The following is a 421,783-nucleotide window of genomic DNA, read 5'->3' as shown; positions in this document are numbered from 1 at the left end:
CAATAAGTATTGAATAACTTGCTTTTTATAAACCTTTGTAGCTATCCCAAAGAAGCAAACTTTAATAAAGAGAAAAGATAAAATGCTAATATATACATATATAAATATAACTATATATAGATATACACATTTATGTATATTCTTTTAATGCCTGTGCATATACATATATTTTTGTGCAATTCATATAAATATAAATGCACACATACATAGATTTGACCCATTTGTTTTTTCTTGGGTGATGGAAATGACTAGTCATAGGATTAAAGCAGTATTGACCCAGATATACGTAAAAAGACATGATGGTTTTAGGGGAGAAAAAATATAAACCTGATTTCCAGAGACACATTAGCTACTCTGCTGGTTAGTTGAACAGAAAAGATCAAGAAAAGTGAACAGCCTCAAGTTTATGGTCATTGGCTGAATCATGGTCACAACTGGAAGGATCTCAGAGTTGGAAGGGTCTCTATAGTCACTCAATCTAATCTGTGTCAAAACAAATTTTTAAAAAAAGATCTCTTCTATGACCATAAGTGCTCATTTAAACATGACTTAGCCTAATAATAAAGTGACAGAAATGATACTTTATCAAATATAGTAGGTCAGAACTCAGCAGCCCAATGAGTTTTTTCTATCTTCAGATTAATGCCAAAATTAGAATGATCTAACCTGGGGAGCTATCAATGAACAATACTTCAGATATCTGATTTTTTGGAGTCTCTTCCAATCATTCTTCTGAATCTCCTCAGACTTGTTACATCTTTTCCCTTCTTCAAAAAATGGGATTTAATTAAAGAAAGGAAAAAAAAAGCTCAAAATCACAAGATGTGAGAACTAAATGAGTCACACTCCTTTAAGTGACCAATGAGATATGACACTAAGATCTATAACCTCCTAGGGTTTTAAAAAAGCTGACTCTGAAGACAATTTCCAAATCAGAGAACTGAGAGTTTTTATAACCTTAAGTATTATTAGGAATACCCAGGCATAATAAGAAATAAGAAATTTAGAATTAAGAACAATTAGAATTTACTAGAAAAAATGATTAGAATGTCTATATCTTTTGACCCAGATATCCTACTATTGGGGCATAAAACACCAAGAAGGTCATAAACAGAAAGAAAGTTTCTCATATATAATGGGATTTTTCATAGAAAACATTTTTTGTGAGGTAGCCAGGAATGGAAAAAATGTAGGTGCCCATGTAATAAAAAAAGGCAAAGCAAAATTATCACATGGATATGTATTTACCACATCTATATATCTGTATCACATAAATATATATATATATATATATGTATGAGCATAAAAAACAAATACAAGTATATACATATATATGAAATGAAAATACTACTCTACAATAAGAAATATAAAAACATGGGGAAAATTTGTGTGTAGTCATATAGAATAAAACAAAAACCAGGAGATCAAGAAGGAAGCATAGTAGAAGTGGAAAAAGATACTAGATTTTAAATTAGAAGAATTTGGGTTCTTGATTTAAAAATCCTCTGTTACTGTAGTGATGACCACAAGAATGTCAATGAAAAAGAACACTAATGATAGACCCAGCCTCAAAGTAATTATAATGATTAATCATGGGACCCTGAGAATGGATTCATTATTTAGATCTTCCCATCTTTCAATAGAGATGTCCAGATGTTTTGTAGTTATCAAGACATTCCCCAAAGTGGTTTTCAATATGCCAAGAATTGGCATGAGAAATTTAAATGGTAATTTTGGGGAGGGGTGTTTTTGTGGAAAATTGCAAACAATATGCAAAGGTCAGCTGATGACAAAACCTATGTCCAAATACTTAATCCAAAATTTTACAGTAAGGCTAGGTATAACACCCCAAAAAAAAGAAAAGAAAAAAAAATCTGATTTTTCTTTTCTCTGGGTACAAAGGGAATATCAAAAAATGTTTTATGTTTATTTTCCAAATCATGGTTGCACTGCTCCCTTAAGCCCTACTTTGTGAAAGGGATAACTGTGTTTTTTTCTCAGCTATGTTTTTTGTTTACAAGAGATGATTCAATTCCTAGGGGCAAGGGGGAATCTATGCAGAAAATGATTGTGATATAAAAACAAAATATAACATTAAAATTTACTTTAAAGATTAATTATAATGATGATAAAAATAAATAAAATAATTTTGGGCAACCTCCCAATGGAACTGGTTTTAGGTCCACATTCAACAGAACGTGGTAGGTCAAGAACTGGCTACAGCTTTCTTATATGAAGACTTTCCTTATTTCCACAATTGATAATGTTCATTCCCACCTGAATTCATCCTAGCTTATTGACTATAAATCTGTCCTTTACCTTGCATTAAGTTTGTTATCTTTTGTACTTAAAATCATATTCTCCTTCCCCTGCCTCCCCACTGCAACTCCACTTTTCAAATGCAAGATAATCAAGTCTCCGAGTTCAAATTCTGCCTCTGTCATCTACTACTTGTGTGACTCTTAGGCAAGTTAAGATGACTTCTCTGGGTCATCTATAAAATGAAGCAATTGGACTCAATGGTCTGTGAAATCCCTACCATTTCTGAATCTATGATCCTATGTTGAAATCCTGTTATGTATGAACACCCCACTACTTTGTATTCTTATCTCGTAGTCCTGTAACTCCAGATCAGGACAAAGAAATGCTCACTCAAGGTGAGTAAATATCCTCCCTGGACTCTAGCTTACACAGAGTGCACTGGCTGCCTCTGACATTTCTCTCCTCCACCAGTCAGAATCTTTGGGAAGGTCACCAAAGGCTGAACTTCTAGCCAAACCACCTGGCATGCCTGCTAGTTTCTCCTTTTCCCAAAGGAGTGATGAGCCCAACGAAACCTTTTTAACAGTATCACAAACTAACAGCATTTTAGCTTCACCCATACACCCCCACCACATTGCCCGTGCTCATTTCTCTACGTCACAAGAAAAGAGAATGTGATATGTTGTAGTTAAGGTTATATACGATTGTTTGAAAGCTTTCACATTTGTAGTGGAGGACCTGAATCACACATTGTATATTATTCCCTAGTCTCATTAGAGTTTTCAAGGAGAAAGCCATCCTTATACCTACCAGCTACCAGAGTATATGCCAATAGAATTTATGGGGCAGGAGTGACCATTAACTCCTACTTCTTTAAAACGTATTTTCTCTTAGAGACCTTGACAGGTTAGACATAGGGCAAAAGCTTGGTTTATTGACTTCTGATTGAAAAAGATGAAAAAGGTATTTTGCAAAGAAACAGTAAGGAAAATCAAGTCTGCATCATGTGAGCCAACAAGAAGAAATATGTGGCACATATTTCAGGAATGTAGTATCTTATCAAATTTCTGAACTTCTATTAGCAAAAATATAATAATTACAAGAAATAGAACCTAGTGGTTAATAAAACACCTTACAAATATCACCTCATTTGTTCCTCATAATCACCCCATGAATTGGGCACTATTATTTGTTGTTATTATTATTATTACCCATGGCATAAGAAATTAAATGGGAATTTGGGAGGGGAATTTTGTGGAAACTGAAAAGGATATACAAGGAAATAGGGACTTATTATTATTATTATTATCCTCATTTGACAAATATAGAAACTGAGGCAGGCAAAAACTAAGTGGCTTGTTTGGGGTTTTTCAGTTAGGATCAGAGGTTGTTCAGCCTTCTATCTACCTAGCAAGCCCTATCGTTGTCGTGTTCAGGATCAATAAAATTCAAATATTAAAGCAAACTCACTTTTAAGTCTTTTTCTTTGCTAATTTCTATTAAAAGTCAACTTTTGAAAACAAACTTTTACCACTATTTCATAATAACAAACTTAAAGAAGATTTTATTATGTTTTTGTTTATTGTTTCTTATAAGGAATTAAAAATAAGTCATTATCCCTAAGAATTAAGGAAACTGAGGCTGAACAGAGAGGTTGAGGTAACAGAAATAGAAAGCAGCAGAATTATACATAGCACATAATAAATGTTTATATGTGTACTGAGGTACACTTTTTTTTTTAGTTTTTTGCAAGGCAAATGGGGTTAAGTGGCTTGCCCAAGGCCACATGGCTAGGTAATTATTAAGTATCTGAGGCAGGATTTGAATTCTTAATCCTATGATGTATAGTAACAAGAAAAGAGTGCTGAATTTGAAGCCAGTGGACCTCCATTCAGTTTACTGGTCATCAATGAAAAGCAAGTCATTTAATTTACCTGAACCTCACTCATCTGTAAAATGATGGAATAGTCCTGGATGAACTCTAAGGTCCCTTCCAACTCTAAAGTTATGAACCTGTGTTTAATGAAGAGTAGCTGACTCATTGTCAATGTGTCTTGTCTACTGATCCATCTACAACACATTATTTATATATACATAGTATATATAACAAATATGCTATACATATACTTTATTATAAGTATGTATTGTTTTTCTCTCATTTCAGTTGTCTTCATTAACTCTTTATAAACCCAACAGGGATTTTCTTGGCAATGGCATTAAAATCGTTTATAAAATGGCCATTTTCTTCTCCAGTTCATTTAAGCAATGAGAAGATTGAAGTAAGCAGGGTTAAGGGACTTCCCTAGTGTCACATAGCTAGTGAGGGTCTGAGACCAGAAAAAATGAGTTTTCTTAAATACCAGGTCCAGAACTCCATCTACTCCACACCTAGTGACCAGAAGGAAATAACTTCTAAAAATATTCCTCTGATCTAAAGCTAAATAGGATAGCAATTCAAAGGATAACAGAATCAAGTTTTTGAAAGATCTTGATGTAATAGAACAATGGTCTAAAGTTGATAAAGTGAAATATAATTTACATCAATGTAAAGTCACATTTGGGTTCAAAAAACCAATGCATAAAAATGGCTAAAATGTGATCAAATATCAGTACATTTGTTAAAAAAAAATTTTTTTCAACTTAATGTTTTAATGATTGTTTAAAAAAAAACCTGGTTATTTCCCAAGAGAATACATGATCCTTGAGAACAGGGAATGTTTGAATTTTTGTCTTTGAATCCCCAGAGCCTAATTAGGGTTTTAACCGTAGTAAGTGGTTGATAAAGGTGAGTTGAATTGCTTTATTAACTGAATACTTTAATAAGGAATGAGAATTTTTAGCTAGCAGAAAAGAATATACATAAGTAACACACTTGCTGTCTTCAAATATTTGAATGACTATCATATGAAAGAGAATTAGATTTATTTTGTTTGACTCTCCAAAGCAGAACTGGAAGTGATTGATGGAAGTCACAAGGAAGCATATTTTGACTTAGAACAAGGACAAAATGTCCTACCAATTAAAATTCTCCAAAATTAGAATGGACTGTTTTCATAGATGGTACAATTCTCTATCCCTGGCTGATCTCCAAGAAGAGACCTCCTCAGCTTTAGTGTACAAGGAATTCAATTCTTTCAGATTAGAGTTGGAATCTTCTGGGTACCTTTGCAAATCTTAAAAGTCTGGCAATGACTGAATATACAAATATTGAATAACTCACCATATTTTTTTGAAACAAAATTGGTTTTTGCAGGTTAAAATCAATTTGTTTCCTAACTTATATGTACCTAATTGACCTCCTTCCAGTAATATGCTGCCCAGCAAAACAAAAACACTTGAAAAACTTAATATTTATGAATTGGAGCCCCAGAACTGAAAGGAACATCAAAGACCCTGTTATTTTACCACTGAAGAAACAGAAATCCATCACTGACTTGCCTAAGACCATATACATCAGAGATAGGATTTGAACCTTGATAACAGAGCTCCTATATCTACTGCACCAAATTGCCTCATTATATTACAAAAATAGCTGATAATTATCTAACAACTTAAGCTGAACAAAACATTTGATATACACTATCTCATTTGAACCTCACCACAGCCCTTTGGGGCAGCTAGGTGACTCAATGGATAGAATGCTGGGAGGAAAGTCAGGAAGACCCATTTCTCTGACCTCAAATCCAACCTGGATTTATTAGCTATGTGACCTGGGCAAGTCTCAGTTTCTTTCTCTGTCAAAGGATCTGGAAAAGGAAATGGCAACTACTCCATATCTTTGCAAAGAAAACCCCAAATGGGGTCATGAATATTCAGTACAACTTAAAAAAAAAACTGAACAGCAGCACAACCTTGAATTATTCTTATTTCAAAGACTAAGGCTAAAAAAAAGTGGAAATGACCTTTCCAAGGTCACATGAACAAACCAGAGGCAGGATTCCAACCCAAATCTCATCCTACTTCAAATCCAATATAATTTTTCACACTTACACAAGCTTACATAGTGATTCTGTAATTTTTTCACTTGCCACATTCTACTGAAATTGTTTCTTCCATTATTGGACTACTTTTCCCTGTTTCCATGCCTCTTACCTCCTTGATAAGTTCTTCTCCTCCCTCCAGTGTAGTATCAGGAAGTACTGGAGGATCATTGTTGATCCCTGGCTCACAATCTGAAAACTATTGTACTAGCCCCAATATAGAAGCATACACAAAATTATCAAGAATTGTATTATACTGAATGTTAATGATGGGAGAAGGAGCCATTTCTGTCACAAATCAGTTATCTCAGATGACTTTCCAGTCTCCTTCCAGCTCCCAGTTATCTTGAGTTTTCTCCACTCCTCCAAAAAGCAAACTTGTGCCTATTCTATGAACCAGGGGAAAAGTAGAATGAAGAAATGCCTCTAGAACCTGTTGTTGATACAAAGAAGCATGGTTCAATATTCCAGTGAGTTGGATGGTGGGGCTTTTTATATGCAAAATGCATTACAATTTTAAAGGTCTGCCACTGTAAGAATAATTGTGAGGTGGTATGAAACCATGTCAACCGTGTTATTGTTGTAGAAATAAAAAGTTACATTTCTAAAGAACAGGATTTCTCTGAACCTTCAGGAAACTAACCATGCACAACAATTTCTCATCTACTCTTGCTGTCTATAAGATCTACTTTTTAATGTTTAAGTAACAAGAAAACAATCAAAGCACCACTGAATATTATCAGATTAATAAATGGGTGAGAATCCTGATGCATATTGACCTGGAAATTATAGTAAATCCCTTTCCTGACTTGGGATTTGCAAACTCAATTTGGAAGAGACTAGTTTTGTCATGGGTACCTGGCTTAGTATTGTTTTACCAAAAGACTTTTGATCACTTTGTACCTTTCAATTAGCATTTTAAAGTACATATTCTGGTCAAGGTCCCCATCACATTGGACAGACACCCTGTGGCAAACACATTGGAGATCATGAAAAAGAATTGCATGGGATTAGCAGGTAGGAACAGATTGCTAGCTATATCACTGAAGAAAGTCTCCACAATTATGTCATAACAGATCTACCTGAATATATGAATCATTCCTTACAAGCCCATACGGCATCAAGCTTTAGACTTGGAAGTAAGAAAAACGAATACAAAGCTGGTCCCTGATGGTATTGAATGTGTGATCCTAAGCAAGTCATTTTATTTCTGTCTGCCTCCTTTTTCTCCACAATTGCATCTACCTCCCAGGATTTTTGTGATGATTAAATGAGATCCTATTTATAAAGTGCTTTGTAAGTCTGGAAGCACTATTATTTAGCTATTATTATTGTAATTCAGTTCACCAAGTATTTACTATGGCCTGAATGCTAAGTACTATACTAGTTGCTGTCCAAACAAAGACAAAAACAAATTAATCCCTACTCTCAAATTGCTTAGATTCCTTTGTAGTTTATAATTCTCCCTCACCAAGTTAAAACAAATAAACAAACAAACAAATAAATAAATCAAGCAGTGACAAATCTTCTCCATCTGTCTGAAGTGGATAATTGCCAGTGTTACCCTACCTTTTTCAGTCTGTGACATAGCATATGAACTTCCTGGAATGTAAAAAGAGAAAACTCCCTTAGACCCCATCAGTGGTTTTACCTGTTCATTCTCTGGTCCATCCCTCTCACTGACCATTGGTACCCATTTAATAGATATAGCCATTGGATAAGCAAGATCTTTGTCTCATAGAATCATGAGGTCAGAGAGACACAAAAACTCAGAAGTCCTCTAGTCCGGGGGTACTTACTTTGGAGTATATGAACTTGTTTTTATTTTTTAAATATTTAAATAACTATTTTATTACAATTGATTTTCTTTGTAATCCTATTAATTTTATTTTATACATTTAAATATCTTCCGAGAATGTGTCCATAAGGATTATTGCCCTTGGAGTGAGGAGGACAGGAGTTTGAATCCAGGCTCAGACACTTGACACTTACTAGCTGTGTGCCCTTGGCCAAATCACTTAACCCTGATTGCCTCAAATCCAGGGTCATCTCCAGTCATCCTGATTCATATCTGGCCACTGGACCCAAATGACTCTGGAGGAGAAAGTGAGGCTGGTGACTTAGCACAGCCCCCGACACTCAAATCAAATTCATGTGCTGGTCATGGCATCACCTGCCTGATGTCATGGTCTTCTTCTAGAATGAAGGACAAACTACAAGAAATTTCAACCTATTACAGAGTCTGTGACTCAGAAAAGGTTAAGTGGCCTAGGCATTGATAGGAACTCAGATATAGCACCAAAAGGGACTTTAGGAACCATCTAATCCTATCCCTCATTTTACAGTGAAGAAACTGAGGCCTGAGGAGCTTAAGGAGATGAAATCAGAACTCAAATCCAAGTCCTATGACTCAATATAAAGAGCTCACACCACTGCACCATACTGCTCTTCTTATGATTTTTTTTCACTTTTTAACTCTAATATCTCACATTGTAGGTAATAATGATAACAGTAATAATAAGAGCTAATGATAATAATTATCACCCTGTTATTTCTTCTGTATGTTCATTTGCTCTTCAAGAACGACAATGTGAAGGAAGTACAAGAGTCATTGCTTCCCCCCCATTTCACGTATGGAAAAATTGAAGCTTAGGTAGATTAAGTAGAATTTGTCCAAGGCTAAACTCCTTAGCGGTCTTCCTGACTCCGAGCCCAGGACTCAGTCTTTGTTGCTGCTGCTTAGTTGGTTATTGCTCAGCTATTGTTGTTTGACAATGGTGGTGATGGTTTTGGAGTCATGACTGACTCTTTATGAGCCCATTTGGGATTTTTCTTGGCAGAGTTACTAGACTTTTTTCTCATTTCCTTCTCCAGCTCATTTTACAGATGAAAGAAACTGAGGCAAATAGGGTGAAGTGACTTGCTCAGGGTCACACACCTAAAAAATGTCTGACAGTGGATTTGAATGCAGGAGCATGAGTCCTCCTAACTCCAGGCCCAGTTCTCTATCCACTGTTCCATACCATTTAGCTGTCTGCAGTTCTCAATCATTTTGGAATATGCAAGGAAAAATCTGGAAAAATCCTTGTCAGCTTACATGACCAATAACATAATATCAGTCCCCAAAAAGAAATCTTCCTAATAATCAGATGATGTGGGAAATTTCTGATCTCAAGAAATAAGTTGTAAAAACTATCCAAAGACTATGCCAAGAAGTCTAACATATGCTATAGGGAAGTATGATTACATTGAATTTTATATTTTTTTCCATCTACTGAAACTAATAAATCGTATTTCCTCTCAAAGCCCAGTCTTGCCTGGAGGTCAGGATGAAGGACATTACTACTACCATTGAGCCATCTACCAATGCTGTCTTCAGTTGCACTTTGGCCTTTTTCTTTCTATTCAATCTTTGTCCTATTTGGATGTGGGTCTCTGGGTAGCAAACTGTACAGTAAACCCAAAGTAGGAGGGGTTCTGGAAAGCAGCAGACAACACATTCTTTCAGAATCTTGTCTTTCCTAAATGGGAGGTGAGAAAATAAGAATTCATTGAAAATCCTTGTTATCATCTTGAGCAGGCAGTGGGGTCAGAATCTGAGGTCTATATGGGTCTAAAATTGAAAATGAAAGTCCACAGGTTTTGCAAACTATATTAGCTCCTCTTGGAGTGGCTAAACGAAGTGATTGCTATCAGAAGTGGTCTGAACAACCCATCCGCAGTGGATTGCTTACTCTGTATGGTCATAAAAATAGTTAGAAGCTGGCACAGCTTGTATGGATGAAAGCAAAACAATGTCAGGAACTGAGACGGCTTCCTTGCCCCAGAACATGGGCATGACAACATGTTCTGATGCCCTGGTTCATCCTGGTTAAACTGTATGGCCAAAATGATGGATGACAAGGTGGGATGGGCATGGAAAAGGCAGAGGGTTAATGCCTGAAAATGTGGTATCCAAGAGGACCAGATGACCAACCCATTGGCATTGACATGATGTCAGAAGTTTTGGCTACACCTCTCAAAAACCTATGCCACAACAGAATACCCTCCTATGCCTGGGGTTTCTTTGCTTCTTAATACCCTTTAGTCCTTCCAAAATAGGGATCTCTAGATTGTAATTTTGTTCATCTGAAACCTTTCAAAAGAGCCCCAGGGAAATTTCAATGCTTATGGAAGGAGAGTTTTCTTCCCAGGGCCACAGAGATTGTGTTTGCTGAGAAATAGCAGTAAAGCATATGCTAAGCATTAAAATAGATCTTTGCTCATTCTGTTGGGTAAAATGTTTGTCTGTGTGCGTGATCTCCAGAATACGCGGAAACCTGTAGTGCTTCCCTGTGATCACATACTATAGCACATTTGCAGGGGTAACGGTGGCTCTGCTAAATGAACCTCACTAAAATTGCAAAGTGGGTTAAATTTGTATTGGGAGTCCTTCTACTTCCCTTTCATAGTCCCTCTCTCCCCAGCTATCAACTGCTGTCCCTCATAGCCCCCCTCCCTCAATATAGAACAGGCTACTCTTCTCCCGAAGAGTCCCAGATTTCCGAAACCTCCTATCAAAAGTCCCATTCCTAGAGTGCTAGGAATTTCTGTTAGCAAGCATGAGATTTTCTAATTAAAATAATTTATAATGAAGTGTGAATAACTTCTAGACTTGATTCCCTTCCAATATCTTTACATTTTTAAATGAGAAACTGGTTGACTCGGGTGAATCTCTCATGTATAGATTTAGAGCAGGAGATATTTTTAAATAGTATTTTATTGTAGCATGGTTCAAAAAGTTGTTTCAGTCATTTCCAACTCTTCATGAGTTGGATTTTCTTGACCAAGATACTGGAATGACTTGCCATTTCCTTCTCCACCCCAGCTTATAGATGGGAAACTAAGGCAAACAGGGTCCCACAAGGTCCCAAAACTAATAAGCGCCTGAGGTCACATTTGAACTCAGGTCTTGTTGACTCTAGACCAGGGTTCTTTGCACTTGTACCATCTAGCTGCCCCTTAAAAAAAGGGAGTCAGGAAGACTGATCTCCTGCATTGAAACTGGCCTCTGACCCTTACTAGCTGGACAAATCACTTAACCCTTTTTTACCTCAGTTTCCTCATTTATAAAATAGAGATAATAATGGAACCTACCTCTCAAAATTGGATAAAATGAGATAATATATATTTTTAAATGCTTATCACAGTATCTATTAAATTGTAGATACTATATTCTAATTTCCCTTTCTTTCCCTTCATACTATTATAGGCCTTCTTATAAACATACATACATATATGTATATATACATATATATGTATATATACTTACAGAAACTGAGACCCAGCATGGTCCTACAGGTCTCACTAGTAAGTTACAGGGCCATAGATTGTATGTCTAGAGCTAAAGAGAACCTTAGAAGCTGTCCTGTTCAACCTCCTTATTTTATAGATGAGGAGACGGGAACCAGAAGGTGAAATGAATTGTTCAAAGTCACATAGGTAGTAAGTAAGGGAGGGGAGAGACTTGAACCCAAGATCCTTTAAGCCAAATCCAGTATTCTTTCAGTGCAATGCTCTTGGCTTTTTAAAACCATTCCAAGGATGCTAACCCAACAATGTTATTCCTCCTTTGCTCTTTCCCAGTCATAACATATTTGGTGCCTTCCCTGCATCTGCTCTTCTCTTTTCTCTGTGTTTTGTCCTTTGTCTGTGCAGAAATGAATCAGAAAGATAAACGTGTAGAGAAGTAGACAGCTTCATGCCAGAGCAGGGGAAATTAAGGCAGGCAAGAGAAGAATTGGACAGCTTAGGACCCAAGCCCCACTGATGACCAAACCCCAGAGCTGGACCAGTAGTAGATGAAAGGAAGGTGCTTTTCTATCAATATTGAGTCCAACCCATTTAACTCAGCTAGTGGTTTTTCTCACAGACTTATAGTGACCCCGTGGGTGGCCCCATCTAAGCCTTGCTAAGACTGCCTGGAAGTAAATTCAACTAGTCCACCCTACTTCCAAAGATTTGTGTGACTTTAAGGATGGGGAAGGATGTACAGCCAGTCTGTTTCTTTCGTCCAGTTCCCTCCCCCATTTCTATTTTCTATTTGTTGCCTTTCACCCTCCCCTTACATACCTGGCATGTTTCCCAAAATGTGCTTCAGTTGCAAAGGGGGAAAATACTGACAGTGCATAATTTAAATGAGAGAGACGTGCCATACCACATTTTCATTAAAATTACAGAAAAATCCAAGCTGTGTGGAGTTTAAGTGAGATCAGAATCGAGTCCAAAGTGCTATCATTACATCTTGTAGTGTTTTTTTAGCTCAATAAAGCAGATGTCCTATATTTGCAAAATAGCTTTGAAATTGTTGGTCGTGGAGAAGGAAAGATGCTCGATGAGTTTCTCTTTCTTCATTTCAGTTGAGTTTCCTCTCCCAGTTGTAGAAATTAGGGGGCGGGGGTAGAGGGGGGAAAGGGACAGGAATAAAAGTATTCACTTCCGATGATCTTTTGGCATCTAAGTCAGATCCCAGGAATGTGTTGGAAAACAGCCGTTGCAAAGATGGATGAGGACACAGCCGGAAATAACAGATCAACAAATTCTGGCCAACAGACCAAATATTCGGCTGTTTGATAAACTTAATAAAACAGTGGTGCTTATTTATATCGTTGTTCCACTAAGCAGAAATGCTTGAGAACATATGCGGAGAAAACAAATAAATATGTGCCTCTGGAAAAAGAACTGAGACCAATGTAGAGATTGAGGGGACATCAAAGCAGAGACAGTTATCTCAGCAACTGTTTGGGTTCCTTGTTCCCCTGGCTAAAACATCTGAAAGCTTTGGGGCTTCAGCTCATGATACAGAGCGGCTGAAGCTCTGTCACGTGGCCAGGAGATAGTCATCTCAAAATTTAATGATTTTAATGACCTTGACTCATGTGGACGTTGCTGGGATATCCTAAGACTAGAATAATAAGGGCAATGAAATAATAGTTTTCTTTCTAGTTGGCATAGTGATCAGAAGACTGTCCTTGGAGTCAGAAAGACCTATGCTCAAGTCCTGTCTCTGGCACATATTAATGGCATGGCCTTGAAAAATCCACTTAAGCTCCCAATACTCCCAGGAAATTCATGAACACTCCAAGTTAGAGAGAAGTTGCCATTCTGCATGGGTAGTGAAGGAAATTTCCACACCAGGAATTTTCTAAACAAAGAAACTCACTGGTCTGAATAAATCTTTGGCTATTAGTTGCATCACAAAAAGTAAAGAGGAATATTCTGTCACCAGTGAAATGTCTGCCAAAATACAGATCCTCCTGTTTTCACTAGTTCTCCAAATATATTACATTTTTCCAGCATTTTTGACACAAAATCGGCAACTCTGCACCCTTAACTTTTTTGGCAGTCTCTGAATCCTTCTAATTCTAACTGAATTTTGATTCTGTCCCATATACTTGGAGCCTCGTTAAAATAATCCTGAGGGACCCATGCTATCAGTCCCCTGGTTTAGCTGAAGCAGCGCTGTGCTTAGGCTTATTCCATGTGATGATTTCAGACCTTTTCTCTCTGGCAACCTGACCAAGAAAATGGCATTTTGTAACCCTGGAGAGGGGGTTGTAATGACTGCATGGGGAGGAGGGAAGGAAAGGAAAGTTGTACTAGTCTTCCTGGTGCAAAATGTCAGCCTCTTTCACAGATCTCAGGAAGGATTCCAAGATAGGATCCAACCTGATCCTGGGCCATCATGAAGGGAATGCATGGGGTGGAGGAATAGATGGGCTCTTTGATCCAGAATCATAGGTCTAGTATTCAAATCTTACTTCTGCCTCTTAATAACTTTGGCATTTTATTCGACCTCTCAACTTATCTGAATGTACTCAACTAAAAATGGGGGGGGGACTCTCTAAAAAAAGTCCCTTCCACTACTAAATCTAAGCACTTCTGGATTGCATATTCCTTGCCCCCTCAAAAAAAAGGCCAATATGGGAATATGTTATGTCCATTTTCAGAGATCCATTTGAATTTTATATAGTGGATGGACTAGGGAAATTTCATTATACCCTATGATCTCATCAATAAAAATGTCCTGCTTACCTTCCATAAGCAATTCAATCATGCCCACTCATATATGACTCTCTTCCATGTCCTCTATAAGTTCACCATAGGCATCCACCCAGCATAGTGAGGACCTTCCTGTCTTTCTCCTGAGGAAAACAGTGGAGTACCCAAAGGGTTTTTCAACTGTGATTTCATTATCTTGCTATATGACCAGTCCATCATCTTTTGCCTTTATACATTCCTTTTATTACATCCTTGATGCTTTTCATTCATGATTCCTTGTCTATAATGTACTGTGGCCTACTCATACCCTCTTTCTACTTTCCATTACCCTTTGAACAATTGTGAAATTCAGTTCTTTGGAGACTATAATGTACCCATGATTTGTAATATATATATATATATATATATATATATATATATATATATATATATATATAAATATATATATATATGAATGAGCTATACACATATAGGTGTATATGAACTTTTTGTGTGTTTTCTATATGCATTAAATATATAAATACATACACTATTTTATATATGTGAGTATATACAGATACCTATCCATACACATATGTGTGTATATACACAAATACACACACACACATACACACACACACACACACACACACACACACACACACAATTTCAGTCCTATAGTAAGCCAAGTTGCATTTCATAGTAAAGAAGTATAGTAGGGATGTTCCAGTGTGTTTGCACTTCTAAATTTACTCACCTAAATAAATTGAATTAGGCATAATGCAGAATGGATCCCTTCTGCTATCATCACTAAGCCCTCAGGCTCCTACCACTCACTACTTCTGGCCAGAAGGAGTAAAATCAACTCTGAGAGTCGTTTTTGTTATTGCTGAAAACATTGCCTAGAGAAAATAGCACATTTGTATTCTAAATTTATACATGAGACACCCTGACATAATGCTTTAGTTTGGTTATCTTTCCTGGCTAAGGGGGCAAATCCATGCTCAGAGAACACTCAGGAAATTTTAGCATAGTTCATAATCTGAATTTGGGTCTCCTCTGAAAAGACTTACCATTTCCAAACAAGACCAAATATAATTAATCAAACCACAATATGCTTCATTCAGGGAAATTTGACTTCTACAATTTGTCCTCCTAGCATTACTGTTAGGATAGATATATATAGTTGATGAAATTTAAATAGAGGGAACATCAAAAGATCAGGGACTAAGGGCTAGAAAGAATGTTAAAGATCAAAGGTGAGTTACAGACCAGTGTAGCATTTGAATGAGCAAGTCACTTATTCTCAATATGCTCATTCTTATTGTCTTTATATGCTACAGAGTCTATTTATTCAACATGTCTTGACATAGATCATATGGAGCAACTCCTTCATTGTATAAAATAGATGAGTAAACTGAGGTACAGAAGTAAACTATTCAAAGAATAAATAGCAGAGCAAGATCCAGGGTAAGATCCAGTTCTCCTAACTCCCACACCATTGATCTTTCTACATCCCACTATACCCTGTGTTCTACTATGAGATTCTGGTCTAAAAACAAACAGCTTGGTACAATGGCTCTGGGGCCAGAGAGCTGAGATCTGGCTTCATCTCTTCCACATATTTACTTCATGGCCTTCAGAAAGTCATTTACTCTACTCTCTCCTCAAGGGATAGAACTAGATGGTATCTCCTGTCATGTCTCATTCTAGAACAGTCATTCAGAACTGGATAAATCTGATTTTGGGCATGTTATGTGCTGTTTTTTTTTAATAGCAATGATTAACAACCAGTACTCTATAGAACCAGTTCTAGAAGAAAAATCTTAACCAAAAGGAAAAAAATAAGTGAACCCAATGGTTTGTATGTGGGTGTGTGTGTATGTGTGTATGTGTTAGTAAATGGCTCTTAAATAGCAAAACTTATCTCTTTCCAATTTCCTTACCTCATGTGACCAAGAGGTTTTTTTTTTTTGGTCATCTCAAATAATTTACTATACAATTCATTCATTCATTCATGTATTATTGAATTAAGCCAGAAATTATGGCATAAGTAGATACATAGACATAAACAGGAACAAAAAGATAGCTAAATACTAAGACACAAATAGAGAAACATAAAAACAGAATTAGAGACAAATAGATATAGAAAGACACAGATATAGAGGGACAAATAGATATAAACAGAGTAAGGTGGGGGGGAGAGACAGGGATAAAGAAAATGATAAAGACAGATCTATCTCTATATATATATATATATATAGAGAGAGAGAGAGATGAGAGAAAAACTTGGAGAAATGAGAACAAAGAGGAGAAAAATAAAGGAAGACAGACAAAGTGAGAAATAGAAATAGAGAGATAGAGGCAGAGAGAAAGAGACAGAGATAAACAGTGAGACAGAGAGATAGAGAGGACAGAGACAGAGTGAAAAGAACAGGAAGAAGAAAGATTACCTGAAATACAAGTCACAATAATTAGGGCAAATCTTATATGACCTTAGTCACTATGTCACTTGGATAAGGTCTGATCCTCAGTTTTCTGATCTGTCTATCTATAGCTATATAGATTTGCATATGTATGTACATATGCAGATAGGCATTGCATTTAACATATATTTATATACTTTATACACACACACACACACACACATATGTATATAAATACAAAGACACACCCTCTACATAACCTGTTAGCCAATTCCAAACCGGTTTCTTCTTGCCAGATTGCCAAAAAAACAGAGCTGCTGGAGGAAGCTAGCTTCTGTGTGTCATTTGCAGTCTCGAAGTCACTAGATCATGACTATATGCAGAAGGAAACAAGTATCTCCTGATGATTATTTAATGACTGGTAGATAACATTTTTCCATTCCATTCTTTATCATGTTTTCCTTCACATCTCCATTTACTTTATCCTAATCAGCTGTCATATGGCTGAATATAACAAATATTGTTTCATTTGACCCTCACAACAACCCGTGGAGGTGAGTTCTATATGCACATATAGGCACCCAAACATACATACATATATATGTGTGTGTGTGTGTGTGTGTGTGTGTGTGTGTGTGTGTGTGCATATATGGCTATAGCTTTAGCTATAGATATGGATAGCTGTAGATACAGATAGAAAAACTTACTTTTTCTTGGCATTGAACTAGGTAGTGAGCCATGAATCGATGTTTATTGGGGAAATAGAAGCAGCGCATGTGAGGAGATGCTATTTGTGAGTGGGTAAGCACATTTCTCCAAAGAGAAACTGTATTTCAATACACAAATATTTTCTGAAGCTATCACCATGCAAATGCCCACTATGATTACTCCCAATGATTTCCAGATTGATTTCTGCTTCTACCACAGCCTAGTATCAAAATAACATGCCCAGATTTTCCTACTTCCCAAAGGTTTATGTTATTGAATTTGTTGATGACTAACAATGCTTTTCTGGACAGTCCAACTCTAAAGATGGACATTTTGAGGGGAGTAGGGGCTGAACCTGTGATTACATTGGTATAGGGGATTCAAAAAAGAAGAAACTCCCATTGCCAATATTATTAATAATCACGTGCTATCCCATCCTTCATAAATGAGACCTACCCCAACATCCCTTGAGCTACATTTTTCCCCCTTTAAAAAAAATGGAACCTAGAACCTTGGTCTTATTAGTCCTATGTCCTAATCTAATTTTTTAGAATATGAAGCAGTGAAGCATATCTGGCTCTATTCATTCATTCATTCATTCATACTTTCATTCAGCAACCAATTTTTTTGCCTTTAAATGCTTTTAATTTGTTTTTCCCAATTCATACATTGAAACAATTTTCCCTCTATTTTTTATAAAATTTAATTTACTTTAATAATTCCAAATTTAATCTTTTAATAATTCTAAATTCCCTCCATAACTTCTTCCCTCCTTGAGAAACAAACACTCTGGCTTAGATTATACATGTACAATGATACAAAAAAAATATTTCTGTATTAGCAATGTTACCAAAGAGAACTCAGACCAAAAAATGGAGAAAAATAAAGTTTTGATTTTTTTTTCCTAAAATATCTGCATTCAGACTCCTTCTTCTTATTCTAGAGGTAGATGGCATTTTATATCATAAGTCCTTTGGAATTGTCTTGGATCGTATAGCTGAGACTAGCTAAGTCACTCATAGTTGATCATTGTATAATTTTGCTATAACTGTGTACACTCTTTTCTTGGTCTTGCTCACTTCACTTTGCATTAGTTTCCAGGTAAGTCTTCCCAGGTATTTCTGAAATCATCCTGCTCATCATTTCTTATAGCACAATAATATTCCATCAGAATCTTATACCATGACTTATTTAGTCATTTTCCCATTGATGGGTATCTCTTCAATTTCCACCTTTTTTTTTTCACTGCAAAAAAGCTTCAGGAACTACTTCTTAAGCATCTCTATGTTAGGTACTGAAAATAGAGTCTAAACTGAATCAGTTCCTACTCTCAAGAAAATTCCATTTTCGGTAGGGGGGACATTTACAGTAAATACAAAATTTGGGGAGGGAACAGAACACCATTATAAGGGATCAGGATAGGTCTCCAATGGGAAAATAGCATAAACCAAGCCCTGAAGGAAAATGGAATTTTAAAAGTCAGAGTGAGGAGGGAGAGGGAGCACATGAAGGTGGTGTATTTTGTGGGAGGAATGTTAAGAAATCCAGTTTGACAAGACCAAGCAACAGCATGGGGGAGAAAGTAAGTAGCACCAAAAAGTTTCCATTGGAAAGTAGCTAAATGGTAGCATGATTTTCATCTTCATCCTCACTAACATTCTTGTATCATTATTAAGGTAGACAAAGCATTTTACAAATATTGTCTCATTTGACCCTCACAACAACCCTTGGAGATGAGTTTTATTATTATCTCTATTTTACAGATGAGGCAATTGAAGCAGACAGTTAAAAGACTTCCTCTAAGTGGCCCAACTGATTAAGTGTCTGAGAACAGAATTGAATTGAAATCTTCCAAACTCTATACCTGGGGCTCTAACCACTGTGACAGCTAGCCAAACAGTGGATAGAGTGTTTGCCAGACTTGGAATTAGGAAAAAACTGAGTTCATATACTGTCCCAGATACTATTAAATGTGTGACTGTGAGGCTTAGCCTCAGTTTCCCCATCACCATACAAAATGAGGTTATTAATAATAATAGCACCCATCTCCTAGGATTATTGTGGGAGTCAAGTGAGATAATATGGCCAAAGTGCTTACAAACCTTTAGTGCTAATTATTATTAAGGAAGGGGAGAACGAGATTGTATAGTGCTTTAGATGTTAAATGGTGGGATTTATATTTTACGGCAGAGGTAATAAGGGAGTCCTTGGGGCTTCTTGAGCAAGAGTGACATAGTCAGACTGGTGTTTCGGCAATGTCAGTTTGGCAGCTTTGTACAAGAAAGATTACAAAGTAGATACTGGAGTCAAAGGGACTAATTAGGAAGCTCCTGGCAAAGTTGTGTTCTGTTTTGTTTCAAGGCATAGGGGCAGCTGTTATATGGGGAAATCTCATTAAATATCTAGTGGTTTTCTTCTAAGCTGCCGCCTCTTAGAATTTAGGTACAAGACAGTTAGGGACATGCCAAGTCCCAGATTCCAAAATAAAATGGAATGTCATGGGGGGAGAAACTTGACTATTGAATCTGTGTATTTCTGGTAGAAATGGCAATAACTGACTTCTCAATTTATTGATTTTATTCCCTCACTGCATTCTTGAAACTTCTTTGATGTGATTCCATCAGTGTCTCTACTCCATTCCCTTTGTCCTCTTCACTTGGATACTTTTAAGAATGAAGGAGTAGGGGCGGCTAGGTGGTGCAGTGGACAGATTGGCGGCCTTGGAGTCAGGAGTGCCTGGGTTCAAATCCAACCTCAGACACTTAATAATTACCTAGCTGTGTGGCCTTGGGCAAGTCACTTAACCTCATTGCCTGGAAAAATGTAAAAAAAAAAACAATGAAGGAGTTAGGGGCAGCTAGGTGGCACAGTGGATAAAGCACCTCCCTGGAATCAGGAGGACCTGAGTTCAAATGTGACCTCAGACACTTAATAAGTACTTAGCTGTGTGACCTTGGGCAAGTCACTTAACCCCATTGCCTTGCAAAAACAAAAGCAAACAAAAAAGAATGGAGTTAAATGTACACCTAAAATGTCTTCAGAGCTTCAGATTGTTTTCTGTATAATAACTCATATTTCCTTAGTATCTTAGATTTTATCAAAGGCGCATTATGACTCCCATTTTACAGATAAAGAAGTCAAAACTCAGAGATGTTAAGCAATAACATTTATTGACCACTTGATAGGCACAATATCATTAGAGTCTAATAATCATCCTGTGAGATAGGAGCTAAAGATATCACTAATCTTATTTTACAGAAAAGGAAACTGAGTTTCAGAGAAGATAAGGGTCAGAAGTGAGATTTGAGACCATGTCTTTCAGATTCTTATTTCAAAAGGTGATTTCTATCTCTCTAAGTAGGAAGGAAATAAGTGTTCATTAAGTTCCTACTATAACTAAGTCAAGCACCTATCTAAATAAGGAAAAAAGAATTATTAAGTAGCTACTATGTGCTAAGCTAAGCTTTTCAAATATTATCTCTATGGATTCTCACACAACCCTGGGAAATAGGGTTATCCCCATTTTACAAAGGAGGAAATTAAGGCAGAGAGGTTAAATGACTTTCCAAGGTCATACAGTGAGCAAGTATTTCAGCTTGAATTTGGATTCAGGGCTTCCTGATTCCAGGCCCAGCATTCTAGCCACTGTATCCCTGAGATGCCTTTCTAAGTGATTTAGCTACTAAGCAATAGAAGCAGGTTCAAAGGTAAGGTGTTCTGCCTTAAAATTCAATGTTCTCTGGCTTTCTTTAGTCCTTCCCTAAAATAGTCCTGTGGTATAAATGGTGACAAGAGAAGAGTCTGGGCTGCAAGGAGACAGAGGACCTGGGTTCAAATTCCAGCTCTGCCATGACTCAGATGAAAAAGATTCAAGTCCCCTCCCATTTGTCCAGGTCTCAGTTTCTTCCCTTATCAAATAAGGAGGTTGGTCTAGAAGACCTCTGGAGTCTCACAGTAACAACAACAATAAAAATAATCACTCAGATTTCCACATTATTTTTACAGTGTGTAAAATGTGTTACATACACTATTTCATTTAACTTTTCCAACACCCATAGAGGGTAAGTAGGAATTATTTATTATCATTCCTTTTTGACAGAAAAAAAAAAACAGAAAGATTAAATAATTTAAGAATTTGAACCCAGACCTCAAATACAATGAGCTAGATGTGTTATCCATTTGTAGAGATACCAAAAAAACAGAGCATAAAGAAGTCCAGACACCATTTTCCAGACCATTCTTTGAGCAGTAGCAGCAAAGTTACCAGTAGAGCCCACATTAGCCTCTTTGTCTCTTGCTCCCTAATTAGTGAAGGGTTCTGAAAACCACAAGGGAACTCTATTTGCAGAAGTCTCTTCCTTCTTAAGCAGCTGCAGGAGCAGCAGAGGTGAAACATCCTGAGCCCTACCCTGGGGAAAGAATCTCAGCACCTTCTATGAAAACTTCTTTACCCTGCCCAGGTGGTATGCTAATAAGAGAAGCAAGGAACTCTGACTCACCAGTGCTCTTCCAAAGGGACGGCAATGAACTATTTTAAAACAGAGGCTGAGGGTGTAGTTAACCTGTTTCTGTGGGTTCATCTTTCTCTGTCTGTGTGTGTGGTTGGGACCTTTCTAAATTGGGTTTCCCTGGTGGAACATCTTGCCAAAGCTGGCATAGATGGAACCAGGACCCCTTTGGATGATGCCAAGTCTTATTTTGGTACTCAGACATGGCGGGTATCAAAGAAATGTGTGATAAAGAATGATCATGTGTGAAGAATAAATATCATTCAATGGACAGCTCCTGTGCTCCCACTGGTATCCTAACAATGTAAAAAGTCATGTAAAAAAACACTGTGGGAAACATATAGGAAAATAAAAACAAAAGTACCATAGGTGAGGCAGGCATGGATGGGCCACCGTCTAAATCTTTGGAAAGAATTTTATAATTCATTTTAGCAGAAGCACTTGAGAATTTGAGTCTGTTAGGAGAACAGTCCAAGCTGTTGCTTGGGGCTCAAAGTTAAGTAACTTACCCACCATCAGACTCCTGGTAAATGTCCAAGATTTGGTGTGAATCCCAGTCTTGCTGACACCAGGTCCAGAACTCTCCATGAATTACAGCATGCAATCTTCCAGAAAGCACAGTATTAGGGACTACAGAGTTTGTACCCTTTTCAATTTTGTCTTGTCTCTCTCTGACAAAGAAGAATTCAGCATGTGGCTAGAATCATTTGATCAGAAGGGGGTAAAAAAAGGACCTCAGAGGAGCAGATAGGTGGTGCAGTGGCCCTGGAATCAGGCATACCTGAGTTCAAATCCAGCCTGTGTGACCTTAGGCAAGTCATTGCCTTAAATAATTTTGTTTTAAAAAAGGACCTCAGCATCATCTCATCAAGGTTATTCTGAATGAATCCCTTCTAAAAGATTCCTAGTAAGTGATCATAAAATCTTTGTTTGAAGAACTCCCAAGAGGGAAAACGCATTATTTATTTTTTAGCAAGGCAAATGGGGTTAAGTGGTTTGCCCAAGGCCACGCAGCTAGGTAATTATGAAGTGTCTGAGGCCGGATTTGAACTCAGGTACTCCTGACTCCAAGGCCGGTGCTCTATTCACTGCGCCACCTAGCTGCCCCAATCCATTACTTCTTGAGGCAACTATTGAATAGTTCTAATTGTGAGAAAGCCTAAATTTGAATCTTTGAAATTTTCACCCATTATTCCTTGTTCTGGGACCAATCGTTTTACATAGGACAATCCTTCATATACTTGAAAACAGCTATCATGCCCCACTCCCTCTTTCCATTTCATTTCCTTCATGGGATCTTCATCTGACCTCAACTCAAAGTCCTTAATAACTATTCACTGGCATTGTGGAATAAAGGGGAACAGAGGTGCCCAGAAATGCACTTAGCCACAATCCAGAAGATGAGGAGAGATTCCAAGAGTGTCTGTGACTGTCATTTGAGAGCTCTACTTTACAAGTTGTCTCTGTGTGTTATTAACTACTTCTACCTTTTGTCCATTTTGCTAAGTTTATTAGGCATGATTAATTGGAGGAGGGCAGGAACAGGTGGTAGGCAGAATGGCCATTTGGTCTTGTCGTTAAATGTCCCATTTATAGAATCCATACGGTTTTTGTATAATCTAATTCAAATGGTTATGTTGCAGGATTACAAGCATAACAGGGAGAAAGACCCTTCCTTATAAATACCAGGATTTCCTCCAATACATCTGAGCCCATGCAATCATATATATTGTGCTACCTTTGCAGAACTATAGAAAGCAAAACAAAACAAAACATGGTGACCATGAAGTTATCGATTTGATATGTGTTATTTTGGGGAATGATTGCCATCCCCGTCTAGATTGCACAGTCACAAAGATAGAGATGATCCTGAAATTCTACATCATGGGCATCACGAGGCCTTGGACAAGCCACTTCAGCACTCTGGATCTTAGTTTTCTCACTATGAGTTGAGCAGATTGTTTTCAAAGATTTCTAGGGTCCCTTCCAGCTTTACCTTTATTGTCTATGTATGATCTCTCAATACAGATACAATTACATCTCAGAGACATCAAAATGGGAAAAGACTTCAAAGGCAATCTAATTCAACTCATAAATAATCCATAAGTGACTCTACAGTATCCCTGACAAGAGATCATCCTAACTTTGCTTGAAGACTTCCAAATAGGGGAGCCACTACTTCTAAGGCATCTTAAAACCATTCTAGACTAATATCTTCTCAAATGTATAGATATCTTTGTGGATACCAACATTTCTAAAAATGATGGCCTAATAAGACAAATCACTTCTCCAATTTATAATAGAAATACCTTGACCATGATCCGGTTTTCTAATATAATATAAGTTCCTTGAGGGCAAGGACTGTTTACTTTGTCTTTATGTCCCTATTCTTCTGGTCCAGATTCTGACACAATGTAGATAATTGATAAATTCACATAAAAATAAATAGATTCCTTACATGAAGTATTTATGAAAAATGAACCCTTTTCCAAAAGTCAATAAAAATGCTCAGGTAAAGTAATCCATAAATCTTTTCTAGCCTATGATATTGTAAACTTCTTCAACTACTTGTCATCTATTTATTAAGCACATCCTATATGAGAGTACCTAATATGTGGCAGATACTATACTAAGTGCTGGAGATACAAAGACAAAAGTGAAATAATTCCTGTCCTCAAGGAGCTTACATTCTCTTAGAATACTAGAATATGGTCAAGATGTTTCTATTATAAATTGGAGAAATGAGGCATATATGTCTGCAAATATGTACATGTAAGACACATATGGCAGACACTAGATGACATTGCATAAGAAGGCATTAGCAGTGAATGGCTTCCTACAGAAAGAGACTTCAAGAAGCAAATGGGAGGAGAGCTTCCAAGATGAGGGGCAATCAGTGGAAAAATAGCAGATAGGAGATGGACTGTGGTTTGTGGGGAAGAGCAAGTAGAACTGTGTAGTTGATCATAAAGTGAATAAAAATGTACCTCTTGGAACTGGAAAGGTAAAAATGGGCCACGGTTATAAAAAGCTTTAAATTTCAAGTATAGGATTTTTAAATTTAACTTTAAGTTAAAGTTGTACCCAGAGATAATAAAGGATCAGTGAAGCTATTTGCATGGTAGGGAGTGGGGAGGTGGACATTGTCATAATCACGTTTTAAGGGTCAATTAGGTGTCTCAGTGAATAGAGCACTGACCCTGGAGTCAGGAGGACCTGAGTTAAAATCCAGTCTCAGACACTTAATAATTACTTAACTGTGTAACCTTGGGCAAGTCACTTAGCCACATTGCCTTGCAAAAAAAACCCAACTAAATTAAAAAAAAAATAAATGCATTTTAATCACTCACTTTGGTGGTTATGTTGACATTAGATTAGAGTGGGGAGAGATTTGAAGCAGCAAGATCAATTGGAAGACTATTTCAAAGAATGTTGACTGGGTGAGGAGAAAGATTTTTTTTTTTTGGTGAGAGATGTATAGGTAGAATCAGAGAGATTTTCAACAGATAGGAGATTGGAGGTGTGAGAGAGAATGAGAAGTTATAGATGACATCAAATTTGAAAATATGAATCACTAGAATAATAGTACCCTCAAGAGAAATATAGAACTTTTTATTTACTCCATAATTCATCCTGTTTGTACCTAAATATATTGTCTCTGCCATTATTATAATGTAAACTCCTTGATGGTAGAAACTATTTTTATTCTTTCTTTGAAACACTAGCACCTAGATTAGTTCTTAGCACATAGTAAGAACTTATGAACTATGGAATGACAGTGTTTATACATTTCTCCTAAGAGGTAGGGTATAATAGAGTCAACCCTGTTGTCAGGAAGACCTGCTCTCTGCTACCATCTGCTGGTTTTCAGCTGCCATATAATCGCTTTTATCTCAGGTCCAGGAACTATTTTAACTCCTTTGTGATTTAGACCCCAGCCAGCAAGACCCAGTCACCTAGTTAGAAAGTTTCTTGGATATTTAAATCTGTCTTTTGAACTACATTCCACTTGGACTTTCTCAGTATAAATGTTCACTTGGATTATGGTTAGAAAATTTCCTTTAAATCCTACAGCATTCTTAACTGACAACCTAAATTCCAAAAATGATCTAAGAAATTCCAATAGCTAAAATACGAAAGAGCTAAGGTAGACCTATGTAAAGAAGCTTCCTTTCAATTCTCTACCATTCTCCGAGTCCACAGAAATCATATCATGAGCAAGACTGAAAAATTGCCTGGAAAAAGCTAGTGAAGCTTTAGAACTTTGTCCTACAAATTCTTACCAACCAGATCTCTCTTTTGTATTTAACATGTATCAGAGTTATTTTTTTTTTATAATGTGGTATGTTCAAGCTTCATAAATGGCTAGGAGAAAATTTTAGCTAAAATCCCTCTACCACTTATATAGTTTTCAAAAAAATTCCTGTCTCAAACCCCTCATTTAATATTTGAGTCAGTTGTGAATATGTAAAAGGTTCAACTTCAATAGTATAGGTCTATGATATAAAGGACCAATGTTACCAACATTCAGATCTCAGCCCTTCTATGGATTAGTAGATGAATCTTAGAAAGTTGGTTAAATCACATAGCAATTAATGGACTTGATTAGTATTACCCTAAATATAACAAGTTCATCCTAACTCAAAGCTCAGCACTGTATCTACTATGTCCCAGCACATCTTTTTTTTTTAATTGCACTGATCTTATGTTGACAAAACCAGGAAAACCTGGGTTCAAATCTCACTTCTGATACTTAATGATAGAAACCCCTGGGCAAGACATTTAACTTAAGTGCTCTAGGCAATCCTTTAAGACTATAAATTTCAGGAAATATATCAATTTGCATTAGTAGAGGGATATTCCTTGTCCAGGGAACTCAATATGCCAATGAAATTAGAGATCCATTCCTTTTCCATCTATGCCACAAAACCAAAAAGCAAAGTTTCCTTTTTAGAATAGAATAAAAAAATAAAAAGAATAGCATATCTAAGTTGGAAAAAGATGGGAAAAAAGTACAGATGAGTAGATGGAAGGGGAAAGGTACAAATATATGAGTGTACAATTATATCCCATTCATATTTGAGAAGTCCTTCTTCAGTGATAAACTGACTAGCTAGATTGAACTGGACTTGGAATCAGGAAGACCAGGGTTCAAATTCCATTCCAGACATTAGTTACATGAACCTGGATAAATTACTGAACCTCTCTGACACTCGACTTCCTTTGCTATACAATGGAGATAATATTAATTATTATTATTATTATTATTATTATTATTATTATACCCTCATCATAGGTTTGTTGCATAACTCAAATAAGATCTACTAAGTGATTTCCAAAACTGAAAGCACCATATATCCTGAGTCCATTTTGAAATGAAACACTGCCAAAAGTCATTGAATTTGCTGAAGTGCATTTATTTCTAGCAAAAGCAGTAACAGAATGTAATCTGACACTTGGGTTACCTAAGATGCTACAACTGCTAAAGAGATACACCGCTCCAAAGAGACATTTGTAAAGGTCTGTCAGCACCAATGAAGTTGTTTCTATGGGCTCTGCTTGTTGCTGTCCTTTTTTTTATTCCCAATGCATCTCTGTAATTACTCACTCAAAAAAATATAAAGATAGAAGAAAAAAGAAAACAAAAAAAGAGCATGATGCTGCTAAAAATCACGGAATTTAATATGACCTTTTTCAGCAAGAGATAAAACATATTGATTGGTGACTTCTGAAGGACATCATTAAACTCTCCACGTTTGATTCCATTTCTTCTCCTCTTTTTTTATTTATTTATTTATTTCTTATTTGGTTGCCTGGCGGGCATCTCTGTACTGGACTGACCCTGCCAGTTCAACTATTAAAGAATTTCTCTCTCCAAGGAGGCCTGATGTAAACATGATAATCTGTTTGGCGGCTCCTATGATGGCCTATGAATAAAACATATGACAACACAGTTTGAGCTGAAGAGCTTACTATCTCTTACCAGAGAGAATGTTTAGAAGCTCCCGGACGGCCCCACCACTGCTAATCCCAGAGGCCTCATATTTTATTCTCTGCCCAGACAAACTCATGAGGGGTGTGGTGAGCTATTGTCCCAGCTGACAGCTACTTTATAATAGCTTATTAAAAAGGCTCTAATGCTGGGGATTGGGCGGTGAATGACGGGTCTGTTGGGGATGAAAAGAAAAGTAAGTCTCCCCTTTCAGAAGGTATATACTGTATCTTTGGGAACAAAGGAAACGTTGACGCATTTGCACTGGGAAAGATGAGTCCAGATAACCAGGGAGAGGGGCCAGAAGTAGCCACATTAGTTATGCCGAACAGCTCACATACCCACATTGAACTTCCAGAGGCCAAAATACTCACTCAGCTCTTTACCACAGCCTACAGGAGTTATTGGACTCTTCCTTGGCATGAAGTTAAGACGAAGACCCATTCACGATTGCAGCATAAGAACTTTACTTTAATCACAGCATTGGCAAGGCAAGAGGTTCAACCTGTCCTGGCTGAGTCCGTGGTGCTGTGTCAATAAAACCACAGAAAAATTGCTTCATGTGTGACCTTTCCCATACAGGATAACCATTGTGTTAATTATTCAGGTTTGTTTTTTAAAGTCTAATCACTTTAGAGGAGGAAAAACTTACTTCTAATATAGTTTTATTTTTCTAGAACTCTCTCTTTGTGAGGCAGTATTGGTCATTAATCTCCTAATTATATTTCTGCATCTATTTAATTTTTGATCTCCTGAACAAGGAATCATAGAGTGAACACTGTCTATAAAGCTGTTTCATACTGTTGTGTAACAGCTGCCTCTGGGAAAAACAATTTTCCTGGGACTGTCTCTTGTCCATCAACAAGTTATGCTTATCACAAGACCCAAGTGATTTCACACATAGTCCTTCCTAAGAGGGACCCAGTGTTTTCTCCTTTTGCAAAATCAAATGCATATTTTTAAATGCTACAGATGGTTGCCTTAAAAAAAAACAACCTCTCTTCACTAACTAGTATACCTTAGGGTCAATGTGGTTTCTTGGTCTCATTTGTGGCTTTTGGCTTAAGGGGGAGTTTTGCTTTCATTGTTGTTCTTGAAAGTCATCATCAACGGAAAATATACTGTCCAAGTACAGCAGGGAGAGATAAGGAATACATGCTATAAGGTAATGTCCACGACACATCTACTCTAAAAGATCATAAATAATCTAGCATCTACTACATATTTATACAGCTAGCTTTCTGGATTTATGCATTCGAATTGGTAGGTTTCTGTAAATGATTTTAAATATGGATACATAACATATTTTGAATGAAGCATACAGTCTGACAGTTTTTTCAAAGGGAATAATCAGATTTTGCTTTTTCCAGCAATTGTTAGAGTACGACTAAATGATGTCTAGGGTCCCTTCCTTTCGAAATCTTTGATCTTATCAATTCTTCCTTTATTAGTCAACATTGAGGAAATGGATATTCACAATATGAATTTCCCAGATAATTCAAGCCTGGCCCTTTAAATATCCTAACTCCTTTCATTTAAAAGTTTTCTGATGTGATGAAATTCTTTCTGAAACAGATTATACACTGCCTTGCATCCTTCAACACTGTCTATTGAACATAATCTAATTTTTTTTTCTTAATGGCTCAGGGTGATCATTATGAACACTAATCCGGTAATGCCCTTAGGGTCTTTTGAGTTCTAAGGAGCTCTTCACCTCTAACGTATATGGCCTCAGTAAATTTTAGTTCTCCTGTCTCCTTTTTTGTTTAATTTTCTTGCTCTTCCCACTCCATTAAGCTGACGTTTGTCCCTTCTTACTATAAATGCCCTTACTTCTAAAAGAACTCCCTCGGCACCGCCCTCACATCTCCTTTCCAAGTTGCTACTACTAATAAGCTATGTGCTAGAAGACCAAAAAACGAAGCTTATTATAACTGTATCTAAAGTAAGAGTAAATAGAGTCTGTATAAGGGCCTTGGGGCTTTCCTTTAAGTAAATTCATATATTTTGTCTGCTTAGACTTGTTTTGTGACTTTCTGGGTTGAGCTAACATTCACATAACAGGACAATGGATAAAATGGTCCTTAGATAACTAAGCTATTGCCCCTATACTGTTTGTGGAAGGATTTTTAAAAATTGTTATTGATGCTCTTTGGTTTTGATTTTAAATCACGTGCATTTTTTCTTTACTACCCTTATAACAAAAAAAGAAAATATAATTAAAACAAAAATGTCAGGAAAAATAAGCAAAACATCAACCAAATTAGACATATCTAGTATTCCATACCAGTGCTTCCCCATCTGCACAAAGAATGAAGAGTAATGACTTCTCGTGTCTTTTCTTTTTTTCTTTTAGGTTTTCTTTTTGCAAGGTAAATGGGGTTAAGTGGCTTGCCCAAGGCCACACGGCTAGGTAATTAATAGGCATCTGAGACTGGATTTGAACCCAGATACTCCTGACTCCAGGGCTGGTGCTTTATCCACTGTGCCACCTAGCCACCTCATGTCTTTTCTTTAGGAAAAAACTTTGGTTTGCTCATTATCATTTCACAAGGATTCAGTCTACTTTAATATGTTATATTGCATTGCTTTCCCATGTGCATTTTATTATTCATTATTTACATTGTGTTTCCTGAATTTGCTTTCTATACTTTGTATCAGTTTATATGCCTTCCCATATGTCTTTGAATTCTTCATATTTATTATTTCTTAATAACATAGTAATATTCCAGTGTATGACTGTATCACAACTTGCTAAGGCATTCCCCAATCGATGGGCATTTTTTTTCAATTTCCCAAATTTTTCTACTTTCAAAAGAAAGTGTTGCTATAAATATTTTATATATTTTGTTTACAGGACCTTTATCTGTTTTTGATCTCTATGATTTTATTCCTAACATTAGGGTCTCTGGATCAAAGAGTACGAACATTTCAATGCATTTCTTCGCAAAATTCCAAATTGCTTTCTAGAAGAGTTGGACTGAATCATAGTTTTGGGGGAGAAATTTTTAAAATTCACTTGACTGTCATATTTACTTTATAGTTCTCATTTTTATCATTTTTTTTATTTTCTTCACATTTGGAGGTTGGTAGGGGCAAGAAGGAGCTGTTTCCTAATTTCTCAGTGTCTTATTTTAGCGAAGCTCTGACATTTTTACAGAAGCAGCTGATTCTTCCTAAGGACAAATTTCAGATTCCAGGCTGTTCCCTGGCCTTCTGACTGCAGAGCTCTCAATGCAGATGGCAGGAGGAGCCAGGCTTGTCTGTCTAGGAAGGTCCAATGCCCTCTGCGTCATTGTCAGCCTTCTTTGGCTCCAAGCCGAGAAACTGAAGTGTGTATCTAGGTCTCTAAGGAAACCAAGCTCCCTCTTGACTATGCCATACTAACTGGAGAATGAATGGAGAAAGAGGAAAGTAGGGGAGAGAAAGGAATGTCACTTCTCTTATCACTCTGTTTATACCTAGTCCATTAAATACAAACACACACATTTTGGGGAAATGGGAGGAATTGTCCTTGGTGTTTTGTAAGACATTGACTTTCTATTTCCCAAAATAATTTTCTCATTCTATTAAAACTTTAAATGGCACTTTACAATCTCCAATTAATTTTCAATCAATTAAAAAAACCTTCTATTACATAGAAAGGATTTTCTTTTTAATGGCCATAATATTCTATTCTTGTCCTTTACTCTCTATGCTTCTGATATTTTACTGGGCAGCTAGGCATTGCAATGGAAGAGTGAAGAGCCTGGAGTCAAGCAGATTCATCTTCCTGGGTTCAAATTTGACCTCTGACATTTAGCCATATGAACCTGGGCAAGTCACTTAACCCTGTTTGCCTCAGTTTCTTCATTTGTAAAAATGAGCTGGAGAAGGAAATAACAAACCACTTTAGTATCTTTGCCAAGAAAACCCTAAATGGAATAAAGAAAAGTTAGGTGTCCATGATCTTGGGCAAGTCACTTAACCCTGTCTGCCTCAGTTTCCTCATCTGTAAAATGAGCTGGAGAAGTACAGGGACTGGAATCAGAAAGACTCATCTTCCTGAGCTCAAATCTGATCTCTGGCACACTTAACTGTGTCATCCAGGGCAAGTCACTTAACCCTGTTTGCCTCGATTTCCCTATCTATAAAATGAACTGAAGAAGGAAATGACAGACCACTCTAGTATCTTTGCCAAGAAAACCCCTAATAGAGTCATGAAGAGTCAGAAATGACTGAAACAAATAAAGAATAACAATAACATATCTATTTGAATTCTTTTTCTGAATTCTTCCTTTTTTGCTCCTACCTTCCAATTGCTTTCTCATTTTTTCATCTTCCCCTGCTGCTACTCTTTCTTCTACCTTCTGTTCATCATCTTTCTTCTCCATCATCTTCTTGTGCATTTCTATTTCTATTCATATAAAAAGAAATTTTCTAAAGCATTTTAGACAAAAAAAAAAACAGAGTTGCGCAGAAAGGTTATTTTATTAATCTTTAAGGTTGCTTTCTTTCTTTTTTTAGGTTTTTGCAAGGCAAATAGGGGTAAGCAGCTAGGTAATTATTAAGTATCTGAGGTCGGATTTGAACTCAGGTCTTCCTGACTCCAGGGCTTGGTGCTTTATCCACTGTGCCACCTAGCTGCCCCTTAAGGTTGCTTTCTAAAGAATTTTAAAAATTATTAAAGTTTACAAAACGCTTTTAAAAAATACATTATCTTAGTGAAGCTTTTAAACTCTGGGAGGTAAGTACAGCTCATTCACCCTAAGGCATCTCTGGATTGGAGCATAGTCAAATCATTGATCACAGGATAACAGATTCAGAACTGGAAGGAACCTTAAAGGGGATACAGTAAAATTCATTTCAAAGCTAAAGTGATGGTTAAATGACTTGCCCAAAGTCACACAAGTAGTAAGTATTCAAGTATGTCTTCCTGACAAGCGCCATGTTACATTTAGATCCCAACTCAAAAGCTTCTATGTATTCTATTACTTTAAAAGCCTGGAAAAAACTCACAATATTGTCTGTAAATGGCTTAAGGAAATGCACATTACAAAGACGTAGCTTTGAGGTTTGTCAAAGTTTAAAGAAATCATTCCTCAGATGATATTTCCAGACAAGTCCTTTTATACATCTTCCATCTCCATATTAATCTGTTATCAGTGATATTGCCATGTCTTATCTTTGAATTGGGCTCTCATCCCTTGCTTCTGCAGCCTTCTAAAAAACCCTACAGATTGCTAAGATACATATTAGAGCTTCTGGATGGGTGAATGTCTCCTAGTGTCAAATGGGCTTTTTGATTAGATTTAAACAGCTGTCATCTCTGAAATTTTCCTCTCTAAATCATTTTCTGCTGCCAACAAGCTTTTCATCCCTTGCTTCCTTGGATTCATGATGAGACTCCTTTCCTAATGACTCACGCTAACTGTGTACCCTGGCATGGATCTGACACACACTTGAACACGTCTTCACGGGCCAGAAGAGCAAAATCCCACTCAAGTGTCTTCACCAATATTAGGCGCTTTTCATTTGAGGAAGCAAAATTCAAACTCCAGGAACAATCACAGGGTTGCAGCAGGTTGCCTGGCTTTTGAAGCTCTTTGAAAGCTTCCAGGAAAATTAATGACTTTCCATTTTTTGCAGGGCAAACAACAAGACAAAGTTAGATTTTCTAAACAACTTTATTCTGTAGACATGAACTATCCCACAGTTGAAGTAAATGCAATTGGGATTTTTAAAGTGAAATTATCATTGATATCACAAAGTAAAACTGGTGTTTTTTTCTTGCTAGCCTATGTCTTTCTCCTCTTCTGAAGTTAAATGATGAAACTCTTCTCTCGGGCATTATCCCAAGTCTTCTCAAGAGAATCCATAGATGATTTTGGCTTACATGGAAGCTTTCATATTAGCCATGATCAAAGGGATTTAGAAATGTCTTTAAACCTGGGAAAATAATTCAGGCAGTTTCTTGCAGGCACCCCATTTACTGGCCACCCTGAGCTGGAGGAATTGCATCTACAAGTGGTACTTGTTCCAACTGGCCTGAAGGAGTTGGAGAATGTTGAGCCTATACAAAAACATTCACTTGCTCCAAGTTACTCTATTATTTTCTTTTATGATTTTCCTGAAGTCTGTGCCATTTTTGTCTCCTAATGAGAGGGAGGGGAAAAAATTCTAGTTCTTGGCATTAAGAAATCCTACATTTAGCTCATTCTTTAGTACATGTTTTACACATGTACACACTCACAAACACACACATAAATATTTTTAGCCATTTTTTTAATAAGGAGGCAAAGGGCATGCAGATTTCTATTTAGCAAACTACTATACTATGAAAAAATTAGAATAGTCACAGGATCCTAATAATAAACAATCACAGCTGAGTCTAAAGAGCTATGGCACTACCACACTCCTCCCCAAAGGGCTCCTCTGCTTCAGACCTAAGTATATAGTCCTAGACCACCTAGAAAAGGAGTCATTTCTTTTCTCATACTCTTCAGCTCATTAACTTCCCTGCACCCCACCCCAGAGTTCCTTGAGCAAAAAAAAAAAAAAATTAAATTTAGGTTTTTGGCTCATATTCTCTCCAAAGGAGGGAATAAGAAGAAATAAGAAGAGGGTGGGTTCTCAATATGTGTGTGTGTGTGTGTATACATATATATATATATATATATATATATATATATATATAGAGAGAGAGAGAGAGAGAGAGAGAGAGAGAGAGAGAATATGGAGGGAGTTTGTTTTTTGCAAACAAGATACTAAAAAAACACAAAACCCAGCAGACTTTGAGTTAAAACAGGATTTAGTAACAACTTATTGTTCCTGTTTTAAGTTTTAAGGTGGCTTCTATTTAAACCTCATCAGAATATAAAACCGTTTGCAAGACAGGTGACTAGGGTTTTTCTATTTCACCTTGGCTCTGTACTGTCTCCCTCGGAATCTCTATATTCTAGCAAGTCAGCCCAGGCTCTCTTATTTGCTTTCTCTGAAATAAACTCATCTTCTATCAAGGAGCTCTGCTTTCTAGAACTTTTGAACTCCAAAGATTTCCTGAAAGCCTGGACACATCATCCTTGAGAATGAAGTTAAGAAACACCTAGTAGTGGAGCATTTGGGTGGCATAGCGGATAGAGAACCAACCCTGCAGTCAAAAGGAGTTTCCATTCCAGATAATAGTACAATATGGAAACCAGCAAGCAACTAATACTTAACTATCTATATGGCTAACGTAGAGAGGCTAAGGCAGAGAGGATAATTATACATCTCAAGAGGTTTCTTTCACCTCTAAAATAAATCCAGAGAAATTTGAATTTGGAGATTCTCCAGTAATAAAAGAATAGAAGGAGCAGTTATTGCAAAGGCTCAGCAAGAAGATAGGTGTGTTCTCACCTGAACAAGCAGAACATGAGATATGCCCAAGAAGCAACTTACAAAATACAGTTCACTGATTTCCAAATGTTCCAGATACAATCTAGGAAAATTCTTTTGTCTGTGATGGATGACTGCAGAGACCATCTGAAGAATTTGCTAGATAGTGGCATCATCCCGGGGTCCAATAGCCTAGATATGTTGCCCATGGGGATGATGCTGATAAAATTTATATGATAAAAGTTGGAAAGATAGAAAATGTGCAGAATGAGTTGGTAGTTCTTTGATTGCAATGAGCACAAATCTCGCACTTCTTGATGATATTAGCAATTATCTTAGGTTAGTTGTAAAGGGATGACTATAGACTTCATAGCAAGAGATTGTTGCTGCTGTTTCTCCTTTGTTCTCGAAGAGGACCATAACAATTAGGGAGGTAAAATAGCTAGATGATTCTTTGTAGGCTGTAAGGTAGAGGGAAATCTTTTTTGGAGTAAGGGAGGGACAGTAAACAACTGAGGTTGCTTCTTCCTTGGAATTCCTGTGATTCTGTGATTTTGTGAGAATATGGTGATCAATTTAAATTACATAGTTCCCTAAAATGATTATCAGATTAGCCATGGAGTTATTTCAATAAAAATGTTAAATCTCAAACTAATTTTCCATTTCTTTTGAAATTAATATTCCATTTGAGAAAATTATATATATATATATATATATATATTAATGAGAATAAATATAATAGATTGATAATTTCCTTTTATTTTAAGTATAACCATTTTGCATTTTGGAAAACATTTCATCCCTGACAATATTTCTGGTTCATATTCGAAGAACAATCAAGCAAGCACTTTTGAAGTGCTTACTATATGCCACCAAGGATCTTAGGGATATAAAATGAGATAGTCCCTATTCTCAGCTTCAAACCAAAAGAAAACACAAATTGACTATATTATATAGATCAAACCATTTTTTATTTTAAATTTATTTATTTATTTTGAATTTTACAATTTTTCCCCTTATCTTGCTTTCCTCACTCCACCCCCTCAGAAGGCAGTCTGTTGGTCTTTACAATATTTCCATGGGAGACATTGATCTAAGTTGAATGTGATGAGAGAGAAAACATATCCTTAAGGAAAAAAAAATAAAGTGTAAGAGACAGCAAAATTACATAAGAGAACAGGATCAAAGCAGTTTTAAAACTTGAAATTTTTCCCATTTTTAATCATTCTCCTGATTTTTAAAATTTTTAATATTTGTGTATCCTGCATTGTCTATAGAAACCAAGTTATATTTTTAGTTCATATTGAAGTGGATCATAATATTCCAAGTGGAGAGCCAGAGAGCCTCTGAAGTCATATATTCTAATGCCACTCAGATGAAGAACAATCAGAGAGCCAGGGAAGTAAGGTAATTTGTCTAAATTCACTCAGGAAATAAATGCAGTCATGATTCTATGTTATCATAAATCTGCTATTTCCTCTTATCTGCTAATTCGTTTTTTCTTGGTCTGTTTTGATAGGTCTTCATCCAAGTCGTGTCCACTCACCAGGAGTGTCCTCAGGATTCAGTCCTAGGCTTGCTTTACTTCTCCCTCTCTCCTGTCTCTCTTGGCGGTATCATTAAATTCCCTTAGCTCAATTATTAGCTCAATGTTGATGATTTCCAGATCTATAAATCCTGTCCTAACTTCTCTTCTGGGCTCCAGTCTTGCATTATTAATTAACTTCCTTTTGGTCATCTCAGACTTACAACATCCATCATTCTGTACATTCTAGTTTTGCTGGTCTTCCTTCTGTTCCTTACAAAAGATACCCCATCAGCATTATTATTCTATAAGAAATTTTTAGGGATGGGATTTCAGAAAAGTCTGGAAAGACTTGCATGAATTGATGCTGAGGAAAATGAGCAGAACCTAAAGAACATTTTACATATATTGATAGCAACATGGAGTAATGATCAACCATGATGGATTTATCACTTCAATAGTGCAATGATCAAAGAGTTTTAAAAGACTTGTGATGGAAAAATCACCATCCATATCCAGAAAAGGAACTGTGGAGTTTAAGTGCACACCAAAGTTTATTATCTTCAATTTTTAAAAGTTTTCTTATGTATTATGTTATATTTTTCCCTCTCTGATGTTTTCTTTCTTCCATTTGCGTCTGATTCTTTTCTCACAACATGATCAATATGGATCTATGTTTAGCATGGTTATAAATGTATAACCTACATCAGATTGCTTTCTGTCAGGGAAGAGGGGAAGGAAGGGAGAGAGGAGAAAAATGTAATGCTCAAAACCCTGCAAAAAAATGATTGGTAAAAATTACTGTTGAATGTAGTTGGAAAAACAAATAAATGAAATATTGTTATTTTTTTAAAAAATACTCCATCTCTAAAGTCTGAGCTTTTCCACTCAGATGGTGAATGGGATTAGGATATTCTTCCTTGGAGCAGCTAGGTGGAACAGTGGCACACAGGCACTGGAGTCAGGAGGACCTGAGTTCAAATCCGACCTCAGACACTTAATAATTACCTAGCTGTGTGGCCTTGGGCAAGCCACTTAACCCCATTGCCTAATGAAAAAAAAAAAGGATACTCTTCCTCCTTACTTCTGAATTCTGGCTTCCTTTAAGATTTCGTTCAATTTCCCCAGTTCCTTTCCACTACTAATGCATTCTCCTCAGAGACTGCCTTTCACCAATCCAATCTTTATGTTCTACATACATAGTAATTGGCATGATTTTTCCCCAATCAAATGTAAACACCTTGAAGTCAGGGATCATGTTTTTATCTTTCTTTGTATGTTAACCCCTAATACTCAGAACAATACCTGGCTTATTGTTGGTGTTTCGCCTTTGCTCTTGAATAAGGCCATGATGTCAAGGAGGTGATGCCATGACATGAATTGGATTTGAGTTGGGGGAGGGGGGTGCTGTGCTAAGTCACCAGCCTCAGTTGCTCCCCTGGAGCTATCAGGGTCCAAATATGGATCAGGATGACTGGAGATGACTGGATGAGAGGCAATCAGGGTTTTTGTGATTTGTCCAGAGTCACAATCCAGTGTCTGATGTCAAATTTGAACTCACGTCCCCCTGACTCCAAGGCTGATATTCTATCCACTATGCCATCTGGCTGCCCCAACCCAGCCTATGGTAGAAGTCTAATAACTGTTTGTTGATGCACTGACTTTGCCTAAATCTATCATATGACACAGAGTTAAGATTTAGCCTCTCTATTACATTAAAATATCTTTCACTTGTATCCAAATCAGTATTACCTTTCTTCAAAATTCTTTGATAATTTACCAATAGATAAACAAAATAATGCTCCATGGTTTATTTCAATATCAGGATCTGAAATCTGAAAAAAAGAAGCTTAAATGAGAGTCCCAATCAATATTCAAATAATGCCTATCCTTGTGTCAAAATTCTGATTTTCATTTCTTGGCAGTGGAAGAAATGATCATAAATGTACTTTTTTTCCTCTTCTCTCTCTCATCCCAAAAGGTGTCCTTAGGAACCTTTCCAAACATACAACTTTTTTTTTTAATATACTAGTATGTTCCTACAGATGGTAAAGAAGAAAGATTATCTTGGAGGGCATTAGAGTATCAGGAAATGCCCCATTGGTTCAATCAAATGAGTGTTCTCAAAGGACATTTTGTCATTGGCCATAAAGGTTGACCTCCAGAATAATAACAACTCATATTTATTTAGTGTTTTCATGTCAGCCATGTGTGTTTTGATAACTACCCTGTGAGATAGATCATAAAATATTATTATTATTCCCATTTTTATAGACTCAGAAACTGAAACCCAGTTTCTTCTTAGTGGTGCAGGCTCAAGATGCAACCTCAGACATTCCTAATTTTTCCTGATTTTTCTTTAAAATTAACTTCACATTTTGGGTTCAAATCCATGTTTTACTAAGTTAATGAGTTTTTTGTCAGTACTCCATAGACACAATATATGCATGTCCATCATAATGTTGGCATGCTTTCACAAGTATGTTTTATGTAGAAATTAATTGTAATCACTGGCTGCCCCACCCCATACCTGGAATTTTCTCCCTCTCCATCGCCACCTCTTAACTTTTGCAGCTTACCTCAAGTCTCAACTAAAATCTCATGTTCTCTAAGAAGCCTTTCCCTGTCTTCATTAATCTGATGACTTTCCCTCCAAGAATATCTCCAATTTCTACATTTATATGCTATTTGTACATAACTGTTTGCATGTTGTCTGTCCCTTACATGTTGAGATCTTTGAAAGAAAGGATTGTCTTTTGTCTTACTTGTATCCCCAGCCATTAGGACAGTGACTGGCACATAAAAGACTCTTCATCAATGCTAGTTGATTGACAGATTGACTGACATGTGTGACGAATAGCAAATAGACCAATGTGGCCGGACCTTAAAGGTCCCTGAAGAAAAGTAATTTGTAAGATGAACACAAAAGCAGATTGAAGGCAGGTTGTGAAGAGCTTTAAATGCCAAATAGAGTTTACATTTGATCCTAGGGATAATAGGCAGTCACTGGAGTTAATTTAAGTAGGAAAGGTGACATCATCAGATAGGAAATTTTCTTTTTTCCTAGTTTAATTTTTTTAACTAACATTCAAAATAAGAAAAAAAATGCCACTTGTCCAGCAGAACATGAGAGGATTCACAATATAAAGTAATAAATTTGAATTTTAAGAAAGCCTATATTAGAAATACTTCACATGGATTCAAAATTATCCTTCTTTCCTTTGTTTCCTTAGAGGTTTTCTTTCATTCTCTACTTTGCCCTTTTTATTTTTTTCCCCCTTCCCCACCCAAGAAGGCTACAATTACACATTGGTGTGAATGTATGTATGTATATATGTACTATATATATAGTATATATATAGTATATAAATACACATGCATGTTGTATTATAGTATATGTTTACATACCCTACATGAATTTATGTATACACACAAATGTGTGTGTATTTTAGTGTGATATGGATATATATAAATATACCTATACATATGTGCATGCATGCATTCATGTATATAAATAGAGATAGAGATAGAGATAGAGACAGACAGAGACAGAGACAGAGACAGCTACAGCTACAGCTATAGCTACAGATACAGATACAGAAACAGATATAGATATAGATATAGATGATATAGATATAGAGATAGAGATAGATATAGAGATAGATATAGATATACAAGATGTGTCACTTTAGGAAATCACTTTAGTTGCTGGGAGAAAGTTGCATCAGAGTGAGGAGAGATTTGAAGTAGGGTGATATTAGTGAACTAGTTGGTGTCTATGTGAATAGACAGAAGGGGCGAACTCACCCCAGAAATATTTGGGAAAATAAACAGATGAGAATTGGCAACTGAATAAATATTGAGTAAAAGTAAATCTAAGGGGCTGGGGATGCCATGAAGGTTGTGAACTTGGATAGATAGAAAAATGGAAGGAGGCTCCACAATTGAACTTTCAGCTCTAAATCTAGGATATCACCTCCAAAAAACTTGAATTAATGCATTCATATGTATATGTGTATAGATGGTAATTGTTTGTGTACATGTCTCTAAATGTAGAAGGCAGATAGCAAGGTGGTTTACTATATAAAATCCCACTTCCTGTGGGACCCTGGACAAGTCATTTAACCACTAGGAGTCTCAATATCTTCCTCCATAAAATGGAGATAAATAATGTCATTTACTTTATAGGATTATTATCATGATTAAATTGGACTCCATATATATATACATATTTATATAAATATAAAATCTACATACATGCATATGGATAGATATGCATATCTCTACATATATGTATTATGTGTTTTATACATATGTGGATGTAACTGAGTTTTAGATTTTAGACCATAGATGATGAGTTATTCAATGGAGGGGAGGGGGGAGAGAAGAGTACCTTGCAGAGACTTTATTAAAGGCAAAAGAAACCGTTGGGATAAAGAGTAATAATTATAGTTAGCATTTATAGACTTCTTAAAGGTTTGGAAAATGCATATTTATATATGCATTTATCTCTAATATTTATTCCTAATAATGTTTACTATGAACTCTGTGTGTGTGTGTGTGTGTGTTTATAAATAGCCCTTGGTAAACCTTAAAGTAAATGAGGCATCTAGGTGATACAATGGATGAAGTTCAGAAATTGGAGTCAGAAGACTCATCTTTAATGAGTTCAAATCAGGTCTCAAATACTTATTAGTTGTGTGACCCTGGACAAATCATTTAACCCTGTTAGCCTCAGTTTCCTCATGTGTAAAATGAGTTTCAGAAGGAAATGGAGGACAATTCTAGTATCTTTGCCAGGAAAACCCTAAATGGATCTGTGAAGTTGGATGTAACTAAACAACACCACCATATAAATGCTAGCTATAATTATTATCACTATTAGTATAGAATGAAAACTCCTTTGGGGTTTGTCTATCCTGAGGCTTAGTCAGGTACCAGCACATAATAAGGACAAGATAAATGGTTGAATGAGCCATGCTATTTCATGTGTCTGTTTTTCCATCCTAGTCATTTGAGAAGACTTGCAAAAATATTCAACAAATGAACCCTCTTTCTTCTATTCCATCAATTTCCTTGACTGGAAAGAAAACACTGAGACCTACCAATGGCTTTTTTTTTAATTTCCCCATAGCCAAATGGTCCTGCCAGCTTGCAAGAAGTGATAGGGTAAGCCTTGGTGTCAGAGAAGGAAAGACCCAATTGAGAAATCCTAAAGGCACACCATTCTGAGAGCAACTCTCCTGAAGACTCAACATGAGTGGCAGACTAGTAAAGCACAAAGGAAATAAATACAGAGCCACAAAAGAAATTCAGAAAGAATCCTACCTCCCTACCCTTACACAAAGAAAATCCAGGCTGCCTGCCATAGAGGAATGAGTGGAATGTTTGAAAAAAGAGGGCCATAGGTATTGACCACCTTCCTTCATCTACATATCAAAGTCCATTTCCACTGTATATAGGAACTACTTTCTAGAAAATATTTGAGATTTGGGGGGGTGGTAGGATGGAGGAGGGGCAAGGGGGCATCTGGATATCCCTATTTCTAATCTGTTCTCATCATTTCAAACCATGACTATAAGTAATTTAATGGGAGAGAGGGGCAGGTACCTTGCAGTCTCCCTACTAGGGCTAAAGAGACTGTTGGGATAAAAAGCAATAATTGAAGTAATCATAATAACAACAAAAACAAAGCTGTCATTTATATAGAGTAGGAAATTTTTTCTAAGCTGAATTCAATATCCTATTTGATAGGACCCATTTTCCCATCTGCCGGAATTCTCTGGACTGAAAAATATAAAGTTTAATAATGCCCAATAAGATGAAAATTCAAATGGGCTGGATATTTAAGCAAGCCTTCCCTCCTAATGTATGAGGACTCATTCTTGGCAAAGACTCGTCCTTGGCAAAGATTCACCTTGGCTAAGACTTTTTAACCTTCTTCTTTCAAACTAGTTAGCACAAGTTTTAGACAAATACGATAGCTCATTTTATGCCATTCAACAGCAAATAGATTTGTCAGGGTATTTAACTGGAGCCGATAAATATCATTAGGAAAAATGCTTCAACCCAGTCTAAGAGCTTTAAACTTGTCATAACAGATATCCATCCAATTTACAAATGTTTTACTTTGGCTGAAAAGTAATGTTAACAAGGAGATTTTCATTAGTGCTAACAGATGGTTGTGGACAGTGCCATTCCAATCTACAAAAAGTTTACTTCATTTAACCACCCTTTTGATGAGTTCCTACTATGTATAAGGCTCTCTTAGGTTGACATAAATGAGCAAGAAGCAGTCGTTGTTTTCAGAGAGCTCTTGTTTCTGAGTTTTCATTAATTATTACTTATATTCACTAGTTGTATTCTTTCATTCTGCTATTTATTATATTGAATTGGGTGGCAGAGTAGTTTAATAGAAGGATCACTGGCTCTTCAGTAAGAGGAATTGGATTCAAAGCTTACTTCTCAAGATTACTATTTGTATGGCCTGAGACAAATCAGTTAACCTTTCTGAGTCTCAGTTTCCATATCTGCAAAGTGTAAGAACTGTGTAGATGACCACAAAGGTCCATTCCAACCCTGCCAATCATTCAATCATCTCCTAAGCATAAGAATGCAAAGACCAAAGGGAAATCATACCTGAGAAGCAGACATGTTGATAGGAGAGTTCCCCATGATGGACAGTGCAAACTTCTGTTTCCTCTAAGCCCTCAGTTTCAAGATGACTGGACAATTGATTGTTTGTGGTAATTGGAAGTCGAGAGAGAGAGAGAGAGAGAGAGAGAGAGAGAGAGAGAGAGAGAGAGAGAGAGAGAGAGAGAGAGAAAGGAAAGGAGGGAGAAAGAGAGAAAGGAAAAGGGGAGAGAAAGAGAAGAAGGGAGAAAGGAAGAAAGGAGAGAGAAAGAGAGAAGAGGGGGGGGAGAAAAAGGAAGAGAGAGAGGAGGGGGAGAGAGAAGAGACAGAGAAAGACAGAGAGAGAGAGACAGACAGAGACAGAGAAAAGGGGGGGGAAAGGAAGAAAGAAAAAGAGAAAAGAGAGGAGAGGGAGAGAGACAGAGACAGAGAGACAGAGAGACAGAAAGACAGAGACTGAGACTACACTCTGAACAATTCCTTTTCAGGGCTTGACATCTCAAACTGGTATCCACCAAGCTGGAATTCTCCACCACAAGTTTTCTGCTTAACTAAACTGCTATTTTTCTATTAGGATCAAAGAGATATCAAGTCAGCCAAAAGCAAGATATGTATCTCTCTGGTCACCTGCCTTCGTCCAGTGGTTCAAACACTTTAATCCTTTCCAATTAAGTGTTTAGGTACACTTAGATTATACTTTAATTAATTGATTCAGTAAAGATGTTTCTGATTACATTAGCTGGGGTTGAAGTAGAATCCCAATCTTGTATCTTCAGTCAAGATTTATGAGGAAAAACAAGATTCAGATATATGGTTGGGACACAGGTACAAAGAGACCCCAAAGAAGTGTACTTTTTAAACATTACAAATATTAGACCCTGTGAGAACCTTTGAGATTATATTTAACAGGGAAAAAAAATAATTTTAAAAAAAGCCCTCACTATAAGCTAGATTTAGTCAATAGAACATGATGACTGATTGATAAATTGCTGACTGACAAAATGATCATTTAGAGGTCAATTTATGACTTTTACCCCCTTGAAATATAATTAAAGATTGATCACTACACAATTGACTAGCTCATTCATTAATATTCATAAAATTACCTTGCTGATTGTGTTGTGGTTCATTAACCTTTTATCAAGTAATCACACATGTCTCTACATGCAGCAATGTTCAATAGAGGAATGGAAGATGTTATAGTAGAACACAGTTCAAAAGAGACCTCAGTTTTCCCTATGTTTTTAACTTGATTATCATGATTTGCCAAGGGTATAGTTTAATCTATTTCTGAGGACATAGTATGATACAAACGGCTGATAGCTATATAATACTTTCAGGTTTGCAAAGTGCTTTACAAATATTAGAATATTTTACCCTTACAATATCCCTGGGAGTCACGTGTTATTATGATTATTCCCATTTTTCTGATGAGGAAAATGAGGAAACAAATTAAGTGATATAGTGTCAAACAGATATCAAATGTCTGTTTGGATTCTGATCTCAGGTTTTCTTGATTCCACATCCAATCCTCTATCCACTAGACCATCTACTTGTCTTAAATTCAGCTGTAATCTTCCTAAAAAAATATAGGGTTATACACCAGACCTCTGATTTCAGTAGTACTGAAAACTTCCAAATAAAGAAATTTCCTCAACTAATATAGATCAGTACATTCTCTGCAATCTATAATACTACAGAGCTCCAGTGACTTGCCCAAGGTCATACCTCTAGTATGGTAGTCATGCCTTCATCTGCTATTCCACCCTTACTCTTTTTCCTAAATAGAACAAATTTTATAAAGCATCCCTTATGTTAGATGGTAGCAAAGGTAAGAAAGAGAAAAAGAAGTCAATCTGATCTGTTGGATCGGAAGCTGACTTCCTTTGGTGATTTTCCCACATTCAAGGTACTTTCATTCTATGCTTGAGGATTCCCATTCATTTAACAATGCTAGCTTAGATTTGACAGGATGTTCTGGGGATTAACAGTGATAGTGGTAAGATTCAGTGACTTTTTTTTTTTAGGAAATGAGAAATAAAAAATTAGAAATGTCTTTATGTACAACTAAAGAAACTTTACCTCCCACCGATTTTGCATATTTATAGGACTCCCAATGGCACCTAATATGGGACAGTACTGGCATGTAACAAATGTCACTTGGGAGTGATGAAACAATAATCTGGGAACCTGTGTTTCTGGTTCAACATGACTATAAAGTTATTATTATTCAGCACATATAAGATAGCTACAATGACATGCAGAATCCCACAGTCCTTATGCTAAATAAGAAAGACAGATACACAAAATATTAGGTAGATTCACAAAACTTTTTCCCCTACTTCTCAAATGACAGGATTTATAGCTTGATTGTAGGAGGATTTGGAGAGTAAATGGATTGAAAGAAATATGAGAGTCAGAATATCGGGAGAGGGAAGGAGTGGTGAGAAGGAATGAGTAGGAAGACAAACATGGAACTTAGATGAACTGGCTGTAGAAATGAAGGTTCCCTGGTAAAAGTGGAAAAGAATGAAGATTTTTTTTTTGAGAGGGAGTAAGGAAACATGTTTTCCCCAATCTGCCTTGTTTCATATTCACTGATATGAATCCTTTCACCTCATGTAAAACTGAGATTCAATTAAATTCATTTTTTAAGGACTATTTGTAAAGCACTAAGAAAGGCACAAGGACAAATTCAAAATTTAGATGAGGAAAAAGTCAATACCTGCCCTCCTGGAGTTTACCTTCTAGTGGGGGGATATGATATAATGTGGAATAACTATACTATGAAAAACATAGTAAATACATAAAGTTATAGGAAAAGATATATGTGAAATACAAGAGGTAAGAGAGAGAATATTAGGAGAGAGGGGTGCCAATTACTGATTGAGGGAGATCAGAAAGAAAAATGAGGAATCTCAACTCAGTTTTAGAGGACAAGCTCATTGCCAGTAGATTGACCACTTTGAACATCGCAGTTCATAAAGAAAAGAAAACTTAAATGACACTTAATCTTGTACTTTCACCTTGGGCATCCTCAGTTAACAATGGTAGAATGACCAAATTGAGGACAAAGTACTAAGAAACCCACAGATTTAGATGGCTTATAAGGATTCACACAACTGTAGACAGCATAGCATAGAGGATGGAGTACTGGGTTTGAAATTTGAAAGACCTGGGTTCAAATCCTAATTCATACTCTGATCCCGATTAAATCACTTAAACTCTTCTGTGTCTCAGCTTTCTTCTTTGTAAAATGAAAGGGATGAGCAGAAAGATTTAAGGGTTCCCTGGATTGGGGAGCTACCTATGACACCATCTATAAGAAACCTTTCCTGATCCTCCCAAGTGCAAATGTCCTCTTTCCCAAGGTACTTTGTATCAATTGCATGAATTTATCAATTTTCTTTGTGGCTGCCTATATCATATTTTGTATATATATATATATATATATATATATATATGTACACACATACACACACACACACACACACACACACACACACACACAGACACTTGTTCTCTCCCCTATTGAAATTTAAGTTCTCTGTGAGTAGAGATCCTTTTTTTTTTTCTTGTGCTTGTATCCCCATTAGCTAGCACCAAGCCTGGCAAGATAATAATTATTTAACACCCGGGTCTCCAGAAGAAAAAAAAATCATATATATATATGTGTGTGTGTATATATATATATATATATATATATATATATATATATATGCAGAACACTTATTTAAGTTGAATCTGTATTATTAACCTATTCTCTGTGATAACAAACAAGCAATAAATCAAGTCCTGGTTTGTAGCATTTGCTGATTTCCAAGGAGGAAATGCTCACACAAAAAAATTTAATAATCACCTTTAGCAGAACCAGCTCTAGCACGCACCCTTACTAGCCCTTTACATGAGACTTGCTTGATGGAATCTCCCTTTCCTTTGTAGCAGTAAGGGTGACCAGGAACAGCCCTGATGGGTTAGAGGGGTCCCCATTTATTTGATGAGATTACAGGACAAGGATACCTCTCAATGAGGGTCAATTGGTCTCTGAGGGGACTTGCTGGGAGATCACAGAGATCTCCACTGATTGGTCCCCAAGAACTGATATCATCTCATGTTGCTAAGTGATTTTTTTTTCCCACTTAACATAAAAATAGTGGAATGCATTCTTCTCAGACTGGTCAGGGGAAGGTCTTTAGAGAGATAGTCATTTATTAGGAAATAGGGAGATGAGATTGATATTAGTGCCGAAACTCATGTTGCTTTCCAACTAATAATAAATATTTATTATATTCATTTTAAAATTTTATATATTATAATAAATAAGAACAGATCGGTGAGATTTTAGCCTAGTTAGGACTTGGTTTTTCTTCATTAGTCATCAGACGTAGACCAAAAAATCACAGTGGGAGCCTTGTAAAAACTATTCACAGGGATCCTCCAGGGCTTTTCTTGCAATCTTTTTTCATCAGCAGAGTTAGTCTATGTCATAAGTCTTATGTATAAGGAGGCTTCCGAGTAATTTCACACTGCCTTTCTCTGAGGCAGCCCCCCAAAAATATGTAAACCCCAGGGATTAGTAGCGACTTAGAGGGGAAAATGGTGTAAAGTTATACCCTGAACTATGGCCCCACAGCTGCCTAGCTTGGGCTACTCCGCTGAGCCAGTGAATGAAATGTATCTGAGGGGGAGCCCTAGCTGGCCAACTCCTCAGTCCTTTGTTCCTGCCAGCACTCCTAGGCTCCATCTCTTGGGGCCATCGCCAGCCCTTAATGGGCTGCACAGTGGAAACTGCTAAACTTCTGTTCTCCAGGAACTGGGAACTTAAATCTCCTTTATATGTCTTTGTTGACAGGGGCATTCAGAGTTGGATAGTAAACAAAATGTTTACCCGGCCAATGCCGGTCGGAAGTCTCTTCTGATACCTTTATTGACAGGCAGCCCTGGCCTGAGCTAGAAATTAAATGGAAGCCTCAAAGGCAGCAGCTGAGAGTAGAGTTGGCTGGGTTGTTCTCTCAGTGTTCAGATTACGGGCTAGCTGACTTAAATGGATGATATCATCAAACCCATGATTCATCGGTGTGAATTAGAAGAAACTTCTGCCAATTAGTTGGGAAAAGCCTTGGATTTGGGAGAGAGGATTTGCTTCTCTCTGTGCCTTAGTTTCCTTTTCTGTAAAATGAAAAGTTTGGACTATATGGCCTCTAACTTCCCTTTTGGGTCAGAATCTAGGATCAAATGACTTTTGAAGTCTTCTTGTTCAGCATGCTAAACTGTTCAGTTGAATGTCCAGAGATGTCCTGAAGCTGAATGGTACAGGGAGGGCAAGTACTAACTCTGGAGTCAGGGGACTTGGGTTCGAAACCTACTGCTAATGTTTTACACCTGTTTGTCTTTGAACACATCACTTGGGTCTTAGTCTGAGCATTTTGAAAATGAGAGAAGCCTCTCTCCCCCATTTATCATGTACTCTTTTTACTCTGCCCTCTGATAATCTTCTCTTTCCTTCAAAGCTCAGATGAGCTGTCATTCCAGGAAGACTTTCATATTCCCCCTAGCTGTCCATTTTCCCCTTGGAGTCCTTCACAGGAATCCAAAGCCTTTCCCTCTGGGCACAGTAAAGTCTCCTTGCCTTTATTTATAATATTTATGTTATCTTTATAAACATTGTTAAGCATCAGCATTTGTTAGACTAATTGTAATTTTTGAGAATACAGTTGGGAGGCAGCAATTGAGGGGGTCATCATTCCCCAAGAAGAGATACACATACAGCTACTCCTGGGCTGTCTTGCCAATCTCTGACTGGGGGCTCAGAGCTGAAAAATAGAGCAAGAATTGGTATAACCTCCCAGAGCAAAGAAAGAATGTTTATATTAGGGAATCATATGGGCAGTGAGTCAGTAATGGGGCAAGGGAGGGTCAAAAAGGAGTGGCTAAACAACCCTGGAGATAAACAAATAAACCCATCACTGCCGCAACTGACTCAATTTTGTCTTTGTATTCCAGGCCCCTAAAATAGAGCCTGTATTATTTTTTTTTAAAGTGGACTTGGGATTTCATCAGTGAAGAGAGCTCCCATTGAGAAACTTCCTCTACCAATGCAAATCTGTACCTTCTCTGCAATTTATAATCTTTCACTGTTGCCTGAGGCCATGGGAGGTTAAGTAACTTGACCAGAATCACAGCCAGATTGTGACATCAGCAAAAAACTTCAACCCCAGTCTTCCTGATCTGGAGACCGGCTCTCCACCCACTACCCCACCTCCTTGTCTATAGCAGGCCCTTACCAAATGCGGATTCAAGGCCTCCTATGTGTAGGCAAAATGAATGAATTCAGGTGAGAAAATGAAAATTATAAATCCCCTTGCTATCATCAGCATTTTCTCAACTACTTAATATCTGTCACATATTGATATATATTACTCAAGACTCAGATGAAATGGTATATGTGCTTTTATCTTAATTTATCCTATTTGACTTATAAACAGTTGAAAATAATGTTTTTAATTGCTTCAGAAATCCTTTGGGAGTGTATTAAAAAAAAAACCTATTCTCTAAATGTTCAAATCTCTAAATAGATCATACATTCAATGCAAACAGCAGAGATATCATCAAAAGAACTCCAAGCATTTTCTCATCCTGGTTAATTTTCTTTCATAAAGCAGAGGGCTAACTGTGAGTTAAGAAGGGAGTGAAGTAAGATGGAAATAAAATAAACAAACAAAAAAGATGTCAAGTGTTCATCATCAAAGGGCAGCTGCTAATTTTTTTTCAGAAAGTGTAGTTGAAGTTTAATTATTTACTCTACCACTCGACTCCTCCTGAATGAATGTGGTATGATGTAGTCTGGGCACACAATGGAAGCATGTTCAAGGAGTATCCATCACACCATCATCATCATCATCATCACCACCACCCCATCACCCTGCTTCTAACCCCATCCCCCATTTCCATCCACCCCCACACTTCCATCACCATCTCTACAATCCCATCACCATCTCTACAATATCCCATCACCTCCACCACCTCGATCAAACCCACCTCCCATTCCCATTTCTCCATCTTATTACCACCATCACCTCCGCCCATCCATTTGCACTAACACTATCCACTACTCCTCAAGCCAGGAAAAAATTGACTATGAAGTCTAAACTAAAAAAGACCACCTTGTCTGGGAATTTTTAGATCAACCAAACAAGGATTAGTCATTGCTACTTACTGCCCCTGGAATTCCCAAAGAAAGTGGGAGTTTGGTTTAATTCTGAAGCTTCAGTTCCAGAGAAAGTTTGCAAACTTTGAAAAGGGAGTGAGTGAGTATCCATGTGTTTGGGGGGAGGAGAGGAGATTTTGCAAAGAAGCAGATGGTTTTCATATCAGTTTCCATATTAAGGAGGGGGGATGCCCCAGTGTGAACTGGCCCCTGATGAGGTCTGAGGCCAATGATCTCACCCACTCTTCCATCTTCCGTTTGAAATTCCCTTGCCAAAGAGAGACAGGAAACATACATCGCATTGCGTGAGTAAGTAGTTAAAACTAAGCAGGATACGGGCATGAAATTACAGCCGATTTTCCCATTCGCTGATATTAGATCTATTTTTGAGATGACTTATCAGTTGGTTATTGTTGCTAATAATTACCATTAAAATTAATAATACATTTTTTTGGAATTGGGCAAAAAAATATAGAAACTAACAAGTTTGCTTCTGTCACAGATCTTTGAAAATGCAATCTGGGGAACTTGTTTCTGGAATGCAGCTGTGTAAGATTTCATTAACATCTTGCAGGTGGAGCCTAATTTTAGTTCAGCCTTGAGAAGGGGGAATTGTTTGCCTTCTGAGATGCACAGCACCAAAACAGCAGTAAGGCAGGTGGAGTTGAGAGAAGCTCTTGTTTACTTTGCTATTTAAAAAAAATAACACAGATGATTCATATCGTTAATCATACAGTTGCTATGTGATTTTAACATGTCTTTAACAGAAGAGTCTGGAGTACATTTGACCTACTGTTACTCAAATGTGAAACAAAAAGCCGAGAAATGGAAAATTATAAGCGAACAGCCAACGAGTGTGGAATCCTAAATAGAGTGGAGTAGAAGCTAGTGAATGAAAGGGAAGGAAATTTTAGAAATACATCTGGGTTGGCTACAAAAGCATTAGAAAGTGGGTGCTCCAACCCTCTCGTTTGGCTTTCTGAAGTTGGCACAGATAGCACTTGGAGTATTTTTTTTTCCCTCTAATGCCATGGAAAGGAAGAAACTATAATAGTTATAGGGGAGGGAAGTGGGAGTGGAGAAGGAGGTGAGGAGGGGGGTCACGCCAAACAATGGAAAACTAGCCTATTTTCTCTTCCTTGTTCCTCCCATTATTGAAACTGAAATTCAGAACTGTGAATTTCCCTGTCTGATTGCTTAGATCTTAGGCCTGCTGGAGGAAAAATAATAATCACTGAATGATTAATGACCTATAATTTCTCTTTTAATTTGTTTAGGAAAGCACTCAAATCTACCTTAAGTTAGAAAGACACACTGGTGAATCTTGAAATGTAAAATAAACTTTTCCCACCGTTTATAGACCTATTCTAAGATTTGGAAAAGAGGGTGAAGAAGGAAGAGTGCTTCTTTCAGTCTCCTGGCCTGAATACTTCCATTGACTAGCCAGAGATTCTTTGACCCTGTGGGGTGTGTAAAACAATTCTATCACCTTCACAGAGAGGAGAAAACTCCAAAGCATTGCTGTTCCTTTGAAAGCAACCTCTTGGAATGGATGGAATTCACTGCACAGAGGATTAGTTTCTTCTCTTTTTAACCTTTAAAAGATATCCTGTTTTGATGGATGGGAGTGGGTGGGTGGGGAGGTCACCAAGGGTACTCTATCTTTCCCTGTATGTTCTCCATATAGATGCACTTCCCCAAGGTATTCCTATAGTTTATACCAATTATAGAATAGTAGATTTAGACATGACCTTAGAGAATAAAGGGTGGTATGAAACAGAGCAAGATGAAGAGTCAAGATAGAAATTTAAATTCTAACTCTGACACATCTTGAAACCAAATCACTTTATCTGTCTGAAACCATTTTCTCAGGTGGATCCGAAGTTAGAGTAATAGGCTTGGAATCAGGAAGACCCGAATTCCAATCCTGCCCTGGATGCACGCCCAGGTGGGTGATCCTGGGCAAGTCATTTAATTTCTCTCATATCAGCTAGGTGGTACAATAGATAGAGTACACTTAATAATTACTTAGCTGTGTGGCCTTGGGCAAGTCACTTAACCCCATTACCTTGCCAAAAAAAAAAACACATTTGACCTCTCTCTCAGCCTGAGCTCCCTCATCTGTAAAATGGAGATAAAGTCAGTCCCCTACCTTACAAGGAGGTGATGAGGACCAAATGAGTCTGTATAAGATGCTATTTCAATGCTAGCTAATATTATTATATGTAAAATATGGATAGAGAAACAGGATATTAAAGTAGAAAGCAAGTATCTAAATGAGGAAAACCTGGGATCAAGTCCCACTTCTGATTCCCACTGGTTATATGACCTTTTAACACACTGACTGGCCCCATAGGATAAGTTGGTTCATTAACTGACTCATTCTGAGCCAGGAACTAAAACCTCCCCTTACCCCAAAGCAAATCTCTAAAAATAGATAGCCTTTCCACAGGTTTTCAGCTTCTGGCAGTGCTTTGCAGTTGTCTCATTTGATTCTCCCATCAACCAAGAGAAGTAGGTACCATTATTATATTCATTTTACAGATGAGGCCGAGAGAATTTAAGTGATTGGCCCAGGGTAACAAGGTTCATAACCTAATATGTGCTAGAAATGCAAAGAAAGATTTAAAAAATACAAAGAAAAGAACTCACATTCCATTGAGAGAGACACTGTGTGGGAAGTTCTGTACAAACAAGCTAGATAGGAAAAGAGATAGACACAGATACAGAAAGAGAGTGAGTGAGAGAGAGAGAGAGAAGGTATTAACAGTAAGGAGAAATGTCCTGTTGTATACCGTGAGATTTTAAGGGAGACTGGGAAGAAATTAGGGAAGCCAGGAGGGAGAGTGGACAAGCATGAAGCACCCCCCAGTGAAACTGTAGTGAGTTGGGCAATAGAATGTCTTATAAGAGGAACGCCAAGACCAATGTCTCTGACTCATAGAACATGAAGAGGGAGATTGGAATGGTAGGAAGGGACCAGGTTATGGAGGACTTCAAAAACCAAATGGAGAATTTTCTTTTTGATTCTGGAAATAATAGGGAGTTACTGATGCTCACTGAAAAACAGTTGGATATAAGAGAGGAGGTCAGAGCAGTACTTTGGAAAGACCTCTTGGGGCAGGGAGACTAATTACAAGTCTAAAAATAAAGATAGTAAGAGGATCATGGTACAGTAAGTGCTGGAGTCAGAGGATCTGTATTTAAAGTCTCACATGTTGATTGACTGGTTGACCTCTAAGCTCCCTTCTATCTCCAAATCCATGATCCTACCAGTAGCACCTCCCTTACCATGTTCTTATAAAACTCAAATGAGGTCATGAATATAAATAAGACTCTAAATTTCAGTTATCATCCTCATCTAGTCCCACCCCATGGTTTCTTGGCTAGGGAATTGAAGCCAAAGACAAGAAGTCATTACCCAAGGTCATCGAGTTGAAAGAGGTCAGAATCAGAATTCAAACTCAGGACCTTTTGATTTTTTGGTTCACTTACTCTAATGCGGCCTTTTTATGTAATGAGTTCTTTTTTTAAAATAGCAGTTTCATAAAATCTCTCCTTGCCAGTGATTGACTGGAATTTTTAGAAACTTTTTTTCTGAAAGACTCCTTTCAAGGAACCATCCATCCACAGTGAACCCCTCAGTTTTTTCCCCTAGGATACCAGAATTCTACTCCTAAAACAAAGCTATATCTTGGGAGTGTATTTATTTATGACTTATATCCTAACTATTTCACAAAAGGACTTAGGGATAGAGTATAAAAGGCAAGGGAAGAGTAATAAGAGTGAAAATGTTACAGGTTATAGGGTTCCCTGGGTCTCTCATCTTCCTTGCTATAAAATACATTATCCACAAATCAGTTGATATCTTCTGTGTGTGTGTGTGTGTTTAGGAAACAATAATGGCAATGAAATAAGTTTAAAAATAAGGTTTGTAGGAGAAAATTTAAACTCATGCATTTCGAGATCTAGAACTAAATTTAAAAGAAAATGACAGTGACCCTTTGACTGTCATAGGAAATCCAGGCCACACCTAAACCTGTTCTGCACTCTCCTCCTACCCACCTGTAGAGAATGATGGAGTTGGTTGGGGTTGTTGTGGGTGGTGGAGATGAAGTAATCTAACAGTGTCCTACAGCTCCCACGAATGGAATGGGGGGGGGGGGGGGGGGAGTTCTCTCAAGGACCTGAAAGAAATAAATGTGTTAAGCTCTTGCTCAGTATTGTGGACTTGGGGGTAGTGAACTATAAGTTTAAAGCAAGTCATTGTGAATGATTGGAAAGGACATTCAGAAAGGTAGTATCCAGGAAAAGGGAGACGATGGTTCCATTGTACTCTGCCCTGGCCAGACTACTTTTAAAGGACATTGGTTCTGGGTATCATGCTTAGGAAGGAGAAAGCAAGAACAGTGACTTCCTAATGGAAGACTCTCAAGATCATGCCTTTTGAGAAACGATTCAAGGAATAGAGAAGGGTTAGTTTGTACAAAAGATGGAGAGGAGTGTGGTGAGCAAACACAACGTGTTCAAGTATTTAAAGGGAACTCCTTTGGGAAGTAGGATCAGACTTGGGTCTCTTGGGCCTTGAGGGTCAGCCTCACTGGGAGTGATGGGGGTAAGTTGCAAGAGGCCAAATTTCAGGCTAGATGTCCACAGTATAATAACATGGAGAACCTGGGGCACCCCCCCCCCCAGGACTGGAAACTCGAGGGCAGACTGAGTTCAGCCAACTCTGAAATCACAAAAATGGTGGTTTAGAGCTAGTATTTACAAAGAACCTCCTCAACCAAGCACTGTGAGAAGAACTTTACAAATAGTATCTCCTTGATTATCTCAATTAACCTTAGAGAAGATGAAACTAAATCCAAGGCAATGACTTGCCCAAAAGTGATGTAGCTAGCCTTTCTGACCAGAATTCAAACCAGATCCTCTGAATGCAAATTTAGTCCAATTTTTTCTTCACCAGGAAAAAAAAAAGTCAATAGCCCTGATGATGCTTCTGGAAATGTCCCAGCTTATCAGTTGAGTGACATGGATGAGATTTCTGTACCTGGTTTCTTAGAATGTTGCACAAGAAGCTGAAGAATTAAAGACATTTCTTAATGATGACACTCTCAGATGTCAGTATGGCCCAGACAGAAGAACAGAGAAAATCACAGAGGTCTGGAAACCATGGAGAAATCATTGATTAGCAGGACCATGGCAAAGTCACCCTGGTCAAAGGCTTGAAGAGTCAAGGATGCCCATGCAGTTCTGCTCTTGTGCATCTATTGTAGGACATAGATGGGGGGGGGGGTTGTATAGCTTTTATACATTTCTGTGTCAATGTCATAGCCTTCTACTAGATTGTAAACCCCTTGAATACACATAGTTGCTCCTTTTTTCCCTTTCCCTGTCTTTCTATATCTTTTCTCTCTCTCCCTCTCTCTGTTTCTCCATCCTTCTGTCTTTGTCTCTCTGTGCCTTTCTGTATCTCTCTTTCTCCCTCCCTCTGTCTTTCCATCTCTCCATCTCTTTCTCAGTTCGTCTCTATCTCTGTCTTTCTCTCCCCTTAGCACTTTTGATTCCTAGGACAATTCAGTGGATGGAAATGAAGAAACTTTTACCCTTTAAGGGGAAGATGTCTAAGATTGAAGCAGGCCTTGGATGGGAAAGCTGTTACAAAACAGAGCAGGAGGTTCAGTGGAACTGAGTGCACTGCAGGGGAAAGGGGAAAGGGTAGGGGTGGGGGTGGGGAGGAGCTGGAGTGTCACTAGTTAGCTACCTGATTTAACTATTTATTGAACAATTTTTCTTGATAATGGGACACTAGGCCTAACTGTTTTTACACTACAAAAGATTTTGTTTTCTTTTGTTTTTCTATACTTGTGAATGTAGTCAGTGCTCTCTAAAGCTTATCATTCTAGAAACAAAGTCCCAGTTGTCCTGTCTGACTTGTGACTGATCTCCAGAACCCTGCACAAAAGAGTGAGCAACACTTATCTTTCCTCATTGCCAGACCCTGTTGTAAGAACCAAGATCCAAAATAAAAAGGGAAGAACCGGTTCCTTCCCTCCGGGAGCTCACATTCCAATGGAGGAGACATTATACAGATAAGTGTGTACAGACAAGAGATTTACAGGCTAGTGAGATATAAACTCTAGTGAGTCTGAGAGGGAAGATGCAAAAATGGAAGGGGTTTGAGAAAGGCTTCTTGCAAAAAAAAAGAGAGAGAGATTTTAGCTGAAACTGGAAGGAGACAAGGAGGCATGGGGAGCAGCCAGTGGAAATGATCAGGTCCAAAGATAGCGCTGCTAGTACGACAGCCAAGCAGAGCAATTCCAAGGAGTGAGTCAGGAGGACCTGAGTTCAAATCCAGACTCAGATGCTTACTATTTGTGTGACCTTGGGCAAGTCACTTCACCAAAGAGGATGAATAACATATCCAAAGTAAAAGAATTGTCAAGTGAGTGATTGAGTCCAGATTCAAACTCACATTCTCTTGTCTCCAATTTTTGCTCAATTTCTTCTCTTCCAAACATGAAAAATCAGTAGTCTTGTTGATACTTCTGAAGATGTCCCAAATAAGCAGCAGAGTGTAATAAGAGATTTCTATGTTATATGTGGTTTATCATAGAAATATCATAATATACCAAACCATGTTTTTCAGACTTAATTATCCTGAAAACATTTTATAATTTATGACTTCTCACCACCATCATCACTACCTCCACCAAAAAAAAAAAACAGTTATGATATTTTTAAAAGATTATATATGCACCGGCCCTGGAGTTCAAATCTGATCTCAGACACTTAATAATTACCTAGCTGTGTGCCCTTGGGCAAGCCACTTAACCCCATTTGCCTTGCAAAAACCTAAAAAAAAGATTTCATATATATATATATATATATATATATATATATATATATATATATATATATGTCTTTTAGTGTTTAAAATACAAGAAAGAAGAGAAAAAGAAAATTCCTCAAACAGATTAAATCCTTGGTGTTACCACCAGGGCTAAGTTTCCTTTCCCCTACAGGTAAGATTAGTTCTCAAGATATCAGACCTAATCATTCTGTTCACTTTTTGTATCTAGACCAGTGTTGGTGTAGGAAAAGGGCAAAAGGTGAACAAAGGAGCAAAACAGGAAAGGTACTGAGGTCCAAGGAGGAGAGGGAAGACTTGGCAGTGCTCACATCATAAATATCATCCCTATAACCCATTATACTTCTGTAGGTAGACAGGCAACTATGACCTCATTTGATCCTCATAACAACCTCGTTGAGCTTCACAGGGGCAAGTATTGTCCAAACTTAACCTGAGACATAGAAAGGTTAAATGACGAGTGTAAAGACACGTAGGTTAATAACAACAGAGCTAGCCCTAGAATTCCTTCATCTTGGTGTTTACTCCAAATGCTTTTGTATTCTACCACACTGGGTGATGTGGGATTATAGCCTTTCCAGCTTTTCCTGTTTGCAATGGGTGGGTGGACTGGACTTGAACAATCTTCCTTCCACTATTAAGTCTTCAGATGCCCTTTCTGCTTAGAGAGAGAAAGGTAAAAAGAAAGGGAATGAGCCTTCATTAAACCCCCCTACAATATTTTAGACTCTGTTTTAATTGCTACAAATATTATCTCATTTGATCATTTATAGCAAAAGTATCCAAGGAACCATAATTGATCAAAATAAGCAAAAATATAACACAATTAGCTAATGCTAATTTTTGGTTTTCTACGTCAGTGACCTTCAGGGATCCACTTCTATTCAGATTCTACACTGATTTAGTGGTGGTAGTTCCAAGAATTTCTAGAAATTAACAAAGGAACATGATCCATTTCCTATTCAATGTGCTTTGTACCTTTTGAGTTGTTTCCAGTCTCCATGCCACTTTGATTTTAAGAATAATTTCTCTACTACACTTAGATCCTTTTATAGCACACCTAATGAATATCGTTAAATGGTTGCATGTATTTCAATTGACACCACTCTTTTAGTCTTGAGCAAATGGCTTAGGGGAACTTTGATGAAACCTTGTTACAAGGCTAGGTTCTGATTGGTGTGCATAATGAATCCCTTGTTGATTATTTCCAATTAATCCTGTATATATATAACTTGTCTGTATGCAGTTTGAATGTTGGCTCCCCAAAATGACTTTTGGGATCAGGGACCATCTTTTACTTTTCTTCATACCCCTATTACTTGCTTATCACAATGCCTGGCACCTAGTAGAAGACAATAAATGTTTATTAAGTGACTGACTAATCTTGTTATTTGAATTGATAATTGTATATTTCCTTTGGGCTGGAGCAGATTACTATATTTTACCTTTGAATATATGTAACCATTTAAAGATATTCATTATTTGCACTAAAGAGACCTGAATTCTGGAAACATTCACAAACGCCAAGTTAACAATGTAACCATTAATCAGTCAATGAAACACATACTATGAAGCATGTACTAAGCACCAGACACTGGGCTGAGCACAAAGACAAAAACGAAAGTTTCTGCCCTCAAAGAGCTTACATTCTACAAGGAGGGGAAATGGTATGACTTTACATCACAATGTGGACACAAAAGGAGAAATAATAAAAAAGATAATCAACCAATCAACATTTATTAATCCCCCATATGCTAAGCACTGTGTTAAGTAAAAGGAATGGAAGAAAACAATCAGAGGGTGATGTCATGACTCGCAAATGAATTGGATTTAAGTGAGGGAAGGATGGACAAAGTTGACAAACTCATTTTCTCTCATAGCTATCTGGGTCCTCAGAGGTAGGGATATCAAAAAGCACGCGCGCACACACACACAGGCACTCATACAGAGATAGTCCCTGTCCTCAAGTGGCTCATAATCTAATGGGGACACAACAAATGACCACATACAAACAAACTATATTTAGAATAATAGTTAACGCAAGGAAGACATCTAGGAAAGGTTTCCTGTAGAAGCTGGGATTTTAGCTGGGATTTGAGGCAAGTCAGGGAAACCAGGAAAGAGAGATGAGGAAATAAAATCAGTTGGATTCACTGCCAGAGTCAGGAAGGGCTTTGAATGACAAAGGATTGTATATTTGATCCAGGAGGCTGATAAGAGAGGCATGGGAGTTTATTGAGGAGAGAGTAGCATGGTCAGACTAGCATATTAAGAAAAATCACTTTCTGACTGAAGGGAGGATGGACAGGGACAGAGAGAGATTTGAAGCAGTTTGTGAATAGTCTAAACTTAAGAGATCCAAGGCAAAAAATGAAACTGATCCTTACATTCTAATAGGAAAGAAATGGAGAAAGATATAACAATTTTTTTTTAAACAACAACGACAACAACAAAACCCTTAGGTTCTATCCTCAATGATTTTACATTTTGATTTGTAATAACCAATACTGACCACTGAAAAGGATTAAGAAATAGTTACAAAGGCATATAGAAATGAAAATACTTCTACTAGGTATGAATTCCCCATTAGATTGTAAACTCCTTGAGGGCAGGGATTGCCTTTTGAATTTTTTGTATCACAATGCTTAACACCATGCCTAACACATGTAGTAACTTAATAAAGATTTGATGCTTTTGTCTTTCATTCTCGAAGAAGACCATGACATCAGGAAGGTGATGCCATGACAAGCCAGTAAACTGGATTTGAGTGAGGGGGTGCTGTGCAGAGTCATCATCCTCTATTTCTCCTGACTCCAGTGGCCAGATATGGATCAGGACAACTAGAGATGACCCTAGATGCAAGATCATCAGGGTCAAGTGATTTGCCCAGGGTTACATAGCTAAGTGTCTGAGGATGGATTTGAACTCAAATCCTCCTGACTCCAGGGCTGGTGGCTCAATCCACTGGGCCTCCTAGCTGGGTGACCCTGGGCAAGTCACTTAACCCTGTTTACCTCAATAATAAATGTTTATTAACTATCTGACCCAATTCAACAAACATTATTAAGTTGTTATGTAAAAGATTAAAAATTAGAAGAATTAAAAGAAATTAATAGCACCTGATTTCAAAAAGTTTGTTTTCTGCTGTAGAAGGAATACAAATAGTCAAAAGTGCATAGAAAACAATAGAATTAGTTTAAAGAGGGGTCCAGACAAAGTGTTTTATAAAAGTTGGAATTCTATAAAAGTTACTTTGGAGGGGGCAAAGGTAAGAAATGTAGAAAGGAGAAAAGGACCTGAAATTTCAGAAAGGGATGAAGGACTATATTATGTGAAAGGGGGAGAGCTTTTGCTCAAGCAGAGCTAGAAGTTAAGTCAAATCAACAAGCATTTATAGAATTATTAAGATAGCTAGGTGGCACAGCTGAAAGAATCCTGGCCTGGAGTCTGAAAGATTTGAATTCAAAACCAGCTCAGAAAATGATTATTTATGCAACCCTGGGAAAGTCACTTAACCTTTATTTGCCTCAGTTTCCTTAACTGTAAAATAAAGATAATAACATCACCTACCTTTCAGCATTGTTGTAAGAAGCAAATAAGCTAATATTTGGGGGGGGGGATTAGCTCAGTGGTAGCACAATAGTTATTCTCTTCCTCCTTCCCTTTCCCTATCTACTATGGTCCAGGTACACTGTTAAGCATGGTGGGATGCAAAGAAAGGCAAAAACTGTCCCTTATCTCAAGGAACTCACATTTTAGCAAAGAAGATGAAGTGTCATATTTGGGTAACAGCTGGTAGGAAGAGAAAAATGAATGAATGTAAAATATAGTTTCTTTAATGATCTCATTTAAATAGGTAGCTTTTAGCTTTTGCTTAGTCTTGAGATCATGAATTTTAGCCCTGACTTTTTTTCTTACTTTAGCTGAAACATAATTGATTCTGCATTAGCTCTTTATTTTATATCTATGTGTGTCTTTCTTTTCCAAGTGTGTCTCTAGTAAACAACATATTTCGAATCCATTCTTCTATCTTAGATTTTATGGGTGAACTCACTCATTTTTACAAGTATGCTTACTATTTTCTTTCTCTCTCTCTCTCTCTCTCTCTCTCTCTCTCTCTCTCTCTCTCTCCTCAAAGTCTATTTTGCTTCTGACCACTACCTCTCTTAATCTGCCTTCCCTTTTATCATTCCCCCATACCTCTTTATCTCCATAACCTCTTATTTCTCTATAGCATAAGGCAGATTTCTATATACAAATGAGTGGTTATATATGTTCTTCCCTTTTTAAACTAAAAGTACAAAGCATATATTAAGTGAGTTTTTTTAATAATTTATTATAATCTCTTTGGGGAGGGCACATGTACCTAGATAAGCAAATATAAACTATATACAAAACAGCAAATATTTGCCAATTGATCGATTGATTGAGGAGAATAGAGATGCTTACAATGCTAGAATCAGCCTGATTTGACAGTTGATTGTAGGGAGTGGGGCAGGGAAGTTCAAGGGGACAGAAGAGTCAAAGATGAGCCTGGCTGCAATATGCCCTGTCTGAATAGTTCCATTTACTATATGGTCAAAATCCCACACCATCACAAAGACATTATTAGTTGCAAAAAGTGTTTATTTCCTTTTACATCTAAATGTTCTGCCAAGATAGAGGACAAGGTGGGATTTAAAGAATGTTTGCTAAATGCTTATCACCCTTTTCTTTGAAATGGTTAATGTCAAGAATGAGATCATGTGCTTGGGTAAAGCATCTATTTATAGCAACATAGTTAATTAAAACCAAATGAACTTCTCAAAATGCCTTTTTTTCTCCAAGCATCATTTATATTTTGCCTTTTAAAATACTTATCTTACATAATAAAAGTAGACTGGGTCTCATCATCACTGCCCTCGCATAACTCACTATTCAGCATTACCTTTCTTAAATTTTTAAATGAGATTCATCTTCCTGTTCTCATGCATTAGCATAAAACTACTGTGTTTATGCTTCAAACACTGCATAACTCCAAGGGGAAATAGAACTAATTTGCTTTCGTTGAATCTGATAGAAAAATATGAATTTTTTAAACCTATATAATGTTTTGAAATGTACATGCATCTCTAAAATTAAAAAAAAACAACCTAAATTCATGGACTCTATTATAATGTCCTTTGGAAGGGTTTAATTTTGCAATAAATACTTGACTCATGATAAACATACTTTATTAATAATGAAAAGAGTATCACAGATATATATATATATAATATATATTATATATATATATATATGTATATATGTTGTGCACTTTATTCAACATTCTCAAAGTAATTCACATACCCTTCACTCTTCTTTTCTCCTCAGGGTATTTCTGGGAGGTTAGAATGGACTGAATATTACCATTGCCTTTTTATAGATAGAATGAAATGAACACTTGAAGGTCATATCTATTTGTTGACAGATTTAGGACTACAAAGTCTGTTGACTATTCCCTATTCTTTCCACTGTTCTATGCTTTTGTCCTAGACTAATATTCTTTGGTTCCTTTTTATTTGAGGGAACTGTACTATTCATTCATTCATTTGTTCATTCATTCAGTAAACATTTATTAAATTCCTACTCTATGGTAGGCATAATTTTGAACTTAAGTTTTCAAAACTAAATGTAGTTCAATAATGCCTCACAAATCCAAATTCCAGGGGTGGGAGTCAAGGAGAGGGGCCTAATTGGAATCGAAGTCAGAGCTAGAGAACATTTCTATAGCTTTGTGACTATGAAGTACATACAATAACTTAAATGGAGTATTGCCTAATAAATTGCTGCCAAGTAGATATATTCAATTTAATAAAATACAACCTTTGAAAAAGCAAGATAAAAATATTTTGTAATGAACACATCAATTCTATGGACATAGATGGATTCTTCAGAATTACCTGAGGATTACTGAAATGGTGAGATTTTTTTTGTCTTTATTCCATATACCAAAAGCCTTAGAAATCTTTGCCCTGCAACATTTACTTCATCTTCTCTAAAATCTATCTTTCCACCTGCACATCATGGCCAAGACAATTGGCATTTTTCATCCACTTGTTATTTCCTGTATGCATGTTTTGCCTGAATATTTTGAATGGCTATGGATGTTAGAAGTCTATTCAGGATTCTAGGTATCTGACAGTGACCACATCCTAAATTTATAGTTTTCCCCAAGCTCCTGCCCCCCCACCCCAAAGAGAGATGTGTTATTGTATCAGTACTCTGGAATGATACATTATAATTCATTAAGATGACTTTCATTTTGTTTCCATCTTCTGTATTAACAAGAAAGAATTCCAAATGAGAAAGGCAAAAGAAAAAAAAATGCTTAAAAATATAAAACTCCAGATTAGCAAGGAGATAGAGGAAAATCAGAATTTTAAATGAGATCAAATTTCCATAACAAAATAAATGATATCTTGGTTACTTAAAGAATTGGTGGGTGTGATCTTTGAAAATTGTCCAGAAAAGTAGTTTTCAAAAGTCTATAAAGATGGTGGAAAAAAGAATTCTAGGTCAAAACTAAGACCCATGGGTAGAAATCTCAAGGAAGACTTCATCTTAATAACAAAGTGAACTTTCTGAGAATGATAGCTATGTAAAAGGGAGGCAGAAGCTGTCTTCTTACTGTAAATGTTCAGGAAGATACTGGATGATGATCTATCAGGAAGTGCCTCCATTGGGTAAGAAGTGAAACTAGTTAACCCTTTTGATTCTCAGTTTCTATGATACTTTCAAAGACCTGTTTGTTAACGATCTGGTTGACTCACCTGACTATAGGGCAAGTAGTTACTAATGAAAATGAATAACCTTCCCCTAGCATTGCTTCAATAAGTAACTAAGTGGAAATCTGCAAGCTGGAAGAAATTATAATAATGATTATTTTATATTTTAAATAATATAATACCATATATTATATAATATATAGTTATATACTATGTACTAATGATGATTATTAAGTAGCAAGATGGTGCAGTGGCTAAAGTGCCAGGTCCAGAATTAGGAAGATATGAGTTCATATTTGGCCTCAGATACTTACTAGCTGTGTTACCCTGGGCAAGTCATTTATTCTTATTTGCCTCAGTTTCCTCATCTGTAAAATGAATTGAAGAAGAAAATGCCAAACCACTCCAATATCTTTTCCAAGAAAACTCCAAATGAGGTCCTGAAGAATGCAACATGACTGAAAACTAAACCGCAACAACAGAAATGATGACAATGCTTATGAATGATAATTTACAAATAATAATAATAATAACAATAATCAATATTTAAATAGTCTCTAAGGTTTACAAAGTGCTTCCTAGGTATCATTTCATTTGATCTTTAAAGTCTTCCTGACTTCAAGTCTGGCAAACTACTTGCCAGCACATCTGGCATAGACTATTAGATAAAATGATGGTATTAAAACCAGGCCCACCTGAGTTTACATCTTCTTTGTGACCCCTAATAACCATGTGATCATAGTCAAGTCCTGAGTCTCTCTAAGAGTTCATCTATAAAATTAAGAATATAATGTCTATAACCTTCCTCTTAAGAGGGGAGAAGAAAGGTTGTCAGACACCAGATTGAAAAGTCTTTATCCGCTATGGTATAATTAGTATTTTGCAGCTTTAAAACACAATATAAATGTTAGTCATTTTCCTGTGTTTGTCAAATCAATGTTTTAGCCAAGGCAAACCTGCACTGGATCATAATAATGCATGTGGTTTTTAGAGTTTCTAGGATCTTACTATTACTTATCACAAGTTGCTCCCCTTCACACACTCCCTGTTCCAGTTAAGCTGGTTTGTTGACTCTTGCTTGCATACCCATCTCCACTTTTTCACACAGGTGGTCTTTCAGACACAGAATGAATCTCCCGGTTCGATTCTACCTTATAATCAATCCTTTATTAAGCACCTATGAAAAGCCAGACACTGGATTAAGTGATAGGAATACATAAAATAACAAAGTTAGTCTCTGCCCTCAATAAATTCAAAAATCTAAGGATTATAAAATCTGGTGATGTAATAGGTAGTATCTGACCTGAAGTTAGGAAGACTTGAGTTCAAATCTACTGTCAGACAGATTTACTAGTTGTATGACTCTGAGCAGATTACTAACCCTATTTACTTCTGTTTCCTCATCTGTAAAATGGATTACATCTCTATTGGAGATCTCTCTATGGAGAAGGAAACGATGTCTTTGCCAAGAAATGGGGTAGACATGCCTAAAACTTAAATAACATTTTCTTTTAAAGGACAATGAAGCTTAACACCATATCATAGAGAGGAAGTCTTTCCTAGTTTACTCACTCCCACTGGTGTTCTCATTCTCATTCTCATTCTCTCTCTCTCTCTCTCTCTCTCTCTCTCTCTCTCTCTCTCTCTCTCTCTCTCTCCCCCTCCCTCCTCCAAGAAGTGGGGTGTCAAGGTGGATACGGTGTTGAATTTGGAGTCAGGAAGAGTTGGGTTGAAATTGGCCATAGGCTCACTTAATGGGATAAGTCACTTAACTTCTCTGTTTCTTCATTTTTACATTTAACTTTTGGCCTCATTGATCTCTAAGGTTCTATCCATCTACAATCTATGGCTCTATGACTGTATACTTGATTTGTGTGTATGTTGGATCCCACCAGTAGAATGAAAGTTCCCAGAGAGTAGCAACTATTTTATTTTTGTTATTTTACCCCCAGTTCCTAGTGCAGAACCTGTCTATTAATAAACAATTGTGGTATTGAATTGGATTATCCATGTGCCATTCCCTCAGATACAGGCTAGTCCATATACACCCAGTCAGCTTCATGCAACAACAGCAAACTTTTATTGAGATCCTGTTGAGTACCTCACTTTCTTCTGACATTGTGGGTGATGAAATAAAAAACAAACCCTTTACCTTGAGGATTTACAAAACAATCTCCTATTATTCTCTAGACTTTTAAAAAGAAAGTGAAATATAAATAAGCTTTGGCCTATTGGGAATATATTCCAAGGGAGTCAAAGGCGATATGATACAGAAGGAAGAATCCTATGTTTGGTGCTAGAGGACATGTATGTAAATTCCTGATTTATTTACCTTTTTACTTTGAGAATTTGAACTAGTCACTAGCTATTAGACTCTTCTAATAATAAACTAGATGAAAAAAGTAATCATGATAATACTAATAATTGAGCCTCTCTAGACCTAAATTTTCTCATTGGTAAAAGAATTGGTTTGGACTTGGGCCCATCCAAGGTCCTTTCTTGCTTTTTTTCCTCTCTTTCTTACAGGTTTTTGATTCTCTGACTTTATACCATGTATACCAATACATTCATAACAATGATATTTTGAGAGAAAAAATTAGAAAACAAAAGTGCCCTTCCACTGAGAAATGACTGAACAACATGTGGAATATGGATATATGGATATTTAATGCTATAAGAAGTGACAAATATGAGAAATTCAAAGGAAGACTTATATGAACTGATCAAAAATAAAATAAGAACCAAGAAAATAATATTCACAACAGCTACAATAATATAAGTAAAAAGAACATGGGGAATGAAGCCAATTTCTGAGTAATTATACTGACTGATCTTGGCCCTAGAGAACAAATGAAGAATCATACCTCTTTCCTTTCAATAGAGATGTAAGGGACTTTAGCTACAAAATGTTGAATCTGCTGCTGCATCTGGTCATAGATTTAGGGCTGGAATGATTTTTAGAAGATATCTGGTCAACCCTCCCTTTTACAGATTAAAAAAAAAAATGAGGTCCAGGAAAGGGTTGTGACTTGCCCCAGGTCATATTAGACAGTAAGTGGCAGGACCAAGATTTGAACCCAAGATATGAAACTATTTGTGCTAAATAGTTCAGGAACTATGCTTAAGGAAAAAAACAAAAACAACATAGGTTGCATGAAACAGAAAAAAAAAATATCAATTCTGGAGTCACAGAACCGAGATTCAAATTCTGTCTCAAATGCTTAATGCTTGTAGGGCAACCTCTCTGGATCTCACTTTTCCCATCTGTGAAATAAAGCAACTGGACTAGCTGATTGGATGAATGGGTGAATGAATTCCTGATGGGTTTTTAGGAGTCCTCCAAGCATTTATTTTTAACTATTTAAGTAAAAATGAGAAAATCTGTCTTCAGAAGTGGAAGGAGGGCAGGGAAGGAAAAGAGAATAAAGGAGGATTTTTAAAATGAACAAAACAAAATATAGAAGTGGTAGAACTACCTGGGGCACTCCATCCCTGATTCAGCCCACAAGTATTTGCTAGCAGCAATAGGCATTGTGTAGTAGGGTGACTGAGCTTCTTCATTTCATAGTGTTCCCACAGCCAGCCCAGTTCTTGGGTGCTTCCATGTGTAATGAACGGATGAAGTCACTGGACAGCTGAGCTAAATACTGAAGGCAATGGAAGCTGTGTGGGTTTGGGGACAGGTGTAACTGGCTGATTCGATAGCCACACCTATCTTGAAAAAAAATCTGGCAATTAGATTGATTCTAAAATATCACCTGTCTTCTTGGGAAATTCTTGTAGGGCCATTGGGGAAGGCCCCAGTGTAATGATACTATATTGTACAAGTGTGTGTGTGTGTATGTGTCGGCGAATGATCTGTTTTGGAGTCTAATACAGAGGTTCGTTGCTCTAGGATTCTTCTCTCTTATTTTCACCATTTGAACCTTGAAAGAAGGTCTGAAGTCAAAAAAAAAAAAAAGAAAAGGGGGGAGGACTGCTGTTCTTTGAGGACCCGGAGTTATTATCACCAAGGTAAGGGTTACTGATTGACTTTTTTGGTTCCATCAGCCCAGGATGGTTCAAAGGAAGAATCTACTTTTTTCTCTTTATTTATATCACTGCAGCCCCAAACTTTTATGGGGTAAGGCAGGACTTAATTTTCTTTGAAGTATCTGGTGTCTACCAGGATAGTGAACTTGAGAAACTGACCTATTTGATCTTAGACTTAAGAAAGACCATTTGCTGCCTGTGTGACAGGGTTTGGATTAGGTGACCTCTTCTCTTTGAGCTCTAAATCTGTGATCCCATGATCCGAAAACAAAGACACCACCAGCAACCCTTAATTGTTTTGGTTCAGTACATGTTCAAAGTGACAAGCAAAATGCAAAGGTAGGGGCTTCCCCTGAGGTTGAATAGATGGGACAAAGTATTTCTGGATCAGGAAACCTCCCTGCTTTGGCATTGATTATGTTTGCAGGGGACACCTATGCACAGAAATGGAGGTTCATCGGAAAAGAATTATCATGCCATCTTAATTTCTTTGAGGATCTCTTTACAAAGGAGCTGTCAGAGGCACTGAAAAACCTGAGATAGCTTTACAAAAACCCAGGGAAAAGCTCCTATTGCAGAAAATGTTTATGCATCTCTCTGGCAAATAATCATCTCTATTTCAGTTTAGTCCTATTTAAGGAGGATTCTAAAGTCTTAATCAAATCTTACAATCAGCTCTTCTTTTCTTCCTCACCTCCCTGCTTTTTGGGATGGTGAACACTTTGTTTAAGAAAAAAAACTATCTGTGAAATCCTTTTTAAAAATGATTATATAGGAGGATAGACTTAGAGCTGGATAGGGCTTAGGAATTATCTAACTCCTTCATTTTTCAAAAAGGGAAACTGAGGCAGTATGGTGGTCTGGAAAGAACACTGGATTTAGAATCAGAGGAAATAGTTTGGAATCTAGACTTCATCTCTTACAGTGTCTATGTGTGTTTCTATCTGTGTCTCTTCACCTTTGTGGACCTCAGTTTCCACATATGTAAAGTAAAGGGAGTTGAACAGAAGGAGATACCTTCTGGCTCTAAAATGATGATCCCAGAGAAATGCAAAGTCACACATGTTTTAAATGGCAGAACCAAGATTTTGATGCAGGGCCTATGACTTCAAATCCATTCTTCTTCCTCTGACATAGAATGGCATGGGGAGGAAGGGAGGAAGTGCAGGTGAACATTTAACAATAGGTTCTTTGGGGGAGGGGAAAATGTATACATGAAACACTTTTAAGTTTAATCTACATTATTAACATTTTCTCCAATATATTAGCAAAGCAATGAATGAGGTCCTCATTTGTAACTTTTTGATTTCTGAGGTGTGAATGCTCATGCTAACAATTTAACAATTGACTCTTGTTGAACCCAGCCCTGCCTGTACCTAACTCACTTTAAATTTTATGTTAGTGGCAAATACAGTCTTTTAGGTTGGCAAATTTTCTGTAAGCCCTGATCAGACAGAGCTAGGGGAAGGGAATTCAGTGAAATAATGCATATGATTTATTTCTATTATCATCCTTGATAATTAAAGCACAAGAATACACTCTTTGAGAGAAAGAGAAAGGTGAAAAGGTTTTGTGGGGGGGGAGAGGAGAAAGAGTGTGTGTTTAAGAGAGAAAGAGTGAGTGTAAGAAAGTGTGAGTGTGTGTATAAGAGGGAGTGTGCATGTATGTGAGTGTGAATGTACGTGAGAGAGAATGTGAGAGAAAGAGGAAAGAAGGGATTGTGTGTGTGAGAGGAAAACGTGTTTGTGAGAGAGTGAAAGAAAGGAGTGTGTCTGTGTGTGTAAGAGAGTATGTCTGAGAAAGAAAGAGGGACAATGAGTGAGAAAGTTTATGAGAGAGAGAAAGGGAAAGACGAGAGGCAGTATGTATGTGAGAGAGAGAAAGAAAGGGAAGAGTGTATGTAAGCAAGGAGAGTGGGTGACAGAGAAAGTAAGTATGAGAAAGAGAAAGACAGAGAGAGGGAGAGAAGGTATGTTTGTGAGCGAGAGAGAGAGAGAGAGAGAGAGAGAGAGAGAGAGAGAGAGAGATACAGATAGAGACAGAGACAGAGACAGACAGAGAAATAGAGAGACAAAGAGAAGGAAGAGAGGAGAGTGTGTATGAGAGTGTTTGGTAGAAAGAAAGAGGTAAAGAGTGTTTGAAAGAGAGAGAGAGAGAGAGAGAGAGAGAGAGAGAGAGAGAGAGAAAGGCATTTCCACATTTGCCAAAGGGAGAGAGGTGCACACAGCATTGTTGGGGGGGGGGGGCTTCCATTTCTTTCTCTTTTTTAAACTCAGGCCTGACTTCTGCCTGTTGCCTCTTAGCATTCCTAAGAATTCAAGGGACAGCAATGTCATGTTGAATATAAAGTGATGACTTCATATGAAGGAGAAACTGGGGCTCTGACCAGTTTGCAGTCACAGAGAAATCAGCTTTAATTAATTTGAGTGCCAGCGCTGAGCATAATTACACAGCATGAGAGTTTGCATGCAAATGGTGAAATGCTGATTGTTCAAATCCTTGCACTTACTCATTAATACTCGGGGACTAAGCAAGGCTGGCAAGCAGACAGGCAATGGCGGCTCTTGGTGCCCACAGGCTAATTTGTATTATACCATAGTTAGCAAACAGATTTCAGATGGTTCTGCTTTTTTTAAAAAAAAATAATATGCACCAAATAGAAGTCTGTCATTTTCTTCAGTAGCATACCTTATTTTTCTTTATGATTAAGATAAAATGTTCAGAACTTTTTAAAAATGCTATTAAGGATACAATAAACATAACTCTAGAATTGATTTACAGCTATTTGATGTTAGTAACAGCCAACTATGTTTCATTTGTTCCCGGATATTTATAGTTGACATTTCGTGTAATTATCCCAAGTGGTCATTTTTTCCTAATGGGCAAAACAACATTCAAACAACTTAAAATTATAATACATCTTTGTGTGAACAAAGGCATTGTCACAGTTGAATTGACTAACTGTCTGCTAAGTCAAGGATCCTGTGTCCAATATTAGCACTAAGTGTTAGATGCTTCAGGAGAAAGATTGGACTCCACTGATTGCTTCAAGAAAGCACTGAATTCTAAAAGATACCAAATCTGCTTTGCCCCTGACCTCAGCAGCGATCAACCGCTGCCAAAGTGTCATTTGCCTCCATCTCCCATCTCCTACAGCTTCCTCGAGGTCATGAAAAGGATGCTAGTAAGTCATTTTGGATAAGCTAAGAAAGCGCCACAAAAGTGATCTCAATGGCTCGATGTCACACAAGTAGGATATGAACTTCAATTCTCTGACTCTAAATCCAAAAATCTTCCTGCTGCATGAATGAGTAGGCAAGTTGAGAATGTAGATTGTGAATAGAGTAGGAGTAGAGGTTGGGAGGGAAAGTAGAGGTCAGATCTTTGAAGTCTTCTAATTCTAAGCTAAGGAGTTTGGATTTTATCCATTACACATCAGAAAGATATTGGAATTTTTCAGTAAAGGAACAAGATTAACAGAGCAATAGCACATAAAGAGTTATCTGGTAAGTCTCACAGCCTAGCTAGGTAGCACAGTGGATAAGACATCTAGGTTCAAATCCTGTCCCACATACTTAATAACTGTATTACCCTAAGCAAATCATTTAGTCCTGGGGATCCTCAATGTCTTCTTCCATCAAATGAGAAAATTAATGATTTTCAAGTTACTATCTGTGATTCTACCTGTTTAGAGGTATAAAACTCATTTTTTTTTCCTTGAATTAAAATCCATTTTAATTATCAATTGAATTATCAATCGATACCACTATAAATAACATTATATAGTACCTACTATGCCCATTTAAATTAGGTAAATTATATATTACCTTCTATGTGTTACATGGAGGCAGTTAAGCAATTCAGTGGATAGAGCACTGGACTTAGAGTTGGGAAGACATAGTTCAAATTTGACCTCAACTCTTACTAGCTGTGTGATCCTAGACAAATCACTTAACCCTGTTAGCCTCAGTTTCCTCATCTGTAAAATGAGCTGGAGAAAGAAATAGCAAATCTCTCTGGTATGTTTGCCCCCCCAAAAAGCCCAAATGATGTCATGAAGAGTCAAATACAACTCAACGACAAAAACACTAAATATATAAATCTCACGTATGATTGACTGAACAACAACAATTATATCTAACATTGTCCTGAAAGCTTTACAGACATTCTCATTTGATCTTCCCCACAATCCTGAGAGGAAAGTCCTATTACTGTCTTCATTTTACAGATCAGGAAATAGGCAACCAAAGGTTAATTGACTTGCCCAGGGTAAATGACTTATACAGCAAGTGTCTATGTTCAAATTTGGACTTGGGTCTTCATAATTCCGGAAGTTCCTCACTTCCTAACTTCCTAACTCCAGCTTTATTTATTGTGACACATAGAACTGGATCTGGAGTTGGAAAATCCTGAATTCACATCCAGCGTCAGAAATTTATCAATCCTGTGATTCTAGGAAAGGACTTTCACTTCAGTTTCTTCATCCAGAAGTTAGGGGCAACATTAGCAACTCTCCCCCAGGGTTGCAGTAAAAATAAAAGGAAATGATGTTAACAAATTGCTTGGTAAACCTTAAAATGTTATATAAATGGTAGGTTCTATTGTTATAGCTTCTTTAGCTACAATCCCACCATGCCAGATTTTCAGATTTGGCCAGGATCTCAGAGCAGATAGTCTTGAATAAAGCTCCCCTATACAAACTACAAAGAGTTCCTCACACCTTCACTTAAATATCTTCAGTAAGGGGCAATCCATTAACTCCTATATACATTCTGGACCTCTCCAGATATTTGCAGCTAAGTTATTGCTCCTAGTTCCTCCCTCTGGGGCTAAACTGAAAAGTATAGGGAAAGATTAAAATCTCTGGAAGGGAAGAAAAGATCTGCCCAAGTGATTAAGTTTGTATTTTAGCATCTTTTATCTGACCCAGCCACAGAACCTGATTTTTTTTAATCCTTCCTATTTTTTTTTGCCTCTTCCCCTAGCATCTGTATTTAGGAAGAGTTATAATTTCCTTTTCTTCAGAGATACTGTACAGTGGGGTTAACCATAAGAAAAAAAGTCAACTTTGAAGTGTCCTGGTTCAATAGCCTTCAGACATTTATTTCTTAGGGGCTTCCCTGCTCTGTGGAATTTCCCTATCCCCATTATCTTGCAAAAGAAAGATAATGTGGTTAGCCCTAGGCTTCAAAACAGAATATAAGAACAATGGAACTAAAACAAGTTTTCTGGACAGGTGAGAGAGAGAGAGAGAGAGAGAGAGAGAGAGAGAGAGAGAGAGAGAGACAGAGAATGAATCACCCTCTCTTATCTATCTTTCAGAACAAGCAAGACTACAATCTATCTTGAATACTTTGGATAAAATCCTCCCTCAAGAAATAAGTTTGGACTGATGACCTTTATGGATATTGGAATCTTATACAATTTGAGATCAGTCATTCCAGCCACTTTTAATTCATGAAAACTTTGGGAAATTCTTTGGTCACAGTTCCTACTTCCCTAAGATATGTAACTAGCTGTTTCAATTCCCAACAAACTATACAGTCAAAATAAGCATATATTTGTATATGGAGAAAGAGCAATAGGCAGAAAGACAGAGAGAAAGAGACAGAAACAAAGAGTGAACACATACTTAAACACCCTAGTCATGCTCCTTCTTCACCATGGTAACAACCACCTCCACCCTCCACACCAAAAATTAGCACAGGGAAATGAGGAAACCTGGAACACGATGACACATCAAATCTTCATAGTATAGTCAAGTGTTCTATGATGTTCTTTAGAAAAGAATGGGCTATACTTTATGGATTGAAGGACTTGGTAGGCTCAAATTTAACTTCCTTACAAGCCTACCACAAAGCCAAAAAACAAACAAAAAACAACAAAAAAACAAAAACAGAACTCATCCCTATTCCCTATAATAAAATCTGTTCCTATCCTTAAATACTCCATCTCCCATCTTTCTTCTTTAAAACTGACTGGTCCCCTATGCCTCCTAATAGAATTCTCTTCCTTCATGGTAAAGCTTAATCCCTTTCTTTCAAAAGAACATTTCTCCTGACCCACCCTCTCCCACAAATTACTACTGCTCTTTTTGTATTGATTCTGTATTCATTTTGTAGTGATGCTATATAGTTTTTATTTGTACATGTTGTCTCCTCCATTAGAATGTGAATTCCAAGATTAGAAAGATCCAGTTCCTCTCCTATCCTTTAGATCAATCAATTAATTGAAGGATGTCGAGAAAAAGAAGGGATGAGGACTCTCAGAGCTGTTTGGCCCATCAAAACTGATTAGAGAAACTGAGATCAGGAGGCATTTTGCTTCAGAAGAGGGAAGGTACAAGAGTAAAGCTATTAGATGTTGAAAGTCAGTAGGAACACTTGACTCAGGGCACCTGCTGTTTCTGAGAAATAGGGGAGACCGTCACTGAACAGAATCAGAGAAACTACTGAGTCAGGGTTGAATTTTCCGTAATGAGAGTCATGCTGACTAGAGCTAAGGGGTGGACCTGGAATCAAGGCGGATGAGAAACTGGATTTCCTCAGTAACTGAGTTTTAAGGGGACCAGTTCTATCATTGTTCTGTGAATGTAACTAGGAAATGGAACTGGTAGATGAGCCAAGCTAATTAGAGTAACAAGTCTGGACTTGTGATTATCTACCTGACACGATGATGATGTATTCTGGGATCTCCACATGTGTTAATAACATTGGTGTTATACTCCAAACAGCTGTACTAGAGGAGATGATGTGAGAAAGGAACACTGTAGAATGCTGTCATCGTTATCATCATCATCATCATCATCACCATCAAAATAGAAGTATTTGTATAAAGTTTTTATAGGTTGGCAAAGGCAAATTTGATCTCTAATCTCACAATTTTGAGAATAGGCATTATAGTAGCTTCATTTTAAAAAAAATGAAGAAACTGAGACAAACAAGTTAAGTGACTTGTCCATGATCACACAACTAGCAAAGCTCTGAGGCCAGATTTAAACTCAGGTCTTCCTGACTCCAAGTATGGTGGCCCAAAGTTTCCCAAGAGATAGAAATACTTTGAAATGTCTCTTTGTGACTATTTCTGACCCTGTTTCATCACAGTGTCCTCCCTTCTAATGGGACCCACATACCCATTTGAATCTGGGTTAAATAACAAAGGTGGAGTTCTATAGCTAGAAAACTATTACAATAAACATTTATTATTTGGGAGAGGAGAGAAGGACCCAGATAAGAAAGGGACACTGGGACCTAATTTAATGGCTCCCACCTATCTACCCTAGATTACAGATTAGCTGTCCTCCCCCCCACCAGTATTTTTCCATAATAGAGGTCAAAGGTATGGCAGAAGGAAAACCTGAGGAAGAATGTGGGTGGGGTTTCATAGTTTGGGCCTGGAGCTGGATATGTGTGATCTTTGGAGACCAGGCAGCAAAAGTTTCTTCTCAAAGTTTCCCATAAGCTCCTGTCTCCTATCTGCTTCCTCTTTTTTATCTGGTCCGTCTGCTGCTTATCCTTTTTCTTTCCTTTCTACAGATTTGTAAAATAGAATGAAGTAACTCCAAAATAATTTAATAAAAAATTATTGCAAATTGCATATGATGTTTATTATATGATATTAACAAATGATAAATTAATAATAAAATAATATCTCTTTCAATTAAGTAATGATGATGATGATGATGATGGTGATATAGATAGATCATATTTATTATAATGCTTTAAGATTTGCAAAATGATTTGCAGAGTATCTCATTTGAATATCATAGCAGCCCTGTGAGGTCCTTTTATTAGTTCCATTTTTAATATAAGATAAACAAATAATATTGAGACAGCTTGGTTTAGAGGTCTTAGAGCTAGGAAGATCTGAGTACACATTCTATTCTTAAGACTTATTTATGTGACCATTTATAAATTATCTCAGGGCCCCAGGCAATTCCCTAAGACAATAGAAGGTATGGGTTAAAATGCAGATATGCACTGATACAGGGAGCTTTTTTAGTGTGGCAAGGGAGCTCCCAGCAGAAATGACACAATAAATCTGGATTAAAATAAACAAATCAAATAGAGTACTATCCAAATTTTTTAAAAAATTATTTGGTTTTTAAAAATATCTTCACTTTAAAATATATTTCTTCTTTTATTCAGAGGGGGCCACCCCTTGTAACAAAAACTTGAAGAGAGGAAAAAAATTTCAATAAAACTTGTCAAACCTCAGCTTACTCTCGCCAGGCATTCAGCCTTCCACACCCATGTTCTCCTCCCTTTACTAAGAAGAGGAGGAAGGTACATTTCCTTCTCTCTGTTTCAGGGTCAGTCTTGACTATTATAAATATCCAGCATTCAATTTTTGAATACAAAAAGAAATATTAAAAAAAAACATATTGGGGAGACAAAATCAGCATTTTAAGTAGAATCAGAAATAAGGGACTTTAAAGATCCTCTAAATAAACTCTGTGATGCTAGCTCCAACCCCCACAAATAGAGAATAAGAAAATTTCTGGATAGGAGACTTGACCAAAATCACATGGTTAGAGGCCACCAGGACTCTTGACTCTCAACTTTGGTTGCCTCACTGTTCCTCCTAAATAGGTTTATTCAATGACTTTGAAGTCTTCCATGCTTCCAGAGATTTGTGATTTCATCAATGAGTATATTCCTCTCATAAATCATAGGGTTATAGATATATAGTTGGAGGCCATCTTATCCCACCCTCTCATTTCGCCGTTTAGGAAACCAAGAAACAGGACAATTTAATTATTTGCCCAAGGACACTCAGGTTGTAAATGTAAAAAGTGAGGTTTGAACCCATTTCTTCCAATTCAAGTTCAACTTGCCACTGAAACCAATCACATCATCCATGAATTATGGTAGCTGAAACATAGCACACATGGTGGTCTTCTTTTGAGTGATGAGACTCTTCATTCAGTCTGATTGGTCTTTAGATAAGACCATTGTCAGGTCCAGATTTGAGACCTTTCCAATGTTGGCAGTAATCTTTACTCTGTTTTCATACTTTTGGTTAAATCAGGGTCACCTCTATGACATGTGGTTCATCCTTCATTTTTGAAGAGGACCAATAATATAATGAGGTTATTGTCTTGACTTGTCCATGAATTGGATTTAAGTGAAGCAGAGCTGTGCAAAGTCATTGGCCTCACTCTTTTTTTCCAAAGTCACCAAAATCCAATGGCCAAACATAAGTCAAGATGACTGACAATGACCAGGACACAGTGGCTTTTCTCAATGAAGGTCTTTCCCAGGCCTCCATGCCACGACGAGGCAGAGAAGACCTTGAGAGTGATTATCAAGTTTTAGATACAAGAAATACCACCTCATAGAAGTGTTACTCTTGATGGGATCTTTCAGCACATGTCCCCTCTGCTTCCTTTCTCTGTTCCCAATATCTCCTTTCTCTATTGCTTGTCCCTCACAGTAACAAGTATCTCTTTACCAAATCTTAGGAGAAAAAAAATGTTGTAGAAAGAATGAGAGAAGGAAGGAGATATGGGGACAGATACGGGCCAAAACTTATGATATCACTGCTATAGAAAACTCTCCTACTATAAGTGAAGATCAACACCAATTTATCAGCAATTTATAGTCTTAGTGAATTTCCCGGAGCACCATTAAGTTGAATGACTTACCCAAGGCCACGGTATGTGACAAAGGTGAACTTAGAATTCCCATCTTCTTGACTCAAAAGATAGTTGTCTTTACTTCAAGCTCTTTTCCTTGTGTGAGAGATGAGGAAAGACTGAAAAGGGGAAGAGAGGTATGGGAGTCAAAAATAGCAAGTTGAGGAAACTACGCTCTACGTCTCTAGTAAATTAAAATTTAAAACTTGGTTAGTTTTTATTTTCAGACTTTTTCTTATAAATAGGAAAAGGAAAGATGGGCCCCCTGCCACACTCCGTTGATCCTCTCTTGTGCTATTATGCTTTTTGAATGTCAGCTTTTCTCTCTTTTTTTTTTAGAAAAATTTCTGATTTAAAAAAAATACTTCAATTCTTTTTTTTTTTAACCTGAGATTTATCTTAAAATAGGGGGAGGAAGGATGAAGTTCAGGGAGTGTGGCAAGACGCCCACTAAAGATAAACGTGGTCTCCTTTGCCATTTTACAGAAGACTGGCCCTGTTGGGGAGTTTCTGATTTCCCTGGAGCTGTTTGCTGACAGATAAAGGAAGGTGGGTGTCTGTGGGGAAGAGTGGATGATGTTCAGATATGACTAAAGACCCTACAAGGACAATCAGGTTCTTCCTCTTATTCTTGCTTAGGAAATGAAAGCATTTCTTGTCTGGAAGTCACCAGCACCAGTCACATGCTTCCTGGCCTATTGTCTCCTCTGAGTATAAACTTTATCATAAACAACACTATAGCCAGTGATCAAGCTCACAGTGTCCTTGTATTATGGAAAAGTTTATGCTTCCAAGTCAGCTCCTCTTGTTCAGGAAGGGTCCTCCTCTGCTAAAAACCACGTAGCCCAGAGAAGAGCTATCATTCAGGTGGGTGTTTGTTCTCATGGCTTCAGTGTATTCATATTGCAGACTCAAGTTTCTGACCTCAGAATTTCCTTTTGGAGAACATATTGTTCCTCTTGAAAGGGTCAACTTCCCCTGCAGAAACCTAAACCAGGCAATCCTACCTAGTCTTTCTTTGAACTAGTCGAAATCTGCGTATTCCAATGGTAGTCTACACAGCAGCGCATAGGTACCATTGTACTTGATAACTATGGTGAACCCAAAGATCGTGCCACCATTTCCTCCCAAGGATTCTTTCTTTCATCTTTGTCTTCCGAGTTTTTGGTCTGTGCTATGTCTAGTTATATGACCACTTATGGCTCCTTTCATTTTTGAAAGATAGAACTCTAAAATGTCGGTCAAAAATGTATTAACCTTGGAAGAAATTTGTTTTGTATAACTGCAGATATTTATAAGGGGTTTTCTTTTTCTTGTTTTCTCACTGGCTAGGGAAGAAGAGGAAAGAGGGAGAGAATTTTGAAATATAATTAAAATAAAATTGATTTTTTTTAAAAAGACTGTATTAGCCATATCAGCATCCATAGATGAAACATTTGGGATCAGGTTTGGGAGATTGTAATTGATTGGTGATGTATGCAAAAATTAGAGAACAAGCCTCAGAGCCAAAAGTCCAAGTGGAGCAGCACTGGCTCTGGAGTCAGGAGGACTGAGTTCAAATCTGACCTCAGACACTTAATAATTACATGTGTGACCTTGGGCAAGTCACTTAACCCAATACCTGAAGAAAAAAAAACCCAACAAAAAAGGAAAGGTCCTGGGCTGGTCTCACCTATGACACATTCTGATATAGATGAGACATTCTTTCTCTTCTTGACCTCTTTAGTGCTACTGTCTAGTAGCAGAATAGCTGAACCAAAGGTTCAATTCTTTTTCTTCTGCACATACACACACACACACACATACACACAGATACTTACTGTGTGCATGTATTTCATGTGCATGTATACACATAAATACACAGGCACCAAAGGAGACATGCCCCCAAGCTTCCTTCACATGGTTACTTCTATCTCTGTCATGGAAATTCATCACTAACTGAACATCTTGCTTTATGTACTTAATACTTTTTAAAAAATGTTTTTCATTATAGTTGAGCCAATGTAACTTGGCTGATTCATAATTTACCAAATACGAACATTTGTCAGGGTTATTTCCAATCACTCAGGAAAATGCGCCTTTGTGTATTTTGATTATTTAAAGCAATTTTGCTTCCTTAATACATGTGTGCCACCAGCACAGCATGACTGCCTTGACTGAGGATATGGGAATGTGGTTAATTTTCTTTTATATGTATATAGAAATGTTTTGGGTTGTTTAACCAATGTTCAGATAGTGCTCTGTGTGTGAGTATATGTGAGTGTGTGTGTGTGTGTGTGTGTGTGTGTGTGTGTGTGTGTTTGCATGTGTATGTGTAAGGAGGCAGGGGACAAAAGAGAAGGAAAGAATAACTGGTGCCCACATTCATTCCTTCCTCCCTAGGAGAAGGAATTTGATGCAAAGGAAGATTACAGAAGTGATTGTTTACACTGTCCTTATATAGATAACCAAATGTATAATGAGGCAATTTTCTAGTTCTGAAATCTTGAAAATTAGAAATGACTCTTTATGCAAAGCCTCTAGTCAAATACCCAAATGAATGTGATCCCTTTGAATAGTTTATCCCACCCCTGAAGTATATCCCCATAGCCATTCATGCCTGCCCATTCTGTGGGTATGAGTTAGAGACACACAGAGACTGGAATTAGTTCTTCATTGACTGAGGGAGCTTCCAGGTGAGGAAAATCCCTCTGCCAATGTAAATCAGCACTGAAGTCACAAAAATTTGCCTAGCGTCCTTAGAGTTTCAGTGATTTGCTGCAGCCATACACTCAGCATATACTAGGGATGGCACTGGTACACAAGGGCTTTCCTTCTCTATAATCAGATGTCTATACACTATATCACATTTGCTTTTGTTAATATTAGAAAAAAGTTCATTTTGAAAAAATGCATGATTTCAGAAGGTAGAATTCCAAATTGAAATGTGAAAATATTTATCATAATTTCTTCATTAATAACTTAAAGAAAATCTCCAGTATACAGTGAAAGAAGCAAAGAAATATGAAGAGACATGGGAAAGGGGGCATGGGAGAATCCATCTTTTTTCATTAAATTGATTTTCTCCAATTAACAAAAACTACTTTCCCTCCTGCCTCCCTGGCACATCATTTTTAATCAAAAAGCCCATAAGTTATTTATTGTTGGAAAGCTTCAAGCTGTGTATGCTTTGTGAATCTAACTTCAACATCAGTGAGAGCAAAAACAACATGATCAGAAAAATATTTTGGGTTCTTTTCAATCAACTGATTTTTAAACAAAAAGAGGACTCAAGAGCTCTTGATGGGCAGAAAGATTATTCCTATATCTAATCCAAAAGATATGCATGGTTGGATTACAAAAGAGGGAAGGAGGACTACCTCAGAATTCTCCTGGGTCTTCTGTCACTCTTGTGGCCAATTCCTTTCTTTAATCCTGGGATAATGCTTATATTTTCCCACTGTCCTCCTGAAGAATTTATAATTAAGTTTGTATACTAAATCAGTATTGCCTTTAGCAAAGATATTAAGAGTTTATTAAAGAGATTTTTAAACATTATTTTCGTTCTTTTGGTAGAGCAATTGCTTTACATCAGTGCCCATTTTCTGAATGAATATATATATATATATATATTAATCAGCATCAATGTTGTTTCCTCTATTGATTTCCAATCTTTCGGCAACAATAACTTAAGTATGGTAAGTCAAGTGAAGTTGTTTCCATTGCATGCAATATATGTTTTCCTCATTTTTAGTCTATTTTTCAGTTTTGTATTAATTTTTATTTTAGCTCTATCAAGTGAGTGTGTTGGCTGTAGTTAATAGCTGAATTAAGAATAACATCATCAGTAATGAGTCAGTCCCTGATTTAAAACATAATCAACTTCAATTAATCAAAGCATAAACACTAACATAGAAAAGAGTTTCCTATGTAACAATATCTTACTTGCAAATATATCTTAGACTTTATATCTTGAATTTGGCAAACTTTATTCCTAATTCCTTAGCTCTTGGATATCCAAAGTGGCTCTTTAGTTTAATTTATCCCAGAGGAAAGTGACTGAGTTGCTCAGTAGATTGCTCTCTCTCTCTTATCTACAAAAGGAATGCATGGTAAAATATGATCAAAGCTCTCATGTCCTGAAACCTATATATTAGCTATTAGATGCATATCCTCTCCCCTCATTAGAATGTAAGCTTTTTTAGAACAAGAACTGTCTAATTTGTTTATATTTATATCCTTAGCATTTAGCATAGTATCTGGCATAGTAAGTAAAGAACTTAATAAAAGATATTTTTATCTAAGGCTTTAAAGTTTGAAAAACATTTTACATATACTACCTCCATACTATAATCCGATGAAGGAGATACCACAGATAGTATCTCCATTTTATAGATGCAGAAACTAAGTTTCAGAAAAGTTAAGTGATTTACCCATAGACACAGACCTATGAAGTGTAAGAATCAGGTCTGATTTATTCTGCTTCCCGTGTTCTATCCACTATTTTACTGTGCCTCTCTAATGTTATAACATGGTTAGTGGGCTAACCATCTCCACACCCTATCTCGGAACAGTTTCAGATCTTCAGATGCTATAGAGATGGTTCTCATAGACCTAGGCACACTGTGTACAATTTACCTCACTGATAAATGCTTTCATGACCCAGAGTTAATCCTTTGGTAGAAATAAAAAGCTCCACCCAATCATTTTCCATATTTTGTAAACACATGCTCAAAGAAAGCATCTTTGTTTTAACCCAATGCCATGTTTGCAAAGGAGATTTGTTTACCTCCCCTTTGAGAAATATGGTTTATGTGGGCCAATATAGACATCTTTTCCTATTGGCAATTTAGGGATGGGGAGAGAGTGAGGGTTGTCTCTCTGAAGCAGGATTTCTTCTCCATTTAAACCAACGAGCCACATTTTGGCTCATGGTATTCTATATCAAATTGCTTTAAATCCTAGGCTCAGGGGTCCCTGGAATAGAACACAGGATTTGAGAAGGATGCTTTCTCTGTTGATTCCATTTCTATGATTTGAAGACAAGAATCTAGTTTGATTCTCTGGAAATTGAACTGCTAGTTTTCAGGCCCACTGATCAAGTTAACACTAGGAAGACTAGGCAATACGTTTACTTTGGTATCATTTTTCATTCCATATTTATTTTAGTTGCTTTATGGATAAAGTACATTGGTTTAATTGATGCAGCTTGATCCTTTGAGAAATAGTTGTTGTTCAGTTGTGTCCAACTCTTCATGACCTCATGGGGTTTTCTTGGCAAAGATACTGGAGTGGTTTGCAATTCCTTTCTACAGCTCATTTTACTGATGAGGAAACTGAGGCAAATAGAGAAAAGTGACTTTCCTAGGGTCACACAGCTAATGTATCTGAGGTTGCATTTGAACTCAGGTCTTCCTGACTCCAGCACTGTGCTACTTAGTTGTCTCTCCTTTGAGATATTAGGTATTCTTAAATTCCAGAAATATAAAACATGGGGCCAGCCAGTCACATCTGCCTCAATACTCTCTAAGGCAGCCAAACTAGATTAAAATGAAATCAGGAAATATTTAACAGAATAAATAAAATTGCCACAGAACATAGATAATGTAAACATGTGGTTTTCTAAGTCATTTTGGGTGAACGGGGATCTTTCTGTAAGATTTAGTGACCCTGGTTTCTATAGAATTTGACAGCATTGCTCCATACTATCACCCACATTATTAGCATGCTAAAGTGTAAGCTCCATGTCCATGAGGAGAGAGACAATGTCTTCAATTGTTTTGTATTTAGGATGCCTATTATAAGTCTTACCACATAATAGGTGTTTAATAACAGGTTGCTGAAGGAAGAAAGAACTATTTGGGAAGGTGGAGCCTTGCTAGCCATAAGAATCAGAGCCTAGCTTTGCACAGACATTATTATATCACAATATTGTGGAAAAGAGGACTGACTGGGTTCAAATCTTCTGACATTATGTGCATCAAAGTACCTTGGAGAAGTCTCAACTTCTCTGGGCCTCAGTTAAAAGTAAAATGGGGACGGGGGTATGTTGACCTCAATAGCTTCCTCCCAACTCTAGTTCAAAGATCCTATTTAATAAAGTCAATGCTTAAATGTGCCTTCTGGCCATATGATCCAAGAAAGATTACCAAAGTATTACCAAAACTAATTTTACCTGGTTTGTTAAACATTAAATTTTACACAAACAAATCAATATGTTTTGTTTGCTAACTGAACTATCCCCCCAAGGAATTGAGGTGCTAATAATTCCCTAGTATTTAATGTCACTAATCACATATCTGTTTGTTCTTCTAAGATTTAATTTTTACTAAGATTCATCTGGCTGAAGTAAAAATGATTAAGCTGATTTTTATAGGAGAAAAAGTATGGAGGTCTGTTTTAGAGGGCCTCACTCTGAACCACTCAATAATTCAATGATCAAACATTTACTAAGTGGCTAAATTGTATAGCTCTCTGGGCCAGGAACCAGAGAAGCACCAAAATTACATGTGACCCACTGCTTGCCTTCATCAAGTTTACAATAAAATAGAGGGAATATGTGGGAATGCTGATAACTACAGTAGCCAAATGGACCGTGATATGGCCATCAGATAGTTACCCAAAAAAGGTATTATGTGAGGTTTGAAGGGGAAAGTTCTCCATTGGGAACTCAGGAGGTAAAGAGGAATTTGAACTTGGGCTTCTATCCTTTCAATGACATATATGTTTAAATATTCCCCTGTGAAAATGGTGACATGAAGGGGTAACCAAATTCTGCTCATTGGCCGTATGCAACCAGCAGCATTCCCCAGTAGGGCCAAACTAGATTAAAAAGTAATTGGCAAATAGTTAAGAAACTAAATAAAAATACAATAAAACACAAATAAGATTACATTTTAAAACTGAGTTAACATGCAGCCAACAGGGATCCTTTGGTACAGTTAGGACCCTGTTTCTATTTGAGTTACACTATATCAGTGGCATAATGTAAAGAGAATTGGAGTTGGAGAAAGGAGATTTGATTTCTGATTCAGATTTATACAATTAGCAACTATATGAATGTAGATACTTTACTTAACCTCTTTAAATTTAGGTCCTATATCGTTAAAATAATAATGATAACACCTTGCCTTATAGGACAGTCAAATGAGAAAGTGCTTTCATGAGCCTTAATACTCTGTAGATATATGCTGCTGCTGCTGCTATATTATTGTTATTAACTGTAATAATAATCTACTCATTCTGAACAAAACTTTACATTTAGAAAAGCCTCCCCCCCCCCACTGCATGTGCATAATAGCTAAGAATTCATTTTCACCTAGGACTAAAATACCTCCAAGTGAACAGATAACAAAGCTATATCTCATTGCACATTCTGCCTTTCTGTGCCATGAAACAGTATCTGGGCAAAAGACTCTGAAGAGGAAGAAAGAAGATTTAGAAAACTCCAAGCCAGAATTAGGATTCAGCCAATGTGGCACTGTCTTGTTCCACTTGTCTTGTCATTGATTGTGGGGCAGGGACCACTGGGAGGGTTCCAAGAAGCAGGGCATACTTTAAGTCTTTTTTGTGTTTCAAGAATAATCCTGTAACACTATCTTTAGACAGTTTTATGTCATTGTGGCAGAATACTACTGTACCTGAGTCATTTTCCAAGTGCAGGTTTGGACATGTTTTGGGTTTTTCTTCTTTTATGGATTGCTACACTGATGCTACATGAGTGTAAATCATAACTTTGTTAAAGTAGGAGAATAGCTTATGATTTCTGTTACTTTTCTCCCCTTTCAGTCCTTAACCTGTCTCTTCCCTTTGTTGTTGGGTTTGGTTTTTTTCTACCCTTGGGGTCCTCTCTCCACCACCAGTAGATTTCCATAAATTTAAGATACTTGAGCTGCTTGCTAAATTATTTTGGGGTTTTATGATTTTTTTTTTGCTTTGGCTGTTCCTGATCACATCCAGATTTATTTTCTAGAGGAAGCTAATTCAGTCAGTCCCTCAGCTCCCAACCCCCGACCTTTTTTGTTTTTCCATAAATACAATAAACTTTCAAACAAACAGTCCACTCTGGAGTGCAGGGAGATTTTTTTTTTAAAGCTGCATTTATTTGCAAACAGATGGGCTTTCTTCTATCCTAAAGAGGCACATTACATTTATTCTTGAGTGATACAATATGTGCCAGCTTTGAACAAACATTTTATCCAGACATTAGGTCTAAACAGTAGAACTAGCAACAGCCCCAAACTGTATACGTTACCATTCTGAAAAAAAAAAAAACCCAAACCAAAAAACACATTTTTAAAAATGTGTTTTTTTCAGAAAGCAACATGAACTTTTCTTAACCTGGCCCCTTCCTAACTTTCCAGTCCTCTTACACATTACTCCCTTCCATGTACTCATGATGCAGTTGAACTAGTCTCTTTGGTATTTTTCCTAAATGATACTTCTTTTCCTAGCCTCACACCTTTGCACCGCCAATCCCCTGTACCTAGAAGGCTCCCTCCCCTCACCTTCATCTTTTAGTTTATCTGAAGTCCTTCCAAACTCAGAATAAATCTATAAACCTTTCATGGTTCCTCAACTTCTACTGAAGATCCCTCCCAAATTATCTTCCATCTACTCTTTCTAAATCTTTTATATTTATATGTTGTCTCTCCCACTTGAATGCGAACTCCTTGAAATTAAGAATGGGTGTTTTTGTCTTTCATTTTACTCCCTGTAATTAGTACAATATGAAAATATTAAGTACTTATTTAATGCCTTTTGACAGATTGATTTGAGAACTTAAATCCTTACATTCACCTTTCATCCTCTTAAAAGAGGTGGGTGGAAATTTCCAGCTCATTGCGCAAGACAAATTTTTGTATTAGAAGGAAAAGCTGCTGTTGCTGTCTTTATGTTAAGCACTAGTTGAAAGTACACAGCCTGGTATAATGGAGTAGAGAAGGCCTCACAGTCAAGGAAACTTGGGTTCAAGTCCTACTTCTGGCTATGGTGGTAGCACACATTTGAAGTAATGAAGGCCTTCTCCAACATGGAGGCTGTATGAGTAGAAAGCAGGGGACATATCTAAGAGACATTGTGAAGGCAAAAACAAGAAGACTTGATAAAAGATTGTATATGAGATGTGCAGGGGAGTGAGGAGTGAGGATTTCAGGATGAAACCAGTTTAGTAAGCCTGAATGGGTATAAGTGACGTGGTATCCTTGATAGTAATAGGAAAGTTGGGAAGAGAGAAATATTTCGGGGGAAAGATAATGAGTTCTGTTTTAGACGTATTGAGATTGAGATTTCTGCAAGATTTACAATTTAAAATGTCTTAAATGTCATTGGTCACTTGGTGCAGAAGTTTAGGAAAGAGATTATGGATACATATACTGATCTAGGAATTATCTGCCTTGAAATGAGATTTGAACCCACAATAGCTAATGAAAATATCAAGTGATATAGTATGGGAAGAGTGAAGGAACCCTGGTTAGAGGCTGTGACCTATATGGAAATCTGCTTGAGAAGAATGACTAAAAAATATGAGGCAGAATATAAGAATGTAATAGGGGAGTGATAAAATACTATGGATATAGGACACTATCTTCTGGATTTTCTGAGACAATTTGATTTTTAAGAATCACAAAACAGTCAGAACTGGAAATGACCACAAAGGCCAGTCCACATCTAAATATGCTATCCCAGTTAACGGATCACACAATCTCTACTTGAAGTCCTTTATGGGAGAGAGGACCCTCAGGCAGCTCTTTCTGCTTTGCTCTACCTTAATTTTCTTTTTTTAAATTTATTTTTATTAAAGATATTATTTGAGTTTTACAATCCCCCCCCCATCTTACTTCCTTCCCCACCCCACCCCGGAAAACAATCTGTCAGTCTTTACTTTGTTTCTATGTTGTACATTGATCCAAATTGAGTGTGATGAGAGAGAAATCATATCCTTAAGGAAGAGACAAAAAGTCTAAGAAATAACAAGATCCAACAATAAGATATCTGTTTTTTTCCCCTAAATTAAAGGGAATAGTCCTTGAACTTTGTTCAAACTCCACGGTTCTTTATCTGGATACAGATGGTATTCTCCATTGCAGACGGCCCCAAATTGTCCCTGATTGTTGCACTTATGGCATGAGCGAGTCCTTCAAGGTTGATCATTGCCCCCATGTTGCTGTTAGGTTTACAGTGTTTTCCTGGTTCTGCTCATCTTACTCAGCATCAGTTCATGCAAATCTCCAGGCTTCCCTGAAATCCCGTTCTTCCTGGTTTCTAATAGAACAATAGTGTTCCATGACATACATATACCACAGTTTGCTAAGCCATTCCCCAATTGAAGGACATTTACTTGATTTCCAATTCTTTGCCACCACAAACAAGACTGCTATAAATATTTTGTACAAGTGATGTTTTTACCCTTTTGAATCATCTCTTCAGGGTATAGACCCAGTAGTGGTATTGCTGGATCAAAGGGTATGCTCATTTTTGCTGCCCTTTGGGCTCTACCTTGATTTTCAAAAGTTTTTCCTGATATCAAGCTTAAATTTGTCACTTTGCAAATTCTCCCCTGGCACCTTTGTTGCTCCTAGTTCTTCCCTCTGACTCAAGGAAGACCAAAGTAAGAACTGGATTCAAAAATTGGTTAGACAATGGGATCTGATTTCTGGCCACAGTAACTATGGGAGTTCCAAGAATGGGAGATATATTCATTTAGCTGAGAAAATCAGAGAGAAATTTTGAAAGGAATGTCAAATGAACTGTGAAAATTAGAAAAGGTAGGGATGGGCAGAGGTAGAAGAAAAGGGAACATCAAGTAAAGGGAAGAGGATTAAACAAGGCACAGGGCTAGAGAGTTCCCAGGATGTTTGAAGGAACAGAGGGCATTCATTGGATGGATCATATGGTTATCTTGGCTAATCTGAGATAAAGCTGGAAAGGAAGACTGGGAATAAATTTTGGATATCCTTAAAGACCAAAAAAAGGAATTTTGAATATGGTTAGTAGGTAATATAGAATGATTGAAGACTTAATAAACCCTCAAGGCTCTCTAGGCTTTACCTTCAAAGAAAGGAACAGGCAAATATATATAACAGCATATATGAAAAATTGCTAAATGTGAAAAAAATACTTTTTTTCCATCCCCATTCTCTTTTATTGTTGTTTCAAAGAGATCAAGAAAGCAGAAAATAATGAGGGCCAACAGGGAAATTGGAGAGGACAAACTCAAAGAAGATTGGCTATGATCCCTCACAGATTCCACACAGTTACAATCCTGCTGTCTTTACAGGTTTTGACTTCAGCTCAGACTTGTAGTATTAGAAGAAAGAGATCTCCTGAGTACAAAGAACCCAATGAAAGACTTCTGAGCCCAGAATGGCTAAGGTCACAAACTTAGGAACAAAGGTGATACAGCTGAGAGGTAGCTTAGAGATTTCCTAGTCTTACATATAAATTTAATTTCATAGGTAAGGATTGCTGTGATCAGTGTCTAGTTAGTTTACCTATATAGTACAGTGGTAGGGTATTAGAATGACCCAGGTCAGGAATACCTGATTCAAATTCTACCACTGATAATTTTTGTCTGAAGTCCTGGGCAAGTAACTTAAACTCTCTCTGCCTCAGTTCCTCATCTGTAAAATAATAATAATAATAATAATAATAACAATAGCACCCACAGGGTTGTTGTAAAGATTAAATGAGAATAAAGGAAACATTTTGTAACTTTATAGTTCCCACTAAATGTAACTAATGATTATGATCAATACTTTTATTATTAATATTATTATCATCATCATCATCATTATCATCCCTGTCATCTAACAGTCAGGATCTAAAGCATATGGCTATCACTCAAGAGAGAGAATTACACTTATGGTTTTGCCTCCCTGAATTCTGCATTAGGTAACCACTATCTCATTTTTTTCCCCTAAGTAAAACAGGAGTCTGTCACTCACCTCTTGTTCTACCTGCCCCCTTGTGAGTGACATTATTATTCTTAAACTAGACTCTGGGTTATGTTAGCATCATCCAGCAACTTTTCTGGTCTCTTAAACTTTGTCTTTTCTTTCATCTTCAACCACAGTTCTCTCTATTTCATTTAGGTTCACTTACAAGGACATACAATATAAAGATTTTCATCAAAATAGTGTTGAAATAAAAATTTAAAAGGTTAATCTCAATAATACCCAGCAAATGTATTTCTAATTTTGATTCTTCAAGACCCTGCAGTGCTAAGCAGGGCAAAAAAAAAAAGTTAACATTTTCATCATTCTGAACTGGGGAGTAGCATGAATCACTGAGTTTTTCTGCTCACAAATTAAAGGTGTAGGTAGGTTTCTATTGAAGTGATGTTACAAGGTAGATAAAAATGTGTATGTTCACATGTTTTATATATATATATGTGTGTGTGTGTGTGTGTGTGTGTGTGTCTGTGTGTCTGTGTGTGTGTGTGTGTGTGTGTGTGTGTGTTCATATGGATTGGTCTAAATGCAGATCACTTGAAGACAAATATAGTCACATAGATATGGAATAGATGGATAGATCAAGTCTTCTGGCTCTTCCCCAAGGGAGACTGAATCCTGTCTGAATAGGGTCCAGGAGATTGAGACCACAAGGCTGGCCAATCTGCTTCCCTTGAAGAGGGAGTATCAAATTAGGTATATCCAGCCTTTTCCCTAAATACTGTTAATAAGTTAATTATATATTATTGTTAGCATAAAGGGGAAATTTATTTCATTCTTAGCTTCAAGGGCTTTTCTAGTTATAATTTCTTAAAGGGTTAGAAAGGTCCTAAACTGTCTCTGAAGACCTGAAGACCACAAATGCTTTCATTTCTTTATTACAGATAGTAAATAGAAAATAATCGCATTTTCAAGGAAATAGCAAACTGAAATAAGAGAAATTAAACAGATTAGAATATTCCATATAATAATCATTTCCTCCCCAATGAGATTTTTAACCAAATACGCAAAATTTGAACCCCAGATTATAGACAAGAAGCCCAGAATGCTCTGAGAATCTCTCCCAAGGACAAGATATTTTAACCAAGGACTCAAATCTCTGGCTTCCTATTGATCATCCTATTGCATCTCTTTTCCTTTAGTCCTTGAGCAAAATGCATGGGTTTACTGAATGAAGAGTGAGATGCCTCACTATCATCATCTCACCAAGGCAACCAGAGTCATAGATCTTGCAAAAAGCAGATTATTTCCTCAAATCTCACTCTACTCACATTCAGTTCCTCTTTTTAATGTCCCAACATCAGCTTCCTCAGTCACTCCCACAAGTCCAGTAGACTTATCACGCTGGAGATGCCTCCACCCTATGACTTAGATAGAATGTTGTCTATCATCTATTTATCCTCCTATCCTGGAAAGTGTCTCCCAAGTCATCATATATCCCAAACTAAGAGCTCCCATTTACCTCAGCTGATCTTGATACAGTATGAACTCAATGTCTTGGTCAACCTCTAGATGATTGCCAGTTTATCAAAGTTTCCCAAATACTACTTCCGAATAAAACACATTTGATTTGATCTGACTATGGTGGTAGAAAAGATCACATCTCTTGTCCCATTATATTTGCTCTAACCAAACTTTTGACTTACTTCAGATCTTTTTAAGACAAATTTGTTATCTCCAGAGCTATATACTTCAGTGCAATATTCCTGTGACACCTCTGAATTCCATATGGATGATAAGGATGTTGACACAGAGAGGCCCTGATAGAGACAAACAGACAGACAGACAGACAGACACACACACACACACACACACACACACACACACAAACAGAATCAAAGAGATTAAGAAAGAAAAAAAGCAAAGACTGAGGGGTAGAAGGATTACAATGCTAAGATGAAATGAGGGGTGGCTAGGTGGTGCAGTGGATAGAGCACCAACCCTGAAGTCAGGACCTCAGACACTTAATAATTCTAGCCTTGGGCAAGCCACTTAACCCCTTTTGCCTTGCTGAAATGAAACGTATTATATTTATTGAACTTCTGATATGGTCAACTATCCCTAGAACAATGGTTCTTAACTGTTTGTCTTGAATTAATGTCAGCCTGGTGAACCTTATAGATCCCATTATCTGAATAATGTTTTGCAGGAAATTCTAAATTTCAATTGGAAGTTAATGAAAATCAATATTTAGCTTTTTTTTTATCCAAGAGGTAGCTGTCTTGCCTCTTCTTCCTTGATTTATACAGTGTGGCAGAACATATTACATTAGCTCCTCCAGTATTATTTGTATAGTCAAAACTAGATTTAAATGAGGTAGCTTCAAAATGATAAAGAAATCTCAATAGAAAGACATTGGACTGGTACATATAAAGGAGGAAAGGAAGGTATACCTTGGGGGGGGGGGGAAGGAATAGCTTAATTATACCTAAAAAAGAAAAATTCCAAGCTTTAAAAAGAAATTAGCCACATCCCAGACCTTAGCTGCTGTCGGGTAAAGAGTCTACCAAAATCTAGGCCTGAGATGACTGACCTTATCTGTCTTATCCTAGGAACATCACTGACTTTAGTATAGTCAACACTGTACTTTTTTAAAGCACTGTTTCAGGAATGCTAAAAGCTTTTTATCCATTCTGAAGGATGTGCATACATCCAGTCCAAAAGCAATTTGGTAATCCCATTGGACAGCTTCATAAGAGTATATTGAGAGCCAAATGTTTAGAAGACTCCAAGTCAGGTTTTTTGGGTCCTTGAGTATATACCCACTATCCTAAAAGACGTTTCCCCTTCAATAAGAAACACCATATGGATACCACCAAGGTACCCAACAAGCCAAAGGTCATACCATGTTCCCAGTATTCCACCACAAAAATGTGGTAATCAGTCAAACAGTTCATGTTTCTAATGTTGTTTAATTTGGCAATGAGGTGAAATGTCAATAGTTTTTCTACTTTGACTGAAATCATTAAATATTCCAAAGGGAGTATTCCATGTGTATTTGTCATCCCAGAATAAAGATGAGTGTACTTCCTGAGAACTTCAGCTTAGCTAATAGGATAATGGCTCTCCAGAAGACTTTATATTAGAAACACATATTTCGTTCGCATGCCTGTTCAACCTGGAGAATTGCTTCATTGTGGTCAAAAGAGCTTTGGGTTTCTCCTGGATTTCTCATTGACAGTAATGGAAATTTCACCTTAAGGCAAGAATGGTATATGCCCTAAAAGGATAAGGACAATGGCAGGAGATGAAGGATACATTTTCCACACTGGGCTGTGAGATATTTTTCTTGGATGTCGTTTCTTGACTCTGGCTGAGAATTCTTTTGAAAAACCTAACCCCCCCCCCCCACTCTCAAGGTCCATCTTTTGAAAAGTGTACATTTAAGTTTGTGGTTTGTTCATTGAATCATGTGCTTCTCAGCTAATTACATCCATCTATATCAGGGACACGTCCCTTTATTTTGTATCCAAAGGATTGGCAATCTTGGAGAAAAGTTGACATTATTATCCTCTAAAGAAATAGGATGTAAAATATGCATCTATGCCATTTACTGTAGTCTGAAGATTGAAAAATTTTTTTGTAGTTAATGTTCACATTTAGTAACAACCTACAGAGGCATGAGTCTTTAGTATGTAGCCTTTAGAAAAAAATTCTCAACAGGCAAGTTAGACATCATACAAACACCAGGTCAATTCACACAAATGACCAAATGCTAAAATCATATTAAATCAGTCCTCTGAAAGTCTTGTTCATTATTTTTGCTGACTTGGAAACCTTGAAGTGTTTTGTATCCATTTCATTATCTCCAAAAGCATGAACTATAATGGAATTTGCATAAAAATCCTGCTGGAGAGTAGAGACTCAACTGCACAGTCAGCTTTGCCTTCTAATCCAATCTTCCCCAATACAGTTGGCATGGCGGTTGCCAAACTCCAACAGCAGGGGGGCTTTTTGTTAAGGAAAAGTATAAATTTGAGCTTTAAAATGAGTAGAAGGCTTTTTCTATTACACAAGGTACTTCGCCTTGCTGAGTTTACATGAGACATCTAGCAGGAGACATTATTAAATAGCCTTAGAAATTAGCCCCCTAAACAATTATCTTGGCTTAGCTATGGGAAAAGACACAAAAGGCCTGATGAAAAGGGGATTTGGATTTTTCATTATTGAAGAGCCACAGGACACCACAGTTGCATGCTATTAACCCTTAAAGTCAACTCCATATTTCAATGGAAAGATAAATAAATAAAATATAAATAAAACATACATATGTATATGTATATATGCAAATATACATATATATTACATATATATTTTAAACACTTTCAATACCTTTTAGTCTTTTATACCACTGTTACTTCCCAATATACCATCCCTTGCCACCAATGGAACTTTCCTCTGTAACCAAGGAAAACTATTTAAGTTAAACAATTTAGCACAGTAGCAATGTTTAAAAGAGACTGCAACATCCCACATCCATAAATCTATCATTAGCATGATCTCTCTACCTAGTGCTTACTATCTGTGGACCAAAGATTAGTCATTAGATGTAATATGAGTTAGGATGTATTTAAATGTTTTATTTACCTTGCTACAATGCACATATATGTGTATATAGATGTATACATATATTTAGTATATTTTATTTGCTATGAATTTATAAAATCATAAAAGTCTTCATTACTTGGTTTAAATCTAATCTCACACATGTACTTATTGTATGATCTTGGATAAATCATTTTGACTCCCTTAGATTCATCATCTATAAAATGTGAACCATAGTCATCATTTTGTATTTATTAAGCACTCACCATATTGCCAAGCATTTTGTAAATGATGGGGATACAAGAAAAAAAGTAAAAGCACAGTCCCTGCCCTCAAGGTTTTAATATTCTTAATGAGACAATAATGACATCTATCTCAAAGGGTTGTTGGGAAGGTCAAATGAGAAACTGAAAGTCCTTTGCCAACCTTCAAGCTATGGTTTTTGTTATTGGTATGTATTCCTATTTTCCTGAAATTCATAGGATTGTAGATGAGAGATTGATTAATTTAGAAGTGGAAATGACCTCAGATATGACCTTAAGTACAATCCTCAAATTGTCAGATGAAAAAACTGAGTTCCTATGGTTTTTTCCCTAAGGATCTTTTTCTATTTTTAAATTTTATTTATTTAAGGCAATGGAGTTAAGTGACTTGCCCAAGGTCATACAGCTAGGCAATTATTAAGTATATGAGATCACATTCAAACTCGGGTCCTCCTGGCCAGGTTCGATGCTCTATCCACTGTATACCACCTAGCTGTCCTCCAAACGATCTTTTTTTCAAAGTCCTTAGGTAGTAAATATTTCAAGTGAGATATGGATCCAGGTCTTTTGATTAAAGAGCCAACACTATCTATTGTATCAAATTGTTCTTATGGCATAATAATACTCCATTATATGAATATGCCAAATTTTAATTGATTTTTTAAAGTGTGACACTATAGGTGTAACTTTCTATGATATGGTATTGACCACTGACCAGGAAACTCCTTTAAAACTTTATTGAATCTCAATTCCTGGAGATGATGCCCCTTGTCTATCTTTTTAGTTTATTTGTTTCATTTTTTAAAAAGTCAACAGAAATCTCTTTTCTCTTTCTCCCATTCTCCACTCTTTGAAAAGGAAAAGGAAAACAAATTCTTTGTCAAGCAAAACAAATTTCTTTTCTGGCTCATTCTATTCCTTGAATCTGTCATACCTCAGTCAAGAGGGGAAATAGCTTGCTTCGTTATTGGTGGACTCAATGAATTAAATAAAATTTGGTCAATTTTTAAAAGTCATTTATCTTTACAAGTTATCATTATATGAATTTTTATTGTGATTCTCTTCAAGTTATTTTTTGTTAGTTTGTGGAAGTCTTTAAAAGTAATTCATTTTTATATTATTGATTTTATAATATAAATTGTTTCTACTTTTGCTGACCTGATTCTGCATCAATTCTTACAAGTCTTTCTATGTCTCTTTGAAATCACCTATTTCCTCATTTCTTACTGTTATTTTCATGTGACTATATTGATAGATCCCCTTGACATAATAAATAAAGAAAAGTCTCACCAATTATTTGTTCACCAAATGTTCCAAATAATAACCTTTCCACTCTTACATCCGGCCTATTTTTTTTATTTTAAATTTTCTTAGTAGAAATTCTGCTTTCTCCTTAAGAGAAAATTAATATTTCTCTATTAAGTTCATATTTTTCCTTATGCAAAGCAAACATTTTTCCTCTATTGGGTTTATTTCTGTTCCTGTGGTCTCTTACCAATCCAAATAATTCTTCTGTCTCTATAGCATTCATTATTTTCAAATTTTTGAAGGCTGTTATCATGTCAACCCTTAGAAGCCAGTTTAGTCTGTTCCTTTAATCTTTCCTTCCAAAACTCCCTCCGCACTCTTCATTCACAGTCTTCACTTTTCCCCTGTTCTCTCTTAACTCCCTCCAATCTTCTCCATATTTCTTGTACTGAGTTTATCTAAAACTGATTAGATTCATCCAGGTGCATAATATATCATCTTATTTTGTGATTCCATAATCCTTTGACTATAACTCAAATATTTAGTACATTTAAATGTTGTTTCTTTTTTTATGGTTTTATTACTTAGTTGACTTGTGGAAAGCCCTAGAATACTTTATACGTACCTCCCACTAATCCCTAAGAGAGATTTTTTTCCTTACAAACTCATCTACCCGGTTAGTCTATTTTAAACAACAAGCTAGGGAAAGAACATATTGACATCAACTAGGTTAAAATGTAACACCAATATATTTGGGCTACCATATTTATTCATGTAATTTCCCTTTTTTAAAGTAGACATGTTTTTAAATTGGAAAGGAGGGGCATGCAGATAAATTTCTGTTCATACTAGCAAGTAGTATGAACCTGAACTGAACCATTTGTCCTCATTACAGGACTTCTGAAGAACTATAAAGAGCAACTATAGAAACTTTCAAAAAAGGAGTTTCATTGAAATAATTCCTGCTTCTCCCTCTTTCTCTAATTGCCTTTGACCAGTTCTTCTCTTTATCAAACTTTCCACCAGCTTCCCTTTCAGCCCTTCCCTTCTCTTTTGTCACCTATATACAATCCTTCAGCTCCCAACCATTAACACATAAATAACTGCCATCCTTACTTGGATTCTCATCTCCTGGACATCCTTCATATTCTTATCCTCCTGGGAGCTTCACTGTTCTTTCTATTAGTGTTTTAAATATGTCTACAATCTGCCTTCTTCTTTACTCCATATCACCTAATCTCTTCAAACCCTTTTCCTTTTAGCCATTGATTCCATATTAGGAGAAGAGTAGATATTTACATCAATTTTGCACTACCTTCATTACTGGTATATTCTGATCAGACTGCCTCATCTTTTGCAAGTATTAAAATATAGTAGGGCAGCTAGATGGTGCAGTGGATAGACTACAACCCTGGAGTCAAGAGGACGTGAGTTCAAATTTGACCTCAGACACTAATTACCTAGCTGTGTGACCTTGTGCAAATCATTTAACCCCATTGCCTTACCAAAAAAGTATGGCAATATAGTGGATAGTATAGTAGAAAAGTGAAGGGTATGTAAGACTCCAAGAAGTTTGTTGCAGGGGCGGCTAGGTGATGTAGTGGATAAAACACTGGCCTTGGAGTCAGGAGTACCTGGGTTCAAATCCAGTCTCAGACACTTAATAATTACCTAGCTGTGTGGCCTTGGGCAAGCCACTTAACCCCATTTGCCTTGCAAAAAAAAAAAAACTTAAAAAGAAAAAAGTTTGTCGCATCTCTTATGAGGTAGCCCACCTTTTTTCCTACCATCTTTTTTATTAGATATGATTATAGCTTGCCAAATCTGTAGGGGATACAATCAGAATTCTTTGGTTTGGTACTTTTTATGGGATGTCTGAAATGGTCTACAGTAAAGTCATGAGCTTCTTTAGATCCAAGTCACAGAATACACCTTAGAGAAAATCTAATATTTAGAGCTAAGATTCTAATTTGATTACTTTGTCAATGGTGAAGATTTGTTTGGTAGTGAGTTTTCTTTTATAACACTGCAATTCCTCAAGCCTAGTATGAATGATGGAATGGTAGAATCATATGACAATGGAATGGCAGAATCATAAAACAGTAGAGCCGAAGGTACCTTAATATTATCAGCTCCAAATCTATTCATTCTGCAGAAGATAACCTTTTAGTTATTGTTGAATATTATTGTATATCACAAAAGTAGAATTTCTATTTTTATCTCAAAGAATGATATACATACACTCTAATATAATGGTTTTTATATAATTTTTTATTAAAGATTTTTATTTATTTTGAGTTTTACAATTTTTCTCCCAATCTTACTTCCCTCCCCCACCCCCCCCCACATAAAGCAATTTGTCAGTCTTTACTTTGTGTTGTACATTGTGTTGTACATTGATCCAAATTGAGTGTGATGAGAGGGAAATCATTTAATATAATGTTTTATAGTACCCCCAAATTCCAGAGATATATACAATGAGTCCAATCTCAAGGGGCACCCCAAATATTATTTTCATTTTGGTTAATTATAATTCTATCCAAAGTTTATTTTAGGAAATTTTAGGATATAGTTTGTATTTAGGTCTTCTCAGACATGGTAAAGGAGTCCCTCAAATCCCATAAAGCATAAAAAGTAACAATGAATATATCAGTTATAGACAAAACTTTCTTTCACCCAACAAAAAATCAAAAACCAAGGAATTTCTCATAAGCCATAAGAAATTATTATAATTCTCTCACTCAAGTGAGGGAAGTCTCCATAAGATCATAATATCTTCCATATTCATCTTAATACCTTATAGACTGCTTTGAGAAGGGGAATATACTTGGAGCTTCTGGTGGACAATACCCAACTTTCCTGTGTGTCCAGATCAACCTATGAATATTTTTAGAAAGTAAACTTTCTAAAAACTAGCTTGGACTTCTTGGGAAGGGAAACATACTAGGAGTGACTCTATACACAATCTCCACTTTCCATCTGAACACTGCACAGTAACAACAGAACCCACTGTTGAGGTTCTTTGCTTTCTTATATTAATGCTCCTCCTTGGCACAAGTGAACCCCTTCTCTCACTGATAGTTAGCTCTTTTCTCACCTCTGTCTTAAAATAAGATAAATCTGAACCCTCAAATTTGGTGCTGTTAGACAATTCCTGAAATGTAACATTAACCAAGAATACCCTTTCTCTAGATCAGATTCCAAGTCGCTTATCTGAAGCACTAGAAAGCCAGTCATGAGGAACACACACTGCTGTCCATATTGTTTCCTTCTATAAAGCTGCTTCATAAAGGAGAGTTTGCATCTCTGCCTTTTTAAGACTGGCATTAGGAACTCAACAGCACTAAATACATGTCTCAGGCCACATGAGCAAGCACATGTAAATGCCCACACGATTCATGCATGGGACTGCCAATAATAGCTCCTAATAATGGAATGGGAGAGATTTTTTCCCCCCAACTCTACCAGTCCAAACTGGGTCCTCTTCTTTCTTGGTTCTTCTACGCTTCTAGGATCTCTTTGAAAGAAAACCAATAGGTAAAAGGACAGAGGCCCTGAGGAACAAAACCTTTTGTGGATCAGCACAGAGATTCCTCCCACAAGTCCACCAAATGGATACAATTCATCCTCCAGAAGGTGCCAAAGAGTATGTTCATACACTCCATAGGAAGATTACAAAATTCCAAATAATAATTAACTGCTTTTGTCAGCGTATTAAGTGGCTTGGGGAACCCTCTTGATCATCCCCCTATCTTTAAATGAATTAGGATTTAAATAAGTAATTTTTAAAATAGAATTTTTGTACTATGCTCTGAAAACTGAGGGCCCCAGGGTCTTTCTACACATTAACAAGAAACATAGACAAGGGTTCCTTCCCTACTGAGAATGTCACATCCCTCCGGCTATGAAAACTTGAATCTAATTTCTTCGTAAATCAACTCATGGATAATATTTAAAAAAAAAAACTTTAAAGAAATATAGTTGGAGGGTTTTTTCTTAAAATATCTGGTTTTAATTTTATTATTAAAGTCTTCTCTTTTTTATTTTTCATTACATGTTTGTTGAATTGAATTAAATTTCAACTGAGTTCTTCATGTCATTTGTCCATGCTGGAAATTCCTCAATTCCATATAAGCACAATTCAAAAAAAAATTGAGTTTGCTTTTTTGTCTTACCACAGGGTAGGTCCTTATTTGTGGTTATTTTTAACTGGGCTGCTGCATCTAGCAATTTTAGTACTTTTTTACAGTACTGTTTTCTCAAAAATGATCTGACTTTGCAAAAATTAAATAAATGAACAGACCTACCTATTGCTGTGCCACATCTCAAGCATTTGGGGAGATAATCCATTATTAACTGTGCTCCTCTACACTAAGCAAAAGGAAATATCTGAACCTGGGATTTGATGATGTGTGTGTTTCTTTTCCTTTTTTCTTTTGCTTTTCTTCTTGAGCATTTTAAGTTTATATCTTTTTCCTTCAACTCTATTCCAACTTACCATGCTAAAAGAAGGCTAACTCTTTGAAGACAGACTACTTCATATCATTTTTTTTCTTTACTGACCATTCTTGATATTTTAACCTTCCCAGGCCTCTCCAAGAGTCATTTTATTACCCTTGAAACAAATTTCTTAAGGCTATCGCTTATAGGTGGTAGCTGCTAGATCAAGCAATAGTCAGACATATTTAATTGATTTCACAATCATAGAAAAACAGAATATCATTTCAGAGGGACCTTAGAAGTCATCTAGGCCATCCCATACCAATATACCCAATAAGCAGTTATCCACCTTTGCTCAAAGAGCAAGAAAGAAACTTAATACCTCATGGGATAACTCAATGCTTTCTAATACCATCATATAATTGTAAGGGATTTTTTTACCTTTTACCATGCAACAATTTGTTTCCAACTTAATGTTACCTTCTTTCTATTCTGTATCTTTTATGAACTTATTTATATACATATTGTATCCTTTGTTGGAATATAATCTTGAGGGCGGGGACTGTTTCTGGTATTTTTTGTTTCTTTATATCCTGTCACATCATAAGTGAATAAATCTTCATTGATTAATTGATAAATTTTCCTCCAGTTCTGCTTTCTAGGCCAATCAAAATAAATATAATCTTTCCTCTAGATGATGGAAATCAGGATCAGACCTGCAATTTCATTGATACAGGAAATCATCCAAAGAGGAAAGAGTTTCCTCTACCGGTATAATTCAACACCTTCTCCATTTATTGTTATTGATAGTTGTCTGGGTCAATGAGGGGTTAAATCAATTTCCTGGTATCACATAGTCTCAGACATGTGTCTGAGACAGGATTTGAACCCAGAAATTCTAAATTCTGAATTCAGTCCTATATCTATCACAGATACCACACTGTCTTTACTTCCATGTGATAATTTTCAAAATACCTAGAACTATACCTTTCCTACTCCCCCAACGTAAATTTCCCAAAGTCTTCTTTCAATAATTCTTCAGATGTTGTAGACTCAAGACCCTTCATCATCTTGGCCATTGTTCTATGAATATTTCATGAATGGGACTGCCCATTACACATCCATCTGTAGTATGAAGAATTGAATAAGTATATATTCGAATATAGTATGAACTATATATATATATATATATATATATATATATATATATATATCATGTATATAGATAAAGTCTAATCAAGACAGAGTTATAACCTCCCTGTTACTAAACAAACACTTCACTTTTTTGTTACTTAAGGTTACTCCTTGGCTACTCTATCATAATTTTAGCTCATAATTATCTGGCACTTCAGTTAAAGTCCCAGGTACTTTCTTCCCTCCAGTAAAGTGCTGTCTAGCTACTAATCACTATGCCCAAACATCTTGCAGTTGTCTGGCTCCAGGTCCCTCAGGACTCTGACAAAATGACTGAAATGGTCTGATTGATTATTCTGTAATCCCATTGCCTCTGCCACATAAACTGGTCTCAAGCTGTGAGTAGATTCATGAAAAAACAAGCCATCCTAATGACCATAGGGGATATCGTCAGAGTTGCTTTGGCTATGGTGGCAAAACACATCGGTCAAAATAATGACTGAAGTCGTTCAACGGATTGAGTCACCCACTCCTATTCTATGACCATATGTAGACAAGACTGTGTCAACACATATAATGAAACAGAATTGAAGCAATTGGCTGGGTAATTCCAGCCCCCATTTTCACTTGAAATTGAATGGAAAGTGTTCTTCTGGCTTTATTGGTTGTTTCAATGCTCCACTTCCCTTGGTTATGTAGGCAGAGCCTGAGATTTTACAGAAAATTGTGCCTGAGGTGTCATAATTACATCCCCATAAGCCTAGTAGGGTAAATTATGAGTATATTTCCCTGAGGTGCTGTAAAATATTTTATTTATTACTATTTCCTCCATCCCTTTCTCACAGGTGGTTAGAATTTTTTTTTTTTTAGAGATTATTAACTAGGCTTGTGTAGGCAGGTAGAGTCATTTGACTTCAGGAAACCATTATCCCAGCCAGCCTCCCGACTGCTCAGGCCCAGGGACATTACTTATAGAAATGAACCAGGGTTCTCTGTTTAGTAAATTCTTAATACATTTCTCTATCTACTCTATCAAGTGGAAATTTCCTATATTGGTAGGCTCCATTAAAAAATTTCCTAATCATAACACTGTCCTAATGTTTTTCTTCTGTTCGATATTCTACTGTTACTTCCTTTTCTATCATAAATGGTCTCTTTAGTCTGCCAATCAAGATCTCCCATCAATTGTACTACCTAAGCTTGCACAATTTCATCAACATCTTTCTCATTATTTCCCTACAGAGAGCCTTCGTTGTTTCAGTCAAACCAACTTAGTTCACTTATTTTTCTCCTTAGGTGATTTGCTCATTCCCTTTTCTATTTCTTTTTTGTGTACCATTCTCTTCGCCTGGAATGAACTCTCTTTTATTTCCTGCCTATCCAGACTCCCTACCTCCTTCAAAATATGACTTAAAACCATATCTAAGTGACCCATGATTGCCCCTATAAAACCGTTCACTTTTCTCTTTGATACCCTTTCACTATATAGAAATGAGATTGGTCTACACTAATTGGTCTACACTAATGTGACTTAATTGATAATGCTAATTTCTAAAATCATAAAATTAGAAAATTGAAAGGGACTCCATTGACCATCTTATCCAACTAATGAATGCTCAAAATGGAATCCTCACTCCAGTATGTTAGCCAAAGGTTCATCTAGCCTCTACTTACAGACTGCCAATTAGAGAAAAGTCACTACCTCTTGAGACTGTCCATTACACATGCAGATAGTTCTAATTGTTAAAAGTAGTCCCTAACAACAAACCAAAATATTTCTCTTTCCTACTTTCATGCATTGCCCCTGGTTCTGACTCTGAGGCCAAATGAAATATTGACATATCCAATTATAAGTTATAGTTCAGTGAAACCATGATCCATTCACAATGGGGATCCCCTTCACCCCCCTGAAAACTGCAAGTCTATCCCATGCTCTCTCAAGTTCTGTGATCTTTGGCCATGTCTCTCAATAAATTATCATTAGAATAAGGTCTTCTGATGGCAGGGACTATTTCCTCCTTTTTCTGTATCCCTGGTGTCTTACACAATATTTGACCCACAGAAAACACTTGATAAAGGTATGATGATTGATTATGGAGATTCACTAGAGTCATACTTAGTATCTTTTAATGTTTTGTGGATGATATTGTCCTTACTTTTGTTAACCAGACTGACCCATGTGCTTTTGTTTTTCTGGCAATGCCCTACATAAATCCTTTTTACCTGGGTTCTCCCACAAAAGTCATTGACTTCATTTATAGTCTATGTTATCCCTCACACAGCAGAAATGAAATTTCTTCAAGCATTTCTTCTTTGTAGTTTCCCAAATATGATCTTCCTTTATTGTTTTAAATTCAGTTTGTATTATATAAATCTAGTTGTTTCTTTTATATGGTTATATATAAGTATATATAGTCAGTCATTAAGTAACTGTACCAATAACTTTGCTAAGAACAACATGGTAATCTTGGATGGGAAGATACTAGACGAGGGATGGGAAGAACCAAGTTAATATTTTTAATACTTTCACTAGGTGAGTAGATTACAGTTACCATATGAAATCAGAACATTTTCAAAGGCAAATGAATGTGGATCACATATTTATTAACTTAACCTTGGAGCAGATCACAGTGACATGGAAGAGGGAAGGGATATCTGCTGTCAGCTGTTAGTTGAGGATGATGTGAGATCCACCCCAGTGGTGGCTGTTGATATATTGCCCTAAATCCCTGGACATACCAGCCATAAGAAATATATCAGATGGATATCTCAGCCATAAATACATTTAAAATTATATTTGGCAGAGAGTAAAGCTTGGAAGGACTGTATATGCTTTTCATGCTCTATTTATGGCTGCTTTATGTCTCAGGGTTTGTCATGATCATTATTAATATTTACTGTTAATTGCTTATGTATATTATTTGAGTGCCAATGAAGCCCTACAGATGTTTAGTTTTTAATGACAAAGATAATGATAACTGAAATGGTGATTAAAAATATACTATAAGCTTAGCACCTTCATAAAAGTCCCAGTGCTCTTTACAAAAGCAATAAAACAATAAACTAAAATAACAGCTGTTCTAATCATGAGCTAGTTTAAAAAGATAACACTTAAGAGTTTCAGTTGCTTTTTTTCCCCTAAGCCTATAAATAAAAGGACGTTAGGTCCCATACTATTCGAGAGCAAACTCGGGAATTTGCAGCTAAAAAAGTAGCAAGATCTTTTGATCCATAGGCCACTGAAGTCATAGTTTGGTATTACGCAGAATTTTAACTGCACTTGTCATGTGGCAAATAATAAGAACAAGAATTGATACCAACAAAAGTAAATTCTAATCCAGTTCTCATAAGTACTTCACACATGAAAAAAAATGAATCTTGATTAACACCTTACCATGTTCGGAGTACTATAGGAAATGCAAGAAGAGACATTTTTATAAGATCCCCTTCCTGCCCTCCCAGACTTTAGTCTGGCATGGAGCCACCACAGTGATGAAGGAAATGGTTTTAGACAAACCTGAGAAGACTCAATGAACTGATGCATAATGAAATAAACAGAATCAGAATGATTTATTCATTAACAACATAATATAAACAAATAACTTTGTAAGATTTAAGGACACAGAACAAAATAATGCCAAACCACAATTCCTGAGCATTCAGAATGGAACAAGGTTTTTACCTCTTGACCGAGAAGAAAGGTGAGGGGACTCAGTTTACAGATTGAGACAGAATTTTAAAGAAGGACAAGTTAGAAATTTATTTTGTTTAACTATGCATATTTGTTTAAAAAGAAAAAGTTTTGTTTTTCTTCCTTTATCAATGGGAGAAAGTGTTAGAAAATCAATTTTTGCCAATTTTTAAAATTATATTTGAGGAAAGAAAAAATCCAAGTGAAATGATGCAATCCCTCTTTTCACATTTGGGGTATAGGCAGAGATAATAAATATTTTCAGTTCACTTGAAAGCAACATACCTGCCTGCAGCTTCTGTGAATCATGACTCGATTTCCCAGTTCAGAGCTCTCCAAGGCAAGATTGCCTCAGCTTTCCATACCCTAGCAACAGCTTTATCTATTAGCAAGGGAACTTCTCTACTGAAACATCTTATGATCCAATCAGTCAAATATCATACCATTGACTTTCAAGACACTTATCTGTTTTATATGAACTTTCTGGTCCCTGGTGATTATGAAATCACCAATGAAAAAGATAACATATAAATGTTTGTTAATAAGGACTTAAAAGGGGAATAGTGATCACCAGAAGTCAACACAGATTCATTGAAAAGTCCTATCAGAAAAATCTCATTTGATTTATTAACAATTACCAAAGTGATATAGGTACACAACATTGTGTCAGGATTCCAATATTTGACAAAAATTTTCAATTTTTCCTAGAGACTCATCACTTGGATTAGGAATTTGCTTGTCTACCAAGACCCAATGAGTGTTGATTAATGAACTGATAATGGAATAAAGATAAGACTAATATAGTACTGATACAGTTCTTTAAAGGTTTGCAAAGTACTTCAGAAATCCTAGGAAGTGGCTGCTATTACTGCTATTACTATCCTTATTATACAGATGTGGAAAATGAAGCAGACCAAGGTTAAGTGACTCATCCAAAGTCCCATAATTTGTAGGTCAGTCAGGTCCAGGATAGTATTCACCATGTCACTTGGTCGAAATTTTATTATAGTAATAGTAATAGCTAATATTTATATAGTGCTTTGAGATTTACAACATGCTTTTTACATCAGAAATATCAGACTATAAACCGGAGCCTGATTAAAATATAACTTTGGAACTGTTTAATAAAATAAAAATGCAATACAATGTAGATAATGCTAATTTTTTTCTAAGTCAACGTATGATCTGCAGGGATCTGTTTCTATTTGAGTTGGACACCAGTTTTACATATATTATCTTGAAATTCCTAGTTTCTTTTAAGACTCAAGTCACACGTTCAACAGGAGGCATTTCCCAGTTTCAACAAATGCTGGTGACAATTTTGTCCAGATATATTGTATCTATATTACACATGTACACATGTAACATAGATACATATGTTTATATATAACTATAATATACATATATTTTGCATACAACTTTTATATACATAAAAATATGTCCTGTCACATATTTGAATGTAGCCTCTTGAGGAGAGGGACAATTTGGCTTTTGTCTTTTTTCCAGTTTTGGCACAGCTTCTGAAATTATCTCCAATTTATCCTGTATGTAGTATCCTGTTTATACATAATTGTTTGAATGTTTTATCCTCCCCTCCCACCCCTCACCCCAATTAGATTTTAAGCTCCTTGGGGGCAGGCACTAGTTTTGCTTCTTTTCATCCTGGATATTTAACACAGGGACTAACACATAGTAGATATTGTAAATGCTTGTCCATTTGGACATATAGTAGGTCTTAAGAAATGCTTGTTGATTGAGTTAGGTACCCCCAATCCTCTTTTACAGATGATCAAAGTCAGAAGGGTTAAAGATTTGCCCAATATCATATCACAACTAATATCTGACATGAGATTCCAATCTACCTCTCTTTATCTTGATATAGAAGCCAAAGTTCTAACCACTGCAGACCATGACATTGGTTTGGTAAACATTTTTCTAACTGCCTTTTTTTTCTTATCTCTGTAGCTTCAGTATCTGGCATATATGGGCACTTGTTTGAAATTAATTGATCCATTCTACCACTACAAAAAGCTGGTGACCGTTTTCTATGTTTTCTGCTTTATGAGTTATTATGCTTCAAGGAATATTCTATAGGCATGTGCTCACATCTCTATAGGAATCTCTTTGTTCATGGCCAACATTCTTGTGCTGGGTTTCTTCATAATGTGCCAGGTCATTTTTAAAAATACTAATATAATCTGATACTGATACTTTTACTCAAAGCCTATTGATTGGGCTGGGTGGAACCTGATAGAGTTTGTAATTCATTAGAAGCTTTCAGGACTCAAGGTCAAATACACCCCATGATAAGGTGAAAGACTTCAGTGAAGGCCACCCTATTCGATCCTATAAGCATTTACTACTTTAAAAGATAAATGTAAATACCCGCAATCAAGTTTTATAGTCATGAAGGCTGCACTTACATAGGCGGACAAGATCAAAGGATAACTGTCATTTCACAAGTGGAACTGGCCAACCTGTCTTCTCTGCACAAGACTATTTTGACTCCAATGGAAACCCTTCAGCATCTCAAAAATAGTTTCAATCACTATTTCCCATGTAAATCAAAGATGACCCGGGACAATCATGACACAAGCAGACTGCTAAAACTTTTCCATACAGGCACACAGGGAATATGACCTTATAATTTGGAATCCAGTTGTCACAAGTAAACATACCTATATCTTATCAATATCTATCTGTTTCTATACTTATATTGACCTATCTATAACTATACCTATATCTATCTATATGTATATATATATAATATATACTATAGCTATACCCATATCTATCAATCTCTAAACCTATTTCTATAGATTATATTATAGATTATATCTATAGATAGCTTGTATATAATCTATTATATATATATATATTAGACATAAAAATAACATTATAAAATTCTAGATATAAAACCCATGCTTTTTAGTCTTCACTTTCATCATTTTTTTTCCTGGCACAATAATAAACCATTTTATCCAGTGCCATAATTCGTTCGGCCATCAATTAAATGTACCCCCTTTTGCTTCCAATTCTTTTGCTATTAAGAGAAAATCACCTATATTCACAATATTGTAACTCTATTGAAATGATAATATAAGGATTTTAGAGATCAACATTCCCTCAGAGATCAGTACTCTCCTTCTAGGTGAGGAAACCAAAGACGAGCAACATGAGATGACTTGTTTATTTCCGGGAGCTTAGGAATGGCAAAATTGACACTAGAACTCAGATCACCAGACTTCTAGCCTTTTCTCTGTTTTCCTGCTCTAATGCTTATCTTCTGTACTAATCTCTAAGGTTCTCAAGAAGAGAGATTGTTTTGCTTTTTTTTTTCCCATTTCTGTAATCTTGCCAAAGATCCTGTACAAAGTACTTGCTCACACAAGTGGCTTTGACCAGCTGAGCCAGTAGTTTCTGCAGGGGTTCCTCAGTGTTCCAGTCAAACGAGCTCTGAGCTAACATGTAAGACTCAACTTAAAAGAAACAAAAGGAAATAAAGCTACATCTGCTTGCCTTTTTAACTGCAGACTGTAACAGGTATTTGAGATCCAGGAGGTAATGCAAGAATATATTTACTCCTTAACTTGAGTTTGCTGCAATTATCTGCCTTTCCCCTGTGTCTGGTTTTGCTGGGTTTTAATCAAAGACCATTTTTGTGAACAATCTCATACTCCGATTAGAATTCAAACTGAGAAATACCCAAATGAGGCAGAATAGAGGCTGTCCAAAAAGCCTCCATGACGAATTAACTGTAAGGCAATCCACACATTGGAAAGGCAGCATGATATTATGGACAAAAGGGTTGAACCTGAAGTCAGGAAAACGTGGGTTCAATCCTACCCCTGAGATTTATTTGCTATGTGACCACAGGTAAGTCATTAAACTTCTCTGGGGCCCAATTTTTCCCTTTAAAAATGGGCATTATAGGGGCAGCTAGGTGGTGCGGTGGAGTCAGGAGTACCTGAGTTCAAATCCGACCTCAAACACTTATTACCTAACTGTGTGGCCTTGGACAAGCCACTTAACCCCATTGCCTTGCAAAAAAAAAATGGGCATTATAAAGATACCCATCTCCAAGGTTCATTGTGAGGCTTAAATGTGATAATATAGTTAAAGTGAACATGAAAGAAATGTATTTAAAGTAAATTTTAGAACAATTAGTTATTTTGTAATTTTTATATTTAGGGCATTTTCTCTGCATTTTCATTATCTGAGGTCCTAAAGAAATAAGGGAGTCTGTAAGGAAGCATTCTTAAGGATGAATCCATACAATGTCACATATTTAAATGGCAACATTGAAAGCTTTGATCAAACAGAATGGGGTTACATACATACAAACATGTATACACATTCATAGATAGATCTTTAAGTGTTTATTGTGGTCAAGTAATCATATTAAAGTACACATCAAGAAAGGACAGTCCCTACCCTCAAGGAGCTTACATTCTCTTGGGAAGAGTCTGGAGGAAGGGGGCGACAAGGCAGGTGAGGAGAAGGATTCCACAGAGTACCAGGAAGACAAAAGGGCCAACCTGGCTGGGGCCCTTCCTAAAATGGTGTCTGGTTGATGGGGTTGAGCAGAGCTATGGAGCTGACTCCTCTGTTGAGGAGAGCAGAGCCCTAAAGCAGAGCCTGAGGCTTTTCTCCTCCTACTGGCTTTAAGCTTCTGTTTGCCTGACCCCATTTCCTTTTGGCTGGGATTGCCTCACCCCAAATCATGACCTTTCTGCTTCTGACCCTATTCTGGTAACTTGACTCTGATTCCTGATTACTTCCTGGCTTCCTGGTTTGATTTTTGCCTTTTTTGACCCTGGGCTGTGTCCTGACTAAAATTAGCTGGAGTTTAATGACGGAGCAGGAAGGACCTTATGGCCCTTTCATTTCCATTCATTCTTTCCATTTCTGTTCTAGAAAACTGGGGGTTGACTATGGACACTTAGAACTATGGAGTTCCCAAATCAGATTATGAGAGAAGAAATCCAAAGGAGTTCCAGGCCAGTTGCTAACACATCAGCTAATCATAGCATTTATTAATCACCTACTGAATACCAAGTACATGTTAATGGGAATACAAAGAAAGGCATAAAACTGTTCCTGCCTTCAAGGAGTTCACAGTCTAATGAAGGAAGCCAACATAATAATGATAATAGTAATAGTAATAATTATGACATTTATAATGTTTCATATATATATATAAATATATATGATAGTTGTAATAATAACTAGCATTTGTAGAGAGCTAACTTTGTCCCATACACTGTGTTGAGTGCTCTTACAATTATCATGCCATTTGGTCCTTATATCAACCCAGGAGAAATAGATGCTATTATTCTCCACATTTTACAACCGAGAAAACTGAAGCCAAGCAGGTCACTTGACTTGCCCAGGGTCACACACAACTAGTAAGTAGTAAGTCTTCCCCAAATGGGGGCATAATGAAGTTCAGAGGAGTGTAGACAGGTGCAAAATGATGAGCACCCTCCTCTAATGGAGAATCAGTGAAGACCTTTTCTTATACCCATGCCCCACCCTCTTCAATCAGAAAGATGGAAGCCCCCCTCCGCAGCAGCCTCAATGGGATAAACATACCTTTGAGTCCCTGAAAGGGCCTGTACAGAATCACAGGTTTAGCACTGTAAGAAACCTTAAGAGATCATTTAGGCCAGGGGTATCAAATACCCTGTCCACAATGCTCCCCAATATGGTCTTCTTGCAGTTTGGGATTTTTGTAGTAAACTAGAGTTTGAATAGTAAAAGATTTCACAAAGACTTAGAATGATAATGGACAAATAAGTTTAATTCACAGGTGCAAGGTTATTGCATGCAGGTTGTCATGGAAATTCTAGGAAGACAGTCTGAATCAGAATAAAATGTAATTGAGATATATTTAACAAAATAAATAAAAATACCATAGAATATGGATAATAATAATAATATGTGGTTTTCTGTGTCACTATGTGGGGGCACCTAGGTGGCAGTGGGTAGAGCACTGACCTAGAACTCATCTCCCTGAGTTCAAGTCTGGCCTCAGACACTTTTTAGCTATATGACTCTGAGCAAATCAATCCACCTTATTTGCCTCAGTGTCCTCAGCTTTAAAATGACCCAGAGAAAGAAATGACAAACTACAACAGTATTTTTGCCAAAAGAATTCCAAATGGGGTCATAGTCAGACTAATGAAAATGACTAAACAGCAAGTCAATGTATAGCCCACAATAATCTTAGTGTATAATTTAATGGTCCCTGTTTCTATTTGAGTTTCTGTTCACTTATCTACCCCACTCCCTTCCCATTTTTCTGATGAGAAACTGAGACCTAGAAAGGAGAAAGTTATTTGCTCCCTCACACATATATAATCCTATAAGGTTTCTAATGGTGCTTTGCTTACATTATCTCATTTCACCTCCACAACAACCCTGTGAGGTAGTCACCATTATTATTCTTGTTTTATGGAAGAGGAAATAGGTTCAGAGAGGTCATGACTTTGAGTGGGTGCCACCATCATTTATACAGTAGACTTATGGGGAGAAAAAAAAAACACAGGTCATAAGCTTCAGGCATCTCTCCAGTCTAATAAAAAGACTGTAGTATTTAGAAGCCAGTGAACTGGTAACTAATTTTTGGAATCCATCTAAGGGCAAATATATTTCACAATAAGACAACTTCTTCCTTTCCTTTTGTAAAGTAAAGTTAAATCCCTTGGCTCGGGATCATCTCAGTCATATCTCCACAACTTTTTTTTTTTTTGACATGAACAATTCCAGTGAATAATGCAAATGAAGTTGATAGAAGCCCATAATTATTTATGGAAATTAGATTTAGTTGTGAATATGACTCAAAGGCTCTGTGCTCCTCTTAGTAGTCTCATTTTGACTCAGATTCCAGCCAACATTCCCTTTTTTTCATGAATCACAAACCACATCGGGTTTCCGCCTCTCTGTCTCTGAGCAGGATAACCAGTGGTTATTAGCAGAAGGTAAGAGTACAGACAGAGATTTAGAAGTGTGAAAACTATGAGAAATTGTAATTCTTGGAAAGAAGCTCAGGCTTACAGAAAAAAAGGAGAATAGTTACTAGAAAACTGAATTTGGAAAAACAGAAGAAATTTTTATAAGATTCTGGGGTTGTAGATTTTGTTCTGGAAGGGATCTTAGGGAGCAAGGTTACTCAATAGATACAGCATTGGGTCTGGAATCAGGAGGATCTGAATTCAAATGTGGCCTCAGGTATTTACTAGCTGTGTGACCCTGGGCATGTCACTTAGCTCTTTGCCCCAATTTCCTCATCAATAAAATGAACTGAAGAAAGAAATTTAAAAAACCACCTCAGTATCTTTTTAAAAAATTTCCACTTAAAATATTTTAAAAATGTAGAAATCAATATTTATCAAGTTTGACATGATTTTATATTGTGGTTAACCATCATCATTATTATTATTATTATATCAAATATAACATTCAGTAGAGCTAGACTGTTTACCATATCACAGAGGAGAAAAAAAGATATATGTGATCACTCTTTCTTCCATCTGACCATGGCAACCTAATTTTATTCCATAAGCATAGTCACTGAAAATATAAAATGAAAAGGTAGAAGTCAGATGGAAATCACATTAATATATTTGACAAAAAAAACCCATTAAATGGGGTCACAAAGAGTCAGACCTGAGTGAAATGTGACACTACACTCTAGGAATCTCAGGTATCTTTTAATACAATTCCCTCAATTTACAGATGAGAAAATTGAGGCATGGTATGATTATATGATTGTCTAAGGACGCAGATAGTGGAAGAGGCAGGATTTGGTTCTCTTTCTAGCCCAAAATATAGAAGAGAGAAGACTGACAGTAGAGAAAAGGTAAGGGATAATTAGCTAAAGAGAAACATGGGTAATAAAAAACTAAAAAAACTGAATGCTATATTTTTTATCACACTGAATGGCATGCATTTTATACTGTTTGCATGATCACTATCTAGAAGATAGTGAGAAGTTTCAGAAGAAAGTTATTTTTTTAAAAAAATCAAATTGGTGTCAAATTTAACTGAAAAGAAAAATTCTGGAAAGAAAAGGTGGGGAGGAAGTAGCATAGAAGATATCTGAGCCTTTATCAATGATCTTGGAAAAATCTCAGAAAACTTGAGAGATTCAGCAGAACAGAACAGGGAAAAATGTTGTTTCAATTTTCACAAAGGGGAAGAAAGTTGAGTCTCCAAACAAGACCAGTGAGCTTGCCATCAATTCCTGGTGAAAATCTATAACACATGATTAAAGGGATGATTTGGGAGCACTCAGAAGGGACGCTGTGATCAAAAGCAATTTCATCAAGAACAGGTCATAGTAGACTAACCTCATTTCCTTTTCTGTCCAGCTTACCTGCCCCTCAATCTCCATTTCAGGGTACTGCAGTAGAAACAGTATACTAAAATTTCTGTAAAGAATTTGACAAAATTCTAAAAATTTTGCAAAAATCAAAAAAAAAAAAGCTAAAATCATTCATTCTAGCTTTGTGGACAAGATGGAGAAATGGTTAGGAATATTTGGAACTGATGGAAGGATTGGACCCAAGGAAAAGTCAAGGATAGGTTGATCTTAATATCAAGAGAAATCTATAGCAGAGTATCTCAGGAATCTGTTCTTGAATTCATACTAAAAAGAATGTAGATAGTTTAATTTGGTGATGCATTATCATTGAAAATGGCACAAACAGGAGGGATTGATAACATACTAGATGACAAAGTCAGGTTCCAAAAAGACCTTTATGGTCTAGAACAATGGATCAAATAGAATAAAAGGAAATTTAATGAGCATCTACTTTTTGAGCCAAAAAAAAAAATAAAACTTGATAAGTTGTGAATGAGTTTGACTTGGCTAGACAGTAGTTTATGTATGTGAGGGGGAAAATCTGGAATTTTTAATGAACTGAAAGTTAAAGTAAAGTCACTCATGTGACTTGTTAGCCAACACTCTTCTATGTTTCATTGAGAGGCAGCAAGATGCCCTCGAGGGAGATCATCATTCCCCCATCCCATTTCCTAGTCACAGCACTTCTGGAATACTATGCTAATTCTGGATCTCACGTTTAAGGAAAGATATAGAAATATTAGTGTGGCTCACAAGATCACAACAAAAAATGGAGTTTGGCCTGGTAAACTTGTCGTATGAGGGTCAAGTGATGGACCTGGAATCTTAGAAGACTTAGGCCATGGAGCTCTTCAAGGCCCCATCCCTTTATTTCATAGATGAGGAATTTAAGGCCCATCAAGATTAAATCACTTTCCTTGGGTAATAAAGTAAGTAAGGTCCAATAAGGCATGTTTTAAACCAAGGTCTTCCTAACTTCAATTATGGGACTTAAGGAACTTCTCCATCCATGCTCCTTCTAGAGAAGGAAAGAAGACTGTATGGTCGACTAGGGAATAGGAAGGTATAACTGGGGATTTGATCTAATATCAAAATGTAAAACAATCACTTTTGGAAATCAATCCATCAGAAAATATTTAGTAAACTCCCACTATATATCAGGCACTGTGCTAATCACAAAGGATACTAAAAAGAGGTAAAAGACAGTCTCTGCCCTCAAGAAGTTACATTTTTTTGAGAGGAAACAATATGCATACATGTAAATACATAGAAAATATACTCAAAACAAAATTCAGGGTAATTTGGGAGTAGAATGAGGCAATAATGAGTAATCAGTACTCCTCTCCAAAATGTAACTTCCACTAACAATGCGTATCACAAAAAATCCACACAGTCTGAACTAGAGAGAATCTTGCCCAAGTGTTTCCAGTTTGCCAGAGGCTTTCTTCTTGGTATTTTAATAGGTACATAATAATTCAGTTTAATCGATCATCAATGTTTATTTTTTTTAACCTTGGGATCTTTTGGATCTAAAGTTTTGATGTAAATGTGAGTTGTACTTCTGAGATATATACCCCTGCTGACATTCCTCCTAGCAGTTAATAAATACATTAATATCCACCAAGTGATCCGCCTGGGGGGGAAGGATTCTTTAAGGAAGAGGAAATCATCAGAAGACTTAATAAGAGCACTGCAATATACTCTCTAACTAATGTTATCTATGCCATGGCTATTTGAATAACTTTGATGTCATTGCCTTGCCTTTAGAATTCCAAAATTCACTTGACTTTGAAATCAAAGTATACAGCTCCTTTTTTATTGTAATATCAAATCTATATTAAAATTTTATCAAAATTGAACAAACAAGAAGGGGCACACTTTACCCAAGATTTTGATAAAAATTTAATTTGTTTTCATATATTTTATTATCCAGGAAATATATTAAACATAAACTCACTGAATATGGTATATATTTTACTATTTATTTGAGAGAAATCTGACATTTTGCCTTGATAGTTTTGTATTAACATGTACATTTTAAAAGGCAGTTCTGTTATTATAATGAAGGGGGAAAATCAGTGGACAGGATTTGGAGGGTCTAGACTCTAGACCTTCCTCTGCTACTGATTATATGTCTTGATTTATTTTATTCAACTTTATTTCTATTTCCCTATCTAAAAATCAGCAATAATATATGCTTCAACCTAAATCCTAATTCATGCAAGTATTATCTTTAAAAAACCTTACTAATCTATCCAATATTATTCTGATTCCCCTTGCTATACTAAACAATACTACATCCAGAGTTATTATCTTTGTGGTTCTCTTACAAAACAATCCAGCTTTTATCTACAGACTTTACACTGACCACCCCTTCTACCTAGACTGTACTTTCTCTTCTCTTTTATATTTATTTTGTGTCCGTATTCGTATATACTTATATGGGCACATCTTTCTCCCCCCCAAAATATAAGATCTTTGAGGCAAGATGTTTGTTTCATTTTTGCCTTTGGCATCCCAGCATCTGGGAAATGGTAGATACTTAACTGTTTGTTCTTTGGTATTGAAAAGGACCATGACATCAGGAATGTGATGCCATGACATGCAAGTGAATTGGATTTAAGTGAAAGAAGGCTGTGCAAAGTCACCAACTTCCTTTCTCCTCTGGAGCCAGCTGAGTGGCCAGATATAGATCAGGATACCTGAAAATGGTCCTGGATTCAGTGAGACCTTTCTAATTAGGGTCTTTAACAGCTCTGAGTTTAACTGAGGCAATGCCTCCCTCACTTAAATCCAATTTACTTGCAAGTCATGGCATCACATATCTAATATCATGGTCCTCTTTGAGAATGAAGAACAAACAGCAAGAGGCCTAAGAAATCTGTGTTAATTGACCAAATAACTTCCTTTGGAGAATTAGAGAATGATAAGAAAGCAACATCTAAATCAGAATGTCTTATTCTCTAGATAAAGGTCATTAAACAGAAATTTCATTTAATGCACATAGTACAGTCTTCTACAATAGAATGTATGCGGGTAAGGTTGATATCCTTTTTAAAAATGTGTCGGCACCCATTGTAGTTGTTTAATATTTTTTTCTGTTAAATGTAAATGATCCAATAAGAATAGTCAGAAGATAATATGTTATTGTGGCATTTCTTTGTACCTTTCTCTTTAAGAAAAGAAAGATTTCCATTTTTTAAGAGTAGTCTTTGGAATGGAGGCTCTCTCTCCCCACAGATTCCATGCCTTCTCTTCTTATAGCCCCTTTTTCTCCTCTTTTTTTCCTCATAACATTTATATAGCATATTAAGTTTTTCCAATCACTTGTATATATAGTCATCTGTATGTGCATATATATTTTATTCTCCAAGATCTTTGAATGGTTTTATTTGCTGATAATTTTTCAGTGGCAGCAGATGGTGAGCAAAATACTTCCCTTTAACTTATTCAGATAAAACTTAAGAGAGGAGTTGAGATTTCAAGAAGTGTTCAATGAAGAAGCATTGCTTATCCATCAAATGATAGATATCTCTGGACATATCAGGCTGTAAATATAAGGGGCAAAACTGGCAAATTTAGATAATAATGAAAGTCATTGGAATGCAGCTTTTCCTCAAGGGGAGCAAAAAAGAAATCAACAAGAAGCAGGGGAGTCCCATCATAATGAATGGTCTTCAGATTGAAGGTGCTTAAAGGAAACCAGGAATTAGAGGGAAAGAAAGAAAGAATGTAGAGACTGAATGAAGGTTTGTTTGTCTGAGCTCCAGTTTTCAGAAAGAAAAAAGGAAAAGCCAACAAGAGAAGCTTTTGCTGAGAGATTGGCATCTATAAGAGAGGGGAAGGAAAGCAGAGCACTAATGACAGTAATAGATTAAAAAAAAAAATTGAGCACATGAACTACTCCAAAGAAGTTGCTTAAAATTACTTTTTCAGTGGTATTTTTCCCCCAGAATTATTTCAAGAGGAGGAGGAGTGGAAAAGGGAGGAGGTAATTTATGGGATGTACCTTAGGAACTATTATTAGAGGAATAAAAGACAGAATTACTGGCAAATGTAAGTACCTTAGAAATGCAGTAATTAAAAGATTCTATAAGAAAAGGAGCAACCCAGAATGAACAGGCTCCTATTAATCTATTATGACTTGCAACTCACATTGCACTTTCCACTTTCCACTACACAAAAAACCCTGGAACTCATGGATGAAGACTACGGAAATGTTCTGTTTCTCCATATGGCTAGCATTGGTACTTTTGTGATTTGACCTATATGTGACTTTAGGTCAGAATTTTCTATACATGAGCAGAATTTCCTTTTGCCCTGTCATATGCCCATATAGTATTCTTTTAAAACTACTTAGGAGGATGTCTCAGCAGATAATGATTTTTTTTTTAAATGTGGTGAAATGTGTATATTCCTGGAAGACTGAGCTAACATTTAAATTGAAGAGAATGAACAAATGAAGATAACGTTAAAATTTTTTGAGAACTAGGTATAACAAGGGATGTGATAAATCAATTATTGAGTAATTACCCATAATTTTAAAAAAGTCATTTAATTACCTAATCAATTTGAAGCAGTCTATGGATAACTGATAGTGCTAACATGAAGTTTAAAGTTTGAAAGAATTTCATGATTTTTGTGAAAAGCTAATGGAGACATAAAAAAGAAATTGCCACAGGTAAAACTTTTCTAAAAGAAGCTAGAAACAATCTATAAATACTTCATTAGAAGAATGTAGCCTATAATGGAATGATTAAGATAGGAAGACAGTAGACTATATTTCCCCTGGAGCTTAAAGTCATTTCCCCTGTAGGGGGAATGACAATTAGATAAAATTACAGGGAGGTGAACTACTTTTTTGACTATGAATACTTTTTATCTTCTGAAGGAGGGTGTGTAGTTGAACCTTGGGCATATATTTGAGAAACCTGAGATTCTGGATGAATAGGTTTGATTTGTGCAGATCAGAGGTGTTCCTTTGGAGAGTCTCTGTCTTTTTCTCTCTCCCTCTTTCAGAAGACCTTTTCAACCAGAGCTAGGTAGGCAAAGAGCCAAAAAAACAGAGAATGAAGAGCAGACCTGGGTCCTATGGGTGATGGGACAAGCCTTTGTAGGGTACCCTCTTTCCCCCCACTGTAAGAGTCATCCATGGAGCAAGAAGAGCACAATGACAATCTCACCCTATTGTCCAGAGGGGTAGATATGAGAAAGTGCTGAGGCCTCTCAACCATGTCTACCCACAAGAATTCCTGGACTCTGAGATCTTGGTCCCAGTTAGACAGAAGCCATGGCCTTTCAGCCCAAGGGGTAGCAACTGTGGACAAAGAAACTTTGTACCTGAGGAGTCAGAATTCTCAAGCTACATCCTTCTGTAGGAGTGTTGAGCTTTTAGCATATAGTCTCAGAGTTGGAGGAACAACAAGAAACAGGGATATATGAACTATGGAAGAAACAAAAACCTGGAGAATGTCTTTTCTACTATTAGTAGGTCTTCTGGGAAAGAGGACTGTTTCTCTAACCATCCAGAGTTATTGTGGAAGTCCAAATTCCAACAATAGTACCATAAGGCTAGACAGCTGCATGGACTTAAGCATCAAGAAGAGAATCACTAGAATATTTCCCTTCAGAGGATGCAAACCCAAGACAGTGTTCATAGCTGAGAAGATGATATATGTCCTTAGTGGGAAGATGGTTATTACTGGAGAGATAAAAGAATATCAATCATTTATGAGTTAGTGGCAGTCTTTTCAGGGTTTTGGAGGTTTTTTTGGTTGGCTTCGTTTTTTGCTTTTTTATGGGGACAGGGTTTAAGTTTGGGGGGCATTTTTGATGTGTATCTCTTCTTATACCTGATAAGGAGCAAAACTGGCAAATTTAGATAATGATGAAGGTCATTGGAATGCAGGTTTTCCTCAGGGGGAGCAAAAAAGAAATCAACAAGAAGCAGGGGAGTCCCATCATAATGAATGGTCTTCAAATTGAAGGTGCTTAAGGGAAACCAGGAATTAGAGGAAAAGAAAGAAAGAATATAGAGACTGAATGAAGGTTTGTTTGTCTGAGCTCCAATTTTCAGAAAGAAAAAGGAAAAGCCAACAAGAGAAGCAAATGTATATATGTATATATGTATATGTATGTAACATTGTCACCTTGAGTTCTAGCAGAGAAAATAGTAACCCTTTTTTTCTCAATCTGTGATGACACAAGTTATAATCAGAGTTCCCAGAGGAAACTCAGGGTGGGAACAAAAAAAAAAAAAGCCAAAAATGTGTTTTGGGGTAGACTACTCCAAAGATTGCACCTAGATTGTATAGTAACATAAGAACTTGTTTTGCTGGTTCATGGATTATATCTTGCTGGTAGCTTGCCTCAAATCTTATCTTTTGGGCTTGTTCTGACTCCCCTAAAGGTTTCCTCTGAGAACTGTGGCTCAGCATTCCAAACTCTGAGCTTATACAGACAGTTGAGGTGCTGATTAAAATGAAAAAAAAAACCATCCAGAGCATTAATTTAAGAATTGTAACCTTGGTTATGTCATGGAGACTTCTGGCAGTCATCTGGTGAAGCCTAAGGATCTCTTCTCAGAATAATGTTTGTAAATGCATAAAATAAAATACATAGAATTACAAAGGAAAGAATAATATTGAAATATAGTTAACCAAAATATAGATATTTTTAAAGTTCAGGACCCCTGGTTAAGAACCTCTGACTTAGAAGGTCCCCAGTTCACTGAGTAAATCCTCAGTGTAATATTGATGGTAGAATATGGACAAGAATTTCTGAGAATAAGAAATCATGAAAGGTTAAGAAATTCAACAATGGAGATTCCATTGTGGCAGCCAGGCATTTCTCAAGAAAAGTAACATTGAACCAGAGTGTACCCAGCCTGAGGAAAGCTCATGCACTTTCCTTCTAATTTAAGGGGTTTTTTATTGGGGGGGGGGGGTTGCAAGGCAATGGGGTTAAGTGACTTGCCCAAGATCACACAGATAGGTAATTATTAAGTGTCTGAGGTCACATTTGAACTCAGGTACTTCTGACTCCAGGGCCAGTGCTCTATCCACTGTGCTACCTAGCTTCCCCTTTCCTTCTAATTTAGTTCACTAATTTAGTCACTTGGTTAGATCAAAAACAAGTCACATCAGAAGAAAGTCTAAATAGTAATTTCAATGTCAGGTTTGTCAGAAAAGGAAGCAAGCAAACCAAACTTAGATGAACTGCCAAAGTAGGAGGAGAGAACCAGACCCAGAGGGAGGGCAGAACAGCCCAGTAACCCCTGGGGAGACAGTGGTGTCTCAGAACTATTGACAAAATATAAGATAAGAGACTCAGAATATTTTGAGCTAGAAGGGCCCTTGAATATTATCTAATCTAATCACCTCATTTTACAGAAGAGGAAATTGAGGCCAAGAGTTAATAAGTAACCTTTTTAAGGTTACATTGTACTACAGAGGGAAAATATCAGGCAATATTTTAAAATTCTGGATGGTAGTGAATGGGAGAACTTAGAAGAACTGAACAGAATTCATTTTAAGGAGTAGTTTACTAGGAAAGTTGATGGTGAACATCATCTTTTATTAAAGAATAAAAGTTTAATTGATCCTTTTTTATAGTTATGATACTTACTTTTTTACCCTACCACCTATAACAAATCCTTCTTTATGAAAGAGAAAAAGACAACCACTTCTGACAGTATATACAATATTCTGTACTTGTTTCCTATCAGACAGGAAATAGTTAACATTTATAAAGCATTTTAAGGTCTGCCAAGTGCATTACATATATCATTTCATCTGATTATAACCTAGCCCCCACCTACTTTTTGAATGTTCTTCCTCTTCCTCTACTTCCTTCCTTTAAGTCTCTCCTAAAGTATCACAGGAAGTCTTTTCCAAACCCTCTTATTTCCAGTGTGTTCCCATATAAATAATTTCCTATTTATCCTATATCATTTTTAATATTTTTATAGTATATAAATTATGAATTTATTTATGCATGTACTTTATTTCTATTTGCCATTTCCCTCATTAGATTGTAAGCTGTTTGAAGGCAGGAACTATTTTCTACTTCTGTTTTTTTTTATTGTTTTTCACATAATGCTTGCCACATAAGTAAGTGCTTAGTAAATTTACTGATTGATTCTTGTAAAGTGAGAACTATAATTTTTCCCCATGTTTCAAATAAGGAAACAGACAGAGAGGTAAGTGGCTCTAGGTCACAAGGCTAGTGTAGGTAGGAATTGAACTCAGGTCCTCCTGATTTCAAATACAAAATTCAGTCCTCTGTACCATCATCTTCTATCTGCTTTCTGAAAACCATATTTGTCATCATAGCTGCCTTTCATTGTTCTTTTTGACTTACAATATTGTAGTTATTGTGTATGTGTGTTGTTCTGCTGCTTATTAGATCATATTCATCTTCCCATGTTTCCTTCATTTCTTCATATTCATCATTTCTTATGAAAAAATATCATACTGCTATATTCATATACCACAATTTACTTAGTCACTCCTCATTCTAGGTGTTTATTATAGGTGTTTTTTGCTACCACAAAAAATGATACTGTGAATGCAGACCAAAAAATAAAAGTAATGATCTAAATGAATATACCTTTTAACTTAGCATAGGATAGTAAAATGAGTCTTATACTTTCTTTCTGAGACAATATTTATAAAACACATTGCCAAGCTTAAAGCACTATATAAATACTAATGATTCTTAAAGGCTTCTTGCTCCTGGGTAAATCACCTGTCTTTCTGTACCTCAGTTTCTTCATCTGAAAATGGGTACAATATTTATACAGAGTTGTTATTTTAAGTGTTGCAAACTGTAAGTGCCACAGATATATGAGCATTATTATTTTTTTGATAAATGAACAATTCATTAAAACTGTAAAAACTGTAAATTATTTCTTTGCTGGACAAGATAAATAAAAGAGTAATTGCTTTTGTTCTAAATTTGTGTGGAATACCATTCTTTGAAAATAAACTTGGGAAAATACATGATATATTTGAAGTGCTTTTTACTTTCAATAAATGTGCAAGGTATTACTGTAAAATATTATTGCAAATAGGGACTATTCTGGATTTTGCCTACTCTTTTAGGAATAGGTTGACTCCTTATATATTTAAACATGATATAGTAAAGTATCAGTGTATGTATCTATGTATGTATGTATGTTACATATTAAGTGTTTGAGAATTAATCATGTTGAAAATGGCCAATTTCCTCCCCATAAAATTTGTACCTTTTGAATATATACAAAATCTAAATTGTGAGGATATAGTCACCTTGTAGAGAAGCTAACTAAAAATGAAGATCAAACTGAACTCTCAAAGAAGAAACACAAAAGCAGTTTCTGACATCTCTCTCATCGATGTAATAAATTTTGCTTAGCAATGTAATTTTAAAATGATTCAAAAGAAGAAAGGAATCAGTGAATACAAATGTTAACATTTCAGTATTAAGCATAAGATTCATCATTTAACTGAAATATTTTTCTTGAAAATGCAATATATAATAAGCACATAAATAGATGTAATGCTATTCATGACGAAGATGCTATATATTAAAATATAATAAATATGTATACAATTATAAATTTTATTCATTATAATTTCATTATAAAATTCATCATAAAATCATATTCATTATATTCATATTACATTCATTCAAATAATATTCATTATAAAATAATTTTATTTATTATAAAATTTAAGATTTATAGAAATATTGTTAGAGTCTTTAAAATGGTAAATCAAAATTGGATTTGACAAAATTGATTGACTTCCTGGATGCAACTAATTATTTAAATCACCTCATCCAACTCATTTGACCTGTCTAAAAAGCAATTTTTTCTATAAATATAGTATATATTTTTCTCCCCATTCTCTTAAGTATCTTTCCCTCCTTGAGTTAAATTGTAAAGCAATCACTCCCTGATTATGAACCTTGAAACAGTGTAGTATGATGAAGGGTGGCGTGGAAATTTGGGTATGAATCCTGCTTCAAACATCTTCTAGATGCATTTATATGGTCAAGTTGTTTAAGCTCCCAGAAACTCAGTTTCCACATCTATAGAATTAAGTTAATAATATTAGCAGGGTTTGCTGAGTATAAAATGTTGTGCATATGTGTATATACATATGTATATATTTATGCATACTTATATATGTATATACGAATACATATAGGTATATAGATATAAAAATATATAAAATATATAATACCTATATATAAATATATAGTTAGAAATATATAAAATATAAATATAAAATATATATTGCATATATATAAAACATTCGAAAACCTTAAAGTGTTATAAAATTCTATAAAGTGCATAAAGTATAATAGACAGCTATTGCTCTTATTCTCGTGAGATTGTTCCAATGCCACCTGCATTTCCTCTATACTTGCCTTGGTCCACCTGCTCATCCTGCCCTTGTCTTTCTATGGGCCAAATTGGCTTCTCCAGCTTAGCAGTTTAGGGCCTGAAGACTAGAGTCCAAGTGTTGTTGATGGTGATTATTGATTGTAACAAAAATGTTGACAAATTTGTTCCTTTACATCTATTTTTGTCCTGTTGCCAGTTTCATCTATAAATGCTGTTGAGATGATGTGATTCATTGGGGTCCAATGCCAAGCTTTTTTAATACTTGTTTTCACTGTTTTATGAGGTGATACTACTTATAATTTTCTAGCATCCTTCTCTGTAGTATTTTTAAAATGGATTTGGATTCTAAACCAGACATTCCTTGGCTACTCTCTCTTCTATTTGGCAAAATGATCAAGTGTGTGTTAGCTAAGGAAATTTCTGAACTTTTATGGTCTCCTCCCTCTGGTAACTAAGTGTTTTCAGGAAATGGTGATAATCAAGTTCAATAATTTTGTCTTTTATCATCGCCTATTTTTCAGTATCACTAGTTCATTTAAATATGTCAAGTTGAAATGTTGGCAGTTGTTCTGAAACTATCTTCTCATCTTTAGCCTTTCTTCCCAATAGTATTTAAGTCCCTCTGATAAAACATAAACTCATTGGGAAAAGGAATTGTTCCAGTTTCACCTTTGTATTACCAAGACAAGGAATAGTGGTCCCCACATAGTAGGTGCTGTTGGTAGGTTGATTGCAATTTGATGTTAATTTTGATCTTTGCTCTGCCTAGTCAATGATCTCACTTCATAATAACAGTTGATTCTAATGTGACTTCCACAATAACCAACCATTTTTCTTTTTCTATATAAAGTATATTTCTCATTTTACAGATGAGGAAATTGAGGTAAACAGGGTTAAATGATTTGCCTAGCATCACATAACTAGTAAGTGTCTGAGCTTATATTTGAAATCAGGTCTTGCTTATTCCAGGACTGGTACTCTATGCACTGACTACCTTACTGCCCCATTTAGGCATACTCAATCTGTTTCTCTGTGTCATGTTTAGTGTATAGCATATCCAACAGTTTGTAACTCTCTGAAAGGAAAGATTCATGATTTATAGGCATGAAGCTTTTGAATCATCAAAAGCCTTTGTTCTTATATACTTCTTAAACCTGGCTTCTAGTTCCCATCATATTGCTGACTGTGCTTTGTGCCTACTATTACTTTGAAATCATTGAATCTCAGTGTTTATGCTGATTTGGTTTGGAAAATCATGCTGGGTTCTTTGTAGAATCTATCTCAGGAAAAACTCCTCTACCATTACAACTGCCCAAAATTGATGGGTTCCCCTTCACTGGAGGTATTCGTACAAAGGCTGAATCACTATATGTAAGATATGTTATAATGGAGATAATTTTTGCTCATGGGCTGAATCAGATGGTCATCAAGTTCCCTTTCAACTGTCAAATCCTGTGATTCTATCTTTTTTAGCCTCTGCAATCAAAAGGGGAGTATAATCTCCAACTATTTTTATGACAGTCTTTTTATCTTCTTATTCTAAGCACCAGAGGTGAAAGGGCCATGTATCCGAGGAGATGATATTACTTATTGTTGCCTTTGGCCACAAAATGAAATCAACTCCATTGATGGCTTCATTTTGTTCAAGGAGAACCTTCTGGTCATCCTTCCATGCTGCAACTTCATTTTGTCAATCAATCCATAGATGATCAATAAAAATTCACTAAGAACCTACTACTATTATCCTTTTCACATTTTGGGGGTTAGGAGCACAAAACTTGAAGAAGACCACAACATCAGGGAGATGATATCATGGCAAACACTTGAATTGGGTTTGAATGAGGGAGTGCTGTGCTAAGTCACCAGTCTCACTTTCTTCTCCAGAGCCAACTGGGTCAAGGGGCCAGATACGAATCAGGATGACTGGAGATGGTGCTCTGGATGTGACGCAATCAGAGTAATTACTTGACCAAGGTCACATAGCTAGTCAGAGTCAAGTATCTGAGGCTGGATTCAAACTTTTCTCCTACTTACTCCAAAGCCAGTGTTCTATCCACTGTGCCACCAGAGGATAGATCCTAGAATTAAGTAGCAGTGGGAAAAACCTTCCTCTAATAGATGTAATTCTATTTGGAACTTGAAGGAAGCCAGAGAATCCAGGATAAAGAGATGAGGAGGAAAGAGAATTTTAGACTTGGGAGGGGATAATACCTGGAGTCAAGAACAAAAACGGATTTTGTTTTGTGGAACTACAAGAAGTTAGCTCATTGAATTAGAGTAGATGGGGGAAGGAAGATTTAAGAGGAATGGAAAGAAAAGAAGGGGGTTAGAGTGTGAAGAGTTTTGAAGACAAAACAAAGATTTTGTATTCCATCCTGGAGGCAACAGGAAACTACTAAACTTTGTTGAACAATGGGATGATGTAGTCTGACCTGTACTCTATGAAAATGACTCTGGTGGCTGAATGGAAGATGGACTGGAGTGGGGAGAGACGATGTAAAGAGATCCACCTGCACGCTATTGCAGTAGTCCAGGTATGAGATAATGGGGGCCTGCCTCCAAGTGGTGGCAGTATCAGGAAAAATAAGGAGGCTATTCAAGAGAGGTTGCACAGGTAAAATTGACAGACCTTGGTAACAGATTTGATTTTGGGGGAAGAGAGATAGTGAGACATTTATGATAATACCTGAGATTCAGTGACAGAGGATGATATTGTTCTTTACAAAAATAGAGAAGTTGAAAAGAGGTGAAGATTTAGGCAGAGGATTGGTGAGTTGGTGTATGTCCAATTTAAGGTCAACTAGAGATGCAAGATTATTGGTTGTCAGAGAGGTTAAAGCAAGATAAGTAGATCTGAGACTCATCAGCGAAGAGATAGGAATTAAATCCATGGGATGTTTTTTGTCATCAAGTTTCATTGATTATGTAGCTCTTCACATTGATATGATTCAGAGTTTCCAAGAGCATATTAATTTCTTAGCCATGGACAAATAGCTCACATTCAAAATTCCAAGAATTAAGTTTTTTTTTAATAGAAGGTTTAAAAACTGTCTAATTTTTAGCACCTGGTGACCCATTTTCTACCAGTCCAACACCATCACTGTGGAAGCAGAGGAAAGATAGATACAAATGAGACCAATTTAAATTTTTTTTCCTTGCTTCATGAGTTTCCATGTCTATAGCATTTGCTACCTAATGGTCAACCAACTGGTGATAAGTTTCTCCATTTTTATCTGGTTTGGCCCTCAACAGACTCAGCTCATTTTCAGGATTATATTAGAGGTTGTTCCATCAGAATAGAGTTTAGAGCACTAATACTTGCCTTGAATAAAACTAGGTTTGCCATCACCCCACAAAGAGGCATTTGAGTAAGACTTCTCTTTCAAATTCCACATATAGAGAGAAAAAAATAGATAAACCATTTATAATAGTGTTTAGAGGGGCAGCTAGGTGGTACAGTGGCTAGAGCACCAGCCCTGGAGTCAGGAGTACCTGAGCTCAAATCCCGATCCAGACACTTAATAATTACCTAGCTGTGTGGCCTTGAGCAAGCCACTTAACCTCATTGCCTCACAAAAAAACCCCCAACAAAATAAAACCTAATAATAATAATAATAATTTTTAGAATGTTAATTTTATTACATTGATATTCTCAAAACAAATAAAAAGAAGGCACCTTGGATTAGTGAAAAGAACTTTGGTATTAGAGTCAGAGAAACTGATATCAAATCCCACATCAGCTATTACTATTTGTGTTGTTTTGGCTGTCACTTCAGCTCAGTTTACCACACTTATAATATAAAGGCCTATAAGATTCCTGTAAGTATATGACTTTATGAACAAAATGCAATCAATCAACAAACATTTATGAAACCCTGATTATGTTTCAATGTCCTAAGTGCTGTGAATAGAAAGTGGGACAAAAGCTAAACCTGCCTCAAAGAAGTCACATCTTAATGGGGAAGACAGTGTAAAGATAGATGAACATACAAAAAAACAGAGTTCTTGAAAGATAGGTTAGAGGGAAAGGAGAAGGTACTATGGAAAAGTAAACTCCATGGTGCCCTCATTCTGCCTCACCTCATCCAACTACTTAATTAAACATTAATCCCCAAAGCTTCCCCAAAGTGGTTTTTATATAAAGTCATTTAAACCTACCTCCCTTACAATTTATGGGAATATTTCAGTAGATAACAATTTATATTTAATGGTAAATCTCAGAAGTCCCTAATTCACAGATATATCTTAAAACTGAATTCTCTTACTTATGGTCAATTTAAGGCCTTTGTACTTGAACAACAGATTTTTTTGGAACTTATAAACAAGATGTTATGTTTGCCATAATCAAAATTCAGATTGTGACCTTTTAAATCTTTTTCCATCTTTCTATTAATTATCCCTCTCATTTTGGGGTCCTTTAGAGTTTTAATAAGTATCTTTCTCTTCATCCAATAACTTCAAGTTATTGTTAAGATTTTTTGGAAGGGTTCAAATTGGGTCAAGGACAAGGGCAGAGTCCAGTAGCATCACAATCAAGACATCCTTCTGGTTCACCCACTGCCATTAGCCAGCACATAAAATTTATTTTATCAATTAGGAGTATGGTTACATAACAGTTCCAGTAGCTAGTCCTCAACCCTGCACTTATCAATGTTTTAGCCTCAAGGTGGATAAAATGGGAGATTCTGTCAGATGATTTGATTAAATTAAGATATGCTATGTCTATGTTATTCCTTTGATCTGCCAACATAATAAACCTATAAAAAGGGAATTAAGGTTAGTTTAGTATGACTTTCTTAGTAAATCTACTTGCTCTAAGTAGGCACTCACTTAGACACCTTTTAAGAGGTTCACAAGCAATTCATTTAATAATCTGTTCTAAAATTTCTCATCAACCTCAGACTAACTTAATAACAATATTGGTTAGAAATAAATGGTGTCTCCAAGTTTTTGGATTTTTATCATATTTCAAATGTATTGGCTTCTTTCCCATTCACTTTAATTAGCAATGTAATTATCTGCATTACCTTTTTTTTCTTTTTCGAACAGTAGTGTTGGAGGAGAAAGTAACACATACCAAAGATTAACATTTTCCATCTTTAATTTTTTCATATGTATTTAGGTAAACATATATGTGTGTAAATATGCATAGCACACAGAATACCTATATATATGTGTATATGTACACTCATACATGTTAGGTATATGTATACACACATATATACTCACATATATATTTTTTTACAATACCTGTGATCATTTCATTACTATAAGAATGAGGAAATGTGGCCAATCCAGACCATCACCTACAACCTATCCTAGAAAACTGCTTGGAACAGTTTGGTTTGGGTTTTTTTTTAGGTTTTTACAAGGCAATGGGGTTAAGTGGCTTGCCCAAGGCCACACAGCTAAGTAATTAACTGTCTGAGGTCAAATTTGAACTCAGGTACTCCTGACTCCAGGACCGGTGCCCCAACCACTGTGCCACCTAGCCACCCCCTTGGTGGAACAGTTTTTAAGTGAATTTAAGTGAATTACCCAAATTCATTTAGAAAGGACACTGGTATCCAGATCTTTTTGAATATTAGTATTTCTTTTTCTCTACTATTCTGTGCTATTTCTCTATGACTAATTACATTTTATTTTATTCTTTTTTAAGGAGGGGGCAAAGATATCAATCATCTGATTTATTTTTAATCATTTAACTTGCATGCTTCTATTAACCATTTCATTCCCAAGCCAGTAGAAAGCTTCCCCGCTTCAGGTACTTTGACACTAATAAGATAGATGAGCCTATATATACAAATCATCAACCCCAGTTTCTTTATCTGTAATACTTACATTAGAAACCCACTGCTGCCACTTAGTATCTGTAAAACCAGGGATAATATATTTAATTTTTCTAGTCTCAGTTTCCTCATTTGTAAAATGATATGGCATTTGAAACTGACTCTTGACCAAAGTCAGGAACACTAAGAGGTGGGTGAGGAGGGCATAGTAGACAGCCAAGGCAATGCATAGAAGTGAAAATGGAGCACCACAGCTGAAGAACAGCAAGAACACTAGTATGATTTAATCATATAGTATGTGGAAGGTAATCACATGTAAGAAGACTAGAAAGAGAAGAAGAGACCAGACCTTAAAAAGATTCATTTTTTTTAAACCTGGCAATGTTCTATCATTATACAGAGAAGTTCATGACATTTCAATGATAATATGATTTAGCGAATGTCTTTGCTAAGGATAAAAATGCCCTTCAGGATGCAGTAGGAATCTTTTATGTCTGTGTGCATGCCCCAAAAGAAAGTGATGGAAATTAGAGAGTCAAAAGAACCTGGGAAAATGGTGGTCTAATGAAGCACTTTTTTCCCCTTTTAATTTTTAAGGTTTTTTTTTTTAAATCCACTTCCTGTCAGAAAGGTGATGGACTTAAAATGCAAAATAAAATTTACTCCTAGGACAAACCCAACATGGGAGCTTATTTTGTTGGAATATGCATATTTGCTATAAGGATTTCATTTTTCATTTTTAAAAATTGCTCATTTGGGTGCAAAGATTATAATTGCTTATAAAATAAACAAATAAATACATTTAAGACAGTTATAAAAGTCTGAGCATATGAACATCTAGTTATGAGCTACAGATAAATGTTTTCTTTGGGGAAGAAGGATTCATTCAATTCAATCATTTATTTAGGATCTACTAAAACTGTGCTAAGCTGGAAATAGAGAAATAAAAATAGAACAGTCCTTAGCCTCAAGAAGCTGAAATTCCACTGGGAAAAGCAACTTCTACCTAGATAAGGGTGTGTGAATGTGGGTAAATATGGGCATATATTTATGTGAATACATGTTTATACACACATGTCTGAATATATGTGTTTGAATATATACATGTATATACATAAAATATGACACATATGCAGTCTAATGTGTGGTATATACTATAAACAGATAGTTCATATAATAAATACATTGTTATATGAATATGTACATATATATTTATATATAAAATTACATATATTGTTTGTATATATATATAGTATATATATATAAATATAAATATAGATATGCTCACTCACAAGGTAATTTGAAGGGGAAGAAACAATTATAAATCAACCACAATGCAACAAACCCCACTGCCTTTGAAGTTTCTCTGTCACTTCCTATGTGACTTGGACCAAGTCCCTTCATGTTTCATCTGGATAAGGATAGAGTTGGATTAGGGGACCACTAAAGTTCATTCCAGTTCTCATTTTCTGAACCTAAATCTTTTGGTTCCTATGTCTCCAATATACATGATTTTTTGATGAAAAGAAAAAGAAAAACATTAACTTGTCTTCGTTTTTTCAAATGTTTTTGCTTCTAGCTTGCTAGTTGGGCATCCCCAATTACTTTCTAAGTACCAGATGATCTGGCTGGGACATGAACTCGTCAAAAATTCTCAAGCTCCTCAGAATTTCTTTAGTGCATTAAGTTTTTAATATACAATGAAAGGACTTTTGGCAGCATTGGAGTTCCTGTTATGTGACTCAAGATTAGGATCTTAACAAGGAAACTTCCAAATAAAATAAAAGACCTTTTTTTTTTTTTTTGCAACAAACAGAGACCAAGATGACATAGTTCCTCCTTTTGCAAGAGGTTCACATCACTTTGACTCAGGCATCAGCAATTTCCTTATATTCATAATCTCAAAATTGGTTGCTTTCCTTTATCTTATTCAGCAATCTCCATGCAGACGATCATTCCCCTAAGATGTGCAATTTTCTTTTCAACTTTTAATTTCTCTGGGTACTGAAAAGAAGCTCTGGACCCTTAATTGAGCAATTATTATTTTTTAAGTGAATCTAGAGTATGAGGATAGTGCCAAAATCCTCTTTTCATCCACAAAACAAGCCGAGCTGAGTCAGTGGCACAAGTTTTCTCCTGGCAGCCTCCCAGTTCAAGGTAGAAGGGCCAATTCAAGCGTGAAAGGGGAGCCCATTTTTCACCCCCTGCTCCTTCTTTGACATCTACTGAGTTTCCTGAACGAGTGCCAATTAGTAGCAACTTACAAGTCTCTTTGGAGGTTTTAGATGACTTGCCTCTAAGAACTATTTGTATTTCTCATTTAGACTCCTTCTGCAAAATGGAATTGGCAAACTCCCCACACCCCAACTATGTGGCTTTCCCAATGGCTCAAAGCAAACCTTTCTGTAAAGCATTATCTCCAGAAAGCCATAGGATGCTGGTATTAGCAACACGGTCCAGTCGAAAATGGCCAGTTGGATACCATTGGAGACCAAATCTTACCTCGATGACTTTGGCCAAGTCATTACATTTCATTACTCCTCTGTTTCTTCAACTGTGAAATGAGAGAGTTGACATCTCAGGATCCTTCTAGTTCTAGAACTCATGACCCCAGTAAGTACCAGTTTAAGGGAAACAACTTAGTTTCTCAAAGATACTTAGAGAATGGATCTGCCCCATGTTCTGTTATACCTTAGCTACCATTTGATGTCTCAGGTATAGAGCAAATAATGTTAACAGTCATCCTGACTTATGATTCATAAACTTACTGACACAAGATAATCATTACTTTTGCTGCTACAAAGACCTTATCATCTATAACAATGTCTTAAGAAGTAATGCAATAAATGATTATTCATTTGATTTGCAGATTCACAGAATTATAGAATAGATTTAGCTAATACTACAGAGGTTATCTAATCCAACCTCTAACTACAGTATGAATTTTAGCTAAATATCCCAGTAAATAAAGATACTATGGTGTAGCAGAAAAACTGCTGGATTTGGAATCAAGGGATCTGGTGTTCAAATCCCAGTACAATCCGTTATTACCTTTATGACATTTGGTCAAGTTATTTGAATTCTCTCAGCCTCAGTTTCTTCAACTGTAAAATGAAGAAGTTTGACTAACTGACCTCTAAGATCACTTCCAACTCTTAATCTATAACCCTATATAATATCTTGCTTTCTCTTACCTTAAGATGGAATTCCAATTTGAGACAATTTAATTGTTAGAAGTTTTTCCTTTATAATATTATTATTATTAAACTGATACCTCAGTTGAAGGTAAGTGACTTGAGGGCATGAATCGTTTATTTTTTGTTTTTATCTATAAAATACAAAGCTTCTCACTAAATGTTACAGATAAGTAAGCAATGTTTCTTGAGTTGAAATCTGCCCTCTTCTAACTTCAGTGCTTCCAAACCCTTCTTAAACTAGTTCTCTCCCGCCCCCCAACTTTTCCAGTTTTTTAACACTTTTATCTTCAGCACATATTCTTTTACCCACACATTGATCTAGTATCAAGACACTCCATCTCTTGATTCTGAGGAATTTCTCTAGCAGTCCCCCCCCCATGCCTAGAATGCTCTCCCTCCTCCTTATCTTCTAATTTCCTTGACTTTAAGTCCAACTAAAAGTGTATCTTCTGTAGAAGCACTTTCCCAACTACCTCCTAATTCTAATAGCTTCCTTCTATTATATATATATATATATATATGTAAATTTTTGTCCATATTTGTTCATAAGCTTTCTTTCCCCATTAGACTATGAGCTCCTTGAGGGTCTTTTGTCTCTTTTTGTATCTCTGGAAGTTCCTGGAAAATAGCAGTTGATTAATAATGTTTATTAATTGATTCAACTTATTGCTACCAATTCTGCCCCACCCTCAATGCCAAACAGAACAAGCCAGATCCATTTATTCATGAAAAATCCTTCAAATATTTCAAGACAGCAAACATGCCCCATGGATGTTCTCTCTTAACTGGTCCATGTCTTTCATTTATGGAATCCCAAAATGGCATAGACTATTTTAGAAGTGCTCTCATTAAGGTAGGGAATATTGTAAGAACTCCTGCTTCTGTCATTTGAGACATTATATTTGTATTTAGTAGACTAAAATTACATTAGCCTTTCTAGCTGATATGTCATACTATCCTTTCATTGAACTCAAATCATCAGATTTTTTTAAAATGTACTTTATAACTCATTTCCCTCATCTCATGCTTATGCATTTGAATCATTTTTATGAGCCACCATTCTTAAAGTGGTTCTTGTTAGCTTTGACCCACTTTTAGTAACTTGAGATCTTTGTTTTTTATTGTTATTCAATGCACAAATAATTTCTCTAAGCTTCATGTACTTGAAAAATTGATAATTATGCATCTATGCTTTCTTCCAAGAATCTGATAAAAATGTTGGATGGGACAAGGTCAAGAGCACAGAGTAAATATTTTCTTCCAGATGGACATCATTCCATGAAGCAGTACTATTTGTGTGTGATCAGTCAACCAGCTCTAGACTCATCTAATTGTATTATCATTCAGAATATATCCCATCATATTGTCCATAAGAATATTGTGAGAAACTTTGTCAAATAACTTACTAAAGCCCAGCTATATGACAGATATACCTATTATTCAATTGACCTTTTGATACTGGTCTCAAAGGAAATTAACTCAGAAATATTCTGGCATGACTTATTTAAAATGTGAACCTGAAACCTTGTGGTGGTCAACTTTTCCTTTTCTAAATCTTCACGATCCATCTCTTTGAAATGAAAATGTTTGCTTTTTTGTTGTTTTTGTTTTTTAACAGTAATCATCAAGTCCATTAGTCTATAGTCTGAAGCATTCATTTTCCACTCTGAAAATCAGGACAATATTTAACCATTAATCTTAAGGTATTTCTCATATTTAATGACTTCAAAAACATTAGTTCAGCAATCACATCCAGTATTTCATTCAGAATCCAAGATCTGGATCATTCTGACCAATGGACCTGAATTCACAAGATTCCCTTATTTCCTGACTCTCTACTCTTTTTAACCACATCCCACACCCTCACTAAATCCAATCAGTTGTGAAGTCCTGCTGTTTTCTACTTTTGTGGTTTCTTAAGACATATCTTTCTCTTCTTCCTCACTGAAAAAAATCTGTGAATGTGCCAATGGAGTGTCATTCTTGAAAGACTTCTCATCACTCTTAAGCTGACATATATTTTATATATATATATATATATATATATATATATATATATATATATACACACATTATAGATATGTAGATAGATAGATAGATAGAGAGATAGAGAGATAGATAGATTTATGTTTGAACTATGTATTCTTTCCTATTCCTCTCATTTTATCTCTGAGCTCTTTTAACTTTACTTTACAAAGTCTGATGTATATCTAAGACCAGAGTTGGCATTCCCTTGCTTACCTATTTCAATCTGTAAGGGATGGAAACTCCTATAGTTTCAATTCCTCTGTGATTGTTAATGATTTACAGTACATTTTGAGATGCCCAGATTGAAAGAATATGCCCTGGAAGCTACCTATAATATCATCAGGTATTGAAGAGCTGGAAGATAGTGTTTTGCTATGGGCCGTTGAGTAATCATAATAATGATGGCTAGCATTTGTATAATGCTTTAGTTTGGAAAGTGCTTTATACTTGTTATCCCATTTGATGCTTACCATAAGCCTCTGAGATAAATAACTTTATTATCTTCATTTTACAGGGAAAAACAATTACGGCTAAGTAAGCTCAAGTGACTTGCCCAGGATCTCATAGCAAGTCTATGTTAGAAACAGAATTCAAATGCATATCTTGTTTTGCTTTTATTTGTTTGTTTTATTTTGTTTTGTATGTGTGTGAGAGAGGCAATGGGGTTAAATGACTTGCCCAAGGTCACACAGCTAGTAAGCATTAAGTTATCAAGTGTCTGAGGTCACATTCGAACTCAGGTCTTCCCCGTCTCCACTGCCCCCCAAATGCATATTTTTGTGACTCCAAGTCTAATTCTCTGAATGTACCACCTAGCTCTTAACAGTAAGCTTGATAATGGAGAGACTAGTTCCTGTTTGTGGAAATTTGGTTTCTGTGGTGATAGAGCAATAGTGAGAGAGCCGGTGTTAATCAGAAGGAAAGAGGCTGCACAGAAAAGAGGTTGCACACAACTTCCTGAGGGTGTTTTCAGGAAGTTGGGGGCCCCTATTGGTTTGTTTGGACATAAGCCTAAACTAGAGGAATAGGGTCTTGGTTTGAGGAAGCATGGGGAAAGTGAGGGTTAGGCTAAGTCTAAATGGCCACTGTCCCAGTTTAAAAATGGTGTGCAGAGGATGGTGCCCAGTGATACCAGTTTGGAAACAATGACCAACAACCCTTAGTAGAATCTCATCACTTAGATAGCTGATATTTTCTGAACTTCTTGGAACCTCTAGGGAAAGAGAATCTCTGGGGTGCTGGTGGGGGGGGGGTGTCTAAATGGACCTAATCCTCCAGAGGAGAGTGAAACAGCATGAGCAAGAGAGGGTTGGTGACAGTTTTGATTAAAAACAAACACTTAACTTCAACCCCTCAACCCATCTTTTTATATTTTGACAAGAGACTTTTTTTTAATCGACCCAATATTTCATTGACTGGAAATTCCTAATGAGGAAATTAACTCTAACAATGGCATATCAGCAGTTGCTCCATAATGAGTAGTCTAGAGTCCCACATCCAGGGCAAGTCAGCATAGGGGCTTAAATCCATCCCTTCCTGATTGAAGCCAGCTCACTATCCACCACAGTGACTTTTAATGATAGTGATTTCCAAATTATAGGGAGGGAAGGATTTTTTCCTTCTTTCCTTTCCTTATATATTTCTAACAGAAGGATCACCTTGACATAAGAACCAGTTCTGTTTTACGAAGTGATCCATCAAAATCTTTTTTTGGTGGGGGATGTTATTTCTGCTCTGTCAAGAAGTGTCTTCAATATAAGCAATTTCTTCCTAGTTCTCAGTGTCTGTCAGTGAATACCCACAAATTAGGGACAATACCCTATGTCTAATATTCTTAGAAACAACAAAAATGACTCAGAAAATATTTTCTTTGAAAAAAGCTTCCTTCTCCCTACCTCAAGTCTCTTGCCATCCTAAATCATTCTCCATTTGGCTTTCAAAGTGTTTTCCTTAGTATTGGGTCCTGTCACCTCTTATCATTAAACAACAGTGGAGGGGCAGCTAGGTGGCACAGTGGATAGAGCACTGGCCCTGGAGTCAGGAGTACCTGAGTTCAAATCCGGACTCAGACACTTAATAATTACCCAGCTGTGTGGCCTTGGGCAAGTTACTTAACCCCATTGCCTTACAAGAAAAAAACTAAAAAAAAAACCAACAGTGGATACTTATTACATGCAGGATCAAATACGAGATTTTCTATTTCATTCCTTGTTTCCTTTTCAATTTTCTTACATTTTACTCCCCTTCATTTACTCTAAATGATACAACTCTACTGGCCTTCTTGCCATACATCACATACAACACTCCAACTTCCATTCCTGTCCCTTTGTACTATTTCCCTGTGTCTATAATGTTCTCCCTTCTCACTTCCCCCTCTTAGTTTCCCTACATGTCTTTAAAACATAAACTCTACCTTCTGTTGGTGGTCTTTCTCAACCTCCTTTGCTGATAGTGCTTTCCCTTCCAAGATCATATGCCATTTGCTCATACATCTTGTATGAATCTATTTTCATGTATTTTGTTTTTCCACCCCCAAATAGAATGTGAGCCCCCTGAGGGCAGAGACTGTTGTTCTTTGTTTCCTAAACACTAAGCACAGTGCCAGACATATAGTAAGACCTAAATAAATGTTTGTTAACTGACTGACCAATTTTAAGTACTATCCTTTCAAATCTAATATTCTATAGGAAACCATTGAAAAATCATCTCTCTCTAGCTCACTCTTCCAGAAAAGCTTTGCCATGCACCCTAGGATCTCAGATGCTGTAGGGAAGGAAGGTTTGGATAGCCAATGCTTGTTTGGGGTACAGTCAATGTGAATTTGACCACAATCATACATGTAGATACTTGTTGTTTGATGACATGAGTCCAGTGGGTGTTGGGAGTAGGGAATGATATTAAAGAGTGTAGGAAGAATTAGTGAAAAAATTTACTGTATGTACAAGAATTGGAAAATTGTCGAAGCTTCTCTTCTTGTTTGTTAAGAAAAATATCAGTATGGTCTTTTAAGTTGTAAGCAACATTTTCTATACATAGTACACATTCAAAATTGTTGATGGTTTTAATTTCTTAGCCAAGAAAATGATAGTCAAGTCTAATAGCATATTTTTCTTTCACAATATAACTGTTAATTTTTGGAACAAGAGACTATAAAAATCCATGAGAAGTAAGATAATATAGGACAGAAAGAACTGTTATGAAAGCCAGGATGATCTGGTTTCCACATTTGCCTTTGCTCCAAGTTGACTGGTGATCCTAGGCAAACTCTCAGTGATACAGGCGACTCTCTAAGACTATAGAGTAGAGGTGACAACTTGTGTAAGTAGAGGGAATTTCCTTACCTGAGAATTATCAATATCACTGAAATAAGAGACTTAATCTCTATCTTCCCTTTTAGAATGTACTCTCATTGGAGTTTAGACAGTTTTTGCTTTTTCTTTGTATCCCTCTCACAGAATAAGTACTTTGATTGATTGATTGATCTAATTGTTGGATGTCTTTCTTAATTTCACCTCCCTGTATTATCTACTCATTTGATTCTTAGTTTTGTAACAAGGAAAAGGGTAGATCATATTCACTCTTATTTTTACTTATCGACTCCTCAAATATTTTAAGCCCATCATGTTTCTATTTAGTCCAGACCCATTTTAACACAGATTGAAGCTTGATTTTAAGACGTGTTCAAGTTTAGTTTGAACAGAAATTCCTGAATTGTATATTATTTTAAAATTTTATGTATATCTTAATTTTAGGTGCCCTGTTTACTTTCAGTCTGGGTTCACAGCAATTAGCAACAGTGACTCAGTTTCCTGATTTGTAGACATTGTGACCTGGAAGCAACCCTGAGTTTTCCAAGACTACACTAATTGTGTCAAGCTCTGGCAGATCCTACCAAGTGGGGAGGATTCAAATCTATATTTTCAGTTGTCTTCATTAATAAAAAAAAATTTTATAAATTATCTGTGGTGGATGAAAATAACAGTGAAATGATTTTTTTTAATCCTTGATCCCATCTGATGCCTCATTGTGGAGGGGAGGGGAGATGACCCTGGGCTTTTGAAGGCAAAAGCAAGCCCTGGTAAATCCTACTTATCTGGAAAAAAAAGCCCAGAATTTGAGAACCAGAAGGAATTTGGTGGCCAAGTAGTTCAATCCAGAGATAAGAGGAATCCTCATTATAACATACCTTATAAGTAGTCATCTAACTTCTATTTGAAGGCTTTCAGTGAAGGTGAGGTAGTCCATTACACATTTAGATAGTTCTAAGAGAGGAAAATATTTTGTTTTATTAATTTTTTTCTGATCTCAAGCCTACATTTACTTCCTTGTGATGTTGTGACTCATTTCTCTTGGTTCTTCTGTCTGAGGCTAAGCAGCACAAAATTCATCCCTCTTTTTTCAAGACAACTTTGTATAGAGGCACCTTTAGAGTGGATCTTCTCAATCTTGGGATCATCTTGCTTTTTAAGTATTTTGACAACTATTTCTATATAATTGTTTTCCTTTTGCACCTTATATATTTCATTTGATACAGTTAAAACTATGAATATGAGAAGAGGTCTATGGAATTCACCAGACTGTCAAAAGAGTCCATGATCCACAAAAAGAAACAACCAAAGAAAGTTTCAGGATCCTTGTTTTAGACACTATGCATTTATCTCTAGCCTAAAGACCAGTGTAGCTAATTTAAAAGAAGTTCACCATCATGCTGGTCATATAATAATTAATTTTTCAGCCATAATAACTTTTAAGGAGTATATGTGGAGTCAAGAAGGGACAGAATCTGCCTCAGTGGAGAGCATAACCATACTATGAAGGGTCAACGTAGAGATTGGTGACATACTATATATATATGATATATAGGATCATAGGATTAGAACTAAAAGGAAGCTCAGAGTTTATATAATCAATAATTAATAAATATTTATTGAATTTCAGTCACTATGTTAAGAACTGGGCATGTCAATGTTTCATTTCATGGATACAGCATTATCAACATTTTGCAAAATAATGAAAACATACAACTTTAAAAAACAAAGGAAAGCCTTGATCTCAAGGAGTTTATAAGGAATACCAGTATCCTGCTACCAAAATCCCAAAGAAGTGACATGTGGCATTTAGCTGTCAAATATGCCTCTGGTTTGTGATAATGATGATGATAATGATAATGATAATATAATCCAAACTAACTTCTATATAATACTTTTAAAATTGTATTAAATTATTCAAAGCATCTAAGGGAAAGAACACTGAATTTATTTATAAGAAAGACACAACTACAACTTAAGAACAAAATATAATCTGTCAAAGTATACCTTTTAAATGTCATACATAATGGTAGAAAAAAATTAGAAAGGGGCAGCTAGGTGGTGTAGTGGATAAGTACCAGTCCTGGAATTAGTAAGACTGGAGTCAAATCCAGCCTTAGACACATAATAATGACCTAGCTGTGTGACCTTGGGCAAGTCACTTAACCCCACTGCCTTGCAAAAACTAAAAAAAAATTAGAGAATTCTTTGATTTAAAAGTAAATTAATTTTTAGCCCTTCTAAATTATCATATACTTTTTAGTTCTAATTTTTGTATAGATTTTGCTATAATTATACAGTATCATTTTCCCAAAAAGGCTACTAGCTATGCTTAGAAGGTACCCAACATTCTTTGAAGTATAATTAACTAATATTGGCAGACTTGAAGCTAGTTTGAAAATTTGTTATGATCTCACAAAAATTTCTCTAGATGATTTTTACAAAATGATAGTTACCAAATGAAGTCAAACATTGGCATGCTTAAAAGATGACAATTCCAGTTTAATGAATATTTGTAGTTTTTTTTTTAATGAAATTCCTATTCAGTTGAAAAATGAAACAAAATTCCCTCATGTCCTGGCATAGTTGCTTTAAACCAAACCCTTGGTTCTTTTTTCTTTTCTCATGCATTTGCTTTGTCCCCAACTACTCCCCATTCATTCTTTTCCCTTTCAGGAAGTTAAAAATGGATGTGTTCATTTAAAAAAAAAAATCTCTAATAGATGGTTATAATTAAAAAGAGCTATTAGGAAGGGGTGAGACTCCAGTTAAATTTTAAATCTGATTTTTCCTTTTCCTGTAGTCACCAGACCTTTAGTAGAAGCCAAGTGACTTGTTCAGTAGTAAACTGAAAATGGAGTTCTTTAAGAGGTTGAAACCCCCACAAAAAGGGAGTGAGAGCAAAAAATGAATAAGAATAAATGAAAGAGAAATGATCTAAGAGAGTATGCTCTTATAATCACGCCTTACCCATCATTTAATGGTCACCCTCCCTGGAAGGGTTTGTGTTTTTAGATATGGACCACACGTGTTATCAGATTCACTGAATCTGAGGTACAGCGTTGACTGCTCTGGAATGGGAGGAAATATTTGATTAAATTGTGCATGGCTGCTGAGGCAACTGAATGTTACCATAGCGATTGAGATGAAACATACAAGAAGAGAGATAATTAAATCTCACCCTTTTAGTAGTTTGACAGCCAATGTACTGCCAATAGGAAAACTTATCTACGATGTTAAAGATAAAACACATTTCTCAAGGAAAAGATCCGTACTCATATTTTGTTATTCCCTTTCCAAATGCATTGCTCCGGGTGACTAATTTGAATGTTCTTGTCTAATAACTCAATACAATTGTGACCTTGGTCTGCAGCTGTCTAAAACTTTTGCTTGTTCATTGTGTCATGGGAACCGTTGACTGTACCAAAAAAAAAAAATGCAGTGTCTAAGTCGCTGTGTGTGTGTGTGTGCGTGTGTGTTTTAACATCTTGTTAGCTAAAAGTATGGTAAAGCCTAAATTGTCACTTTTAAGCTTAGAATTCAATAATATCTAGAACGTGCTGCCCTCTTCAGGAGCTAGTGATTAAAAATACTTTGATTTTGTTTATCGATTCAGGAAATATAATGATAAAATGTATACTCTGGTATCAAAGGTACTGTTGAGAGTCTAATGCTTCTAATGCTTGGGAACTATCATAGAGTAAAAAATAAAATAAAATTGATTTTTGGAAGAAGCTATGACCACTAAAAGTTTTCCAGTAAAACATAAATTTGAATCTAAAAGTTTCAAAGTACTTATGTTCCAGATGAAATATAAGTAAGAAGTTATTCTAAATGCAAAGTTGTGTATTTTTCCATTCTGTAATGGATTTGGTGTAGGCAGTGTAATGAAGAAAAGGAAACAGTTTTCAGTCAGAGGATCTGTGTTCAAAAGTGGTTACCTGTCTGACTTTGGACAAATGATTTTATTTTTCCATGACTCAGGGACCTCGTCTGTAACATCAGACCTTCAAGGGTCATTCAAACTCAGATTCATGACCCTATGAATCCTGTGAATTAGGGACTCCTGAAATTGGCCATTTATTTAAATACTAATTGCTAAAGAATGGACATAATGATTATTGCTATTTTTAAACAGATATCCAAGTAACATAATACCAATCCATAGTAGAACCCACTGAGTTTAGTCCCTAGGTACATCACAATGTTGCCAATTTTGTGATTGCTTACTGCTGTAGTTTGATCCTTCATTTTTCTACAATAACTGTTTGTCCCATAAATAAATGCAATGCTTTTTCAATCAAATTTTTAAAAAATTATTTTGTTGGATAATAATAATAATAATAATAATAATAATTGGAGGTTATATAATGTTGAATGGTTTGCAAACATTTGAACCATGTTCTTTCTTTGCACTCCATGACAACTCTGTGAAGTAGGAGCTATTACAAACCCCATTTTATGTATGATTATGTTGAGTCTGAAAAAAAGCTCAAGAGACTTGCCCAAGGATACATATCTAGTAAGTATCTGGGGCAGAATTCCTGATTCTAGGTCAAAGCCTCTATTACACCACTTTCCTCCTTCTATGGGATCAAATATTTAGATCTGGAAAAAGGCCTCTAATTCAATTCATCCTTTTACAGATGAGCAAGCTGAGACCCAGGGAGATTAAGTGACTTGGCCAACTTACACAGGGAGTAATGTTCAGAAGCATTGTTCATTCAGAGACAGTACCTTTGCCCCTTGTACCATTTTCAAAACAATTATTTTTTAGAGTATTGGCCTTTGAGATGAATGATATTGAACAAAAAACTATTTACCTTTCTATTAAGTTAATACCACATGGATCTGCAATTTTGTCATCATGGGAACTTCCCCTCACAGCAGAATTCCAAAGGAATTCTTGAGGACAAGTGAGACTGTCTTACCAATGTTCACCTCACTAGTCAGAAGCAGAATTTAAACCCAGGTCTTACACCATCTGAAGATGAAATTCTATCTCATATGCAATTTGCTCTATTATATATGGACGGGACCTGTGATTTCATTAATATAAGGAAGTTCAAATAGAAACTTCTAATCCCACTTCAGATATGCACATTTTCTGAAAATTATAGTCCTTGGGGCAGCTAGGTGGCGCAGTGGATAGAGCACTGACCCTGGAGTCAGGGGTACCTGAGTTCAAATCCGGTCTCAGACACTTAATAATTACCTAGCTGTGTGGCCTTGGGCAAGCCACTTAACCCCATTGCCTTGCAAAAAAAAAAAAAACCTAAAAAAAAAAAAGAGAAAATTATAGTCCTTGGAGAAGTTAAATGCCTTCCTCTGACATTATATGTCAGAGATGAAGCTTGAACCCAACTTTTCATGATTCTGAGACTAACTTTCTATCCACTAACACAGTTATTTTCTATTAGTTAATGTTTTATTTATGATATTGAAATACAAATGAATTGAGAAGGCTTTTCAGGGAATACTGAAATGAATAATGAATGCTTGAACACCTTACAAGATTTATTATTTTTTATTTTTCCATAATTTTAACTAATTAAAAATTTTTAAATCATTTAAATGACATATGAATGAGAGACACTGCATCTTCACTACTTAACACAGATGGAGAATCTTGTACTATTGTTAAACTAGAAAAGGGGATGTCACCACACTTAAATTTGCTTCTCAATTTGACTGTGGACTTCTGGGTGTATAGATTTGTGCAATATATTTAGCTTTACCATGGATTATCTAATGCTGACTTCATGAATTAATAGTAAATATTTCCACATGGATGAATGATAAATATTTCCACAAATAATTAACAGCTACTGGGTCTTCTATATCCCTAGAAAATTCTCCCTGAACTAAAAAAATTATAAAATTTAAAAAAAGAGGCAGAATAGCATAATGGACAGAGAGCCAGGCCTAAATCCAGGATAGACCCAAGTTCAAACCCTGCTTCTGACATGCTTGCTCTGTGATCCTGGGCAAGTCATTAACCCCTCAGCCTCAGACAAGTCTCTAGACCTTTTTGTTTCAGAGAAGGTACTGCAATGCAGAATTTCTTCACTTGGGAGTTCTTATGTTAAAGAAATCACAGAACCTGTTCCTATACCTCTACAAATTTATAAAAATACTCCCTTAATCCTACACTCTCACTATTTCCAAGAAAATTATTTTCTTTTCCTGTTCTAAAAATCACCCATTGAAAGTCTTACTTAATCTGTATTTAAAGATCTTAGCCAGATAAAATGTCTTTATCAAATCTCTAGAGCAAGAAATACTAGGGTACCCACTGTCCCAGCATCTGGAACATGAGCTCTAGTCTACATTAAAATCCTGATTTGTGTTTTCTACAATAGATTTGTTTCATTTTTGTTTTGCTGCTGATGCATTGTATATGGCAGGTGGGATCCCTGTGGATGAAGGTATAATAACTAATAACATTTTCTTTGCTTTCCAGGGTATTTGTGGCATAGTGATAAATTTCATCTTTCCTGGAATGGTAAGTAAGGCTCTTTCTATATTTGATAGTACTGAACACAAAGGAGAGAGAGTGAATTGGTACTTAAAAAAAAAAAAACCTAAATGAATTGAACAGTCTGATAATTATAAGGTGGCTCATACATACATAAACATATGAATACTGTATTCAAGACCTGTAAGCAAGCCAAAAATTCTTACAAAATGGTCTGATTCCTTCAAAAGGAGCATTAGGACTTGCTTTCCCTGTTGGATTATAGTTGAACCTGGGGTGTTCCACATTGTGTTTCCTAGCATAATTTATTTTAATACATACACAGACATACACATAAATATGGTTTACATTCTAGGAGTAGAGGAGGGAAAGTGTATCTTTGGTACATATTGTTGAGTAGGGGAGTAAATGTAAGAATCCTTTGGAATTTTTACTGTTGTATGAAAAAAAATTGATCCTTATTTATGTTTGATGGGGGCTCTGCTGCATCTGTGAATTTCAAATTGTTTATTTTCCAAAAGCATGTATCATAACTTCTGAACAAACTAGCTTCTCTGAAATTTTTATTTAAAAACATAGTTTTAGTTATCTTTCTAGGTATTTTTTATGACTGAAAAAGGCAATATTTATTTTTAGTCCTGATCATAATATCTTTACAATCAAATAAAACTAAAAATTCATCATGTTGGATAGAGAAAGGTCATTGTAAAATTATATGTCTCAGCAAGCTACTCTTGAATCCTTTGAATGTATAGTTATGAAAGGATGTTTGCTGAGCAATACTTTGGTCTTTTCCCTGCAAAACAAATAATGATGTCTTCATAAAAATTCATTTTGAAATTGAATCAATCAATAACTACAGCTACTATTACAATAGTATAGAGATAGATTTGTGTGTGTGTATATCTCTCTATAAATATACACACAAATCTTTATTGTGTTGAAATAATTCTCTGTGTATATATGTGCTTTCATGCATGTACATGCACACAGAACACATAAATACACAGATACATATATAAATGTGTTTATATAAATATTTACATGTGTATATATATGTAAATAAGTCTATCAGAGAGACTTACTAAGGAGATAGATAACTATAAGAAAAACTAGGAAGATGTTCAGGACCTACATCTGAAATAAACCATACAAGCCTTGGAAATTCTCATAATCAGCTTCTCAGGGCTCTTGGTTCTAGAAGATTCACAGTGTTTTCTAAGACTCTTTGTTCAACTGGAACCATTAGAGAAGCCCTTATCTGAGATTTCCTTTTCCCAGTAATAAAACAGGTCTGTCCTTGATCCTGACTCCTCAGGAAAAAGAAGTGTTTGGCAACTAATATACTCCTAAAGGATTCTTAATTTGCAGTGGCTGTAACAATGGCAAGATCTGTGATGTCCTTTTCACAAACTCTAGTATACATATGCTTAAAACAATGGATTTCTACAATGAGTGTAAAGCTGAGAATCATATTTATTTCCTGAATACAAATATATATTATATATATATATATATATATATATATATATATATATATATATATATATACATATATAAATTAAAATAAGGTGTTGAGGTAGTGCTTTGCTTTCTAGTATGTACAGTGAGGGACTTGTCTTTAGAGGATTTTTTTTTCAAAAAAAGAAAGCAAAAATCTCAAGGAGAAGGTCAAAACCTGTAGGTGAATCTGTTTTGAATTCATTCTTTCAGCATGTAGATAAAATTAGTGGATAATAGTTTTTTTAAAAAAAAAAACACTACATCTTCTGGTGAACTCTACAGGATATTTCCCTCTGCCTGCTAGTAAAGAGACATCCCAGAAAAAACTGATGTCAAGAACTCTTTAGAGCCTGAGGTGAAAACAAAATGTCACCAGAAAATCCAAAGGGATGCTGGTACCAGAAACTATCTTAATCATACTAATCTTTAAAATAAATTGGATTTTTTAGTAATTTTAATAAGAAATGAATATCACAGAATCACAAAATATTAGCATTAGAAGGGATCAAACAATGACAGAACTTAGGAAGGGACCTCAGCAGCTATTCAATGGAACCCTTATCTGAAAGGAGTTCCCATTATAAAAAACCCTGCCAATGAACATTTAACTCCTGCTCAAAGACCTCCATAGAGAGGGAATTCTTTTCCTCATGAGGCAGGTCATTACATTTTTGGATGGTTTCAATTGTTAAAAAGTTTTTCCTGGTGGCAGCTAGGTGGTGAAGTGGATAGAGTATGGAGTCAGGAGTACCTGAATTCAAATCTGACCTCAGACACTTACCTAGCTGTGTGGCCTTGGGCAAGCCACTTAACCCCATTTACCTTGCAAAAACCTTTAAAAAAAGTTTTTCCTGACATTAAATCTAAATTTATCATTTATTACTTACCACCCATTGTTCCTAGAAGTTCATTGGTCCTCAGGCCAGAGAAAACAAATCTAATTCCGTTTTACATGAATTCTTAAAGGCACTGGTCATCTTCCACCACCATCCCATCCCTGACCTTTTTCTTTTTCCCGGATAATCATCCCCTAATTCCTTCAACCAGTCTTCAGCTCCTTGTGATCAGGGACTGTTTGATGCACTGTCTTCATCTCTCCAGTGCCTAGGCTATTTGATTGATTGATGAGCTTGAGGTCCAGTTATTCTCCAGTTTATAATTTCTCTTTTTAAACTGTGGTGCCCAGAATAGAACATGACTAGATGGCATTATTCCCCCCATAACAAAGCGGGCAATTGGTCATCAGCTTCTGTTTGTGAGATCTTCAATAAAGAAAAGTCCATTACTTCCCAAGAGAACTAATTCCACTTTCATATTACTGTACTTGTTAGGAAAGTTCTCTTAAAGAACTTGGCTTATAAGCAATTTGTTGATAATCAGAATTTATTGTGAGGGCCAAATACTTCACTTATTCATTGGCTAATTATCTAACAACCTTAACTACTCATAACATAGCCAAGAAGGTGGAAACCCCAGAGGCCTCTGAACAGTCAAAACTGATGCCATAAAGTCCATGTACTTCATGTTCATAGACTTTTTCATGAGTGATCCCTTCAAGTCTTTCCTCAGGGCCTAGTCTAATACAATTCTAAAAGGACTGGTTTTCTGTTACTTTGTTCCACATAAGATTAGAAGAAACAAATCAAAGAAGGAAAAGAAGGGATAGAGTAATATTTCTAGTAGCAGTCAATACAAGGAAATGACAAAGGATGTTGAGGGATTTTAGGGTAATGTTAGGATTTAGAGCTGAAAAAGACTTTAGACAATCCTTACTTATCATTTTACAAATGGAGGCCCAGAGAGATGAGATAATTTGCCTAAAATTTCTCCAATAGTAAATGTCCAAGGTGGGAATTGACTCTGATGTGCTGATTCTAGAATGATCAGAAGAAGGATTGTAAAAACAAAACAAAAAGAAAATCTTCTGGAAAATAGAAAATGAACTATGCCTCCTTAAAGAGGTGGGGGAATATGGGGTCAGAATATTGCATACATAGTCAGACATTATCTGCAAAAGCTGATTGTTGTTTAAGTGTTTTTCTTCATTACAGAAGTAAGATTTGGTTTTAGTGAAAGAAGGCTATATCTGAGGGTAACTAAGATGCAAAAAAAGAGTATCACAAAACTTAAAAAAAAAGTTAGATCTAAGACATCACAGAAGTCTGCAACCATGAACAATAGAGACTAAAAACCTCCTCTATTTCAGTGCCCTCTGTGGACAATTCTATAGTTTATATGGCACAGTATCATAATTGGGGGAGGTACCACAGCAGAAAGAGAACTAGATTGTTAAAAACAAAATGGGTTCTAACTTTGGTTCTGTCATTCTGTGACTATAATTTTGCATAAATTACTGAGTAATAACTCTGGAGTCAGGAAGACCTGAGTTCAAATCCAGCCTGAGTCCACTTACTACTGTGTGTGTGCCCCAGGACAAGTCACTCAATTCCAATTGCCTACAAAAACCAAAATAAATAAATTGGTGGACTTCCCTAAAATCTCATTTCCTCCTGTCTATAATATGAGGGAGGTGGGATTGACCTGGATGAACTCTAAGTTCCTTCATTCACTAAAATGCTAATTCTTAGATAAAGTCTATAGGCCTGAGCCATTAAGACAAGGTCCTAGAGTATGATCCTTATATTCTCATTAATAGGGGCAGCTAGGTGGCAGGCACAGTGGATAGAGCATGGCCCTGGAGTCAGGAGTATCTGAATTCAAATTTGACCACAGACACTTAATAATTACCTAGCTGTATGGCCTTGGGCAATCCACTTAACCCCATTGCCTTAAATAAATGAATAAATAAATAAATAAACAAACTAACTAACAAACAAACAAATAAATAAATAAAAGAAAAAAGCAGATTATCCTTAAGAAAGCATAGAAGTATAATAGGTTTTATTTTTAAAATATGTTTTACTGATGCCTTTGATTTTTTTCTTATATTGTAAGCCTTCCTGTTCACTGCCATCACTTTTAATTCCCCTCATCACACTTCCAGAATTGTGACAAAGAACTTAAGCATAAACTAACCATGGTCTGACAGAGTATGGAACATTATTCCCCTGTAGATCCCCACCTTTACTGAAAAGGTTTTCCAGGCCCCAACATGGTCATTACAATTACTCATAGTGGTTTTTTTTCCCCTTTTTGTAGTGCTGATGTGTTTTAGTGAATTTTTTTATAAAGATAAATTAAAATTAGAAAAGTAAATCATGTGTTTCAATCATTTTGAAATTTCACTTGTATGGAACAGACTGTATAGGATAAATAAAATATGGGATTATCGTAGATTTTTGTCAATTTACATGCTATGACATTATTAACATTCATAAATTTATCCAATTCATTAAACAAATTTTTTGAGGTCTCATTATGCTATCTTTACAAAGTAAAATAAAACATAATCCCTTCTGACCCTCATGGAAATATATTGATTTACCTTTATTCCTTTTTTTCTTTTTCAAAGGACATAATTATGATTATTCTGGAATCATAGAAAGTTTTTTGCATTCAGGCTTCTACCCTATGATCTCTTGATCCTCTAATTGTCTAGTCTTAACCTGATCTCATCCAATTTCATCAATTCAGCAGGGTTAAGTTTGGCTAGATCCTGACTAGGAGCCTATCTGGAAAGAAAGACACATCCTCCTACCTTTGGGTCCAGTAGACAGAACACTAACTGGGGTCTGTGGGCCTTCATTCAAAGTCACCTCTTGGTGTTTTTGTAAATCACCTACCCTTTCTGGAACCCAGTTTTCCCATCTGTAAAAGGAGAGGATTGAATCAGGTGGCCCTCGAGGTTCCTTCCTGATCTATATTTGGAATCCTGCATTTTTCAGACATTGGCACTGCATTTATCACACTTTCTTATATTATAGTTATAAGAGGTTGAGTGTTTCTGCCTACTTTGTGAGCCTTCTGAAAACAAGGTCTGTGCCACATTCAACTTTTCAGTCCCTAGTAACTAGTGTATTGTTTTTCATAAAACAAGTGTTTCCTCAGTGTTTGTTGAATGACGTCTGAGTGATCAGAGAACTGAGTGTTCTTTAATTCATCATTTCCTTGCTTCCATTTTCTAATCACAAGTCAACCTCATGTTTTGGAAGCAAATAGATATAGAATCATAGAATCAGAGATTTAGAGCTGGTTTGTGTCTCAGAGGCACCTCATCCAACTCTGTTCCTTTTGTAGAGGAGGTAACAAATCCATTGAGGCTTAGATGAATTGCCCAGGTTACATAGGGACTAATTGGCAGAGCTGCTCTTTGAAGAAAGGTCCTCTGACTCTAAATCCAGGGCTCTACAATAATATTTTAGGATTGTTCTCTATAATCTCTGGGTTTACTTTCCCGACCCCCAGCACACTGGCAAGGTCATGTTCTCAGAGCTATATTGCCTAGGCTTTATCTCTACTATCAAGGGCTCAAAGAGGTTACAGAGTCTTCCTCTAATGTTGTCTGCTTCAACCTTCCATTTCAATGGTCTCCTCCATGTGATTCATACTCCAGTATGAATTTCAATTGTCTTTTTCAAAGAAATATATCTTGAGAACAAGGAGCAAGAGCAGACCATAGGAGGAACCCTGTCTGCATTAGTTTTTCTTTAAAAGTAATCCACTATAATAAACCTTTATTAAGCACTTACTATGAACCAGATACTATACTAAGCACTGGGGAGATGATTGATTAGGAAAAAAACATCCCTCCCCTCATCATATACTAGGGGCAGACAACATACAAAAGGATGAAATCATCCTCACTCCTTGGTTGGTTCAGGAGACTCAAGGTCCAAGCCAATGACATCTCTTGGTGGTTACCTGATTAAGCTCTAGGCTCTCTCTGATGCTTGTCTGATGGACCACAATCGACAGGACAGGAAAGAGAACTTTATTCAGCTGAATCAATTGTCTTCAATACATCTTATTATTGAATATCCTCTTCCGTTAAGTGCCGTACTAGTCTCTCATTTCATTACAAAACCAAACAGAATCTGACAAGAGATTGACCTCAGGTAGGTCCAACCCAGAAACATAGTATAAACATTTCATCCCAAAATACAAGAACAATATCTCCCCAATATCACCTCAATACGTGGAGAAGACTCAGACTTAAGGTGTCTGCTAAAACCATTAGCCTGATCACGATCCTTCTGAATAGATTAAATAACAATGGCTCCCATATCATTTTCAAATAGAGCACTTTGAGATTTACAGAGTGAAGTTTGCACTTCACACCAATCTCCTCAGCCAGCTAATGCAGGCTTTGAGTCAATGATCAGATTACTTATTACCTATTTTCTGTGAATAGACATTTTATTCCTTTCAGATGTGGAACTTTGAAAACCTGGGAGAGGTTTGATTTCTATAACACAGAGTGATCTGAATTCAAATGTAGTATTCAAATATTGTTGTTTACATACATCTATCAATGAGTCCCTATTGCCCCTAGAATAAAATAACAAGTCCTTAGACCAAGCTTTACAAAAACCCTCCATGATGTGACTCCCATTTTTCCAGGTTGAATAAATGTAGTTCCTCATCATGGTCTCTCTATCCCACCCAAATGATCCCCTGTCCAATGGCACTCTTCTGCCTTTGCATAAGTATCCCCTGTCTTACTGCTGTTTGGAAGATTTCCTAGCTTTGTTCAGGTGCCACCCCCTGATCTTTGATCCCCCGCCCCATGTCTCTGTCTCTCTGTCTCTCTCTCTCATTCATTTGTAGTTGTTTTGCATTTTTCTATTTGCATCCATGCCTTAGACCCTTCCCTTCCAATAGACCCAAAACTTGGGTTCAGGGAATAGTTTTTGTTTTTTGGGCCTTTGTAGCTCCAGAGTTTAGACTTAAAGAATGCTCGTTGAAAGTGTGGAAACCATTGAAAACAAACTTTTAAATTGTGACTATCCCCCTCATTGTTAGATTTTTCTCAAAGAATAGTGATAAAATGCTGGAAGTCTGAAGAAAAGCAAATCACTCAGTGTAATTAATCTACGTTTTAACAGAATAGACTCCCCTGCTCATTCCCAACTCTGGCTGTGCTTAATGAATAAAGATTAAATGCACATTACTATGAATAGTCACAACATCTAGCCTTCAATCAAAAAAATATCTTTTCTCTGTATATGTTAATGAATGATTTGTTACTTTAACAAATTAATGACAAAAATTATGTACTGGATTTCACTAAACCCATAACCCATTTTGTCATTTACTTTTAAAATTTAATTCCATAAATGTTTTCCATCTACTGCATGTCAATTTTTAGGTCAGATGACAGTCGTGTAAAAGAATGGTTAATAACACAGCAGAGTGATTACTGTTCCCTTAAAAAAAAAAAAGAAAAGATAAACAGAGTCCTCTATTTTTCCTTCAATTAAAACTCCATGCAATTATTCTTGTAGATTATAGATCTCTTTGGGGACTTGGGGTTTCATACAACTTTTTGGTTCATTTCACAGGAATAATATTCATCTTAATTAGCAAAAACAATTGATGGGCTTTTTTACAAGTGGGAGTTCACTCAGCGCGCTGATTATCACCACTAGATTATCCTGATAACAGAAAAGTTCCTGCTTTTCCAGGGGTTTCTTGAATATGTTATCTTGTATAGTCACTGCTTTGTTAAGGACAGGATGCCTTTCTTGATGAGTGGCTGACCCATTTTGTCTAGCATCCTAACATCACTAGGCATGGTGCCAACTTGACTTCTGTAACTATTTCTAACCATGTGTTCACGATTCAACTATGCAAATCACAATTATTAAACAAAAAAGACATCACTGATTTGAGACTGAAATGATTTACCTAGCTTACAAGGTCACTTGGTTTCTTCATTTGTTCAAATGAAGTTGAGTCAGAAGCGGTCAATGGTGATGGAAAGGAAATAACCTTTTAGCTTTCAATTTAGAGTTTGATGAGACATAAATACCTCTTTTTCTGCTGTGATAGAATTTTAAAGTATGATACAGTCTTGTTTTTTCTTTAATTTAAGCTAGAACAGTATGGCAAAGTAGGGAAAAGTATTTCAAAGTGCACTAACTAGAGTTTAAAAAAAGATTCAAGTCAATTAATGTTGACGAGGCCCCTATTATTGTCAAGCACTCTTCTGAGAGCTAGAAATACAAAGACAAAACTGTTCTTACCCAAAAGAAACTAATGATTTATTGCCAGGATAGGGGATTTAGGAGAGATAAATGAATGTAAAATGCATATGAAATAACAGTAATAATAATAACGATGGAGGAAGGGAATAGATATCTATTTAAGCACCCGCTACATGGTAAACGCTTTATCAACATTGCATCATTTGATCCTCCCAATAACTCTGTAAGGTTGGTGCTATTATTATCATTCCCATTTTACAGATAAGTAAAATTAGCTAAAACAATATAACTTTAAATGACCAGAAGGGAATATGCATCTATGAAACACCTACTATGTATCAAGTACTGTGTTAAACACTCTCCAAATATTATCTAATTTGATTTTCAAAACAACCCTGAGAAGTGTAATGGTTATCCTCATTTTACAACTAGGAATCTGAAGCAGGTAGTTCAATGACTTGCTTAGATTCACATATCTAGTAGGTGTCTGAGGCTAGAATTGAACTCAGATCTTTCTGAGACAATACTGATAACTGGGAGCCTCAGAAGTAGCTCTCATGAAGAAAGTGGTATCTTGAAGGATCAAGCATTCTATGAAAACAACTCGGTCAAAATGAAAATTTGCTTATAGGCTAAAGCTAGCAAGTAGAATTGTAGAGAAAGGTAAAATTATGAACATGAAAAAATCTTAGTAGCAATTTCATACAGAGGCAGAATCTAATATTCTCTGCAGAGTACAATATGTTTACATTTGGATATCATTTTGAAAAAGGGTACATAATATAAGGATATCAAATACTCATCGGAATGGTGAGATTTGAATAGATGTTAAATTGAAGTCTACAATGCTTTTGCACATATAGTGGGTATCTCTCAATATTCATTTTTGGACTTTTCTCACCTGCTTTTAAAAGAAAGAAAAATCTAAGAAATAGTTTCTAATTGCCCTTTCCTACCTCCACTACCCCCTTTTCCCCTACCTTTCCCACAAACAAGCACTAGGTGGCTTTATCAGCTTTCCTCAATTGTACCCAAATGATCCTTCCTCAGGGGCGCCATGAAATGCTGATTCTATGATACAAAATCTTTATGGATAAACTCTAGAAATAGCCTGCTTTTGATCCTTCTAATTCCTCCACACCTACTGCAGTTAGCTTCTTTCCCTAATATTGAAGTGAAACTATTCTCTCAATTAAGTCAACCGAAGTGTTTCAATCACTGGGGATATAAATAAGAAGGTGAAACAGTTTTAAGGAGTTTATAGTCTCTTCGGGAAATCTAACATATACAGATAACAATATATACAACATAAATACTTATAGCTAAAATTTATATGGTGCTTAAGATTTGCAAAGTCTTGTACTTTATATCCTCATTTGATTCTCACAACAATCCTGAGAGGTAGGTGTTATGATTGTTTCATTTTATAGATGAAGAAACTGAAACAGAGAGAGGTTAAGAGACTTGCCCCGGGGTTAAGGAGGTGACTGTGTCTAAAGCAGGATTCAAACTCAGGTCCTACTGACTTGGATTCTATCCATTATGCTGCTTCAGTGCATAGTGATTTAGTGTTGAGGGGAATTGGGAAAGACTTTTTGAAGGAGGTACTATTTAAACAGGAATTCTGAACCAGAGCAGCTTGAAGTTGGGAAATGATCAATTGTAACCAGGAAATAGTGAGTTGGGCCAGTTTGTATCATAGGCAATAATGTGTTATCAACCTGGAAAGGCAGACTGAAGTCTCTTTAAATGACAGGATACCTTGAATTTTGTCTGAAACAATGGGAAGCCATGGAAACATCTCAGCAGAAGGTCCTGATCAAACCTATGCTTTAGAATACAGATTTAGTATCCGGTGGAGGATGAATTATAAAGGAGAAAAACTGGAATCAGGGGACTAATTAAGCGTTATTTGAATTTTCAGGGCAAGAAGTGATGTTGACTTATACTGCTACAGTGGTTGTGTATAAATTGAAGAGACTGATGCATGTTTATAAACAGCAAAGTAGGAGCTGGTTGGATAAGGAGAGGTTGAAAATTAAGGAGGGATAAGAATGATTCTAGAGCAAGACTCAGGAAGGGAAGAGGAAATTGGATCAAGGACATAAAGAGAGGGGTTGGCAGTGATGAGAAGGTCCAGTTGATCCCTCATAATTGGAATAAAGAAGGAGTAATATGAATTATGGAATTTTGATGGAACTGATAGCTCTGCTCCAGAGAGGGAAGGGGTGGGGGGTGGTATAAGTGGCTGGAGAAGAAAAGGCTTGCTCTGGGTAGTTTGGTAGAAAATCCTTCAGGGAAGAGTAAAATGGCTATTTTGCAACATAATAGATGAGTTAGGATTGCATAACAAATGTAGTGTATGCCCATTAAGCACCTGAGCAATGTCAGACCAGTTTGGATGGGGGAGTAAACCAAAATGGAGACCTGGAGATGGAAGAACAATGATGGCTCTAGGGAACAAGTAATTGAAAATTCAAGAACAGGGTCCATTTAAATTGACCAATTAAAGAAAATGAGGAAACAGAGGGTGAGATCAGGGAAACCAGAGAAGAGAGGCATGATTGGAAGTTGCAATGGGGACAGAAAATACCTTTAGCATTATATTGTCTCAGTGCACAGTGAGATTTGTCAGGAGATTATGATCAGATCCAGAAGGTTCAGAATTATGGATTGTGGGAGTTGACCACTCATGAGTTAGTTAGTCATCATTTATATTTATGTGCTAGGCAGTGTGCTAAGTACTGGTGATAGATTACTTTAGGATTAAGGGTACATACATCCTATTTGTAATTGAGGTGAAGAGAAGGTCCAGGTCATAGACGTTGAGGAAAATGTTAAATTAGGCAGGGTGGGGGGAATTGTGGGAGGAAAGAGAACTAACTTATAAGTTGACATACTCAAACATAGGGTTAGGGTTTGGAGGGTCAAATCCAATAGCTTTTTTGTCAGCTGTTATGGTCCTTGCCCTTTGTAAATCATTGGACATTCTTGCCCTTTACTCTTCTTTTTGACTCTCCCTTCTGTGGTTTCTTGATCTTGCTCCCTTTTGATCTTCCTAATGTATTTCCTATATGCAAATTTGAAGTCTTATTCTTTCTTTCGAGCGCTCTCTCTCTGTCTCTCTCTGTCTCTCTCTCTCCCTGTCTCTTCTTTCTCCTACTACCAAAGTTTGAGTGTTCCCTAAGGCTTCCCAGAATCCTAGGAGCTCCAATCAGTTACTTATCTTTCTCTAAAATTACTTTAAAGTCCCTATTTCTGCTCAAAGGATCAATCCCTCCATCAATAGATCAATGGATATTTATGAAGCACCTGATATGCACCTGATTGAATTCTAATTACTGGGAACACCAGTACAAAAAAAAGAAGCAATATCTATTTTTTTTTTTTTGCAAGGCAAATGGGGTTAAGTGTCTTGCCCAAGGCCACACAGCTAGGTAATTATTAAGTGTCTAAGGCCAGATTTGAACTCAGGGACTCCTGACTCCAGGGCTGGTGCTCTATCCCCTGCACCACCTAGCTGCCCCAAAGCAATATTTACTTGCAAGAGACTTAACATCCTGATGTAGAAGACCAAATAAGTATATGCAGAAGATAATTCAAAAAGCAAGACCATTTAGGGGGATCAGGAAAGGCTTGGGTTTCATAGTAAATGAAGAAATGGTGGAAAAACCAGGGAATACACGGATGATTTTTTTCAAGGTAAAGTGACTATTCAGCAAAGGGAACTAGAACTTTTGTAGCAATCCATATTTTTCATAAATAAAATTTTGTGATTTCTTTAAAGGAAGTGTCAAATACTTGAGTGTTTTGGTGGTTTCATTTTAAATGAATTCTATGCATCAGATATTGTGGGGAGTATGGTATCTCCTTCTGAAATCAGAGGACATAGAATGGCCCTAAGAGTCTATGATGTTCTGTTGCAACTATTCTCTAGGACATTTTTTTTTTCAAATGGGAATACAAAAGGAAACAGTTTAAAGATAACCAAGAGATTATGTTTGTTTATTTTAAATCACAGATTGGGATAGGGTCTAAACTTGTGATTTTAATATCATAAGAAACAACTGGATGAAGAAATCATCTCTGATATTGAGGGTCAACACCTTCTCTATTGTTTATTATAGTATATTAGTGGTTTTCCTTGAGTATTGAGTGGTTTGGAAAATTGACCAGGGTGACAGAGCCAGAGGTGAAATTTGAACCCAGGCCTTCCTGGACATATTTTTATTCATTATGCCATTAATGTTTCTCTTCATCTCAGATATAAACACACACATACATGCACACATTTATACAGATATCTATGTGTTTATGTGTGTGTGTGTGTGTGTGTGTGTGTGTGTGTGGATTATGATAGAGATCCTATATATTTAAATATATAAACATAGTAAATTGATAAACTGATAAATCTAAAGAGGATAAATATAAATGCGCAAAACATCTAAGTAAATATAAAAATACTTAAAGCATCTCAAAATGTCAACCAGAATTGATAGAATTAACTCAGTGATTGAAACTATTTCCTTTGAATACCATAATGTATAAATGGTACATAATCAAAAATATGGTTAGCTTGAAACTGGTACAGATACTGGGGCTTTTAATGAAATCCTTGTTCACTTTTTTTTATTAGAAAGTTGAATGTATCAAATGTCAAGCTTTCACCTCTTTCTTGATCCAATGAATTTACTCTTCCTTTCTCCTTGGTGGGGGAGGGGGGAAGAAATCCACAGACTTAATTTTTTTCTTAAGGTAAGGGGACTAATTAGCAAGGAGAGGCTGAACTTTTGTTGCAATCTATATTTTTCATAAATAAAAGTCTAAAAGTCTGAGACTTCTTTAAAGGAAGCATCAAGTATTTCAGGGGAGGTGGTATTTCCAAAAGCTAGTCTAGGGCAAAGTGATTTCAGATGGTTTTGGCCAAAGTCTTGACTACCCCAAATTGCTTATTTTTAGCAAGAGTTGAGAGCAAATGATTGGAGCCTGGGTATGGCCTTGCTTATTAAAGGCTTATTAAACACCATGAAAGCCAGTTTCACAATGTAAAGTATGTGTTCTGGCAGAATTGAAAGGGTTATAGGAAAATAGATTTGAACATTGCAGGATAGACTAGAGTAAGTTAATTAACCTAAATTAATCAGATAAAAGTCTAATTTATCTGAGTCATCTGTCACATCACTTTCACTTTAATCTGGGAGGAGAGGGAACAGGAATGAGAAAGGATTTTTTTGTTTTTTTTAGAAATATACATCCTAATATGCTTTTGTAGAAACTCAATTATGTTTTTACTATTCAGAATAGCTTTGCTTGATATGGAGACAAGAATAAAAATATTACTGTAAGGAATGTTTGTGACCTTGAATACATTTTCTAACCTTTGTGGGCCTCAGTTTCCTCATTAGTAAGAAGAAATATTGGGACTAGATGATCTCTAAGGTCTTTACCAGCTCTAAATACCATCCTTTGATTTTATGATTCCTATTATCTACTCTAACATGAGTTTCTAGGTTATATATGACAATTATTTTGCTGTAATGATTTCCTTTAAAATGGAGGGGTTTTTTTTTCCCTATAATCACTAAATGAAATCTGCCTCTGTTAAGGATACAACTTTTTATATATAATGTTGATTTGGAGCATTGCTTTAATAAGGTAGCATGCTGGTGGCTTTGTGCTCAGAAATAAATATAGTAAATAAAGAATCCAACAAGGTCAAGTTAGTTACAAACTTCCCCTGTGTATGGAAGAGCAATAACTGACATTTATACAGCATTTGAAGATTTGCAAAGCAGTGCATATACATTATAAAATTTGATCCTTACAACAATCTTGTAAGATGTGCTCACTAGATGTTATCACTGATAAGGAAATGGAGCCTCAAAAAGGTTAAATGACTTGCCTGTGGTCACATAACTGATAAGTCCAAAGGTAGGATTAAAACCCAAGTGTTTGGTGCCTCAAAGTTCTCTCTCTCTCTCTCTCTCTCTCTCTCTGTCTCTGTCTCCCCGCCCAGCTCCTCTCCTCCTTTTACCTCAGCTCTCACACATACTTTATTCAGTATGCTTACTGGTTACTTCCACCACTGAACTTTGATGTCCTTCAAAACTTACCACAAGCAAAAAACATTCCTCATTCCACCAAACTGGGAACAAGTCAATCCACTCTCCATAGAATGATATTCCTAAGTCATGAGTCTGATGATGTCACTCTTTTACTCAGTAAAGTCCAGAGGCTCCCTAATTACCTGTAGGATCAAAGGCAACCTCTGTTTGGTGTGCAAAACCTTTGACAACCTGGATCCAATCTGCTTTTCCAAGTTTATTATAAGTGCTTTACCCCCCACTAACCCTACTGGTCTATTAACCTAAACTGGTCTTCTTGGGCTTCCTCACATGGGAAACTCCATCTCCTAGCTCCATGGCTTTGCACTTTTTTCTCTCTCCTTTGTGTTTCAATTTTTAGGATCCCCTCCTCCAGCAAGCCCTTCTTCATTCCCCCCCCTCCAGCTGCTGGTGCTTTCCTCCTCTCAGGACCCAAATTACATCATAGTTACCTTTTATAGAATTTGTACTTTCTCATATGTGTAGGTGCTATCTCCTCTTTGACAGAAGCTTACAGCTCCTCAAGAACAGCAACTGTTTTTTTTTTTCCCCACACAATACCAAGAACATGCTGGGCACTTAGTAAATGTTTATTGATTAATTCTTTTCTACTCTGCCTAGTTAGACTCATCTTTAATTTCGAGATGAATGGGTTCATACTTGAAACTAAAACTTGCACACCACAATCATGTCAAAGTGGAGAAGGTGGTATGGTAGATAAAGTGCTAGACATCAAGTCAGAAAGACCCAGGTTCATATCCTGCCCCACATACTAATCTAGGTATGCTACTTGGGGCCAGTCATTTAACTTCTGTCAGACTCAACCCATCTGTAAAATGGGAATGAGAGCAGCATCTTCTAGAGTTATCCTGAAGATTAAATGAGATGCCTCTCTGACTCTATGTAAAGGGTTTAGCAGACTTTGAAGCATTATTTAAGTATTAATTATACGATGATGATGATGATGATGACAGTAAAGCTTCTGTGGTTGGTGGCATGCCAAAAAGAGTTTTCATATGGATATTTTAGTAGTGGTGTGTGTGTGTGTGTGTGTGTGTGTTTATTAATAAAGAAAAAAAGCAGCGAGATTTCACCAGGGTCCATGATAATTGTACTAAGTCACATAAGAATGAATTGATAAATGAACATTTTTTTAGAGCAGGAGATTTTAATCTGTGCTCTGTGGATAGATTTCAGGGGTTCTAAGAATCTGTTTGGGAAAAATATACATATTAATTTTCACTGACCTTTGGTCTCCTTTGTGATTCTATGTATCTTATTTTACATATTTAAAAACATTATTCTGAGGAGTCCGTTGGCTTCATCAGACTGCCAAAGGACTCCATGACTCCAAAAAGGCAAAGAAACCATATTTTAAAGGCATGTTTTATAAACTTAGAGATGTGTTTCCCAGGAACAATTTTCCTTTCTTCTGAATACTAACTAGAAATCATTCTAAAGAATATGATGAACCTTTTAAAGTCACAGACAAAAAGATGAAAAAAATTAACTATTCCCACCTAAATATAAATATTATTAAAGGTAATGAAAGACAATTGACTAAAACTAAATGTTGCATCAGAACAAGTTTCTTTTTGTAAAATACTATTGGAAACCATTTTTATCATGATTCAGATAAAACAGTGTTCCTAACATTAAATATCATTGACCAGACCCATTTGTCATTAGCTATTCTTGGTGAAAAAGTTTTGATTATTTGGTTCAAAAGGATTTGTATATAGCTATTCATTTTTTCCCTCAATATTATGTTTCTTTAATTGTTTATTTAAGTGTTTTAAACACTAGCTTTTTTGAACTTTAGAGGCACTTGTTTTCTTGTATTCCTTTGAACAAACTTGATCCTTTGTATGTGTGATCCCTTTGGTGAACTAGAACTGGGCAAATTCAGTGGTATGATCTAGTGTTTACACTATCTGAATATTTCCATGTAGGTGAGTTCAGAGAGCCAGATAGAAAGAAATGCAATGAGGTAAGAAACATGGCAGCCAAAGGGGAAGGTAGTCTATTTGTTGTCCTTAGTCTCTAAGGCAGTAGGGGAGAAAGATACCTGACCACTCTCTGCCTATGGGATAAGGTTAAGAAGGAGATTTGAGTTCTCAGCCACACTTAAAAATTTCCAAGAATAATATACCATTGTCCAATCATCCATGCATCACTTCTAGTCGGTTTTTATGAATCAGAGGACGCTCATTGGTTCTGCCTGTTCATTCAATCAAGCACATGATTCATTGCAAATAAGGAGTTAGAATTTGTTCCTTGTTGCCAATTCAATCCCAACATGGCCATTTGATTTATAAGATGAAATTTTATTTTATTCACAGTATAAAAGAAGAGAAAAATAAAGTTGGGAAGAGAGATGGATTTCTTAAAGTGGCCCAGGCCCTCCTTAAAAGATTGGAGGAAAGAATATGAAAGATAGGAATTTATCAACCCTTCCTCTCTTTCCAATAATCATATTTTAAATTTGAATCATCTTAATACCCCAGTTCCCTAAGTTAGTGGAAAGTAAGTGTTTAGGCTGATTCCTTCCCCTTTGGGTCCAGAGACTTCTACCCTTTTATAAAGCCCCTGGGTTCAGAATGTAGGAAAAGAATGGTGAGGAAAGGGAAAAAGACAGCCATGCTTCTTGGTTTCTAGGGGCTCAAAGGGGCCATATTAATCTGCCATGCTTAGGCCAATCATCTAACCTCTCTAGGCAATAATTTCCTCTTCTGTAAAATGAAGGGGCTGAAGAAGATGATGTCAAAGTCCCTGTGTGTCTCTAAAATTCTATGTGAAAGTTCTTTGACAATTCTTGAACACTGTAGAATTCTAAAGTATTATAATTCAGTTGACTCTCCTATATCTTCTCTATTTACCTTTGTTTATTTATATTTTACACTGAGAATTGTTATTAATAGCATGCATTCCTATAGCCCTGTAAGGACAAAGCACTGACCGTCCCAACAACCTTTAGAATGAGTAGTGATGGTGGGATTCTCATTTTGCAAATGAGAAAACTGAGTCCCAGAAAGATTACAACTAATCTCATAACATATGGTGGGCAAAGTGCTGAACCTGGAGTGATAAAAATGATGCCTTCAAATACTTCCTCCAACAGTGCCTAGAGATGTGACCATAACCTCTGACCTCTATTTTCCTCATCTGTAAAATAGGTATACTATTACACATGGTACCAACTACCCTGGTTTGTTAAATAAGGATGCAAAGTGCTTTGCAAATTTTAATTCGATGAACATCAGTTGGTTGTGGTTATTATTGTCATTAATCTCCTAATATTCATAATGATTTACACCACCTATAAGTGATGGAACAGAAATTTCTATCTAGTTCTCATTCTAAGCCCGGCACCATTGCCACCACACTATTTGCCTCTCTAATAAATGTGTTCACGTTAATGACCCCAAAGTATAACAAAATCAATCTTAAATTATCTAAGAAAAGCTAAATTATACAGAATGCCATACTTAATTGACAGGAAAATATGTTTATATATTTTAAGATATATAAACATATTTTTAGTTTTGTATTCCAAGTGCCTAGCTGAGGGTAGATGTGGGTATGAAATAGAGGGAGGAGATGTAGAAGATATTAGGGACACGGGACAATGTCTGGCAACTAATTGAATATTGCAAATAAGGGAAATGGAAAGGAAAAAAACAAAGATGGCTTTGAGATTTTGAATATGAGTGACTAGAAGGATGTTGGTGACATAAATTCTTGTGGATAAACAATTTTAGTGGGAAATGAAAGTTCAATTTGGAATAAGTTAAGTTTGATATGCTATCAGGGCATCTTGGTGGAGATAGAAGTCCGGGAGTGAGTAGAAAAATACTGGTCTGGACCACAGGAAAGAGTTTGGGCCAAGGATAAACATCTAAGAGTCATTATTAAGGATGAATAGATGAGATGTAAGGGGGAAAAGAAGAGGAAAGAGAATGCCTTATTTAAGAGGGTAGGAAGAAGGGACAATTAGAGAAGAAGAAATGAAAGGAGTAGAGTGTCACTGAAGCCAAGATAGGAACGATTATTCAGAATGACGCCACCAAGAATAAGTTTCCTCATCTTTTTTTAGGTGTCATGAACCCCTTTGACCTTAATATTACTTTGGTTTGTTGCTCATATCCATTAAGTGAAGAAAGTACTAAATTCAGTTAGAGGTTAGTAAAAAATATATATATTTTTTCAAACCAACTTCATGGTCATCCTGATATCTACTTCCAAGTTAAGGACTTTGTGATTCAGTGTTACAGAGATTTAGAATACATAGTAATGAGTAAGTCACTAGCTGGTTACCTTTGCTTCAGTAGGAGATGGAAATCAGATTACAAGAGGATGGAGAAGAGTAGGTGTGAGGAAGTGGAGGAAAGTGAAAGGAGGGTAACTTGAGGAGATTCTTAGGAAGGTTTTGTTCTGTTTTTGTAGGCTGGAGGATATGGGTCTGTCTACAAAGAGTGAGGGAACAAATAAGAGGAAAGAGAAAGATCAAAGAAGCAGGAGAGGAAATTGAACTGGCTTTTTAATATCAGGATGGATCTGTGGTCTCATCAATGTGTTTTCTCTAATGATGCAGACTGTAACCCTTCCCTGCCCTAAATGACTTTTGCTTTTGTCCTCTCTTTAATCCTTCATGGAGGTTCACTCAATATCCTAAGTGACTTCCTCTCAGTATCTCCCTCTATTTCTCCTGACATTGTTAAGATAACTAATTGAATAGATGAGGAAAATGTCACAGAGACAGAAAATTAGTATTTCAACAAAACATTTCAAGACGGGTCTCATGATTGAATGGTGAAGTGTGAACATGGTGACAACATGGTTAAGTATATTCAGAATTGCTGGAAGGGCAAGAATAAAAATAGAAATAATAATAACTAGCATTTATAAAATGCTTTAACATTTGCAGAATTCTTTATAAATTTTATATGATTTTATCTCACAACAACCTTGGGAAATAGATGTTATTATGAACTCCACTTTACAGATGAGGAAACTGAGGCAGGCAACTATTTGATGATTGCCCATGGTCACATGTCTAAGAATTGAATTCATGTCTTCCTAAATTTGGGTTTAGTGCTCTATCCACCATTCCACTAAAATGACCCAAATAGTTGATGAACAGATTGCTATCAAATAGGAGTAAAGAGTAAGGAGTAAAGTTTTGTATGAATTTATTTTATTCAACCTGTTCATAGTTGATGTCATTTTTATTAGGTTTGGAGAAGACATTAAGAGATAGCTAATACAATGGAAAAAAAGAGAATTGGGATTTAAAATGATCAAGATCAAGATCAAGGCTACAATAATATGATGAATCTGGTAAAATAAGATTTAATATAGTTTAAAAGGACAAGTCTTACTGTTAGGCTCTAAAAGGCAATCAGAAAACCATTAGAAATGATGACTAAAGAATTCAGAAAAACATTGGAAGACTTAAGTTAACTGATGCAAAGTAAACAAAACCAGGAAAACAATATACCCAACAATATTAAAAAATAAAATGACCTTCTCCCCCATTCTCTCCAAAATGAAATCAAATTTGTATCATAATGAACATACTTATCCCTAGAGAAGAGTTGAGAAAATGCATACCCCTCCCTTCAGAGGCAGAGTATGGGATTTGAAAGTCAGGAACACCTGAATGCAAATTCCAATTTAAAATTTACTTATTATAGCTGTGTGACCCTGGTCAAGTCACTTTTAACCTCCATCTACCTTTATTTCCATTTCTCCAAAAAAGGATAATAACAGCTACTTTGAAGGGTTGCTCTGAATTATTTGAGGTATTTGTAGTATAATTTGTAAAATGTTTTGCAAACATTAAACCAATGTATGATACTATTAATGTTGTCATTGTTGATCATTTGATTTCTTTATTGAGTCAATTTACATTTTATTTATTTACTTTGAAGGAGGGGTTGTTTAAAATAAGCTAATAAAGTGATATGCCAACCAAATATCTGTGTAAATACTGTCTAAACTCTATCCCAGGGGGGCAGAGAACTTCTAGCATTGGGTTATCAGCACCTTATTTTTAAAAGATTATTGCCTAGTTGAACTATGTCTAAATGAAGTTAATTAGGATGGCTATTTGGCAATCAGATCATACAAGGTTCAGTTAAAAGATCTGATCATATTTAGTCTAAGGAGAAGACCTGGGGGGCGGGGAATATGATGGCTATCTTCAAATACTCGAAGAATGTGTAAATTTATTCTCTTCTCCATGTTGTAGTAGAAAGAACGGTCATTTTGGAGGTCAAAACTTTAGGCTTAAATCTCTGCTCTTCCCATTACTATCTGAATGATCTTGGCCAAAGCTCTTCATTGCTGAAACAAAGTGGGTTGGAGCAAAAGGTCCTTCTACCCTCAAGTTCTCTGAATGAGGTTCAATGAGTACAATGCCTAGTGCTTAGAACAGTGCTTGTGATATATATTAAGTGCTTAATAAATGTTAATTGAATAAAATGAATGCATTTGAATTCAGGATAGGAAATTGAATCCCCCAAATCCTGTAACAGATTACTGAAAGAAGACTGGATGATCGACTTGTCAGGCATGAGTACAAAAGACATTTACTCCAGATAAAATGGGTAGATGAGATGGCCTCTAGGGTCCTTTCCAATTCTGAGATTCTAGGATTCTTCCACAAAAAAATGTTTTGTTATTTTTCAGTACCCAGAGCTTCTAATCTCCCAATTAGACCTGGCTATTGTGTTGCAAAAAGATGGTGTCATGGCTATTCTTCTGTACATGTGTTCAAGTATGTGTACTGATTTGTGTAGGTTGAAGAAGAGGGTAAAAAAAAAAGATATTTTGTATTACCTCCTCCAACCCCAGTTACTTTACATGTGAGTTTATGCATGAATCATTGCCCTAGATCAACTCAGATAGCAAAAGCATTTTTTTTAAGCCATGAAAAAAGAAAATGGTGTGAAGTTGTAGCATGGAGCGTTAATTGCTGAATTTTATGCATTTCTGCAGACCAAGCATATTTTATGGAATGATCTAGTTCTATGGAAATAAATTAGTGTGATTATTTGTTTGTATTTATTTTACGTGTTCTTATGCATTTTCCATATGTGTTTATCCTTTGTCCTTCAGAGATGGGATGTTCCCCAGGGGGGGAACTATTTTTATACTTTTACTGTAGTAATTCGTGCAGTGACATATGATGAAGGTTGAGTAACTGATTGGTCTCATCACTTCTTATCTATTTGGTTGCAATATTTGTAAAAGATGCAAAATTAAGAAAAGATGAGGAGAGTCTGGGTTCCAAAAGTCTTTTTGGTACTAAATCACCCTGGTGAGCCAAATGTAGCACAAATGGTCCTCTACTGGGAGTCCTCTTCAAAACAGTAGGTGATCAAATAAAATGTCAGCTGCAAATACTAAGTGAAAATCGTGGAGTCAAGGACAATGTGCTTGGAATTGCAGTTTCTCTTGTTTAAATGATATTATGCCTGAATAGCTACATATGGGAAACCAGCAGACATGTCCATTTACATGTCCATGTGTACTGACATACATGCATGTATTCAGACATATGTATGTACACACATGTATTTTGTAGAAGTTAAATTATGCATTCAAATAAATTATTTAAGCAACTTAACATTTTCTTTCAAAGAAATCAATGGAATCTTACTATTAAAATTTTTTTCTATGACATTGCAAAAATTCTAAGGCTAAGAGAGCTTTTATGGGATTAAACCTTTTAAGAATGAATACTTTTGTCCATACTTATTATATCACAGATACACCATTTTTTTTTTTACTGGCAAAAGTGACCAACATTTCCTAGTTTTTATTTTGATTTTTTTTTGGGGGGGGGGAGAAGGATTCAGAGGGTTACAAAATAACTTCAGCTTGAGAAATTTTGATTGTTTGAATTGTGTGAGGTGTGCAGTGAGATAAAATAAAGACTATTTTTATTCAAAATTTATGTGAATTCAATAATTATTAGTTCTGTAAACTTTTACATATCAATGTAGCTTGCTAAGCTTAGCAATATATATTTGGCTCCCAAGTCCATCTTTATGGTGCATGGCCCTTAATCAGAAAGATGTTTTGCTCTTAGAAAATTATGAGGAACTGTTATTTATATAACAAGACCTTAAGACCCTGGGAAGAATTTTAAGGCTTTTTATGAAGCTCAGTATGCATTCTTTTGCTAAGTTTTGGCATAGTTTCAATTTGAGACTCCAGTGAAATTCAATTGGTTTATTTTATAATTAAAAACAAGGAAATCATAGTAACAAAAATATATAATGTATAGCACTCGTGTTTATAATAGAAACATCCATAAAGGAAGAAACATGTTCTAACTTTTCTCATTACCCCAAAGGGAATTGCATCTTTAATCACAGAAAGCACAACTGCTTTCTAATTTTGTTTAAAGTGTTTCAGTACTTACAAAAACCAGATCAGGTTATTGTAAATCTAAAGCAAATTAGAATCATTGGCCTCTGCTCAGCTGTATTTAAGGGTACTATGTAAATCATAAATTTAATGGCATACTAAGACACACATCTGTTTCTGTTTTGTAGAAGTTAATAATCTAACTACAGAGTATTTAAACACTACTTTCATTAACTGGAAAATTGAGAAAAAAGATAGACTTGTTTGAGCCATAAGGTATTGTAGGATTGCACCCTCAAAGATGTTGCTAAACTCGGTCTTTTCCAAGAGAACTGTGCCAGGGTTCACCTACTTCTTGCCCCTGTAGGATTTCTCCCTGCTTAGTAAAATGTAGTTTAAGTAAACAGGCCAGTATTATCAATGCAAACTTACACCTGTGCGTAATAGATCTGAATAGAGATTTTTTTCCCTCCTGTTTTCCAGTGGAGGGCCAGGAAACAAAGAACAGTAATCATATAAAATGACAAAATAAGTGTTTGGTTTTTCATCCCTTCCAGCTTTATCTGACTACTTGAAAGTTATTTTTTTCAATTCATGCATAAGAAATCCTTTTAGAATCTGAATTAGAGATATATGTCCTTGCTTAGGTTTCTTGACTACAGCTGCTTTGTAGTTACTATATATGTCTTTGTATCCAATTTTCTGTCATGATTCTAAATATCAAATTTTACTTTAACATGCCTTTTTGATCTTTTCATATCAAACTTATGACAGAACTGACTATGGTTATGTGATAGCTTTTTATGCTTTTTAATTTTTTCCATTTTGCATCCTGATTATCAATCAAAAACTGAGCATCCACTTTGAGGTAACTAGAATTTTTTTTTCTTCAACCTATTTCTTTGTTGTCGGAACAATTAGAAACAGGTCATTTCTTTATGAGTTGTTAGCTTATTCGATTAGAAGAGAGTGTTAATGAAATTAATATCAGGAATTAAATTCATTGTAAGAATTAATTAGCTTTACTGTGAGGAAAGGGGAAATTGGTTGATGGTTGTTGTGCTTTTCTGCAGTTCAAATCTGTACTCTTAAGAGAGCAAATGAATGTTGTTGGTGACAAGAGGAATTGGATAAGAGTGTGGATGATTCAGTGTAACTTATCACCATTACTAGAAAAACATCTCAAGGCCTGTGGTTATTTTGGTGGTGATTCTAGAGAGTCATTGTATAGAAATGATTTCTCAATCTCTTGTGGGTCTCCAGTTGTTTGTTTTTTAACTGAAATGGAGCATCCTTTCTTTAAATATCCCAGTTTCCTATTGAATATTTCAACAAAATCTCATCATTCCCAATTTCACTTGAGTGCTCCTCTGAGATGTAAGATACATTTTTATGAGTTTCCCAGTCTACATCCCAAACTAAAACAAAGTTATTCTGTTTTAATGGTTTGGAGTGTTTTCAATACTATTTGACCATTACATCATCCGCTAGCCAAAAACCTTATTGGCTGATTCTATGTGCTCTTTAAGAGTACAACTTAAAAAGATTTAATAAATAACAAAATTCAAGATGAAGCTTTCAGAGAGGAAGATATTCTTTTTATTTTATTAAAAGATAATATCTCTGATGGCTGTGTTTGGAAGATAGCACTTAAGGGAGTTGCTAGTCTAATTTCTAGATGATCATATGCCATTTTTTTTTTTACTAAAACTTACGTAATACAAAAAATCCTTTTTCCTCCCTCTCTGCCACTGTTGAAATAACAGTGAAATGGGAACCAAAAAGCCAGAATCAAATACATCAAACAAAATTGTAATGGGTATTAGGGGCCTCTGTCGAAGTGAATAATTCAATGATATTTTATATATTTAGATATGTGTGCATGTATATATAAATAGATATACAAATATACATAATATTATAATATAAGCTTTGAAGATAATTTGCTAAAACAGTTTCCCAATGAACAAAATATTAAAATACATTTTGTCATAGAATTTTGGACTTTTGGAATCATTTGGAACCTTGGAGGACCTCATCTAGTCCACGTCCCTTAATACATTCATTCATTCATTCATTCATTCAATATTTATTAAACTCAACTATGTGCAAAGCACTATGGAGAAAACACAAAGACAAAATAATCCTTCCAATTTGAGGAGTTTACAATCTGCTAGAATTTGACTTTATTAATGGACAATAATATTGTCAAACAAGTAATTTAAAACTAATGAAATTGCATATAGAAATATTAGAAAGTGCCATCTACTTGCATTTATAATGAAATTTTCCATAATATAATGCATATTTGCCTCCTAATTCTGTTTCCTAATGCTAACAGAAACATTGAGCAATATTTACCATCCATGAATTATGAAGTGAAATCTGAGATGGATATTCAAATAGATAATCATAAATAAGTCAGAAATCCAAGGTGGTGTATACAGTAAACTATTATTTAGTTGTTTTTAAGGATTAAGACTTGTAGTCTCCTTTGTAGACTATCAGCTTCTTGAAGACAAGGGATTATTTCCTTTTCTTGATTTTGTAAACTCGGTGTCTGGAAAGTACTCAATAAATGTCTATCGATTGATGGATTTATCAATTAACATATCAGAAAGTGCTCATTTTAAAGTGCTGACTCAAAGTGGAAATTCTTCATCAGTTTTCACAGCAACACAGATAACCTTTTTTCTACATGGGGGAAGATTTAGAAAAACTCCATTTCAATGCCTTAAGTAAATGAGACAAGAGTAGTTCTTTCCCAAAATACCATGGTCATTATGCATTAAAAGGGAGGGAAGTTGGCAAAACTTTGATCAATATTCTTGACATTACATTTGATGACATAAGTTTTTTTTTTTTTTTTAAAATAATGATTGAAATAATTAGTATTTTTTTGTGGCACAATCACTATGTATCAATATTGTTTAGTTGAGTTTGGCTCTTCATGCCTTGATTTGGAGTATTCTTGGCAGAAATACTAGAGTAGTTTGCCAAGTTTCTCTCCAGCTTATTTTACAGATGAGGAAACTGAGGCAAATAGGGTTGACCATCTTGTCCAGGGTCCAGTGACTGAGACTAGATTTGAACTCAGAAAAAAAGAAGTCATATTGACTCTATCCACTGCGCCACCTAGTGGCCTTCCAGTAGGCAGCTCCTATGAGCCAAAAAGTTAAGATCTTTAGAAATGCATCTTAAGTTTTGAGAGAAGAATGAGATAATGGGATTTATAAGACCTGGAACTGGAATTGGTCAGGGTCTATACCCTCCTCGAAGAGGTGAAGATTAATAGGACAACAGAAGTGATGTACACAGATTATGGCAGTTGGAGGATATGGTTTCTTGGCTTTTACTAGGCTCATTGACTAATGAGAAGCTTTTGTTTCAGAGTGGGTCAGAAAGCAATGGTCAAAAGAAAACTATGTTTAGACTCAGGAAAACTGGTCTCAAATCTTAGCTGTATTGCTGGCTATTAGACAAAAGTCTATGACACCCTGTGATCTCTTTCTAAATGTGAAAAATGAGGGGATTAAAAGAGATGGTCTCTGAACTCTTGTCTCTCCATTTAGTTGTCTATCTGTGTGTGTGTGTGTGTGTGTGTGTGTGTGTGTGTGTGTGTGTGTGTATATATGTACAATTACTTTATTAGTCTAATGGGTGTCAAGGTCCATGCATGTGAACCTGTGGAGGCAGAAATCAATAGGCATGGCATAAAGTTGGTCTTACAGCAAAAAGTTAAATGGTAAATAATTACAAAAACTTTCTTCAGTTTTAAAACTATAAATATTCCATGATAGATGCAATTACCTGAGTTATAACTATAATAAGCACCAAGGTTAGTCAAGAAGTACCTAGAAAGAACTTCCTAAGGGGCAGACCCTATGCTTCAGGCTAAGAAAGCATCAAGAAAGGTTAAAATAGACTCCCAATACTCAAGAAACTCCAATTCTAACAGAAGAGACAACATGCAAACCACTCTGTATAACCATTAAGTAAACTTACTTAAACTCATTTACACATAGAGTAAATGGTACTGGATTTTTATCTCAGGACACTAAAATTTTGAGGGGATCAAATATTTATCACATGTCTTCCTTGAGTTTAGATGCTTTTCTAGTAATCTATTTTCTTCCTCTTCCCAAGTTCAACACAACTTGTCTTAATTACTTAATGTAATATTATCACATCATAAATTATGAAGTTGATATAAAAGCTATTTTCATGATGTTCCTAATTTTTCTGGGTAGGAAAAATGTTAAATATGACAACCATAAACAACTAGAAAAATCTACTAAGTGTAATATAATATTGTTTATAAATTTAACAAAAAAAATTACAACATTGCAGATCTAACATCTTTACATTTCGCACAAGGCTACATTTCTATGACCACCCTGGGTAGATTTGTTCTGAACAGAGATAGTTAAGAAATTGGCTAAAACTTGTTGGCTTTGACAAATGTTTTCATATGTTTCTGCTCTCCTGGAAAATGAATTTTGGTTTCATCTGAACCTACGTGGCAAGACTGAAATGCAAATAGGATCTTTCATTCAGTTTTAGTTAAGCTAAGAGTTCAAATCTAATTTCTCAACTGGCCCAGAACTGCAGAATATATGTTGCAGTCTTTGCTTTACTTGCAGCAGATATCTCAAGATAATCATGAGTAAGCATGGGGAACTATGTTTTAGATGAAAATTGGCTAATTCCATTTCTATTTCTGAACTTGAAACTAACTGTGTTTCACATGGCTTAAGGTTTCATTTTTAAATTCCCACTTATCTTTCAGCATAATTAAAAGAAAACTATCCACAGTTACACATTTCCCTGACTGATAGATCGCTATAGCAGCAGTAGCCCAAATTTAACATTATTCCTCTTCCCCCTCAATGCACACACCTGCATCCATGTGGGCATGCATGCACACATATGTTCATGTATACCTGCCCCCTCAAAAAATAAAACCTCACAATGGCATTGCATAGTTATCTCCCAATTTGCCAGAAGGAGTAAAGAGAGATCTGCAAGGAAGATGTAACTACCTTGTGTTCTGTTCTGTTATTAACTTTACACTATCCAGAATATTTATTAACCATGTCCATTTTCGTTCCACTTCAGATGCTATAATTTAAGTTACAAAAAACACTGCCTTTGGTTCACCTATTCATTTTGACATGGACATAAGCTACCTCCCTTTTGACAAAGGTACTTAGATATTACACAAATTTTAAAATTGGCAGAAATTTCTGCATCAGAAACAGGCCCATTGGATGAAATTATCCTCAGTTTCTTGAAGTTGCTTAAATTAAAAACATGAGTTTCTACAGTTGGAAAAAGCATCCATGGTTAAAATGTTTGAAGCCCATCAATCTCTCTAACCACATAGCTAATGAGTTCCTTCTGTTTTCTTTGAATGAAATCACCGTGAGTGGTTAGATGTTGATTTAACATAAAACAAATGGAAATGGGTGTTTCCTTAGTCATATGTAGAATTTATTTTTAAAAACAATTAGCAAGTATTATGAATAAGTCAATGACTTTACCATTACTTAAATAATAATATAGATCAAGTCATTAAAATTGATTGGAGAATAGTGAATGCATGCTGCAGATTAAAAATCTTCTTAACTTGCTAACAGCTGCAGACATTAGTACACCTCTCATTTTATTGATGGTTCTTATTTTTCCCCCAATACCTGTATTAAGAGAAATAAATGAGGTGTCAGGCAAGCTGCATTTTCCGAACTCGTGGTCCTATTCTATATGCTTTATTATTGAAATATCCCCTTTAAATGCTGTTAGGGGGTCTATAGTTTAGTTTTACTAGATTAATGCAACTGGAAAAAATTGTTTCTATCATCCTCTATCTACAAATAAATGGAAGTGTTCATTATTATGTATGTTGGAAAAGAATGAAAAAGCTCATTTAATATTTAATATATTCTTATCAAAAGGGAAAAGAAGAAGGAAAAAAAGGAAAATGAAAAAAAAAACCCATCCAGCCCCATGCCACCAACAAACACTTTTCTAGGTTCGTTCTTAGAAAAAACAAAACAAAACAAAGCAAAAATCTACTGAATCACTTGAATTCCATCATCAGGGAAATAACTCCATCTTTTATTTTTTTAATAAGTGGATATTTTACTTAATCAGGTTAAGTAGTTCTCTATTTAGGCAACATTTCTCATCTCCTGTATTCCTAAATGCCAACTGGATCTCTCCCACACCCTTACCCCCTTTTGGAGTATACTTTCTTTAAAAGCACAGAGGAGAGTGAATCAGTGCACATGAGTCATTAGAACATCAAAAAAAAAAAAAGGAGACCTGTGAAATTTTGACTGCATTTTTCTCATATACTCTTTCGAAGAAAAAATAGAAAAACCACATATGGCCTGGTCTGGGAGAGATTTGACCAGTTGAGTATGACCACTAAATAAAAACTCCCAGTACAAGTTGTATATCTCAGAGATACGTAGGATTAGGTACATTTATGAATCCTATGTGAATTTTGTTGAACCACATACAGAAAAAGAGGGTAAGCACAAATAGATCATTTGCATGCATGTGTGCAACTTTTATTCTTATTGGTTTCACATTTTAAGTCTTATTTTATTACACTAAACCTCTTTCAGAGGGCCTTTATTTCTGACCACTCTAAGCATCACTGTTCCTGGAGATGTCTCATTTCAGTGTCATAGATACTGCATGTGTACTGTACTGTCTGTCAAAAGCTACACATATTAACTGTGAGATTTAAAGCTACCAGTGCTGAATAAGTGGTTTTTTTCCCCCTGTCTAGGTTACATGTAGCATTCATGCCATCTTAATTATATCTTCTAAGGCTAAGGAACCCCAAATTAAAGCAAGTTTAGTACAAAGCCCAGATGCTAGAGGTTCTGCATGTGGCTCTAATGGTGAGAATGCTTAGTTAGAACATTAACACACGAAGTGGAAAGAAATTTGATCCTCAAAGCTGCTCATTTAGCTTGGTGAAATGCTAACATGAAAATTTCATTATGATTATCAACCTTCAAAGTCAGCTTTGTACTGATATTTAGCCCATGTTCTGTTCACATTGAGGGACAAACTTAGGAATGACAAAGTAGAAAACATTCAGCTCAGTTTTGTAACTATCTGGCACAGTGACAGGCTATGTAAAATTTCACTCACCAAACATCTGGGAAGCACCTACTAGCCGCAAAGCGCTGTGGATATTTAGAATTTTGGTGTCTGGTGTAGACCCTGTGAGTTAAACTTGAAAATAACCGCTAAACACATTTTAGTTTGAGATGATTTCTCAAGCGTGAAGGCTGGCTGTACCCATAGGGAGGGATAAAGAGTTTTAATAACACACACATTTATATATATATATACATATATATATATGTATATATATATATATAAAATATACAAACATACTCAAGAAGTATATATATCTGTGTATATACACACAGACAAATATACACAAGAAGTATAAATAATAAATGGATATGTGTATATATGTATATGCAAATATACATCTACATTATATATGCATGTATACATATATTATATACACTTTTTGAAAACAAAGCAACCAATATGAAGCATACTTCCTAAGTACTGTTAGAGCTTTAGGGCAGTCAGCCTTTCTTTAAAATAAATTCCAAAATACATGGCCACATTTCATCACTTAGAACCAGGTAAATTATTACCAAATACATCTTGAAACTATTATTCACTTCACGATTTTATTTAAAAACTCAGTCATTTTGAACCAAAAAAAAAAAAAAGCAAAGGTTTGACTTCTTTCCCACATGCATCAAGAAACTTTGCTTTGCATTTTGTTTTTCAAGGGTTATTTGCCATATCTTATTCTGTGTTCTCCAGTTTGGGTCCCCGGTTTGTTGGGCTTGACTGTTTGCTGACACTGCTAACAGAAACGTGCTCAGTGGACAAGAGCAAAAGCAATTTCAATGTAAGGAAATGAGGGAAACAGACCCAGAAAGAAAAAAAAAACCCACCCAAAGCTGAATGCATCTGAGAGGCGAGAGCCTTTGGAGTCCCTTTTCCTTCCTTTGCTTATCCTGGTGGGTTTAATCAGAAACAAACACGACAGTTCGGTGAAAAATTGTCAACAGTGTCAAAGTTTAGCCGGCCCCCCCAAAAAAGTCACGGTGATTTAAAACAACAACAATTCTATCTTTCGTTACGGAGCTGGGCGGGTATCTCAGGTAGCCACGGGCCATTGGCCCCGGAGCGTGCCGCTCGCGCCGCGGCCGTGCCCGGGCACCCGCGGCCACAGTACGTCCCCTTTGTCCGGCCAGCCGGGGGCTCACGGAAGGAGGAGGGGGACGGAGACGAAAAGTTTCGGGGGCCCGGAGCTGCCTCCCGAGTCCCGATCTGCTGGTGGTGGGATGGCTTGGGAGGGGGGGGGGCGGTGGAGGAGACGCGGGTGCCCAAAGGAAAGTCTCCGGGAAAAGTGGCAGGGGGAAGGCTGAGGGGACTGGGGGGCGGTGGAGGCCGCGGCAGCGCTGGCTTCTGCCCGGCTTTGCGCCCCCTTCTCCCGGGGCCCGGAAGAAAGGAATTTCACCCAGAGCAAAAATGCGTGCGCGCACAGGGATCGGGATCGGGATCGGGATCGGGATCGGGGGGCAGCCCGGGGGCCGGGCCGAGGAGGGGCGGGGAGGAGCGGGGGGCCGGCGGGCGCGTTCCGCGGCGGAGCGCGCGCGCCCCTCGCCGCCGCGGCCGGGACAAGTCCTGCGGCAGCCCCGTCGGCTGCGCCGGGGCCCGTCCTCCCGCTGCTCCGGCTCGCTGGGGCCGCCGCCGGCACCGGCTGGAGCCCCGTAAGTGCCCCCCTCGGCCCTCCCCCGGAGGCGCCCAGCGGCAGCGGCAGCGGCTGCTCAAATGGAGTGGAAAATGGGCATTGGGTGGCATTGACTTGTAGATTATGTGCTCCACGTTGGTCCTTAGCTGCCTGCAGTCCGCTGTGGAGTTTGCCCGAGCCCCGGCTGCCAAGCCAGGAGCCAGAGGCTTGTCCGGTGCCGCGGTACCGGAGAGTATGTTTATGTGATTAGCCCAACTCCGAGGGTGGGAGGAGGAGACTGGAGGAGGAGGAGGAGGGGGAGGGGAGGGGAGGGGAGGGGGAGGGGGAGGCTGGAGGTGACTCCAGTTCAGACCTTGTGGAGAGTCTGTGTCAGGACTTAGCTCTCCCCACCTCTCTCTCTCTCTCTCTCTCTCTCTCTCTCTCTCTCTCTCTCTCTCTCTCGCTCTCGCTCGCTCTCTCTGTTTCTCTCTCCCCCTCTCTTGCCTTTCTCTCCAGCTCTCTCCCTCTCTGGGCTCACACACGCACACACGCACACACACACAGACACACACAGACACAGACACACACACACACACACACACACACACACACACTTACACACGGAGGTGCTGGAGCGCTGGCCGGAGGCTTCCTTGGGACTGTTGGGGGCGGGGGCGCCCCCCCCCCCGTGTGCGGCATTGATCCGAATCCGGCCTCCTCCCCCCTTTCCCCTCCCTCCCCCGTTTCTGGACGTCCCCGCCTGCTCTGGCGCTCCCGCAGCCCTTGGTGGGGCAGCAGCAGCGGCGGCAGTGGCAGCGGCAGTGGCAGCAGCAGCAGCGGCGGCCGCGGCGGAGAAGATGAGCCATGTGAGGAGGGCTCGCCGCGGTCTCTTGCCCGGGGCCAGAACGTCCTCGGGGGACATGTAAATTAGGTCGCTGCCCTGGGCCCACGGAGGGGGCTTCGCTTTCCCCGCCGGTCCTGCTGCGCGCCTCCTCGGCCCCCCTCCCGAGCCGGGCTTCCGAAGGGGCTCCGGAGCGGGCTCAGCGCGGATTTGGCTCGCCCCCCCCGCCCTCTGGGGGGGTCTTGATGTTGCGTTTCTCTTAGAAGACAGAGTGGGGGGGCTTGGGGGGCGGTTTCTGCTTTTCTAACAATCCCCCTTTCGCGGAGCGGAGTCCAATAAACTGCAGGAAAATGTTGACCTAACCTCAGTAGCCGCCCGGCTGGCTGCTTGGGAGGAGGAAGAGGAGGAGGAGGAGGAGGAGGAAGAGGAGGAGGAGGACGAGCAGCAGAAGAAGGAGCAGAAGCCGAGCCGAGTCCCAGCTCGGCGAGCCGCTGCCTCCCGGCCCCTCTCCAGGCTGCTGCTGCTGCTGCTGCTGCTGCTGCCCGGGCTGGACTCAGCCCCCCACCCCTGCCCGCGCCCCGCTCTCCCCTGCCTTCCCCCGGACCCCCCGCGGGCTCCCCCCGGGCGCTGCGCCCCTCTCCGGCTGCTGCCCTCCCCCCGCGGACGGCCCGCTCTCCCCAGGGTCTGGCGCCGGAGACGGAGGTAAGATGCGCGCTGCGAACAATGCGCCGCTCTCCTGCCCTGCCCGCCGGCCGCGCGGCTCCCCTCTCCTGCCCTGCCCGCCGCGCGGCTCCCCTCTCCTGCCCTGCCCGCCGCGCGGCTCCCCTCTCCTGCCCTGCCCGCCGCGCGGCTCCCCTCTCCTGCCCTGCCCGCCGCGCGGCTCCCCTCTCCTGCCCTGCCCGCCGCGCGGCTCCCCTCTCCTGCCCTGCCCGCCGCGCGGCTCCCCTCTCCCCTCTCCTCCCCTCTCCTCCCCTCTCCTCTCCCCTCCTCTCCCGCCGGCCGCGCGGCTCTCCGCCGTCCGTCCGGACCTGTTTGCTTTTCGCCTCTGCTCCGGGGGGCGGGGGCTCAGTTTGGATTGGCCCGGCCGGGGCTGGCCGCCCGGGCCAGGGGGAGCCCCGGGACTCCCCCGCGGCGGGCCCGCCCTCCCCGACCCGTCTGCGTCGCCTTTGCAAAGCCATAGCCGGAGAAGCAGTCCGGGGGGCCCCAGCACTTGGGGGGGTCCCTGAGGCTGTGCGGTGGCGCCGCGGCGAATCCCGGGGCCGGGGCCGAACGGGTGCGTGTGTGCGTGTGTGTGCGTGTGTGCCGGGGGCTGTAAAGGACGCGAGCCCCCCCCCCCGCATCTGGGCGGGGGTAGGAGGAAGGGAGCCGGGGGGAGCCCCCCCCCAGCCCGGGCAGAGTTGCGGGGCCCGACGGGCTCTGCCAAGCGCGTGCCCCGCTTCAGCCCGGCCGGTAAGTAGCCGGGGAGCCGAGGACTGCGGGGCGCCAGCTGTTGCGGGTCTGCTTGGGGGCTGGGGCGGCGAGGAGAGGACGGGCACGGGTCGGGCGGCCGCGGGGGCCGGCGGGCTGCTGCTGCTGCTGCTGCCGCTGCCCCGGGCGGCCGCGGGGCTCGGGAAGTCCCCGGGCCGGGCTGGGGGGCGTCGGGCCGGGAGAACGCCTCTTGGGGAGCCCTGGCTCCCGCCGGGGTCGGGGCCTGCTGGAGACCCTTGGGAACGAGCCGTGTGCGTGTTGTCGGGGTGTGTGTGTGCGTGTGTGTGTGTGTGTGTCTCTGCGTGTGTCGGTGTCTGTGTGTGCGTGTCGGTGTGTGTGTGTGTGTGCGTGCGCGCGTGTGTGCCGCCGTGGGTTCCGGGGAGGACGGCAGGGGCGGGCCTGGGGGAAGCCCCGCCAGCCCCAGGGGAGCTGGATTTCGGTAGGTGCCGGGCCAGGGGGAGGGGAGGGGCCGGGAGACACCGGGGCCTGGGCGCCGCAGCCCCGGGAGGACCGGCCCGGCTGCGGGGGCCCCTCGGCGGCGCTCGGCCCAGACGCGCCACAAGGGAAGGTGAGGCCGGGCCGGGCCGGGGGCCCGGGCTGCGGGCGGCGCGCGGCCCTTGGGACCATTAAAGTTTGTTCCTGACTCCAGACTTGGGGAGCGGAGCGCGGGGCGGACACTCGGGGGGCGCGCTCCTCCCCTCCTCGGGGGGTGCCGGCCGGCCCCGCACGGCCCCGCACTCCGGTCTCCGGATGCCGGGGGGCAGAGGGAGAAGGGGCCCCGCCAGGGCCCCGGGCGCCCCCCGGGCGCCCCCCGGCAGCTGCTCCGAGGGAGCCCGAGCGGCAGCCGCCCGCTCCCGGAGCCGGGGCCCCGCCGCATTCCTCCCCTCCGGCCGCGGCGGCTTCATTCATTTGCCCGCCAGAGGCCCCTGGAGCAGGCCCGGCCGAGGCCGCGCGGGGCTGGACGCGAGCCGCCCGCTGCCAGCCCGCCGCCGCCGCTCGGTAAATGACTAGCTGGCGGGGAGAGCCTGGACCCAGCCGGGGGCCGCCCGCAGCCTTCTGGAAGGCGCGGAAGGGGCCGCGCTGGCGGCGGCGGCGGCACTGCACCCGGAGGTGCACAATCGGCCACTTGGCTCCTTTCCTTAACTAGCAGAGGCTCCTGTTTAAGGAGTTCTGGGACACCCTCGCTGTTTGCAGTGCCCTAGAACGGCAACTTCCTAACTTTGCCAGCTGGCTTTCTCTAGAGAGGGAGCGTTAATACGAAAAACCCTCCGTTCAGGTGTCTTCTCCGGCTCGGGTTTTTCCCTCCTCCCTTTTGTTTCTCTCTCTCTCTCTCTCTCTCTCTCTCTCTCTCTCTCTCTCTCTCTCTCTCTCTCTCTCGCTCTCCTCTCAATGCCCCCCCCCCCTCCATTCTGTTCTTGATGGAAAGAATCCTGCAGAACAAATGTTCTGTTGTTTGGTTTGCTCAGACGTTCGAATTCTCTCCTTTTGTTGTTTGCCACTAAAAGAGGTGCCATTTCACATCATTCTGCACAAATTGTTTGAATTAATGCAAGTGTGAATTCTTACCGTTTGAAGGGGACTATTAGCATATCAAAGGTTTCTTAGCTTCAGCTCAATTGAGAAAACTTCAGCCTGTCTTCCATTTACTTCCAAGCAGAGGCCCAAAGGGCAGTGAGAATTGTAAAGGGGAAAAATGGGGAGGTGGATTCAGGCTGTGTTTCTGAACTTTTTACTGTTTTGTAATTATGTGAGTGAAAAACATTGTCTATTACTGCGGAGCCCTGGCTATCGGCAAGACCATTATTTTCTATTGATAAATAGTTTGTTCCTAGGGAAAAAAAAAAGGCTTGCCCTTGGATGATGACAGCCACTCTTGCCTGGTTTTTGTGCTGTCTCCTCTTTGTTAAGTCAGATCCTGGAGATCTCTCCCAACCCAACTCTTACTTTAGATAGGGCCTATACTTCAGGGGACTGGAGAAAGAAAGAAAGAACTATGAAACAATGAAAAGCTCTGACCTGAAAGCACCCTTGTTTCCAAACCAATGTAACTTTTCCTTAATATTTGGGCTAAAACAATAGAAACTCTGTGGTGGCTCTTGGGATAATAATCAGCTCAATTAAAATAATTTTCATCTTGAATCGTTCAAAAACCCTCCAAATTTGTAGATAAACCTACTGTAAATTTGCACGTATTTACACCTGTGAGGCTACCTGGAGGATACCACACCTTATGAATTATTATAGGTAATGGTTAGTGAGTATCTAAGATCAAAATGTCTTAACTGTGATTACAAGCACTAATTATAACAGTAACAATAATAGATGATGTTTTGTAGCACTTTGAAGGACTGCAAAGCGCTCTGCACCACACATTACCTCATTAGCTATGTCATATCTTTTAGGGTCCAATATTTGCCATTCTTATTTATTTTGCCATTTCTGATTCATTCTCTCACTTCAGCTTGCTATTTTCTTGCTTATGTTTCTGAAGAGATGGAGCTTTAAGTAAGCTATTTTAGTCATTTAAAGGAAATCAGTCTTCATCAAGTCAGACCCAAGTAAAATATTTTGGTAATTTGGGCCATTTTCTGGACGGCAGATGCTTCAGAGATTGGGGGAGGAGATGGTAGAGTTTTGTCTGATTGAGATTTCTGGCAGAAATGGAAACTCTCTCTCTCTTTTTTTCTCATAGTTTGTATGAAATGGAGTTTTCAGCTTTCAAAAAGTGAGTTCTTAGACCTTTTGAGATTTGGAACCCCTTTTTATTTTTTATAGTTTTGCCTTTGATGGTTGGTTGATTTTGAACATGAAATTGATATGTCTTCATTGTAGTAAGCATTCTTTAGTAATGTTCAAAAGCATCTCCTGGTCTTAATTTAATAAAGAAACTGAGCTGTGTAGTCTAACAATCTTGGAGGGAACGTGTAATGGGTTGCATAACATTAGTTTCAGTTTAAATGGGTGACAGTTTTTTTTGGGAGGGGGATATTTTAGAACCAAAATTTTTTAGTGGCTTTCAAACTGTATGGCATTACCCTGAAATCATTTTAGAGAGTTAATTTACCTGATTCCCCCTCTGTTGTCTAAAGGACTACCTTTTGCTGGTATAAGAGGCACACACTGATGGGATTGCCATTATCTCACTTAAGTTGCTGTTAACTAGTCTGCTTTGAATGCAGAGTACAATAAAGCAAGCACATTAGTCTATAGAGCTATTAGAGATAATCTAAAAATTGTCTAGAAAATGTTACTCTTCAGTTTATATGAGGGTGATCCTGATTTCGATAAATCTCTAAAGGTGTAAAATGCAGGGGAAAGAAGATTTTCAACATTCAGATGACAAAATTGGACCACTTAGAGAAAAATTAATGTGCGGTAGCAGCACTTCAGCTGCCTTTTTCAATCACTGTGGGTTACTATGTGTTGGCAACAGAAAACGAATTTAGAACTACAGATAGCTCTGGGAGCTAGTAGTTGGGGAAATCAGGCTATTGAATCATGTGAGGTAGGACAAACCAATTACTTCAGGTTTTGACTTGAGAATTTCCAATAAATATAATTTTCCTTGGCTTTTGACTTACCACTTATTAATGGGCTGACATCAAAGCAGACAACAACACTTCCAAATGTTATAAAAACCCTGTGTAAAGATATAGATCTCACATGTAACACTGTAAGTCTTCATTTAAGGTGAGCAGTTGAAATTTTTCTTGCCTTCAATTTTCACAATCAGCAGAGACATTAACACCAGGCTTTTGGGGTGTTTCCCTTCCTTAGAATGAGCAAGAAGGAGAGCTTTAAAAACCAGTTTTCTTAGTGGTTATTATTCTTTTTTTGGGGGGAGGGAATCACCATAGACTCTTTCTTCATGTTTCATTTATAAATGATCTAGCTTTTATTGCCCAGAAATGACATAGGTAGTATGGTTTGGGTGGGTAGAGAAGGATGAAAGAGAAAGGTAGAAGAAGGCTTCAAAACTTACAAGAATCCTCTTTAGGAAACATTTCCTATCAAAGGCATTGGCATAAGGTAACTTATTTAAAAAAAAATGGAATGAGTTGGAAATAGCTAAGTCTTCAAATAATACTTCATATTTTGGTAGATATAATTTATGATTGAGAGAATGCCTGGTAATCTCTGCCAAGGTGTGGGTTTTCATGTGAGAAGTAAACTTAGATCCACATAGAACCAATGTGAGGGGGGGAAAGAATTATTTTTACTTAAATGAAATACCTTGCCCCCATTCTATCTTTCATGCATAAGTATTTCAATTTAAAGATATTTGGGAGGAAAAAGTTAAAAGAGAAATGATGAGGCAAGAACCAGCCTTTTTGGGAAATTGCGATTTATAAAGTTTCTAAAGATGCTCAGATGCTCTTGACATCTTGATAGCCCAATGTGTCTGAACAGAAGAGTTGAAGGAAAATCCCAGGCTTGACATTTGGAAGAAGAAAAATTTCTGCCATTTTTTTTCAGAGACAGAAATTTGGTGTAAAAACTAAAAAAATAAGTAGTTTTTTCCCCTTTCAAAATTAGAGCTTCAGCCATAAGACCCAGAATATTTTTTTTAAATTTAAAGCATTTTGTTAATTAGCATAATCATTTGAAAGAGGATGAAAAAGAGCTCTAAGCTAAGAACTTTGAAATAGGTATTAATGATTTTACCAGCTAAAGTATAAAATACGCTATTATCTGGTATAAAACTGAAATCCTGTATGAACTTTAGGTAACAGTTACAAAATTGATGGAAATATAAGTCATATAACCTAAATAGATAACTGTTTTCTAAGGCTTTGGGGGAATGACTCAATCACTTTTATTTAAAAATTAGATTGAAATCATAGATTGGCTAAGTTTTCTCTTTCTTGACATTAATTACTAACTTCACAGCCGCACCCAAATATTAATCTCTCTCAAAACAATTCTTGGAGATTCATAGGCTGGCTAAAAGGGTTTAATCTTCTAGATTGCTATAATTAGACTAAATTAAGTTCTCTAAATCTACTTTCTAGATTCACTTAAAGATTATGAAGCTGGTTGGGTTTTTTTTTATGATTGAAGGAGTGGTTTAGTTAGAATAAGGATATGTCATTATAGAAGGAGGTAAAGGAATGCCTCAACTAATCATATATTCTTTGACTTAGTTATACTAAGAGGAATAAGCATAATGCAAGCCTCCAAGTTGCTCAATATAGAACTGACATTTTCCCATTTTTAATTAAAACAGTGAAAAAACAGGTCATGATTTCTTTAGTCATGGAAAATATTATTATTGTTATCTTTTAAACAAATATTAAAACATTATATTCCTTTGAAGAAGTACAATGGTATTTGAAGGCGCGTGACTATTCCTGAAGGAAAGAGTTCGTTATCAGATTCAAAAAAAAATTGGCAGTTATTTATAGAATAAAATCAAATTGTGGGTCACAAATTCCAATAGAATTTTTTTCAGAATTTTTTTAAACTCTCAGTCTATTTTGACAAGCCTGTTATTTACCCCTAAATTATTAGAAAGCAGTAACAGTCAGGAGCAGTGCAGGCTAAGTGAAGGAAATGAAGGAAACTGTACTGGGGTTAACCCCTGCAGGTAAAGTGTAGCTTACAGCAAAATGCTATTGATTGCTTTGGAGGCAGACAGCAAGTTTAAATACAATTTGTTTAATTACAACAAAAATGCAGTTTTATGAAGTAATATACTTTGTCTTTGTAGAGGATTTTATGCATTGTGTGGTGGTAAGTAAAATCCCATCACAGTTGTATAAATTTGTTCAATTACCAGAACAGCTAAAAGAAAAAAAAATCAATTTACGCTGAAAAGCAACAGAAATTAGATTACCTTGGTTAGGAGGAACTTGCCAGGAGTGACTAAATTGCTTTAATAATATCTCAGATTTACTCGAGGACATGAATAGTTATGGTTTATATACCCACCCTCCCCCTTAAGAAAACAAACAAGCCCCCCAACAAAACGCATGCTTCCAAGTTGGAAATAGTTAAGTCTTCAAATCATTTTGTCTTCATATTTTGGCAGATGTAATTTAAGATTGAGAGAATGCCTGTAATTTTACTGTTTTATTTTTGTCTTTTTCTTTGTTATAAGAAAATTTTTGCGTTCCACTGCAATATATATATATATATATATACATATATATATATATATATATATATATACACACACACATACACACACACAATCACAAAGCCAAAGCAGAAGCAAATGTGAAGTCCTAAAAGTTTACAGAATAGGAGGGAAAAACCCATCATATGATTTTAATAAAGACGAACCTCAGATTACTTTAGTTGTTTGGTTGCGTTAATCGTTTTCTGGGCTTTTTGGTCTAAAAACCAAAATTTTAAACGTTTTGGCAGTGAATGAGAGGCAAAAGGTAAAATGAATCACATTTCTTAGACCTTTTGGCCATCATCTGATTTCCTCTTTGACTGTTAAAAAAACCTGAACTCTTACTTAGAATAACTAAATCTATTGTCATTTGTTAATCAGAAGATAAATTCTAGACTATTGACTGACTCACCTAGTTAAATGGCAATCTTGAATTCTTGCATCTGCAAGTTATTCTAGGAAAAATAGCTGGACACCTGTTTCATTAGCAGGTTCATTCATTCTGGGTCTCAGATTTACTTGAGGACAAGAATAGTCATGTTTTACATACACACTCCCCCCCCCCCCCCCAAAAAAAAAAAAAACAAACAACTGCCCTCCACCACAACCTGCCGAACTATTCTTGGGACGCAAAGTCAACTTTCTGGCATTCCTGGAAAAAGTGATCCAAAAGAGAGGACAAATGTCACTTCAAATAGAGATGTTTAAATCAGATTTCTGCCTAAGGGTAAAATTTAGGTCTGTTTTAGCCCGGATGTAATGTCTCCCTCTACAGAGCACAGCATTAATCACGACCTGACAAGAGAATTTGGACTGAGGAAAATGGGCCCCTGTTGGTCTTGTCATTGATTTTTCCAATCTGTGAGGAGTACATTATAAACATTAAAATTCACACTCAGGGATTAAGCCCCAATCTCTACATTTCAATGTTGAAATCTTTTGCCTTAAAAGAAGGCTATTTAAAGCTTAAAGATCTTTTTGACATTCTTATTTTAGCTAGGGTGAATAACTTTCATAAAAATAGAAGCAGAAGATTAAAAGGTGCCTTAATCCGGGTCACCTTCCTAAAAACATGACAGGCCAAGAAGTTTACTCCTGTCTTAAACTACATTAAACAATTTGGAAAAGATGCTTTAATAGCTAATGCTAGAGTGTCAAGAATAAAGATGAAAATGAATTATCTCTGTGGTTCAAATGATGGTTACAAGTTAATTTTTTTTGACAAAATATTTGTGTTTCATTTAAAATTTCTCCTTTTATTCCTTAAGATGAGCCTTTTTTTGTGACTTTAAAATATGATGGTAGTTTGTTTAATAGAAGGAAAAAAAGGGGGAGTTTAATGTTTTCATGCTCCAATTAGTAAGTGACTGCATTTTATCAGTCTGAGCAAAGAAGGAAAAACAGTGAATGGCATTCAATTATAATCTCTTAGAAAGTACTCAAGTAAATAATTTGATGTTTAATTTCAGCTTGTTGAAAGAGGGTTTGCACAGATTGTATTGAGTAAAATGTACCTTTCTGTGTCAGAATCTTCTATTTCTCTTTATGTATGATATATAATCAAAGCTACTATTTTAGCACTGTTTTAACAGTGACATTTATTTGACTGATCTTAAAGTGAAAACATTATTTTGTTTTAAGACTCAATTCTTGCTCATGGTTCACATAAACACATTTATCTATCCCTGTGTTATACCCTTCTTCGGAAGGTATTGTTATATCAGTCAACACCTCAGACTGATTATTGCTGTGGCTCTACATGAGAGAATAATCTAACACCCATTACTGTCAGAAATGGGTCTTGGCAGCTGGGGGAGGGTTGAATGACCTTGTTTTTTACTAGCTCTTTCTTTGTTGTGAATGGGAGATGTCCTACATAGGACAACCCTGTTTCCTTTGAAAAGTTAGGTCTGTAATCTTAGTCATTTAATCACTCTTAATTTGTACATGAAATTAAAAGTAACATTAACCCCCTGTGTAATGGGTGAACTTGGAAAAAGACTATGGACCATTTCATTAGTTACTTTTTCATTTCTGCCTCTGTGAGGTCACATTCAGTTGAAGAACTCTTGACTCCAATTTGTGGAACAGGATGCAGACTGCTTCTGTTTAAAATGCCTAAGAGGAAAGCAAATGACCATTTTCTCTTAAGTCACTTATTTGTAAAAGGGACCTTTTGTTAAAAGGTTATTAATATCTTTCATTTACTTAGCCCTAAATTTCCCTTCTAGAACCATTGAGCTAGAAGGCATCTTAGCCACCACCCATCCAACTCTCCATTTTTTTATTTTTTTTTTTACTGTTGAGCAAACTGAGACCAGGAGAGGGTGAAGTGTGCTTTGCCCAAGGTTTCAAGAGATAAGCTTCAGAGCTAGTCTTGCCTCTGATCCAGAAATCTTTTCATGCTTCCTCTCAAACAGCTTTCAGAGCTCAGAGTTTTCTATTCTTTTTTTTGCTATTATTGACTTATGAATAATTGTTATCACTTGCTTACTCCCTAATCCGTTCATTTTTCCATCTTCCGTCCCACTATAATACAGTGACATTTTTCACATTCCTCCAATTGCAATTTTTGTTATAGATGACTTCCAAAGCCGCCTTATTTGCTCCTAGGAACTAATTTTGAGAAGCATCACTCTTGTGTGATTCTCCTGCTTGTTTTCTTTCCATATACATTCCCCCATTTAGTTTGACAGTGTTTTAGTAAGTAAAAGGTAGAGTTAATGTTCTGTTAATGAATAAAAGGAGCATTACATAAAGAAATTGAACTTGGAATCTTTCCTGTTTTTCTAAATTTGATCTGAGATTACTGTGCTTCAAACCCTCACTCCTCCATGTATCCAGAAAATTATAACAATTCTAAAATATTATTCTACCTTCCGTGATGCTTTGTTCATCAATAGAACTTTAATATTTGCGCCTTCTTTGTCAGTGCTGTTGCAAAAGAATATAGAGTTCTACGACTGAGACCTTCTTGGATGGGCAGTACGCCCTATGGATATAGAATAAGACAGCAAGTTGTCTCACTTTTCTTAGGCAGTTGCTACATATAGATCATGATCCCAAGCCTGTCTCTGTAAAATTACTTCTTGTCATATTAGCTTTATCTAAGCTGAGATTACAACTTAAAAAATTTAAGCTTTTTTTTAAAGGACAAGAGAAATTCCCTGCAAAATAAAAATAAATCCTAGTTTCATTTCTTCTTTCCTGTCTCTCTCTCTCTCTCTCTCTCTCTCTCTCTCTCTCTCTCTCTCTCTCTCTCTCTCTCTCTCTTCTCTTTCCTTCCTTCCTTTTTTTCCTTCTTCTTTTCCCTTCTGTCCTTCACTGGAAGAAACATATTTCTATGGGATTTGCCTTTTGAGGTGTTTAAGCTTAGAAAATTTGTTCATTTCTTAAAATTTTAAACTGTTTCACCCCTATCTTGTTTTTATCCTTTAAAAAAATCACATGCCCTTGTCTGTAGGATATAGTGAATATGTCTGACCCTAAAAGTATCCTGGATCTTCAGATGTAACCTAAGAAACAGAGGATGCATCCTTATAGAAGTAATTTAGATGTACTTAATTCAAGCCAAAAATAAATAAATAAAATGTCAGACGTATCTATATTATTTTTGTTGGCAGAGAGTTTACTGTAAATGACAAAAAAATTAATCCTGAATGCATGCCAGGAAAGAATAAAGTCAAGATTTGTAAAAATATTTTTTTTCCTCTTTAATAGCATAAATGTGAAAGGTATAATGTTTGTGTTAGGTTTTGTTTTTTTCAGCCTTTCTTTGTTAACTGTGATTCAAGAATATATTTTCTTTCTGGCTGTAACTTGAGTGTGAGTACCATCCTTGTTTGTTTATTTTGTGATTTTGAGGTGAATCAGATAAACTTGGATGTTCTGTCTTGTTTTGGGTGGTCTATCTTGGCAGCCTTCCGCTCTGTTTGAAAGCAGAGTAGTGTTTTCTTTTCCATGAAGATACTCTGGATGGGAGCAGCTTTTGAGTGACTTTGAATTAACCCTTCCCTCCGCTGGAGAACAAGAAGGGGTAGGGAGCAGCATTTATTTAGCACTTATTTTGTACAAATTTAGTCTCCTCCAAACCTCATGAGGTAGATGCTCTCATTATGCCCTTGTTATCCTTGAGCAATGACAAGCAGAGTTACGGAGAGCCTGAAATGTCTTAAAGGAATTTTTAGTACAACTTTATTTTTGTCAGTTAATTACTAGAAAATTTGTATCAAATGATGATAATTGTCTGCATTTTTTTTTTTTTATCCTGGCTACTACCTGTGTTTCACACATATTTTTTGCTAACCCTTTTTATTACCTGCAGAGGGAGCTTGTATATGAGATAAAATAATCAGGGACCTCTGGAAGTTGATACTTTTCTGCTGGAAAATTTTAACTTCATTTAAAAATATTTCTTTCCCATGTACTTGAGAAATGTTATTTTAAGGGAGAGAATGTTTAAAGCTCTTTATGACAATAATCAAACATCAAGTATTTACAATATTTTATAGGTTAAATATTCTTAATTATTAAGGGATCAAAATTGGAAAGTTGAAGTATCTAATCAAAACATACAGTTGACAAAGAAGACAGTTGCAATTCTCTGCCTGGTATACTTACTGAGAATTTTGAAATCATTATGTCACCTTCCAGAAGAAAGATCAGAAATGTCTTCTGTCTTTTGCCAGCAAAGTTTTCCTAGAAAGTTTTCCACATGATGAAAAATGATTTTTGACAGAGTTGCACATAAGATCAGAATGGATTAAGTTCCTTAACATTTAATTAATAGAGCTTCATTAGACTGCTTACAGATGCAAGGTAAATGCTTTAAAAAAAATAACAACAAAACAACAGATCACTTTGGATTAATGACTTACTCCTGATAATGGGACAATTTAGGGCAGTAACACTGCATAAGCTTGCAATTTAAAAGCCAGCAATAAACAGTTTACAAAACTGCTGAATGAATGGGGAAGATGGGGGAGGGAAGGAAAATGAATTGTATCCACAGCATAAAGCATTGAGTGAAAATCTGATTTGTAAATATTTTGTTACTTAATTTCTAGGCAAGTGAAATACAACTGTATCATAATTGGTTCAGAAATACTCAGATTTAAGGGGTTTAGTGGAAAAGTGATTTGATGATGGTAAAAGAATGGTAGCTAAGAGAATTAATTAAAATATTTTTATTGAATAAAATATTTCACATTAATTATGCTTCTGCGTGAGACATTTTACAGTGGATTATTTAAGTGTAACAAAAATTCTGACATTTTATTTATATATTTTAATTGCTTTGATTTTTTTTCAGTCTTTGGTTTTTAAATGAAATGAAATCTGGTATTCAGAAATAGGGTCACATTTAACTCCTGGAGATATGTGCACATTGATTTTGCCCTACCTCACTTAGTTTATCAGAGACCTATATTGACTTTATATTTTGAATTTCTTTTTTTAAATACCTAGAAAGGGTTTTTCTGCCCTGTCTTACTGAACATCATCTCAGTGGCAATTTATTATTTATACTTTCTAATCCTTACTAATGTGAAAAGTCAGCTTGTTATTGTTACACCAAATGGCCCTCTAAGTAGGGAAACAGTTAAGTAGATCTCCTGTAATAGGTTGTTGTCTAATAAAGAGATTTATAGCATTGGCAAGGTCTATTGTATCGGTATTACCCTCTCACAGCTTGATCGTGTATTATCTTAACAATTCAACACTACATTTTGTATGTAGTATTTTCATAACAGGGTAAGAATATTAGCCACAGCAATTACATTCCAATAGGATTATGATGGTACATTTTTTACAGAAATATACAAATGCTGACTTTTATATAGAGATTTTGATGGGTAACTGGCCTTGCAAGGTTGTAACATGCTTGTGAAATATTAAGATAAATGGTGATACCTTAACTTGTTTCTTATTAAAGGAAATATAGAGCAGTAAATAGAATCCGCTCTTCTAGTCCTTTTTCTCCTCCTTCTTCCTCTTTCTAGTCTTCCCCCACCTCACTGTGAGGTAAGGATTACTTAAATATTCAGTCCAGCCAAACTGTTCCAGTGAGCACATAAGTATCAGAAAATCCATGTAACTTCTGTATGGATGTGGAGAAACACCCTTCTAGGATAAGTTCTTCACAACCTTGAAGGTAGGACATGGATATTTTAAATGATGATGATGATGATAGCTTTGGAAAGGCCTTGTAAAGAAAATAGCTCATTTGAAAGGTCTATCCCCATATTTTAGTTCTAGTTCTAATAGTCATCGTTTTAAATGATTTTTTAATTTTTTAAAGAAATTAGCTGCCTGCTATTTAAATATCATTTTGGATTTTGCTATTTCCATCAGAAAAATCTCCCAGACTCTTGTTCTTATTCTTCTCTAAAAGCTTCATAACTGAACACTGTTAAAATTAAAAGAAATTATTAAAAACTAATCTGATTATGTTCTCAGCTCATCTGTGCCAATGATATTTAAGTAGAATGAATTTTCATGTATTATTAAATCTATATAAGAATAAAATGAGGTTTTTTTGGTATCATTTGAGGAGAAATGCAAAATGATTACTTTTTTTTTAGTAGATAGAGTTTTTTTCTCCGTAAAACATGGGCGAAATGCATTTTATGTGAATTAATAATTTTAAATTTATCAATATGCTAGAAATAATTTGTATATCTACTCCTAATTAAATTAGAAAATATTATAAATGAAGACAGATTTTTTAACATATTAAAAAGTTTTATAAAAGCATACTTAAAAATTCTGCAAACTAGGAAAATATGAAATTATCCAAAAATCTTTGGGAAGTATATTTATATGTATACATGTATGTATATAATATGGAGCATTTAGAATGCAAAGTTGAGACTTTGAAGATTAAATATTCTGAACTTTCAGAAAAAAGCAAAAAAAGATAATTTCATTACTATCTTTTAAAATTTTCTGTTACTTTTAGACTATGATGAATACGGTTATCCTAGCCTTTCAGAATAAAAAAAGATACTGTTGTTGTTTTCTTCCTTTAGAGGTAGTTTATATGTCACTTTGCCTTTTGGAGAATTGACATAAAAATTTAAATTTAATCATCAACTGATTAGACCTCTTCATTTATATTTTTTTAATCTTTTGCAGCAGATCACTTTGAGGAAATCATCTACCACATATTCCTCCGTCAAAAGTTGGAAATGAGAATATAATTTAGTATTTACTGTCCATTTGTTCTAAAGAAAAATAAAAACACCTGCAGAAAAGATAAGCAAAAACAAAAACAGAATTTAAAAGATGAGTATAACAACTCTCCATCAATTAGATGGAAATATGTGCTTCATCTGCCATATCAAAACAATAGAAAGAATTAGATTAGTGATGGTGAAAAATTTACATGAAGTTTATGCTTTTTGATTATAGAATGTGATCCATTTTGGGGACATATCTTGCAAACAATTTCAGAACAAGTGTTTTCTAGAATTTATAAAGGTTAATATTACATGTGTCATTTGCACTGAGATCACCAAAACAAATTTGTGATGTTGAAGAAATTAAGCCTAGTGGCCATTTCAATAAGGGTGTTCCTTGAAATGTGGGAATTATAGTTTCACATAGTCTTGTTTACTATTGTAAGCATTCTGTTAGTACCACAAGTAGAGTCAGCCTTGCCTGGTATTTTTTCCTGTCACTAGTTCGACCATGTCTAAGAGGACAGTGCTTTATAAATTTACTTAACTTGACAAATAGGTCAGTACTGAAGTATCCACACTTGTCTTTAGGTAATATTTAAATAATCTGTATAATGAAAGATTGAGGGGTGGTGAAACACTTTGAAGTATACTTAAAATCTTTGTAGGCTTTGGTCCATGGGATTCAGATACAGCTGTAGCACATTAAAGTATTTAAAAAAATCATTTCCAACAGCTCTTTTCTAACATAATTTTTATAGTAATTTAGGGTGATTAGTACTTATAAACTATTTTGTTGTGTTGTGGTGACTTAAATTGTAAATAATGTAGTGACTTTTATAAGAAAAATCAACATACTATAGTCCCTGATTAATGGTCAAGTATATATTTTGTGGTTTACTTATTTTAATAGTTCTCCCCCCCCCCGCCCCCCCATGTGTTCTGTCTGGCTTTTATTAGTTTTGTTATAGTTAGTTGCCAAGACATATAATTCTTGTTCTCATGTCTCAGAATAAATAACTATAACAGATTATAGCTCTCTTCCTTCAGAAATACAAGAGATATTTCTGTAAATTGTGTTTTTCCTTTGGTAAATAATAATTATATATACACACACAGATCAAAACTCATAGCTGAAATACGACTAAAAATCTATTGGTTCCACTGGACATCAAGTAATACAGACATTCTTGAATTTTCATTTTAATATTTCTGGGACCTCCACCAAGGCCTGGTAGGTTCTTAATAGATGCCTGTTGACTGAATGCAAGAGGTATGACTGTTATTCCTAATAGCTATAATCATACTGAAATTTTTTTATTACAATTGCTAATTCTCTATTAGTGGGTAACTTCAGGACTCCTATGTATTCAGACTTTTAACAAGTCCTTGTTAAATATATATATATATATATATATATGTATATGTATATATATATATGAAAGACTCTATCTTGTATTAATTCGATTGATTTCTATAAAAATCAAGACAGAGCATTTACCTATAGACCACAGAATCACAGAGACCTTAGTTACCATCTCATTCATGCCACACAACAAAGCAAACTTCACTATAACATAAATGACATTAGGGCAATCATTTATTGTTAATTTTTAATTGAGAATTAAACTAAAATATATATATACACCATTTATTCATATTAATCTTATTTAAATGGATTTGCTTGGCATTTCCTGAAGAACGTAGATAGGTTTTTCACATACTTACCTATTTATAACAATGTAGATATTATGAAAAGGACATTTTCCTAATATTCCACTTAATTAAATTCTTCTAAGAACACCTGTTTAACTGTAACCTATGTAGTGCTAATATTTGTCATGTTTCCTCTGAAATAATGGAATAATGTTTTCTTTTGATGTTTGAAGAATAGTGGCACAGGGTTAATCTTGTCATAATTGATGGCTAAAGACCTTTTTGTTTTTAAGAAGTCACATAAATTTCTTTTGATTTCCCTTCGAACTCCCTTCCCTCATGCATTTTTTACTTTCTCTGTAGCATGCAGATTATAGGTTGAGAAGTTTTTGTTTGAATCATTATCTAATAATAACCTTTAAGGTATTTTCATAGTAATTAGTATTGTGTTAAAACTACCTTGAAAAAAGTAATGATTCTTCCCATTATATACATTACAAAATGTATGAAATTATTTCATTTTTATGAAATTCTTGTTAATACTAAACATAAAAATTGTGGATGCAAAAATTTATCTATTCCTAGTTGATATTTTTCCCCAGTAGAAATATTTCTTGTCAGCTATCACTTCAATATCTTTTTTTCTCTGTCATTATTTCTCTTCTCATCATTATAATATTTCCATACAAAGAATTGGCTATTCCTCCCACCACATATTCTCAATTTAGAAATAAAATGTTACTTTTAATGAAAAAAAATGTTTTAAGGAATAGGAAGTTTGGGAAATTTTTTTTAATATACTACTGCTGTTAGATTGTGTTCAATTTAAGAATAGAATGACAGGGAATATATATATATATATATATATGTTAGATTAATATGTTGACACCTTAGTAATTGTAATAGGATTAAAAAGCCCTACAGATTACCTGTTCATCGAATTAATCGATTAGATCTTTGAGCACTTTTCTTTGTCTTTTTTGAACTCGCCACTACCCATTGACTGGTAAGCTAAAGTATACCCATCTACTCAGGCTTAGAATTTTTTCTTGCCTAGATTTAAGTTAGGGAAATAATTCAGCTACGAATCTCCATGTGATTGCCTTAGTGATTAAATTCTGATTGGAAATTAAAATGTCTTTGTGACTGTTATCATTCTCTCTATTTCCTCTTAAATAGCCTTGTGCTATTTTTGCTGTTAGGTTGGTAGGGTTTTGCTGAAATTTGACTTGCTTTAAAAAAGAGACTTAAATACCTCACTTGTAAAAGACACCCAGAATTTTACTAAAAAGGGTCAGGGGTTAATGTAACACAGCTTTCTGATGATGCTTCCTGTCAAGTCCAGAAGAGCCTCTACAGTGTTGGTGTGGGCACAAGAAGAGATTATGAGCAGAGCACTGAGAATCTGTCCTAGGTCTGCTTTCTTTGAAATGTGCAGGTATTGTTCCTCATGAAATATCCATTCAGCGTTTGTTAGAATTTTAGGATAATTCTATAAACATGAAGCGTTTACTATACGCCACTCTGTTAGGTAGTGATCACTCAAATCTTTTCTTTTTTTTAACTCAGCATATCAAACACTCCTATGATTTATACGAAATTTATCTATTGCATATTTATGTGCATATATTCATGTTTTTATATATATTTATTATATGTGTATTTATAATATGAATTTTGGGTGTTTGAGAATTTTTATATATATTTATTATATGTGTATTTATAATATGAATTTTGGGTGTTTGAGAATTTAACATGCCATTTTTTTCCCTGTCTTTTGCAATTAAAATGCACCTGGATTTGGAGCTTTCTAGGAATTTACACCTGTACTTCTTTTAGACTTCATGTATTAAATTGATTTTTCAACCTTTGAGTTTGGATAGTTCATTTTAAGGATAGATATTTTAAACTTTTATTTTTCAGTCAAAGACAGTTCATTGCATAAAGATAAAAGTTTGAGAGATCATCAAAATTAAAAATGGGATCTTAGTGGTCCTTTGGTCCAATCTGTATCCCAGAAGGAAAAGTGGGCTTCCAAGTTTGAAAATGTCCAATAATGAGGACTTGTTCGGCCGTGGTTTATTCTTTTATTTTTTTTCCGACCAGCTGGAATTGTTGGGAAATTTTTCTATACCTCAAATCAGCTTCTATCCATTTCTACCAGTTCTACCTTTAAAAACAGATAAACTTTAATTTACTCTATAGGCTTTTTTGGTGAAATTAAGGGAAGAAGAGTTCCTGCTAGCTGAGGGAGACCTGCAAGAGCATTTATTTGATTCATTCAAGTCCCTTATTTGCAGAGAATAAATCTGTGAACCCAAAATAAGTGACTTGCTTTGGGTTACACTGTAATTTTTGCCAAGCTGGAAAAGTTTATAATATTGACCCAATGACTTAAATTTCTTGTCAGGATTCTGTTTTAGCTAAATTAGGTGGTCAGTGCAGCAGATATTTTTTTTTTAATTCACAGCTACTTTTGAAGTATGCTTATTTAAGAGCTGGAGGTTTTTCAGTTTGTATTAGTGCTATGTCAAAGTCACCAATCACATATTAAGGGTTTACTATGTGCTAGTCATTGAGATAAGTATTGGTGACACAAATAAAGGCAAATACAATTAGCCAGGGTTAATGGGGCGATAAGATGTAAAAAAAAATAGATAAGACAAGATATCTCTGACAATCCATCATTTATCTATACACGTGTCTATCCATATATGTATATGTGAATAAATACATGTACATCTTTAGGATACGTAAGATCAATCTAAATTGGAGGTAATCTTGGAAGGAAGGAACTAGCAGAATTAGTATGTGTGTCTGTGAGGGAGCCAGTGAATGTGTCTTGCATTGTGTAGGTCACTTGGAAAGACCTCATTGAAAAGAGAATTTGGGTTGTTTTAAATAGGAAACTGATGAAGGTGGAGAGAACTGAGGGATAGTCGATGAAAAGGCTTGAGATTTGGTCATGGAACATCTTGGGTAAGACCAGAAAAGTAAACTTAGGTTATGAAGCGTTTTAAAAGAAAAGCACAGGATTTTATATTTTGTTTTGAAAATCACAGATATTTTAAATACTGAAATACCTTTGCATTTCTATTTTTTTTTTTTAGTTTTTTTGCAAGGCAAATGGGGTTAAGTGGCTTGCCCAAGGCTACACAGCTAGGTAATCATTAAGTGTCTGAGACTGGATTTGAACCCAGGTACTCCTGACTCCAGGGCTGGTGCTTTATCCACTTTGCCACCTAGCCGCCCCGCATTTGTATTTTAAACATGTAACGGTATCATAGTTTCAAAAGATGAACAGAAGAAAATCAAAAAGTACAGATAGGGACACAAACCAAAGATCTCTCTCTCTCTCTCTCTCTCTCTCTCTCTCTCTCTCTCTCTCTCTCTCTCTCTCTCTCTCTCTCTCTCTCTGTCTCTCTCTTTCTTTCTCTCTGTCTCTCTCCCCTCTCCTTCCCCCCCCCCCCTCCTCTCTCCCTCTTATCTTTATCTTATCTTTAGCAGGATACCTAGAGACTATTACTTTTAAATCAATAGGTGTCTTTGGACAAGAATGAAGAAATTTCTTTTAAAAACTGTGTAAAGGAAGTTCACAAATTTCTTACACAATCCTCTTTTTTTATATGAGTGTGTCTATTGAGATGATTTTTTTGTGTGTGGATGATTGTTCACTTCAGAATTAGGGGAAAAAAGTTACAGAATTTGTTATTTGTTGTTGACCTTCTGGACATTCCTTAAAGTATTTTAAATATTTTGGGTCCAGTTTGACAAAAAAAAATACCTTTACATATATATTATCTTTTATAGCAAGATCTTACATCTATATCAGTTTTATTGACATTTGGTTTCCATGAAGAGATTCTGTTAAAGATGAAACTGTCTAATTTCACTGACAGTCTATGCTGATCCCCAGAAAGTAGGAAACCTTGTGTTGTTTTGTTGGGCCTGATTAGTGTGGTAGCAGAAATGCAAATTGAGTTGTTGTCTGTGACTTTGAGATGAAGAAACATATTGCTTTTGTGATTAAAAAAATGCACTTTTTCTTTCTTAGTAGATTACTAAGAATTTCTGTGTATATACCTATAATTAATAAAGGTATGTAAATGCTATTAAGACTTTATAATTATAGTCAGATTCTAGAAATCCTTTAGATTAATTGCTAGTTTTGGAGAATAGATCTTACGGTCATTTCTTTGAGAAGAGTTAACTTAACTGTGTGTACCTGTTATGTTTAATATGTTTAATAATTTGACCAAGGCATATCCAAATCTATCTAAAAGTGAATTCTTTTATAATGGAATGATGTTGTACTAATGTCATAATGATTTAGATACTGTTTCTCCCTGAAGGACATTTTCAGCCTATGTCTAGCAGTTTCACAATCATGTCAAGGTCAAGTGCTGACCTTGAGAGTTTTAGCCATGAGTGTGCCCCCTTCCTGCTTTCCTCTAAGTCTAGACTTGTTTCTTCCTAGTTTGCTGTCCCTTTGAAGTTTTTTGATTTCATCTAATGTCTTCCATTATTTCACCATGTATTTCCCAAACTGTCTCCTTGTCACTTTTCTTTTATTGAAATTGCTAACAATTTCCAGATTTTATACCTCTTCTTTTAAAGATTTAGAAACATTTACTGCATTTTCTCTTGGGCTTTTCAATTTTCCTAACCTATCTATTTGACAATGCTGGGGAAAGAGAATTATAAGATCAGTTATTTCCCTAATTGTGCCAACTGCAGAAAACACTCATGCCCTATCCAGGATCATAAACAATTATAACAGAAGTAATAATAGCAAACTTTGCTAAGCTATGGCAAGGTGTAGTTTCATTTCCCCTGATCTGTGTAAAAATTGTGACTGCAGTATTAAATGAAAATTTACCCATTTAATTCAATAAAACATGTCCCCGATGCTTAAATTACACAGTGTTTTCAAACAAAACCAGAAAAATTTATTTCTATTCTAATCTGTTTTAGGTACAATCAAGAGTTCAAAGGTAAGGGAATAGAATTATGGGGAAAGATTCATTTCAATACAACAATTTAAACTGATGAGACTGACTGGATTTAGACTGTTTTCCACAAATAAATACCTGTGGTTATATGGCATGATTCTGTATAACTGGATCCCTGGAAAGTAGAACTTTTTATTAGATAATTTGAAGGATTTTGTATAAAGACCTCATGATAAATCTATGTAGAAAATTCAGTTATTCCACCTGGCTTTTATTAAGCACCAACTATGTGGCAATCACTTTGTTAAGACCAAAGAAAGACCAAAGAGAAGAAGTACCTGCTTTCAAGGAGTTCCCAGAAGTAAAACAAGGTTGAGAACGTGCAAAATTAAAAAAAAAAAAACAACTATATGCAAGTAAGATGCTTAAGTATGTCTATCTGCCTGTCTCTGTCTCTGGGTCTCTTGCGTTAAATACATGCTCGTGTGTGTGTGTGTGTGTGTGTGTGTGTGTGTGTGTGTATGTATTTCTGTGTGTATGATAAATTTCAGAGGAAAGTCACTAAGATTAAGGAGAATTGGGAAAAGCATTATGTAAAATGTCGGTCTTTAGTTGAGACTTGAAGGAATCCAGAAAATTCGGGAGGCAGGGAGGGAGAAGAGGGAGAATAGGAGTGGAACACAGACAGTAAAAAATACTTGAAATGAAGGTCTTTTGGGAGGAACTGTCAGGTCAGTTTGGGGGGAATAAGGGATAGAAGTTGGTCATTGATCTTTAAGTGACTCTCACATTCCTGTTATGTCTTTCAAATTAAATTTATTTCAGGTTTTTAATTTTCTTTTTCATTTAATTAAATTAGCAATTTATTAATAACAAATATAAAATTCAAATTAATAAATTTATTATTAAATAATACTAAATGAACAATTTAATTGTTTTTCATATTCTTTACTGAATAGATTTTTTATGCTATAAATAAATGCCTAACCCACATTTCTCCTATTTTCTTATTCTTTCGTTCTACTAAAATCAAAAATAAGAAGCACATTGGTAATTCAAGTGTTCATGCTAGGGTCAATTTTGGTGGCCTAATCTCTGATTATCTGTATTCTTTTCCTTTACTTTTTATTCAGTTGTTACATATCTGGTGTTTTTTAATTTTAGAGATGGTATATTGGATAGGACATTGGACTTGGAATTAGAACATTGATTTCAAATCTTAAAGAGACTGATTTAAAGACCTTGGAGGTCTCTTCTAGCTCTAAATATTTTTAAGGTACTGTGATTTTGATATTCCTTAAATTGAAAACAATCTCTAATTCTTCAGCTTCCCACCCTGCCCCTTCCTAAAGCTGTCCTTCTCACATTTGCAATTCTCCTAGGCTAAGTTCTTAAGTAGTCTGAACATTTTTTATGTGTGTTAATAGATGATGACATGTGTTGAACTGATGTTTTGGGGGATGTCTTGGAGAGTTCACAAATTAGCAGGCACAAATTTAGTTGATTAAATTAAAAATAAACATTTAATTCAATAGACATTATTCAGTTCCTACTATGTACAAGCACTTTAACTATAATTTGCAAATTCCTCTAGGCTCCCAGTGCCTCCACACTTTACTCTCTAATGCTTGATTTCTGTTTCCCTGGGTTCAGTTACATCCTGCACTTGCAACAAATATACTTTTTTACTAAGATAATTAAACAGCAATATTCTAGTCCCCTTTTTGTCCCCTCTCTCTAAACCCACTGAAAAGCAATCCAACAGTGATAGAAAAATCAGTAGGACCTTCCACCTGCAAACTGTTTTTAATTGGGAAAGTCATTGGATCCTATCACTATCTCCTTCTTTTTGGTGGTGACCAGACGAGTTGACCAAACCTGCAATTCAGGTAACCACTGTGAAGTTTGCAGGGTGTGTGTGTGTGTGTGTGTGTGTGTGTGTGTGTGTGTGTGTGTGTGTGTTAGGAGAGCATTGTTATCTTTGTTGTTAGTATTTGGAAATGAATAGAAGTGCTTAAAATGAAGTGGAAAATATAGCAGCACATTAGTGGTGCAGAGTAGGTAGGATTAGTTTATTGAATCTTTAAGCAGATGGGTTGGTAAATGAGTATACTTCTTAATTCATAAAACTAATTACAAAGAAATGGGAAAATCACTAATATTTAATTTGAATGCTTATGAAAGGAGCTTCTTTGTGAAGGTTATGAAATCATAACCAAGTAGTATACTGGGAAGATGGAACTTTTGTTTGCAACTGGAAAAAGTGATCAGCTTTTTGCTGCCTTTATCTCCTAAAATTTCCAAATGGCTGAGATTCAGAATCTGATTGAAGGCTCATTGTGCTATTGCTTTCACAGCAGAAAACAATATAAATTGCATGTGATCTAAAATGCATATAATATAAATGACATTATGTGAAACGGAATCATTCTACAATTTGATTTAAAGTATTAATAAAAATCTAAATTTGTACATACTAGCTGTGGGACTTCAGGATTTTAATTTAGGGAAATGCCAGAAACGTGTTTTCGGGTGTGTGTGTGTGTGTGTGTGTGTGCGCGCGCATGTGTGTGCACGTACACACATGTGCACACTCCATTTTATTTATGTGAGAATCACATCTTACTAAATTAGAACAGACACATATATATATGTATTACATATACATCTATACATGTATTCCATTTACAAATTCTAATAAACCTGTTAAATTTCATATTTAGTTTTCAGATGTTTCCTCACAAAAGAGCTGCTTAAGATTTATTGTCAATGTTGTCTGATTCCCCTATTAAAGTTGATTAAATTGTAAATGCTACATTGAACAACTGTGGGAAGGTTGTGCTCTGGATTTTGAAGTAACTGTGGAGTTCCGAAATCCACCACAGTAAATCATTAATACTAATCAGTTTTAAGTAAGGTAATAAGTAAGTTGTGATGGTTAGCTCAGTATTGCAGGAGAACAGCCCACACACGCACCTTCACTGCTTGATCAGGCTAGAAGTTATATCATTCCCATTATGAAATTTGCCTCTTTCTCTTATTTCATCTATCAGCTATTTGTGCAGCTGTATTGTGGGGTGTTGGGGTGAAGAGGAAAGCCAATGCAGGGGGTTTAATGTAATTGAGATATAGTGATCATGGCAGTAGTCTCCTTGGATTAGGCAGTTTTTTTAACAGAAAAGAGGAAGACTGCTGTGTTAATAAGTAGAAAAATAAATTCTACCTTTAATTTAGTCAAACTTGACTTTCGAAATCCTTACACACTGAAATTTTTGCTTAATTCTTAATATGTATAATGCTAGGTAAAAAGTGACTTGAACTATACAAGAATAAGTTCGCCTGTATTAGGGTTTTGAAATTAATTGTGAAATTATTTTATTTTTATAAAAGAAAGTTTACCGGTATCATGGCATAGTCAATAGAGAATTACTAAGCTAGGAAGACCTGACTTCAGTCTGACTTCTAATGAATGCTGGCTTTGTAATCCTGGGCTAAATTACTTTAACCTCTGAGTGCTCTTGACAACTCTCTTAAAACTCTTAAGTTGTAGAGATGGTATTAACCTAGAGTTAAAGAAAAAATTTCTTCACCTGGGAGTGGGGGGTTCCCTATAATATAGCAATAAAATCATAGATTCACTTTTTTATCTTCATTTATTATAGCCTTTTTACCTTGGTTATCAGTTGTTAAGTATTTTTTTTTTTTTTTTTGCTAACCTTTTGCCACCCAGATTGAGGTTTCCTTGGCCAAGATACTGGGGTGATTTGTCATTTCCTTCTCTAGTTTGTTCTATAAATGAAGAAGCTGAGACAAACAGGTTAAGTGACTTGCCCAGGGTCACCGTAAATGACTGAGGCCAGATTTTGAACTTGGAAGATGAGTCTTTCAGACTCTTATCCACTTTGCCACCTAGCTGACCCTTGTCCTTGGTGCTAGTCTTTAAAAATCGGATTTTGTCAACCTTATTAATTAAGCATTTGATATAGTGACTAGAGAGCCAATTCTTATTAGCAATAAGAGCTAGGTTCAGAGGCAAAGTCAATTAACCCTCTAAGGGTAAAGATCACCCATTGGACACCACTGAAAGATGATGGCCATTCTGGTGATGAATCTCTGAATTTAGCTAGTCTGTTTCCTTAGGCAGTAGACATCATCTCCAGGCCTGTTGTAGGATCCTTTGCAGCTTGACATAGAATTTGTTAGAGCTGGGTTATCACAACTATAGTCTTGGAGAACCCAGAATCATATTTGTTGCAATGAAACGTGGTTTTTAACTGAAGTCGAGCATTATAATATTGGAAAAAATGTTTTAAAACTAAATGAAAGTATTCTTAGTTCTACATGACAGTTCCATTAAAGCAGGAATTCTTAACCTAGGATCCTTGAACCTTTTAGGGAATATGAATATATGTTAAGAGTCTGTGAACTTGGCTGAAAAAGTTATATTTTTATTTCAATATAATTGATTTTCATTGTAAGACTATATATTTTTTATGAATTTAAATGTGAGAACAGATCCATAGACAGCAATGAACAATCTGTAACATAAACAAGGTTGAGAACAGTCTTGCGTTAAAGTTATAAAAAAGATATGATAAGGGTCACAAAATATAGGCACACAAACTTGAATACAAATGAATTTAAACAAGGGAGAAATCAAACTGCGTTAGGATGATCGCTGGAAGTTTGATAGAAGGACTGAGATTTGATCATTGTCCATTTGGGTTTATAGCATATAAGCAAGGAATAGCTATAGAATTATTTCTGAATCTGGATTTTTCATGCAACATAATAGATTTAATGGGCTTTCTTATTTGACATAATTTTTATTTTGATTAAATCATAGTATTCTAGGAGAAGGTTTTTTTATATTTAAGGCAGTGGGGTTAAGTGACTTACCCAAGGTCACACTATAGAATTATTTCTAATGAGACAACGGAATCTGAGTTCAGTAAAGGTCACAGAGCAGAGTTTGATCCTCTGACTCCAGAGGAGTCATCACGCTAGTGATTTTCCAGAGTAATGTGACTATATGTTTCTTTATGCATGGAGGTTGTGAGAAAAAATAGCAAGTATATTTAGGGGTCACTGAGTCAATCAATTCCATTTGAATTGTAGTTTGAAAAGAACATTGGACTGGATGAGGATCAGGAGACCTAAGTTCAAGTCCTGCCTCTGTTTGTAATTAGCTTTGTGATTACCTCTCTTGGGTCTCCATTTACTCACTTCTAAAATGAGGTGAATCACTCAGGTCATTTGACCAACCTATATTTAACAAGTAATTAATATTTGCCTGACTCTAAATTAAAAGTCAGATAGTCTTTGAGGAACATAATATTCTAATTGAGAAACTGGATACATAGATAGATATCTTGTAAAGTAAACAGTATATTTACAAATCAAATAAATTGAGAACTTATGTTTGTAGTTTGTGAGATGTTTTAGACTAAAGGAGTACAGTGAATAGATTTGAAGAAATAAGGGACTTGGAGCAGGGTGGTAATACTGGTAAAGGAAAGGGAAGAATGGGCATGGGATGAGATCTTAGACTGAATGATCAACAGAATTTAATGTCTAATTGGGTATGAAGGTGAAGAGGAGTCACAAATAATTTGAGATTAGGAGATACACTGGCACATAAGTACTCAATTAATGTTCATTGACTGATTGAATCAGTAATTGCTTGATATTATCTATTTTCCCAATCCAATACTCCCTTGTAAAAGAAATACCCAGTCTGACATACTTTTTCTCCCCAGGAAGGGTTATGTCTTAAAACTACAATTGCCTATAACATGAAAACAAATGAAGCATAGAAATACATAAGGAACTTTTCACAATTTATTAAAAATAATAGTCCTTTTCCTGTTGAAATGTATTTGGGAGATTTGGGGTTTCAGTAGGGACTGAAAGTAATAAGTAATTCTGTGTCTATATATGTAGATTCACACTAGTATTCCTTTGATGGGAAAAAGGTATAATTTCATATAGCACATTTTTACTCAGTTTTTTCTTTTTGCCATTTTATAGCAAATACATCTCATTGTTATTTAAAATGAAAGTCACCTTTGAATGATGAAAGTATACTTTCTGCTAAAATGGAATATGGGTCTAGAAGCTTTTTCAGGAGACTAATAATGGAGTAGAGGTTGCTTTAATACATATTACTATATAAAATGCTTATTAATGTTAACAGATGTTGCACTTTAATCCCCCTGAATGATTGTTTGCTAACAGCAGGAGATTTATTAAGCTTGAATTGTGTGAAATTGTGTGTGCATAAGCTGCTATTTAGATTGTAAAAATGCTATTGAAAACTGTTAAAAAGTTTTAGCTATAATTGGCAGAGAAGTATTAGCTATGCTAAAGGAAGCATGTGTGCATTGCTGGCCCATGTGCCTTCACCTCTTTATCATTTATCTTCTTGTATTAATGTCACTGAATTATTAATTCATGAGCTGGGGTGGACGGGGTGAAGGCTCCATTTAAGTGTGTGGCAAATTTATCCTTATCGCTAGAGACATGAAAAAAGTCATTTTGTGTTATCTGTAAAATGGAAAGGACATTTTAAAATTTCATTTACAATAATCCACTTCACTTCCAGTAAAACACCTAGATTATTACTACCATAATATAATGCTTTTATTAAAACTTAGTAACCTTCTCCACTGTGTCCTCTTATAAATAACATTGATAGACACTGTAGGCTTCATTTACTTTTTGGGTGATACATAATAATTGTAGTTCTGAAATGTATTAATCTATTTTCTAGGAACAGTGCGTAACAACCACGTGAGTTTGAAAAAACGTTAAGATTAAAAGTAAAGATGCTTCTGTGTCTTAATGGGATCAAGGAATATGAAGTTTAGGATGAGGAATGGTGGGAAATAGCAGAGCAAGATGGTACTCACCTGCCTGAGTTCAAATCTGACCTTAGACTAGATATGTGACCCTGGGCAAGTTACTTAATTGTGTTTGCCTTAGTTTCCTTATCTGTAAAATGAGCTGGAGAAGGAAATGGCAAACTGCTGTAGCATCTCTGCAAAGAAAAACCTAAATGGGGTCATGAAGTGCTAGATATGACTGAATAATACATTCATGATGGGAAATAGGAAAACTCAAGAAAAAAAATCATTGCTTTCCTTCTGAGAAGAGAGGACTGTACGAAGTGGTAGTATTGACAAACCTAAGTTTTAAACTTGTTTTTTTGTAAAGCTGTCAGATTTCAAGCTTAAAGAATAGAATTCGTTTCATAGTACATGATAGGAATTCTGGCCCAACTTTGAAAAAATTTGCATTCTAATATGATGTTGAACTAGGGAAGATTTAGTATTTTTCCCTGGGTAGGCAGAGGTGAGGACCTGAGAATTCAAGAATTTAGAAGCACTTACAGTGGATTGATTGGTGCCTTTTGTTTGTGCATATCAGTTATTTTCCAACCTCCTGCTTTCATGAAACCCTTCCTGGTTACAAAGAAAAAAAAATTAGGTAAAACTGATTGATAGCTTGTCAGCACCTGACAGCATACTCTAGATTCGAAGTGTGCTCCATATTCTACTCTGTAATCTCTTACCTTTCCTTTTCAGAGGGGAGGGAAATTTCAAGGCGTTTTTCTCTGGCTTCCATTTTAAATCAAATTATGATAAGTTGCTTCAAAAGCCTTTTCCCAAATCAGATCTCTTCTCATAGCCCTCTGTTGCTTTGCATTTAAATTCCTTTTCTACTCTATGTAATTGAATGGAGTAAATAATTTCCTCTCAAATTATAAAGTTTTCTCTAAAATATTAGAAATTGATAACAGTATTAAATTAATTACAAGATTGAATGTACTCTATTCCAACAATCAGATTGCATTATTTTAATCAACAGAAATAAAATATTAAAAAGAAAAAACTCTTTAGTTATTTACTAGCAGGGACGGGTTGCTATCTAATTTTTTTTCCTTATATCATTTAAAAAGTGCTTTTAAATTTTATTTTTACAACTTTATCCAGATTGACTGTGTTATCTGTGGGTAGCCAGATAGTTGATGGAATTTCAACTCACTGATTTGATCATACCTACTAGATGGTACTTGTCAGACCCCAGGATGTTAGGGTGTACTTAGATACATTTCCAGGGATTTCTGTGGAACCCTCCTGTAGCTGCCAATTTCTTTCTTCAGTATCAAAAGGGAGAACTGTTCCTATTCTTAAGATTAAAGGAGCCATTTAAAAAAATATCTGACTAGCCTAGCACCTTAGATAACTTGCTTTCTAGACAAAATCTGCTGCAATGTATTTGAATTCACTGCTTTCTATCTGGGGCAAGTATGTGGAAAAACTGTACTTTTATTAACAAAAGTTACCTTAAACTCATAATTCTGTCTCTTGAGATCAAAATAGGAGTCAGAAATCTTGAAATAAATTGTTAAAGTGAGAGTAGACAGCTCCAATGTTGGATGGAGGATTAATTTTTAGAGTGACCATTCAAGCTTTGTGTATAGGATATTTGCAAATGATTTAATATTCATAGTATATTTTATATGATTAAGATATTTACAATATAATCTTCTTTTGATATGGTAACTTTCCATAATTTATCATGTAGTTGAAAAGAAAATTAATTCTACTGCTTAATAGATTTGAAATGATATTGACAAGTAGAGAAAAAAATCTTTTAAAATTTCTTATTTAAAAATTGATATTTAAATGAAATGAAATGAAATTTAATATGGTGGCTCTGGAGTCCAGAGACCTGGGTTCACACCCTAACCCTGCCAGTTAATTCTCTATGACTAAATGCAAGTCACTGAACCTCAGTTTCCTTATGTAAAATGAAATGGCTAAATCTAGATAACTTCCGAAGGTCCTTTCCTTGCTTTAAGTATATTTTTCATGTTTAATCTTTTTTGGGGTGTGTGTGTGTGTGTGTGTGTGTGTGTATTTCTTGACTTAAGATTAACTTATTATTTTCAGGAAATTATGTTAATTTTATTGATTACCCAATATGATTCATCTTTGTGAAGAGAAGAAAGGATCACACACATCAGTTATTTCTGAATACAAAGATAGTGTGGTGGACAGAAAGTCAGACCCAGAATCAAGGACTTGGGGTTCACATCCTACATCTCAACATTCTAATTATGATTTTGGATAAGTTACCTAATCACAAAATTAGTCCAGGCAACTCTGACTGTAAATTGTAGAACTGGTACTCTTTGTACCAGTTCCCTCTATCAGTAAAATTAGAGACCCTATCAGGAAAAGGATGAAGCAAACTTTCCCTTTTTTCCTCTTCTCACATCTCTCTCTTTGTCTCTGTCTTTCCCTTCTTCCTCTGACTTCTTAAGTTTAATATTAAGAATTGCCTTCTTATGTTCATAAGATCATAGATCTAGTATTGAAATAAATGACAGGTCATCAAATCCAAAATTATCTTTATAGAGATGAGAAAACTAAGGGTGCTGGCTGGGGTAGGGTTATCACATGTAGTTATTGGCAAACTCAGAATTTAAACCCATTTTTATCTCCTTAGTTTTCCCCAATGTTCTTCTTCATTATGAACTCCAGTAATACAAGTTTTTGTTTTTTTACTAGAGGTACCTGTACTCACTGATGTGGGCCATTTGGAATGCATATTTGATTTCCATTAGTTCTTCCTGGAACTTGCTTCCTTGGGGGGGGGGGATAATCAGTGACAGCTATAGGTCTCTCTCCATCCCACCGAATCACTTGATACTTTTTATGTATGTAGTTCATACTTAACTGTGAACATGTTGTTCCTCTCTCCCACTCCCACCCCTTCAAAAGAATGTAAGCCTCACCCACCATTGAATGACTCATTTTTGTCATAGAAGTGTGTTGAAATGAATTGGGGTCTCCTAAAAGTGGAAAAGGAATTATGTGTACTTTTGATGCCTCCATGAAAGATGTCATGTCTACCTTTCTCAGTTGTGGAATTTAGTAATACGCTAGTTCTGTGAAAATACATTTTTCAGTTTCCCTTAATAGAAAGAGCCACTTGGCTGTCAAATTGTATGTGAAATAATATATAAGGCATTATGAAAGGACAGATTTGGCACTGCCCACTTCTAAAATGTTAGTTCACTGCTGTTGAAAATAATAAACTCTTTCATTTCTGTCGGTAGAAATAGATGCCATTTGGATTACAAAGAAATCCCTCTTTCCCTGCTCTCCTCTCCAAAGAACTCCAGAAAAGGAAAATCTAGGTGGTATCAAATAGTCAGGGAGATCTGAGTTCCAATTGGCCTCAGACACTGGCTTTGTAATTCTGGGCAAGTCATCTAAGCTCTGTTTGCCTCAATTTTCTCAACTGTAAAATGGAAATAATAATAGTATTTATCTACCAGGGTTGTGAGAATAAGATGAAATAATGTTTGTAATGTGCTTTTGCCAAGTTTCAGATACATAGTGATGCTGCTACTGCCGCTACTACAATTATTGGGCTCAAGGGTCTCAGAAGTTCTGGGCTTCTGAAATGGAAAACATAGTGAGGTTTCTCAGAATTCCTTACGGAAAGATTTTTCATTTTGTCTGTTTTTTATTAGAAAGTATATGATTCACAGTATGTTAGTGCAAATACAATTTTGGCTTTCTTCTTTAAGGATAATTTGTCACCCAAAAGCCAAAATGAAATCATTTGGGAAGGATCACATAACTGCTTCCCCTCAAAAAATTATGATGCCCTTACAAGCTGGAACTCCCACTCCCAAGTTCTTGAATTCCCGAAAAATCATCTTTTCTTTGATCATTAGTACCCCTAGTACCCTTTTAACTTAGCAATACTACTCCATGTTATTCTTAGTTTTTGAATCACTTAATGGAATGATTATATTTTAATTTTGTTCCTGGGACATTGTTCTTTTTTCTTATTTTATGCATTTTCTTCAAGGACTTTTTTTTTGGGAAGAAGAGATAGTTTTTGCCCTAGGAAGCAAGGTGATGTGGTATATATAGTTTGCATATTGTTTCCCATGTTGAGTTCCTGTAGGTCAGAGATTGTCATTTTTCCTCTATATTTCTAGTGCTAAGCTCATACTTATCAATGACCTGTGTAACCCTGGCAATCTTCCTTATATTTCTAGGTCTTATTTACCTCATCTGTCAAACAAATAGTTTGTAGATCCTTAAGGAAACTCCCAGATCTAAGTCTTTGAACTCATGACTTGAGTTCAAATTCTCTCTCTTCTTATTATCTCTGGGACTTTGAGTAATGTATCTCTGATTCTCAGTTTCCTCTTCTGTAAAATGTAGTAATTGGGCTAGATGACCTGCAATATTCTTCTCTGCTGTAGAAGGTAGGATCCTACAGTTCCTTAATCTGAAGTGAAACAGTTGTAGCAGAATCATTTTTTCTAGGGACCTTTTCCGCTATGAGTATGTGTGCTTGTGTTTAATAAACTTGTAGTCACTGTGTTCTAAGGGATTTGAGCCAATTATCTAGGAAATCAGAACTCCAAAATATTTTCCTGAAATATGTTATTTGAAGGGAAAATAATTTCCTGTCTTCAATTATTAGGATTATTGCTCTCATTTATGTGGCAGTTTTGTGACACAGGACATTGTGGCTTTAAAATTTTTCTTTGGATTAGTAGATCTTAAGTCATAGAATCAAAGAAATCTAGACTTGAGCTGCTTGGGATTTTAGAACTGTTAAAGATATTTTACAGATGAGGAAACAGAGGCACCAGGGAAATTAGATGACTTAAATGAGATAATCTATACCAAGACGCTTTCAACTCTTTAAGGGCTATGTAAATGTCAGCTACTGTTATTTGAGATCAAACACCCACTTAGTGACCAGCCCGGGACTAAACCCCAGGGACCCTCTCCTCATTCCAGAGAATATTTCCACCAATATGTGTCAAGTCTTTGTAAATGGAAGAATTTATGAAGAGTAATGGGATTCTTATTATCTTTATAGCCCAAGTGATAGAAACATTTATTGACATTAACTTATTTTAAAAAAAGATTTAAATTTTATTAGTTTATATTTGTTTTAGATTGTAACTATTTGAATAAGCATCTCCTTGGAGTCAGGAAATATATTCCATATCTTTGTATCCAGGGAAGTCTAGTCATAATGTTCCAATGCCCTTTAATTTTTTTGGGGGGGATGTTAGGGAGTGTCAGAATTGTGATTTCATTTTACCAATGCAGATATTCATCTTATCTGCAATTTATGGTCTTTGAGACTTAACTGGGAGCCCTGAGAAATTAATTGACTTGACTAAGGTCACACAGCCAGAATGGCCAGAGATAGTTTTAAAACTCTGATCTTCCCAACTTTTAGCCAGGTCCTCCATCTATTAGATTCCCCACTGCCCATCTTTATGATATCCTGGACTGGTTACTAAATCAATTAGTGAGCACTGCTTCTAACTCCAAAATCTATATCTCTAAGTATTGAAAAGAAATTTAGGCAATTGTAACTGTAAAAAGAAAAACCTTAATTCATTATAAAAACAATGTTTTAAATGTTTAGGGGCCTCCAGAAATATTGACATCTGACTTGTAGGCAAGTTGTATCATTTATTTATTATAATAGACAGTATAATATATATGGCAAAATCCTCATCACAATTTATTCTTTTATAGTTCATTCTTCGTATTTATTTCTAAAATCACTGGACACATTTTATCCAGATGACCTCATTACTACCAAGAAATTCTTATTGGTAATATTGATGATCTAATGTAGGACAGGTCCTGAGTCATTATTATTTCATTTAGTGGTTTTATATATATATATATAGACCAAGAGGGAATTTGAATATCGATTTAAGGAATGGCTAGTAACAATGATTTATATGCCCCTGATTTTATGAAGGGAGCCATTCATGAGGGCTACATGATTGAATTGTTCAGTCCATCCCTGATTTTGTTTCCTATTCGCCTGCATGGTAATTAGGCCATGCTTTCAAACAAATTCTCACAGACATTTTCTCTATGAAAAGTTAAAGGCAATAACAATTACTTAGGATGCAGTATGTCTATATCCCCCCCCCAACTTTAAGCAATGATTTCAGATATTGAAAAAAATGAATTCAATTTTCATATTCTATTTTATTAATTTATGCCATTTAAAGTATAAATATTTTAAAAGGAATGAAATTAAGATATATTATTGTAGATTTAAATCTCTTCTAACCCTCCAATTTTGCAGATTAGGAAACAGAAACAGAGTGATTATGTGCCCAAGACAGAGCTAGGAAGTGTCAAAGGCATATTTTGAACTCAAGTTTTCCTGATCCCAAGTCCAGTGTCCTAGCTGCTGTTTCATCATACCTCAAAACTACTGTTATTTTGTTTGCTCTTATTTTGTAACTTTTATTTTTTAATTTTTAGTCAGTGAAACATTTAAAAAACATTTTATATTTTATCTTATTTTTGCAAAAAAAATTGGTATCAGTTGTTTCCTAATAATTCATTTTAATATATGTTTGTTGAAATAAATTAATTAAGTCTAGGCTCCTGTGCTAATAAGCAAAATGTCTTTTTGTGGGGTTTGGGGGAAAAGATCAGTAAGGAGCTGCGAAGTGATTTGTAGAGAGAAGGAGCATCAGTAAATGTGGGGAGGGGGTGACTTCTTTAGTTAAACTTGGAATGAAGGAAAGATTAATAACCTGAAAATAATATTTGTTACATTTTTGCCAGTTTGTGTTCAAGGAGGAAAGTCATGAAATAAGTGTCTAGGCTTTTCACTGGCAGAAATGAAAAAGCCTTGGACTTGGACTCAAAGTTTGAACTGTCATCCCCATGTTTAGTAGCTATAACTGTGGACAGCTCACAACCTCTCTGAAGTTAAGTTTCTTCTTTGTTAAATGGAATAATAATATGCACTTATCCCCCCACCATCTTCCTGGCCTATCTCACTGTCACCATCGTCTGCCACTGGAACTCTTGCTCTGGGGACCCTGCTGCCTTGAGGAGTGAGAGCCCTCTGTCTAGCTGGTCTCATCCCAATGCCTATACTTCACCCAGGTGATCCTCCTGCTAAGCAGTGGGTGTGCTACTCTCTCACCCATTCTGTCTTTCTTTCTCTGCCCTCTACCTCTTACCCTGGAAACAGTTATCAAGTTAAGTCTACCTTTGCTTTTGGAAAGGGCGTCAGTCAGCTGCTCTGTGGCTCTGCTTTCTCTCCCCAGCACTTCCCAGACCAAAATACCGCCCCCCCCCCATCTCCCTTCTAGATGAGGGCAGGGAATTGGCTCTTTGGTATCCCTTAGCACATAGCAAGTACTTTAAAAAATCCTTTTTCATTCATTGATTCATCGATTCATTCATTGTTCTACTCATCTCAAAGGCATGATTTTGAGGAAATTGTTTTGTGAATCTTATCATGTTATATAAATGTCAGTTATTTTGAAGAATTATTTCTGAGGTGTGGGACTATCAGGCAACAATGCCAGTTTTGTTTGTGTACTCTCAGTTCAAGAACAATTATAGACTTTGAAAAAGAGCCAGACAAGTGACATAATGTGAAAATAGGTCTCTTGGAAAACCTTCTGAAAGCTGTCAAGAGGAGACGGTTCAGGGTCATTAAAATGAAAAAACTCTCAAAAACAAAATGCTAGTGTTGCAAGTATACATTATTACCATTTTTCCCTTATAATAAATAAAAAAAAACTATTTTAAAGGGATGGATTGTTTTGAATTCTCTATGATCTTGGGGAAAGACCTTCTTATAGGTTGGGCTTGGCCAGTTTTTTTTTTTTTCTTTTTAAAGTGTTTAATCCTAAAATCTCGCCTGTGCTAGTTTTAAAAATGAGAGCTACTTGTCTTTGTCATTGCACAGCCTAGACTTTAATGAAGAGAATGGCTTCGATGGTACCTCTGGTGCTCAGAACTCTCAGTATATTTAATGTGCTCAGCATGGTACCAGCACAGTATAGCCTAACATTGTAAATTGACTAATAGAATCTTTCAACCCCCTTCCCCTATGTCCTTTCAGTGGAGGTTTTTATCATTAGGATACCAGGAAATTTCAGTGATTTGATAAGACCAAAAATGTTAAGAGACTTTTCATCTGATTTGACTTTTTAATTTGGGGGGGGGGGGGAGTCTTGACTTGTTATGTCAATTCAAAGAAAAATGAAGGTTTAAAGAAGGGATGAGAGTATATATAGGAGAGAGAGAGAGAGAGAGAGAGAGAGAGAGAGAGAGAGAGAGAGAGAGAGATTAAAATCTAAGGGGAGATTACTGAAAAATTCAAAGCTGGCAAAAGGACAATGCCTAGAGCCAAAAGGACCTTTCTGATTAGCACTAGCAAAGGTTTACTTGGCTTATTGAATGAGAACTCCCAAGCCAGGGCAAAAATCAGCCCCTCCAGGAAAATAGCTCTGAGTAGGTTGAAAAAATAGTGTTGGACCAAGTTGAAATGATAATTAGAAAGGAAAATGTGATTTTATATAATTTATTATTCCTCAAATATCAGACATGGTCAGTTGGGTTTCATATTAATGGTACTGGACTATTGCTTACTTTTAAAACTTCACCAAAGGGGCGGGGGGAGGTATATTTGTTAATCTTAAGCGTAAGATTGTTCTCACTAGCAAATTCAGCCTTAGTGGTTAAAGGAAGGGGAGGTAAGATCCAGAAAGACTAGTTTTGGGAAATCAGTTTATATTCATAGTATGAATTGATAATCCCATTTTGTTTAAAACTTTGCCAAACATTCACACAGTGCTTCTCATTGTACATATTCTCATATTCTGTGGATTTCCTGCAGATCTCTTTTATTGGAAGGATAAGTGACCTTGGTCAGGTTGTTTTTCTTCTTCTATCTCATGTTCCCATATTTTCTGTTTTGTTGTTAGAAGTTCAACTAGGGATTCCTTCAGTAAGAACAAAGGTTGTGTTCTTCCAGGATAGGTCTTTCAGATTGTAGTGTTTTAAATGGAATATCCATCTTCATTGAGAGAAAACCAGTTTTAGCCTTTTTCCTTTTACAATAACCTGTTAATAGGAAACACCTTCGGTACTACATGGCTCATTTACATTTGTAGTTAAAGTGATTTCAACAAAAGAATTTTATATTCTCTTTGTCTCTTGTCTATTTAGCTCTCTCCCCACTTCTTTCGACTTCTCTTTCTCCCCCCCCCCCCATCAGAGCTTGGGTTTGCAATTCTGTGGGTTAGCTATACTTCCCAGTAGTGGAGCACTAATACAAAACTATTAAGATGCTTTAGTGGTATTCTCCTTTTAAGTACCCCTGCTGACAGACTAGTGCTGCTAATAAATAAACACGGGTTACTTACTATCTGTGGGCCTGCTGCTGTCTGTTGCCTTACAAGCCGAGCCTAAGACAGTGAAGCCTGTTGGGATATGAACAGTGCTGAGGTCCATTCCTGGAATCTTCCTTCAACTCGGGAACATACGTCGATTTAATAGTAGGGATGCAATGATTGACTTATTGCATGCCAGAGTCAATAGAATACTTAGGATTATTTTTAAAATCTTCAACACCTTATGAGGGAAGCTCTGTAGACTGACTTGTGGTTGATGTGCAAGCACAAATGTTTGCTTTTTATAACTATTTTGATGTCTACTCAAAATAAAATTAAGTCGTTTGTTTCTTCATAGATAGCGAGATATAAAATGAGGAAAGAAGGGATTAGGACATTTATAAGTCTCAGCAAGAAGTGGATTGGATTATTTAAAGTCACCGGTGTTTATAGCCAAAGAAGCTATTTTCTGTATCTTTCCTTGTGCTTTGAAATTAAATGTCATTGAGTATTAAGGAACTTTTTTTTTCTCTTGTCTTGTCCATGGCCCCACTACTTTCTGACCTCCTTCAAGGCTCTTGGAACATGTGTGTGTGTGTGTGTGTGTGTGTGTGTGTGTGTATGCATGCTTTCTGGGGTCCCTTAAAAAGGTTTATTAAGGTCTGTAGGAAAGCACATTATTAGTGTAGGGGAAACACTTTAAGTAATTGTTCCTTCTGTTTGCTGAAAGGCAATTTAATATGGTCTTTCTGGTTTTGTTTGCTGTTTTTGTTTTGTTTTGTGAGATGCTGTTGTCTGTCTCCCTTTCTCAGGCAATTACATGGTCTGAAAGACAAGTCTGTCAACCACATCTATGAGTGTAAGTGTCTTTTGGCTCCAGTTTGCTTTTGGGGTAGCATTTTTCTTGGGATTAGTTTCACCGTAGTTAAGTATTGTGATGTCTGCTCCTTTTCGTCTTAGCTGATTGTGGTTTTTAAAAAGTATTTGGATTTCCATTAAAATTATTCTCTTTGGAGAATTGTTTTAAATTTGGATTAGAGCAGCATGAAAATTCTTTGACTTCTGTTTTTTTCCAAATCATATTTTGAAGTTCATTTACTTTTTACAAGTAAAATCTTGGGGGATGGGAATCATATGGAATCGGGCCTTTTGTGTAGCTTCTTGGAGGCTACACAGCTCTATTTGACATTCCTTGCTCTTGTCATGACAGAGGACAGATGGACTCAAGTTTCATTTGATGGGAATAGGCGGTGACTTTCTAAACGCATTGCAACTCCCTGTTTCTGTTTGTCGGAAACATGACCATTTACACCAAGCCCTTCACCAGGCTGATGTTTACTTTTTGCAGTTGTATGCCACAGTCATTCTCAAGAGTTAAGCTAAGAATACACCGGGTCTTTAGTATGCTTAAACTGTGTCCATGAAGTATTCATTCCTGGCCAAGTACCACAAAAGAGGCTTTGGTTGTATGGTTGGGTTTTTGTCCTCCCCCTTTCTCTTTTCCCTTCTCTGCCAGAGGTTTTCCTATCTTGGCAGCTGTTTCCTAGAAGGTGGTCATCAATCTCTCCAAGTCCCCTGATTTCTTCCTTCCTTTTCTTCCCACAAACAAGAACTCATTGAAGTAATGTATGACAGAACATAGCCCGATTGCTTGCCATTTTAAGAAAGGTCTCAAGTTTTTAAAAGTTGTACATGTAGGCAAGCTGCCCAAAGGCATTATTTCATTGCCATTTTTTTTTTAAAAGATGCATTAGAACGCCATTGTGGACACTGAAATTCTTCACCCAAACTGGCAACATTTGAAAGGCTTACTAAATTTCTTTCACTTGTGCCTAGTAATGCATCTAATTGCTTGGTCAGATCATACATAAGACAACCTGTAGGTCCCAGAGTTGTTCAGATGCGACAGATGATGAATTTAATCCTCATTTTTTTCTTGCATGTTGTTTGCACCCATTTTTTCACGTTTTTACTCTATTGGTAGCTGTTGTTGGCAGATCATTTATTGTTAATCTGTATGTACTTGCTTCAGTTTGGTTGTTTGTGATATCTCTGTGAATAATAGATTTCAAATTCATTCAGGTCCTTCTGGAGAGCAATAAGCAACGGGTATCATAATAGTAAGGGAGAACTGCTCTGGAGACCGAGAACCTGGGTTCAAATTCTCCCTGCCCATTTCCCTTGATGCTTGATCTCTATGTGACTTGGGGCAAATTTTTTCACATTCCTGATTCTTAGTTTCTCATTGTCAAATGAAGGGATTGGACTGGATGACTGTTTCCGAAGACCTGTCTAGCTCTCAGTCTCTGATTTCCTGAAGTTGATCTAATGATTCTTGATTATAGTAATTTAAAGTTTTCAATATTTATTACTTAAATTATTTTTTGAAGTATCTATTAACAACAATACTGTTAGATAATTGGTGCCACTAGTTTTGCTTTCTTTGCATTGGACCTGTAATTTCTTTGGTACGGGCAAGCTCCTGATGAAGAAACCTCTTGTACTAATGCAGATGGATGCTTTAGTCTTCCAGATCTACCTATGGCATTAAGAGGTAGTTATACCCTAGTCATATTATTTACCTTATTTTAATGATAAGATATAGATGTAGTCCTGTGCGGTTTAGTGTCAGACATGGGGGCGGGGGGGTGGATAGATATGAGCTCATGCTTGATGGTTCTTTCATTTGATTGAATTTTTAGCATTCAAAAACTGGAAGCTTTAATTATGTTTAATTTATATACTTTCAACTCTTTAATGAGAGAAATAGGAACAAGTGGTGATGGTCTCTGATTGGGGGGAGCATCAACTGTGTCCCTACTGTACCCTAAAATACCTGAAGAATCTTTTTTTTTGTTTCCACAGCTTAATTTAATGAAATTAAGTTAAACTGGGTCATGGGAATCTGCTAAGACATATGGGAAGATCTGCCTTCCCCCTTAAGAAAGCCACTGACATGATGAAAGCATGTGTGGTGTTCTAATTTTTAATTTTTTTTTATTTCTGGAATTCTCTACTGAAATACTATTTATTCTTTTGCTTTGCCTAAATCTGTTTAGAAGCAATTCTGAGTTCTCAGAAGCTATACTTTACTATTTAAAAGGTCTGTCTGGAAGTTCCTATCATGCTCAGGATCCCAAATGAGGACTGGGTGGCTTGAGTTCAGATACTAGATGTGACAATCCCCTTCTGCAGAGTGTATGTGGGATCTGTGTCAAGGGTTTGGAGGTCCCTACTAAGGAAACCCTGCATCCTTTTAAGTATTAACTTTATTACTTGTCTGAAGGCTAATGAATCATATATATTTTAAGCATTGGATTAAATGAGCATTCTGATATGACTGGGGGGAGGTGGAGTGTGTGTGGGGAGAGAGAGAGAGAGAGAGAGAGAGAGAGAGAGAGAGAGAGAGAATATGTGTGTATGTCCTTAAGAACATGTATACACACATATACACCTATATATTAATATATTATATGATTTTGGAACTTCAAGAAACATTGCTGTTATTTGGGAAATAACAGTTGAGAGCATACATGGAAACATTTTTAGAAATAATCATTACTTAATGTACATGAAACTTTTATTATTAGCTTGCTTTAAGCTTCAGCTCCAGTACCGTCACCCAACAGGAATTCTCTCTTGACCTCTTCAACTTCTGATGCTCTCTGAAGAAATTATTTTGACTCTAGTTCATATATAATTTAAATTTACTTATCTGTGTATCTCTGGATGCCCTAATAGAATAGAACTTCTTTGAGGGCAAGGTCCCTTTCATTCTGTCTTTCTGTTCTCTTGGTCTAGCATGGTTTTGGTTACTCATTAATTCTTAATGAATGGTTATGAAGGAGTGGACAAAGTAGGAATGCTATTCAGGGAGCTTACTACATGATGTCTGTGGAGACGCATTGTGCTATGATGGATGAACATGGGGGGGGAACCAACAAGACAGATTCAGATCTTGCTTCTGACACCTCGTGGCTGTTCAATGAGTGGCTATTTACTTTAGTCTCTCTGGGCTTTATTTTTCTCATTTTTGAAATGGTGGAATTGAATTGTGACGTTACTGAGTCCCTTTCCATCACTTAATCTGTAGTTTGAAGTGGCATTTGGCAAGTTTAGAATAAAGTCAGTGAATTAAAGGCTATGGTGGAGGGAATTAAAAAAAAAACCCTAATAAAATAATCCTCAATTCTGTCTTATTATCCATAAAACCAGAATGAAAAGAGTTAAATCAGATATCTCTGATGTTAAAGAGAAATTTAACAGAGTGCATAATGGATTAGAGGAAAAAATAAGGATTTCAGTCTTGAAGAATAATAATACTGAATTGAATCATATTTAAAGGTATGTTGAATATTTGAACAGAAAATACCTTAGATTTACTAAGTAAAATTATCAGGACAAAGGAGATAAATTGGTTAGAATGTAACCAATTCAGTAGGGAAGACTCTGTTGAATAAAATGTTTTAAAACATATATCTAGCATATAGCATAATGCAAGCAACTTTTTTTGAGCTTATCACATGATGTTCCTCTGGCTTTTTGTTGGCTGTCTTTCCACCCTCCCCCCACCCTTCTCCACCTCTTTACTCTCTTTCCCTTTCCCTCATCTGCTCTATAAGGAATTCTGGAGTTAGTGCCATTCTCTATCCGTCATATGGTGATTCGTATGTGTGATACTCCACTTTTGATTGCCCTGAGCTCTAGGTGGGTAAAAACATTAACGGACATTTGCTTTCACTTTGTGTTAGGGAATTTCTCAATCTGGGCAAATGTTGAGGTTCAGGGCCAGACTCTATACTGACTCCAGAGACCGGCTAGCATCACTCAGGTTTTTTTTGCAGGACTTTGGACACAAGAAAGAAAGAGGCAGTCTTTGTCCTGTTTACTGTCAGTTTCTTTAAAGGTTTTCTTTTGGGAAAGGATGGGAAGAATGGGAGAAGAGAGAAACAGACAGAGGGACAGAAAGACAGAGACAGAGAAAGACCGTACTTGGTCAGTGTGGTTCATTTTTATATGTGGGCTCCTTTCTCTTTCCCAGTTTCCAGAGGAAGGAATAATAGAACACATCATACTTGTGGTACTATGTTTTCTTTGAACTATGGGTCAATAGAATAACGTAATGTACTACCTAAAGATGAAAGGCAGAATGAATTCCTTAAACAGATTGATTTTATTTTTAAGAGGTTCAATTTCTTCTTAAATAATGTGAGCTCTCAAAATAGATATCAGGTTGAGGATTCTGCTATTTTTTAGGTGGGGTGGAGTCTTGGGGAGGAAAGTTTTGCAACCTGGGTTAGAAATACCTTACGTAGCTGGATTGATCAGAGAAGGCCTTCTCCAGGGTATGGTTAGGGTTTCCTAAATAATTTCTGCTTTGCTGAATTCTAATCATAATCATTTCTGGTTTCTTTTGTTCACATGTATAAAGAAAGAATTTGGAGACTTGGATATATTGCTCTAAACATTTTCTGTGCTGGTTTGTTTCATTTCTAGGTCTCTACTTGGGTTGCTTAGCTGTAAATTTAATGTAGCAGAATACCTCAAAACATTAGTAATTTACTCCTGTGTATATATATATATATATATATATATATATATATATATATATATATATATATATATAGCATCCATATACTTAGATAAATGTATATATTTGTATATAGGTGATTAAAAAACAACTTGGAAGAAAATAATATATTTTACTCACTTCTTTATTATGTTTTTATAGGTGACTCATTAATCAGTAAGCATAAACCATTTTCAATCCATGAATAATTTTTCCCATTTTGGTTCCTGATTGTCTTAAATGATATAGTTAATCAATTTCTGGGCTAGAACTCTGAACTGTTTTGAAAATATATGCTTCCTTTCATTGCAAGTATTCTGCTATTCGATAGAATTTTTTTTGAACTTAGAAAACCTGGTTTAAACATTTTCTGTAAGATTGACAACTGGTTCAAGGACTTGTTCAACCATGTAGAATTAGACTAGACCATCCATTAATGCTTGCCATTCAATTTCTTTAGGAATTTGAATTTCTTGGAGTAAATACACACATGCAAATCATTTTGATTTACCCTACTTTCATAGATTTCTTAAGCTTAATCTCCTCTTTATTGTCTCCCTACTTAAATTATTGAGACAATAGTTAAAATAGCTAAAGCTGGCCCATCTCCCTTTCTTATTGGACATATGGAGTAGGCTTTATGCTCCTTTTTTTTTTTTTTGCAAATGAATTGAAGAGGTACATTTCAACAGGGGTGTTAAACATTCCATAATTTTACACTTCACGATTTTTAACAGGATTTATCTAATGCTTTTTTAAAGTTTTTAGAGCATTTTTAGAGTTAAGGTTCAAAAATAGTATGGTATAGGCTCATATATTTAGACCTTCAAATCTCATTTGTTCTACTCCTTTATTCTACAGTGATAAAACCTAAGACTGGGAGAAATTAGAGGTCTTGACTACACATGGAGTAAGTTGCAGAGTAGAGATTTGAATACTAGACTTCAGATTTCAAATCCTGCCACGTCTGTACCATATTGTTATAGATGCAAACTATAGCTTTTTTTAAAAAATCTTTTCAGATTAAACTCTGTCCTTTTAAAAAGCATTTTAATTCTATAACTGGCACATAGTAAATGATGGATTTTTTTTTCAGATATGAGGATCAATGATGCAAACTGCTGGGCTCAATGAAGCTGGGCATTTATAACTGGATTCGTTAAGGAATACAAAGGGAATATCGAAGGGATCAATAATGGTGTCTTCTGGTTGCAGAATGCGAAGTCTTTGGTTTCTCCTTGCAATCAGCATCTTACAGGGTACAGAAGGTAAGATAGTCTTTTAAAATGTACAGAAGTATACAGACTTTTAAATACTTATGAAATAGCAAAGTTTTTGTAATGAGACAGGTGAGGATGAGTAATTAATTCATTGCCAATTTCATACCCTTTTGAATGATATCTTGATGTTGAATTTTGCTTAATGGTTGGAATTTTTTCTTTTTTTCACAATTTCACACTGATATATATCGTTGAAGCAACTAGAATTTCAGTTTTCTTGACTGAAAAGTATTTTTTAAGCATTGTTTTCTGCTTACCTTCATTACATTGCCACTCTGCAGAGTGATAAACTTTGAAATTAATCCACAAATATTTTAACTATGACTTCATAGAACTAAGAGCTATCTTTTGTTGTTGATTTTATGCTTCTTGACTAAATTTATTTCTACTGAAATAGAAAACAATTTGTGGTACCTCAGTTCCCTTTTTTCCATTGTTACCTCAAGTATTAATATAATAGTTCTGAAACTCTTAAATAAATCCATCAAATCCTTTTTTGAAAAGTAGTTATAGTTCCTTTGGTGTTTCCTCTGTGATGTTATCTGTCTTTTTTTTTTTTTTTAAATAGAGTGTATTTCTCACAGTGTGAGACTTTTGCTTGATTCTTAGGCCAGATGCTTAGAAAGACTTCAGGGAAATAGTATGTGGACTAGTTTTTTAAAAAAATCACATTTTGAAAGGCTTTAAAATAATCTTTTGTAGCTTCCACATTCAGGACTTGTTTATTTTGGCATTTATTTCTTTCTAATCTGTGCTCTTGGGCTTGGTTTGACAAGCCCATTCTGCAGAAATAAGAATAGCAGTTTCAATAGATAAACTTAAAGAGACCCAGAAAAGGAAGTTTTATCAAGCGCTATGGCCCAGAGAGTTTTGCTTCCTTCCAGAATGCTTTAAAAATTTGTATTTTTAAGAAAAATGCTTATGGTAGAAATTAATATATTGTTGGAGTGTCTATCCTTTAAGGAGAACACACAAATCCGTGGTTTCATTAAATAATAATTACTATTGTGATTTGTTAAAGACCATGTTCACCCATCTTCTTTCTGTCCTTTGCATCTTTAGTGTTGGATGAAATATTTTGACAGAAAAGAAGCGTTATGTCAATAGAGAAGAGTCTGTATTGTTCAGACATTTTGTACAGATCGAGTCAGAAGTTAATATGGCACTAGGATATAGAAATTTTATAGCTAGTTAGTTGACTTATTTTTTATATTCAATGTAAAAATAAATTTTCATAAGGAATATATAAGCCATTTGAGAAATACGTATAAAGCTGGGTAGTGGAAAATGGAATTTTTCCATTTCATACTTTCTTACAGTTCTAGATGTTTTAATGAGAATGACAAATAATAATACATATCCTTTATGTAGCACTTGCTTGAAGGTTTGCAAAGTACTTTACAAATATTATCTCATTTTTACCCCCACAACAACCTTGACTGGCAGGTGCTTTCGTTATCTTCATTGATTATTGAGGCAGACAGGGGTTTAAGTGACTTACTCAGGGTTACTGGGCTAGTAAATGATTGGGATCACATCTGAATTCTTCCTGACTCCAGGATGAATGACTCTGTCATTTGTACTTCCTTGCTGATTTAAGGTTTGCTTCAGAAGTAGATGAATTAACAATATTTGAAAGCTTACTTTATATATTATAAATATATCTAATTATGTAAATATAAGGAAAAAAAGGAGAGCAGATAACTGAAACTTTACATTAGGTAGATGGAAGTTAAAAAAAACCCTGATAATTGATGGCTAATTCATTTCCTGGGAAAGAGGAGCTCCAGAATTTGGCATTTTGCACAAAAACTTTTTAAAAATTTGCGTCATTCCAAAATTATGTTTTATTTTTCCTATTTTGATATATTTGCAGAAATTGACAAATTCTTCAATTTCACTTATGTGCCAGGTGCATTTATCACCTAATAGACTGAGCAAGGATTGGAAATTATTGAGCACATTGTTTACCTTCATTAAGGTGGGGATCCCCTTATTTTGGTCAATACCTATTTCAAACTTTATATATTGGACTAATTGTTCTTATAAATTAACCATTTTATGTCCTACCTGGTGATGAACTTTTCTGAACTTGATTCAGAGTTTCTGGAAGGATAAGCATAGGCAGTTCATCTGCTGGTGCCATTTGTAAAGTCTTTCTAAGACTTTACATTAAATGCCAAAGACACTGTCATGACCTTCAAAAATGCAGCTATCTCCATCATTCTAGAGTAAAGCATTAGCCCAGGTGGAGAATAACATAAAGTGAAATCATGTTGGTAGATTTTTTTTATATTATTGCATTCAAATCATGAATGTTAATGTCAAGTTGACTTCAAGTCACAGAACAAAATTAAATAGTGATTACTAGTGTCTCATGAGAATGTGTCAGAATGGCAAGAGATGCCAAATTCAACTTACCAATGATTATTAGCATTCCATACATAGAGGAATCACAAACCAGAAATGAAAGAATAGGAACTGAATCCAGCTACCAGGAAAAATCCTAATCTCTTGTTGAGAATTGACTCCTAAAGTTTGTCCTGGAAAGCTTGTGTACATGAACATGATCTTTTTTTTTTCTTTTTTGGCAGCTGGTGGGGGAAAACCCTCACTAACTTCCCTGCTGTTCTTTTTGAATGTTTCTGTACAGTTAAAAAAGATTCCAGGTGTGGACCAATGGCTCATTAGTCCACATAATGAAAATTTTTCCAATCAAGGTAGAGACCTCATTGCTAGCACAGTATCTTAACTCACTGGGGGGCTCTGGAGCAGAGGCTGCTTCATGAGAGACTGTAGTTTTATTTTCAGTGTCACCTTTTAGGTCAGGAATCATATCTACTGTAAAGAGAAGTTTCATTTTTGGATGCGTTGGGCCAAGGGGGGTTGCTTTTGAAGCGGTTCCCTCCTACAGGTAAAGAGAATCTGGAAAGGACCCATACTGGAAGGAATATTGTACAGAGTTGGCACATACTGTTTTGACATTGATCAGTGTCATATGGGTTTTGTCTTTAAAAAAAATTTTCTGACATGGCATGAGAGGCCTCTATCAACATTAAGCAGATAATGCTCTTTGAACACCTGTAGAGAGAACCAATCAAAGAAAGAATAGGGACAGAGGAAAGTAAAGTTGGAGTTTGAAATATAACTACACTACCTTTCAAAGCCTTTGGTGCTTCTCTTTCCTGATGTCTTTATTCACCCCAACTGGGGAATTTCTTCTGTCAACCCAGATTGTCTGCAGCTCTTAGGTTAAGTGCCTTCCCTAAGGTCTCGATACTCTCCATCTCAGTCAGAACTAGGGTTTAAGCCCAAGTCATCCTCGGTGTTCTATGCATTACATAATGCTACCTCTTTACCTAATTAAGGCAAATTTTTGCTTTGACATAATCCTTAATTACATCCTTAGTGCTTAATTGTGTCTGATGCTCATGACCCTTTTTAGAGGTTTTCTTGGTAAAGATATTGGAGATGTTGGCCATTTCCTTCTCCAGTTCATTTTACAGACGAGGAGACTGAAGCAAACAATGTTACTTGCCCAGGGTCACCCAGCTAGTAAGTGTCTGAGGCTAGATTTGAACTCAGGAAGATGAATCTTCTTGCCTCTGGGCCTGGCACTCTACCCACTGTACCATCTAACTATCCAATTTAATTTCATTCTACCTCCCTCTTAGACTTAGCTGTAGTATTCTTAGCTTGTGTTCCCCACATAAAGCAGTCTTCCTGGTCCCTTCATATATACACATATTACTAAGATCTTGAAAGCATATGGATTTCCACTTCTATCAACTTGAAATGGAATTTTGATAGGTAGTAGTCAAGCTTTCATTTAATAATGGATTTTTTCCATTTATGATTATTGTTTAAAAAAACAACAGCTCAAATCTGCTGGTAGGATTGATTTAATATTGCTATGTGGAAATATTTGTCTCAGTTTACATATGTTATTTTTCCTGTTCTTATTAAAGCATTAGCCATTAGGAATTCTTCACATTTTATTAAAGATGCTTTTTAGAAGGACATTGGATATTATGATTCATATGAGACTGCATCAATCCTTACCTTTTAAAAGTTTATTCATGGCAGGAAAATAGGAATAGTCTGCTGACTGAAATAAAAAGTCTACAACTCTGGAGTTGTTCCTTAAAAGGGTTTTGGCAATTTAGATTATATTTGTTTGTGTGTGTGTGTGTGTGTGTATAAACTTAAATGCCACATAAAGAAAGGTTATAAATATTTTATAGCATTTTTAAAAGTATTAGAAAAATAAATTAAGAAATCTTCAAAAGTCATTTTTGCTGAGAAACTGACTATTTTACAATTCTTTTGGCCTATTCTTAAAAGTAGTGTCCACAATGGAATCATGTATCTGTAAGTAGGTAAATAAGTTGAATTTCTATGTTCTAAAGAATTAAATTATGCCACATAATGGAGCCCTGGCAAGTGTAAGTCAGACACATGAAAGTTCATATTGGTTGATATGAGTGACAAGTTATAAATAAAGTATCCTATCAGAAGAGTCAGAAATAAATAATCCAGGTTTTGTCCCCTATTTACTATATATTAGATTTCATTAATAAAATTTATATTCAGTTAATTCAAATATCTTATTTCAAAGGAAAAAATAATAATCTTTAAATATAGCAATGAGTATTCTTGTCATTACTACTTTAAAATATTTTTCCTGCATAAAGCAAAGAAACTTTAGAATATAACTGAATAAACATTTCTACTTTCCTTTAAAACCATTTTAAAGAAGGGCTTCTTAAGCTTTTTTGTGTATTGAATTCCTTTGGGAGACTGGTAAAGCCTCTGGACCTCTTCTCTGAATAGTGTTTTTCAGTGCATAAGATAAAACATGTCGGATTACAAAGGAAACCAATTATATTGAAATATATTTATCAGAATATTGAAAAAAATCCCCAACAAATTCACAGACTTGAATAAGAATTTGATTTGAAATATATTTTATCTATATAAAAGTGTGTATATACATATATAGATATATATAGAAAGATAAGTACACATCTATCTTTATATCTCTTTTGAGAGGGAGAAAGTATTTTGTGTTTCATTTTGTTTTCTTTTTGGGAGTGAGGTGTTTTCTGTGTTGATTTTGTCTCACAGTATAATCTTATGACCTGTGCTCTTCTTTTCATGGTAGGAAAGAGAGAAAGGACAAAAATGAGTGGGTGGAGACTGAAAAATGAGATAGTCCAGGCAAACCTTAGCATGCAAACATTCAGTTTACATCAGGATTTTACTGTAAGAGACATTGGCTAGAGGTCTAGTGCTATAAACTTTGGATTTGGAAGGAAAAAAAGACTTATTTATGGAAAGGTCTATAGTTATGATTTGAAGAATTTTGATCATTTTAGGAGTCTCTCTCTCAATTTAATCATTCATCAGAGATTTGTCGTCTTTGCTGTGAGAACCATAAGATCCAGCCATTTAGGACTTAGCACCAACATTCTCCAAATCTTCTCTAGTACTATGCCTCTGATTAAAAACAAAAAAAACAAAAAATAAAAACCAGGGATACTGTGGAGTAAGGTAGATATACCCTGTCCATTTCCCTTGTTTGGCAGGAAGGTGAAAGTATTGATGGAGCTTGATCAGAGAGCTACTACTAAAAATGGATTTCAGTATTATTTAAGTGAACATATACTAAGCATGTTTTCCATAAAGGAAATTAACCTGAAATTATCATAGGGCATATTTTTACTGCCGTCTCTTTTTTTGTACAAATAGACTTTGTGTTGGGATTTTTGTGATATATCCCATTGAAGAAAACAGATCCTTAAAATTGTCCTCAAGCAAAAGGAAGTAAATGTGTGTGTGTGTGTATATGTATGTATGTGTATTCTATTTCATTTCTTGCTTCAGTTCACCTTTTTTCATTGTGATGACCTTGTCCTCTCTCAATGGGAGTAAGTAACCACATGCCCAGTCCCAAAGTTCAAACTAAATTGGCTTATTCTTAGTTTCCTTAGATTTCCCAGTCTAGCAAAATTGACAACAGTTTTTATTTGTTTGTGTATATTAGATTAGTTGAAGACTAGGGGGTAAATTTTCAGCAAGGTGCATGGGGATTTGGCCACATGATTCCTATTAAAATTAATGGGAGTCACAACTCCTATTAAATTAATGAGAGTTGCATGGCTAAATCTCTGTTTGCTTCATGGCAAATGTACCCATATCATCTTAATTCGCAAATTATGTAAATTAGATTACTTCCAAACAGCATATTAGTAGTAGATATTTTGAATGATTATATTCATCTTAAATGAAAGACTCAAGTATTGTTCCTTACAAAAATGTATTTACTGCCCTTTTCAAACACATGTCAAATGGCCTTAGCCTTCTTGTATCCGATTTGCAGTGTATTTGTTTGTAATGGAGCTTTCTTTCTTCTCCCTGTCCTTTTATAGACTAGTATATAATTCCATAAAAAAGGTGGAACTTGATATCATAATAGATCCTGGTAAAAGTGATTCTTAGCTGAAAACCACAAAATAACGAAAAGAACAGTATCACAAGTAAATAAATAAGCCACTTAATAGTGGGGTTTTTAAATTTCCTCTCGATATTGTCTTCTTTAGGGAAGTCAACCTTTTGAAGACTGATCTTTAGGGAAGTGTTGGGGGGCACAAATGCCCACTGGGGATGAAAAACCCTGCCTGCAACAACTACTGGGTAGTTTGAATATGGGAGAAAAGTGTGTGTGTGTGTGGTAGTTGAGAGAGAAGCCCACCTGAATCTTGAAAGCTGGTAATAGGATATTTTACTATTATTCTTGCTAATTTGACCCTAAATGAAATTGTATCTTTACTGTTAATGTGCCATCAGCATTCTTAAAATTTCAATATGCTGGACAAAGCCCCAATCAACCCACCTATAGATTTGGTTGTTCTAGTACTTTTCTTGCAGAAATTTACTTCTGAAAGTGAGAATGAAGATTAAATTGATTTCCTAAATGTTTCTTCTAATAAAAAATGGATTAACTTGAAATTGTTAATTCATGTGTTTCTTTGGTATGCAAACTAGTCCATCTTTTATATTTGTAGATGTTTTTCCCCTGATCCACTTATTACAAAAATAAGTATTTTCCATTGTTTGCTGAGTACCTTCCCTCTCCCCTGTATTCATCCCCTTCCTCCCCATCCGTCTTCCTCCCTACTCATAGCTTTAATGAATTTGGAGACACTGCCACAACAGAGCTAGCTGACCTGGGTTGAAATTGGGGCTAGCCATTATAAAAAACTGTTTGATGGTCATATGTGTTTTGAGTAGAAGGGGGAGTCACCATTTCATTACTATTTCCTCATTTATAAAATGGAGTGAATAAGACTTGTTCCACCTCAAAACACTTTGCAGTCAAAAGTGATGATATGGAAGTTCATTAACAGACTGTTACAAAGAACAAATATCATACTTTGACCAAAAACACCTAACTCAATAGACCTGAATTCAATTGTACAATTATCTTTGTTTGATATTGTAAAAGAACATATTGTCTTTACTAATATACTTTGTATTTTTAAAAATGAATTTCTAAAGCTGAAGAACAGATTTCCTGATTATGCCTTCTGCCTGCTGGCATAAGTTTTAAACTATTGGTTTGTGGCATATGTATACATCTAAAAAATATTTGTTACTGAGAATCTCATATACCATCTATATGTTAAAGAAATTAGTATTTTATTTTGTCTGAATTTAATTATTAATGAAAATTTCCCATCCAAAGCATGCTCTTGATTTAAATGTACAGAATGCATTTGTGGTGCCTTATTTTGCTAAACTGGTATTCTGTTACTTCCTTATTAACTTTTTTTGGATTAAATACCACATGTTATAAAGAAGTGAATTTTATAACAACGTTTTTATGATATGTAAACTAACCTTTATTGGGGGGGAATATAACAATAAAAAACTAGCTCCCCAGTGTTTTGCATAGCAGTGTCTTCTTGGTAGACCAAGACTGACTTAAAGAATCAGTTTTTCTGTCACGTTGTGGAGAGGTTTTGCACCAAACTATGGGCATGTTATCATTGTAAGTCATCTGTTGGTTGCTTCCATGCTCACTTATTCCTCCCCTCCCTTTTCAGTTCATCTGAATGCTAGAAAACATAACCTCATAACTACATTTGTTAGACATCTCTTTTGTTCTAGATTATTTTCTTAATATTCTCAAAACACTTCCAACTCTGCTTTTAAAATCTGTTGTTCTTGGGGCATAGTCTCTGACCTTGGGACCTTTTAGTATTGATGCCAAGGATTGCTTAAAAAATTGACCTTGGCCATAAAAAGGTCAAACGAAATGGAGATTGAGTGACCTAACTTGAAACAATAGTGTTAGATTACAAGTTCCCTCCATATTTATGTGGTGCTTTCCTGGGGTTTGATTTTCACTTAATTATCAAGTTTGTTCAAGTTTGTTTAGTAGATTTTTTTTAAACATTTAAGAATCAAGACTATATCTTTACCCTTTTAAAGATCTGTAATTTGAGAGTACTTAACTTAGAGTCCATAAAGCCCCAAGTCATCTATGGATGGATAGATTTTTAGGGATCACTGAGTGAATTGTGTGTTTAAAAAATAATTTGGTAAATATTTCAGTTTTTTTCTGTCATCCTATTTATTTTTGTGTGATGCATGCACAACACTGACACAGGAGCCCAGGGACTTTTCCTGACTGTCAGAGGGGTCCTTAAGAAGAAAACTCTTGACTTAGATGTTAGTGTATGTCTGTATTTACATACATGTTCATACACACATATCTGTGTCTTTTAGGATTTCTTTTCCATGCTGCTCCCTTTTAAAGCTGAGTCTTGAGCCCTTTTATCCAGTATGAAATAATTGTTAGTTTTATTCATTCTTTTGTATAACATTTACCCACTGTTAAACATTTTCAAACTTGAAAAATTAAGCATATTTCTTCCAAAGGCAGGATTGACATTTTCAGTATTATGTTGTTATTTGAAAATATTACACCTGTTCCTAGGTTGTCATTGCTTTTCTTTAGTGTAACAAATTGTATCAGGTTTTGGCACAAAATAAGTTCTCTGTGTATGATTCTGAAAGCAAATGATCTTCAAATCTCTGTTAGTCTGTAACAAATAGAAACTGAGAGAAGGCTGCACTTGTGGAGAGGAGTACAAGGCAATCACCAAGAAGAGATTTGTAATATCTCGGCATCTGTCTGGAAACACAAAAGGAAACTTGAACTGCCTCCACTAACTTTCCAAAACTGATGGAGCCCTCTGTTTTGTGTGTTTTCACCCTCCTTGATCCCAAGCTTTCCTTTACAAGAAGGAAAGAACTTGAATCCTGTAAATGGTTAAGTCACTGAATCGAACCTCATTCCATCAAATAATCAGAACAATTTTTTCCAAATGGCATTAAAAGTCACCCTGACATTGAAAAATAGTTGCCTCTGGTTGAGCATATACCTTTGGTGAGACTTGTTTTTTCATTTTTTCTTTATTTTCTTTATTTTTGGGGGGTGATAATTCTACTCTATGATGGCTATATATTTTTGGGACCATAACAATAATGACCCCATCCTTTTCCCAGACAAGTACTTGTCATCCCATTGATTAGAGCAGGGACCGGTTTTTGTCTTGTAACTGTGTCCTAATCGTTTTAGGCACAGTGGAAACTCAATGATTATGAAGTCATTTAGTACAGACTCAATTCTTAGCTCATAAATTTGACAAGTTTAACTAATTCTTAGCTGTTACACTATAATTTGATTAACTTCCTTCTCCATTTTCACAAACTGAAGTAAAAGTAGTCATTTCTACCAAAATAAATTGGAATGTGGATGAAGATTGTAGAGAGATTAAAAATACCTCACATCTTCCTGATCAGGGTCCTTACTGACCAGTTGATTTTTTTAATGAAGTATATATATTCTATGTTTTCTATATTTTTATGCTGACTTTAGTCATTTTTTAATATATCTTTAGGAAGAGTTGAAACTCAGGGGAACAGATTTTGGTTTCAGTGAAGACAGTTGTGCTTTTAGGGCCAAATGAGGTTCTGATTGATTTGATTAGCAGACAGCCCCATGGGAACATTTAGATCAACAGTTTAGAATTCTGGATTGTCAGAAAGCAGAATTTTCCAGGAGGAAAGAGGATGGAACAATGATCACACTGTATCTGGGGTTGTAGAGGGATTAAATCCAAAAAGGACTGAGATTCATGTTGGGAGTCCCCTACTCTTTTCTTTGCCTCTCTTTCATTTTTGCTCTTGACTCTTAGGTTTTGTTCTCTTTGGTTTCCTTCTGGCCTCTCTCTTTCTCTCATAGACTTGAGAGAGGCAAAAATTGGCACCATGAGGTGGATATGTTCAGTATTCAAAGCAGATTGTGTTTTTGACAAGCTGCTGCTAGTAGCTGGTTTCAGGCTCAAGAAATATTTGTATTGACTGGTGTACTCCCCTGAACTAAAGTTGTCCCTTCTAGCCCATTTCACTGCAAAGCTTAGTCTGGACAAAACTGCTTTTACTTTTGAGCATGACTGTTTGATTGGAAAGATATGCCATCACACTTGGGTAAATTAAAGATCCTGTTTTCTGTAAAGGAATCTTAGACATCATTGAATTCAGTCCCCTTATTTTACAGAAGAAGAAGAACTGAGATCCAGAGAAAAAGATCACATAGGACCAGCTCTTCTATCTTTAAATCCAATGCTCTTTTCATGACCATATGCCTAATAGATGAGCTTATATGTGATCTTTTCTTATCTGGAACTAGGCTCTCATCCCACTATTTCTGTATCCCCAGCACCAGCCTGGTGCCTAGGACATAATAAAATGCTCATTCATTTTGTTATCTTGCCTGTCTTTCTTTCTATCTGTTCATCTGTCTGCTTATGTTTTAAAACACATTTTCTAGTTTTTTGGTTAAATTTTTATACATACATATATGTAATTTATATTTGCATTTGTTTTCCTAATCTTACCCTGGATGGTTCTAAATCAGCTGCTTATTCATCAATTATTTTAAATAATTCTGTTGTCAATTGTGCAAACTGACCTTCTTTTCCTTTGTGTTTGAAATGACTGTTCTCCCCATTTATTTGTCTCTAAATTGTTCTCTCTTCTAACATGATACATCATTGCTTCTAATCACATTTCTTTCTCTTTTATTCTAGGTGTTTCTCTGTTTTTCCTAAAGACATAATTAAAAAAAAATTCACTCCGATTCAGAAGTATATTTGTCATATGCCATTTGGGAAACTTCTTTTTGTTTTATTGAAAGTGATTGTGCATTATACTGGTTGTAAGATGAATATGTTTATAGGAAACAAAAAATGTAATTTATACTTATGCATTGTTTAATATTCATCTCTTGTCCAACGTGAGTGATAGGCGAGAGGACAAGCTGGTGATTTGTATGATGTAGAATTTTAGAGCACACAAAACATCACTTAAATAGATGCGGCTAAAGACTTGCTTTATTAGCATAATATGTCATCTGGTACTTTTCAGCTCTGTAATGTTACATATAAGCAAAGGCTTTTATTGTTTCTTTTTAGGAGTAAAAGTCACTTATTTTATTCCCAAATTAGATTAAAGACATATCACAGTTAATGGCCATAGAATTCATCCAGTCCACTCCCTATCATTTTTTTCAGATGAGGAAACTGAGTGAATTGCCAAATAACTCTGCTGATTGTAAATCCAATGCCCTTGCCACTCTGCAGTGTTCTTTATTTCAGCCTAAATTCATTTCATTTCAGTCAGTCAACAAGCCCCTACTCTATTTCAGACACTGGGCATACTAAAAATAAAGTATCTGTCCTCCAACAGTTTTCATTATTTTGGAGAAAATGACATATATACATTGAAGAATAGATATATCTATTCACAAAATATATTCAGTAGAAATCATTTAGCTTTTATTAAATGCTTACTATATCAAATACATTAATTTAAGAATATTTAATTTAAGAATCCATTTAAGAATAGAGATGAAAAATGACATAAATTCCATTCTCAAGAAGCTTGAGATTTGTTGGGTGGTAGTGGTATCAGACCTCATACAAATAAGGAGCAATTTGAGATAGAAAGGAGATAAGGGTAAAGGAGAGATCCAAAAGCTGGAGGAGATATCACTGGGGGAATCAGGGAAGGCTTCTTGGATAATTTTCATAATACTTATAGTTCTTAGTGAATTATTGAATACAATCCGCAAATATGAATATGTATGCATTTGATCCTGTTCAAATCCTAGTAAAGTTAATGTAGCTCATCAGCTCTTTAAAGGAAAAAATTAAATTTCTACTTTCCTTTATTTTTTTTTACTTTGGTCTTATAAGAATGAAGAGATTTTATAGTAGGATTAAGGATTTTAGTTTTCTTTCCAGAGAATAGATTTGGATTTAGATTTTTAGATATATATAGATATATATCTCCCCACCCCAACCCCCGTAGCTCATTGTCTATAATATTACACTTGTACATAATATTAGGTAACACATTATATAGTATGGTATGTGTGTATGTGTGTTTTATATATATATACATATAAAATAATTACACATGTATACAATATATATTATAGACATACTATATAAACTATACATACACACAAAACATAATATGAATTAAAATTGTATATATTTGCCAAATAATAATTTTAGAAGTATATCTGAAAATGTAGATTAGGTCACTGTAAATATTATTTAACATAATATTATCCCTGACAGCTTGAGAAATTGTCTATTAAACTGTGTTCATCTTAGATTCCTATCACTAACTTGTATAAAGCAGAATTTCACGTTGAACCTATACTTCATTTGTATTTTAAATAAGAATTCTATGCTATTAGGAGGCCAAATGTCATATGCCTCTGGTTTACATATGATCTACCCCACCTAGAGACACCAAGCATGCAGAACCTCTAAACATGTTTTAACATACAGTCTTAGTACAAAAAACAAACACACGAACCAAAATTCTGCCTCCCACTTCTTTCCTCCCTAACTCCTAGCTGCCTCCTACTCTAGATTTTTCTGCTACAAGTTTTAAAGAATTAGCTCTGGGAAATCCAGTAATAGGTAAATTCCAGTTTTGCACTTTATCTTAACCCTTCAATTTCTTTGCCACAGGAAAGTTTTTAATCCCTTGCTTTGTTTTAGAATTTAAGCAAATGGAAATACTCCCAGTGGAAGCTTTCTAAAAGTCTTTGGGTTTTTTTTGGGGGGGAGGGTTGCATTAATGGAATAGTTGCAGTGCTCCTAGTCTTATTTACTATAAAGCCAGTCTTTGAGAGCTGTCATTCCATTCTCTCCTCAGTATTGTTAATTGACTGATAGTAAAGATAACTAGGAAAAAAACTTTAGTGACAAAAGAAGGGATCAAGGTGTGACTCAAAGACCAAACTCTTGGTGAGTTTTTCCTCTTGATCCCCTTTCTATTTGGAGTAAAAACTACTAAAATGGGAGAGGAGAACAAAGTGCATTAAAAAGCATTCAGAAATGTTAAGCAACAATAAAACCCGTAACCATTTAAATGACAGCAGCTGACTATTTGAATTAACTTTGTGTTTGGCTTAATTTGGGGTCCTAATTATTCCTAACTTACGTGAGTAGATTTCAATTATAGTATACTGCCGGGATTTGTAGCTAAGGCAACTAAAGGAATCATTTTACATAAAGTACTTTTGTTCAACTGATTAGGCAAGTTAAAATGCAATGATAGAAAATTGAAACTCTTCCCTGATAAGGTTCCCCCAAATGGTTTTAGTGATATCATGAATAAAATAGTTTGCTTTTAACATACAATTTTTAATGTTTTTTTTCTGAAAAGATAAACTATTCTAGCACCCATTTTTATTTTTCTAAGTGTGGATGCTTTTATTTTGTATTTTTTTGATACTTTTTATTCTTTTTGCCCTAATCAACTCAGTAATTCCATTTACTATAGACAAATAACATAAAAGGTGAAGTAAAACAAACTCTAGATGACTGTATCTGCAAACCTTTGTCCATCACCTCTCTGAGGAGAGGCAAAGCATATTTATCATTGTTGGTCTTCCTGAGTCAAGATTGGGTTTTGCATCAAATTTGAATTCTGATAGTTTTCTTTGTTGTTTCTATTTACATTAATTTGTATTTTCTTTGAGTTCTGGCTGCATCTGTTCATAGAAATCTTCCCATTTCTCTAGGAGTCCATTATTTCTTAGGGTGATATGTTCTTTCATTTCATCCACATGTTACAATTGTTCCACCATTTCCCATTCATTCAGTTTCCACTTTATTTTCCAAGACATTGCTATATCATTGACTATATTTTTTGCCATTTGGACACTTGTGAAATGAAATATCATGTTGGCTTTAATTTGTAATTCTTCTATTCTTACTTTGGAGTTTTTTTCATAGGATTAGTGGTAGGGTGCTTTTGAAAACTGTTCATGGTTTGGGTCTACTTATTTATTGGAGAATGGCTCTCAATCTTCTCTGTGTCAGTTTCCTATATATCTTATATATCCTGTTTTCATTAGAGATTCCCCCCCCCCCAACGTAACATTTTAGATTTGTGAAAAAAAAATAGGGAGGAGTGAATTGGTTAAAATGTGACCAATTTTTATGAACTATTGTTTATATTTTTCTTAACCTTGTTGCATTATCCTTATACCTCAAGATCTTTAAGAAGCCAGCAGTATCCTATATGTGGTGATGCCCTTCACTTGTTGCAGAGCAAACCTCATCATGCCTTTTCATCCTTATCTCTCTTTACCCACACATCCTTCATGAGGATTTAATATTCTAGAGGGCATCTTTCCATTAGACTACAAGTGTACACCTTAGTATCTGAAATGCAGTTGAATTTGCAGAGGGGCCAAACTGTACCTCTTTCCATAATCCTGAGATGGGTGCTGCATTTCTAAAAATCAATTTTAATATTAAAATGTTAATTATGCATCTACCATACACAAGTTGGGAAGATAGGATGTTATATGTAAAATAGAGTGTGATCAAGATGACATATTACAGATTGTTGGAAGGAGGAGTTTCTGTAGTTGCTGGCTACTTGAGTCTATGAGGAATCATTATTCAGATTTGGGAAACCAAGGGTGGAAAGAAAACAAAAAATTATTAAAAGAAGTTACTATGCATAGGGGGAGAGAGAGAGAGAGAGAGAGAGAGAGAGAGAATGAATGAGAACACACCAAGCAGAAGCAGCATCATTGGCTGGGCCAGCAGATCAGAGAAGACTGTGACCATGAGTGGGAGTCCAACCTAGGTTTTTATGTCTTGCCTCTCATCTAGAGGGCAAAAGATGAATTCCCTTCCCCATTGGATTTGGAATTAGGTAGAGGGTAAAGCCTAAAGAGATCATGATACAAATTTTACATTAAACAATGAATCAATGGTAATGGGGATCTCTACCCAATTTGAGCAGCCTTTAAGATTACAAATTTTTTTTCTGTTGCAATCATAATTCTCTACTTCTAGTCAATTTATGTCTCCAACCAATTTCTATATTCACAATTCTCTTCATCCCCCCCCCCCCCCCCGTATCAGTTTCAGGAAAGAAAGGTAACCAGCAAGACCTATTTATTTTAATATTTTTATTTTGACTAAATTACCAGATGGGAATTCTGTTATTTATTGACTTCAAAAATGCCTTGGCAATGACTAATCAACTTAAGGACTAGAAGGTAGTAGACCAGAGATCTGTGTCTAAATTCTATTTTCCATAATGATGTAATGGCTAGTCAAGCCAGAGGGATGCTGATCCATTTTTCCTTAATAGTAGAGGGATCATTGTTTCATAATAGGACCAACTTTACTCAGTGTTTGCTCTGTACTATTCTTGAGGATTAAACAAGTTATGAGAAGCTGCAATTCTTTGGGAATTCAGCACAATTTGCCCATACCTAGAAAGTGCTAAAATTGTGCTCGTTAAAAGCGTATTGAAAAGATGACAACAATCATAGAAATTGTGGTTTGAAACAAAAAAATTCTAAGAAAATGTGTATTTGCTTTTATATTGTTCTGTAATACTGTTGAGTTACTAGAAACCAAATGTGACATACTTAGTCCCACTTGTCCTCAAATGGATCACATATGGTTTCTTGAGCTGTTTCATCAACATAACTTTGGAGGAAGGACCATTAAACATTTTTCATCATAAAAAGTGATTTTACCATTATTCCCTCTTCTTTACAGGTCTAACTTCTTCACTTACACTAGTTTTTAAATCCTTCTCCAACATCCCTTGAATTTTTTTCAATCAGTAATGCCCTTCCTTCTTCCTACTTTTCTTAATTAGTCTTTCTTTCCTTCCTAGACCCTAAAGTATTGACTATAAACATTCTCAGTTTTCTCCATCTTACAGAAAACCTTCTGCTCCTTCAAACTATTATGCTAGTTAGTGAGTTGTTTTTTTATTCTTCTTTTGATAGCAAATTTACCTGCTTCTGCTTAATTAAACACAGAAATATTACTTCTACAAGGGCTACAATATTGAAACTTTTTTGAATATCATTAATGACATCCTATTTGCTAAAATCCATTGCCATTTATTAATTCTTCTTTGACTTCCCAATATCACATGAACTGTTGACCATTTTTTATTCTTGAAATTTTCTTTTACTCCTAATTTTCAAGTAATTTCAGAACTTGAGTAAAACTATCCTTTGAAGTTGTCTCCTGGGAAACCCAGGAGAGTCTTGTGAATGCTCTGATTTTGAAGTAGACCAAAAAAAAGGAGAATTTAACTGCCCTAATCTCAACTAGCCAACATTACAGTGGATTCTTCCTTAGGAGGTTTTTGCCATTACATTCGAAAGATATACATCTTTATTAGTTCCTAATGATTCCGTCAACAGTTTAAAAATGAATGATAGTGGATGTTGGTAATCAAGAAATTGTTGACTGTGCATGTAGAGGCCTGGTGAAAATAAATTCCAGCTGTGATAAAGGTTAGACTAGAAATTAAGGTAAGCAAATAACCTAACTATTGGAACATTATTTTGCAGTGTTCATTAATTTTGAAGGAAAAATTAAAGAAAATAGAAATCTTTTTCTGATTACTAAGTTACCTACTTATTTTATTGAGACATTTAATGAAACTATCTCATTAAGTTTTTGTAAATTAAATTTTCCCTTTAGCTTACAGAACTTAGTGATTTCTCACTGATGAGTACTATTGACTAATGAAAATTTAAAATGAAAGTTGATTAATGAGTACCCAGCTGAATTGCCTTTTATTTTTTTTGGAAAAAATAAAGCAACAAATTTATTATTTGAACTTTGTCCTCTCTTAAAAACAAACCTTTTCCCATCATACTTTCTTTAGAGAATATTACTTGACTCCCTACATAGTTATTAAAGCATCTGCAAATAGACAAGTTATCAAAAAGTAGAAGGTAACATTTTAATTCCTTTTTAATTAAAGTGATGTTCACCAGTCTTTTTGAAAGTATTATTTCCTTTTGTAATTATAAATGCTATGCTATAGATTTCCATTTATACAATAGATTTTGATGCAGAGCATAACAAATATTATTAAGATATATTTAAAATATTATGTATGGGAGAATTTAAAAATAAAAGTGGTGTATGAGAAAGAAACAGTTTTGGTTTATCACTAAATTAGGACCAAAATTTTGATTTTTCTGAGTGGAGTTTTGTTAACTTTGTCTCACAGTTTTGAGTCAGACACTTGGCTAGCTATAGCATAAGGATATATAACATTTTACATATATCTGAAGTTGTATGCTCAAATGCATATTGTCCCTCAAAGCAGTAATGAATAATATTTGCTTATTTCATTGATGATGCCACTGCAAACTATATTTATTTTTTAGTCCTCATTTGAAATTTCCTTTGCAGTCAATTTATTTGCTTTAGAAAAAAAAAATCTCAACCCTTACCTAAACAACAATTGTCCTCTTCAGCACAATTGAAAATTCTCCTTCAGTCTTCACTTCAAGGTGAAAGATGCACACCATCTCATAAAAAAAGTCTTATTTGGATAATTTTGATTGTTAGAGTGTTTTTCTCACATTAAACTTAGAATTTGCCTTTCAATAGTTTCATCTCAGTTTTCTTTGGGCTTTCCTCTGGGTTCAAGCAGAATTACTATTTCATAGAGGGGGCATTTGGGACCAGATCTGTGGTTTCATTGATAGAGAGAATTCCTAGTGAAGAAATTTCCACTACCATTACAGAATGACAGTGGACTCTGCAGTCTTTAAAATCAGAGAGCATAGAGAGGTTAAGAAGTAATGATAATGATAGTTAATATTTATTAGTCCTTTCAGTTCACTAGCAACTGAGATAAGGGCTTTACAATTCTGATCTCATCTGATCCTCTCAACAGCCTTGGGAAGGTTGGGATGACTATTATCCCCATTTTACAGATGAGGTTAAATGATGTGCTCATGTTCCCTCAGATAGAGCACATCAGAAACAGGATATGAATTACATCTTTCTGACAGAGATGCTACCACTCTTGCATTTTATATCATACCTTGTAAAAACCAAATCAAACCAAAATAAGGGCCTTTTACTCTGTGAAGATTCTTTCATTTGGGGGGGGGGGGGAGACTGTTAAATTCTCATGTAATTTTTTTCCTCCTTTTCTCTCTCTCCAAATGTTTGAGCTTGTAGAAGGTGCCACTTTTTTCAAAATGTTTTGACCAATGATAACCTATTGAAAATAAGTGATAATTTCCTGAGACTTTTGAAGAGAGCAACTCTTTTTTTATTAATGATTTTCTGATATATTTGTTCAAAGATACAAATCTAATTCTAATATCATAGTACATGGACCCTTTTAAAAAGTGAAGGGAATGTTCTTAGTTTAAAAACAATGTAACTGAGTCTGAATAGTACATTTACTGACTTAAATTTTTATGCTTATTTTAGGCAATACACTTTTGGTTTTTGTTGTTTTTCAGTTGTATCTAACTTTTTCTGATTCCATTTTTGGTTTTCTTAGCAAAAATGATAGTTTGATTTACCTTTTTAATTTTTATACCTCTTCAGTGCATGGTTACTTGAAAATATATGAGGGAAAATAAAAGTAAACTTTTGGGTGGCAGAAAAAATTGTGAAAATAAACCTCCATCCTTTAAAAAATATTTTCAGATATCAACTTGATGTACCATAAAATATAAATTTCATTTTTTATTATTTTTGGCAGGTTAGTGAAGAAAATGTATATTTATCTTAAATATCCATTTAGATAATTATGGGAGCTGATAAGTATTGTGCAGTAAGAGAAAGCAGAAGTACAGCAAATCCTACTTCATTAAATTGTTTTCCTTGCTGTGCAAAATATTTAAGAAATTATATCTGTTACTTAGTCTGTTCAGGGACTTAATGTTTCGAATTTCCCCAGTGAAAGTCCAATTTATTTATTTATCTGGAGAAGGGAGAAATGATATTAGAGAATTGAAAGTGCACAACCAACAGTTGTCCTCAGAGTGAAGAAGGTAGCTGCAGCTGGTCCAGGGGAGAGGGTCTGCTTGCTACAAGGAAAACCCGTGTCAGCATTTCAACATTGCATTCTTTTGGGGTATCTGTGTTATCACTGAATATGAAACTGTTTCAAATTGACAGGCAGACAGAATGTTGTGCTGAATGTGTAAATTGGAATTATCACATCTAGCAGCTCTCCTTACCAGGTGCCAGCTTGGTGGGCACTAATGTCGAGAGAATGCCAGGAATAGTTTTATTTGCTAATTATCCCTTATCTCTTCCAGTATATAGTTTTTAAGTAAACAGCTTGCCCAGGTGTTTTCAGGAATGCCTTAGCAGGACAATGTAAGGCTGCAGGTGCTCATGTGGCGATAGGATGCCGTACAGATCATTGGAGATGCCGACATCCATCTGTGTGAAGAATGTTATTGCATCCAAGGATTTGACTCCCCAATGTACAAAGAACAATCCTGTCAGTATTTTTCAGTCTCCGAAATACTTAGGAGGGCAAAAAAGTGAAGGAAATTGCTATTCAAGCCATAGGAATGTGTGTGTGTGTGTGTGTGTGGGGGGGGTGTTTTAAATAAAGCAACCTGATGATTCCCAACATAAATGAGTAAACAACAGATCCCTCTCCTTTCCCAAACTGGGAAGACAAGAAAATGCAAACCAAAAATTAAAATTAAGGGATTTAAACATTTTTTCCCCCTCTGTCCCTTTTGTTCCCTTCTCTGGGAAAAGGGTTGCTTGATTTCATTGTTTTGCTTTTATGGGGCATTTCTTTTCATTCAGTTCTTGACTTAAACATGCTCTGGGGTGACAGTTAATTACTAACCCAGTATAAGAACATATTTTAAATCCCTCTAAGAATTTTTACCACAGTCTGTTCCTCAGCATGACCATAAATGATTTGTGCTTCAAACTCATACCATCCAGAAAGAGTTTTTCTTTTCTTCTAATAATCCACATCACTAGAGTGCCCTTTTGTAACCCCAGTAATTGGGACCTCCTTGACTGCCACCAGTGTTTTCCTTTGGGGTGTTTATTTGCAGGCTTTCGGTCTAGTCTGTGGGTAATGTATTTTCATACCAGCTTTCTTATACGTAAGAGTCTGCCTTTTCATCAGGCCTGCCACTGTCTGTTATTCTTTTCATTTCATGAAGGGAATTGGGGGGGCAGGGAGGGGGTGCTATCTAGCAATGCAGCCTCTAAGCCTGTGGAAGCTATGAAGCTTCCCATCAACCATATGGCCTTAATTGGACTTTGAAAATAATTGTACCATTTCACCGCCTGCTATGTTTCTCTCAACAGCGCTGCTAAAAATTCCACAGGAGTTAGTGTGTCAGCTTTGATTTAGGGGTTAGGAAATATTGTTATTTGTATTGATTGGATGGATCTCTGGGTCTTTTCACAGAACTGCCCAGCAGTGAGATCATTCCTATGCCTAGAACTGAGTTTCTCATGTGGTGAGGAAAAGGTAAACAAATCCCATACCATGAAGCCTAGACATTGACTAACTTATGGATGGCCAGACTAAATTAGGCAAAAGTCTGAAGGAGAGATTTTTTTTTTTTGAAAGTGTGGTTTTACTACTTTTAACCTAAACTCAGCCCAACTGATCCTTGGTTTGCTTAAGTCTCTTGGGGACTTGTGTGAATGATTGGATAATTATATATGGTGAGGTTTTTCAAAATGATTTCTGTACACTATTTTGTTTGATCCTCATGGGTCTCATTGTGAAGTAAGTACTGTAGGAGAGGTCCTATGGAGTACTGGGAAAAGTACCCGATTTGGAGTTAAGGAGGAAGGTTCAAATCTTAGCTTTGTCCCTTTTTAACCGTATGTTTGGACAAATCATTTTTGTCTCCCTGGTTCCTAATTTCCTCATCTGTAAAATGAGTGCCTTGGATGTCTTCACCAGCCTCTATGTTTGGGAAGGTGAGGAGGTATTAGGGACTCAGGGAGGATTTGAACTCTAGATTCCTTAGATTAAAACAGTGAGGAGCACATTATTTGCTTGTAAATGAGTTTTCCAAATATTTGTAAAAAGAATATTTTCACTTGAAAACAAAGTTTTTGTCCCTTGACTGGGGAATGGTTTAATAAATTTTGGTATGTATGAATAAGATGTCATATTATTGCCCTGGAAAAAATGGCAGATGTGAAAAATATGGAGTAGCTGGGATTGGTTTTTGTGAACTGATAGAGAGGGAAGTAAATAGAATCAGAAAAGTTACATATGCAATGACAGATATACCTGTAGGCTATTCTTATTATTGCACAATGGAAATGACAAAAAAATCCAACACTCAAAATTAGATGATTTTTAATGAACTTGCTTAGGCCCAAAGAAGACATGAGTAACAATACCGCCTTTCCTTCTTTATAGAAGTGGGAGATTATGAATTTGTAGAACATTGTATACTTGGTAAGTTTGTGTTAATTTTTAGTTATCTCTCATTCTTATTTGCTTTCTTAAGAAGCCTCCCTACACCAGATGTAGAACAAAAATTTATTAACTGATTTATTGTTGATTCTAAGTGAAGGAGATTAGCAGTTTTTTTTAAAAAATTCATTTGATTGCTTATTTGTTTCATCAATTTAGGCTTCTTCTTGTACCATACTTCATTTTTGATGGTGAGGGTAGTCTATAGTTTTACTATATTTTGAAATGCTTCTGAGTAGAAATTTAGGATTTATCTAGAATGTACATTATGGGATGTTTTGTGTGTGTGTGTGTGTGTGTGTGTGTGTGTGTGTGTGTTTGTGTATTTGTGTGTGTAAAGAATATGTTTCAAAATTCAGGATTGTGGAAGACATCTTTTCAAGCAGTTTCTGCTCAAAGCTTGAATAGCCGTGTTAAAAAAATTGTAAAATGTAGTCATTCTGCTACAGGATTCCACACAACTGGTTTGACTTAATTTTCAACAACATTGACCAGATATTTTGGCATTATGCAGGGGTTTTTTTTATTATCAGAAAGCATTAATAAAGTACACCATTACTTCTTCCTATGAGCAACCTTTGTCTTATCCTACCTCTTTCAACTTTCTGCAGTTCAGTTTCTATTGACAGTTTATATTCAGAGAATAAGTAATTTTCATGATATTATGCCTAAAAAATGGAAATAAATTACTGTACCCTGCATCCTTTATTTCTTTTGGATTTAACATACTGTGCTTTTTTACATCTTATCCTATAGTGAGGTTGGTAGTTGCTGGGCTCCTATTTACCAATAATTTGACTCCCATGTGGCATTTCCAATTTCTTTCTTATTAAAACTGAAGCAAGGGCCTTTCATATATATTGTTGTTGTTAGCTATTTATGAGGACCATAAATTTAGGGGGGCAGAAGAGGCAGCTTTCAATTTGATGTAAGGAGAAACTTCCTAACAATTAATGCTATCTAAAAATCAAATGAGTTGCTTAGGGTGGATGAGATGATAATAATACTTGCTAGCATTTTATAGCACTTAGAGGTTTGCAAACTGTGTTATGTTGGTTATCTCATTTGATCCTTACAGTAGCTTTATGGGACAGGTACTACTATTATTATTATTAGCCCCATTTTACAGATGAAGAAATGGTGGCTAGGAGTGGTTAAATCATTGGCTCAGGGTCATACAGCTAAAAAGCCTCCAAGTCTCCCTCACTGTAACTCTCTATCTTCTGTACCATCTACTTGGGAGGGCTTTTTCCATAAATGGATTTTCTTTTATTAGAGGTCTTAAAGCAAAAAACCAAATGGTCAAATGGAGTTACATGCAGCAGGGCATTCTTGTTCTAATAGGAGCTGGACTGAAAAAAAAAAAACCCATAGGATCATGGAACTAGGGACAGAAGGAACTTCAGAAGTCATTTGGTTTAACTCAATCATTTTACAAATAAAGAAATTGTGGTCCAGGGAGGTTAAATGGTTTATCCCAAATAATTTAGGTAATAAATATTAAAGGAGCTAGTGTTGTGTGAACCATGTCTCCTCTCCACTGTATCATAGAAGTCCTCTCTAAGATATTTATTCTTAGTTATATATTCTTACTGAAAGCTGATATTTTGATAGTAGAGTCTTGTGTTTAATTGGGATGTTCCTTTCATTTTTAATGAACTTAGAGAAAAATACTTCCAAGATCATGAAAGGATGGAGTGGAGGAATGAAATTAATCTGACTATTTTCACCTCTCCAGATTGCTCATAGAATGCTCTGAGACATTGTGTAAGTTACAGCAAAACGACCCGTGAAGAATGACCAGTATTTTACCATGTTTTCTTGATCATTCTTGTTGAATGGTAGAAGGGAACTAGAGTTCTAGAAATGTATAGACTTAGATTTCAAATTGTCTTTCAGGTTTTTATGAAGAAGTTTTTTGAGTTACTACCCCATCTCCTGAATGCTTTCCTTCTGAAATTCTCTTTTATCTGTATGTGATACACAAACACACACACACACACACATCACATCTATGTGTCTATATAAATACATACAAATACACATGTGTGTGTTTATGACCATAGAAGATCATATAGAATTATGTGCATTGGTGTGTGTGTGTGTGTGTGTGTGTGTGTGTGTGTATGTATGTTGTTTTTCCATGTTGTCTTCCTCATCAGAATATGAGCCTTTTAAAAGTAGGGATCCTGTTTTTTGCCTTTCTTTGTAACTTTATTGCTTAGCATGATGTCTGGCATATAAAAATGTTTGATAAATGCTTGTTGATTGACTTACTGGTTCTTGTCCAGGAGCATTTTGGGATTCAGCCATACCAAAGCACTTTGTAATCTTTATTCCATTTGAAATTCAACTTAATCAAACTAGAAACCAGTTGTTAAATGGATCAGGAAGCACATGAACAGAAATCTAACCTTTATAAATATATGCAGAAATTATTATAGTCTAATAACTCCCTTGAATGATGTGAAAACAACTTGAGAAATGTTCTCATGTTTCCTTTTCCTCACATTTCAGTACAAGGGAGTTATTTTGGGTTTTTAGTGTTTTCATATTGTCTTTGGTTATATTTTAGTTTGAGCCTTATGCTGTCCTGTGGCTCAGTGATTATAGTCAAATAGGCATATTGTCATGTAATTTTTTTCATGTTGGGAATGTTAAATGAATAAAGAGTGCAGTGTTTTGATATGTAAGGCTGTATGGAAGTAATTGTTCAGATTTTATTTTTATACGTAATTATGGTCTCACATTCAGATTATTTCAGTAATTAATTAAATTTTTTTTCAAGAAAAAGACTGAGAAAACAAAGATACATATCAGTAAAAGACAGGAATAATAGGTAGCCTGAGGGAAAAAAAAGAAAACACAGTCAATTAGTTGTGCCATGTTTTTTAAAAACATAGCCATCAGAACTTTAGAAATATTTGCCATTTCTATTTTGATCTAATTATTTATACTTTCCCAGCCATTTCAATGAATAATTTTCTGTAACACAACCCTTTGTTTTGCCCAGATGTCAAAATCATTTTGCTTCCTTTGTATGAATTATAATTGGAAATAATTGATAGTGTAAGGTGCCTTCACTCTATTGTATTGTCTTTGATTCCAGTGTCTGTATTTTTCGGTGCCTTCATTTTTTTTTAAAGTCACAGTTATCTGGTTTGTACTTGTGAACTAATTCTAACCACCCAGTCCGACATGACTAGTACTCATTTCTGTTGACCCCTGAGATTTTAGTAGCAGGGTACAATTTTAGTCCTTGTGAAATGAAAAATTTCTTGATTGAGAAACTGGATTGAAAATTTCTTATTATGCAAGTAGATTATTATTGTAGTACCATACCAAGGACCTCTCTGTTTATCTAGGCTACCTTACTAGAAGTCATCTATGTACATACACAATCTCTTTCAAAGTTTCATTACAACACGTGTTAGAAACATGTAAACACCACAGACCAGTGAATATTACATTTTCAGTCATATTCCTGAGGTACACACTGTCCTAGAGCTGCTAGTCACTTCACTTTGGTAGGTATCTGTTTCCTCAAGAGCAAAATCAATGGATCAAACTAGGTGATCACCAGGGTCCCTTCTGTCTCCCAAGATTTTATGGAACTAGTTCAGAAGTTTAGTTTCATAAACTGTTAATTAGCATTTTTCAAATATTCCTGGTGATGTTCTGGGAATACAAAGAAACCCCCCCACCACCAATTCCTATCTTGTGGGAGCTCATAATGTAATAGAGTAGGAAAAACTGCAAACCGCTTTGTACCAACAAGGATAATTGGGGATGGTGTAAGAGGGAAGGTATCGATGTTAAGCAGGATTGAAAAAAGGCTTCTTGAAGAAAATGTGACTTTGGGTGAACTTGAAGGAAGTCAAGAGGAAGAATTGAGGAGGAGGAAGAGGAGTGAGATGGAATATTATATGGAATATGCGAGGAATATTAGGATATCTATTAAAGACTTGTTCTGCTTAAGAAGTGAGGATAGCCTTAGATTTCTGGTACATAGTGTAGAGCCTAGAATTTAGTAGATCCTTAATTACTGCTTGTCGATGGTTTCCATAGTTTTACACTGATATTAAATTCTTTCAGCAGAAGCCGATTATGATATTCATTCTTCAGTGGAATTTCACATCTTTTTTTTTTGTTTTAGAGTCATTGTGGTAGTGGGATATGGAATAAACATTTATTAAACAACTTTTATAGTAAGCGCTTTACAAATACTAACTACTTTGATTCTTACAATACCCCTGGAAAGTAGGTGCTGTTATTAGAATCATTTTACAGTTGTGGAAACTGAGGCGTACAAAAATTAAGTAACTTACCAACCAAGATTACACAATTAGTAAGTATTGGAGGCCGCATTTGAATTGTGGAGTCGTGGTGATGATAGTGATGGTGGTGGTGGTAACAGTTACCGCTGCTGCTGTAGTTGTTACATTGCTTCAGTTGTATCCAGCTTTTTGTGATCCCATTTGGGGTTCTTGGCAAAGATACTGGTATATCTTTGCCTCTCTAGCTCTTTTTACAGATGGAAAAACTGAGGTAAACAGGGTTAAATGACTTAGCTAGGGACAGACAGCTATTAAATATTTGAGGTCAGGTTTCAAGTCAGGGAGATGAGTCTTCCTGATTCCAAGCCTGTTGTCTGTCCATTGTGCCACCTAACTGCACCAGTACTGGTAGTAATGCCTTGGATTTTTATTGTGCTTTAAAGTTTGCAAAGGGTTTTACGAATATTATCTAACTACATCCTTCCAATCTTTTCTTATTTTAATTTTGCAAGGGCAGAGAGAGGTTAAATGATTTGGCTAAAGTCTTCCTTACTCTACTGGATCATCTTGCTATTCAAACCAGGTCTAAAATAGAGTCTAAAAAAAACCTGAAGTAAAATCAAAAAGACATGTAATGTAGTGGAAAGAGAGCTTGATCTGAAGTAGAAACAAGTATTCTTATCTCTCTTCTGATACTTACTTGTTCTATGACAATAGGTATTTCTATGACATTTAAGTTCTGAGCCTCACTTTCCCTATCTGCATTATGAGAGCAGTAACAAATGCCTAACTATATATAACATTACTTAACATCTTAGCATTCTTGTAAGAATTGGATAAGATTTCTATGCTCAAAGTGTTTTGCCAATTTTTTTATAATAAAAGAACTATAAATCTGTGATTATTATAATTCAGCTATTCTTTAATTCTCAAAACAACTCTATACCCTCATGGTCATTTGATTATATAATCCTGTTAACTATCTTGTAAGATGTGTCAATTGAATGCATACTTTTATGAGGCTGATCAAGTGTCAGAATCACTTTACCCATGACATGGTGCCTCGCTGTTCTAATTATTTCACTGAAGTTGTTAATTCAGCTCGATAAAAACTGCCTCTAGATTCAGGATAGAGTTGTCCGAATGTCATGGAGGCCCCTACATCTTTGATTAAAGGTGTCGTTGTGATGTGAAACCCAGACTACAAAAAACACAACTTAAATTCCTATTGATTCTGTCAAACTCACTTGGAATATGTTCTCCTAACAGAGTAGAATAGAAAAAACAAACACCTAGGAAGAAATTCTTCAGAGTCCAGAGTTTTCTCTGTTATTTTTTGGGAAAAAGACTTTTGTAATATGATTTTCTTTTCTTTTCTTTCATTTTTTTGCACAATTTTTCCTAGGAAGGCTTGTCTTCTATCTTATTTCAGTTTCTTAGGTATGTTATCTTCAGGCTGAAATGGCACAAGCTGTCAAGCCTCATTCTTGATGAAGATGTCAAGAAAGTTGTTCCTTTTACCTTGGGTCTACTCTTTCATTTGTTATAACTATAATAGAGGACAGTTAGAACTAGACAGGTTTTGGCCTGGATTGAAAATTGGGAGTGTTGGAAAACATTATGTAATAACACATTGGAACACGGAGTTATAGCATAATTGCGTTAGTCAGCCCAGTACTTCCAAAATCTGGGACCCTGAGGGTGTGTGTGTGTGTGTGTATGTGTATGTGTGTGTGTTGGAAGATCTATAAGCAGAGATTTAGAGCCAAAGGGACTCCTAATGTTAATCTCATCTAAAAACACATTGGAATGTGGAATTATGCCATTGATTGTGTTAGTCACCCCAATGCTTACAAAATCTGGGACTTACTCCAGAACATACAAGTAGTAAATGGTAGGATTCAAACCCAAATCTTCTTGGCTTCATAGACTCTCTTACCACTTTTTTTAGAGTCAAACGATTGAAATCAGATTTTGGATTCCAGGCTTCAAAAATAGCTTCTAAAAATTACATTATTATTGTTTGTTAGCCTGAGTTCTGTGTATGCTAAATTTCAACATATAGTGATTTAAAATAAAATAAAACAATAATGTTGATTCTGAGTGATTCTCATGTGACTTCACCAGAAATAATACTGACCAGATTTTCCAAATTCTTGAGCAAATTTCTAAATTGTTTATTGAATGAATGAATGAATGAATGTTCTTTCAGTAGTTGCTTACCTTCTGTTTAAATTTTCTCCATTCATTTAATTAACAATTGTAATGTGATTGCTCTCATGCCTTTACAAAGAACTTTTAGGTACATTTAGTGAAAATCCTTAAAACGCTTTTATAATAAAGAGAACTGTAGGAGGGGACAAGGCCTGGTATAGACACAACTTCTCCGACTTCAGTTTTCTTATTTAAAATGACAATGACAATAACTGCAACACAAAAGTGTTCAGGATAGTCCCTAGGCTGTCCTTAGTCCATCTCAGATTATGTCCAAAGGATTATATTGAGCTCTGGATATCACATTTTCTGAATGGCTACTCAGCTGGAAGATGACTAGGATGATGAAGTATCTCTATGCAATGCCCACATGAGGATGAAGTGCAGGAAGCGATTTGAGAGAAATCTGAGAGTTTTCTTCAAGGGGCTGTTGATGTGGAAAAGAGGTTACTGAGTTGCTTTGCTTGGCCTTTCATGGTAGAACAGTGGGTAGACATTGCAAAGAAGGAAATGCCTGCTTGACTTAAGGAAAACATTTCTATTAATGAGAATTGACCCGAAGTAGAATGGGCTACTTTTGGAATTAGGGGTCTCTTCTTCCTAGAGATCTTTTCCAAAGACTGGCTGACAATGTATCCTTGAACTGGTGCAAAAGAGATTCTTGCCCTGGTGTGAGTCTGACTCACTGTTGTGCAAGCTTCCAATCCAACTGATCCTGTATTACGGAATCATTTCATGTCCCTGCAACACTCCTTATTGAGTGTTGAGTTGATTGATTTCCAAAGAATTATCTCAACCAGTAATCTAGAGTTAACCCATAAAGACAGGATAGTGACAGACTAGAAAGGGCCTTAAAGACCAGTTCAAGGGACTTGGAGTATATCTTACAGGCATTAGGAAGCCACGAAACATAATATAGCCATCAATATGTATTTCTATTGTGCATCAATATATATTTTCTATCTGCAGTGCCTTCTATAACTCCTTGCGCAGAATAGGTGCTTAAGAAATTGTTGACTGGTTGATTAGGAAAGTTATTTTGACAGTTTTGCAGAGATGGATATTGGAGTCAGTAAGAGTTAGAGGCAATGAGAACATTTAGGAGGATGTTAGGGATGTCCAGGTGAGAGGTGATGATACACTGAGAGCTAAAAGAGACCCAGGAGAACAACTTGTCCAATTTTCAAATTATAGATAAGGAAATGGAAATATAGAGAGATAAAGCAAATTGTCCAGTCCACTAGTACTTTAACTAAGATCACACTTCCTCTGGTCAAGTAACCTTTTTTTCTATATTCTGCATTACTGGCTACATCCAAATTCGGTAGCCCTGAAGAAAGGAGTATCTGAGTTCAAATCTGGTCTTAGATACTTACTAACTGTGTGACCTTGGGCAAGTCACTTTAACCCTGTTAGCTTCAGTTTGTTCATCTGTAAAATGAGCTGCAAAATCAAACGAAAAACCACTCCAGTATCTTAAGAAAATCCCAAATAGATTGGAGTTGGACGTGACTGAAAATGACTCAACAACAACAAAATGGATGTTTTATTATTTTTATTTGCTCCTAGTACACAGTTCCATAAGCTTGAAGGCAGTAGCTGCATATCCTTTTATTTACTTATTTATTCATTCATTTATTTATATTTGATTTTCATATCTATATCCTTTTCTAAAAAATAGTTTTGAACAGTACCTACAGTAGTACATAGTAGGAGCTTATTCAGTGCTGATTAAATGTAATTGTTGAATTTAGAGGCAGCAAAAAGACTGAAATATATATTGTGGTTTGTGAATAGAGAGCCATCTCTACTCCTGGATTTAGGAAGACAACCTGGACTTGGGTCTCAACTGATGCATTCTGGCTCCTCTCAAACAACTCTATAAGTGTTGTGGAATAGTTGCAGTGCTGTCACCTAATAGGTTCTTAATCAATGCTTGTTGATTGATTGTGTTGTGTGGATAAAGGAAATTTCATGCACCAGGGAAATCAAAGTCTACAACACTGACCAACCTCCCCTCCCTAACAAAAAAAGGAGAGGACTTGAAAAATCAAGAAAGCTTTATCATAAGAAATTTCCACAAGAGGAGTTTGTCTTTCTGCTTTACCCCCCCCCCCAAAAAAAAACAAGGAATATATAATTCTTAGATTTCCATTCCTTCTTTATTGTCTCTATGGCTCTCTTTGTGATTGATTCCATTCTAAATTCTGGATATAGTCACGACAGTTGATATGGGTCAGTGGTGTTGTGGTACCAACCAATGGCATCAGGATACTGTCTAATATACTTTATGGCTCTGTTCCCCATACCATTACATAAATAAAGCATTTGGCGTGTGCATCAGTGCTGTCAGCCATGAATACCCTGGTGGACTGGGAATTAAATGCCGAATGAGGGGTCTGAACCAACAAAGGCAGAATAACATTCAGCAAGTGTGTGTGTGTGTTTATGGAGAGAGAGAGAGAGAGAGAGAGAGAGAGAGAGAGAGAGCGAGTGAGCATAAGAGTAAGGAACACTGCCCTGATGCAGCAGAAATTGAATAAAGTATCTTGAAGCATCGAGATAGAGCATAAAGATTTCTTTTGTTTGCCTGGAACTACCACCATTGACCCATGCATAATATTGTAATACGGAATGAATTGGGCAATAACTTTTTTAAGGATTAAAAGAAGACTTTGGGAACTACAATCTCCAATTGCATTACATTTATTTGTTTTAACTTTTAGCTTTGTCTCTGTTATATTTGCAGTATTGTCATAAATATTTCCTACCAGTTTGGGAGAAAAATAAGAAAATGTATTTGATATTTTGTGTGTGTGTGTGTGTGTGTGTGTGTGTGTGTGTGTGTGTGTGTACACTCACCCACACACTCCATGTCCTCCTTTGGCTTTTTTAGTTTAGTACTTTCTAAAAGTCTTTTGAATTGTCAGTAAGCACAGAGGGGTTATACTCTTTTGAGAATGTTATTAAGGTAATTTAGATGTACCATTCATTGCCTTTTCAAGTAGGCTTTTATTTTTTTCTGAGACTGTAACCTTGAAACTTAAGAGTTATTCCCAAGTACAAATGTATATGTAATTACAATTTCAAAGCAAGCTTTCAAAATGTGACACTTGTGAACTGACCAATATGCTCTAGGTATTAGCATCACTTCCCCTTCTTGAAGGTGTACTAAAGATACCAAAACCATTACCAGTGAAAGCATGAACATTTTTATATTATATGCCATAACTGAGAATCACTCATCAAACTTTGGTAAAATTGATTTTAGTTCTAGAATCTGGAAACATTTAGCAGAAAGTACTTTCTGTGTCAAAAGTACTTTCTTTTACTTTTGCTCAAGGAAAAGCAATGTCCTTTTAATTGATCTTCATAAGAGAGCCATAACTCACTCAGCTTCCTTAATAGAGTGACATCAGTATTTTTACCCTTGTAACATGACTTTCCTGGAGACAGAAGAAGGAGGTAGTACGAGATAAACAATATTGAATCTGGATTCTGGACAGTGAAATAATCTGGATTCTGGAGTCTTGGGAAGGTTCCGAATTGAAAAGCTGTAGTTTGCAATTTCTGACTATGCCATCTTGGGGAAATCACAATCTCTCTTCTCTGTGCCATTTTTTTTTTTAAATTTAGAAATAAAGAACGTTAGACTAGATGGACTCCAAGGTCCCTTACAACAGGAAGTAGCATGAGCTTTCTTGACTTTTTCCAGATTCTACCCAAGTCAAACATGGGTTTATCACAAGGTGAAATCACTAATGCTAGTCATTTTCCATGTGCCACTGACAAGTTTATAAAGAAATATTTTGAGGTAAAGGAGTTTGTTTTTTTCTTTTTTTTTTTTTTTGACTCCATCAGAGTTTTAAAAGAATTGTTGAATATGTTGACAATTCAAATTTAAAAGCAAACAAACAAAAATCCTCTAAAAAGGCCAAGCTTTGCTGGGGCCAAATCTGAAGGACTCTCCTGATTGTAAATTTTCAGTAAGAGCCTTTGGAAATCAGCATTCATCAGGGCTTGATTTATTGTCTTGTTGATTATCTAGACATAAGAAGGTGAGGAAGAAAATGTTAATGAGGAATAAATTGTAAATATTTCCTGGGAGCTAGCTCTCTCTCTCTCTCTCTCTCTCTCTCTCTCTCTCTCTCGTTATTAAACCACTAGCACACCACTCCACTGCTTACTTTGGGGGGGCATATTGCAGAAGGCTTTTTCAAATAATTTCAAAAGTAACATTTTATAATTTCTTCCTTATCCTGCCATGATTTTGACTTCGCTGCAAACGCAACTTAATGATTAATTAGGCTATTATCTAGAAGGTATTTCTTGAAACTCCTAAGGAGGGGAATCTAGCACTAATGATTTGTAATCATCTTTGGTTTGGAAAGAGGTTCTCTGAGGACTTCATCCAGTAAATCCAAAAACCCTCTGAGCCTTAATGAATAACAAGAGGGTGATCCTGTAAAGTTAAGTGGCAAGTAAATGCTTTTGGACCAGGAAAATAAATTGGTGTCTGTCATTATAAATTAATTATATAAAATTACTTAAGAACTTGAATGATCAGTCTGGATTAGAGGGGTGGAATTTGCTTTTTTTGGATAGCCACTTTTTTAAAAATATCTGAGTTATATTGATTGAAATCCAAATTCATGTTCTCTTTATTTAAAGGTGGATATACTTTTGTTTTTTGTATTTTTTAAAAAATATTCAGCTTAATATTTGAGCAACAGAAAAACTAAAGTGATAGTGAATTTTCTTTTTCAATTTTTTTAAACATAATTGGAATTGATTCATGTGGTATTTGGCATTAGAATCTTCTTATGTGATTAATGGTGAATAAGGGAGGGCATTTCAGTTTTCCCAAATGACTCTTTTCTTAAGAATATACTGGATGGCTGGGTGTTTAGATGTGAGAGAAATAGTTTAGTTATGAGGTCACATGGACTAAAGGAAGCCCACCCAACCTTCCTTTAAATGATTTGAGTGAGTAAGGAATATTTTACTGTGTTTTTAGTCTGACAAGCCCCTCCCAAAACTACATCAGAAAAAGTGGGGAGAAATTGTTTCTGCTCATGACAGGAAAGAAAAGCTTTGAAGATTGATCTATGAGTGACTTTTTATATTTTACTTTTCTGGAAAAAATGTTCTAATTGAGCCCCACATTTGGAAAAGACTTAAGCTATTATGAAATATTTATATCTTGGTTATTTGCTTGATTAGCTTTAAAATCATCTGTATGATTCAAAAATCTAACATGATTCTAGACTACTTCACCATACTATCTCTCTCTCTGCTGAGGAAGTGTGATCCCAGATTCTGATGGGGAGAAAAAGTCTTAACTTACGAGTCATGGTATGTAGATCTCTGAGATATAGACTCTGACACCTCAAAACTATGTATCTCTGGTGAAGCCACTAAACTTTTCTGAGTCTCAGTTTTCTCATTTGCAAAATGGCAATCTTAAAGCTTGCATTGCTTACCTTGCAAGATCATATAAGGATCAAAGGAGGTGACTAATGAATATAAAGATTTCGTAAACCTTAATGTGCCATATAAATGTAAGCTATTATTAATACTGTACTAAGAAAAACATAATTAAGAATTTAAATCATCTCAGTGATTTAAAGGGTTTTGCTTATCTCCCACCCTCCTACTTCATTAATGTGGATGATCAGGACTTGACATGCCCAACTAACTCTACCATCCATTCTTTCAGATTATCATTTTTATCATCTAGACCAATGGTGTTGAACTTAGGAAATGAGACCACTAATCTGTATTTAAGAATCCCTGTAGGTAGCATATCAATCAGTTTTAAAATAAAATGTTTTATTTAATTTAATTTAATTTAATTTATTTTATTAAATACTTTTCAATTACAATATAATCTGGTTCAGGTGCATTTGAGATTGTTATAGGTTGCATGTGATCTGTGATTTTGACATCTGATCTGGACAGATTGCTGTTTGACAAAAGTTGTTCCCCAGAAACCTGAATGTCTAAGATTCTTCTGGAGATTGTTTCTATCTGAAATGGGATTAGGCTTTAAGTATGTGGGTAACCTGTAAAAATTATAGTTTTTAAAATAGTTTAGAGGAGGTTTTTGGAGGGTGATGATTTTAAACTAGTATGTTTTCCTCTTTCTTCTGAATCTTTATCCTATGGTGTGGAACATTTGTTCTTCAGCATAAGAAAGGAAATAGCTAGAATATTTTTATCCTTGATCAATTTATACAGTTTTAAGGATATCAAAAAGATGGAAGATTGGCCACCCTGATTTGTGTATTATATCCTTGATTAGAATTAGAATCTCTGAGAGAACAGGAATTTTCTCACCTTTGTGTTTATATCCTCAGTGTTTTTCATGTAATGGTGATTGATAAATTCTGATCAATTACTGTTCCCAATATAATATTTTAGGATCTGAAGGTCATTTCAAAAAAAATCAGTGGGGTGGTCTTACCCATTATTAATTTTTGACTCTTGATATGTTGAAAAAACATGTATGGTAAGACAGAAACTAGGAAGAAATTTCAATTGAGTCCTCAGGAGTCCAGCCTTGAATATTTGTTTAATTTAGTTCTTTAGTGTCTAGACAGCTTCTCCAAATGACATATTAAATGTTTTGGTTAGGTTTTCCAAATCCTGATTAACAAATTTAACTTACTAGATTAGTCTAGTATTGAAATTTAGCACTTCAGAGTAAATCAAATATTAACAAGTAGGAAATGAATAAATTCCTTCTTTGTGTCAACTTCCCCCCTGTACCCCCAATATATTATTTTAGGTGAATGTTAGATTTCTATGAAGTCTAGACTTGTGCCAACAGATTATTCAGTGTTAATTTCATACATAGTGGTATGTATCTGCATATAAAACTGTTTATACATATTCATGAAGGTTGAGATGTACATGTAGACTATATAAACTCACCATATCTAAAAGAAGACAAAAGAAAATGCTGATGTGAAAAATAAAAACTGTTCTCTGTTACAGTTACATTTTTTTATGAAAACTGATATGGGTATACACAGTATATTTTAACTAGTTTTTTATACTTCTTAAGTATAAATAAGGTAATTGATTGATATACCTTTGCATTAAACATTATGTCCCTCTATCTAATTAATACCTATTTATTTTTAAAAGTACTATTTAATAGTTATAAATAAATTGCAAACTAACTACAGAGCAATACTGGATTTAATGTCAAATTTTAGTTTGCAAGTTCCTAACTCCGTGCATGACTTCAAGAAAGTTACCCTTTCTAAGCCTCAGTTTTCAAATCTATCAAATGAGGTTATACTGGATGACCTTTAAGGAGTCATCCAGCACCAGATCTCTTTCTGCATAAGCTTTTAGACTTCAGAGACCCAATTTCTTTTGATATAATACACACATAAATGAATAAGAAGATGTTAGCTGTTGGGGAAGGGTGACCTCATAATTCTTTTGTCATTATAATTGGCACTGTAGACTGCTAGGTGTTTTCAAGAATTATAAATATGTTGGGAATTTTAAATTACCTTGGATAATTATTCCATATCTATCCATTTGTGTATGCAAATTACCCTTGGGAAGTATTGAAAGAGGAGTGGGATGTTTATGAAGTTGAGGCTAAACTTAAGCAATTTGCAACCCAATGTGCTGATGACTGTGCTGGGAGGGATGCCTATTCACAAAGGTGTGTGTGAAAATTCAAAAAAGAACTTGAGAGGTTTATATAATGCACCGAATCTAGAAGATGAAATTCATTTGGGTTCAAAAAAATCAACTACACAAGTCCGGGTGGTGGTTATGGTTATATATATATACACACCTACTTGCTTGGGAAAAAGCATAGAGGCTTTAGTCATCTTCAAACTTCAAATGAATGAAATTAGCAGTAGACTTTGGTAGCCAAATAAATGATCACCTTGGTCTTCATTGAGAGACTTCCCTTTCAAAATTAAGGAAATGGGCATTCCTCCGTTCTCTTTCCTTATGGCTAGTCCTCTGTTATGTTCTGGTGCCATGGTTGAGGAAATATAATTGTAAGCTGGATAACATATAAAGGAGAGTAACCTGAATGACCTAATGCCTATGTCATCTAAGGACTGATTTAAAGAACTGAATATAGATATCCTAGACAAGATAAGACTGAATCTGGCATGGGGCTTTGTGAAAACTGTATACATTTTTGAGGGGCTATCATCTTTTATTAGGCAGATGGATGTTGAAAGAGGCAGATTTAGACTTAGATATCAGGAATAATTCCTGTTAAAATTGACTTAAGTAAAATGAACTAAGTAAGGTGATAGTGGACCCTGCTACCTCATCAAATAGAAGCAAGATGGCTATTTCTGGGTATGTTATAGTGGGCATTCTTTTTTTTTTTTTTTTTTTTTTTTGGTATATGAGTCAGACTGTATAACTGCCAAGATACCTTCCAAGTCTCAAGTGCTATGATTCTAATTCTTCTGGCCATATGTGGTAGATGAAAGATTTATTTGAGATACTAAAGCATATTTCATTATTTTAGAGTTTCCTATTTATTTTTTCCCCACTCAGGAAAATTTCCACTTGAAATCGTGAGTTCTTCTTTTAATATTTCATGGATGATATTAGATAATCACACATGACTTGGATCATTTCTTTCTTACCTCTTCCTACCATTCACCTTTAGAACAGGAACTAGTTTTTCTTGCCTTAATCACCTTTAATAACCAATTCACTCCCCTAACCCCCTTCAAATCTTTTATATCACATACAATATGGGAACAAAATGACCATCTTATTGACAGAGCCAAAAAATGGGTTCTAATTTCCAGTAAAATAATATTTGGGGACTATTTGTGTGTGTGTGTGTGTGTGTGTGTGTGTCTGTCTGTCTGTCTGTCTGTCTGTCTTGTCTTTTGTATTGGTTGGTGTTAAACAAATATTTAGAAGTTACCAATGATTTTAAAACTTAAATTAAATCTCAAATGATTTTAAAAATTGTGATCCATTTTAAAATGAAATAAAAATAAAATAATTATTAACCTCCTTTATTCAGCACATGGTTAATACATAACTAGTGTCCTCCATTGATTTTGTAATGTAAAATTGCATTATCAAGCATCAGGTAAAAAATGTTTAGTGTTTGACTTTAAACTCTTTGTTGATTAAATTCTATTCCATATGGAAAAGTTTGTAGTTATAGAAAGCTAACAACATTCACTCAATATTAAAAACAAAAGGTTCAAAAACTACTACAAAGAAGGAAATTGTTTCCTACATGCTAATAGACTTGAAATAGAAATGCTTAGCTCTTATACTATACTAATGTGAGGAAGTTTAAGGTAAAATGTGATTTGGGGAAGTTTTCTGGACACTAACAACCAAATCAAATAGCTAAGCAAGACTGGACTCCTGAGGACTCGACTGAAATTGTCTCAAGCCTGAAAACTATAAACTTAGCATTTGTATTTGGAGAATTTAAATATGCCTGACCATGTGCCTAACATATTTCAGACCTGAATTTTTTTTATCTTATGAGTTTTTCCAACTTATCTCTCAAAGGCTTCCTTCTACTTCCTGCTCTTTTCTTTCTATACACTTTACCCCCTTGGATAACTCCTTCATCCACATGGTTTTAATAATCACCTATTGAGATTCTCTTGTCTGTATTCAGTTACACTGTTCTACCTCAAACTCCAGTCCCATATTCTCAGTTGAAATGACCATATAATGGGTTGAGATCTAGTTATGACCTTGAACTCAATACACCTAGAGGCTTTGCATCTTCTTCCTCAAACCTGGTCCTTACTTTATTTTTTCTATTTGCTTCAGTCAAACTGCATCAACTAGTCTGTAAAGTTAAGAATTATTTTTCATTCTTTTCTCTCAGTCCCTCTATCTAGTTTCTCCTTATAAGAGTGCTGACATTTATTCCTCCATTTCTATTCTCACTGTCTCTTCCCAGATCAAACATCACCTTTGTATTGGAGCATTGTTTTGACATTGTAATATATGATCAGATGTCAACTAAGTTTGGACCAGCTTTTCTTGAGGCCTTTGCTCTTTATAGGTGAAGTCAGTTTCCTTTAAAAGATATTGCAACCTTAGCTCAGAGGACTAAAGTTTGAACCATTGACCTAGTTTCCTCAAGACCCATGTACAAAAGTTATGCTTTTAATAAGTAAGGAGTGCTTTCCTCATGCTTCTTGAATATTTTTGCCTGGAGTAGTCTCATATTGACTGATAAAGCAGGGAGGCTACCCCCACATTGCAATGTCCTTATAGAATATCCTTGTCATGATATTGCTAAGTAAATAATAAATTTTATTTTCTTAACTATTAGATGTGGCATACTAGACTAAGGGCTAGACTGGAATTCAGAAATATTTGGAAATCATTCCTGTCTTAAATACCTATTAGTTGTATGACTCTAGATAGAAAAAGCCTAGAACCTTGTCTTTAGTTTCCTTTTCTATAAAACATGTGGTTTGGACCTGATGACTTCCATAAACCCTTTTAGCTCTAAAACTGTGAGTCTAAGGTGATCCACAGATGTATCTGTTTGAACCTTTGGAATCACCTCTATAGCACCTCGCCTCAAATTCTTCCCTTCTGTAATTCATTCTTTCAAACCACTGCAAAACTCATCCCCTGAATGCAGAAGCCTGTCCATATCACTTTCTTAAAGGCTTTGCTTAGGGACACTGATACTGAAAGGGAACTTTTTGATGTGCTTAGAATTCTTAATTTGTCATTTTCATATACTATCTTAATAAACAGTTAAGTATATAGATATTAATATCCCTTATGTATATATTCATCTAAGTATATATATATTATATATATATATATATATATTTATCTTGTATTTATATAGTGCCTTCTGCCTTAAAGAGGACTTTATAGTATTGAATTTAATAAGTGACTCACCCATGGTTCCCAAGCTAATAAATGTCTTAAGTAGTTAAAATCAGGTCTTCCTCATTTCTGGTTCAGGACTATATAGACTTTTCCATCTTACTGCTCTGTGTGTGTGTGTGTGTGTGTTGCTTCTTTCAGTCTCATTTTTCTCATTTTCCAGAGGAAGAAACTGAGGTTGAAGTAAAGTGTTTTTCCCATGGTCAAAATACTAATTATTACATGAGGCAGTATTCAAATTTAGAGGTTTTAGACTTTACAGATTCAAAGTCCTGTCACTGTACTTGTTTATCTTGTTTATTTCTTTACCCACCCTAATTCTTCATTAAATTGTAGTCTCCTTGAAAGTATGGAATACATCATTTTCTATACTCAGCATTTAGCACACTTCATTGAACATAATGGACAATTAATTGTTCAGTTAGGCAAAAGATGCCTTTATGTTTATTTAAACATCTTTCTATATCTGCATTTTAAAATTTGCTAATTGATTTAATTAAATATAGTATTCCTTTTATTCTTATTCTAACCTTGTGAATTAGAGACAATATTACATTTATTTATTCATTCATTCATTTATTTATTGATTGATGATGAAGCTATGACTCAAAGTATTAGTGATTTGGCTGATGTCACATGCTTCAGTCATTGTCTTCGTGAGGATCTGAAACCTTGTCTCCTACCTCTGGAACCATTTCTTTCCAAAGTCATATTTTCAGAGATTCTCAAAAAGAGAATAGATATAAAGCTCCATTAAGTTCAATTTAGACCTCAAAAAGAATTCCCTTTGTAACCCAACAGAGAAATGACTCTCCAGATTTGGTTGAGAAAGTTTCCAGTTAAAGGAAAACCATTCCCTGTGGGATAGACTAGAAGTTCCTTGAAAGCAGGGACTGACTGTCTGTCTACTTAGATATTTATATCCCTGTATTTAAAGTTACCTTGCAGGAGCTAAGCAGAACTTAATAAATGTATGATTGGTTGATTAATAGTTCTAATTATAGAAAGTTTTATTTACCTTAAGTCTGAACCTTCTTAACCCTTTGCAACTTTTTGACAGTTTTTGCTATTTTTGCTTTCTGGGGCTAAGAAGGACAAGTTCTGATTTGCCCCTCTTCCAGGTGTCTTCAGAAACTTGAAGACAATCGTTTCCTCCCCCCTTTTCCCCACCCATCTTCTCTCCAGATTAAAACGTTTCCAGTTCCTAATCCTGATCTAGTATTTTGTTGTCAGCTGTTTGTTAGTATCTTACAATGATGATTAAAAAATTTTATGGGAGGAGCAGGTGAGGGAGAAAAATCCTTTAACTACTTTTTCACCTATAATTTATTTAAAAGGTCTTTCCTGACATCTCAGCCACATGATCATACTTGTAATAGGTCTAAGTAACGTGCAACTCTCTTGAATATCATACAGGATTAAAATAAGTAAATGTAGGGTATGAAACCAGTTTATGGAATGTAGATTAAAATGAGAACAAAGTAAGTACTGTATTTATCCATGCCTTATTGCAGCATGCACAGAGAAAACTCTGAAGGTAAGACACAGGTCTATTTTGTAATTCAGGGTCTTTACTGAAATGTAAAGGCATTTGAAGCCACCTACCTATTTCAAAGATGGTATCGATAGACCACCTGCTGTGGACATGCTGTAAGGAAAATGGAGGGATGTAAATGAGTTTTAGTGATTTGCCTGCCCCTGAATATAAATGAAGCTGAAAATCTCCTGTCTTGTACTCTTAATAGTGAACTACTAGAGTGTGCTCAATTCTACTTTGTTAGAAAGTGAAGGCTGTCATAAGGGATTACTATTAACCTCTTTTTTATATTATTATTATTATTATTACGTGAATACTTGTTAGCACTGGATAATTCCAAGGTAATTCAGTTACAAATACCTCTCATTAAGCTATGTCACTAAATTCGGTACTTCTACAGTAAGGAGGCTATTCTGATTGAAATGTGGAAAAGCATTTTATTTGAACATCATAAGTGAATAGTAGAGAGTTTATGGCCAATAATAAGAAAGATAAAATGGATTGGTCTTAATGGAGGTGACTGGGCTGACTTAGGCTATAAAAATAGTTTTTCTCTTCAGAATTGAATGTATGCATGCTACACAAACAAGGTCAGGCAAGGCCAGGGCAAGGCAAAACAGCATCTGAGGATCAAACTATAGAACTAGAGCTATACCTACTGAGGTTGATGTCAAATTATATTGAAAATATTTTAAATAGATTTCAAAGGGGGCCTGTGAACTTGGATGAGGAAAAATATATCCTAATTTCAGTGTAATTGGTTTGTTATATATTTAAATCCTATGAATAAAATATATAATAATAATACATAAAATTCTATGTATTTTATGCATTAACAGCTTTAGCTGGAGAAGGGTACATAGGCTTCACCATACAACCAATCTCCTAAGAATTTTACAGCTCTTTTCATTCTGGGACACTACCTAGCTCTGTGACTTATGTTATTTAACCTTCTAAGTATTACCTTCCTTTCGTTTTTAAAATGGGAATGTAAAAGATGTTGAGGGCTAAGGTCTATCCTTTCTAATTGCAAATTCTCTGATTATCAGAGGTTTTTTACCTGGGATCCATGGATTTCAAATATTTTGAGAACAGTATTTTAGTAAAATTGATTTTCTTTGTAATCTTATGCATTCTATTTTATGCTTAAGAAAACTTTATTCTGAATATTACATGGCTTCACACACACACACGCACACATATACACACACAGAGTTAAGGATGCCTGTTTTTAAGAACATTATCTTGAAAGAGAAGATAAGTGTATTTAGTTTTCTGTTTCTTAAAAATATGAACAGAGAGTCCTTGATAAAAAGTGAATGTGCTCGAACCTTTAGTGATACCAGTGAGAAAAGTTTGTTATGCTAAGGAAGAAACTCCCTGCATACAATGCAACTCACATTCCGTGTGTGTGTGTGTGTGTGTGTGTGTGTGTGTGTGTGTGTGTGTGTGTGTAAGTAAATCGTACAAGCTTGAAACTTTCATGTCAAAGTTTGTGATCAAGGAATTACGAGTAAGGCATCTATTTTTGGAATCAGATGACAGTAAGTAGATTTCTAGAGTTTTCTCTTTTTCCCCAGGGGACTCATAAACTTAAAATCACTACTTTCATGATTCATTTGAGATGGGAAGCTGTCCCAGCATGCCTGCCCTCATTCCCCATCTTCCTCCACTGTCCTAAGAGCTTGCCATTCCCCACCCCTTTTACATGCTTTCTTTTTAGCCATGGGACAGTTGAATGAGATTGTCATAATGATGGCTTTAATCCTTCTGAAGATTACATAGGTCAAGCTGAAAATCTAAGGTGAAGCTTGCTTCATAGCATCCATTATGTGCTGAGGGGCATTGATTGGTGGAATATTGATTTTAATAATAAAGTTCAGCCTCACATAATTTACAAGTGCTGTAAAAGGCCCCCAGCTCATTAAAAGAAACAACCAACAGAAAATAGGATTATGAAATGCTTCATCCTGGAAGTCCCTAACAGATTTTTTTTCCTAATGAAATTTGTCCTAAATGGAAGTTCTTACTGAAACGTAAAACCTAGATAAAGCTTTCAGATTATATTCTAGTGTTTTCCTGTAATGTTTTTCGAGCTTGCTGTTGACTAGATTTTCATCCCCTCATTGTACTGAAACAGGATGAACAAAATAATATTAATCTTTGTTTGTTAATCCTGTTTTGTAATTAAATCTATCTTTTACTTAACTTTCATATAGATTTGAAGGAAAGGGGATTTAGGAGAACATGATTTGCTTTTTATGAGATAGTTTTAGGATTATGAAATCAGCATTAAAAGAAAAAAGTTAACTTGCTCACCAAGCACAAAAGATTTTCGCTTTGTTGTTCTTGATTTGCTAGTGCTATGAAAAAAAAAATGAGAGCATTCAAACTGGGCTGCCTGTGGTTTCACTCTAATTCTATAGGCTGCACACTCTTTCTCCCCAAAATCCCCACAGCAAGTGACCTTGTCAAACAAAAGTGTGGAATAATAGGAGGCAGCCCAGGGATTGGGGCTCATTTACAAGCAGCTGTTTGCTCCTGACAGAACAAAGGCAAATCAGGGCTGCATTAAGGGGGTATGACAACCACAATGAGCAGTAACCTGCCCTCTTCCCCAATAATGCTCATCCTTGAGGGTTTGGGTTCTAAAACTGGCCAGTTGGGCTGAAAGTTATTGTTTATATTGGGTGAAAAGGACATGGGAGATCCACGTGCAGGACTTCTTCTCATGGACAAACTTTAAATGATTACGAAATTTGACTAGCATCAGATGGTATCCCATTAAAATGGTATATTTGTAGAAGAGGACATAGTTAACTGTAACCTAACTATCCCATGTCTGTTGTGGGGCAATAGACCTTGTTCTCCTGGTGGACATGATTGTACCTGTGATGTAGCTGAATTCGTGTAATAATGCTAGAATGGAAAACTCCATGGATTTGGAGTTGGGGGTGGTGGCAAATTCAGATTCTAGCTGTGGAAGGTTAAAAGATTGACCTAGGTTCAGATTCAGCCTCTAGCACTTACCCATATGACCTTTTGTAGGGCAGCCAAGTGGTACAGTGCCAGGGCCTGGAGTCAGGAAGACTCATCTCTCTGAGTTCAAATTAGACTTTAGACCCTTTATGTGACCCTGGGCAAGTCACTTAACCCTGTTTGTCTCAGTTTTCTCCTTTGTAAAATGAACTGAGACAGAAAATGGCCAACAACTCCAGTATTTGAGCTAAGAAAACCTCAAATGGGGTCATGGAGAGTCCGACATGATTGAAAATACATATCTTGAGCAAATCATAATATAGCTATCTCATCTGTAAAACGAGGAGGTTGGACTAAGTGGTCTCTAAAATCTCTGATTTGGGACCCTTCTTGTGTGATTTTTTTGCACGTGTGTGTGTGTGTGTGTGTGTGTGTGTGTGTGTGTGTGTGTGTAAATCATTGCATTTTTGAAGGTCTCTCTTTACTCTTCTACAAAATTAGGGGTTTGTTTGAATGATCTCAAATCCTTTTCAGCTCTGGACATTGTAATCTTATGAGATTTGTCATTTCTTTCCTATTTAAAATAATCATATAGCCAAACTGTATAAATGTTTTGATGTACAGAAAAGGAAAAGATGTACCTTCTTCTTATAATCTCATGAATACCCATATGTTTTTGTCAATTGGATTGTTCATGTTCTATTGTGAATTTCTGATTATTATGTTACTTTTTTTTCCTGTTTAGTAGCTTTTATATTAAATCCCTGATTTCAGTGATGTAGAAAACTCCTAATCTGGTGACAGTACTAAAAGGTTAGTCACTTGCCCAGATCATGATATTGCTTTCAAGAAAATTGATAGGTATAGATGGTTTCTTACTTCCTGTCTCTATGAGAGATAGGATTAGTAATCATCCTAAGATCACACAGTTAGTGTCAGAGACAGTATTTGAATCCAGGTCTTTCCAACTCTTAAGTTCCCATATTCTATCTATTATTCCAAGCTAAAGAAACTGGGAATCTTTTGGTAATAAAAACTTAATAGGAGTAGTTCAGTTAAAATAAAAGTCTGATCTACCCCTTGATAAATGATTAGTTTTAGATTTTCTTTCATTGATCAGATAAAGTACTCTTAAGAGTTGACTTTTTCAATAAATTTACACACAACACATCACTTTTCTGACTTTCTAGAATCTAATCAGCTCCTTGGCTAACCAAGTTGTTTTCCAAATCTGATCTTACAGTACTAAAAACATGAAGTACATACAAGCAAATGATATTTTTCTTGAAAACTGGGAGGTGCTAAAATTTTGTATCCAGACTAGGGATGTGTTACACAGTTCATTTTGTTTCCTTGTAGAGCCTATGTCAATCAAATTAATCCTGCCTTTTGAATGATCTTTCTGTAGTTTTTGGTGTCAGTGACCTGATCATATATCATTTTTCATGAACCTTTCGGTTGCAGTAAAGATCGTTGCTTGACTTAGCTACAGTTTAGTGCTTCTTTATCAAAAAGTGGTTGCTTTTTCAGTTCATACGGCTTTTGGCCCTGGGGGATCACTTTGGTGGTGGTTTATTGTTGTTGTTTTTGTTGTAATGATGATGATATTGATGATGATGGTGGTGGTGGTGGCGGCTGTAAGTTCTATGAAATCATACTTAAGAATCCTAACATTCACTTGTAAGAGCAGTCTACCTTTTTTTTCCTGTGTTATCTCTGCATGTTTCTCTCCTGTAAATCCTTCATAAGGAGGTAGCAAAATGGGTGATCAATAAGTGTAATGTTCTACATTCATTTAAAAGGATACACATTTTGAAATATTACTCTCCATTTAATTCCCATTTATGTGAATATTATCATTGACTTCATGAGACTTGAACGTACCAGGAGTCACCAGCACTGCCCATCTTGAAGAGCCAAATGGAGACAAGTCTGATTGATCCATAAATGTTTACTATATTACTGTTCTGTTAAATGGAGTCACCCAGCCATCATAAATGGCTGTTCACTCGTAACTATTAACTAATTCATAGAATCAAAAGTTCTAAGTGGAAGGGCCTTAGAGATCATATAATCCATTCTTGTTTTTCAGATGTAGAAATTGAACCTTAAAAAGGTGAAGTGATTTGCCCAAGATCCATCAACAGGGACTTTGTATTTCCTGGCTCATGTAACAAATAAATCATAATGGACCTTTTGTCCAATAAAAGAAGAAACAAGTTATTGACTCAAGACTTTTGTAATCCATGGTTTTATTTATATCAAATATATGTGTCTGTGACAACAGAGAGTGCCTAAAACCATATATATTTAAATCTCCTGCTATTGGAATATTCTGCTAATGGAAAGCCAATTTCTGTTGAGTAACATGGTAACCAGTAATAGATATTATTGGCATATCCAAAACTTTCGAAGCCCTGGAATTGATCTAAAAAAGACCTCACTTTATAATAAGCTATGTAGATATATTAAGGAAATTATAGAACAATAAATAAATAGTAAATTGGTGATGACTACCAGATCAGTCTGATCTTATTTTAGTCTTCTGAGAATGTTATGCCGACAATGAGACTATGGCATCATTAAAACCTGGGGAGAGATCTGCATTAAAAACAAATCTTGGTTAGAGATATGCATTAAAATCAGGGTGACACTGAAGGCCTCATCACTTGCCTTAAGAGATGTGACCTAAATCAAGACTAATTCCAAGGAAAGAATGGAGGTTCTGAGGTTCAGGTGAACTTCTTCAGTCTGGATCTCAAACATATAGTCCAGAAGTCCTTGGTATTCTTGGAGTCTCAGAATTAAATCAGGCAATTCAAAGTGAACTGTCACCATTAGAAGATCATCTAGACTCAGCCTTCCTTCCCCTCTTTTAGTCTTTAAAAAAATATTAGGAATTTTAAAACTATTAAGGAAGACAAATATCCATATAAACAAAAAAGAATGAAGAAAAATTAAAGCAAAATTATAAAAAATTAAAACTTCTGTCATTTTTGTTTTTTTAAATATGTTAGATTTTAAAAGACAATGAAAAAAGCCCATCCTGATTGTTTTCACATCTCTTGTATGTTCTTTTGAATTTTATTGCTTTTATTTAATTTAGTTATATTATAATAATCAATTAAATTACAAAGTAAGGATTTTATTCTGCTTTATTCACTCTGCATTATTTCGTTTCCCCATTCCTTGTGTCCTCATTTGAATGATTTGAGAGATTCCAAGATATCCTATAAAAGATCCAAATTTCCTGTGGTAACACTTTTCTAAATATCCTTCTGGGCTTCTTCTGGACAATGAAATATCAACACTCTATATAGTAACTTCATAGTTATATGGCTATGAAATTCTTAGAAGTTATTCAGAATGATCAGTGTGCACGACACATTAAAATATACATATACATAAATGTATATATATATGTATCCACACACATATGTGTATATATACATTATGTGTGTTTGTGTGTGTGTGTGTGTGTGTGTGTGTGTGTTAGGTGCTAAGTCAGTTCCCCAGATATGACTAAATACTTAGTTAATTTGAGGGAAATGGGAGAGTTCTAGTCTATAAACTATATTTGAAGATTTAGAAATTGCCTGAAATACTTACTTTAGTTAGGCAGATTTATATTCTTTGACTTTTTTAATATTGTGATATTGATAAATAATATGGTAGATAATAAATACTAAAAGCAAGGAATATAGGTAATGTTAGTACCTCAGAACTATGCAATTTAGAGAGAAATGGCCCCAAAATATATTGTAATGCTATCTTTAGCTTTTGAAGTAATATATTAATTTATGTAAACAAGCATACTGTCTTATAGATACAATGCTAATCTATTTAATAGGCACATGCAATTCTCATTCTTATGAAAATGGTGATAAAATATTTAGTTGAATTAAAATTGTAACATACATTTGATAAAATCTAAGTTAATATTCACCTTTCTAAATTGTATACCCGAATTTGTTGAGTTTCATGTTCATAATAATGTGATAGGTATGTACCAATTTCAAAGTTTTTAGCTTAGAAAAAATTCTAAAGAAAATTTGGCTTTCAGTATTTTGTGATATTAGTAAGTTTCTTTCCCTATCCTCACTTTAAACTTGAGGAGGGCACCTTTAAAAATTTTACTAAATGCTTGGAAGGCTGATTATTTTATCTTTGAAACTCGTTTAACAGTAATTAAAGAGAGCAGGCCTTCACTTTGTGGCACTACATCAATCTGTTAAACTCTTATTTATTTTTTTTCCTGAGTTCCTTTCAATTAACGCACCGCTTCTTGCAGGAAAGGAGGACATTTTGTTCATTACTTTGCTTGAATAGTACCACAGCACTAGCAGATGGTCACTTTCCAACTGGTTTGTCTTGAAAAAAGAAATTAAAATATTATAGTGCCAGAGAGAGATGTTATAATGTGTCCCTTTCAAATTAACAGACCTTTTTTTCAACCATTTTATGATGATAAAATAGCTCAATGTCACATAAAAGGTTAAAAGCTGGAGTAAAATGTCATCATGGGAAATTTGAAATAGATAGTGTCTCATATGGTTTTATTGCTCTATACTTGAACACACAATGGATGTGTTTCCTTGAAAAGACATTGTGTATGTTATATATACTGTGTTTACATTTGGTTCTAATAGTGGCTAGTGAAAACTGTACACTTTACAAGTTAGTAGTTTCTTTTTTAAAAATATATTTTCCAAAAGATAATTTTAAAGTACTTATGAGTCCCAAATAAAGTCCCCGCTTGAGGAAACCTTTTCCTAACCCTCCCCCTTACTTCTAGTGTCTTCTCTCTGTAATTTCCCATTTGTCATATTTGTATGTGTGTGTATGTGTGTGTGTGTGTGTCTTGATTTATTTGTATTCATTTGCTTGTTGTATCCTCATTTAGATTGTAAGCTACTTGAGGATCCTTGACAAAACCCAAATACATTTTCTTCTGGTATAAGAACTCAATATTTGACAAAAATTGTTGGGAAAACTGGAAAATAGTATGACAAAAAACTAGGCATAGACCCAACATCAGATGCCCTATACCAAAATAAGGTCAAAATGGATACAGGATTTAGACATCATAGATAAATTAATAGACCAAGAAATATTTTTTCAGATCTTTTGTCTCTTTGTACTCCTTGTATTGGGCACCATAGTTATCATATTTAGGTGCTTAATAAACATGGATTGCAAGTTCAGTACTCCTTTGGTTTCTTTTTGAGATCCTGAGGAGACCTATCTGAGAGATCTAGATCCTGAGGTCACAAAAAGTATTTGGATGAAACTTATGATAGCTCAGAATGAAGTGTTTTTTAATTATGGAGCCCCTAAATCTTTCTAAGCATTGAGTACAGGTGATTGCTCAGGGAAATGCATAAAGATAATAAGCAGTAGCCATGTGATAAATGGTTTGGAAGTTTCTATGAAATAAAGTTTGGAAGACCTTTTAAGGGGATTTTTGGATAGTTTAAGCATATAGATGACTTTATAAGCCTGTTGATCACGGGAAAAGAAAGATACCAAGAGAGGGACTGTGTGCAGCTGAAAAAATCATGGCGTGATAACTAATTACATACAGGAATAAAGAAGATGGGGAGGGGAAGTCAAAGGTAAGATGAATGATTTCTCCTTGAAAGAAGTAATAAAGTTTAAAGGAGGAGGAGAATTTTGGGAAAAGATAAGAATCATTATTTCAGACACGTATAAATAAAATTTCCCTGAATAAGATCCTGTGATCTTATGTACTTGTTGAATTTTTGTTCTTGGACTTATCTTCAAGCATTGACTTGTAGTCTTGTTTCCCATATGCAAATTCTTTAGAAGCCAAATATCATTATTCTTCCTGGCTTCCTCTGTTCACTACTCACCTGTCTACCTTCTTATCATACCATCAAGAGTTATGAGTATGAATTATTCGAGCTACACAGCATTTGCTTAATCAAAACTCTGGCTATCAGTGAAAGTTTAAATGTATGGCTTGGAATACATAAAGTTGGCTGATTTGATTTGATTCATGATTTAGAGCCTGAGAAAAATATGTGAAGATAGAGAAGTGATAATGATTGATGACATGCTTTCCTACGACATGCAAAAGATTGTAAAGCATCCACAAATCAAATTGGCACAAAAGAATCAGAGCTATTTTTTCCCCCCTGCCTCCCAGGAGTTTATGAAGGTGAAGTTGATGAATAATATGAAACCTTTTCTAGACCTTATTTTGTCTCTATAAGGACCAGATGAGTGACTACCATATTAAAAATTCTAATAATAATAATAATGAAAATGTTTAGAATAGAATGTGTTGATTGTCTTCAAAATGCTTCTGTTCCCTTTTTTATCTTTATAACAATGAAATACATGTGTGTCTGAAATCCTCAATTCTAAGTTTCTTAGAAAAATACTGCTACATTTTCCATTTATATTTGAGGGAAAACTAAATAGACAAGTATTTATTAAGTAGTTACTATGTTGTCAGACATGGTGCTAAGGAAATAACAAAGTGAAAAATAAAAACAAATGTTTCTGCCTTCAAGGAATGTACATTCTAATGGGAAGTTCACCCTGTCCATTTCTAGTTATGTACTACACACACACACACACACACACACACACACACACACACACACACCTATCAAGTATATACAAGATAGCCTAGAAGGAAGGTACTAATATCTTGGGGGGAATAGGAAGATGGAATTTGATCTGGTTATGAAACTTGTAAATAAACAATCAAAATTGGTTTTGTGGTTTTACCTCTTTTTCTCATTAGTTTGCTTTGAGTCAGCATGATGATGGGTCAGGGCATGTTATGGGACATAGAGGCAAGAAGATCTGCATTCAAATCTTTCACTTTTTAGCCTAATTTTCCTGAGCAAGTCACCTAAGGTCTCTTGAGTTTTTGTTTTCTTATCTGTCAACTGAAATCTATTGTATTCCAATGCCTTTCAGCTCTGGAAGACTGAGCCTAGGATTTATTTATTATGGTCAACATTGAAAAGCAGTTGGGACTTTATTTCTTGAGCCTCACAGTACCCTGTGGGCTCAGTAATACAGATATTATTAACTTCATGTAACACAGTTAAGAAAACTGAGGCTTAACTGAAGTTAATCGATTTTAATAATTAATGGTCACCAAGAGGTGACATTTGAATGCAGGTCTCTCTTCTAGATCCTGAAATCTGCATTCTTAGACACCCCACTATTTTGAAGATAGTAACCATTTTGGACCTGTAATGACCTTGGTTGACATCCAAGCTTGGCTGCTTTGTGCCCTGGTGCCAATGGCATCACCTTCCTGGACCATATTTCCTTGAAGTTAAAAGACCTATATATGAAGAGCCTCAATAGTGATAAATTTTTATATTAAATCCATAATTATAATTATTTTAGCAGCCAAAACTTGGGAAGTATACTGTTGAAAGTAAATGTATAAATAACTAGAGAATAAAACCCTTTATAATTTAGTTAAATACATATGTTTACTAAATATAAATATTTTGTAGTCAAGAAAGCTTTTAAAATGAGTGATCTTCATAAAGTTATCACCAAATGACATAAATCAAAACACTAAAGCTTCAATTTGCTTGAATTACTGGAACTGAATTAGAAAAAAACATTAGTTGTGATGAGAATTTCATTTTGAAAAATTTAGCAGAAGCAGTCAGCTAGGTGGTACAGTGGAGAGAGCAGTAGCCCTAAAGTCAGAAGGATCTGAGTTCAAATTTGATCTCAGACATTAGCTGAGTGACTGTGGTCAAGTCACTTAACTCTGATTATCTCACATCCAGGGTCATCTCCAGTCATCCTGATTCATAACTGGCCACTGGACCCAGCACAGCATCCTCTTACTCAAATCCAATTCATATGCATATCATGACATCACCTCCCTGATGTTGTGGTCTTCTAAAATGGACAAACATTAGCAGAAACTGCAAATAAATTTATTGAATCAAAGACTAAGAGCCAGAAGGACCTCAGAGGCCAACAAGTTTCAAAACCTCTCGTTTTTATAGATGAGGAACCAACCTGAATCCTAGCCAGCTAATTGACTTGTCAAAATGACTTAGCCAAGGTCTCACATGTAGGAGAAAGAAGGAATCTACATTTTTTGATCCTTGAACCATTGATCTTTTCATTGTCATCCAAGGCAGAACAGCTTGCTTTTTTAAAAAAATCTTTTTTGTTTGTTTTTTTTAATTTAATTTTTTAGACGAGTTCATTGTATAGTTGTAGGCATAGATCACACACACATCTGAATGGTGAAGTAAATTTAAAATTTGCAGATATTTTTCTATTTGGTAATTTTTTTTTGGTAATTATAATACTTGATTTTTGAGCTTCCATTAATTTCTGAATCTTATTTGAAAATAAACTTTACTTTCCACTTTCTAGTAGAACTTGTTTTGGTAGGCTGTGTTCAAGTGTTGAGAAATTAAGTATTCTTATGAGCAGAGACAAGTCTAGGGTACAGGAAGAATCCATCATTTTGGGAGGGCCATGATTAAGATTTTTGAGACAGTAACCAGGTGAAGACTTCCTGGTAAATACAGCTGCAGAGACCTGCTGAGGCACCTTCAAATCGTTCAACCCTGTTCTTAATCTGAGGGTTGATAGAAATATACTGGAGCTTACCAGTTAATTATTGTCTGCCTCTAGAAAGAGGATGGCCTTGAATGCAGCATTTGTGTTACTAGCATGCCCTGTTCAGTCAAGCTCAATGCATGTTACATGATTGTCTGAGAGGATGAGAAAAGCCACTTTCTCAGTCTCTGACCAGAATGGCTGATAAGGCTTGGTGTCAAAAAGGCCACGATGGAGATCATAGCAATTATGCTAGGAGCAAACTGGTTTCCCTGACAACCGAATTGAGGATTCATTGTGATTTATTATTGACCACTTCAAAAACCTCATTCTGTGATTGAATGAGGGATTGGGGCTTCCATAAGGTTGGTCCCTTCTGTATCTGAATACCCAGTTGCCCTGGTTAGGGGCTATGGTCGATCCAAACCCAAAGTGATAATATCCTAAAACAGCTGCAAAGAAGGTCCAGGATTGAAGAGGGTAAAATTTTAGATAGCTCTTTTTTTTAAGGTTTTTGCAAGGCAAACAGGGTTAAAGTGGCTTGCCCAAGGCCACACAGCTAGGTAATTATTAAATGTCTGAGACCGGATTTGAACCCAGGTACTCCTGACTCCAAGGCCAGTGCTTTATCCATACTGCCACCTAGCCACCCCTAGATAGGTCTCTTAAATAACAGTTTCTGGGATTTCTGGAATAGTGCACTGGCAAATCAGTCAGATGACTAAAGAGAACCTATTTATGCTTGTTGCTGGGGGGGAAGGCAGTGAGGAAGGCATTGAAGTGAATTGTAAGTAATTTTTCCTTTTTAAAAAGCAATTAGTATGCAACAAAATTTATTCTAGTTAGTTATTCTATTTATTTATTCTATTATTTTATTTGTTTATTGATTAATAAACTTAGCACCTGGCATGTACCATGTGTTAGAGAAATTTTTTCCATGTTGCTAAATCTGAATTGAGGTATCTGAACTTCTGATAATTTTGAATCGCCAACCTAAGGGATATCCAGATGCATATTATCCCATCTGATAAAGCTTCAACTTCAGTTGGCTACTTGTTCTGCATAATAAGAATCCAAAAATGATTCATCTAAAGTGACATATTTGAACCACATAACTATTGAAATAAAAAATAATTTTGGCTTTGATTGAATTACTTGTCAAAATGAAACATTTGCATGGATCTTTTAAAATTTAAGACAAGTACACTTGGCTATATTTGTGCATATAGGGCAGCTAGATGGTATAGTCAATAAGAGCATTGTCCTTGGAGCTCAAAGCCATCCTCAGATACTTTCCACTTGCTAGCTGTGTGACTTTGGGCAAGACACTTAACCTCAACTGCCTCACATCCAGGACCATCTCCCATCATCCTGATTTATATCTGGCCATTAGATCCAGATGGCTCTGGAGGAGAAAGTGAGGCTGGTGACTCAACAAAACTCCACTTCACTTAAATCCAGTTCATGTGTTTGTCATGGTATCACCTCCTTCATATCATAGTCTTCTTCGAAAATGAAGGACAGACATCATCATCATTTGTGCATACATATATATGTGTGTATATATATATATATATATATATATATATATATAATATGTATACACACATACATACATAGATACATACACACATTTATGTAGTATATATCTATCCACACACAAACAATATACTGACTACTGGAAAAAATACTGTTGAAATGTGTTGAAATTTATTTTAAAATAGCTATTTGAAAATGTTTTGAGGAAAAGGTTCATAAATTTCTTTAGGTCCTCTAAAGTACAGTGTGATGAACACTGAGGTCATAAGAATGGTTGTAGAGAATGACAATCTGGTAGGCAGGTCCTCCTCCAAAATTTTTATCTTGTCAGCCCTATAATTTGTTCTAGGCTTTCTTAGTCCTGTCCTGATTTGTTTTCCCTTCTCCTAAGCTTAGACCCTTCACTGATAAGCTCTAGAATTCCTTGTTCCTACTACTCTCTTGGCATTCCAGTATCCTTGCCCTTTCCTTCCATGTAGCCATAACTTGGCTAAGTGAAAGTCATGAACCCATTAGGATTTCATTTACTACACAGTCCTTACCTGGGCCAGCACTGCTGTTCACTCTTCCTTTAATTCATCTCTTAGCGGCTCCCTCAAGAAATCTCCACTAGCTTTTGTAAACCTTTTCTACTCTATTCAGAACACTCAACTGTAAACTAGCTGATGGCTGGATGATGTCATACTTTTTCTTTTGAGATTAAGCCCATCTAACATGAGATATCCCTTAACTAATCTCCTGCACACCTCAACTCTTTATGGTAATTTATCCATTCTCCTCTTTCTCCTCTGTCTCAAGTACCATATTCTCCTAGAGGACTTACTTGATGAATCCTTTCTCCTCTCTCATGCATCTCCAATCTTTCCATCTCTGTTGGTTTTTATTTTCTCTGCCTATTTTCTCAGTCCAAAAATTCTTCATGTTCCCCTCCTGTCTCAACCTACTATCATATCTTTTCTGCTCCTATTTTTCTTACTGCCATACATCTAAGTTAGTTTCCTCCTGGTCTCCAACTCCTCAATACTTGCTTTAACGTGCCATGATTGGTTTTCTCTTTGAAACAATAACTCAACTTAATTATTAAGTACCCAATATATGCTAGTCACTATTCTAAATACTAGTGATGCAAAAAAACAAAAAGAAGCAGTTTTTGCCCTCAAAGAACTGCGTTTTATCTGGAGAAATCACATGTATGTACATATATAAATATGTACAAGCAAGTACATTGTTTTAAACTAGAAGGTAATTTTGGGGAATGGGGAGGCACTTGTATCCAGGGGGAAATCAGGAAAGATCTCATCAAGAAAGGCCTCATGTAGAAGGTGATGCTTTAGCTGAGCTTTGAAGGAACCTGGGGATTCTAAGTAGTAGAGGTAAGGAGTATTATCTTTTAAAGTCATAATCTTTTAAATATATGTTCTAATCTCCACATTTCCACAGAGAGAAGGTTTCCTTCTCTTTGGCCTTTGCAGAATTAGATACTGCTGTCAAATCCCCACTTCAGGAGACATATTTTCCTCCCTGTCTTCAATAGATCATATCTCTATTTTAGTTTGTAATTGCCCATTTGCTAACTGTCCTCTTCTCTTTTTCATCTCCTTTTCTCCCATGGCTCCATGCTCAAAGAAGATATCATCAACCTTTCTCCTGTCCCCCATTCCCCCCCCACTCAGGTTTAATTGCTACCTCAGAATTATCATCCCTGTAAAAGTCCTGACTTTACAGTTTTTTTTTTCATTGTTCAATCACTCTCCAGTCATCTTTGCTTGAAAATGCAAAGTCATTCTTGAAGGCTTAGTTCTTGAATTTAAATAGGTATCTATGAATATTTCAGTCACTTTGGAATTCTGACAGTTTTCCAAATGAATGCTGATCTTATAATAGTCATATGTGTGTTATGTTTCCATATAGATATGTGTATATATGCTGTATATATACACATATTAATATATAGCTGCATCTATCCACTCTATCTAGCTAATCAAATACATATGCATATATATTTGAAGTCTAGACTAAATGTTAATACATATTCATTGTTAATGGGTAAAATTTCTAAAAATATTTTTCTTGAAAATAAATCTCCTCTCTAATGTGCTACTGAAAAATACATTATTTCATTTCACTTGACCAAATAAAAACATGTAAATCATTCACAAACTTTAAAGTACTATATAAGTGATAGCAATTAAATGTATTTTTTAAAAATTTGTTGTTAGAGAATTTTAAAATGGAAAGAAACTTTAGAATCGCAGCTGTTATTTGTGTGTGTGTGTGTGTGTGTGTGTGTAGAGACAGACATAGTGCATGCTTACAATAACCCTGCAAGATGGGTATAACTTACAGTTATTTCTATTTTCCAAATGAGGAAGCTGAGGACTTTGACTTTCCCTTAAAAACTTATTAAGTGTCAAAACTGGTATTTGAACACAGACCATCCTGATTCCAAGTCCCTACACTATCCACTGTACCTCATTTCCATTTAGTAAGAGAACATTTCTTTGACATAATCTTAAGAAATATTTTTTTAAAAAGAAAGAAAAAAGAAATTGTTTTCTTTAACTCATTTTTATACTCAAGGAAGCAAAATTTTATATAGGGGGAAGTGACTTGTCCAAAGTAGCTGGGTAGTGGTAGAATCTGTATCTTTTGATGCCTTAATGTTAGCTCCTTCGCTCTGTTCTTGTCTTCAGTGTCTCTTGTATGTAGTTTGTAGTGGCTGGAATATTGTCTCCCCACCAGACTGTGAACCACTTAAGAATAAGGACTATCTCTTGTCTTTCATTGTATCCTCTGTGTTTAGTACAGTGCTAGCTGACTGCATACAGTATTGTTTGTTCTCTATTATGCTGTCTGAGGTCATTGAAGACAATGAAAAGCCTCTATTGATGAGATGCCAGCTTTTTTTGATTATGATTATGGCATGATACTATAATAGAATATGTTCTTTAAAAATATTATTAAACTGCTTTATTTACTTTATCTCATTTAATTCTCACAAGTTCCTAATAGATAGACCCTATTATTCTTCAGACTAAGTAACTTGTCCATGATCATATACATAGTTAACCATCAAGCATTTGGCTTCAAATCTACCTCTCCAACTCCAAGCCCAGTTTTCAGTCAAGGACATCCTGTTGCCTCCTCTCTTGAGACGATTGGATAAGACATTGGACAAGGATTACTGACCCTGGAACCAAAGGACTTATATTTAAATCCCATATCCATTCCTTACTCCCTTCCTGTCCCTGGGTCAGTCCTTAAACCTTTCCTGCTTCCTTGGATTTCTCTAAATAGCATTTTGTGGATCTAGGAAGCATTTGGAGAGAGCTTCTTCCTTTCATTAAGTCATACAGTATACTCATCTAAAGTTTTACGCTGCTTTGTCAATATAATATTACATAACATATTATATATAACATATATGTTTCAATAACAGGCTCTTAGTTTGTTGGACTAAATTTTATTGTATTATAATTGTTTTTTCAAAATGAAAAATGACCTGTATCCCACTTCAATTCTATTGCTATGAGACTTTCCTCTACTCTCCTTCTCCCAGAAATGAGCACAGTCCTGTCATCTTTAGAAGATTAGCAAGTTACTCTGTCCAGCCTTGTATGACAGTTTTTAGAGCTAACTAGGAATCTCAGTTTGAGAGAAATAAGCATTAGAGGGAATGCCGATTCTTTTGTTCGTAACATTTTTGATCTTTCTATATGTAATGACTGTGAATAAAGAACTTTTTTGAAACAATAGAGTTCCACATAACTATGAACTATTATTATATTAGATTATTGCCTTCTTCTAAGGTCAGCTAAGGACAGATGCTCTTTTTCATGGAGATGAACTACCAATAGAACCTAGGAGGGTCAACAATTGCTGCTGTCCAAATACAGAATTTTAATGCATCTCAGTTTTACAGGTAGACAGGTTTCTTTTGTATTGATAAGAACACTTCTGCCCTTTCCCTTCAAAAGGATCACCTCAGTTGTAAGGGGTAGAGGTCACCAATTTGTAAATGGAATCTTATCACACCCTGTCAGTTGTTTAGGACTCCCCATAGGAAGCCTCCTGGAGAATTGATATAATAGGAACAAAATGGTATACAGGGTGCTATCATTGGACAATTATTTTCAAGATACACATACATGTGCACATATACACAGACACATATAGATATATTTCTTTTAATTATTTTAAACTATTTCACAATTGTGCCAATCAATCAAGCTTAAAAGTTTCCTTTCTTAGTGGTGATGAAAGTCTCAGCATAATTATAACATAGCGGCTGCTAATAACAAGCATTTGTTTCAGGCTCGGGATGTAAATGATTGACTAGTACTTTGAAGTACCAACAAACCAAGGGAAGAAAAAGCAGAGAGAAATAATGGTGGCCTAGGGGATAGAGGGTTAACTTCAAAAAAAGGAAGGCAGAGCCTTTTACATACTTATATATGTTTAAGACATAGACATTGACTACGTGACCCTGAGCAAGTCATTTTATTACGTTAGTGGTCCAGGAAACTGTTACAGGATGATTTTTGTTGTTGAGTCATTTTTCAGTTATTTCTTACTCTCCTTGCTCCCATTTGGGGTTTTCTTGGCAAAGATACTAGAATGGCTTGCCATTTCCTTTTCCAACTTATTTTACAGATGAGAAACCAAGGCAAGTAGGGTTAAGTGACTTGCCCAGGATCACACAGATGGTTAGTGTCAGAGACCAGTTTTGAACTTGAAATGAATTTTCCTGACTTCAAGCCCAGTCCTCTATCCTACTGTGCCACAATTGCTCATCTACATTGCTTGGAAGGGTTTTCTCCCTTGGGCTTTCTTTGCCTGCAGTCCAGAGCATACGTCTCTCACACACACCCAATCCCCCCAATTACGCAAATTACTTCGACATTCATTAAACACCTACTATATGACATATACTATGGTTGATATCAGGGATGCATAGACAGAGGAACTCTTCACATCGATCAAGAGAAACAACATGTACATACGTATGTAAAAGATGTAGTCCAATATTATATAAAGATCTTTACAAGGCAAGATCATTTCAAAAGAATTATTCACCTCTAGAGATATTTTCATATGAAGAACAAAGTTTTAGCATGGTCTTCCTAAAGTATTGTCAATTAGATAATTTTTTTAAAGTGCTCATCTACCTATCTCTATTCTGGGGTTTTACAGGAGGATAAGTGAGAACCTTGACTTACATAATTTTCTTCAGTTAAATAATTTCATTTCTCTAAGTTTACAAGAATCTTAATTTCTGTAAATAATTTATTTGTTTATTTTTCATTTTCACAGATGCTTCATTTTCATTTGGGGAATGTTTTGGGATAGTGGATAAAGCAGCAGACTGGGAAAAGCAGATCTAGTTGAGTACATACCTGTTCCTTGGTAGCATGTGAGTCCTTGAGGAGGACATGCATTATTTTTCATTTTTTTGTGGCTATTATCTAGCACCTGCTAGTTTGTCTTTGGCACATAGTTAGCACTCAATAGATGTTGTTAGATTTTACATAGTCACAGTCTTGCTCTTTAAGAAGTTTACCTTGGGGTGGCTAGGTGGTGTAATGGATAAAGTATCAGCCTTGGAGTCAGGAGTACCTGGGTTCAAATCCAGTCTCAGACACTTAATAGTTACCTAGCTGTGTGGCCTTGGGCAAATCACTTAACCCCATTTGCCTTGCAAAAAAAAAAAAGTTCTACCTTGTTGGGCAAAATCACTTAAGAAAGTAATTAATTAGCTACTGTTTTTTTTTCCCTTTTTTGTGAAACGAGATTTTTTGTCTACCTGAGCTTGAAGACCTTTTTCCCCCCCTTATATTTTAAAATTTCTAATTTGAGAACTTTCATTTACTACCACTTTTATACTAACATCAAGATGTTATGATTACTTTGAGATAGGTAGTATTGCCTAGTGGATGGCTAACTGACTACAGGGTCTCAAGACCTTCTACCCTCCCTGTAACAAAGAGACTCTTTGACCATAAGTAAGATATTTAATCTCAAAATGCTCTGGACCACTCAACAGCTCCAACTTTCAAAGATAAACCCATATACTGGTAGAAAAATTTCTTTACTGGGAATTCAAAACACCAGTGAAATTAGAAATACAATCACCATCCTATTCTCCATCCTATCCCTACATTTATTCTTACTAGCAAATGTCTAAAAGTGTTTTTAACAACAGGACCTTAGGGAAATTTTTCATTCATAAGAAATATCCAATTATTTTTGAAGGTAAAAGAAACTTTTCATAATATAACTTGTCATTTTCTATTTGTTTCTTTGTTTTGGTAAGCAAATATTCAATGCAAGCTAAGAATCAGGTTGTCTTTGTCATTGGGGGGGGTGTCTGTATGGTATCAAAATAACTGATGACCAATATGTTGATTTAGTTCAAAACATTTTGATGGATTTTTTTCCTTCTCAGTTTTTTTTTGTGACCTTGTGTAGGCAGCCTTAAATGTCAAAAGAAACGGAAATAATGTATAATCTTCATCCTGATGTTGATAATAAAGGACCATTCATTTTTTATTTCACTACATAGTAATTATGTAAGGCATTGTCAGACAGTCACTTAACACCATATCTAATTTCCTGCCATGTGCATGGTAACTAGATATTATGAGATAAACCCATATCTAAGACATGGTCCCTGTGCTCAAAGATTATAGTCAAGTTGAATATATATGAGCCATGTCTCTGACTTCTTCCAAGGGCAGAGAGAGAGAGAGAGAGAGAGAGAGAGAGTATATCTATCTATCTATCTATCTATCTATCTATCTATCTATCTATCTATCTATCGTTAGATATAGTTTACATAGTGTCTTCCCTATTAAAATTTGAGCTTCATGTTTGACCAGTCTATCTTCTGCCTTTTTTTTTATATCCCCCAGTGTTTAGCCCACTGGACTGACATTTAGTAATGTTTTTTGACTGACTGGCAAGTGGGCAATTGTCAATGGAAATATTGAATATCTAGAGAGCATTGACTATCCCTAGAGAATATCTAAGGAAAGTTGACTTGGATGGTGAAGGGTTAAGGTAATTTCATAAGTGCATGACTTTAGAGGTATGGGGCATGAAAGTTTTTTGAAGTTATCAAGGCTAACCATTCTCATTTTATCAGTACTGAAACTGATGCCACAAGTTCACATGTTTTAGTCAAAAGTAGTGGCAGAATCAAAAATCAGCATCTTCTCTTCAGATTGAGCATTCATCATTCCCTTTGGCCATGCATTTTAGTCTGGAGAAGAGAAGTTGGGGGTGAAAGGAGTGTGTGTGTGTGTGTGTGTGTGTGTGTGTGTGTGTACACATGACTGTTTTGAATTATTTGAAAAACTCTGATGTAAAATTGGGTTTAGACTTCTCTTACTTCACCCCAGAGGGTAAAAAAAGCCAAGAACAGTGAGTGAAAGTTGAGAAAAGCAGAAGTTTTTTCTACATAAAGAAAACTTTTCTAATAATTAGAATTTTGCAAAAGAAGCAGGAGTCTGTATTGGTAGTTCATCCACATGGTTCTCTGTTAAGAATTCTGGATTTTGAATCAGAAGACTGAGTCCTAAAATTATATTCCATTTTTTTTATTTGTATGAGTTTTGGACAATCAGGTTCCTTCTGTGTCAGTTCTATTAATTTTCTTAACACTAAAATGAGAGATTTGGGAACATGAACATACCTGCCTGTCTTAAATATGGGATCTATGGTCTGGCTATCACAATGTGGGGTGAAGGTTGGTTGACCCTAACTGCTTTGTCAATCTATAGTGAAGCAGAGTTTTTTTGCTTTACAACCCAGTTGATTCCCTGGCTTTCAAACCCTAAGTTATATAACAATGTGTTGTTGTGCTGGTAGTGGTGTTTAGTAAGTTAAAAAGAGTTTAAAATAATATTAAATTCAAAGATGATGTTGATAATAAAATGAAACCTTTCTGATCATCTATATATCTGTTTATCTGGAATGTGTGTGTATAACTAAAACTCCCTGTTTTCTATTAGAATTGGTAGGTTTAGGATCATTGTATTTAGACCTGGAAAGGACCTTAGAAATAAACTACCATACCTCAATTTTTCCAGGCATAATACCTTCATAGTACATGCTTAATTAATATGTATTGATTATTTAATTCGGGAACTGAGGCCTTGAGAAATAAAATAACATACAGGGGTAATGAATACCAGAAGACTCTATCTCCCAATTTATCTTTATGATGTTATATATACCTTATATGTTGTTAGCCTTGTGTTTTGTTTCTAAATTCAAAGAAATATATAAGAATTTTGATTGTATGACTTTCCTTGATCCACTTTCTTCATATTTCCAATAGGATTGTTCATTAGCAGTCATCCTCCTGCCCCCTACCCCCACCAATGTCTTCTCTCCTTCCCAAACTAAGTTTCTCTAGTGGGTAGCTCTTTGTCTTCTATTCAAGATTGTTTCTCTATACCCTACTAACAGTATCATCTAAATAATAACAGCAAAAATGTTTTGATCTTAATACTGTAGAGGTAGTCTTCAAAAGTTGTTAGTCATCCATCATTCATTATTTAATCATTTATTCAGCAAATTTTCAAATGCATAGTGTGATCATTTTTACTTTCCTGTTTTAAATTTTTAAATATATCTGCAGAAATGTGTGTTTATATATATTTATAGAATATTATATGAATATATGTAACAATATATAATAGAAATGTATTTATATAAAACATATATTCACATTATATATAATTTAAGAGAGAATTATATATATTCCAGCATATGTTTTCTCATAAGAATATTTATGCTAAAAATAATTTCATTGATCTTTCACTGATGAAGTGATACTATAATTTGTAGTGGTTCAGTTCCCTAATCTGCCAAATAAAGGGGATAGAAATAGATTATCTTGAATATTTATCTAAAGAACTGCAGACCATAAAGTGTATTATTTTATATGTATAATATATCATCCATTATATATGCTATTATTCTTATAATTATTATTATTATCATCACCATTGTTATTAATTATTTCTAGTCCCAAATTTAGGATATTAATCTGTAAGGGCAAAGATGTCTTCTTATTTAAACTTGATGCCTTCTCTACTGCCTGGTATGATGATATGTACACAATAGACCTTTAATGCTTGGTAGTGGCAGCTAAAATCTCACTTTCTACCAAAAACATTCCTATACTTCTCCCAGACCTCTTCCATAGTGCTAGTGGCTTTTCTCTAAGATGATCTCCAATTTATCATGGATATTTCTTGTTTATTTTCTGTTCAGTCATTTTTCAGTCTGTGTGACTCTTCCTGAATTTATTTACTGTTTTCTTGCTTTCTTTCTTTCCTTCTTTCCTCCCTCCCCCCTCTGCCTCCTCTGTCCCTCCCTCCCTCCCTCCCTCCCTTCCTTCCTTCCTTCCTTCCTTCCTTCCTTCCTTCCTTCCTTCCTTCTTTCCTTCCTCCTTCCCTTTTCCCTCCCTCCCTCCCTCCCTCCCTTCCTTCCTTCCTTCCTCCCTCCCTTCCTTCCTTCTTGTTTTTGGAAGGCAGTCAGGTTTAGGTGAATTGTTCAGGGTCACATAACAACTACATGTCTGAGATCAGATCTGAAATCAGGCCTCCTGATTCCTGGGCTGGTGTTTTATCTGCTATTTAATGTTTTCTTGTTAAAGATAGTAGAGTAGTTTGCCATTTCCTCCTGCAGCTTACTTTACAGCTAAGGAAAATGAGACAAATAGGGTCATACAGCTAGTAAAAGTGTGAGACCAGATTTGAACTCAGGAAGATGAGTCTTCCTGACTCCAAGCCCAATGAGTTCTTACATAGAGGTTTGCATGTTGTTTCCCTTCTCAGACTGTGAAATCTTTAAGAGCATGAACTGTTTGGGGCCTTTTCTTGTGCTTAGCACATAGAATAATAAATACTTGGTGACTTGAATTGAAATAAAACAAATTGAATAGACTCTATGGATTGTAACTATCTATTTTAAAATTGTTGCCTTAGAAAAGCCTTTTAAATAAAATTATCCTTCCTAATCAGTTTTTCATATTCTAACCCCTAAAGAAAATATAATAAAGATCTTAATAGAATTTCTATGCTCTCATTATACATACAATTTTTCTTAACTTTTCATGCAGAAGAGGTTAGTTTTTATTTTTGCCTATGAGAGCACATGTCAGTCATCTTATTTCTTTTTCTGCCATTCTTTGGGGCAAATTTCACTTGGAAGCTTTTACTATCCTCTTGACAAAGATAAATATCTGTTTATTTAATGGACATGTACCTGTCATGCAGTAAAGATAACTTTTACTGAGTTGTAGCCTCAAAGTTTAGTGCAACCTTTAGCAGTTTTAAGAGTCACAGAACCCAGGATTATAGGTATATTAGTTAAGGAAAGCCAGAGTGGGGAATGAAACATTCAGAATGGACTCCATGGTCATATGAAGACCATCAAGTTCAGGGCATATGAGGATTGGTTGGAGGAACTGGGAATTTCAGCCAGGTGTAGAAGAGAGCTTATTTTAGCCAGATTTAAGGAAAACTAAAAATAAAAGCTATTATCTACAATGGAATGAATTACTTTACAAAGGTGATGAGAACTTCTTCAGTGGAAATTCAAGCAGAGGCAGGTTTAACACTCACCAGCAGTATTGCAAGAAGCTAAGTGGAGGATCAATACGATTATGGGAAACAGTGATGTTCAAGGAGATGAGTTAAAGATTAAAAGAATTATTTGCTTTAGTCTTTCCTTAGAAGGTAGATATTCCTACTTAGAGCTTGTCTTTTGAAGAAGTTCAAAGTCAGAATAAATAACTGTTAAGTAGACAGGATGTTCTAGACTTGACTAATTTAAACTTCAAAGCTTCTCATAGACCCTGGGAAAGTCACTTTACTTCTGTCAGCTTCAGTTTTCCAAGTATAAATGGGAAAACAAGTGAACCTATGTCTCAGGGTTGTTGTGAAGATTAGATAATATTGGTAAAGTACTTTGCAAACATTAAAAGCAATCTATAAATGCTCTATTCATTGTTTTAAATAATATTCTCCCTGCCCTTCCAAAAGGATCATTTCTTGACTTACTATTTCTAGTAATAAAAATGGCAAGCCATGGTGGAATAGTTACCAAACTGGCTTTGAAGCCAGAAAGACCTGGTTTAAAGCTTTTGCCTCTACAACATACTGACTGTGTAACACTAGGTGAGCTGCTTGACCTTTCATGCAGACAACTGTCTGGGACTATAAATTACAGAGAAGGTGCCAACCAGCAATGGTAGGTATTTCCTCACTTGAGCATTCTCGGTGCCAGTGAAATCAGGTCCAGTCAGGTCAACAGTGATTTATTATGCTGTATTAGTTCTCAAACCTAATGCTACAAGTTTCTTCCTTCCCCTGACTATTAGTATTAGGTATTGTATACTTTATTTAGGAAACAGAACATAATAGGAAAAGTAGTCTAAAAAAAAAAAAAGAAGTAAATCCAATAAACCCGAGGACTTATTTAAAACACCTTGCTGAAATGAAACCCCAGGGGAAATTCAAGTGGCAGGTTTAAAAATGCCATTCAGACTGAACTCCAGTATGGATCATTTGAAATCTAAAAAAGGGGCCTAAGTGTAGCAAGATTGCCAAACTGAGGAAAGAGGGAAGCCAAATAGTTATGTTAGGTCCCTTATCAACTAGAAATTAGTCAGGGAATGATTAATTTAAGTCATATTCTACAATAGATTTCCAAGCTGTATTCTAAAATAAAAAATATTTCTTTTAATAAAAAATTGCAAGAAGCTAAGTGAAGGATCAGTGTGATTATGGGAAATAGAGATGTTCAAGGAGATGAGTTAAAGATTAAAAGAATTATTTACTTTAGTTTTTCCTTAGAAGGTAGGTATTCCTACTTAGAGCTTATCTTTTGAAGAAGGTCAAAGTCAGAATAAGTAGCCATTAAGTGGACAGGATGTTCTAGACCTGACTAATTTAATCTTAAAAGCTTCTTACAGAGTAAGTCCTTGGTTTCTTGCAGACGAATTTTAGATTTTTTTGATACAGCTAAATTACTGCACAAAAATGAATGTTTAGAATGATGACTGAATCCCCATGGAAATACTTGCTTTGGGGATGATAGAATTTAAAACGCACTAATACATTTGATCTTCAGCTAAGATTTAAATGAAAAATACCTTAAGGATCTAACCTATAGCTATAAATCCAATGATCCTATGATTCTTCAATTATTTAGAAAACAGGACACAAGCCAAGAATGTTATTCTTCCTTACCTGACTCCCTTTCTTCTCTTATATAGCTAATTGATCCTCATGATAGTTATATTTTCAGAAATGTTCTGAAAGTCTTTTCAAACATTTGGGCTGCCTTGTGATGGAGGGTTGATGGGACAAAGAATGAAAAGCTATAGTATCCTAGATAGGAAAATGGATTAAGAATAGGAAAGAATGTGGTAGAATGGAAGATAAAAAACTAGGCTTCTCTGACTGGAAAAGTGGGAACAAACAAGTCCCTTGGTGATCAAAACCAAAATTAACTTGATTCATTATTTTTATTAATGATCCATAAGGGGGAATGCAATGTTAAGATTGTTAGGAAGAAACTGCATGAAGATTGAGTTAAAAAGGCAAAAGTATTACCTATGAACTTTTAATATAGTCATGTGTAAAGTTATATTTAAAGGAAAATAAATTTTTCTTTCAAAACCTTCCTTTATATATGTTCTGCTCAGATGAAAGCAAACTACTTTTCTTGTCTCCTCCTCTTTGGTCCTAAACTTTACAACCCCTAATGCCCAATTTTTGCCTAATTTTCTTTATCCCTGAAATGCCTTCTCCAGGTCCCTAACTTTTAGAATTCTATTCATGAAGGCATGATCCAACTGAATCATCTTCATATGGTATTTTCCTTTAATCTCTCTCATTCCTCCTATATATTTTTGAATGTTACATACATGATTCTCTCATACCTTCTTATTAGTTCAAAGACATTTCCCATCCCACATTTCTCCACTTTTAGGGAAATATTTGTAGTCAGAGCACTTGGGTTCAAATTGCAACTCTTCTTCTTGCCACCTTTGTGAATTCAAGCAACCAGTCATTTAAAGCTAAGCCTTACACTATGGTAGATAATGAGCAAGCAAGTATGTAAAATGATACAATCCTTTCCTTTTTTTGGAGATGAGAGAGGAGAAACTAGGTCTGTCTATCTCTCCCAGTTTGGAAATTAGGTAGATCCCAATACTAATTGACCTGAAAACTCTGACCTCTTTTTCCACTGTGAGCCAGTTCACCCCTCATGGATATCCTGGGGGGGGGGGTCCCATTGATTCCAGGGACTCACCTCACCATATTAATATGGAGATGGTGTGGATTCCTGATCAGCTCTTGTCCTGCCACAACTCAGAGCTCCCACATGCAATAGTATCATGCCCTTTCTAGGGAGTTTACAGTTGAAATCTGTTTGGATCCAGATTTCTGTGGTGCTGTAAAAGTGGAGGTTTGCATGAAATGAAATCAAATCTGAGGTTCCCTCCAGTTTTCAATCTCAGCTCCTCTGACCTGGGCTTCCTACCTCCACTTTTGCAAGCACTTAGTAGGTATCAGGTGCCTTACAAACAGAAGGAGCTTAGCATTTATGAAGTTGAACTTTATCATCTGATGTGAGAAAGAGATCTAAGGTCATTATAAAGGAGTCATGATTGGATTTAGTTACAAGAGCCTTCTTAATCCTCTTCAGAATAATTCAGCTAAGTAGGTATAGAGACTTGACAAACAAAGGAAGAAAGGGGAGAGGAAAAGAGACTTGTAAGAGGAGCCAAGGGAGGAACAGAAAAACCCTGAAGAGGGAAAGAAGGAAATAACAGTAACTTGAACTTTATGGCTGTTCTTTGAGTTGGAGCTGGGTTCAAGTCTCATCTCTGACAAATATGGGCTATGTAAAGATCCATGTTATCTTTTTAAATTTAGCTTTGGAATTATTTTGAGTGTGCAGATAACAGCTAGGATTAACCTGTATTCCCAAACCCTTCCCATTATGACTTTCGAAGCTGTATAGGAAGAGAATTTCCCTTTTTGAAGGGGGAAAAACAAAGAGAAAGGGAAAGTGAAAGGGGCAGCATTGAACTGCTGTTGAGTTTCAGTTTGGATTTCCCTAGAAACCTGAAATGAAAACAGAGACCTTGTGTATCCTGGGAATTGATATGGGGTTTTAGAACTTCCCCTTTCTAGGTCACTAGTTTTGAGTCAGCAGTGGTTGAATGTCATTACCTTTGCATTGGCATTTGGTGGAGAGAAATGAGTGGGTGGTTTCAGGGCAGTTTCAATGTTGTTAACTCAAATAAGCAAAGGAATCCCTATTAATTGGCACCCTTCTAGATAGATACCTTCTTTGGGGAAGCCTCAGTATTCAATGGGTGGAAGGAGCCAGCTGCCTTCCCACCCTTCAGAGATGATTATTTCCTATGGAAACTCACCACCTAGGAATTATTCCATCCATATTCTATATAGGACTAAATTTGATAGCACCCCCATCCTACTTTTTTGATTTTTTTTTTAAGAAATAAGTCAGTGAATTGCTGTTTTGCTTTATGATTCTTTTAAGAACAACTAGACTTAAACAGAATGCCTGGGAAGAGAGGTTTTGACCTTCTTGGAACTGGGAGAGGTGCCTGGGGAATAATTTAAATGAGGTCTCCACCCCTAATTAGTTTTATGCTTTAGACACTAAGGCTGTGACAGGAAAGGAATGGAATCCTTTTCCCTCAAGAGGTGGGCCTGAGTCACCAGGCTAGGTGAAGAAGCCTTCCAGCTTTTTCGGGCTTCTGCAGGTTGACTCCTCTCCAGAACAAATACAAAGGGCCTTGGAGGGGAAAGTATGAGCATTTTCATTGATCAACTTTGGAGTTCAGATTGCATAACTTCACAAAGCTGTATTTCTTGTATGTTTATATGTATAAAAATATACTTTTAAAAATAATCCCTTGCGCTGAAAGAAAAAACTTTGAAATTCACACTGGAATTTAATGTGGTGGATATTGGACTAAATATCTAAGTATTTATAGAAACTGGATCTGTAATTTCATTTTCAAAGATCAGTTCTGGATTTGGAACCTCACTTTAGGAATGTTCATCATCATTGCACCTTACAGTTTTAAGAACTCTGAAAGGCTAAGTGATTGACTTGTCCAAGGTCACAGAATTAGAGGAGTCAAAAGTAAAACTTAAAACTACGTCTTTAGTCCTTAGTCAGATGCTATAACCACTTGGTCATACTGAGTTATATCAGACAGCCATTCAATAAGCATAGTAGGCATAGACCTGACATAGGCATCATTATTTAAGGGTTAGAAAGCTAATATTCTGATCTTGATCTGGAAATTTACCTGTGACAAGTATTTTTCAGTGCCTTAGACAGTGTGCTTTGATAGAGGAAATTTCTGTACTGGGAGGCCTCTATAAAACGATGGAACCAGAGGACAGGTTCTACCTCCCCCACATTCTAACTATTAGTGTTTGGATAAATTATACAATTTAGGGTAGCTAGGTGGTATTCCTGGGGTCAGGAACACTTATCTTCCTGTGTTCAAATCTGACCTTAGACACTTAATAGCTATGTAACTCTGGGGAAGTCACTTAACTCTGTTTGACTCGACTTCCTCATCAGTAAATTCAACTAGAGAAGGAGATGGGAAACCACTCCAGTATCTGTCCAGGAAACACCAAATGGGGTCAGGAAGAGGTAGCAAGGACTGAAAATGACTGAACAATAAACAATTATACAAATAATTTTTAATAGTTTAATCTGTTTCAGATGTACAGTGAATTATACAAAAATATTTCATTGTTACAGTTGTATACCCTTAAATACATTTAAGGGGTGGGTAGGTGGTGCAGTGGATAGAGTACCTGCCCTGGAGTCAGGAGTTCAAATCCAACCTCAGACACTTAATAAATACCTAGCTGTGTGACCTAGGGAAAGTCACTTAACCCCATTTGCCTTGCAAAAACCTTAAAAAAAATAAAATACATTTAAGATGATCTGGATATCAGAATTATATTCCTTGAAATAATTCATTTATCCTAATTCTGAAAGTTTACCAGTGTGGATTTCGGCATTATTTTACATGATTAGTTAAGATTATTTCAAGTTTTACTATATGATAAATTAATGATGCATCCCAATGAATTTCTCTACCTGAAAGAACTTTTGTTGGAAGTGGGGGGTGGTGGTAGTGAAGGTTGATTGGGAACCTTTGTTTGTTGGCCATATTTCTGATATGATATTTTTACTTCTCTCTGACTTTTTAAGGGTAGTTTTTTTTAAAGTTCAATTTAGGTTATTTACTCAACTTCTTCATTTGTAAAATGGGGATAAAAATCTCAGCTACCTTACAATATTTTTATTATGACGCGATAAGCTAATATATATAATGTATATTACTTTGCAAACCTTTTGGTAATACTTGTTACTGTTTAGATGAGTTCCTTTTCTTGTCCCTTTTATAAAAGTCCTTTAGTCTAGCCCAGACCAACTCTAGGGGCCCAATTTGAATAGTCATTTCTTTGGAAGATTTTTTGAGGAAAACCTATGAAAAATGAGTATAGATTTCCATTAAACTGTGCCTTAGTCTCTAGGAGTGGGACCCAGAGAATGTGACTCCTGAATCTGCAAGAACCACCCAAATTCTTTTCTTTTCTTCCTCCTTCCCTCCCTCCTTCTGGAGTCCAAGGTAGTTCTAAATTCCTCAGGCTCCTGTAGACCCAACCCCTCTGAGAATAATAGATGTCCAGCTTGGATTCTTTTCTTCTTCCTTCTCCCCAGGGAAAATTAAGGAGAATCTTATCTAAATCTTGTCTGTTTTTGTATTTTTAATGTTTAGGAGTTTTATACTCCATATCCTTATTTAAAGTTTGTAGAATAGAGTATTAAGGGGGAGGAGAGTTTTCATTTGGCAGTTTTTATTTTTAAACTTTGGTACTCTGTACTCCCTGGGATGCAGGGTTTCTGGAGAGGAAAGAACCCTCTTTTCCACCCTCTTAGACTGGATCCTTTGCTTTTATCTCAGGCAGCTGAGTATCTGCCCCCATCTGTCTGCCTTCCTGCTTCCTCTCTTCCTTTTTTTTTTTCTTTTTTCTAAGACCTGGCCTCTGATTAACTGATATTTCTCAGTGAGCAGTTACTCTACCAACTTGGATCATCAGCCTTTGTTCTGCAGTCTGCTCTTAGACAATTATCTGTGGTGGCTCACAAGAGGTGAGTCTTGAACCCATCTCTACCTGATTCCAGGGCTATCACTTTTGCCACAGTATCCACAGCTGCCTTTTCTCATCTTCTTTCCACTTTGTTTTCCCAGTCCCTCTTTTTGTCCTCTTAAAATCTTTTTCCTCACACCTTATATTCTTTTATGTATCAAGGCTGGTAGAGTATCCCATCAGCTCAGTTCAGTTAAAACTTCAGGTTCCATAGAGTTTTTAAAATTTTGACTACCCAAGAACAAACCTTCCATTTACCTCAAATACTGCTGTTAGAACTTCCCTCCTTCAGTGATGAGTTTTTGTAGAATTAATTAACAGTGTTACAGAAGGGTATGAATTTTTGTGCTCTGACCCTGGGATCCCACCAGGATCTCAAAGAGTACACCCTCTCTGCCATATAAATCTTTAGATAGACTTGAAAACCACGCTAGAATTCATTAGTACATTCATAGTGATATTTAAATTGTACCTATCTTGGTGTTAGTAGATCTTAAATGTGGTACAATTCCAGATATTTTGGAGGATTTTTTTAGTTTGGAATTGAGGAATGCAGGTGGGAAATGCTTGCTTTTCCTCTAAATGGTGAGTAATGAACATGGGGTTTGCTGCTCACTTTATTAACCTGTGGGGGATCACAAAGTTTGAAAGATTTTCTTTATAACTTTTTAAAGACAATTCTGAAAAAGGTATAATTTTCACCAATTTTCAGGTAATGGAATTCTTTGCCGATGGAGTTTTTTTATGTTAGATTTAAAAAAAGATTCAAAGTATTTGACATTTTCTTGCTATTTGAGGGACTTGGAATTTACTGTTATTTATTTATTCATTCATTTATTTTAAGAATGTGATTTGGGAATGAGCTAATCTTTTCATCCATCTATATCTTTGCAATTTGCATAGGTATTTGTGGCAAATGATATTTCAGAAGGTAAAACTGTTAGCATTATTTTTTTTAAAAAGTATTTTATTTCTCCTAAATATTCCAATTAGAAATAAAATTAACATTAGCACATAATAAATATGTTAAATAAGTTAGTTTATTTCCTTTGGAACAAGTCTAATATTTCTTTAAGAATTATAGCTTAGGTTTATGTGCACAAGCATTTAATGTAACAAACACCACTTTCTGCTTTCCTCTTTCTGTGCAGAAGTAAGTTAGACAGTCAAAATAGTTTCTTTGTCTCCATATGTCAGAATTTGTTCACTCTCCTAGATAATGACAGTTTTAAAGAATTATGTGCTGGTGGGCATGAAAGAATATTAGGCTCTTTCCAGTTTGATTAATTTGGGTTATTATCCTTTAAAGACAAGTGATTTCTTAAATAGAACTAAGCTAGTAAAGTAAAACAACCGGGTGGTAAATGGGCCAGAACATGGCATATGCAAGATAAATTTTTTTTCTAACATTTCACAGAATTCACAGAGTTTACTTTGACACAGTAACTACTCATCACTTAAATTCTTTATCTATCCAATAGATTGACAAGGATATTTTCCTTTAACATATCTAACTTGTGTTTTATTCAGTAGGCCCTTGAAATATGGAGAATTTTTTGGAAGAATTTGAAATCTATAACATTATCTACAGGGAAGTTAGTTTTATTTTATTTTATTGTTTTAGATTTAATGAACATTTCTTTCTGACCTCAAATCTTAATAAGTAAAACTTGATAAATGGAAACATTTCCAGCTCTGAGAATGGGGGAAACCATGTTCTCTCCTTGTTAAACATTTGCCTCATTTCCATTTTAGGAAGAAAACTGATTAACATATATAAACTAGAATGAATCAGGTAGCATATGTCAGAGCTAGTAATAGACTCTTACATGAGTTAATTCTCAGCCCTCATTTAAAAGTCACAGCTTGGGTATCATGGAGGTCCTTGGTAATCAGCATGCACAACACCAGCTTGGACCATAGACAGCTTGGGCAGTGGTATTCATGACTGGATTCAGCCGGAAACAATTAGACAAAAACAACACAAGAAAAGTTGGGTATTATTTGCCAATGGCAGCCTAATGAAGAAGTTACTTGGAGAGTTATGTAGGAACAGTGGACTGAATGGAGATCCCATTCAGACTTAGAAGGTGGTGGTTGAAACTCTTATCATATAGCATGAAGTTGCCACTGACAACAGCAATTATCAACGGAGCCAGTGTATTCATTTATGAAAGGAAGCTCAATCCAAGCAGTAGAATTGAGATGCATGCCTTTCAGATTTCCATCCCGTAGCACTGCATCTGCTTATTAAGAGTTATCTTGTGAATGTGAAAGTATGTTTCCAGGCCTAAGTCACTGCACCTGTTGCTAAGAGGTATTTATTCCAATCACTTGCCTAAAGCATGGGGAATTATTGCTTGACATTTTATAGCTCAGGGGGGAAGAAAAAAAGCTGTCTTTTCAAAATCATTTGTTGAGAGAGGAAAAAAAATGAAGCAAAACAGTTGATTTTACCCTAAGTACTGTTATTTGGCAGTATTTGAATTTGCACAGCATTAGCTGACAATATTGATTTTTGTGCTCATAGGGCATCCCACCAGTTCTTTCTTTGATTGTAAGATGGATTGGATTACATTTTGCCTGTTTGGTATGCTTATGATTATCTCTTCTCACCCCTACCCCACCTTGTTGAAATAGAAATAGATGACAAATTTTGTTTAGTGCAAATACCTTTGTGATCATATAACTGGAAGAAGACTTTTAATTTGGGGAGGAGGGACCTTTGACTTTATTTGTCCAGCTTTGAATTCAATATATTGAAAGTTTTGCCCTCTGTTGTTTCCTTTGGCTGTGTCAGCTTCTGCCTCTTCATATTAGAACCCCATTGATACCTTAGGTATGCCCTCAAGAAGAAACTTGTTCTGCTAATGGCAGTCATCTGAGCTGAGTAATCAACTATGTACTCTGCATGTTCTCACAAAGGGAGAAGCTATGTTTAAGTAATGACTGAGATCTGACCCAAAGGCAGGATATCGTCTTAATTCTATCTTTAACTTGTTCCCTTAGTTCAGAACTGCAGAGCATTAGTGTGATTTGTGCATAGAATATTCTAAGGAACTGTGACAGTGACTTCAGGATGATGGGCGTGGATGTGTGAGTGTTGGGGAAAGGAGGGAGGGTTGTGGATTATGATTCATTCCATCATTACAGATTGCAAGATTGAAACTAATTAAATAACTTTGAAGATAAATCCTAGACAAGTGCTGTAGACCCATTGAATTTACTTGATAGTTGATGGTTACCAATGGTCAAAATACTTATGAATATCTGAGACCATTGTTGAATCTCACTTTTCCTTCATCTGAGTCATTCTTTTAGCAGCTTGACACATGTAACCCCGTCTATCCCTGATTTTTTTTGCGCAAGAGAAGGAATTAAATGAAAGTTTTTAATAGAAAATTCTGACTTCTTCTGAAAGATTTTTTCCAATAATTGTAAATTTTGGTTCTTTATAATTATTGTGGGATTTTTATTTGTTTTTCTTTACTACTAATGATAGCAACTTTTATAAACACAAACTGCAGATTTTTATCTTTATATCCTTGTGACAGGCAACAGCCTAAATGGAATCTTTTATAGTACATTCTGGTTTAAATAGGTAGGCATAATTCACTGATTATTGACCCAGTTGGAGATGTTAGGACACTGCTGTACTTCATCAAGGGAAGCTTGCATATTTAAAACATAATGTATTATTTAAACAATGTAAACATTCTCTTGGCTGTAAATGTTACCCACAAATCCCAGCACTCCTGTACACAGTTTCTATCCTTGCCATTGGGATTTGTTTTTAAGGGTGGTCAGGGTGAGCATTGACCATTTCCAGTGATTACTTGACATCATTTAGGTTGGAATGTTTTTGTTCCTGGTTTTATGAGAACTAGTTTTTCCTTAATATGGAGCAATCCAATCAAGTAAACATTTATTAAGTGCCTCCTGTTTACCAGGTACTTTGCTAGAGATTAGAAAGACAGAATCAAAGAAAAGCCTCCTCCAAATCCAGCAAAAACCAAAACCAAAACCCAATCCCTGATCTTGGGGAATCTTACTTTCTAAAACTACATGGAAGAAAGCGCATGCATACATATATATATATATATATATATATATATATATATGTATGTATATATGTATATATGCATATCCATGTTATTTAATAAGAGGAAGCAGTGTATTTAAACTAATTCTTTGACCTGCTTTTAACTGCATTGCTTCAAAGATAAAGCACATATTTTCAATATTAGTATTTAAAGTACTACAAAGTCATATAGAATTGTAGAAATGATTTTAAAAGTCATCTAGTCAAAATCCTGCAATTTTACAGATAAGGAAGGAAACTAGCCAAGTTGGACTTGGGTCATACCAATATTAAACATCAGTTTTATGTGAGCCCAGGACTCTGACTATAAGTGTAAACCAAAATTTAGACCAAACTCACTCGACTCCCTCTGAGCCATTCTACATTGCATCCAAGATGAACTGCTTATTATTCCCTCATCTGGAGATAGGTGTGGGCATGTATGTGTTTGTGTGTGTGTGTGTGTGTGTGTGTGTGTGTATGTTCACAGTGATCTATATACACATATATGTATATCTTTCATTCATAAATAAGATAGTAGACATTCTTTTACTGCTAATGCAGATGGCCAAGATATTAAATATTTTATATGTAATTTGTATACATTGTATACTTTACTGTACCAGATGTGACAGTTATGTAGCATCTTGTATCTTATTAGGTAAAAGTAGTCTCTGTTTCCTTAACACTGAGTATATTAAATATAGCTTATAGTAGATCTAAGTAGGATGGATTCTGTGTTGATGCTTAAGGAAGTTAGAATGTTGTACTGAGAAAAACTTGAATTCAAATCTGGACATAGATACTTATTTCTCTTACTCTGTATAAGTCATTTCACCTTTTTCAATCTGAAATTTTTCATCTGTAAAATGAGGATAGTAACAGCATCTCCCAGGGATGAGTTGTGGAGATAATGGTCTTAGTCTTAAGCTTTAATCATTTATTACTGAAAACCCTGACTGGGTAAGTTGCTTCAAAAACCTTCAAGACCTGTATAATTTTTATTATTACTATTGGGTTGTTTTTCTTAAGGATTTTTGCAAGGCAATGGGGTTACGTGGCTTACCCAAGGCCACACAGCTAGGGAATTATTAAGTGTCTGAGGCCGGATTTGAACTCAGGTCCTCCTGACTCCAGGGCTGGTGCCACCTAGCTGCCCCTTGTTATTATTGTTATTACCATTGACCAACTTAGAAATTTACTGAAACATCATAAATGCTACCCAACAGAGTTTTATTTATCTACAATTGTTATTACTATTAAAATAGATTTCTAATAGGCAGAGGGGTTGGTCTGGTTTTAAAATTCAGTCTCCTATATCTACTAGCTGTGTGACCTTGGGCAAGTGACAACCTCTGCGAACCCCAGTTTTCTCATTTGTGAAATGGGATGATAATAATAATGTTTGCTACAGGGTTATTACATTATTATATGTAAGTCCATATGACAGGGCTGTTGTGTGATTTAAATGAGTTCAAATATTTACTGAGCTTCAGAGACTTTAAAGTGCTATATAAATGTCAGCTATTATTGTTTTCAAAGCAAACCTACATTTTTGTATGTGTATATATATATATATGTATATATAATTTCTAGTTATTAGAGAACTACCTTGTGGCATTAGTACAAACCACTTGAAAATTCTATGTAAATTTTTTCCTTCCCACAAGTGAATAATAGTTATTAAATCCCCTCCATTTCTTATAGGTTTCAGCCGTGCAGCACTTCCATTTGGATTAGTTAGACGAGAATTGTCCTGTGAGGGTTACTCCATCGACCTCCGATGTCCGGGGAGTGATGTCATTATGATTGAAAGTGCCAACTATGGAAGAACAGATGATAAGATTTGTGATGCAGACCCTTTCCAGATGGAGAATACAGACTGCTACCTCCCAGATGCCTTCAAAATTATGACACAAAGGTAAAAATTTGTGTATATTCCATGCTTATTTACTAGCCAAAATATAGTGGAAATTATTCTGATCTAGAGTAAAGCCCAAACCACTGATTACTTTTTGTATTTATGAGGAATTGGTGTGTAGTGGTGGATACAAGGGCAGCCTTGAAGCTAGGAAAGACTCAGGTTAAAGTTTAGCCTCTGACGTAAACCTGGCAAAGACACTTTAATGGTGTGCTTTGAAAACTGTTCATATCTTGTAACCACTAATCTGTTAGGGAATGTTTCTTGGGATTTCCCTCAGTTTTGTGCATGTATTGTTCTTTTTGTTTGTTTCATTTTTTCCAGACCAGTGATTTCAGGAATATTTTAACTTTTGTTACTATTCAATGTAAATATTTTCCCCTTTTCCACTATTTATTTTCTAAATTATGTCTTTATTCATCTCATTTGTGGGAAAGGTTTCAGATTTTTTGTAATCATAATTGGTTGGGGAAGAGAACTTCCTTCACAAGTTTAATGGCTCCTCCCTCCCACCTGCCCCCACTTGCACATTCATCCCAAAGTAGATGTTTAGCCTCTGTTCTGCTTTATATTTTTTCTCATAAATTTGGTTTATTCAAATAGTTTCATTTTTGTATTGATTAGTATAAAGTAGAAGCGAGGATATCTGTGTATGTTTTCTTGTTTTGCAGAAGTGGAGGGAAAAAGTCCAACCCCAAAGTGAATCCATTCTTTGATTTGTTTGTAAAATAAAGATATACAAGCATTGTGTTTATACAGCTAATGTATGTATAAACAGTTCCTGAGTTCTAGTTATAAATGATCTGACTTTTATCAGTCTAATCCAGCTTTTCCCAAAGCATGACCTTAAGACTCTCTCAGGTTCCCAAGACTCTCTTAGGATACCTAAGAGATGAAAAAAAAATGTATAATAATATTCATATATTTTAATTTTTTAAAAAAATTTGTTTATCAATGGATCTAGTCCTTTTGGGGAGAGGGTACTCTGTAGTTTTTAAGAGTCTAAAGGTATCTTGACAACCACTGATTTAATCAATAATTGACTTCTTGTCAAAAATTAAAATGACATTACTGACTTCAGGAAGTGTAATGGGCTATCCTGGAAAGTCAAGCATTTCTTCTTCCTTGAGATTTAAAACCAAAATTTGAATGTTCACTTGTCAGGTGTTTTATAGAGTAGAATCTTTCTTTGATTAAGAGGTAGAATAGCTAAGCCTTGAGGTTTCTTTCAAGATTTTTTTTTAAGAAAATGAATGTTTTTTTGATGTTCTTGTTCCTCATTCCTTTTGATTTTTTTGGTGGTAGACCATATAGTTGAGAGTCAGGAAGGCTTGGTAGTTAAAAGATCTTCAACAAGCCAGACCTGGTTCAAGTCGCACTAGTGATACAGACTGGCTAGGCACATCTTAATTTTTCATAAATCTGGACCAGATGGACTTCAAAGATCCTTTCTGGGGCACTTAACAAGCTTTTTAGTGATCTAAACAACTGCTTAAGACTAAGTTTCAGAATAGTTGCTCATTTACAGTGGTAATGGGAACTCCCACTAGGAATTTCTCTGTGGAGGAAACCATGGGCCCAGATCAAAAAAGAAAGAATTAAAAAAGACAAGAAAAAAGAAAAGCAGAATGTAGTACTAGCAAAGGTTCTTCCTTAGAATAACAGTGATATAGAAAGATTAAGAAACAGAGACATGTTGAGTACTATTTAAAGGACTTCTCTTCAAAGATCCATCCAATTGATTGCATTAAGTAGCATGAAGTGATTTTAATAAAATATTTTTTTCAAAATTGTTATTGATACATTGTATTTGTAATCAGTCTCTAATAGTAATTGTTAGGCATGTTGTCCAATACAATTACAATAAAAGTGCATTTGTAAATATTTGTAAATAGTATTCCTTTCCCCTTCACATACACAATATTTCATAAAATGACTTGAGCCAATTTTTGAACAATGACATCAAGTTGAGAACTTTGCATTTTGAAGATTTAGGGGCTTGGAGTAGAGTGCATTTTTTCGTGAAACTGGTGGTTTGAACCATTTCCATCACCCCTCTCTCTTTGAAACTACTTTTTAGGGTGGCTAGGTGGCGCAGTGGATAAAGCACCTGCCCTGGAGTTAGGAGTACCTGGGTTCAAATCCGTTCTCAGACACTTAATAATTATCTAGCTGTATGGCCTTGGACAAGCCACTTAACCCCATTTGCCTTGCAAAAACGTAAAAATACCCCTACTTTTCCCTTTGATTTCCTTTCAAGTTGAGAAAGAATAATCTGTTAGTTACTTTAGGTTATTGAATTTCTTGGGAAAGGAGAATTCTGTCCCCTTCAAGGATTTGTTCTAGATCTAAGAAAAGTCAGCTAGGCAGATTAAACATTTGACCTAATAATTCATTGTATGGTTTCTTCCTCTGAAGTCCTCTATTTCCATGTTTTGTGCCTCAGTGATGATCCAGATCATGAAGGCTATGCCCAGGGACAGTGTTTTGATGGAGAAATGCATTACTATAACAAATCTGTTGGTAGTTGTAATTCATTTCAGTGTCTTCCCATATTACCCTTCTTTCTCCTTTGACAGTGCAGGTCCTGGACTTTCATGCTAACATTGATATTCCGTGACATTATGCAGGTGCACATACTACCTTTCATCTGTGTACCTGTTTCCAAAATAGCTGCTTAAGTGCTCAAGTGGGTATTTCCACATAGAGCTTAAGAAAATCTACTTTATAATTGCTGAATCATAGATATAGCATAATTGCTGATTACATACTATGATGAAAAATTAAGGACTCGAACATTTTGTTGACAAGAATAGCACTATTTTTTTTTAAAGAAGTTGGGAACTTCAGCAGTCAGGGTTGTAATAGTATTCTTCTAGTGGTGTGTGGAAAAGAACTTTGAAGAATCTAGCTTGTGTTTTACTTCAAATAGACCTACAAAAATAGAGGGAGATAGAGAGAAAAAGACAGTCCTTCAGTGAAAGGATCATTGTCCCCTTTGTTCATTGTTTCATTTTCAAAGTGTTCTCATGGTAAATATTGTTATTTACAATAAAGTTAAGAGATATCCTTTTCCACACATTCATGGGATACTTTATTACCTTTTTTTGGCAAGTGATTTTTGTAATCTCAAGAAGGGATAATTTTATATTTAACAAGGTCAGGCAGAATGGATGCAGAATTCTTGTCTTTTACTTGTATTAAAAACAAACAAGCACATTTTTTAAAAAGGTATTAGAATGTTTCCATTACATTTAAATTACCCCTTTCTGTGTTTGGAGGGATAAAATGCATTTGAAAATATGTATACACTAAAAAAATAAGCCCTATTGAAATATGTCTTCTATTTTATTTCAAGACTCTTCCATATCACACCCCTGCCTACATAGCAACTGAGACATAAGTAAGTCTTTGTATATGGGCTTTAGCAAATGGTGTGGGGTCTTTTTGGAAAGATTGATATTTAGATTCTCTCTCAGGGAATACTTGTGGTTTTACTAGGTAGCATTTGGTGAGGAAGTACATAAGAATTTTCTAAGTAGTGCATTTCTTTTAAGACTTACACTACATTACTCTTTCTTTCCTTAGAAGAATATTGTACTAAATAGCCACCTTGATACTACTCTTAATAGTTGAACTGGGAACTACCTTCCAGGGAAGTCACTTAATTTCTGACAGTTGGTTACCTGGTGGGTGAGCTTGCCTGCTTCTTGAGGTTATGCTTCTGTCTGCCTACAGAGTGTCTGATACTGTTCTGGTTATCTGAAAATTACTGCTCCCTATGGTGCGTAAATAAGAATGCATCCAGGAAATAATTTACCAATTATTGTCTTCAGCCAAAACTATTTACATCCCAAAATATTTATGGTCCTGTGTATTGTTACATCCAAACTGAATTCAAAACAAGTAATTTTGCATTTTTATACACTTTTTTGTTTGTTTTTTTTAAAGGCAACTAGATGGCAGAGTAGATTGAGTCTAGACAAGGATGGAGTCAGAAATCTGAATTTAAATATTGTTTTAGATAGTAGCCATGTGGCCCTAGGAAAGTCACGTTTAACTGCTCTCAACCTTTGCTACCACACTTTTAGTGGTTGTGAAGAGAAAATGAGATAAAAATTTGTAAAATGCTTTGCAAACCTTAAACCACCATCTAAATTCTTAGGACTATTCTTGTACTACTGTCTTCCTTCCCTTATACACTCCTGTCTTACCTGGTGAGCTATCCCTTGTAATAAAGAGAGAAAGAGCAAAAAAATAATTTAGCAAAACCAGCCAACATATCCACCATATATAATAGCATTCCAAAACCAAGACTTTCTGAAGAATAACACATCCACCTGTGCACACAGATGTCCACATTCACATTGCAAAAATAGGATTGTAGAATGATGACATGTCCAATTTTCACTGATGGTTTCAGTGCTGCATATCTCCAGCTTCCTCTGTTAAGGCATGATACTGTTCAATCTGATTAATTGAATAATGATCTCTTCAATAAAGAGTAACTTAAGTCTCTTTCAGATATGGGCTTAAGCTTTCAGCTAAATATTTTACATGTATATCATACATATATATCTATACTATATATATGTATTTTTTAAGAAAACAACATTTCAATAATCATAATTTTCCACTGTAAATGTACTTTGAAAGAGACCTTGTAAAAAAGAAAGAAATAATTGTCTTCAGTGAATTTTGTTAAACAGTAACCTCGAGGGACAAATAAAATATTGTCTTAAAGGGTTAAACATGTAAAAAATAGAAGATGAATGAAAGGTATTTTTTAAAAAGAAAAAATGATTAAAATGGTGAGTAATCAGAGAAGATTCTGTTAATAGCAGGAACAATTAGTGATTAAAATGGAAATAAGTTGAGGAGATGGACACTTGTAGTGTCTGCTTCTGGGGAGGTTGAGAATAGCTAGTCTTTTGTGCTTAGGAATTTGGATGAGTAGAGTGAGGCTACACTACAGGTGTTCACACTAAATCTGTCACCAATGTGTCAGCCCCAGGGAGGGCCCAGGCTGCTTAAAAAGGGCCTTTCTGACCCCAGGCAGAAATGCAAACAGGTTATAGCTTTTGTACTCATCTATAGTGGAATAACCATTGTACTGAGCCAGATAGAGAGAAGTATTCTTCATCAATCTATCTCATGTTTGTCTCCTAAGCAAGCAGAATAAACCTAGAAAGACACTTTTCATGGAAATTCGTGTCTAATTGTATTAATGAAGTTTAATCAGAACTTTACTAGTTTCAGCCTCCTTTTCAACAAGATGTTTATTAAAGTTAGTTAAGTTGAAAACCAACAGCAGATTTAATTTATATCATCACCTTTTTTGTTTCTATCACTGTAGCAAGCAATAAATACCTCCTCATATTAAGGAGCAACATTAAAAAGTATATGTGTTACAAATTAAAAAATCAAAACTGTTACTAAACTGACAACAGTTTAAAAATTATTAATATCCAAAATAGTTTTTATTGGAACAGTAATTCAAATTAGTGAAATAAAATTACTTGAAAATTGATGGAATGAGGAAAGATCTGTCCCTAACTCCATTTCTGATGCTTGCCAATTGTGTGACCCTGAACAAGCCACGATTCTCAGAGCTTCAGACAACTGTCTAGGAATTATATACCAAGTCATGGCTTGGAAGGGAATCTTCCTTGCCAGAGAGAATTCTCTGAGCTGTTGGAAATTCTCTGTGTTAAGGAAATCACAGTTCTTCATGTATTATTATAATAATGTAATTAAGAATAATGTACTGGCATTTAGAATACACTGGACTAAAAACTGTGTCTCATTGATCCCCAGTGCATAAAAGGAGAATTTCCTGACCTTTAAATTAAGTCACTGACAGTGTCTATATTTCAAGATAAATGTTTCCTTCCTTTTTAAGTATTTTAAAAAGCATTTTTCTTTTTGTAATAAGTTATGATCATTTCTTTTTTAATCAGATTATATTTTGTCATATTTATATAGAAAAGTAAGTCATATATTGAGGGACCTTCTTGAAAAGACAGACTCTCCTAGAAAAAATGAGAGGTAATGCATGGAGACACTAAGGGACACATAGCTGCCTCCTGATATTTTTCTTTTAGGGTTTGTGTTTTTTTTTTTTGCAAGGCAAATGGGGTTAAGTGGCTTGCCCAAGGCTACACAGCTAGGTAATTATTAAGTGTCTGAGACTGGATTTGAACCCAGGTACTCCTGACTCCAAGGCCGGTGCTTTATCCGCTACGCCACCTAGCTGCCCTGCCTCCTGATATGTTGAAAGAATCAGAGGAAAAAGTCACCTTTTTAAAGATGATTATTTATAGGTGATTTGTGGAGACACTGAAAATCTCAGAGGATGAAATTACACACAGATAAAATCAAAGTATCAAGCATTAGTTATTGCTCTTAATGGCTCTGTTTATATATAAATGTATATATGTATTTACTTTCCTTTGTAAATTCCAGATGAGAGCTAACTTTTATTCTACCCTTAATTTACATAGTCTTCCTTTTCCATAAAGACTTTGATTTTCCTTTCAGTGGCAGTAAAATAGTGGTGGACTGTGAGAGCAAGGGTTAAAAGCAAACTCAAGTAATCTAAGAATAAAGTAAATAAACATATTCCTTTTCTTTTGTGTTTACATTATCTCTATATTTCAAGTATCCATCCCCCTTTTGACCCAATTACCACAGATAACTAAAAGTTAGCTTTGGTTGTAAAAGAAATTTGATGTTGGTAGTATGAACAGTTAGGAGGGAAATATGTATGTTTGTATGGGTAAGTGTGTAGAATCTGAAAAACTATGTTGAGTTTAGAAGTCCAAGGTCCTTAGTTCAAATTCTGCCTCTTAAATGTACTACCTTTGTCATTTTGAACAAGTCACTGAATACCCTTGTGTCCTTGTGTTTCTCATTTCAAAATGATGGGATTAGGCTAGATGACCTATCTATAATCATCTATTTTAATGAGATTTAAAGAATGCAAGTATTAGTTTATCACTTCTTTCATTTGAAAAAAAAATCATTGACTTGATATGTCTTCATAAGAGAAAAGGAAACGGGGGAGAGTGAGATAAGTTAAAATGACATATCCAGGGTCACACAGTAAGGCAATATTTAAACTCTTTGTCTTCCCAACTCCAGATCTAGCCCTCTATTCACTGAATCACCTAGGCATCTCCAAAAGCAAACTATAGAGATGGATCAATTAAGAGATCAGTCAGAGGGAAGGAACTAGCATTAAGAGATATTGGGGAAGGACTTTTTGATAAAGGTGAAAACAGTCCCGGTACAGGTGAATAATCCAAGTTGTTTGCATGTTACCTATTAAACTGTGAGCTCCTTAAAAACATGGACTGTTTTTGGCTGGGATTTTTTTTTTTTTTTTTTGGTATTTATACATAGTAGACACAATGCTTTTTGAGGAATTGATCTCATCATGTGAACTTACAATTTAAGTGACTAGTGTAACTAATGTCAAAGGGAAGACTGGAACCATTTTCTTATTTCTCTAAGACCAATTCTCTATCCCCCCAATTATCACACTTTTGCTCTTGCAAAAGAGAAAAGTGAACTGCAAAATGTTAGCTGACCTGTTTAAAGCCATAAAGATAATAACTGGCAGAGAGAGAGCAGAGCTAAGATTCAAACTCAGACTCTGTTTCTCCACTCTCCAAAGTCACTTAACTGGGATTGGAACTTAATTTCTTTGAATTCAGTCTAGGATAGTTTCTCTTATTCCATGCTTCCTTAATTAACCCATTAACTCAAAAGAGTGATCCGCTGATGACGATTTGGAGAAGGAGGTACAGTGAGGTAGGATGATTATGGTTTTGTACTTCAAGTCTCTTGCAAATGGTGGTTCTTGTCTAGTGTTTGTTTGCTGGCTCATTATGCTATGGCAGGTGTGGGGGAGGCTCAAGAATCTAATTATGCCCTGTTTCACATAACTCAGTTTAGTTTCTCAGCCAACATGCAGCTGTGAATGGTTGGAATGGAAGCCAGACTGGTTTCCCCTTTGCTCAGGATTAAGCTGAAGGATGTTTTTTTTTCTCCCTTCTCTCCTGGGGAAGGCATATGGCCTGCCCTTTCTTGGATGCAAATGGACAATGTAGCCTATTGTTTTGCTTTTAAAGAAAGCTTTTTTTTTTCTCTGAGAAGTCCTACTGCCCTCTGTCTCATTTTACAATGTTTCTGTGATGGAGGACAAACAAACTCAATCTCATTTTACTGATGAGGAACTTTAAGTACAAAAGACTGAAAGGTTTGGCCAGCTGGTTGCTAAAATTTCTTCCTAAGAACTCAGTCTTCTAGGAACACCACTTTATGATTTTAACTCTTCCTCATAAGTGAAATTCTGTACCTTCTGATAGGCTTCTTCTCTTTGTGCCTCACTGTATCCTCCACACTCCTCTTACACTTAATTCTATGACCATTTTTATTTTTGTATATTTTGGGGGGTTTTTTTTGTTTTTTGTTTTTGCAAGGCAATGGCATCTCAAGTGGCATTCCCAAGGCCACACAGTTAATTATTGTCTGAGGCCAGATTTGAACTCAGGTACTCCTGACTCCAGGGCTGGTGCTCTATCCACTTCACCACCTAGCCACCCCTTTATGACCATTTTAAAAATGACACTGATAACTTAGCCTCCTACCCATTTCACAGAGATGCAGTGGAGATTAGTAAGAAGTATGTGCAAGGTGAAAGAAGAAGAAAGCTGCTAAAATATCTATAACTGCTGATAGAATTCACTTTGAAAAAGTGATGGTGGATGGAGGCTTGTCAGAATAAAACCAGGAAAAATCCATTAAAATGCAGTCACAGTTCTACCAGTATGTTATGGCAGACTTCATGATTATGGATTCTAGCATCTACACACTCTCCTTGACGTATAACCCTCTCAACTCTTATATTGATCATTCAGTCTTCATAAAGTAACTGCATATCCAAATCAAAGCTTCATGGGAGTGTTATTTATTGAGTTTCCTTTTCCTGACCTCTTTCTTAGAAGGAAAGAATTTCTTTAAGTTTCCCCAATCCAAGGTCTTTGTGTTCTGTTTTTCTTATATTGGCAGAGCTCATGTTTAAAGAAAAACATAGTGAATAACTAAATAAATATCATTCCAAATAATATCTTATTATTTAAACCTCCATTCCTTAGACCTTGAAGAGAGAACTCTTTGCTTAGAGCATTAAATCTTGTATTTTGTAAATACTTTTGTCTCTACCATTGCATTTCTACTGGATATCATGTGCCACGAGAGCAGGGCAGTTATGTTCTTTATCTCTGGTTCCATGAGAACTATATGCTATGTGGCAGATACTCTGCTAAGCTTTGGCAAAAACAAGCAAACAGGGTAGTCCTTATTCTCAGATACCTTACACTGTAATGGGGGAAGACTAGAGATGAAGTTTAAAAAGCAAAGTTAGTTTTAAGGGTTTGTGCCCCTTGCAAACTAGTTTAGGGAATGACCTGGGCTCAAGCTCATAGCCCTCTGGGCTCAAAGGAGCAGAAAAAGCCAGGGTATAGGCAACTTGATTGGAGATGTTAAGGAAATGTATGTAGTACAAAAGATCATAAGTTGAGAGCTCATTGATCACAACATAGGGCTCCAGTGGTAGAATTCTGAGGTCAGATGGGAGGAGTTTATTAGAACAGTTGGGCAACCAGAGTCTGATGATACCTGTTTTACGCTTGTATTCAGTGATTGTGTGCTGTGAAACTTTACCTCCTATCTTGGGAAGCCCTATTATACCCAGACTCCTCATCCCCAGTGACTTTATCTATAGGTTGTGATGAAAGTAGTGAAACTTCCAACTAGACAAGCGTGCACATCTCACATTCTTTCATTAGGATGAGCTCTATCTGGGGAAAAATAAAGCAATAACTCATCCTACTAACCCGCCATCAGTTTGGTGAACACTTGGAATTATTTTTCCATTAGGTGATGAATTTCTTCTGATCCTCTCACCCTGGCCCCTTGGGAACAGCTACTGCTCTTTCTGAGAGAGCTGGCAGGGTTGAGGGGTACATTGTATGGTACTGGAACAGCAAAGAGTTGTTAAACTTAGTGCTGGTTTCTGAAACCAATTGTTCTATGGCCAACCCATCTAATTGGTCATCAACTGAAGATGCTGGTGGAGAATTTTGTATTAGTAAATGAGGGCCTTCTATTCTAGGTAGGAGAGGAAAGTGCTTTTGTGAATGAAGAGCTGAGTAATGGGAAGTTTGAAAATGCTAAAAAATTTATCCATTGGTTCTAAAAATAAATGGAAAGAGACAGACATCAAGTCCACTTAGACATGCTCCTTCTTCATAGAAGTCCTAAAAGAAACATCTCAATGTAGAAATCTACCCTGAAACTGTTCTTTCTCTTCCTTTTCATGAAAATTGGAAAAGCAAATCTCCTGAATCCTGTAGACTCAGAGAAGGCCAAGTGTGAACTGTCAGTGTCTCCTGACAATTCTCATTGATACACAGCTTTTGGCCTTTTGGATATTGTGATCATCAGCCTGGGGAGTCAGAACCATTTTCCATAAGGGAGCAACACCAAATTTCCCATCTCCGCTCTCCCCTAAAGGGCAGGTCCTATTTTGGGCATACTCTTGAGTGGTAACAGCTGCTGTCTTAAGTCAGATCATCATTTGAGATTACTGTAACCAATAAAAATCTAATATAATATAGCTTCTACCTTCTCAAACTCAAAAACTGGCATTAAATATTATTTGGTCAAGGATAAAAAGGTAGCTTGAGTCTAATATTCAATTTTCTTTGCTATATATACTACTGTGATGTGAAAGGAGCATTGACACTAAGTGTAAGAGAATCAGAGTCATTCTCAGTCACTTGCCCACCTGTGGCAGTAAATAAGTCACTTAAATTCTCTGAGCTTTGATTTAGTCATCTTTACAAGGAAGGATAGTTTAGTTTAGCTAAGTATGAGGAGTCTTGCTAGGTTGGCATAGTAGATAGAGCACTGGACCTGAAGTCAGGAAGATCTGAGTTCAAATTTAGCCTTAGATTCTTACAAGCTCTGTGACTCTGGGCAAGTCACTTAATCTCTGCCTATTTCAGTTTCCTTAAAATAACTCATTAATCTAGGCGTTAACATGTATTTTCTGGATTTTATGTGAAGAAACTGAATGCAGGGCCAGGATGACTTGATCTCGAGTATTTCCAAAGAATCATGAGTTTTATAGCTAGAAAGATTCCTTTGGGGTCTCTGAGTTTAACCCTTTTATTTAATGAGTGATAAAACTGAGGCTTAGGGAGGTAATGACTTCTCCAAGATCACATAGTAAACTAGAGACTGTGCCTTGCTGTTTCTAAGCCTCCTTCCAGTCCATAGGCTCATTCTCCTTTGCCCATGCCTAAGAATTTATTTCCCCATCTCCCCCCCCCCCACCTTGCACTGTATCTTTCTGTTTTTAGGTTTGTTGATGTTTTTCTATTAGATCTGGTAACAAGTGGCAGAATTTACATGAATCTGTTCAACATTTTCATCTATGATTTTCATAAAAATATAAATGGTAGATTCATCAAATTCAAGGCTGTTGTTAATGTAGATGGGGAGGGAATGAACACAGTGGTTATAACAGAATTGGTTTATTTCCAGAATCTAATAAACTAGAAAGCTGACCAAATCTAATAAAATGAAAATGAGTAGAGATGAATTGAAACAATACAATTATGTTTAAAAATTCAGTCGCACCAGCGCTGGATGAACAAAGTGAAGCTAGACAATATTTTCTGTGGAAAAACATGATAGTTTTAGTGGACTACAAGCAGGATCTGGGATCAAAGGTATTGTACCATGATAGCCCAAAGAATCTTTGTTTTAGTGATGTTATAAGCCAAATATGGAATCAAAAGTATAACATGACAGCTGAAGTAATGTTAGAGAGGTAGAATATTCAAAATGAAAGAATGAATGGTCCTGTAATACTTATCCTTGACTGAGGAAAGCTGAAATATTGTTTATCTTGGAAATCCTTTTATTTTGGGAAGGACATTGGACAACTGAAGCACACATCAAAAGGAAATTTAGCAAAAGGGCCCCAGAAATTGTATCTTATGAGATCAGTTGAAAGAATTTGGGATGTCTTGCCTGGATAAGAGATGGCCCAAGGAGATAGGATATCTGTCTTTCAAGTGTGTGAAGGCCTGTCATGTGGAAGAGACATCAGACTCATTTTGTTTGGCCTATGGAGAGATCAAAGGGTTGTGATCTTAGAGGCAGATTTGTATATGACACACTCATTGAGCTAGAGCTCATATACCTCAACCCATTCTTGAAGTTTCTTCTAAAGAAGAATCATTCACTTTATAAGCTAGGGAGTTCCATCATTTTAGATCTTCAAAGCAAAGGGTGTAAGAACACTTCTCATTGGTATTGTAGTTGGAATTCTTGTCCAGATGTGAAATTGAACCAGATGGCTTCTTTTCTAGCTCCAGAGTTTTTGAAAGTTTGTCATAAAATAAAATACAGAATTACCTATTATACATTTATAAAATCACCTTTGGGAAGGTTGATTATCCAGATATCAGCTTAGTAGTTGCAAATCTTTTTTCAAATTCCCTGATTGATTCATGCTTAATTTATAGAGATAAGAAAGTAGTTAAGGACATTCTGTGCTTCGGTGGATTTTTTTTTAAAGGGTTATATTATTGTCTGGTAAAATTGTCATTGTTATTTTATGGCTTGTGAAAATATTATCTCGTTCATTCCTTTTTTTGTATCCTCCTTTGGTGTGACTGGTATCCAGAATATGTACTTCTTTTGTCTCTTGAGTTTTTATGCAATTTTTCTAGTATCTGGTGGATTGGTAATATTTAGCAATGTAAGAAGGAAAAGAGAGAACAGGGAATATCAGTGATTTAGTATCATACAAGTCCCCTAAGGAAGATAGCAAACTCTTTTTCCTTCTACATGAAATCTATTAATTCATTGGTCTCAAACCTCTTCCATAATATGGTAGAACATGTTTCTCTGTAATAATATTCAGTGAGATGTTTTATTTGGAGAAGAGACTTACTTACTATTAAACTTAAACGAATTAGGACTATGTAAGCTCATTCCTCATCTATGGCTTCTTTTGTTGTTCCCATTACATTCTTTTAATTAATTGTGTAATCTCAAACTTAGTCTGTGTAAAGCATAAGATTTTTTATATTGTGACTGTCATTCAAAAGATTTTCTATAATTAACTGTTAGTATCTTTATTTTGAGTAACAGAATTTACCAAATCAATATCCAATATTCCTTCATTATAGTGGATATTGATTTTTATAGTAAATTTTATAGTAAATTTTTATATGTAAGTTTTAATATTTGCTTATTTTTTCATATATATATATATATTATATGTATGTATTGGGTCTACCTTAAGGTATTCTCATATTTAATTCGTGTGTATGGTTGTATTTACTATACAGATGAATATATGCCTACATAGAAATAGTTTTCAGCATCTACTTGTATGGTCTTCCAGTGTTACAACATGTGATGGAAGGACATTCCTTTTACATACCTATTTGAGTTATGTTGCTACAATACTAGTCATAACAATGCCATTATCTGATAAGTTGATTTAGGACTTTATACATGCATTCATATAGCCATTTATCACAACCCTTGCTGAGTAGACCTTTATTAAGCTGTGATGATTGCTGAATATGAAATGTAACCAAGATTATTTTTTTATTCAAATATAATTTAAATATTCATCAAAGAGGAGTTCTGCTTGAAACTGACAGAGACTATTAACATCAAGAAATATAATTAACTGCACTGGGTATCATGAAGCAGAGTTAGCCAAATAGCCGAGAGGTCTAATTGCTCTGGAGTTTGAGAAGCAATAGTTTTATTTTATGTGGTAGCTGTGGAATTAATAGTAATGTGGTTTCCTATGTGGGCCAATTAAAAGCTGCCTGTTAAGGTTCATTGCTCTATAGGAAATCCATTGAATATCACTTAGTAAACAGGATTGACATGTTAAAAAGTACATGAGGTTGGAGGAGGATGCAAACCACAAAATACAAGGAATAAGTTGATTGAATTTGTGTGTTTTTGTAAACTCAAATTCTTTGCTTTGTATTCCTGGTGTGAGTGAAGAGGACAACAAAAGTCACTACGAATTGTATTGGTGTACTTATATAAAATATTTTGCCTATAATTGTTTATATCTTACCCTACACATGTAATATGATATGGTTATATTCAATCCAAAGAAGAGAGTGAGACTGATGGCTTCATGTAATGCCTCACTAAAATCCAGTTCACAAGTCTGTCAGAACATTACTCTGTGATGTCATTGATCCTCTGAAAGGGAAGGACAAAAAACAGCATTCAGGTAGCAAAATTCGAACCTCAAATTGTAGAAACTTAAACTCAAAATGTAGAAAGCTGTGTGTTAAATATACCAGAAGCTTACTTTTGCTGGGTAGTGCTTTCTTGACTATATAATAAAAGCAATTTTCTGATCTTTGTGGCTCAATTAAACTTTTTGATTAGATTAAATAATACTTTAATCTAACCAAATTTGCATTTGTCCAAGCTTTAAGTTGGTGTTTTTTTTAATGACTAGACATTCAAATAGCTTTTTTAAAATATATATTAAAGAGGACTCGATTGGAAAAATATCTAAGGATCAAAGAAAAGAGGAAAAAACAAGATTTTATTGTTTTCCCTCCCCTAATAATTCAAGTAATTATTTAATAAATTGATTATGTTTTATAAAAATCATAATACTTTCTGGATGTAGATTTTGAATGTAGATCATATTTTTTAAAAAAAGAAACCTCTGTTCTTAAAAATTTGATTCTCAGGCTCTCGTAACTAATCTACACTATTGTATATATAAAGTTCTCTTAAGAAAACTTGACATTTAAGTGTTTAGTTAACCACAAGATAGTAATACTTAGGTTTAATATGTATACTGAAATATGAAAATGTGTTTTAAAATACCAAGGAATGCCGTCTGTGAAGATTTTCTACCAGTCATTCATTATTTAATGTGCTTAGCCTATTTATATCAATGACATAAGAGCAAATGCTCATCTCTCAGAAGAGGACCATTTTTGCTGCTTCACAGAACACTGCCTTGTACTCTCTGGCTTGCACATGGTGTTAGCAGGTATTTAAAGCACTTCAGTCTAACATTTTATAGGTCATGATGAACTGATCCTATGAAACAAGTTATTGCATTGAAGTTAATGTGCTTCCAGAGTACAACATAGAATAAGTGCTGTACTTCTGGGGTTTTGCAGTATTTTTAATTTGCTTTGCAATCATCATTTGCAGACAAAGAAAATCTCTTATTTAATTGACTCTATTAAATGACTTGTTACATATCATACAGTACATTCATTCATTCATTCATTCAACAAAAAGTTCATTGAGTGTTCAAGAGATGTGTAGCACTGTATGGGACATAGAGAGGAATAAAATATGATTGCTACCTTCAAGGAGCTGACAGTCTGGAAAGACAGTTCATGGAAGAAAAAAAGGAAAACATAGAAATGTATATCATAATTTTGTTGTACATTTGGAAGGAAATCAAGTTGTGTAGAATAGATTTGCAGTTTCAGAAGCAATCATCTTTTTTTATTGTACTGTTTTAAATTTAAAAAAAAGACCAATAGAGATAGAGATCAGTCCTCTGATTTCAGTAGCTTCTTGTGAGGAACTTCCTTTATGAATCAATGCCGTCTTTGAAACTTAATGATATTAAAGAGTTGCCCAGAACACCAGTTAGTTATGTGATTTGCCCAGGATTACAGCCAATATGAGTCTGAAATAGGACTAAAATTCAGGTCTCTGTCCATTAAGCTAATAAAGTGCAAATGATTTAAAGTAGATATTTAGCTGAGTGTTGAATAATTATGAAGACACAGCATTTTATACTTGGAAGGATACTCATAGTCATTCAATCTGATCTATACTTCAAAGGTGTCCCTTCCATAGCCTGCAAGTAGTAAACTAATCTTCATTAGGTATTACATTTTCAGAGTGTCTTAGGATCCGTCTTTCATCCTTTCATCTGTAGCATTATGAATAATTTGGATAAAGGTTTAGATGACATGCCTGTAAAACTTTACACAAATCCTACTGATATTTATGGTTGTATGACCATAGACATTCTCTTCAGTTTTCCTCATTTTTAAAATAGGATAGTTCTATCACCAAAGCTGCTTCAAATATGGATATAACAAGACCTGGGATTTCATTGGTGTGGGAGCTCCTTCTGCCAACACAGACCACTCACTACTTTTCTTTTACATCTTGAAGGTTCTGAGGGGGTTGCACGATATGCCCACATTTACATAGCAAGTAAGTGTTAGAAGTTAGGGATAAACCCAGCTCTTCTTCACTTGAAGTCACTGGACTGCCTTTCCTCTAACAAATACAATTTTGGCAGAATTAAATTATTTTTTAATATTCTAGTCACAAACTGAGGCGAATACTTGCACAATTGTTTGGCAAAATCTTCTTAGAGTTGATAAGTGTTCAGATATCATTCTATCATATGCCAAAAAGAAAATAGAATAATTATTTAGAAGAGGGAGAGACTGTTTTCCACTTGATTAATATATCATCTCACGATATGAGATGATATGATATGATATGATATAATATAATATAATATAATATAATATAATATAATAATATAATATAATGTAACTCAATGTAATATAATAGGTTTGCATAGAACCAGACCTTTAAGATAACTGGAATTTTAATAGACAGAACTCATTATCCAAAAGAAGTATACTGGGTTGATAAAGGACATAACATGGGAGTATTAAAGGAAAAGAAGGAGAAGACCCCAGAGAGTATTTTATTGTGTGGTTAAAAATATTCTGAGAGAGGCTTCAGACAGCACAATATCCCTCCTTCCTTACCCGCCCCCCCCGCCAAAACATGCAAACAAAAACAAAACTTAAATAACTCTACACTTAACAAGAATTAGCATAACCTTGGATGATTATGATCAGAAATGTTATAAAAGAGGATTCATATTCGGGTACAGGTTGAATTGGATGGTCTCGGAGTTCTTTTCTAATTCTGGGATTTTGGGTAGCAGTCATAGTTTTATAAAATAAGTGCTTGACATGAGATTGTTAAATTCAGTTAATTCTGAATTTGGCTTGGGAATACTTTTTGGCAAGGGATCAAGTGAGATTAGGGAGAGGGCATACTTTGACATAACTTGAAATTTTCATACCTTGCTTTTGGAAGGAATGATGGTTTTTAGCAGAAATAGGAAAATCATAAAGAGAGGTAGAGGATTTGAGCAAAAGCATTTGAAGACTATTTAGGACATAGGGAATTTAATGAATCATTTGGGGGGGAAATGTCTGACGTGATTATGTGATCATGATTATAGAACTGACATTATGGGGATATCAAATCGGGGATGCAGATTGGACAATAATTCACATATAGATGCTAATTGAATCCTGCTGTGTCTGCCTAACTGATTGAGGAATCAAGGGGAGAATTTTCAAGGATATATAGGTTTGGAAGTAGGTGAAGGAAGTGTAACTAGTGAAGAAAAGTTGAAGAACAGGAGCCAGGAGATGAAAGAAGAATATGAAAAATAACTAAATCATAGAATTCAGGAGAGAAGAGAATTTCAAGAAGCATAGAAGTGGTAAACAGTGCCAGATGCTATATAGAGAGAGGTTACCTGAAATAAGAATTAAGAGTTAACCTTGGGATTTGACTGTTAGGTTGTCCCTGGTAACTTCCTAGAAAAGGTTCAGTATCATAATAAGCATTCAGACTGGTTCTTGAAAACCTTTTAAAAATAGTTATTCACTAAAATATCCATGTTAAAAACAATTGACTCTTTAAAACTCCTTATGAGTTAGTTAAACTAGTGGGAAAGGACACAATTGGAAACTTTAAACTTTAAAATAATGTAGAATATATGTATGTATGTGTGTATATATATATTATATGTATATACATATAATATATATATATTATATATATATATATGAGTAGAATCTGGTCTTGGGTGGATAGGGGAAGAAAAATATTGTGGTAGTAATGGTTACAGGGAATTTTGTAATTGAATTCCCTTTCAATCAATATATCCTTTTCTTTCTTTTTTTTCTCCAGTTTACTTAGGGTCTGTGTATTATAAATATTTTCATTAATTTTGCCACCAAAGTTATTTGCCTAAAGTAATCTGTCCTCTTAGTTGTATATACTTTAATTTGGTAAGAAGTGAACCTATGATATTTAAACTCGATTTTTCTTTTAAACCAAAACATAGTCTCTGTGACATTGGTAAAAGAGGGATCATATTCTCTTGAATAGCCTATGTGTGTACATATATGTGCATGTGTGCATACATATATGTGAGTATATGTGTAGATATGTCTCAGATATATAATATAGATTAATATTCTTCTTAAATAGACATTAGAATAGCCATACACAGATTGGATCTTAGGCCCATTGCCTAATACTCACACAGTTACACAACAGAGTTGTCTACCAGGTTTCATCTAATATTGAATAGTAAATTAAGATATATTTCACTATGTTCTCAGTAAAGAATGGTCATATGTAATTCATGGTCTGTTTTACTGATATTGTCTGAAAGATCCAATCTGTGTATGGCAAATTCAGCATCCTATCATGACTCAAAAATGGTAGATGTTTACCTGTCTAAAAGGAAACAACAGATTCTACCTTCATTGCTTCTTACTCTAATGTTAGAATCACAGATAGGTAGGAAGCCTTCATTTCCTTTCCATTTTTAGCTTCCTTAGATAATTCTCCTGCCTTTGTGACTGAGATATATGAAAAGGACACCTCCTGGAGTCATGTTTTAAAAAGAGCACTTTGGGTAATATGCTGTAGACAGAATACTTGTGCGTTAGCGTTCAGTTATCATGAATGCCATCAGCAATGCCTTGTTGCCTTCTTATCAGCCACTTCCCGCTGTCAGCCTGGTACTTATTTCAATAGAAAAGGATTTGCATCAAATGTAATGCTGTGTTATATACAGCTAACATGGGGCTTTTAATTGTACAAACATATGAGACTCCTGCCGTGGTAGGCAGTTTGATAAAAGAATTAGATTATGAATATTTTTGACACGATTAAAGATTAGTTCTAATTCACTGGAGTTGAGCCATTGACAATTTTTTTCATGTATTTCTGCCTCTTGACCTTGACTTGACCTGACCCACAAAGGATTCATCTCTTTCTCTATTGCTATAACTATGGACAGGTCCATTATTTACATCTAGATTATTTCCCTTGAGGGGGGCTTCAACCAGTTTGATGGTTCCCTTTAACTCACCATGGATTCTTATTCTAGAGACCATTTTTTTTTCTTGGCTTCTTTTCTTGCATTTTGATTTTAAAGAGCTCACTTATTCCTTTCGTTGTTTTTTTTTTTTTTTGGTCCAGAAAAACTGTCTGTTTTTTCTGTCATCTTTCTGATCAGATGTATAGAATTCTCATGCATGTGTGTGTGTGTGTGTGTGTGTGTATGACTAGCTCCAATAATAGTTATACTGCTTCCAAGCCTCTACTTAGAAACTTGAGTTTCTTAATCTATTACTTTTTCTTTTAAACCAAAACATAGTCTTCTCTGTGACATTGGGAAAGAAGGAATCATATTCTCTTGAACAGTATATGTGTGTGTGTATGTGTATGTGTATATATATATATATATATATATATATATATATATATACATATGTGTTTGTATGTGTGTTTCCTCATATCTCATATTACTTTTCATATCCAGGGGATATTTGGTGAGGGGGCTATTCAGGGAAGGGGTTCAGTTCTGTGCATTTATTAGTTTAAGGGACTTCCAGCTAGGGAATTTCTTCCACAAATTCAGATCAGCAAATTACCAATTAATTTAAGGTGTTAGAGAGTTCCTGGAACACAGAAAACTTAAGAGACATTAGGGTTACATAACCAGTATTTGTTAGAGATAGACCATGAAACCTAATTTGGCTTTTTTTCCCTAGGCTAGCCCCCAAACTATATGTCAACTATACCACATTGCCTTGCATCCAAAGAAATAAGTGGGTTATTTTTTTTATAAAGTCAAGGCCATAAATGTTGAATAAATAATGTGTCTAGAATTACATTGGACATTGTAAATTCAATGTAAATAAAGCATAAACTTCTGCCAAATTCAGCAAGTATTTTGTCTTCTATATGTCTAGCACACCACTTGAGGGAGGTATTTGAGGGAAGCTTTAAAAAGGTTATGACACTGTCCAAGCTCTAAGGAAGTGTTCTGTTAAGTTGGGAAGCTTAAAACTTCACACATTTGTAATGATGAGAAAATAATGACCTAATTTCAATAGATCCAGATACTTTGTCTGTTACATGTATATCAGTGCTGCTCTCCTTCATTTGCTCTCACTACTTTAGAACATAATTGACTGTTTATATCAAAAGAACCAATATTTTTTGAGAATATGCTACATATTCTGAACTGAGGGGGGTGGGAGTAGAAGATTATTTTTTCAATTCACTAAATAAGAATTGAATACCTACTGTGTGTGTGTGTGTGTGTGTGTGTGTAGGACCATAAATAAAATATGGTCCCTTTCTTTGAGGAGTTTTATAATCTATTTAGGGACATAAGACATAATCAAGGAAAAATTAATTAATGCTAAAGTTTCCATAACAGTTGAAAACAATGATAGAGGAGACGCCGTAATAGTATATGATGAATTACACAGATGATGATCATTATAGAAGTAATTGTTGTCTAAGGGACTAGTCAAGGAAATAAGTAGGCACATTTTTCCAGTTATGTATTAAATCAAGCCAAGCTAGAAAGTTTTTAAATCTGTCCTTACTTTGTTTCTTGAATAATTTTGAGGATGTAAAAGAATTAGCGGTCACTGAGTTTTCTGAAACAAAAGTCTCCTAGGAATAGCTTAGTAAGTAGTATTTGTGGTCACATTCAGATAATTTTCCTAGTTTCACTTAAAATCACTTCATTATTCTCCTGCATTGAGGAGGGCAAAAGTGCATTGATGATAAGGTCAAGCTGGGCTGCTTAGGGAATGTGTTATGGGCAAATAGGACAAAATGTGTGGCTTCAAAGTAGAGTGGTGGGGAGTCAGAAATTAATCTGTAATAATTTATTTGAGTGTAGAAATCCAGAGTTCATTCCTTTACCAAATATGATAGATGATACCAAAGAATTATGAGCCATAATTTTGTATTAAAGGAGTTTAAAATCTACCTGGGAAAAGGGTAGGGAAAATGACTTCCATCTGCAAAGAAGGTGAACAAACACAAACAGCCTGGAAAAGATAAAATGAAGTTAGATTTATTAATAGCAAACACTTTTTAATGCTTTAATGTTTACAAAGCACTTTCTTCTTAACTTCTCTATTGTCGTGGTCTACAACTGTAAGTCATGTTTTTGTAGTGATTCAAGGTTTACAAAGCATTTCCCTTAAAACCTCAGGTAGGTAGGCCTTCTGGCATATCCAAGGTATCAAATGTTAACAGTAGATACACAATATTAATTTAGCATAGCCTGTTTTTTTTTGAAGCCTTGCTGATCCTTAAAGTCAACTGTTTTCCCTTCTAAATGAGCACAAATTATCTCTTTAATTTTACAATCTTGAATTTGTCAAGAATTGAAGGCAAACTCATCTTATTATTCCCTCCCTCTGCTCCTTCCTCTTCTTTTTAAAAATCAAGCTATGATCTAGTCTTTAGTTTTCCATAGTAATTTTTGATTTTTCAGAACATCTCAGAAAGCAGATTTTTTTTCAGTGCCCTGGCCTTTATTTGTTCCATTTTTGTTTCTTGCAGTCACTGAGAGCAACTAGATACTCTTGTGTCTCAACTCTCTATTAAACACTTTTGTTTTATTTACCCAGACCACTTTGGGTAAGATAGAGCATAAATTGAATAGATCATCCTGATCTCAATCTTGATCTTATAACCTTAACCCTTTCCTGATTTTCCTCTTGTCCCCAATAGAGGTTAGAAAACAAACCCCAAATCTTGTGTGTGGGGGGGTTATTTTGTTTTTTGTCTTTTTTTTTTCCAAGGCAATGGGATTAAGTGACTTCAAGGTCACACAGATAGGTATTTATTAAGTGTCTGAGGCTGAATTTGAACTCAGGTCCTCCTGACTCCAAGGCCAGTGCTCTATCCACTGTACCACTTAGCTGCCCCCCCAAATCTTTGTTGTTCACATTCATTGCCATGTTTTACAGCTTCTGATACCATTCTTTTGCATTTATTCTCAAACTTCCTTAACATATCACATCTGTTTCCTTTAGACCTCTCCCCCCTTTTCTTCCTCAAAAAAATGTTTTTATCTGTATATTTTTGAGAGCAGTTCATCTTTCTTGGATCATGTTCATGTCTGGGATTTTAGGCTATAGGATCTGAATTCTGAAATATTCCTTTCCCTCATCTAGGGAGCATATCAAATTGTGCCAACCCCACACACAAATACTTTCTCCTCCCTGCCCCATAATTTTCTCATCTGTAAACCAACGATAATGATAATTCTTATACTGCTTCTATTACTGGGTGGTTGTGGGCAAAATGCTAGTATAAAGGGCTATATAAATGGGAACTGAGGAAATGTCTCTTCCTGCTTTTGCCATCTACTGAATAAATGTTATGATTATTCCTGTTTTTGTCTTCTCCCAGCACTTAATACAGTACCTGGGATGAAGAAAACATATTATAAATGCTTTTTGACTTAACTATTGAGTAAATATTATGATTATTCTTGATTTTACCTTCTCATTTAATATGTTTCAAGTTTAAAAGTCAATAGTGTTATTATGACTGATTTTTAAGTGTGTAAGATACTGGTTGAGACTTTGTTGAAAGTAGGAGGAGAATACACCAAGGCTGCCCTAGGTACTAGGGAAAAAATTGAGTTATATTTTCATAGCCAATTTAATCTATTAGCATCAGTTCAGGTGAATCAGCCCTAGCCCAGAGAAAGAGAGAGACTTGGGAGAGCTAAGCCCAGAATCTATAGACTGCCATTTTAACAATAATTATGTTTATTAAAGACATCTACCACCTCCATCACTTCATATCCTGTCTCTATGTGTCAGGTAAGGAATCTCTTTCCTGGAATTATCATTTGTTTCCACTGTCTGATTGGGGACTTTTTAAAACAATCTTTTTCGTTCTCTTCCCTCCCCCAACATTGTCTTTTTCCCAGTGTTCTCTCCTATTCTGGTTTTTGTATTTTCTTACATATACATTCTTTTTTTTCATATACATTCTTAATTTATAATAGTTTGATTCTTATTCTTCATTATTGAAGACGATCAAAATGACATCCCTATATTACAGATGAGTTGCAATGTATCTGACTGTGGAGCAATAAGAGCTTAGGAATGCTCTGCCACAGATTGGATACAAATAGTCCGTGTGAACATCTGGAGTATTCACTCTAAATTCTCCCGTGTGTTTTTGACAAATTCTGGTCATGCATCATAACTTACCACGTTCAAGTAATACCTTTATCTCTTTGATTTACTAATGCTTAATATGTTTATTTACATATTTTGCACAATGATATATGCACACCTTAGACCACAGATTTTACCAATCCTGTCTTCATAGGTATTCTCTCCTGTCCTTTATTACTCTTCTTTCAATCAGTAGCTATAATGAAAGTAGGACATTGATCAAATTGGTCCATTCTCCTTTATTTTAACAGTAGCAATTTCTCTGTTTCTTTTGGTGCTATCATTTGTTCCCAAATCATTCTCTAGAAGTTGGAGTGGTCATTATTCAATTTGACATGCTTCATCCGACTTTCCATCATCATGCCTTGAATATGCTATAAGAAAACATTATGTCTTCCTATTGTTCATGGTCTTCTTGATATATAATGGCTATCATAACACCACAGAACCAACTTCCATGATTTTTCTTACCAGTACTAGATAGCATTTTTGCTGAATGCAGACTATTATAAGTTCTTGAACAGGAAAAAAGCTTGTCACATGTTTCAGAACATTTAGTTGAGAACACACATTCTCTCTTTTCTCTTCCTATAACACATCAATCTGCATGCAAACTGAATTAAAATAACTGAACTAATTTGTGTGTTTTTAATTGCCAGAGGAAAATAACTTGCCTTGAAGAAAAGTAGCAGTCCGAAAAGTAATACCTCTCATCATTTTGGAGATGGAAAAGCAATGTAGGGGAAATACTATACCTGAGAACCCTTCAAGGTTTCTAGAAGATAATTAGATGTAGACTTCATTGTGACTAAAGAATAACAGTACTCTTGTGATAGACTTTTTCTTCACTACATTTTGTTTTTGTTTTGTTTTGTTTTTTAAAAAGACAAACATTTATATAGAAAGTAGAGAAATGCTAATGGAGAATTGCTTTAATTTTCACCATGCTGATTAGAGATCACAAAGGGATTATACTTGTGTCATGAAAATTTTAACAAATTAGATCATATCAAAAGGTTATAATTTTACTCTTACTCAAAATGCATACTTATTAAGCTATTTCATTGCTGTAGGAAATTCTGCCAAATAGTACTCTCCCCTCTTTTTCTGTTTCTGCATCTTTTTCTCTCATATATGCACACGCAACCTAATAAGTATGTCTTCAAAAAATAGAGAAAAACAAAATTAATTACAATTAGGCCTTGGCATTAATTCCCCTCTAGCTATCCATTTTGTTTTATGATTTGTTACACTGAACCAGTCAGTTACCACTGTATTTCTATAGGGAACAAAAAAAAAGTACCATTGGGTATGACTTTAATTTTTCTTTTATAAAAAAAATTATAAACCCTTCCTTCCCTGAAAAAAGGTATTTCCAAAGGTGAATTCAAGGGGGGGAATTGTTTATTCATTTTTACCCTCTTCCATAAAGGTTTTTTCCCACTGTTACAAACTTTTATTCTCTGAGTGGGTAATTAACATACCAGAAAAGTCATTTTTGGAAAAGCAGCCATAAGGGTGAAAATATTTCTTCACTGAATGATCTTTAAGGAGTAAATAATTACAAGAGGAAAAGGTTTGGGATGACCAATCTAAGTCTAGGTTTAATTAGAAGGAATAGAGTATGAAAATTGAAGTGGTTGGCATATACAACAATTCTCATATCATAACAAGACTAATTAAATATTTAAAAGCCAAAAATCTCCTCACTATTTGAAGAAAAATAACCCACCACAAAAGGGTCTGTAACTTTGCAGATAATTAGCAAGGGTTATGGGAGAAAAGAAAATCACACATTGGCTCCAAGGTTTTGCAAGGTCATGTCTTATTACGCTGTATCTTTTATATGGTCTGGTAACAAGTTTCTTGCTAATTTAATCTAACTAGGGCATCCCATAGCGATTTCCCATTTCCCTTGTTAAAAATGTGATAGTTTCTGCAAGTACAAACTGCAGTAGGTTAACATTTTTATAAATAATTGCTCCTAATTGATACAGGTCATAATATTTTTTTGAATTATTAAAAGTGAAGTCTTGAAGATATAGACACAAAACATCTATTTAAGAAAATCTTTTACAAATTTACAAGATTTTTTTTTGTCCCCATAAATTAGGTTGTTCCCTTGACTGTGCAGCAAGGCCTGATGACCCTGTGAATGAAACTTGGTCTCAGTGGCCTGCTTTGTAAATAAATGCCTTATTTTGCTAATAAAAGCAAGTACATTTATGTTGAATGTGCATTTCTGCAAACAAGAGATTTTGTACTGGATTAATAAGGCTGTGAATGAGTAGAGCCTAATTTGCATTAAACTGACCCAAAGGTCTAGTAAAAACTGTAAGGAATTATCACAGTTTGTAATATATTGGAAGGTTTTTCCTTTCTTTCTTTTAATAGATCAGCTTTACCACTTAGAAAAGTTCATTTTAGCAGTTCTCAGGTTTAGTTATAGGGCAGGGTCAATCTAAATTTGTTAAATTATTAAATATGTGGTTTAAGATATAGACAAATTAACTTGACGGATAAACCACTTTGTTGTTGTCATTCCTACCTGAACATCTTACACTAAGATTCACAGTAAAGAAACAGGGAATCAAGTTCCCGCTTTCAAGTATGTTAGAGAAGTTGTCAGTGCCAAGGCATGGATGAAAAGAAGGACAGCATTCTAGTGATGAGTTAAAATAGCTTTTACTGTCAACCCCATGGTGTGCGGCTGTGACCGTGAGCTTGTGTACTCGATGTTCTCTGTGGGATTTTCCCCTGTCAGTGTTAAGACTTGTCCCTTTTTTTAGTTTTACTGCAGTAAACCAAACATCCTCCCTCAATTTTTTTGTCCTTCACTTGGCCAATACCAGAATTCTATAATTCACTAATTTAGAGAAGGGAGGCTCAGACATTTAAAATATTTTAATAAGTATCCTTAAAATGATAAGGCTTTTTAAAAAATTTTTTCAAGAGCATAATCTTAGTGATATTGGTAATTAAAATATTATCTGTGTTTCTTTTTTCCCCTGAAATATCATTTAAATCTATTAAATTATCAGTGAGGGTTGAATGAACAAAAATTATATAAATGTTTTCTAAAATATGAAGGCCTTATAAACATTGCTATTTATTCGGTGATTATCCGTAAGAGTGTAGAGGTCACCCTTTTCATTGATGAATTTCAGTGTGTAAAGTGCTGAACTTTGAAATAACAACTCAATAATTTTGAGCTAGGAATTTTCTATAACTGATAGGAATGCCCTGGACAATTCCTATTATTTAATTATTGAGTAGATATTTATTTGACAAATGATGACATTATTATGGAACACCTCTTTTTGCCAAGTTAATTGCTCATCATTTAGTTTCCTAATGTTATGTTTACTTAATAATTAGTAAGGCTCACAAATCTTCATTATTAAATATTTAAAGAAAGTTGAACCCATTTTCCTTAGCTCTACAATATGGAAGTTGGGGTGATTAAAGAATATCTTGTTATAAGTAAACAACAGTTTACTTTCTTTAAAGATTTGATTTAATGTTCTCAGTTTTCCTTCTCTAGATCTCTGTGAAGGCAGTAATTACCTTGTCATGATAACTGGTTATGGTTCTCAGTAATATATTGAGTTTGTTAGGAACATTTGATTCATACTTGTTCTATTCATGATCATAGGAGTTAAGACTGAAAAGGACATACATACACACACACATATAAAGAGAGAATGTTAGAGTATAGATACTATATAGAGAATGAGGTTAGAGTAAATTCTGTGTGTGTGTGTGTGTGTGTGTGTGTGTGTTTAATTCCACAGATGAGAAAGGAAATGGAGAATGTTAGAAGTTAAGCGAATGTCCCAAAGTCATGCAGGTAGTGAGTAGTAGAAATAAGAAGTAAGTCTGGATCTTTATGTTAGGTGGTTTCTGTGGGAATTCTCTTTGTATTGAGGAAGGGTCCCACATTTGAATACAAGGAGGTTAGAGATGCCCTGGAGATTGGTATAGGAGTATATTCTCTGGCTATGTTGCCCATTTCTCTCCCTGCCATACAGATTATAGAGCCATGGGGAGACATACTGGCTTTTATGGTAGTGTGATGTGCCAACAATGACACACGATTCTCTAAGAAATAGGGATTTGCTGGATGGATATCTGATTTTTAGCTGCTGTTGAATTGTATTTACAGGTAGTCTAATAAACTGTGTGTGTGTTTTAAATGAGGTTTTTTTTTTTAAAGCTGAGACAAATGTCTATGGTGTAGAGGGTGTCAGCATATTTTTGTTGCTCTTGATTCCATGTTTTTGTTTTCTTTTGACTTTTTTTTTTGTGAATTTATAAATCCTTGAGTTTATTTGGACTTTTTTCTCCTCAACATATGCATCTAGAAAGAATATAGCCCTCTCTTGAATTGTAATGTTCTAAGGCAAGCTTGCAATAGAGAAAGACTTCATTTTAGTGATGATATCACAAACAACCTGTTTTTTGAGACATACATAACTTACTCTTAATGATGACTTTATATATTTTATTACACTCATGGGGAAGTCCTGAGCAGACCTGGCAGTATTGGCATTATCAAATGATGCCCTATTGCCTCAAAAGAGTTATTTCATCTCTAAATCATGTCTACTTTTATCCCAAAGAACTGATGACTCATCAAAAGAACAGACATACAGTTGGGAGAAAAACTATGAGATCAGAAGTCAGAGAAAAGAAGACCTGGGTTCAAATGTCACCTGAGGTTTACTGCCCATCTGACCTAAAGCAAGTTACTTAATTTTCAGTGCATCAATTTTCATTTCTAAAATTGAGGGATTGAACTAAATGGTTCTGAGACTCCTTTCAGGTTTAGAGCTATGATCTTCATCACCTGAGATTGCTATTATTGTGTAAGTGAATTGTTTCAAATGATAGCAGTTACTAATGAAAACCATGTATTGTGATAAATATGACACTTCTCTCTTCAGAGCTTGACATTCTCCTACCCCCCTGTAGGTTTAGTATAATATCGATTCTGGTGATGGCTCTTCAAACTTCAGCTGTAGTTGAGTTTTAGGTTCCTGTCATAATTGGCAGAGCTTTTCATTTGAATGCTGGAGTATTTGTTCAAGTCCATAGATTTTGCATTTTTAATCTTCCATAGAACACTGGTGAATAATGGCCCCTGGCAGGAGATAATGAAATTTTCTTAATTTATATTTTCAAGCAGAAGCTTCAATTGAAAATGGCGTCCTATGGCCTGGAGACATAGCTCTGGTGCGAGTTTCAGGGGAGCTATAATAATAATGCAGTGCCATCGGTGACGGGGAATGATAGGACAGTGAAGAAGTAATTTAAGGAAGAAAAGAGAATGTACCAAAGCTTTATTGTAGCATATCTAATGATCTGCTGAAGATTCCCAATGGTTTTTGGAGCATGACTGAAGAAACTAATGTTATCTTGCCAAAACACAAGCCCCTGCTTAATCAGCAGAACAAGGCTATTGATTAAAACACCTCACACAATAGATTACACATAGAATCTCATCTCCATACTTTGCACTTGGTAAAGTGTAATAATGAGCATAAGATAATCAAAAGAAGAGTAAAAGCAATTTGTTGGGCATTGTACAAGTCAAGATTAGAGTTGCAAATTAGCATGAGAAGTATTGCTCTTTTTAAAGTTGTGCACATGGAGAAATTTACACAACACAAGGAAGATGACACATGAAAAATATTTTTTTCCTTCTGAAACTTTAATTTTTGTAAATCTGTGGAAATTATTGGTTGGGGAGGAGACTGGGGCAAGCATTTTTCTCTAATATGTAAAGAGCTAGTTCAGGTTAGCAATTAGTTCTTAAGAGACAATTTTAAAGCATGTTTGATTATTAAATTAGTTTTTAAGAATTTGCTTTCTGATTATTCTAATTTGACACCTGTGGTTTGTGAAACTACAGCCTTGTTTTGTTTTGTTTTTACTCTTTAAATGATAAAGGAAGGAGAGTGTTTGAATAGTTCAAAACCAGCCTTTAGCATTTTATTTCCCTCATAGTGGTTAGGGACAAAAACAAAACAGATAACTTTCCACAAATTGCTTTTGATCTGTGCATAACTATGGTTAATGAATAATTCATATGGTTATATGGAACATAAAATCAACTGCTACTATGTATCTTGTCAAAAATTGTATTTATTTTCTTGTAATAAATTAATCTTGCTTTGTCATTGTGAATATTAAGAATACCTTAACAGATACCATTGAATCAGTTATACTCTTTCTGAAGTCGTGAAGAGAGGACAGATTGATCAGGGGTTCAAATTAGGCTTCTGATTCTTAGTAAGCTGGCTACTTAAGATTAAAAAATTCAGCCTTTCTCTGCCAAGAACTCACTCTCAAGCTATAAATTATTGGAAGATTTACTGACATTCATCAGTACAGAGAGAGAGATTTCTATCTAAACTGATATGAATTCACCAGTTCAGAGGGAAAAAAAATAAGATTTTGTTATGGTCAAACTATACTCTTAATAAAAATCAATCCTAGTAAAAACTGTATAACTACCTGCCATTGCTTGTATTGGGTAACTATGTGATTTTTAGGCTAGAATCCTCAACATTTTTGAGGTCAAGTCAGAACCTTGAGGCCTTATTTCTCTTTGCCACTTCCTCTGTATCTAGTAAAATACCTTATACATAATAGAACTTAATAAATGAATAAATGGATCATTTGATTTCTGAATTAATGTCATTTGCTGTTATGTAATATCTTAAAGATTTTTTTAAAAGGTCCTTTGTATCATGTCAGTTTTAGATAAATATCAATTCAATATCTTAAAGGCTTTTAGAATTGACTTTATTTCTATAAAAGTGGTGGATTTATATTTTTTCCTCTTGTATTTCAGAAGTTAATTAGACTATAACTTGAAGGTGTTCTGGTTCAAGTTTTATTTTTTTTTTATCCTGTTGATGAGACAGAATCAACTGACCTTATTTCTGAATGGGGATTTCTCACTTTAGATTAAGTTTAAAAAATACAACTGTAGGTATGAGTAGCAGAGTGTAATATTTATTGTTGTATGTGTAATTGCAAAAGCAGGATTCTTTGACTTATATCATAAGAGTGAAATTTGCTTTTTTTATTGTTGTTTTGGTGCATTGTAGTCACAGCTCACAAAGGGGATTTCTTCAGTCATTTTCTTGTTAGTTATGATATTTTTTATTTCCAGTTCTTGAAACTGTGTTTTTCAGATACTGCGTGACACTCACCTATGCTTACCAGGATAACATTAGATTAGCATATCATGCAAAATATATTTTAATTATCATAGAAAAATAACTTTTCATTGTCAGTTTGATATTACTTGTGTTATTTATTTATTTAATATATGGGGAATAGGACCTGGACCTGTGAACTCATTTTAGTAATGCAGTGATCTCAGCACCTTATCTGTAACTTATTGTCTTATAGTAGAGATGTCCAACACGTGGATTGCAAGCTGTTCTGAGTATGGCAGGAATTATACTACAATATAATTGGAAAACATTAGACAAATGCAATATAGCACAGGCAGTGTTGCCAAGTAGGTTTTAGTCAGTATACATCTGTAGGAGGGATCCATGTATACTGATCAATGGTGCTCCTTTCTACTTGAGTTTGACTATTCTGTAACTTCCTTGGGATCCCAGCCATAGATACTTATGTGTCAGGTGGGTTTGATCCCAAGCCTTTCTAGTTCTGAGGGTAGCTCTATAATCTTCTATGCCATTCTGGCTCTTAAATTTAGTCTGTAGCCAGAAATAAAGCCAAACTTTTACTGTAGCAGGCATAGTGAAATAATAGAAAAAAAATCATCAAAGTTCTCATTTAAAAAATAACCGACCAATTATCAGAGATTTAAAGTATCTCAAAATTAAGGGAAGATAGTTTAGATTTAACAAAAACAAATCATAGCTAAAGAGTATTTATATTCCTTGCCTTCTAGGATGCAGTCATATCTTAGATTAATTATCTGCCTTTGACAGATTTAAATGGATGAAGCACAATGTTTTTGCATAGAAATAATTGCATTGGTTAAAACAAATGAAAATTTTCAGGTTAATTATTAATGAATCTTTTCTCTAATGACATAAAATGCCCCCCCCCATTGGCAGTATTTTTTTCCTCCAGAATTATTTAGGTTTAGAAATCTTTATCAAATCATTCCAAGGGAGTATTTTTTTAATTTTTTTTTAGGTTTTTCTTTCAAGGCATTGGGATTTAGTGGCTTGCCCAAGGCCACACAACTAGGTAATCTGAGGTAGGATTTGAACTCAGGTACTCCTGACTCCAGGGCCAGTGCTCTATCCACTGCGCCACCTAGCTGCCCCAAGGGAGTGTTAGTTTTGTCAGGTATATATATACATTTTTGAAGTCTATATGGTAAAGTATATATGCACAGCTGTTATTAAATCTGTCTTAAGCTTTCTCCCAAAAACAGTAACGCTGGCCTTCTATAAGTCTTTTGTGCGTTCATTATTAGATCATCACCCCTGTTTCTTATAATCATATTAATAGGTGAAAACATTAGCATTAAACCCATTAAATGAATTTTACATCAATTTTATTCATCCTTTTTATTTATCACCTATTCTTTATTGATTATTTTTTGGTACTATGGGTCCATAACCTCATTGATACTAATGCTCTTTCTAGTAGCTGAGGTTGCAAGTTATCTATAACACTTTTCCCGCTGTGTTTCTTATCCATGTCTTCCTAGATATCCTCCAAAGAGGGTCCAATTAACTTGTCAGTTAACCTCCCATCATCTGAATATCAATGTAGTACATCAATTGTATGTTGGTTAATTTATTAATTTGACCAGAAGTCTGATTTCATGTTATAGTTTATGGTCTTAAAGATAGTACTTGTAAAATATGATATATGTTAAGCTCTTTGCAAACTTTACAGCAAATATATACATATTCAGAGGTAGTATTTGAAACCAGGCCATTGTGTCTCTGAGTCAGACCCTCTGTCCACTATCCCATAATGGTCCACTGCTTAAAGTTATATGTAAGTATTTCAAATTATTGAAAATTCCCTGCCTTTCTTTCTTCCCTCTATGCCTTAGAAAATGAGCTTTAGGAGTTTCTTTAGCTGAGTAAAGTTAGTTCCTTATAGTCCGTCTTTGTTCTTGTTTCTCATTTATTTCAGACTTGTCCAGTTTTTGTGACCCAATTTGGAGTTTCTTGGCAAAGATATTGGAATAGTTCTCTGTGTCCTTTTCTAGTTCTTTTGACAGATGAAGAAACTGAGGCAAAAAGGTTGTAGTGACTTGCTCAGGGACCCACAGCTAACAAGTGTCTGAGGTCATTTTTGAACTCATAAAGATGTCTTCCTATGCTAGACCTCGCACTATCCACTCAAGTTTTCCTCTGAATCTAAAAAAAAAACTGGTCCTCAGATAAAAAATAAAGATGTGTGTGTGTGTGTGTGTGTGTGTGTGTGTGTGTGTGTGTGTGTGTGTGTTGAAAACTCAAGCCCATTCAGAGAATTTAGAAAACTGAAATAAGATAGGACAAGGCCATCCTTAGAAAGTTTGATGGTTTAAATCTTTGAATTTAAATGGAGTAAGAAGGGAAAGTGAGAGACTCATTTGGAATTCATGTCACTGTGGTCATACAGAACCTTTTATTGCCTTCAACATATAAGATTCATTTACTTAGAAATATTATATTTCTCTTCTGGATATTGTGATATAATCTACCTTGATATTTGGAATAATAATAACACAATTAGATTTTATTAGTGAATGTTTTAGATTTATTTAAGTGTATTGTTATTAATATTAAATCATCTAAAACTTATGAATTCAAAGAAATTCATGTGGGGAGATTTTTAAAAAGGCTGTATTTTTTTCTTTGTTTAAGAAGATGCTTTTTTGGCTTTATTTGATTGAAGACATACGTACACTGACATATGTAGCAGTTATTCTGACAGATAGTCTTATTTTCATAGAAAGACTCTGAATGCTGCCTTTATAAACCTAAACAAGACTTCTGCATGTCCATGATTGAATTAACATACCCCAAAACAGAGCTCATGCTATTCCATCTAAAAATCCTGCTCCTTTGTACTTGATCCTTTGCTAGACAATCTTAGAATCAGAAAGGACCTCAAAGACTAGTCCAGCCTGCACCTAAAAAAAAAAGCATCCATTCTACAACACGCCCAAGTTTGCAAGATTTTTTTTTCTTTAAATACAAAACATAAGCAATTGAGTTCCTCCTACATCTAAGGAAAAGTCACTTAATCTCTCAGTTCCCTCATGTCTAAGGGAGAAAAATGAGTAGGCAGGAGAGAAGCACAATAGGACTGAACTGGATGACCTCTGGATCCCATATTACTCTAAATTTATGATTTTATGATGTTATGGATCAGTTGCATTAAGCGGGCTAATGATTGTTTTCATAGAAATTGTTATATAAATTTGGCATTGCTTTCTTCTCCTTTTTGCATTAAATGTATGTGTATGTTTGCACACATGTATGGAATTAGCATCATAGAGCTGTGTATTCTTCTTTCCCCAACTAGCATTGCATATTGTTACCATGAAACTTAAAAACATGATATGTGACTGCCATTTAAAATGACTAGAACACTAATTTTTATCAGTATCTTAATTTATTAACTTCATTTATATAGCACATAACTGATGTTTTTTCCTAAAGAAGAAAATCAAATAGAACAGATAATTACAGAAGGAATAATTTTAAGGGCATTTCAAACAAATTTGGCATCATTACAGTCATGCTATCCACATACTCAAAATTACTATACCAGTGATGCATTTATGAGAAGTCAGTTTATCATGTTAACCAAAATAAAATTGTCATTGATAATTTTGATCTTATTTGAGTAATAGTCATTATAATTCAAAGCAAGGCTTCCTCTTCAAGGTCATTGTATTACACTTTGACCTGTATTACTCTTTTAAATTTTTCATATTAAAATCTAAAAACTAATTCAGATTTTGTGATCCTTCTAAGGAGCCAAGACAAATCTGATTTGAGAATGTGGTCCAGTTATTACAGAGGTCATATTCTTTTCTGTTCTCTGTCCAAAAAAATTATCTCTGTGATTTTTCATTAATAAATATTTCTTCCTTTTCTTCTTGGTGCTTATTCATTACTGATGCCAAACAAAGCCAGAAAAACAGGCTCTGAATAATCCACTTAGTATCTGTTTGACCTTGGGCATGTTTTGCAGAGTTAGTTTCATCTGTAAAATGAAAGGGTTTGGAATCAACCTATATAGTGCCTTTCACCTCTTAATTTATGAGCCGATTATTTTCTTTTCCAGGAGCCAACAATTTTGCAGAGAACTAATCATTTGGGGGATTTGGTTTAAATTCTTGGCTTTATCACTTGCTTGCTTATAGGACCTTAGTTGATTCTCTGGATTTTGTTTCCTAATCAGTACATGACCTTTGTCATAGAATCCCTTCCAGAAGTGGATGTCAATGATTCAGATGAATAAAAAGGACATAATGAATAGAGACCACAGTAGAGATATTGTATATGTATTTTTTTTGCTCAATCAAAGCATAATCTTTCCATTCTAACTTGCAGAAAGATGTATATCTCCAAAAGGTTTACCATTGGAATAACACAGCTTTTAAATTTGGTGAGCAAGATAGATTGTTCCAGGGAATTAAGATATAACTTCTCATCCATGTTCTCATTGCTGTGTCAGTTTATCCAAAAGAATTTGTAAATTAATCTTAGCATTTGAGGGGAAGACATTTGTACAGGAGGTATATCACGTTGACCTGTGTTTTTTGTGTTCAAGAATATGGAATATGCCTGGGATATAGAAATTATCTTGTAAGTTGCCAGTGACCAAACAGTTAAGTTTGTGGCTATATGTTCATGGCAGCCCGGCTAATGGATGGAGTGTTGGGCTTACAGGTTGCAAGACTAAGATTCAAATCTTTCCTCTGACATTCATTAGCTTTATGATTGAGAGTAACTTCTCTAGGTTAACTCCCTAGTAAATCTCCAGCAGTTTTTAGAGGTAATTCCTTCAACTGAATATTCCTCTCTGTTTTCCAATAATACCAGCTAGGCTCTTCTATTTTCATTTTAAGTTCCCTCCTCCCCTTTACTCACCCTCTCTTAACTCTCTCTCATTCTTCTCCTCCTTTTCTATTCCTTTGCCTCTCTCTTTTACTCTCATTCCCTTTCCCCCTCCTTTTTACCTTACTATTCTTGCCTTCTTCCCTCTTTCCCTCTTCCTCTCCACCCCGCCCCCCACCCTTCTCAGTTCAGGGTTAAAAGATTGTGTTTCTGTTGGTTTTTATCACACATAATTAATAAAATAAATGAAAAAATTTGATTATAAAGGATTAGTTATTTTCTTTATAGTTACAATCACTTGGATTCATAGTTATGAAATTAGATAATCATGAATTGAAATATACACTCGTTCTATAAACTTCAGTTGATCTAACATTGGTTGATTCTGTTGCTTCATTGAGTTGGTAGCAAATTACAAATTCAAATTTGCTTATATTAATGAACTTTTTCTCTTTATTCCTATTACAGGTGTAATAACCGGACACAATGCATAGTAGTTACTGGGTCAGATGTATTTCCTGACCCTTGTCCTGGAACATACAAATACCTTGAAGTCCAATATGAATGTGTCCCTTATAGTAAGTATAAACGTTTTGTTCTTGTTCACTTCCTCTAACCTTTCCAACTGATGCTGGAACACAATCCCATGCAAAAGAAGCCTACGTTTATGGCCTCCAAAACCATTATGCATGCAGAGCACTTACAGACTAGGGCCTCCAATTAGCTTCACCAAGTGTGGAAGGAAGCCATAATGTGACGCTGGCCAAGTGTCTGTCTGTGTTCTTAAGTGTTTGGCTTTTAAGGCTAGTGTTTTTCCAGAAAACAAACTTGAATTAGCTATTCAATAGGCCAGATAGAAATTTGTACTTTTGCCCAATACCAGTTGCTGACAAATTGGTTTGGCTCACAGCTTTCTAAAGAAGGAATTGACTTCAGTTTTAATCCCGAGTCCCTTGAAAGACTACCTGCTGCTGTGGTTACTTTGGTACATGGTGAAAGTCACCATTGAGGTAATGAAGGCAACTGCTTCCTTCATTGCTCATTTTTTGTTGAGGAAAGTTTTCTTTACACAATTCAACAGCAGATTTGTCCATGCCACTAATCAGTCAATACAAATGAAACACATTGAGTAAAATTGTGAAAAAGCACCTGTTAGAAGCATCTTAGAAAAGAACATATATATATATTTTAAAAGAATGACGAAAATTACAAATAGGATTCAACAGTAGTAGCTTAAGAATCTATGAACGTCAAATGCCTAATAACATTTCGGAATCTTTTTTTTATTTATTCAACACTCATTGAATCCATACCATTTGAGCCATCTTTTGTGATGCCATTTGAGGTTATTTCTTATCATTTAAAAAAGGAACAGGAAGTCACATGCTCTATAAACCAACAGGTCATCTGAAGCCAGAGTTTTTTGTCAGTACTCACCTCACAAAATAAATGTCTTTACTCATGCATAAAATATGTTTCAGAAGTATACTGAAATCATAGCATTTACTGACTTAGAAACCAAAAACTAAAATGTTCTGGCATGAGACTTGTCATATTCAAACTGCCAGTGAAAGGTGGTTTTTTTCCCAACATGTTTAAAAATGAAAAAGTTTGAAGTTCTCCCCCCAAAGTGCTTTCTACTATTAAATTGATTTAGGATTATGGAATATCAGTTAAAGGCCAAACACAGATCATCTTTTTTGTTTCGTTCTTTCCTTGTGTTCCCGTGTTACAGTAAAATGGATGCTTTTCTGTGTACGTTTCCTTTTTTTCCCCCCTTACCATTTGTAGGATTGGAAGCCTACTGTGAGCACTCATCTAAGCCCCATTTCCCCTGTGTGTAATATTGGTGGCTTATATAATCATTCTCTTTCTGCCACCAGAGGAACTGTGTTGTTTTGAGCTAACCGAAATTATTCTGTTCCATAAAGTCGTTTTTACTTGAATTTAGCATGGTTTCAATCCTCCAATTAAAAAAGGGATACACGTCCTGACCCTAACAATGGAATGAGTCAGAGCTGCCAAGAGCTGTGTCTCCCTGGAGCCATAGACCAAGGACAGTATTATGTACATATTATTTTCAGACTTCAGTAATGTCTCATGCTGTTTGAGAAGGGGAAAAGTTTGGATATCTCCTGATCCTTCTAACTTTCAGAAATTTTTACCTTTTCAGCTGTTCAGAAGTCTAGTCCATTGTGTTGTAAGCACTAAACTCTAACATAGAACCAGATTCAGAAAAGTATTTGTTCTCTTTATTGGTAATTCAGTTTACATTCGCTTCCTGGATGTTGGCACGAGGCAGCAATGGGTCTGTGGCTTTTTTCCCTCCTAATGACACATTAAGAAAATATAATTGTCCTATGTAGTGGTGCCACAGAGTTTCATATGTACAAATTTTCTGTAGGGCTGAAATTTTTTTTTAATCTCTTAGACGGCTCTTTTAAAAATCATTCTTAAAGCATTTCAGATACCATGATTTCTATCATTCTTTTCTCTATGCTACATTTAAAAAAAAATCATTTATCATATTCTACATTATCTGTCTCCTACCTGCTCCTCTTTTTAGGGTCTGGCATTCACATAGTCTCTTCTTCCATTGTGTTTCTCCTTCATGATCAAGTTGAATTTGCATGCCTCTTTCTACAGTTTACTGATTAGATGGAAATGATGTCATCCTTAAAAAACATTTATTTGGGATCTTTTGTCACGTGGGACTATGCCAGAATTATTTAAAACAAATCCTTCAGGAACTTAAAAATCCAAAAATATGTTTTTCTTCCTCTGTATCTAATAAGGAAAATAAAAGTTTCCATATTCTTGGAAATTTTTATATCGGAATGAATTCAGCAGAAACTATTAGCAATTTTAGTTAAGTATTATCTCAGTTCTTCAGCATGACCAAATATACAAATCTATAAGTATTATATTATCTGAACACCTTATTTGTAATGATTGAACAAGTAGGAATGTGTGTGTGTGTGTGTGTGTATATATATATATATATATATATATGTATATATGTATATATATATATTTTAATCCTTGATGGAGGTGCTAAGTGTATATGGAGATACACGTGCATATGTTAAATGTAATATATGAAAACATCATCTGTGATTAAATAGTCACATGCTCATATATGCCCACTTGAACATCACTGGAAGTCTTAAGAGGTTATCCTGCTCTTTCCCATGATTCCCTGAACAAAATGAAGATTTACTAGGAAGACTTGATAAATGAGGTCTCAAGCTGGCATTTTAGCGCCCCCCCATCCCTTCAAGGTTTGATTATCATTATTTTTTTCCCGTAAAAACTTCTAGTTATCTTATCCTAAAAAAATGCCATAGTATGTATGGCTATAAGTTTCATATGGCAACAAAATAATAATTGGACAGATGTCTTGAGGGGATTTAGAATGAGACACCTTTTATGTCATTATGGGTCCAGAGTCTGTTTGCATTTATATATTTGTACTTGCTTGCATGTACATACATGTTTATAATATGTACATATATGCCTCACTTTCTCTGAGGCCAATTATTTTCCTGCTTATACATGCAATCCTCTATTGACAATGGTAGGTAATGTATATTTGTTTGTTCTATAGCCATGCAAACGGACTTGGCTGTTTTTGTACACTAATTAAACCAGCCTTTTTAGGACAAGGACCAGTTTGTATTATGCACTTTGGGAAAGAAAACTAATTCCATTAATTGTGCTACTCTATTATAAGAGTGACATGGAAATTTTCTTTAAATGGGGAGATGCTATTAGTATTTTGACATGTGTGTGCGCATATATGTACATACATATACACATACATACAAACACATACAAGGCTGGATTACCATTCTTATTCTTAGTCTCTCTATGACAAAGTTTTACATGGGTTGAAACGTTAAACATTTAGAAATATTTATACAAAATGATTCACAGAATGTTATCTGTTGTATTTAAAGTCTGGATATTGTTGCTCAATTTTCATCAGGACAACAAATTAAATAATACTTAAATTTAGTCACAAAGAAACACTAACTCCCCACCATATTTCTTTTCCCTTCACTGTACAGTATGTTAATACTTTGAATAACAGAGATCAACTTGTTACAATGAAATGTTAATTTTTATATTTCTTTTCAAACTTTTAATGCAATTCAGGCAAATTATATATGTATGTCTATGTACATATATGTATACTAAATTGTTTTAATTTTTTCATTCATATTATGGAATTTTAAAAATGTGTCTAATGTCTATAATCATCTATGACCTCGAATCATATGTGGCTGTAATGCAAACATAAAACTAATGATTTCTGTTATCCTTGTCATTCTATCACTCCCCAACCATTGTTCTAAGCAGGTACAATATTGCTCAACTTTGACGAATAAGTTCATGCATTATGTGTACAGGAGGAATCATCTGCAAGTCATTAACTCCGAATTGCAGAGATCCCCAAACTGTCTATTTACTTCAATAAATCTAGAATTAGAAATTAGATATAAGTATGTTACCTGAAGATATCAATATGCCTATTAAACCGAGTTTATTAAAATGGTTGATCATAGCAAGGGTAGAGGGGGTAAGGTGCCACTTACTTGTCTAAAACTGTTTCTATGGGAAACTTTAGATCACCTCCCCTCAAAAAGCCAAGAACAGCAAAACTAACATGAACAGTAACAGCATGTAGTATTGTGAATAAATTCTGCCGGAACTTTGAGTAGTCATGCTGTCATTATAATGGGTAATGCTCATACAATTTGGCACCATTGTTATCAAAAAAACCTTGAACGGTCCTCATTCTTCTGTTGGTTTTATAAAACTCGGGCAACATACTTCAGTGTGTCCTACTAATGTGTAATAGTTTTTAATTGCTGAGAGGTATGAGGAGATGCTTCAACAAAAGAATTTTTACGTAGCTTCCTTCATGTGACAATATCTAATTTGTGGGGTGGGCTATGGGAGGAGATGGGGTTAGGTGGAGGGAGATTGTTCATGTAATATAACTATTAATCAGGTTTGTTTTATGGAGTATGTTGGGGGGATTTGCCTTGAATGCTCTGTATGGTGATTTCTGCATGCTAGCTTGCTATTCTGTAGTAAATTTGATGATGATAAGAGACTGTATTAATAAGCTAACCAATACTTTTCTTTCTTCCTTTTCTTCCTTGCCTACTGTGCTTGCTTTTCTCTTGTATGTATTTTGCTTACAATTTTTCTAAGCTTAGTTTTTAAGTATTAGATTTAGATTATATAGAGTTTATTAAGGATTTATGGGTTAAAAAAACTAAAAGGGTTGGGGGAGGAGGAATTATAAAATTTGAATAGAATTTTAACAGAGTAGAAGATCTGAAAGCAGGGAAGTTAGCCCACAATTCCATATAATCTCACATAATTGTGCTTAGATAAAAATGTGACCCAATCAATGTTTACAAAAATATGAACTGAACATCAGATTATTTTGTTTCTAAATAAACTGGCCAATAATTTGTTATTCTCCCAGTGTTGGTTAAACTTAAGGGTATAGGGTAATGTGGGAAAAATTAAATTAAATTAGTGTGGGTGCATGTATGTACATGTGCCATGTGTATGTGTGTGTATGAGAGAGACTGTGTGTATGTGTGTGTGAGTGTGCTTCTGAGTGTGTGTATAGTGCATGCCTATATAAACTAGGACTTGATGAGATTATTGAGTGGCATTGGGGAGGGGAGAGTATGTATACCATGCATTAGTGAAAGCTTTCATTATTTATTTAGGTTCACTAAGTGAAGCAACATGCCAACATATCTGTATTGCCTCTTTAATCTACTAAAATAATTGATCCATGTTCATTTATGTAACTTTAGAATCTTTCTCTTGCTAGGTTTTCCTGTTGTCTGTTTCTCTTTATCCAAAGTAGTACAGCTCTTATTCTCCCTATATTTAGCATCTATTACTAATTCAGTCTTAAGACTAATAGTCAATTTATGTTAATCTTTTTTCTTTTCTCCTTGCACTCTTTTTTTTATTTTATTTTTTCTTCCCGATGCTTAAAATAGAAGTGGAGCAAAAAGGTAAATAACCGAATACAGTCCAAACCCCAGCTCCTTGTAATGTGCCTTATGGATGTTCACCTCCTCACTCCCCTCCCCCACAACACTCTCGATACTTTACTAATCAGCAGGATCTCATAAGTGCACCTCCCAGGGAAGTCGACTGTTTGCAATAAAAATTTGGCTGCTAAAGCAGGTGGTGGGCTCCGGTTTCTGAAGTCCTTAGGGATGGGGGTGGGGGTGGGAAGGAACCTTCTCTGTCTCTTTTCATACTGTACCTCTCTCTCTCTCTTTCTCACACCCTTGGGTACTTATTTGTTATTAATGTGCCATCCTGCCTGGCTTCCAGAACCCTCTCCATAGCATGCCATGGTTACAGGGTTTCCTCATCAATTTCTTTCACTGCTTTGGTTATGGACACTCTGTTCCTAATTGCATTTTTGATATACTTGTGTTTTATTTTTATCTTTCTTTAAATAAATCAAGACACCTTTGTTTTAAGCATCTCTCCTTGAATTTTGAAATGTACCTTCACTTTGTTTTTGTGTTTGTTTTATTTGGGAATATCACTTTGGGGATTTGAGAGGAAGTTGGTGGGGGGGAGGTGAGGAGTCTGGACTAAAATGAAATACTTCCTATGTTGTTAGACAGTAACTAAAAGCCTTTGATGCATAAATTGCTGAAGCCCAAGATTAAAACGCAAAAGCAAAACACAAATAATTTCAAATTAATTAAAAATGACATTAAGCTTTGGTTTGAACTGTGAAGATTGTCCCAATCCACTTTCTATGTTGATACATTGAACATGATAACTTTTAAAAAAAGGTGGATGGTACTTGCATCAGTTTAAAAAATGAGCTATAATTTCATGCTGCTGAAATGAATCTTTCCTTCCTTGTTCATAGTCATTATAATTTATACTTGTTTGTCTTTATGTATTTTTTTAACACATTATAATTCTTGTCTTCTTTCTGTGACTGTTAGTTTTTGTTTGCCCTGGGACATTGAAAGCAATTGTGGATTCGCCGTGTATATATGAGGCCGAACAAAAAGCAGGTGCTTGGTGCAAAGACCCTCTTCAGGCTGCAGATAAAATTTATTTCATGCCATGGACCCCATATCGTACGGACACTTTGATAGAATATGCTTCTTTGGAGGACTTCCAAAACAGCCGCCAAACAACAACATATAAACTTCCCAATCGAGTGGATGGTACTGGATTTGTTGTTTATGATGGCGCTGTGTTTTTTAATAAAGAGAGAACCCGGAATATCGTGAAATTTGACTTGAGGACTAGAATTAAAAGTGGAGAGGCAATTATAAACTATGCTAACTACCATGATACTTCCCCATATCGATGGGGAGGGAAGACTGATATCGACTTAGCCGTTGATGAAAATGGTTTGTGGGTTATTTATGCCACTGAGCAAAACAATGGAATGATAGTTATTAGTCAATTGAATCCATATACTCTTCGATTTGAAGCAACTTGGGAGACCATTTATGATAAACGCGCTGCCTCCAATGCTTTTATGATCTGTGGAGTCCTCTATGTGGTTCGCTCAGTCTATCAAGATAATGAAAGTGAAACGGGCAAGAATGCGATTGATTATATTTACAATACCAGATTAAACAGAGGGGAATATGTTGATGTTCCCTTCCCCAACCAATACCAGTACATTGCTGCAGTAGACTACAACCCAAGAGATAATCAACTTTATGTGTGGAACAACAATTTCATTTTACGATATTCCCTGGAATTTGGCCCACCAGATCCTGCTCAAGGTAGGAATACTTGTATATTGATAATAACATGGTTTTTCTTTTAGTAGTTTTATTTCTAATAGCATATTTTAAAATATGCTTCCATTTGAGTTAGTTTATTGAACTTTATTCTTATTTTCTTTTTCTTTTTTCATCTTTCTTCTTCTTTCCTCTTCTACTTTTGCTCCTCTTTCTTCTACCCACTTCCTCCATTCCTACTAACTATATTTAAACAATCTACTCTTAGTAGGTCCTCCATAAATGTCTGTTGAATGACTGAATGATCAATACTTGGATATGTCACAGTGTGCTGGAGTGATATTTCATAATCTCACAGTCTTTGTTTACATGAAAAGAGTAATAGGATAATTGTTGTAAATGTCATTTTTCTTTGAACTGGTATAAGGCTCTGTCCATAACATTTTTATCATGTGTCACTTAGTTGTTCTCTGCTAAAAATAAAGAGTTCATAAATTTCAGGCTAGATACCTGTTAGCTTTGTGCTTTCCTACCTGACTTTTGAATTGATTACAATCTACATGCAGACCTTTTAACTTCTTGGCGCCAGTGGTTGAGGGAAATGTGTGTTAGGGAGTCTCAAGAGATTTGGCAGAGTTAATGTGCATTGCCAGGCATAAATGTTCTTGAGTTTTGCAGTCCCAATCATAGTCTTATGGGTCTGCTTAGGAGGAGGAAGAGTTTCTACAACATCTTAGCAGGAGTGAGTGACATAAAATATGTTTTCTCGTTTCTTGTAAATTGATGATAGCTGTAAATCATTTTCCCATTAGTGACTGGATGAAACCAAAATGATGACTTAGGGAGCACTCAGCTCATAAGAATAATTTGAACCCATCTAACTGTTCAGTTTTCTACTAGAAAATGTCTAACATGTAGAAATAACTGCTTGAACTGTTAACATGGATCTGTTAGTCCTGCATATGAAGCTGTGTTGGAGTATATGTAGTGATAAGCCTTTTCACTAAAAATGAATTATTTTCATGACATTAAGAAATTAATAAAATATTCTTTTATATGTTAAACATACCTTGTTTACATAATAATTTTTTTATTTCAGATTAGTGTTTTAATTTTTTGAGGCAATTCTAAGTTTTTGATAATTTGGTCAACATTTTGGAAACAGGAATGTATTAAATTTTTTTATAGTTAGAATGGAAAATTGTCCAGTAAAATATCTTTTTTTTAAGAGCTGTCATGAGAAAATTTTCTTTTAAATTCTGAACAGTGTCATGGGATCAGGGTCTTAAAAGGGAAATACGTAGTCACTTCTGGTTGAATTTCTAATTTAGGGTCGTGATAGAGGACCCAGAGTCTGTGTCATTTCTGGTAACAGGGACAGTAATGATGTATTGACTTGTTCTCGGGCCCTCTCTATCTCTAATCTGTGTCTGCCTTGACTTTGTCAGCTCCAAGCTGCACCAATAACATCCTGCTGCTGAATGTTTCAACACTTAAATCTTCCTCCTGGGTAGAAGGGCTACAGTGACAGTGTATCTGAATCATTCTCTTAAGTTAATTATATATTTTGCTCCTTAGACCAGAAATTTGGGTTGTACCCTTGACCCTGGTTGTATGGTATTGATGTTTTGTTGTTGGTGGTGGTAGTGTTTTTCTTTTGCTAACATAAAGCATTCGTCATCTATAAGTTTGTCAAAAACCACCAGGGGGACATAGTTAGAATTTGACCTTCCAGTGACCCTGTCCCCACACAGATCTTTATTTATGCTTTTATCATTCTGTCAGCTGTTGAAAGTTGTGTCTTTGAAGGAAGTGAATTTCTGGGCTTCTTCCAGCTAGGAAAATCTGTTACTATTTAGAATAGGTGGACAGCAAATGTATCCAAGGGTTGGAAATGAACCTGATTAGAAATATCTGTTAAGTCAAAAAATAGAGAGCCTGGTAGAGAAGAAGATGTCTTTGATAAGGTCTGTATTTGTTTTTAAAAGCCTCCAACAGCTCAGGAGAAAGACCATTCGTTGCCTTGATAATAGTCATAAGATACTATAACTTTTCTGGGTCAGGATAGATGGGAAAGCAAAATCAGAATGAGCTAGTGACTGCTTTGAGACAGTTGGATAGTTTACATTTGTATTTTTGCTTGGAGATCCTTCAGTTCTCACCCTTCCTCATCTTTGTTTTAGGGTTCATATAATATATTTCAATATTCATTCATTCTTTCATTGAGTAAGCATTTATCCTGTGTCCAGGATTATAACAAATACTGGAAATATACAAAGATGGAAAAAAAATGTAAAGTTTCCTACCCTCAAGTCCTACCCTTTTACCTCTAGTGAAGAAAAAAACAAAACAAAATCTGGTCATCTTGTCCTGGCTCTCCAGAAAGAATTTGCATAATTATGATATATCCAGGTCCCATATCTATTACTTGTTCAATCATCATCAGTTGATGCTGTACCCAACTTAGCCCCCTTTTGGAAGGGAAAAAATTGCCCTGCCTTTGTTATAGAATTTAAGATAAAATATCTCATCTAATCTTAAACTATTCTAAAAGAGAATATACCAGTGTTATTATTTAACTCTTAATGCCAGGATTTTTTTTAATGTGCTTGTGATATAAATTCCATTATTACCCCTGTTTGTCCCATTATCTGTCCCTTAGATTCTCTAGCTTGCTCATCATTCCCTGGCTTGTATCTAGGATAGTTTAATGCTCTTTGGGATGCCCTCTTATATGACCATTCCAACTTGGAGCTTTGAGTCAGCCTCAGTGAACCTGAACAACCATTTGATCAAAGCAGTTGATAAAATTGTGATGGGAGAAATTAGGTCTTGTGCTTTCTCTCTGCAGCTGAAGCTGGCTGCTTTGACTGCAATTCACTCGGAAGTCATCCGTGTTGGATCTGCTGCCCCGTCTCACACTAAGTAGCCTAGCCAAAAGAATACTGAAAAAATGGTTCATTTCCTTTTAACCTTTTAACAGTGACCCTTTTGAAAAATGCTGACTAACTGCTTAGAAGACTTTTCCCCTCTTTATTTTAAGGTAATCTTCTCCAAAAGTGTATTGTCCATGTTTTCAAATATGGGGGCTTTCATTTATTATATATTCTCTCCTTTTGAGTTTTTGACCCATTGTATGTACATTTTCCTATTAGATTATTATTCCTATTATGTATGTTAACAGTTTTCCTACTCTATTTCTCCAGTCTGAGCCTGTTTTCTACCTCATAAAATAGATCTAGAGAAGGTTTACAAAAATAAAAATGTGAAAACAAATCCCATTTCTTCATCTACATGGTATTTTTTTTTTCCTTTCTTAATCTGATATTGTTAATCAGGTCACAATGTTTGTACTATAGCCTTGTGGGGGGATCACATCTTAATTGGCTTTGAATTTCATTATTTTTCTTAATTTTTTTCTAAAGTATTTGCTTTGTATCAATTTAGATATCTCAACCATGGGGGTGGGGAGACATTTTCATTAAAAATTGGATATTTTTATTTTTGAAGAATGGGGATGTAAATAGTATAAATATCCATTTCTTAAATCATTCTTGTTCAGCTATTTAGTGCTTAATAAAATGTGAATGGTGTTTTTTTAGATATAATGAAGAAAGGGTAATTTAACAAACACTCATTTTAGCTTTTTGAAATAGAGAAAATATGTCCAGCCAAAGTGCATTCTGTTAACAGTAATTAAGTTCAGATAGAGGAGAGAATATTTGAGACCAGTACTATGATATAAAAAAAAGTTTATAGTCAATTCTTTTACAGAAAAAACATAGCAGATACCTATAGCCCAGTTACAACTACTATAATAAATCTACCCCATCTTACAAATGATAGTAAATATGTTGGGGTCCCAGTTAAATGGATATATTTGCTTAACCAATTTTACCCTCTCTTCTCCACTAATGACAGGAGGGAGTCAAAAAGCCAATTTGTTTCCCCTGTCTGGAAGCTTTGACTAACTTAGTGGTATTTCTAAGTATGCTTAGTGGATAATGCCCTTCTTCACAGGTTTGGAAAGACGCTTCTTCAGCTCTGTGGATGAAGGGAGCTGGTGGACTAGGTGATCTTCAAGGTTCCTTGCAAGCTTTAAAATTGGATCATATTATGATTTTATTGGAAGAGGAAGGGCAGGTCTTATTTCTTAATAGTCCTTTTGTTCTATTGAGAAATTTTACTATATCTACCATTTATTTTCACAATATATCAAACATGTTGTCCTTATGCAACCTTTTAGTAATAAATTCTGGATTGAAACTTATGCAGCTATTTACCAACTTTTAAATGTTGAAAACAACATTAATAACACTAGTAAGGAATGTTTAAATATAGGAAGGATGAGGAGAAAAGTTTCTAATTGGACATGCTTTACACAGCTCCCTTAAAAAAGGAAAAAAATATTTACCCACTATCAATGTGAGAGAAAAAGTAGTCTTGTCTCTAACTGTGTTTTTCTTTTCTTTTTTTTAATGTTGGGGATGGTGTTGGATATAGAATCATAAAATCCTGAGTTCAAATTTTCCCTCAGAAACCTACTAGTGGCAACTTTGGCAAGTCATTAAGTCTCCCTCAGCCTCAGTTTTCTTATCTGTAAAAAGAGAATAGTAGCAGCACTACCTCTCATGATTGTCATGAGGGAGGATGAGTTAACATGTAAAGTCCTTTGCACACTATAAAAATATTAAATAAATGCTAGCTATTATTATAATAGTGAAACAGAAGTATTAATTTAAGCAATTGTCTTAGGTTCTAAAATAATTAAAAATTAGATATAGAAGCTTTCTTATCCAGTTTTTACCCTGTTTACTTTTATTTGCTTCAGTAACTTTTATGATGGGGATTATGTAGAAGGGACCCTTCCATTGCTTTGGTAGTTGGTTCAAATGAATTTATTCTTCCAATAAATAGCATGTCTTCACATTACTGTCATAGAAATTATAAATATTTAAGTGATTTATTTTTAAGGAATTCATTATACAATTTCCTTAAATGTCTTTTTTTCTTAATTAAAGAATTTGAATTAAAAATAGAAAAGCAAAGGTAATTTTTATAATATTGGATCACAAGACTAAAAATATAGCCATAACTGTAGTTTAACTCTTTTCCTGAAATAATGCCTAAGTTGTGATGGGTATGGGGACTGGATCTGGGATTTCTTTGGTATAGGAAAAGGAAACACATTCTGACTAGATGAGGAAACACATTGTAATAGTTCAGGTACAGATAATCAGCAACAAAATGTGCTTGTGAAAGTTGCCTTGAGTCTTGGACAATGGGTGTCTTTGCCCAGATTGTACAGCTACTCTGAGTCAGGAGCACTTTCTGAAACAAAGTCTTCTTGACTCAACTATTACTCCCTTTCCAATTGTGGTTATTATCATGAATTGTTTTACTGTTGTTTCATTTTTTGGAAAAAAGATAGCATGAAAAATGTAGGAGCTATGAAAAATGAAGATGTGATAAATGATAGTTTATAATTCTACATTACTTTGGAGTTTGTGCAGTTCTTTGTTCTTACCTTCTTTTTCATCCTCTTTTTACTGATGAAACTGAGGCATAGGGAAGTCTAGTAATGACTAGCAAGTATCAGGATGGAACAAGATTCAAATTCAAACCTATTTGACTTGCACCTTGCAGCAGGGTCACACAGGAATGCTAATGGGAATAATTATTAAAAAAACACTTCCGTCATTCCATAATGTACTAATAAGAAGAGCGTGTCATTGGAAACAAGGGAGCATGACAGGAAGAACCGTTTGCCTCTTTTTCTCTCTTTCTCCATCCCCTTCTCTCCTCCCTGCACCGAAGCCCTAGTTGAGCAGTAGTTATTTGACACTTCTGCAAAGATTGTGATGTTTTTGACAAATGTTAATTGAGAAAGCACTGAAAGCCTGACTGCATTGTAATCAAAAGAAAATTACAGAGGTTTCACAAGATGTCAAGCAAGTGCTTAGAGAGGAAGATAGACAGGTTTGAATCGGTTCTTGAAGCAGCTGGCTAGGCATGAAGTTCGACTCAAATACCGAGGCAGCACTCAAACAGTCAATAAATTATGCCCTGGAAATAAAACACATGCTCAAGAAGTTTCTGTTTTGAGATGGAAAAGAAAAGCGGAAGCAGCAGCATGCACTTAGTGTTAGTGAAAGATGAGACTTGGTACCTAAGATCCCAAACAGGTGCATGGAGAGATTTTTTTCCCTGATAAATTCAGTGTGAACTCCTGATAACTTTCTTGATATAATCAAACCTGTCCTCATATTATTTTATTAATTTAAATGTCTTAATTAAATTTATTAATTGAAATCAGCTGAATTAAATCAATTTAATTGTGGGCAATTTTAATTTAGTTTGGACTTTTGGATTTTTTTAACACATAGTTTTTCATAGCATGTTTTTTTCTTGCAGGATTTTATTTTAATCCAATAATAAATGTGAATAGAAAAAATATCTTTTTCTCGGTTTAATTTTTTTAAAAAAAGAAACTATAAACTTAATTGCAACATTCTTTTTTTCATGTATTGTTGTAGAAGAATTTAAGAGCCAAGAATATTCCTATTTCCCAAGTAATGACAAAAAATAATGTACTGGTGAATTTTTAGCTTTACAGTGTTGCGTATCTAAGCTATTTCTGACAGTCTGAAATTAGTCTTGTAAGACTAAAAATAGCTGTGCTGCACTGTACCTGCTACTCCAGTCATATGCAAATTATAACTTTTTTAATTTGAGAAAATAAAATATTAAATGATTTTTGTGTTTCAGATATTTTATGCTGTTAAGTTTAAATTTATTAAAAGACACCAAAATATTTACGTGTTAATTTCAAATTCAAGATAATATTATCTTGGCAAAGTAGAATAAATTATATATATATATATATATATATATATATATATATATATATATATTTTAGCCCTTGCCTGGAATTAGTTTTCCTTCATACCTACTTTGCCAAACCTAAGAAAGTTAAAGCCTGAGATGATGATGATGATGATGATGATGATAATGATGATGATGATGATGTATAGAAACAGTACAGGCTTGCTAGACTTTTCTTTTGTTTGCATTTAATCAAGCATGTTGGAATTCTCTCAAGCAAGAATGACTACTGGGTGGGAAGATCTAGCTACAGTAATTGTTTTCCTGCAAGGTGTCGAAAGGGTAGCTTTTTTTTTAATGTCCTAGTTTTGTTCAGGGCTCAGATTTTGTTGATACATCATATTTGATTGTTTGCGAACAGGAGCTTAAATTACTCCATTATCTACTCTTTCTAGGTTGAATAAAATTTGGTTAATCACATTTTTTTTTTGTCATTGTCATATAGGACAATAATTCCCCATGGGTTTTAGAGCACAAGCATCAGCTTGTGTTAGCAAGAAGTTAGATAGCCTCAAAATAACTGCATATATTTGACTAAGAAGAAAAACCTACACATAGGTACTGTGAAGTATAATAATTTTAAAAGCTTAAAAATACAGTCAGTAAAGGAATAGCTTTGAGTCAAGAAGACCTGTGTTCAGGTCTTTTCTTTGACCTATCCAAATTGTATGACCAAGGGCATGTCATTTAAACTCTTAATAGCAAAGTCATTCCCTAAGACTAGAAATTTAATTTGAGTTCCCCAGCTCTGTGACTGTATACTAGAATATCTCCAAGCCAGGGCAATCATAGAATCAACAAAACAACAAAAACATGTTTGCCTAAGTCAGAAGCACATAAAAATTATTTTAAAACAGTTCAGTGGATTCAAAAATCTTACCCATATGGAGACACCTGTACATAGCACACCTTCTTGATCCATTCACCCCACCCCAGGCTTTCTTCTGTATCACTCACATCCACATTCTTCCCCTGCAATCCTTATTAGAGAATAATTGAATTCAATTGTCTTTTTTTGACTAGAGTTCTCAGTGATTCTTGTGAACTTTTGAAAAATTGGGATTAACATGCTCATCTTTTTTCCATAGTGCCTACCACAGCAGTGACAGTAACTTCTTCAGCTGAGCTGTCCAAAACCACAGTATCAACCACAAGCACTCCTTCACAGAAAGGCCCCATGAGCACAACCTTAGCTGGTGGAACAAAGGAAGGAAGCAAAGGGACTAAACCACCTCCAGCAGTTTCTACAACCAAAATTCCTCCTGTAACAAGTATTTTTCCCCCGCCAGAAAGATTCTGCGAAGCTTTAGAAGCCAGGGGGATTTGGTGGCCTCAGACACAAAGAGGAATGATGGTTGAACGGCCTTGTCCCAAAGGAACAAGAGGTATTTCCTGTGAAATATGTATACATATTTTTATATGTATTAAAATATTCATAGATATGTTTGCATGTGTGTTAATGTAAATACATATACACACAAAGTCCTCTGTAAGTAGGTGCTCAAAACATCATGGAATATCCCCATTTGGGGAGGATCATTTGCAATCATCATATTTTGTAAAGTTTGATGATACAGTGTTTGCAGGCATCATTTAGATTTTAATCTGTAAAGGGCCTTTAAGTATGGGCCACAAATACCTTGAATCCTTGAGGACCCCAGGTTAGACTTGAGGTTTTTGCCTGAGGACTATAGTAAAGATTGCTTACAGCTGCCTTTCTCATTACAACCCCATGTTGGAGAAATTCCAAGAAAATGAAGGGCTTTTGGTTTGTTTGCTGTAAACGTCTGATAGTTCTACGCTGACTTTATATTTACTGTTTGTAATCTGCGTTATTTCCCTACGTTTTCGTCAGTTATTGTCAACTGCCTCCATTAGCGTTTATTCAAAATTTAACACATAGAGCGGGAACGGCGGAGCTGATTTCCTGAATGCATGCAGAAAAATGGTTTCAATTTCACTGTTGTTTTCTACATCTGTTGTAGGAACTGCCTCGTATCTCTGCGTGGTTTCCACCGGCACATGGAACCCTAAGGGCCCTGATCTTAGCAACTGTACCTCACACTGGGTAAATCAGCTGGCTCAGAAGGTTGGTTGGAATCTTTTAATATGATACACACTGGTGATTAAAGGCTTTAACTTCGAACATAAATAATTCAGCTTAGTATGTTGAAACCATCTTTATTGCTCTTTGTTCAGTTTAAAAGTAAAAGAATTATGCATAGTTTTTGTCTGTGAACCATTTATTGAAAGTTAAGCCTGCATGTGTTTTGGGGTATATTCTTTACTAAGTTAAGCTTTTTTAATGCATACATGCTTGCTTAATTTCATTCATGTTTAGCATGTTCTGGGTTGGGTTTGTTTTGTTTTGATTTAATGTTCAGAAGATGAATTCTACGTAGGCCTAATAAATCAAATAGATTTTAATGTGCAACTGAATTTCCAGAACCCAAACAGATGTTTCGTTGGCAGATGATGATAGAACAAATAAAATGTCTTTAAAGATGGCATTATAAGTAAAATCCCATTTATAGCATATTGCAATATCACCTTTTGTTTTCCTCTTCTTCCCCAATCAGCCCTTGTGAGATGATGAAAACTAGATAATAGTCATCTGTTCCAGACTGCTTCATTTTGACTTTTAAATGCCTACAATACTGGTATGAACCAGTAGATTTTTATGCTTCTGATAATAGCAGAGAGAGAAAAAAGAAAAACAATTCAGTTTAGATGAAATGGGAGCTTCAGTCCCAAATTTCCAATCTGATTTCAGGGGGGTTTTTTGTGTTTTTTTTTAAATGCTTGTTAAGAAATTTCTTTTGTGTGTCAAGGATCTAAGAACCTTTCATCTTCCCAGATAAAGAAAAAGTTTATTGGACTCAATTAGTTGCAGATTTTGACGTGTGTGCAAATGGGTGTTTTGCCACCACAAAGGTATTCTGGGAGTCAAGTTGGAAGCCGGGAGCGGAACATGGGTTCCTGCTGAGATAATATAAATTGTCATTTCAGATCCGAAGTGGAGAGAATGCCGCTAGTCTTGCCAATGAGCTGGCTAAACACACCAAAGGACCTGTGTTTGCCGGGGATGTGAGCTCATCTGTAAGACTGATGGAACAGTTGGTGGACATTCTAGACGCCCAGCTGCAGGAACTCAAACCCAGTGAGAAGGATTCGGCGGGGAGGAGTTATAACAAGGTATGGAGAGGGGTCTTGTCGTTTTTTTAATTAGACATTCCCTATGGCAACTTCTCCTTCTATCGACAGTTTGTTGCTGAAAACTTTTCCTCTACTCCCTTCCCTCTTTAATTCTTATTTGCTGCAGTTCCCAAGAAAGAATTATGATTAAAGACAGGACAATAGGGCAGTAATATTATGTAAATAATGTCGATTAGATTACGTGAGACCTCTGTTGCTGGCAGTCTTCAAAGACTAGATTCCTAACTTCAAAATACATCATGTTGGCATTATCCTGGCAGAGTTTTTTTTTAAACAGTTGTTGTCCTTTATACCTGCCTTTTCTTCTGATCTCAGAAGCAGACCATAAAACATTATGACTTCTAAGTCTTCCTAGTAATCATTGAAGTAATGTTTCTAATGACAGCTTTTGGGAGTGGAACTTAAATTTCCAGTTTTTCTCTTCTTTTTAATTGCATCAGATGAGCTTTATTTATTTATTTAGTTTTTTTTTAATCTGAAGATAATTGATTTAGTTCATGTCTTTGTACTCTTTGGTAGAATTAATGTAGAGAAGTTGATATGTCTTGGTGGGTATATGATGCCCCCTAAAATTTATAAGACATTGCAACTTGAACATTTCTTTCCTTTGGTGTAAATTCTGTGCCCCGAGTTTTTATACCTCTTCAGCTAATGATAAGCTAACATTATATAGCCCTTCTTATGTGTCAGGTATTAAAGTGATAAGAATTTTATAAATATTATTTCCTTTGATCCTCAAAACAACCCTGGGAGGTAGGTGTTATTTTCAGTCCCTTTCTATAGATGAGAAAACTGAGGCAAACAAGTTAAGTGATTGGATTGGAAATGTCTGAGGTCACATTTGAATTCATTTTTCTGACTCCAGGTCCAGCACTCTATCCACTGCACCAACTACCTACCTAAAGATAGAGAAAAAACATAAGATAAAGGCAAAAGAATGCTGGTTTTGGAGTCAGAAGAATTATGTTCAAAATTTGTCAATGCTGCCTACCACCTATGAGACCTTGACAAAGGTCCCATCATCCCCCTCAGCCACAATTTTGAGGGCATTGAATTTGACCTTTAATTCCCCTTCCCATTTCAGGAGCACGACCAGTCATGGATGGCCTTATATTCACCGAAACCAGTTAGAATTGCATAATTGCCAGAGATTTTAAAAAATACATATGTATTTATTTGAGAACAGTTTTCTAGAGATGTTCATCTAACCTCTGATTTTCTTTTCTCTTACTAAAAAGCTCCAAAAACGAGAGAAGACATGTAGGGCTTACCTTAAGGTATCTCTCCTCTGCTGTCACCCTGCTTTCTCCCTGCGTCAGCTACCTGCCTCGCTTTATCATCTTGCTGCATGATCCAATATATTTCAGTCTTTGATAATTATGTATTGTGCCCCCTATCAACTATACAAATGTTGGCTTTGCACAGGTATAATACTCTCAGAATAAGCAAATGATTCTTGTCTTTCTGTTTTTTTCTTCCTCTTGCAACATTTCTATTTATCCAAAAGTACAAGAATATTAATGAAAACCTTCTGAATTGGAAAGAAATAATACAATCCCTTTGTTTCCCAATGGTATCCTTGTGGATCAAACAACAGCTGGCAATCAGACAGCTATGATATCTTCTTGGCAGTTTATCATATCAAAGACTGTATGGTCATGATTGTATGTGCATGAAAATGTCACTGCTTTCTTATTTTGGTGGGATGCTCTTAAACGAAATGCCTTTGGTCTCAGGCTTCTTAAGGGTTAATTCCAAAGATAGCTTGTGTAAGGGTTGGGTAAACTGCAAATGAAATATGAATATTGTGACAATTCCATTAGTATCTGTTTAATGGTGCTTCTTGCCAGGCTGAGAGGGACAAGAATAGACTGCTTGCTCGAGCCAATTGTTATGCCCATAGTCAGGGAAATATTGATGATGCTACCACACACAAAAGAGCAGATATAAGTGGGGCAGTCAGTGGACTTTTTTATTGTTTCAGGAATTCTTGAAATTCCTTTTTTTTAGGGAACAGGAGATCCCCTAGTTTTTCTCTATCCTTTTAGGAAACAAAATAATGGCAAATCAAGGTTCAAAAGACCATGCACCATACATGCACACACACCTATGTTTTTAAACACCTTGTTCTCTCATTCCAGTGATATTTTAGTGAAATAGAGGTTACTCAATGTCCATGACTTCACTGGTATTTTTTGGCATGTTCTCTAGTAAGAATGGCAACCAGCCAGAGAGGATTCGACTTTGCTGGACCTGAGAGCTTTAAAAGAAAAAGTAGTGGGAGGGTCTGTTTTTAGGTTTTAATGTTTTGAATGTCCCTTTTTAGCCTGGCTAATGGGGGCAAAGAAATAACTGCTGAAGTAGATAGAATTCTTCATACTTTAATTTGCAGTTCACCTTTAAGGTAAAAGTTTAATGTATGAAATGTAATAATTGGTATGTTGCCCAGGACACATGCTTCATTGGGAAAAGTAGCCCTTTTTCCTTTGGCAAGGGAGAGTGCCTCAGGAATATGATTATGCTGATCATTTTGTTTTCACTAAAGACATAGACAGGTAATAAATAAGCTGTACCTGAAATTAATAATAGCGCGTCAGGAGCACACTCTGAGAAATCCGACCGTGACCTTCTGGTCACTCTTCGAACCCACATGAGCTTCGTGGTTCAGATAAGATGAATAAAACTTCTTCAGTTACAAATCAGAAGCGGACTTAACACTATGCAAATGAAGCGAGTTCCCACTTTGTGGCAGAGGATTCATTTGTACCTCAGATTAGAGGCTCCAATCTCTATTTCTTGGTGACTAATGAATCCAGCCTCAGCAGACCGATTTCAGTTCCACTCCAGTTAATGGCTGCAAGTGGGATCAGTGTGAGCATTCTGACTATTCCATCTCCCATTAGAGAACAGAGTAGGGGGTGTGGGGGGGGAGCCTTTAATTCCACTACAGAGTATCTTCCACCTGCCACGAAGGTCGTGGTGGCTCACAAAGCAGACAGAAATAGGATATTAAGATGGATTAAACTAATTAATCTTACTCTGGCAATAGTCTCCACTAACATTTTCCTATTCATTTCAATGCAGTATTCCCAACGAATTTTAAGGGGTGGTGGGGCTCTGTTTGTATGCTCTCTGCTCATTCTGCCCTCAGCCTTTATTACTTAATCAAACAGATCACATACATACTTAAGGACACATGATGTCCAGGTAAATGGGGCAGGGATTCACCAGTGCATGACATATTCAATGCACAGTTACATTATGCATCAATGAGTAAGCCTGCCTTCAATTGATTAACTGATTAGTGTGATTGATTGGGTTATATTATAAGGAGAATTAAAAGATGTCTCTTTGAATTTCTGTTCTCTCTTACCCCCCCCCCCCCACTCCCTCCCCAGCTCTTTTATTTATTGCTGCTTTATGTGTCGCTGAATTGACCTCCACATGAGAAGATTTTCAATATGGTCATTTTCATGGACTTATTTCTCATACCTCACCTCCTCCCTTATTCCTTAAATTACCAGTTTAGACTTTGACTGTCTTGTTTGTTCAACTGATTAATTGCCTTTGCTCACTGACCACTGGACAGGAATTGTAGTTAGCGGTCTGTAGGATTGTGGCTCAAGATAGTGTAGGAAGTTGGGAGAGAGAGAATGTTCACAGATATTTACACACTTTGAAACCACTTTATCTCATTAGTCTTTGCTAATAAACAAATGTGCCAATAAAGACTGTTTGTTGGCCACAATTTGGGCAAGGTGTCATTTTCAAAAACAACATATTATCTGTTCTTTCCCACTGGCAACACAAGGCTACTCCTTAGGTCTCCAGTATCTTCTGCCCAGAAAATAAAATCCTTGACATTGTATGTAAGATAAAAGCCTCAGGCAAAGTCATTGGCACAGAGTCTTACATTTTCCTGCACTTCTGGACCCTGTTTTTCTGCACCATATAAATAGAAATAAATCAGATATCTCCATTTACATTTCACACCAGTTTGACATTCTAGTAACCTTTTTAAATAGTCCTGTTTTGAAGTAGTTAGGTCTATTTTATGTTAACCAGGTGTTCTGGTATCTTTAAATCAGAGTAAATCATCTTGACAGCTGAATATTAGAATTGTCACAAGACAGCGATAGAAAATCTCTTCAGTGCCAGAAGCAGTCAGGCCTAATGATAGTTTTCTAATGGATGCAGGCAATTGTTGACACAGTGGACAACCTGCTGAGACCTGAAGCTCTAGAATCCTGGAAAGACATGAATTCTTCAGAACAGGCTCATGCTGCAACGATGCTGCTTGATACACTGGAAGAAGGGGCCTTTGTCCTGGCTGACAATCTCTTAGAAGCAACTCGGGTCTCCATGCCCACAGAAAATATTGGTAAGTATTTGATACGTGGAACTTTTGCCTGGGAAATGAACCCAAGTAGAAAAATTCCCTTCTTGACAATATTTTAGTCAGTTTCTTTTATTTTCTTTTCCTCTTCTATCCTTTATCTTTTTTCCTTCCTTCCTTCCTTCCTTCCTTCCTTCCTTCCTTTTCTGCCCTCATTTCCTCCTTCCTCCCTCCCTCCTTCCTCTCTTTCTTCCTTCTTTCCTTCTTTTCTTCCTCCTTTCCTCCTTCCCTTCCTTTTTTCTTCCCCCAAAAAACTAAAGGAGTAAGAGAAAAGCATGTTGAAAACAAGGAATATTTAATTTTTATCTTTGTTCTTCCAGTGTCTGGTGCCACCTAATAGGTACTTTATAAAATCATCTTTAATTAAATATAGCCAAATTAATACAAAGGGAAAGGATAGAATACATATTTTAAAATTGTATGTCAATTGAAAAATCATCAACAGAACACATGGCTAGCAAAAAACTGCTTAAAAGCTGGGCCATGGGTTTGCTGAACTTTCCCAAATTCTTTCTGTGTTGTTGTGGAAGATGCCTTTTCATTTTATATCATCTGTTCCTAATGAATTTAAATTACTTTTTTGGAATGTGTTCTTCCACTACATATTTTCGGCACATAGTACACGGGCCACATGTTTACATCAAGCACAACTGCCTTCAGGTGAAAATGTGCTCAGTGAACTACATCTCCCATAATGCAAAATGTCCATGCTCCATAGATTGCAAAATAGCTGCAGAGAGTTTGAAGCATAATTCAGAACTTAAATGCTGGCACCGGGAGGAAAATGCTCAGTGATGAAAATGAATAAGGGAAAGTTGTACCACAGCCTCATTTCATGCAGTCTTTCTTAATCCAGAATTTGTGATAATTCAGCTGACTTTAACTAGTGTATGTCAGTGAAAGAATCTTGTGAATAGAATTTGCCCAGAAAATAAATAATGGAATCTCATTGGTCATGTTGGAAAATTCACAAGCTATAGGATTTGAGGGTTGGAAGGGTTATATAGCTTTACCCATGCCTGGCAACAGCCAGAGAGATAACACCAGAGTTTTGGGCACAGACCACTAAGCTACCAGAATGAGTTGATTTGTTGTTTCCAATTCATTGTGGTCCTGGAAATCAGACATCTGTGCTTGGTAGAACTGTGTGTAAAACAAGAATAAACAGGCTCCGAGTAAAGGCACATCAATAGGGATTTATTCATTGCCTTCAGCTTGCCAGAAATTATGCTAAGCACAAAGAAATTCCAAAAACAAACAACACACACATACCCCAGAGTCTGTCCACATAGTTTTAATGGTCAAGACACTAAACCATCACGTATAAATCAGATCTCTATACAGGCCAATTCTCAGGTCATTTAGACGAAGAAAGGCTGGGGAAGTATCCTTTAGAATGCAAGGCTTTAGCAGAGACTAAAAGGAAGCCAGACAGATGAGGAGGAGGAAGATAGATTTCCAGGCATGAGGATTCAGCCATTGAGAAGACCCTTGGCATCAGAAGATGGAATGACACCAGTGCCTGTGGATAAAAGAGTACATGGCAAGAGATGGGGGATAGGTTAGCAAGTGGGGATCTGGACCTCTTTGATGGGGAAAGTATGTGACCATGTGCCCTCATTCTCTGGCATCTATTTTGAGATCACAGGTAGAGCTTTAATGCTTCCTTTCTCATTCTCCTCTGGGTTCTGATCAGGTGAGACTGCTAGACAGGTGAGACACATCAGAGAGAGAAAAACAAAATATTCCCATTGCTGCTACCTGATTTGTGCTGATCTTCATTATGTCAGAACCATTCATATGAAGTATTTTAACCATGCTCCAACCTCCATTCCCTCCTTCCCCCAAAGAAAAAAAATTGAGATGATTTTCTTCCATAACAAAATTCTAAAGTGTCTGAGCTCATTCTCCTGTGTAGAACAGTTACATCAGATACAATCTACCTGTCTTTTAAGGGAGAACCTAAAGAAATATCTACAGAGCACACACCCCTTTCCTCAAAGACCAGGATATAGGACTAATAATGTACCTGGAATAGATAAAGCCATCATTACCTCCTCTTCCAATGCAAAGAAAGAAATCTGTTTGCCTAGAGATGGTCATATGAATATAATTTTCAGATTCTATCTACAACTGTATAAAAACAGACACTATCAGTGCTTGTATGAGAGACTTTGACTATAGATATACAAGTTGAAGAGTGGACAGAAATAGTATATTCTGTCCTTCCCCTTTCTGACAAGTATGTGCCCCCTAAAGTGAGGGTAGCCTATAGATGTAGGGAGTTCTATTTTTCCATCTGTCCCACCATTTCGCTTATCTGTGGTCAAGAGAGTACCATTTGTATCTATTTTCATTTTTGTGTACTGTGCAAAAATACTTTTTAATAATAATAATAATAATACAATATTGTCTTTATGACCTCATATATACATATTCCATTTTTGATTTATAAAAATAGAAAAACAAAGTTATTAAGTTGTACCTTCATACATTGCCTCTTTCCACTCAAACAAGATTACCATGAGATTTTGAGCTTTAGTAAAAATAATTCTTTATAGTAGTTATATATATAGTTATAGATTTGTATTAAGTAGGATTATGATGATTATTTTATTTTTCTTGAACAAAAAATTTTACAATTAATGTAATTGGTTTCATTGTCTTAAGTAATTTCGGTGTTTAAACTTCTTACTCCCTTTTTCTCTTGTTGGTCGATGAGAATATTTGTGTTCCTTTTTAAGATTAGAAAAAGCCTAAAGAAAGTGCAGTTGAGACTTATGACTGTCTGGATTAAGAGTTATGAGTGTGTGTAGAAATAAATTCCAGGTTTAACTTAATGCAAGGAAACTTGTTTATAAATATTTTGTGCTGATTTGAATAATTCAAAGTATAAAGAGATGCCAGTTTTAAGTCGTTATCCTCTATAATCTTATTTCTGTGCAACATGTATGTGAACCATATTTTATATAGAGAGAAAGTGCATCTCTTTCATCTTTGAGAAGGATTTTTAAAAATGACAGTGAAGCAAAGGGTATAAAAATGAAGTTTTGAGATTTTTTCCATCCCCATGTCATTTTAGTGATATAAATGTATACATATGCTAGATATGTGTTAGTCAGAATCCATCCCTTTTATGGGCTAGATTAAGGTTAATATTCAAATTCTATTAATTCTTTGAAAATTTTTCTGTCCATTAATAATTAACTCTGAAAATTTTGGATGAATTGATAACATCAGAAAGTATAAAAATAAATGGCAAAAATTTAGATTGGCATTTAGGAATTCTGGGGGCCACAGTGTATTTAGCATTTTCTTGGTGTATGAGGATTCTATTCCATGAGGTGAATTTGTTGAAAAATTTGTTGGAAAAAAAAGTGTGAATATGTGTGTACATACATATATATGAACATATATGTAAAACTTTTATTGCATGTAGAAAAACAAATGTCTATTATTTGACCCCCAAAATATGTTTAATGCATGTTCTCTATCTCTCTTTGTTTGAACCAGTTTTGGAAGTTGCTGTGGTCAGTACAGAAGGCCAGGTACAAGACTTAAAATTTCCTCAGGGCAGCAAAGGATCCAATTCAATTCAACTTTCTGCAAATACTGTCAAACAGAACAGCAGGAATGGTAAGGCTGAGCATAAAATGATAGAACTTTGCACATATTCTCCATATTCAGACCACATGTTCTTGACCTCTTTGTTCTTAAACTCCTGATTTAGCTGGACTCTTGCCATAGTTTAAAATAAATAGCTAGATTTTTAATATGATGATTTAGACTTGACTTGGGAACAAGTCCAAAATTATACTTTCCTTTCATTTTGTCTTATATTGATATTTTATCTAACTACCCAAGAACTATTGCAAGTGTGATTCCTGTAAAATAAGATTGTTTTCTCTTTTACAGGGCTTGCAAAATTGGTCTTCATCATTTATAAGAGTTTGGGACAGTTCCTTAGTACTGAAAATGCAACTATAAAATTGGGGGGTGACTTTGTTGGCCGTAACAGTACCATTGCCGTGAATTCCCACGTCATTTCAGCCTCGCTCAATAAGGAGTCCAGCCGTGTCTACCTGACTGACCCTGTGCTTTTTACCCTGGAACACATTGATGTGAGTTACTCTAATGAATTAATGGGAAGGTCATCAAACCCAGCAAGAAAAAAGGAGCAATATTGGGGGAGGGGAGGGGAGGGGAGAGGAGTCAGGAACACCTTTCCATTTGAATTTTAAATGTTGGACTAGGTCAGAGACACAAGTTTATTTAAGTCTATGAACATAAAATTAAATGAGCCTGGTTCAGTGATTATTAGAACTTAAGTGTATTCTTAATGAAAGCTAATTCAGTAATCAACATGAAAATGTAAATGACTCTAATTTGTTTCAGATTGAAAATTAACTCTTACCTTAACAGCAGGATAGCAGAATATCAACTCTTATGGCTCTGCCTGTTTAGTGTGGCAAGTTTAAATGTCAGTGAAAGCATTTAACCCCTGTTTTTTAATTCCAGGCTCTGCTTGGGAAAATGTTTACGAAGCACTGTGAATTAAAAGGTGAAGCAGGGCGAGGAAATGCAGTTTCTCTGCTGTGTCTTGAGTTTACTGCAAATCTCCATCCTAGCTATTAAGTTGCTAGTTAATTGACTGCACTATGTTAGAAGATTGTCTGCAGTCTGTTTAGACTTACTTGTTCTAAACTGAGAGAATCAGTTCCCTCACACAGCCAAGTGGATCACCCAAATTGGCACAGGGAAATAAATGTGTGAGGTTATCTCTCTCTCTCTCTCTCTCTCTCTCTCTCTCTCTCTCTCTCTCTCTCTCTCTCTCTCTCTCTTCTTTCTCTCACTTTTTTTTTTTTGGTAGTTATTTCAGCGGCTTTGCCTGGAGAGGAGCCTTACGGAATTGACTCTGTGATTAAGATTGCTGCTTACATATCACTTTGAGCTGACCCAAAATGAGTGAAAAAAGGAAAAATGGATTTTAAAACACTTGGTTCCTAGAGAGATTCCTTAGAATATAGTCATAGCTCTAATTTTGGCAGAAAGGGAAAAAATGACTCTAATGTGCCATCAGTATGTAAAATCATAAGATGGAAATTGTAATTGTCTAAAATGGGTCTTTGGTAATTTAGAGTACTCTTTACAGTGTTTCGGACTATAAAGTCCCTTTTAAGCTAGATGCCTGCTTTGTACAACATAGTCCACAATTTTGCTGATGAAAAACTTTATAGTCCGAAACATGCAAAGTTTAATCTAAATTACCTTTTACACATATTAAACAATTGCTATAGCCATCTTAGAGTGTAAAATCCTAATTTTATCTTGTCATTTTATTTCCCAGCCTGACAATTATTTCAATGCAAACTGCTCCTTCTGGAACTACTCTGAAAGAACAATGATGGGATATTGGTCTACCCAGGGCTGCAAGCTGGTTGACACTAATAAAACTCACACAACGTGTGCTTGCAGCCACCTAACTAATTTTGCTATTCTCATGGCTCACAGGGAAATTGCAGTAAGTATTTGCACTTCTAATGAGTATTGGGAACATCTCTAGAGATTCCACCCAGCTTGGGAAATAAGTCCATTCTTTGGGTGCTTATTGTGACTGAAAATGAAACAAACTAGTGGGAACTTCTAGAAGTCCCTGTAGTGCCCTTCCTTTGCCATATAAATTTGTTGTACTTTCTCAGAGGCATCTGCCTTTATATTTCCTTCTGTTGTAGCCTTAGTTTTCTTTCCTTCCGCCTAGTGCATTCTTTTCTGAGATTACATTCTTTTTCTCAAATTACACCCTGGTGAAACCAGGGAGCACCATGGACCCCTCTGTGTTTCCTAAAAAAACCCTTTACCACTCTGCAATTACATGCATAGCACAAAAAGTAATAGGTGATGAAAAAAGCTGGAGGGATTTCTTGAATGTTTTAACATTCCTTCTTGTGAGTAAGTAGGAATAGACCACGGGAATCCAAGCATTTCTAGCTTGACTTTTTATGAGTGCTAAGCAGCCATGGTGGATAGGTGATGAATGATACAAAAGATAATTAATAAAATATAAAGGGAAAAGAGTTCATTTAAAACTTTGCCTATTTCTGAATCTGGAAAATTGGCAAAATACCGGTCTTTTTATTCTAGTTGCTGTTCTTTTGTAATCCTTTCAGGCTTGGCAATTTCCAGAAATGTGTATTGTTACAATAGGCCTCTTTTATTCTAAGTCCAGTAAATCTACAGAATTAAATTTTCCTCTTTTCTATAATACTTTAGATATTAAAAATACATAAGACAAGAGGGAATAATAATAATTATTATTATTATTATATGATCACAAATTATTTTTATATTGTGGAGACCTGTTCTCATACCCATGTATGACCCACTGTAAATCATGTAATCTCAGTTTTAGTTTCCTCTTCTATAAAATGAGGTTGATAATAACACCCACTAACACCCACTTTACAGGATTCTTTTGAGGATCAGGTATGATAATATATATAAAACCCTTTATAGACCAGAAAGTATTACACCAGTATTAGTATTGTTATTATCATTCTGACTTCTGTTAAAATCAGTCTAAAAGATAACTTTCTGAGCAGGAGACTTTATATTTGAGACACACATAAAGTAAGAAATTTATTTTCCAACTTCTCTTTAGGAGAATAACTTCTCTCACTTTTGAAATACAGCCCTTTTAATTATTCATACTCCCCCCCCCCCCCAATCTCTCTCTTGCAGTACAAAGATGGAGTTCATGAGTTAATCCTCACTTTCATCACCTGGGTGGGAATCGTCATTTCCCTCGTTTGTCTAGCCATCTGCATCTTCACTTTCTGCTTCTTCCGTGGTCTACAGAGTGATCGGAACACAATTCACAAGAATCTCTGCATCAATCTTTTCATTGCTGAATTCATTTTCCTAATAGGCATTGATAAGACTGAATACACGGTAAGCTACTCCTGTGCCTATTGATTACCATCTTCAGAAAATGACTTTTTGATTTTGATGTGAATTTAAATATGACACTGCCCCAAGCTATCAACCCACATTGTATCACTGATGGGGAAACAAAGGGAGGAAAGTTTTACATAAATCAAGACAGACAAGTTAATGATATTTTCATGCATAGAAAACATCAGCCCATCCAACCCCTTTCTCCCAAATAACTTGCAAGAGTGTTTGCCTATTTGAGAAACATACTTTGTTATTAAGAAGATGATTTGAAAAGAACAGATCTGATTAGTTCGGAAAGAAAAAGGAAATACTCTTTCACAAGCTCTTGCCTGCTTTCCACCAATGACTTTATCCAGGGATGATTCCTGGAGGTTTATCTGTCACTGTGGAATCTGTGACACAGCCTGAATTTTAAAATTTGGTGGTTATTTTGCTGTCTTCACCTAGACAAAGGTGAAACTAAGTTGGCTACACATCTGACAGCTGAACTTCCTCATATAGTAAAAGCTGAGGTATTTGTCATTTAAAGCAGATAGAGAGACTCCTGGCTGCTGCACAGAATTTCAACCAGAAGCTATAAATAATATATCTGGAACCAACTGTTCTATCTAGCCTCATGGCCCAAATCCACTTCAAGCTTGTTCTTGCAGAATAGTCAAGATTTTTCATAGCGTTAACAACATGCCGCTGTTGTACTCAAAGGATTACAACATCACTGAATAGCCTATTCCTTTAAAAACTGTGCTATATCTTTTACTATAGTATAAGCCTAATTAGCACCAGATAAAGTCAATGCAAGATCAATGCTGTATTAATATTTCAGTAATGCGGTTCACTTAATGCCTTTAAAAATATCAGGACCCCATGAAAAGAGTTTCATAGTTGGTCACAATATGTAAAGAAGAAAATTGTCAGGTTTCCCCAACTCATGTTATACATTTTTGAAGTGAGGCATTGCCATTGACACTTGTTCTTTCTTTGCAGATTGCATGCCCAATATTCGCAGGCCTCTTGCACTTTTTCTTCCTGGCTGCCTTTGCTTGGATGTGCCTAGAAGGTGTCCAGCTCTATCTAATGCTTGTAGAAGTGTTTGAGAGTGAATATTCAAGGAAGAAATACTATTATGTTGCTGGCTACCTCCTTCCTGCCACTGTTGTTGGTGTCTCAGCAGCCATTGACTACAAGAGCTATGGAACAGAGAAGGCGTGAGTAATTGAAAGCGACCTGAGTGATTTTCAAGTGAATAATTTTTTTTTAAAGCCTGTTAGTGTCAGTGAAGGTCCCTGACAGACTAAAATGCATCTGAAAGCTTTATTGGGAAGAGAATGGCCATTCTGTACACAGATTACAATCAAGTCTTTTGTAATTTTCTAGGTTCAGAGAATTTTCACTCTGGGAGAGGCAGATTCTAAATTATGGTCTTTCTTTTTAACACAAAAGATTGACCTGAAACAAAGTGAAAAAGTACATAACTTTTTGGCCTAAAAATGATATTAAGTAAAAATTCTTTTCAGGTTAAAAGTGTCTGACAGGCTTAACCGCTCAGTTTTAAGCTAATGCTTCATTAGTTGCCTTTGTTCAGCTGCCCTTCTGTCTAACTCTCACATTGAATGATGATAGAAGAACATTCTATCCCATATGATGTTTTGCTTTGATAATATTTTGTCAGGCAGTTTGAACAAGATTAAAATTAGCCACTGCCTTTTATTTATAAAAATAGAGATATTTATAGAAAGTGACAGAAGGTAGACATAGACATGTTTCCAAGGATTTGAGTTGCTAGAGGCATGATTTTGCCTCCCTATACTGTTTACTTTATCCTTTGATAAAATTAGTTGCATTATAGAAAGATACTGAGGACTACAAGGGAACTGCTTGGTTTCACAAATGATGAAAGACAAACAAAAGCAGTTCAGTGGAGAGGCAGCCGTATTGGGGAGCAGGAAGGAAAATCGGCTCTGCCTCTTTGACTCAGATATCGTACATGTGGAGTGCTTTCCCTTCGGTCCCCTCTCCTTCCCAGTTGAGTCATTTTATTTATGTCATACTGTTTTGCAACAGAATATGACATCTGAGCATTTTCTGTCTGTTCTGTTCCATGGGGATAAGCACTTTACTTGAGATAGAGAAAGATAAAAGGCAAATTTTGGAGATTAAACAGGGAGGTGGAGAAATATCAAATAAGTTTTTGATGTTGAGGTTCATAGTTCCTTTAAGTAAAACCTGAAATCTTAAAGTGGGCAGAGGACTTTTTTTTTGTGGTTCCTGTTTTCCCTAATAATGGAGAAATTCTTCTTGCATTATCATACAGGAAAGGAATCAACCTCAACAGAGGCACAGCAAGCATTTAAAATACCCTTCACTCAATAAAATGCTTTGTTAGGCAGGAAACAAAGGCCGTATTTTTGTGATCATCTTTGCTTACTCTGTATTTACTTATAAAGTCATGTTTAGAAATAGTGTGTGTGGAGTTTCAAAATAACATTTTCTTGTTTGAAATATTTGAGGAGCCAAAGAAACACTGTGTAACTCATGTTCTCTCTCTCTCTCTCTCTCTCTCTCTCTCTCTCTCTCTCTCTCTCTCTCAGTTGCTGGCTTCATGTTGATAACTCTTTTATCTGGAGCTTCATTGGGCCTGTTACTTTCATTATTATGGTAAGGATACTTTTCTCACCCCCAATCCCTTCTCTTCCCTCCTTCTTGCTATTACAATAGACCTTTCTATACAATTATGTTTTTCTTGAATCATTAATTCCTTACCAGACATAATTTAACAAATTTTAATTTTGTACATCTGTGGCTTAATATCGAATATTTTTAAAAATTAATATGCATTATCAGTTGTTTTTCACATGTTCATATAATTACTAAATTTCCCTGTGTTTGAAAAGTAGTCTTCTTGCATACTTCCATCTTTTTTCCCAACTGTATCTTGATATTAGAATATATTAATTTAATTTGAATTTATGTATTTATGAATTTACACATATGTATGCTATCAGAGTCATTTGGGTCAATATGGCACATATGGAAACTAATTTTGTTATGGAACAGAGCAAGCCAAGTGCACACTTTAATTAGTCTTTTAGCTAAAGAGGACATTTTTAGAAATGCTTCTTCCTCAGCCTTCTTTATTTTATCTTAAGAAATTGTTCACAGTTCTCTCAAACTCTTACATCATCAACATTGCAAATAATGCTGCTCCAAGAAAATAGACTTGTTGGAGGAAAGAAGGGGCTAATATCAAATTTGTGTTTCCCATTTATGCTGGAATTTTAAATTCACATGATTCCTCAGGATGAACATTTTTAGTATCAGTTTCTTTTTGAGTTCATAAGGAGATTATGGAAAAGGGTTAAGGATACCTAGAAAATATTTACTTGACCAAAAAAATAGACATTTTGCACACAAAATAATTTCTGAATATATTAGTAAAAAGTTGCCTTCTTTTTTTAGAGGGGTGGAGAGGAAGGATACTATTTACCTTGAAAAAAATATTAGGCATTATAATAGGAAATAAAATGAAGTTAAAGTTGTTTCATACTTTTAAAGCTTTATATTCCTTTGTTAATTTTGACTAATAAGGAAATTTTTAAAATTTCCTCCTTTTATTCAGTCTATATTCAGAAGTAGAGACAACTGGCAAAGGCATATAAGCAAGCTATCTCAATATGTATATTTGAATTTTACATTTCTTCTCTATGTTTGGCATTATGTAGGTTCAGTCTATACTTATAAAAAATGAAACTTTTAAATATTTTTATTTTTAGGAAGAAGTATATTGAGAATTATAAGTGATCTAGAAATAAAATATATCATTAAATTATTTTAATGCTGGGGGATGTTGACTGCATGATCTTAAAGGTACTAATCCAGTGATCCCTGTTTTAAAGAGGAAACTGTGGCTCAGAAAGGTTAAAGTATCTGCCTACTGCATCAGTTAGTTAAATGTCTTGGCAAAGTCCTTAAACACTCTGAGTTAATGTTATCAAATTATGGAAATAGATAATTCTTTAATAAAAATGAAAATTATATATATATGTATATATATGTATCAGGAAATCATTTCTCTAGGTCAGATTTTAAACAGTATTTTTCTTGAACAGCGTAAAGGATTAAAGTTAGGTCTTTTGTTTTCTGAAATTAATTTGATTTGGCATAATTTTTTTTAATTCCCTTGAGTGGGAGATAGATTTGCCACTAATATCCATATATGACCTTGGGAAGCTACTTAGACTTTCTCTAGCTTTCCATTTTCTCATCTGTAAAAAAGAACAAATTATACTTTCACCTAGGAAGTTTAATGATTTTATGATTTTGCAATAGAATGAAAATTTTCTCAGATAAATAAAATTATTTGAAGTCATGAATGTTTTTATTAAAATATATTAATATGGAGGAATGGAACAAAGCATTACAACTGACTACATTTAATTAGTATGTATCCTTACAAAATCATAGAATTGTAAACTAAAAAGTTCTGGTGAAGACTGGACCATCTAGTCAAATCTGAACCAAAAAAAAATAATCTACATTACAACACAAAAGTAGAGACATTAAGCTATATTTTATACATTGAATTTTAAGCTGAAGGATTACATGCCATCACATAATCTTAACTGTATATAAATGTGTATATCTGATTAGATTATTTGTTTTATATTTATATTTTTTGTTTTACACAGAGAGTTTTTATTAAATTAATTTTTGGTTATGCGACTGGAAAAATATGTTAGCATTTTGAGTAACATTTGAGAAAATATGTGAGATTTTCAAAGTTTTCTAATCAATGGTGTACTTCACAGAGTTATCAAACACACCTTTTGCTAATGGATAAGATTCCCCAGTGGGACCAGAAGTATGTTAAAACATAACTAGAAAACATATCACAAAATGAATAAAATTCCATTAGAACATTGATAATATTAATATGTCATTTTCTAAATCACTCTGTTTCTGTAGGATCCGTATTATATCGAGACTTAGTTAAGTCTTTCCATTCTACTACCACTGCTTTAAGGGATTACATGCATAAAATAAATATAAACAGAGGACCATATTAATAATGCAAGGAAGCCAAAACCTTAACTTTTGTTTTGACAAAAGTTGTATCTGATATGATGCCATGGCACTCATAAAACTATCATCTTTTTTTTTTTTACACATCCTTAAATATACATTGATAGAAGAAATTTTAGGAAAAAATAAAGACATCCTGGTTATTCAAACATCCTATTTCTCCTTCACTCTCTTTACCCCCCCCCCCAAAAAAAAGTAAACACAGCCAAAGCTATTAAACATATGATTCCCTATGTGATCTGAGGATAGACACTTCTGAGTTTCAGTTTCTTCATCTGTAAAATGATAGGGTTTATCTAGAACTCAAGATGATTTCTGAGGTTCCTTCCAGCCCTAGATTAATGATTATCTTTTCCCCAAAATTGAATTGTTAAAATATCTACTCTGAAAAAGATTATATTAAATTAATGAACATTATATATTTACTTATATTGTTTCTTTATATTTCCAACTATAAAATTTACTGAAAAAAATTTACTATGGAAAGGATAGTTATTGCTAAACCAATTTCTGTTCACACCTAACCCCAAGTCAGAGTAAGAAAGACGTGAAAGATATTTAATGATGTTGCCCATGTTCAGTAAACTGTTATTTATTGTCCATGATTATCCTTTAGCAAATTATTTTGACTGAGATGTGAAAGACCTTTGGGAGTGATATTCACAACTTAAGATTAATGATAAATGTTTGGGTCTCAAAAATTGAAATAATAAAATATCGTCTACCAAAAAAAAGATTATATCAAGTTAATGAATAACAGCAAACCCCCCCCCCCAAATGTAATAGCAAGTAGCAGTCTTAGTAATAATACCTGTAATTCTTCTCCTACAATTAGTTTGCCCTCTAATCATCACAAAAGAGAGAATTTCAGTGCTGTAAATAGTATCTTGAGAATAACCGGAAGAGGACCCTTGTTTGTTTAGTAGCAAATTCATCATTGGCACACACCAAAAATAGTTTAACAGTAACTTCTAACCCATCACTTTCTTGGGCTCATGCCTTAGTGTAGTGTTTGGCATGATATAGTTCTTGCTCCCGTAATGGGTGATAATACCTTATTAGAAAAGATCATCTTCCACTTTCCTCCTCTCTGAGCTTCACCCATTACACTTAGTCATGTTAAAATCATCAGTCCAGGCTTTTAGATCACAAGGATTCTGTGAAGGAATGGAATGCTCTGAAGAAGACAAACCTTCCGGCTTTTGCATTACTATAGCATGCTATGCCTATGGGCACCCAGGGTTATTATATCTATGAGAAAAGAGCATGTAAGTAATGAGCGATGAGAAACCATTAGTATGCCTGGAATGGTTTAATGAAAGCTTGGATCATGACACATCAGGAGCTGTTCTTATCATTTGGACAGCTCCATCTGCATCTTTAATAATTAATTCAGTTCAGTAAGAGTTCAGCTCACACACTCATTTAGAAGTCTTCTTCAGAGAACCCCCTCTCTGGCTGCCAGTCCCAGGGAGAAATCGGCTTCTGCCTGGCTACCAGCAAAGATCTGCAGATCCAAGCACAGTTTGAGAGCTGCATTTGCCAGGTAGCCAAAGCTCGAGGGAAGACAAAAAGGGTCAGAGCATGAGTGGTTCAGTGAGGTTACTTCAGACGGGTGTTTCTGTTCTTCTGTCTCATCATATCCATGTCAGCACTGCAGGCTGGGCTTGGTGAATTTTAAGCTGCTAAGCTTAGCCGTACGTGATTCAATCGAGCAGGCTGATGGCTAGAAAACAAATAGGGCTCTCCTATAATCTCTGGTCAGAAAAGCCCCTGGTCTTCTGACTCCTTGGTAGTCCTCTGTTCATGCTTGCTTACAGTGGGTAAAAAGAGGTACAGCCAGTCCATCATTCAGTGGGAAGCTTGATCCTTATGAGGAGTACTAATAAATTATGCTGGCAGAGGTTATTTCAACAATAATTTATGAAATTGCAGGATTTCCTGACATTGCTGAGAGTTCTTTTCATTAAAATAAGGGGGAAATATTTCATCCTCCTGACTTTCTCTGACTTATGTCCATGGAATCTATCTATTCAGATAGGTTATGTTATTTTATTTTTCAAATGTTTACATGTTGCTAGAATATGCACATGTGTGCATACTTAAAGTCTAGTCATGATTTTGATCAACATGAGTTCATTATTCTCCAAAGTTAATCAAGCTAACTAAAGAAAGGTAGCTAGAAAAATAAAATTCCATGATATGTAGAATTACTGGCTAAAGAATTAAGTCTTTCCCATAACAAGATGGGATGGAGAGAGGGGTCAGTCACAAACAAGCAGATTTGAACATCACCTAGAATGAGTAGGACAAAGGAGCTAATTAACTGAGTGAAGAAGGGATATATGTTGAACCCTAACCCACTGAAATGCATACTTCTAATTTACTAGACCATTTATTTCCCCAAGAACATCCATATCATTAACTGAAAATACACCTTTATTTTTGTTGGATTTACATGTGTAGATACATTTTCTGTTAATGAAATTGTGACCTTTTAAGAAACAAGGGATCACAAGTTAGCAATGACTTGAAGTGGCACTGATTTAAGTAATTTTTATTTGGTTTGTTAAGCAGGGGAATTCAGGTAATACAGATTTGTTTCAAACCTTCCTTTCCATATTTTTCCCTATCCCCACCCTTCAATTACATGAATGAATTAAAGTCAGGTTACACATGAGGATCAGCTATAGTAACCACAGGCCTTTGGACTTAGAGTCCTGGTTCCATTCTCTACCACATACTGGATATTGCACCCTGGTCAAGTCACTTTAAACTCTTAGTCAAGTCTGAATAAGGATAGATTCCTAGATTAGCAACTCCCTTTACTCAGAAAAAGACAGGTCATATCTTCTCCACCTGGGCCCCTTAAAGAAAAAGTGAAGAGCAACGTAGTAAAATTCATTACAAAATGAAATGCTAGAAAGTGGAGAATTGGGGCTTTACCTGGAAATGGTTTTTTTTTTTAATTTTTTTTGTAGAAATGTTTTTAAATTGATTTTTGAAGCTTTGACAATTTAGTCACCCTTCCCTTTAATGAAAACTGTATATCTGATACATTTCTCTTCCACTCCTCCCTTCCTCCTTTCCTCATTTCCTCCCTTTCAGTTTGAGGGAACAATCCATTTTAGCTCTTTGATGTCTTTCCAAGATAGGGAGGGAATTGGAGCCCAATGAGGAAAGTAAACCTTTGATAATTCCTGAGAGAAATCGTTGACCACTTGTACTCTTTCTATGTTCTAAAAACAATAGCAACAACAATGACAATAATGATTAACTGCTTCTTGTAGAATGTTGATCCTGTTTCATCTCATAAATCCTGGATCTGTTCTATCTTTCTTATAATTCTGTGCTTCACACCCTTAATTTGATACATTTGATTTGTATTAGATATGGTCATTTATATTCTTGGAAGTCAAGCTTAAAAAAAAGTGTAGCAAGACAGACATAAAAATAAGAGGGAGAAAGAATAGTCTGAATGGGTTGAGTCCTTAAATTTTTTTTTTATGCTTTGAACCCCATTAGCAATCTGTTGAAATCTGTAGGTCCTTTTTGAAAATAATGGCTGTTTTCTTTTTTTTTTTAAACTTCAGATATTGAACCATGAGAAATAAAGCAAACATCCAAAGTTTGATACCAATTATTTTTTTTTTCTAACAGGATTTTCTTATCATTTTTGAAGTACTAGTGAAAGAGGTGCAGAATCAGGAAAAATAAAATTAGGTTAGTTAGAGGAAAATAAAGGGTGGAATAAAAGTATGAATAAGGTAAACTAGATTTGTACAACTCTGATTTTGCTATTGTTTCTCTGCCAATGAGAATAGTCTTTGGGCTGTAAAGTAACTAATAGAGATTGATGCCAAGATCTCCAGGAGTAAGAGACTATCTAGCTGTACTTAAGGAGTTCAGGTCCCCCAGTCTAGATAAATTTCAGTAAAGGAATTGGTGGAGATGACTGGCAAGCCACTGTCAGTGTTGTAAAAAGTAACTGACTGTCTTTTGAAGAAAAAGGAGAACTAATAAAGTACTATAGAAGGACAAATGCTGCTTTAATTTTCAAACAGAAAGAAAAGGATCTGAAAGCTTGAAGTCAGTCTAAACTTAGCTTCATGGTAGAATTCTCAGGAGTATCATAAAAGGGAAGATAAGTAAACATTAAGAAAAGAAAGGGGTCAGAAAGAACAATAATAGCTAGCTTTAAGATTTATAAAACAGCATCTTTGTTTATATTATTCCCTTCGACCCTTACAGTTCTTTTAAGGAGAGACTGATATTATCCTCAAATTACAAATAAGAAACCTGAATTTGAGAGATTAGGTGATTTGCTCTAGATCACACAGCTAGTAACTATCAGAGATGAAATTTGAACTCAGATATTCCTAATTATAAGTATATTACATCATCTTTTTTTAAACTAGATCAGTATACTGTTCATATATTTTAGTATTTTAGTAAAGTATTTTCCAAGCATTCTTATTATCATTGAGTGACCAGACTCAAAAAACATAGTCATTAATCATTGGAAGGAAGATTGACCTTAGAATCTGTGCTTAGATTTTTGGGTGCTTAATGTTTTTACCAATGACTTCGATCAAGGCAAATGATAACTAGTTTATTATATCTGTAGTTAAAACCATTCTGGGAAGGACCACCAGTATGTCTGATGATAATCAGAATCTACAAGGAAATCAGCAGCCTGGTTCTTCATTCAGAGTTTGGCATGATGGAATTTAAGAGATGTCTTGAGACAATGTAATGTCATCGAAACCTGACCTTGAAAACAACAAGACCTCCGTGATGCATATTGGCTGTGTCATTCTAGACAAGTCATTTGCAGTGTAGACACAGGTCTGCATTGCATTTTCTCCTGGGAAGTTTTCTATACTAATGAAATTATGTTTAGTATGATTTTGGTCTTCAATTGGATTAAAAAATCATTTCACTGGAGCAAAAGAGAAGAGAGATATAGTCAGAAATGAGTTTGTCTAAAGAGTTTTGTCTGTAGCAGAGTATCAAAAGCTCAGTATGGGTCAATAGTATATTAGGGCAACCAAAAGAGTCAGTTGACTGAATTCAGAAAAGAATGGTTTCCAGGACTAGAGAGGCAGTACTTATATTAACGGTGGTTAATGCTGTGGTCCAACAACTTTTGGAATCTTGTATTCAGGCCTGAGTACTATAGTACTGATAAGATGTAGAATGGAACTGGGAGTCAGAGATTTAATGCTACTTAGTGACATTAGGAAGTTACTTAATCTTTCTACCATTATTCAGTTCCCTCAACCATAATAGAACATGGTTAGAGGGTAAAACCTATCATTCTGTGATTGCAAGAAGATTTATTAAAAAAAACCTTGTAATATTCTGGTAGATGAGGATCTGTCAAAGAAACATTTGATGTCTGTTAGACTATTCTTTCTCCCCTCTTATTTTGATGTTTTATCTTCCTGCTCTTTTTTTTTAAGTTTTAGAAAGATCTGAGTTCAAATTTCATCTAATAGTTGCTAGCTGTATGATCTGGGGCAAGTCACTTAACCTCTCAACATCAGGTTTCTTATCTGCAATTTGAAGATAGTAAGAGATCTGTAAGGGCCAAAGGAAATCCTTTAAATGAAGGTACTATTTTATAAATTTTAAAGCTGGCAAACATTTTTTCCATCATGCCAAATTCTGCATGAAAAACCAGACTGTTGACTTCCTTGTAGATCCTGATTATCACCAGATATGTTAGTGGTCCTTCCCAGAATAGTTTTATCTATAAATATGATAAGTGTGCTATCTGCCATTTGCTTTTATCCAAGTCATTGGTAAAAAAAACATTAAGCACCCAAGAATCAAGCACAGATCCTGAAGGGAGAATACCAAAGGAAAAAAAATCTTGGAAGCCTAGAATTGCCATTTTATAGACTTCTTCAATGGGAAAGGCACTAAGTTTGTTCTACTTTGATCTAAATAACAGAAGTAGGATCATTAAGTAGAAATTGGACACTGACAGGTTTAGGTTTGATGTAAAGAAAAACATTCGGGTAGTTCTATCTAAAAGTGAATAGGGTTGACTCTGTTTTGTTTCTAGTTTGTTGTGCCCTAGTTTTATTTTTCAAAAAAAGTCCACACATACCTATTTATTTTGTTTTATTTTTTTTTCCCTGAAAATTCTTACCCTGTGACTTAAGTGGGCTATTTCCTCTACAAACTCCATAGTATGGAGACTTGTTAATAACCCGACCCAACCTACTTTTGGAGATTTGTTTTGATATGCTCAAAAGTTCTTGCCATTAACTGACGCATTTAAAATGGACCTTCATCTACCACCTCTGTGCTGATGCCCAAAATATCTTCTCCATGTGTATTGCATATCCTCAGCACTCTCTTATCTCAAATGGCTTTGTGAACCTCCTTCCAACTCGGCTCAGGCACTGTGGTCACATTCTCTTGGCTGATCTTCTGACTTTTGATTGCCCTCTCACATCATCACCTGAGTTGTAGTCCCCAGTAAATATCACAATACCCTGAAAGCAAAGTGATTTTTCATTTTTAATAGACCTTCAATGCCTGAAAATTTCCTGGCATACAGTAGATATTTAATAGTTTGTTAACAGGAGTGAAATTCCCAATGAAATTCCCAAATTCCCAAGATTTTTGTAATTTTTAAATCATTTCTCTCCCTAATAAAAAGATGATTATCCTCTCATTACTTGCCTTAATAACACAAAGACAAATATCACTTCCTCCCCCCACCCCTTATAACCAACATATGGCTAAGGATTTTCTTGGTAATATCTTTGTGCTTTTTCTTTTGCTCATTTTTTAGGGTGGGGGAGAGAGAGGGTGATTGGCTAGCAATGTAAAAAATTATTAGTTGATTACAGGTGAGATGGAAAAAGTCATAGTCTTTGAATATTTAAACTAGTTATCTAGTTAAAGTCTGTTCATTTCTGGAGTTTCAAACCAGTTATTTCATGGTAATGTAGGGAAATGTCATGATTTTTTTGTAATAATTACTATCTATCTCAATATTGTGCTTTTTCATATTTAAAATTATCTGCTTTTCTCTTCCAATAAATTTTTATTTACACCTTTTTAAAAAACCATCCTTTAGCATTTCTCAGTGCATTCCTCAACATTCCTGTCTTAGAAAACAAACCTATAAGGGAGTTAAAAAGACAAAGATACCTCCTAGGTAACAGGCAATATGCAAAGCATGCAGAGAGAAGCAAAAGATATTCCCTTGTGTTCAGAGATTTCCATTCTCAACTAAATTCCAACCTTCTGGAAGAATCCTTTCCTAACTTCCCTTTAATGTTCATGTCTTTACTCTGATGATTTATCTCCATTTTATCCTGTTTTTATCATTTGTACATGGTTTTTTTTGCAGGCTGACTTCATCATCTTTTGTCTTTCTTTGTTACCCCTGCATTTGGCTCACAGTGGGAGAATAATAAATATTTCTTGACCAGTTTATTAGCCAAAAACTAATCCTGATTTCTTGGAAAAATTCCTCATTTTAAATGTTAGGATTCTCTTAAATTGAAAGTTACCTTCAGAGATACTCAATTTTGCTATTCAGATCTATTCTTTTAAACACTACATATTTAGTCCATTTCTTTTTTCTTTGTATATCAAATTGTCTCATTTTTCACATATTTTCAAATTATAGTTTATTCTTTTTCATTATCCAGTTTTTCTTCTTCTTTGAAGACCAGAATGATATATAATGCCCTGCTTGATTGAGCTTTAGAAAATGGCATTATTATCACCAAATGTTGTACTCACTGTTCCTTCAAGAACCCTAAAATCATGGAGTTTGAGTTATAATCAGCTTTAGTGATTATTTAGTTACATTCCATCTTTATGTAATAGAAGATGAAAATTAAACCTGTTTTTTTTTTCAACCAAATTTTATTTTAAATTGCATTTTTCCCCACTGTATCTCCACAAAAGAATTAATCTTGTTTCTAGAGGTATGCAATATTTTCATTTTATAGAAAATACACTGGAGAATATTTTGCCATTGGGAACACTGAATTACCATAACATCTCAACAGATGGACCATTCAAATTTAAGCTCTTTGAAGACAGGGTTTGTTTTTTTCTTTTGTCTGTCTCACTAGCACATAATACAATGTCCTTTAGATAGTATATGTAGAAGAGATCTAGCTGTATAGTGTGTGTATGAATGTGTGTATAATTGTATATTACATGCACATACACACATATATCTGAGAGAATGTATAATATAGTAAGTGTACAGTATATGCTGATTGGATAAGATTGAAATGAAGACATTCACATCATTAAATGATAAGAAAACATTTCCATCACCTATAAGTAAGCCAAGGGTAAAATATCATTCCACTTTACACAGCATGGCAGGAAATGTATACCAGGGAACAATTGAGGGACCGGAAAAGAAGAAGAATGTAAGAAATGATCCAGAGTTGTATTTCAGCTTAGCTTCCTGAGCCTATTAAACCAGCGGAATGCTAGGACATCCTGGCCATTGGCATAGCAAGCAACAGTCACTGATGAAGTGACCTTTTCTAAAAATAACATTCCTTAAGTCAGAAGCAACAAAACATAACAAGTCTTCCTGCAATCGCAGAGGGGTTAGTTCTGTGGATATATACATACAATTTTTTATTTGTCCCATTCCAGGGTACCCACACTATTTCACCCCTGCTCATTCTTTAAAGTTTAGTTCAAATACTTTTTTTTTAAGCTTTACTCAATCTTGTACACACGCCAAATTAACTCCCTTACATTTCACCACATTTGCTCTTTAAAAATAATAATGATAATAACAGGAAGAACTTCTCTTTAAACATTACTTTAAAGTTTGTAAAGTGCCCTAAATATAGGGATATGCACTGAACATCTGAATTTTTTGACATGGGAACTGCCAAGTGAGAAACTCCCTCTACCTTTTCAAATTGGATTCTTCTATGAAATTTGTAGTCTTAAATTGTTGCCTAAAACAGTGAAAGGCTAACACAAATTTATTCAATCTGAACCATCCAGTATGTTTCAAAGTTGGGATTTAAACCCAACACTTTCTGACTTGGAGGCCAATTCTCTATCCAATTCATTAGACAGGTTCTTGCATTTAGTTCTCACAATAGAGTTGGGAAGTAGGTACTGTTCTAATCCCTATTTTACAGATGAAGAAACTGAGGTTGAGAAATAAGTGACTTGTCCAGGGTCATCCCCACCCACCCCCAAGTAAATTTCCAAGATCAGATTTGAATTCTGGTCTTTCTAATCTCAAATCCATTGTTCTTTCTTCCAGTACAAAATACTTCCAGAGTGATTTGTCTTTTTGTACAACTCTACTCAAAACCCTTTTTTCTTTAGCCATTTACTTTTTTTAAGATAATGGGGTTAAGTGACTTGCCCAGGGTCACACAGCTAACTATTAAATGTCTGAGGTCAAATTTGCACTCAGGTCCTCCTGACTCCAAGGGTCAGTGTTCTATTCACTACACCACCTAATTTTCCCTTTAGCTTTCTGTAACCAGATGTCATACCCTTGTCTCTCTTCTTCACCCTCTCTCTTAATAATTTTATCCTGTCTCATGTCTTTATCAATCATTCTTAAGATGGTTATTGTCAAGAGAACACCTTAATCTTTTTAATGCTTTATAAATATGATTGTTTGTATTTTGATTTTCAAGTCTTAAGTATCTAATCTTAAGTTATCCCCTGAGTTCTGTCCTCATAGGTATTTTAAACTGCCGTGGAATATCTCCTCTTTGGATATCACCTGAATTGGTCATGTCAACAGCTTAGCTTTCTACCTTTTCCATAATCTTATCCTTATTCTAACTTCTCTATTTCTGCAAACGATATTACAATTTAACCTAGTCTCCCAAGTATGAAACTGAGGTATTACCTTTGACTGTACTATTGCTTCTCACATCTAATTAAAACATTCTGTGATTCTCAGATATCTCTAAAATCTTTTCTAATCTGTCCTTTCCTTTCTTTTCCCAGTGCCTCCTCCTTATATGAACCTTCCTTGCCTGGTCCAATTTAAGAAATTGTCTCACCTTCCCTTTTCTCCCACCCACTTTCTTTAGTATTGCCGCCTAATTTTTCCTGTGTAGAGGCAGAACTAGTCACGTCATGCCATGCCTTTAATTCTCTGTCAGTTCTAAATTGCCTATTAAGTAAAATTATCTCTCCTTTGATGGACTTTCAAAGCCTTCAACAATAGAGCAACACCTTATCTTCATAGCCTTCTCTCATATTATTCTTTTCTAGCCAGGTAATGTAGTGACTTGAATGTTGGGGCTTAGAATCAAGAAGACTTGTGTTCTAATCCTTCCTCAGACATTCAACTCTTCCATTTTCCTCACTTCTTCATCTTTAAAATAGAAAGAATAATCACACCTATTTCACAGACCTTGTTGTAAGGATGAAAGTAGAGGTCATCTATCTAAAGCACTTCATAAACCTGAGAGAACTATAATTATTAATTCACCTTCTTGCCCCTTGCTCCCTTTCTATCCTCCCTTCTTGAAATCCACACCTTTTTCCTATTTTGAATTCATATTTACTCTTTTAAAATCTGATAGAAATGAAGCCATACTTGATCCATTTTTTGGTTAAGACCTTTCCATCTTATCACTACTTGTAATAATAATAGTAGTTATTTTTATTACTCTTTTAAGATTTGCAAAGATCTTTGCATATTTTAACACAAGAATGATATACATGTTCCTTTTGTGTTAAATTTATTTTTATAGCTCTCCCTCTATCTAATAGATCACAAGTTCCATGAAGGCAAGAACTGTGTTTATAAAGCCTTTGTTATAATTTCTTTTTTTGCTCTGTTCTCTTATCCAGTGTTTACTGGGCTGTACTGTACTATTTACATAACTAGTATTTAACTAAAAATGAATAAATGTCACTTTTTAGCTGTGAATATAAAGAACAATTCACATATCAATTCCTCATGTTTATTTTTCAAGTCCTACCTTTATGTTAATCATATTTATTGGATTGCTTAGCTGAAATTAACTAAATCCAGCTTATATCTCTTAGTTAATTTTTGATTTACCGCTTTAATTTTTGCCTGCCTGAGAAAATCCTGGCCTACAGTTCTAAATGTCCTAAGAACATATCAGATAATGCACATCTCGGCTCTCTTAGTTTTAATGTGGTTTTATCTACTTGAAATCTTATCCATTGTGGGCAGAATCTCCTCTTCTACCAGGACCATACACATTAATATGTGTAGATATGGGTATAGATAAATGTATCAAATCTGTCCAAGACTTGTTTTCTAACTTTAACATGTCTCCTTTTTCTTTGTAACCTTCTATTCATCACTATCATCTATGTAGTTTCTATAAAACTCAGGTTGTTTTTCTGTTAATAAGAGCTAATTTAGGAAAATGTTTCCCTTATAATACCAAGTCCAAAAGGTGCAAAGATCAGACAAATGAAAGAAAGAACACTTTATAGAGGTTGGTAATGTTTCACTCAGATATTTTGATTTTTGTTGGTGGTGGTGGTGGTGGTACATTGGAAAGAGCAAACTGCTTCTATGTCAAAACACTCAGTTTCAAACCCCACTTCTGATACTTGCTACTTGTAAGCAAATCTTTTAAGCCTCAGTTTCCTCAGCCATAACGAAAGGGAGGTTAGAATAGATGATCTCTTGAAGTCCTTAAAATCTTTAAATTCATGATCTTTATGGGGGAATTCCTTTATTTATGTCTTCTTACTTTTAAAACTCATTTTCCAAACTTGGAATAATCAATTTGTAACCTTTGGGAGGCAAGTATTTTAAATTCTCTCTGCCTTAGTTTCCTCATTTGAAAAATGAAGATACCACTTAACCCCGTTTGCCTTGCAAAAACCGAAAAAGAAAAAAGAAAAATGAAGATAACAATAATAGCTACTTCCTAGGATTGTTGAGAGGATTAAAGGAGAAAACATATAGCTCTTTGCAAACATTAAATAAATCCTAACCATTAATAATAATAATTTTCCCTGTCATTTTTCTGTTTTTGTATTGATGGCCCCTTTTTTCCTATAAAGACTATGCTTTTCCTAATGCTGCCTAATAACTGAAAACTGTTTTAAGAAAAAAAAAATCATGTCTTTCTTTTGTAAAAAGAATTTTGTAAAATAATATCTTTATCTTTCTTTTGTAAGATAAAAACCAAAATTATGCCACTAATACAAAACTTCTTTTATAGTTATGACTTTGAAATCTTTTAATAGTAACACTCCTAGTGAACTTACAAGTTGTAGAGAAATCTGGAGAGAGACATAAGAAGAGCCTGATATATCTCTGCACTCAGAGGTGGTCTGTCCTCACCCTTCAGAGCAAATTAGGAAAGTTTAAGACATCTTAATATTTGTTTACTGTAGTTAAGCAAGTTTATAAAATCAGAATTATGGAACATGTGGGACAGCAGATAAAATAATATCCTTATTATTTAATGAATAGGATTATCCTCCTACCTCTAAGAACTTTTTAAATTATTATCTTATTCCTGATCGTGATGGTTAATTTAAGGTAGGGTAATTTAAAGTTTTAATACAATGCCATAAGGCACACATATTAAATTCCTATTTGCCTCATATGACTATAAGAAAAATTTTAAATTAAAAAAACTTACTTGAATTACATTTGGGGATATGATGCTAGAAGTATAATCTCTCAGTTGTTAAAAATCTCAGAATTTGCACGCATTCATTTTTAACCTCTTGATACAACTCACTGGGGATAGCTTTCCGAGAAGGAGTTCAGAGGAATAAATATTTTAACAAAGCTGCTTTCAGAATAATCCAGTAATAAGGTTGCTGATTTTTTTTTAAAATTTTTTGGCATGGATAAATATCTAAGGAATTAATTTAACAAAAAAAAAACTTTATTTAAGAACCTCTTTTGTCTTCAAGTAATTAACAGTGGATGGAATGCTGTCTGCAGACATATGCAAACTATTCCCATTAACCTCATTTTTTCTCTTCAGAGGGATTTCTCTATCTAGGGGCAATACTATGGCACAGTCGTTAGGATGCTGGGGCTGATGGGGAGGTAGCACAGAGAATCTTGCAGTATAATTTTTACTCTGTTCCAGAATTAATCATTGAACCATAGAATTTAGAGTATTTACTTTATCTCCATACAAAATATTACAGTAAAATAGATTTTTTCATGCAGTTATTATAAAGATTTTATGTTTATTATCCTTTATAAATAATTGCCTATAGCTTAATATATAATGACACGTACTTAATTTTATTTAAAAACTATTTATAATGTCATGTTTAATATGTGTCCATGTGTCCAATCATATGAATATGTGTCCATATTCAATTCGACAAATGTGCATATTTTTGCATACATATATATCATATTTAAGAAAATTGTACAATTTTCTCTATGCATATACATTGTACTAGATTAATGTAGCCCATGGAATCAGGAAGATGTGGAGGCATATCCAGCCTCTGACACACATTCGTTTCTTTATATCATTTATCTTTGAAAGTACCACAACTAATTCTGATACTTAAAGTCTCCATCTTTGGAAGTACTTTTTATTTACATTTTCATAATGATAGTTCATAGAACCCAAGACCTCAACTTTTCACCCTTCCCAGCTGTCTGGTCATGCATACATATGTGCATGTTTGTGTGTATTTTTGTGAATTATATTAAGGATTTTAGTCTTAAACTTATTCCACTTAGAAATTGAAGATTTCTTTGTTTAAATAGGAAGAATCATGTATCAGTTGAAAATATCTTCTTGCTCTCTTGTGTCAGTTTTTTTAAGAAATAACCAACCTAAAAGGCCTACAAATGCCTCCATTTTCTCTCTCTCTCTCTCTCTCTCTCTCTCTCTCTCTCTCTCTGTCTGTCTCTCTCACTCACTAGCTAGGTGGTGCAGTGGATAGAGCACAGGTCTTGGAGTCAGAAGTACCTGAATTCAAATCCAGCCTCAGACACTTAATAATTACCTAGCTGTGTGGCCTTGGGCAAGCCACTTAACCCCATTTGCCTTACAAAAACCTTAAAAATAAATTCATTAATTAACAGATAAATAAAGTGATGGATAATATTGCATCCCCCAACCTTGGATAATTATTCTTAGCATAATACCATTAAATATTAAAGTACTATGAATAGTTTTTTAAGGTTTACAAAGGCCTGTCCAAAAGAAAAGAAAAAAGATATAGCCTCAATTTTCTGTCCAGGTGCCTTCCTTGGCCTCATCTACCTTGTAGAATCCCTAGCACCATTCAAAACTCAAGAGCCGCTTCCTATCTTGCCTGACCTGACCAGCAAGTAGTTTCATTGCTCCTATTAATTACCTTTTGTGTCTCTGGTTTATATTACATATGTACATGTAAATATAATTGAATGTCAGTTTCTTTTGGGCAAGGATCAGTTCACTTTTTTCTCTGAATCTCCTAACATAATATTTGGCATTAGGATAATAATGTAATTAATAAACTATATTGGTTTATTGAATTGAATTATTTTCAATTTTCTTATTTGGTAAACTTCTATTTTTCATGGTGTTGAGCATAGTGTTCTGATAAAGTAGGTAAAGAGAGCTTAAGGAATATTTATTGAATTGAAAAATATGATGAAATTGTTTCTATGTTACCTTATATAATATATTATTAAATTATATGCTGTTACATGACCATCTTGCTTATTCAGTATATGAGAATATGTATGCAAATATGTAAATTTTGCATATATATGTGTGTGTATCTGATTTTATATATACACACATGTACATGTATGTGTCTATATTTATATGACCATTTCACTTGGATAGAATAAAAGGCTCATTATGGGTAACTTTTTAGGGTTTTTTGTCTTTACATTATAATAAGGACCTTATAAATGCTTGCTAAGTTATTGATATGTATAATCCATTTGTTGTAATAGATTCATCACAATATAAATGCTGTAAAATAGAATCTAATTGAATATCTCCTAAGTATATGTGGCCTATTTGATCTTCCCCAGGCTTTGCTTCATCCAACCTCTAAATATATTCTGCCAGGTCTTCATTACTCAGCCCCTCAATTTGGAATAGACTTAATTTCATTTTTATCTGTTTTGACAGCTGAATCTTATCTTCTTGGTGATCACTTTGTGCAAAATGGTGAAGCACTCCAACACTTTGAAACCCGACTCTAGCAGGTTGGAAAACATTAAGTAAGTGTTCTGTGTTTAAGTTGGAATACAAATGATAAACTCATGATGACTGGAGGAAGTTATCCAGCACTAGGAACACGGAACTTTGTCTCCTAAAAATAATAGATATGAATAAGACTCAAACCTTATGGGTCTCCTTGGGTTACACTCTTGCAGTGTCACAGGCATTGGTCAAAATTAGATAATAATTCCCTTCCTTGAGCTAGAGCCAAGAGGGAAAAAAATTTTTTTCCAATGGCTCCATGGAAATTCCTTAGCACTGTGGTAATTTCATTTGCATTTAAAATGCAGTTCAAAATGATGTTCCTGTTTGCATGGCTGATATGATTATGTAGAGTTTGTTTTGTTAAATGACTTTTTGATTTAAGGATTCTAAGCAGTTTCCCCTCCTAATCCTGTTCTCCTAAGAGAATTGACTCTATTACTATTGTTAACTTGAAGATTATCTGTTGTTTTCATGCTAATTAAACAAATGTTTACTTTATCTCAATGCTGAATAAAAAAAACAGCAATATCCCTCTCAAAGAGAAGGGGGGAACAGTATTATGTAATTAACAAGAAATTGATAGCTTTTGCTTCATTAAATTGTAGAAGTATTTGAAGAATATTATTTCAAATGGGAAGCTTTTATTTAACAACTGTGAAGGTAAAACTCAAGTTGAATATCAGGTTTATGGAAAGGACTCATTTTTTAAAAATGTTTTTTTTTAAATGGCAGATCTATAGTAAGGGTAACATTTAAAACCTAGATGTCTCAGATAGGTTAGTATCAGCTTCATTGCATGTTGCATGGTAAGAGAGAGAGCTAATCTTTAGCATCTCTCTCTTTTCTTCCTTTTCCTCTTTCTGTCTTCTCATCCACACCAGTAATTACCGTGTTTGTGATGGCTACTATAATACGGACTTACCAGGGTAAGGTAGAACCCTACATTAACAAATTTATGGCATGAATTATATTTTTGCAAACTCGGTCAATATCATGAATTACCCTTAATTTAATAATTAGTTTGGAAATAATCTAATTTGCTATAGTATTTTTTAACTATTATATGCCTTTATTTTTTTAAACTGCTTGCCTCTGCATTTTGAATTTCTTAATTTGACTGATTTATATAAATATATAAATGCTTTCTTATTAATTTCTATTTCAATTCTGTCTAATAATTTTGTTTCTCTTTTCTGCTTATAATGCTTTCTAGCTATGAAGATAATAAGCCATTTATCAAGTAAGATCATTAGTTAGCAATGGAATGCACTGACTTAAAATTCCCTTCATTCCGTCCTGTTCTCTATAATTCCTTTCTCCTTAAACTATTCATGATGAAATCTCTCTAAAATATTTTATTTTGTGGTCGTATTCATTTTTTTTTTTTTGGTCACATTTCAGCCAGGCTTCCTCATGCTTTAGATCTAAACTGTAGGTTCACCTGAGCTTAGCTGATCAGAGCCCCCAGTTTAGGTGCTAGGCCTTTATCTGCCATATATAACCTCTCTCTGTCCGTGATACATTATTCAGTTTCCTCTGAAAGCACCACAGAGAAAACATACAGGGCTAAGTGAAATCAAAGAATTCTCCATTTCCTTTTACTAAAAGTTGTATTTTTAAAAACAATTAGGTCATTTGGGGGTTGTTTTACACCTTTGTGTTTCAAATACTTTTGACATCTTGTTCATTCTGGAAATTATGAAAAAGTCAAAACTGCTGATGCGGCTCTCACGGGAGGCTGAAGTTCTTAATCACTGAAAGGATAAAGTCAAAAGACATATTGAATTTGAATGTGAACATAGAGAAAGTCAACTGCAACTACTGAAATTAATGTAAATATTCACATTTGCCCCAAATGTTTGTTATTAGACTTGTTTGAAAAAAAAAATCCATTCTCTTCTTTCAGGTCCTGGGTCCTTGGTGCTTTTTCCCTTCTGTGTCTTCTTGGCCTCACCTGGACCTTTGGGCTGCTTTTCATCAATGAGGAGACCGTTGTGATGGCTTATCTCTTTACTGTTTTTAATGCCTCCCAGGGAGTGTTCATTTTCATCTTTCATTGCGCCCTTCAGAAGAAAGTAAGTGATGCAAAAATACAGGACAGTTTTCTTTATGTGGCTATTCTTTTATGGTAGGGAAGGCATAGATATGGGAGATAAAAATTTAAGATAAAGTGCAACATTTGTGAACTAAAATGTTTTCCTCATAATTTATTACTGTTAAAAGGACATAAATATTTGAGAGATTTAGGTGTCTTATGTGTAAAATGACTTTCTGAACCAAGAAATGTTGAAGACAAGTGTTAACTTGAAATATTTGAACTTTAGTTTCAATATTTTGTCAACTGTTTCAACATAATTAATTTTCATTGAAAGCTCATCAATTTTAGGTGGTAAAAACATTCTGAGAAAGGATCTAAGTATCTCACTAGTCTGCCAAAGGGTCCATGACATAAAAAAGGTTAAAAATTGATGGGGAACAAAGAAAGAAAATACTGCAGTATTGTAGAGTCAAGTAATTCAGAGATCCAGAAGAGAAAGGGTGTGTACCAAGAGAGAAGGAAACTGCAGGAAAGATAGCACCAGTCCAAAAGCACCAGATGTGAAAATCAAGACATTGTTTAGTGGTGTCTCTTGACAGCTCATAAAAACCCAAAAAACCAATGATATCCCACTTCTTCATGTATTATTTTGTGCTGATTTCATGTTAAGTGGAGTCAGCAAAAATGATTCAAAAATACAGTTAAGGATGAAAAACCTTAATCTGTGGTGAGGAGATGTAAACCTGGAAGAATAGCCAAGCTGTTATTTAAGGTTTAAAAGTTTCCCTGCCTTTCCCTGGCTATCACCCTGTCGCTGTCTGCATAACTAATACAGTCTTTTTATTCTGTTATTACTAGTTGGTCACTAAATTGAACAGAGAAATAGAATTGTGAAAGTGAAAACTATTATGTTTTCAGTCCTGACAAGATGATAGTGTTGTTACTTCCATCAGTTTTGAACAAGCTATAATTTAGAGCTAATGACAGTGGAATGTGCAATGCTGACAGATAATGTACATTCACAACAATATAGACATTAGGCAAAACCAACCCTGGAGGGTATTATTTGGGCAAAATACCATTGTGATTGCTATTGTCCCTGGTTATAAAGCAGTTTTGAGCAGTTAATACCTATTAATGATCAGAAATTCTTCTTGAGGTGTCCTAGGTGAAAAAAATAACACGAAACTTTAAGCTTTTATGATTTTCCACAAGGTTAGCTTGGTATAATTAACTTTGGTTTTTTTAGAAGCTTTCTCTAATAATCAGATATTGAAATAACTGAGCAAGTTATCTGTTCATATGCATAGGACAAAAACTGACAGGAAACTTCATTTCTGGGGTATGGAACTCTTCCTGTTCTGTTCTTTGGTATCATACCCAATCTTCAATGATAGAATGAGTGAAATACTTTATATGATTTTTAAAGAAAAATGTGAGAGTATATGAACAAAATCTTTCAATGCATATTGTGTTTTTGGAATGTTATTTCTGCAATCTATTTAAAAATTTATTTAAAGGTATTTTTTACTTTCATCATTCCTACAAGCATAGTTTCTTACAATTCTGCTATAAAGTGATTCTGTGAAACTCATAGTTCTTATTTCTCTGACCTGAAATCCTACCTCATTGGTATTGGTAATCATAAGTATAATTAAAATCTAACTAAGGATAAAAAGACAAGAGGTCCAACTTTGATAATATATTTCTGAGAGGTTTTGACAATGGTGAAAGTTTTAAACATGATGAATGAACAAAGTGTTGTAAGAAAAAGTCATGTTGTTTATGTTTTTGTTTCTTTGCATCTTGACTTTATTTACCTCACTTGTTCAGTCACTCCAAAATATTTATTAAAAACTTTCTGTGTCCTGTGCTTGTGTAGGTCATACCCTTAAGTTTAACACTGAAATAGTTGACTCCCTAAAATTGGTTCTGATTTACTATTCCACATATGCATTCAGGTGCTATTTGGTCGTGATTTCTCTTTACATTACTATCCCACAATTCCGGGTATGGCCACTTTCATCCCTAGTGGTCATGGAATTTTCATATTAAAATTTAGCTTAAGCTTCACTGTACCTCCTGATGACTTTCTGATCAGTTCATTCATCCAGGCTTTAAAGGAAGAAAGAGATTATCTGATAACTCCCTTCAGCTTGACCATACATATACACACACACATGCACATATATGTGCGTGTGTGTGTGTGTATTTATATTTATATTTATAATATGGGTGTATTTTATATTGTATATGAATATATACATTTGTGTACACATACATATATATATATATATATATGTTGCATTAATAGATTTCATTGTTGTTCTGTGCTAATGAGGACAATAGGCTTTTTTACTTTTCTATGCTAAATGTTAAATCTGATAATGTCAAGATGAAAGAAGCAAGCATTCCAGTCAAATTAATGGCAAATGTACCAAAATACGTATTTATGCCTTCTTTATTCTTTCCAGAGTAGTTTAGAAGAGGAGGTTGTTGTTTCAATAATTCTGAAAAATGCAAAAAGCATAGAGCAAAGAGATTTATTAGCTGACCTATAATAGGAGAATCTAAAGATTGTGAAGCTTTTAAATGACTGAATTATTGGTTGATTAAATGTATCTGAAAAAAAGGAGACCTAAGTTTGAGTTCCTTTCACCCCAGACAATTTTCTTGGCATATAATAAATAGTAACTAGGTAAATTTGATAGTAAAATATGCTTTTGAAAAGAAATTTTTTAAAACAGTAGTAACTAGATTAGCAAATGGAACTATTGATTTTATTAGATTAACTAGTATTGAGCTATTTTACCATATTGAAAATAGTTCAGATGTTGAATAAATTTAATTTTCATAACAGATGTGCATTTTCCTAAAGTGATTTTTGATACTCTATCATCGTAGAGAAACTTTGCACTTAACTATATATTAAATATTTTATGTATTGTCTCCTCAATTAATTATGATGAAAGCTCCTCGAGGAAACAGACTCTTTTAAAAAAATCCTATCTTGTATATATTATAGATAGATATAGATATAGATATAGTTTTTTGCATGTTATCTCTCCAATTAGAATGTAATTTCCTTGAGGGCAGGAACTTTTACTTTTGTTGTCTATTTGTTTTGCTTTGTTTTTAATTTACTTGTATCTCTATCTTTTATCTCAGTGACTAACATATAATATATATTTTATTGGCTGACACTTAGAACAATTTTACCATTTATTCAACTACAGGTACGCAAGGAATATGGCAAGTGCTTTCGACATTCATGTGGCGGGCTACCAACTGAGAGTCCCCACAATTCTGTGAAGGCATCAACCACGAGAACTAGCGCCCGATATTCCTCTGGCACACAGGTAACAAAGAGTTTGACAGCATCTTTTAATTAACCTTATTTATAGAAAGCCTACTGAGACATGTTCTGTTCAGATACACTAATTGTCTTCTCATTATAATGATCTAGATGGTAAATACTTGGTGTTTTTTTCATGTTTTGGGTGTGTATGCATTTTAAATGTTTCTTTAAGGTTTTCTTTTAAAATTTGTTTCTTTATACAAATACCAGTTTCCTATTATTGTGATAGGTTATGACAAAGAAACTGCATTGTCTCTTATTCAGTTAAAAATCAGTAGCGTGAGTTCCTCACAACATAGAAGGATATGCCTTCTTAAATTTGAACTGGGAAGCAACATAGTTGTTGAACAGTGGCAACAGATAACCCCCAAAGGAACAGGATGAGGGAAAAATCAGTGTGTTTTCCTAGTGGGGCTGAGATCAAGCAAACAATCTGCATGGAACCTAAAATAGAACTTCTCTGTCTTCTTGCTTTCTATCAACAGAGTCGTATAAGAAGGATGTGGAATGACACTGTGAGAAAACAGTCAGAATCTTCCTTTATCTCAGGTGACATCAATAGCACTTCAACGCTTAATCAAGGTCAGTTACTAGGAACAGTTTCGATTTGAGGAGTATAGTTTTGTAGTATTTGTCACTTTAAAAGAATCTTGTCATAAAGGAAACATAAACATTTTTTTTTTATCTCTTAAGACAGCAATTTTCATGTTTCATGAGGAGATACAAAAATTCCTTTTCAGTCAACTTACCTTACTACTTGAGTTTCATTTATCCCATTTGATGGAAAGCACACTTAAATAACATCCATCAATAATTTAAATCAGAAGCTAGAGCATAAATCCTGACTGTTAAAAACATATTAATGAGACTAATGTTGAAACAAATAAATCATTGAGAACATAAGTTCAAATGACGTTTTCCCTGTGAAATCAAATTGACATCCTTTCTAACCAAGAGACATTTATAAAAGTTTTCCTCCTAAAATATTGATGTAATTAGCATAATTACTATTCCCACTAAACAATGTCAACTTTTACAATGACAATTCTAATTAGTGAAGTTCTTATTATTTGAACATTTCTTTCAAAAACCAAAACTTAAATGTTAACAACAGAGCTGCAGTAAATTCTGCCTCTTATGGAATGAAATTAAAATACATGAGACAGTGCATGAATTTTTTTTTTTCTGTTTGAGTTGTATTTCTGCATTCGTCTGGATTGCAACTTTAGGAAATTATGGCATAAATCAATCTAATTGTTACTTAAATTAAGCCACTATCAAATAAGATTAGCATAATCTGTCAATAAAGGAATTCTCTGTTGAACTCTAAACATTTCTCCTATCTAGAATAAAATAACTCCAGTAGGATAAAAGCATAAATATTTAAAATATAATATCTTTTTTGCTTTTGCCTGAATGAAAGTCTAATAAATTTAAATTTAGCATGAAAATTCAGATGACATTTTCACTCTCTTTGGACATGTAAAATGTCCAGGTAATATCAATTTTGCAGCAGTACAGTGCATCTGAAAACAACCTTAGCTGTATTTTATCTTAATGAGGCACCCAAAATAATGTATTCAAGAAGGGGCATAAATATAATTTTTGTCACTATTCTGCCAAATTTCTCCATCAATTTTTGAGGGAGGGGGATAGGGGAAGGGTAAATGTGTAGGCATATCTTGAGAACTAAGGCCAACTAGAGGTCAGTTGTGATTTTAAAATAGTTATGTTAGTCATATTAAAAACATGTCATAAAGTACTAGAAGTTTTGTAAATGGTAAATTAACATGAGTAGGATGTATGTTTATTATGCTTATTACTGTTTAATCAGTTGAAGTAGCTATCTTAAAGGGAATGAAATATTCAAGTATTTCTTTTGGGGAAAAATTTGACAGCATGAGCCCCTCTAGCCTGATTGCATATGTGGGAATGGTCTAATTCCTCCAAACAGAAGCATTGAGGTTTGTTTTTCTGCATGTGTGCTTGAGCTTTTATACTAAGAAAGGCTTTTTACAGAGTATCTCTTTCCCCTCTACTTGTTGGTAAAAGTTGGTTTTCTTCTTCCCTTTTGCCTGAGTTTGTATTAACACAGATGTTTTCATAAGGGATAAAGCCCACACCTGTAAATTCATAAAGTTTGAAATTCCCAAATCAGGACCCTTAGTAGTTAAAAAGTTTGTAATATGTAGCAGTAACATTTTGAAACATAGCGTTGATCCCTCTGCATTCAGTTGCCATTCTTGTTTATCTGGGGCTTTGTATAAATTAGTAAATGTCATTTTCTGCAGGTGTTTGCTTTGGGGATTTAGTAAGCACCTGTGGATTGCCAACAAAGCGACCCTCTCCCTTTCTCCTTCAAATTACTAGTTCAAATACAATCAGGAAGTCCCTGAAGAATGTCATTTGACAACTTAACCCACAGAGATGTGACATAGGCTCTACCACACTTGGAGTTAGAGATTCCAGACCTGGGTTCGAGACCCTCTTCTTAGACTTACTTAATTGATTTTTGACCATAAGCAAATCACTTAAGTTCCTCAATTCTTGTTTCTTCAGCTGTTAAATGAGGACCCAAATGCCTCTAGAGCCTATCCTGGGGTTGTTGTTACGTGAGCTAATGTGTTTGGAGCGCTTTGCCAGCTTCAAAGCGCTATATAAATAAATGTCGGTTGTTATTTATCAATACAGAAAAATGTTTTAATGAAGCCATCTGGCCAAGATAAGAGAACTGATGTATTTTTTTTCTGTTTCTTTGCTTTAGGGATGACTGGCAATTACCTACTAACAAACCCTCTTCTTCGACCCCACGGCACTAACAATCCCTATAACACATTGCTCGCTGAAACAGTTGTATGTAATGCCCCTTCTGCTCCTGTATTTAACTCACCAGGTGTGCTTATACTTACTGAATAAAACTAGTTTTTTTTTTTTTGGCTCCTAAACAAAAACTTCCTTTCTTGCTATTTTTCCCCCCTTTCTAAGATAGAAACTCAAGTTTTCATATCCTAGGAATGCATTCTGAATTTTTCAGTCTTGAGAAACATTATGATACTGCCTGTGCCAGGCTTCTAAAACTGCACTATATTATAGTAATGCCTGAGACATAGGAATATTTACCTATCCTTATCCATGTTTTTAACGCAGGTGGCATAAATCTTAATATACTATTACAGGACTGACATCACATGGTCCGAGAGCCCATCTTCAAGATATATATCACTTAGAGGTATCATGTCTATGTAATATAAGGTTCAGTTGACTCTAAAGCTTGCTGAGAAAAATCTGCTTATGGAGTTGAGTAGATGATAAAGGAAATTTGGATGCCCAGGTGTGGGAAACCACATCTGGCATTGAGGATAAACAAACTATAGTATAGTGCAGCTTTATGTTAGTTTTGTTGATGTTCATGTTATTGTTGTTTTCCTTAGGAAAACTTTTATTTTTTATTTTTTTTGCTGAAAGTTAATATTAGAGCAGTTTAGCGGTACTTGGGGTGGAGGTGTTGGGGTTGTCACTAACTCACTTTTTATTATTACTATGTTTTCCTGTAATTGCTTTTTTTCTAACTTATAGATTAAGTCATAATTTTAATGTCTGTTTAGTCAGGGTTTTGTTGAAAGTTACAATGTTAATTGCCATTAGTATAATGTAATCTCGATTCAAGTCTAATATTTGCAGATATAGAAAACACAAAACTTTCTTTCAAGTCGTTTTTAACTTAACTGCAGTTTCTATTTTCATTCTCTTGTTTTCTTACTTTCCTTACGCTTTCCTCTAGCAACCTACAGAGAGACAAGTATGGGAGTAAAACTTAACTTTGCCTATCAAATGTAAATTTTTTCAGCATGATTTTTAATGGGCACAATTAAAACATAACTAGCAGTCATGAAGTAGACTCAGCGGGCAAGTGGTTCACAATTTGCAACTAAAAAAATGATTCCAAATTCAAACAGTACTACTGTACTGTACTGCCTTTTTCTTAATAATAAAAGGTCTGTAGCAAATGCTGATGATAATTGAGGATATTCAATGCTGAAATAATTTGCTGCTTAAAACTGAAGTACCGCCAAGCAAAAATGCTTAATAATTTACTTATCATTTCTACATTCCCACAGTAATCTTGCTACAGGCTATGGAAAAGACTTCAAGTGATTTACCTGAACTCGGGCAGAAAATGTTGCCTCTTCAAAACCAGTCCAAATGTGCTTAAATCTGCAGTATATCATAGAAAACACCTCCTATATGATCCAGCTTAATAGTGTCTATCTATTTAGCAGAGATATGCAAAGAAAAGACCTCCCTGGAGGAAATGAATTCTACCTTGTGGTCCCTGTGTCACTCATCACTTAGAAATTTCACATGCCTTGGTATTGGTGAATCTTTTTTTAAGAAAAAATTAGTTTAGATGATATTTAAAATTTCAAAACTATCAGGATCTGCCAATCAAATCTAAAAATGGGCAGTTTGGCTGTTTACTCTAACCTTGTTTCATTTATTATATGTGGATCATGCAATTATGTAGAATTATTTGCAAATTTTATTAAGTTAAAATTAAACCATAGAATTCCAATCATTTTATGACCACATGGAATCTGATCCCTTTTGTCCCCCTGATTTTCTATTAATAACAGTAGAGAGACCCTTTTGATGAAAGAAATGTTGTTTTCTAGGATAATCTGCAGCTTTAAGGGTAGAAAGAGGGCAAAAAAGAAAATTACCTATTTTTTTTATCAATTAAAAATATTTCTTATACTCCTCCAAGCCTTGCATATAATGCAGCAGCCTCTCACAGTGGTCAGTTTCATTCCAGTAACATCACTTCATTTTTTTTTCCAGACATATATGTAGCCAAGTGATTTTCTAGGAATTGACATTATAATAATCTAGGTTTCATGGTACAGACCTTTCAGTTTGTCCCCCACCTCCCACCCCCCAAATTTTTTTTTCCATTTCTTTGCCTGGGAAGCACTGTGATGTCTTAGTTTACATGTTTATGTGTCTGTAGAGAAAATAAAACTCTTATCCAATAAGAGCATGTTGCCATAATTTTTCTTTTTCCCCTCTTAAACCTCTTTTCATATCTTCAGCAAACTTACCCAATTTGTCATTCTTTCAGAAGCTAAAGTTAGCCAAGGCTGACACCCTTCTCCCATTCCACAGCTGATATTTATTCTTTGGTTTAATTTCTGTGACCCATACTTACAGAAATTCCTAACATTTCTGCATCTGACCTCCATGCCCATTGTATCTCTGGGCCTTACTCTTAATTGCCTTGTGCTGGCTCATTCAGTGCTGTCACTGTGAGTGATGCGGACTGCAGGGCTGCAGGCGAACTTTGACCTTTAGAAGCCTGAGGCCATTACTGGTAGAGAGAATATTAGTGCAAAACAAAAAAAAAAAATTACATTAAGTGGAAAAAAAAAGGCTGCTATTGCTGGTAATTTAATTTGCTGAACCCTTGCTCTGACTAAGTTGCTGAGAAGCTTAGAAATTCTTCATCATGTTACAATAAATCATTTTACTTTCTTTTATATATCAGCTACTCTTAGGCCAGATAGCCTGAGCAGACAGACATGATGTGAGTTGTCCAAAGTGAGTCATTCCACCTGCTGTCTATCGTGTTGTTGGATGGTGCTTGTGGGCCCTGGTCCCATTAGTGTGAGAGATGGCTGTCCTTGTTTAACATGAATTCTTTGTATTTGTCCATTTTTTTCATTCTTTCCTTTATCTCATCTCCAGAAAAAAATAAAATTAAAAAAAAGGAAATGTTAGAAACATCGTTAAAAGTAGTTGCTTGCAAGTTATGTGGGTTTATGTTGTACATTTGCCTTTGATTTTTTTGTATGTGACTTATTCCTTTTTGATTTAGTGTTGTTTAGGACAAATTCTGTCAATCTCATTTTTAGAAATCATAGTGTTGTACTTAAAAACGTAAATGTCACAAAAGAATTGCTTTGCATTACCTATGCAAGGGCATGGAGTGAAGAAATCCTTGGGAAAGGATCCAAAGAATTGACACAGAAATTTAATCACTGTTGTTTCCCCTAAAATTGATTAACTAAGATTCCATTTTATTCCCACCTTCACCTTCCTCGGGAAATCAGAACTATTCCTTAACACCTTTTTCCTATCACATAAGGGGTACAACGTAGGTTTCCAATGGGAAATGCTGGGAAACTTGCCACTTCTCAAGCATTGGCTTACAAATATAACTTTGTCCTGAACTACATTAAAAAGTCTTGTACAAAAAAAAAAAAAGACATTGCCCAAAAAGGGGGAACATTGTCAGTTAACCCAGAATCTATCTCCCTTTTCTTTTGTAGGACATTCACTGAACAATGCCAGGGATACAAGTGCTATGGATACTCTACCGCTAAATGGTAACTTCAATAACAGCTACTCACTGCGAAATGGGGACTACAGTGAGAGCGTACAGGTGGTAGATTGTGGACTCAGCCTGAATGATACTGCTTTTGAGAAAATGATCATTTCGGAATTAGTGCACAACAACCTACGAGGCAGCGGCAAGAATCACAACCTGGAGCGCACGCTCCCTGCCAAACCCGTGATCGGAGGCAGCAGCAGTGAAGATGATGCTATCGTGGCAGATGCTTCATCTTTAATGCACAGTGACAACCCGGGACTAGAGCTGCATCACCGGGAACTTGAAGCCCCTCTCATTCCTCAACGGACTCACTCCCTTCTGTATCAACCACAGAAGAAAGTGAAGACCGAAGGAACTGACAGCTATGTCTCGCAGCTGACCGCGGACACAGAGGACCACCTACAGTCCCCCAACAGAGACTCTCTTTACACAAGCATGCCCAACCTTAGAGACTCTCCATATCCAGAGAGCAGCCCTGATGTGGAAGAAGACCTCTCTCCCTCCAGGAGGAGTGAGAATGAGGACATTTACTATAAAAGCATGCCAAATCTGGGAGCTGGCCATCAGCTTCAAATGTACTACCAGATCAGCAGGGGAAACAGTGATGGCTATATTATTCCCATTAACAAAGAAGGGTGTATCCCAGAAGGAGATGTTAGGGAAGGACAAATGCAATTAGTAACAAGTCTTTAGTAGTATAGCAAAGAAATATTAAGGGCCACATACAAGTATTTAAAAAAAAAGAAAGAAAGAAAGAAAGAAAAGACTCAATTTGGCCCTGACCACCTCCCTCCAATCTGCTTGAAGAGACAACCTCTGTTGACCTGTGGTTCTCCGGTGAGAGAGAGATTACTGGACCTTGCAGTTCTGTGAATTTTTATATAACATACAAAAAAAATTTAAAAAAAAAAACCTTTGTATATACAGAGTATACTAAAATGAATTATTTGTTACAAAGAAAAGAGATACCAACAAGGTATTTTAAAGATTTCTTCTGCTGCTGAGTTAATAGAAATTGCGAAAGAAGCGAATCAAATCTCCCCCCAGCCATTTTACTGCAGCAGTCTCTGAACTTACTTTGTAAATATGGCTGCACCATTTTTGTAGGCCTGCATTGTATTATATACAAGGCGTAGGCTTTAAAATCCTGTGGGACAAGTTTACTGTACTTTACCGTTTCTGACGAGACTTGGAAAAGCAGGAGAGAGATTCTGCATTCGCGGGCAGTCCACTGCAAATCTTTCCCATTAAGGCAAAGATTGAAAACATGTCTAACCACTAGCAATCAAGCCACAGGCCTTATTTCATATATTTCCTCAACTGTACAATGAACTATTCTCATGAGAAAAAAATGGCTAAAGAAATTATATTTTGTTCTATTGCTAGGGTAAAAATGAAATACATTTGTGTCCAACTGAAATATAATTGTCATTAAAAATAATTTTAAAGAGTTTGGAGAAAATATTGTGAAAAGCTCTTGGTTGCACATATGTTATAAAATGTTTTTCTTACACTTTGTCATAGTAGTATGTTTAAAAAAAGTTCTACTCATTTTCACTTATTTTCCACTGTAAACAGTGTTCTGCTTTGACAAGTTAGTCTTTATTCTTACATTTAAATTTCTTATTGCCAAAAGAACATATTTTATGGGGAGAAATCTCTTTGAAGCCAGTTATGCCATGCCTTGCACAAATTTGGTGAAATCTAGGGAAAAAAGATTGTATGTCATTCCTCTGTTCATTCTTGCACAGGGGGCAGAGAGGGCACTGGACACTTCTCACAAACTTTCTAGTGAACAAAAGGTGCCTGTCCTTTTTTTAAAAAAAATAAAATAAAACATAAATATTACTCTTCCATATTCCTTCTGCCTATATTTAGTAATTAATTTATTTTATGATAAAGTTCTAATGAAATGTAAATTGTTTCAGCAAAATTCTGCTTTTCTTTTCATCCCTTTGTGTAAACCTGTTAATAATGAGCCCGTCACTAATATCCAATGTAAAGTTTAACACCTGTTTGACAGTAAATAAATGTGAATTTTTCAAGTAGTTAATGTGCATTATTATATATCATATATAATTGGCATTAATACATTGGCCCAGTTTTTTAAAAGTCCTTGATTGAGCATTATTACTCTCATTCATGAATTTTCCAGTAAAGTGACATGATTTCAGCTGCTTATATAGTATCTAGAAACTAAAGTGTATTTCTGTTCTAGTTACTACAAATGACTCAAATCAACCCTATTTGGAAAAAAAAAATTCTAGATGCACTTGCATTTACATAATTGTTGTTTAGGTTTTTTTGTTATTTTGTTTTTAACTGGACTCAGTACCGATACTAAAAAGATGAAAGATTACAAATGCTACATTTGGCTGCCTATAATTGTCATTCTTAAAATATAAAGTTATCAGCAATGGAGAAGAGGAATTCTTAAAAGGAAATTTTAAAGCCTCAGCACTCTGTGGGTGCGGTTTTGCTATGATGGGAACAATGTCATTCACAAGTTCAACAATTATATAATTGAATCTCAGCAATAAAGGTTTTTCCTGACTAACACTGTGAGCATTTAGACTGAATTCCTCCCATACTAAATGATTCTCTTTAGTCCTTTCACTAACTTAGAAACCAATTTTAATTTACATAGGATCTGATGCCTAATGCATTAAAAAAGAGTAAATAATAAAATGAGAGGAAATGTGGCATAAAAGATAGCAAATTGTTTGGGAATCAGGAAGACTTGGGTTCAAGTTCTGTTTTGACACATACTCTCTGTCTGACACTGGGCCAATCCCAACCTCTCAAAGTCCCGTGCAACTTTTTAACACTGGAAAATACATCACAATTCCCTGACCACACTATAGAGGTAGTTTCATCAAAAAATTCTCTATACTGATGAAATAAAGAGTCTGCCCACACACACATATCTATTCCCAAAATGAGAATATGAAATAGGTACATATGCACATATATCTATAGCTATATATATATATATATCTACATGTGGATATATCTTGGTAGGCATTCATATATGCTGAAATATTTTAAACAAGTATATTGAATATTAAGATAGAATTAATTTTATAAAAAAGTAAAACTTAATGTTATTTATACCAATAGAAGAAAGAATTAGACACAAAAGAAATAGACACAAAAAAAGAATCTGAAGAATCATTTCATATTTAGTGTTATGTTTAGATTTAATGGAATTTCCTTTTTCCAAAACAATGAGTATTTTTTTTCCTATCAGTTTCATTTGTAGATTTCCTGCTCTGTGTGTGTATTTTAATAGTTAACAAAGATCAAATAATTATGTGATCAACCATATTTATTCTTTTTTAATGTGTTTTGTTTTTCTTTTACTTTCATAGCCTGGAGCTATCACAATGACATAATTTTTCATGAGTTTCCTAAAGCTAACCAAGGTCAAACTGGGTCAGTAATAAATTAGAGAACTACAAGAAAAAAATGTTTTTCAAGACGTAATTTTGATTATTCCATCGCAAGATCTTCCATCCCTCCTCCCCATTAAGTCCGTTCAGAGCATGTCACAAAAAAGTTACTAAACACTTAATTTTGCTACCTCTTAGATGGAATTTAGGACTGCCTGTAAGAATAAAAGTAATAATTCAAATTTAAATGCATTAAGGTATCCAGGCCACTTGATACAAAATGTCACTGTAACTTATAGTCACTAAGGATGCACTGGTATAGAATGGTAGCAAAATGAAAAAAAAAAATTCTGCATGTTTTAATCCTAACAAGCAGCAATAATATATCCACATTTATAAAAGTTATGGGAGGTCAGTGTAGACAGCACTCAAATAATGTATGATTTTAACAAATTCCTCCTTAAGTTCTAGCCAAGAAGATCTTAAGCACAGCATTGTTGACATGCTGGCTGTTTCAATATTGATTTAATTCCAGTTGGCATCCCATTTGAGCCATCTAGTCTATTTAAAAGGTAATCCACATCTTGGGATCCATCATCCCATTGTGGCTGTGATATGCTATAAAAATTAAAGCATTTTATGTATCCAAGGACAGTCAGTGCTGGTGGGAAAACAAAAATAAATATTATCTTCTTACTATCTGCATAATTCAATTTCTAAGGCTGTCCTGGTTAAAAGGGGGAAAAAATAAATTTGGTTTATTCTGTATTCTCTGCAACCTCCCCCCCCAACTTAAACTGCTTTTTGACCTTTGTGTTGTTACACCCTTTATTAGATGAAGAAGGGTCTTCATCTTACAAACACCTCTCACCTGTACACCACTTTTGGAAATGTAGAAAATTTTTTCTGATGGATTACTTGAATATGTATTGTCAACCCAAATGCTTAGACCAATTGAGTATTATGTACTCCAAATGGAATTGAAAGATAGTTTTCTCTGATGTTACAGTTTTCATAAAACATTTATTGTGTGTCTGTATAGGGCAAAAATGCAATTAAAATACCTAAGGACCAAAACCAGAAAGTTTTTGAACATTGTGAACTCAGCGTCGGAAAAATGGGTTATTTTAGCAGTGGTTTGTGGGCTGTTCCCAATGACTTGATCTACTTTTGCAAATGAAAAGCAGTTTTTTCTTAAACTACATTTGACCTTCCCTCCTCCACATCTGCCCTTTTTACATTTAGGAAAAATTACTTCCTGTATGTCTTTTGTTTAACATTTCAGTTGTTGAGCATGAGATGTTGCTCAGGTTCAAAGTCTGAACATTTTCCTAAATCAGCTCACAAAAAACCAAAATCTACTCTCTTTTTCCTTGCTATTCATATTTTTATTCTAAAGTCTGTGCTCTAGATGTTTTGTAATTATGACTAGACCAAGAACAAGATAACAAAATGTTATCCTGGATCCAATACATTTCCTTTTTCCTTGCTGCCTTTGCATTAACCTCAACATTAACTTTGGAAGTTACTGGCATATGGGGCACAGGTCATCAGACCGGAGAGCCTGAAGAAGTCCGTCTGAATGCATGTTGGCCAGAAGGCCACACGACTGCTTGGAGTCAGCCAGTTAGCAGTGGAGGGCTGGGAGTACCCCCAGTTGGATGTACATTGGTCTTGACAGTGTCTCCTTGCATTAGAGTTGGAAAATGATTAGCCAGGGAAGAAGGAGCGAGTGTGCAGATTACTTCCTGACAGGTCCAATCGTGATGCAGATTGGCTGGCAGGAGAATAATTTTTGCACTCTCATCATGGTTCTTTCTCAGGAGAGTGGAGGCAAAAATGATGTATTGTCAGTGCCCATCCTCCACAATGTTTATGCATGCCATTCCTTGCCCAGTGTCTTGACTTGGGGCTTATCACTAGTGTATTCCAAAAATATTGTGGAACTAATGTGAAATCTTGGAATTTTTCCAAGTTCATTTGAAGGCACTTTGGCCCCTCTTTCATGGTCTGAGTAACATCTCTCTGTCATCCTCCATTAATAATCTGCTGCAAGGGCACTATGTAATTAGGCTAATTAAATGTGCTCTAAGCATTTTCCCTCTGAATATTGGCCATAGACTGCTCCTCATCTTCTAATAAGGCTTCTCTGGGGCCTTCAACCTTTTTACTTACAGCATTGCCATTTACCAGGCTTTATAGTTTTAGAGAAACATGAAGCCTTAGGGCTAGAAGAAAATTCAACTAGTTCCAAGGATTTTATTTTTTTTAAGAGGATTGCGGCTCAGAAAAGTGAAGGGACTTACTCAAGGTCATTCTGTTGCCTAGGATTAGAATCCAGTGATCTTGCCTCCTAGTCCTCCATAGAATGGAAACTCCATGAGGAGGCACTGTTTCAGTTTGACTTTGTTTACTCTAGGACTAGCCTTGCATAGAATAGACATTCAATAAATATTTGTTGAATTAAAGTAAAATTTTCACCAACATTGAACTAGATGGGCTTGTAGTTGGTGCATTTTTCAATATTATCTAGAGGGCAGGGACTTTCCTTTTGGTCTTTTGTATTCCCTTTGTATAGCAAAGCATGGCAGCTAACGGATCCTCCATAAATGGTGCCTTATTGATTGGTAGATTTCAGCATCCTCTGTCAGATGGCACCATCATTTTTGGTGATTGAACATTGCTTACAATAAAAAAAAAATGAAATTGAAGGAGGAATTTCTTTTGTGAACTTGCAAGTCTTCTTTATTAATAACTGATGAAATGAAATGAGAGACAGTACAATTCACAGATTTATGCAGTCTTACTTAGATTTCCAGTTTAATAATGTCATTGAAGTTAATTATTATATAACTTAGGTGATGTGAGAATTTTATATATCCATATCCATTTATCTATAGATATTGAGGCTGTAAAGCTCGAGTGAGATTCATATCTATATCTATATTTGGATGAATCTCATTGAAGCCACAAGGATGAAATCACAATTTTAAAGCTGAAAGGAATCTTTACAATAACCTAGTTTCAACCATCTGGTTTTACAGATGATAAAACAGGTGAAGTCCCATTTAAGATGGAGAAAATGTGGGTACTCACCATCAGAAAACAGTATTTGGTCATTTAATAGCCAACAATTATTGGAGCACCTGCCTCTGTATCCCTCTGGTGCATATATTCACTTCTTTCCCCCAGTCTTATAGATAATAAGTGGCATATTGGGAAATGAAGCTTGCTATTTGGACTCGTAATCCCCAATGTATTTTATTGCATCATATGTATTGCCTTTATATCCCATAAACCAAGCCACACAAGTGTCAGCACAGATTAAAGGTGTGGTCAGGACTGAGCCATTTCTAATGGGTCTTCTGAAACATTTCACCAAAGAAACAGATGATTTATTGATAATGGCTTCCTTTGAGATGTAGCAAGAGTGAGTGAGCGAGTGAATAAAGTTCTCAAATTTAAGTGTGTAAATGTTTGAATTTCATCTCAGGCCCTTGCAAGTGGTGGGATCTGAATGAAGGTCTTCCAACTCCAATCCATCCTCCACTCAGCCAAGAAAATAATTTTTGTTTTAGGTTTTCGCAAGGCAAATGGGGTTAAGAGGCTTGCCCAAGGCCACACAGCTAGATAATTATTAAGTGTCTGAGACCAGATTTGAACCCAGGTACTCCTGACTCCAGGGCTGGTGCTTTATCCACTGTGCCACCTAGCCACCCCTGAAAGTAAGTTTTTAAAAAGGTTTTTCTGATAATGCCACCCCCTACTGAGCTCCAGGGGCTAATCATTGGCAGAATTAAATAAAAGATGCTCTTTTTGGTATCTAGAGCTCTTTATAAAACCAGCCCCTTCCTTCTTTTTCACTCTTATCACCTTTTAATCATCTGCATATATATATACAAGACTGCAATACTGATCTTGCAATTCCTCAAACATGACCATAGACTCTGCAACTTTGCATTTGTCCTCCATAATGGGATTTATACATTATCTCTTCTTTGCCTCTTGACTTTCCTGACTTCTTTCCAGTCTCCACTCTAATATTATCTTCAGTAGGGGACCTTTCCTAGTCTAATCCATACACTTCCTCAACTAGTGCCTTCCCTTCTCCGATTTAACTTCCAAATACTCTGAAATTATCTCACATTTACCTTACATGTCTACCAGAGTGCAACCATCTTGAGGAGAGGGATTTAGTGGTGCTGGTGGTGGTGGTTTATTGGTTCTACCTTTATATCTTCAGTGCTTAGCACTTAATAAGTTATGTGAATCCAGACTGGAAAATGAGAACAAACAAACCACTATTGCATGTGACTTTTGACCTATGATCCAGGTTTTATATACATAAGTTGTCTCCCTAGTAGAAGGTAAAATTCTTGAGATCAATAATCATTTCATTTTTTCTTTTCCTTCCTTCCTTCCCTTCCCTTTCCTTTCTTTTTCTTTCTATTTTCCTTTCTATTGCTTTCTTTCTCATCTTTGTATTCATTAGTGAATCCAAAGAAAAAGTCAAAAATTTGAGAAAGAGAAGAGCACTTTTTTCCTCAGGGAATTGGAACAGGTAATATGGGAGATCTGGTGTCTGATCTCAACTTTGAATGAAATTAATGATCCTGAAATTCAAAGAAAAGGGAAGTGTGCCTTCTAGGCACCCTGTGTAGCTTGGACAAATGCATTAGAGACAAGAAATGGAATGCTGAGTTGGGGGGCAGCTACTAATCTGCTTTGTCTGGAATATTGTATGAAGTGAAATGTAGTGAAATAAGACCGGAAAAATAGATTGGAACCAGATTATGAAGTGTCTTAAATGCTAAGCTAGCACATTTGTATTTTAACCTAGAGGCAATAAGGGAACCACTAAAGGTCTAGGAGGCTAAGGAGTGTTCATACTTTTGCTTAAGGAAAAGTATTTTGACAACCGTTTGAAGGATGAATTGTGGAGAGTAGATACTGGAGGCTGTAAAACCCAATTAGAAGTATAGCTTAAAATGCAGGTGAAGGGTGGTGAGCATTTGAACTTGTATGAACTCACCTGAAGCCCAGGTGTGGGATGGCAATATATCAGAGAGAAGAAAAAAATCAGTTGCAAGAAATATTGTTAAGGAAGATTACACAGGAGTTTGAATCAGACTGGTGCTAGGGGCTTGGGGGAATGGATGGATGGCGGAGAGGCAGAATCAAAGTTAACTGCAAGGTTTTAAGCAAAGGTGACAAAGGATGGTAGCAACAGCAATAGAAAAAAGGAAAGTGAGGATGAAGGAAGAAAGATGATCAGTTCAGAATGTGCTGAATTTCAAGTGCCAGTGAAACATCCAGGTAGAACTGTCCAGAAGGCATTTGGAGATACAGGAGTCTTAAACATGAAACATCTATTAGGCACCTTTTTATGAGTCTTACACTGTGTTAAGTGCTGAAGATATAAAGACAAAAGTTTAATGGATTCTGTTTTCACTAAAGCCAGTTGGATAGTCTCTAGCCTTAAAAAGTTTGAGGAGGAAGAATATGTAGATATATGAATATCTATCTACAAGACTGCAAAGAACCCTTAGAAGGTAAGGCACTGGAAGAAGGGGAGAACCAGGAAAGGTCTCCCACTGTAAATGACTTATAAACTGAGTCCTGAAGGAAACCCAAGAACCCAGGAGTGATAGATGAGGGAAAAGAGCATTCCTTATTTGGGACAAAGTTAGTGCTCAGGCATCAAAATGGGAAACAGCTTCCATGAGTGATGTTCATACTGTACCATAGAGTATGAAAAGAAGTGGAAGTATGGGAAAGATAAGGAGAGGTCAGCTTAAGAGGGGCTTTAAAAGCCTAGAAGAAAACCACTGACCTTTATTGAGTAAAGGAATAACATGGCCAAATTTATGATTTAGAAAAATCACATAGACAACTCAGAGGAGTAGTTTAGAGGGACTTCCAGCAAGGATACTAATCAGCAGGCTATTGCAATAGAACAGAAAGGAAGTGATGGGAACCTGAACCAGGAGATGACTATGTGAGTAGAGAGGAAACATAAAAGGGACCTTATAAAGGAAGAAATGACAAAATTTAATGATGTATTGAAGATGTGGGGCAAGAAAAAGTGAGGAATCAACAATGGCATCAAAGTTGTTAACCTAAATGGAAAGATGGTGGCATTGTCAATAGTCCCAATGCAATGGGGATCAGGAGAAATGGTCTTGGAACAAATCACTATCCTTGTTCTTTTAAATTTAGTGTTCTGTGAACTATTAAAGGTAGATAAAATAACTGTTTTATAATTGAATAAAATTTAATAGGATGTCAACCCATCCTGGGTATATTCCTAGGATGAAAGCAATTCCAGTAACAAGAAATTAAATATTTTGCATTTGATCCTCACAATAAGTTTATAGCACTTTAATTGTCTCTATTTTTAAAGATAAGGAAATTAAGTGATTAGCTCAGGGTCAATGAGCTAGTGAGTATCTACCAACATGAGACAACTACCACAGTAGAAGATGAGGCAATGGGGAAAATATACTTCATCTTTTTCCAATCTGATTTTGATTTCTTCTGTTAAGTCTACATTTCTAAAAGTGGCTGTGGGTGGTTGTTGCTTCCACATAACTTGTAGTCCAAAAATATTTCATATGGCAGTATATAGGAAAAATATTGCTCTTAAATTTTCCTGGACCAATGTTATTTCCAGTTGATTTAGACCACATTTCCTATTGTGATGATGCCCTGGATGTTAAAGAGTTTATTTAATGAATTCTCAAAATATCTTGAGGATTGGGTTTGTAGTATTTGTGGGAATTTGTGTTGGCTATTTTATTACTGGTGTTCAGCTCTAGCCACCAGGCCATGTCTTACTAGGCTCCTGTAGGATGTTTTACACAATGTTAAACATTGCCTTGCACAATCTTTATGGATCAACAAACCCAGTCTTCTTTAATTTCTAGTGATGGTTACCTGATCCTGAATCATGGATGCCTCTCCATTTCTATAAACACATATATTGTCAACTCATTGTTATTATTATTATTATAACAGCTCCCCCCTCCACTTTTCTTTTTCTTACATTTTTAAGGGGTTGAAGCTCACTTTCTTCTTACAGGCCATAAGCTAACTCTGAACTCCTGAGTGGGTAACGATGGTTGTGTGTCAAAATAAAACAAACTCTACGTAACTGGAATCTAACTGAGCTTGACTCACTGTCTCCAATTTGAACTTCCTGTAACTAAGAATGAGCTAGTAACCAGGTAACATGAACTGCCATGATACATAGTGCAGGGTAAAAATCAATTTAACAGCTGCCAACTTCTGATGTACCAAAGATCAAAGAATGGAGGCATCAAATATAACATCCTTGTGGGAGTAGGGTGGTTCCTTCCACCATAGGCTTACAATCTTCTGGTTCTTTCCTCATGATAATTATAAGGTTGGAGTTTATAGTCCAATTAACATGATGCACATTTTGCAAATGAAGAAGATCTGACCCTCTTGCTCATGTTCATGTTAATATGAGATATGATTCTAGGTCTCCTGAATCTGATGTAAGAGGTAGATCATGATATCAGTAACTTTATAGATCCCTTCAAAGCCTTGCAGACAGTGGACAGGTAGAAGGAAGGAAGCAAGGAAAACAAGAAAAGAAAGAAGGGGGGGAAGGAAGGAAGAAAGCAAAGGAGGAAGAAAGACAGGCTGAATGAAATTCTTTCCAAGGATATTTTCAGAGTGAGGGAATTATATAATCATATGCAGTATTGATGAGTGTATTTCAAACAAATTCCTTAGGCACTATCAGTACTTTGAGAGCAGGTTGGCCTGCCCTGCCTCAAGGTGAGACAGTGTTCCATGCTGCTCCTCGTTACAGTGGTCGTGTTCTAATTACATGCCTCCTTGATTATTGTTCTGCAGATTGATTAGCACCATATTCAAGGCATTTGTAGATCATAGTTCCTGGACACTTCAGTGTGTTAGTAAATCAAGTATGATTTATCCCCTGAATTATTGGTTAGGGACTGCTTCTTTTTTTAATGCATGTTCTCTCTAGCTTATCATTTTAATTAGCACTTGCTACCAGTTCACACTGGGAATGGCGATGATTGTCACTCGGCACTGATGCGGAGCCCCAGCTTGTAATGCTGCTTTGACTTTTGAATTCACATCCTAATGTCAATTTCTGTTGTACTGTTTGGGGAAAATGCTGAATTAAAGGGATAGTGCTCCAGTCAGTTGAACTAGGCGACAAAGATAACCCAGTTTCTTCTAATCTGATTTAACCTGGCTTCCCCCTTTCTTTCATTCTAAAAAATGAGTACTAGCTAGGGAGATGTTTTCACATCCACTTTATTTCCCAGTGTGTCCTTTTCCCCTCCCCAAGAACCATATCTTATATCAAATAATAAAAAAAGAGAAAACAGAACAGTGTTGAAAAGCATCAAAAATCTGATCACAGATGGATACTTCCAACTCATGCTCTCATTTTTACAAAGAAAGGTCTCTTGGCCAAATTGGTGCATCCATGTATATATACTTATGTGGACAAACACAGAGAGAGAGAGAGAGAGAGAGAGAGAAATACTCAGAGAAAAGGATGTTCTTTGAAGTGATCAATGAGATCCAATGGGAGAAGACTTACTCCCATCTCTAAGAAAGGACCCAGCCCCATATAGAGCAGCAGATAGTTGTGAGTATGAAAATTCTTCTGTGAGTTCATCCTATTTCCTGTCCCTCAGAATCAGAACTAGTCAACAAATCAACTTTTCAGATAATTCAATTGTAAACAAGAGAGAGACTTTAAGGCCACTTGCTTCTTGGGAGAGATTTTAGGTCATTGGCTGGTGGTGAGAGAGAGACCCTTGTTACTGCTAAGGATATCATCTCCAGGGAAAGGAATAAGGAAGGGTTGATACTCAGCCAGGGAAAAGCCAGCCTGCTGTGCAGTAGTACAGTGTTACGTGTTGGGGGAAGGGTTCCATCTGGTAGCTCCCTATTTTAACCATTCTTGATAATGAGGCACTAAACTCCTCTGTTTCGGCCTGCTGATAACATATATGAGTTGTCAACACCCTATAAAATTTGACACCTGGGGCAAAGTCTTGATTGCCTCACCTTGGTTATGGCTCTGCTATGTTTCCTTAAAGAGGAAATGGAAGCAAATTGTTCTAATAGTGTAGAAAACACTTTCTTCACTCACACTATCCCAAACTCTTCCTTTCTCCCACTCAGTCTTGAAATTTGATAGACTAGAAAGACATTGGTTCTGGAGTGATAAGATTTGAGTTCTAACTCTACTTCTAATATTGTGTCACCTTGGTCAAGTCATTAAAAAGTCTCTGACCTCAGTTTCCTCATTTGCAAAATGAAAAGTTTGGAATAGATGATCTTGAGAGTCCCTTTCCATCCTAAATCTATGAACTAGTAGCCCTCTTTTCCTTTGCATCAAGGGAGATAAGCAGAGAGCCAAACCTGTCTGTCATATTCCCCAAGTTTCCCCAGGTATTTTTCTCTCTCTTGGCTGCTGTAAATGGATGTGTGTGGGGAAAAGAAATAATAAACTTAGTCTGTGAGTATATGGGAGCATAAATATCTGCAAGAGAAGCCCGACTTGGTGCTCTTATTACTCTATTTCCCCCCAAGATAATATTTTATTGTTTCTTGAAAGGCCCTGGGATCTTGAACACAGTGATTATATCCCCAAATCCTCAAGTAGACATTTTCCCCTGTGAAATACAATAGACCTACCCATCTCCGACAAGATTTAGGTTCAAATTTAATCACTCCTTCTCTGAAATTCAAATGGAATCTAATTATTCTCATCCTGACTCTCACAGAGTAAGGCTCATACAGTACCACCGACAGCAGAAATGCAAGGAGGTGAGGAGAGGAAATGAAGAGCTGGGAGGGATTTGATAGAAATTGGGAAGCTGTAGAAAAGTAATATGTTTCAGCAAGGTCATCCTCTTTGTTTCTTTGAAGGGACATTTGAACCTTAAAATACAAGCATCTGGTAACAAAAATAGGGACAATTCACAGGTCCAATTCCTCATTGCTCATGAAATTCTGGGGTCTCTGGTTTATCAAAATTTGCTGGGAGAGATTTACTTGTGTGAAATGGAAATAGGTACAGCAATGGAATGAGTTCTCCTTGAGGATTTTGTTTGTTTGTTTGCTTGTTTTGTTCACCCATTAAACATAGAGGGGCACTGTTTCATTCCAAAAATTGAATTGGATGGTCAGGAAACCATTAAAAAAATTGTTCTAAGTTGATGTTCTTGTAGACAAGGGACATTTTTTCCTCTAGTACAAGACCATTCCATGGTCTAATAGGTGCTTTTGTTCCCTTGACATCTTGTTACCAGCTATTTCCACATTTGTATGGAAGTAACTTTTTTGTTTTTGCTTTTTTACTTAATCTTTAAACTTAGACTTCACCTTACTTAGTCAATCCATGTTCAGTAAGTGCCAGGTACTGTGTTAAGCATTGAGGATGCAAAGAAGATAAAGAAAGATGTTCCAGTGTCTGCCCTCAAGGAACTTATAATTTCATGGAGGGATGGGAATCAAACACAAAATAAAACTGAAAAACTATGGGTGGGAGTTGAGGAGTATGGTGAGAAAATAAAAGAATTCTAAACTAAGTGCAGCCAAGTAAATGAAATGGTATCTGATGCTTAGAATTAGGAGGAATCTTAGAACTCACTTGACTACTCTCAGGGAAAGAACACACAACTTGGAGTCCCAAAAAGTACAGCATCACAGAATTTGGGAACTGGTCTAAGTGACCATCTAGTCTTACTCCATTATAACATATCCATTGTTTCTCTAGGCAAGTCATTCCGCCTTTGAACAACTTCCATTTTTAGAAAGAATTTTATTTTGTCTACCCCAAATCGACGATTAATAGGAGGTGCAGTGGACAAAGTCCTAGGTCTTGAGTCAAGAAGAACTGAATTCTTTTTTTTTTTTTTGTAAGGCAACGGGGTTAAGTGGCTCGCCCAAGGGGAAGAACTGAATTCATATCTGACTTTGTTTAATTCCTAGATGATAATACTGACCATGTCATTCAACCTCTATTTGCCTCAGCTTCTCAACTGTACAATTACGATCTTAAAAGCCCTCACTTCTTGGGGTGTTATGAAGGATGGAATGAGTTCAAATGTATAAAGTTTTTAGGATAGTGTCTGATATTCATAAGTAAGGACTTAATAAATATCTGTTCCTTGCCCTGCTTCACCCTCTCCTTCAACCCCTTGCAGGTTTCACTGATGTTGTTTTTGCCTTTTGGAGTCAAACAGAACAAATATGATCCCTATGCCACATGACAATCCCCAAAACACATGTTGATGGTTATAATGTCAAAACTGGCTCATCTCTGCATAAGATATGCCCATTTCCTTCAAATGACTCTAATATGGCTTGAACTCAAAATCTTTTCAGCATCCTGGTCATCCCTCCTTTAACACTCACCAGCTTATCAATGGACTTCCTACATGATGGTGTCCAGAACAGACCACAAAACTCCACATGAACACCTTTTGGATTGCCTCCAGCTGCCTTTCAGACTTCTTAGACTGATTGTCCAGTAGACATCTAACACTCAGCATTTATTATCTTTCTTCTATACCTCCCACCTTCCTTTCACTGGGGAGGACAACACTACCCCCTAGTTCCTCAGCCTCACATCTAGGAGGCCTCCTGGACCCTTCACTATCTTACACCTCCATATCCAAGCTGTTGCCAAGACTGTTGATTTCAACTTTTCAACATCTCTTTTCTACCTCCCCTTTTGATCTCTGACACTACCTCCGACTACCATCCTGGTGCAGCCCCTTATCCCCTCATGCCTTGATTAATGCAACAATTGGAATTGTTTCATTACCTGTCTTTAGAATTTCATTCTGAGGAATCTCTCATCTGTCCTGGGCATTTTTTGATCTAAGCATTCCAACCTTCTCTTTACAGAGGAGCCTTTGAAATCTACGTGTGTGTGTGAATATGTGATTATATGTATATATTTGAATCCCAAGTAGATACATTGAGTTGGTACCATTCAGCAGACTTCGGCATTGATTTGCTCTTTCTGCGATCACGTTGTTTGTCCTTCATTTTAGAAGAGGACCAATGACATCATGGTGTTGGGGTCAGGGTATAGAATATTTGTCTGTAGTTATGTTACATAAGACTGCATGGGGGCAGCTGGGTGGCACAGTGGATAGAGCACCGGCCCTGGAGTCAAGAGCACCTGAGTTCAAATACAGTCTCAGACACTTAATAATTACCTAGCTGTGTGGCCTTGGGCAAGCCACTTAACCCCATTTGCCTTGCAAAAAAAAAAAAAACCTAAAAAAAAAAAATTGCATGGAATAAGGGCTGAAGTCTAAAAGAGCTGGCTTCAAAATAGATGTGTGACTCTGACAAGTCTCTGTACCTCTCAGTGTAAAGTGTCCAAGCTACTATCAGAGGCCACAACTTATAGATGATTTGATTTGTATTAGGTGAAAATGTTTCAACTCTAGAATTTCCCTATATTGGCATAATCACAGATCTGGATGCTTCTGAGAAATGACAAAATAACATCAATTTAGTTTTTACAATACAGTTGATTCATTGTTTGCTACCTTGTAAACTAAAAAAGCAGTTGATTAATTGATGATTTCTTTCCCCCCCCCCCCCAAGCTGATAGACACCCAATGTACACTTGGCTCTTGTGTCCTATTCCAGGAGATGATGCAATTACACAGGATATGATTTGAAATTCAGAGGTTTAATCTCTTAGAAAATTTGATTTCAAAGGGAAAGTATATTCCTCTGAATAGGGAAGAAACAGCTAAGACAATTCCAAGGTGAGCGCAGATGATGCACATTCCACTGGTTTGGCTAGCAGGACTGTGGGTGTACAGCAACACCATTTTGGATTAATATTATGGGAAAAGTGGTAGGACTGCATTCCAGGAGGCAGATCATTCATACACAATTGGCCGCGAATTCTGAAATGCTTGGCTTGTCCAAGACATTAACTTTGACTTGCAAGTTTTTAATTTGTTTATTCAGGTTTGTACAAGTGTGTCTAATACCTGGGGCTCCCCAGCACATGAAAAATGAAGCCAAACAAGCTCAAATAGTGGCTGAAGAACAAAGAGACTTCAAGCCATTCAGATCGACTAGGAGCAAGATACATTTTGTGAGAAACAAAACAAATTCACTGGCATGACCTCCCAAGCCATTAAGGCTGGACATCCCAAGTTGGAGGTCTTTTACTAAGTGTTCTTTCTCCTATTCACAATAACAAGTTTAGAAGAATTAACTGGAAGAGAGGGTAAGTGTCATAGTTTAAGAAAATATCAATACTACAAACTCTCCAAAAACTGAAATGATATTATTTGTGGCTGATAAAAATTGGCTTTGGCAGTGTTCCAAATGCATTCAGACTTACTTTCTCATGTTGTGTGGCCAAGGCTTTCTTCCAGCTCTCCTAAGCTATATTGTATCCTGAAGTTTTGATTTTTTTCCATCATCTCTTCCCATGACACTTTTATTAGTACTTTATCCAATTTCTGTCCCTTTAAATTTTTGGGGATCCAGTCTCCACCCCACACCCTCAATTCTGTGCTATTGTATATTTATCACCTCAGATCTAGAATCTTCTCCATTGGAAACATTGTGATTTAAAAGTAGAAGTTAGAGGTCCTGAATTCAAATCTCAATTCTTGTGGTCTTAGGTAAATCACTTTACTTCTGGGCCTAATTTTTTTTAACCTTTAAATGAGGAGAATGGACTAAGTGGCATCTAAAGTTCTAAATCTATGACTCTGTGGTGGTATTTATGAAATATTTTCAGGAACTTTCTCAAAGATTAATTTCATTTCCTTTGCAAAACCTTCTATGAAGATGAAAGGTGACAATTCTCTTCCTTAGAGAATCACAATATTTAGAGTTTGGAGTTAGAAGAGACTTCAGTGACCATGTAATCTATTCCATACATGAAACATAATCTCCATTGTTCTGTATCTAACAAGGATTCCCTGATTGAAGACCTCCATGGAGAGAAAATGCATCCCCTTTGGAGGCAACCCAGACTACTTCTGGATAGTACTATTCGATAGAACTTTATTTCTAACACCAAAGCTAAACACACCATTACTTCCAAAATTTGAAAACAGCTGTGAAATTCTTCTTGAGTCTTCCTTTTCTCTCTTTCTTTTTTCCTCTCTCTCTTTCCCTTTAGCTTTCTCTTTTTCTTTCCCTTTCTCTCCTCCCTTTAACTTTCTCTTTTCTTCCCTTTTCTCTTTCCCTTTTACTTTTTATTTTCCTTTTCTTTCTTTCCTCTTTTACTTTTATTTTCACTTTTCTCTTTCCTTTCCCTTTTACTTTTCTCTCACTTTCTCTTTCCTTTTTCTTTCACTCATTCCCTTTTCTTTTTCTTTCCCTTTCTCCTTTCTTTTCCCTTTAACTGTCTTTTCTCTTTCTCTTTTTCTTTGTTTTCTTTTTTCTCAATCTCTTTCCCTTTTGCTTTTCCTCTCTCTATTTAACTTTCTCTTTTTCTTTTGCTTTCTCTCTTCCCTTTAACTTTCTCTTTTCCTTCCCTTTTCTCTTTCCCTTTTACTTTTTATTTTCTTTTTCTCTCCTGTTTTCCTTTTATTTTCTCTTTCTCTATTTCATTTCTTTCTCTTTTCTCTCTTTCCCTTTCCCTTTTACTCTTTCCTTTTTCTTTCACTCATTCCCCTTTTCTTTTTCTTTCCCTTTCTCCTTTCTCTTTCCCTTTAACTGTCTTTCCCTTTTTCTTTCTGCTTTCTTTTTTTCTCAATCTCTTTCCCTTTTGCTGTTTTCCATTCTCTCCCTTTCCCTTCCTTTCTTTTTCCTTTTATTTCCTTTTCTCTCATTTCCCTTTCCCCTTCTCTATTTCTTCCAGATAGTTACAAGACATGTTGTTTGTTCATTCCTCAAATACCAAACTAAGCATATATTTTATGTTATTAATATATCAATATGATACAATATGATAAATATTTATTAAAAGCCTCCTGCTTAAAGAATACCATTCTAAAGAACAAGGGTGATACAAAGGTTAAATTAAAATGAAATAAAACAAAACCAAAAAACTTCCGTCAAAAAGCTTGCAGTTGGGGGAGGCTAGGTGACATAGTGGATAAAGTACCGGCCCTGGAGTCAGGAGTACCTGGGTTCAAATCCGGTCTCTGACACTTATTAATTACCTAGCTGTGTGGCCTTGGGCAAGCCACTTTAACCCCATTGCCTTGCAAAAACCTAAAAGAAAAAAAGTTTACAGTCTAGGCATAGACTTAGGCTTCCTAGTTGATTGAACAAATTTGTGTAGACTGTGCTATTACTGCATGCTTTGTTTCTTGGACATGTAATAGGAAAAAGGCAGACAAAAGTGCACTGAATTTAGAGGTAGGAGAATTAATTGTCTTTTTGACTCCCTGGTTTCTTCACTGTTGACTTTGATCAAAGCACTTAACATCTCTAAGACTGACTTTACTCATTTGTAAAGGGATTAAAACCTGATTTGAATTTTTGAATTGAGTCTATTCAAACCTATCAATTCAGGCTGGCATAGTGGTTTGAATACTTATTTGTGGTGAGAAGACTTGAGTTCAAACTTCTCCTGTGATACTTATTAGCCTTTTGGTCAGGACTCTAAGACTCCTCCAAATGTCTTAGGACTTAAATATTAATTTATTGTAGACAGGGGCTGTTTTCCCTTTTGTATTTTTATTCTTAGTCATCATGAATATTATAGGTTCTTAATAAATGCTTAAAGGTTATTTGATGGATTATAATATGTATTTAATGGAAAGAAGCTCCCCATGCTGGCAACATCCCAGATCTTTGCTGTGGTGTGATACATCATTGAGCATAGTACCCCAGACAAAAGGGATACCCCCTTTAAGAATTCTGTTTGGGAGTAGAACTTCACATTAGAGATGCTCAGGCTCTCATTAGATAAAGTTATTGGGTTTCTAAAAATAGAATCATAGATTTTAGGGTTAGAAGAGACCAGTGAGACCATGTAATCCAATACCCTCATTTTCTAAATTAAGAAAGTGAGACCCAGTGAGGTTTTTGACTTACCCAAGGTCACAAAAGTAGTAACTGACATAAGGAAAGATTCAATTAGATTCTCTGACTCCCAAGCCTTTGGTCTTTCCATGGCATCTTCCCCAGTAGCAGGATACTGCTGACACATTTTAGGAAGCATAAAGTGATTCATAGTTTATCTAAAACCATTCCACAACAATGTGGGTTCTATGGAAATTCTATCATATCAAATATAATTATTGTCTAACTCTGTCTTCATTTTCAAAACTTTGAGAGCACGAGAAGTTTGGAGCATAAATTGAAGATGTGGCATGGGCTCTACAATTTCCTACTAGGGTAGACATCTGTGACTTAGGGCAAGAGATGATACAAAGTGAATACAAGCATCCCATTTGACACATGAAGCCACACGTGGAAAATCTTTCTTCTCCTCCCAATGGGAAAAACACCAGGGGACATTCACATGAAAGCTTCTATCCAGATCTTGGCTAGAGATGTCTCTCTTCTTCTTTCTCCCATATCGGAGCCATCTTTGCTTCATTAGCTAATCACAGAGCAAATTCTGTTCCGCTTCCATGCACTATATCTTTGAGCCTTGCAAGTAAAGCTAATGCTCACTGCTTAATCACTTTTCTCTCAACAGGTAGGGAATAATAAAACAGTTGGAAAAATGACAAAATTGAATGCGCCATATTTGGCATGGAGAACTCTAATGAAGTCTTAGTTTTGCGTTTCATAGATTTCTGTATCACAAATGTAAATGGTTGAGACCCTCATACTCTTGATCCAGGTTGTAGACTTGGATGATTCCCATTTGAAGGTCAGACAGTCTGACAAGGAGATGGCAGAGAGAGAATCAGAGAGCAGAAAGTATGGACCAATATTATTTGTTGATTGCCCAGTGACCTGAGACTGAGATGATTGAAAAAAATAATAAATATGGCTTTCCTGTACATAGTGCTTTACAGTTACAAAGTATTGTCATGTATGTTATTTTTTCACAATAGGCATGTGATGTGAGTTGGATATCACAAATATTATTATTTCCATGTGAAAGATGAAGAAAATGAGTTTCTGAAAAGTAAATTGATTACCCAAGACCATGTGGTTAGGATGAGTCAAAAGAGGAATTGACCGTATCTTTAATACTTAAAAAATTGTTATCTTTTTTTATGTTTTTATGACCCTAACTTTTTTCCATATAGCCCTCTATGCAACCTGTCCTTGAGACTCATGCATTGTAACAAAAAAAAAATAACAAAAGGAAAGAAAAAAAGCAATTTGCCAAAATAATCAATGTTATCAAAAAGAAGTCTGACATTTTATATAGTGATCCACATGCATAGACCCTCTACCTTTATAAGGTTTTGCTCATTACCATTTCACAGCATTTAGTTTCTATTTCATTTTTGTTGTTCTTTCCTTTTATGTTGTTTTGTAACAATGTGTGTATAAAGTGCTACTTTCTTATTTTGAAATTTTTTATTTATGAAAAAAGGGAGGAAATCCATGATATGCATGAGAACCCCAGAGAAAGTGACCCCTCAATATTTGGACAGGAACATAGATAGTTCTTTGAAAATCTGAAAGAAGGTAAAGATGACTGGAGTTAGTTGTTTCCTAGAAATTCATTACATTTGACTATTTCGTAAACTTTGAGACTGATATCTCAAAACCCTCCATCTTCCTCAGGTTTCTCAGTTGTGAAATGGGAATCAAAATGGCATATCTGTAAAGCACTTAGCACAGTAGGCATGTAAAAAAAGATTTGTTCCCTTCCCTATCCCTTATCCAAGCCGTTGATAAATATGTTCGTTTGTTCCTTTCCATTCATTTTGTCCATTAACTTGAACTTACAAAAGGCCAGTTGCTATTCTTTTACTATTTCAGTTTCTTGCTAGCTATTTTGTTCTGTCCTTTACAGTTCAAAGATTATTATCCTTTGCATAGAAATCAAAAGCAAAATAAAGTTAAGCAACTATAACTCCTCCCATTTTTATGGTGCCATCAACTCTGAGAAAAAGTTCAATCCTTTCCTTTCCTTGATTCTGCCTTTCTTTTCCCAAAACGATTTGGAAAAAAACAAACCCAGATTTAAAATTTTACTTCATTCTCTCTGTTGGTCTTAGTTTACTTTGAGTTTTACTCTTTGAGATTCCATTCTCATGGGGGCATGCCACACTTTTTAAAATTTCTCCTTTGTCATTTACAGGTTTGATTTCATATTCTGTCTTTTTAGAAATCTAAGACAGAAGATTTTTTTGAAAGTTTCCAAATCTTGGTTAGATAGCTTAACCTAGAGATTTTGAGTCCGTGGAATTTCATCTATCTTTCTATTGAGCCTTCAGAAATCTGTTCTCCAAAACTCTAGGAGTATTGAATTGGGAGGACAATATCAATGAATATTGAGTGGATAAATGACTATGAATATAGCCTATATATATGTGTGTGTGTGTGTGTGTGTGTGTGTGTGTGTGTGTGTGTGTGTATGTATCTCTTGATTGAAAATGTTCTTTCCCATTTGTCAATATTTAACTTAAAAATTAGTTACTTGGGAACAAAATTCATCACAGTTCTATGAGTCTTGGTATTGACTGATTGAGCCCAAAGAAGATCTACATTCTATCAAATGGAAAAATGATTAAAAGAAATACTACACAAAAAAGGCAATAGAGATATAGGGGAAGATGTATGATTCGATGCAAAGGGATGTAAAGATAATTAGGAAAACAATGAACATGTAGCAATGACCCCCTGCTTCTCTTACTCTGAGATGAGGCTGGTTTGCTCACCATATACACCCATGTTGGCAGACTGAAGAGATTCCTCAAATAGGATGCCCTCAAATAGGGTCAAATAGGAACTGCTAAAATTCACTTTCAGTAGAGGTACTATATATCTACTAATCTCAATGAATATTTCCGAAATTTCCACTGGTGTTTCCCTTTTAAACAATTTAGCCAAGATGATATTGTTACTTCTTTCTTCTTTCTTCTTTCTTCTCTTCCTCTTTCTTCTTCTTCTTCTTCTTCTTCTTCTTCTTCTTCTTCTTCTCCTTCTTTCTTCTCCTCCTCTTCTTCTTCTTTCTTCTCTTTCTTCTTCTTCTTCTTCCTTCTCCTCCTCTTTCTTCTTCTTCTTCTTCTTCTTCTTCTTCTTCTTCTTCTTCTCCTCCTCCTTCTTTCTTCTTCTCTTTCTCCTCTTCCTCCTACTTTCTTCTTCTTCTTTCTTCTCTTTTTATTCATTTATTTTTTGGTGTGTCTTTTAATTTTTATTATTTTTTATTAAATTTTATTTTTAATTATATGCAAGAGATAGTTTTCAGCTTTCATCCTTTTTCAAGCTTTTAAGTTCCACATTTTTTCTACCACCCTCTCTTCTCTCTCCCCTCCCCATCTCAGTGAGTAATCCGATATCCCTACATTGGACATGTACAGTCATGCTTAGCATATTTCCATGTAAGTCATATTGTCAAAGAAGAATTGGTCTGTTTTGGTTCTTGTCCTTCATCATCGAAGAAGACCAAAAGGCCATCACTAAAAGAAAAAAAAAACTTAAGATAAAACATAAAAGAAAATTTTGAAATTATGAACATACCTAAAAAGAATTTAGTTTGCTTTGGTCTGCATTCAGACACTATAGTTTTTACCTCTGGTTGTGGATGGCATTTTTCATCAAAAGTCTTTTAGTACTATCCTTGAAAACTGAACTATTGAGAGCAGCTGCATCAGGTGATCATCACACAATGTTGCTGATAATGTGTACAATGTTCTCCAGGTTCTGCTCACTTCAGACACTATGAACTCTATAAACATTTACTAAAAAAAAGAAGGTAAAAACAGGAAGAATAAGTCCACATTTAAACCTGAATTACTCTTCCACTAATGTACACAGGGTTCAAGGGGGAGGAGTGGAAATCATATTATAGAAACCTAGAAGGGAGAAATATAGGTAGGAAAAATCACAATTCTCAACTATGATTTTTGATGTCCTAAATCTCTTTAAACACCTCTCTGTTCCATGTATCATCTGTGGGCATGACCTCTCCTCTTCTGAGTTTTTCAACACTGTAGTTTTGGAACCATTTTTCTTGCTGCTCTTTCATTCAGGTCATTAAAGTCATGGGATGCTCTAATAGTGAAAAATGTCGACTTTAAACCTGGCTTCTGCAAGGCTATTCACAACTTTTCTGGGTTCTAAAACAACATAAATTCTCTCAACATGCTAGTACCCCTAATTTAAGAATCTACCAAACTATTGAAGTCTGCTCACTAAAATCTTGGCATAAAATCTTTTCTCCTCTTAAGAGGGAGCTTGGGGCAGCTGGGTGGCATTGTGAATAAGAGCATTGATTCTGGAGACAGGAGGGCCTGAGTCAGAATTCAGTCTCAGTCACTTCTCACTTACTATTTGTGATCCTGGGCAAATCACTTAACTCCAATTGACTTGCCAAAAAAACAAAGGAAAGAAGGAAGGAAGGGAGGAAGGGAGGAAGGGAGGAAGGAAGAGATAGTAAGACTTTGGGGTGGCTAGGTGGTTCAGTGGATACAGCACCAGCCTTGGAGCCAGGAGTACCTGAGTTCAAATCTGGCCTCAGATACTTAATAATTATCTAGCTGTGTGGCCTTGGGCAAGCCACTTAACCCCCATTTGCCTTCCAAAAATCTTAAAAAAAAAAAAAAGAGATAGTAGGGCTTGGCATCAGAAATATGTGGGTTTGAATCCCACCTCAGCATTTACCATCTGTGTGACCCTAGGCAAGTCACTAATGTCTCTAGGCCTCAGTTAACTCATCTATAAAATTAGAATATTAGGCTTTGTAAAGTCCATTCTTAGAGGGCTAGACAATAGATCACCAGAAGATTTGCAGTTTTTAGTGGATTTTGATCTCAACATGAATGATAGGGTATAATATTATAGCAAAAAAAGAATGATTTTGTTGAGTTTTTTGAATGGCATAACATTAAGCACTGGGAAGATATAGTCTCTTCGTACACTGACATAGTCAGATAATATCTAGAGAACCAGAAGTAGCTCGGGGTACCACAGTTTAGGATGCACGCTCACAAGTTGGCAAATGCCTGGATAAAGGCAGCTTGGATAATCAACAGCTTGGGGAACATGTCATATGAAGACGAGTTAAAGGAACTTCCTGTGTTTCATGAGATAAAAAGAGAAGATTGGAAGTGGGAAGGGAGTGGCATCTCATAGAGGTGTTTAAGTCATTGAATAGTTTTCACATGAATGAGAAATTACATATTGTGTTCTTTGCCATAGAATGACAGAATCAGGATCAGTAGGCAGAAATGACAAAGGCAATTTAAAACTCTCCAATAAATAAACAGAGCTGTTAAAAACAATGGAACGGATTGGTTTGGGTAGTCATGAGCTTTTTCTCACTAGAGGTCCTCAAACTGAATAACTAGTTGCCATAGAGAGGTTTACCATAAAGAGGTTACCATAGAGAGAATTTTTGCTCAGTCGCCAAGTTGGTCTTGCTGACCTCTTAGGTCTTTTACAACTTAAGATTTTTGTCATCAAAGATAAATTGTATGTGTGTATACACTGGAAAGATCACTGATCTTTGAGATCAGAGACCTAGGTTTGTATTCTGCTTCTGATAAACATAAATTGTGGGACCCTGGGAGAGTCACTTATCTCTGTGAGCCTCATTTTCTTCTCCTTACCTTGGATATCCATTATAGGGAAAGTATATCTATCTATCTATCTATCTATCTATCTATCTATCTATCTATCTATCTATCTATCTATCTATCTATCTATACCTTTAAAAAAATCTTGCGAATTTAAGTCAAAATTTATTATTCCAGTGTATTTGCTGTAGACTTTTCATCTTGTACCTAATTGCTGTGGATTCCATAAGTTTGAAGAAGATGGTGTGTTTTTTATAAGAACATATTTTTAAAAGTTTCATAGCAAATTTTTTGAAGAATTCAAATTATAGGATCAAATTTATCCTTAATAACTTTCTCATGTAGTAAAGAGAAGCAGAATTGTTAACTCTCACAAAACTTGCACAAAAGTTAACTAACTGGATTAAAGTCATAATTTGAAGAATGATCTGAAATTAGAAACTTATTCTTCAAAATCTTAGTGCTCTTTCTATTAAACTGTGCTATATTTCAAGTTATCTTGTTTTGATGAATCTTGTTACAGAATTAAGTTTTCACCAGAGAGTAAGAGGGTTAAGAAATGCACCTATAAATATAAATACACACACACATATGTAACTATAAATATACACATATATGTAACTGCTATTCTGGGACTTCCTCTTATATCTGATTCACTGGAATAACCCCAATGTTCCATGATGGCAAGGACCCTCTTGCTCTTAGATCTTGAAAAACAGTTGGACTAAGAGTAGTCCAACCATGTTATGTGAGTGAGTGATGTGTCTGGAGAATTACTGATACAATTGTTAGTGAATAAGTAAAATTCAGTTTTCCTTAACAACTATTTACTTTTCATAGAAAAT

General features: G+C 35.6%; 1 protein-coding gene and 1 non-coding gene across 16 annotated transcripts; one reads left to right on the top strand and one right to left on the bottom strand.

Moving 5' to 3' along the window:
• The first annotated feature begins 68,063 nt into the window (after positions 1 to 68,063).
• On the top strand, positions 68,064 to 397,911 carry ADGRL2 (adhesion G protein-coupled receptor L2). 15 transcript variants are annotated; one of them, XM_074221816.1, is made up of 23 exons: positions 68,064 to 68,247; positions 144,700 to 144,741; positions 221,700 to 221,871; positions 298,843 to 299,056; positions 335,064 to 335,173; positions 341,612 to 342,412; positions 350,344 to 350,640; positions 351,241 to 351,344; positions 352,265 to 352,450; positions 353,710 to 353,748; positions 356,669 to 356,852; positions 360,381 to 360,503; positions 360,783 to 360,988; positions 362,215 to 362,388; positions 363,606 to 363,815; positions 364,806 to 365,026; positions 366,410 to 366,476; positions 384,002 to 384,093; positions 385,986 to 386,154; positions 389,354 to 389,476; positions 389,961 to 390,057; positions 392,240 to 392,368; positions 395,802 to 397,911. In XM_074221816.1, the coding sequence occupies exons 3-23, from the start codon at positions 221,799 to 221,801 to the stop codon at positions 396,554 to 396,556; spliced, it is 4,374 nt and encodes a 1,457-aa protein (XP_074077917.1). In that variant the 5' UTR covers positions 68,064 to 68,247; positions 144,700 to 144,741; positions 221,700 to 221,798; the 3' UTR covers positions 396,557 to 397,911. The 15 variants fall into 15 exon arrangements, with proteins under 15 accessions (XP_074077917.1, XP_074077918.1, XP_074077925.1 ...); XM_074221817.1 differs by lacking the exon at positions 68,064 to 68,247 and adding an exon at positions 78,666 to 78,769; XM_074221824.1 differs by lacking the exons at positions 68,064 to 68,247; positions 144,700 to 144,741 and adding an exon at positions 177,373 to 178,134 and having other exon boundaries at positions 350,545 to 350,640.
• On the bottom strand, positions 112,626 to 112,768 carry LOC141515767 (small nucleolar RNA SNORA29). Its single transcript, XR_012476512.1, has one exon. It is a non-coding gene; the product is annotated as a small nucleolar RNA SNORA29 (small nucleolar RNA).
• Positions 397,912 to 421,783: the final 23,872 nt, after the last annotated feature.

The sequence above is a fragment of the Macrotis lagotis genome, chromosome 2, assembly GCF_037893015.1.
Source record: "Macrotis lagotis isolate mMagLag1 chromosome 2, bilby.v1.9.chrom.fasta, whole genome shotgun sequence".
NCBI lineage: Eukaryota > Metazoa > Chordata > Mammalia > Peramelemorphia > Peramelidae > Macrotis > Macrotis lagotis.
Note: the sequence above shows the minus strand (reverse complement) of the source record. Positions and strands in the feature narration are given on the sequence as shown.

Excerpts from the sequence above, each read along its gene's own strand:
- ADGRL2 (XM_074221816.1), top strand. The coding sequence starts at position 221,799 with ATGGTGTCTTCTGGTTGCAGAATGCGAAGTCTTTGGTTTCTCCTTGCA. Across the intron at positions 351,345-352,264 it reads TAAATCAGCTGGCTCAGAAG|ATCCGAAGTGGAGAGAATGC; the intron begins GTTGGTTGGAAT and ends TTGTCATTTCAG. Across the intron at positions 362,389-363,605 it reads TGGCTCACAGGGAAATTGCA|TACAAAGATGGAGTTCATGA; the intron begins GTAAGTATTTGC and ends TCTCTCTTGCAG.